The following is a 576,716-nucleotide window of genomic DNA, read 5'->3' on the forward strand; positions in this document are numbered from 1 at the left end:
CCTCACCTGTGCACACACCAGTAAGAAAAACTGGCTGTGGCTCATATGACAGTCATCAGCATGCTCCAGAAGCTTGCCATTATATAAATCACAAAGCAACCCAGAAGTAAATCACAGAGCAATTGGGACAAATATCATTAAGATGAATGTTAAATATGCTTAGAACTAGATTGTTATGAAAATATTACATAGTAAAGGCAGGAATGTAGGTAAACCTCCACAGAGAAGGGAAAGTATGATTTAAAATGCTAGCATTCAAAAAGGCAGTGAACTCAAAATAAATGAAGCATTAATCTTAAGTCAGCAAAAAAAAATATAAAATAAACCCAAAGGAAACAATACTTCTATGACATAATAAATTGCTGAAATAAAAGTCAAATTACAACAACAGAATTGATGAATGTATGAGGTAGTTCTTTGTAAGGCTAATCAGGAAAGGAGCTAACGAGAGCAATCAAAAATCAATAGAAATGAAAAGGCCTGGAATAGATGAAACAAGATGAAGTTATACATTTCATGACAGTAATCTAATGACTAATGTGTGTTGGATACATTTATAGAAAGTATGACTTAGTAATGACAAGAAAATCGTCCTATCTTTATAACCATTAAAGAAACTGTAGTTTAAAATCTTCACGCAGAGAAAATTACAAGCCCCACTGCCTTTACAAACGATTTACATCAAACTTCCAAGACCAAAGGATCCCAATATCACACAGCTCTCCCAGGGAATAAGCAAGCAGAATTGCACCCTAGCTTGTTTCACGAAGCTGGCAAATTCTCAAAACTAAAATCTGACAAAGATGCTATGAAGAAGGCAAGTAAGAGGCCAATGTTGGTCACAATACAGGAAGCAACGCTAAAGAAAGGACTGCAGACACGTTCAACCCATGGATAGAGTGGAAACTGTGACACTTCTGGATGGGTTGATCCCAGCAACACTAGGTTGATTTGATATTAGAATTCAAAACAATAATGTTCAAGACTGAATATTTTGAGGGAATAAACAGAATTATCATGGTATACTTAAAAAAGTACTTGAAAAATTATGCTTGCACTTAAACTAAATACTCTTAACAAATTAGAAAAAGGAGAGGATCTCTAGTCAGGAAGATTCACACACACACACACACACACACACACACACACACACACACACACACAAATCATACTCCACACATCACACTGCATGCTCTTACATACCCATATGCAACCACACTTACACACACTCATTCATACACACATACCACACTCCACACATTCTCATACACACCATGCCACACACTCTATACTCACATACAGACATTTATACACAGAGAGAGACATTTATACACACACACACACACAAGCATACACTCCATATATGCACCCCATACTCACACGCAATCATTCCACACGCACACTCATACACAAGCATACACACCACACATTCTCACATACACCATGCCACACACTCTACACACACACACACACACACACACACACACACACACACACACCTCATATTCTCATAACAAATATAACTAACTCAGTAGTCAAATTCTTTGTAAGGTCAGGCTTAAGACATGGGTGTCTGTCAATACTCCTGTGTCAAACAGTAAACAGGAAGTTCTATCCAGTGTCATAAGATAAGAAATCGAGATAAGCAATAACTGAAGAGAAAGAAATGAAAATCATAAAATCTGTAGGTATGGCTATGTACATAGCAATCCCTAAAGAGTCAACAAACCATTTATTAGGATTAATAAGGTAATTTAGCAGGGTGCCTTGAAAAAAAAAACAATATATTAAAAACATTTCTATTTTCACAGAGAATATTATTTTAAAATATTTTGAACTAGAAACCAAAATATACAGAAGAATATTCTTGACAAAACCACCTGTGAATTAACTTAAAGGTAACAATTATAAAATTTTCTTGCAAATAAGAGTGACATGAAAGGGAAAAAAAATCACAGGCTTACACAGGGATGTTTAATGCTGTCTAGATAAAAATTCCCAAACTTACTTATGGTCAGTACAAGTTCAGTCAGAAACCTCAAAGGCCCTTTTCTTTTACAAAATGAAGGACAATATAAAGAATGGCCAAGAACTGTCAAGACATTTTCAGTGAAGGTTGAATGGGTGTAGAGCCACCCCACCAGATATCAAGATCTCTTACAAAGCTACAGTGATTAAGGTTTTGCCATATTCTTGAAGCAATGAACTACTTAATGTGGGAGAGAATTTCTAAAACTTTAGGAATAGAATATAAGAGAGAGTTCTTGGGATCTCCAGGCAGAAAGAGAATTTACTCAATAAGACAAGAGAAAAAGAACCCAATGGAGAAGACAGATGTATTTGGCTATGATGAATCTAGGAACTGTACAATAAACAAAGCCATCCTTCTGTGTAAATGGTGCGGTGCTGGTTCCAGAACCATCTGTGGATATCAAATTCCATAGACATCCAAATCCCTTCTTTAGAAAAGTATGTTATTTACATTGTCGCTATGCAAAACTTCCCATGTACTTCAAATCACCCCTCTCTAGGTTATTCATGATTACCTCATACAATGTGCATGCTGTGTACATGGTTGTTATGCTGTATTGTTTAGGAACAATGGCAATGTCTGTACATGTGCAGCTCAAAGGCAGTTTTTAAAATAAAGTTTTGATGTGTGGTGGTTTGCATCTATACATGTAGACCATGTGAATACAGATGGCTGCCCATAAATGGAGTGGAAAGATAGGTTACAAGACTGGAGACTATATTGGGCAGTTGTATACCAGTGATCTATATAAAACTAGAAAAATATCACACGTAGAATATACTAATAACTTCTAAAAAGATTTTATCTTTAATTTATGTGTATGAATGTTTTGTTTATGTTAGGAGTTATGAGCATTATGAATATACACACACATATGCACCACACGTGTAGTTCCAACAGAGGCCAGAAGAAGAATCCCGGAACTGGAGTTACAGGTGATTGTGAACCACCACGATGTGTGAGCTGGAAACCAAACACTGGTCCTCTACAAGAGCACCCAGCGCTCTTCACCACTGAGCTGTCCCTCCAGCTTAAATATGAGAGTCAGGCTTAAATAGTAACCAATACAGAATGAAGTCCAACAAGAAAGGGAAGGTAAGGTAAGAACAGCACAGAAAGAAAACATTTGCCCAAGACATAAAAGATGAGCCACCTTATTCCTGATCAAAGTAATGTGATGTGCTCAGCTCCGTGAAACACTATGAAACTCCCCCTGAGGAGGCCAGGATAAAACAGTCTCCTGGGACCAAGAGGCACCAAGGATGCTGGGACACAGCAACTCTTACACAAGGCTAGTCTCTACCTTGGAGCAGGCTTACCACAGATGACCTACACTTGACCCAGCTACTCTGCCCATATGTAGATATCCTGAAGGAATGCCTGTCCGTGCATATAATGATATGCATGGAACACTACTTACAGCATCACTGCTGATACTGGCAAACCAGAGTTTGTGGAGAACAAAGGCAAGGGAGTCTGGGAGAGATGGAAGCACCAGAGAACATACGAAGGCACTTGGAGGGCATGTCTACGAGCAGGAACTTGATGTATCTGAATATGGGGCTGATCGGAAGAACCGTTTGTTTTGGCTTCAGCCAAGATCAACTGCTCAGGTGCAGATGTGGAGATTTAAATAGAGTCAAGACTTCTCAGGGTAGGAGTGAGAAGCGATGGTGAACTGACAGATACTGAGAAGGTGGTGGAATCAATGGGCTGGAAATTCTGATTGGTCTGAAGAATTCTGCCCTGTGGTGCTGCCAAGTCAGTGAGGTGGAAAGGTACCACCAGGTGTGGTCAGAAAACGGAATGCTTACACCTGAGCTTTTGCATAGAGAACAATTACTTCCCATCTTCCCCTCCCCTACTGAGAGCAAAGCATACAATCAGGTGTAGTCATATGGCAGAGAAATGGGGCATGCCAGAGTCAACAAAACATATCAGGTGTTCTGGAGACTCGGTGGGTGTGTGAGGTCACTAGGGTGATAGGAAAGGACACGAGCCGGATGGTGAGGAGGGTGATGATGAGTAAGAGTCTAGTAGGTGGCTTCAGCAAGGAGGAGCGGCAGCTGGTACTGTCTGACAGAAGTCACTTCAGTGGAGATCGTGATGCTGGGGAGAAATGGCGGGGAAGTGGCTGGCTAGCAGTAGGTAACAGCAGGGAACACTAACAAAAAAATAAACTGTACATTCTAAATGGTGCCCAGTGTCTATGGGTTACCAGGCCTGCCAGTGGAGGACCACAAAGCCTTCCCCTCATGTTGCTTCTTCCAGGAGCAACCCACCAGCCACCCACCAGCCGTTCTCCCTCTGGCCTCCACCTCCTTGGTGAGCAAAAGCTTTCCCAAATGTACTGACACTAGCTGCTGCTTCCAAAGGAACCCTGGTGACCTGTGCAAACCACCCCCCCTGTCCTTTGCAAGGCTTTTGTACAGTGCTGAAGCACCACCCTGGCAATCTCTTGGACTTCTGTTAGGTGGGTCTCAGTCTTGCTTTCTCATTTTTGCTCACTGTTCTAGGCCACGGATTGGGGCAGCTTCAGCACTGAGCAGAATCAAGTCAGCCCAGAATGCAGGAACGGGGCCAGGCTGGCTCCCTTGCAAGGTCATCTGACACACCAAGGGTGATTACTGGACAGAGTGGTTGTAACCTCTCAGCACATACACACTCCTCAAGGCTGGGAGTGGCGATGGCTGTGAGATTCTCGGGATAATGACTAAGATGGAGTGACCAGGGGACTGTCAATCAATTCAATCACCCATGCAGAGAATAGTGATCCAGATTGGAGGATACAGTGCTAGGTAGTCTGGGTCTTTGGACAGACAGACCTTTAGGGTCTATGTCTGACGTGGATCAGATGGCGCAGAGAGTCACACAGGAGCCTGAGCCTTTAATGACTCCCATGTTGCACAGCCGGAGCATTTAGAACAAGTTGGAAGTGGTGAGAAATAAAATCTAAAATAAAATTAGACCCCCTCTGCCTCCAAGGCTTAGATGTCACAGTCAGAATTGTGAGGGGTGTGGATCTGTGACTATGGTCTCTAACGTTATTTACCACTTACTAGCTGCCTCTCACCCCTGAGCACCAAGTGAAAAATAACACAGACCTAGTGGAAAATGCATGAACTGTGGACCAATAGCTGAGGAGCCCCCATGGTACTGGGCTAGGCCCTCTGGATAGGCAAGACAATTGTTCTTGAACTATTTAGGGGGCTGCCAGGCAGGCAGTGGAACTGGGACCCATCCCTGGTACATAAGCTGGCTTTTTGAAACCCAGTGCCTATGGTGGAACACTTTGTGCAGCTTTGGTGCAGGGAGGAGGGGCTTGGGCCTGCCTTAACTGAATGTACCAGGCTCTGCTGACTCCCCACTGGAGACCTTGCCTTGGAGGAGGTGGGAATGGGGGTTAGGGGAGAAGGATGGGGGGCAGGAGGAGGGAGAAGAGGGGAACCTATGGTTGGTATGTAAAATGAATAGAAAATCTCATAATAATATAATATAATAATAATAATAATAATAATAATAATAATAATAAAAGAAAAATAATACAGACCATTATCTGGCGAATGAAGGGAGGGACAGGGCTGAAATTATCATGATGTCAGAGAGACTAAAAATGTCAAAAGCTGTTTAATTTAATCAATCAATCAGTGGGGAAAGATACAAAGAGGATTCCAAGCATGACATCCCTGCAGCCTTGGATGCTAGTAGGTAGCTAGGACGATGGTGTTACCTGTTAGTGACATAGTCAACAAGATGCTGCTTGAACATGAGGCTCCACTTCTTTATTATGTTCAACAGAGATGCCTTGAAGGGCCGCACATCAACCTGCATCCAGCCGTCAAACACTTTGGTGGGCTCCAGGCTGACCACCTCTTCATAGAGCTTTTCATAGGAGTCTATCTGAACTTTAAAGTGATGGAGGAGGGGTGGATTCTCTGGGATGCCATCTTCTGCATGGGCTTCTATCTCCTCAGGTGTGAGGACATGCCCATAGAGCAGAAACTGACCAAGAATCTCCTTCCTGTCCTCCACGTACAGGTAAGCATACTGGCTGAAGGTATTCCGATAGCCACAGCAGAGGGTCATCATACTCTGCACCCTCTCCATGACCATGCTCCGTAGGCTGGCTAAGTCAGCCATGTCCTCCAGGTCACCCTGGGGGAGTGAGACAACAGCAGGGAGATTATACCTGTGCTTAGTGAGATCTTCCAGATGTGGAGGAAGGCAGATGTTTGCAAGTCCAGTACCTGATAGTGAGTAGAGCCACTGTGTGGGGATAGCCGAGGTACCAGAGATGGTATTGCAAAAATGCTGCTGAGGAGACGCTCAACAATGTCACACAAGCCCCCCTTCACTCCAGAGTCCAGAGATGGATGGAAAATTAGTTCTGGAGGGACAAGGCTGAGCTGTGCTTCAAATATTGGGGTGATTCCAGCCTTACACTCTGGAAAATAAAGCGACAGAATGACGGTGAGTGGGGAAAGTGGGTAAGGCACCATCTCCTAAATCCTGGACTCAAGCATTTCTTTAGAATGCAGGCAACTGACAATGTAAATTTTGCCTGAAAGCGGGAGGGGGCAGTCCTGTAGTAGTGTGTCTCCACAGGGAACTGCTGACATTCTGAATAAACCCTGGTTTTTGTGTGGGGCTCTCTTGGGTATCACAGGATATTTACTTTGTTGTCCTTGAAGAGCACACTCCAGTGACCGACCAACCCAAGCCAGTTTCCTTCTACATTCTCCACTGCCTCTTAGGGTGATGCTGCTTCTAAAGAAGAGCCCGAGTAGTCAACCATACAATCCCACCTTTATCTATTTCATGAGTGGGGTATGCCTGCCCACAGTCACACAGTAAAGAAAAAGTCACAACCCTAAATTTTCTGTTCCTTTTCTATAAACATGGGGATCACTTTAATTCTGCAGTCTTGCAGTGATAAAAATTTTAAAAACAACATAAATAATTTACAGATTCCTGATTACTTGCTAGATGAAGTTGCCTTGTTAGATTTAAGTCAAAATATAACATGAAGCACTGTGTTCAATGTATAAGATAAATACTTAAAGTTTTACCGGTAATCACTGACAATTGTGCATCTTTTGAGAGTAGAAAATAAGTGGGAGAGTGTTGTGTGATGGATAGTGTGGGCCAAAGAGTCTCCTGACTGAACCACCACCCTTCTATTCCTAGCAAAAGAGCTCAAGCTGGGTGTGTGACCAACTTCCTCAGCTCTACACGGAGTTATGTGTAATATTGTGACTAGGGGAAGATGGAAAGGGACACCAGGGTTCAGGCGATCCTTTCCTACACATTCCTTCTTCCTTCTCACAGACTATAGCTTGGCTGTGACATGACTCAACCATAGAATGAGTCCAAGCCCTAGAGAATGGCAGAGCTATAGAATAAGAGCAACCTGCCACAAAACAGCCCTTCTCATGGACTATTACTTGGGGTGGGGTGGGCTTCTTTATCCCTTACATCCCATTTTGGATGGAGCTTTAGTTACCATAGCTTGGCCATTCACTTTAACTAAAAACTACAGGGTCCTCAAAGATCCCACGTAAGATTAAGATTTTACTTGAAAACCACAGAGATCTAATAATGAGTATGGACTGTGGGATGCAGGAGGGTCTCAACAAGTGCATTTTAACCTAAGGGAGAGAAGTTTGCCAAGAGTCTCACAGGCTTGATGTCTGGGGAGAGCCAGGAAAACAACAGCAGCAACAACAACACAAACAGCAACACAATCCTGTGGAATTCATCTTTAAGTAGGGTGGGCATCACCTGCCTGAAATGCTCAGCACTAGAAGGACTTCAGGTGAGTTAGACTAACAGCATAGTCTGCTCACGGGACACTCTTATTCCAAGTCTCAAATGGCACGAAAGCCAAAACTTTTAGAGCTTGGTTAGTAGCTCAGAAGCATTTGGATTTCAGATTTTTTTTTTCAGTCAGGGTATTCAAAGTGCTGTCACTGCACATTGCACATTACTGTAAAACATCATATGTCTTACAGTAGAAAAAGCTGCATGTGGTTTATTTACAGCACTTACAAGATTTTAAAGAAGAATATTTGAAAGCTACTGGACTTTTCGCCACACAGGCTAACATAAAAACAAAATCCCTACATTGGGATTATAATATATATTATATTATTATATGGATTATAATTATATAAAAATAAAATGCAGACATCATTATGACAGGAGGAAAAGTGCCCCACTTCCTCAATGGAGGTACAAACCAGTCCTTTAGCAGGTAAGCTCTACCAGGTGATTCTTGGTGGTGTAGGTAGCATGTAATTTCTTATTTATGAAAATTTGAGCAGATATGATTAAAAAAAATCCATAGAGATATATAGGCTTGACCCAACCCAGGGAGGCAAAAATGGACCCAACAGGACAAATCTAGTGTCTTTATCTGTGAAAACATGTTTTTTGTTTTGTTTTGTTTTGAGACAGGGTCCTTCTATGTAGCCCAGTTGGCCTGGAATTTACTCTGTAGCCCCTGCTGGCCTCAAACTTGTGTTTCTCCTGCTTCAGCTTCCCAGATGCTAGGATTACAAGTGTGCACCAGCATACCTGGGCTTACATTTTACCTATAATGCCTCAGTGGTAAAGCCCATGTGCTGTTATAAAATATTCACCACTCAAAGAATTTGGAAGGACCATATTTTGAATAAAAGGTATTCCTCTGTTTTCTGGTCTTCGTGAAGGGATTATTAAGTTGGTAATCTTGGAGAAACACTGGCAGCTACTCTCCATCCTTTAGTTTCTTCCATCAGAGGGCAAGCAGCACATCAGGTCATTCCATATCAACAGTCAGATAGCAACTAGGCAAGGGTAGAGTCACCAACCTGAGATGTCATCTGTGGGCACTGTCCCTAAAGTGGCAGTGGCATCATCCTAGGTCTAGGCAAGGGTTTAGTGGGAGGCTGCCCAAACTTCCAGCATCAGAAGTCTGTCCCATCCAATAAGGAGAGAACACTCATGTTGGTAGCTAAGGGGTAGATCTTAGGTTTCAGCATCCATGTTCTATGCCCCAGGCTCTAGAAACTAACCTCCCAGAGTGCATTGCCGTACTTCTTTCATTTGGGGCAGCCCTGCTCCCTACAGGCAGAGGCAACACTCTACATCCCAGCCTGTCCAGCTAACAATGACATGGAGTTGACTTTTGCAGCTGTGCTGAGCTGAGCACAGCTCTGGTCTGCATCCTCAACATGGGTCTCTGCTCTCACAGGCTGGGTATCAGGATTCTTGTTGGCTAGCTGATATGATCTCTGTACTTGTTAGAGCTGACATTAAACACCCATCTCATTTTGATCCTCTGCCTTCAAAATATTCCTTTGCTGGTGTACTTTGACTCACTCTTCAATACAACCTTTGCTAGGCAACCCAGAATCTACCAGAATGTGAAAGTCTAATTTTTAATCTTGAACTCTTCTGCCCTTTCTAACTCACCATTTACTAGCCAAGGTGAGCTGTTATAAGGTTTTTTTACTCTGTTCACCTTACCCCAGTTTGTCCACCCTAATTCAAAGTCTTTACCTATTTCTAATAGCTTCAGAGATGGCTTGTTACCTTCTTAACATTTCTCTTCCTTCTGAGAGCTTTTTTCTCCCTTGCTTCTTGTCTCTTTTACAGACATCATTCTGTTTTTTCCCCCACTTTGCCTGGTAACTTCAAACCCTCTGTGTTCCCCAAAAATCACAGAGCTAGAACATGTGAAGCTTGAAGGCACAGGACATCCCCCCATCTGCCCACAAGTCAACTGTAGAGGAAGCTGTCCTTAGGAGCCATTTCCCATGGCTCCAGCTTCAGCCACTTCTCTCCTGAACCTTGAGTTTGATGGAGTAGTCATTTTGATTTTGCTATGGTCCTTATGATCTTACAGCCTGGTGTGTCCTGTGACATTTGAGTCACAGTTGTTTTTCTTTTGCACCACCCTTTGCTAGTTTACTCTGTATCACTTATAAAATACCCCAGCACTTTGGCAAACCTCAACTACACTTCACTTTAATACAGCACTGGATGCTGCTGCTATCTGCCCAGTCATGGCCCATTGCAATCCGTTGATAGTCACCAGTGTTTTCCAGTAGATATTTGAGAGAGCACTCGATGGCCAGAAAGAATCCATCCAACAACATGGAATCAATGTAGTTAACATAAGTCTTCCAGATGCCAGATGCTGGGTCTGCTGCAAACAGAACCAGGTTTTCCTACAAGAGAAATAAGAAAGGGTGTAAGCCATATTTAACAACACAGGAGAACCGGCAAAATCATTGCCAATAGGAACACACACAAACAAAGCTCTCTGCAAAGAGTTTGCAGTTGCATGTCCTCACAGTCTGTTCTGTCAAATGGGGAAGCCACTGATTAAGAGGAACATAAAATCAGTTCAGTGAAGGAGATTGGGGTCTTGTCTGTCCCCTGAGGATGGAGGATAGGATCTGGCTCGATTCTCAGGAGGAATGCAGCACATGTGTACTTTGCCAACTCTCACTGCTCATACTGCTGAGGGAGAGCATCAGAGGAGGAGGTGGGGTAGGCAGAAGGATGACTAGAATTCAGGGCTGCAAAGCATTTCCTGGATAATCCTTAGAAATGGGCTGTGCCCTATGGTTGGCATTTGATATTGATTAAAGGCCTTACATCATCACACTGAGTAATTTAGAAAACAAACTATACAAGAAATCTTCTCTCTCTCTCTCTCTCTCTCTCTCTCTCTCTCTCTCTCTCTCTCCTTTCTCTCTCCCCTTTCTCTTTTCTCGACCTAGGGTACCCTGAGTATCACCATGGTAACAAGGTTTGGACATCAAGGAAAGGAAACCTAAGTGTTCAATGATGCTCAGCACAGACATCCATCTGCTTTTCATCATTTTCATTAAGACTTTACAGCCTCTTTCCAGGGAGCTGATGTTTTCAGAGAAGGCAGTAGGTAGCCCGGGGAGGTGACTCTCTTAAATGGCTCACACTTATTCCTTTAGGAAACACTGCCACATTACAGATCCTGCTGGAGCTTAATGATTTCACGATCCTGCTTTTAAGTGACACGACTCTAAAATTTTTAAGATGCATTACCAACGCCTTTACATCCTAAGTAGATTTAAGGTTTTCTTAATGACTCTAAGCCTATCATTATGCAAATTGTAATACGTGATGATGTGCAGTGGCTTGCAGGTGTTAAGATGTATGTTTCTACACTAAGTAACGGTTAGGCTTATTTTATGTGACAAACTTCTGTTTCACACAAAAAAAAGTCAGGCTTAGAAAATGGAGTAGATTTTGGGTTAGACAAGACCATTGTAGTTGTAAAACAAACAATGAACAAGTAATCCAAGTATGTTTTGCATACACCTGCAATCCTAATTCTCAGTAGGCTGAGAGAGGAGGATTATGACTTCAAGGCCAGTCTGGATTAAATAGGGAGACCCTCAAAACAAAACAACTAAGGAAATAATAACAAAATTAAATCGAAACAACTAAGGAAAGCAAAATATCTTCTCAAATCTGGTAAAAAGAAGATCCAAAGATCTTGTAAACTCCAAGTGGGGTGAGAGCAATGAAGAGCCACTCAGGCACATCATAGCCAAATTGAAAACTGAGAAAGGATTAAGCAGCCATCTATTAAAAGCAACTTGAAAAGAGGCAATATATCCCAGAGAAAACAAAGATACAATTAAGGCTTGCTTCTTTTGGAACACAGTGTGGGCATGAAAGCCAAGCCACAACATATGAAATAAAACAAGACTGCACAGGATTCTGTATGCAGTGAAAGTGCTCAACTTGCTCTCACAGGCTCATATGGTCCAGGATCCAGCCTGTCAAACTTGAACCACTCATGTTCAGGGTGGGCTCAAACAACCACTTGAACAAAATTGCTCACATGCTTGCTCAGAGGCCAACCTGAGATAATTTCTCCTTGAAACTTTCTACCTAGGTGAATGTACATTGTGTCAAGTGGACCAGCCAAGCTAACCATCATAAGGGGGAAGGGCTGAGTAGGCCTGCCCTTTCCAAAGTCTCTACTTCTCAGGATAAAACTGAGTTGAAACCTCAATCAGCTCCTAGAAATGGAAGGCCATCATGTAAAAGCTGGAACAGCAACTGAGCTATCAATTGGATGCCGAAAATTACATGTGAATCCATAAGGTCATGGACACAGAAAAGCAGAGGGGTAGAAAGAAATAAAAGAAATAGGAACACAGCAGAAATAGAGACCATTATATCCTATCTTGCACTAAACAATCCAAGGATTCCAATTAAAAAGTAGAATTGTTACTGATAGGAACACATTTCTTGGACTGAGAAAGACAGCTCAACAGTTAAGGGCACACACAATTCTCATAGAAGACCCAAATTAGCTTCTCAGCATCCATGTCAGATGGCTCACAACCACTTGTAACTTCAGCATTTGGGACCCGGTGCTACTTCTAGACGCCATGGGCACCTGCACTAACTGGTAAATATAACAACAGACATACACATACACACATAATTTTTAAAAATCTAAGAAATTATAACTGCTTCTACTGTATACTGGTTACAAAGGGGACATTTTTGAATATAGAGAAATCAATAGGTTGAAGGTAGAAGTGTGGGAAGATGGATAATGCTAAAATAATAGAAATAATGAATTGGGAAGGAAAAGTTACATTATTATCAGAAGAAGGCAGACTTCAAGATGAAGGAGTATTATTGGACATCAAGAGGGACTTTCACCATGATGGTTCAGTCAGTCCATCAGGGAGTTATGATAATTGTAAATTATAAGTGAGCTTGTGCCAACAGAGCTCCTACCCGTGATGAAAAATTTGACAGGACTAAAGGATTAAATGGACACATCTAAAATCACAGAGATTTTGTTTGTTTGTTTGTTTTTCAAGACAGGGTTTCTCTATGTAACTTTGTGCCTTTCCTGGAACTCACTTGGTAGCCCAGGCTGGCCTCGAACTCACAGAGATCTGCCTGGCTCTGCTTCCCGAGTGCTGGGATTAAAGGCGTGTGCCACCACCACCACCACCACCACCACCACCACCACCACCACCACCACCACCACCACCACCACCACCACCACCACCCAGGCAATCACAGAGATTTTAATAGTCCACCTCCAGTTGATTGAACAGATAGATCAACAAGGCCAGAAGGCATTCTGGAGCTCCTGACAGTACCATTACATCTCTAATTCAAAGAATGCCATACCCAACAACAGAAGCACAGACAGACTGTAGGTTGGAATGTAGAACAAGTCTCAGTTAATTCTGAGCATCTCTCTGACCACAGAGTGAAAATTCCATTAAGATATGCAGAGAAGCCCCAGATGTAAGGAGGTTAGAAAACATACTCTGAAATGACCAATGGGTTAACAAAGTGGCCCAGGGGAAACACTGAAGTGAATGGTGAGGTGAGGCGGGTTAGGACTGTGGCTTGGAACCAACACACTGCCAAAGGGCTATCATCAAAGGAAGAAAGAGAGTTCTAACATCAAGACCCTAAATTTCTATTCCAGCAGTCTATTTAAAAAAGATAAATGAATACATCCTAAAATTACTAAATCTGGGACCAAAAGATATAAAAAAAAATAAAGTAAGAATGTTTATCCTTAAATGGCATAATTTAGGCAATTATCTCCTTCATTTAACTGGTCATCATTAGCATTCATGTCTGGACATCTTAATTGTGTCTCAACCAGAACCTTTGTAAAATGGTGATGTATTCCTGACATGAGTCAACCTGTCAATGTCCATGACTTTTTCAGTAGGGTTGGGGTGGGTGGCCATTTATATTCCAATATTCACAGAGAAGCTTTAGTTGTTGATGGGGGAACATGAGGCTGTCCTGGCCACACCACAGGACAAAAAGCCTTGCTGTATGAGCTGTGGCACTGTGAATTCTTTCTTTTTCTGATCAAAGACAGGGATGCCATGGCACTCTCTTATCTCTCAGAGCTCTTTAAAGATAGGTCATAAGGATAATGCGGTAAAGCCACACCAGGCTGCATGGGCCTGGTTAGCACAGTGGATGATTTAGGATTCTGCTTTGCCATCTCCTTCTAGTTTGAGGGTTTAGGGGTAAGACGTGAGTTAATTTTGACAGTGTTGATACTGACACATTGATTTGGGGCTCCTGTTATCTGTTAGCTCTAGTTATTTTACTGTTTAAGTTTTATTCTTGCCTGCAGAAGACACAGCATCTATTGATTATTCTAATGCACAGATTCCTTTTTAGCATTCAAATGCCCTTCTTGGTACTGTGTATAAGAAGCTGGTTGTTACCTGAACAAGAGTGTGAATCTTAAGGCCAGATTCCCTGATGAGGCTGTAATATTTTTCCATGCGATCCTGCTGATCATCCAGAGAAAGGGGACATTCTTTTTTCCCATCTTTTCTCTTAAATATTGGTGACACCCATGTTTTCATGATGTTCTGAATCTCTTCTACGTTGTCTTTTGTCTTCTGAATTCTTTGTTCCAGGTCACGAATGCTATTGGTTATTTGCATGACATAATCCCAAGTGCCTGCTCCCCAAAAGAAAGAGAATTAACTGAAATGGCATATGGTGGTGGCCAAGCTGAAGGGCTGTGTGCTATGAATGATGGGAGTTTATGCCTGTAGGCTTTAGGAGACTTTTCTGGTTTTTCTGAAGTAACCTTTTCTTTTTCAGGTTACTTCACTACCAGCAGAGTTCATTCCTTCCTGGTTGTATCAAAAAGCCAACCCTTCCCATAATTCTGATTTATACAGTAAGACAAACAAGAAGGTACTTAGCTATCATGCACATAGGGATTATCATAGTTGCTAGGGAATACCAGAGAAATTTGATTATTGTATTTGAACTAATCACATTTTGATTATAATAATTTGCAAAGTGCTGTGTGTTGAAAATGCTATTCCTTTTCATATATTGGGTAAAGTCCTAACATGTTTAATGGAATATTCTAAGGATTTCACCAGTTAACTATGATCTTCTTTTTGAACTCTAAGTTTTCTGGGGACCTTGATTTTAATTGTCTTCCCTGTTCTATAATTTTTTTGCACTTCAGATTAAACTTTATAATGGATTTAAAAATCATGGCCAGTCTTACATGATTTGGGTTGTATATATTGCTCCCCCAACAAATGTATCTGAAAAGAGGCCGGGTTTGTGTTTCCAACTCAAATCAGGTTATGAGTGGGTAGTAAAGGATTTTTTAACTTCATTGGGTCCTCTCACATTCTCTTCTGACTGAAGATTGTTCTCTGTTACCTTCTGTTTTCCAGCTCAGTGTCTCCTCTGCAGCTCTCAGACGGAGATCAATATTTTGCAGTTCTTCCTCTACGAGTGGAAATTCCACCTCAAGCAGAGTTTTCATAACCTTGTTGTACCAATTTGCCATCATCTCCAAGTTGGCCACGAGCTGCCGATAGAATTCCCTGGAGGAGAACATGGTTGCCGCTGTCTCGGGAACACGTTTCACTTCAGTGGGCTGAAGATAGCTCATTTCTTTCAACACTGATATCAGCTGAGGGAAGAGGCAAACACAAGTGGCATTTGCTCAGGGTCAGCAAGAAGAAAGCAGCCGCGTCCAGGAAGGACCCAAGAATTTCCAGGGCCTACAGGCCTTGGGCCTCTTGTTAACGTCTGTTCCCATCAGTTCCTGGCATACAGCTTCAGGGAAGGAAGAGTAAGTGTTCAGAAGGAAGATAACTTGGAGGATGGCAAGATGACCAGAAGTGTAAAATGGAAGAGCAAGAAGAGGAGACACTGAGAAAGGAGTCACTGGCCACAGGGAGAGGCCTCTGCTTCCTGAGCTCGGAGTATGTGGCTACTGAGAAGAGGCCCTGCTACCAGCCAGCCACCTGGGGATGGATCGCCTGCTTGAATACCCCACAGGCATGCAGAGATTAAACATCTAAACTTCGGTATTTTCGTCATGCATACACCCACAGAGAAGCTACTCAGGTTGAGAGAAGCCCATGCCAAGGCTGTCACATGGACTCAGATAGAATAGCCCAGAACTTCTGTTACCCTGATCTGATATTTCTTGTATTCTAATACACTAGGAGTCGAGGAAAGCAGTCACCCAGGTCCCCTGAACTTCTGTGAGCCCCTAGGTTTATTGGAAATGCAAAAATGAAAAGCCCAGAAGACGAGACCTTAGGAAACACAGAGAGGTCCTGACAGGATATGAGCACAGGGGACAAAACAGGTACAGAGCTCGAAGTCCTCCCCACCTCCTCAGATAAAAGCACCAGCCACTAGCTTGGCTCTTCACTGCTGACCTCCAGCCAGCCCTACTGAGAAGAGTACTAGCCAGGCCTACTGAGAGTACCAGCCAGCCCTACTGAGAGCACTAGCCAGCTCTACTGAGAGTAACAGCCAGTCCTACTGAGAGTAACAGCTGTTCTACCAAGAGTATCAGCCAACCCTATTGAGAGTATCAGCCAGCCCAACTGCAAGTACCAGCCAGCCCTACGGAGAGCACCAGTCAGCCCTACTGAGAGCACCAGCCAGCCCAAACTGAGAGTACCAGCCAGCCCTACTGAGAACACCAGCCAGTCCTACTGAGAACACCAGCCAGTCCTACTGAGAACACCAGCCAGCCCTACTGAGAGCACCAGCCAGCCCTACTGAGAGCACCAGCCAGCCCTACTGAGAGCACCAGCCAGCCCTATTGAGAGCAGGGCAAACTAGCTATTCATTGGGAAAATGAACTCTGTTTCCTATTTACTTTGAAGCATGATCAAGATGAATATTAAAATCTTCAATGTAAAAATCAAAAGCAAAATATATGAGGTAGGGCAGACTGTTCTAAACAAAACCACAACATAAGACATAAAACTATATGCATAAAATATGAGACAGGCAATAAAATGACAAGCTAGAGCAATATCTGAAGATTAGATAGGTAGGTAGATAGATAGATAGATAGATAGATAGATAGATAGATAGATAGATAGATAGATAGATAGATAGATAGATAGATAAACAGACAGAGATAGGTAGTCTCACGGAGTCTAGGCTGACCACCAACCCTCTACATAGCTGAGGATAGCTTTGAACTATTAATCCCCTTTCTTCTACCTCCTGAGTGCTAGGATTACAGGTACCACCACCCTCAACTTTCTTTATTTCTCATTATCTGGGAACTATTCCCCAAATACCCTAACAAATTACCAGGAAAGGAGAATACTTCTACTAAAGAATGGTTCATAGATGTATACAAAAAAAGAACAAGCCATTCACAAGAAATACAAAGTCACAATGAGAACATGCTAGATGCCTACCTTTACCAGTAATCAAATGTATGCACATTGATGAGGAGCTGCTTTTGAATCAATAGTCTGGAAACTACATTAAGAAACAGAATGTGTCTTATTGACAGGAGAAGGACCAAGTTCTGTCTTTCTGGAGGACAAGACGATAATCTTCATTAAGTGTCAAAATGTGAATGTGCTTTAGGTAGCATGAGTGACATCTCCAACATGGACCCATTAGTTGGTACTCATTGCCCCTCCAAGTTTTATAAAACATAATGTTGTCAAGGGGATGAAATCACCCTTAGTTGAGAACCTTTGATCAGGTCTTTCCCTGCAGGACCTTTCTTTGGGATTTTTCGTATGCTGTCTAGTAAGACAGATTTTTACATATTGAGACTCTGATTCTCAGCTAGATTGTGGGTTCCTTGAAGACAGAACAAAGCCATATCACGGTCTTAGTGACAACTCTAACATGTACTTCAGACCCTGCCCAAGGAGTAAACATTTGGCTGGGCGGTGGTGGCGCATGCCTTTAATCCCAGTACTCAGGAGGCAGAGGCAGGCGGATCTCTGTGAGTTCGAGGCCAGCCTGGGCTACAGAGTGAGTTCCAGGAAAGGTGCAAAGCTGCACAGAGAAACCCTGTCTCGAAAAACCAAACCAACCAACCAAACAAACAATAAGAAGCAAGTGTTTGAGGTAGGTTATAAAGGTTTAGTACTAAATGAGCAAAGATACTTCACAATGCACTCAAGAGCATATAATGATGACTTGGTCATTGACAGAGCATATACAACCACAGCCCCATAAGTTCACATTATATAGTAACATCATAGCTTTCTTCACTTGTATACACACTTTATGATGCTTTCACAATGGCAAAGTCATTTAGCAATGTATTTCTGAGGAAGTATCTCTGTCATTATGCAACTCACATCTGATTCCCTGTTGTGCAAAATCAAATACATTGGTCAACCATAGAGAAAGATCATGAACATGGATAACTTATGAAAATACTACAACTGAGGATTCATTCCACATATACACAAGAAAGTGCAGGGCATGAGTTCTTTTAAGTAGTTTTTGAAATTCTTTTAAAAAGCCTCTTGACCCTTGAAATCAGCAGTTAAGTGAGTGCTTCTTGAACCCCAATGGAAGTTGCTGTCACCCAGCTGACCTGTGGGCTAAAGTTGACAGAGAGTTGTTTTGTGTTGGGGTCACGATGCAGAAGTGGAAGGGAGAGATTGTACTGTGACTTCTCAGATACCGTCTGACACCAGTCCTCATAAAGTCTTCTCTCATACCTGCAGCAATCAGAGACAACAGCCACCTCATAAACACCCTGCAAACCTCCAGATCCTGGTTCTCCTCTGTAATACAAATTGGAGAAGCAACCAGTGTCTGATCCAGCCAGGATGAGTCAACACCTTCAGGCACCCACTGGTCTGACTGCAGGTACCACTGCAATCAGAGGAGAATAAGAAGATTCCATATGATCTTTGGAGGTGAGATGGAAAGTCATGATTAGCTCCAGAGACATAGAGAGAAGATATTGGTAACAACGGCTCTCCCACTAACCTTCAAGGAGCGCATGGAATTCATTTTTCAATCATCACACATTGACCTGACACATGCCATGTACTGAGCTTGGAGAATAAATCAATGAATTAATAACTCAAGATAAATAGAACTAATGGTGGGGACCACAGGAAGATTACCATAATACAGTGCAGCAAAATCAATCTTAGAGAGTTATAGTGGGTGTCAGGCATCTGATGGTAGAAATGAGGAGCTGGAGGAGGATATGGAAGCCTCATGGGGGAGATGATGGGATGGAGCAATTCTCTATTCAATCTCATGGCTGAGCAGAGGCAGAGTGGTGATCCCCATCAAAAGGCAGTGGTGAGGTGTGGAGGTGAGAAAGCCTGACTGAACTGGAAACCAAACATGGAGGGTTCAGGTGGAAGGAAGGCTTGGGGGACAATGGGAACCTCTGAGAGGTTTTTAGTTGTTGGGGATATGGTGACATTATTGGATTTGACCACCAAGAGACACAAATATGGAGGCAGGGAGCACTGTCAGGAAGCCACTGCGGTAGCTCAGGCTGGAGTGGATCTAGTCTTTTGAGAAGAGTCCAGTGGTGGAGACAAGGAAGAGAAGACACACTTAAGATACGTACAGAGTAAAAGGGTAGATGTGTGGGCTCCTGGCGGACGGGGGTGCCGCCAGTTCATTTGTCTGACCCAGACGGCACGCAGTATCAGAACCTGAGCTTTTGTGCCCATGCCCTACTCTCCAGAATCAGGAGAAAGAACAGTGGCCGAGGCAGAAGGCAGGACCTTGCTGGAGGAGGTGCTTGTAGACCCTGAACTTCTAAAAGATCCACTGGGCTTCAGAGTAGGAACAATTATAGGCCCGTGTGCAATCTTACACTTTCTCCCTAAAAGGACTGAAGACATATTTCCAGACCTACTTTCACTCCTTGCAGTATAAACTACTGCTTTCTGTTCACAGAGCAGTGACTGCCATTCCAGGCCTCTCAGAGCACCATGTGTGCCCTCCCACACCTCTCCACAAGGTCCACAGACCCAGGAAAGTGACACTGGGAACGTATTTGTGTCCAGACTAGAGCCACATCTCCCCACCCCCAGACTTGTTTTCAAGGCCCAGGAATGCTGTACTCACAAATAGCTCAGCTATAACATAAACCATGCAACAATTTCAGAGCTGATAAGGGAACATGCCCTATGAACAGCAAAGGCACGGAGTGTGAGGTGGGGCAATCTGTGGGATGACGCAATTGCAGGAGTGGCTTACTTTTCTAACAGTGAGAGCAAATCTTCGTATTTTTGTATCATTCGCTTTCCTTCAGCCGATTGCAAGCACCTATCAGTTCATAAGAAAGGGGGAGAAAAACAAAAGATACATAATGAGAAGAAGCCCACACTACGATCAATGAATAAACTGCAGTCTACAGAGAAGGTATCGATAATTGGGAGACTGAGGCAGGAGAATCATGCGTCTCAGCCCAGCTTGGGCTACAGACAGGGATCCTTTGTATCTCAAGAAGTAAAATGACAACAAAAACCAAACAAATAAGATTTGGGACAGTTTCCTAGGCTGGTTTTCAAAGGGCCTTGAAAGAGATTGCATTCTCTCCCTGAACATCCTCCACAGGCCACTAGGGGGCATCTGCACTTCCTAAAGTTCCAGGCAGTTCCCCCAGAGGACAGGGACAGTGTGCTCTCTATTGCCTGTGGGCTCCACCAACTGCTCTCCTGGCTAAGCTGGTCCGTATATACACCAGATAATGGAGGTTTCACAAAATATGAATAAAAAGAAAGCTGAGGGAGTAAAACATTCTAGGTGGTATTGTTTTCTGTGTATAAAGAAAAAAATACCCATATAACATTAATAACATTACATGTATGCATATGTGTGCATTCTATATAGGCAATAGATAAAGGATGATAGACATACAGAGGGGGACAGAGAGAGACAGATACAGGGACAGGAACACAGTGACTCCCTTTTCCTAGACAAGACCAATAGGGGAGTTTCTGAAATCCATCTAGGACACTTGATCAGAAACACTGCTACTGTTTGACATGTTTAAATGAGTCCCTAGCCACCTCTAACCTCCTAAAGTATATATACACATGCAATGCAACACACACACACACACACACACACACACACACACACACACACACACACACACATGCACCTGCTCACAGAAACACTTCACAAACCCTGTATTCTCACATATGCATGCAGAGGCTTTTGCCAGGATGCTGAGGATGGCAGGAGAGTAAAGGAAGTTCTGCCCTGCAACACTGCTACCCACAATGTTCCCCTCTGCTTTTGACACTGTGTAACAGTCAATAAATGTCCAGCTCCAGGGAAAATGGGTGAGGTATCTTTAGTTCTCAAATACCTTCACACTAATTGTATGGAGTCTGTTTTTGTTTGTCCTCTTACTAGCAAAATGAGGCAGCTTATTGCTAAATCTTTAACATCTACTTTCTTCTTATGCCAGCATAGGGTTCTTCACATGATCCCTAGAGCCTTCCACAAACCCCTCACCCCTGCAGAGAAAGCACTGGATTGCTTTGTCCCCCTTCGTGCTGAATGGGCAGCTGTATCAAAGAGTGTTCCAGACTAGGCAGGTGGCTTGCCCCTCAGATTCCCTAATTCCCTCACACACTGCAGGATTTCTACAGGCCTCACAATGTCCTCATCTCAGATTCAGATCTGGAGAGACTAAGGCAGGGGTGTATATAGTTTATTTCACAGGGCATGTGTCAGGCCATGTTGCCCAGTGGGTTTGTGGGAGGTCACCAAAAGCAATGCAATGATGTTTCCACTTCACTTTGTGGTAAAAGCCTACAACATTCTCTCTCTCTCTCTCTCTCTCTCTCTCTCTCTCTCTCTCTCTCTCTCTCTCTCTCTCTCTCTCTCTCTTTGTTTGTTTTTTGGTTTTTCAAGACAGGGTTTCTCTGTGTAGTTTTGTGCCTTTCCTGGAACTCACTTGGTAGACCAGGCTGGCCTCCAACTCACAGAGATCCACCTGCCTCTGCCTCCCGAGTGCTGGGATTAAAGGCGTGCACCACCACTGCCCAGCTTATTTTATTTATATGAGTGTTCTGCATGCATATATGCCCGTGCACTGATGTCCATGGAGCCAGAAGAGACATTGGATTCCCTGACCTGAGAGCCACCTAGCACATAGTCATGTGATTTGTGGTGGAAGCCCAGAGCTAAGAACAAGCTGAGTCTGAGGACTACCGAGCCTGGGTACCTCTTAGGAGCTATGTTCCTTGCAGGATCCACTGAAGCCTCTGATACAGCCAACCAGCAGCTCATCCCCACCACCAGCCACCCAGCCCCAGAATGCTCTGTCCTTTAGCTGCTGTTCATGAGAGCATCCTTTGTACTCTCTGCACACATGTCTCAGAGTGTGCTTCCTGGGAACCAGACCTATGGCAGCTGTGCAGTTCCTATGGCAGCAAGTAGCCTTGACTCCTTCCTGCTTGACTTTTTCATTTTGTTTTAAGGGGTATGTCTGAGAGGCCTGGGGCGGGGGTGGGGGGGCTCAACGCTACTTCTGGCCAAATTCTTGATGGCTGGAGACCATTGGAAGGAACTGTGGGCTGGAAGCTGGAGACCCAGATGCCTCTCAATTATTTCTTGGCTGTCTCTAGGACCGGAGGGGAGCCATCTCCCTTCTTTTTGCCTGGTTTCTCTATCTGCAATGTTAAAAGCTTACTCAGAGCAGAGCAGATATCAGTTTCTCTCCAAGGGGAGATTGCTCATGTCAGGGCTGCTTGTCTAGCTGGTGAACCTGGAGTGGGGCAGTGACTGATCTCTACAGATGCCATGCTTCTGTCTCATATCTTGAAAGACATTTAATCTTGCTACCTGAGCCCAGGGTCTCTGTGGACGTCCCTGACTCATGCCAATGGCCAGCTTCCAAATCCTTTGCCTTTGTTGCACTTAGCAATGCCAAGTGCTTTGAACAAAAATCAAGTCCTCTACAAAGAAGGATCAGAGGAAGACTGGCTGTCCCTGGACAGGAGGCTTCCTGAACACAATGTCTCCTCTCACTCATCACTAGCAGCCAAGAGCCCTCTAAGTGGCTCAGCTTCTAGACCTAGCCGTGAAGCAGGCTCGTGCTTCCCTAAGCTGGCTACCATTAGTCACCAAGGGAGGTTGCCAAAGAAACAGGGTCCCAGCTCAGATTCAGACTTGGCTGTTGCATGAATCCTAACTGGTCTTAAAAACCCAGAGGCAGATATTGGGGTAAATGCTGAAAGATCAGAGAGACAAAGGTGCAAGCCAGAGCCACCTCTCACCTTGCCAACTCCTCAGAAAGAAACTGAGCTCCTTTCTCCTCCTGCCTGATATTCTCTCTGCCCAGCCATATCACTTCCTGTCTCAACCTTCTTAGTGTTGGGATTAAAGGCATGTGTACCTCCCAAATGCTGGGAGAAAAGGCATGAGATCCCAAGTGCTGGGATTAAAGGTGTATACCACCACTGCCTGGCCTCTATAGCTAACTAGTGGCTGGCTTTGTCCTTTGATCTTCAGGCAAGCTTTTATTTGTTAGAGCATACACAAAGTATCACCACTCTTGACAGGTGAGGCCGGCAAGCTGCATCTCTAACCCAATCTTCACATCACATTTGGGAAGCACCTGTCAATTCCCAGATGCCCAGTGGCACAGAGAGCTCTTTTCTAAGGACGTAATGTTGAGGGCTTTCTCAGAGTGTGGAGACCCTGGTTGGCTTTCCTCCAGAAATGACCGGTGGGGCAGGAGGCAGCCTATGGCAGGCTGAGCTTCAGTTAACCCCAAAGGACCCACATCTCAGCCCACATGTATTAAAATCATCACTGTTTGAGAGACAGAACCTAGTCCGGGGCTGAACATGGAATGAAGGGCAGATGGTTGTTTGTTAGGGGGCGGGGCGACAGAGGCTCAGTCAGGTGCCTCTCAAGAATCAGATACTCACGGATGTGTGATGTGTGTGAAGTTGCTGAAGGGAGCCTTGATGCGTTGCCTCAGCTCCTGCGCCCAGCGGATACCCCCAGCCATGGTGGGCATGTTCTTGTGCACGGGAGAGAACCCTGGAGACAGGAACAATTATACTGAAGAGAGGGTATGGCCCCCAGCTCCCTCCACCTCAGGAGAGCCTTCTCTGGTTACCCCTACACTGCTGCATCTATTTTCAGACTGAAGTCATCCTGGGCCCACACTGAGTCAAATGCCCTGCTGAAGAGACCCTTGTGAGAACACAATAGCTCAGAGAACATGAGCCCAGCCTAATCATCCTGATTGAACTGGTCTGGCAGCTGGTCATAATTATTTTTTAGGACATCTCAAGAAAGTTTTACATCAACACCAAGGGTTGGGATAACTGTCTTAAGCAGACATTTTCATCTCTCTGGGACTCAGTTTTCTCATTTGTAAAATGGGGGTGGCGTCTCTCTGGCTTAACGATAGTCAAGAGATTCTGTGAGAATTCAGTCAGATTGTGAATGGACAAGCCATGTGGATTATGAAATATGGCAACAGCCTATGTATTATTATCTTAGCCCATATATTCAGTTTATTTCTTCCAGTTACCACAATTTAGCAAAGGTGAGATTTCCCCTAAAGGTAAAACCACTCCACATTCAGCTTCCCTGGAAAATTAAGACTACCCACCGTCTGCTGTCCTTTCTAACTCTTGATAGGAGCTGCAAGGGGACAGTCCCTTTACCTCCCCATGAGCTCCATTGCAGAGGTATGACATCTCTGGGTTTTATGAGCTGCATACTCTATCTTACAAGTTTGAAAGTCAAGCATGAGTTTAATTTCCGTTTCACACATGTTCCTTGAGTCCTTGCTATATACAAGGCATGTATGTGGGGTCTGGGTGAGAGGCAAAATAATTAACACTGAAAGGTGGTTCCTCACAGTGTGTGAGCCACACTCCACCCAAGATGCAAAGAATGGCCACTAAAGAAGGACTGTGGCCCACAGGTCCGATGGTGGGAGAAGATGGTGTGGAGTCACACACCTGCAAAGTAACTGCCCCTTGTCACACACCTGCAAAGTGACTGCCCCTCCTGCTAGTCCCTCCCTCCAGAAGCTCAGTGGTTACAGCAGTGCAAGGTCCAGGACACTTCTTTTCAGGCATGCAAAATGTGCATTGAGTTATGATGATGCTTAACTAGTGTGGCAACAGGGATCCATCCACTCACTCATGATGCCAAGGCCACAGCTGACCAGTGGTGGTCAGGGTTTCATTGGTCTAGGTCACACTGGCAATCTCACCCTCCCACACCAAGAAATGTACAGTTCAGTGAACTCTACAATCACCCAAGGATGATCTGGAATTTCCAGCAAAAAAGGACTATGCTTGGTGCTCTCAGAGGACGCCATGGATCCATAAGTTAACTAAAAGAACATAAGTGCGTTCTGCCCATCCCAGTAACAGAACACATCCCTCACAGTCCCCTGGCAACCACCTTACCATGCTCTGCCTCCTCTTGGATGTGATGACTGTAGATGAGCCTCACAGCATCCAGGTCTCTGCTGAACATTTGGATGAGGGCCAGGTATTTGTGTGACACATCCCGTGCTACCAGGGGTCTTTCAAGGAGGGTTCCTGCGATGTCTAACAGCTGTGGAGAGGATAAGGACAGGCACTTAACCTTCCCAGGGCTGCAAAACTTCTGTTTCCTGTTCTTTTTTTACCCCTTCTTATGACTCAGTACAGGAGGAATCACATATGTTATGGTAGAACTCTAGCAGTGCCCGCAGCATGTGGATATCTGGAACATTCCCCCTTTCCCTTCTTGGTTTCTTAGTTATTCGGGGGAAGGGTGGGATTATTGGTTTTATGAGTGAAGTTTTTACTGTGTGGCACAGGCTTGGCCTTCCCTTCTCAGCATCCCCAGTGCTGGGATTACTCATCTGTTCCACCACATGTAGTTTGTCCTTTGTCCTGCTGGGAATCTACCAAGTTTTCCAAGGATTGAAATAAAGGGAGAATGAAAGACAGCAGCAAGGTAAACTGAACTACACATGGAAGATAGGAGGAGGGAGGTGGCGATGGAAAAAGATAGAAGAAGGGAGTTTTGGGATTTGGCTGCCCTGTCAGTCACAGGAACAATGAGGAGGTGTTTTCCCGTACATTAACCCCAGCCCTAGGTGTCTACTAAACCAGCAGAAAATGGACATGGTTTAATGATGCCCCTGTTCCTGGATTGTAAATTTCTTAGTGCGATGCTGTCTGAGCCTAAGCTACATAGGGACTCAGCCATATTAGGATTTACATTACTGTTTCTAAACCTGAATTCTGTTGTAACAGTGGTTCTCAACCCCCTTAACCCTTTAATACAGTTCCTTAGGTTGTGATGATCTCCAACTATAGCGTTATTTTCATTGCTACTTCATAACTGTAGTTTTATTACTGTTATGAATTAGAATGTAAATATTTTGGGAGATAGAGGTTTGGCAAGGGGGTCACGGCCCACAGTTTGAGAACTGCTGCATTACAAAGCTCTGTCATCTCTACTTCACGCTTCAGGTCAGAGGTTGAAAAAGAATAGCCAGTGAATGCATAGCCAAATTTGATCCATGACCTTGTTTCATGGTACATTTTTCAAATGATCTGTTCCAGAGAGAGAGAGAGAGAGAGAGAGAGAGAGAGAGAATATGACAAAGGACAAATATGCTCACAGTTTAAAATATTTATTCTCTGAGTCTTTGCAGAAAAATAAAGCTGCCATGTCTTGCTTTAAGCCATGAAAATGAGAAATATATACATATATATATATATATATATATATATATATATATATATATATATTTTGAGTTTTCAGACCATGCCACGGGCAGCAACTAAACTGTAGATGAATTTCTAAACAGTCTTATTAAATAAGAAACACAGAGCCAAATACAGGGATAATAGCCAAAGAGGTCAGAGAAATAGCGAAGAGTCACTGGCTAACCTTATCTTACCACCACCTTGTAGCTTTCCAAGAGAGAGCTTCTTCCTGTCTAAACTGTGCCTTTATCACCTTCCTGTTCTGCCTTCTCATTGGCTCTAAGCCCAGCCACATCACTTGTTTGTCATTGTCTGTCTATATAGAACTCCAGGTCTTTGTGGTTGGTACTGGGATTAAAGGTGCGTGTCACCATGCTTAGTTGTGTCCTTGACCACACAGAAACTCTGCCTGCCATGTGATCAGATTAAGGGCTTGTGCCACCACTGCCTGACTTCTGTTTATGGCTCGCTATGACCTCTGATCTCCAGGTAAACTTTATTTATTAACATACAAATAAAATCACATGTCAGCACAAATAAAATATCACCACACTAAACACATTTTTATCCTAGGATAGATAGCTTGAAGTGTCTCCTGAATGACTCCAGGTACACTCTGAGCCTAAGTAAGGATGCTGAATGTTTTCCAATGAAGTCTGTCTGTAGGGATGGTTTTTTTCCTCCATAAACATCACTCAGATACAGAACGGAAAGCAGTACCTCGTGTGTGTGTGTGTGTGTGTGTGTGTGTGTGTGTGTGTGTGTGTGTACATGTAAGTGGATATAGAGATCAGAAGATTGACTCAAGTATCATTCCCCAAGTGCCATCTACCATTATTTTTGGAAACGAGGTCTTTCAATGGCTTAGAACTCACCAAGTAGGCTACATTGGCCAGCCAGCAAACCCCAAGGGTGTACTTGTCTCTGCATCTTCAGCACTTTGACAATAAGCCTGATTTTTTTAAAATGTGATCTCTAGGGATTGATCTCAGGTCCTTGTGCTTTTAAGAGAAGCACTTTGGTAACTGAGGTATCTTCAGGCTGAGAAAGCACATCCCTTTGATAGAGGCATAAGAGAGCCGCTGTGCTTGCTTGGTGTATTCTCTGCTGTGTTATGGACTCTTCCTGTTGAGAATATGCAGACCGGGGGGTGGGGGGTGGGGGTCATAGTCCACTGTGGCCAACCAACTTCTGCTACTGACTTGAGGTTCTTGACCTGCATTGTTCCATGGCCATGATTTCTGAGCTGGATATGTTAGATGATTGTGTAGCAGTAATAGGGGTGGGTATCTGGGGATAGATGATCTCTCCAGCCAGCTCCCCAAATCCTAAAAACTACTTTTCTCTGTGAATTTATATCTACAGGAACATTTGCACTGGGTGAAGGAGGAAGGAAAAGTTTTAATTTCCTAATTGTGAGATGACCAAAAAGAGAGAAATGGGTCAGGCAGGAGGGACTGGCTGGCTGTGGTTTCCCCAGCAGTTTCCAAGAGCTGTTAAAAAGAGTTAGAGTTAGATAAGGGATCTGCTTTTATGGGAACACTTTGGGAATCTGGCTGCAAACAGATGTTTCAGGACCAGGGTCAAGACTATAAAGGGTTCCTTCTTCTTTTATCTAGAACTCTTACCCCATATATTTTCAAGAACTGAAAATTTAAAAGCCTATAGATAGACATATGCTCATGGGATAAATACAGATGTTTTCATGAAGAGAGCATCCATAGAGCAATAGGAAGACTCCAAATACCTTCCTGAGAAAATGAATTCCCAAAGGAGACTCGAGACACAGAGCAGTGACATGCAATGTTGTTATAGGCATTGATAGGAATGAGAACAGTGCATCACATGAACACCCTCAGAATGGCAGGTGCAGAGGGATTCCTAGGGTGGGAGAGGGTAGTCTCAACACATGAACAGAGTTACAGCTTATGTGTGACATACAGCAGAGTTACAATGTATCCAGGTTCTGACTCCCAATTACTCATGACAGTTAATGGTCTATAAGAACATTCTATGGCCACATATGAACCCTTTCCAATGTGTGAAGAGGGATTTCTGAAGTCTTGGCAGATGAGTTATTAAATAATGGGTTTTTGATAAGTCTTTCTCTCTCTCTCTCTCTCTCTCTCTCTCTCTCTCTCTCTCTCTCTCTCTGTGTGTGTGTGTGTGTGTGTGTGTGTGTGTCTCACACACACACACACACACACATACATTCAACAGCAAATAGAGCATGGCACATTTGGGTTATTTAATATTCTAGAATAGCATAGATTTGTCCATCCAAGGCTCATGTGTCTTTGACAATTGTCCGACAAATCACTTAGTCTCTGAGCATTTTCAATGACCAGAAACTTAACCACTTCTCAAGAACATTCATTTCATTTTGAACAACATTGACAGAAAGCTCATTTCTCTTCTGAACCAAGAATGCCTCTCCCTGTGACTTTTTCCTGACTCAAGTCCTTGAAGCACCAGGCCTCTACATAGTTTATGGGAGACCTCTCACACTCAACAGAATCCCACATCTCACATCAGCATTCCTGACTGTGCAGCTATTGATGCCCTCACCATCCTAAACCTCCTCTATTCTTTTTACAACTTGATAGGGGAGAAATAGCACCAGGGCAAGAATTATTCCAGCTACCAATGCCTGGATCCTATAAACCACTTCTTGATACATGCTTTGCTCCAGGCTAAGTCAATCTTGCCCTAATGGTTAAGCAGCCTTGGTATTGCTGGCCATGCTTTCAGGATAGTAATCACACTAGACCTTTTTACTCCTGATGGTAACCCTACCAATAGATGCATGGTGTCTAAAAAGATCACTGTCATTTTCAAAGCATTTTTACATGCTCAAAAATGCATAAGTGATCTGCCTGAGATGCTCAATTATACAAGCTCATCCCCAGGGGTGGGGGGATATTTGCAGAAAGAGATTAGAAGAGTAGCCTTATTGTCCTCTAATGCACACTGAAGAGGGACTCGGGGAGATTTCTGATCCACTTGCACCAACCTTAAAGGCATGCTCCACATCAGGTGTATCGTCAAAAGCTTGAATGAAGACAGTCCCCAATCTCCGGTCAAGATCTTCCACTCTCTGGTTAAATTTGCTGACATCATTTTCAAATTCCTGAGGAGACATCACATGGATGGGAAAAAGTCACGGTTGTCTGCAGCCCAGTCTTACTACACAGTCTTGGTTGCTAAACTTTCTGCTGAACTCAGTCATGCCAGAGATTTATTTTAATTCTTTAAACCTCACCACATGTCCTAGCTTGCTCCTTTGTTGCTGTGATAAAACACTGACCAAAAACACTTTGGGAGGAAAAGGTTTACTTGGCTTACACTTCCACATCACAGTTCATCATTAAAGGAAGTCGGAGCAGGAACTTCAAACCGAAACCTGGAGGCAGAACTGAAGTGGAAGCCAGGAAAGAAAGCTGCTTACTGGCTTGGTTTTTCTGCCTTGATTAGCTTTATTACCCAAACAAGACCTACTTGCTTGGGGATGGTACCTCCCACAGTAGGCTGAGACCTCCCATACCAATCCACAATGACAAAAATGTTTCACAGACATGTCCAGAGGCCAAGGCAGAGGCAATTCTCCAACTGAGTATCTCTTGCTTCTTTGTAGGAATGTCTAGGTGTGTGTCAAGTTGACAAAACCTAACCATGACACTATGGTAGCATGGCACTCTGGGCCAAATGGCACAGATGAGTGAAATGTAAGGTTGCCATCCACTTGGCTTCTTTACTGTGTCCCCATTTCTTCCACTTTCTGAGCCTCCTTCTCTTCTGCCCACAGTGCAAGCTCATACTGCTCTAGATTATCTCGCAGCAACAGCGCCAGGGTCACCACCTTCTTGTCTTCCTCCCCCAAGTCAAAATGCATTTCTTTTTTAGAGTAACCAAATTAATCTAATCTTTAGAAGGAAAACAAACTAATTAAATGAATATGCACTATTCCTTCCAAATACACCTTAATTGGCTAAGAAGGCAATTAGCCATTGCTCTTAAGTTTCCTAATTTAGCAAATAGAAACGAAGGGTACACAGTTAAATCTGAGTTGCAGATAAACAATTATTTTTTAAAAATATATGTCTGTCTTAATTGTTGTCCTTTATTTGGCAACCCTAAATGTGTTTTACTTCTTAGGGTACAGCAATCTTCAAGAAAACTTTCATGATTCAACTCTCTAATTTGTTTAATTGCTATTTGTTATTTCTGTTTTATAATAGTGATGTTCTTATTTTATATTTTAAAGATTTATTTATTTTCATTTATGTGTATAAGTCTGTCTGTGTGGTATGTGAGTGTCTGTATGTAAGTGCAGTTGCTTGCAGAGGCCGAAAGAGGGTGTCAGATTGGAGCTGAAGTTACAAGTGGTTGTGAGTTGCCCAATGTGGGTGCTGGGAACTGCACTAAGGTCCTGTGTAAGAGCAGCTAGCATTCTTAACTACTGAGCCACCTCTTCAAGCTCCACATGTTTGTATTTTAAAAGAAAAATAAACAAAGGAAAGTAGGAAAATATAGTACATTTCTGCTTTTTAACTACATTGGCACTATGATATTATGGTATGCTTTCATATATATATGGACATATATAATCTATACTTATATGTACAAAATAAATTGGACATATGAGATTTTGTTATATAGCTGCAAACACATCATATATGTAACATATATAATTTATACTAAATACGTGTATACTATCCCTTTTGTAATCTATCTTTATTTTTCTTTCTTCTTCCAACTAATTAAATTTTTATGAAGTCCCATCACCCTGGATCTGGCCAATGAGGATCCCTGGAAGCTGAATGTGCTCAGAACAGATTTCTGCTCTAATTTCTGCTTTTCCCTTCTGGATTATGGTTTCTTATCCTGTAATCCTGCCTCTCTCTGGGGAGAATCCTATTCCCTCTCCCCATGGCAGCAAGTTCTTTATTCTCCTCTGTGCTTTTGAATTCATAGGTCTTGACTTGAGGAGACTGTGGGTGAGCCCTAGGCTCTGTGTCCCAACCTTAGAAAACGTATCCTTGCTCTTGCCTATCTTGAGTGAGCTTCCTTTACCCAACCCTGAACCACTAATAAACTTCTAATGATTTGCCTGGACTTTGCTTGGCAGTCGGTGACTGAAGCTTGGAATTTAGTTGCAGCTTTATTGAGTATAATTGGTAAAATGGTGTGTTTAAGGTGTACTATAATGTTTTGATGCACATACACACTGTGACATGATCAGAGCAATGGAGGAAGTGGACCTATCATGACTCGTGAGTTCAGCTTAGATTTTTACTCAAAATCCATGAGAATTCATCACCTCATATAACTACCATTTTCGTGAGTGTGTGTGCACGCGTGCACACGCACCCTGAGAACTACCTCTTCAGCAGATTTCAAATACACAATACACTGTTATCACTATCATCACCACATTGTACATTACACCCCCTAGTATTCACTCACCCCTCCTCCACCCCATCAAGGACACTTTGTAAGCATTGACCAACTCCTCCCATTTCTCTCTCTCTCAGCCCAGTGGCAAGGTCCATTCTAGTCAGCTCTGTATACCTGACAATTTGGCTATCTAGGATACCAGGTTTAAGAGAAGCCATGAAGTATTTGTCCTTTTACAACTGGCCGATTTTGCTCAGCTTAAACCTTTGAAAGAGCAAAGTCGCCACAGCGTCCCATCTTCTTGTCCTCATGACCTTAGGTAGCATTAGTCTAGAGCTGTTGATGGTGCGAGGGGCTTTCTGATTTATCTCCTGCACACAGAATAGTTAGGATCTTTCTAATGACATGGAGATAATTTCTCCCGGCCCTAACAATAAATAACAAAACCACTAGGACCACGGAGCCAAAGAAGATTCTTGAGGTAAAAAAAGCACATAAATACTTAGGCATTGCAGCTAGGGACAGCTGGGGAAAAAAGGGCCAAGGCTTGTGATTTAAGCACTTCAAATCCTACCATGTTCTGGGGGTCCAGGCAGTCATAGGAGCACTCCAAGAAGACCTTGTACATCTCCTCAAACTCCTCATGCATTTGCTGAACTTGCTGACTCAGGGCATTTCCTCTGATGCCACTGAACTCAAGCTTTTCTAGCTTGTCGAAATCCAAGGCTGTCTTCAGAAGACCCTATGAGGACAATTCACAAACAGTTAAGGGGACCATCACCACCTTCATCCTCACTACCAAATGGAGGATACAGAAATGACAGGGGTTGTAGTTGCTTAGGAAATGCAAGGTCTGGTCAGTTTATTTTAACCTTATTACTAGATTGGATTCCTTAAACTCCATAACAAACTGAAGAAAAAGTACAAATGAAGTAAATTCATAGAAGCCAGAATAAACAAGTAAATAATGAAATGTATGCTTCAGCATCTGTGTCCTATCTCAAAGTATAGAAGATAATAATAATTGGTGGGTTTAGCTTGGATTTTTTTTAAAAAAGTCAGTGTCAAGCCAGGCATGGTGATACACACCTATACTTCCAGCACTGAGGGAATGGAGGCAGAAGAATCAAGGCCAGCCTTGTTTAACAGTGAATTTGAGGCCCCCGTGTTTGAGAGGATATTGATAGGAAGTAATCCTGCAAACAGCCTGGAGTACAAATTCAGAGGATGGCACTGGTCTTCTTGCAACTCCTTCTACCAAATGACACTCATACCCCTCCAGCCACAATGTCCTGGGGCATGTCAAACCACATTTCCATCTCAGTGACTTACCATCTCTTTGCTGGGTTTCTCTATCTGGCACAGGATAATGGTAACACTCCATGACACTGTGGTGGGAACTAACTTGAGTTGAAGTTCATGCCAGGACACAGTGTGTATTACTGTCACCATTGACACACCACATCCCAGCTGTGCTCAGAATTAAATGGTAGATGGATGACGTAGCTCAAAAGCTTTGGGGAGGAGTCCCTCTCAAGTCTATGGAAGCCATGTCACATCTAATAATGTGAATGCCTTCTGAGCATGTTGAATAGGGAAGATTGAATCTATCCCTTGAGAGTACCTGTCTAAAATCACCAAACCTCCAAAACAAAACGTGCTTGCTGTCAGAACCCTCAGTCTACATACCCGTTCCTCTCATGGAGAGATGAAGGTAAAGGTTATAAGTCACTCTGCAAACAGTTTGTGAGGACCCCTGGGAAGGGCCCTCCAACATGAAGAGGTTGGAAGGGTAAGAGCGGGTGATAGTACCACACCTGCACTGTGAGACATCAGGTCCTGCCTTTACTCCAAATCTTCCCATAGCCAGTGGTCACTGCTGCTACTGACACCAAGTCCAGAAGTAATAACAGAGGCACAGCAGTGAGGAGGAGCCACCCACTTCCCACTCAGCCAGGAGGTCACCCAGGAAGCCTCTGGCAGCCATTCAGAAGTCTATTCATTCATCCCTGCTGTGGCATTATTAACAGAAATCAGCAGAAGAGGCAGGATGGGGACAGCAGCAAAGAAGAGACAGGGCCACAAGAATCAGAGCTTCTGCCTCCTGTGTGTGTAGGGGGGCAGCGGTAAGGGAATCACTACTTTAAAACACTAGGATTTATGTCATAGAGAAAGTACCTGTCTAGCATGGCAAAGTCTCCAGTTCTATCCTCAAAATTAGAAAAGAGAAAAAGGGGGTGGGAGAGAAGGAAGGAAGGAAGGAAGGAAGGAAGGAAGGAAGGAAGGAAGGAAGGAAGGAAGGAACTAGAAGAAAGCATATAGGAATACTTCAAGACATCAGTGTAGTCAATGGCTTTTTGGCTAAGTCCTCCAAAGCAGAGGACACAGAAGCAAGAGCAGATCTATAGGGGTGGATGAGATTGCCAGCTTCTGCAGAGCAAAGGAAACAACAGAGTAAAGAGACAACTATGAATGCAACAAAGGATTACAAATAATTCACCCAATAGGGAACGAATATCCAGATATATAAGGAACTTTAAAAAAAAGTTGGTAATCAAAAGCTAAATAATCCAATTGTAAATTGGATAAAGGACATGAATTAGACACTTCCTATAAAAAGAATTATGAAAAACATGGCAAGGATTAGGTGGACCAGTGATGTCTCAGCATCAGCTACAAAGGCTATGCATGATGCAGTAGAATTAAAATTGATATCTTTAGTGCTAAAAGAATCCACCGGTCATCAGCCCAGAACACATTAGGAAGATGGTAACATTACGTGCAACTTTTGATAAGCGAATGTTCATGTTGTGATTTCTTGCATAATCATTAAAAGGGTAGAGATAACACATATAATCCAAATACCACAAAGCCAGTCTAATGCTTTTACCTGGAGGGGAGGAGAGAGTTTGAACCATGGAAGAACACAAAAAGGTGTCTGTGTGCTAACAATATTTTATTCTTGGCCTGCGGTGATTGTGGGGTATGGTAGTTTGTGTGATCATTATTCATTAAAAGTTTATATTTACATTTTGTTGAAAAAAAGAAAGAAAATCAGGAGGCTCTCAAGTTTGTAAAAAAAAATGTTCGACTGCACTAGATTTTAAAGAAATGCAAGTCAAAATGGTAATGAGATATCAGCACAGTTAGGGTGGCTGGAGCCCAAAAGACACAAGCTAACAAATGCTGGTGAAGAAATTAATAAGCCCACAAGATAGAGCAGTATGGAGGGTCACCAAGCAGCTGAAGACGGATCTACCGTACAACCCCCATTCCCTTCCACATAAGTATCCAAAGGAAATTATTTCAGAATGTGAAAGAGACACCTGCACACCCACATTTGTTCTTTCACGACTCACAGTTAATGAGATAAGGAATGACCCTTATGTTCATCTGCTGGCGAATGGGTGAAATTTGTTACAGATAATGATACTTTATCATTTGTATCCAAATCTGTGGAACTGGAGGCATATGTAAGGTGAAATTGTCAGGTGCAGGAAGACAATAAGCCATGTTCTCTCACCTGTGGATGCTAAAAACAGCTCAATCAAAAAGTGCAGTGGTGACTCCTAGGGACAGAGAAAGTCAGAGCGTGGGCAGGGGTGGAGATTCGATAATGGGTACAAATACACACAATCAGATAGGAGTAAGGTCTAGTACTCCAACAGAATAGTGGGGAATGGTGGTTCATCATAACCTACTACACATTTGATAAGAGAATAGAAAGGAGGAACCCACGGGTCCCATAGAGTAATGGGAACATGGAAATTATTGATCACCCTGACTTGGTAATCTGTATTGCACAAAGTGTTGAAATATCACAGTGTGCTCCACAATACTTACAGTGATTGTGCGCTAATCAGTAGAAGACTTGTAGGTGATTAAGACCATGTTAACCACTCTGGTTTGATCATCACACTATATACACGTGACATATTATCATAACCAAGTCTCATAAATTTGCACAATTCAAATAATCGTAAGATATGGACTAGGAATGCTAACACACATATAATCCCACTCCTTGGGAGGCTGAGTGAGGATCATGATTCTAGGCCAGCCTGGGCTACATAGCAAGACCTTGACTCAAAAAAAAAAAAAAAAAACCAATTGTTCAACCTTATATGCTTAGAAGAAAACAAATGAATTCTACTTGGATGCAATTGCCTTTGATGGTAATTCCTATCTCTAACAAGCTGCTTAGTTTTACAGGAGGAAAGTATCCGTGCCTTGGACTATTTCCCCGGTCTTCACAGTTGTGTGGATATCAATTTCAATTTGTTAGGAAATCCTCTCTAACCACATTTAAAAGACAGATGCATCTTGATACAATTGGTTATAGCAGAAAATGAGATGATAATTTCATTATAATATTTGATTTCTCAGGAAGACTTGAAGCATGTTCCTAGGTGGTTGGTGGGAGGTGTTTTCTTGATAATATAAGCAGGAGACCACAAGTATCCAAACTGTACTTAGTCATTGTGTTTTTGGAGAAAGTCTAGTTAGTGACTTTCTCCAAAATTTTTTCTCCACCCTAACAAACGGACCACACTTTCACTGCAGGAACTACAGATGTTACAACAGGCTGTCGGTCTCTGCAGACATCAAAGAGGACACTGGATCCCTAAAGCCAGCTGTAACCTCCCACTGGGGTATGTTATTAGGAAATGATAGATATTTATAATGTTCTATCTAACTTTATAATGCTTTATCTAACTTAACAAATGTAGAGTGGATGACACATTTATTTGGGGCTCATTTGAAGGTTTGGGGGGCTTTCTCTCAACTCCTATCAACAGGGCTTCCCCTTTTCCTTCCCCCAGGACCATTCTTTCTGCTCTTCCTCCATTCTTTCTGTCTTAGCTTTCTTCTCGACTCTGACTCTGGCATGGTGATATTTAACATTACGTTGCGTTATGCCATTTTCTACCCATCTCTCCCAGGAGGTTACAAATATTTCAGTCAGTACTTGTTGGGTGGACGCACGTTCTCTCTGCTTTGACTTAGCTACTGCCCATCCAGCAGGAAGTGACAAAGTGACAGAATACCTAGCAATCACGACTGCTGAGGCGTTAGTGAGAATGAGAAAAGTTGGGTGGACAAAGGAAAGGCAGGACACCTTCGTGCTGAATGGGTCTTTGACACACACAAGGTAGACACTTCTGTGGTCCTAATTTGAGGGGAGAAACAAGTGCCTCAGCGAGCAGACCTGGTCTCACCATGTGGGTTGAAGTTAGGCAACTGCTGATTCATAGTCATTTTAATCTACAAAAAAAAAAAAAAAGTGAGCAGTCCCTGGGACACTATCAAATAAAGCAAATCATCTACTTTTCAGGTAGTCTAAACAGAGTGGGTGTCCTGAGTTCTTTATCACTGGGAAGATTCTGGTACAATGTGCAGTGGACAATGGAGAAATAATTTCTAGAGCGGTGGACATAGAGTTTGCACACTGACCACAACCCATCATCAATTCTTAATTTAGATGTAGGCTCTCTTCACAGCCCATTTAAAAGTCTTCAGTGACAGATAAATGGCAAGTTTAAGCCAATAGGGTTAAATATTTTTAAATGTCAATGTTTATTAATTCCAGTATTAAAACCATGAAATGCATTATGCTGTGTACAGGATGTGCCTATGAGCCTTGGAGCTAGGATGCATATCATTGAAGAGCTGTGACACTTATGTTCATACAGCCCTGGTCCTGCTCTTTGCTGGCTTTATAGCTTGGAGCAAGGCATCGAGATTGTAAGGCTCATTTGCCTAGCCTGTAGATGGGAACAGTGATATTTAATATACCCCAGGATTGAGGACAGTAGTATTTAACATACCATAGGGTTCTTCGGAAAGGACTCATGTAGAACATCAGTAAAGTGTCACCATTATAATTAATAATAAGCATCCCAATGTCATTAGATCCTGGATAAGTAATGGCTTATCCAGGAGACACTCTGCTGCTCCTTTGTAGCAGGTATCACAAAGCGCCCTGGGGTCCCAGAAGACTTACTGGGTTGATTTGAACCTATTGTTATGAAAAATGATGCAACATTTAATGGTGGTGGCAGGTGGAGGGATGGGGTTCAATGTGTGCTCTGGCCCATGAGATGAAGAATCAAACTCAGATGTAATGGCAAGCTTCACCAACAGTTACTCTATTCCCGAAGGAGAGGTCAAGCCGGCTGCCCGTCTTAAAAGAAATGTCTTCGGAATTCATTAAGGGATAGCACAAAGCAGATACTCACAGATGAAAATCTCAAAAGGTCATTTGAAAAAAGACTGTTTTCTTTACCTTTCGACTGCCACCGACCTTATGCAGCTAATGGTCTCACACGTGACCATGTGTTCAAGCTGGGCTGAAAGGGAGGCCAGCCCAATTAGGCTAGGAATGAAAAGAGGCTGGGCAAAGTGGCTGGAGATGGCAGAGGGACCACAAGGAAATGTGGTGTATCAGGTCAGCTTATTACCTCTCTCCCCGCTAATCACTCTGCATAAAGCCCCAGCAGGAAATCATTTCGTCTCCAAGTGAATCACAGCAATTTTATAATGAAAGAAATGAGGGCTCTCTCCAAGCTGCTTCCCGCATCGTTTGCAGGGAAGAGGCTGCAAGCAGAAATATAAACAAGAATGTGCAGATTCTACAATATTGTGGCATAAAAGCAAACTGTGTGTGTGCATGTTTGTGTGCATGCATGTTATGCTCCAGTATGGCTCTGGGAAGTAGGGTGAGTCAAAGAATTCCGAGGCACAAGGAGACTGCTTTTCTTCAGTTCCTTGACTGTTCATTAGAACTGCAAAAGATTTTTTATGTATTGGGGGTTCCCTTAGGTGAAGCCATAAAGTCTAATAAAGGCCTTCCATGGAATGGGACCTAGAACTTTACCTAAGTGACTTATTTAGTTACAAAGACCTAGAAACTATATGCCTCAAAACAGAATATACAAAGATAGAAAAGAATATGGAGGAGTTGAAATAAAACCGTAAAGCCAGGTTGGGATCCTCAACAGACAGGCAGGGAGGGAAAGAGAGAGAGGAAAAGAAAGAAAGAGGAGGGAGAGAAGGGAAGAAAGAGAGAGTGAAGGGGAGGAGAGAGAGAGAGAGAGAGAGAGAGAGAGAGAGAGAGAGAGAGAGAGAGAGAGAGAGAGAGAGAGAGCCAGCAGGGGAAGGAGATGTTTACAACTCTCTGGAGGATATCAAAGTTGGATGAAAAGAATACATGCTTCTGGGAACAAATCCCAGATCAACATTCTGCGCTGGATGACTATGGATAAATTAATTGACATGTCAGATTGAACTGTTTATTAATGGGTATTGATGATTAGCTTTTCTAATGACTACAACGACACATGCTTTAACAAGAGAAAAGTTCTTGCATGTGTCATTTCTCTATGTCTGTAGTCCTCAGTTTCCACAGCAAGGAGTAGGTCACATGGTGCTGACCATGAGGACGAAGGTTGGTACCCTGCTGCTTTCTTGGGAAGCACTTGTTCCACATACCACTCACTACTCACCAGCACACACCCTCCTTACTGCACACCACCTTGGCCTCCTATCTTCTTTTAGCAAGCACGCAGAGGGGAAGCATGGACCTATACAACAAAATTCTTTTGCAAAAAAAGGGGGGAGGGGCAAAAGCAAAACAGTGAAGAGCATTACAGAAGAGAGGAGAGAAGGCTGGGAAAACTGTGATAGTTAGAAAGCAGCCCCTTGTAATCTGGTCCTCAGCATGAGCAGAGGAGAGCTGAATGCACCAATGTCATTCACGTCACTTCTATTTATTAATTGAGGGTGCCAGCATTGTGGTGATCACACATCAAATAAGAATAGAAGATGAAGAAGGTTAAGTTCATGCTAATTCCTGCTGGAGAGAAGCAGATGAATCCCATACCAAACAGGCATTGATCACTGTGCTACTCAGAATGTTAACTAAAGGGCTACAAGAAATATGCCAGAAGATAATCGATAGTTCCCTGTCCTGCTGCACTGAGCTGAGGAGGGAAGAGATGAGGGAGGAAGGAGACAGCAAAGGGCAAGGGGGATGAATCGGAGCTAATATTGGAGAGATGAAAAATAAGAAATGGAGGAGCTGTGCCCAGGAGCAAAGGAGTAAGGGAAGAGACACAACTTGGGAGGGTCAGAAGCAAAGAGACAGAGAGCAGTGGGTATCCAAGTTCCCTCCAGTCAAGCCAGAGTAGCTGCTCTTTATGCAACTGGACCTTTGGTTCAGAAAAAACAAAGCTGAGAAGGGACAACAGTGAGGTAATGGTTCTGGGGAGGTGGTGGCCAGCTAGGCTAATATTTACTGATACTCCCTGCAGATTAGGTGCCCTTATGTTAGAATAGCTGTCTATATGCAAAGCCATACCATTAGTATGTGCTGAAGACCCCTCCCCCACAGTCCCTGGAAGCTTATTTCAAGGCTGGAGAGCCTGCAAAGAGGACTGTTGCAATGCTACAGAGGTAATTATTCCTCCATGGTCAGCCCAGAGGCCAGGGTGTCCATCACCTTGGCTAAACACTGAGGGGTTGATGTGGGAGATGAGAGGAATGATGAGTGGAGGGGGAAGGGAGCAGGGGCTGAGCAGCAAGAGTTGAGCTGGAAACAGCTAAGAGAAAATGAAGCATTTAGGATGATGCTAGATCTCAATTATTAATACTCCCCTGATTCTGATGAAGGGTTTAAGGCATGCCTTTCATAAAATCTAGCTTCTGGCTTTCTCTCATAGATCTTTCTGCCTTTATGTCTTTCCCCAGTGAATTCCTTTTCCAGTTCAAAATTGATTTCCTCTTGTGCTCTTTGCTGTTTTTCAAAGCTCTCCTGGGTTAGGGTCTCCTCCTCTCTTTTGCTCCCAATAACCCAAATGTACTTTTATTATGACATTCAACTCACCTTAGGAAAGTTCACTGATTCTCGATCTTTCTACCCTGAATGATCTGTGCTAATTTGTCTTCTTCTCCCATGCCATGACTATATGCTCAGAAAGTTATCTAGGCAAAACTACGTTCTATTCATCTTTGGATCCCTGAACTTAACTCAGTGCCTGGGGAATTTTTTAAATATGCATTTTTTTTAAAAAAAAAATGACATGAACAGATTTAGTCCATTATTGCTTTATCTTTGTCATCTAATGGTTTGTTAGGTTTATTACAGCACTTCCACAACACATCTTTATCCACCCCAAATCTCTGCTATTAATAGCTAGAACAGAAGTTAATTCCTTCTCTGTTCCTTGGCTATTGGTCTAATATTGAACTAGACCCTGAAGTCCTCAAGTTACTCCTAATATGTACTTCTTATTGTGACCCTTATCCTTTCCACAAAAATTCCATCAGATTCCATGAGCCACCTTTCCTGGATAAGTGTGGCTACCAGCTCTCAGCAAAGAAGCTTCTCTGTACAGCAAACGGAGAACATCACAGAAAACCACAAATGGACACAATACAGAGATCAATTAATTGTTAGAGAGCCCAGCTCTAAATGGATACATCTATGTCATCACAGCCCCTGCTCAGAGAAGTTGTAAGGACAGAGGCTAGAAAGATTGTTAAGAACCAGAATACCAAGAAGTCTGCCATGAAATGTCTCTCCTAGAAATGACTGCATGAAAGAGACCAGAACAATGTAACATCAATGAGTAGGTTAGCACGGAAGCAGGGAAAATTCATTGGGTCCCACACCTAGACAAAGACTTATAGGCAACTAATGTCTTTTGGGAAGAGAACTCGCATCTCCCAAGGATAAGCCTCCTTATTGGTTGTCCAATGCAAAGTGGCCAGTCCTAAAACCATATATACACAAACAACAAGAAACAGATTCAGCAGGTTGTGTATATATTTGTACACATGCATGTAACAATAATAATAAAAAATAGGCTATCAACTTGAGAGTTGGGGATTACATGGGAGAGGTTCAAGAAAAGGTGGCTGGGAATGGCTGTAGGTAGAAAGGAGAGAAGGAAAGTGATAAAAGTATTTACAGGACACACAGAGAAGGTAACTGAGAGACTCTAGGCCTATAGGCTGAAGAATGGATGCCCCAGCATTGCAGAAGAACTTTGGGTAACTGTCCAGGCAGCCAGCTGTCTCTGTCATTCTAGATTTTTGGAAGTTGCTTACAATTCTCTTCCTGTTTATTTAAATAATATTGCATCCTTCTGAGGTCTTTGATGTACTTGAAGACTAGATAGTTATAATTATAATATTCCTTGGTTATGATCAGAGATAAGGTAGATATGAAACCTTAGACTCACAAATATAGGATAGATAGGATATATTCTTTAATTTTTGCCAAATACAAATAGACTAGATATTATAACTGTTGGTTATAATTCTTGGTTGATAACTGTTTTGTTATATATAATTTTACTATGTTGAATTTAAAACCTTCTTTTTAAATAGAAAGAAAAGGGGAAAAATATCAAAACTCAGTTAGTATGCCCATAGCTATAAGACTAAATTCTGAGATTTAAAAGCAAAAGGAAAAGTCTCATGTCTTTTCTTCCTAGTTCTTAAGCTAAAATTCATGTTAATTTTAAATATTTGACAGGAAAGACAACTATGAGTAAGCTGTGTTTTCTTTGCCCAGGGAGTCACCAGTGTTAGGGATTTAGAGCCACTGAGCAGTCTAGGGGTGGAGGGGAAGTTCAAAGCCACTGGCCTGTGAGCATGGGCCACTGTATGTAGACCCATTCTCTTCCAGTTTTGCACACCGGACTTTCCAGCCCAGGTTTATTTGCAAACAAACTGAGATAGCAGAATGGTTTCTTGGACTTTCTCCCTAAGTGCCTATGATCAAAGTTCCCAAATGCTGATAGAACCACCACTGGTTGGTGGCCAATCCAAATGACAGCTATTTACTGAAACTTTTCGGTAGTCCTGACAGCCAACCACGAGTTAGTGATTGTCTAAAGTGTAACCCCACAGGTTCCCATGTTCAGATGCTTTGACCCCCAAATGGTTGTGCTGTTATGAGAGGCTGTGAAACCTTTAGGAGGTGGAGCCTAGCCAGTAGACATAAGATCACTAGGGGCAGTTCATCAAAGCATATAACTTAGCGCCTGACCCTTGCCTTGCTCTCTGCTTTCTGTTTCATCCTTCGACCATTTGCTGCCACGTGTTCCTGTCACCACAGATGGAGCCCGTTCTCAACCTGACTTCACCTCCATGATTAACTAAAACTCTCTGTTATCATGAGCCAAAAAAATATTTCTGGTCACCCGGTAGCATTTGAGGCCTTGTACTTCCTCCTGTGTTGGTCTGGAGCCTGTGGTGAAAGAACATACTCACCTCTACCACACACAGTCGACCCAGAAAGCCATCCAGTCGCACAAAGACCAAAGACGCTTGGAAATCCCATCCCCTGACTTCTGAGTCCTCTTTGAAATAAGTGTGGAGATGTTCCCTTCTGTCCTGAAATGCCCATTTGAAGAAGTTTAAGGTGTCTGAGACCACTTGCAGTTTTCTCTGACTTTCTTCTGTCTCACTTCTGAGGAGGTCTTCTGGGCTGAGGTAATTAGAGGCCTGGAATGTAGATAAATCTGTAACCGTGAGCACAGTGGCAGGAACAGGACATCCCATGACTGTGTCAACACTGTCTCAGAACTAAATAATTGTCCGAGTAATGCTTTTCACAAGTACAACACGTTTTCAGTCCCACAGGTGATCTTGGAACAGTGTTTAAGCCCAACAGTCTATGGTCCTTGAGTCACAATGTGTTGAATCATGTTGTGATTGGACATGTGACCAGTCAAAGACTAGAAGGCATTATGGGACGTGGCTGGACCAGCTGGGTCTTGTCAGTTGTTAATCCCCAAATATTCCTCTGTGATTTACTGACTTGAGAACAAGATATTTTGATTGAAAGAATGCTTGGGCCATATCTAGTTTTCGAGAGACTTAAACCTTGCAAGTGGGAAGCTAAGCTACTGGATAGACCCTATCACCAACACAGGGAGCAGCAGAGAGTACTGGGTTCGGGAGGCATCATCTGAAACCACAATGTAAGTCAGCCTGGAGCCAGCCTTGCCTCAGATTTTCAAAGCACAGGAGATAATATGTGTTCTCTATTTATGCTCCATTTTCTTAGGTCTCCTTATATTTCTAATATTCCCATTGATAGTGATAGTGACATGCAGATCTGTGAGACAAACACCACAGATGTGGATACTGCTGTGTGTGTGCTTGGGTAAGCAGTCGATATCCTGAACCTCAAACAACATCTTTAAATAAGTAATCAATTCTAAGGCCCCCTTTGTCCCTTCATCTGATGTCTGACTGGGATTATAAATATAATACCGTTTTTGTAGCCTTAACATGCTCAGCGGGTGCCAGTTACTATGAGCCATTCAGTGAGTTTGCTCATTGTTTTCTTAGGGTTGATGGTCATAGGTGCCAAAAAGAAGTCAATATGGGGGGAAGGCCACCCAAACCAAGGCTTGTAGTCCCACTTCACAGAAACACTCTTTAAGATCCACACTGCCCTAGTGCTACATGAGCCCCTAACAGGTGTTGGGAAAGCCAGTACAATGGCACACAGCTGGATTCCCATCTGCTTGGGAAGGCAAAGCAGGAGGATTGCGAGTTTAAGTTTAAGGCTAGGCTGAGAAATTTCACGAGGTCTTATCCCCAAATTTAAAAATAGGTTAACTTGCTGTTAGAGTGCCCATATCAAATATGTGAAGGGCCTTGGATTCAACCACCAAACGAAAACAAAGAAAAACAAACAAACAAAAACCCACAAGCAGAAAAAAAAAAAAAAAAAAAAAAGTGGAGGACTGATCTCCGCAACCCAAACAGCAGCATCTCAAAATGTCACAGCTAAGGAGCTCTGAGTGTGTGCGGGGCACAGACATCCTTGGTATTCTGACACTGAAACCTCTCCATCACCCCTGTGAGGTGGTTCCCGTTTTGCCGCAGCATTGTAAAATGACAAGGAGGCACAGAGCAGGCAAGTGGCTCGTCCTGGAACACACAGCTCACACCACATGTGCTAAGGCAGGAGGAGCAGAATCCCTTGGCTTCAGAGACTCCCTTCTGAATTACCAGGCTCTGTTGGTGACTTAGTACAAATCACTCACACCCATCATGAACAAGTTTGCCATTCACCAGTCCTGCCTTAGCCTTACTCGGGGCTCAGGCAGAAAGCAAGGAAAGACTGGGCCACCCCGGTGTGTTAGCAGTACCAAAAAAAAAAAAAAAAAACAAAAAAAAAAAAAAAAAAAAAAAACAAAAAAAAAAACCAAAAAAACAAACAAAAAAAAACTGCTTTGTGAATGGCTGGCTTGTGAAAATATATAATTCAAATGTGAGAATTCTTTGGGCTGCAATGACTTCCATGCCTAAGGAAAAAGCACACTTTACTCCCCCCTGTGCCTTTCTTTATGCCAACCAGCCCCTAGGGAGAGGTTGCTGGGCTGCACAGATCAGCTCACCTGCTGGATGAGGAGGTTGCAGATTTCCTGGAGCAGGACTGTGAGCCTCCCTGGGGAGCGGTACCACCTGCAGGTGGCCCAAATCAGACAGACCACATGGAGCAGAGGCTTCAGCCTGCCCTTCACCTCAGGAAACTCCACACTTTCTAGGATGTCCAGGTGTCGCTGGAGTGGTAACAGGTGCACATGGATGTCCTGGGCCTCTGTCAGGGCTGGAAGGAATTAAGAGATGGTCAACTATCCTTGCTGGGGCACCACCTAACTCATAGAGCCCCAGTGTATGGGAAGCAAAGGGTTGGCAAAGCCAAGATTGCAATTTCTTCCTGACCTGAGAAGATGGAGAAGATCATTTCAGAAAACTTCCAGGTTATTCTGAAGAAAGACTGAAATTCAGAGCACTCTTAGAATGATGGACTAGGAAAATCTCGCTAACAACAGTCCTGTATCAGGATTTCTTCCTGGCTTTCCCAGATTGTCTTAGTCAGGGTTACCATTGCTGTGATGAAACACCATGACCAAAGCAACTTGAAGAGGAAAGTGCTTATTCAGCTTACCCTTCCACATCACTATTCATCATCAAAGTAAGTCAGGACAGGAACTCAAACGAGCAGGAACCTGGAGGCAAGAGCTGATGCAGAGGTCATGGGTGGGTGCTGCTTACTGGCTTGCTCTTCATGGCCTGCTCAGCTTGCTTTCCTATAGAAGCCAGGACCACCATCCCAGGAGTGGCCCCACCCACAATGGGCTGGGCCCTCCCACATCAATCACTAGTTTTAAAAAAAATGCCTTACAGTTTTGCCTACAGCCTGATCTTATGGAAGCATTTTGTCAACTGAGGCTCTTTCCTCTCTAGCTTGTGTCAACTTGACACAGGACTAGACAGCACACGCCCCAGTCTGCTGCTCTATTTTGGCAGATCCCCTCCCCTGATAAATGTTTGCTGATGACTTTGATGCTGGTACCACAAAGATGACATGAAGACAGATGACGGGACAAGCCCAAAAGACTGTGCCTTCAGATGCTGATCCAGACACCTCCCAACTCTATGACTTTGGACCCATCTAACATCTATAAGCTTCAAAACTAGGCTGATCTGAATGGTAATTTCAGGAGTCGTGATAACAGAAGGCAGTATAAACGGCATCTTCCTAGGGAGCAGGGCAGCGCCAGGACTGTAGCGTACAGTTGATGAACATCAGCATCTCTGGTGAGTGTTTAGTAGAAAGTTTCGTGAGTGCTTATGAGAGAAACCACAGGGAATGAGGAGTAGTGTGGACTGGAGATGGCAAGATTCTGCTGGCTTTCAAAGCCAAAGAACTGTCCTACCATTCCCTTGAACACAGCTCCTAGAGAGAAGCCTTCAGTGATCATCTTGTGGTAACTGATGGTGAAATGTGGTAAAGCTGGTAGCACTGACGTGTGCATAGCAACCCAGAAGAAATGGAAGCTGGCTTGAAGGGAAAACCTGCAGATGTTTCCCTCCTAGGCAGGTAACTGGTGGTGTCTATGAGAGCAGGTGCTCTTAGGTCATATTATATGGATCAGGCTCCATCCATGTCTACTCTAAAGGAAACTAAAAATATCCCCGATTTAGCTGCAACCTCCAATATACCAGGATTTTTTTTTCTACCACTAGACATTACAGCCTCCCATCAGGCCTAAGTAATTCCCTCACTGTGTGGGAATCAACCAGCCCTCTTTGCCTGAACAAAAGGAGTGGTATCCCTGTTTATTCTGAACCTCTACATCAATTGCCCTGAGGCCCAAGGGATGCATGATAAATGGATATGGATGCTTGTACTTTATATCCCAAGTAGTGTATTGGAAGCCACTGCATCAGCCAGTCAAATGACCTGGCACTCCAATAAAAGTGATCATATTCTATGTGGGAGGTTGACAGTGAGTATTAGAACCACTGAGTTGAGGCAGAGGACGATAACATCCAACAGCCATTTGAAAGGGCACAAGACCTGGCTTCACGTGTGCTGTTGATAGACAAAGTTGAGACACGTGCATATCAGAGGTGAAGCTGAGGCATATACACAGGAGTCTTCTCTTCATGTCACCTTCCTTGAGGGCCCTTTCAAAACTCAAATCTTTCTTCATACACCTGGACACGTGGACATAAACTTGATTGTTGTAAGATCATAATATTTGGGAAAGCATAAACCGCTCCCTAGATCAATCAGGAAGCAATTACCTTGATTAGAAAACAAAAAACACCAGCAACAAAACAAAAACAAATTAAGACAGATAGAGCTAGGATTGTGCTTGGTGTTTTTTGTTTGCTTTGTTGTTAAGATTATCTATTCCTCAATTTCTGAAGGATACTGGTTGATAGCCCCATTTGGGTACCCAAAGAGAAGGATTCTGAAGACTCTTACATGAAATGGCATGGTGTTGGCATATAAGCTGCTTACTTCCTCTTGTGTATGTTGAATCCCCTCCCTGTCACTTATATCTAACACAGGGACAATCCTGAGTAGTTGCTAAACTGCATTTTCTGTGTATATTGTGCTGGGGATGGAACCTAAGGCCGCATGTATGTTCAGCATTCACTCTATCAATGAGCTTCACACTTAGCCATTATGTTAGAATTTTTATTTAAAATTTTTGAGAAATTCATACATAAGTACTATATATTTATATTACTTCTACCCATCCCTCCTCCCCTTCAAACTCCTGCCATGCTCCCTCACTCCTTCTCAGATTTGTGATCTTTCCTCCTTTATTATAGGTACATGTGTGCGTGCGTGTGTGCGTGCGTGCACGCACACTCTCTCTCTCTCTCTCTCTCTCTCTCTCTCTCTCTATATATATATATATATATATAATATATGTGTGTATGTGTATACACACACACACACACACACACATATATTATATATATATATATATATATATATATACATATATATATAACCTACTGAGTCAATCTGGTGTTCCTCCTATGCAGATGTGGTTAGCATTTACCATTTGGGATTAGATAATCTATCACAGACCTTGTCCCTGGAGACTTATTTGCCCTCTCTCAGCAGCCATGGATTGCCTGTAGCTCTTCATCAAGGGGTAGGACCTTGTAAAATTTTGTAAAAATTTCCCTGTCCATGTTGGCATGCCACCTGGTGTCACCATGCAGGCTTGCTTCAGGTACTCATATTGTTGAGATGGCATGGATAGAAAGCTCCCTGTCGTGTCTAGAAGGCACTAGGTAGCAGCAGACATCTGGGTCCTGTGGCTCTTACAAACTTTCAAGTCCCCCCCCCCCAGCTTTCCAGTTTTAGGGGTCGTATCATTATATGTACCAGTTGGAGCTGAATGTCCCATGGTCACTTTTTCTCTGAATTTTGACCAGTTACGAATCTCTGTAATAGTCCCTATTTGCTGCAAGAGGAGAATTCTTTGATGATGGGAGAGAGCTACACTTACCTGTGTGTAGAAGGATAAGCATTTAGAATACTGTTAGAAATTATATTAGGGACATGGCAGTAGTAGGCTCTCCTCTGGAGTCTCTGACCTCCTCAGCCATGGGTAGTTGGCTGGATTTGCAGGTATGAATCCTTGCCCACTGGACAGGCTTTACGTTCATTTACACAGCTACCAGTTACCCCAAGATGAAAGTGCCATTGTTGCACCACTGGGGCATAACACGAGTCTTGAAAGGTCTAATAATAAAAAATCCCAGAGCCAGATAATTGAGGTGAAAGCTTAAAGATCAGAGAAGCAAAACAGCCACTACCTTACTTCTACGAAGTCCTCAACCTCAAGAGAGAGACTTCCTGTTTACTCATGCCTTATATACCTTTCTGTGCCCTGCCATTTTCCTCCTTTCTAGTGCTGGGATTAAAGGCATGTGCCACCACACCTAGCTCTGTTCTCAGTATGGCCTTCTCTGCCTCCCAAATGCTAGGATTAAAGGTGCATGCTACCACAGCCTGACCTCTATGTTTAATAGAGTGGCTGGCTTTGTCCTCTGATCCCCAGGCAAGCATTATTGGGTACACAATATATCACCACACTGGGGATATCTTGTTGGGCTAGTCATTGTTGTGGCTGGTAGGCTTTGCAGGTGGATAGAACTATTGTTGATTGCTTTTCTCCCTCAGTGGCTTGCACAGAACCTTAACATATGGCTAGTCCTCAGGGAAGAGGCTTCCTTCAGTTCCTCTATCCAAACTGTGCGGTGTCTTCAGCAATAAGGTCTTACCTTCAAGTTTTGGGAGGCAACCAAAGGTAATGACAATGCCCTATATTGTTTGGGGGAGTCTCTTGAACCCAACCAACAACTCAAAGAGAGGTTTCTTATGCCTGTAAGATAGTTATGGCTTTTGTGGGGGAGAATTAGCAAACTGTGTGGTATAATTCTCACATATATATCATAAAATAATGTTTCTCTGGGGCTTCTTCAAACATCTTTAATATTGTTTATCTCTCCTTCCCTTGGTTCTGCAGTTACATCAGGTCATACGCTCACATCTAAAGACTCAGAACTAGTAACCACAATAAGAGAGAAGATGCTGAGTTTGTCTTTCTGGGTCCAGGTCACCTCAGTATATTTTTCAGTTCCAACCATTACCTGAAAATTTTACAGTCTAATTTTCTTTACTGATGAATAGGACCCCACAGTGTATATAGACCACATTTTCAGCAGTTGGATGCTATGTAGATTGCTTTTATTTCCTAACTCCTGTGAATAGAGCAGCGAGGCACAGGGTACCTATCTGTGCAGTAGGATGTCAAATCCTTTGGGCATCTGCCAAGGATGGGACAGCTGGGCCATATGATCTATTTACTTGTAGCTTTTGAAAAGTTCTCCACACTCATTTCTGGAGTGGCTGTAACAGTTTGCAGTAGGGTATCCCTTTCCCCACACCCTCTTCAGTATTTATTGTTGATTCTTTTGTTGACCTTTGCTACTCTGGGGTGAAACGGAATTTCAAAGTAGTTTTATTTTGTATTTCCCTAATTGTTAAAGATGTTGAACACCTTTAAAGGTATTTCTCAGCTATTTTCTTTTGAGAAGTTTCTGTTCATATCTGGAGCTCAGTTTTAATGGGATTGTTTGCATTCTAGAGGTTTTTTTGAGTTCTTTATATATCTGGAAATTAATCCTCTATTAGATGTATAGTTGACAAGATTCTCTCCCTCTGTGGGGCTTTCTTTTCATGTGATTGTTTCCTTTGCTGTACAGAAGCCTTTTAGTTTGAAGAGGCCCTATTTGTTAACATGTCACTTTAATTCTTGTATGAATGGAGTCCCGTTCAGAAAGTCTCCTGCACCTACATCTGATAGGGTACCTCCTATGTCTTCTAGCAGCTTCAATGTTTCAGGTTTCACATCGAGGTCTTTGATCCATTTGCGGTTGATATTTGTGCAGAGTAATAGGTATGAGTCTACATTCATATGGACATCCAGTTTTTCCAGCACCATTTGTTAATGATGCTTTCTTTCCTCCAATGTATATTTTGGGCACCTTTGTCAATATGTAATGGCTGTAAGTATGTGTGTTTATGTTTATATTTTTCTGTTCTGTTCTCTTCTACATGTCTGTTTTTATGCCAGGCTCGTGTTATGGTTATTACTATAGCTTGAAATCTGATATTCCATATTGTTTTTAGTGCATGTGTATGTGTGTGCATGTGTGCACACATATGTGTGTGTGTGTGTGTGTGTGTGTGTGTGTGTGTGTGTGTGTTGTACGGGCACAATGCATGTGAATGAAACCAGAGAGGGATTTCAGATGTATTCCTGTATGAATGAGACAAGGTATTTCACTGGACGGCAAGTTTTCTTTTCAACTAGGATGGCTGACCATAAAGCTCTTGGGCTCTGCAATTCTATACCCCACAATGTTGAGCTTATTGGCCAGTATTGACATGGGTGCTAGGATTTGACTCAGGTCCTCATGCTTGCAGATAAAGTGACTTGACCACTGACCCATCCTTCCACCTGCCTGTTTTAGAATGTGTATAGTTTCATGTTGTTATACTGTATTTATTTATTTCAACTTTAATCTGCATTAATTGAATAGTCAGATATGGAAGACTGACAGACATGTGCAGTCATTTGCTGGTAAACCTTTATCAACAAACTCTAAGGGAAACTGCCTTCATGTGTCCATTTGCTAATCTCTGGCATAAATATTCACAATATATCCACTATGTCCAGTTTCAAGCTGCTGGCTTACCTTGTCTGAATGCTTCTTGGGGAGGGGGGGTAAGAGGATTAAAAAAGTTACAGATAGGAGACAGCCAGTCCTCAGTGGCTCCAGTGTAGCACAGGGCTGTGCTTTCTTTCCCAACAGTCTACCTTCAAACATCTCTAGTCAGGACTGTGGCTTCACTGTGTTCATCCCTCCCAAAAAATCAGGTGTTGAAAATGGTCGATGGGAGGAATTAATTCCAGGGATTGGTAAGGGTTATTAGGCAATGGGGCTCCTCTCTTGCCACTAGGATTAAAGGTTTCTGGTAGTATTCTGCTAGCTTGCCTTCCACTTCCATATGTGAAAACACAGCCCCTTTCCCCCTACAGGATGCAGCAACCAAGTGCCATCCTGCAGGAGGGGAGTAACCCTCACCAGACAACTGAACTTCCTTGGTCATGATCTTGATCATCTTAGCCTCCAAAATACTGAGGACTAAATGACCCATTCTGTGGTGGCTGGTAGGGCAGTACAGGTACACCAAGACAATTGGAAACCAGGTTGTCTTGTGTCTTCCTGCTAATGGCCAGGAAGAGAAGTCCTTAGCTAGACATTCTTGCCCCCAAGGGGACAGTCAATTTCACCTCCCATTTCCCAAGTATCTTCACATTCCAATCAATTCAGTGTCCAATCATCTTTGTTCCCCACATTTCATCCATTCTCTCTCTCTTCCGTAGTTTTCTCATCTGCATTAGCACCCCAGCATTCCATTTCCTCTATCTCTCTCTAGTCCATAAAAAGCCAATGAACTGCCTGACTATGACTATTAAGAATAATACATTCACTGTATCTACTCAGGATCAAGACAGCCAGATGTTCTAAAATTAGAGTATAAAGGATAAAAACCAGTCAGTAACCTTTAAAAATCTTTTTATTCTTGTAGTCTCTGCCAAATTCCTGACCAGGGCTCTCCCTATCACCTCTAATCAAAATTTCTTTTTCTGTCATCATGGGAACTGACTCACATATTTCAAGGGTTTCTGCTCTTGCCTCACTGTATGTTCGATACCATCATAGTGCTGTTTTTCCAAATAGCTCTCCCAGCATACACTTGACTGGAAAGGAAACATTTTGAACACTGGCCTAGAGAAACAAATCCTTTATAACCATCAGCGCATGTGAACGATGAGTTTCCTAATCTACTAGTGTGAAAGACACAGATGGGCACTGAACGACCAACGCACGGCGGCACACTCTTCCATCATGCTGTCGGCTGAGTTCTAAACTTCAGGCATTTACACATATCGTGTGTGTCTGCAGCACTGCTTCCCCGGAGTTCTCTAAATATCTCCCACCTTAACCTAGGTAAAATCATAAGAGTCCCTTGGTGTCCTGGGGGGGGGGTCTGTTTCAGGACCCCTTGCCAATACCCAGAGCTATAAATGTTCAATCTCCATGTAGAAAGCAGTAGAAAGTGTTTGTGTATAACCTAGTCACACAATGCTATGTAATTTTTATTGTTTTTTATTTTTTTGAGCAAGAGTCTCATATATAGTCCAAATGGCCTCAAACTTGAGCTCTTCCTGCCTCAGTCTCCTAGGCACTGGGATTTACAGGTACGAAACCTGCCTAGCCTTCCTGCATTCTTGAAATCACCTATAGTCCACCCATACTAACTAGTAGAATATAACCCCTATGTAGGAAGTTGTGTAGTGTGCTGTTTAGGACAAAATGACAAGGAAGAAATCTGTATGTGTTGAGTATGGAAAAAATTAAAAACACAGTCAGTTGAGTCTATGACTGCCAATCCACAGACATGGAGGGCTGACTGCGTGTAAAATAAAACCTTATTTCAACCCCAAGTAGAAAGCTGGTGCCATCTGCCCAAACAGAGCACCTTTCAAGTCATTTTATAAAATCTTGTCTACTCACCCGTCAAATCCACAATGGAACACCATAAAAGATGTCAATGATACCTATGTATTTCAACTGAAGCTCAGACTAGGAGCACACATAACACCCCTGAGACACAGCACCTCTGGAGAAAGGTTGAACTGACACTTCAACAGACATCTTGTTCCAAGGCAGCTTTAGCCACTGCAAAGGCTTTAGGGGCCAGGCAAGCCCCAAGACTCCTTAAGACAGCTCTTCTTTGTCATATGGCTTCCCTCAGAGACCCCAGCACTGAAGCTGGGTGGCGTAGCTCATGCCTGTAATTCCAACACTTAGGAGTCTGCATCAGGAGAATCTTGAGTTCAAGGCTAGCCTGAGCTACACAGCAAGATGCTATCTTATAAACAACAAAAAAGATACACACAAAGAAAGGAAGAGAGGAAAATATACCCTGTCACTAACTCATATATTCCCCAGAGCAGAGGAGAAAGTAAGATGACAGACAGGTCAGCTAGTGGGCTCTGGATATAGGACACTTCCCTTGTTAACAGAACAAACAGACCTTGATTATGTTCATATTTTGAACATATATGGAGCAGCGTATTTAAAGAAAGTTCTGGGAGAAGAAAGTATTTGAAAATCACTATTTAGATTAAGTTTAACTGATATAGCATTGAAAATATCTTTAAAAGCACATTTTTATCTACAGTACTAAGAACAAGGAGAGGTTTAGTAGGAAAATGGGAGGGGGGAGTGGCAAATTGCACCAATGAGGGAAGAGGGAGTCCTGGGGAAAAAGCACCTACATCATTATCCTAGTGCTCGGCAGTTATGCAATTTTGAGGAAGGCTGATCTTGTCTGGTTCTCAGAGGGACAGGAAATTGGAGCCCTGTCTGAACAGAAACGGCAGAATGGGGCTAGAAACAGAACAGAGATTCCTCCAGATGTCAAGGATGCAGGGACCTAAACTCCAGAGGTGAGATGCCATCTCTGTCACAGCATGTATTTGTAGCGTGTTGCAGCTAATAACATTCTTCCATCTAGGTGACCTCACAAGGGCCGAGGGAGGCAAGGATGCTGGCACACCAGAGCCAGAGCTCCAACTACAGAGAGGTCGCATGGTTTCTCTAAGGTCACACGGCAGCTGACCCACAAACACAGTTGCTTCCAGAAGTGGCATTCCTACCACCGTGTTGTCCTGTGCCAGATAAGATGGTAATAAAGATGTGACGGTCCTGACATCCCAAGAGAGTAGAAGCAGCACTAAAGAAAATGCCAAGTCAAATAGATTTCTGGAAACCCTTGCTGGTCCTCACCTGCTTCAACGTCTCTGAACATGGCTCTGAAAGCTGGCAAGTAGCTGCTCTGAAGTTTGTCCAGGAGTCCAGCCATGCCCCTCACCTTAAGTGTCATCAGTTGATTATAAATGTGTTCCAGGTCCTCACACCTGCAATACCATGGAGTAAGTAGGGTGAGTATTGGGAAATGCTTTCTCACTCTGATGCCCACCCTCCTGCAAACAGAGGCAGGGTAGCCCTGCCTCAGGGGCCTCCACAGATTGAGCTCCAGCCCCAAGAGCCAGGCATCTGTTTCAAAAGAGTATAGGTAAAAGCCTGAGACAGGAACAAAGGCTCGAAGGAAAAACTCCAGGAAACACTGTCGGGGGACCAGCTGGTAGCTTAAAAACTTGGCAGCTGGAGGTCATTAGTTCTTGCAGCAAGGTTGGGGCAGGGAAACTGAAGTGTTGTTGAGATGGGACTTCTTGAGAAGGGCCTCATCATAGGTCAGTAAATGGTTAGAAGTCAGAGGAAATGATGGTTTTTTCAGCCTGGTGGTGCAAAGAGGTCTGGAGCCCTACAGGACAGCTCTTCCTATGACACAGACACTCTGTTCTATGTAGGGTCAGGGACATCTGCCTCCAACATCTGCTTGTCTCCTCCAGAAGAGATTCACTGGCACCACCACAAATGGGAGCAAAGTGTAGAGGGTAGGAAGGGAAGTAGTCAGGAGAAAATCAGGCATTTCTGGTCACCCCAATGAGACTGAAACACGGTGGCTGTTAACGACAAGCTAAGACCTAGGACAGGCAGTTCTGCAGCCAGTATCCAAAATCGCTTCTGTTTTCCAGATCCTTACAGAGGTATGTACACCTAACCTTGGTTATCCAAGAAAGGCGAACAGAATTTAGAATAAAAGTATTAAGAGTCAAAGCTGGAGAGATGGCTCCACCGTTTAGAGTACTGGCTGCTCTTGCAGAGGATCCAAGTTTGAGTTCCAACACCCACATAGTGACTCACAACCATCTGTAACTCCAGCTCCAGGGGACTGGACAAGTGCAGTTCACATACATCCATGCAGACAAAACATTCATACACACAAAATAAAAAGCGTTCTTTTAAAAAAGAATAAAATGTATTTTAAGTCCTGATTTGATTATATACATGTGGTTGAAAGATTCCCCCAGTGAACTGACAGTCCCCCAGGATAGAAGGGTGGCTACTGAACCTCAGGGAAAGAATTTGTCTTCCAGTCCACAGAAAGAAACTGTATCAACCTAAGACACCCAGTCAGCTACCCTAGAGAGGATGAGAAATATCTGGAGGTGGGACCAGATTCAATAGTGGCTCTGCCAGGCCAGCTCTGGCTTTCTCTTCGGTCAGCTCTTCTCTCCAAGGATTCCAACATGTGCCTCCCTGCCTACCTGCTCTTCCAGAACTCCAGTTCCACCTTGGGTGTGGGATTTTCCCCTTGTAAGAGTGGCTGAGAAGATGCTTTCTTGAGGACCACCTGAATTTGGTGGCTCCATTTGATCACTGCAGACTCAATGGCATAGACAATTGACTTGTCTACGGAATCCAAGCTGTAACAGACAAAAGAAATCTCTCAGTGTGAGCCTGGCTGTATTCACTCATCCTCTGTTGCTATAACAAAATCCAAGAGGCTGGAAAACTTACAAAGATGTTCATTTAGCTCATGATTTGTAAGGTCAGAAGTCCACAATCCAGCATCAGGACACACTGTGGCAGTAATATATGCATAGAGATTCACAAGGCAACACAAGAAGCCAAAAAACAGGAAGGGGCTAACTTTACCCTTTTATAACAGGCTAATCTGGAGGGAGATGAGGTCCCCCAGGGTTTACATTAGTCTTCTCCAAGGGCAGCCCTCCCAATGACTTAACTGCCCTACACTAAGCTCCAAGTCTTAAGTGTCCCACCACCTTCCACCAGAACAATACTGAAGAATAAACCATCAAGATGTACCTGAGTGTTCTCTAAAAGAGGACCTAAAGTCTTTTAAAATAGGTGGAAAATTCCACCTAACCTGTGAATCCTTTAGTTTTTAAATTTTGTGTGTGTGTGTGTGTGTGTGTGTGTGTGTGTGTGTGTGTGTGTGTGTAGTATAGTGTAATGCTGGTGCTTTGCCTGTGTAAATGAATGTGGAGGTCAGAGTTCAATGTCCAATGTCTGTGGAATCCTTCCACCTTATGTTCTGATACAGGGACTCTCACTGAACTTGGAGTTCACTGATTGGGCTAGGCTGACTGGCCAATGAGCTCTAGGGACCACTTGTCTCCAACTCACTTATACCACACTGCTGGGGATACAGATACAAGATATCATATACACTGTTTTGTGGGTGCTAGGGATCTGAACTCGGGTCCCCGTGCTTGCATGCCAGGCATTTTACCAACAGAGTCCTCTCCCTCATCTCTCACCTATAAATTCTTAACTCCCCCTCCCCCCACACACGCAAGTAATAGACTCCTTTAAGCAAGTCAGTTGTACAAATCCTTTTCTGGGGAGACATGTTTATTCTTGTGTCCATTCAACATTATTTGTACAGTCATGGGTCCATCAAAATTCTGAAGACTAGTTTAAGAACTTCAAACGACATAAAATCTTGTCAATGCAGGAAGCACTGACATGTCACCCAACCCCCCTGCCTGACTCTCACCATAGGACAAGCTCCCTGCATAGCACAGCAGCTTATTCCCCAGCTGACTGGCTCTTCCAGCCAAGGGTTTGCCACATCTACCTCCCCAGGCCTCGCTTGCTCTGTTCTTAGTCTTGACACTATAGCAAGGACAAACAGGTTTCATTCTCCTCCAAGAGATAAACTACAGCTCTGGATACCAGGACAATTCCATTTTGTCTTCAGATTTCCAACAAAGAACGGTATCCCAAACACCCCCTTCAAACATGTTGTTTTGTTTTAAATAACTTAACTATGATGTCAAGAGATGAAAATTAAAATAGGACAGAGGAGATGGCTTTGTTTGAAAAATACCTGCCATGCAAACCTGATGTCTTGTGTTCTATTACTAGAACCCAGGTGGCGGAGGAGAGAACTTACTCCTAAAAGTGTCCTCTGAGCTCCACAGGTGTGCACAGGACGACACACACACACACACACACACACACACACACACACACACACTCCATACACATACCCAGACACCACAATAATAGTAAATACATTTTCATTTTAAATAAATTATTAAGATAAAAATTGGCTGCTGTTCAGAGTCTCAACTGAAAATGATATGCCAGGTAACAAGTGGCACAGTGATGGGGAAAGGAAATGTATGGGTGGCATTTTCACATCGGGAACTCATCTTCACTTAATGTGAAATTCATATTCGCTTAGAAGTGATACAGCACAAGTGATTATGAACGACAATAAAAGAAAATGCTCTCCTCTCCCAAAATGATGCGGCCTTCAGGGAAATTATCAAAGTTGAACAAAAGGAGACCAAATCAGCAGGGAATCATATACATGATCTGGGTGTTATGGAGATATGGTATAATGGAGCTGAGAAAAAGGGGGAGATTAATTGTATTTATTTTGAAAATTGGATATTTTTATTAAACCACAATAACTTTTCCAGTTAACTGTGATGCTCCTTCAAATTATATATAAATATACAATCATTTCCCACATAAAACTACTAAGAAGTATGCTGCAGTTGCATGCACTACTTATTCTTCGGGTACATCATGGTTCCTGAATAAACATGATGACAGTCATATATTGAAAGAAACCTGACAATATGGCAGATCACACTCATGCAGGAAGGTGGACCTATTGCCACAAATGCATAGAAATGTTGGATAAAATATAAGAATATACATTTTTTTCACATATTACATGTATTTATATAGTTACATATATTATATGTATTTACACACACACATACACACACACACACACACACATATATATATGTATGTATATATATATATATATATATATGTTTACATATGTTACATAGACTGGATTGGAAGAGGAAAAATTACCCCTGGATACAAAGACAAAAAAACTCAAAGCTGGAACAGTTGAGAAGAAGTAGATGGGAGACATAACATTACAAAGCAGAGGACCTGGTATGGAGCACAGGCCAGTTATCTCAGCCCCAGGCTAGTGGTTGAGGCAGGAAAACCTTGAGTCTGAGCAGCCTGTGTTACAAAGAAAGTTCTAGGAAGGCTTAGGCCATAGAATGAGAGCCTGTCTCCAGCAAATAGACAAAACCAACATAATCAAAGGAGGCTGGAGTTCTAATGCCCACTCAGGGGCAAGAGGCATGGACTCCCCAGTGGAGCCAGATCTGACTGCTCTTAGAGGGGAACTATCTCTGGGGTCTCAAAAGTCTGCAGGTGCTGGAGAATGGAGGCTGGAACTGTAACAAGAGCCTGATAGCTAGTTCTATGGCAGGGTGCACAGGGGCATGCAGGTAGGAGATGGCAGCTACTGGATTCAGTATCGTTCAGCCATGAGCCACATCCTGAGAACACTGAAACTGCCCTGGGTGCTCTCAGCCCCGAAATGATTTGGGGTAGTAAAAAAAAGACCACATTGCTGAGCTAATCTTAGGAGACCTCAAGCACTAGGACTGGGCAAGGGTCACAATCAGCGTGAAGACAACAGTCCAAGGACTGTTGGCAGCCAGAGTCAGCAGTGGGCTTGTGTGTGGACTGAGATGTGTAAAGCCAGGCAGAGGAGAGGCCCTGGGAGAAACGCTCAGATAAAACAGCTTCTGTCCCATCACCAAGGCCTACAGGCTGATGGTACTTACGCTGGCTCGCTGTGGCCATCCATGAACTCTACTTTTTCTGAGCCACTGGAAGAGGCAGCAAGGTTCTCCCCTTCATGTGCTCAAGGATTACCAGGAGGTCACACTGCAGGGAGTGGGCATGATGCCTGATGTCTTGACACACCAAGTGGGGCCAGTCTAGATGGTTCTTTTCATTGGCTAGGACAGGGATAATGACCTGAAACAAAGACACACCAAGAAAGCCAGAGGATTGCAAGTTCAAGCCAGCCTGTGCTACATAGTGAGGCCTTGTCTCTATAGAAAGAAAAAAAAAAGAGCTTGAATGAAACTACCCTGCATGGGTGGATAATGCTGCTTCCAGAAGTCATGGGCTATTAAACCAAAAATCCTAGTACCAAGCATGGGATAACTCCCTATGAGTTACTGGCCAAAGAGCCCCCAAAGGTTCTCAAAATAATACAGGCTATTGCCACTGGTTTGAGCTGCTCACCAGAATTAAACAGTAAGATCTATTGCTGAAGACAATACACACTTTGGATATAGGACATAGAGAAATCAAACCGGAACTGAGCTAGACGGTGCTGGAAGGTGCTATGCAAGCTGTTGGGGAAGAAAAATTATCAATAATTTAACCCAGATTCAGCACTGTACCACAATACTGACCAGACAAAGTAGAACCACTGGTGGAATAGTAACATGACTGTTGTTGTTATGCCCAATTGCTTCTTCACTGGAGTTGAGGCTCACCCGGTAGGTGGGAATACATGTGTAGAACTATAAACCTGGTGAAAAGCCCATGGGTGAGGAGGTTGTTGGCCCTATGGAAGAATCTACTACTAGGATTGCTGATAAATATACGTGCTGTTAAGTTGTCTTGTCTAGTGGGTCTGAAGGAGAATAGCTCCATAGGCTTGTGCTTGAATACTTGGTTCCCTACTGCTGGAACTGTTTGGGGAGGATTAGAGGGCGTGGCCCTATTGGAGGAGATGTGTCACTGAAGTGGGCTCTTAGGTTTCAAAAGACTTGTGCCACTCTCAGTGTGCTCTCTCTGCCATCTACTTCCAGAAAAGGATGTTAGCTCTCAGCTACTGCTCCAGGGCCACGCCTGCTGTGCTCCACACCAGGTCATGCCTCCCCCTCTTTCCAGCTTCTGAACATCAGAACCCTTCATTCTCACTCCTCAGATATCTTCATTTGTCTATAAGCCCTCCTTACTGTGGAACTCTCATTCAGTTTTAAAATGTATCAAACCACCTGTTCCTGACACCTCCTAGGTTTGTTGTTTGTAGCCTTAACTGGGAACCCCAAGCCCCTGGCAGACTTATCCAGCTTCCCACCTAGAAATACAATAAATTTCAAGAAATCTCCTTCTTGAAATACAGTAGATGCATAAAAACTCCTGATAACATGTACAAGCTGCTCATCCTTCCTCAAGAGCTTTGCCCTTGTCCTTTCCCACATCCCATGATGGAATGACATTCTTTCTTCTGCTCAAGACCCACAGTATCATATCAACTCCTTTCTTTATGTCTCCCATAATCCCCAAACTAGCTCATTAGTATGTCACCTTGGAAGTACCTTCAGGATGTACATAGATGGCAGTTAGTCACAATTTGATCACTATCCTGGTCCCAAACCACTCTGTTCTAGAGTTTATAGTAATTGTGGCATACCTATCAAAGGATATCAAACTGTGCCACTCACAACCATCAATGAAATTCATTTTCCTGGTAACAAAAACAGAAATCCTATAAGCAAAGCTGGATATAATTTGGCTTCCTACTCTTTGGTCTCATCCTGGTTCCGTGATGTTGGTCTCCAGACCACTCCATCACATACGTAGGTTTCTTTCTTTCCACCTTTATATAAGCTCTGCCTTGTGTCTGTAACATGCTTCCCCTAGGCTTCACAGGCTCTCTCCTTTCCCTCCCAACTCTTTGGCTAGATTTTGTTTCTCAGGAGGGCTTGCGCTGACTTCACTAACACTGGTTGGTTTTATCAATCCTGCTCACCCTGACTCTTTGTGGAAATCCTCCTCACACATGGATACACACTAAATATTAAGTTTTATACTAGTTAAGATATACACCATAGAGGAACTAAGTATTTTAATACAGTAACCAGTTATGCTTATTATATAACTGAATGAATAGATTTTCATTTCTTTAAAATTCTAGCCATTTGTTTTTCTATACCTCAGATCCCTACAGAATTCAATCCAAACCTCCCACCACTTTTTCCTCTGTTAGTACATACACATTTGTCAACCTCTAAGGAATGCACCGAGATGCCAGAACCCAGGGAAGAATGTAAGTACTTAAGGATCAATTGAGATTTAGTCTCTGTCTTTGAGATCCTAGGTAAATTCTTTTGTTGTTGTTCAGCCTTCTGTCCTGAGTCCAACAGAAATGTGACTGAACTTAACTTGTGATCTTTTTTGTAGTTTCTGAACTCTCTGCTCAAATGATTATCAATGCTCAAAACATGTTTCCAGAAAGACCATGCAAGAACTATTTATTTTGCAGCCACCAAGACTTATTCATCAATTCTGAATCAATTTCAGAGGTTTTGTCTGCATGCAGGCAGACATGGTGCTGGAGCAGGAGCTAAGAGTTCTACTTCTTGATCCAAAGGCAGCAGAAGCAACTGCATCAACACTGGGTATAGCTTGAGCATAGGAGACTTCAAAGCCCATCCCCACAGTGACATATTTCCTCCAACAAGGCCACAACCTACTCCAGCAAAGCCATACCTCCTGACATTGTCACTCCCTATGGGAGACATTTTTTTTCAAACCACCATATTCTACTCCCTGACTCCAATATTCCTATAACCATAACAATACAAAATACATTTAGTCCAACTTCAAAAGTCCCATAGTCTATAATACTCTCAAACTTGTTTAAAAGTCTAGAGTTCAAAGTCTCTTCTGAGATTCATGCAATCTCTTAACTGTAATATCTTATAAAATCAAAATCAAAAAGCAGATAACATACTTCTAACATACAATGGCACAGGATATATATTACCATCCCAAAATGGAGAAAAGGAAGAATAGTGAGGAAATACTGGACCAAAGCAGTACTGAAAACCAGCTGGGTAAACTCCATACTCTGTATCTCCATGTCTCATATCAAAGCACCCTTCACATTTCCAACTCCTTTCAGCTTTACTGACTGAAACATATTTCTTTCTCTTGGGCTGGTTCTACTCCCTGTTAGTAGCTCTCCTTGGTAGGTATCCCATAGCTGTGCCATCTCCAACATCTTGGGGTCCCCAAGGGAATCCAGGCTTCACTTTGGCAACTTCACACAATGGTTTCTCTAGGCCTCCATGCAGAGACACTCCTGACACATGCCTGGGCTCAGTGTCTTCCCTTAGTCACTGAGGAAGATTCCATAACCTCTTTCTTCTATTCTTGAGTCTAAAACCAGAACTGAGTAGCTGAAGCTGCCAAGTTCTGATGCTTACTAGGGCTGGAACATGAACCCGTCATTCAATTACATCTTCACCAGCTTTCTGTTTAAGATGGTTTCCTTTACTGCCCAAGCTTGGCTGTCCTGAAACGATCTGTAGACTAGCCTGGTCTCAAACTCAGAGATCTGCCAGCCATTGCTTTTCAAGTACTGGGATAAAAGGCATGTAGCACCACACCTGTCTCTAAGCTTTCCACAAGTTGAAAATGTAGCTGGGTGGGATTTTGCCCTGAGGTCACCACTCCCTTTATTTAATTTCTTAATCTGTTTATCTCCTTGAACACAGACTTAGCTCCATTCCACTTCCTGGTGCTCCTTTTCTCCTCAAATTGTACTTCTTTTTGTTGCTCAGCTTTTTTCCTTTTTGTTATAAATCTTCATTAGGGTAACACTAGTAACCACAAGACAGAGTCCATATTAGGCTGTTTTGTGATTTCCTCTGCCAACAGAATTAATCAAAAACTCTTTAATTTAGCCTCAGTCAGATTTTTTTAGGGAAAGGGAAATAGTGGCCTCATTCTTAGCCAAAATAGTATAAGAATGATCTCTAGGCAATATTCTAAAATTCTTCTCCTCTGAAACATTTTGAGCCAGCCCCCAACAGTTCAAAACACATTCAGCACCACTGTCTTCCATGCTTCTACGAGGATGGCCCATTAAGCTGCACTTAAAGCATTCAACTGCCTTTCTAATTCACAGTTTCAAGGTCCATATTCTTTCAAACAAAAACATGGTCAAACCTATCACAACAATACCCCAATCCCTGATCCAAACTTCTGTCTCACTTAAGGTTTTTATTGCCGTAAAGAGACACCATGACCACAACAACTCTAAAAAAGCTTACAATTTCAAAAGTTTAGTTCATTATCCTCATGGCAAATTATGGGAAGACATGGTGCTGGAGAAGGAGCTGAGAGTTCTTGATCCCCATGTAATAGAAGCAACTGTGTCCACAATGGGTGTAGCTTGAGCATAGGAGACCTCAGAGCCCACCCCTACAGTGACATGCTTCCTCCAATGAGGCCACTCCTTCTCCAACAAAACCACACCTCCTTATAGTGCCACTCCCTATGGGAGACATTTTCTTTCAAACCACCACATACATATATACATGCACATGCACATACTTATATGTACACACACAATTGCTGGAGTACCATCATTGAGAAGGGGTGACAGGGCATTAGGAGTTTATTGTACAAGACATTTCTAGTGGGGGAGGAAAGTAAGAATGGAGGAGAGAGGTGGAAGACTGAGAGGGTGAGAACCAGATCAAAGTCGGTATGCTCTTTGAGAGTTGACATCTGACAAGACAGTCTAACAGTATAGCAAGGAGTGGATGGCAGAGAATAGAGCCGGGCTATTGATAAGCAGAGTAGATGCAAGAGTTTGTGAGAATTTCGCTCTTCTGTCTCAGTTTGCTTTCTTCCTCCTCCTCCTCCTCCTCCTCCTCCTCCTCTTCTTCTTCCACTACCTCCTCCTTGTTATTATTTTTTAAGAAAGCAACAAGGACATTCAACATCAGGAATTAAGAGTGGAATCACTCAACTTTTCCATAGCCCTGTTGACTTCCTGGAGCAGACATGGACCTTGCAGAGAGTTGTATTCCACATGGATTGTGGTTTTGCTTAATGACTATGAGTAAGACAGAAGCCAGATGGGAGATGGCTCGAGGATATGATGACAATGGAACAGCTACTCAAATTGGGCAAGGTACAAGAACCTGAATGAGTGAGGGACACTGGGAAGCAATGGAGTAGAGGTCCCAGCAAAGTGTACGGACTAGGGTACTCAATTGTTTGGAAGGGAGTAAGCTAGAAAATAGGAGAAATAGGAGTGCTAGTGACTGAGAGGGGTGCATACAGGTGGATCAGGGTGTAGTAGGGACTAGAGGAGACAGGCTTCTCATGTGATTGGAGGGCCTTTTAATTGTCTGTTGAAATCATCGTGTGTTAACCAAAGCAGAAGCAGTATTGGGAGAGTCACAATGAACCAGATGCCAAATGACATCAGCAAAGGGTAGAACCATAAAGGGTGATGTCATGTGATAAGAAAACATTGAAACTGCAGGTTCATTGCCATGAACGGAGTAGACACAAGGAGGAATGAGGAAGTCATCTGTCCCCACTGCAGGCTCATAGGTAGGAGGTCTGTGGGGGAACATACAGGTAAATCATGGAGGGAACCAGCATTGGCTACAGAAAGGTAAGAAGGACCAGTTAGAGAACTAAAGATGGGTTGTCAGGAACCAGGACTGCCACTGTATAAGGAATACCACAAAGGGACACTCTATTCTAGGTGTCTTAGTATGTTATTTAGGATGACATTTTATAAGCCAGGCATTGAGGCACTTATAATCCTAGCACTTACAAAACAGAGGCAGTACGGTTGCAGAAGGTTTGAGATCAGCCTGGGTAGCAACTGTGTAACCCTGTTCCTAAAACAAAAACAAAAATGGATTGGATTTCCTAGCAATACCATGGGAGCATATGAGCCTGACAGAGTGGGTTTAAGATACTCACCTCACCCAGCTGAGTGTGACAGAAGCCGGGATTGAACACAAAGTAAGTGTCACTCCAAATCCCTCTTACCCTCCAGAGCACAAATAAGCAGTCAACTACTGAAATGTTAGGAAGAATAAGATGGCAGCAGTGAGGGGAAGGGAGGAGGGAAGGGAAAACCCAGGTACTAAATCCTGGTAATGCTCCCTTCAAATATTTCTCCCTTACATTTATTTCACCTTGAACTGGTATACTGGGACAGAGAAGATGCTGAAATTATAGCTTTCCACCTCACCAATGCCCTCTTCCCCCTACATGCACAGCTAAGAGGGCAGAGGGTGAAATACAGGTGAGTGGAGGACAGACACCAGTGTGGGCTAGAGTAAGGTAAGAGGAGTCACATGTATGCACCTACGGGGCAGAAGACACCTTGCTGGCTTAAGTGGCATGCAGTGAGGTGGGGGAGGACAGGACCGGGGGGCCGGGGTCAGAAGCTAAGACCTACAGGTGCTGAAAGGGTAACCAGTAGGGAGAGCAGAGGCAGGCAGAGGCAGGCAGAGGCAGGCAGACCAGGTTTTACAGGGATGTGGGATCAGCTCTAGGGTTCATAACAGAAGTAAATGGGAAGTCCTAAAGATTCCTGGTACAGGCTTTGAGAAAAACCTTCGTGAGTAAGGGACTGGAGGTGTTTTAGAATTATTGAATTTAAAACTTAAGTATATAATACATTTGCACAGTATAAGTATGACAAATCGTCCACCCACTCCTGTACCTCAACAATTCAGTTCCCTAACTATGGATTAGTTTTTCTCCCCATTCCTCCTACTCTCTTCCTTCTCTATTTTTCCCTTTACCCCCTTTCTTTAGATAGACTCTTTTATGTAGCTCAGGATGGCCTGGAGCTCACGCTACAGCTCTGGTTTTTCTTAAACTCACAATAATCCTTCTGCCTCAGTCTTTGAAGTACTTGGATTACAGGCCTGAGGAGCCATTTCCAGTTTTCCTTTCTCTTTTAATTTTTTGTTGTTGTTGATTTTATTTTATGTGTATGATTATTTTGCCTGCATGTGTGTCTGTGTAGCATGTGCATGTAGTACCCACAAAGGCCAGAAGAGGGTGTTGGATCCCCTGGAACTGGAGTTACAGATGGTTGTGAGCAGTCATGTAGATGCTGAGAATCAAACCCAGGTCCGCTGGAAGAGCTGTCAGTGCTTCTAACTGCTGAGCCATCTCTCCAGTCCCCTTTTCTTCTTTTTAATGCAAATAGTTGCATACTATATATAAATTCTGTACTTAAAAACCCACACTACTGTATTATTAACAATGCTAGTCAAGAACTGGAGTCAACCTTTGTCTTAGTTTGCTTTCCATTTCTGTGATGAATGCCATGATCCAAAGCAACTCAGGGAAGGAAAAGGTTCATTTCATCTTACACTTCCTGGTCACAATCCTTTATTGAGGGAGGTCAGGGCAGGAATACAAGGAATAACCTGGAGGCAGGAATTGAAGCAGAGGCCATGGAGGGCGTGCTGCTTATTGGCTTGTTTTCCATGGCTTGCTCAGCCTGCTTTCTTAATATAACCCAGCACCACCTGTACAGAGTGGGCCCTCTGTGCACCACCCACAATGAGCTCTGGACCCTCCCACAACAACCAACAATCAAGAAAATGCCTCATAGACATGCCCACAAGCCAATATGATGGAGATAATAATTGAAAGCATTGCTATAAAAATACAGTGTAATAGTATTTGGCTTTAACAAGAGGAAGAAAAGAGATGGGTTGTGTGTGACAACAGGAAGAACCATGAGGACATTGGCCGAGAGAAATGATCCAGTGGAATGATGATGATAATTGAAGGTGTTGCCTCTCAAGCTGGGCAAGGAACAAGTGCACTGTTGTGGCCAGGAGACACTGGAAAGGAAATAGATTGAAGTCCGAGCCGAGTCCAGAGACTCTGGATAAGGTATAGGAGGAAGCAAGCTGGAAGAGCAGAAGCACTGGTCATGGGAGGGGGCAGCATGGGTGGGGTGGGTGGGGTGGGGTGCACTGGATCACAAAGTGGGGGGGGCAGGGCTGGAGGAGAAAGACTCAGGGAACCCAGAGCCATGTGGTTGGGGGAACTTTTAACAGTTGAAATTAAGTGTCAAGTCAGGAGAAACACTGAGAGTCACAAAGAGATGGACGAAACTTGACTCTGTTTACATAGTGTCTTAATTGGGGTTTCTATTGATGTGAAGAGACACCATGACCACAGAAACTCTTATAAAGAAAAAACATTTAATCGGGGCTAGCTTGCAGTTTCCGAGGTTTAGTCCATTACCTTCATGGTGGCATGCAGGCAGACGTGGTGCTGGAAAAGGAGCTAAAAGCTCTAAGTCTTGATCCACAAGCAGCAGAAAGAGGCTGTTTCCTACACTGAGCATAGCTTGAGCATATGAGACCTCAAAGCCAGAGTGACACACTTCCTCCAACAAGGCCACCCCTCCTAATAGTGCCACTCCCTAAGGGCCAAGCTTTCAAACGCATGAATCCATGAGGGCCACACCTATTAAAAACACCACACCTAGAGCAGTCAAATTTGTAAAGACAAATTGTGTAATGTTGTTTGATGGGTCTGGGGATAGGGACATGGGTGCTGTTGGGTGAATGTGGTTTCAATCATGTTGAGTAGGGGGGACCTGGAGGTGTTTGCGTCTGACAACACTGTACTGTACAGCTAGAAACTCCTGGGGTGGGGAGTGGATGAATTTTATGTGTTTTTTTTCAAAATAACACTTTAAAGAGTATTGTGTATTTCACTGTATAAATGTTCCATAATTCATTCATTTATTTCTTGACTGAATAATTTTGTCTCCAATCTAAATTTAAAAAAGATCAGGTAGGCTTGGTTCTGTATACCTGTACTCTTAGCATGGTGGAGGCAGGAGGATCAGGAGTTAAAGGTCATCCTTAAGCTACATAACAAGTTAGAACCCAGCCTGGGCTACATGGGACTCTGCCTGAAAAAAAATAAAAATGAAATCTTTTAAAAGTAAATTGTCTATTTATTTATTTTACTTGCATATATGTGGGTCTGTGTGCATGTATGCCACATGTGTGTAGGTGCTTATGAAACACAGAAGGTGTCAGATCCCCTGGAGCTGGAGTCACAGGCTGTTGCGAGCTGCCTGACTTGGGTGTTGTGAACCAAACTCTGGTCCTCTGGAAGCATGCTTTTGTAAGCATTAAGCCATCTCTGCAGGCCCCAAAATTAACGTTGCTTGCTGGATTGTACTTCCTTAGTGATGCACTCACTTCCTTAGTGATTACTACAATCCTGAGTTATGCTCAAGTCCCCTACATAGACTAGTTTGTGTCTCATCTCTGAACCTTTAAAAATTATTTTTTTGAGATTACGTATATGTGTGTGTTTATGTGTGTGTATGTGCACATGTGACTTCAGATACCTACAAAAGGTAGAAGAGGGCATCAGAAAAGGGCATCAAATCCCCCAGAGCTGGGACTACAGGTGGTTGTGAGCTGCCTGACATGGAACTTTTTCAAGGGCCAAATGCACTCTTAACTGCCTCTCCCTGCTCAGGAGGCAATGAACCACTAAGATCAAGGCAGCATCTAAGACTACATGACTCTTTCTTTCCTCTGAAACCAAGGGCATTTCCCATCATCCTTCACCAGGGGATGTGACCCACAGGTGGACTTCTGTGCAGAAGGTGTTCAAACATAATACAGTGATAAGACCATTCAATTTAAAAGTATTTGAGAAGTTATTGCTAGCCTTGCTTCCCTGGTCCCTGAGAGCTTGCCCATCCATCATGTTCCTCCTTGGAATTCTCACTTCACTAGCAACAAGGGAGGTAACATTAAATGTAGCAAGGAACATCCAGGTCCTGGCTGTACCAATAGGTTTGAAAGTGCTTACCCTCACTGTCTTAAGTTTCAAATATTATGAATGCATGATCAGATACATGTGTTTGTGCTTTTTTAGGGGAAGCATATCATGGGTGAGAACTTATTTTCTATTTCTGTATAGTTTCCAGGACACCAATCACACAGCTAGTACCTGAATTACACCAATTTCGCTACTGGCTGGACCTGGAGAGGACCAGTCTAGAGGGAAGCACATATGCCCAACTAGCACGAAAGTTTTCTTCCACTTGGAAAGGTCTAAAGGGGAACAAGAATCTCTCCTAAATACGCTTGTGAAAATCCTCTGAGAGTCAGAGGCTCCTTCCATGTCCGTTTTCCCAGGGCGGTGACAGACCCTTCCCAATGCCCACTGGCCATTTCCAATATGATACTCAACTTCTGCGGGCACAGGGCTGACCTTTGGTAAATGGTTGCATGGTAAATGAATGACAGACTCAAAACCAAAGCGCCTCACTCTGAACTCCTCTGCTAAGGAAATAAAGCACCGACCGCAGCTTCTTCCACCCAGCAGACCCACTCGAAATTTCCCCCTCCCCCCATTCACCACTGTCCTATCCTCAGCTCTTGCCTTTGACTTACAAAGCTGCCAGGATTTCGGGCACTCTTCACACTCTGGCTTCCCCTTGAACCAAGACCCTGACCCAAGTCTGGTTCTCACTGTGGCCTGGCCTCTACCTAGACTTGCCCCCCAGCGGGTACCATACAGTTTACCAGGGTTTGGTTTCCTTGAAGCGCCTCCCAGGCTAGGCTCAGTCACTTTCTTCCAGACTCCACCCCTTGCCTCCGCCCTCTGGCTGTGACCCCGCCCACTCACCCTCCCCTGCATTCGTCGCCCCACCTTTTTGGCTCTGACTCCGCCCCTCATGCACACGACACCCCCATCATTTCCCCGCCCCCCCAGGCTTCAACCTCTGCTAGTTAGGGGCCACCCACCCACCCTCACCTCGGAGAGCAGCGGGGCTAGGTGCTCCAGAGGCAAGGCGGGCAGGTCTCCGCAGAGCACCGCGCCGCGGAGGCTGTGACTTCCTGGAGGCTCTGGCCTGGTGCGCAAGAAAAAAAGCCCCTTGGTGCGAGCCGGGCCGGTCTCCGGTCCTGCGTCCAGGCAGGGTCGTACCACCAGGCCCCCAGGCCCAGGCTGCACCACCAGCAGCGGCCGCGGCTCCGCGGCTGCACTGTGATCCAAGAAGGCTTGCAGCAGCCGCTCCACCTCGGCTGTGCCCGAGCAGCGCTCCCAGGCACCCGCCACTGGACGCAGACTCCGAGTCACGAAAGCCCCCAGGAGCCTCAGCCTCGGGTCGCCGGGCTCCTCATCCCCAGTCTCCACCAGCGCAGCTGGCTCTTCGGCGCCGGGCATCGCTCCTTGACTGCTGCTGCCGCGTCCGTTTCCCTAGCGACCGGGATGCCAAGCCCTCCCGCCTCTGCTCTCCTTATATTGGGTACTGAACTCTAGCTCCGCCCCACTAAGTTAATAAGGTAGGCAGGGGCTGGGAAGGGGCGGGGTCGCGTCGCTGTTGCTGGGAAACGGGTGGAGGCTCTCCCACTTCCAGGATGGTCTGGTAGACTGGAGGTGCGCAGAAGAAAGCAAAGCAAAGGCTTGCGTGGGAATCCTTTGTCTAAGGTCATATTAAAGTCTTCAGCCGCCTCCATACACAAACAACATAATTCTCTTACCCTATCCTAAATATATAATTTAAAAAGTTAATCCCAGTGCCAAATCATAATACCACGAATGTAAGGAAGTTGAATGCAATATAAATTTCTTTTTCCAAGGTGATAACTTAAAAGACTACAGGAGAGTACTGTCTGAGAGATTTTTTTTTTTTCAAAGTATAGGCTTACAGAGACGTGCAATCTGTTGGTGAGACTCAGGACTTGTTTCATTTAAATTTACAATTAAATAGGTACACATGGCTAGTAACCACTTTGGATGTCTCCACTTCACACAGTTATAATAAATTATTGTAAAAATATTCTCCAGTACCTTGCTCTGCCTATGCTTTCATCTACCAAAAGGGCGACTGTGCTGGGTGATGTGATTCTGTGGGAGTGGCCCCAGGTCAATTCTTATTTGTACTAAAGCGCTTGTAAATATGGGGCATGCTAAGCATCCTTTGCTGGCCAGGGAAATTATCACTTTTCCCAGGCTCTATCCTGCATGATCAGAATGAACAGCTTGGGCCTTTGCATGTGTGTGTGAGTGATGGTGAGGGTGTGTGGATACCAAGGAAATGGACTCTCAGCATGAGGCCAGCAGGTTTGCAAGAATCTCCTCTTTGCACCTCCACCCTGATTGTATTACCTCCCAGGGACCGCAGGGTTTCTTAGTAAAGTGGAGGCTTACAATAGGCTTCAAAGGAATATTAACAGCGTGGCACTTATCAAAGGCAGCTTGGCTTAACAAGACCCCCTCAGGACAACACCAGTGCCTAGAAGCTAAAATGATTGATTTCTCAATAACTGGGACCCAGGGGTTCTGTGATGAAAATGTTTGCATTAGAAAATGGATCTTTATTATGTCTATGCAGAGTGTTTTATCATTGATGCATTAAACAACAAACGGAGCAATTTGGAAGAAAGGAGCAAAATGAGGTTGATAACTGATATTTCCAAAAAGATATTGCAGAAAATGGAAATGTCAGAAGCTTCTTACATATGCCATAATGCCTTCCTTCCTTTCTTCTACCCTTCCTCTCTTCTTCGCTCCTCCCCATAAGAAGTCCTCATGGCCGTTTGGGATGGCAAATGTCTCCGTGTGTCAATCTGCTTGTGTTCTGTATATGGAGTGAACTCAGGACCATTCACTTTCTATAAGCCTGTCAAATAAAGTTTGGGTCACCCCCACTCTGCCTCCCCCTACCCCTTTACCTCATGCCTCACCTATATAAAAACTGGATGAATGATGGGGTGGGAGGATGTTAGTGGGTAGCAGAACTTGCTTTGCAAGCTTGAGGACTTGAGTTTAACCTTCACCCCTCAAGACCTATGCTAAAAGTTATGCATAGCCGTAACCCAACACTGGGGGGTCAGGGACAGGTGGATCCTTAGGGCTCACTGGCTACTGAGCCTAGCAGTAAACTTCTGGTCTAATGAGAGAGCCTCTATCAAGGAAACAGGGCAGGGGCCATGGAGAAAGATGCTCCACATCCTGCTCTGACTGGTATGGGGCAAGCACGTATATATGAGCATGTATAGGCATCACTGTACATAGACATACAGAGAATGAATAAGTCCTTAAAGGTGTCTGCCTGAGGTGAAGTCTCTCAGACGCTGCCATCTGTTTTTCTGTTTCTCTATAACACACCTTCTGTTCATTTTGAAGTTATTTTTTTTTGGAAAATTTTTTTATAGGTTTTATTAAAAAACGATTGATATTTTCTATATATTGAATAGGTACAACAAGAAATTACCCCCAAACCTAGCATTTAAAATAGCAATAAATACTTAATCCCAGGCATTTTGCAGAGGGTGGGGATTTTGAAAACAGCTTGTCTAGATGATTGTGGATGTTTTTGTGATGGTGAATGTAAAACCTCGTCAGGGCTCCATCGATCATCTGAAAGCTTGAGCAGGCTTGGAGTGTCACCGGCAAGATGGAACACTCTCCAAACAGGCAGGTCAGGGTTGACTGCTGGCAGGAGACTCTTTTTCAAATTCATGGCCTTTTTTTTTTTTTCTTTAATTGCTGGTGTGTGTGTGTGTGTGTGTGTGTGTGTGTGTGTGTGTGTGTGTTTATTCCTAAATACATACAACCTGCTTAGTCTGCACATTACTTGCCTGTATATATTTTCAGAGATGACCACTTGGTATTGGATAACCAGTTGGTGTGCTTTTCTCTGAGGAAGTCAGTCTCTCCTGCTCTCAGCATTTCTCATTTGCCTTTAGTTCTTTATCTAGGGTTGAGGCCATGTGAGCTTTCCCTCACCCATGTTAGCTTGTCTATTGGTGTTGTCCTTGTCCAAGTATGTATTTTCATCTTTGCCATTCTTTTTCAACTTTACACATTTACTTCCATATATATATATATATATATATATTATATATATTATATATATATATATATAGTTACATATATATAGTTATATATATAGTTATATACTGTACAATAAAATAAATAATAAAAGTGTAAGCGTTGCTCATGTCTATAATCCCAGCACCTTGGAGACTAAGATAATCACAGGCAAGGGCAAGACTAACTTGGGCTATGTAGAAAGGTCCTATCTCAAATAAATACAAATAAATAAGAAATCAAGTGTGGGGTTCATGCTTGTAACCTCAACACTTAGAGATAGAGGCCAGAGGATCAATAACTCAAGATTATCTTTGGCTGCATAGAGAATTTCAAGCACATTGTGCTACACGAGACTCTATCTCCAAAGACAGGAAGTTCATGCTACTTAATGGAAAGGCTCATCATTTGCATTTGTAAACTTATAATCAAATGTCTTAGAAATGAAACCTCATAATCAAGTGTGTTCCTGGTGGTGTCTTTGTTACCCAACCCAGTAAGGACTGCTTGCTGTGTCTCTTTACAGAGCTTCTTGACTGTGTTCAGCCCCATTGGCTCTTGACTCATGGATGGGGAAGCATTTTATCCTGCTGGCTTTACAACAAGCATTTTTCTTTTTTCTCCTTCCACTGTAACCACTTCCCCTTCGTCTCCTTCACTTTCTCCCCTGTTCCTGTTCCTTCAACATTAGTGTTGTAGTAACCTGCCTCATCCTCCTCTTCTCAACTTTCACCCTCTTCTTGCATGAACTTGTTTATCCAAAGCAACACTTCTTCTCTTTATGCAAATGGATCACACACATATCCTTCTGTCCAGCCCAGATTTGGGTGAGATATTATCTTTGGGGGTAATACATCTTATCCCCTCAAACTGCAACAGAGTAGAGAGGGAAAAATTGACTGGATATAGGGAAAAAAAAAAGGAGCCCTATTTATATTAGAGATCTGGTTTAAGTCTCTCATAAAAATTTTCCGAACCATTAGCAAAGGGCTATAATCCTTTTTCTGAGAAAATAACATAAATAAGACATGTTTACAGTCAAAATATATGTCTTAAATCCTTTGATTTTTTGACCTATTTTTATCTTATCATCCTATATAATTATGGTATGAGTTTCATAAACCATATCATATATTAAAGTTGCTTAGATGAAAGTAAGTATGGTGGTTTGAATGAGAATGGCTCCCTGTTGGCTCATGTGATTAAACGTTTGGTCCCCAGTTAATGGAACTGTTTGGAAAGATTAGGAGGTGTGGCCTTATTGGAGGAAGTGTGTCACTGGGGGTGGGCTTTGAGGTTTCAAAATGCTATACCAGGCCCAGTCTTTCTCTCTGCCAGCTGCCTGATGCCTGCAGATCAGGATGTGAGCTCTGACTTCTAAGCCTGCCTTCCTGCTCTCATGTGTCCTGCCATGATGATAATGGACTAATCTCTAAAGCCCCCCCAATTACATGCTTTCTTATGTAAGAGTTACCTTGGCCATGGTGTCTCTGCACAGCAATAAAACAGTAACTAAGACAGAAGTCGATACCAGGGTCTGGTATTGGTGTGACAAGCCTGACTGTGGTGTTGTTTGGAGGAATATAGAAGATCTGGGGACTGCAGATTGGGGAGCAGTTGAATGTTATAAGCAAGGCTTCATAGGCCATCCTAGTAGGAGCATAGAAGACAGTAGTGTTAAAAGAGCAATGTGGACTGTGGAGGCCTGACTCATTATGTTTTAGAGGGGAAGAATATCAGCAACTGACCTAGAGACCATTCTTCTGATATTTTGGCAAAGAATGTGGATGCTTTCTGCCTTTGTCCCAAAAATCTACCTGAGGCTAAATTGAAGAGTTTGAGATTAATGTCACTGGCAGAGGAGACTTCAAGACAACCTAGTATTACTGTGTCACATAGTCATTAGTGGTCACTCTTATGCAGACCCACAATGAAAAGGAGCAAGCAGAGCAAAGAGACATACAAAGTACAGTTTGAGGAGAAAAAGAGAACCAGGAAGTGTAATGTTGAAGCCAAGTCCTGTGCTCAAGGAGATAAAATACTTGAAGAAATGCCTGATTCAAAATGGAATAAAGGAAGTAGTGTCCTCAGGGAAAGATCCCACCAGGCTAAGCTTCCTTTATGAAAAATAATTAAAGGAAAGCATCAACAACATAAAGCTTGTACAAATGTAATTCAAGGATGGGGCAAGATTCCAGCCCCAGCAAGCAGAACTTGATAGCTTCTGCTATGTGGTTTTGGCTTTAGAGTCAAGAAAAATACAGGAAATGCAGTGCAGAATCATCCTCCATGGTTGAAGAAAGCTACTGAGGCCAGTGGTGTGATAGGAGAGTCCTTGCATGGAAGCCCAGAGAGGCTTTTGTGTGAAGCTATGAAAGCTGAAGTCTGGATTATGTTGGAGACCCTGAGATGTGGGAGATGCCAGAGCCATGGGATACCTGCCAAGGAGAGCTGTATACTTGGTATGGAATCAGCCTAAGATAGAAGTGTGTTACAGTCAGAAAAACTGTAAGGGAAGAGCCACCTAAGTCCTTTGCCATCAGACGCAGATGATGAATTTGAACTTTATCATGTTAGGTTTTGGTCTTGCTTTGGTCCAACATTTCCTTTCTACAGACCATTTCCTTCCTTTTGAAATGGTAATGTATATTGTGTGCCATTGTATATTGGAAGTAGGTGATTTGCATTTTTGCTTTTGCCTCTCTGTGGGGTTATAGTTAAGGGATTGCCTTAAGCCTCAGAAGAGACTTTGGACGTTTGAGCAGTCTTGAGGCTGTGAAAGACTCTGGGGACTTTTAAAGTTGGACTAAGTAAATTTTGAATTATGCTCTGACTACAAGCTTATGAGGGTCAGGAAGTGGAGTGCGGTGGTTTGAATGGGAATGTCCCACATAGGCTCATATGTTTGAACATTTAGTCCCCAGTTAGTGGAACTGTTTGAGAAGGATTAGGAGGTATGGCCCTGGTTGGAGTTAAGTGTGACCTTACTGGAGAGAGTGTATCACTGGAGGTGGGCTTTGAGGTGTCAAAAGCCTGCATCAGGCCCGCTCTCTCTTTCTGCCTGCGGCCTGTGGATCAGGATGTGAGCAATACTCTGAGTCCCAAGTCTGTCTTCCTGCTACCATGCTTCCTGCCATGATGATAATGGACTAACCTTCTAAAACTATAAGCGAGCCTCCAATTAAATGCTTTCTTTTATAAGAGTCGCCTTGGTCATGGTGTCTCTTTACAGCAATAGAATGGTAACAAAGTCAAGAAGCAGATCAAACATCTCTACTTAACCTTTTTAAGCCTCTGAACAATGTAACTTCAAAGTTGTACATATAGTTATTACTAAGACTATGAAAGATGATTCTCTCCAGAAGCCTATGCACATATTTGGATGTGCACCAGCTCTGATGGCAAGGAGACAGCCCAGCACTGCCACCAGCAGCCTGAGGAATTCTCTGTCTCCTTTGAGAACTCCACTGAAGTAAAGTTGGATCTTTGACTAGGTCACAGAAAACTATTTCAGAGTGAAGGGAAGTTAGTTTAGTAAATATTTAAACCAACAGTTACATAGAAAAAGAACAGAATATAACACTAAGATGTGAGTGCAGGCTTCATGAGAGATTCATGCGTAGGTAGCATTACAATGGTTATATGTACAGTCTTGGTGATTTTAAAATTACATTTTCAAAGGATATGGTTTATAGCACTGTTTAAAGATCAAGTATTTAAATGCAGATCATGAGTTGATTTACTTATTGTTTTTCTTTGTTTTTTTTTCTAATTTCATCTGTGTATTTAATGAATTTTGGTTATTTCACTGACCATAACTGTAAAGGTTAGCTTTATTGTCAACTTAATGGAACTTAAAATGGAAACAGAACCTCAATGGAGGATTATCTACATTGGGTGGGCCTATGGGTATGCTTGTGGAGGATTTTTTCAGTAAAGTTCATTAAGCTCCAGACTGTAGCAAGTTTTTCTCTATTCCACCAGCCAGCTAGCAAATAATGACATAGAGACTTACTATTATGAAATCTCAGCCTTAACTTAGGCTTCCCCCACTATCTCTTATAACTTAGATTAACCCATTTGTATCAATGTACATTCTATCACATGGCATTATCTCTCTTTTATCTTGTACCTCCTATTTCCTCTCTGTGTCTCCTGGCCTCTCCCCTGCACATTTAGATTCAGCCTCCTCTTCCTCTCTTTCCCTGGAAATCCTGCTTTATCCTCTCCTGCCTAGCTATTGGCCATTCAGCTTTTTATTAATCCAATCAGAAGGTGCTTTAGGCAGAGACAAATCTTTACATTGTAAACAAATATTCTGCAACACCAGACTACTGTAGGTAGCACCATTCCCTAGGCAGTGGTTCTGAACCTTCTAAGATGGAGATATCAAGCAGAGCACAAACAATCAAGTGAGCACATGTACATTCATGTCCCTTTGCTCTTAACTACAGACATCATATGCCTAGCTGTGTGACATTCCTGCCTTGATTTCCTCATAATGATGGAAGATAACCTGAAACTGTAAGCTGCAATAATCCCCTCTGTGGTGGTTGGAAAGAAAATGGCCCCCAAAGAGAGTGCCACTATTAGGAGGTGGCCTTGGAGGAAGTGTGTCACTGTGTGGATGGACTTTGAGTTCTCTTGCTCAAGCTTCGCTCAGTGTAAAACCCAGTTTACTTCCTATTGCTTGCCAGTCAAGATGTATTAGCTCTCAGCTACTGCTCCAGGACCATGTCTGCCTGCACATTGCCATGTACCACCATGATAATAACAGACTGAATGTCTGAACTGTAAGTAAGCCACCCCAGTTAAATGTTTTCCTTTGAAAGAGTTGCTGTGGTCATGCTGACTTTTCATAAGAATAGAAACCCTAAGACACAAGTTGGTACCAGAGACTGGGGTTCAACTGTGATAGTCCTAACTATGTTTTTGTTTGAAGGAATATGGACCTTGGGACTGTGGATAAGAGAAGCAGTTGAACACTTTAAGTACTGCTTAATGGCCATAGTAGTAGGAGCATGGAAGACAGTGTTGCTCAGAGCTATTTGAACTGTCCGGGGCTGGCTGAAGAGGTTTCAGAGGAGAAGAATTTTTGGAATGTTGCCTAGAGATCATTCTTGGGATATTTTGGTGAAGAATGTGATTGCTATTTGCCCTTGTCTGAAAAGTCTGTCTGAGGCTAAAGTGAAGAGTTTTAGATTAATTCCGTTGGCAGAGGAAATCTCAAAAGAGCCTAGTATAGACTCTGTTGTGTGGTTACTAGTGTTAATTCTACTGAAGATTTATAATGAAAAGGAGCAAGCTGAGCAAATAAAAATACAAAATACACAGGTTGAGAAAGGGGGCATCAGGAAGTGGAATAGAGCTAAGTCCTGTTTTCCAGGAGATGAACAGATTAAGAAATGAAATAAAGGGAGTGGTAACCCTAGAGCAAGATTCCACCCAGCTAACTTTCCAACTTGTAAAAAGGAATTAAAGAAAAGCTTAGAGCCAAGTGGTGTGGTGCACGCCTTTAACCCCAGCACTCTAGAGGCAGAGGCTGGCAGATCTCTGAGTTTGAGGCCATCCCAGTCTGCAGATCCAGTTTCAGGACAGCCAAGTTTAGGTGAAAAGGAATTAAAGAAAAGTTTAGAGGCCAGGCAGTGCACGTGCCTTTAATCCCAGCACTTGGGAGGCAGAACCAGGCAGATCTCTGTGAGTTCGAGGCTAGTCTGGTCTACAGAGCGAGATCCAGGACAGGGACCAAAACTACACAGAGAAACCCTGCCTCGAAAAACAAAAAACAAAAACAAAAAACAAAACAACAAAAAAAAAAAAAAAAAAAAAAGCTTAGATCCAGGTGGGGTGGTGCATGCCTTTTATTCCAGCACTCTAGAGGCAGAGGCTGGCACATCTCTGAGTTTGAGGCCATCCCAGTCTACAGATCAAGTTTTAGGACAGCCAAACTTAGGCAGTGAAGGAAACCATCTCAAACAGAAAGCTGCCAAAGTTGTAATTGAATGAGGGGGCCATGTTCCAACCCTAGCAAGCAGCAGAACTTGGCAGCTTTGGCCATGTGGTTCTGGAGTTAAGAATAGAAGGAAAGGGCTATGGAATTTGTTTCTGAGACCAAGGAAAGGTGATTAGGCCAGGCATGTGTCAGGGGTGTCCCTGAATGGAGGCCAGAGAGGCCATTGTGTGAAGCTATGAAGTTGAAGCCTGGTTTGCCTTGGAGAACCCAAGATGTTGGAGATGCCAGAGTTGTGGGATACCTGCTTGATGAGAGCTGCTAACAATGAGTGAGTGGAACCAGCCCAGGAGAAATAAGTGTGTTGCAGTCAACAAAGCTGAAAGGAATTGGAGATAGGAGGAGAGCCTTGACTTCAGACATGGAGATACAGAGTTTGGAGTTTGCCCAGATGGTTTTCAGTCTTGCTTTGATATAGTATTTCACTCCCCTATGTTTTGGAATGGTAAAATTCCAACATATAATCCTGTGCCATTATGTGTTAGAAATATGTGATCTGATTTTTGATTTTGATTTTCATAGAAGATTACAATTAAGAGATTGCATGAATCTCAGAAGAGACTTTGAACTTTGGAATTCTAAACATTGTTGAGACTGTGATAGACTATGGGGACTTTTGAAGTCCCCATAATGCATTTTTGCATTATGATATGGCTACAAGCCTTAGGGAGCCAGGGAGTATAATGTGGTGGTTTGAAAGAAAATGGCCCCCAAAAGAGGTGGCACTATTAGAAGGTGTAGCCTTGTTGAAGTAGGTGTGTGCTGGGGACCAGCCTCAGCAGCTTCGGGGGTCTGAAGGATGGGATACCTGGAAGGCGCAATAATTACTCAGAGACAATGTTTGTGCAAACTGACAGGTCACTTCAGGCTTCTTCAGTCACTAAGTTTCTTTTGCTTCCCTAGCTTATCTTAGCTTCTGCTTTTGCCCTGGTGATCTCAGTCTTTTATTATCATAAGTAAAGGGGGAACAGAAAGAAAAGGGGAAATCAGCCAATACAAAATGTTCTCATGATTCCAAAACTTATTCTTAGAAAATCACTAATATATTCTTTATCATCTTTTACTAAACACAGGAACTATCCCAGACTTAACAGCAAAGTAAGCATAATCTGTTTTTCTTATTAATGATTATACAATCTTTTGAGCATTTGACCCAAAGGCTAGCAACATGCAATTTCACAAAAAAAGGTAAAAATAAGAACAGTGGTCAATGTACCAGACAGTCATTTCCTTTTCACACAGCCTGCTCTGACCTCAAGACCCCTGCAGCCACCTAAGTTTCTCCTCAGCCCTCTGCAAACTCTACGCCCCATGACTGGTGAGCTACAATGACCTTACACAAGAAATGTGTCCCTGAAAGTCAGCAACTTCTGTCCTTCTATATCCAACAATTCCAAGGAAGACCTAATCTAATTTATAGAGCTTTTATGAAAGAAAGCTAACCTTTTATGAAAGAAAGCTAACCTTTCTTGGCAGCTCTTTTCAATCTAGGAACCCAATAAAGCTTGTAGCAATCACTCTATCAATTGTCACATTGTCTTCACACTCCTTTAGGAGGAATAAAAAGCATCTGAATTAAAGTTGCCATCTCCCTTTCTTGGTGGAGGCCACTATTTTCCTCCTATTCTAGGTTCCCACACTTTTAGTTTGTCATCCCATCTATATGTTACTCCATTCACAGTCTTCAGCCAATACCCCTTAGGGTCTCAAGTGTTACACAATGTCCTTGGAATATTCTCAGAAACTGAATTATTCATCATGGCCAATTTAAGTCCAGTGTGTTGATACACATCATACCATGTGCTATAGTTGACCACACATTTGATACAGTTTATCCAAGCCTAAAAAGCTTACCCAGACTGCAGGTTCTTTTCTATGAACTATATAACTGCCTTAAACCCAGCCTGGGTGATCATCTCTGTATAATTTCCTGTGAAATTTACTTCACTCCTTTCCTGCGTCACAGAAATCACCATTGATCTAGGAACACAGACATGAAGATCAGATAGAAGAAAAAGACTAGTATTACAAGAAATATTTATATGGAGGAGGGCATGACATGTGCACGCCATAAAGCATGACCTTGGGACATGTAGGCATTTCTGCCTTGGCCTCTAGAGGCATGCTAAGCAGAAGATCCAGAGGGGAACACATGGAGGGTTGATGGTCCACAATCTCGGGTCCCCTTTTCTCCAATCTCTGCTGGCAGCACGTCAGCCTTCTTATATGCCATCCCTGGCAGGTGTGGCCTTGTTGGAGGAAGTATGTCACTGTGTGGGTGGGCTTTGAGGTCCCTTTTGCTCAAGCTTTACTCAGTGTGACACTCAATTCACTTCCTGTTGCCTGCAAGTCAAGATGTCTTAACTCTCAGCTCCTTCTCCACCACCATGTCTGCCTGCACGTCTCCATGTACCACCTTATATGATAATGGACTGAACAACTGAGCCACCCCAATTAAATGTTTTCCTTTATAAGAGTTGCTGTGGCCATCCTGTCTCTTCACAGCAATAGAAACCCTAAGACACCCACTAAAGTTATAATAAACATAACATTTTAGTAAGGCTGAAAGTTAAAAATGTATGAGCCTTAGGTTGTTTTCTGTCATAGCAGCAGAAATTAAATGTTTGCATCCTCTCCTACCCTCCAACTACTACCAAGTATTCTTCTTCACAAGGACTCCCCTCCTACCTTCATGTCTTCTGTTTTGCATTTTTGTTTGGTTGAGCATAGGTGTGGGATTATTTGCTGGCACATAGGTCACTTACCAGTAGCTACACCACTAAAGAAAATGACTCCTCTTACCTTACAGCCATTGATGTCCATGATGGTGTGTTGACAGACACCATCTTGTGTATGTGTCATTCAGGTAACCACAGCTGCAATGAATTCATGAGTTCAGTGGTCATATTGTGTTCCAGTGTCAGAACTCTTGTCTAACCTCTGGTTCTTACATTCTTTTTCCTTCCTTCCTTCCTTCCTTCCTTCCTTCCTTCCTTCCTTCCTTCCTTCCTTCCTTCCTTCCTCCTCCTTTTCTTTTTCTTTTTCTTTTTCTTCTTCCTTCTTTTCTTCCTCCTCCTCCTCCTCTTTTTCTTCTTTTTCATCCCCTGTGTCTTTGGAGAGGGGATGATATAAATATACTGTTCAGGGCTGAACAACCAACAGTTACATATTCTCAGCATTTTGACCAATATGGAGTCTGTGATTTAACCATCACCTACTGCAGATAGAAGCTTCTCTGACCAATGCTGAGATCAGCATTAAGCTAAGTATAAACAGATACTTAGAAAGTAATTTGACATTAAGTCCTTTTAGTAAAACACAAGAATAGTAGAGCTATGAACTCACAGCTATGGACTGTTAACTAAAATTTTAGTACCAGGAATGAATTCCCTCTTGTAGACAGGCCTCAAGTCCAATCAAATTGTGGTTGGTTACTCCCATAACAGTCATTGTACTATTGCACAAGTGGATATAACATTCCTGGTAGGATGATATTGTAGTTCACAGGGTTCGCTGATGAGTAAGACCGTTAATGACTTTTCTCCCAAGTACCCTGGACCATTATGAGAGATAGCTGGCAGGGATGAAGCTCAGTCCAAACTTCATTTCTCTATTCCATAAAACCACATCCAGTTCTATGGGCAGCTAAGAGCAATGACAATAACCTGTCTTGTTTTAGGGGCCTCTGGAACCCTAACCAGCAACTTAGGGAAGTATTACACACCAGCACTGGAATTTTATTTACCAACATATGACTTCTGTGAGCAGTATTATACACCCATGCAGTATACCCCCATTCAAACTTTTAAATATACTTGCATTGATTTAAAAAGACTAGATTTTTTATATATCTTTTTCACATATCTTTAGTGTCAGTTAACCCTCTCTCTGGACCCACTTCTGCCCCCATTCCCCACCTCTACCTCTGTATCATTGTTGTTCTACTGTGCTCTCTCTTAAGACCTATTTATTTTTAGCTCTTCCTCTAATGATCCCTTTCTAGCTTCATATCTTCCACCTGCACAGCAAAGTAACATACAAATCTACATATGTGAAGCTAGGATACACATATGAGCAAACATACAGTATTTGTCTTTCTTGGCCTGGGCAAATTCACTTAGGATATTATTTTCCAGTTCCATTTATTTTCCTGCAAATTTCATTTCACTTTCATTATTGCTAAATAAAATTCCACTGGGCGTATGTACCTAGTAGTCCTGATTTCCTTTCTTTGCTAAGGAGCAGCAAGGACAGAGATAGGCAAGTTTCTCTGTTGTGGAATACAGAAACAGAAGCAGGAACAGAGGTAGGCAAGTTTCTCTGTGGTGGGATACAGAAAATGTTGGCTGTATGCTCAATAGTGATGTAGCTGGGTCACATGGTTTTCGATGCCTTTTGAGAAACCTACACAACACAGGGGCAGCACTATTTTACAGTTCAACATCAAACACATTTTCCCCTTTCTCCACATCCTCACCAGCATTTGTTGTCATTTGCATTTCTGATAATGGCTGTTATGCTTGGGGTGAGATGAAATCAAAAAATCATTTTAATTTGCATCTCTCTGATTGCTAATGATGTTTAATACCTTAAAAATGTTTGTTAGGCATTTGTATTTATTCTTTTGCGAAGTCTATTCATTTCTACAGCCTACTTGTGGGTTAGGTTATTTTATTAATGTTTATTATTGTTGGATTTCTTTGTATATTCTAGATATTAATCCTCTGTCAGATGTATAACTAGTGAGGATTTTCTCCCATTCTGTAGGCTGCCTCTTCAGTTGGTTGGTGGTTTCCTTTGCTATATAGACACTCCGTAATTTCCCGAGGTTCTATTCTGTCAGTTGTTGGCTTGATTTCCCGAACATCCAGAGTTATATCTAGAACAGCCTCACCCATGCCTATATCTTAAAGTGTTTTCCCCTCTAGCATTTTTTTAGAGGACTTACACTGCCATCTTCCATCTACTTGGAATTGAGTTTTGGATGGAGTGAGAAATAAATATCTCCTTTCACTGTTCCACGTCCAGATACCCGATTTCCTCAGCACCATCTGTTAAAGAGGCTGTCTGCTCTCTGATGTGTGTTTTTGGCTTTTTGTAAACAAGAGTCTGACTGTAGCTTTGTGAATTTACATCTGAGTCCTCTGTTCTACTCCACTGACCCACATGCCTGTTTCTGTGTCGTTACCTTGTTGTTTTTACAATGGTGGCTCTGTAGTATTACCTGAGAGCAACACGGTGATACCTGTAGCTTTATTACCGCTCAGCAGTGCTTTGCCTAGCTAGGATCTTTTGTGCTTACATATGAATTTTAAGCCATTTTTTTTTTCTTTTTCTGTAAAGAGTGGTGTTGCAATTTGGAGGGGAATTTCACTGAATCTGTAGATTGCTTTTGGTAGGAGAGCTATTTTCACAAAATTACATCTAATCCATGAACAGTGGAGTCCTCGACATCTCTTATGTCCTCTTCTGTTTTTTTTTCTCCAGCAGTGGAGACTTTTCTCTCTAGAGATCTTTCACCCTCTAGGTGAAGCTCATTCCAAGGTGTCTGATTTATTTATTTTTAGCTATTGGGAGTGGCATACTTCCCTCTGATGCTTCAGCTGTGCTCACTGTGGAGAACTGTTACATCCTCTCGAGGAGTTGTATTTTTAATCAGCTCAGGGTGACCTTCCTTGTTCCTCCTGACCAGTTTTGTTTTGAAGCCTATAGTGTTAAAAAGCAGAACAGCGACACCTGCCCGCATCTTAGTTTTCTGTGCCTGGAGCAACTTTTCCGTCCCTTTTCTGCAAGATAAGTAATAGCTGTCTTTGATGGTGAGCTGTGTTTCTTGGAAGCAGCAAACCAGTGAATCCAACTTCTTACTCATTTTAAGTTCATTTTTATTTTTGTTTAAGTCTCTTTCTCTTTCCCCCTTCCTCCCCTCCCTCCTTGTGTGTGTGTGTTGCGGGAGGGTGTTGGGTTCCGAAGATGCCAATGCAGTAGGAATCTTCATGATCTGTTGGTTTCCAGTGCCAAGGGGAGGAACCTTACCGTGCTTGTCTCATCATTGGTTTTCAGTTTTCTCCAGATTTTTTCCCTAGAGACTCTCAAGTGTTGTCCAACATTTTGATTCCTCCTATTTACTGTTTTTCTTAAAGAATTTTCTTTGAGGTCTTTGTGTTAATCAATCACTATTTACTGCAAAAAAAAAAAAGTTCCTCTGGTGCTGGTTAATCAATGTACTATGGGCATAATGATAAGTTATTAGGAGTCAGTTTAATACTATGCCCATTTAGTTAACACAGAGACCCACAACTGATCAGGGTGCAGAGCATAGGATACTGCAGAATGCTCAGCACTAAATGTGGCATCTATATCATACCCTCTTCCCCACTAGTTCATGATGGAAGAGGGCCAGAAAGAATGTAAGAAGTATAGACAGTGGATAGCTACAAGGAAACAGTGTTTTCTGGACACAGCAAGGTAGCTGTACATGTGAACTCACAGTGGTTGTGACAGAATGCACAAGACTTATGCAGGCTCAGGTGAGACAAATTGCTGCATAGCAAGGGGGAGGTGGGAGGAAAGCCACACCCTACATCCCCAGCTAAGGAGCTATTGGCATTTGATAGCTTTGGAAAGAGAATGTTTCCTTTTCTTGGTTTCTTTCCTTCCTTCCTTCCTTCCTTCCTTCCTTCCTTCCTTCCTTCCTTCCTTCCTTCCTTCTCTCCCTCCCTCCCTCCTTCCCTCCCTCCTTCCCTCCTTCCTTCCTTCCTTCCTTCCTTCATTTCTACCTTTCTTTGTTTTTTTGTTGTTTTATTTTTCAGTCAGGGTTTGTCTGTGTAGCCTTCACTGTACTGGAATTTGCTCTCTAGCCCAGGCTGGCCTTGAACTCAGAGATCTGCCTGCCTCTGCCTCACGAGTGCTGGGATTAAAGGCATGCACCACCATGGTCCAGTGACAGTGACACATCCAAAACTAATATGGGCAACACAAATTATATCTGATGAGTGAGAGAGCAGAGGTAAGGCTGGGTAGCTAGGGAAGAGAGGATAGATCTGGAAGGAGTTAGTGAAGGGAGCAGATGCATTGTGTAAAACTCTCAAATAACTGATAAAATGATGGAAAATAATTTTCTTTTAGAAATGAAATCAAGGCAATCTCATAAAATCAGTGTTTAGACTTAGGGATTCGAGAAGGATGCTGAGATAGTGTGACTCAAGGTTAGCAGTGTTCTGGTCCTAAGGAAGCAGTGCGAGTTGTTTCAGCAGCCTTGTCTAGGTGGCTTTAGGAAAACACACATCATCTCTGTAGGCAGGTTGGCTCTATCCATTGTGTAGAAGTGTATTTGATCTCAGCCAGCAGTAAAGACAGGCTAGACTCCATGGTGAGGGCTTCTGTCCTTCTCAGGTCTCATGTCCCTTGAGTTTTCTCTCCTGCTTCCTGTTTGTAAGTGTCTCTCTGTTCCTGGGGTCAGGGTTTAGGCAGGACAATTCCCAGTTCTTGCTTCTTAGTCAAGGAACTGAAATAGAAGCTGACAGATTTGCAAAAGCAGCAAAGAAAGAATGCTTATTTTAAGAAAAACAGCGAGGGGAAAGGGCAGCATACACTGAGAGGGAACAAATGAGTGAAGATACTCAAAGGCTCCAGGAAACAGCCTTATGGGGTCTAAAGAAAGGAAGAGGTGGTTCCTAGGCTGTGTAGTTTGGGTGGGTCTCTGTTTTGATTGATAGGTTAGGTCCCTTCCCACAATACATCTGACTTTAATCCTATGCATGCCCAGGATCTTACACATAGGCATCAGATGGTAAACAGAGTCTCTAAAAGTTGAATCGAAGACAGAGTTTGCCTTACTGCACATGCACCCAAAACCAGTTTAGGCTGGTTTCACACCCAAAGACCCAGATTGGGGATTAGATTCAAATAGAACCCATCTAAAGTTGACTATTGCTAGGGGCAGAGAAACACATGCTATTGTTCACAGAAGGGTGTATGTGAAGCCAGATGCAGACTTGGGTATGAGAGGATTTGAGATAGCTAGGTGTGTTGTTTTGGAGTAGTAGTACATGTGTGTAGTACTTGCAGATAAAGGTGCTGGGCTTCCAAGAGCATTGTTTCTGTACATAACTGAAATGAAACAGAGTCCCAAGATAATAAGTTGTCTCCTCAACTTGCCTGCCTCAACTCTACCAGCTACTCAGGAGGCTCAGGCAAGAGGATCATGAGTTCAAGCTTAGCCTAGCCTAAGTGGGTTAAAAGTCAGCTTGCAACTTAGTAAGACTCTCTCTTTAAATAAAAATAAAAAGCAGGTTAGGGGTACAGGTCAGTGGCAGTGTACTTAGCATGTGTCAGATCCTGAGTTCAATCCCCAGTGCTTCCCACACAGAGGTATGTATGGGGGTGGGGGGATGGAGTCCTATGTCATGTCTCCACACTGAAACCTTTAATAAGCCCTTTTAATTCCTAATTATTTAATTCAATTCCTAATAAACCACAAATATGCTTCATACCAACTGGCCCTGTTCTGTGACATAAATCAAGATCTCACTTGTACCTGATCAGAATTCCCAAGGCTGCTCCTGCACCCCCCAGCTTGTGTCTCTAACTACTACTGAGGAAAGCCCTATGAAATCTCTATGGAGCGGCTTCCATGGCTTCTGCAACTTAGTTTGAAAGAGAAGTTGAAAGCCGGCTTGATATCTGTTTCTTTGTGGGTAAAGAAGTGTTGACATATTACTTGAATATTTAATCATTTTTCCCTCTCCCTTTTTATTTTATGATTTAAAATATTTCGGGTCAGAACTAAAACCTGTTCAATGAGTTTTGACCCCAAATTTAAGAGCCTACTCGGTTCTCATCTGGATGTGTTTCTTCACAGCTGGAAGGATTATTATAAGGGTTGTTTCATATATTACATTAGCACTCCCTGTTCTGGTCTTCTGGCAATATAAACTGATAGAATATGCTGGCAGTTATGAGTAAGGAATAGATTCAGAGGAAGTAATTGGCAGTGTTCATACGTCTTCATGCTGGTTCTCCACTCAGTGCAATACTTTAGGCCTCAGAGGAGGATAGAATCATCTTAAAACAGCCCTTTGACTCTGAATATTTTTAACACAAAGCAGAGGCAATAGCTGTGATGGCCACACTATTTATTTTCTTATACTGTAATAGCCATAGAAGGAGAGAAGCTTTGCATTGCTGTGCATGTGTGTTTTAATTCTGAAACTTGGCTTTGAATATATGGGGCACAGTAGGCAGACTAAGAGATTATCCATCTAAACCATAGAGGGATAAGGTGACCTGGGCTACAATAAGCAGATTTCCTCACAAGAAAGACATAAGAGTCTTTTCTGAGACACAGAAGGAGATTGGGGAAGCAAAGGAAGAGGTCTGTAATCCCGGTGGAAGGGAGGCTGGGGCAAGAAGGTGGCAAGTTCAAGACGTGTGTGGGCTATAGAGAGAGTTTAATGTCAACCCAAGCAACTCAGTGAGAACCAGTGGCAAAAGAAAACATGATTAAAAGGGGCTTGGAATATTGCTCAGCGGTGGAACACTTGTCTGGAATGTCTGAATCTCTAGGTTTGACCCCCAGCACCAAAAACCATAGCAACAAGCGCCTTGGGAAAAGTTGTGGCATTTCTCCAAAGAGGTGCAGGGGAATGGACGGGGTGACAGTGATGGCATAAATACCCAGATGTCCTGAAAAAAATGTGACATGTGGCCCACATCTCCCAGGAAAGTAAGGGAAAGCTCCAGGCCCTCATGCAACCCAAGCCTTGGGGAAGGACCAAGGAGAAGGACCAGAAAGCATCTTGATGAGGCCATGTCCAATCATGGAACAGAAACAGGAGTTGACAGCTTCTATGATCCGTGTAGTTAGGAGAAGGAGAGCTGAAATTACCTAGCGGATCAGTTTGGGATTACACCAAGAAGGAAGTAGCATAAATAGCTGTGTTGCTTATAGGCATGCATAGTTTAGGGCATATGGTTATAAAGTCTACCTAAGGCCAGATACAATTGCACATGTCTGTAATCTGAGGGCATGAGAGTATGAGGCAGGTGAATTATAAGTCTAGGCTATCCTGGGCTACATGGCAAGATCCTGTCTCAAATGAATAAATAAATAAATAGTTAAATCTGTATAAACTGCCCTTTCCTCAAGGAAAAAAGGACAGCTATATACCAAGTGCCCCTTCACCTGAGAGCTTGATCACATATAAGCTCCCCAGGAACAATAAGCCCTACACCCAAAGAAAAATAGAAGAACTCTGAGTAAAAACAGACATCTGAAATGACTGGCTAGCTGGGCCTGACAAACTGTTCCCTGCAGCCTACTGGATACAGGTGGGGTGGATCAGAGTCACTCTGCATGTGACAGAGAGTTTAGCACACAACTTAGAACTTACAGGAGTACAGAAAGCTGCAAGGTAAAGGCTGAAAAGGCACCTGATCAGAACAGTGGCACACTGCCCTGGAATGGGTGGGATAGCCTAAATCTGTGGAGGACTATGAGAGCCAGAACACCAGTTCCCAATCAAATAACTATTCAAAAGCATGTCTACCAGAAACATAAAGGGAAGTTCATCATGGTCACCATGGTCCCAGGGAACATGACCAGGAAAGGCATAAACTGAATTTCAAATAAGCAATGAGTAAAAATTTTAGTAATGCCCCAACTATTGCATAAAATGCAGAGCAAAATGAGGCATACTTAACACAAGCATATTATTGTTGGTTTTTGTTTTGTTTTGTTTTGCTTGATTTGTTGGCTTTTGGAGACAAGGCCTCACTGTGAAACCCTGCCTGGCCTGTAACTCATGGCAATCTTCCTGTCTTAGTCTCTCAAGTTCTGAGATTGCAGGAATGAGTCTCTATGCCTGGCTTGCCTGTTTGTTTGGAGATATTTCATTAAGTGTCCTGGATGGGCCTTGATACATTTGCCTCAACCTTTCTAGTAACTGGAATTACAGAAGTGTGTCATCCCGTCTATTAACTATTGGTCAGTTTTTGATTAAGAAACTCTTATCTCCTATGCCTTTTCATACACTAGCCCTAGTCCGTATATTTCCAGAAAACTCATGCTCCAGTTCTGACTGAAGCAGGTGTCTTAGCTCACTTTGTATGACTTGTTCCCAATCAATAATCCTTGATGCTCACTCAATTCTATTAGGACAGTAGAGCCATATAAAGGTTCATTTTCACTATTGAGGTAAATAAAGGATTTCTATTTTCTACTGGTCTTGAAATTAGGAGGATAGAGGGCAAAGCTTGGCAGTTGCCTGGACTGCTTGAGGGGAAGAGCCGTTTGAAATGGAAGGGAGCTGAGAGATGGAGCAGAGGAAGTGGGTCCTCATGACATCATTTACATCCTAGATCTATCACCCCCCCCACACACACACACACTGGACTCCTTTGTGTGAGCATGTCCCCTCCCAGTAGACCAGTTTCAGTTCTGCCCACCCCTTGATAAACAAGAGTAGCAACTTGTGCATAAAGAGAAAAAAATTACAGATGTTTATTGGTAAGGCTGAAAGAGTCCTTCAAGGAAACAGTTGAGCGAGAATGCAAAGGGGCTATGTCCTGGGCTATTTCTATAGCAGGAGTGAAGGGGAGGTCTTTAATCCATTTGGTCAACACTTAAAAGCTGCAGATCGTAGACAGGTCCCTCACTTTTCACCCTGCTTTTGAATGAAAGCAGTAAACCAGAAATTAATATAGGCAGATTTTCCTGCTCTATGTTTAATTCCCAAAAGGGTGAAAGAAATACTTACTTAATTAAACCTGCTAAACAATAATGGTCCTACTTACTTTCACATATACTTGTCTTGCAGAAATATGCTATGAAGAGTTGATGAAGCTATTTTTAAAACTGAGTTCCACACACTACTTAATTATAATCATCTATAGAGTGTAACTTGCATTTTACGCCACAGGATACAGGTGGGCAGAATAAGGAAGGCCACAGTGCAAGCACACTTTCTTGGATCTTTCTTTCAGCAATTGTGGGAATTCTTCATCTGGGGGTGAACTTTAGTTTAGACATAGCCCCCATGGTTTTAGAGGAAATTACATTTCTTGCAGATCTATGGAGCCAGTCTTCCTGGTGGCACTGAGCTTATAAATTTGTGTAGCACATTCACTTGTGAATACAATTTGAAAAATTATGTTTAACTTTGAGCTAGTCATAGTGGATCAAATTATTTCCAGGGCACAGTGGGCCAGTGTCCACAGAGAGGAGGTATTGTATGATATTTTGTTTGTGTTCTGACAAATAAAGCTTGCCTGGATATCAGAGGGCAGAGCTAGCCACTAGTTAACCATAGAGGCTAGACAGTGGTGCACACCTTTAATTCCAGCACTTGGGAGGAGGAAGCAGGAAGATCAGGAGTTCAAGGCCACCATGGGCTACACGAGATTGAACCAGTCTAAAATAGAAACAGAGCCAGGTGGTGGTGGCTCACACCTTTGATCTCAGTTCTTGGGATCTGATGCCTTTGATTCCAGCACTTGAGATCTCATGTCTTTGACCCCAGCACTTGGGAGGCTCACACCTTTAACCCAGCACAACTGGGAGGTAGAGACAGGAATATAAGGCTGGTGGAGACAAGATCTCACCCCTATTCAGTCTGAGGATTCATAGAGACAGGATCTGCCCCATTCGGTCTGAGGATTTGTAGAGGTATGAACTCTCTAGTGACTGCTGCTCTGCTTCTCTGAGCTTTCAGCTTTCACCCTCAATATCTGACTCCAAGTTTTTATTGTTAAGACTAATTAGGACTGAACTTCAATGAGGTTTCCACACAGTTACAGGTAAGTTTTATTAGAGTATGTAGCTCTCTCTGCCCGGCTTCTCAATGCAGCTACAGCTTAAATCACCTGGGGATATTTTCATATATGATTAGGGGCTGGTGCTGGTGCTAGGTGACGTAGCACATGCTTATGCACAAAGCTCTGGGCCCATTTTCAACATATAAAAAAAACATATATTATCAGGCCCTGTTCCAGTGCACCTGAACAGCAATGAGGGGTCCAAGCCTAGGCATCAGTTGGAAGATCTCTAGGTGACTTCAGTGCATGCTAGTGCAGAGAATCACCAGTGGACTGAAAAGATCTTTCTTCTCTAGGGGGAAGTGGATTCACTTAGATCCCTTTTCTGTTTTTTCCCTTTTAAAACTACACACATAGGGCCTGGAGAGATGGCTCCATTGTTAAAAGCGTTATATCCTCTCCCAAAGGACACAGTTCTGATTCCCAGCACCTACATGGCAGATCAGGACCATCTGCATCTCTTGTATCGTAGGATACAGTGCCCTCTTCTGGACTCTTCAGGCATGGCATGCACATGGTGTACAGACATATGCAAGCAAAACACCTGTTAAACACACGCACGTAATTTTTCTTTTTTGGATACACTAGGGAAAACTCAAAGAAAAGATGAAAGCAAGAGGCAAGTGATAACACACACACACACACACACACACACACACACACACACACACACACACACACACACACACTCCAGTACAGGGAATTGGAAAAGGGCCTCATGCATGGTAGGCAAGCACTGTACCACTGAGCTGCTACTCAAGCCCCTTCTGTTTCTTCAAATATTCTTATTTACATGAGCCTAGAAAGGTGACATGAACTACAAGAGAAAGCTAGTTCACTAACCATCATTTTTAACCCCTTTAAGGTCCCTTCAGATCCTAGGATCTGGAGTCATGGATCAGGGGTAGGAAGTAATAAGCAAGTGCAATCCCTGAACCACAAAATATCTTTGCTGGGCTTGTTGGCACAGGTTTGTAACCTCAGATTCCCTGCAGTCTGAGACAATGCTGAGTTTAAGGTCTGCACAGGTAACTAAGCTAGACCTTGTCTCAAAAATAAATAAATAAATAAATAAATAAATAAATAAATAAATAAATACATAAATACATAAATAAATATAAATAAAAAGGCTGGGGATATATGGCTCAGTGGTAGAGTGCTGGCCTACAATGCTGAAAGCCTTGGGTTCAATCACCAGAGGGAAGGAGCTCCTTTAGGTCCAGAGGCCAGATCTGAAGTAAAACCTCAAAATGGCCAAAGCTTTGCGCTGGGGAGTTAAGCAGAACTCCAAAGAGTCTTGGGACAAAATGATTATCTCTGCTCTGCTTGAGGACTGGGGTCCCTATTCCTAGGGCACTTTTTTTTTCTTTCTTTCTTTTTTTTTGGTTTTTCGAGACAGGGTTTCTCTGTGTAGTTTTGGTGCCTATCCTGGATCTCACTCTGTAGACCAGGCTGGCCTCAAACTCACAGAGATCTGCCTGTCTCTGCTTCCCAAGTGCTGGGATTAAAGGTGTGTACCACCACAGCCCAGCATCCTGGGGTACTCTTAAGCAGACATGAGGCAGCAGTACCCCAAAACTTAATAGAAATGCCAATTCTTGTTCCCCAACTCAGCTCCCCTAGGAAGGAAGCTTTGAGAATGGTTCTCAGCTCATATGCTTTCCAGGTAATTCCGACGTATGATAACATTTGTTAGCTAGGCTCCAGGGAGAAGGGCTCCCTGGTTTCCTTCTCATGGAATCCCACCTTAGTTAAGCAAGTTCTTTGAGCTTGTGAACTTACAACTGGCATGAGACCTATAGTGACCCATGTAAATAATCTCACCTGCTGCAAAACAACCTCCCACACCACCACCAAGTATCAGTGACTCGTATTTAACTAAACAAACACAACACACATTAAAAACAGCAGAGGCTATGCAGTCAGAGCTTACCCTCCCTAGGGAGCCACCTCTGTGGCTTGTATTTGGGAGGCACTCCAAGGCAGACATAAGAGAGGACCATTCACAGGGATGTATCCTGATCACAGGGTGTAGGCTTGAAGGAGCTGGAGTTGGGCTGCCTAGCATCCCTGTGCCTGGGTGGAGTGCAGAATTGGCTTCCTCTGCATCGTTTTAAAATCAGAAATCAGAGAAAAATTAGGGGAACTCAGTTGTTGATTGTGGTGGTTCATTTTGTACAGGTCAACTTGACTGGGTTATAGGATAGTCACATAAATAGCTAGTAAGACATTATTTCTGGGAATTTCCAGAAGAAATTAGCATTTAAATTGGTGGGTATATTTTATGAAGCAGATGGCCCTCCCCATGTGTGTGTGCATCATCCAATCTGTCAGGGCCTGTAGAGAACAAAGGGTGGATGGAGGTTGAGTTAATGCTGCCTAACTGCATGAGCTGGGACATTGATCATGCATCCTCAGTACACCCACTGGTCAGGCCTGAGCTCCTGCCTGAATCCGACCCCAGTGGCTGTGTGCCTCTCAGGCCTTCTGACTATGACACTGACTTTCTTCAGTCTTCAGATGACAGATGGTGGGTCTGTTTCTCTGGAGAACTCTGACTGGTATAAGAAGATAAGGTACAGGGAGGAATTTTGTCTTGTTCATTCCCTTCCTGGGCCCATAGCGATGAAGCAGGCAGAGGCAGAAATCTGTAGGGAATTAAGAAAAGAGCTGGGAGTACCAGTAGAAAAAATTCCAGGTACTCTTTATTATTGAGCTGTAGGGTTCGAGAAGTTTCAAGTGGGAGTCCCAGAGAGTCAGTCCTGAGAGTTTGGAAAGTTGCCAAAGACATCTCTGGAGTATGGAGTGGAGCGAGTACAGAATTTGAAAATTTCCTCTGTGGAATTCTTCTCTTCAACAAGTTGGTAGGATTGAGGTCTTTGCTGAATAGCCAAGTGCTTTTGTGGACAACCATTAAAGCAACATTTGATGACTTTTCTAGCAAAGTGAGTTGATAAAGAAGAAAAATGTTGGGCTGGAGAGATGGCTCAGTGGTTAAGAGTACTAGCTACCCTTGTAGATGACCCGGGTTTGGTTCCTGATGCCACATCAGGTGACTTTGGCTCCAGAGTGTCTGATGCCCTTTTCTGGTCTCTATGGCCACTCACACACGTGGTATATCCTTACACACACACATAATGCATAAGTAAAAATAAAAACACATTTTATAAAAATAATAATAATACTCTATTTTATAAAAAAATGAGTAGACAAAATTTATATAGAATTTCTTGGTAGGGTTTATGGAGTGATTGCATGGGTTTGGTGTGGTTCTCAACACTAGGGAAAATTTTTCATTGTGAACAACTTGGTAAGAGGAACACATACATACACACACACACACACACACACACACACATACACACACACACACACACACACACTCTATAGATGACAGACAGCCCAGAGGTTAAGCTACTCCCAATACAGCTGAGCTGTCCGTCAGTGCTGTAGACAAGCTGATGCTCATGTCTGGGTGTCTAAAGGGTCAAGTATGTCTGCATTTGGGAAAAATATGGGTTCAAAGAAGCTTTCTCAGACAGAAGGCAGGATTCATTGATCTCTATAGGAAGCATTGTGTTGGTTGTGTTAAATACAGTTCAGGACTAAAGAGCTCATGGAGGCCTGGAACTGTAGGAGATAAAAGAGAATTAGAAAACCAACATATTGGGGGTTTTATTTAATGCAACATATCACCCACATCTAAAGTATACAATTGGATAGATTCTAGAATGTTTCTATGTCCATAAAACCATCTTCATGGTGCACATTTCAACACCTCAAAGTTCTTTGTGCTAATATCTCACTTTTGCTCTTTCTGACTGCCTTCTGCCCTTAGACGCATGTGTCTGTTATTGTCTTTCTGGACCATTGCCATCATCTATAATTTAGTGCAAAGTGAGATCAAGCATGATCCTGAGTGCTGACCTCTCTCATTTAGGGGAATAACCTTGAGGTTTGTCCATGTTATTTGTATCTCAAAGTCAGTCTCTGTATCTGGGCAGTACACCATCATTTGGCTTTGCCATACTTTTAGCATTTCATCTGTTCATTATGAGCATTTGGGATATTTCTATATTTTAGTGAATGCATTTTTATATACAAGTTTTTAAAATTACATTTGTCTGTTTACTTATTTGTGTGTATGTATGTGTGCACACCTATGGAAGTTAGATGATGATTTGTGGGTATTGGTTCTTTCTTTCTATCATGTGGGTCATAAGGATTGAACTTGGGTCTTTCAGACTTCATTGCAAGTACTTTTATGCACTGAACAATCTCTGTAGCCCTGTATATAAGTTTTTATAGCACACATTTTTTATCTCCTCTGGATAGATGCAGAGGAGTAGAATATCCGGATTATAATACACACACACACACATATATACATACATATATATATATATACATACATACATATATATACATAAACATATATGTGTGTGTGTTTATTAACAAAAAATTCTGCCCAACTATATCCCAAATGGCATTTTATGTTCCAACCAGCAGCAAACAAGAGTTCTAATCAACTCTGCATCCCTGTCCACTGTTGCTATGGTTATTCTCATTTGAGCCATTTTAATACTGTGTAATAGCATCTCACTGTGATGCTGATTTATATTTGCTGAAGATTAAGTAATTTTGAACTTTTTTATTATTTAAAGTATACAATGTTTTGTTTGGTCATTTTCATCCCAAATGAAAATTTTAACCCTCTCTCAATCCCTTCTCATTCCCACTGAATCCTTTCTTCTTCCTAACAAGCCCTCCTCCTACTTCCATGTCTTTATTTTTAGGATTTGAGCTTTTTGCATGAACATGGTATTCTGAACTGGAACATGAACTACTTCACTGAAGAAAATGACTCCTCTTCCTCCAGCAACCAATGACTCTTCAAGGATGGGTGGGACTTCACAGACCCTTTCTCATCCATAATGAGATGTTGACAGCCCCACAGCAGCTGTGAGTTCTGGGTGCAACAGCTGTATCATGTGAGAAAGAACTTATCCTCTAGTTCTTACATTCTTTCCACCCCACCTTCCACAGTGTTCAGTTTTGAGCAGAATTTTGTCTCTTACTTGATGTACATACATCTTCTTTTATAAAGTATTTATTCATATGTTAGCCCCCCCCCATTTTGGCAAGGCTGTTTTTGGTTATTTATTTTTTAGAATTGTTTATGTATTCTGAGAAAAGTCCTCTGTCAGATAATGATTATATGATTGACAGTTATCTTTTCCCTCGGGCTAAAAGTATCTTTTCATTCTGGAATCTCTTTCCAGGCAGTGAGCTGGGGCAGACACAAGGCTCACCTTGTGTGTTTCACACTTTGTAGTGACATCTGTCTTTTGTTGCATAATATTCAATGTTTTCAAAGCCATTGCTTCCTGCACATACTTATTTTCAGGTATGCATATACATGTATAGTTTTCTTTTTTTTTGAGATGGGAAGGTAAATACAGTGCCACTTATTCCATCTTGGAATAGAGGCCTCTGAAAGCAATACTTGCAACATTTTAATTATGTGAGGGAGACTTTGGAAACATATTTTGATTGACAGGAGCTATAACCATCATACATATATGGATATTACAGTGTTGTAAATTTGTTTAACATGGGCACTCACTGAGACAGGAACACATTTATAGATTTTATGTGTTTAGTCTGACAACTCCCCATTCACAGCCATTGCATGATTTCATTAATCCTTACTCTGCACCAAGTGCAGTTTTTATTGTTGTTATTTTGCTTGTTTTGAGACAGCAACTTACCATGTAGCCCTTGTACTCACTAAGTATCTAAGCTAGCCTTGAAATCCCTGCAATCTTGAAAACCCTGCTGAGACTGTGGGTGTGTACCAACATGCCCTAAGTATGATTTTAAGTGCTTTAAAAGTATAGAATTACTTTACACTTACAACAACATGATTATGTGTAGTTGTAACTCCATTTTATAGATAGGTTGACTGAAGCAAGAAGAGTGCAAATGTAAGTTTTAAAGGTAGGAAGTGATCTATCTTCAGAGTCAGAGTCCTTTCCATCCTCCTTGCTACCCTTGGTTCTATGTATGGAGATATTTCCCTAAGTGAGCTTTATGCTCAGAAGTGACTAATGAAGTGGAAAGATTCCCTGTGTTGACTAGTCCCTGGACAAATGTGAAAACAGGAAGGCTTTGTCTTGCTAGAAGGATGAACCAGTTCTGTGCTCTGATGCTTCGTGGAATGGCATTTCAAATCCAAGGTGGCACTTGGGTTGGATCGGATCACCTTCCTGTATATATTATATAACCCCATCTGGTAATCTGATTTGGAGTATAACTGACCTTAATTTCTGAGGAGAAACAGAAGAGAATGATTCTGGCCTGCTGTGGCCAGGAGGTGATCTTATGTTCACTGTCTTTGATGCACATGTTTCATCCTATTTTGAGATGAAATCAAAGAGACAATCACAATGGTAGTGAGGGGTTACAGTATTTTCTGGGGATGAGCTGTACCTGTTTCCTCAGTTGGAACTTATGCCCTCCCTTTGACACTGATTTTGCCACCTCTTAATAGACCCAGCAGACATAATATCAGGGTAGATTAAAAATAGGCCAGGAAGTGTGTTTCACTAAAGGCAACTGTAATTCGTTTATGAAGGAGTAGGGAGTTTAGGGAGCTGAGTGGTCTAAGAAGAGCAGGCTCTTTCTAAAGGGAGGGCAATGCCCACCAGTCTCTTCTAGCTTCTAATTTACCAATTCCCCACCCACACAAATAAAGACTACTACAGGAAAAGAAGTCTATTGGACAGTCATACCAGCACTGTTCTAGAAAACAACTGCGGTCAAAGGTAAAGAGATAATGGTAGACTTTGCTGCCCTCCTCCTCCTCCTCCTCCTCTCTCCTTCCTCCTCTTCTTTCTCTTCCTCCTCCTCTCCCCCCCTCCTCCTCCTTCTCCTTCTTCTCCTCCTCCTCCTTCCCTTTCTCCTCCTCCTCCTCCTTTTCTCCTCTCATATTTTACATTCTGACTGCAGTGTACCCTGCCACACCAGATCTACGTCTCCTGTTTCCCTTCAGAAAAGGGCAAGCCTCCCAGGTATATCAACCAAACATGGCATATCAAGTTGCAAATAAGACTAGGCACCTCCCCTCATATTAAGGCTGGATGAGGCATCTCAGTAGGAGGAACTTTGCTTCTTAACAGCAGGTACCCAAGACAACCCCCTTTTTGTAGAAATGTCCTCAGTCAAGAGTATCTGGGAACATTTGCTACTCTTTTTCCAGGAGTATGTGGCATTGTTGCTAAAAAAGAGCCCTCTAGTTCCACTCCATTTAAAAATTAAAAGAATAAGTATCTTTGTTTCCATTAAAATGTAATATATGCTCCTTATAAAACATGGGGAAACACATAAAAGTAAAACTATTTAAAAAACTACTTACACTCACTACCATGGGTAGTAATTTGGGAAATTTTCTTCCCATTTTGTGATGCACACATTTATGTACATTCATATACAACATTTTTGTGATATTTTCAACATTACATGTGCTAGTTACTATATGAACAAAAGAGTAATATATGATTGTAGAAAATTAGAAACTACAGAAAATATTGCTTTTAAATGAAGCCATACAAATTGGATGTATTCTCATTACATAGTGGATAAGATAATTGATTTGCTACTCTGTTTTTTTTTTACATTTTGCACATACTCTCAGTCTAGATTTTCAAGCATAGTACATATAATAATAATCATAATCAAATATGAAAAGTATATTTGTGATATATTTATTAGCTACTGCTATATATTTTACTATTCTACATTTGAAACAAAAACAATGTTACAGAATATGATGCCTATTCTTCATTGTCAACTTGACTACATCTGGAATTGATTAAAACCCAAGCAGCTGCGAAGTACACCAGTGAAGGATTTCTTTTCTCAGTTAAATCATTTGAAGTGGGAAGACACACCTTTAACCCAGATGTTTTGAGGTAGGAAAATTCACCTTTAATCTGGGTCATTCCTTCTGCTGGCAGCCTATAGAAAGGACATGGAAGAAGGAAGCTTGCTCTCTCTTTGCTTGAATATATATATATTCATCCTATCAGTTCTGTCCCTCTAGAAAATGCTGACTAATACAGAGTATCTAATACATTTCTGTATGTGTATGATAAAGGGTGCTACTCTGTAGTCTAGACATAGCTGGATCTTGAAGCAATCCCCTTGTCACAGTCTCCTTTATTCTGGGATTACATTGAAAATTTAAAGAGAAAGAAAAACCTTGTGTAGTGGCTAATCTTGGTTGTCAACTTGACATCCCTGGGAGGAAGGACCTCAACTAAAGAACTTACCCCATAAGATTGGCCTATTCTACATCATGATGACTGGTATAGAGGGCTCAGTCCACTGTGGGCAGTGTTATCCCTAGGCAGGTGATCCTTAGTTGTGTAAGAAAGCTGGATGAGCACAAGTAGAAGAACAAGCCAGTAAACAATGTTCTTCCATGGTCTCTGCTTCATTTCCTGCCTACCTTGAATTCCTAATTTAGCTTATCTCACTGATGGACTTACTGTGGTCTGTAAGCTAAAATCAAACATTTCTTCCCCAAGTTGCTTTTGCTCATGGTTTTATCCCAGCAATAGAGTCCTAACTAGGGCAGCTAGGAGTTGGTGAGTATCTCCATATACCACCATCATGCTCTTCTCCAGTATGCCTGGCTTTCAGCATTGGTTTCCCAGTTTTCACACACTGCTTAGAACTCTAGTCACCCTTCTGAAGCAGAACATTGTTCTTGCCTCTGTGCTCTCCATGGTCCTTCAATGACTTTTCCTTGTCCTTAGGATGAAGTGATGGCCCTTCATCATAGGACATGTGATAATCCCTACCCATATGAAATGGAGTAGGGCTTCCTGAGTTCATACATGGAAAGGCTTTGTCATAGTGCCAATGCACAGCAAGCATCAAATGCACACGAGCCATCATTGCACCCTCTGTTGCCTACATTCCTTCTTCATGATTTGTTTTTATTTAATTAACATTTTTTCATTTATTTTACATACCAGCCACCTTTTCCCCTCCCTCCTCTCTTCCTATTCCCTTCCCCGACTCCCATCTACCTCCTCTCCATCTACTCTTCCCCCCCATTGGCTTGAACAAAGCATGCCATATCAAGGTGAGGTAGGACCAAGCTCCTCCCCCTGCATCAAGGCTGGGTGAGGTAATCCAGCATGGGGAACAGATACCCAAAAGCCAGCTAAGTGCCAAGGACAGGTCCTGATTTCACTACTAGGAGCCTTACAAACAGACCAAGCTACACAGCTGTCACACACATGCAGAGGGCCTAAGTTGATCACATGCAGGCTCCCTAATTGTTGGTCCAGAGTCCATGTGCTCCCACAAGCTCAGGTCAGCTGTCTCTGTGGGTTCTTTGAATATGACTTTGATGCCCCTTGCTCCTATAATCCCTCCTCTCTTTCTTCAGGAGGACTCCCAGAGTTTGGCCCAGTGCTTGGCTGTGGATGTCTGCATCTGCTTCCACCAGTTACTGGATAAAGGCTCTCTGATGACAATTAGGGTAGTCACCAATCTGATTACAGTAGATGACCAGTTCAAGCACCCTCTCCACTATTGCTAATAGTATTAGCTGGGGTCATCCTTGTGGACTCCTAAGAGTTTCCCTGGCTCTAGGTTTCTCTCTAACCCTGAAAAGCCCCCTCCTATCAAGACATCTCTTTCATTATTCTCCCCCTCTGTCCTGCCACAACCTGCCTCCCATACCCAGCCTGCCCAACCCTCTCCCTCAAGTTCCCATCCCCCATTCCGCCACCCCTGCCCTCCAGTCTACCCAGAAGATCTCTTCTATTTACCCTTCCTAGGGAAATCCATGCATCCCTCTTTGGGCCTTCTTTGTTACCTATCCTCTCTGGGGCTGTGAGTTGTAGGTTGGCTATCCTGTACTTTACTCCTAATATCCACTTATGAGGGAGTACATGCTATGTTTGTCTTTTTGGATCTGGGTTACCTCACTCAGAATGATTTTTCTTTCTAGTTCCATCCATTTGCCTGCAAATTTCATGTTGTTACTTTTTTTCAACCACTGAGTAATACTCTTTTGTGTAAATGTCCTAAAATTTCTTTATCCATTCTTTTATTGAGGGGCATTTAGGTTGTTTCCATGTCCTGGATATTACAAATAATGCTGCTATGAACATAGTTGAGCAACTGTCCTTGTGGTATGATTGGGTATCCTTTGGGCATATGCCCAAGATTGGTGTAACTGGGTCTTGAGGTAGATTGATTCCCCTTTTTTTCCTCTGAGAAACCATCATATTGATTTTCAAAGTGGGTATACAAGTTTACACTCCTACCAGCAGTGGAGGAATGTTCCCCTTACTCCACAGCCTCTCCAAAATAAGCTGTCATCGGTTTTTTTTTTTTTTATCTTAGCCATTCTCACAGGTGTAAGATGATATCTCAGAGTTGTTTTGATTTCCAAGCTCTTTCTCTATATTTTGTGGGATGTAGCTTTGGTTACCCCTGGGTTTATGTATTGGATACCCCTGGGTTTATGTATTGGATACCCCTGGGTTTATGTAACTAAGCTCCAGTCCCTGAAAAAGAAGCAATTTTCTTTTTGTTTCCATTTGGTCTGGTCTGAGTCATGTGTCTATCATGACATGCTAAGATCAGCGTTTGTGACAAGGAGAAGCTAGGGACACAGGGCAGTGCCAGGACAATATACAACAAAGAACCAGATGTCTGTGAGTCATGCCTTTCTTTCTCATCTTCTCTTGTTCTCTTTGAAGAATTTTGCCTTTAATTTAGGAAAGTCCTACCTTCTATCAACCTTATCAAATGATTTCTTATCCCAAGAGCAGTGTCATCTTCCAGGAAGTCTTCAGAACAAAATTCCCTTTCCCACCCAACTCCCAGATGGTTTTGATATACATAATCACATAGCAAGCAAGGAAAATGTAGTATACCATCAATACACAACTTTATTTCTTTTGCCCACCCTCTCCTTTTCAGGCTCTCCCTAGCACAAGAAGCCGTATGGTGATTCTCTACCTTAATGATTAAATGCAGCCCAGGGTTGTTAGCTTCCAAATTACTATAAAACTCCAATTTCTTCCAGCCTCTAACTCAGGCTTATCTTAGGCTAGACATCCATACTGGAAAAGGGGGCACACTCCCTCTACTCTCTCTTCTGTCAGAATACTCTCCCCTGCCTCTATATTCCAGCAGGCTGCCCCTGGGAGATGAACTGTCTGTGATGTCACAGCTGATTAACCCCAGAAGCAAACATCAGAATCTGGTAGTTTTCTAGGAAGCCAGACTTCCAGCAATTTGCAAAACTGTAAAACAATTTCAAACTTCTGGCTAATTTGCTTTTTGAAATTGTAGTCATTTCCACATGAATATGTTGTTATTCTTGTTAACACATCATTATTGCATTGTTATTGTAAAATGAACTAATAAATACATTTTTTCTTTTCACTTGTCTTTATTGACAGATCAAAATCATACATCTTTATGTGGTACAGTGTAATGTGTAATGTCCCAGTACATTTACATTTATATATTACATATTGACAGAAGGATGCTTCAGTTCTCCATCATCAACAAGCATTATCTGTTTCTTTATGATGAGGACATTTAAAACCTTCTCTTGAAGCTATTTTGAATTATGCATTACAATATTGCTAACTATAATCACACTTCTGTGTAATAGAACACCAGACTTGTTCCTCCCATCTGGCTGTGACTTTTATAAATAAAATTTAAATGTTCCACATTTTAATCTTGAATATTAATAATTGTATACAGTCTGTGCTAAAGAAGCAAACGCTCATTATGGTATTAACTTTTTAGGAGTGTAACAAGGTCCTGAAACAAAACAATGACATTATGACAAAACATAATGACAAAAACAAAAAATACGACAACCAGTGTTGAAAGACTCTGGGCCTCAATATATGCATGGAAAAGCTTTGGACTAACTGAAGCAACTCCAATTTCACAGGTACGAATGTCTTCTTTTCCTGTGTGGCACTACTCTGCTGTTGTAAGCTCTGAGATGCCTCTGGAGACAAGTTTCAAAGTCCCAGACTGAGAAGCAAGTGGCAGAGTCAGGATTGTCCCTAGCTTACAACAATTTACATGCTACATCTCTGCCCTATGTGTGAACATTGGACATTCATCAGGAATTTGCTACCCAGAATTCCATTCTGTCTGCAGATCTTCTAATCTGTCTGGAAAGTTCTGGTATCCATTTCCCCTGACTCCCATCATTTTGAGTTCAGCCTATGATAGATCATCATGGTGAGATGTCTCTAAAAGATTCATTTCTAGCTTTTCAACGATCTCCCCAGGTTCCCCACCCCCCAGGTGTAAAAGGTTTGGTCTTGTATAGCTGAACATGTTCCTTTCACATCTTATGTGTTCTTTAGTCCATGGCTTATTGTAAAACCTAAAGCTTTTGTAGTTTGACTTATTGGTATTCAATGGTCAGCTTTTAAATGTTAATAACACGCTGTTCTCTATCCTTTCTGCTGTAAGGCTCTTGAAAGTGCATGGCAGTCTCTGCACTTTGGGATTGAAATGGTCTATGTTGAAAGTCAAGTTCTCCAAGACTTCTTCCTGTGTTCTCAGTCTGCCTTTTCTCCATGGGCAGAGTAAAGGATGGCTACTGATGTTGTTGGCCTAGTTTGGAGGGAGATGGACAAAGGAAGAAATGGACACTACTGTAGTTAAAAATCATCACCCTGTGGTAGGGAATATTTGAACTTGATTCCACAGAATCTACTGTTTGTCATATTCACAGTCTTCTCCCAACTCCTGGGATAGAACTGACGAGCAGGGATGCTCCTCTACCCAGTATCTGCTCAATGGGGTTCTCACCACCACGACATTTCATTTTCTGAAACCTCTTTGGTGATATATGTTTGCAGTTATTTTTGAGTAAGTGATGCAGATTTCCCATCCTAGAGCTATCCAAGCATAGATACCTGACACCAAAATGTAGTAGATTTTATTTCCCAAAGAAAGGCACATCAAGTGTGTTCCATCAATATCACTTTCCTTTCAGAGTAACCCTGATATGGTTCCTTCACACCATAGCCTGTTTTCTGTGACCTCAAACCTAGGCACAAACTCACCAGTGTGTGTCTCATGAGCATATTATATGACTTCTGAGAGTGCATCATATAAATGAGCAGACATGCTGCCAGGTTCATTCTCTTGATGTGTTCATCTCACCTGCCTGCTTCCTAATTTTCTCTGCACTTGCTATCAGAACTCAGCTACCATGCCATGAGGAAGCCTTTGTGGAGAGGACCCTTGTCAGCATACTGGATAGCAAGCCTCTGTTGAGGTTGAACTGACAGCTAGCCTTAACAGCTGGGCATGTGAGAGGAAGGCTTTACAATTCTTCCAGTCGGTCACCACCTGACTATAGTCATAAGGGACCCAGGTCAGAATCATGATAACAATAATGGGCAGCTGCCACTAATTTTAGGATATTTAAAGGCTGGGGATGTAGTTCAGAGGTGACATACTTTACTACAACAAGGCCTTGATTTCAATCCTCAGTATAAAAAAAGTTGAGATTATTTTGATATGAAATAATGGGAAATGAGCATACTAAGTGAGTCATAGAGGCTTTTGTGTTTTCTTCCAGCAATTTTAGAATTTAGAGACAGAACTTGAGTCAATTAGCCATAAGGACTGGCCAGGAAAAGTTGCCGAGACTTAATTGCTGAAGATATCATTTCAGTTCAGTGTAACCATTTGAGAAAAGAGCCATATGCAAGAAAAATTGGAAATGTGCAGAGTTGGGAAGACAAGAGTGCTCAGCATGGAAGTGGGAGGAAGGATGCTTTCATGGATGGAATAGAGGAAAGTTCTAGCATTCATGAGGCCTTATGTCTTATGAGCATTTATAGCCCATGTTAATAATAGTGATGACTTCTCATTATTTGCCTCAACTAATCTGAGTATTTTTTTTTAAAATTTCTTACCATCAAGTGAATCCTGAATAAGGCATGCAGTAACCAACTTGGAATAAATTGAACTAATTCTATACGTAGTAAATCAGTAAAGCTTTGCCTGCCTTTGAAATACTCAGAGGGTTTTGTTTTGATAACAGAAGGTGCCATTGCTCTGTAAATTCCCAGCCCCTATTTGGAAACAGAGCATACTAACCATGATGGTCATCAGTGCATCTAGTTCTGTGTTTCCCTTCTCTGTCTTTCTGGACACGGTATAATGATGCTTCTTGATGGCTCTGTTATGGTGGGGTGGGACTCTAGAGCCAGTTCCAGACAAGCAGACAATGTTGTCACTCTAGATTGCTACTTAATAGTCTTTGCTAGACCTTCTAGTTTTCCTTTTACCCCGTGAAAAGGAAGGGTGTTGATAGTGGCTGTCCCATCTATTTCTAGCTCTGGCTAAGGATGAGAAAAAGTACTATAGAAGCCCAGTAGAACAGTGCGGTGAAACATAATCCTATGGTGTTCGAGGGAAGTTTAGCCAATACCGCCTCAGCATAGCCCGCCCACATGGGAAACTACTCCTCATGCGCCGTGACTGGGATTCTCCAGGAATCCCTCCTGGACTGTCCTTTATCCCTTCACAGTGGATGCCCCTTTACTTCCCAAGAATCAGAAGAGGAGCAGGTCTGACTATTCCCAGTGCTCCTTCTGTGTCTGCATCTACGTCTGTACCCCTGGCCTCCTTTCTGCATTTCACACATCGTCATATGTGAGTGATCCTGAAGGTTCCTGTGTAGCCTGACAAGGCTGTCTTGAAAAGTCAATATAGTTTCTCATATATTAAACTTTCGATGCATAATTTGTATATCAAGCCTCAGTTTTCTCTTCATTTCTTAAACACGTGTCCCTTATAAGCTCATGTTTGTTTAATCTGTTCACTAAGGCTAGTTACCTAAAAATCATGATGCTACATAAACCAAGGCCACTCTGACCTTGAGAAATAAAAGCCATTCTTGTCATGCAGCCATACACTTTCAAAACTGATACAGGAAAAGTCAAAATGGCATGCTTCTCAATATTTAACATATACAGAGTTGCACAGGGATTTTGTTTTATGCAAATCCTAGGGCCCCACCACCAGGAATTTTGACTGAAACAGTCTGGTATGTGCTCTAGGTATACACATTCTACCGAGGGCCTGGGGATTCTGATGGACCCCACTTGGAGGAACAAAGGGCTTTTGTTTTCTAAAAGTCTAAAACAGAGTTCAATATTTGGGCCAATGTCCTTTATGGAAAACAGGACATCTTCCCTGTGCCTGCTATGACAGACTCGTGGAAATAGCTCACTCTATGAGCCAAAGGAGAAACTTTAGAAGACAGCCACAGAGAATGAAAGCTGAAGACTCTTGGTACGTCACAGCTGCTTTCTGTCATTGTGACTTAGATTTGGAACTGGGATTAAGGCTGGAGGGTAATGACAACAACAACTTCTCTTTGTGTTTCTAAAACACAGTTAAACTCACTTTCTAAGGTCAGAGAAGTGAACTCATGAACAGTCTAGAATGTTCTGTGAAACTGCAGTCTTTGGGATTTCTTTGACAGTCAAGTTGCAGGTTTTGAGAAATCATAACAAGTTAAGTCAGATGGACATAGTAGCATACACCTGTAATTCTGGCTGCTTCTGGAGGATGAGGCAGGAGAATCATAAGTTAGAGTCCAGGTTGGGTGACAGAGTGAATTCAAGGATAGGCTGGGCAACTTAGTGAGACCCTTTCTCGAAATAAAAATGAAAAAGGTGTGGGGGATGTGACATGGTGATACACTTTGTTTAGCATTAGAATGAACCTTAGTTCAACTTCCATTACCACCAATGACAATGACAAAAAATTAAGTCAAACAAAAGAGATTTTCCTCAAAATCTTATTCAAGATCACCTTCCTTGGCTGTCATCATTTTGATACAGGGTAAATATGCTGACAAGATGAAGATACGGTCTTGTAAGTGGCACCATTGTGATCCCCCCTCCCTCTTTCTGTCTCCCCTCTCCCCCCACTCTCTCCCTCCCCTGTCCACCCTTCCACTCTTGCCTTGACTAATTACTGTTTTCTGAAAAGTTTTAACAAAACTATAGAAATAGAGACTAATAATGTGGTAAAGAGGCATTTCAGAGTGATCGCTTGGCTTATAGATTCTCTGGTTTTGTTTTAAATAATAAAATTGAGCTTTGAAGAGGCTCAGGGATGTGATCCCAGCACCCAGGAAGTTCAGGCAGAAGATTCCAAGTTCAATCAGTGGGCTACTGGCGAGTTCCATGCTAGTCTGCCCTGGGCCACAGCATGGCACTGTAATGGAAGGAAGGAAGGAAGGAAGGAAGGAAGGAAGGAAGGAAGGAAGGAAGGAAGGCAGGAAGGAAGGCAGGAAGGAAGGAAAATCAGTCTTTGAATGTGTTTTTAATTGTAATCCATATTGTTTTTGTATGTTCAAGAAGAGAAGTCTCCTGAGAGTTTCCTTTGAGAACTATCTTTAGTATAACTTAGTCATTATATATATTTGTAAGCATTAAGATTAAATTTTACTTTTTTAAAAAAATCCTCCAATCAAGATATTTGTTTTCATCCTTTCCTCTCAATGATGAACATAGACTACAAGTATTTCTATATGTGTAACGTGTTGGTACATGTGTGCAGTTGCTATGAGTTGTCCTGTGTTAGAGAGACTGGCTTAGAAAAGAAGAAATGGCACTTCAGTGGTGAGTGTAATGATGTGTGAACGTATTCTGGAATATGTGCTGCTCTGTGTAAGAAAAGCAACCAAGGCTGTGCTGATTTCAGGAGAACAAAAACCCTTGGAAATAGAGAACAAAAGGACTTCTTTGCAGAACTGAGGATTGAACCTCACCATGCATGATAACTAAATGCCCTATCACTGTGGTATGCCCATTAATCAATTTATTATTTAATTATTATTCACTATTGAGACACCTTAGGCTGAGATGCCTCAGGCAGTTCAGGCTGACCTTGAACTCGTTTCTGATCCTTTTGCTCCAGCCTCCTGAGTAGTTGAGATTTGTTGACCTGTACCACCAGGTCTGACTTAGGATTTAAAAAATATCAGTCCAATGCCTCCAATAAAAAGGATTTCATTACAGGAGCTTTGGAGGAATGGGAAGAGAGTATGTTGAACCCTGGATTCCAGAAACTACAGAAATGCTGCCTTGTGGGATAGGATAAATTCTCTCCCTGGCAGTGGTTTGTTTGTTCAGCCTGTTTCTAGGCTCTGGTGATCAACAAATAACCCTTGCAGCAAAGGGAGCGTAGGCCAAAGAAAATAATATCAAAGCCACATCCAGACAAAGAGAGTCTTGAACAAAGCTGCAAATCTGAATCAGTTTTCATGGTGCAACTTTTTGATGCTCAGAGTTAAGTGTTATGGATCTTTAGCCACCTCTAATCTGCTCACAGCCATGGTAACGGTAACTAACACTAAAATAAAACTGAGACCTGATATCTAAGAATAATAGTGCTGGAGTAGATGAGTGTAGACAGCACTGGAAAATTCAGCTCTGCTCTCAGATGGCACAGTGTCGGGTGTTTACCTCTCTGCATTCCTCTGTCCTTGCATTTTAAAGCTTGATTTGTATACCATAACATAGGGCAGTGGTAAATGTACACTTTGGTGATTTCCATGAACCTATGTAGTTCCACAGATATCACCACAATACAGATTTTAATTGTTTTTTTTTTTTTTTTTTTGAGGCAACATTTTGGTATGGAGCCCAGGTTGGCCTCAAACTCATAATCCTCCTACATCATTCTCCCGAATTCTGGGATTACAGATATGTACCACTGAGCTTGGCCACGTCTGGTTTTAGAACATCTCATCACACCTAAAGTTTCCTAGGAACTGTCTGTAGTCAATCCCTGCTCCCTTTCCTGATTACAATGATCTCTTGTATCCTTCCTTGCTTTTTTTGCATGACCTTGGTTTTGACTCTGTAAGCATGCAGCTACTTTAAGACACACAGGTTATGTTGAAACAGCTTTATTTTTTGATCCATAAATATCTGTTACTGACAAAAGTGGAAAAATCCTCAAGACTAAATCTCACTAAAGCAATCTCTGTTTACAGTACATATAGGGTGTGCTTTGACAGCGAAGAAGAATGATGAGATTTGTACAGAAGCAGTAATGGGGGGCACTGCTCATTGGGGAGATTCCATGTGAGTGACAGAGAAACTGCAGAGATACGGATAGAAAGGTACTTTTCATAATACTACCATATAATAAACATAGAATCCATAAACCCAGCTAACGAGTAAAAATGTTCCTTAACACCCCCCTTAGGAAATTGTGTCCCCAACTAAAAATGTTACAGTAAGAATTGCCTTTTATTAGAGAATTTCAATAATTCTTTACTACAAAATGTCTAGTTGAGTTTACAGGACTAGAGATTTCTTTGCCACTATGAAGCAAATGAATGGGTCCTCTTTAATGGAGTGGCATTTGAGGGTCATTGGAGGGTTGGCAGCAAAGTTGAGCAGGGTCTTCTCCTCCCACATGAGGGAGGTTGTTAAGCAAACACACAGCATTATTTTTATGAATGATGGAAGGTTAATGTGTTTGCAATTTACAAGATGGTTTTGATGACAGCGATTTGGAATTTCCATTGGTGCTTCACAAGCCTTCATGGGGAGGATGATAGTATTACAAAGAGGGGCCACAAAGATACTGGGATGGGGTGAGGACCCTCCTCCCAGCAGCCCAGGTGGGTGATGTCTCGTCCTCTCCAGATGGGATGGAGCTTCCGCATCCTGACGTGGTCTTCAGGATGCATGCTGTGGCGTGGGATATGATGGCATTCCTTGTCACACAGAGCCTCTGCCAAGCATGCTCCTTTGGGACATGGAACAAATTTCCTATCTGACCTTAAATACAAACTTTGTGTCCAAAAGTCATGGTCAGACATCTAGACCCTTTTCTTTCAGCCAGTCCCCTCTCTGAAAGTAGAGTTACCTCCCTCCAGCTATAAGGACATCGAAAATGAAAACTCCAAACTCAGAATTTCACAGCAACTGACACCCAGGTGGTTTAGGTATGCTTATATGAGAGGCTTCAGGGATACATGATTGGTGACCTGTTGTGTGGTCAGGCCTTAACTTTCAGATACAAGAGTATCCATGTGTGGCCGAGCCCATTGGTTCCACCCAAAACCTGGCAAGGAATCTGGTGTTTGTCTAGGGCCTCTGAGGATGCTGCCATAGGGCAGGCAGAGTGTGATGGGTGCAGCTCAGTTGAAGTGGGGATGAATGTAGAAAAGGAAAGGAGCGGAGAATGAAAACCCCAGAGTGTAAAAGCTGAATGAAACTTTGGGGGCTCATCTAGTCAAAGCCCCTCATTTTATATGTGGGGAAACTGAGGCACTGAACTGGCATGTGACTTGCCCATAGTCACATGGCAAGATGGAGACAAAAGCCAGACCTAGAAGCCATGTTTCTGGAGCCTCAGTCCTGTTTCTGCTTCTCTCCCCTTGTCCCCTCTCTGATATGCCACTTTCCAAAATCAAAGAGAGGGGCCAGAAAGACTTGTCTTTCATGTTAAACCCTACCATCAAAATTTGTCACTTATAAAAATAACTCTACACCAGGAAAATACTTCGTTAAAGCGCAGCAAGCCTCCTAAAAACATTTCACAATTCCTCAGATTCAGAGAGGATGGCAGAGAGATGTGTGTGGGACCTAACGTGCCTCCTCCTCTCACAGCAAGTGCCTTCTAGGGTCCAAGTGATGGGCAGCCCTTTCAAACTATGATGTTGGGTCCAGTCCACAGCCATTTGTGGAAGGAATGAGGGATGAAGCAAGTGACAGCTAAGAACTCTCCAAAGGCAATGGGTTGAGTTTGGTGGCAGAGATGTTGGGATGGCTACTCCTCCATACTTGGAGACTTACAAGTCTTCATGTCTTTGGATGAGGGGAGAGCTGTGATTTCCACTAGAAGAAAGGTGTTGGAATAGAAGCGAGAGCTACAGGCATCAAAGGGGATGAATCTTTGGCCAGAGCAGGAGACTCTGGGCTAGTAGCAGTCTGAGTCAAGAGCTTCTTGAGTCTGGTAGCTGCAGGAGCCAAAGCTGATCTTTTGGCCATGACACCTCTGACCAGGCAGCTCTCTCCCTTCCCTTTTAGAGATCAGAGGGATGGGGGAGACCCGTGACTTTACCCCTTGGGGCATCATTTCCTGTGTGAGGAAGTGTAACAAACCAATGAGGCAAACAAAGGACTCACAGAACGTGAGAGTCTTCCACAGTTTCCATCAAGAACTCTGATTCTTCAAACCAGAGACTTCAGCAGATCCAGGTAAAAGAAACTAGGGCTGGAGGAAGGCTGATAATTGAAGAGGGAAGTGAGGGAAACTTCAGACCTGGGGAAATTCTGAAGATCAAAGTCCAGTTACGAGGCTAAGGAGTTACTGGCAAGCTTTTGTGGCTCATGAATATATGGAGCCAAGAGTTCACCGGAGGAAGTGAGAAAGGAAGGATGGAAGGACGGGAGTGGTAAGAGGTCTTCAGGAAGAACACCTGGGTCAAGTAAGACCTGTACACACCCCAGTCCAGGGCAGTGGAGACATGCATGAAGGAACAAAAGAAGCAGAGGGAAACCTTGAGTTTCCTTTGCTTGGGGTAGGAGTGTTTATCATGAAGAGCATAGCTCTCCTGTGTGTGACAGAGAACACCAACCTGCTTGGGCTAGAAGCAGTGACATCTGGGTTCCAGCCCCAGACACTCTCAAGTGAGTTCATACAATACAACATAGCTAGCTGGTTCTGGAGTGATGGGTGAGTTCATGGGACTTAGTGGTTTTCCCTTATCACCGAGGGAAAACAACTCCAGTGGGTGCCTGAAACCACACATAGTACGAGACTCTCTATATGTATTATGTTTTCTTCATGTACATACACATACAATAAAGTTTAATTTGTAAATTAGGCACAGGAAGAGATTGACAATAATAAAATAGGACAAGGTATAAGAATATACTGTAATAAAAGCCATGTGATTGTGGACCTCTCAAAAGAATTAAGACAAATGTTAATATTTCTGGATCATGGTTGACTACAGGTAATTTAAATGAGCCATGCAAAACTGAAGGAGGGGTAGTGTATTTCCATGTCCCAGTTAAGACACAGTTTTCCGGAGTTTGAAGTAGAGGACTGGATTATAGTAGTCTGTAGACTTTCATCTCTGTTACTATTCCTCTCCTTCCAAGGATGAAGCAGAAGAAAAGCCTTCAGGAGAGGCAAGCATTCCATTAGAATTTTCTGACGTAACCAATGCCAGGTATTTTATACCAGAAGGTGGTAAGGCAGGGATGAGAAAGAGTTTGGAATCAACTTATCAAACAACCCCTGAGACAGACAGACAGACAGACAGACAGACAGAAAGATGGAGAGGAAAATAGACAGACAGACACCTTTGTCAGAGCCAAGGCTGAGGGAAGAGCCTGGGGTAAGATTGTCTCCCAAGGGGTGGAGAAGTTGCTGTCTGGAAGATTCTCCATGGGATGTCCAGACACCAGGGAAGGAATTTTTGGCCACCACAGTCTCGACTTTCCCCCTTCCCACTTCCCACCAGCACAAGGCCTTCAAAGGGACCAGCTAAGGGTTAGAGAGTTATAGGGTGCTGGGCTGTGGGACAGCTGTGAGACATGCCCTTGCTTCTGGAAGTGAGCCACTCTCTATTTGGATTGAGTTCTTCTCTTCCTGTGAGCCTTACCTTCTGCAACAAAAGCTCATAGACCCATAGGAACCAGCCCTTAAGAAGGTTTATGTGTTTGCAGGGAGGAAAGCAGAATGTCCAGGGACACCCCTTTGGTCGGGAGGCTAAGGCCTGCCTTTGGAAGCCCCAGCTTCCATCCTTCTGGGTTATACAGAACATTCCCGCTCTCACAGAGGGGGGCATTCTAGGGAGGGGTGTAGGAGAGCTTGTAGCTCTTGAAAGCAGTGAGGGGAAGCAGTCCACTGACGTCTTCATGGCTCGTAGTCTTGGCTAGATTAAAAACGACCAGGACAGATACAAGCTTCTCACCACCTCTCTTTTTAAGGGCTATCCATGCAGAACTGAGGGGGTATAAAATCTGACTTAAGGGCATTGCTGCCGGAGTCTGGTAAGCTATGGCTCCATTTCTTAGGCTACTCCACCAGCAGTCTGGGGCTGATTCTCCCCAGTCCCAGACCTGGCTCTCAGAAGGGAGGCTCATTGTCTTCCTCCTCCTGATCTTGGGGGAGCAGGATTGTTCTCACTGATAGTTTCCCAGTAGCTGGTCACACACCTTCTCCACCTTCAGATTGCAGGCAAAGAGGGGGCTCAGATGGGCTGGCAGGGGAGCTTCCAGGTGCCCCTACCATATGCCCAAGTGTCCCTGCAAGGAGGAGTGGTTGATATGGCCCCCACAACGACATCCTGGGACACCATTGTTTATCTGCATCTACCAATGGGTCTCGGTTCCTTGGATCCACTGGTTTGAAGAAAGTCATGGAACTACAGGGGATGAGGTGGGGAGGTAGGTGTGGGAGGGAACACGGGAAGAGAGAATGAGTTCTAAACAGAAAAAGGCTGCGGAGAGGGCAAAAATGGTGGAAAGGAGTGCTCAGGGTCCGGCATGACCGCGTCAGAGAGCTCCTGCCTGTTCACAGGCTAAGCTTCTTCTGTCTGGAAACTTCTGCCTCTGTCCAGCCTGAGGCTCATGAGTGGGGGACAGGCAGAGCCCTAGAAAATGGGAATGGTGAGCCCCTGAGATCCTGGGCATCACAGTGGCCCTCCCCACCCTAGCTCTCTGCCCACTGCAGGTGCCTCCTGGGAGCAGAGCTCGGGTGAAGAAGGCAGGCCTGAGAGGAGGTCCTAGTTCAGACCCAGTGGCCTGGAGGAAGTGGGGAGAGACATCAGGTGGCTGCCAAGGCACTTCTAAAGTCCTGGCAACCTATCGCTACTCCTCTCTGGAGGGCAAGAGCTAATGCTCCCTCTTGGGAGCAAGAGCTGAAGCCCCAGAGAGGTTTGAGGAGAAACAGTGAAGGCTGGGAGGGCAGAGCCCCCACAGCACAGGGGCAGAGGCAACCAAGCAGCTAAAAGGAAGAGAACCCCTTCCTGTTGTGGGGCTGCAAGGCTCAGCGAGGGAAGGGCCACTCGGTAGAGACCAGAGTTCCAGCAGGCAGAAGAGAATCGTATTGTGCTTATGGACACAGCAGCTCTCTGGCTGAGAGCGAGCAGGCAGTTTTTAGGCACTAAGAGATTTCTGTGATGCGGTTCTAGATACAGGAAAGAGACCGAGTAGCCTATTCGGTCAGCCCACTGACTGCACCCGCTGGCCGGCTGGCTGTTCAAACTCAGGCAGCTTCGGATTACCTTCAGGGGAGGGTCCACTGGCTGGCAGAACCTGTGGCTGAGTCTCCAGGAAGGGGTGGGGGTTGGGGGGCGGGGACTGAGGGAGTGGCGCGGGTGGTAGGTAAGACTGGGGGCCTCACCACTCTTCTCATTTGCAGGGGGAGGGTTCTACTGGGAGAGAAAGAGCTCTAGAGCCTGGGTCTGTGCTTGTTGGACCAGGCATTTGGCGCCATGTCCCTGGGGGATATGGCTTTCTGGACAAAGGCAGCCCGCCTCCAGCTCCAATGGGGGGAACCGGGGAGGTGAGGAGAGCAAGGCTGGACGCTGTGCTCCTCATCCCTGGCCTGCTCTGCTCTGTCCTGCCCTCACTCTGCCAAGCAGCCCGGCCACGCTGCCGGTCACACGGTCACTTCGGTCTTGCTGGCTGTGTAGCAAGTGTGGTGGCCCGGGATATAGTGCAGCTGCTCCACCGTGTTGTGTCTGCGGGAGGCAAAGGCGTGGCGCTTGGCTGCCGTCTGGCTCTGGCCCAGGGTGGCATAGGAGTTATTGGAGGCACTGGGATGGGAGTGCATCTTGGTCATACGGTAGCGGTCCAGCACTGGCGTGGACACAAAGACGTCCGTGTGCGAGATGGCCCGCGACAGTGATTGCTCCGGGAAGGCCGTCCGCTCTGGGGATAGCAACGGGTCCTGGGAGTGCAGGCGCTCTGTGGAGAGCAGCTGTTCATCAGACAAGATTCGGTCATAGGGCATGCCAAATTCATCAGGCAAGCCCCTCTGTGGGGACAGGACCCTGTCCTGGGACATGGCCCTGATGGGCCTGCGTGGCCGTTCTCGAGGCAGCGGCTTCTGCTGAGACATCTGGATGACATTGAGGGGGAGGGTGCCACGGGCTGCGAGGTCTGGCAGGTGCCTCCGCCTCATGTAATACTCATCAGCTTCCTTGTCAGCTGCAAGGAGACAGAGAGAAAGCAGTGGGGTGATGGGACAGCCACGACTCAGGGAGTAAGGGTGTGTGTGTGTGTGTGTGTGTGTGTGTGTGTGTGTGTGTGTGTGCCCTCTTGTTCAATCACAGACCTGGAAATCTCCAAGGGTAACATAACCAAAGGCCCTTAGTTAGTAAAGTATGTGGGGATGGGACTCAAGCAGGTGACATTAACCCCCTCCTCCAATGCATCCACAAACCAATACTTGAGGGCTTGTAAAAGGTGGGTTCTGATTAAGGGACACTCACTGCCTATACCCCAGAGTCTATATCTCCAGTAGGCCCCCAAATTCTGTTTCTTCTTCAGGGGCCACCATGGGGGACAGTTAAATGACTTCCTCATCCACCTTATGGTGGAGCTGATTTCAAGCCCAAGGTATTCCTGTGGCTTGCCTGCTGTATCTACTGCATGTGGTTCTGAAGTAGAATGGCTCCAGGTCTTACTAAAATACCCAGGTAGAGCTAACAGCTTTCAGATGATGTCTACAGCACTACTTTATGGAAACTGGGCACAGAATCAGGTTTTGTTAGAATCAAGTAGGATGTTCCTCTAGGAGGCATTTGTGGAAAGCTTCACTGGTAACCTAGGAACCTAGTAACACCTTCTCTGGAGTAACAACCAATCTACAGGAACCAACACATGGGCATCCAGCCCCCACAGCCATATCATCAGCCTACACTTACTCCCTGTGCCCACCAGGCAGCAGGCTCTAGCAATACTGTATGTGCATCTTGCTTAAATGCTTTGGGCTCATGTCCTTCTAGTAGGTTCTCCCAGAATTGCACTATGGATCCTTGACCTTCTCCAGGGCACACATAAGGCTGCATTGTGCCAAATTTCAACAAGGAGGCCTCCTACAGACAGCTTTTGGGACTCTTTGCCTAGTATAGTAATGCTGCTTACTCCTCAGTGGGCTCAGGGTTAGGGTGGATCTATCCTGCCTATTGAACCCCATTTTCTCGTTTCAGGGCATCTGTCAGACCTCTCAGCTGGTCAGAGATGCTCACTTATTGCCATAGAAACTCAACATTTCTCTGTAGATGGCTGAGACGAACTTGGGCTGGACTTCTATCAGAGTAAGTCACCCTGAAACTTCAAGCACGTGTTCAGCTGTAGAACACTAACTGAAGTTGAGCAGCCTTCAAAAATGATTGACAGGGCTGGAGATGTAGCTCGGGAGTCAAATGCTTGCCTAGCATACATAGGGCTCTGTGTAGCATCCCCAAGACCACACACACACACACACACACACACACACACACACACACACACACACCAGTGCATGCACACATACATGGGTGAGAGGGTGTTGACTCATTCATAGAGAAATGAGAGGAAGTTATAAGGATCAGGTCAGGAAAGAAAGCTGTCCCTAAATGTACTTTCTTGTACATTTTAATGCATTAAACCTATCAATGCCAAAAGCTGTTCTGACTCCAATAGCTGAGGTGATTCCCTGGATAAACCAAATCTAAGTTATAAGATGAAAGCATGAGCATAAGAAGTGTGGAGGCTCAGGTCTTTGAGATGGTCCTGGCTGGGCTAGAATGGTTCTTTGGGCCCTTGGTGCCTCTTTTACAAACAATAATACACAGGAAGGCCCACAGTTTGACGAAGGCCAGTGGCAAGCTGGTACATGAGTGATAAGTACAGCTTACAGAGGATGGGGGCCCCAGGGTCCTACATCATTCTTAACTATAAAAAGAGTGGACTAGGGACCAGGAGATCAAAAGAAAGGGTTCTAACTATTCTCTTTATCCTACATACAACTCACTCCTAATTCTTGGGATTCTATACCTGGTCCCTTAGGTTATGGGACAAGAGGATGATTTGGGAACCCTTGAGACAGACCTCAATTCCAGCCAGCCTTGACTTACTTAGCCTCTTCAGAGATGAGTACTTGCTTGGATTGGTCTTCACTGCAGATTCATATGATGGAGGCAGGTGGGCTAAGTTCTGGAAAGAGCGTGAGAAGGAGAGGTCATAGGGTTCGGTGGCCGATGTCAGGATGTTATTCATCCGTGGCTTCTCTGCAAAGGAAAGGCATGGCATTTAGTGAACATACAGGCAGAGGGAGCTGAGGCCATAGTGGCCAAGTTTTCTCTCTACTTTCTGCTCCCTCCTTGACTAGAGACCCTATCCTGCTTTTTTAAAGCTAGGACCCAGCAGGGAATGCTGAGACTCAGTTTCCCTTTGCTCAACTTTCCTTTTGTCAAGAGTCCTCATGGGAAGGCATTGTCTTAGCTTCTTCTGGCTCCCATGGCTAGTGATCAGTCCCGAGGACTCAACTCAGCAATAGTTTCTTCCCCCAGGTACATTCCTGGTGTCTCTGATGAAACCTGAGCCCGGTACAATGAAAGAGCATTGTCCTGGTCAGCCTATTGTCAACTTGACACAAGCTGGAGTCACATGGGAAGAGGAACTGCAGTTCAGAAGGTGCTTCTACCAAACTGCCTGTGCACAAGTCTGTGAGGCATTTTCTTGTTTGATGATTGATGTGGGAGAGTCTATCTCACTGGGAGCAGTGCCCTTCTTGGGCCTATCATCCTAGATGGTATAGGAAAGCAGGACCGAGCAAGCCATGAAAGAGTAAGTCAGTTAACCCAGTAAGCAGCACTCCTCAATGTCTTCTGCTTCAGTTCTTGCTCCAGGTTCCCCCTCTACTTCCTGTCCTGACTTCCTTCAGTGAGGGACTGTGATGTGAAAGTGTAAGCTAAATAAAACCTTTCTTCCCCCCATTTTTTTTTGGTTGTGGTGTTTTATCACAGCAATAGAAACCCTAATAAGATATGGATCATAAACTCATCCATGTCTACATGAATGCACTGTCTTATCCCAATAGATAGGCTAACTAATTCTATCAGGCCAGTCTGACTTTAGAGCAAATCTGGTGACCATGGAGGAGATGGATACAGGGCCCAACTCCATTGCAACTCCAATCCACATTCAATCCATGGTGCCATGCACCTTTAGGGCAGCTCCCTTGGGTCTCTCTATGCTCCATACTTGACAAGCCTCTGTGACCCACATAGCCACTGTTGCTTACCTTAAGCCCTTTCTCAGAGGCTGCCTTAGTAATTTCTAAGCTCCCAGAAGGAAAAACATGAGCAAAACCTGCTTGTCATATCCTTCCTCTTCTCCCGCTATCTCTGAGATAGACCCTGAGACTCCAAAGTCAGCAGAGACACAATGGAGTGTGGTTTGTTGTTAGGCCCAGGGAAGAGTCGTGGAGGGAATGGAGATGGTGAACAGTCAAGAGGGTGAATAACTGATGACAGCATCCTCAGGCTAAGAGAGCTTTGGAGGAGACATTACGAGAAACACCAGAGAGGAGAAAAGGATCGGGGAGGAAGCAGTGGGCTTAGGGGTCTGAAGGAAATGGAGGTCCAGGGGAAGGAGAAAAAAAATCCCTTAATGCTTGATTGACATGAGAGGAGGAGCCCTAAAAGGAAGTCAACAGTTGGTTTCCAGGGAGATCGTGATACCATTTCCAGAAACAAGGGAGCAAGGAAAGAGCAGTCTGGCTGTGCCATCCATCCATCCATCTTTGTCTGGGACTCCTCAAAGCCAAAGACGCTCTGAGAAAGGGCAGGCTCTAAGTTGGAAAAATGTATAGGATTATGGTTTTCTACACCTCTTGGCAGAGAGTATTACATTATAGACTACAAAAATCCTCTTGTCCTTGCGAGAGAGTGTCGCCTTCCTAGGCCCATCCAAGGATTGCCCCAGGCATGGGAACTCCTGGCTTCTCTCTTTCCCTGCCTGCATTGTCACCCCCAGAACTGGGGATTGAGCCAGGGGATTTCAGCCAATAAGCTGGTGTTTGTGCCAGCTTCGTACATATGTGAGGGGGTGAGGGATGCTCTGTATCCCAAGAGATCAGAACATGCTGTACAGAGAGAGCCTCCCTGGCATGGACCAGGACAGATGCCAGGAAGTAGAGTGGGCATGAAGCTGAGAGTGTTGCTCCCTAGATGTGGTTAATTACCACTAATCCACTGCTTGTTTCTTCGCTTTCTCACCATGCTGGAGAAGAACAGGGTTCCCTCTGAGTCTTGGCATTTTACTCCCACTGAGGTCATTGCTTAGTGCTCCCTCCTCCAAATGCAGTAGGTCCACATACTGTCATCTGCCACTTCTCCTGAAATCACCACTGAGCCAAGACCATCATGCCTTTTGTGCTGACTGTGGCTGCCTGAGCACCCCCCTTGAGTAAGCTTGTCTTCTACCGAGATGCCTTACGTTATTTTTCCTCTATCGAATTTTCCCTTAACTCCAGGCTCGTGACTATGGCCTTGTTATGCTTTATCAGTCCTCAATGATATCTACTCTACCATCTATCGTTTCCCTCCAGTCAGTTACACTCCATATCTCACTGATCTTTAGTGATTTGACATGACTTGGTCTTGTTCATCTCAAATGACTTCAGAGATCTCCTTTGCATCAGTAGGCCTGCTTTCTAATTTTCCTGTTTCTCTCAGGCTGTGTGGCCCAGGCTGAGGATCTAGTTAATGCTTTTTGGTTGATCAAGTCGATGCAGGCCCTTCCTGCCTTCCTAATTGCTCTACTCATTCCTTGGGGTGCAAGGGTACCATCCAAGAAAGGAATGCAGGCAAGCTCTATTTCAATAGTGCTGCAAGCTGCTCAAGAACAGGAACTGGGACCTCTCTATTTCCATCTCCTTGTACCAGTTGGAAGAGAGAAGACAGGAAGAGGTGGGGTAGTGAACACTCCTTCTGTTTGTACTCAAGAGTCTGTGCTTGTATTGGCTTTTCCTGAGGAGGCTCAGCTCAGTGGTTGTTCATTCCAGAATGTTACTGAACAAGTGGGGGCTTTCCTTGCTTGACTTTCCCAGCTCCTCTGCCCACTCCATAATCCCCACAGCATCCTTCAGGCTCCCTGCCTCTGCCTTCTATTTTCCTTTCTCAGAATTCTTGCATGGATAGTCCTCACTTTCAAGCCTTCTGTTACTTCCTTCAAAGATTAATGAGAACATCCCCATCTCCAACCTCAAACTACCTACAGCATGCTTTTCTTGTGTCTTCCACCATCATAGCAAATTCTGTAAGTTCAGATTCAAATTCACTATCACAAATTCCATTCCTGCCTGCTATTTTTCTTATTTCTTGGATAGCATCCACAGTCAATCCTCCATTCTTCCAAATACTCTTGGCTCTCCATTTTAGTCTTCATTGGTTTTCATGAAGATATAAATTTTGAGTGACTGAACCATCTCAATTCTTACCTCAAAATTCTTAGCTCTCAGTCTTCCTTATTGTCCCCACCATCAATGTAACAACTGGCATTGCCTCCTTTTAACTGATCCTATATTTTCTCATTTTTTTCCTTAGATCTTACAACCAGGAGCATCCAATTATGTTCCTGCTCTCATGACAGGTGTCCCCACAGCACTGAAAGAGCATGTCCAAACACCCATTCCCTTTAACTCAACCAGATGTGTCCCACCTCAGTGCTGAGGTGCTGAGCAATATGGCTTGAGGATGGTAATCCCTCTGCCAGCTGAGCTGCTCAGTTTATCTTATTTTTCTCATGAAATATGGGGTGTTAACAAACTATAGAAATGATCCTTGAAAGTATACTGAATCAGGCCCTCTGAATAGGTGAGACAGTTAATTGGCTTGATCTGTTTGGGAGGCATCCAGGCAGTGGTACTGGGTCCTGTGCTCATTGCATGAGTTGGTTGTTTGAAACCTGGGGCTTATGCAGTGTCACTTGGCTCAGTCTGGGAGGAGGGGACTGGACCTGCCTGGACTGAGTCTACCAGGTTGATCTCAGTCCTTGGGGGAGGCTTTACCCTGGAGGAGGTGGGAATGGGAGGTGAGCTGGGGGGAAGGGAGGGGGGCAGGAGGGAGAACAAGGGAATCCGTGGCTGATATGTAGAACTGAATGGTATTGTAAAATAAAATAAAAGGAAAAAAAAAAAAGAAATATGGAGGGTTAACACTGGGCCTTTTGCACACGAGGCAAATGTTGATACCATTAATCTATACCCTTAGCTTTTATTTTTATTTTGAGACAGTAGCTCACCAAGCTTCCCAGTTGGCCATGAACTGACTCTCTAGCTCAAACAGGTCTTGATTTTGCAATTCTTCTGCCTTATTTTCCATAGTATATGAGATTGTAAGCCTGTACCATCAGACCTGGCTTCACATTTATCTGTGTTTTGAGTGTGTCTCTTGGGAAACATCTATTTATTATTATTATTATTATTATTATTATTATTATTATTATTATTATTTAATTATTTAAGTTTTCATAGTGAAGAGACAAGAATGACTGACAGGTCCAGTTTACAGGGCTGTCCTGGCTCTATTGAGTTTTGAGAGAGACTCCAGATAGTTTTTATTTGGAGTTCCAGATGTTAAGTTGTGGTCTTCTAGGAGGATGTTAGAACCTGACAGGGAAAGATGTTCCTGCTACCTACTGTTCTTTGCTAACACTCCTCGGCTGGGCAACTGTCAACTTTTTCTCTGACAAGAGGGTAAAGCTTGACTAAGTCTTGTTTCATTTGTAAATGACACATAATGGCTTTGGGTAAAGGAGAACATTAATCTCCTTGCTATAGACATATGGAATCTGTGACCACAAGAAGTGATGGAGATTGCAAATATAAATGAATTGAGAAAGGGTCTCCTGCCTCTTTATGGAAGACATATCACTCTGATGTCAAAGACAAAAACATCCAGGGGACAATGGTCTCAAAGGAAGAGTGAAGTTGTGTGGCCTGGAGAAGGTCAGGCACATGACTCCATCTCCTTCTCTTATCCTCAGAATGGAGTCACTTGATATGCAGATGGGATGCAGGGTGCTCTCCATCAGCTCTCACCGTGTGTAGGGGTCTGGGTAGCACTGCTTAAGATCGGATGGTTGTACTGACGATCACCTGAAAGTCACAGAAAAGACATTTTAAAAGAAGTCAGGCATTCTGTTGGCTCTCCAACACAGCAGCAGTTCTCTTTACCATCTCTACTGTTTTTCTCTGACTCAAACGAAGCCTTTCTAAGAAAGGCTTTCAACAATATACTAGGCTCCAAAAACTCTTCTGGCTGTTTCTGCTGTTTCTGTCTTCTGCCTCCCTCTAACTACATTAGGCTTCTTTGGTCACTGTGGTGACACCCCCTTCCCCAACACACACACAGACACACATAGACACACACACACATAGACACACACACACATAGACACACACACACATAGACACACACACACCTGGAACTGGCTGACTAGCCATAGTGGCTATGGTAAATTACACATAGGTCAGAAAAGAAGGAAGATGGGGGAGTATTTGACAAGGACACATAAATGGCACAGCCCACTACAAAGGAGAAGTAGATTCTTCTTTTTATATATACAGGTTTGACAACATCCTAGATGTAGAAATCTGTTAGTGTCTAAGATCAGGAGTCCTGGGTTCTTGGCTAACTGACGCAGCCCAGTAGTTCAAAAGCACACTCTCTATTCATAACACAGAAACTTAGATTGAACAAACGATAAAATCAACAGAACCCGGCTGCCAATGCTCAGAGTTCAGGGCATTCCAAGGGTTTCTAAAATGGTTTGAATGAAGATTTGGCTTGCCTCTAAAGTATACTCCAACACTGTGATATTGCTTTAGCACAACATTATATTCTTGCTTTTCACTGCTACGTGTATCTAATTGTAGCCAAAACAACAAGAAGAAAAGACACAAGATCTTGGCTCTATGTTCCCTGACTCCTGAGTCAGAGCACTCTCATCTTTGCAGGGCGGGGATATTAGTCTCCACCTCTGAACATCTTCATTGAAAATGTCTTTTCTACTCCTGGCTTCATGTTCTAGCTTCTTAATGCTTTTCCTCTTCCTCTACTCTAAGTATTGGGGGCTCTGTTGGGCTCAGGTGTCTTCATGAGGACTCAGGCTCTGATTTATAGCTTCCCACCTTCTTGCCTAAAAGGTTCACTTCCAAATAAGCATGTGTAGCCTGAGTGTTAGATCTTAAACTGCAAATGGACCCCTTCTAGCCCTTTGAAATCTCTTCCCTTCTCAAAGTGGCTTTGCCATTTTGTTCTCCAAAGCTCAAGCTCTGGCCCACGACACTGATATCCTATGAGCTTAGAATTCCAAATGTCAGTCATCTTAGCAATTCTCTGCTTTCATCCTCCATAGCCAATAAAACACAAAGTAGTCTATAATAATCTCCTGAATCTAGGCCCACAAATTATCATTTTTTAAAGCAAGATTTCTCTTTTGCCATTTCTAAGACAAATTATCCTCTTTCCTCCTAACATACAACAATTCTAGAATGATTGAGTGATTGCTTGGTTTCTTTGTTGAAACTGGATCCTTCAAATAGGCCACCAGAGTATCCAGTTAGGGTGTGGGCTTGAGCAGCAGGCTAGAATTCCTCATAGGATGATACTGACCCTTCTTGAGAAAGACTAAGTTATAGTCGTAGAAGAAACTATCTGCCCAAAATTGAATCCATTCTGCATTGGACCTGGATTTAGCAATGAGAGAAAATTCTTCTTCATATGGTAGAGAAAGAGAGGGGAGGCTAGAGAGAGGTGAGAGGAGAGAGAGAGAGGAGGTCAGGAGGAGAGGTGGGGGGAGAGAAGACTGTGGGAATTCAGGAGGATGAGGTAGGAGGGGAGAGTTTGAGGCCAGCCTGGGCTACATAATGAAAAGCCTTGTCAGAATGTGGAGAGGGCAGAGAAGGGGATCAACTTTTGTTCTTTGTTTGTTTGTGTGGTTTGTTTTCTCATTTTATTTATTTATTTATTTATTTATTTATTTATTTATTTATTTATTTTGGTTTTCGAGACTTTCTCTGTGTACTTGCGCCTTTTCTGGAACTCACTTGGTAGCCAGCTGCTTGAACTCACAGAGATCCGCTGCTCTTGAGTGCTGGATTAGCGTGCCACAGGCTTGTTTTCTCATTTTAAAACAATATATCAATATCAAGAAATGGGAGAGTCCAGGTTGAATGGATGGAGTGGCAGTTAGTCAAAACAATATTTTGAATCTTTTAGAGTCCCTGTGACAGGGGGAAAGGGTGCCAGACACCTGAGATTCAGGGAATCGTTTCTGATAGTCAGTTGCACTCCTTGACCTGTGTTAAATTCAGGTAATTCTTTTTTGTAACTTTAATTAATTATTATACTTAGTTGGGTGCACAGTATACTGTTTAAAGACACATATCCAATGTGAACTGATCAAACCAAATTAACCAGCATGCCTGTGTGTATTGCTTTATGTTTGAAAGCTTTGAGCTCATCTCTTCTAGTTAGTCATAGACTAGGGAACTGGCCTTGCAAACTGCATCCACCGCCACCCCAACCTGTGATGTGGATCCCTAGAACTTAACCAGCTTCCCCGTTGTCTTGCTCCCCAAAACACTTCACAGCTTCTAGAAATCACTATTCAATATTCAGATCAACTGTTTCGACATCCACACACAGGGAGAGAACATGCTGTGATATGTCTTTCTCAGCTGACATATTTCACTTAACATAATGTCCTCTAGGTTCATTTATTCTCACATGCATCTTTTTTTCTTGACTAATCCTTAGAATGATCTTGACTACAGAGTGGAGTCCAATGAATATATACGATTGGCCTGTCATAGCGAGACACTATATGCAACTCCCCAGGTCCCTTAACTGTAATCTTTACTGCATCATTAAAAGATGAAGTCAAAACCAGCTAAGTGACTTGACTTGCGATATGTGAAAGTAATTTTTCACTGAAAGTAATTTTTCTAACATTTGCTCGAGTGTGTGTGTTGGCATTAAGGAATAGTATTTCAAATGAAGTACAGAAATGAAAATTAAAACTGCCCTATAATAACCACTGTGACATTTTGTTCCATCTCCTCTTATTTCCCTTGTTTCATAAAGGGCTGTGCATGCTCACTCTCTCACACACATACACTTAAACAATATTGCAATGAATAATGGTGTGTGTGTCATTTTTAATGCAGATTAATATGCTTAAAAAGAATCAAAACATGATGGTGTTTTCATCTTCACATTTGTGCAAAATGACAAATGTAGAAGATTACTCATTGCAACATTTTTGCATCAGCAAAAGCCCAATATTTATATTTGCATATTTGTGTATTTATATAATTCTTGAGTATATAGTACACACACATATACATAAATGCATATATTAAAATGTGCAGTTTCTGTACACTGTACATATTATTTTAATCTTTTTATGCTTAATGAACAACATCATGAATATATTTTATTTTGAAATAATAATTGAAGCATATTTTTATGATTTCACCAAAGTTCTTCCTATAGAATAGTCTATCTTTTATTTCTATATGTTATTTAAGCAAAATCTATTTGTTTAAGCACAGTATAACCTAAGTATATTTGAGAATTCCTCCAGTTTGGGTATTTGGATTGCTTAAGAATTTAATAACGTTACCTCAAATAACCTTGAGGACAGTCTTTGGCTGAGTCTTATTTCCTTAGGCTAATAACTACATTTCTGGGTCAACACATCATCAATTGCCTCCCAATGTGCCAAAGTAGATGGTAGATTTTCTAACGCTAAAACACTCGTCTCTTCCTGGGACATGCCCTATTTGATTCTGGTGTTTCATTTTATTATAACTCTAGATTTCATTTGCTCATATTTAACTTATATATGTATACACATATACTCATAAAGAATTTGGATTTTCTCTGCTAACACTGTTAAGGTTTTGTATTAAAATTATGATCTTGTGAAGCAAAGTGACTAGGACTGCATCTTTATCTATGCTTTGAAATTACTCATCTAGCATTTGAAATACTGGCAACATAGAGAGCCTGGAGGGATGCAATAGTAAAAATGCCTGATGGTGTGTGTGTGTGTGTGTGTGTGTGTGTGTGTGTGTGTGTGTGTGTGTGTGTATGTCTCTCTGTGTGTCTATCTTGTGGATTTCTGTGTGTGTATCACTACATATGTCTTATGTGTCTCTATGGGTATGGAGTCCTTCTGTTAGCAAAATGCTAGAGGTTTGGCTTTTGTTATTTCATTGACAACTTCAGAAGGCTGATACTGCTGTCATCATCAATTTAGAGATAAGGAAACAGAGGTTGGAAGAGGTTGTTCAGTGTTTTGCAGCCAGCAACTGAATCTGGCGGCTGGTGCTAGACCCTAAATCCTAACCAGTGTGTGTACTGGCTTCTCATACTTGAGAATATGATCCTCATTCATTCATTCGTTCATTCATTCATTCATTCTAGTTTTCTTACTCTAAATTCAAATTTTCAGTTTGAATTTTTCTTTAAAAAAATCAATGCTGAGATGATATTAAGATGATATTAAGCCATTAAGAACACACGATACCCTTGCAGAGGTTCTAAGCTCTATTCCCAGCACCTGCATGGCAGTTCAAAACTGCCTAATTACTCCAGTTCTAGGAGATTCAGTGTCCTCTTCTGACCTTGGGGGGCTCTGCACATACATGGTTTACATATATTACATGCAGGCAAAACACTCATACACATAAAATAATAAATAAAAGTAAAATAAAATATCCATTGGACATTTTAAACTCTACTAGCTTACAACTATCGACAACCCCCCCCCCCAAAAAAAAAAACCTCTCTGTATATAAAGGCACACCCTTTTTCTCATTCTTCAGGGGTTGGCACAATGTTTTTGGATTAGCAATTTATTCACATAATCATTCATTTAGAAAGAGCCTTCTCACTGACAGTAAGTATTTTCAACCTTAAAACAGTCATTGTTTTATGCTTTGGAATATTTATATTTTGGTTCTTCCTGTTCCTTCACTGTCTTTGGCTTGTTTTGTTATGGTTTTCTAATTTCTGGGCTTGACTCTTCAGTCCATTTATCTTCTGTCTTTTCTGTTAATATTGTCGGATCTTCAGCAGTGAACTTATCTCTGGCATTATCCCATAAGTGTCAGCACACAGTGTCCTTTCTGTGCTTGGGACCTAAATGATCTATAATTGCAGCCTAGGTTTCTCATTGACCCAGCAGTTAGGTAGAAGAGTGCTGTTACATTTCAAAGTGTCTGGGGTCGCTGGTTTGAACTTTTACCATTAATTTCCAGTTTCACCATGCCATGGATAGAGAACGTGGCCTATCCAAATTTCACTTTTTGGAACTTACTGGGATTTCCTTTGTGGGCTAATGCCAAATGAGTTCTCACGAATGCCTTACTGGCAGTTAAAGACAAGGTGTATTTTCGTTTCACAGAGTACAAACTTGACATCTATCCATTAAGTCAGACACGTGAAACACATTATTCGGTCCCTCTACACCCTAACTCATCCTTCACCTACTTAATCTGTCAAAGACTGAGGGAGGTGTGCTGAGGTCTCCCACTATGCTTACATTCCTGTCATTTCCTTTCTGGGTTCTTAACGGAATTGGTTTCCTACACTCTAGAACTATACCTTGCAGTACAAAAGGCTCCAGATGCTTATGTCCTTTTTGTGAAGCTTCCCTTGACCCCCCACTCAACAGCACTCTCTGTCCTGCTCAGTGCCTCCCTTGCCCCAGAGGTTCACTTGGTTTGATATTTATATTGCCAGCCCTGCTTCCTTTTTGTTTGCATTAGCCCGACAAACTTTGTCTAGCCTGTTATATCTAACCTTTCTGTATCATGTTATTTTAAGCTTGTCTCTTGAGCACACAGGAGTGCACACACACACACACACACACACATGCACACGCACATGTACACGCACACACACACATCTACACACACATCCACATCCACACACACACATATATACACACATCCACACACATATACATACACACACATGCACATGCACACGTACACTCACACACACACATCTACACACACATCCACACATCCACATCCACACACACATACATATACACACACACATATATACATACACACACACATACACACACGCACACGCACACGTAAACGCACACACACACACATCTACGCACACATCCACATCCCCACATCCCCACATCCTCACACACACATACATACACATACACATACACACACACACACACACACACACACACACACACACACACACACCTACCTTACTGCCTTCTAGTTTTCCCTGATAACTGGTAGTAGTCTCTCTTTGAGCAAAAGTCCTACCTTCTACTGCTATAATTTTGTAACATGATTCTGTACTTATTTTGCCACCCAAACTCTAGGGACCTTAGCTGCTTTGGCCAGGCATGTATTTCTGACTTTTTTTTTTTTTTTTTTTTTTTAGCACTTGTTTTGTTCAATGCCAAGAATTGAACCTTGGGTCTTGTATGTACTAAGCTAGTGCTCTACCACTGAATTACATCCCCAGTTCTTTTGGCACAAGCAATAGGTTCTCCCAGTAGACTCTGGCCACCATTACTTGGGAAGAGAAGACAGCCAGCCATGGTACAGCTGCTCTTCTCCAGGTGATGAGAGGAAAGAGCGGCAGCCCGGGAGTCCCTCCTTTAGACTACAGTAGCACAATTCCAGTGCTCACATTCTACCCAACTCTGGTAGCACTTTGGTGTTGACTGAAGAGAGGAGAATGAGTCCAAGACAAAACTGATCTCAGATACTAAGCACTCATGGCTCCTACATGAGCCTCGTCTGTTTTCAAGAGATATAAGTTACTCAAATTATTGGGTTTTTTTTTTTGGGGGGGGACAGTGCATTTTATATAAAGAGCCCCAGGGGGAACAGATCTTCAGATTTTTATGCATAAGTCAGAGAGGATTGACACACGACTATAGTTATCTGAGAGGTTCCAAGAGGAGCTGTCTGCAGACTGGAGGCCATGGGATGCTGGAAGCATGACTCGATTTCCAAGATGACTGACTCAGAACCATGACAGCCATAGGTATAGTTCAAGGTTGAAAATCTGAGGACCTAGGGTGGTGAAGGTCATGAGGGAGGTGCTGGTGTTATTTCTGGAGGCCAGAGAGCCAGCAATTTTAATGTTCAAGGTAGCATAAAAACAAGACCTCCTTCCTGGAGAAAAGAGAGGTTTCTCTTCTACATCTGTTCTTTCCAGCTGTTTGGACAAGGACCACCAACATGGAGGGAAGATCTGTTTCACTTAGTTTGCTCACTCCCACTTGCTGTTTCCCTCTGAAAACATCATCCTACACCCCTAAATCAGCACTTTGTTCTCCAGGCATGTCTTAATCTAGTCACGTTCACAATTAGGCTTATCCATCACAGTCGATTTCTGGAGCAATAAAATGGCTGTATCAATTTTGCTCGCTTGTTTCTTTAATTGCTTTATGGAAAAAAGATTTGCCAATCTTCTCGCTGAAGCAATGGCAGCCGTACCTATGTTCCAGAAAGTTTCAGTCTCACCCTTCAGTTCCCTGGTAGCCCAGAGGCCTTGGTGTTCAGGCCAAAGAGGTACTGTATAGAGGTGGAGAAGTTATGATTGTGCACTTCTCCTCTGAGGAAGTGAAAGAGGTCTTCAGAACTTTTGATATCAGTAAAATCACTGAGCATGTGTGCAGGTAGAACATGACCTGTGTTTACATTTCAGACTCTTCACCCATTTGAATGGTTGGAATATTGAAGAATCTACTGTATGGAAGATATGTTGGAGGAGAGAACAATGGGTTTCAGTGCCTATAACCTGACAAGGGCATTGCTCGTTGACTAAATCTGATACATTTTCCATGGCTTTTGCCTGCTTTGCTCTAAGTGCTAGGCAGGTGACTCTTGGGACTTGTTCCAAGGGGAGTCACTGATGACCCCTTGAGGAAGACCCATTCTGTGCTCATACCAAAACAGTCTCTGAGTGGACCTTGAAGACCTTGTATTCCAACACGACTCTAGTAAGTTATGTAAGCTTCTTAGATGGGTCCCATGGGCCACTGCTCAAAGGGTAAAGTCTCCAGGATTGTGTGTCCCCATTGTCCCTCCCACTATTGTCGCCCCAACTTCCACCTTCCCTGCCCAGTGCTGTTTTGTTTCCATCCATCTTTGGAACTGAGACTTTATCTGAGTTCTTTAGAAGAAACATTTCCACCACCAAGAAGTCAGTTTAAAGGCTATTGCTTTCTCAGGTAAGAAAAGAGGTCCAGAGACATGCAGTGTCTGCAGGTGAGACATGCAGTGTCTGCAGGTGAGACATGCAGTGTCTGCAGGTGAGACATGCAGTGTCTGCAGGTGAGACATGCAATGTCTGCAGGTGAGACATGCAGGAACTGCAGGTGAGACATGCAGGAACTGCAGGTGAGACATGCAGGGACTGCAGGTGAGACATGCAAAAAGTCAGTGGCTGAGATAGGATTAGGTCTTAGAGTGCATTTCCTAGGGTCATGATGTTTCATTATTGTTACAGCCTGGAAGCTCGAGTGGTATTTACAAATCTCTTGTGTTCTCCAACAGAGTTTCTAAAAGCCATGTTTTCTGTAGCTGTGACCCCTTTGTTACCTGCCTTTTATGTCTGGGTTTCAGGAAGCACCCTGCACCCTGGGAGAATTGAGGTGGTTCTTGGCCAAATAAGCTTTGGATGTGTATCCTTCTCTTGGATAAATATTCTGCATTTTGAAAACTTAAGGAGCTCAGCCACAAAAACTCTGTCTTTGATATTTGACCACTAAGCAGGGTGTATGTAGGAAATACATATACACCCATTTGGGTACACTGGAGTGACTTTAGTGTATGGGCTACAATCAAGGATGTGAACAGGAAATCTACAAGGATGCTTCATACTCTGGACCCAGTGGAGAGCTTTATCCATACTGGAGGGCACAGGGTGGGAGGAATTTGGTTAGTGCCCTCTGATCTTTGAGGGGCACAGCCCATAAATGTGCAGGTAAGTACCATGGGGTTTATTTGTTCCAGCTTCACTCTCCTTCACTGTTCTGTGCTTTTCAGAGAGTGGCTGTTCATTAAGCTCACCCAAAAGCCATGGTACAAGGCAGACCCTCCAAAGATCTGGAAAACTCGGCATCTGGAGCCAGTGGGTAGGCAGAGTGTCATCCACTTGGAGAGTCAGGTGGGAAAACTGTCCTCCCTAGGCCTTTTAACACTGACAAATGCTACTCTAGTGTACCCCGAGAATCACGGTGTTGTCTAGGGTGATGGTCTGAGGATATGTAGGAAGTAGTGCCTGTGCAGTTGATAGAAAAGTACAATTCATGGTGTACACAGCACAGGAGAGCCAACAGATCCCAGATCTTGCTTGGAGCTTTTCTTATGAGAATGTGTAGACAGTCCGTTAACTTTGGCATTTTGTCTGTCTCCATACTTATCAACTGATCTCATCTCCACTCCTTCATCCACCAGTTTCCCCTCCTCCCCTTGCTTTAGGCTGTTCCCGAGTCTTGGCACAGTGCCCAGTTGGGGCCACCAGTCTTCCTGATGGATGGAACAGGATAGCATAACAATTAATTAGTGGCCAGTCCTCATTGACTGATACATTGACGAGACCTGACAATGGAAAAACAATTTCTACTTGAGCTCAGAGGCTCTCTGAAAGGAAGCAGGGATCAGGAGGAGGAACCTTCTGCCCATTGACAGGCGGTGGACCTCTGGTAGAGGGAATAGGCTACCGAGAACCAAACCTTCCATCCTCACCTCTGCAGCCAAAGCTAAGGGAGCTAACCATGAACTTCTCAGCATTGGCACTGGTTTAATATACTAAGGGAAGGGGCCACTTTTCTCTATGGAATATAATATATGTATGCAAGCATTTATTTGCTTGTATGTATGGTGTGTAAAGGTGTAGAAGAGGAAGGCACTTGAAGCTGAGCATGGTAGATCATGCCTGTAATTCCAGCACTTGAAAGAAGAAAGGTGACTTGGTATTTGGAGGACCAGATACTTCAAATGGTAATTTAGTCATAGGGATAACACATGGCATTCTTCCTCAATGAGTCACAGGAAAGTTGGGAGAAGGGTACAGATTCTATGCAAAATATCAATAGTGGCTTGATCAATGGGATCCTGAGAAACAAAACAAATATAGCATGCATTGAGGCTAGGTCCTGATACCACACTCTGGAATTGCCATAGTAACCTCCTGATCTCCTTCTTGTTCTGGGCCCTGCCCCTTCAGGGTCTGCTTGCATGGCTGCTAGAACAGTGTTTCTCAGATATGACATCATTTCTCAGATGTGACTGTCAATCTGGCCTTGAGCCTGCAAATGCAACACGCTCCTAGGAGGTTAAACTTCAGTTGCTTAAGACCAAAGAAGTGTAAACTCTGGAGTAACAAAGAATTGTTAGAAAAAAGCTTCTGGCCCTATTCTGATCACTAAGGCAACTAGCTAGCATCCATGGCCCTTGCTCATGTCACCTCACCCAACATTCCAGGGACTTGCAGGAACTGTCTTCTCTCTGCTCTACCTCTACCTGTTAACCACCTCGGTGCTTATCTCAGATAATGCCTTCCACCAGCGTGGGCCTTTTTCTTTTTCTCAGCTCTTGCCATCTTTGGCAGTTTCTCCTCATACAGTCATGCTCAGGTCCTCAGAGGCAATGGTGACTTTCAGTTTTCGGGGAGAGGAGAATGAATCACCACTGCATTGTATTTGATGCTTGGTTATATATTACGTTGTGAATTCACCGTCTTATTCACTCTTTCGAAGGCAATTAAATACTTCTGCATCCAAGGTTCTTCTCGTCAACTATTAATACATTGAACACTTACGGGGATGGGATGAATTACACATTTTTCTTTGTAGCTTAGCCCTCCTGGGCTCTTTGGGGTCCTTGTGCGGATTTTTGAATGATATAATGAGTAAACAAATCAACTCTTTGAGGCAGCAAAACACGGCGATTTCCCCTGCTTGTTATCTACTCTCTCCTTAAAGGCCAAAGTGGGAACTTGTCTGGACCGGTTTTTATAGGTTATAATGCTTTATGCATATGAGGATATGAGTGTGTACAGAAGAGTCAGGCAATGCTCTTTTTCCACCTTAAGTCCAACACTCACTTGGCAATTATTGAGGATTGGTTGCTATTTTAATACAGCCCAGCACAACTATTTTTCATCTTAATATTATGAGATATCATGAGAGGCAAGCTGTAAGTGTTGGCATCAAAATGTGGGATTCCTCCAAGGACAGGTGGGCCACCAAGGACACCATGAGCTCATTGATTCTGATGCCCTTGTCCAACCTCCATTCCTCCTTACTAGATAGGTTTTCATACAGGGTTTCTCAAATCCCACCCCTGAGGATCTAGCTTGTGAGCCCCTCCCTAGGAGGCTTGTTTAGTTCCCTATTCTGGCAAGGATTTTCATTTTCATTCTGACTGAAAAAGATGATCTTGCATGAGTTGCCAATCCCACATGGGGAAACACTGTATTTTCTACCAGATTTATATAAAAAGGCAAACTTTAGGTCTCCTTGGGAGCATTGCCTGCCACCTGCTGTGAGCCACTTGTCTAGGATAGCTGGGCTCCTCTGTATCCAGAGATGCTGAGGCTGTTTCTTCTGCTCATGGTCATTGTTATCACCACAAAAGGAGCATTTAGCATCCTCTGCTCAGCTCCAGGGAGCTAATCCTCCTCCTGGCATTGTGGCAGGCCCAAGTGTGTCCACTTGAGCCGCTTAAATCTTACTTGTGAAAGACAATCTTGGAATGCCTGGGAATTTCCTGGAAGTGGGACCAGGTGTGGGCATCAGGTGTGTGATGAGGTGGACCTGTGAGAGGGCACATTGGAATTGGCCTCTGTCACTGTGCCAAGCTGGCAATTCAATGGGCTCCCTATGGAGGCTTAAAATTTATGCCAGTCTCTCAGAAGTGAGATTGCTGTGGAATTCATTTGCAGATTTCAGATTCTTTTCACCCTCACCTGGGTGCTCCACCCTCCAACCTCCAGATCTCTAGTCAAGGCCCCTAACTCATTTACTGGATAACACAAAGTCACTCAGTATTTCAAGGTATAACTCCAAGAAAAATAACTGGAACAGACAATGTCATTTGACATTTCAAGGATGTGCTACACTCTGGGAGCCTCAGAAATATCCTGGCACAAAGCACATCACCCCAGGACCTGCATCTACCCTGCAATATTAGGAGTGTATCTGACATACTATGATATTTTCCTTTAGGAAGCGAAATATCTGGTCTTTATAGCCATGCTTGATTTCTAAGCTTATTATACACATTATAATATCAATAGGAGGAGATTCTAAGTCTAGTGGCTGGCATAAAAGAACACAAGCATCACTATTTCAGTGTAAGTAGAGTTTTGTTGTGATTTAACAAGGATTATCTATCTGCTTATCATTTATCTATCTATCTATCTATCTATATATCTATCTATCTATCTATCTATCTATCTATCTATCTATCTATTTATCTACCTGTCTATCATCTACCTTCATCATCATCATCATCATCATCATCTATCATATTCTCTTTTTAAATCTTTTAATGAACCTTGTGAATGGGTGCTTTGCCTGCATGGATGTCTGTGCTCCACATGTGTGCAGTGCCTGCAGAGGCCAGAAGGAAGATGTTGGATCCACTGAAACTGGAGTTAAGACCATTGTGAGCTTCCATCTGTGTGCTGGGAATTAAACCTGAGTTCTCTGGAAGAGCAGACAGTACTCTTAGTCATGGACCCTCTCTCTAATCCCTTTCAGTTACTATTTGTTATGCCAGACACTTTGTAATCTATAAAAGTTATGTTTTTAAAACTTCACCACAAACTGTGAGGTCATTCCCCTTTTAGAGGTGGCACTAAATTGCTCAAGGACAGAAAGGAAGAGGTTGAAGCAGGACCCAAGATTACCTCTCAAGTCTCTGTTGTAGTGATCTTAAACTCTGTATTAAACCAATAATTTTCTAGAATGTCTACATATGGACTCTCCTGGCAAGCTGGATTGAATTTTTTGGGCATCTAGATTTGTCACCTGTTTAAAATGATTAATACTTGAGGAAAAATTGTATTATTACCATGTATACCCCAAACACCTGTATGCAGGTTGTCCAACTCAGCCAAGAGCAGCATAGCAATCCCTCATCCTAGCATCTCCCCTTTCTTGGGGACTTGTAGCTCTCTGGCAGCCATTCTGTTCCTTCATTTGGACCATACAGCCTGACAGAATCTGGCTATGCTTCTGCGGAATGCAACTAGGTATATAAGGCTAGGAGTTAAGCACTGAGTTCTCTTTTCCTGGGGACCAACTACAAAGCACTGCTTCCAAACAGGGAGTCATGACCTATGGGAGATAGGTGACCGTATTGGGGGGGGGGCTCTGCCTCCACCCTTGTCTTCCTTCCTCCTTACAATAGTTCTAGCACCCAGCCTCCTACTGGTCTTTTCAGAGGTCCTTCAAAGCTCAGCCATGACTGTTTCTTTCTCCTGGAACGTCTTTCCCCCATTTATTATTCACTCAATTTTTGTTTCATTTTTCAAGGCTAGCCAAAATATCACCTCTTCCATTACAGCCTTCTCCAGTCCCTTCACCTGCAGGAGATTATTCCTTAATATGAATTCACATATACTCTGTGGACTCTTGGGCGCTTATCACTTTCCACACTGTGTTATAATTGTGTGTGTGCATGACTTGTCTCTTAATCCTGACAAGTGATTGAGGATTCAGATCTGTGTTTCCTAATTCTGACAGTGTTTTCACCTCCTAAATATCTGTTGGATGAATAAATCAGGTCATTATACCGGGCAGATATGAAATTGCTTCAGAAACAATCCAAATTGTAAATAATAGGCATTTGATAAATATTTTAAATAGGCTAATAACTGTATGCATATGTAATTACAGAGCATATGAAAAATAGTTTAAAAAATTTAGGTGTGGTATGAATGATTAGGAGAGGCTTACTGGACTTCACTGAGGCAATGTAGAAGTGTTGTTTCTGGACTTCGAGAAGAAAGGTTGGAGCCTTCTCTCTGTGTGACAAAAGGCCAAGACAAAGAAGTGAGGATGGAACTTGGTGAGTGAGATCTGTGCTGGGGGAAGGGTGCCAGTGAAGGAAGGAAGAATGAGGTCTTAGTCCAGCATATTAAAATGGCAGGTTGGAGCCAGGCCCTGTCTTGAGAGGCATTGTTGGGGACACAGAGAAGAGGAGCTGAAGGGAGAGTGGAAACATGTTAGGTTACTGCTCTAGAGATGTGGGTGAGAGACAGAAGGAGGAGAACTGACTTCGATGTTTCTAGACCAAGGTCTCTATCATTTATGGTCTTGATATTTGATAAGCACCAGAGCAGGTAGATGCTAAGGAGGTTGGAAAAGAACATTTGTCTATGTTTCTTAGCCAGAGGATCCATTTCTACTGGCTCTTGTGTGCAGCAACCATCTCAGGTATTTGAACAGGCTACATGGAAACAATCAGAACCCAGCATTCAGAGTGGCTCTCCATACTTTACAACCTGTCATATAACTGAGAAGGCCACCTCCCCTGATCTTTGTGAACCAGAGGTTTGTTATAGTGGCCCAGTCTGGCTTCAAACTCTTGATTCTCTTGCCTAAGCCTTTGTGAGTGCAGGGGTTATAGGCATGTACCACCATGCCTGGCTTGGAATAAAGGTCTCTCTGGGCTCTAAATGCAATGTGGGTAAGGAGAGAAGAGCAGAGAGATCCATGCCCTGTCCTCCACCTTCTCCAGGGAACACGGTCACTTTGCTAATGCATCCTTCTTAGGTAACTATGTTTGGCAAGGAGGGGTATAGCACACTCTTTGGCCATACTCAGTTGAGCTTCTGGTGACCATGGTGCTGAGAGGTGAAATTCATGAGAGAAGCCTGCAGGACCTAGAATAAAGTGGGATTTAAAATATGTCCTGATAGAATGGGAGAAGAATATTGTTCTCAGTCTTAGGATTTGCATTCAGTTCTGAATCCTGACAATTCAGAAAGACTTATAAAATCCTTATCTGTGGCTGACTCGTTTTGATAAGTATGTTTAAAACGAAATGCCCATTGGAGGGGACAATGTGATTTATTAGGGAATCCTCCAAAATTATTTTTTTTGAGGGAAAAGGCATTACACACAGAGACACCCAGCCTCTCTGCCCCACATTGTATTTTACTTTCTGTTATTATTGGAAATTCTGGGATGATAAGGATGGGCAAGAAAGAAGTGTCCATGTTCACTGGGCACCAAACAGCTTGACTTGGAGCTCATGAGCACTCTGTCATATTTTTATCTTATCTCCATTGTTTTACCAAACACTAATCACTCAACTCTCAGTTAATACCTAAGGAGCGCGTGTGTGTGTGTGTGTGTGTGTGTGTGTGTGTGTGTGTGTGGTGTGGTGTGTGGTGTGTGTGTGTGTGTGTGGTGTGTGTGTGTGGTGTGTGTGGTGTGTGTGTGTGTGTGTGTGTGTGGTGTGGTGTGTGTGTGTGTGTGTGTGTGTGTGTGTGTGTGTGTGTGTGTGTGTGTGTGTGTGTGTGTGGTGTGGTGTGTGTGTGTGTGTGTGTGGTGTGGTGTGTGTGTGTGGTGTGTGTGTGTGGTGTGTGTGTGTGTGTGGTGTGGTGTGTGTGTGGTGTGGTGTGTGTGTGTGTGGTGTGTGTGTGTGTGTGGTGTGTGTGTGTGTGTGGTGTGGTGTGTGTGTGTGTGTGTGTGTGTGTGGTGTGGTGTGTGTGTGTGTGTGGTGTGGTGTGTGTGTGTGGTGTGTGTGTGTGTGTGTGTGGTGTGGTGTGTGTGTGGTGTGGTGTGTGTGTGTGTGTGTGGTGTGTGTGAGTGTGTGTGTGGTGTGTGTGTGTGGTGTGTGTGTGTGTGTGTGTGTGTGTGTGTGACTGGCTCTGCTGCTGGGGAAGCTTCAACTTCCAGGCTCCCTGTAAGCGTGCCCCACTTTTCTCCCAGTTCCCATCTAACAGCTGATGCTGGCCAAGTCCTAACACACATCACTCCAAACTCTTCTCACTCCTATGTTCTCTGTAGCCAATCAAGTTTCCACTTTCCATCACTGCCTTGTCACCCATCCTCTTATGGGTTCTCTTATTATTTCTCATACTTCCTAACTGCTTTGTATTTCTTCTGCTTGGATTTCACCAAGCATTGTTTACTTTAAGTTGTACTTTAGTTATTACAAATAATGACTCTCTCTCTCTCTCTCTCTCTCTCTCTCTTCTCTCTCTCTCTGTGTGTGTGTGTGTGTGTGTGTGTGTAGCATGAATCTTAGAAGGTTTTATTAATAAAAACAAATGCTGTGCCAGTTATTGGGGTGAATGCTGGAAGATCAGAGAAGCAGAATAAGCCACAGCCACCTCACTTTGCCAATTCCTCAGCTGGTCCTATTTCCTCAGACTGGAAGCCTCTGAATCCTCATCCAAATGGATCTCAGCTGAACTGCAACTCAAAAGCCTAAAAGCTTAACCAGCTCTAGTTTCTGGTCCTCACGACTTATATGCCTTTCTGCTTCTTGCCATCACTTCTTGATATTAAAGGCATGTGTCACCATGCCTGGCTGTTTCCAGTGTGGCTTTGAACTCACAGAGATCCAGACAGATCTCTGCCTTTGGAATGCTAGGATTAAAGATGTATCTGCCACCATTTTCTGGCCTCTATGTCTCTCTAGTGGCTGTTCTCTTCTCTGACCCCAGATAAGTTTATTAGGATGCACAATATATTGGGGAACACAATATCACCACATATATATGTGTGTGTATATATATATATATATATATACATATATAATAATGCATATATATCCATTATTTCAGTCTAATGTGATATTTTGGTATGTGTTTATATTGTGAGGTGATTAAATCAGGTTAATTTATAGGGCATTCTTTTTATATTCTTACCAATTTCCTCTAGTTAGAACATTTAGAATCTCATCATGAATTTTGAAACATGCAATATATTATTATCATTATTACTTATAGTCTCAATTCTGAGTAACAGATCCTCAAATGTTACTCAAGTTATCTAAGGCATTGATTTTGTACACAAAATCACTTAAGAGTGTTAATGTTATAAATATAAAAAGATCCAATAACACAGTAAACTATGGGGTCTAAATTTTTTTATGTACATCATTTGAACCATTACAGCGACTCCAAATAGTAGAAATTAATATCGTCCCCATTGCACAAAGAGAAAACCTGGGTTCAATGTGGCCATTTGCTCAGATAATATGGCTACTTGTGGCTACTACCCTGGCTGGTGAACCCAGACAGTCCCACTCCAGACATACTCACTTGATCCACACTGACCGTGTAGGTATTGTTTCTGTTTGCCCGTGCCGTACTTGATCCTATCATGGTCACATTCTATTCAAATCAGTTTTGAAGACAACTGGAAAGACTTTATTGGTCTCCTGGGAACCTTGCCCATATGAATACCATAACAAAATACCAAACATCAGTTGATATTGTCAGTGAGAAGAAAGAGCAATTACTCAGTTCCCTGCTTGCTGTCCAATTCCACTTTCGCTTGTCAGACTGAGAGCTGTCTACCAGCATCACAGAGCTCTGCTCTGTCACCGTGAAATATCATTGAGTTGGTGAAAAATTCACACCCTGCTTCCTGTTTTTCTCGTGAATTTAGAAGGCCATGTACAAAGAAGGACATCTTAGATAAATGACCATCCTCAATAACAGACATGTCAATGACACTGGTAGAACTTTCTAGTGTGGGGACCCTGAGGCATTCCTTCCAATGTGACAGAGCAGGGAAAGTAGCGGAAAACTTCCATGTCTGTGTTTCTCTGTCTGACTTCCATGAAGATCTGAGGGTCTCTGGTCTCTGAAAACAATTCCAGTTGCTACTGGTTTTAATCTTAAAACCTATATAATTAACAATGCATTTGTTGGAAAACTAGAAGATAAAGCTAAGCAAGCAAGCAAACAAATGGACAAATGGTGATTGTGCATTTTGTCCATAAAAAATGGAGTAATGCTGAGCCAATTATTTCTCCATAACAAAGTAGCGTGAATATTTTGAAGGTAGCTCAAACACCCTTCTGTGATTGTAAATGGCAGCTTAGCCTTCAGCTACATGAACACAGCATAATCCTTGTAGTAGCAGTTTTCTTTAAGCCAGTTCCTTGTGCTAGATATTTATGTTGTTTCCACTGCAATGTGTTATAGACACTACTTTGCAGGAGGACCATTGTTATTTTCCCTGGAGAAAAATCTTTAGATTCTGCATCTCTAAGTTATAAAGGTTTCAGGTAAGTGTCTTGACAGAATTGCTGTGCAGAGGGATAGCTCTGTCTATTCTAAATGGAGATTTCATGATGGTGACCTTTCACCCTGAACAGCATCGGATCTTTCTTTGAGGGGTTGTCTTCACCAACTTGAAGGAGATGTATGAGTATCCAGTTCTTTCTGTGCACATCAACCACTAACATGAACATTCATCTTTCTATCTCACCTGTGTTTGGTGAGGGAAAGGTTTATCTATGTTTGAATATGTTTATTATACCCAGTGTTTTCTTTAACACCCCCTCATTGGGACAATTATCTTATTTTTTATCTTTTCAAAGATTTTTAAAGAGTTTGACATAAAAAGGACACTGACTCTCCAATGGTCACATATCACAGCATTTCCCCTGCTTTTTAGCTTTTGCTCTTTAATTTTTTTCTCTCAAATACTGTACATTCATTCAAGCATAGTCAATGTTTTGTCTCTTTGGCCATTTATTAGTTTACAATATGCAAAGTTTGTGTGTGTGTGTGTGTGTGTGTGTGTGTGTGTGTGTAGTGTGTGTGTGTGTGTGTGTGTAGTGCTGGGATGAAACGTGCAGCCTCCCACAGGCGGGATAAACACTGGAGCAGTGGACCACCCCTCTGCACATCAAGTAGATTCTGAACACTGTCTCTGGCCCTAGGCTAAGGTCTGTTCAGAGAGACCATGCTATTCTCAGGGACATACATGTTGCTTTTTTATGCTTTTATTATGGAATCCATTTGTTCTATGTCATGAGATAGGGATTTATTATGGATTGGCTCAGTACTGATTGGAATTCAGCCCTTTCTTCATTTTATGTGAATATGTCTTAATTCCACACCAAATCATGAGCCTTGTGGAAGATGCCATAGTTTGGCAGCTCAGTGCCCAGGAGAGCAGGAAGGAAAGGCTGTCCAGGCAGAGGGTTACAGAGGGAGAACACTCAGTGAACTGTATCTAAAGACACTCACCAATTTTGAGATCATTATCATTCCACACAGAGTGTCAGTCACTGTGTAGCCCAGGCTGACTTTGACCTTGAGATCCTCCTGTCTCAGCCTCTGGGGGTTGGGGGGAGAAAGACTGGGATTATAGTTCTGCTCACCAGGACCAGAGAGAGACCATGTGGGTAGCAGAAGCAGCTGGAGGAAGGGAGCACTGTGACTAGGACCAGCTCATGAAGTAAGCTACAGTTGAATACAAAAGAGCACTGAGTGAGTTCTGCTGAAGCCTGTCTCGTGCAGCTGCTGTCTGTCATCAGGGCTTGCTGCCCAAAAGCATCTCTGTGGGTTTTGAACACCAGCTGAGATGCTTCTGAATGCCTTCCCTGCTGTCTGCTGGGTGCCCATGGTGCACACAAAAAGACAAGCCAGTTCTTTATTATTAAGTGAACATTTATTTCCACCCAATGTCTATGCTGTGGTGCTTTCCCCATGGGTTAAAATTCTTCCTTCATTTCCATGCTGCCTGGTCTATCTGTGTTTGGTACCACTTTACCATTCTACTCACAAAATTGTACACAGCCTTTAAATATCTAAATTAGTAGAAGCACAAACATCTACCTGTAGTTTTAGATGTGTGCTTTGTTCATTCATTCCTGTGGATGTGTTTGATTTCAGATGTCATTTTGCCATATTAACAAATTCAGAATTTTTTGTTTGGAATTGTATTTGTCAATTAATCTAGAGATAACTGAAAACTACCCACTCAAGCACATACATGATACCTTCCTCCATTTAGTTAAATCTTTAAGTCAAAATTCCCCCCATTCAAGCACATACCTGATATCTTCTTCCATTTGGTTAAATCTTTTAGTTTTCTATTAATCTTTATTTTTGTGGTGCTAGAATAGAGTACAAAGTCTCAAGCATTCTACACAATTGCTGTATCATGGGGTCACACCCCACCTGGCCCCATGCATATATTTTAATAATAAAGTTTATTTGTCATCATTTTATACCCTTGTTACAATTGCTGTAAGTGCCTAGTTTGATAAATGTTACCAAGTATCTAAAAATGATTTAGGGAAGTCACAAATTACCAATCTATCCTAAATTTGGAAGCAGTTCTCTGAGCTCATACAATATTTAAAGTTTATTATGCTGCTCTTTGTTTTAAGAAGAAAGCTACAATGAAACAACAAATATGTAGTTACAAATAATGGAGGCTGATTGGTAGATTTGGCAATGGTATCTGACAAAGTGGTCCAGTCCAGGGTATAAGGTACTCACGGATGCTCACATCCTGATTATAGTGGTTCCAGGTAGATGCCTGGCATGGATGGAAACAGGAAAATTGCACTGCGTGATTATTCTAGGAGCTGTGAATATGTCTGCCTGGGTTGGTTGGCTTGAGTGATACCAAGAGGAACATTTGTCTTTAAGTATAGGTGGCTACCATGGGTTGAAGGTATAGCTTAGTGCTGAGAGTATATTTATCACACTCTGGAAACTGGATTCAATCCCCAGCATACACAAACAAGAAGAAATCCTACATAATTCCTCTGATGTTGTTTTTCCTTGGGGTCCTTAGAGTTCAGCAATAGTTCCTCTTATGCAGCTGAGTCCCAGAAAACCAGAGGGGAACACTGTAGGGTGAAGCCTTTAAGGAGGTGGCTTGATTTCACACAGCTGTGGAGGGGCCATTCTGCCTGCTGTCTCTGCTCTTCTCTGACTACTTGACTTTACCAAGCACTTCAAGTCAACCTTTGCCTGCCTAAACCCTGTGGAAAATGGGCCTTGCTTTCCAAAAAGGCAACACATTAACCATTTCCAATTACAGAGCTATTCCTTTCCTAGACACTTTCCCCACTTCTTGCTTATCCACAAGAGGTTAGGTTCTTGGGTGAATGTTATTCATCATCCATATGCAGACTGGCAGAAGTCAGTGCCTGTTACTTTATAAGGACCCCTGAAATACCTTCTGTCTTATAAAGTGCTCTCAAGAAAGTGGTAGATTTGATGAGAGTTTCCTTGATAGTTTCATCAAGCTTGTGTAAAATCCCATACAACTTCCTTATTCATTCTGCAAACCGTTAATCTTTAAGGATGCTATGATATGATATGTCAACACAAACTAGAAAGTTGGTGAGGTGTAAGCACATGACCAAACATGCTCTAAAACCTTGAGGGCTAAGATGGCTTTGCCCCTCCTCTGTGTGATATGTCAGCTCTTCCCTGTCTTAGTATTTATACTGGTGTAAAGAGACACCATGAACACAGCAACTCTTACAAAGGAAAACATTTAATTGGGTGGCTTACAGTTTCAGAAGTTTAGTCCATTATCATCATAGTAGGACATGGCGGCATGCAGGCAGACATGGTGCTGGAGAAGGAGCTGAAAATTCTACATCTTTATCTGAAAGCAGCAGGAAGTGAACTGAGATGCTGGGCTTGGCTTGAGCATATATGAGACCTTAAAGCCTGCCTCCACTGCAACACACTTCCTCCAAGGCCATACCCACTCCAACAAAGTCACACCTCCTAGTAGTGTCACTCCCTATGAGCTTATGGAGGCAATTATATTCAAACTACCACACCTCAGTGCATGTGGGAAACAGGTGGAAAACAATGGTGTCTGTGCACAGTTTGTAGTTGCATGTTGGATCCAGGTCTACCATCAAGTTAGGGCAGCATTGTTGCCAGGTGTTTTAGTTTCTCAAACAGATGTGAACTACATCCAGAAGCATTACCTGTTACTCACAGGCTATTTGTACTGCCAGGAATATGATCTCCAGATCCCTCTCCTGTGTATTATGTGTCAGTAGTCTGATTGAAGAAATGGTACCCAGGGACAAGTTGAGGAAGTAAATACAGACCATTTGTTCATTTTGATGTTTAGAGTCAGTCACATTGTATACATCTAGCTAGCAGAGGACAAGGAGCTCCTGTGCTCATGTCATACTACCATACCACCACCATTTACATTTACTGACATTGACTTTGGGCCAATATCTTCTTCTGTTGAAGACTATGATGTGAAACAGGCCTTTGGTACCAATTACTTCTAATAGCCTTGTTTGTGATAACACAGCATACTCTGTAAGAGAGTCCTGGGAAAAAGAAGCCTGACCCTCATTGCAGTAGGTAGACACCATCACATGAGTGGCTGCTTTCCTCCTAGGGCATTATGCATCATTTCACCAGCCATTCTGTGGCTGGCGATTGGAATGACCTGCTCAAACCTACAGGAGAGTGGATGACAGGGCTATGCACTCCAGCATAATTCTTGCCTTTTCTTTGTCTCCTCCATCTTTGTTTTCTTTCTTTCTCTTTTAAATTAGTCACTCTTTTACAAGGCTTGTTTCATTCTTTTCTGAAACAAGGTGAAAGATAGATGAACAATATCCAAATCAAATTCAAAATTGCAACCACCAAGCCCTGCTGGTCTAGCCCTAGCTAGACTTGAGAATATCTTGGACCCATTGTCCTAGAGTTTCAGCAGGCAGGGGAGTCAGATTCTAAAAATAGTCTCTAATTTCTTTTCTTTGAATAATGGTTATTTTATGTTTCGTTATTTAATGGTGCTGGGAATTGAACCAGGGCTTTGTACATGCAGGGTAAGTGCTCTATCACTGAGCCACACTCCTAGCCCTTTATAATATTAACTTGAAATCACAGATTATAGATATAATTGATGTTGCAAGGCATTCAGAAATTATAGAAAATGCCAAAATTAAAAGTGAAAGTCATGAAATAAGAAGTGAAAATCATGTCTGGGTCAACTATCCAGAAAAATATCTTACATGTTAAAATGTGTCAGGTCATTTGTTATTCATGAGTTTAACCTGCCTCCTCTGGAACACTGTTTAGAAGAATTCTGGACCATATCGATCTACAGGAGAGAAGACTTGCCTTGTGTTCCCACCATACCTATTTTCTGCCCAACTTGGCTCCATCATGCTTTTTTGGAATGTTCAACCTTGTTTCATCATCGATGAGGCAAACCCAGTCCCTTTCTCAGCAGTTTTGGGGTGTATTTCCCTTCAGATGGCATTAGTGTGACATCATTTTAGGACTCAATCTGGAAGGCACACATACTTTGTTCAATACCTTCAAGATTATAGCTCCTTGCCTCTCTACTCAGTAAAGAACTGAATTTAAAGGAAGTAAACCCAAGCATGTTGGAAATGAGTACAAAACAAGCTATTTTCCAACCAGGCACATATGTACCCACAGAGGCACACACAACAAACAGGCTACCATAATTAGCCAAACTCACCTCAATTTGATGCTGAATTGCCCTGATAACACAAGCTACAAGCTTGACCTCTCTCACAACGTTTGGGCCAACATACAGTTCTCCTCTATCAAGCATTCTTGTCTCTCTGGCTCTTGAGAGAGGCACCTGCCTGCTTCTGCAGGGTTACTTCAGCACTTTTCATTCAGTCATGCTTTCCAGTGTTTTCTCAGAGTTCCTCTGCAGAGTCTACTCCACCCACAGACACCAGGGAGAAGAAAATTGCCCAGAATACAAACAAAGGAAGCTGCAGCAGCAGAGAATCCAGTAGGAAGGGTGGGCTTTTCTCTCTTTTGTTTCTTTTGAGTAGGAGACTTGAGCAACTTCCTTGCTCAGCCCAAGACTATGCCTGTCACATGCTCCTCATTTGATCGCTAACAGGCTTCTCTGGTGGTTCCTAGAAAACACAGCAACGGATCTTTTTAGGGCTCACTAAGTGTTCAGCTAAGTCTGCAGATGAGACGCCTGCCAGGAAATTGGGTTTGAGTGATGATTTTTTTTTTTTAATTTTTAAAAAATTATGTTCAAGCAAATCACACAAGTTGCTTTGGGCGAAAAGCTCTGAAGACAGCAACTCTGAGGCTGCCTGTGATCTCAAGGCATGGCTGGAAACTCAACAGGGTAGAGGAGATTTTGGAAGCCTTCACACAAAGTATTAAGGTACACAATCCAGTGTAAATAAATCCTGGTGGAAATATGCATTTCTGGAGCAGGAAAAGGGGCACATAATATGAATATAATCTGAAATATATGTCATAATGAGAGAGTTTCTAGTTAGAAGTTTGAGTTTTCTTTTCAAACTCCCAATGCAAAACTTCTGTATACTTGTAGCCTCACTAAGGTAAACTGAGAAGGCAGAGCTGAGGCCCAGTTTGTCATTCATAGCTGCTAATTGAAAGGCAGTGTGCTGGGTAGTTTTATGTCAACTTGACAAAAGTTATCTGAGAGGAGAGAACCTCAATTAAGAAATGCTTCCATAAGATGGGGTTGTAGGCAAGCCTGTAGGGTATTTTCTCAACAACAGCCCATTGTTGGTGGGGCCATCTCTGGACTGGTCGTCCTGGATTCTATAAGAAAGCAGGCTGAACAGGCCATGAGGAGCAAGCCAGTAAACAGCACCCCTCCACGGCCTCTGCATCATTTCCTGGCTCCAGGTTCCAGCCCTGCTTGAGTTCCTATCCTGACTTCCTTCTATGATGGACTATGATGTGGAATAAAATCCAAATAAACCTTTTCCTCACAACTTGCCTTGGTCATGGTGTCTCATCACAGCAATAGAAACCCTAAGTAAGATCGGCACTGCAAGAAAGAGTCTCTATAAACATTTAACCAGAAACTGGAGGTTATTCTAGAAGTATTTTTGAAGTCAAGTTGATTGAAAATTCCAAGTCCCAAAGATGCTCAAGATGAGGATAAAATGATAATAGGGATTATTTTGAATGATGCCAAATCCTTACTCATTCTCACAAAAACATTTTGCTCTAACTACAAAACAAACATTTAAATATTAGGCTCAAAACCTTGCAGCATTATGGGTTAATGCATCTTAATATTATTTTCTTGAATTATTTTTTATTGGTTAATAACATGTGGAAGATTCAGGACTGTAAGTTGCTAGAACATGGACAAAATTTTAAAACCTCACTATCAGTACAAACTTTAAGGCCACAGCATTCTGTTTCATGGTGACATTACCTCAATCTGTCAAACCAGGATTTATTGAGGGTACCATGTCCCAAGAAGACACTCTTGGAAGTTTTCTAGAAATACATTACCAAGCCAAGCAGATGTGACTCTGTACTGCATTCAGAGTTTATAAGAAGACAGAAATAATAGTAAGCTAACAAACAAGTGAAGAATTGTTTTAGTGGTAAAGGCTAAGTCAATGACAACTATGTCATATGAGAAATGGACAACAGAACATAGTGTCTACTACAGTCATCATGGAAGAATTCTTGGAGAAGCAGCATTATGAAGATGTCTTGAGAATGATGACACAGTTGTGCAAAATGGACTTATGTTGATGGGGAAAGAGGTAGGAGTGTTTGTGTGTATCCTGAGTGTGTAACATCTGGGGGTAGAGTAAAGCTGAAGCTGAGTTGAGCTCAGTAGTAGCCCTGAGCATGTAGGCAGAGGGCATTGTGACTGATGGCAAGGAAGAGATGAAACACTTAGGATGCTGGGCCAGTAAGGAGGCCATGGCGACAGCTGAGATGTTAAAGGACCAGTGAGGTAGAAAGATCATAGGGAGGTAGATTCAAGGCACTGTGGAAGGTTAACCTGAATGAATAATGTATATATGAAAAGTGAGGACATGAGACTGTGAATATGAGGAAATGAGAGAAAGAAGGCAGGTTATCTGAATGGTTTAACAGTTTTACTTTTGCTGAGATAAGGGAGAATGCTGGGTGTATGGTTTGGGGCTGGAATGTAAAGTCAAGGGTTGCATTTGGAACACATTAAGTGTGAGATGCTTTTGAAACACCTGAATGGTGAGGTCAGGCAGGCAGAAGAGTTTCAGAGAAAATGACCAAGGCTGAATCTGCAGCTTTATGAGTCATAAATGTGTGAATTACATTAAAATTGTGAGAGCTGATGAGTTGCTCTGGGTGAGGACATTGAGAAGCAAGGTGAGAGAAGCAGAGAGAGGTCTGAGAGAATTGAAAGGAGCCAGATGCTCAAAGAACCAATATCTAACCCTTGGACCAGAGGAAATGGGGCAGAAAGAGTTAGCAATAGGAGTGTGGGGAGTTATGGAAACCAGAGAATGGGGCAAGAATACTGGAAGAGTCAGTCAGCAACAGGCTTCAGTAAGGGGATTATGGGAGGAAGGGAAATGGATGGTTTGCTGGGTTTTAAGCAGGTGTGTCAAGGTGACTTGGTTGGAAGTTTCATGGAAAGCAGAAGCCAGACAGGTTGTGGGCTGAGAAATGAAGGTGAGGTTCAGATAGAGAAGCTAGTGTTTACAATGGTTACTATTATTTTTAATTTCTAATTGTGGTAAAATACAGGGTATAAAATGGGCATCATCACTGTTTCTGAGTGGACACTTCCATAGCAGCATATGATTTCTGATGCTGCCCAGACACCCCCACCATCCAGTTCCAGAGTGGTCTCACTCTGGAAGTCTGTCCTGGTAGAGGCTCACTCCACACAGCCTCCCTGTTCCTGAGCCTCTGATTCTTCTCTCCTATAGTTTTTACTGTTATTGATTTTTTTATTGTAGATCATATAAATAGAATCACATATTTGTTTTGTGATTGGTCTATCTTAATAGAAGCCCTAAAGATTCATTTCTGTAAATGTGTGTGCCACATTCTCATTTATCTTGAAGACTAAATATTATAAATGTCCTTATGTACCTGTAGTGCCTATACCCACAATTTAACCAACCACAGTCCATGTTATTTGGAAAAATCATTGCATCTATACTGAACGTACACATCTTGTTAATGTTCTCTGAACAACATGATGTTACTGACATAGTGTGTATGTTGTGGGCATCATTTGTAACCTAGAGGTGTTGAATGACTAGGAGAGGATCACATAGGTGCTATGAAAACAGAGCCATTTTATAAAAGAGGCTTGAGCACCCACAGATTTTGGTGTGTTCAGTCCTATATCCCTTTGCAAGACTGTATCACACTTGCTTTTTCTATTGATGCATCCATGGACAGCATCTGCTTTCAAGCCCTGGCCGCTGTGCAAAGTGCTGCAGTGGTTCTGAGTGCACAGACAGGCCAGCAGCTCCTTGTGGGGAGAGTGGGAGCGGGACACAGTCTTGGCCTTGTTGTTGTTCCCTAAGCTGAGAGAAAGCAAAACCCGTTTGCCTGCTGTTAGCCATGACTGCAAGGGAAAAGGAGAAACACTGAGCACAGAGAGGGGCAACTGGGGAAAGAGACAATGGCATGAGAGAGGCGGCGCTTGGGCAGAGGACAAACTCCTGCTCTGTAGAAGAGACAAGGATGACATGGCTGTAGACACGGGTCCTTTGCTGGCGTTGGCAGTGGGGAAAAGGAAGAGTCCTTCAAATCACTTCAGTTTTCTCTGAAGTGTGATGCAAGTTCATCAGTTAAGGGCTGAAGGAGGAAGAACAGAGGAGGTATGGAAAGAAGGGATGGGATGCTCTGCTACAGGGTGGTTTCTGATTGGGCTGCTCCTTATACATCAAAGCAGAACTTCCATAGTATTGTGACAGCTTCTGCCTCCACCTCATTTTGACTGTGATTTAATTGGTGTTAGGTGAGTCCAGAGTATTGTCATTTTAAAACTTCTCAGTTTGACAGCCCTGTGTTACAGGGGTTGAGAATGACTGAAAGATGACCCACTGTGTTCACTCCATCCGACATCTGAAAACATTGAACACACAGTGTAGAGAATAGAATGGGGGTAGCCCAGACCTGGAAGGGGAGTTAATAGTCAAAGCATGTGAATTCTTAGATAGGAACAATAATGCTGCTTCTGTTTAGATTGATTATGTAGCACAGTGAATATAGCTGACAACCGAGCACTGTGCATTCCAAAATCACCAAGGGAGGAAATCTCAAGTAGTCTCACCACAAAAAACAATCAAGGATTTGGGGTGATGGATATGTTAATTAGCTTGATTTAATCATTTCACATCATATTAAAAAAAATCTCAGCATCACTTTGTACTGCACAAACACCCACAACTATCATTTGCCAATGTAAAACAAACAGAGAGCAAAGCACCCCAGGTGAGCCTGATGTGCTGTGTGGTTGAGACTGTTTCAGAGTCGGAAAGTCAACTGGTTAGGGAAAAGTGGCAGGATTCCTGAGAGTGTCAAAGCCCCAGTGTGAGATTTGTAGTCATAAATTTCAAGTGAAATGAGCCAGTGCAAATTACAGGGTGTGTGTGTGTGTGTGTGTGTGTGTGTGTGTGTGTGTGTGTGTGTCCTGCCCCACGTGTAAAAAGTCCAAGACTCTTCCTTAGATTATTTTTTCTCTTTCAACCCACTCAATTAAGAGCCCGTCTATTTCTCACCAGTGTCACTAACGGTAACAGCTAATGTCACTATGTGCCCAGCATGCTTCTAGACATCGCGCCTAACAGTCCTCACATCAGTCAACCCGTCCATTCTGCAAAGAAGAAAGTCAGGTTTAAAAGGAAACCCAGGCACACATAATTAATGAACCATACATGGCACCTGAGACTAGGAAGTCTCGACCTTAAGTCTGTGCTCATACCACACCTCCCAAAAGGCGTGACCTAAGCATGGACCTCCAGCCCTGTCCTTCATGATACATACACAGGACAGGAGGACTAACCAGAATTCAACTGGGAAGGGCCCTTTTAGGCCTGGAAGAAATGCTCTGGTTGTTATCTGCTGCACCAAGCATGATGGTGAATGCCTGCAATCCCAGCACTGGGGAGGATCAGGAGTTCCAGGCTAGCCCAGATGACAGACTGAGGTTAGCCTGGGTGGCAACGTGAGATCCTCTATTAAATAGATGAATAAATAAATACAGAAAATAAGCAAACAGAAACATGTGGACAAGGCCTTCCAGGATGCACAGGTGTAGTGATGGGCAAAGGGTGGGCCTCCTTAAAGCTGGCAGGGCAGTGGCTGAGCAGCAGCCTACAGGAAAGGCGAGCCTGGGGTAGAGCAAAACTCCACATACTACAGCAGCAGGCTGCAAAGGCCAGCCTGGAGAGGTGAAGCCCAGGGAAGACTTGGCAAAAAGGAATGTCTGAGGCAGATTTGGAACTCTGCATCTTCTCCATAGAATCCTGGGCATCCACACAGCCCCATGCCTGTGCCACTGAGGTAATGGATTGTCTGGAGGGAAGGTGGCCAGGATGGGGTCTAGGCTAGTGCTACAGAGTGGAAAGTGCAGAAGGAAGCTGTTGTACCTGGCTGTGGCATGAGGGGCAGCCTTCTGTCTACACAGTCCCCTGGACACGAGCAATTTTATAATCCACAGCCTCATGAAACCCAGAATTGTCTCCCCTAGCTCCCAACCAGTCCTCTTTGTGGCTTCTAGACCCCTACCCTGGTACAAGCTTTCCCAGTCTCAAAGACTTCAAGTCTCTTCACCAACTCTGACAAGATTCCTATTCCAGCGAGTACTGAAGCTGGGTAGCCCCTGGCTGTAACAAGTGTCAACACATGAAGTTGCCAGCGTGTCTGAAGGTTTGGAGGAACATTACGGCAAGATCCTGTCAGACATTATTGCCCAGACCATCCGTGGCTGGGGACAGGAGTCTTCTCCACCCCTTTTCTAACTCATTAGTCTCTCTTTGAAGGTCCAGGGAGCCACCATCCTGCCAGACTGAGCACCATTGCTGATTCCATACCTTGTTGCAATCAGGGGCTGCTATGTTCATTTGAAATCTAATCTCTGTTCTGTCCCTGACAATGATCTTAGCAAGGCTGAAGGAGGGCGGGTGAAGGAGGTGAGTTGTCAAGGGCCCCTTGATGGGTGATCAGCAGAACTGGAATTGAAATCTAGTGCTTTCGACTGAAGGTCTGCACTTTGGAATTCGCCTCTGATGTATTGCTATAAGGAATCATTTTGGCACCTGCCACCGACGCTTCAGCAGGACAGACATCCCATGATCCTGGGCTTCTGTCAGCTCCTTCCAGGAGCACCGCTGAGGCAGCTCAGTGTTGGAGGAAACACCAGCCTTCGGTTTAGACAAAGACTCCTGTGATCAGTGTGCAACCCTGAAGAAGCAATGGGGTTCATGAGCAGTTTCATACTAATGACTCAGATGATGCCATAACACTTACAAGAAAATTAAATTCTTCCTCCAGTCTGTGTCTGGGGAGAATCCATGGCACGCGACTGCCCTCATTCAGTTGAATCTTGGCTTTGGATGAAGTTAAAACAGAAGCTCCTAAAGATTAAACAAGGCCCTGAGGAAGGCGGGTTTCATACTCCAGCTAGAGCAGAAACTTCTGCAGCAGGAGGAAGTTGCTGGGGAAGGGGCTTCCCTCTCAGGACCTCTTTACTGAGGAAAACGGAGAAGACACTGCTGGCGGCTTCCTCGTGTCCTTCTTCCTCAAGCCCTTTGCCGCGTGCTTGGGTCCCCTTGCCTCCTGCTCACATCCTCTTTGTCGGGCTCTCTTTCTCTGTATCCCTTGGCCTCCCTGTGTCTCTCTCCATCCTCACTAAACTCACAATTACCTCCGGTATCCCCCCCAAACCTAGCCAAGAGCTCATAGTGTGCTCACCTTGTGCAAGCTAAGCAAGGACTCGCCCACTGATCTACACCACAAAGCCCCTCTTTTCCAGTTCTCAGGAAAGCATCCTGGTTAAAATCTGAGGCACCTGACTGGGGAAGCATTGGGGGTGGGGAGAAGGCGATGTCTGTGTGGCATGGAGCATAGATGGCACCTGTCACTTGTGCTCCAGGGTTCTCAGTAGGCTCCAGCAGAAGCAAGCCCCCAGCCAAGACCATGCCTACTTGCTTTCCACTCCCACCCTGTCTTTTTTTTTTTCTCTGCTTCTCTTCCTCTGAGAACTGGGTCACTCACTTGCCAGAGTGTACCCTCTCAGGCTCACCTTCTATGAAGCCTATTTTAAGATAGGACATTCTTCTAGCTTGGAATTCAAGGGTTAAATGGAGTCTTAGTGATCATTTGGGACATCTGTTAAGGGTTCTTCTGGTAGCATCGTATCTGTCCCTGGTGATGTAGTAGTAAAAAGGATTTAGAGAATCTGGTGTCCTGTGGCAAGATATCACACTGCCTGAGGTAACACCATGACCTAGTGTAGTCTCTGAAGGTGGCTCATGGGGCTCTGTGTGCTAACATCTCAGCTTCCTGTGCGGCAGTAAGACCCTCTTGGCCTCTACAGCACTTGAAGCAGTTAGGGTGTGTGGGCCCCACCTCCCCCATCGGATGTTAGGTATGGCAGGCGTGAAAATCCTGTATGTGTAGGTAATGTTCTGCTGAGTGAAACAGGGCATGTGGTCTGTGCAGGGGCCGCCTACGAAGAGCACAGGTGTCTCATGGCGTTGCCATTGTAAGGAAGGAGGGCTGGAGTGCTTAGGAGCTGGCCCCCATCCCACACAGGCTGAAAGTCTCTGGGCTTCATTCATTCCTAGGAGTTTCTAAGTTTCTGCTACATTGAGCTCCAAGTACCAACATGAGCTTAACATGGGGTGCCATGCATGTGAAGGAGACTGAGGTTACACAAAGCCGTCTCCTGAAGCTAAGCTTGATCAGAGATATGCCAAGAGCTTGGGATATCAGGTGGTGGAGAGATCTGCTGCAGCAGCTCCCTGGTAATCTCAAAGCAGACAAAGGGCAATTTCTCAAAGGGGGACTTGATTAGAACTGGCTACCCAGATGGCCTTAACCAGCATTAAGACTGACCGTCATGTCTTTCCACTGTTTGATCTCAGCCAGCACGGGAAGCCATAGCCTTATGTCCCACAGTATGTGACTACCTGAAAGTTCTCAATGTGCATACATTAGACACAGGAAATCTGAACACAGTGACACATGAAACTAAGTCAGTACTACATTCGTGTGGGAAGAAGCATCTTGAAAAGAAAGAACGATGGACAGCAAATTGAAGCCAGAAGATATTCTGCACAGGGCTGTGATCTCAGCTAAGCCCAAACAGTGCTGACTAGGTAAAGGTGAGGATGTTGGTCTGTCAGCTCCAAAGCTCAGAGCCCTATTGGCTGTACCTAGGCACTGTTCAGGGAGAGGATACACACGGTGCTGTCAGAGCATGATGCTAGATGCTAGCCAACTTTCAAATCCTTAACCTGTCCCCGGCTCGGCTCAGCTCTCTCACTCAAGAGCTCTCTTCAGAGAGTGTCTGGCTGCTTTTGCAACTTGCCTGCGGGGTAAATTGTACTGGAGAGCTTGGCCCGAGTCTGCCCTGCCTGGCAGTTTTTTTTTTTTTCCCTCATCACAAAGGAGTTGTTGCCTCTGTGCAGCGCACACTGAAGCCTCCAGTGAGTTTAGTCACTGTGAGACAGCCTGTGTGAAAGCCAATCTGGGGCACTAACAAGGTCAAGTTTCTGGACATGTCAGACCTAGACTTGACTTTGAGGTGTGCTGATCCACTCAGATCTCACCCTGGAGGGCCCCTGTGGTCGGCTCTCTGGCCTTCTCCCAGGGGGGTGGTCTCCAAACTTCCTTCCTCTGAGAACTGGGTTACTCACTCACCAGAGTTTCCTCTCTCAGGCTCAGTGAAGAGGCAGGAGAAGAAAAGGCTCAGATAGATCAGTGAGGAGTCCCCAGGTGTGACAGTCTCCATGGAGTCAGGGAGAGAATTTATGTCAGCATCTGTGAACTAGAGATGAGGCACTGGCTAATGACAATCGGGCTGAAGTCTCAGTGTTCACATAAATGCCACATCCTCGTCTAGTTAGTGCAAACTCAGAAAGGAAGACATACCAGAGGAGTGGTTGGCACATGATAGGTAATTAATAAATGTTGGTTGATGAATGGCACAGTCTTGGTCAATAAACATACGAATGAGAGATGCATCTCAGTGCACAAAAGAAATGCCCCAAACAGCAAGATGACATCTTCTCCTTAGACTGGAAAACTTGTGTAGAGATTTGAGACAGGCGTCCAGTGTGTGGTAATGGTACATGCTGCGGAGAAACAAACTGTGTGCTCACACACTCATTTCAAATTTGATGGAATTAAACACAGGAATACGCATCCCCAAATCTTGAAAATAGACAGACCATTTCACCTGACAGTTTGAGTAACTACTGAAGGATTGGAGGGAAGGAAGGAAGTCAGTCATTGTTGGAATTTAGAAGCAATCTGTGTCCAGTCACAACTGATGAGCTGAATGAAATACGAAACTCCGAGCGATGGTCCATCGCTTGGCCTTCACTTGTAGATGAATGAGTAAGTCACACATTTATGCAAAGCAGGTGTAGAAGGCAACAGGGAAACAGACTAGAATGTGATTCTTAATTATATAAGTTATTTGCATTAAGTGATGTAGGAAAACGGAAGAAATGGTTATTGCTGAATGGTGCCCTTATTGGCACTTTTCTATGGTTTTTGGCTGACTCATGTGTTCTGATTTTTCTACCACTTACATAGCTGCAATCATAAAATAGTTATGATTAAAAAAATTAAAGTTGTTAAATTTGGACATTTTCCAAATAGCTTTTATTTGGCTAAACAGAGAGCTATATAAATGATACATATTAGACAAACAATAAGATTTGCTCTCTGAAGTGAAAGGAGGAACTGGCCCTAGCTGGCCCTGAAGGGAACAGCTAATAGATTCTCTACAAGGGTGGATCCCTCTAGACACAAAGATGGAGAGAGATGCCTCTGTTAATGGATTAAGGCTCATGCAGTTGTTCTTTATTATGGAGATAATCAGAGGCTCATCCAAAGTACTGATTTTTGGATAGAAATTTCTTCAAAAGTTCTTAGAAATCAAGCCAGTGTGGAAAACACCAGCAAAGGGAATGAAACCATTGGGGATCACTAATTGTTGAAAACTGCAGGGAAGGAACTTGGGATCAAACTCATTCATAAAAAACTGAAGGTCAGAAGGGTGAGGTCACTGACTCAGTAAATTAGAAGAGTCGTGTTAAAATCTGAGTGCCTTGATGTTTGCTCTTCCTGCCACACCCTGCCATCTCCATCCTCCTGGCCTATGACCTGTCTGTTCATGGCCGGTGTCACCGTGTGTGACTGTGTCCACGGACTACAGTTTCCACTAAGACAGGCATGCCATTTATCTCCCACACCAGCTCTGTATGCTCTGCAAACAGGAGTGTTGTGGTGTGGGTCAGCTGACTGCAGTTCAGGAAGGGACTGTGCACAGGCCTGAGTATTAGGATAGCTTTGCTTTCATGTACACAGCTTTGAAACTTAAAGTCATGTTAAGGGTTAATAGTATTGACGAAACACTCACTGGATGCTTATCAAGCACCAGATAAGAGTTGAAGTCTTGTTCGTTCGTATGCTATGTGGTTTCATAATCATAACTCTTATCAGGAGAATAACGAGGTACAGTGCAGGATAAAGCCTCGTCCTAAGTGTCACATGCAGGGGATGGCAGGTCCTAGTTTCAGAACACACCATCTATTTGGAATCTAGACCTTCAGGTTATAACAGCTCAGGGCCCCCTGCAGTGATGAGTGGCTGTGCCTGCCATTGACTGGGATGTGTTGAGCCCAGCCCTGAGTTCAGTCTACACTGACCTCCCATGACTCACATGTAATTTAAAAGCTGGTGTTATTTATTCCAGTCTAAGCCAGCATCTTAGGTATGAAGCTCGGGTGGAGACCTCCATTTCATCAATATCTGTGTTCTTTCTAGCAGGTCAAATACAGAGGAAAAGATACCCATCACAGGACACCAGGTGAAAGTCTGCACAGGACCTGGCCAGAACCAGGACTTTACTCACCTCTCAGTGGACTCCAGGATTTTTGGTGTGCCCTACCTCGGCAGCTGTGGGTACAGGAGGGTTTTCCTCACTGACCACCCCCATCTCTGGATGAGACTACTGTATCACGCAGCCACCTAAATCCCTGTCCAGCTCAGGAGCACCCCCGCCCCCACTGCAGCAAGGGCAGAGGCTCCAGCTCTTTGCCCACCTCTGGGTTCCCCAGCATCTCAGCATCTCAGGTTCATTTAGATACATGAGAGCATGATTGCCTTGAGGTATCTTTGAGGAACTATAGGCCCTTTGCAGGGTTTGGGCATGGGAAAAGGCACCTGGAAACAGTGGTATCCCATCTGTGATATTGAGAAACAGATGACAATGAGATTTTTGGGAGGGGGCAGAGGAAGATGACTGAGGGACCATCCAGAGTCCCTGTGTTGTCAACCTGGGTGCAATTCAGTGGGGTGTGTATGTCCTTCCCACTCATCTCCGTTGGTCTCTGTGTTCCTCTCTTGTCATCCACCTCAGATCTGTTCTTCCTGTTACTCATTTACAAATCCCACCTTCAAGCTGCTCTTCTCCATGGCATAAGTGATCAGTGAGCCCACAAACATCTCTCTACCCTGGGCAAGGGCCTGTAGTACCACAGACTATCAGGAAGCCAAGTATCTCTCTTCACCTTTGTCGTGGTCTCGTTAACTGGTTAACTGTTCTCTTCTTCCTCAATGGGACACTGCCCAGCTCCCTGTGCTCCCTCTGGGCCAAGCCTGGCCTCCCTCCTGTTCTCTTTCCTTAAGATCCCTTTTAGGGAGGCAGCCGAGAGAAGTCAGGGAGCTGAGCATCCAGTGAAAGAGGTTGCTATGAGTTACAACAGCAGGTGTGGGTGCTGCCACCAGCTCTCCTGGGTTAGCGCGGACATGCTCACTCTGGCTTAACACTACTCAGAAGTGGGGCACCTAAAGGATTTCTCCCAATCCTAGAAACTTGATCCCTCACAGTTGCAAAAGCCTCCAAGGAGGTTGGAAAGAGATACCTAGGTGGGGAAACCCACTGTAAGTGAGAAGAATGAGAGCATGAAGCTGTGTGCTGTGAGCGAATTTCCTTGGTCAAGATTGCTAGTAACGTGGAGGAGAAGTCCTGATTATTGCCTCCTACCAGAGGCAGAGCCATGGCTGCTGCCCACACCTGGCTCTGTGTAAAACTTCAGCTAATGAACTAGGCATTCAAGCTCTCCTTTGACCTGGATTTCCTAAGAGATTCAGGCTGTGTGGGCATGTGGGCTGTGTGGGGGCTTGAGGTCCCTCTGCTTTCCAACCTCTGAGAGACATCTGGTGCTCCTCACATGGCAGGATTTAAGACATTGTTATTATTATCCTACTCAGGTGAAAAAAAATCTTGCCCCAAGTGTTAATTATTTCTATAAATGACAAAGGTTGATTGGGATCTTTGAATGCAATCCTTGGACAAATGAATACTGTATAGACATGTACTATGATTCCTTAGAAAAGCAGCAGCCTGGGAGATGAGAAGCCAGACATTTGACTAGAGGACAGCCTGCTGAAAGACAGTCAAGGAAGTCTCCCGGAGGTTAGGGGTGGGGGTGAGGTCCAGCCTCCTAACATTTTGATATGACATCGTCATCTACAAATGAATTGTGCCATACTTATAACTAGTCTGGAAGTATGCAGCCATGGGCTATTAGGTTGGATGTGCCTGCTAGTCCCTGCTGTCTGTCTGTCTATCTGCCCTTTATCTTCCAGGTGTTAAATGAGGGGGAAAGGCAGTGGGATGAACATGAAGTGGGGAGGGGTGTGTGGCATGTATTGGATATGCTCAGAGTTAGATATGAGGACATCAGCCTCTAGCTGTCCTGGGCTAAAACCTTACTCACCCATCTTGATTCTTCCCTTTCCTTCAAACTCTATGTCCCATTTTCCAGACAAGTGTTAGCTGTACCATGATCTATTTGGGAGAAGGTCAGACTCATATAGCTTTTTGTACTCAGAAAACAATGGCTACCTTCTTGGGCTTTTTGTTCTGTTTTGTTTGGGTTTGTGAGATGGGATCTCACAAAATAGCTCAGACTGTTCTCAAACCTGCAATCCCTCTGCCTCACCCACTGGATTTGCAAGCCATGTGCCACTTTGCTCCAAACCCATTTTCTTTGCCGTGGCTCACAGCATTCACTCTGTTCCAGCCTCTGCTGTCATCTTTGAATCTGCCTCTCTCTTCCCTCTCTCACACACAGCTCCCCACAGACCAGCCAGTTTGCCCCACCCAGGCCCATCTATGGTGTGTGTTCTCTCTCCCTGGAAGGCTGAGTCTCCCTGTCATGGAGACCTGAGTACACGGTTTCCTTCCCAGGTGTGCTGGTCCCACTAGATGGTCAAATGTTGTGTCTGGTGTATTAAGGGCTCCTTTGTACCCCATGGCCTCCAGTGACCTAGAAAATTGTACATATCTTCTTTATTCACCTGTGTCTGGACATTGGCTGTCTCCCCTCAAAGCAAAAATGAAGGAGCCGTATTTATCCCATTCATCATGTATCCTATCCCCTAGTACCTGGTATACAGCAGGTAACTTAAGAGATACTCAAGGGATGAAAAAAGAGGAAGGTCACATACACATATATCCAGAGAAGGTTTTGTTCTCTGATGTTTTGTATGTGGACCCCACCATGAGGAGAGGGAGGCAAGAGAAACATAAAGAAGTCCCAAGTGCTAGTTCAGTCCCGGGAGAGCCTGCGGACTTGGTCATCATCTTTTGGTCTAGGTCTCTTTCTTAAAACACATGGAAAGTGAACTTTAGGGAACTTAGGGTATCCAGTGAAAAGTACTGCTGCAGATTTGAGCAAGTCTCCTCTGTGATGAACATGTTGCCAGTGTGAGGGTGCTAAGGGCCAGGACCTCTGGGAGGTAACAGGACCTGAAGCTTTTTCACCAAGCATGGTTCAGGAGTCATAATAAAGGGCTTAGTAGAAGGCGTTCTATTGTTTCTCTCCATCTGCCTTCTACCCCACAGGATGCAGCCCTCACCAGGTGCTGGGTGCTGTGCTTGGTGCTTGGATTTTCACTATCCAGAGAAGAGAATGAGATGTCTGTGGTTTTGGTTTGTCTGTTTTATAAATCACCCACACCATGGTTTGTTATAGCAGTAGATAAAAACTGGGAGAGTCACCCAGCAAGTATATTTCAAAGTAGGGATCAGAATCAGACCTCAACTTCTAGGCAGGGCTTCTTGCTGTTCTTAAAGCCTTGGGATGGATAAGAATAAATCAGCTTTAATATAAGGCTTAAATTAGAGACAGTCCCCAATATATCCCAAAGTGGTTATTCTCATGGTAGAAAAGTAGGTGACGGCTAGTGGGTAGGGTTGGCCTACTTGGCTACCTCTTTCCCTTGGGTGTTGTGTCTTCTATATGGGGGTAGAGGTGGGAGGGTGGCTTGCGTATCAGCGTTTGCAACTCACAGACCAAGTGCAATCTGAACAGCTGTTTTAAGAGGAAATACCCAGAGGACAAGGACATTATGAAATTGGAGGGGTGCTGAAGATCAGAAATGAAAGACTCTTATTGTTTTCAAGGAGAGATGTACTTTGAAGCTGGTGGCAAGAGACACATTAAGATCATAATGTTGAAGTTGGGGTGGAGAGAGCAGACGGCAGATTTGTGCCACAGTCATTTTCTCCAAATGCTGTTTTCTAGTAATAAAGTTGGAGAAGTAGGAGAATGTCATCACTCATGTACTGTGGGAGGGTTTCATCTCAGGGGCTCAAAAAGAGAGGCAAGAAAGGCAAAAGCTGTTCAAGGGAAAGTGGGAAGGTCTGAAAATGGGCCATATTCCCCAGTAGATAGGAAATCAGAGGCAGCTCTCAGTGTAAGCGGATGGTAGACTCAGAGGTACCCAAGTGGTTCAAGCAGGGAGAAAGATGCTAGGAGGCTACATGGAGATGACACAGCAGTGCGGAAGGTTCGGGTTGTAGGGAGTGTTCCTGCCTCACACTATCACCGAGGCCAAGAAAACCCAAGTGCAGTGTGGGTGGCAAGACTCATGTGCTACTTGTTATGAACAGACAAGACATTCTGTGATCTGGCTTGCCTGTTCAACCTGCTTACCTAACTGTTAATAATAAGAGTAGAAAAAGCAACATTAATTGAGCAATATGGTAGGGTGATTTATCCATGTTCATTTCTTACATCTTTGTGAGATACTGTTGGGACAAATATAACTTCCCTATTTCATAGATGAGTAAACTGGGCAGAGAGACACAAATGTGATAAGCAATGATGAAGACTAGAGCTCCGCACTCTGGACCATCAAGTTAGATGGCCTGGCCATGCTTGGATGCTATGAGCATCAGTGGCTTCTTTGCTCTCCTCAGGCTCAGCCATGAGTCAGCATGTATGCATCCTCTCTATCTAGTAGACAAGCCAGCAGACAAGAGCTGTCACTGTCCTAGGTGCTGAACTGTGGTTTGTAAGCCGTGAAGTGCTAGTGGACATTAAAAAAAAAAAAGGATGCTCTCTGCCTGACTGGTTTTAGTTAAAAGTTTGTTTACAAAAAGATCCTATCGTCTCATAGTTCCATGACCTGTGTGGTGTGAGGTCACTGTTTGTCTAACCATTCCAGATTCTCCCAAGTCAGTGTTCCTCTTAGTGTTGACAGTGATTGCAGAGAGCAATTAAATTCAGTACCCATCTCATCCTGACAGCATTGGCTAATGCTTGGTTTGACACTGTGGGGCCCAATCCTATCTAAGTACTCATATGATTGTAACTAAGGACCCTTAAGATATTAGAACAAACAAAAATGACGACTTTTTTCCCAAAGAAGAAAAGGTATTCCATGCAAAGGATTTGTTTAACCTTAACTTACTCCTGTGTGGTGCTTAGAGTCTCTGGACCAGTATTAGAGACTATTCTGTTCATTTATGTCATCTTTCTAAAGTGATTACAGACGGGAGTCAAGGAAAGGGAAGGAGGAGAGAGGAGGAAATGAAGAGAGCTAGATGATGATGATGCAGAAAGGTCAGACAAGAACAGGAAACAAGGTGTCAGTGTGCCAGAGTAAGGAACAGGGAGCTGTGGCTTCCTCTGTGTATCACTCATAAAATAAACTTATAAAATAAACTTCTGTCAGCTTCACAAATATCAGCCCTACAAAGACAGACAGACAGACACAGAGAGAGAGAGAGAGGGAGGGAGGAAGGAGGGAGGGAGAGAACTTATATCCTGTTTCTGTGGAAATCCATGTTAGGATTTACAAATTGTCATGTTACAACCACAGGCTAGGAATAAAAATCACTTCCAGCTCTACCATATCCCAAGCCCATGAATGCCCCCCCACTTGTCATCACACTACAGTCTTTGCTCACACCATCCTATGAGCAGTGCTTGGTCAGGAAAGCCCAGAGAGCATCCTCTTACTTTTGAAGTTCCTCTCCAACTCCCTCCAGGAAGCTTCCCTATATCATGGTGTCTGGAAGAAACATCCCCCTCCCCCAGTTCTCTAAGAATCTTAGAGCACACTGCTGTTCAAATGCTTGTCATGGGTTATTTTGTGACATGAAAGGACACGTTTGAGGTTTCCTTCTTCATTTGATCTTCACATGATTTTTGGAAGGCAGAGGTCTATCCTCTGCTTTGGGGTCGTGTCTCTCAAACAACAGTCCCATTGGCTCAAAAATCAGGCACATCATAATGTGTAAGTGCATAGAAAATTTTTAGAACGTATGTAGAGCTCAATTTATACAGGTGGCTTTGTTGTGTAAGAGCCTTGCAACCATGTCTGATTCATTGTCCGTTTTACAGAGTGTTGTAGGCTATGTATAAGGTGGTCAGACTAGGAGGACTTACAGTAGGAAGGTTCTAGACAGTCATTATAGTATCTTCCTACAACTAACTGGAAGAGCTAAAGTCCATGGCACTTCCTCTTGCCCTCTGCTTCCTCAAGGCTTGCAGACAGGAAGGTGTTGGCTTCAGAAAACTAGTCGTGAACCCAAGATCACCCAGGAAAGACTTTCCTGGCAGGAACTTTTCTAAATGAATCTCTGTATAAATTTGGAAGGGTGGGAAATAAGCCACACTTCCTCTTCCCCTTTGGAGGAAAAATAATTGCACAGTAGAGGAGAAAGGGGTGGATCAGTTGCCTGGAATTTCTGAAATTTTCTTTGAACAACTCAAATGGATAAGATTCTGGCTAGGTCTTTCTGGGTGCTGAGATGCAGGCTTTGCTTTGAGAACACCCTCATGCTGGAAAGAAAGCTACTGGAAATCTAGTTCTAGGAATCCCAGAGGAGGTACCTACCAGCTCCATGGCAGTGTTAGCCATATATTTACAGAATATCACTATGAGATTCTGAGTACTTGTAGGGAAACAAGTGCTGTGGTTAACCTCCCTTATATACAGTGTCTGGCCCCTGGGAAGGGCCAGCAACATAACGTGTCTAGATTCAATAGCAAGTTTTTAAGTCCCAGGGTCTCTAAGACCTTGTTCTGTCTCTTTTCTATGAAGAATGTGAGGGTGGGTGGGTTCCTTCCCTTCTCCATCATCATGTTATTCATGGTATGTCTGAGACTTTTACCCGGGTGTCCAGATCACTAGAAGATAGAAGACCCCTAGGTTATGCTCTAAGCACAGATTTTCCTGTTTGCAACCTCTTCTCCTCTACCTCGACTTACCCATGTGATCTGAGAAGTACCCTCCTTCCTCTGACCATCACATCCTCTGGCCATGGGCAGGAATGCTGAGTTTGGCTTTTAAGGATATGACTGTCTCAAAATCTTAAGCATCCTCTAAGTGAGTCAGTGACCTGGGCTTCTGTGATGAAGCAGAGAAAGTGTTTTTCAGGGTAAAAGTTTGCCTTGTGGTTTAACTCTTTTTTTTTTTTTTTAACTGAAGAGTGGGTTCCATGGGACTTCCACACATACCAGGAAGCACAGCCTGCTAATGAGCTGCCTCATTTCTGCTTTGCACTCGAGGATTTCATGCAGAACGCTAGAATGCAGTGAGTCACCTGACAAGCTTGTGGACACAGCCTTCCCTCTTCTTTCACATATATGAGCGCTTTCTCATCTGCCTACATTCAGGAGAGGGGAAGGCATTTGCAGACCCTTTCCAGGTCATTGAGGAGTCATTTATCCAACCCACTGTCTTTTAGTAATAACACATGCAGCCATCCCAGATAAGGGAGGATCTCTGAAGGTTTTAAAAATCGCCAGAAGGCGCTGTGTTATATTGGTTCTTTTATTACATTGTGAACATTGGTACAAGGTTAAATACACACAGAGACAGACATCCGAAGGCTGCAAAGAGCATACACATCAACATGTTTGTACATACAAAAAGGTACAGAGACACTGACAGAGAGTACAGATACACATACAATACAGACAACAGGCACAGGATGTGGCTACATCCTACTGCATTCTACATGAAACAGGATAGGGTACAGAGAGCAGATGAAAGTTGGCAAACATTACAGTTTAACATAACCAACATCCATTTTCAGTATACCTTCAACAACAGCACACAAAGCATTATTGCATCTCTAGGGGCTAAGAAGGTCTAGGGAACCTCAGTAGATTGTTGGGGACCATCTCAGGCTAGGCTTGGAGAGTAAGAAAAAAAAAAAAAAAACAGGTCACAACATAAGAAAAGCAAGGGGAGGAAACCCATCAAGCTAGGTGGGAACAGTGGGGAGTTGGATCCTCAAAGGCACCAAATCCTCCAGAGTCTAAGTGATAGAAAGATGATTAAAACTTTGTCTCTGTGGCTCAACTGACCGCTGTCCAGACCCCTAGTCCACACTCCATGTCGGTCCTCCAGCCTCCTTTGACAAATTCAGGGCTTGGAAATGACCAAAAAGGACTCTGCTCTTATTTTGTTGTGTGGTTAGGTTCCCAACACTGGATAATAAGCAAAGGCTATCTGTCTGTGTGTTGAGAACTTTCAATCAAAGCCTCCATGCTCTCAGTCACAGTATTCCAGCTCCAGCTCAGTGACCAAGCAGCTGAACTATCATAGGCAAATCACTTTACCTCTCCAAACCTATGCTTCTTTATCTGTAATATGACAGTCCTAGCTGGGAAATGACCTTTAAGACTTTTCAACGAAATGATTACCAAAGGCAATCTAGCTTCTCAACCCATCTTCTCCCAGTTCCCACACATATCTTCAGTGAGGTCTGTGAGACATGACAACCCTGTTCCCCATACCCATGTGTATCCACGATGAGGTTCTTGAGTTATAGCAACTCTCCTCCCCATATCCACGTGTATCCCAAGTGAGGTCTTGAGGCATGGCTCTGTGCCCAAACCAACCCCAAAAGGCTACACCTTGTCCTACTGAGAGATGGCTTCAGGAAGTTGGGGGTCAATTAGGGTATCTAACTAGGTTAGATGTGGCCCCAGGGCCCAAACCTGATGGAAGCTGCTTTTACTTTGGACCATCTTCACCATCGCACATCAGAGTAGATGGACTGAATCTAGAGATGCTCTCCAAGCATTGCAGCCTCTTCCTGTGTTCCTGGGGCTCAAGGTGAAGGCCCTCTGAAGAACCAACATGGAAAAACAAGGTGATTTGGTACCAAGGAATTATCCATTTCCTAATAAAGCCTTGGTGAATGGACAACAGTCCTTTACCATGTCTATCCATCATTACTTCCTTCGTCTCCTCTAATGCCACCATCAAGGGAAGAAACAAAATCCCCCTTCCTATGCCCCTGACACTACTGGAGACTTAAGAGTGTGTGAAGAGAGACTTCTTTTCTCTGATTATCTCAAGGGGTGGTGGTCCACCTCATTTTCATTTCTCCACACTTCAGAAGCATGACCTTGTGAACATCAGAGCAGTCTTTGTTTCACGCCCTGTCTCTCGCTTAGCCTGTAGCACCTACGGAGGGTGCTGCCAGCCCAGCAGCCTCTCATTCCTAGAGATGGCATTACATCACCCCTGGGCTTTTCTCTTCAAGTATGCGGCAAGCCTCGTTAATTCCTGTAATTAGCTCTGAGCCCTTTAATTGTCTTTTCCATCTTGAGGATGGCATCTGTTTGCTTGGCTCAAGAGCAGTGTTTTAGTCTATGTTCTTTCATCCTTTAGTCCTGGTCTCTGGAGTCAAACAGACTTGAATCCAAGTCCACTTACCAGTTGTGGGATCACAGTCAGTTGGTTAACTCCACAGCTTCCTCCCTAAGGCAGGATTCTCAGAAACACCCGCAGGCCAGCACTAGTGAAGACTGAAGGCACTCATACATGTAAGGACCCATAATTCCTGGCACATAGCTCACCTGAAAGTATCTCCCACTTTGCCTCCTGGTTTCTCTGTGTGTCTAAACATACTCCATATTGATCTAGCTATTCCAACAGAACTTTCTGAGGTGATGGAACCTCCAGTACAACAGCCGCTAGGCACGTGATCAAACATGGCTGGTGTACTCGGAAAATGAATTTTTAATTTAATTTCATTTGAATTAACTTAAATTTTAAGTTGTCTATGACCAGCAACTCCTATACTAGAATATGCAGAACACTTTCCCTATGAATATATCTCTTCTACATATAAGAGGAGGGCTGGCCTCATGAACACATAAAAATGTGTCCTGGGCTGGGGATGGACAATTGACACCATCATGGAACATTAGATAGGTTAGTTCACTTCTGTGCCTTGGATTTCTCGTCCCCATTATTGTTTTCCAGTGTTCCAAGATCCTTTCCTTTGGGTGCTTCTGCATATAAACACACAGGCTGGACATAACATTACTACAGGGGGGCTGGTTCTGTTGACATGGACTACAGTGTGAAGCTACCTGGAGTTTTATAGCTGCTGGCCATTCTTGGGCTCTACAAGGCTGCCTTTCCAAATTGCCTCAGTCAATACCTGCTATATGTTGAGAAGGGTTCCCAAGTGACTTTGGAACACACACAGCTAATGTTTGTCTCCATGTGTTTGTGTAATGCACAGAGTAGTCCTCTAGATGAGCTGGACCAGTCTGGAAGAGGGCGTTCCATCACCCTTCTAGGGATGCCCCCTGCCTACTGCTTAATGTGTGCTTGGGCAGCAGTGATGGCCAAATGAGCCTCTCCAAGCCCCCGGCTTTACCTTTCTCAACTCAATGATGCCTTAGATTCTAGATATTTACTGCTCCATGGTGGGCCCTGGCCTCACAGCATCCCCTCTCCTCTTTTAAGAGAGACTGCTTAGCTAGGTGTTAATCCCATCATTGTGTTGCTGCTGAAGGAGAGGTGTGGCCTCGGCTGCTGCTAGCTCCATGTCTGGAGGCTCATGGGCTGCTCTGTGGACAGAAGAGCAATGTGGCAGCATCTTCCACCTCTCTCTACCTCACCCTCTCCACATGACTGATAACAATGACAAGAAAGTAGCAGCCACACTCATCAAGAACAATATACCTTGGATTAAACTAAACATTGAAGGTCCATCACCCACCAAATCATCAAGGAAATCTGTGATGGTTAGAATTCAGGTTCAAAAGGAGCAAGTAGTTCTTGAAGTGTCGTAAGATTTTACTACATCCTTATGTGAAAAGATTAACCCAGCCCTTTCTTTCTTGTCCTCGCTCCTCGATTCCCTCTCTTCCTACAGTGCTTTCCACCTCCTTTGACTCTTGAAGGAGGCTCAGGGAAGAAGACAGGAGTTTTGGACTCCTTCATGCTGGAAACGGTTTCAGTGTCCATAACTATGGGGGGGTGAGAAGCAAACAGAATCTGGCCTGCATGGATGTTCTTTGCTCTTCATTCTTTTAAAGCTTAGGAAATTATAGAAATAAATGCAAATTTCTGACTCCTCTTGAAAAAAAAAGAAGCAGCAGTTACATGGAATTTTGAGGAAAAATGGAAGTTAGGTGGCTCCTTGAGGTGCGGCCATGCTTTTCAGCTTGCCACAGACCTCTGCACTCCTGTGGCTTCCCATCTTCCCCTGTTGCCCCAGTCTGCACCTGTCTGTGGTAGATATTCGAATTTGTACCCTCGACTTGGCAACTTTCAAAATCTCTTTCAGACCCCTTTGTTATTTTTACATAGTGATAAATCAAAGTCAAGATAGCCGTTGCTGGAGAACTTAGTTTGAAATTTTTTCAGTGGTGGTATGAAGGGTGCTAAAGGGATCTTCACTGGCAGAAGAGTGGTTGGGAAGAAAATGATGGCACAAGCATGGGCTCCCTGTTATGGACATGGGAATCTTGTCAAATTGAATAGTAGCTTGGCCAATGAGGAAGTCCGTGTTTCTTAGATCCGAGCAGGTCAGTCCTAAGTGTTGTTGCAAAGTGGGTAGTAGGCACCAGGATAGCAGATACCAGATCCTTCTCTACACATGCTAGGCCATCAATAAACAATGTGATAGATGATAGATAGATAGATAGATAGATAGATAGATAGATAGATAGATAGACGAACAGATGCATAGGCAAATCAGTGGATGAGCTTATGGATGAGTGTGAGTATGGGCCAGATATAAAAGAGGAACTCTGAGAATTTGCTTTGGGAATCCTTCATACACAGATGGCCTTAATAATTGACTCTTCTCTCCCTTAGCTTCTAACTGTGTGATTTAAAAGTCTGGCCTGAAGCCAAAGCAACACAACTGTTATACATTCTATAGATAAATCAATCCCTTGATGGTTTAGAATGAAGGGGATGGAGAGAATGTGGGCCCCAAATCTGAGCTAACATGCCCACTTACTTCTCAGGGATGACATGGAGGCTGAGCCATGTCACAAACATGTTCAGCATCTGTCTTCACATCACACATGTCAGACCACGGCATGCCTAGGACATGGGATGCAGCTATCACAAGAGGGGCTCTGAGAGAGTATCATGGGCATAGGGTTCCTCCTTGCAACATTCAGGCAATTGGCATAGGAACGGGGCAGAGGAGACTATGGTACATATGATAGTCATCCAGGATCTGAGGCATGGGCCAGCTTCTCTTCCTCTCTTTCTCCCCTGCTCTGCAACATGGGGGAGAGTCTGCAGTTCCTGACCTCTTTAGAACACATTTCCATTTGGCCTCCATGTCAGAAAATATAACCTGGGACAAGGCTTGGTCTACAGGCTCCATAGACAGTGGAAAGGAAGGGGGGGAAGAGAAATGCTGGGTGGAAAGGCAGCTGGACCAAAAGGTACACAGCTGGAGCCACCATGACTCCAAGGATCTTGACTCAATGCACCTTAAAGGCAACTGTGGGCAGAATGGTTTTGCTCTGAGGTTCTGGCTTCTCAGAACCAGAGCTGGGAAAAATCTGCTGGAGGCAAGTCAGCACCTTTCCACTCCTTGCCTGTTTGTTTTTGTTTTGTCCTAGAAGCCCAATCTCTCAGTGAAACACAGGCTATGGGGCTCAGAATGACTGGTCACCTTCACCAGAAGGTCAAGGTCCTCAGCCAGTAATAGTCAGTTCCTTTCAGAATGAAGATTTTGATGATGACAATGCCATTTTCTGACTCTAGGGTCTTTGACTCAGTGGATTCCAATTTGAGCCTGGGGAATCACGTGATTCTGACACACAGACAGGCTAGGCGATTCGTTGAGGAGACCGATACTGTCTCCAATTTATGCAGTATCTGCTCCTGCTGTTCCTGCCCTTCTCAAGACCCCTAATGAACTCTCTGTTCACTCAAAGTTCTGTATGTGTGCAGAGTTGAGGCACTGGGGAGCAAGGAGTTCACTGCTGGCTAAAATAGTAGCTCATTTAATATACCAATGCCCTAGCTAGTGGATTACCAGTAAACCAGGAAACAGAAGAGAAGAGCTATGTTTTGTAGAACAAGAGAGTTTTGCTTTGCTTTGTTTGGGTATGGGGAGTTTAGACAGAGTCTCGCTCTAGGCCCAGGTAGCCTGGAACTCATTATATAGTCCAAGATGACCTCTAAAATCCAGCCACCCTTCTGTCCTGTCTCCCAAGTTCTGAATCACAGGGTTAACTATGCCATGCCAGTTTTGTTTTGTTGTGTTTTATACAGGTTGTTGTCACCTAGCCATGGCTGACCTCAAACTCGGGAGATGATTCTGCCTCCACCTCCCTCATGGTGGGGTTACAAGGATGTGTTACCATACCTTCAGGAGACCAGGGACTTAAGGGTTAGGTTGTAGGAGCCAGCCACATGAGGTAAAGGGTCTGGACAAAGGACATTACACTAAAGAAGGAACACAGGGGCTGTTGCCAGTGGGAAGAGGACCCTCTGGCTCAGCACCAAGTGTGTGAACAGCAGGGAAGAGGCGGGCACCCCGGCTCAGCCCCCACCTCATATACCATGTGACTGAGGCCTGCCTTCTGCATGGAGAGCCCGACTTAATTGGTATTTCTTCTAATTATCAGATTTAATCACCACCTCTCCAGTGAGATAATTTTTAACTCAAATGAGAAATTAGTATTATAAAAGAGCAAGTATGAAAAAAGAACAGAATCCAGCGAGGGATGCGTGTTAAAGTGACTCTGGGTACTGGCACTTTACTTCCTTTGCTGTTCAAGCCATCTTAAAGGTGCCTGGAGGTCTGGGGTCTCTGGGCAGACTCCTATCAGCTCTCTCCAACTGGGGGAGGAGTCCTTAGCTTGCTGCCATGGTAGTGAGGCTGGGGTCCATGCCTCTAACTGGCGCTGGTTCCTCTTCATTGTTGCCTTCCATTTGGTGCCCTTGGGGGTCCCACTGCAGGATCCATAGAAGAAAATCCAAAGAATTCCTTTGGACCTTAAAGTTTGGTAGGTGGTGTGTGTGTGTGTGTGTGTGTGTGTGTGTGTGTGTGTGTACCTAAAACTGTCAGTAGGATTTGATGTTTGGCTGGCTAGGGTGGTCTCCAGTGTGCACAGTAGTCACTGGCCAAAGCTTCTGGAACCATTTTTACAAGGATGGGCAAGTTCAACAAGTTCCAGTGTTGGGGAAGTCAGGGAAAAGGGTCCCGAGCTGCTGTCAGAAGGCAGCCAATGTCACGTGAGCCAGCTTCCATATTTCCTCCCAGCTGCTGTGTGTGTGTGTGGGGGGGGGGTTCTGAGGGAGGTTAAATGACTGAGAGGCTGCAGGGTGAAGGGCAGATAGGCTCATGAAGGTAGTGGAGTGGGGACCAACAAAAAAGCATGAGGAAGAGAAGGTAGGGGAGACTGCTGCAGACTGGAATTGAAGGGAGCCTTTACAGGAGTCTGGCATCAGGGGGATGCTTGCTGGATACCCAGACCCAGAGGAGGCTTCCCTTGCTTCAACCTGCCCTTGTCAGTCTTCACCTGACACCTGGACAAGGGGTCAGGGATTAGCAACTCTTGGTGCAGAGTAGTTGAGATGGGGTAGAGAGAAGGCAGAGCTTCCTGAGGCTCCCCATGCAGAGGTCTGTACTGGGTGCTGCATGCATTCACTCTCCACAACAAAATTAGGACATATCCATCACACCCTCACTTTATGAACAAAACTCAGAACATTTGGGTTGTCTGAGGGGTCATGTGGTTTGCCCACAGTTAACTAACTTACTGTTAGTTAAGGGAGATAGATCTGAGACTGTTGGAATCTTAAGGCAGACCAGTGGCCATCAATCCATCAACACAGCATAAGTAGTTCTCTGGTCAAGAAACCATTGCTGGGTCCATGAAATGGCTCACTAGTTATAGGTACTTTCATTTAGGCCTGGCTTTGATCCCAAGATCCCACAAAGTGGCAGGAGAGAATAGGCTCCAGAGAGCTGTCCTGAAACCTCCATGCATGTGCCATGGTATATGCAAGTTCCTCCAACACCTAATACATAAATGAATGAATGAAGGGAGGGGGTGAATCATGACTTCTCTGAGTATACACAATGCTGTCATAGATAAGGGTGCTGTGGGCCCTAGATTGAGCAGCAGGAGGCTGAGTGCTTTGGAGACTGTGTCTTTAGCATCAGTGGGCATTTGTCGTTTCATACATCTCATCCTCCTTTGACTGGGCATACTTGCCTAACCCCCAAAAAGGGGGAAGATCCAGGCAGAACCACCACTCCCCTCACCCCAGACTCCAATGACATCATATTTCATGCCCAGCATCTTCCACACAGCTTCCCTGCAGTTCATGCACCTCGACACTAATTTTCAAGTGGGTATAGAGTCCCTGCACATAAGATACCCAGGGCCCTTTGAACCCTTCCTTTCAACCCCATTCCTGGCCCTAATCAAAAGAACGCCTGCTGGGCTGTTTCCTTTGTGGCTCTTTACCTCAAATCTTTTCCTTTCCAGTTACACCCTCTGCTGCCAAAATCCACCCTCCATTCTTTCTATGGCCCCTCCCTGGTCCACTGTATAAACAGCAGATATTTTTCCTGGGGCATTGAGAGTGCTGCAGAGATGGCCTTGCTCCCCAGCTCCCATTTCCCCATCTTGAGTATTGTCTCTTAGAGAATATATTTTCAGAGAGGAGACTGACTGAGGAGGGATCCCAAAAGAGCCTAGGCTAGTGGTTCATTCCCTCACCATATAGTCCCAGGCTTATGGAAAGCCCCTTTCTCTGCCTTGCGCCCTCAGTGCATGGAGGAAGCCTGTAGACTGGACATTCTCCTTGGGTGCATGCTTTGGCTTGGGCTTCCTCGGGAATTGGAAGCTTCCTTGGGAATTCATCCCCATTGCCTATCCACTCACACTCCATCAGGGTTAATCAGGGTTGCTTCTCTGCTCTCATTGAGAGGATGGGAGACAGTGCTGAACCTCAGATGAAGCTGAGCATGCGGGCTCCTAGCGACTGCAGAAATCTGTAAGTCATGCTTCTGATTTAATTAGATGCACACTGACATTGCAATCCCTGAAGCTCACAGAGGTAGCGGGGAGACTACATGTAGCTGCCCAGTTGACCTAGGATGCCCTCATCCATCCAGGCCCATTGCAGGGGAATCCTGCTCCCCTTTATTCCCACCATCCCTCACTTCCCCTTCCTCTTGTCCCTCCTTTTGTCTGACCCCTACTCACTGTCTGTACTTGGACTTGATTGGGCTCACACTGCTGATGATATTCATCTTTTCTTCCCCTCTCATCCTGTGGCCTCAAAACCTTGAGTACCAACAGGCCAGTGGGAGAATTTGGATTTACCTCTCTTCTCAGGAACTTGGGACACAGGCCAAAGACATCCTTGGAATGTATGAACTAGAAAGGACAGCAGAGGCAATGTCTGCCCCAGTAAGCTGTGACTCTGGCCTCCTCTGACCATGAAGAAATCATAGTACTGTCCTGTCTGTTTTGCTGGTGGAGGAAGGTTATGAGGAATGCATGGGAACCTGTGTCCTCCAAAGACAGTTGGCATTTGGGGCTGGCTAGTTTCTTATGGGTCTGTGGTGGGGCATCACAGACAGTGTTCTGCCCATTGTAGGCTATTCAGCAGTATCTCTGACTTTAACCCATTGCATGCCAGGAAATTGACACCAGTCTAAGCTGAATCAGTCAAAAATGCCTTCAAACATTACTATATGTTCCCAGCCAGCCATATTGCTACCAGCTGAGAACTCCTGTGGAAGCTCGGCTTCTCTGTTGGGCATCTACGAGGCTGTGTGCTTGGGAGTTCAGGTCCTGTATGCCAGAATGCTTGCTATGCCTGCCCTTGGGCTCTGTCTGCTGCACTTAACTCTCTGAGTGTTTTTTTCCCCTTCCCATTTTGCAAATGGGGTCATTGCCAACTTCCCAGGATTAATGAGAAGGACAAATGAGATACAAACTATAAAGTACCATATAGTATTACATGAAATATGTTTAATCACTACTCTGTTATTATATGCAAATAAGACTGCAGCTAGATACTCAAGGGAGAGTTAATTTTAAGTGATGATGAAAGAAGGCAAGACAGGAATCCAGTAGATTGGATTGGGAGGTTTGTGCGAAAGTATGTAAAGGGGAGAGGAGCTGGACGGTTGGGACGGCTGAAAATGACAAGCAAGCTGCAGGAGATTACTGTAGGAACTGGAGCCCTGGGACTGCATGGAGGCCAGGAGACTGGGGGCTGGTCTGGGGCTGTTTCCCTAAGTAGAAGGAATGCTTTGAGCCATGGCGGAAGGGCTCTGTCTCTGGGGTTGAAAGGCAGGTGTGGTGAGATGGGGTGTTGGGGAAGATCAGAATATTGGAGATGTCTTGGCCAGCTCAAGAGAGAATGCCAGGAAGGGGAACCCATCCAGGTGTGGAAGCCTCCCAGATGAAAATGGGGACAGCTTTAGAGAGAGGCTTGCAGACAGACACCTGCTCTCTTGGTGGCTCAGGGTTTCCTGCCTTGTCCTCTGGGACAGGTGCTCTGGCTTTTCTTTGGGGACCATCTGTTTCTTCACTTTCTCCAGGTTGTGACAATGGGTTGAGGATGAGCACCTCACTCAAGCAAAGCCAAGCACAGCTGCTGCGCTCTGGCCTTGGTGCTCCTCCTAAATACGAAATTAAGATGCACATGTTTTCTACTGAGGCTGCTAACCCAGAGCATGTCCAGGACCCTCCCTGAGAATGGGGCCAGCAGAGAATAGAGATGGATTAGTGATGCTCACATCTGTCCACCAGGATCCTGCCATGCCTGAAGCCTGATTACTTCCAGCCGCAGGTATTTTTTTGGTTAAAATGAAATCACATGTTCTGTTATAGGTTTTTGCTTAGTCCCACTTGAGTTGGTCTTCTCTAGTGATGTGTGGACTCTGTGGGAAAGCTGGTGAAAAATTAAGAGCCCACCTTGGGAATAGAGTCTACCCTCATCTTTTACTCTCCATGATAAGAAAATACTGAACAAGATGATGAGAAGGATCTTTCCCAGCAGTAAACAAGACAATTTTCTCACTAGTTATCCAGGTTTATAAGTATTAGGCACCAAGATTTCCCCAGATCCAGAAGGGATAGTGCTCTCCTACTCTATGTGGGCTGGCTCTGGGCAATGCAGCATAGCCTGAGAAGGTTCTCTCCATTGGGGAGCATCACCTTCTCTCTCCACTGTTACAGTATTCCAGGTTCTTCATCCCAAAGGCATCCTGACCTCCCACACTACCCAAACTAATATCAGTTTTTTTTTGTCCTTCAGTTTGAATAATATTGAAACTCAGGTAAACACTGGTTCAGATTCCTTGATGAAAGGTTCTTTGTTGCCTTCAGGGAAGCTGGTCTGAAGAAGTATCCAGAAAATTCCCACCCCTAAGGCCAAACTCCAGGTTTTCTGGAGGGGTAGATGCAAGCTAGTTTTATTCCAGGCTGGAACTGAAAAGTGAATGGCAGACCAGAGAGGGCATTTACAAGAGGGTCCTGGTGTCAGCAAATTGTTACACTGAATTGTTTCCAGTGTCAGGCAGAGCACGGGGCATCAGTGTGCTCTGCCTGAGGCTAATCCTACTGTTCAGTGCTTTGTCAGTGTGTTCTGGATGGAGCCTGATGATGAGCTCATGATTATGACAGAGGGCCTCTTTCCATTCCTGCTCCCAGTACTTTAGCAAGATTTTCTAGGTACCCAAGTTAAGACTGTGCCCGTCATCCTCCCCTATCCTCCTTGCAACCACATCCCACACAATCCCTGGGAAGGGGTCTTATGTCTAATTGTGATAAGCTAATGAAAATGAGAAAGTGCTGGTGTTTGGGTACGTGTCCAAGAGATTCATGTGGGAAAGATTACTGGAAAGTGATGGAAGCTTTAAGACGGGTGGGGCCTTCTGGGAGGTCCTTAGGTCATTGTGGGTGAGTCCTCAATATGGATTAAAGGATTCTAATCTCCCCTTTCTTTTCCTGGCTGATGACACAAATGGCTTTGCTCCCCCAATAGCACCCACCTTGATGTGCTGTTTCACCACAAGCCCCATACGATGAGGACACTCAATCACAGACTGAACCTCCAAAGCTGAACCAGAGCAAGCCCTTTCTCTTTACGATGTAATTACCTCGAGTATGTTGTTATAGTGACAACAAGCTGATGAACACAGAAAGGGTCTTTTGTGAGTGGTGGGAATCAGCAATGAAAACCAACCTTTCACCCTATCCTCCTAGCTTTGATTGGTACATTTCATGAGAGTCTCCCCATCCTACTAGGCTATTAGAGCAGGAAAAGAGATTGCCAGATCCTGTGGCTCCATTCAGTCTCTTGGGAACTGCTGATGGGGTGGAGATAGTCCACCTGGGCAAAAGCAAAGACCACACTTGTGTTCAGACAGCACAGCCAAGTTTCCTTTAGGTCAGAGGTCAGCAAACTTGTACTGTCAAGGGCCAGAGACTCCATATTTCAGTCTGGGTAGGTTCTACATCATTGCTATTCAGCTTTGCCATTGTGGCTCCACAGCAGCCACAGACAATGCGTAAACACATGGTGTGATTGTGTCTCATGAAGAGTGTGTGCAGAGCAGATGGATCTACAGGGTGGTCACACTGTTGTCTGACCTCCAGGCTTGAGTGATGTGGTGGACCAGTGGAAACATACTATGGCAGTCTATTTTCTGTGTCCCCTTCTTGGGTCAGTGTTGGATTTCTCCACTCCTGGAGGTGTGACAGCTGCTGGTGATGAAGAAAATGACATGGCCCCTTAAGGTTCCCTCTGGAGCCCTGACATCAGGTTTTGGAGTGAAAGAAGAGGGAAGGAAACTATCTCAGCATGCCCATCTGTGATCAAACGTTGGGTAGAGTTTCTACTGTTTATTCTATAATTCTATAAACAACAGAGTTCAACAGCTATTAACATGGAATTTGCATCATCATCTAGGGTGATTTAACGAACTGGAGTAAATCAGGACATCAAAGAAGCATCCATATGAGAAGAAATCTATTGGAGCACAATAATCACAGGCAAGGTAGGGGATGGACAGAAGGTCTACCGATGGATCATGAAAGACAATATGTACATATATGTCTATCTGTATCTATTTTGCCATAAAAACTTAGAATGTTATTTTCAGGAACATGGGTAGACATGGTGAACATTACATAAGGTGAAGTCAGCCCCAGCAAAGCAAATACCACACATATCACATGATCACACATGTAAGAGCCGAAGTTGGTCACATGGAAGTAAAGAGTGGAGTAGTGGTTGTCAGAGCCTGGGTAGGACATGGGAAAAGGAGATTGGAGACAGGATGCTTCCCCAGGACAATGGTGCACTGCATAGGGGAGATAAGGCCTCCAGATTCTACAGCACAGTCGGCTGACTATGGTTGACAGTGATGATGTCTAACAGATCATCAAAATGGCTAGTAGAGAGAATTTTTTTTTTTGAGACAGGGTTTTCTGTGTTCCCCAAGCTGTCTTTAAACTCATGATCCTCCTGACTCAGCTTCCCAGGTAGCTGGGATTAAAGATGTGTATGACCACAGCCAGCAGTAGAGAGAATTTTGAATGTTCCCAATACACAAAAATGCTAAACGGCAATAAACTCTCCAGGAAAGTGTGCATAGGTTCCTGTGCCATTTTATACATGGCACTCGAACATCTGTACAACTTGCTATCTGCTGAGAGTCCTGGAATCCTCCATGCATGGGGAGCAATGATGATTTATTCATTCAACTCCCCGCTCCTCTCTTGTGCAGTATTTAGTATGCTTCTAGTGGAGGAGTTTCATGATTGCCACTTGAATATCTGCCCATTCTGTGCTAGGCCTTGGGTAGGCACTGTAGATTAGAAGAAGAAAAAAAAAACCTATTCTTGCTCTGGGGAGTTCATAGTATAGTTAACAGAAAGAAAAACAATTACAGTACAGTGAGGCAATTGTGGTGACATTCCCAAGCAAACAGTTCTATAGATTGACAAATGGATCCAACATGTCTTCGAAGGCAGAGAAGGACATGCACAATGCAGTGCCTGAAGGAAGGAATTCACTCACTCCAAGGCAGAGTACCTTTGGCTACCTTTCACCTGCTTAGAATCCCAGTGAGCCCTGGCCCTGGGCCTCTCAGGCACGTTTGTATAAATGAAGAAGGGCCCATTCAAAGAAACAGCCTCCCCCTCTTTGCTTCTTACAGCAGTTTTTGTTTATCTCATTATCTCCCAACCTGAAGAACAGGACCATCTGGCATGCGGGCATGTTAACAAGATCATAAATTAGGAGGAGAAATGGAGCCAGATTTCCATAATGGTCGCAAGACAGAAATCAACAGTGCTGCACAGCAATGGAGTCTGCTAGGAAGGTAGGGTGGGAGACAGCGAAATGAAAATGCCTCAGCACATCCAGCCTGAATGAAAAACACAAATCCAGACTCATTTACAAGGAGTGTGTCAAAAATAAGAAAAGCACTGGCCAAGCATCTCTCCTCCTTGTCTTCTCCCCCATCCCCCTACTTCTGGCCTTCTCCGTCTGCCCCTGGAAACCGGACCAACTCGAACACTCCCTGTACTCAGAGGTCATTATTGTAATAATCATGTGGAAATTCATTTTGAAGTGGGAAAGATTCACCCATGCATTAGACTGCCTGCCTGGGCCAGAACTGGGGACAGCCTTGAACAATTGTTCCATGGTATCCCTGGGACTCCGAGTGTCTGCAGGAACTCTGCGCCTTGGCTGTGGTCAGGACAACTGTGGTTAGTGTGAGAGACCTGGTCCAACAGACAACTGCATGTCAGTGTGTCCCGTGCAGCTGCACACACACACACACACACACACACACACACACACACACACGAGAGAGAGAGAGAGAGAGAGAGAGAGAGAGAGAGAGAGAGAGAGAGAGAGAGAGAGAGCGCTCACCCTGCATCCACAACCAGTAAGTCATCTTGGTCTCTTGGCCCAGCTATTGCCTCCTTCCCAATGGTATGCCAAGGGCATATTAAATACCCCACGAGTCGGTGGTGGGGCTGGCCTCCCTGTCTGATGTCTTCTTCTCGCTTCTTGTGCCTCCTTGGGAACTCAGAGTATTCCTTTATCTCCCGGTAACAAAAACACTACTTCCCTTAAAAATATTTTTAATCACAGGTATGTGTCTGGGTGTGTGCTTGTGAGTGTAGTCAGGGGCTGCAGATTCCCTTGGTGCTAGAACTCAGACTCTGGTCCTCTGTAGGACAGTAGACGCTGTTAGCCGCTGATCCCTCTCTCCAGCTGCAGCTCTCTCTCACTCGACAATGGGGATAATGACAGGTGACTTGAGTATACTGGTTGTGCTTACAGAAGGCTCCGAGAGAGAAGGGCCTGTCCTTTTCAAAACTCAGGAGTGCATGTGATTGAGTAAAACCAGATGCCTGCTGCTTGGTAGGCAGATTCCACAAGCCTAAAGGTAACTACAGTTTTCTTTCTTTTTGCTGTTGTTGTTTTGTTTGTTTGTTTTTTGAGACAGGGTTTCTCTGTGTAGTTTTGGTGCCTGTCCTGGATCTCGCTCTGTAGACCAAGCTGGACTAGCCTCAAACTCACAGACATCTTCCTGGCTCTGCCTCCCAAGTGCGTACACCACCACCGCCCAGATGTAACCACTGTTTTCCATTCGACCCCGCCCACACACACACACATCCTTCTGGGAAGACTGACTTTGGGGAGGTTTGCATCATTCCCAGGGAGCTTGCAAGCTGATCTCTGCTCAGTGTGCTTATTCTGGGGATAATACATTGACAATTTTTCCAATCTCTCCCCTGAGTTTTCCCTATTCAAACTTTTTTAAAAGTCAGTTTGATAAGGTACGATTTTGATGGTTCCACAGACAATTGTTCTTGCTTTGGACATGAAAAGTCCTGTATTCCTGTCCGCGTTTCCCATCCCATTTTGTACGTTTGTCCCCTTTTCTTGTTCTTTCTCATTAATGCAGATGCACACTTTGTCTATTTTATTTGTACTGTGTTTAATCCACAATTCTGGGACCAACTAATCAATTCTCCTCTGTAATTTATTAATTTCTGCTTTTATCTTTATCAATTATGCACTCCCAGCTTCCTTGAATTTATTTTGTGGTGCTTCCGCATCCTTCCACGATGGGGTCGTTTATTCTTTTTCATTTGCTTCTTTGATTTTTTTCCCTCAACTCATGACATCTTCTTTATGGTATAACTCAAGGTCAGACTGTCAATGTCTCCTGCCCCCCTAGCAGAGAAAATGATTTTACTTCTCTGTAGGTTAGTGGTGTCAATATTTAATCACTGAATACTCAGGTAAGTCTAATCATATTCTTTGGATTCTGGATTGCTCAAGAAACATTTCTCCCTTTAGTATTTTTTTTTTGTGAACATTTTCTTCAACTCTATTTTTGCTTTAAGCATTTGTGTGTGACCTCATCATGTGGTGAAGGAGTTGGTCTGCTAGGTCTTTCTTAGGAGTGTCACAGTGGCTGGCTCCTTTCTAAGTGACCCATCATCAGGCTCCCATGTCAACACTGCCTCCATTTAACTTGCATATCCTTGGTGCTAACCGTTAACAACCAGCTTTTATATTTTGGTGTAAACATGCTACAGTTCTAAATCCCACTGATAATGTAAGCCAAACCTATTTCCTGATCCTTGAAGATTCTTTAATGATTATTTAATGAAGGAGATAGATCACCTTTGTCTAGTTTTGCTTTTTTTCTTCTTATTTTCACGTTTTTATTTTCTTGCTGTTTGCATTATTTTAGAGCATTGCTTTTATGAGATCTTTTTTTGGTTGATAAATGTTTATTTGTTTGATATGGTTATCCTTCTATTATATGATACTTAGCACTACAAGTAGTTACTTAAATTGTACACATTATCAGTGTACCTTCCTTTTATAACTATCGAAGTCTATATGAAGCAGTCACTAATGATGCATGGGGAAGGGCGCAGATTCCGTACCTTCACGTCTTTTCCTTCTCTCGCACAGAATGACCCATTTCATCCTGTGCAATACTGTAGTTATCTCTGCATTGTGGTGATTGATTCATTTGTTTGTAGGTTCTGTGAATCACAATATCTACATGCCTTTCATGGAGATCAAATCCAGAGCCTCCCCACACTCCATTTCTTCGTTGCAGTGATGGCAATTCGACCTCTTTAAGTAGCTTTTAGTTTCACCCTCAAGGTCAGAGTCTATTCTTGGGCTTCCGACTCACTGTGTAGTTATCACAGAATTTTGTTGGTTGCAGAGCTGGGAGGGGACGCTAAAGCGCTTTCTATTAGGCACGTGCTCTACCTCTGATCTATACCCCAGTCCTGCATGAAATATCTTAGTGTACTGGGGGCTTGCCGTTTACCATCTTGGAATTCAGGCACATCTAAGAAAGTCTTTGTTTTGTCTTGAAAAGTAAATGGCTTCTTGCTTGGGGAATGTGTTCTCAGATCAAAGCTATTCCCGCTGGGTATTGCCACCTTCTGGAATTTACATAGCTTTATGCTGTGGGAATCACCGTGGCAAATTCCACTTGTGTTCCTTTGTTGTTTGTGAATTCTTTACCTAGACATTTGTTGAATTATTTCATTATTCTTAATTTAAAAAAACTATAAAACCTATATTGAATATAAATAATATAATACAATGAGTTGGTTAATAGCTTGTACCTGGGGAGCCCATTCCACCTACCTCTTCAAGTTTTCCTAATTTGAGATAAATTTTCTTTCACTCTGTCTTGTATTGCTCTTTATACCAGTCAATTCATTTGTATTCGAAGTCTTTGCCTAGATGTTGCTTTCACTCTGGAAAGCTCCAGATCTTTCCTCTGGCCTTCTTCAAGCATCTGGAACATCTGCAAACTGCACTTTTCTCCCTGTTGGTTTTGGTTCTGGAGTGGTTGAGCTGTTTGCTGTTGGCTGTCATTTCTGGTGGTGTCCTCTGCCTCCTTTCCTCTCTTCCTCATCTTTCCGTGGGCTTAAGCAATCTTCAGCCTGTCCTCATTCACTCTGTTTCATCTAACACATTATTCAAAATATGGTCTTCCCCATTTTAATCCAGCAAATGCTATCTAATATGTTTAATACACAGTTCTAAGTATTTCCAATCATTTTATTCTAATTCTTGTCGACACAAGAACTACAGCTCTCATCTTACAGGGACTAAGAGATAGTTTATTCTGGAGCATGGCCCCGGATCTCTGATCTAGGTTACCCTCAATTCCATGTTCTAGCATGGAAGCATTTTTATGAAGTTTTATAAAACAAATAAATTCATAAGTCAAAGCAGGTTTAAAATATGTTGGTGGGTACATCTGAGAGGCAGGTACTGAGAGATGGAGGGAGTATTGCTATAGGCCCAAGATGCTATCAGAGCTTTTGAGTTGGTGAAAATTGGGGTCTGCTAAGTTAATAGTTTCTAAGAGCTTTCTATTTATTAGTTACAGGATGTTAGTTCTGATACCAAGGGAAGCAAAGAATGGCTGTTCTGAAGGGGGTGAGTGGCCTCTGGACCTGCAGCACCCAATCTCCTCACAGTGCTTCAGTTCTGATCCATCTGTCTCTGCAGACACAGCATCCTTCCCAGAGTTCTTGTTCACATTCATTAACATCTACTATAATTTTATATAATTCATGTTTATAATATAATGCACCTTCTTCATCTTTAACTGGTTTGTCTTTAAATAAAACAGTTCTCTCCGTCTGAACCAGCCCCAGAAATAGTACTGACAACTTCTCCCAAGGATCCTCCTCATCCATCCTAGGTGTGGTGTGTGGGTCTCCACTTGGATAATAAGTTGATGCAAATTTAAATACATCTATATCAGTGCTCATTGAGCCAGAAAATCATGTGCATAGATCATGGGTGGGAGCATGATCGCTGTGATATGTCTTTTTTGCCAAGGCTGAGCCTTTCCTGGCTACAAGGACAATGTGGAGTGCTGTCCTACATTGGCTACAAGAAGTGCTCCACGTTTAGGGTTGAGAACCAGGTGAAAGGAGAGGCCTGCTTCTGAGGATCAATTTCTTGAATAGGGATGTCACCTAGCCAACTCCTATTCATTGTTTCGATTTGTTTCATTCATTCATTATTCATTCATTCATTCATACTCTCATTTACTCATGTTTTTGATTCATTCAACAAGTTCCTCAAATCATTGCAGACATCAAACTACACATCCAAGGAAGTTCAAAGGCCACCGAATAGGATAAATTACAAAACCAAACTCCAGACGTTTTCAGCCTGCAGAACGTTAAAAATTTAAAAAAATCCCCAGAGAAGTGAGAGTATTAGAGCTTTACCTCCAGTGAAACAAAGATAAAAATATATCTAATTCTCAGAAATGGCTAACAGAAAGAGACTAGAGTGAAATATTTAAGCTATTAAAATAATAAAGCCACATGAACATTCTGTATCCTTACAAAACTGAGGCTCAAAAGTAATGGAGAAATGAAGACTTCCTTAGCCAATCAAAAATTGAGCTCTGTTGACAGCAGACCTGCCTTCCATGGAATATTAAAGGTAGTTCTTCAGAGAGAAGGAATTCTGGCATAAATAGTTACTCACATTTACATAAAGAGAGGAAGGGTCTGGGCTATCAAGGTGGCATATGAAGAAGATATGACAGTCCATAATTTTACGTGCCCAATAACACTGCACTAAACTATAAGATAGCAAAAAAGAACTGTGAGGAGAAATAGATCAATCACTTCTTATAGAAGGAAGCCTGTAAGAAATGGACAAATAGAAAAGCAAAAGAAATCATCCAGGGCACAGTTGAATTAAACAACAATAAAAGTTATCTGGTTGCAATGGGCATCCATAGACCATTTCATCCAGCAATAGCAGAATACACATGTTCATAAAACTCTGGGCCATGGGCACTTCTGGGCCATGAAATGCACCTGAATACTATTTTTTTTTAACATGGGAAAGTAACAGTGTCTTCACTCAGACAACCGAGAATTAAATCCAAAACCAACAGCAAAAAGACAACTATATTATCCATAAACACACCACCACTAGACAACTCATTTCTAAATAATACAAAGCCAAACAATGAGTTTCAAAAGAAACCAGAAGATGTTTTGAAGTAATTGAAAGTGAAAACACAGCTTATTAAAATTTGTGTTATTCAACAAAAGCAGTTCTTAGAGAGAACTTTATACCATTGAATGTTTATGTCATGAATGAAAATAGACCCCAAATTGGTCACCATCCATTTTTCCCTTTAAGAACCAGGCAAAGGAAAGGCAGAAGAAAAGATTTGAAAATTAGGATGGAGGTCACTACAAATGAAGACAAGAAATCAACAAAAATCAAAATCTCATTCTTTGAGAAGTAAAAGGAGTTGATCTCTAGCCAGGCTGCACGAGAAGGGGACAGACAGAGAACATGAGTTACTAATATCAAATGTCAGTAGCATTGAAAAACAGTGCTATATACAGTTCTATGCCCTCACGCTTGCTATCCTAAATGAAATGGATCAACTTCTTGGAAAACAATCTGCCAAAATTGACACAAGAAGAAAGAGGCAGTTTGAATAATTTGGTATATGATAATTTGATAAACTGAAAATAGCCAATAGTATTATGCATCTATGAACCCTGAGCTACAGGAACAACTGACCTGGTAAGATATGCCCAATGATGTAATAGCGGCATTAATATTATGAAAGTAACCAATCACTTTTCGATTGGATTGAAGACCCATACCACAAGGCAGAACTCATGCCTAGCACCATTAGCAGGGCCAAAAATCTGAGGACAGGTAAATCACAGGTAAGCCCTAGGGGAGAATACACTGCTATTATTCTGCTAGATTGACATGGTGTTAAGCCAGTCCTAAAGCCTTATCAGTATACTTATAGGTAAATGCAAATCTCAACCCTCAGCAGAAAATCTTTTTGCAGTGTATGGTGAGTAACACAGGCACTCACAAATGGTCAATGTGCATGGATTTTGGATTGCTCACACATTACATAGGACACCTATATCATGTCCACTCTTCTCAAGACTCAGCAGACAGTGTAGAAAAGGGGCTGAAAGATAGGGGAAGTGGAGGAGTGCAGGGAAATGGTGTTTCCAGACACAAATGAGCAGTTATACATATGAACTAACAGTGATTATGACAGCACACACAGATCTGCACAAGACCTAGCTGGGCAAAATCTCACCATGGAGCAGGGAAGTGGTTAGGAAACCCCACTCCTACCTTAGGTGCTATTGGCATCCAATGGCTGCTGGGAAAATCAGTCAATTTTCTTTAGGGATGCTGCTGAGGGGGCTACCTAGGCTACAGCAGATGGCCCTACACCCTTGCACATACTGGCAGCCCTAATAAATCCCAATGGGGAGGGAGAGAAACAGCAGAGGGAGAGGGAGAGGGCGGGGGAGAGATATAACATGAAATTAGAAGGGATTAGTGATAGTGACGTTAGGAAAAGGAATTGAAAAGAAGGGGATGTGGATGGTGGCATGGATTTGATCCAAACATATTATACCCATGTATGAAATTTTCAATCAATAAAAAAATAACGAATAAGCTTCCAAATCAGACCACCAGCCCCAGATGCATCTATGGGTGAATTACAGCAGGCATTTAAAGAAGAAATTACAATAATTCTACCAACTCGCTTTCAGAGATTAGAAGCAGAAGGAAGATTTCCTAGTTCAGTATTAAACTAAGACCAGAAGAAAATGTTATAAGAAAACTACCAATATCTCCCAATAGCATAGGACACAGTCCCAAGGATCAGCAAACAGAACTACATGAAATAGAATAACTTCTGTATACCAAGGGAAATTATTACAAGAATGAGCAGCCAGCCTACAGGTTGAGAGACAAGGGATTGCTATCTAGAAAATATAAAGAACTGCAGAGATGAAACACACACACACACACACACACACACGCACACACACACACACACTCACACACATGCATTTTCACAGGCCAACAAACCCCACAAACTTCCAGGAAGTAAATGAGCTAAGGAAATGAACAGAAAATTCTCAAAAGAAGAAACAAAGGGCTGGTAAGATGTCTTAACAGTTAAAGGCACTTGCCCCTAAGCCTGATGACCTGAGCTTTGTCCCTAGGACCCACCTGGTAGAAAGAGAGAACCAACACCTGTGATATCTTTTGCATAAATGCATACACACACAAATGAACAAACAAACAAAGAAATAAATAATGAGATTTTAAAAGAAACACAAATAGCCAATAATATTTTTTCATGTTCATGATTTTTAGCCATCAAGAAAATTAAACCTACTTTGTGATTCTATCTCACCCTAGTCAAAATGGCTCTAATGAAGGAAAACAAAAAAATCAAACAGGACAGCAAATGCTGTTCAGCATGTGTGTAAAGAAGAACCCTTATTTACTTCACTGTTGGTGGGAGTGTTAATTAGTCAAGCCATTATAGAAATTAATATGGATATTCCTCAGATATTTAAACTAGAACTACTATATGACCCAATTCCACCACTCCTGGACACATGCCCAAAGGACTTTATCCTACCGCAGAGATACATGCACATTCATGTTTACTGCTTCTCTATTTACAGTAGCCAGGAATTGGAACCAGTCTAGATGTCTATCGACAGGAGAATGGATAATGAAAACGTGGCATAAATATACAATGAAACTTGGCTCAGCTGCATTATATGAAGTTTGCAGGAAAATGGATGAATCTAGAAAGTATTAAATTGGGGTGATCCAGAATTCAGAAATACAAAAGTTTCATATTTTCTCTTGTGTCTAGATTCTGACTTTTAATGTTTGCATATATGCAAATTATGGGTGTGAGCATGGGCATACCTTTTGAAAGGAGGGGAATAATTGGTGTTGGGAAATGGGTGGGTGGGCAAAAGGGTGGCAAGAGAATATGGAGAGACCAGAACCAAGACTACCATGTGAAAGAAGTCATTGGTTAGCACCTCTTCCCCACTTGTTTACATGTAACAGAGTGTATGTAAGAAAAATTCTTGATGTACAAACACATGAGAAGGCAGATGCTAGACATATGACCTATAAAGAAACTTGTGGCCCAGTGCGTTAGAACAGGTGCCTTTCCCCAGCTCACTAGCCCACTCCAATTCTAGCTTTTATCTTTCTTAATCCACTATCTCCTTTATGCAATTGTCTGTGAGTCTCTGTCCTATTCATTGTTTGGAGACACTTCAGCGAGTGCTCTCCAAACTCAGATCTGCACCTGTAATTTAAAAAAAGGCACGTGTTATATATGAAAGCAAAATGGAAGCTACATGGATGGGGGGGCACCAAATTTTGCTTGAAATTGCCATTCTGAAGCCTAATTCCTTGTATGCTAATAAAAATAGTTTTAAGGAAAAGGAAAGTACATGTATCTTGCCTATTTATATTTACATATAAATAGGTATAATAGGTATAAATAGTAATTTATACACAAACCCCTCAAACTATTGAATCAAATGCAATAACACATAAGGCCTTATTATATTCCATGACCAGATGGAGCTTATTCCAGGTATTCAATCTCTTCAGCATTCAAGAATCAATTCATGTACCCATCGTTTCACTGAACAGACCCAGTAAAGTTACACTTTCAAACCAATAGATACAGAAACAGTATTGGAAAAATCCAATGCCCATTTATGATTTTAAAATATCCCCTCAGGAAACTAAAGGAGAACTTCTTCAACTTAATAAATAATATTTGCAAAAACTGAAACCTCAAAAATATTTACTAACAAAACATGAAGCTTTCCCACTAAGATCAGGAGCAAGACAAACATATTGCCCACTCACTGCTTCTTTTCAGTACTGTGCTGAAGTATTGGTTGATACAGTATGATGAGGAAATGAGGCAGAGGCCATACTTGATTGTAAAGGAAAAAATAAAAATGTCTTTGCAAATGGCATGATCATCTTTGACAAAAACACTCGTGGAATTAATAAGTAATTAAAACAAGGTCATAGGATACAGGATTGATACATGAAAGTCTCTTGTGAGCTGGGAAGATGGTCTAGTGGCTAAAGTCCTTGCCATGCAAACATAAGGACCTGAGTTCAGATCCTCAACATCCATGTAAATGCAGGGTAGGCATAACACCCTGCCTTGGGGTAAATCCCAGCACTTGGGGAGCAGAGATGGGAACTCCCCGGGTAAACTGGCTCCCTGGGCTGGTTGAAATTGCTGAGCTCTGTATTCAGTGAGAGACCTTGCTTCAATAAATGAAGTAGAAAGCAACTGAGGAAGACACAGGGTGCTGACTTTGGACAACACACCTGCACACTGTGTGGTCCCTCACATGAAAATACATGCATATGCATGTGCAAAAAGAGATAACAATGACTTTTCAGTGGCAGTAAACACGTGGGGTTCACAAATTAAAAAAAGAAAACATAAGATGGCTTGCATCAGGACTCAAAATCTGAAAGAGCATAATTCAAACAGAACATCTATATGAGAAATTCTGTCAGTCTCTGGTGGATGAAATCCAAGAACCAAGCAAAGGAATATTCTGTATTCATTGGTAGGAAAACTCAATATTGTGAAAAAATGTCAGCTCTTCCCAACTTGATCTACAGGTGTGGTACAATCCTACATTATACTACAGATATTGATAAATTGACTCTGAAGTTTATAAGTGAGAAACTAAAAACCCAGAATAGTGAAAGCATTACTGAAGCAGAAAAAAAAGGACAGATACTAGTTAGTTAGAGGACAGATATGTAGTTAGACAAGACTAACCACAAAGCCACAGAAATCAGAGCACTGTGGTATTGGAGGAGAACAGACTTACAGTCCAATGGAACAAAACAGAGCTCATGGAAGTGAACCTACACAGCCAAAGTTAACTGAACTGTTACAAAGTAGGAGAATAGCACAATGGAGTCATGACCATCTTCAGTAGGTGCTGCTGGAACTTTGGAACATCCACAGAGATGACAACATCAGTAGAGACAGATCTTCCACCCTTCACAAAGTTAACACAGAATAAATTTCATGGACCTAAATGAAAAACTCAAAACCATCAAACTCCTAGGAGGTAACATAAGATAAAACCTAGAAGACCATGGATGATAATGACTCCACAGGTGTGATCTATGAAAACAAAACCAATTGGTAGGCTAGTCCTCGTTAACGGTAAAAAAAAAATCTGTGCAAAAGACACTTTTGAGTATCTAAAAAGACAAGGTATAGACTGGGAGCAAGCATTCAGAGAGCATTTTATAAGGACCGTCAAGCAGCACATATACAGAGCTCTTAACATTCCACAGTTAGGGAACAAAACTGCACAAAGGAATTAATTTTAAAAGGAGGGTGGAGAGGTGGCTCAATGGTTAAGAGCACTTGCTGCTCTTGCAGAGGTCTTGGGTTCCATTCTCAGAACCTACAAGGTGGCTCAAAAACGTTCTTAACTCCAGTTCCAAGGAATCCTGAAAACTCATGGCTCTGTGGACACCAAACATACATCTAGTACACATGCACACATGCAGACAAATGTATGTTCATATAAAATTAATAGAATTAAAAGATTAAAAATAAAAATTTAAAATGGGAAAAAGATATTAACACTTCATCAAAGAATATATACAGATGGAAATTAGAGAAATGCAAATTCAAGCAGTGAGATGCCATGATACAGGTAGGAGAATGCTCACAATCTGAAAACACTGACTGCTCTGATACTGATGAAGATGTGGAACAATGGACCTCTCACATGACTGGTGTAAACATGACATGGCATACCCACTTTGGAGGACAGCCTGGTGTCTTCTTCCTGAACTGAAGATACACCTATTATACCAACAATTACAAGCCTTCATTCATATTACCCAAAGGGGTTGAAAGCTCAATTCCATGATTACTCATAATTATCCAGACTTCGAAGCAACCAAGCCACCCTTCATTTGGTGAATGCATAAGCGAACTATGGTGTATCCAGACAACAAAACATTACCTGGGACTAAAAAGAGGTGAACTATTAGCCAGGAAAAGATGTGAAGAAACATAAATGTATAGTGTCAAGTGAACGGGCCAATCTGAAGAAGCTGCTGCTACATAATTTCAAGTATAGCTATCCAGAAAGTACAAGACCACTGAGCCAGCAGAAAATGTCAGTAATTGCTGAGGTTGGAAGTGGAAAGATGAACAGGTGAAGCACAGGTTTGTAGTACAAGAGAAATATTCTATTGGTTTTTATGATATGTCCAAATCACAGAACGAATGTAGACTGCCAAGAGTGAACTCTAATGCAAACTACATCCCCGGTGGTAATGGCATATCAATGTCATTGTAGCATCTGTAATAAATGTGGGATATGCTGATAAAGGAAGTCATGAATGTGAGGCTGGAAGACATACATGGGCAATTTCTCTACCTTCCTATTGTACATACAGAGTGCAGGCCAGGCACAGTGCTAGTTACACCACATCTCCTTATTCTGCTTTCCTTCCAGTAGTTCAAACAGGCTTGGAAGTACCATCTTGGAGTTATAGATGACACGTTGTTCTATAACCTTCAGAGGATAACCAAAAGGGCAAGTACCGTTACTTTAGAGAGAAACAGCAAAGGCTTCCTCTCAGCGGGTGGCATTTGAATTCAGACAAATAGGAAGGAGCCTGGTGCATCAGAGACTGGAAAGGAGGCCAGCATGTTTACCTTCCACTGGCTCTCTAGGCTCTAACCTACCATCTCTACTCTACCAAGCTCCTTGACACTTTGTCACCAAGAGAGCTGGCTCACTGGAGAGAACCAGTAGAAGTCTGAAGGGTGGACAGAGGTCATTTAGGCTGTGTACCACCAGCTGCTATCTGCTGTGGGATGGTCTGTATGTCAAATTGCTCTGATTGGTCAATAAATAAAACACTGACTGGCCAGTGGCCAGGCAGGAAGTATAGGTGGGACTAACAGGAGAACTGCGAGAACAGGAAGGCAGAGGGAGTCACTGCCAGCCACCACCATGACAAGAAGCATGTGAAGACGCCGGTAAGCCACAAGCCACGTGACAAGGTATAGATTTGTGGAAATGGATTAATTTAAGCTGTAAGAACAGTTAGCAAGAAGCCTGCCACGGCCATACAATTTGTAAGCAATATAAGTCTCTGTGTTTACTTGGTTGGGTCTGAGAGGCTGTGGGACTGGTGGGTGACAAAGATTTGTCCTGACTGTGGGAAAGGCAGGAAAACTCTAGCTACAGCTATCCACAAGGAACACTCTTGTATGTGGTGCCTTCTTGCCTTTCCTGGGTTCCAGTACCTAGCCCACCCTTTATCTCTTAAGTTACAGGGCCTACAACAACTCACCACCATTGTTAGCTCTTAGGAACTGCACCATCCTTTGTGGATTCCCTGAAATTATGCTCATATTTCCCTCAAATGCCATTGCTTCCTTCCAGAAGGGAACAATGGGATGTGACCTCACACATTTGTTTAGAGGCGAGATGATCGCTCTGCCCCGAGTTAGCATGACCCCAGTGCTTAATGCACTGAATTAGTGTCTCCCGCACATCTTCCTGGCCTTGTTCTTTTATTCTTGTTGCAATAGCTACTAGTGGAGCTTGGAAGATGTGATGCCCACTGTCTGGAAGACTGGCTCCTGGCCGTTACTCAGGAATGTGTCATCCTCCTTATGGGGAGAGAATCAAGACTGATGGGCTCCATGTGACCTTGGGGTCCCCTTCATAGGAATGCTCATCCTCAGCCAGAACAAGCTGAAGAGCATCAGCAGTCTTCTGAATGTGTCTCCAGGGACTGGTACTATAAGGAATGTTCCCTAGAGAAGCTCCTGACCTCCTTCTCACTGTGTGTGCATAATTGGTCATTTGAAATAGGGAGGCTCAGAGTGGAAAAAATGGCAGCAGTGCTCTAAATTGGCCAGACTATGTGAACAGAGCCAAGGGTAGTGGAGGCTTCACTCTGAGACAAAACCTTGATGGTCTCAGGATGAGTGAGTGCATTTGCCTGCTTGGACTGTCCAGGGCAAACAAACTGTCACAGACTGGGTATTCTAAACTATGGTGAGGAACACAACACCTTCCCATTCTGGAGGCTTGAGGTCCAGGATCCAGATGCCATCAGGGTTGGTTTCCCTGATATCTTTCTCCTTGGGCTGCAGGTGGTGGCTGTTTTGTCTCTTTGGCCTCTGTGCATATGGAGAGCCCTGTGGTTCTGTCTGTTCTTGTAAGTTCAACAGCTCTCTAGGCTGAGAGTCCTATCCTCACGGTCATATTTAACCCCAGTTACCTCTTTTAAGAGCTTTACTTCTGAATACAGACATGCAGAAGGGAAAAGCTTCAGCATATGTGTTGGGGGCAGGGGAGGAGATGGCAAATTCCATTCCTAACAGTGAAGAGATGCAGAGGTGAAAGCCCATGGCTGAGGCCAGGTGGGAGACAGAATAGAGAAATTTGCTTCTGTGCATCACTGTAGTCTAAGACTGAAGCATAGCAGGAGGGGAGAAGGGGGAAGGAAGAGGAGGGGTCTGTGCTTGGGAGAGGGGAACAAGAAGGAAACATGGAGATTGCCTCCTGTGTGGTCCATGCAGGCCAGGTGATGGCAGCATCCTCAACTCCTCTGCCTTCTTCCTTTCCCTTGGTGAAGGGGTCAGTAAACTGTTTTCTACCACTGCTATGGCAAACCAGAATAAATCTTAACACAATGCAGATTTGTTTCCTGGCAATGCTGGAAGGCAGAAGCTCACAGGAGACTCACTGAGCTCAAATCGAGGTGTCACCAGGCTGGGTTCTCCCTGGAGGCTAATTCCTCCCTCGCCCTAGAGCCTTTCTGCATCCTTGGCTCTTGGCTTCTTCCTCCATTTTCATAGCCAGCAGTATAGCATCACCCATACTCTCTCCCTAACTCATGTTCTCCCTCAGTCGGTGACTATTGGTAATCTGTGATCACCTTCCTATTCTATATCTGCTTTGACATCTGAGGTACCATATTAGTAAATCTGGGAAATAGGATGTGGGCATCTTCTGAAGCCATTACTTTGCTGCTACCATGAGCTAATTCTGCTTATACCATAAGCTGCCTTCTGTGCTTAGGAAGGCACTGGGTGCCAAAGAAATGGTGGAAACCACAGCTCCCAGATCATGGTGAAGTAGTGGTTGCGGATTCTTTTGGAACACTCTACCCTGCTCAAATGTGATTGATGAGCTAGATGAATGGGAACCAGTGGGGACAGATGAGCAGTTCCAGTCTCAGCACCAGATTTGGAAAGTGTCTGATTTCCCATATCAAATGCACTCTCGACTTGAAAACCCAAGATGGCTCAGAGCTCGACATCAGAGCTGCCTAACCATGTGGGTTGTGGGTTCAGAGTTCAGGGAGATTATGCAGGGAAGTTGGGTCTTTCACGGTTGGCACAGGGTATCCCACATGCAGACGTCGACATGTTTCTGGATAGCAGCTTCAGGGGTGAGAATTGTTGCTTAGCTTGCAGAATCACATTATCCTTTCTCCAAAACCTAACAATGGGCTTCTAGCTTCTCTCTCATGAGAAGCAGGCTTAGACCAGCCTGTGGATCCAGGCCCCGTCTTGTGAGAGCCCAGATATAACCTTAGAGAAGCAAGGCCTCCTTTCTCCTCAGATCAGTATTAAGATGGACAGCAGCCTCCAGGCCTCCTTCATTCTCCCTGTCCAACAGGATCAGGCACAGTAACCCACTTTTACACGAGTCCTAGCACATGGGCTGTGCTTGGAGGTTGCCCTCGGCAGATTCTGTCCTCACTTAAAAATCTGGGCCTTGTCATGCACAGCCTGTCTCCTGTGACCCAGCTAAGATACCTCAAGCAGACAGAAGCTCTGGCTGTACCCTAGCTTAAGGTCAGGCCAGTGAATCTCTAGGAGCCATGCAGCAAAGGCTCAGGACAGCTAGGGAAATCCAGTGGGGAGCTGGCCTGGGGGGTAGGGGGCAGGAAGAAGAGGGGATAGGAAGAAGGCGAGGCAAATGGGCAATGATGGAACCAATCAGGGAGTAGAGGGAAGCAGAGTGAATAAACTCATCTCCCTGAAGTTGTTGAATTAGGAAAATTAAGAATATAAATTAAATACTGCATCTGTTCTCGGAGGTCCCTTCCAGCATTAACATTTTTATGCTTTTATAAGCTTCCGGGGGAAAAAATAAACCAACCACTAATATCAAGGAGATTTTGAGGGCTTTAAAGGGTTTTAGGAGCTGTATCTAACAGGAACAAGGATGTTTGCTGCATATCCCAGAAAGCCTACAGGGAAAAGCGAACACTTGATGCTCCACAATCTGAGTGGAGGCTTAGCCTAAGCAAACCAGCATCCAGACACTTATACTGGATCCGCTCGACTGCACTAAGCCCTGGAGCAGGGAGATTGCTTTCCTCTTATATCACATGAAGAGACTCCTTAATCCATCACATATCCTCACTCGGAGAGGGGTGAAGCAGTTTTGAGGGAGTGGGAAGCCTCCTTTTGAACTCTTGATGCAATCTGGTCCTATAGGTCCTGAAAGGAACCAAATTTGGATATCACAGTGGGTGGGGGTGTGGTCCTCATTCATCTCACCATCTTCCAGTCCTCATTCATCTCACCATCTTCCAGTCATCCTTCTTCTGTGCAGGAACTAAGTTACCCTACATGTCATTCTTTAGCAAGAAAGAAATAACAGAAGGAACGGGTAAGTCAGCAGCATATAATATGTTATACTGATGTGATGTCCAGATCTATTGCCTTCCCATGGACAAGGTAACAGAAATTACAGGTAGTTTTAGAATGTATAAACTGAAGGTGATTTATCCTTTGTATTAAATATGAACTGTCTTCCAGGTGAGGACTGGTGTGAGTGTGCTCATCCTTTAGTTAATCTCAGGTGTCTCATAAAGGCCCTTGCACTGAAGGTTGGGTCCAACTTGGTGTCATTGAAAGAAGGCAGAATCTTCAAGAGGTCTGTCTTAGTGGGAGGTATTTGCATCACCAGAAATATTCCCTTGAAGAGGAATGTGAGGCCCTGGTCTTTCATCTTGTCGTTGCTTCCTGGTCATGAAGTAAGTGGCTTTGTTCTGTACAAGCTCCTGCCAAGATCTTCCACCACAAGCCCAAAGCCATGGGAACAAGGGATCATGAATTCAAACCCCTAATACTGTGGACTCAAACAAACCATTCTCTTTGTATGTTGGTTATATGATGTGTTTGCTGTGGGAACTGGAAAACTAAATAACTAGCCTTTATAAAACCCTGAGGCTAAGAGCAGTACTTGGACATAGGAGATGCTAATTATATATTAATTGAATTAATGATATGTGGGACATAAATAAATCCTCAAACCCTTAAGAGCCAACTTTGTACAGAGTATGAATCAATAAATGTTTCTAATATTCCCCTTAAGTCATTGACTGTAAACAGTGAATGCAAAGTTCTATTTTCATGGTTTCTTGTATTCCTTTATGGATGCTGAGTTGGAGCCCAGACAGATGGCATTAGTGAATGAAATTCAGGACATGGAAAGAGTAAGGTTAGATGGGAGAGGTAGCTCTGGGTATAGGATCTGGTCTGCGTAAAACTCAGTAAGCAGAAAGAAGGAAGCTCCAGCCCTTGCTGGAGGCACAGAGAGGAAAAGTCCCTATGGAGGCAATGACCAATTTATTTCTGTATTGCACAGTGTCTGAAATAAAGTCTGAAAATTTTTTCTTGCCACCCGCTATCATTCATTTTTTTAACCCCAAATTTTCAGAGTAAATGCTTATGAAATCACATATAAGTGCATCTTTGGAGGTTAGGCAGAAGGGAGGGTAGAAAGCATCTGGGCTGGAAGAGAGAGGGGGGAGGGAGAGAGGTGTCTCCTGACTAAAGTACAAAGACCACAGTCACCTGGGATTGGGTGAGGACACATACAATGGCAGAAGACTGATATTACCCTCCCTTAAGGATGTCCATGAAGTGTGTGAATTTGTCAACTTAGTCATTGGGACTGTGAGGGTGTGGTTAAGAATTTTTAGATGGAAAAATTCACCCTGTGCCATCTGGGTAGGCTGACATAATTATAAGGTCTTTATTAGAGAGATAGAAGCAGACATTTGAGGTGGTTCTCAGTCTTCCTAAAGCTGCGATTAGTACAGTTCTTCATGTGATTGTGACCCACAACCACAAAATTATTCTGTTGCTACTTCATAACTGTAATTTTGCTACTGTTATGAATTGCAATGTAAATATCTGACATGTGAACCCAAAGGGGGTTGCGACCGACAGGTTGAGAATCACTACATTAGAGTGATGTGGTCATGAGCCAAACAGTGCAGTAAGCCTCCCTCCAGAAAGTAAGGAACAAATTTGCCCCAAGAGCACATAGCCCTTCTGACACCCTGATTTGAGCCCAGTGAGACCTGTCTGAGAAGCTTCTCACCTCTCACGCTAAAGGATAGCTAATTTGTGTTCTGAGCCTCTAAGTGTATATTTTTGTCAGCATCTGAGTAGGGAATTAATGTCTTTTGCAGAGAACCTGGAAATGGAAACTCTCAGCTGGCTAACAAAGCAAGACCAGTGCCAAAGCTCAAAGGTGTGTCAGTAGAGGTGGTGGTTCTCACTACCAGAGCAATGAGCAATGGGGTTACCATTCAGATCTCAAGTCTTCCGGGAAGCTCAGCTCTCACCAGCTGCCCCTGCGCATGCTGTCAAGGGCTGCCTGGATCACCCTGGCTCCCACCTTACTGAAGAATGGATTGAAAGCATGATGGTTCTGGGGGAGAGAGGCTTAGCTGCAAAAGTGGGTGCTCTCTCTCTCTCTCTCTCTTGCTCACTCACTCTCTCTCTCCTTTTACACCCTCCCTTTCTCTCTCCTCTCTTTTTCAGTAGTGATATAAGCGGCCTCCTCTACTACACGTTCTCTCTTGCCACAGCACTTTCCCCTTGCTTCATGCCCACAGCCACGGAGCCAGCTGACTAGATTGAAAGCTCCAAGCACTGAATCAAAATAAACCTTAACCTTCCTGTCAGATTGTTTCCCTCAGGTGTTCTGTTGTGGTTAAAGACACTTGACTAATACGCATGGGGAGTTCAACATGACTTCTTTTTCTTTACCTTAGTCTACATAATGGAGACCCATAAAATGGCCGAGGCATTGTGACGTCAAAGTAGTGCATTGTGGTGTCATCACAGTTCTTCGATGTACAGCCACACTGCTCCATTTTACATAACCATGCTCAATCTGCCAACACACGCAGGCTGCGACATCATAACTCCACTGTGACATGAAACGCTCTGATGTGAAATCACAATGCTCAATTTTGCAATCACAATGCTTCATTTCAGCACCACAATGCTCCATTTTACGCAACAATGCCCAATTATGCCACCATATGTGCCATTAGAGCTACATCATGACTTCAAAATGCTGTAGTATAACATCACACCACTTCACTGTGACATCACAATGTCCAATTTTCCCTTTATAACGCTGAATTGTGATGTTACAGTTTCACTGTGACATGAAAATACTCTGTTGTGACATTCTATTGCCCTGTAACATCATAATGCTCCACTATGACATTACAGTGCTCAGTTTCATCCTCACAATGCTCTACTGTCCCTTCACAGTATTATAGTCATCCTTTTTGGGTGTTCAGCAGGAACTCTGAGCCAACACTATTGTGAGCACCACATCAGGAACTATGTGTGTTGGCAGCTAGATGCCAGCTGAGGACCTTATGAAGAAAGGCTGTGTGAAAGCAGAAGAATGGGATCTTACTCCCCTGTAATCCCTTGCTTATGACTGTGCTATATGAAGATTCATTCTTCCAGCTCACGTTCTTAAGAACTGGTTTTGGAATGGTGGTGAAAGGAATCTTTCTGCCATCAGCAGAGTTATATTTAGAGCAATACAATGACGATGACCATTTTCAAATACCATTCTCCAAGAGCTCCTCTAGAACTTTCCAGACAGGCGGGAGACCACATTGGTAGCATAACTGAGGTCAGATTTGATTGCACAGAATATTGTGCTCTTCTGACTGCTGTTATCAAGAGAAATATCAGTGTGAAACTCAGCTTGAGAGAGGGACTTCTGTCGTTACCTAGCACAGAATCTCTGCAGAGAAGGCTGTAGTTATCAGACAGTGAAAACTGAAGCAGGAAAAGCCAGTGGAAGAGAACAGGAAAAGTGAAATTGTGTAACAGCGGGCCAGGACATGAGTGAGGCATGACTCTAAAACCAAGAAGACTTCATATCTTCTGGATCATTCTTCTAGGCCATCTCTACAAGGATGACCAAGTGAAGAGCCTTCCAGGGCTAAAAGATGCATCTCTCTCCAATATACCAACTCCTTGGCTCTCCCAAAAGCTCCTTCTGTCCCTTTAATGGAGAACCATAGCCACTACTTCCCTTAACTTAGGCCCATGTCAGCCTTACTGGAGGCTCTAAGGACTGAGTGGTGTGTTTCACGAGGCTCACCTACTCACTGCTCTTTTACACACTGAAGAGCAACTATCAACCAGACTCTTATTGAATAAACCAGAAAATGAACAGTGTGGCTACAAGTCATGCTCCTAAGTTAGTGCAGTGTTTTAAAGCATGTTTTAATTAAGAGCTTATTATGTGCAGGGTACACTAGATCGTTAAAAATGCCTTCTGTGGTCTGGTCCTTGTCCTCTAGGACTTGATAATCTAATGAAGGACAGAAGCTATATGTATGATAATGGTAGCACTGCATGAATATGAGAGGCATAATGAATGTTGAAAGAATTTAAGAGAGCAGCACTATTGTTATAGCTTCCCAGAGTGGTGGCCTTTATGCTAGGCTCTGAACACATTGTGTAACTGGGGACAGGAAGGCAGAGAGGACAGACAGAGCCAACTGGGAAGCCACAAGGAACATGACACATTGAGAAGAGGAATGGGGTTTCTGGACAGACTGGAGGGAGGACACAAAGCTGAGACAATCAGTGGTGCTTGAAGATGTTAGGGCACTGGTCTAATCTCATGGTGGTTAATATAGAACAACTGAAAACACATAAGATTAGAAAAATAATCAAGGCTGTAAGTTTTCAATCATTTCAATAAACAGTGCGGACTTGGGTTTACAAAGGGGGTTCCTTGTGATTTGATGAGCTTTATAAATTGTATTTGCCTGGAGGTAGTGGGTTCCACCTCAACTGTGGACTCTAAGCCTTCTTTCTGTCTTCTTTCTCCAAGAAGCAGAGCCCTGGAAGCGAGCACCAGAAGGGCCCTGCAGGGAAAGGAAAGCTTGTAGCAGGTGGAGGTGGAGGTGGCTTTTCCTATGATGACAAGACTCTAGAATCACAGGCAAGATGAAAAAAAATGAGTCCTTCCTCTTCTAACACCAAGAGATTGAGAAACATGCTATCCTTCGGGTGATGACTGGACATTAAGACAATTTTATGAGATTCATAATTACAGTGAGTTTGAAATGTTAACTGAATGAAAAGGCTGTCTATAGAAGAAAAGAAAATTGTTACTAACTATATATCTAACCAAGGACAAACACACATGCTCACGTGTGTGTGTGTGTGTGTGTGTGTGTGTGTGTGTGTGTGTGTGTGTGTAAAGAGAGAACTAAAAAGAAAAAATAACAAACAATCTAATCAATGCATGGGCCAATGAAATGAACTAATATTTCTCTAAAGATGAAATACAAATGAAAAAATGCTTACCCTGACTAGCCATCAGAGAAATACAAATCAAAACTGAAATGATATTTCGTCTTACTCTAGGCAGCATAGGAATCATCAAGGAAAGAACAGCAAACACAGGCAAGGATGAGGACAAGGAGAACACTCATATACTGCTGGTAGGGATAAACCAGTGTGGCCACTGTGGAAGACAGTGTGGTGACTTCTCAATAAACTGAACACAAATCTACAATTTTATGACACAACCATACTGCTCCTGGGTATTTATCTAAAGTGCTCCAAATGGACACATCACAGAGGTATTTGTTCATCAATATTTATTATGGCTCTGTTCACACGAGCCACATTATAGAAGCAGCCTAAGTGTCCAGCAACAGAGAAATGGATAAGGAAAATGTAATGTATACACAATGGAAAGATGTTGGAAAATAATCTATTGAGAGCATTTTCGCGAGGTTGGTACAGAGGCTCAAGCTTATAAATCCAGCATTCAGGAAGGTGAGGCAGGGAGATCACCAGTTTCAAGGTCATCTGTGGCTATATAATACTTTCCAGACTCACTTGGGCTATAGTGTGAGATCCTCAAAACAAACATAGGCCACGGTGTGGAGGCACACACCTTTAATCCTAACTCTTAGGATGCAGAGGCAGGAAGATCTCTGTGAATCCAAGGCCAGCCTGATATATGGAGCAAGCTCTAGGCCAGCTAGGGCTACATAGTAAGGCCTTGTTTAGCTGGAAGGTTTCTCTGGTCCAGCCTGGCCCTGAGGTCCCACCTGACCCCGAGATAGAGGCTTAATATTATTTACAAACTGTATGGTCTATGGCACGCTTCTTGCTAGCTAGCTCTTTCATCTTAAATTAACCCATTTTTATTAATCTATGTTTTGCCATGTGACCGTAGCATTACCTGTCTGCTGACGTCTTGCTTCTCCTTTGATGGTAGCTGGCATCTTCTTCTCCTCTCCTTTCACCTCTCTGTATATCTTCTTGGTTTTCCCACCTGCCTCTAAGCTGCCTTGCCATAGGCCAATGCAGATTTATCAATCAATCAGAGCAACACATATTCACAACATACAGAAAGACATCTCACAGCAGCCCTGTCTCAAACAAAACAAACCAACAAACCATGCATATACTGGCACATGCACACCCACATGCAGGTATGATGTTTAAGTAACTGAAGGATGAGACTGGAGAAGAGAGTATAATGCCTACTTCTTCCTATAATCATCATAAGTGGTGGGATCTGAAGCAGCTTTTATTTTCTTCTTGTTCTCCCATACATTATTTTAAAAAATAAAAAAAAAATGTTTTAGAGGAGTCACCAAGGGCCTTTATTATTGTGGTGAATCATTTAGTCAAGTGAAGACTAATGGCAGCTATTCTTCTTGAGTGCTTACTCCATACCAAACCTTACATGGAGAGCTTTAAAAAAGTTATCTCATTGACTCAACCACTTCTTGAAGCAGATACTATTATGAAATCATTTTGGAGAGAAGGAAGCTGGCTTAATGATTTGAGCATCTCCAGATATTGTCTTCCCATCTGAGTACATCATACTGAGATTCTTTTTAGAGACAGGATCTCACTGTAGCTGATGGCAGCCTTGTGATCCACCTACCACAGTCTATCAAGTGCTGAGGTACAGATGTGTACCCACAATATCCATCTAAAAATATTTTTAATCCTTATTTACTCTCCTATTGGTGTTTCCTAAAAGCCAAACTTTTCATTGGATTAAATATTTTTAATCCTTATTTACTCTCCTATTGGTGTTTCCTAAAAGCCAAACTTTTCATTGGATGAATTACAAATTAGAAAAGTTAGCTCAGGTGGGGTACAAGATTTGTTAGTTTTCCTTTATTCCTTCCACTCATCTTTCCATCTGTCTATTCAATCCACATGTCCATGGGTACAACCATTTAACTTCCTGCCATGTTTCCATATATCTACAAATTTAGTAAAGGGAATTTGTCAGGTTCTTTGAACCATATTAATGATCAGACAATCCTCAAGGAACTTTCAGATGAGTGTTTTGCTGCTATGATGTTGATCTTCAGCTGGGTAGATTGAGAGCTCACTGTGAGGAAGCAAGGCAAACCAGTGCCTACCATATCCACTGTGGACACTGAGCCCAAGAGACTCATCACAGAACCCATAGGATTTGAACCCTAAATTACTCTATGAGGTGTCATTTCTTGACCCTATTGAGGAGGGAATATGCCCAGAATCTTGTGCCAAAGAAAAAACATCTCTGGAATGGAATTGTGTTAGCTTTCCTTCTCTGTGGAAAAATACCTGAGATGTATAAACTAAAAAAAAAAGGAAAGTGCTTTTTTTTTTAAAGATCAGTTTCAGGCTTCCAGTTTGTAGTTGAAGGGAGAGAGACAGTGACAGACAGACAAAAACAGAGAGACACAGAGAGAGAGAGAGAGAGAGAGACAGAGAGAGAGAGAGAGAGAGAGAGAGACAGAGAGAGAGAGACAGAGACAGAGACAGAGACAGAGACAGAGACAGAGGGCAGAAAGAGGAAGGATGAAAGAAAGGATAAAAGGGAAGGAAGGAAGGAAGCAACCAGTGTCTCAATAATCCCATCAAGGGCATATCCACAATGACTTAGCTTCTGTCCATTAGCCTCAACTTCTAAATCACTTCCCAGCAGTGCCATCAACCAGGATCTAGATCTTTAACATACGAGCCTTTGAGGACATTGACAATCTGAACATTAATGGGGATTATGTCTGCTTTGGCTTTTGTTAGGCTGAGACCCAAGCTCAATAAGTTCAGATAGAAAACTGGCTTTGTTCAGCTAGCAAGTTTCCATCTATTAACTGCAGTGAGCACCAGCAAAGGGGACCAGACAGACTGCTGAGCAGTCAGATCTCCAAAGGATGGTGTGCATCCCCCAGCTGAGTCCCCACAGGCCTGTCTCTGGGGGTGGAGCTAGAAGAGCAGGAGTGCCATCAGCCACTTGAAAAGGGATGTTTTCTCTCTAAAGCTGCTTCACTCTATACAGGGTTGTTCTCCTGAGTCGTACCATAAATCTTACAATCACGAGGAAAAGGTAAAATCTCCTAAGGACCTGAATTTAAACCCATTTCTCCCATGTGAGGACCCCATTGTCATGGACATGCATGCAACCCTCCCTCCCTAAAGCTCTGATTTTCTGTGTACAGAATGAGTGATTTAAGATAAATCACAAGCTGGTGTAGGGCATGGGTGTTTTCTACTTATCTTGGCCCTCCTGTGCTATTAAGCGAGGCCTGCTCCTAGCCCCCATATGACACTCTCAGGCTGTCCTTAACCCAGCTTTGTGTAGTAGTTACCTTTGAAATTAAAACCTTCCATCTTGGAAGGATGGTCCTGAAGACATATATATCCAAAGAGAGGTGAGATGACAGGACATTTTAGGACAGGATGTTTATAAGAAAGTGAAACAGAACAGTGTCCTAAGGGGAGATGAAACATTCCATCTGGCAGGGCTGCTTCTTAAGCTCAGGAACTAAATAACTCAAAAGCTTCTGGAAGTCCCTGAAACAGATCAAATTTACTAGGTCCTTACCTCCCCAGCATATATAAGCAATAAGGCCTACAAAAAAAACCCCCAAAAAAACAACAAACAAAAAACAAAACCAAAAAACACTCTCAGACAAGCTGAACTGTATAGAAGAGACTCGGACCAGCCAAATCACCTGGAAGAAGCAGAGATAAGCCAAACTGCCTGGAAGCTGCTTAGCCATGCCTTCCTTGCCTTAATGGGCTGTGCCCTCAAACCATGAGCCAAATATTTCCTCCCTTCTGTCTGTCAGCTATTTCACTTACAAGCACAAGAAAAACAACTGATAACATAATAATTATCATGATTATAGGGACAATAGCAAAATATTAAATTACTCTCATGCTTGTTTTTTTTCTTCATTTCAAAAAAATTGCACCAATTATCCAGAATCCAAAGCCAAAAGCCTGGAGGTTAGTTTCCTCCTTCCCCTCCCTGCCTTCCTCAATGCCTTCTTCCATGATCTTCCTAAACCCACAGCTTCCTCACTCCCACCTTGAATGGATGTGCTGCACAAGGCACCCCAGTCTCTCTGGATTATTCCACTGCATCAGCCTCCTAGCTGACTGTTCTCTTCTTCTTTCCTCCCTGAAATTTAGTCTCTATAGAGCTGCCAAAATGATTTCTTAAAAACATTAATTGAATCACATCATGCCCCTATATTAAAGCCTCCCACTGCCCTTGGATTAAATCCAAGTTCCTTGACGTTTCTATGAGTTCAATTCCTAGAAGTCATGTTCTTCCCTCCTTGGGGCCTCCGTATTTGCTCTTCTGTGTGTGCCTTGTCACAAGCTTGCTTCCACTCAGCTTCTAGATGTTTTCTTCCCTTTCGAAAAGCTAGACCTGATCTTCCTAAACAGGCCCCCTTATTATTCTCTTCCATGCATCCTTGTTTATTGCTGTCACTGCACTTAGCACAATGTGTAATCAACTAAACTAATTATTTTATTTACTTATTTTCCATCTCCCATTACTAAACAAGGGCACAACCCATGTTTCTCATGCTCATTGTTATATCCCTAGCATCTAGCACGATGCCTAGCAGGTGTTTCACAAACATGAATGAGCCGCCTCTTAAAATTAGACACAGTGTTGCAGTTGACAGACACTGTCAGCCAGAGAAGTAAAGAGAAATTATCATTAAGGACTGCCTAACCATTGCCACTGATAGAAGCAATTGCCATAAGGTAGAGTCTACAAATAGCATCACCATGGGCAAGACACACAAAATTGTATCTTGGAGTTGGTGGAGAGAGGACTTAGAAGGTGTCTGTCCTAGAAACTACACACACTTGGATGACAGGGAGGTTGAAATGAGAATCTGTGGATGTAGAATGCAGATAAAGCTTCCTGGCTCATCCTGAGGAGAAGCAGTGACAGAACAGTCACATGCATTCAGCCTACAAGCATATTCCATGGATCAGGAATGTACACAAACTTGGCTCTAGACTTCTTCTCAGACCCAAAGGGCAAAAAAGATAAAGTGAGGTGAGGCAGAGATGGCATTCGATCTTTAATATCAGTCTCTTCATCCATGTCTCTAAGTTGCTTTTTCTCATTCTTAACCTACTGCTCTTTCAGTGACCATTTGTATGGCTTTGTCTGGTTATTTTTGCATTTCTCTTGGGTTTGCTAATATCTACTTTCCACCAACATCAATCCAACATTCTATACCAATATTTTTACCCAGACTTAGAGTTGTATTAACTGTCATGTCTTATTGTCTGGTTTTTGTTTGTTTTGCTTGCACTGATGAATGAATTCAGGGTCTCACAAATGCTAGACAAGTGCACCTTAACACTGGGCTATCTATATCCCTAGCCTCTTTTGTATTCTTGTATGCTGGATGCTTAGGCATCTGATGTCTTGCTTTGGAGAACAGCTGCCCCTCCCACAGATGAGGAGTTCCTAGGTATAGTGAACTTCCTTGGGAGTATGTTTTCCATATGCATGCTGAATAATTCAGAGCCTACCACCTCTTTTCCTCATTTCTCACCCTTCCTCTTCTATTGGTCTCTAAGCGTCCAAACCACATTTTACCTGCCTTGATCACTCCATGGCCAGGTACCCAATACCCAAGACAATCCCTCTATCCCAGAGCCCCTTGAAATGATCTGTTCTGGCCCACTCTAAACCTATATGCTTCAATTGCCTTTTTCTTGGGAACAATCACAAGGCTCTGGCCATGGTTCCTCCTTGTATCTTTTGCCACTTGCCTGACCCTGGTGTTTTTCTATGTGGCTGTACATGGATGGCATCTGGGCATCCTTCTGTAGAATTATAAGCATACAAACTTCTTCCTTTATTCCTGCTGCAGAATATTTGTTTACACTGTTAGGATATGTCTTTGCCAAGGCATCTTCTGATTGGCTTAATAAAGTGCTGAATGGCCAACAGCTAGGCAGAATGAGGTTAGATGAGACTTCTGGGGATGGAGAAGACTCTAAGAAGAAGAAAGGCAGAGATCCCTGGAGCAAGCAGGATGTGCAGAGGAGAGATAACAGCCAAGAGCCATGTGGAAGAAAGTAGATTAATATAAATGGACTAATTAAGTTGTAAGAACTAGTTAGGAACAAGCTTAAGCTATAGGCCAAGCTTTCATAATTAATAAGAAGTCTCTGTGTCATTATTTGGGACATGGCAGGGCAGAGGAAAACTCATTACATATGGCACCCAACATGGGGCATGTATTTCAACATAGGACCTGAGAAGGCTTTAAAAAAAGTTTTAAACACACAAGCATGTAGCCAAACATGGCTTCCTAGTCCTGCAATCTCTTGGGTTGTGGAGTACAGAGATGTGACATGTGATTGGTGCCTGTGGACTTGAGCCAGCCAATGTTATGTGCAGAGCCACATGGTGGGTTTAAGACTTGGTTCATGTCAGAAAAGGCTGCAAGTGTGCAGTAAAGTGATCCAGACACCGCCCCCCCCAAAAAAAAACTTTAAACAGATACAGTAAAAAATGGGTATATAAATAACAGTCATATAAATCAATAGTTTAAAAATAATAAAGTCTTCAAAGATAGAATAAAGCATTATAAAAAAGAATAAGCCACATAAGGATGGGAAATACACAGGGATTCTGGATTCTGTATGGTGCTTTGCTGACTTTGAATTTTTGAATGTTGATGAATTAATGGCAGCTGCTAAGAGATATTGGATTATGGAAGGGACTGATAAATTAAACCAGCCTATAATTTAGGGATGTCTTGACTTTAGAATGGAAGTCAGGTAATGTGTTGCATTGGGAGAGAGGTTGTTTTGTTTCCTGTAGAAACAAAAGCTATGGATTCCTTTGAAGTTAATCAAGATCAGATTTGACTGGGGGAGACCTCCTAAGGATCTGACTACAGACATGAAGGAAAAACCAAGAGAGACTACAGGTAATGTGTATGTTGATCTCTTAATATGGAAATAGATGAGACTGGACAAGGCATGATCTTGTGGGTACAAACATCTTTTCATATGGCATGGATAGAGGTTTGGTTATACGGTCCAAACAAACTTATAAAGTTAACAGATGCCTTTTATCTGCTCAAACATAAAACAACAAAAATCATCTTTAGCTGACTTATACACAGAGCACATTCCATACTTGTGTTAATAAAGATATGTATTTTACCTTTAAAAGTCTGTGTGTTTTCAGAACAATAATAACAAGAGACCAGTAAAAACAAGTAGTCCAGGTGATCCAACCTCTCAAAATGCCTCTGTTCTAGCTTCCTCAAAATTGTACAACCAAAACAACTTCAAAATTGCTAACTGAGATGGTTCAGCTGCACAGCCTACTCCAGCCAGGACTTCAGATAAGCTCTGCATTTTTCCATCATATAGAGACTAAACAACAACAATACTAGCTCTTCAAGGACTTGACCATTATCCCAATTTTCTCAGGTTCTTGTAAAGATGATGTTACCCCCAGACAACAGGAAGTAGTCTACAGAATAGGACACCCACATTCCCAAGAGGTTGGCAAGGGTAGTTTCTGGTCATTCAGTGGATATTTGTCATTGTTTAGTGGGGTTGGTTGCAAATTGTTACTGGTCATGGTCAGGAAAAAAAAACTAAACAAAATAGATTAAATTCAGGGATCTCATTCTGAAAAGAAACAGAGGGATATAGAAGTGATAAGATAAAGGGGTAGATTATTGAATCTACTTTCAAACTAAAAAAGCAACTACTAGTTCCACATGTTTTACATTGGTACAGATTTTTTGTATATTGATACAAAATTAAGGTTATTTTTGTTTTATATACTGTATATATGTTTCTATTCTTGTTTAAGATACTGTACCTATGAAACTCATTTAAACAATGTAATGTAAATTTCTAGTCCTTGAAAGCTATTATTTTAAACTATTTAAAATAATTAAAAATTCAGGTTAGTAGTCATCTATAATAATCAAACTTGTAATCATATCCGGTATGTTTTCATAGGTCAAACAGAGATATATTTTAGATAGAGAGATGGTCTTCAAACACTTCAGAGACCTACAGAATATGACATTTAAGGTGTTTTAATAAGACTTTTCATGACAATGTCTGCTCCTGGGAGCACCAATTTACTTCAAAAAAGGATGATGGGCATCAAAGAACCTCCATATGGAGTTTGCTTTTATTGTGGCAAAAGTAGCCACTGGACAAAAATTGCCCTTGCCTTAACTGCTGATAGTATGCTGTCCAAATTGGATAAGCAGGACACAAAAGAAGGTAACTGTAAAACTTTGCCAAGACAAGGTAGGATAGTCTTTCAAAATTCCTGCTTCACAGAAAAGTTTGTCAGCAGTTCAGCTATCACCTAGGCCCACAGCCAGGTCTTGGGTTTGCCCACCCTAGCATCTACCCCATCTAGGACTTCTGGAGCTTGTGAAGGGACTGGTCTTGACGAACAATACCATACCTGCAGGATCTCCAAGATTCAAGGTGAGAACAGGATATCCCAAAGGAATTCTGGTGAAGATCCAGTGATGATGGTGTAAGAGAAACCATTGGCCTTGAACCAAACCAGTGACTCATTGCAATGAATAGTTGCTAGTAAAGCTGATGGAACAAAGGGGTATACTGCGTGACACACCAAGGCCTCCAATACCATCAGGATTAATAAAGAGGTATTGGAGAAGCAGGAAAGAAGAAGCAAAGAGGTTTTGCTGTTGTTGATGATCTGTTTTGTTTGGGGTTTTTGTTTTGATTTGCTTTTGTTTGCTTGCTTTGTTTTCTTTTGGGTGGGGCATGGCAGAGGTGAGGGGAGGATATGGGGGGACTGGGAAGTGAACAGAATTGGGGGTGTATGATGTAAAACTCCCCAAGAATCAATAAAGAAGTCAAATTTAAAAAAAAAAGAAAGAAAATTCTGTCAGATATTCTAGGCCTGTAGGATGAAGATGGATGTCCCAACATTGCAGACAAACCTTGGGTGACTGTCCAGGTAGCCAGTTGTCTTTGTCATTTCTATAGTTTTGGAAGTTGTTTGCTCTGCACTTCCCATTTACTCAGGTAACATAATATCTTTCTTGGGTCTCTGATGGGGATTGAAGACTAGATAGTTTTACAGTTTTCCTTGTTACCAAATTTAGAAAAAAAAAACTTACATAAAAAATTTGAAGTTTATAACATTGAAAAACATAAAAGCTTAAATTGTTTATCTAAAAAAATGTGTTAAGGTCTAAAAGGGTACTTTTAGGATGGGAATACCAGTTATGATAGAAAGTGGTTTAGGTATAAAACTTTACTCATTAAGATAGGATACATATGGACAGGAAGTTGTGAAGGTAATTATTACCTGATAATTGTCCTTATTGTATATAGTTTTATTTTGTTAGAGTTAAAACTTTCCCTTTTTATTTAGACAATACCTGATAATTGTTCTTATTATATATAGTTTCACTGTGTTAGAGTTAAACCCTTCCCTTTTTATTTAGAAAAAAAAGGAGGAAATATTGTAGAATATTTGTTTATCCTGTAAAGATGGATCTTTTTCAAGACACCTTCTGATTGGCTTAATAAAAAACTAAATTGCCAATAGCTAGGCAGGAAGAGGTTAGGCAGGACTTGCAGGGACAGAAAGGACTCTGGGAAGAAAAGTGGAGATGCCAGGAGACACAGACCAAGCAGGATGTGCAGGAGGAGAGATAATAGCCATTAGCCATGTGTCAGAATGTAGATTAATATAAAAGGGTAAATTTAAGTTGTAAGAACTAGTTAGGAACAAGCCTAAGGTATAGGCTGAGTTTTCATAATTAATAAAAAGTCTCTATGTCATTATTTGGGAGCTGGTGAAACAGAGAAAAATTAGCTTTACACTCCAGTTGTTTGTGTATCTGTCTTAACATACCTGATTACAATAAATCTCGAGGGATGTTTTAAAACAACTACTTGAATGACATTTATATTTATAACATATATATGTTATATTTATATTTATAACATATATGTTATATTTATAACATATATATGTTATATTTATATTTATAACATATATGTTATATTTATAACATATATATAACTATATATATAACTGGTTATATAACTATATATATTTTTTTTTTTATTAAACTTTTTTTTTTAAAGATTTATTTATTTATTATGTATACAGAAGAGGGCGCCAGATCTCATTACAGATGGTTGTGAGCCACCATGTGGTTGCTGGGAATTGAACTCAGGACCTCTGGAAGAGCAGTCGGTGCTCTTAACCTCTGAGCCATCTCTCCAGCCCCCTATATTGGTTTTTTGAAACAGGGTTTCTCCTGTGTAGTTTTGTTTCCTGTCCTGGATCTTGCTCTGTAGACCAGGCTGGCCTCAAACTCACAGAGATCCACCTGGCTCTGCCTCCCTAGTGCTGGGATTAAAGGCATGCACTACCACCGCCTAGCTTATATATTATTATATTATTATAGATAGGGTAATTTTAACAGAGTTGATTATTTTGAGCAGAATCGTATATTCTTGGTTGGATGAAACCAGAAACTGTTAGGCAGCCACTCATAACTTAAACTACTAGTTAATACTTATAAATTCATCAAAAAAATTATACCCTAAAAATCCCTCTATAGTATAAGCACACTTGTTATCATTGTTAAAGCTAGTTATTTCTGTTAATCTTGAGTTAATTTAGAGGCATTCATGGGTTTATCACTCTCTGTAGACATAGACAGGTTCTGAATTCAGCAGAACCCACTATGAGGGACAAATCCAACCTCAGAGGGTCTCATGTGCCTGTCCTTTTTCTCACCATCTAGTCAGGAGCTCTGGGTCTACTCTGAAATGGAAAGGAGTACAAGCTCCTGATTCTTTCTTTTTCTCAGCTTCCAGGTACAAAGATTGTTGAGTTTCTCTAGCCTCAAGTCTGTCATTTTCATAAAGCCTGTTCTGGGAGAGTGAGCTGGTGCTTGGCTGAGCAGCTGCCAGACAGTACAAAGTCCTTCCTTCCTACATCTGGCCAAAGTCCCTGGTGTGGCAGTTCATGCCCTTCCCCTCCCATCCTGGCCTCATTGAGCTAGGCACTGCTATCTTTCTTGTAGAAAATTTCCACAGACTTCCACATTGCTATTTGTTCGCCTCCACAATAAATCAAACAGATGGCTTCATCTTTTCCTCACAGGTCCAATTTTCTGGCCTTTAATCATGTTTGTTGCTTAACGTTGGCCAATCCACTCCACAGCCATTTGTCTGAGACCTCTGTGGCTGAGGCTGTCGATGGTCCCTCTTGAATGAATTCCGGTTCTGGAGTTTGATGAGCAATTGCTCCTATCAGTGGGCAGGTTATTAAACAGCTGGGACTCTACTGCCAATTCAGGGACTTGCCCAGAAGACAGAGAAGCAATTTTAGAGACAAGAAGCAATTGTTTCTAGGACTCCATCCCAATGTCAGGATATGCTCTGTGCCTGAACATTGGGGATGATGGAGGGAAGGAGGTAGGCTTGGTTTCACATACAAATTCTCAATATGCTCATTGTTTCTTGCTACTGTCACCAGCCTGTGGGACTGAACACTGTCCTCTAGGAGTGTGGAACTTAACATCTCTAGTCTATCTGTAGATATTGATCAGCATGTAAAATAAATCTGTGGGCTGAAGCTTGGCGGAAAGAAGGAGGGATTGTTTGTTTCATTTATTAAGCACTTACTGGGCACCTGCAGGGTGCCAAGCACAGCGCTGCACAGAATGGTGAGTGGGAAGATGAGTAAAAGTCATGGCCTGTCTACCTGCCCCAGACATGGAGTGGGCCAACAGGTCAACAATGCATGGGAATAACTCTTTACTATCCACTGAAGACTTCCATAAATGCTTTTTCTAACAGGGGTATATGATACTACTCAGGAGGCAGTCTAGAGCAGTGGTTCTCAACTTTCCTGATGCTGCAACCCTTTAATTCAGTTCCTCCTATTGTGATGACCCCAACCATGAAGTTTCATTGCTACTTCATAACTATAATTTTGCTGCTGTTATGAGTCCTAATGTCAATATCTGATATGCAACCCCTGTGAAATGGCCATTTGACTTCCAAGGGGTTGCAATCCACAGATTGAGAACCACTGGTCTAGAGGGATGAGAGATTAATTTGGAGTAGGCAAATGAGAAGAAACTTCATGGGAGGATGAAACAATTGAAATGAATGTCGTATTCACGGCACTTTTTTTTTTTTTTACAATGATTCCTTATAATTTTCACAACTACATAATGACAGGGACACACAGAGTTATGTTTCTTTGCCCAGTGGGATACCAGACTCAATGAGGATCAGTGACAGAGCCACACAGAGCCTGTCTATACCAGCATCAGTGTGGTACTCTTTTGCTCCTGGGAGAGACCTACCTGGTGTCTGTAGTCTGTGGGGGTGTAGGTGGAATTCTGAAGTGGCAAAGACTGTGGACTGGAGGGCTGGGATCAACATCAAAGGAGGAAAAAAAGGAAGAGCAGAGAATGAATGGCAGAGACTTGTGGGGGCGGGGCAGCAAGAGCAGGAACAGCAAGAGCTGGAGCCACTGCCCTGCCAAGGGAGCAAAGGCTGTATGTGTTAGAAAGACTGCATGGAGAGAGGAAAAGCAGACGGCCCTATGGAGGCTTTTTGGACATCATGAATATTCAGCTGGTCAACATGAATATTCAATCAGGCAGAGATTTGCAGATAGCTTTTGAGAGAGCTGGAGCTGACAAAAGGGTCTGACTTCTTTTCAGAATCTCCCAGTATCAAGGGAACATATGCCACTGTGGAGACGTGGATGGGATCGTAGGTGGAGGCAAAGACCTAGAAGTTTCAATGAAGAAAAGAGTGAGTGACAATCTCCAGGGCCCCACTGCAAAGATTTGAGAAGCATCCAAGCACACAGTAGGGCAGTGAGTCTTCTGATTAGTATTTATGTACAACTTCACAGTCTCTAGGGGATATGTCCCTGTGTGGCCAGTTCTTATGAAATCATAGGTATAAAACCGGAAGGGTAGCTAAAGATAGTCAAGGATTTGTGCCGCTCATCACTGTGTGTAAAGGTATGAGTTCAAGGTCCCCCCACAGTACAGCACAGCCTCAAGGTCATTTGCTGTACTCACTAGCTTCAGAAAACAGTCTCGGTGGAGGACAAAGCTCTGCGACCAGAAAACAAAATGCGACGAAAACAACCGTTTTGTCCAAACACATTGTTTTATAGATGTGCATGCACAGAGCTGGAGAAGGAACAGGCCTGTGTAAGTCTGTGGCAGAATCCAGGTTGGAATTTAGTAACTCTGCTCAGTTTAGCAGCCCAGCAGCACAGCTCTTAATGATTTGTCTGTGAAAGAGACTAACCATTGAGTCAGTACTAGGGCTCACTTGGCACCTTTGGAGGAATCAGGAAAAGGGAGGCTTTTGGGTGACCACAGCCCCAGTGAGCAAAAAGAGACCCTTCACACTGTCCCCTGAGTCAGCTTCTAGGTCTGGTCAACGGGAATATAAATAAGAAATGGATCATGGATCAGCAGGGGCCTATAATACCATTTGTGTCTCTTCTTCTCTTCCTCCAGTCTCTCTCTTTCTCTCTCTCTCTCTCTCTCTCTCTCTCTCTCTCTCTCTCTCTCCCTCTTTCCTCTCCCTCCCTCCCTCCCTCCCTCCCTCCCTCCCTCCCTCCCCCCAATTACTTTTTTAACACTTGCATTCAAGAAATACTTTCTGCATGCACAGTGGCACTCTTAGGACATATTTGGTAAGGAATAACATTATAAAAGGAGAGACATAGGTTTTAATTTACAAAGGACTTTTATGATATGTCAGTTTAAATCTCTAAGGGTAAAAGATAGAGGGAGGCGGAGGCAGTTGGAGGGAGATGAGTGAGGAGTAGTCACTTTTAGACAATATGGACTTCCTGTGTGTTTGACCCTGTTGTCAAACCTCAATCCTTTATGCTCACTAGACTGAGTTTTATCAGAGATGTGATGTGGAGAGAATGAGAGAATAAAGTGATGTTTACTACCTTGAGGTGTTTGGTGCCTAGAAGGATCTGTGAGTAGAACATTCCTCACAGGTTCACAGTGTGCCGTGGTGTGGGGTACCCTTCTAAAGCAGAACACAAACTGCAGGGATGCCATGAAGAGAGAAGCTTTGGTGCAGTGAGAGATATCACTCTTTAGCTGTCTGGGAGAAACCGTGAAGAGCCTGTTCTCACGAGCACCATACTGTTTGGGTGTGGTGCTTGCATTTGTGTTGGTGTCTTAGTCCATACAGAGGCAGGAAATATTCTTAAAGGACCAAAGAGGTGCATTTGCCTAAGAAGGTTGAAACTCTTTTCTCATGAACCTGATATCATCATCGTCATCATCATCATCATCAACTTCACCATCATTTTTGACACAGGGGCTTGCTATATTTCCTAGACTGTTCTTCAATCCCTGGGATCGGTTGATTCTCCTGCCTCTGTCTCCCAAATAAAGGAGACAAGTAGTAGTCACAATACCTGGGTTACATTATTTGTTTAAACCCCACCTTATATTATCTACTGTGTACCAGGCCTTGGGGTAGATGTTTGACATGTCCTGACTTATTCAACCTTCACCTTTGATGGTGGGAGTTCCATGAACTCCCATTAGCTTTTAACAGCTAGTAAATATCCTCATTTCTGTACCTACCTATTTATCCACTCAATATTTTAAAATTAAGACTTCCATGCCTGAGGCATTATTTCAGGTACTTGGGATTGGCAGGATGAACCCCCTATTCCAAATGGTCTCCTCTTTTAGGTGGGAATAAATAAATGAAAGAGAGTGGACAAATGCCTATAGCAATAACCAATTTTGATAATTGCAATGTTGGATAAAAAGACCTGTGAGAAGGTACCATTTAAACTAGAATATGAAGGAACCCCATGCGCAGAGCCAGAGCAGAAACTGTCACAGATGTCCACAGGCCCTGAGGACTTGAAAACATTTTTGAGAACTTCTTGCAGAAAAAGGACACAGGGATGTGGATAAAATGGAGATACAGCAAGAGCCAGATTGCCAAGTGTTCTGAAGGTCAAGTGCAATGGGAAGCTATCTCATCAGATGAGTGTCTAGAAGGAGCCAGTGTAGCTGTCTTGGAGAGAATGGTTGGAGGGGGAAGCAGCAGAGGAAATGTGGGAGATGAAGTTTTGGTGGGAGCCCAAGCAAGAGATAATGATGAGTTGCTTCAAGAGGAGTGCAGTTGTGACATTGGAAGGGACTGGTTGTTTGAACTATTGTTTGGAACTTGTATCATGAAGAATTTTAGATATATTGAAGGTGGGAGATATGGGAATCATGATATCTAAATTTGACCTTAAATACAGAATAGCAACCATTCTGGAAAATAGTTTGGCTACTAAGTTTATAGCAGCCCACGTAAATTATTGATTTACCTTATAAAATTAAACACAAACATATGCTATGATCCAGAAATCCCACTCTGTGTATTTATACAGGAGAGATGAAAACTTATATCCAAAGAAAAACTTGTACCACAAATGTCCCCTAGTGGGTAAATCAATATGCTCATTATAGTACTCTCTAATCTTTAATCACTAGTAACCATTGATCTGCTCTGGTTCCTACAGTCTGACCTTTTTTAAAAAAATGTTGTGAGCATCATAAGAACGCCTTTGTGGTTTTCATGCTCGGCCATGCTTTGAGTGCCCATTCCCTCTCATTTGTTGGGTAATTTTCCGGTGACATTTCCAACAAAAGCCAATTTCAGTATATGCAAATCTGAAAGTAAAAATGTAAAACATTTTAAAATAGGAATCAGCTTGGCAAAATGACCTTTGTCATCTAGCTGTGATATCTGGTCACCTGTCTCTGGCCATTGCTGATGTCTCTATGAAAGTATCACTCTGTTTGGGGACTACATTTTGCATTCCTGAGCTTTGTCCAAAATTGTGAGAATGGATGGATAAGTCATTCCAAGAGGAGAAGAAGGACTTGCAGAAAGTGAATGCAAGTGCATCAGTGTGCTCTATGTCCAGGGGAAAGCTGGATGGTCTTGCTAGGGGCCTGGATCCAGATGGAAGTGTCGAAGAAAATGGATGAGGAACAGAAAGAAGAGCAGAAGATGGAGAACAGTGGAGGAAGGGAAGGGGAAGAAAAGTGGGAAGGGGGTAATGGTAGATAGGAGGAAGATGAGAGGAGGGGAGGGAGGAGAAGAAGGGGGATGCTGGTTCCACGGCTTTGTTTGAATAGCCTCTTTCTGGGGAAGATCTTGGGTCTCTCTTGCGCTTTCTGTAACTACCTGAAGGGTAGTGCCAAAGGCAAACCCCAGGCACAAACTGTGCCCTCCTCTAACTCCACAGCAGAGAAAAGGCCATGTATTCATGTTCTATGTATTTATGGGGCAACAGGCTGGAAAGGAAGATACTAAATTGTAAGGAGTGATTTCTGTTTAAATTGGTTAATCCTGGATGACTCCAGGGATGGGATAAAGCCCATTAATGAAAAGAAAACCACTGAGGACCATGGTCCCACGTATTCCTCAGAAAGGAGCAGACAGTCACTGAGTATTGGAGGCTCTTGTCTCTGGTTCCCCTCTCATAATTTCTCATGCATCATGGCATCTTGTCTCCTCCCCCAGCTATTCTGTAGTTTGTAGGATGATGTTATCTGTGAGATTATAGGAAGGATCTCTTACAAATTATAGGAGATGAGGCATGCCCACAGCAGACTAGAGTTATTCAATAAGCAATTGCTCTGTAAATAGGGAAAAAAATCAAGTGTCTCACTGGCCCAAACAGAAAAACAGCACATGTCACACTGCAATGTTAAACACTCTCATAGGAACTCATCAACCAGGTAAAGTTTGATTTAATCATATTAATAGTGCTTAATTGTATATAGCTAAAGTATTAAGATCTCAGTCTGAGGTTAATACAGAGATGTGTCATTGATATTACCCCCAAATGTTTTAAATGTTTACACTAAATTCTTCAAAATCTTGTGTATATTCTATTCTTCCAGAATAAGTCAGTGTGAAGTAGCTATATCTGAGTGTTCAGAAGCCACATGTGAGAGCTGGATGTGGTCACAGAAACACTATAATCCCAGCACTTAGGACCCTGAGGCTTGAAGACTACAGGCTCAAGGCCACTTAGACCTTGTCAGGCCAGGTAACATTGTGAACCCCTCCCTTCCATTAAAAACAGAAAGAAAGCAATGTGTGACTTCATTATTGGCCAGCATCTGTCTAGCTCAAGTCATGACATAAGGCTAGTTCCTAATATGTTCTGAATGAAATGCCACAACACTATAGTTCCATGCCAGGGTTCTCAGGTTGCTGAGCAGGGATCTGACTTGCTGGTGGGATTTTCAACCCCACCTCTGTCTGTGGCAGAGAACATAAAGGTCTACTGAGTCAGTCTTGCTCCTTCTACTTGGTGACAAGGTAGCTTGGCTTTGAGTCAGTAGCTGGATTCTGTGTACAAACCATCACCACCAACAGGACTGGGGAGGGAGATGAGCTAGCACACATGTATACAGAGCATGCCTTTATGTGTGCATGTGGGGGAAGAATTTTTTAAGATACCAGGAACACAATTATGAGGATGTGCATGTGGAGGTACAAATAAAACACACATGACTCTTACAAAGAAAACTGTGTGCCCAGAAGATGCAGAAGCTGCTGGTTCCAGGCTCCTTCTTCTTGTGGAGCTATCTGGGCTAGCCACCTTCCCTCCTGCAAACTGTCCTGAAGTAGTCCCACCATGCATACGTGGTTCTGCCTGAGGAGCCACTGGCCATCCCTGCAGGTGGGGGGATTCCCCACTCCTGTCCTCCTGCCTTCCTAATCAAAAGTGTTGACACTCTGTTTGCAGGACTCCCTGATGAGAAACTAGAGACTCTCAGGACTTGGGGGCTTGTCCACTGAGGATCTAGAAATTTCTTTGACAGTCTTCTGCACTGATGGTCCTTCTTGAATCTTGATAATCTCTGCAGACAGAGTAATGACACCAGAAGCAGCATATTCCATGGTGGCAGTTCTGATGGCCTAAAGAACCCAGGGCCTTCCACATACCACTGATTTTAATCTCCAGTCTCTTATTACTTTTATTTTGAGGCAGAGTCTCTCCCTAAATTGCCTAGTTTGACCTTGAACTCACTTGGTAGCCCAGGGCTACCAGAAGCCTTGGGATTTTGATCCTCTTCAGCTTCCCAGTAGCTGGACTTCTCAATTTTCATGTTCTTCAATTAACTTAAGACCACGTGACCTGGGTTATAACAATCACCCATTAACTCATCCTTGCCATCTTCTTTCATCTGTAACTGATAAGTTCTAGGATTTTACAATGTTCATTCCACCTTAAAAGCATGTGGTCCCTCTGGGAGTAAGCAGTTCCCACGGGCTAGCCTCACACTGTCCTACTACACTCCACAGTCGTCCATCTTCTCACTGCTTCTCATCTGCCCATGGACATAAACATCTTACATGATGAGGCCTCATCATTAGGATACGGATGCAGAGAACATTTCAACACTTAAGGCTACTGAAGTAGCTAGAAGACACTAGCTCTTTATGAGATCCCCCTTCCCCCAGCAGATCTTTCTGGACTGGAATTCTTCACACATATGCACATATTAAAGACACAGAGATCACACACACTATGTGTCAGCTTGCACCATGGAGTGCCAAGAGTCTACGATTTCTCATTAAGGGTGTCTTGTTAATGGATTGTTGATTCTTTTGTCTAGAGAGGCAGGGCCACAGGGATGGGGGATACTCTACCTGCAGAAATGGTTAATGGCTCCTCATGCCGAACCATGTATGAGGGAGGACTTAAGGCCAGTTTTTCAGGAGAGATGTGGCTAATCCAGGTGGTCCCAGAAGAAGAATGAACCATGGAGACAGAAGCTCACCATCTCCTGGGTGCACAGATACCTTCAGTGCATATCCTTCTCTTGTTCTTGCCTTGCGGTATCCTCATTCCATAACATATCCTCTAAGTGACTCTTAGTGTCTTTGTGTGTCTTTTTGGTAATGTAACACTGAAGGTGGTTAGTGTGGTTACTCATTCTACTTTAAGATATGCAAAGTCCAGTCTGCCGTCTCTCTCTTGCCACCTCACACCTAATCTCAAAAGAGGTTTCAAGCTGACTCCTCCAAGAAGTGTCAGCCACCAACTTTCTACTTATAGATCCTCACAGACCTTGACCTGGGAGGGCTTTGGGAACTCTGTTGAGTGTATTCTCTTGTGTCCTTGTTTTATTTCCTGTGGCTGTCATTAAAATATTCCAACAAAAGCAACTTACAGGAGAAAGGGTTTATTTGAAGTCATAGTTCCTGTTTAGAGTCACCAGGTCTGGGACATGCAGGAAATTGAAGCAGCTAGACACATGTGGAGTCAAGGCGAGAGAGAGAGAGAGAGAGAGAGAGAGAGAGAGAGAGAGAGAGAGAGAGAGAGAGAGAGAGAGAGGAGAGAAAGAAATGCACATATGTTTCTGATGTTTAGTACACCTCCTCCATTCTTACAGAGCCTAGAACTCAAAGGCAGGATTGATGCTCTCCATGGTGAGCTGGATCTTCCCACTTTAATTGATGTCATTGAGACAGTCCCCAGCAGACATATCTGGTCTAGACAACCTCTCCTTGTGACCCTTTTCAGGTAACCTAGTCTAGACTGTGTGATATTGACAACTCAAACTGAACATCACATCCTGTTTGTAGATGCTGCTATCTAAGGAGAATTCCAGTTCAGTCTGACCACTCATTAGCTAAATAAAGTTTGGAAATTTTATTTACCCTTCTCTAGTGTTTCCCTCTCAGTACTTAGGGATGCTATCACCTATCAAATGGTGCTGTGTTAACTGGACAAAATTCTAAAAATGCCACAGTTAAGAAGCAGGTAGTAAACCTTGAGCTCTATTGCTCTGGTAAGAGAGAGAGAGAGAGAGAGAGAGAGAGAGAGAGAGAGAGAGAGAGAGAGAGAGAGAGAGAGAGAGAATTTAAAGAAAAATTTACATACCACTCTCCCAAATCAACAAGCCACATGGGACATAGACATTCCAGCCAGAGAAGAGAATCTCATCAGAAAGTCAAAGGTGCAATTACTACTGAGTAAACCTCAAGGGACCCTGCATGCTCTGCACTGGCTTGAAATAATACTAAGTCTTAGGTATCCTTTCTTTATCTTGTCCACAGGACCATTAGGCAGACCTCGGAGCATTGTGAGAAATGAATAAAGTAAATCAGGCAGAGGGCTCCCTGATGCGCGCTCTCAGAGGTTGTTTCTCCTTCTCTGCCCCTGTTCCCATCATAGACAAGGCAATGATAGTTCCATTTCATGTTCTAATATCATGCCCCACCTGAAGGTTCAAGGCCTCATTAGAAAGCCAATTAAATTAGTGGGAAGGAACTCCACAGTGGGGCTGTTCCTTCATCCTGCCTCTCTGCCCTGTGTACTGCCAAGTTCAGGTTAGTTGGCCTTCCCCTGAGTTACCAGCCCTTCATCTTCACATCATGCCACTTCCCATGCACGTGGGGGTGATTCCATTGGCAGCAGAACACGTCTGTCACTAAACTCTGGGTTTAGAATGAAAACACTCACTGAGGAGATGAGGAAGTCTGGGAAAGCTTGTTGTGTGGCTTTAACTAGGCAGCCCTCCCCGAATAGCCCCATCATTAAGGGCAGAGTGGGAACCTGTCAAATCAGCAGGAAGATTATATACAGAGAAATATGAAATGCCTACCTCTTCCATGAAAAGGTATAGCTGGAGAAAAAAGGAAAACCTGCAGAGGCTGGAGTGGGGTGAGCTGTTAATGAATCTGGCATTAAGAGATTTGTGTGAACCCGAGGGAGGTGGCTGCATTCCCAGATTTGATTCAGCCCATTCCGGGAAGCTGTGGGGTATCTTCTCAGAGGTCAGTGGCAGTTAAGTTAAAATATTCAACTGCTCATTAGCCCCACAGATCGTACCACTTTACCCAGCGTATTTTGGGAAGCAGACAATAGGCCCACATTGGGCACATTAGTCCGTCCCTTGATGTCTTTGGATGTCATCTGTAATTCAGACTCCACCTATTCTTCCTCTCAGCCTCAGAATGCATATGGACACAGGTAACTCTGGTTCTGAATGCCACTTCAGTGGCATTCCCTGTGCCCAAATGTGTATTTAGTTGTGTCACACATGCCTATGGCTTTATTTACATCCACAGATAGTTCATTGTAACTGGAGAGGAAAAGCCTATTTCCTTTGAAAGAAATAAGATAGCTTTTGATTGGCATGAAGATAGGTCCAGAAGGGACTGGTAAAACTTACAAAGGAGCCAGGCCACAGAATAAGGAGGTCAAAGCTGAGGAATGTGACTGTACAGTCTTTGGAGTAGATGGACTAAAAGAAACAAGATTCTCAAAGTTACATTGTACTGGCTTCCCCCACATTAATGGAAGATGAACACAAGCACAGCACTTTCCTTTACAGAACAGAAAATTTGTAGCTCATCACTTGTACAAGATCACAAAACCAAAGGCAAGATGAAATACTGCCTGAGATCAATGCCAGGAAGTGGTAAAGGGATGAGGGGAAGCTGAAGGCTGACTAGAGACATGGGAAAGGAGAACAATAATACCTGGGTGGGCACAACAGCAAACCACCCAGGCTCCACACTTCATCAGACACGCAGGTTTCATCCTAACCTGTCCACAGCAATTTCTTTCCAAGGGTGCTTTTGCAGACATCAACCTTTCTGGGCAAGAGACTTGGGGAAGTGGGTTAGGGATGCTATGCTCTAAAGGTCAAAGACACAGTGTAGTCAAAAGTTTTCCTGTGTCCTGGCTAGCTGGCAGTCAGGACAAATCTCTTCCACTTGAGTCCCCCAAAAAGTTAGAATAGAAAGTGAATTAGATGCATTTTGAACTCACCAAAATAGGATAGATAATGTAATATTTTCTCTGAATTTGTCAAATGCAAATGGACTAGACATTGTTGATGTATTTATTGCTTGTATATATTGTATATAGTTATTGTACTTATTGTATATAGTTTTTCTTATATTAGTTATAACTTTTTTATTTTTATTAGACAAAAAGGGGATATGTGGTGATATTTTATTTGTGCTTTAATAAATAAAGATTGCCTGGAGATCAGAGGGAAAAGGCCAGGTATTTTACGTAAACAGAGAAGTCAGGCAGTGGTAGCACATGCCCTTAATCCTATCACTTAGCAGGCAGGATCTCTGTGTGTTCAAGGCCACACTGGAAACAGAGCCAGGTGTGGTAGCACATGCCTTAATTCAAACACTAGTTTGCCATGGAGGCCTGGAGGTCTATACAGACAGACAGAAATTGAAAGAGCTGTGTAGGAAGAGGAAATGATGTAGCTGAATGGAGAGAGCAAACCAGATGGCAGAACAGCAAGGCATATAGACATGGGTAGACAGGAAGTAACTCACATTTGGAAGCTGCAGAGTTGGTAAGGTGAGGCTGGCTGGTGGCTTTCCCTATTTCCCTGATCTCTCTAAGGCTTTCACCCCTATGTTTGGCTCCATGTTTTTTTTTTTTTTAATTTTATTTTACAATACAATTCAGTTCTACATATCAGCCACGGATTCCCTTGTTCTCCCCCCTCCTGCCCTCCTCCCCTTCCCCCCAGCTCACCTCCCATTCCCACCTCCTCCAGGGTAAAGCCTCCCCCCAGGACTGAGATCAACCTGATAGACTCAGTCCAGGTAGGTCCAGTCCCCTCCTCCCAGGCCAAGCCTAGCGACCCTGAATAAGCCCCAGGTTTCAAACAACCAACTCATGCAATGAGCACAGGACCTGGTCCCACTGCCTGGATGTCTCCCAAACAGATCAAGCCAATCAACTGTCTCACCCATTCAGAGGGCCTGATCCAGTTGGGGGCCCCTCAGCCATTGGTTCATAGTTCACGTGTTTCCATTCATTTGGCTATTTGTCCCTGTGCTTTATCCAACCTTGGTTTCAACAATTCTCGCTCATATTGTAGAAATCTCACACTAGTGACTTAACAGCACACCTGAAAGCACTAGAAGAAGCAGCAAAAGTCTCACAGGAAGAATAGATGCCAGGAAATTATCAAAGTGAGAGGTGAAATTAATAAAATAGAAACAAAGAGAAAATACAAAAAATTAATGAAACAAAGAGTTGGTTCTTTGAGAAAATCAACAAGATAGACAAGCCCTTATCCAAACTAACCAAAAGACAGAAAGAAAGAATCAAAATCAACAAAATCAGAAATGAAAAGGGGGACAAAACAACAGACATTGAAGAAATCCAGAGAATCATCAGGTCATACTTCAAAACCTCTACTCCACAAAACTGGAAAATCTAAAAGAAATGGATAATTTTCTGGATAAGTACCACATACCTAAGTTAAATCAAGACCAGATAAACTATTTAAATAGTCCAATAACCCCTAAGGAAATAGAAACAGTCATTAAAAGTCTCCCAAGCAAAAAAAAAAAAAAAAAAAAAAAAAAAAAAAGCCCAGGACCAGATGGTTTCAGCGCAGAATTCTACCGGCTCCATGTTTTTTATTTAATAAGACCATTTAGAAATTCTTCTACAATGCAGTAATTCACACAAACACATTGACAATGGATGGCCAGGTAGCAAGAACAGACAGCCACCACTGCATTGTCTATATGGTCATTGCCACTTGAGTTCTGAGAAATGTCTAACTATGAGTGCACTGTGGAGTGTATTGGCATATACCTAGATGGTGTAGGTCAGTCACTCAAAATGGCCTCGATGCAGTCAAGAGACCCAGTAAACACAAAATTTTACTTGGTTGTGTGGTGCTGAATACTCTCTCATAGTAAGCATTTTTTTTTTTATAGGTTGGGGTAGCTAGTATGGTAAACACATAAACCAGTAATATGTCAGTGTTTTATCATCATCAAGTATTACATACTGCACAGAGTTGTTTGTGCTGTCCTTTCACAAAGCATGTTTGTTTAACTAGCCTTGCCACAAATATGCTAGCAACGTGTGGTGTTGCATCAAGGAAGCTACAATGTCAGTAGATCACAGGAATTCTTCATGTTCCTTGTGGTATGATAGGGCTATTCTTCTGTATGTGGTCCATTGTTAAAATGAATCACCAATTGTGTGACCTGTGACTATAGTTCCTGAAGTCCCTTTTTTGTCCAGTGTGTGTGTGTGCATATATGTGTAATGTGTGTATTCTTTCTCACTTGCTCTTCCTAGCTTTGAACAACTATTTGCCTTTCAAGATTCATTCCATGAACAACCTTTTCTAAAACAAATGCTCTAGATTGCTTATCTTTAGCCCCTTAGGAGCAGTGTTCACTGCTGGAGACCTCTTTGTTTATTTATTGTCTTTACTTTCCCTAGCCTGTAAAGTTTCTTATAGCCAAGGACAGCATCTCTTACATCTTTGTATTACCAGTACTTAGCATAGTGCCTAGAACAAAGTAGGGGGTCAGTCATTGTTTGCTGAATATGATCAGATTTTTATAAAGGATAAATGTCTCATTGCCTAAGGAAAAACGATACACAAAAGCTATTGTTATAATCAGCATTTGATGTATTTGGTGATAGGGCTACTCTTCTGCATGTGGTCCATCATTAAGTGAATAATCAATTGTGTGACATGTGACTATAGTTCCTGAGGCCACTTTTTTCAGTGTGTGTGTGTGTGTGTGTGTGTGTGTAAATGTATAATGTGTGTGTTGAGTTTACTTGGTTTTGCTCACACATAGCTTCATGTGATGATCAGTGTGGTGATCATGTGATAATCACCACCACTTAGTTCAAGCAAAGTTGCAATGTAAATATACATTAATATTTAATTATGAGAGTAATTTGCAAGGATATATGTATGAGTATGCACACTGTGGTTACATCTTCTCTTTTAGGAGTCCCGGTGCTATGTGGGTATGAACAGGACACTTATTTCTCCCTCACCAGGGTTCATATGTTGAAATCCTCATCCTAAGGTTATGATGTTGGAAAATGGAGCTTTTCATCGTACTTAGTCATGAGCATTGGACCCCATAGATGGGACTGAAACTCAGGTCTTGTTCTGTCATATGAAGAAACAAGAAAAAGTTGGCAATCTACAAAATGGAATAGAGTTTTCTCCAGAATACCACCATTCTGGCACCATCATTATGGGCTTGTAGCCTTAAGAACCATGGGGAATATATCCTTGGTGTTTGTAAGTATCTGTTTTTATAGGAATGAATATATTCTCCATAAGCTCTTAGGGAGTGGCACTATTAGGAGGTGTGACCTTGTTGGAGTAGGTGTGACCTTGTTGGAGGAAGTGTGTCACTGGGGGTGAGCTTTGAGGTTTCTGATGCTCAAGTCAGGCCTAATGTCACTCTCCCATCCTGATGTCTTTGGATCCAGGTATAGAACTCTCAACAACTTCTCTAGCACCATGTCTGCCTGCCTGCCTGCCATCATGCTTCCCACCATGATGACAGTGGACTAAACCTCTGAACTGTCCTCAATTAAATGTTTTCCTTTATAAGAGTTGCTGTGGCCATGGTGTCTCTTCACAGCAATAGAAATGCTAACTAATAACCCAATGTGGACTAAGGTACATGTATAAACTTTCCTAAATGTCACTGAGTTGTGCTTCAGTGTCACATCTGGCTTTGTTGACAAGGACATCTTTTAAATGTCACATTAAAGCCACTTCTCTATACCTACATTTTCTATAAAGTTGTTACTACCTTCTACATAACTGATCTAAACTATCAAATAGGCTTTTTTTAGATTTTTTTTTTCCCGGAGCTGCGGACTGAACCCAGGGCCTTGTGCTTGCTAGGCAAGCGCTCTACCATTGAGTTAAATCCCCAACCCCTTTTTTTAGAATTTAACACCAAGTGAAAACATGGCCTCCTTGTGGAACTGGTGAGCTTTTCTCTTTCTAGTAAACAGATACCTGTAACTCATTATCATGGCATGGTTTCTAGGAAGGACAAAATTATGTCTCAATTCTCTCTACTGATTCTTGGGTATTCTACTGGTTCTTGGGTTTTATTTTCTGATCTCCTAGTATTTCAGGGGATAATACATCCATCGTTTAAATTTTGCATATAAGTTAAGTGTGACGGTGCATACTAATTCCAATACACAGAGGCTAAGACAGGAGGATTACAGCAAGTTTAAGGTTAGCTTGGTCTACATAGCAAATTCTGGATCATCCAGGGCTACATAGCAAGCATGTGTGTGTGTGTGTGTGTGTGTGTGTGTGTGTGTGTGTGTGTGTGTGTGTTTCTGCAACTAGGAAGCAAGAAAATCAATAAAAAGAATAGAGGAAATTAAGTATATATTAATACATCATTTTAAAAAATCAGTCCTTCTCTCTGTGGTGTAAGCTGTATGGCATGGCTGTTTAAGATACAAGTCCACCTAGATCTGTGCCTTCAGGCAGAAGCTTCTCTTTTGGTGATGTAAGAGTGAAGCTTGGATTTTCAAAAATTATTATTCTTGTGTTGTGTGGATCAGAGCATCTGAATCCATAGAGCACATTCTCCTGCACCCCAGTGAATGAGCTATTGTGAACCTTACTCTGGATTGCTCTGAGAGACCTCTCATCTCATGAAGGGTGTTTCCACAATTCAGGCAAAGGGACTTTACTGCCATCTTCATAAAACATGTGACACACAGACAAAAACTTTAATTTTCTTCTTCCTTTCTTAATCTTGATTTTTGTATTCCTTTGACTTATTTCATGCTTGTCATTGAAGATGGGATGTGTCAAATCCTTTATATAAAGGGAAATGACTCTATGCCCAGCTCTGAATGGGAAGTGACTAGCATATGTGTGCATGTTCAGGCACTTAGCTTTTATTCTACAAATATTTAGAACCTGAAGTTATTCAGTAGATACCACTAACTTCTAGGAATATTGGAAATCATGGCATCACTGCTGTGCTTGGGAGGGGCATCAATCTGCCTGTTTTGGGGGTGGGACCAAGGGCACAAGCATAGGAAATAGTTGTGGTGAAGACAGAGTCTGGGTGTGTGAATTCTGAGCCATGTGCTCTACACCAGGATGGGCAGCCTTTGTCTGAAGGCTCCAGCAGCTGCAAGAGAAAAGAAACTCCTCCAATCCCAAGGATGTCCGTCAAGACAAGACTTCTTAGGCTAGGTCAAATGCATGTGTCAAACTGTCAGATGCAGCTTCTATTCAAATACTCCAGACCATGTGGGAGAGAGAGAGAGGCTGACATCTGTACCACTGGCCCTTCCACTTAAACTCAGCTGATATGGAGATCTTTGCTTAGCTTTTGTGCTCAAAGTACCAAGATGGACAGGAATTAGCGTTATGCCTCTCCTTGGTTCTAACAAAATCTTAATGAGGGGTAGCTCTACTGAAGATGTGAAAGACAGGTGAGATACCATTAGACTGAAGGCTCACTGACAGTCCAGAATCGCCCAGCTACACTGCCCATACTGCAACCTCATGTCCCCAGTTCCTCTCCCATCCTTCTGACAGGTAGTGAAAGCCTTGCTTGTAGAAGGATGCTGTTCCCCAAGGCAAATGGTGATCTCTGGATTTATTTGCATAAATTGGGCAAGGCAACCATACTGAGCCCTTGTAATTGCACTAAGTGTTTCATAATGCTACTTTATTTCAGCCTTGTAACAGCCTCTGAGTTAGGGACCACCATTAACATCATTTTCAGGTGAGGAAGCCTGAAAGGAGACTCTGTTGATTCCAAGTTTTCTACAGCCATGGGGGAAATTTCTATCTAGATTACAGGGCTGATGTCAAGTGGCTTTTGTGTAGTTGTGGAAGAATACTTAATGTCACAAAGCTAGTGAAGGCCAAGCTGGGACAGGAACCAAAGGACTAATTTTCAGAACACAATGTTTCCTCTAGAGCTAGTTCTCAAAATCAGGGCTCTACTGGAGTGACAAGAAGGACAGGTGTGGTGGTTTTATTTATTCTTCCATCCATCCAGTCATTATTTATTTATTTATTTACTTACTTACTTACTTACTTACTTATTTAGAAGAGGACATACAAGAAAGAAAAGGGTCGATCATTGGGGAGGCCCTATTAGTAAGCAGAGCCAAATGGATCACATTCATGCTGGTCCCCAAATGATGTGCTGGCAGCCTCGTTTTCACTTAGCATTCATGTGACCTTGAGTCTGAGGCTGTTTGGGTAGTTATAGTACAGGTATTATAATTATAATACTAAGACACAATTGTATTAAATGCCAAAAGGTTTCACAGCCACTGTTGTGAGATAATCATTTTGTCCACTGTGAAGATGTGTCTCTGTCTAAGGCAACTTCTGATTGGTTTAATAAACAGATGTAAAGAACTACAACCAAACATTAGATGGAGTTCTGGAATCCTGCAGAGGAGGAGTATAAAAGAGTGTAGGAGCCAGATGGGTCAAGGACCTGGGCTCATAGGGGCTCTCAGAGACTGAACTAACAACCAGGGAGCCTGCATAAAACTGACCTAGGCACTCTGCATATATGTTACAGTTGTGTAGCTTGGCCCTCTTATGGAACTCCTAACAGCAGGATCAGGGGCTGTCTTTGACTCATTTACTGGCTTTGGGGACCTTACTTCTCATAATGGGTCACCTTGCCCAGCCTTAATTCACGGGGAGGTGTTTAATCTTACTGCAACTTGATATGCCATGTTTTGTTGATACTCATAGGCGACCTGCCCTTGCCTGGATGGAGACAGAAGAGGAGGGGGTTGATAGTGTGGGGGGGATGAGGGAAAGGGATTGGAAGTGGGGAATGGGGGGAGGCTATGGCTGGGATATAAAATAAGTAGAAATAAATAGGTGAACAAAAAAAAGAGCTGAATGGTCAATAGCTAGGCAGCACAGGATAGGCAGGCTTTCCAGGGAGAGAGAGAAACTCAGGAAGAATCTGAGGCACTTGAGATTCACCAGCCAGACACAGAAGGAATCAGATGTACAGAATGGAGGAGAGGTAACAAGCCACTTGGCAGAATGTAGATGAATAGAAACAGGTTAATTTAAGTTATAAGAGCTAGTGAGGAACAAGCCTAAGCTAAGGCCAAGCTTTCATAATTAAAATAAGCCTCTGTGTCATTTTTCGGGGGCTGGTGGTACAAAGAAAGTCTGACAAGAAATCCCTGCTATAAGGCATCTCAAAGCATGGTGCCAGGTCTGTGTGGGCAATGGCGGTGACAAAGAAGGTCCCATAGAGCTAGAAAGTGGGAGAGACGAGAGAGAAGAGGCTGCATTCAGTTCCCCTACTTCCTGCTTCTGCCCATGGCCTGCCCTTAAGGAGTTGCTCAGGGCACTGCACTAGTTAGGCATATAAGGCCTCCAGCATTCTCTCACTGTCAAAGGGCATGGGTCCACAGAGCTGCTCACTGCTCACAGAAGATTCTTTTCGAAGTTCTCACTAAGTGGTTCCTTAGTGGCCAGTCAGGGCTGTTCATCACAGCACCAGACACAGCACGTGGAGTGAGATTTATATCAAGTGAATGTAGCCGAAAGTGTCCAACAAACACTACCAGATGCATGGCGAGTCTGAGCACACTTTGGATTTGAATCTCAGATCTATGACTAGCCTTTCTTCTCCGTTACCCACTGTGTGCACACAGAAGACTGAAAACACATGGAGGTTCTCGGTAGACCAGAAAAAGGAGGGGTAATTTGAGTCTGTCTTTTATTGACTATGGATGCTCAAACTGAAAATGACTGAAAACTTTAAGCAACATTTCTGACACTCCAGCTAGGGAGTCTCCCTGAATCTCTTCCAGGATGCGGGATAATGACCGTTTCAGCACTTCACTGCTGGCTGCAGCCACTGGCTTCACCTCTGGCAATACAGGTGGCTTCATCCATTCTGATGCCAAAGAGTCCAACTATGCCATATACCTACCGATTCCCCAGGATCTCCATGCTTAGAACTTCGGGTCTGTTTTCACTCTTATTCTGCCTCCACAGCTTTTGTAAACCCTCTCTTTTGGAGTAGTTTGAAATCTTGTTAGCTCTCCTGCCCTTGTTTATGTATGCGAAGTTGGCTGTTCCAGCGAAGGCAGCTTTGTTCACATTAGTGCTTGTTGCCTGGCTTCTCCTAGCCCAGGGACTGAGATGGACTTAGAGGTGGGTTTATGGAGGGGAAAGACTCCTTTGCTGCTCAAGGATGTTGCTTTATGGACCAATGGTAGCCAGGGACTCAGCCTTTGTTTTCCTTCTTTAACCCCCTTTTTTCCTATTCCACGGCTGTCCCCCGCACTTCAACAGGCTTTCTCTCCTTCCCTTCCTCCTACTTGACATCCCGTTTCTCCATCTCACTCCCTGCTCACGTGTCTCCCTCAAAAACCTGTAGGAAGAGTATGATTGGAAGTGTTTGAAGCAGCAGGGGCCAAGCCAAACATGACTGTGAAGAGTTATCTTAGCTACTGGAAGCAGGCCAGTGATGGCACTGGTGGCGGCAGTAGCAGATACAGAAGTGACAGAACAATTAAGCACCCTCCATCCTTTAGGTGGCTGATACTAGGTAACAAGAGCTTGCCCGACCATATCCCTAGTTCTACACTCCATGTAAATGAGCAACACGATGCTTAGAGAAACTGCAGCTTATCCAAATCCACAGAGAAGTGGCATAACAAGACTTACTGCTACAGCTGTTGAGACCTCAACAAAGAATCTGCCACCCAAGCTGCCTTCTTCATTGGGGAGTAAGTCCAGGTCCCATGGAACTCACAGACAAAGGAGGTGAAGAGTGAAAGCAGGGGTCAATGGAGAATTGGCTTGTTGTCTTCTTGCAGATTGGAGTTTCTCCTTTTTTCGTGTGTTCTTTTCTCTCCAATACATCCACAAAAGTCAATGGGTCAATAGATGGTGAGTAGAGTTTACTGCAAACTATGAAGTCACAAACATTTGTGTCTGGTTCTCACCAGCTTTCCACTTATGCATTGCTATGCCCTTTCTTGTAGCCACTGAAGGAGTAAAATCCTCTATGAGGGAGGTTCTCATCTTGGTCAGGTTTTATTCCTAAGAACCTAGAGCACCAGTGATCAGCACTTAGCAGGTTCTAGGTAAATGTGGTATGAATTCATCACAGCATCACACCATCACAACAGCAGCTGCCTTAGCTGTTTAATTGAGATGCTCTTGACTCAAATATCTCTCCCTTTCCTTGACCCAAGTCCAACTGTGGTCCATCATCACTCCAATATGTGGCAGATCAAAACAGATAATGACTCCTCTTTCTTTTCAATAGAGGGACTAGAAGAAAATGCTGTCATCAAGAGCATTAAAGCTCATCCCCTTCAAAATAGAACAATTTTACACCAAAAAGAGACAGAAAGAGATAGATTTGCAGTTAGATGTCTCCAGGGATTGTGTGAGATTATTGAGAAGGAACAGAAGTTGGAGATGGAAAGAGAAACCAATATTTCTTAAGCTATACTAAGTACATGGTAATTTCCTACCTATGTAATAAAATATGATTACATAGTAAAATAAAAATTTAAGTATAGTATAAATTAACCCTGTAGGAAGCAATGAGCTAGAGTCCAACTCATATTTAGGGACACAAGGCATAGCTAATGAGTCAGGAGATGACATTTAGGATTAACTAGACTACTTAACTTAAGTAACATTGTCACACAATTTAGTAGGTAGTAGATCAAGAAATCAGCTTGTATATTCTAGGTGACAGTCTACTCAATTTTTTAAAGGAATCATTTGTTTTTAAGTTTCCACTAGTGACAGGTATGACTCTCCATCACTAAATACTAGCTAGTACCTTCCATCATCTCTTTGGGAAGACATGACTAGCAAACATCATCTTGTTTTCAGCATGGAAGGCATGGCTGGGACAGGGTGTGGCTCAGTTTTTTACAGATACTTGCCCTCCACTCTCAAGTGTAAGTTCCTCTGATGTTCTATGTCAGGCAATGTTGGTGATTCACCCAGATTTCCCAGGTCCCTGAGTGCTTTTGGCATCTGTCAAGAGTGTACTTTCATATCCAGTGGACAAACTTGATTCTCTTCTTTGAGAGATTTTCTGGGGTAGAAAGGCAGAGAACTCAGTGTCCCTCAGCCAGATGAGACCAGCTCTCAGGACTTTGCATGCTTGTCCTCTTTATCTTTTCCTGCTCTCCTCCGGGATCTACTGTCTAAAGATGTGAAGCAGATGAGTTGCACACACACCCTCATGTCAGCTAAGCTCAACCTTTCCATGCTCCTGCTACATGACCTATGTCCTATGTCTCTAAGTGTGAGTTATACTCTAGCTGTGCATGCAGAAGTCTTCCACTCTGATTGCTGAAGATCTCACTCAACATTCCATCCATCCACATGGAGGGTTTTCCACAGAATAGATAAACATAATTTTACTATCTGTACTAAGGTGAAAAAAAATATAACATATTCCTGCAAAAAATAATGCTGACAATACAGTAAAAATGCCCAGTGTTGTTCACCCATGGCGGCATCCCATCTGCTTGAGTGCAGTCAGAATGGTTCTCTGCCCCGTGACTCCTTCCAATAACAAGTAGTGTTTATTTCTTCTTTTAGACTGGAAGGAACTCCAAAAAGTCTTCAGCCACCAGGAGCTAGGACTGGTAGACAGTGCCCAACTTTCCACCCTTTGAGCACATAGTGTTGTGTATTTCACAGAGGTTGAAGCTTAATGGGGCCTCAAGCAATGACCTTGACAGTGTACATCTCTCCAGTCATTTTTCTCTTTCTCTCCCTCATCTTCCCATCCTCCACCATTCTTCCTTAATATACTGTCACTGCATCAGGACCCAAGTCCCTCTCTCATATTTTACTCTTAGAGAAATAATAAAAGATGCTATCTAGAAACCCAGACATTGTACACAAGAGGGAAATGATCCCTGAGCCCTGGCCTTTTGGCTTTAATTAGGAGTTGACCATAATGTGAACAGTCATTCAATTTTGCTCTTTAGAAGCGTGAAATAGAAGATTTGCTAAACAATCAACCAAAGAGGTCAGTCATCACTAATTTCTAGCATTGGGATTCCTTCACATACCAATACACTCAACAACTATTTCTTGGCATCTGCTGTGATAAACTCCCAAGATGCAGAGGAACTCAGGATGGACATCATCCTGTCATCATGGAGCTGAGAGTCTGGCAGTATAATCAGACATTAAGTAGCTAAATAGAGCAGCGTAAGTGCAACCAAGAAGAAATCTAGGTGAAAGTGAATGATGCCTGGTGACTGGGATTGCTGTGCAGTGATTATAAAAAATTGTCAATGGACATTACAAGAGAATGGGATAGTCAGGCAGTTTATTATAGAAAACCATGTGGAAAAAGTTTCAGTTTAGTGACTATATTCTTCTGTTTGGGTTATCATAACAAAATACTATAGAGTGGGTTGTTTAAATACCAGCCCATTTATTTTGAACCATTATTGAGGCCATGAGATTCAAGATGAAGGTATTACAAGGTAGCCTTCATTCTGAGGCTTCTCCTGGACTGCACTGCCCTTACAATCTTGTTGTGGACTCATAAAACCTCTTCTCTATGTGTGTGAAGGGAGGGGAAGGAGAAGGAAGAGGAGGGGGGGGGAAGGAAGGAGAGGAGATGGGGAACATTGGACATCTGTTCTTATTGGGCACTAGTGCCATCATGAAGATCTTGTCCTTATGGCACTTTTCCAAGTATTATCACTCTGGGAGTGTGGGTTTCACCATATGAATTTGGGGACATACTGTCCATAACAGTTGCCTCTTTCAACAAACTTAAATTGCGTTTCTATCTCTAAAATTGGTGGAAAATGTCATGAACTATGAACCAAAGGCTGAGGGGCCCCCAACTGGATCAGGCCCTCTGAATAGGTGAGACGGTTGATTGGCTTGATCAGTTTGGGAAAGATCTAGGCAGTGGTAATGGGTCCTGTGCTCATTGCATGAGTTGGCTGTTTGAAACCTGGGGCTTAGGCAGGGTCACTTGGCTCAGTCTGGAAGGAGGGGACTGGACCTGCCTGGACTGAGTCTACCAGGTTGATCTCAGTCCTCAGGGGAGGCTTTGCTCTGGAGGAGGTGGGAATGGAGGGTGGGCTGGGGGAAGGGGAGGGGGGCAGGAGGGGGGAGAACAAGGGAATCCATGGCTGATATGTAGAACTGAATGGTACTGTAAAATAAAATAAAAGGAAAAAAAATTGGTGGAAAATGTCAGGGTAGAAAGTGTGCCCTTTCTTCTTCTTTGCCTTGAATAATGTCTTTGCATTTCAGATTCAAAGGTCATTTAAATATACTGGGTAAGTAGGGACCGGGCTGTTGATTGGATTTGAAAAATTTTAAGACATGAGAGCAAAAGGTATTGAGGGAGCAATGCAAAGTAAGTAAGTAAGTAAGTAAGTAAGTAAGTAAGTAAGTAAGTAAATAAATAAATAAATAAATAAATAAATAAATAAAATAAATCATCAATTTTTATTTTAGTTTTTGTCGTTCATTGAGAAAAACTAGTTGTGACATAAGAAAGACAGGAAGAAAACTGAAAATGAGTTCAAACCTAGCTGTATGTCTTGCTTATGCTCAGAGGCAAGGAGGTACCTCAGAAGGGACTTGTAAAAAGAATTGTTTGAGGCAGGACCAAAGGGCTGGTGAGCTCAGGCTAGCCCACTTGCCTTGGGGTTAGACGTCACTGCTACATAAAAGAGTCCAAACTGTGAGGGGACTGGAAGGAAATTCTGAGTCTGTGTGTCTAGACCCAGCTGATTGGACAAAAGAATTCCCCGAAAAGGAATTGTTTGTATGAAGAATTCTTGGATGCTGGGAGCAAAGCACTCACTCTGGCCTCTAACACCCATATTCTCCTTTTTGGTAATAATATCTTGATTTCCTATTAGACAACAATTTCTTTCCTATTTGATATTTGGTATTCAAACTCATTTTCTGTTCTCTTCAGTTGTTCCTTATGTCACAACTAGTTTTTCTCCTATACCACAGACACTAAAATAAAATGATTGTTTTTTCCCACTGCTACCTCGGTAGCATTTTCTCTCATGTTTTAAAAATTTTCAGATCCAATGGGCAGCATGACCAAGAAAGGTCCACAGGATGACCTCCCGGGACTTGGCAACTTGGAGTCAGCAAATACAGACAAAAGAAGCTGAAGGTCATTGAATCCATGAAGGAAACCCTTTGAGATGGGATCTTTAGAATGGCTAGAGTTCTCCATGGGCTGTTTCAGGGCTTTATTTTCCTTTTCAAAGTCTTTCTGAAAGTGTGTGTGTGTGTGTGTGTGTGTGTGTGTGTGTGTGTGTCCTTCTCTCTCTGTCCCCATGTAACGGAGCTTTGTTGAGATGCAAATTCGCATGCCACACCATTTCCCCACTTGAAGTATAAATAGTTTTCACAGATTCATAGAGCATGCACTTGTCACTATAATCAATTTCCGAATATCTCCAAGCCCCTCACAAAGAACCTGCAGCAAGCACCATCATTCTCCACTTCCTGCAGCTCTCCATCCCACAACATCTAGTCTTCTTCGGGCTCTCCCACTGCACCTCTCTGGACACTGCACAGGAATGGTCTATGTTATGGGGCCCTTTGATTTTAGGCCATGTGTCAGTCTCAGCTCCACTCATGCCAATCTGAGGGCCAGGCTTCCTTCCTCTTTTGACTGTGTGGTGTTCTATTCTATGGAGTAAATGTGTTTTATTATCCATTCATGGGGAGACAAGCCTTTGAGCTGCCTCTCTTGTTTCTGTAAGTTAGTGGATGCCTTCCCAGTAAATTCCTCTTTGCTCAGGTTAGGCAGACTCAGTTTCCATTGCTTAAAGGAAAAAAATATAAACAGATCAAATTTTCTCCACAGCTGTCCATATGTAACGTGTGTGTCAGGTTCAGTGACTCTAGGATTCAGAGCCCAGACCAGAGCCTTATTCAACTTTAACATTTCTTTTTATGAATTTCAGGGATTCGGGCTTAGCATAAACACTGGTGCAACAGACCAAAATTTAGGACTAGCAGAATGTCTTGAGTGTCTACTGCTCTGTTCTTATTAGCTCAGAGGACTCCTACCTACCCCAAAGGTGATATTCCTGGCCACCAGCAAAATCCATCCAAAGTAGAAATGCTGAGCCAGAATGTTAATTTTATTTTTTATTTTTTATTCTTCTCAATAAGCATTTGCCCATCACTACCTCCAGACTTTTATACCCTATCTTCAACAACCTCGGAACTTCCAGTATCATGGTTCTATAAGCCCCCAGTATAAGTTTGGATCTTTTTATTCCCTCTTATAAGCCCATTATCTGTACAAGCTTCTAAATTGTACTTTAAAGTCATTCTATTAGTGGCAAGGCATGTGACCTCAGTTTGTTACATCTGCAAAATGGGAGCGTGGGAGTGTTTGGACAAGTCAGTGAGCTATCCACTTTATTTAGTAACAGAACCAACCAGCTCTTCAAGTTTCTTGTAGGTGGAAGCTCAAAACATAGGTGAGGCTGATTGAGTAAAAGCTGCCTTCTTCATTTAAAACTTGGGAATATCTGGTTTACCTTAAGAGGTGGTGCCACAGCTTCTATTCCATGCTCTAGATCAGTGGTTCTCAACCTGTGGGTCATGACCCTTTGAGTTTTGAATGACCCTTTCACAGAGGTCACCTAAAACAATTAGAAAACATTGATATTCACATTACGACTTATAACAGTAGCAAAATTGGTTATAAAATAGCAATGAAAATAATTTTATGGTTGAGGTCACCACAACGTGAGGAATTGTACTAAAGGGTCATAGAATTAGGAAGGTTGAGAACCATTGCTCTAGAACGTCTGAACACTAAGCAACTTATGGTTCAGCAAGCTTTCTGCCACATGGAGAGGAATAGGGACCAGATAGTTCTGGAGTGAGATCAACCCCTCTGGTAGGATTTTCTTAAAGGTGGGTACAAATGTATATGGTGGTAGTTTGAAGAAGCAATGAATAATTATCTTCTTGGACCAAAGAATAACAATAGAGTTGGGATATCCATGAGGTTACCTCCCCCAGAAGGGTGTACCACAAGGAATATGGGAAGACCAGAGTATGCAGGGGGCAATGTAACTTCTTGTTTGAAGGATTCTGATCTTTAAGGGAATTCTGATGCAACCGTACAGCTCTGTATGATGGGGGGTTAGGCTAAAGGGAAAGAGTCATGAAGAAGAGTGCAAGCTTCCTCACAGCTCCCCTTGCTACTGCCTGTGTGGAAGGTGTTGTTACCTATTAAGGGAATTGTGTCCACCAGGAGTGACAACAGATGTCTTTAGTGGTGTGGAGGACAGAAGAGCAGACACCATGAGAAGCAACAGTTGAGCTGATGAGGAAAGTCAGGAGAATGCAGCTTGTCAATGGGAGAAGGTATGGGAAGCTGTCTCTGACTTATGCAACAATCCACATTCTAGTCCCTCTCTACATTGCCCTCTCTTGACAACCCACCCTTGTGTAAGCCAGTCCCCAGACCCACGAGGGAGATCTGCTTAGAAAATGATCCACTAGCCATGCAGGCTCCTTAGTGACAGTTGAGCAGATCCCACAGAGGATGCTTCTCCCACTAAGTCCAGTTCAGAAGCCAATGCTGTACTGTGTGTGTTTGAGAAGTCCAGGAAGAGTTATCACTCCTGCTGTTCGTGTCCTTTGTTGTTCTAAGTCAAGGGACATTCAGAGTGAAGAAGGTGACCTCTGAGTAATGCTGTCAGTCTTTATTTTTCTTATTGTTCTGCCAAGGTGTGTCTAGAAATAAGAGTCTGTCAGTCTGCACATTATGATACTCTTCCCCCAGCCTGCCATAATAAATATGATATTGATTGATATGATCACAACGTTCTCTTATTCCATGCTCCTTCATCTACTCTTTCATGGTACACCAAGAAGGAAGTGTTGGACTATGCTGGAGTAACAAACATCTGCCAGCTCCCAAATCTTAGTGATTCCCAATAACAAAGTTTCCTGTCCTCTCTGAATGCCCACTGCATGTTGATGGTAAGTGGGATGAAAGGGCCAACTCTCCATCGTTACTCAGAGGTTTAGGTTCTGTTGATGCCATGCCAAGAGCTTTAGAAAGGCCTTGCAATGTAATGCTCAGGCCTGGGAGTGAGAGTCTGCATTTCTGTTCATAGTACAAGGGCCACAGTTATTTGGAAGGTCCCATCTATCACAAGAGGGCCAGGAGAAGCAATCTTCCCTTGGGCCAGCAGAAAGGACTGGGAAAATGTGACAAACAGCACTAATGACCAACATAGGTGGGGGAGATTGTGGTTTTATGGGCAGAAAACCCTAACTTGCAGTTTGAGGACTCCATCCTTCCCAGCTATGTATGTTATAGTGAGCGACACGTTGGAGTCTGTGACCTTCAGTTTTGTCATTTGGGAAATGAGGACATCCCAGATTCCCTGGGACATCTAATAGTGCATAAAACAGGGCCCCAGCAAATATTAGTTCTCCTTTCTTTTCCTTCTAAATACCTTATTGCAGGTAAATATTTTGATTTATAATTTGAGTCAAGTTCTCTCTTTAGCTGAGGTTGGCCTAGAACTCATTGTATATCCTGGGATAGCCTCCACCTCACAGAAAACCTCCTGTCTCTGGCTCCCAAGAACTGAGAGTAGAGGAATGTGAGCACTTGGTTAGCAGGTAATTATCATAATAGTCCCTTTCAACCTGAAGGTTAAATGCAGATAGTGAGTTTACTGGGTTTTACTTTCCAAGTCCCATAAGGGATATTTGTAGCTTGATGGGCAAAGTTCAACTGAACAGACAGGCTTTGGATACTGTGGAGTGAAGCCCTACAAATAATTACCAGGATTTTTACTCCCTAATATTAACACTGTTGTGGGATTTCCTCATCTTGACTGTTGGCTATACCTAGAGATGAGGTATCACTTCCAACTCAGTTTTGAAACACCAGGCTTTCCTTCTCTCTGCTACTGTCCCTTCCTCATCCTACCTCTAGACCACTTTGCAGACAAGCTGCCATGTTGGAGAGGCCCATGTTCTAAGGAGCTGAGGTCAACATCTAGACAGTAGTCACAGAGGAACTGAGAGCCACTTTCCTAAAGCCTGCATTGATATGTATCCCATCATAGTGACCATGGCAATGGACTCTTCCCCATAGCCTTCAGATGATGCTAGCACCAGTCACAGTATGATCAGAGACTTGTGGGAAACTCTGAGCCAGAGGCACACATCTACTCTATGTCTGATTTCCAACTCACAGAAACCAAAATAATAGTTTGTGTCACCATGTTTGGGGTTAATTCGTTATGGAGCAATAAACATTGATGTAAATGCCAAACATTGTTCCAACTATAGAAACCAAGATAGATGGAATGTGTCCATTTTCTTCAGGAGCCAATCTTGCTGTCATCACACAGTACCCACACTTAGTTCCTCTTTTATAGTGGACAACTCTTGCTCGGAACATGCTTGAGTGAGCCAGGTGAGAACACACATGTGCCTTTCTTGACCTCTGATCTCTTCTGCCTCAGCAGTTTTAAGATATTAAGATATTATACCATGTTTCCCACCCTTACTGAAGTTCTTTTATTGAAGGGCAGTTTATTATGGTGGTAAAAAGTCATAGATGCTGGAGTTTGATGTGGTACCATTCATAAAGGTATACTCTCTGAGGGAGAAATTAACCTACCTTGTTGTGGAAAATTAGTTTAAGATGTGGCACATTTTGCTTAATGATGCAAAGATGTGTTGCATTCTTTTATGTTGCAATTTGTTTAATTTTGTAAGGCTGTGTTGCTTTGCCTGCCTAAAACACCTGACTGGTCTAATAAAGAGCTAAATGGCCAATAGCTAGGAAGGAGAGAGAAATATGTGGGGCTGGCAGGCAGAGAGAATAAATAGAAGGAGAAATCTAAGGAAGATAGTGAGGAGCAAGAAAAGAACAAGGAGAGGAGGCTGCCAAGGTTCAGCCACTCAGCCACACAGCCAGGGAGTAAGAAGTAAAGAAAGGTATAGAGCAGAGAAAGATAAAAGCCCAGATGCAAAACATAGTTAAAGAGAAATGGGATAATTTAAGTCAGAAAAGCTGGCTAGATACAAGCCAAGCTAAGGCTGGCATTTATAAATAAGAATAAGTTCTATGTATTTATTTGGGAGCTGGGTGGCCAGCCCTCAAAGAGTAAGAAGACCTAACTACACTACCTCTCTGGACTGATACCTTCTTTTGTGTTGTTGGGGAATATCTAGCACTTGGGGATATGTGGAGGTCAAGTGAGCAGACCTAGTGCACAGCCTAGGATAGATACATCATTCATCTCAGACATAGGCCTCACATGATAGGCAGTGTATGCGGTGTATCAACACATCTCAATGTTGTTCTGGTCTCATCATATGAGCTCAATCTGAATTAGTAAAACTAGGGACATCCAAATTCAACTCTTGCCTCCATCCATAAACCCTCGATGTAGTTATTAAGGGTTGGGAGGCCTTGTTTTCTTCCTTCATGAGTAGATTTGGGTTTTCTGTGCTTTTCATCTCACACTAGCCCTTACAGGCCACTCCATTTTGGTGGAAAGGAAGTTCTTTAGCACGATTCATAAAACTTATGTAATTAACACAAAAAACCTTTTGTCATGAACACAACCCACAAGAGGCAAAGCCACACAGCAAATATCTTTTAAGTGAATTGATGAGTTTATTAACTTGGGGATTTTTTTTTTCCCTGAACAGCGAGCAAAGATCTGTGGTGGAACAGGACTTGTTAAAGCAGCATTGAGGTTGGGAGGGGACTCGGGACAAGAGCCAGGGCAATAATGCTGTGGGCTGCAGGGAATGGAAACTGAAAGGGAGAGGCATGAAAAAGAGGGTCTGTTGGGTGTCTCTAATTAAAAGGCAGCTAGATAATAACTTGAAGAAACTTTTGCATTATCCTCAGGGCTCCTGTGTGCAACCACAATTTACACTAATGAGTAACGCCAAGTTGTTTGGGCTATGTCTCTTCAGCCCGTGCAATAGTTGATGGGAAGTTGCCTGTAACTTGTTCTTTTGGGGAGAAAAGAGGTGAGGAAGGGGAGTTGGAGCAAATAAGGTGAGGTAGAAGATCTAGAGCAGCTGGATCAGTGGAAGTGGATCGAAGGGCAGAGAAATGGTCCCTTCATGCTTCCTTGTCCCCCTTACGTTACTGCTCCCCACTTCCAAAATTATCTAACTCTATGGGAATCATATCTGGCAAATATTTACTGCTCACTATTATGTAAACATCTATGTTATTTTAAATGTATTACAACATTTATTTAGATTTATTGTGTTTTGAGAGTGGTGCAGAAATAAATGTAATTTTCTCTCGCAGTTCTGTGAAGATAAATGGCTTACAGAATCTGGTGTTCTATTTCTGGCAGAGGAGGTGCCGTGGGCACAGTCGATGCTCGCCTCATGCAGCACCATCTCTGCAGGTCTCATCTGGGACAGCAAGATTTTTGCTCCACCATCCACAAATCTCTATAACCCCATCTTAAACCTGATACCCTTCATCTCCGCTATTTGGAAAGAGCAATATGGTCCACACTTCCCATGATTATATCTTTCATTCCCATTAGAACTGAACTTGACTGACGTTTCAACATCTCTCAAGATTAACAGGCCCTCTGCCTGATGTGTTATGCTGGAATGGAGGCTAACATATGTCTGCCATTACTTGGGTCCTTTCCATGCTTACAACACCCCTCACTTCTAAGACCTTTCAATCACCTCCAGTACTTCTTTCATTCTGTACAAAATGAAAATAAAATTCTTAGGCTGTCCTTACTGGGGCTTCATCCTGTGGTTCTGTGGTGTGGTGGACCTTTGTCACTCAGCATCCTCTCATCCTCTCATGGGCATCCACATCCTGGGGGAAAAATGTGCTTTTCCACACTCCTTGTTTATTTACCTGAGAGGAAGTTGTGCTCTGCTTTAGTACCCAAAGGCCCGTGTATTGAAAGCATGGGCCCCAGGATGGTGCTGCTGGAAAGTGGGAGGCAATTGGTCATTACGGGTCTGATCCCTAAAGAGGACTGTGGTCCCAGCAGTCATTTTCCTTGCTCAGTAGCCTGTGATGTCAACAGTTTATCTCTGGCATTTACCATGCCATGATGCCTAAAGATTGAGACTAACCAACCTTAGACTGGAACTTCCAAAATTGTGAGCCCAAACAACCTTTTTCTCTTTATAATTGTGATGGAATGCTGCCTTACACATGCCCATGTCCCCACTGGGAGCTTAGGCAAAGCTCACACTGATCAGTGCCTAACTGGCCCTGTCTACGGTGAGTGGCACCATGGTGGCCTGAGGACTTTGTCACAGCTAGTGAGACACAGTGAGTGTTTCATTGAGATTTTTATTGAAAGAAACTTTGCTCTTCTTCTTGTACAGAAAACTCCAGAGGCTGTAGGGGCTGGAGAGGCACCACCATCTGGCCTATCACATGATTGAGAAGCAAGCCGGTACACCTGAGTGCACAGCACAGCGGTGAAGAATGGAGGTACCTGGAGCTGAGAGCAGTGTTTCAGAATCCTAAAGCTCATGGTGCTTAAAACTGCACCAAGCCCTGAGGTTTGTATCTTGCAAAAATCAGCACTACGCCACCTTAATTAAGACAATCTGAAAGAATTGTCTGTCACTGGAAGCAAAGGGGATCTTTCCTAACAAGCCTGTGAGCAGATTCTTTTACGGCTGGATATGTAGTCATCTGAAAACTCAAGGGAACAGAAGAATGGTGCAAAGGAAGGAGTCTTTGCCATTAGCCTGGTCCCACTAATTACAAGACAAGGAAGCTGAGAGTCTGGGTGTGCCATCAGGACATGTGTTCACATAGTTGCTGCAGGCAGAGATAGTGACATGACCTACACTGGACATTCAGTCTTTTGTCACCTCATCCCATTCAGACTGGAATGGACTGTCCTTTTCCACAAGGATGAGAGCTTTCAGGCCTTTTTCAAATTGCTCACAACTATCCACCACATTGAGTGACTTTCCTCCACATCCTTTCTTTCATTCTTTCTATTGGGTTTAGATTCATTTCTTTAATTATTTTGTTTTAAAGTATTTCAAGGACACATAAAAACACAAGTAAAATCATGGGCACTCTATGCCTTCATTTAAGTTTAACAAATACTAATACTTTTTTAGATATCCCCCAAATCGTTCTTTTATATTAAAAGAAATAGACAGTAATAGAAGTTACACCTGAAATCCAACTACTGCCTTTCCCATGCTTTCCACATGATTCCTATTTTCCCCAGTAGTAACTACGGCCTTAAATGTGGTTGCCTTTTTCTTACCACTGTTTTGTACATCAGTACTGTCAGAGTGAGTGCTTGGGTGTTGAGCTTTCTGATTTTCCATCATGATCACAGTGCACATCCTGTTTGGAGCTTGCTTTTCTCACTCAGTGCTATGTCTTGGGATTTGCTAGGCCTGGGTGATAGTTGAGCTAGCTACAGACTGCTGGTGTGGTGGCTCTTCTCACTACCTCACCGAAGCCTCATCTGGCAATACTGTGCATGTTGAAAAGCCAGCTGCCACTTCAAATTCATTCCCAGGCAAGGACCTTGTTATTCATTTCTATCTGCTTTAAAATACAAATGTTATTGGGGGTGGGGGAGAGGTGGGGGTTGTTTGAAGTATTTGGATATTCTAGGTTATTATTTCAGCCCTAGGGGACTCATCATGTGTCTTGAATCTGTAGATTTATCAGTGTTGGGGATACCATTATCTATGCAGCATTGCTTCCCCTTGTTCTTACACCATTTCATTCTGGGAGTGCTACTGGGTACCCATAGTCTACAAATTCCATGCTTTTTAGCTTAACCCAGTCTTTATGAGACATCACCTCTTTGCAGTCTTGTTTCCTCCAGTTTGTTTTCCGACTCACTGGTTCTTTCTTAGGAGACGTTTAAACTATTAATTCATCTGTTCATCATGGCTTTGTTTGCTACATTTTTCCATATCAAAAGGCTGCATTCTGTGCTTTCCCACAGTTGCCTTTTCTATGTTCAGTAAGGTCTTAATCTCTCTTTATTGGCTTAAATACCTTCATATTTTCAGTCCACTGTCCCCATTATTCTTCACACACTTCTTTTTCAAGTTCCAGACGTCTAATGGCCATGAAATGGGCTTGGCCCACCTTTGACAGGTGTGCTCACTTACTTCGGATATCCCATGTTTTCCCTTTTTAGTGCAATTCTGATTTTGCCACTACTGCTCATCCTAGGAATGTAACTGTGGGGGAATCAATTTTTATGATGGATTTTATGATATAGTTTCACTTCATGGTTCCCTATACCTCTCTAGAAATATAAAATTAGACTTCAAACCTTTAGGGTATGTTTTCTCCTTAAACTGTGTGTCCTATAATAACAGGTGCTGCACCAGGCTCTGTTTGGGTATCACAGGAGAAAACTATGTTGTAATACTGTGCCTTACAATTCATTTCACTACCAAGAAATCTTTCATTTTATTCTTTGTAACTCCAGGTGCTAGAGTGTGGTTTAGCCATTAGTAACATCTTTGGGAAAGGTGATATCTATATCTATATCTATATCTATATCTATATCTATATCTCTATGTGGTGGTAATCTAATTGTACTGAAATATTATTTTGATTGTATGTTAATAAATAAAGTTGTCCGGGGTCAGAGCTATTAGAGCCATAGCAAGAGTGTGGCGGTGGTGGCACACGCCTTTAATCCCATAGATATCTGTGTGTTCAGGGTCAGAGCTATTAGAGCCATAGCAAGAGTGTGGCGGTGGTGGCACACGCCTTTAATCCCATAAGATCTCTGTGTGTTCAGGGATACAGTCAGCATTGGAGACATATGCCTTTAAGATCTAGGGGGCTGTACATTCAGACAGTGACGAGGCAGTCATGTGTTTGGGTTTACAACCAATGAGAAGGCAGAACGACATACTATAAAAAAATGAACCGACAGGAAGTAGGTCTCTTTTCGCGAAGCTGGGACAGCAGGAGGAAGGGTGAGATTTTAGCTCTGAGCTCTGACCTCTCGGCTTTCTCTTTTACATTGTTTCTGTGTTTCTTATTTAATAAGACGGTTGGTTACATCAATATCTCTATATCTCTATATCTCTATCTCTATATCTCTATCTCTATATCTATATATATATTGCACAGGTACTCCAAGGAGAGAGACACATTTTGATCCTCAGGTACTTTTTGCTTGAGAGGCCCATGTTCTCTCACTTCGATAGCTGAGAAAACGTGAAAATATTCTGGAGACATCTTCCTCACACACCCTCTGAGCAGGCGGGAGCTGTAGGCAGAGCTGGGCTGGGCTGGTGCAGTGGGCACAGAGAGGCAGATTAGAGTCTGACAGACAAGGTGTTCTGCACTAATATGGTACTTTTATCCAAGTTAAGATGATTTAAGATAGTGAACTTGAGTTGGAAGAGACAAGTCTGGTCTCAAAATGGAGGGCCAAGCTCCAAAGGAACAAGAATGGTTGAGGAAGCTGTTTATTGGTGGTCTGAGCTTTGCAACCACAGATGATAGCTTAAGAGAACATTTTGAAAAATGGGACACATTTACAGACTGTGTGTATGGTAATGAGAGATCCCCAAACAAAATGTTGCAGGGGCCTTGGTTTTTGTGACCTACTCTTGTGTTGAAGAGGTGGATGCTGCAATGTGTGCTCGGCCACACAAGGTTGATGGGCGTGTGGTGGAACCAAAGAGAGCTGTTTCTAGAGAGGATTCTGTAAAGCCTGGTGCCCATTTAACCATGAAGAAAATTTTTGTTGGTGGTATTAAAGAAGATACAGAAGAACATAATCTGAGAGACCACTTTGAAAAGTATGGCAAGATTGAAAGCATAGAAGTTATGGAAGACAGGCAGAGTGGAAAAAAAGAGAGGATTTGCTTTTGTAACTTTTGATAATCAGGACCCAGGTGATAAAATTGTTGTTCAGAAATACCACACTATTAATGGGCATAACTGTGAAGTGAGAAAGGCCCTTTCTAAACAAGAGATGCAGTCTGCTGGATCACAGAGAGGTCGTGGACGTGGATCTGGCAACTTTATGGGTCATGGAGGCAACTTTGGAGGTGGTGGAGATGATGTTGGTCGTGGTGAAAACTTTGGTGGAAGAGGAGGCTGGCAGCAGAGGTAGTTACAGAGGTGGTGATGGTGGATATAATGGATTTGGAGGTGATGATGGTAACTATGCTGGTGATCCTAGTTACAGTAGTTGAGGAGGCTATGGTGGTAGTCGACCAGGATATGGAAACCTAGGTGGAGGATATGGTGGTGGTGAAGGAGGATATGATAGTTACAATGAAGGAAGAAATTTTGGTGGAGGTAACTATGGTGGTGGTGGGAACTATAATGACTTTGGAATTTATCGTGCACAACAGCAATCAAATTATGGGCCCATGAAAGGGGGCAGTTTTGGTGGAAGAAGCTCAGGCTGTCCCTATGGTGGTGGTGATGGATCTGGTGGTAGAAGTGGTGGGTATGGTAGCAGAAGGTTTAAAAAAAACCCAGCAGAAAAGGGCTACAGTTCTTAGCAGGAGAGCGAGTGAGGAGTTGTCAGGAGAGCTGCAGGTTACTTTGAGACAATCATCCTAAATGCATTAGAGGAATTGTAAAAATTCTTCATCATTAAAAAAGATGCCACAGAAGGAGCGATGATCCATAGTCAGAAAAGTTACTGCAGCTTAAACAGGCAGCCCTTCTTGTTCAGGACTATCATAGCCAGTTTGCAAAAAGTGCAGCTATTGATTGATGCACTGTAGTGTCAATTAGATGTACATCCCTGAGGTCTTTTATCTGTTGTAGCTTTTCCTTTTCTTTTTCTTTTCATCACATCAGATATATTGCCCTGTAACTTGTGGGAGTGGCACCAGAAATAAAAAAAATTAAGGAATTTTTAACTTTTCAAAAAAAAAGATTTAAAATGTTTACAAGTGAAAAAAATTTAATGTATAGTGCTAACTTTTTTAATGATGAAGAGGAGGCTGGGGAAGGGGAGGGAAGGAGGAGAGGAGGAGGAGGGAAGGAAGGAGGAGGAGATGAGAGAAAATTACTCTTCTTTAAGTTAATGTCAGCAGATCCCCGCCCCCCTCTTTAGTTCTAAAATGCATTGTTCAGGATCTGGGCTAGACTGTGGCCAGGAGTCTCCGGGCTCTGCCTGTCTTTGCCTCAGGTCATTGGTTCTGGGGATCTGAACTCATGTCCTCAAGCTTTCAACACAAATGTACCTTCCCCGTCCTTCTTTCTTCATGTCTAATCATGCGACAGTAGGAGAAGGACAGGCTCCTCGGTGTGCCTTCTATTTGTCAGTCAGTGCTGATAGCCCGGCAAAGTCCTTCAGCCCCCTATGCTTCTACCTCACAGTCACACCGTATCTTGGTGCCAAGGTGAAGTGAAGAGGCATCGGCAAACGGAAATGACATACAACGTAAGAGTTGACGATGGGAGCCAGAGCCTAGATTCATATTATAGCCTCCAAGTCCTCAGAACCATCTGACCCACTGTTGGGTCTGCATAATAAACTTTAACCATGACTATTGCTGGGGCCCAAGGCCCCCTCCCCACCTCTGTGCTGCTATTTCCTTTTTCCATTTTGCTGAACAAATTACCTTTCCCAGCGACGCCTCTGCTGAATCTGCAGGATGTGTCTGATAGTAATCTTCATTTTAAATTTAAAGCTCTCTAAAATTTCATTGTGAAAACAATGTTCTCCACATGGTGCTTTATCACCAGGAAAATGCTACATGGATACACATCCTTGTAAAGTCTCAAACCAGGAGAGCCAGAAGAATGTGCCCACGCTGATGCATGGGGGAGAGAAAGCATTTAAAAGATTGAGCACACTCACATGAGGATATGTGAAAAGATGACAAGGTCCTGGAGACTTGGGATGAGTAGACATGGGACTCAGCCTTAGCAGTAATAAAATGGAGCCCCCCCCCACCCCAAGAAACTCATTTAACTCACATGATCCTGAAGGGGATCCCTACATGCCCTTCCTATGTGGGGAAGAATCCTAAGAAAAGTTGATGATAAGATTTTGCCTCCTAGCATGAAAACAAAGGTGGGTCAGATACAACACAACCTGGTTGTCCTGGCAACCGGAATGTAGGTGGATAATCTAATCTTGGTCAACTAACTGATCTCACCCAGGACTTCAAACACAAGGATACAGGGTAGATGATGCTGCAGGGCATGACTGCTTAGCAGTTGTTTGATCATCCCCTTTGGAGGGTCAGTGCTGTGGCTAGAAGTGGCGGCAACAGCAATGCCCAGCTACCTATTTCCAGTGGTGTGGGATATGTTGGTTCCTGCATAACTTTTATTACAATGTATTCATTGGACTCAGTGTGATATGGCAGCATGCACTGATGAAATACAGTTTCCCTTTTCCTACCTTCCTCATACCCTTCACCACCTGAAGTGGTGAATTTTTTCATCCTTCTTTATGGCTGGATAATATTTCATTGTGTATACAAATCACATTGCTTATATTCATCTGTTGCAGGCACCTATGATTTCATATCATAATCACCGTGACTACTGAAGCAATAAATATGGGTGTGCAGCTATCTCTTTGATATACTGGCTTCATTTCTTTGAATATATACCCAGAAATGGGATAGGTGGATTTGATGGTAGCCATATTTTGAATATTCAGACTCTTTGTGAGGGTCTCTGATGTTGGTATTTTTCTGTTTCACCAGAGTTGGTTTCTGTAGTTTTAACAGCAAACCTCATTAGCTGAAGGTCTACAATTTCCCCATTAAAACACTATGTATTGCTTCGTGTGAAGACCTTTTACACACATAGTTTCGTTGTCTTCTGAATAGACACCCCTGAGCTGGGGATACTTCCTTATCATGACATGGATCAGAACAAAGGAGTACACAGAAAGGCACAGCTGTCTCAGACTGGATAGGGGCCAGAGCTTGTGTTTTCTCTGTCACCAATGTCATGGTGTCCCGTTTCAAACTGAGATCCTGACCTTGAACACACATTCAGGACTGAAGGCAACTAAGTGCTGGGAGTCCTGTTCCAGGTCACTCAGGGAGAAGGTAGAAACAATCTTAACTCTAGACCAGTATCATTCCATTATTTATAACCTCTCCTTCCAAAGGATTTGTTTAATTAAACTTATATGTTGCTTGGTTTGGTGTTTATTTCTTCACGTGCTGTAAGTATAGAAATAAATCATTTATGAGCCATATTAAAAGAATTCAAGAAATCTTTGCTCAGGGTTTTCAAGACACACACACACACACACACACACACACACACACGTCTCCAGTCCTGCTTTTAATCTCTAATGATCTGTTCGAGTTATAACACCTACTGCAACAGCAACGATGATTTAAACATCTCATATGTGACTTAATGATGGCATTGGAGAATATCTAATTATCTCAACAACCTCCACCCTGTCTCAATGTTCTCTTCTTAGTTCCCATCTCACCTGCCCTCTGCCCTGTTGAGCCCTGTGATGTAATCACATTCTTTAACATTCTTGGCAGCCTCTCAACTCCTGGTCCAGGCAAGCAGGGGAATGGGGAAATAGGCAGAGAGGAATTAGTAGTAACCATTGAGCAGATAAAATTCAATAAGAAGGACCTGATCTCCAAGAGTGAGAAGAACAAATTCATTATGCATTCCAGAGTGTGACAGCAGGAGTAGATGGATGGGGTCGTGGGGAGGTGTTTCATTTCCCATAATCCCTTTCATTAAGCAAAATGATTAATAGCTTCAATCAGGGGCTTGCTCATGTCAACACAGAGGTGGAGATCTAGTTTTAGAGCGGCACAAACTTATATTTAGATAGCACTTCACAGTTTGCAAAGTGAGGTGGCTAGAGCAGCCAATCACTCCCTTTTACGTATGGGCTCTCTTCTCTCCCATTAATGCAGGTTGGATTTATTAGGGTGGGATTCTACATCCTGAATCATATGCTAATTACTTTGCTTCCCTAAGGCCCAGGCTCTCTCTAAGCCCAGAAGATTCCTTGACCATAATGTCCACAGTGACTTTACTCAGAAGACTGACTTGCAATGCCATCAGAAGGCTGTGTCTCCAAAGTGTCATCCAGTCTACCTTTGAACCAGCAACTCAGCTGTCACTTGTCAACATCTCTTGGTTGTTCTGCAATTCCCATTAAACTAAATAGAATGTTCAGCTGATCACAGCTCACCACCAGGGCATGTATTTATTGAGAACAAGCAGGTTTGTCTTATATGACCTTGAGAGAACAGATTGGGGTGCACTCCATAGTTGTAGAGAAGTTGCGTACCATGCACATGGACCTGGGCTGGCTAGGCCAACTCTGGCACAAACATTGAGGCTGCTTTGCTCGGGAGCACTGTTCCCTCACTTGGGCCCAGATAGTAACTGAAGCTGGATGAAAGGCTGACATCTTTGCCTGCATTTCATGTCTGTCTCCCTTCTGGGCTGAAGGCTCAGAGGTTAGACATTGACCTTAGCCTTTCCCTCTTGAGTCACACTGGATTCTTATAGCTTGGGGAGAACACATAACATTCTTCAGACTATCCATAGGGTGAGACTCCACCTCCTCAGAGGTCCCGTGCCCCCTCAAGTACTAGGGCCTTCTTTCCCAGTCCCCTTCTTCAGAGAGCCTCCTGTAGCCTAGGCTGGCCTGAAACTTCCCACATAGCTGAAGATGACCTTGAATTTATGATCCTCTACTCTCCACCTTCTGAGCACTAGGATTGAAGGCATGTGCCATCTGTCTGTTTTTATGCAGTGCTGGGGAATTGAACTCAAGGCTTTTGTGAATGCCAGGCAAGCACTCAGCTAACTGGGCTACAACCCTGTGCCCTGATTGGTTTCTTTTTCATTTTGTTTTTGTTTGTTTGTTTGTCCTTCGAGACAGGGTTTCTCTGTGTAACAGCCCTTGCTATCTTGTAACTAACTTTATAGACCATGGTGGCCTCGAACTCACAGAGATCTGCCTGACTCTGCCTCCCAAGTGCTGGATTAAAAGAATGAACCACCACTGCCCAGCGCCTGATTGGTTTCTTAATCATCATCTGTGGTTTAGCAGAAATGGATTCTACCTCACATTAGAAATTTCTGTCACAAGAAAGCAATAAAATTGTTATTATAATTAGAAATAGTATTGTTGTTCAATTATCTGAGAATGGAAGCCAGGGCCTTGTGCATGCTTGGCAAGTGCTCTGCCTCCAAGTTGCAGTCCTAGACCCCATACTGCTATTATCATTGATTTATCAATCAGATTTGTTTTCAAATGGCAAGCTTCCCACTGGCTCATTCTCAGCATCCTTTGGTTTATTTATTCACAGTAAGTAGAGCATGAATTCTAGAGTTACATCATTTGGGGTTCAAATCCTATTTCCTGTTTTATTACTTGTGTAGACTTAAGTAGTTTACTTTCCCTGGGATATAAGTTTTAAAGCCTTGGTATGAGGGTTTATGCTTAGTCTTATTGTAACTTGTTATGGCAATGTTTGGGTGATATCCCTGGGAGGCTTGCTCTTTTCTGAAGGGATACAGAAGAGGAGAGGATCTGGGGGAGGGAGGAAGTGGGAGAGGGAATGGGGAGGGAAAACTGAGGTTGGGATGTAACATATGAGAGAAGAATAAATTTTAAAAAAGAAAAGAAAATTGGAGGCATAAACACTTACTTTAAAGGGCTGTAAAAGACTTAACTCAGGCATAGACATGACTTACACATGGAAAATGCTCCAAAATGTGATTCCTTCCAGCTCAGTGTTATTACATGTTGAATCTAGTACCAGAAATAGAGTAATATTCAAGTATACCTGGGTACACATCATGCTCTCATAATTTGTATGGAGAATATAGTGAATGATCTCTGATGTTGGAAAGCCAACACATAAACCATGCTTTTATTTTTAGCTAAGTCAACACAGGAAGTCATAAATCACTAAAATCTAAGCAATTTTCATTCAAAATGGAACACAGTTTAGAAGGACAAGGAGAAGCCGATTTTGATATACACTAAACATGATTATATTCATGAAGGTGATCAGAAGCCTGTACAGTTTTGTGGACATTTATGAAGCCTGAGCAATGACAGGGGCACCACAGTGACCAGCAAGGGAACCATGAGGTACATCTTCCCATCAGGTGAGGACAGCCAAGAATGCAAACTACTGCATGGAGGAAAGACAGCACAGACTGTATGCTTCCAAGGCTCTGACAAGTCTTGCCCTGAACAAACACCCAGGGGCCTAGATTTTATGACCATCATGACTGTGAGAACTCTTGTGTTTGTGTGAAACTGAGAATGAAGTTTGTAGACTGGATGTTCATGCCCTCGCCTCTCAAATTCATAAGTTAAAGACTAAGTCCCCAGCATGATGGTAATTGGAGGTGGGCTTTGGAGGGGTTAATTAACTCACAAGGGTGGAGTTCACATGATGTGACCGGTGCTTTTATAAGAAATCTGAGAGGGATACTCCCCTCTATCTGCTTGCCTCTTCCCTCCCTCCTCTCTTCCCTCTCCCTCTTCTTCACCCTCCTTTCTTCTCTCGCCTCTCCCCTGCTCTGCTCTTTTCTCTTTTCCTTTGTTCTTTTCTCCTTTCTCCTTCAACTTCCCCTTCCTTTCTTTTCTCATTTACTGATGAAGGAAACAAGTTATGCGAGAGTATCTGTAAACCAGGAAGCCAAGCTCACCAGATATCCAATCTATTGGCACCCTGTCTTTGGACTTCTAGCTTCTACTACTCTGAGAAATAATGTCTGCCATCTAAGCCTCATAGCTGATGGTGTTTTGTTACAGATGCCCAAGGTGACTGAGATCTGCATATAACAGAGGATACCAGGCCCCTGTATTTTTTCCACGTACTGACCAAATACCTGACAGAAACAACTTAGGTAGGGAAGAAGCGATTTACTTACCCTTGGTTTCAGATCAGTGTGACAGGTAAGGCATGGAGGAGCAGCTTACATCACAGTCAATAGGAAGCACAGTGGGGCATTCACAGTGTACAGGGGCAGGACAAGACAGAGCCCTCCAAGGCATGCCCCAACCAGGTCCCACTCTCTACAATTTCAAGACAACAACATCCCAGGTCATCCATTTCAAATTTCGACCCATCCATAGATTAAATCATCCATCAGGTCCAAGTCTTCAAGATCAAATTCTCCCTGAAAACAACCTTAAGACACACCAAGAAGCTGCCTTATCCAATCACCACAGCACCCCAGACCCAATCCAGCTGACCATGAAAACTAATCACTGGCTCTCCTAACGGACAATTTGAGAAATTCTGATCTGCCAGATGACAACAAAATCCTGCGGCCAAATTTAAAAAAAAAAGTGAAACAATGATCAGAAATGGCCAAGTTCCATTCACAGCCAACTTCAGGCTAGTTAAAGACATTTAACATTGTAATACATAAATGACAGAGCTAATGAACAACTTCATTAATAAAGATCATGTTTACAACTTTTTAAAGCTATCAATAATCACCTGGCTTGGGTAATACATTCATTAAGTAATACTTCATTAAGGAAAGACATGGCCGTTAGAGCTTGCGCGTAACTGCAGATTCATCTGGGTTTCAATTGTCTTGGCTCTCACACGGGGACAGCGGCCCAGTCAAGACTGTCTGCTGGTGCCTATGACACATTAATTATTTTTTGTTTACTCATAATTAATTTTGCAGATGGATTACAACTTAACAGGACGTGGTGAATGCTGATGGTCAGGAGTGAGGGTTTGAAAACACAGAGGCGAATTTGAATCCTGACTCTCCAAGCATCACTACCTTCCCTGTCTGTGACTCAGTTTCCTCATGTGTAAAAGGGGGATATTTCTAACGTTATTAGATTGTGTGAAAATGAAGTCATATGAAAATACTTATGAAACTGCCAGGCACGAAAGTGTTTAATAAATGCTGATATTTTATGAACTTCAGAGCAGGGGTTTATTGTTTTTGTTCTTTTGTGAATAAGTACCCTCTTTACCCTCAGAATATATACAACCACTGGAATGCCAAGATGGCCAGCACATTGTTGCACACAGACTGGTATTTACCTATGCACCATTTACAAATCATTTGACTTTCAAGTGAAAATGCTCGGGGAGGGTTATTGTTGCATGCGTGTTGGAAGGTCTCCTTTCATACCTTGTCATAGATGTGCTTCTGAGGAGAGCTGAGCAAACTCCAGGGAAGCCAAGCAGCCATTTTGTGCTCACACATGCTTTGTAAGAGTTCCCACTGATAGGCATTTCAATGAAAGGGCGGGGCAAAGGAAGAAAAGAAGCATATTTTCTGTATCACTTAAGTGCCTCCAATGCCTCAACAGGAACCCAGTGCAATTCTGAGGGCTGCCACAGTCACAAAGAGTACTTGTAGTGATTGGCCAATGGGAAGAAGTGAGCACGGCAGTTCTAATTTGTAGTTAACAAGCAGCAGGCTCACAGAATAGGGAGGCTGGTCTAAAACCTTTCTTAGCCAAGTTAGCAGTGAGGGATAAAGATTATGGTAGATATTGCAAGGTGTTTCACCCCAATGTTCACCCTGGTGCTTTCTCCACGTTAGCTTTATTTTAGGGTCTTTTAGGGCTTACAGGGAAGAGGATAAGTTGGGAAGGAGAAGCTGAAGAAAAAAGTGAAGGAGAGGTAGAAGGCAGATGAGAGAAAAGGAAAAGAAAGAATGGAAGGAAGGAAGGAAGGAAGGAAGAAGGAAGAAGGAAGGAAGGAAGGAAGGAGGAAGAATGGAAGGAAGGAGGGAGGACAGGTAGGTGGGCAGACAGATGGATATGCAAGGAAAAGTCCCTCCATCCAGTTTCAGATTGGCTGATGAGCAGCTGGTAGATTGATGGTCTAACTCCAGCCCTCCACATGTGCACATCTTTGTGGGTCATGACTCTCAGCACCTCCTGTCTTGAGAAGAGTCCGTGTTTCAGTTAGGGTTTTTATTGCTGTGAAGGGACACCATGACCACAGCAACTCTTATAAAGGAAGACATTTAATTTAGGCTGGCTTACAGTTCCAGAGGTTTAGTCCATTATCGTCATGGCAGGAAGCAAGGCAGCATGCAGGCAGACATGTTGCTGGAGAGGTATCTGAGAGTTCTACAACATTTTGATCCACAGGCAATCAAGGAGTGAATTCTGTGCCACACTGGGCATAGATTGAGCATAGGAGACCTCAAAGCCTACCCCTATAGTGACACACTTCCTCCAATGAGGCTATACATACTCCAACAAGGCCACACCTCCTACTAGTGCCACTTCCTTCGCGGCGGGGGGTGGGGTGGGGTGTCATTTTCTTTCAAGCCACTATAGTCTATTTTCCAACCATTTGGAAGCCAAACTGACTTTTTGACTTGCTCAGGTCAACAAAATGAGGCTAAGTGATATCACAGATTCTGAGGCCAGAGCCCAAAAAGTTTTGCATGATTCTGCCATTTCCTGCAAATGCTGTTGAGCTTGATTCCAGGTAAGCCTGTAGATGATGAGAGACATGTGGCATGGCCCAAGTTGACATTCACTGGGCCTGTCCCACCCTGCTGACTTCAGTCACCCAGTACAGATTCGTGGTCAAGACATGTTGCCTCCCCACCTCCATGTCAGGTAAGTCAATAACAGTCACATCATGCCAATTTGGGGTGGTCTGTTGAGCACAAGCAGAGTGGAGATGTACAGACTGACACAGGTATCTACTGGTGTTGTCTTCCCTCTGTTCTTGCCCTTCCTGTCTGGGAACCTACATCTTGGCATTGGAGGCTGGACAATGCCACAGCCAGAGCTTCCCAGCCATCAGGCAACTCTGAAAGGGCATCACTGACTTTTTGTTTTGTGGAAAACCAGGTAAATTCTGGGTAGCTGTGTCAAGACATTTTGTGACTTACAGCTCAATGGAGTTCTGACTGGAACAAGTCACTGGATTGGAGTGGCCAAGAATAGTTGTTCTAGAACAGCATGTTTGAAGGAGTTGGTGGTCTGAGGGTGTGATCAGAATGATTGTGTTCATTCACTCCATTTTTTTTAAAAAAAAAGTTCTTTTATTTTTTTGAGATTATAATTATATTAATTCCCCCTTCCTCCCTCTACTTCCTCCCATGTACCCTCCCTTCCTCTCATTCAAATTCATGGCCTTGTTTTCTTTAAGTGTTACATAGATTATGTGTGTGTAAATATGTATCTATATAAATGTTTACATTCTTAAATATATAACTATATTATGCTCAGTTCATATAATGTTAACTAATATGTATATGTTTTCAGGGCTACTTGGTACTGGATAACCAATTGGTGTGCTTTTCCCTGAGGAAGAATATTTTTCCTGCTTTCAACATTCCTTAGTCACCTATGGCTTTGTCTAGGGTTGAGATCTCATGGGTTTCCCCACTTCCATGTTAGCATGTTAATGGCACTGTCTTTGTTCTGGTCTTGTTTGGGAAGTCATATTAATAAGACTTCATAAGTATAGTTTCTCTGACATTCCAGAGAAGACAAATTCTGACAACAAAATTACTGTTTCTTTGAGTCTTATAATGTGTCTGTCATCACTTCCTCAATGGTCCCCCTGTCTTAGGGGCAGGAGTTGTGTTATAGATATATCAGTTAGGACTCTATATTTTGTTCAGTTGTGGTTTTCTGTATTGGTCTCCATCTATTGCAAAGAGATGTTTCCTTGCCAAAGACTGAGGACTATACTTATCTGTGGGTATAACGATAAATGTGTATAGACTGTTGTGCTGTTTTGGCAAATTGATGGTATTGGGTTTCCCTCTAAGCTCCATGACTTCACTAGCCCTGGGTAGTTGATTTAGGTTTTCAGTACCAGGAGTAATTCCCTTTTTATAGAGTGGATGCTACGTCCAATTGCAAAGCTGTTGGTTACTCCCAAGGTATGCGTGCCACTAGTGTACCCTTTGGTTATGGTACCACACTGGATACTGTTGTAAGTCATAAGCATCATAGCTAGGTAGGACCCTTGGCTGCTTTCTTCCTCTGGAATCTTGCATAGAGCCTTCTGATACCAGAAAATCTAGTCCTTAGGGAGGAGGTATTCAGGTCAGTTCTAGCTCAGGAACCTCTGGACCTCATGTCTGAAGTTCATGCTGTATTCAGCAATAGCGATCTTCCACTTCTTGGGGGCAACCAAAGGCAATAGCAATAGCCTATAATATTTTGGGAGTATCTTGCACAACCCTGAGCAAGAACACAAAAGAGAACTTCTCATGCCTGGTATTCAGGGTTTTTGTTAGATAGTCTATAGCTCTTAGGGGAACACTGCCAGCCCAAATGGGAAATTTTAATTTAAACTCTGTATATGTATGTATATATACAGGCTTACATGTATTATAGGTATTTTAGGGAGGTAGTTAATAATATCATTCATTATAACTTTTTCAGACGTCCTTATTGCTATTTTACCCTCTTCTTACCTTCTTTTGTATTTATCTACCCCTTCTTAATTAGATGCTCCCATTTTTCTCATTTCTCCTCTAATTTTTCTTTTACTTGGTTGTTTAAATATGCAGCAAATGCCTATCTTCAGGCCTTTGCTTGTGGGAAGCCAGGTGGATATGAGCCATCTCCACCGTTTCTCCCATCACTGGAAGGAGTGTAAGGTCTAACCAACCTCTACTTGCTCCCCAATAGTCCCTTTTATGACACTTTTAGTAGGTGGTTCCTCCCTACAATATAGTCTTTCCTCTACTTTCTGGAGAGTGACTTCCCCCAAGCCATAATCTACCTACTTACTGTATTGATACACTGGCCACAGCCCCACGATCTAGCGTTTCCCAATTCTTCCCGAAGTGTGCCTAACAGAGCACAAAAATATCCAGGTCACAGCATGATAATTATAGAGGAAATATACAGAGATCAAGACCAAGTGCAAGTTTGTAGAAGTTTCAACTTTCTTTAAAATCATGCTTTAACTTAAGCATTAAATAATGCCAGAGAGATTGAACTAAAGCTTGGTTTATTTTAATAAGGAAATCATATTTGTATCTCATACCGTGAAATAACTGTGGTATTTGGAGAACAGATTCCACCTTGATCTTGTGGCTTCTCTACTTCTATTCCCCAGGAGCCCAGACCAGCCTCTACAGTAAGAAGTTAGCTGTTACCTACCACCTACAACATGCTAATCATTGTACTAGACACATCTCTCTCATAGGTCATATAAATTTCATTACAGTCCAAATATTATTATTTATTCCTTATTAAAGATGGAAAAATTAAGGTTTGGAGATTTAAAATCATTTTTCCCAAAGCCTCAAAACTGATGAAGTGGAAATGATACTTAAGCTCAGCTCTGAAGATCTTCAAAGCTCATTTCTTACAAGACAACTTGCTGTTAATAAGCAGCAGCCTCAGATACATACTCTTTTTCTCATATTCTTCAAATATCCTTGAGGGGAAAAAAAGCTGTAGCAAAATAACATTCCCTTGCCAAAAGGGAAATGTAGCTTGGTAGGCATTCATTAACTAGAGAAAAATGGAATGGCCAGGCGGTGTCTTGGAGTTCGCTTTTTGTCAAGTCACCATATCCCAGGAATTTTAGAGACTGTTTGCACCCACCTGTGGAGTATACATGCAGTGAACAGAACTCCAAGGAGATCTCCAACACTTGGCAAGGTCATATGAATATGCAGGGGATTTCTTTACAAGACGAAGGGGCTCTTCTGCCAGGCTTAGGGAGCCCATGTTATCCTCAGTAAATTAAAAGTGATTTTGAAAACTCAAGAAACAAAAGCAACCAAGTCAATCTAGTTGTGTTTTAAAAGATAAAGAAGGCAGGGAATTATAGAGAGAGTAAGTAGGAGAAACTTTGTGGGGGTGGATTTGGTACCTGGCAGTGTTTTAGAATCCTCCAAGGCATGCCTTGGACTGGTGCTTCTTAGATCAGGCTCGTATATCAAAACCAACCCAGGTTACCCATAAAATCACAGATCAGGGAATCCAATTTCTGTATTTTTTTCATTTAGTTTATCAAGAATGTCTAACCTGTTCATGGTTGATACTTCATGGTGAGGTCCAGGGGCCATCCTTTGACCACTATGAACTCCTAACTATTCACAGATCCAACCTGGAAGAAGGGATGGATGGAGAATCTTGGAACTAATGAATAGACCGGTGAGTGTCCCCCGACCATAATTTCATATTATCACTTGTCATGGTTATTAGAGGAGAGTTTGTCACTGTACCCTACTTTTATGAGAAGGGCCAAGAGAAGCAGTGAGGCTGGTCTTTCACTGTTTTGTTTCCTGATAACTTCATAGAAACCTTTTGTCTCATTACCCTTCAACAAGGAGAGAAGAATGGCTGAAGATGTGTATATCCATATGCTAAGTCGTACTGATTGTCAGGGAAGAGTTTAACCGTGGCACACAAGCCAGAGGGTGTTTCTGGAATTCAGAGCCTCTGTAATGTCACCTGTGTGTGGTTGGAAAGGTGCCCCTGGAATATTTCCTTCCTCGACCAGACCCACGCCATCATCTCACAGAAACAACCACACGGAAGCCCCCAATTACGCTGGAACTGAGGGTCTTCCAATGTTCAGTGACCTTCTATTTTATTTCAAGTCTTTCAAGTAAACCCACATCTAATTTCTCTTTTGAGAGGATAATTACAAGGGCCATTCTCTCCAGAACAATATTAGAAGGGCAAGTGAGTTACCATCTGACCTAGTTAGGTATGTAACTTCTAAAATGTACACGGGTTCCTTCAAAGAGAAGAGCTGAGTTATTTCAGACACTGAAGCTGTAATGAGACAACGACGCATGGGTCTAATGAGCAATTTTATCAAATTAATTATTTCTGAAAGGATACATTTTTTCTGCACTCCAGCTTTCCTGCATTTTGATCTTTGTAGCTAGTTTCAAAGATCACACTGTGTGGGTTCCATAGGCTCTGTGGGTCTCTTCACCCAGTCAGAAGTAATAACGTTCACATTTGACCAGAACCCCAGTCTTCACAGCCTCCCAGTGTGTTCTCTCATCCTGAGTGATTAAAGTCAGTTGGTTGTATTAGCGTTCAGAATTCTCAGTTTTAATATCAGCACTTCAGTAAGGCAGCTGTAAGCAAGGAGTACAGCTGAGCTCTTACAAGTAGGAAACGCCTCCAGCCACAACCCTCACCTCCACCTTGATCAATGGGCTAATGACAGTTTGTACACCACAGAATTATTTGGGGGATGGGGGTGGCAATGAGCCAACAGCTTAAATTTTCCAGCAGTTTCCACCTAGCTCCTTGCCATTTAGCTGAAACGTCATGCTTGGTACAGGATTACATTTTTAAGTAGCAAAGCTGACGTACCATTTGAAGACACCATACTGTAATGACAAGTCCCTTAAAGCCCTATACTTGCTTTGTCAGCTACTAACTTGTGACTCCAGCTATATGGTAAACAGAGTTACCATGCTTTGATCAAATATCTTAATTCTTCACTTCTGTGGATCTCAAACTTCAGCGTGCATCAGACCTTAGTGGGTAAATTAGAAATTTGTGTGGCTGACCTCCACCCCCAGAATTTATGAGTCAATAAATCCACACCCAAGAATCTGCACTTCCCACACGTTCCAGAGATATCCTGTGTTGCGAGTGTGGGACACACTTAGAGAGATAGCGCCTTAGAAATGCTGGCTAAAACAACAAATTTAATGGAGAGAAACTCAAAGCAATTTCACTAAAATCAGGAACAAGACAAGGTTGTCCACTCCTTATCTATTCAATATAGTACTGGAAGACTTAGCTAGAGCAATAAGACAACTGAAGGAGATCAAGGGGATACAAATTAGAAAGGATGAAATTGAAATATTATTATTTGCAAATAATATGATAGTATACATAAGTGACCATAAAATTCCACCATGGAACTCCTACAGCTAATAAACACCTTCAGCAAAGTAATTGGATATAAAATCAACTCACAAGAAAATCAGTAACCCTTTCACAATAGCCTGAAGTAATATAAAATATCTTGGAGTAACTATAGCAAAGCGAGTGAAAAACCTGAATGACCATAGCTTCAAGTCTTTGAAGAAATAAATTGAAGAAGATATCAGAAGATAGAAAGATCTCCCATGTTCATGGATCGGTAGGATTGGCATAGTAAAGATGGCCAGCCTACCAAAAGCAACCTACAGAGTAAATACTATCCCATTCAAAATTCCAGCACAATTCTTCACAGATCTTGAAAGGACAATTCTTAACTTCATATGGAAAAACAAAAAACCCAGGAGAGCTAAGCAATCTTGAACAATAAAAAAAAAAAAAAAAAAAAAAAAAAAAAAAAAAAAAAAAAAAAAAAAAAAAAAAAAACTGCTGGAGGCCTTACAATCCTTGATTTCAAGTTGTGCTATAAAGCTATAAAATAATAAAAACAGCATGGTATTGGCATGAAAACAGACATGTTGATCAATAGAATTGAATTGAAGACCCAGACATAAATCACACACTTACGGACACCTGATTTTTGATAAGGAAACCAGAAATACACACTGGAAAAAAGACGGCATCTTAAACAAATGGTGCTGGTAAATTTGAATATCTGCATGTAGAAGAATGCAAATAGATGTATACTTATCATCCTGCACAAAATTCAAGTCTGAGCGGATCAAAAACCTCAACATAAAACTATATCCACTGAACCTGATAGAAGAGACAGTGAGGAATAGCCTTGAATTCATTGGCATGGGAGAAAAGTTTCTGAAAAGAACATTGATAGCTTAGGAACTACGATCAACAATTAATAAAATGGGCCTAATAAAACTGAAAAGCTTCTGTAAGACAAAGGATACCATCATTCAGACAAAGTGGCAGCCTAGAGAATAGGAAAAGATTTTTACCATCTCCATATCTGGTAGAAAATTAATATCTAAAATATATAAAGAACTCAAGAAACTAGATATCACATATCAAATTTAAAACGGAGTACAGATCTAAACAGAATTCTCAATAGAGGAATCTCAAATGGCCAAGAAAAAACTTAAAGAAAGGTTCAATATCCTTAGCCATCAGGGAAATGCAAATAAAAACTATCTTGAAATTCCATCTTACACTTGTCAAAATGGCTAAGATCAAAAAACACAACTCATGCTGGAGAGGATGTAGAGGAAGGGAACGCTCCTCCATTGCTGGTAGGAGTGCAAATTTGTACAGTTACTTTGGAAATCAGAATGGCAGTTCCTCAGGAAGTTGGGAATCAATCTACCTCAAGAGACAGCTATACCACTCTTGGGCATATACCCAAAGGATGCTCCATCCTACAACAAGGACACTTGCTCAACCATGTTCACTGTGGCTTTATTCATAATAGCCAGAAACTGCAAACAACCTAGATGTCCTTCAACAGAAGGATACAGAAAATGTGGTACATTTATACAATGGAGTATTACTCAGCTATAAAAAAAATGACATCATAAAATTTGCAGGCAAGTGAATAGAACTAGAAAAAAAAATCATCCCGAGTGAAGTAACCCACACACAGAAAGAGAAATATAGTATGCATTCACTTATAAGTGGATATTAGCTGTTAAATAAATGATAACCAATCCATAAACCCAGAGATGTTATGTATAGAAGAAGGGTCTGTGGGCGTGGGAGGGGAAATGAATCTCCCTAGGAAGGGGAAATAGACTAGAGGTGGGTGGGGACATGAGTGGGAGGATCAGGTGGGAAGGGGGATGAGAGATAGAGTAGAGAGAGAAACGGTTGGAATTCGGGGCCATTTGAGGGATGATATGGAAACCTAGTTCAGTGGAAACTTTCTAAAATATACTAAGGTGATCTTAACGAAATTTCCTAATAATGGAGGATACAGAGTATCAACTTGCCATCTCTTGTCACCAAATGAGTCTTCCAGTAGTGGAACTGGGTTGCAATTGCATTGTTGGCCAAGGAGGTCCTATGGAAATCCCCAAACAACCCAGGCTTTTGATAAGACAATTGGTTGCTCTCTGCAAACTGATAGTGGGGTCCCATTCCTGAAGGCAACACCCACACAACTTTTGAACATGGAGAATTCAGGCAGGTGTCTGTATGAACCCTTTCCCCCATGTTTTAGTGTCTTTGGTGTGGGAAGGTACTCTGTAGGCTACTGAAAGAGAAACGTAAGCACAAACCCAGCCGCAAAACCATTGACCTACAATCTTACCTGCCATTGTGAGGGCAATAGTGAGACAGAACTAGAGGGAGTAGCCAGCTAATGTCTGATTTGACTTAAGGCCCACTCAATGAGACAGAACCCATAACCAACATTGCTAGGGTAACCAAGAACCAGAAACTAATTAGTCCAAAGACCTAGGGCAAAACTAAACAGTACCAGTCTAAAAATAAAAAAGTATCAATAAAATGACTCTTATTGCTACTCTTCTATACTCGTAGATCATAGAGCAGTTCCTTATCCAGTCATAGGAGAAGCTTCCTCTGGCAGCAGATGAGAACAGATGTAGAGGCCCACAGCCAGACATTACATGGAGAGAGAGTCTAAATGGGATGTCTCCATCAAATCCTTCCCCTCAGAGCTTAGGGAACCCCACAGAAAGGGAAGTCAGAAAGAAAGAGGCAGAGGGAATGAAGGACATCCAGAGAACAAGGCCACCTGACTCGAATAAGGCAGGCACATACGAACTCACAGAGAGTGAAGTAGCAAGAACAGGGCCCACATAGGTCTGGACCAGATCCTCTACCTATATATTATAGCTTTCAGCTCAGTATCTTTATGGAACTCCTGAGTGTGAGAATGAGTGGGTCTCTGCTTCTAGTGCCTGCTCTTGGGACTCTTTTCCTCATGTTGGGCTGCCTGATTCAGCCTCAATGTAATGGTTATTTTATCTTATTATGGTTTATTTTGTTGTGTTTGTTTATTATCCCTTAGAATCCTGTTCTTTTCAAATGAGAGACAGAAAGGGAGTGGTTCCAGAAGGGATACAGGGAGGGAGGGAGGGAGGGAGGGAGGGAGGGAGGGAGGGAGGGAGGGAGGGAGGGAGGATCTGTGAGGAGTAGATGGAGGAGAAACTACAACTGGGATATAATGGATGAGAAAAGAATCTATTTTCAATAAAAGGAAAAAACAAGAACTTTGAAAAAAGAAGTACTGGTTTTATTTATTTTTAAATTTTATTATTGTATATGTGTGTGTGTATGTACAATAGCATTGTGTCAGGGGTATAGTATGTGTGCACGTGGTGGATGTATAGCTGTCTGTGTGGGGAGCCACACCTTTGTGCCTGGAGGTCAGAGGAGGGCACTGGGTGTTTTGCTTTATCATTCTTTTCTTTGAACCCGAAGCTGACAGTCTTTTAAAACTAGGCTAGAAGCTCACAAGCTCCAGCAATCCTTCTTTCCCTGCTCTCCACGGTGCTGGGTTAAAGGAACGTGTGGAGCAATACCCTGTTTGTTACATGGGTGCTGGGACCCAAACTCCCTTCTTCATGACTGGGAGCAAGCATTCTTAATAAATGAGCCATTTCTCCAGATACTACATCATTTCTGCTCTTTCCTTTTTGGTGTGTGTGTGTGTGTGTGTGTGTGTGTGTGTGTGTGTGTGTGTGTGTGTGTGTGTGTGTACATGTGCACGTCTGTGCACACATATGTGGATGTACATATTTGCCCACCTGGCACACACATGTAGCGTCCAGAAGAAGTCAGAAGGGTGTTGCTCTTTGCCTCATTGCTTGAAGATCAGGGTCCCTCAGTGAACTGGAAGCTAAGCTAGCTGTGGGAGATAGAAGCTTTTGGAATCTGTCAGTCTCCATACCCTCAATGATGGGGTTACAGGCTTGTGCAGCCATGACAGTGTTTGATGTGGCTGCTGGGGATTCAAGTCCATGTCCAAATGCTCACAGAGTGGGTTTCCTTACCTACTTGAGCCATTTCCCCAAACCCAATACTCTTTAAAGTTAGGTTTTAGTGATTTCCCATGTAACCTAAGGACTGAAGAGGTAAGAAGTGATGTCCTTCCCTCACTAATTTTCCTTTCAAAGGAGAGTCTAGAGGTGTTGGTGGGTGAGCAGATAAATATCAAAATACATTGAATAATACATTTGCAGCCAGCAAAAAAATAAGTTTAAAACTGTCCATAGTTTAGATCCCATATGTGATAATTACCAAGAAGTTTCTATATTAGAATTGATTGGGGCGTGAGACTGTCCTTCCTACCTCAAATCCATTATATGATGACTTAGTATATGCAGTAACTCAAGATGGATAAAAATCATTTGAAGAGCAAAAAATAATACACTGTAAAAATTTATGGAAATTTCAATAAATAAATAAAAATATTATTAAAAAAGAAAAGTCTGCTGTAGAGAAGCTTGATGCTCACAGTGGTTTCCAGCTGTTCCCATAGAGATAGAAAAGGACAGCATATCTTCCTGGTCCAGGCAGAGCATATACCATTTGTTAGTGGTCTGCATCTTGGAAGAAGTAGACACATCATAGTACCTATTCCAAGTCTTAATGTTTCAAACGTGAGGTCCCCAATGGAGTCACTGTATATATAAGGCAAACACTTGATTGAGGATAGACTTATTTCTTAGGAGTATTTCCAAATGTGGGACAGAGGCTCCTTTCCTCTAATTGTATTGTAGCAAAGATTGGAACCTCACTCCCAGAGGGTACAGGGTATCCTCAGGTTCCTGATAGACTTGGACCAGAATCATCAAGTAGCAGCAGAGTGAAGTCCATAATGGAAGTGTTTTGGATTAAGAAACTATCAACCAAGCCCCCAATTTCAGTACTTTAGTCTTGTTTCCAAAGGCAAATGAAATGCCAGAAGGGAGACAAAAGTATTCTCACTCCAAATTATTTTATTGCAGTTTTGTAGGCAGGTTGTCCCTTGAAAGTCCCTATGTCTATGTCCTGGGGAAGTAGTGTGTGCGTGTTTCAGAATGATTGAAAAGGAAATGCAGGTGGATATCTTAGTATTTGATGTCTGCCATTATAGCAAGATGGAAAATGCTGAAATGCCATCCTATATCCAAGGATAAAGTTGGGTCTGTTATTTGTTAATGTCTGAACTATTTTATTAATACATTAACTACAGAGAATATCAAGAGTCCTACTGAGAACCATGGTTAGTTTATCTTTGGAGAAACTTCATTCCCAGTATAGTATAGCAGTGAGGTACAGGCCCGGGCTGGTCTCCCTGGTCCCAGTAGTGACACTACTCCTGACTATCTGTCATCTTAAGTAAGTTACTACTCTGAGCCTTGGCTTCCTCATCTGTTCAAATCAGATTCTAACAGTTCTCACCACTGTAGGCTGTGGTATGGTGTTGAGTAGATAGGTCAATATATATATAGTACTTAAAGAGTGAACATGGAACATGCTAGGTAAGTGCTAGCCATTACTATTTATGACCAAACACTGTGATATACTTTTTCTCTAGTTCTATGCAAATTTCTCATACTAATGGTATTTAAATTGGCTAACATCCAACATTGAGACTTCTACCATAATTATCTACATATGGCAGCAGAATCGCTCCAGAACCACCCTAATGACTTTGATTAGAACCAATCACCAGTGACTGTTTACACACAGCATGATTGACAGGCTTTGGGAAGGACTGGGAATTTCAATCATCTTTTCGTAGGACTGGTTTAAGCAAGTATGCCAGTCAGGATTGTGCTAAAACAAATCATTTTCTGTATGCATTTATACTACCTAACAGAAGACATGGGGAAGGGGATTAAAAGGAGAGGGGCCATTGATGACTTTGGTAAGTGCTGTTTGAGCTTCTGAGGCATTCAGTGGCTGAGCTTAGACTGAAGCATCATGATGAGGGTTGAGAAATGGATGAGGCATTTCTACCCGAAAGGAACTCACAGTCAAGTGGGAAAGGCAAAATAGAAAATCAATCAGCACTGCACAGTGCATTAAGAACCATCAAAGGCATTCCCTTAGAAGACATAGGAGTGGCCTGGTGTTGTATTTCCTCTCTTGGCTTGCAAAGAGAGGTGTAAAGGTGAGAGAGGACAAGCTGAAAGGCAAGTGGGAGCCAGCCTGGCTACAACGTGGATGAGGGCACTCTGAGTTCCACTGTGTATAAAAAGTTCAGAGACAAGGGATCGCCCTGAAGAAACTGAAAGAGGCGGTGAAGCAAAGCATTCCCTCCTCGGAACTCTTGAAGGACTGAGGAATGAAAAATGGTAGGGAAGATGGAGGGATCATGTGAGTAGGAGGTTCACCTCATGCGTGCATTGTGTCTATGCATTCTAGACTACGCAGTGGTATGAATGTACTGTGTAGATTGCCCCAGGAGAGGAGAGAAACCAAGAAGCCATAACCAACAACTGAGAATTAATTTTCTGTGCAAAGGGAATAGAGTGGATGTACAGACTGCTGACGCCACTATGGGTTATCTATGGAAACAGGTTTCATTGAGCTCTTCTGTGACAATAATATGTACTGCCTAGCTGTCTGGAAAACTTATGCGGTGCCCAGCTGCCTAGAAAATAGGCTCTGGAGAGTAGGTGGCAGGGCTATGGTTGGGCTGGGAGCTGAGCAATGAATGGGTCCCTGATCCAGTCTGGTGGAAAACAGCTCCCATATTAGTGGTTCTTTTCAGGGTTTGCACAGTGTTATCATCTGGGGAGCTTTCTGTCTTAGTTGGTTGCAGTTGCAGCTTGGGAACAGGGCATTTTCAGAGCCCTAGATGGCCTAACCTTCAGATGGGGTTGAGAACTCTAACTCTACACCTTTGTTACCTAACATTTGTTTGTGGTCCAGCAGAAAATCCAGAAGCAAAGTGAAAATGCCATATCTATTTGGTTCAGAATCTGACTGGTGTATGTGTGTGTGTGTGTGTGTGATGTGCAAGAGTCCTTATCCAAACTGTCATGTACAGATGTTAGAGGTCAACATTGGGATATCTACCTCAATTGTTTCTCTCCTGTTCTTCTTTTGAAACTGGAGTCTCTCACTGAATTTAGAGATCGCCACTTCAGCTAGACTGGCTGGCCAGCAAGCTTCCAGGACCTAACTGTTGCCACACTCCAGTGTTGGGCTTACAGGTGCACACGGCATGGGCCTGACTTTTATGTGAGTACCAGAGATCCAAACTTGGGTCCTCACATCACACTTGCTCAGCAAGTACTTTCCCCAGTGAACCATCATGTCCCCAGACCCCAGAATCTGTATTTAAACATCTTCAGCTGATCCAGATGTACATGGGCACTTGAGAGGTACTGACCACGGTTGTGCATCAGAATCACCTAGGAAGCTTATTAAAGATGGCTTCCCACTTTGTACTACCAGAGCATGATCCAGGCAGTATTGGGTAGGGCCTGTAAATAGCAAAAGTGATGATGAGTCTGATGCGTAGTTATAATTACATTCCATTATCCTAGCTGGTGCGGTGGTGCACACTTGGTGTACTCTCAGCACGTGAGAATCCCATGGTCCCCTGGGCTACCTAGCTGTTGCTGTTGTTTTGCTCTTGCACAGTTAGTGTGGCTGGGGGAAGGCAGATGGTCCTCATATGAAGGAAGTTCTACTTAGAGAAGGGCTTTTATTGGAAAGGTGCATGCCCACAGGTAGCCGAGGAGAGAGGCTGAGGTGCAAGTCAGGGGTCTGAACGTGTTCTCCCACATGCATGTGTTGGAATCGTAACTTCATAGTCACAGGTTGACGTTTAAAAGGTGGGACTTCTGGGAGATGACTGTGTCGTGTGGGTTCTGCCATCACAGAACATCACAGGATGATTGAGTTATGACAGAAGATGGTTCTGTTTTTAAAGTAACCTCTCTCTCCTTCTCCCCATTCCCTCTTTCTGGCTTGCTTTCTCTATTTCACCTTGTGATAACCACTATGACATCAGTTCTAGCAAGTTTTGGCAAGGTTCTTACTAAATGCCAACAGACGCTAGCACTACATCTACTTCTTAATCTCCAGAACTGTGAGCTAGAATAAATCTCTTTGCTTAGTAAGTTAACTGGTCTGAAGTATTTTGTTACATCAATAGAAGGCACACTAACACACGAGTCATCCTTTCACTATAAAATAACTCCAATGTGGTCTTTTGGAAAAGAAAACCAACAGTCAAAGAGTTTAAATATCTTTGTGTTTCATGTGTAGGGAGGAAGGAGGTAGAGGGCATGTGCTTGGGCATCCCTCCATACTTATAAAAATGTCTAGCCAGCTCAGGAGTTTCCATGATTCATCCATCTCACTAACCTTCCCCATCTGTCCCACAATCAGTAGATGGTTCCAGGTCCTGAAAAGTGAGAGAGCAAAGAAAAAGACAGCCAAACCCAAATAGCCATGACAACCACAGCCAGAAAGCATCTTTTTTTAAGTTCCTTTAAGAGGTTGCTGGGGCAGTTTAGTGCTGAGATACACAGATGGGAATCCCAGCACTGTCTCCCTTCTGATTCCACCCTTATCCACATTTTCATTCTCTGCCCAGTAGATTCTTACTAATAAACCAATAGATTCTTACTAATAGACCTTCTGCAGGGTCAAATGTATATAATAAATGAACGGATGAATGGAAACATGTTATTCCCCTTGCACTGAATCCTTTCATTCAGAAGGTCAATGGTGACAGCCTCAAGCTCACCTGGTTCTCAAGTTCTGAGTCTGCCTTTCATCTCCCTAGAAGTTACATGATATTTTTTTTTCTCTTGGTAGAAAAACCACCTCTTTAACTAAGTATATAATTTCCTATGTGGTTCTTGGTAGTACCTCAGTCCCTGTGTTCAGAAGGGGAAAAGCAGTTGAAGAAGCTCTCTGTGCCTAGGGTATAGCCTGGGAGGTGCAGGGTATGCCTTCCTCTGCTCTCCATCCCCTGTGGCTTCTAGCCTCTGTATTCCTGAGTGGCTCCAGGGGGACCTGCCTGGGACTCGGGCTGATTGACAGGAGACCTCTGGGAATACCATCCAACTCTTCTTTTTGTCTCCTTCCAATTACTGAGGGAGGGAGTGGATTGAGAACATATTTAGAAAACGTTTTCGTTGTTGCTTTTAAAAATCTCCTCTGTAATTAGGTACTCCGGGGGTAGTCAACCACGAAAAGCCACAACCACCGCTGTCAAGTTCCATAAAACAAAGGAGAAACCAATTAATCAAAATGAAGAAGAGGCTGGCCGAGCATGAACACCTGTCTCAATCACCCCATTCCCACTCCCACCCATGCCCACCCCCACCCATACCCACTCCTACCCATGCCCACCCCCACCCATGCCCACTCCTACCCATGCCCACCCCCACCCATACCCACTCCTACCCATGCCCACCCCCACCATACCCACTCCTACCCATGCCCACCCCCACCCATACCCACTCCCACCCATGCCCACCCCCACCCATATCCACTCCCATCCATACAGCAGCCTTGACAATCAGGCCAGCCCCCCTCACCTGGAGTGTTTCCAGGCCCTGTGTGGATAGGCCACTAAGTCTTTTACTCTTGTCCCACAAACCCATCTTACCAACAATAAGGACAATAATCTTGTTGTGCTCTGAATATGACAACTTGAAAACCCAGAAAGAAAGGAATCAACAAAATAGTGAAATTCCAAACACATTTTGAGGTGTACTGACTCTTATTGCTTGCAACACTATGCAAAGTCCTGGTCAGACTACAGCATCCAGCATGTTCCCTGATGGCCTTTGCACTTCCAACCAACAAGCCTTAGGAAGTCTTGGAAGCAATTGTTGCCCAGCATATTAAACTATTCTAGTGAGCTGGGCTCACTAGAGTGGGTCTCACTAATGGAGTGGGACAATCAACACAGCTTCTCCTGTGGTCTTGGAGACTCCTCTCACTGTGTTGACACAGCCATTACAAGGCATGTTCTTACATGGATTATCCTGTGTGAAATCCCAAACTTCATGGGAGTGAGTTCTCACTGATACTGCTTCTCAGGGAGTTGTTTCAGAGTAACAAGGTCAATGGAGAGGAAGAGGACCATCATCTTTCTAGGGTGTGCAATGACTGGTTCTTTGTCTGACCTTGACCTTGGCCTGAAGGGAAAAGCCACGCCTGTAACCTTCTGGTCAACATCAGTGCTTGCTGCTCTGATTGCAATTGTTGGAATGTCCCTCACAGTTGGAAGCACCAGTGTTCTCTTAGAATTGAACCATCCTATAGTATTCAGTGACCATGCTGTTTCTACCTCTTCTTTCTGTTCCAATGCACAGGTATATACATTTCTTTCCTTGCTTAAAGTGTGTGGAAGATCCATATGGCTTGCTTTAGTCAATGACATTGAGATGGACATCACATACATCATCAAAAATGGGAACACTGAAGAAGCATTTTCTATGTTGCTCTTCCCCAGGTATACCAGCTGAGAAGGCTGATATTTTAAGTGAATTAAGTGACCTAATGCAAAGGGCCAAAGACTGATAGGCTTAGACCACCTGCCATTAAGTGGGGGAAAGAGGTGTAACCTTAGAGAGCAAAGAATGCAGGAGTTCTGATAGTTAGATCTGTGCATATTTATCAGCACGTGGAAGAGACCAGAATCAAAAAGGAGAGAAACATCATAACTGAACAGCTGATGTAACAAAAGAATAGGAGCTCACAGACTCTTAAAGATATCAAACAAGCCAGGACCTCTAATTCTCTAGGGGAAGCTGGTGAGATGAGGAAGCCATGGTGTTTAAGTCATTTCACATATAGCTGAGGAAAGCAAGGGAAAATGGAAAGCCTTTTCAAAAAACACTTGTAGAGCCAGGCACAATGGCAGCCAAGAGGCAAGAAAGCCCCTCTTCTGAGAAAGATTGAATCAAGGGAACTTCTCTACCTAGACTGTCAGACATTCACAATGTCTAATCACAGAGATTTCAAAATTGCTGAGGACCACTGTTCAATAAGGACCTGTTTCTATAGTGCGTGAGTGTGTGTACATGCGTGCGTGCGTGCGTGCGTGCGTGCGTGCGTGCGTGTGTGTGTGTGTGTGTGTGTGTGTGTGTGTATCAGGGGGAGCATGTCTTTTGTTTTTTGTATTTATAGACTTGTAGGGGTATGAAGAGAAGACCCTGTAGATCAGATGCAGAGGCTGTCATGCATTGCTCAGTGATCAGAGAATCTACACTTTATACCATAACATTGGGCATTTAGTGTTTGGAAAAAGAGGGAGTATATTATGTGTACAGGAAAGAACAATCTGAACATTTAAATTCCAAATCATAATAAGCATCATTTGAGTTCACAATTAGAGACCATGGTCCTCTCCTCCCAGAAGAGTAAAACCATCACAGTTCTTTGGAAGGCTGAATTTTACTTTCTGCATGGTATATGACCTGCAGCCATTGATGTGAGCAGATATGACATGGCATTTCAGGGTGGATGTGTTCATGAAGCAGTGTTTAGGTTTCTTCTTCCTCTACTGTATCAGCATAGAGGCTGCTTGCTCCAGGCAGTTACATGGTGCTGCAGCCCCTATTAGTCTCAATTTCTGAGGCAACACATGAACAAAATTGCTTCAAAGGATTATCCAAATGTAGAGTAAAATTTCTGTGAAAAAAAAAGACCTTTGCTAGTGTTTGCCCTCCAATTCTCTCTATTGCTAGATCTCACCATAGGCTGTTGGATGACTATAGAACTCTACCACACAAACTCCAGTCCAAGATGATTTATTCTGAACTCTCCACTAAATATGCTGAAAGCTACTGCAGAGTTAAAACAGTTGCCCAACTGAGATGAGACAAGTGTCAGGCCTTGGAAACAAGTATTAGATATAGAGATCCATGGTAGAGCCTGGATTTTTTTTTGTTCTATACTATTGCCCTAAGTCTGCTTTAATCAAAGGTATCAGAGTCCCACTAAAACATATGGCATATAGATACACACAAACCATTAAGTAAATTACAAGACAACAAACACTCTAAACACTGGCATGCCAGTAGAACAACTGCTCCAGGCCCCAGATGTGGGAAACCCTTTAGAGGTTGAAATGCATGGAGAAAAAATGAAAGCCAAGACTTGTCTAGAGCAATAAAATAAGCAGAGGATTAAAAGTAATTGAAAATGTAGGAAAACAAACATTTCTGGTTTTATGGATGTGGAAAGAATACATATACTCAGTAAATGGCATGGCACCCAAGAAAGGCTTGAACCAACACTAAAGACAAGCAGAGTGACTGGAAGTTGGAGAGGCTGACAAGCCTGGGTCATGGACTGGGAGCTGTGCTAGGATTCCAAGCAGAAGTAAGACTTACAGCAAATGGTATTGAAGGAAGATTCGTTTACAATGGACTATGGGGAAGGAGAGAGCAGAGTGTGGGTAGGTAGGAATTCCAGGCAGGCAGATTAAATTAAATTAGAAATGAGTTGCTGCATGCTTTTACTGAGGGAATAGACAAATATAAAAGAAAAAAAAAAGCCCAAGGATATTTTGAAGGGGAAGACATGCGGCAAGAATGAGGTAAGAAATGTGAATCAACAGAATCGTGCAAAGTGATGTCATGATTTCAGCCTGGGGAGCTAGAGGGGACTGTCAATGAACTTTCATTTAAGACAGCTGGTCTCTGAGGGAAGGAGTAGAACCAGTGCGTGAGCCCCTGCTTGAGGTGAGGCAGAAAATGCAGGTAGAGTTCTCTCTTTTCTGTGTCCAAAGGCACTTCACTGCTAAAAGGCTTTATTAATAATGACTATCCTGAAAAATGGTCAGGGCTCAGAGAGAGAGAGAGAGATTTTGGATGTCAAATGTCTTCGTAAAAGCAACAGGCTATAGACAAAATAACAACCCAAACCAAAAAAAAACCTGCCCCCCCAAAAAATAGATAAATTCAAGTCATAAAGAAAAAAGACCAAATAACATATAAGAGCAGAAGACTTAAGCTGTTACCAGACTTTACACACACACACACACACACACACACACACACACACACACACAAAGCAATACACCAGCAAGGAGAACGTTCACAAAAATCAGAAGTATGAACCTAGAATTTTATTACTGGACCAACTTTCCTCCACATGCCAAGGCTACAGAGTAAGAGTTTAAGATCCAAGCATGTAGAGAATTCTGTACCCATAAGCCCTTCTTAAGCAATTTGTTGGAAGATGAATTTTATCTAACCAACAGACAAGTGGGCAAAGTGAAGATGAACAATAATGGCATCAAATATATATTATATAGGTGTGCATGTATATAAAGTCATATTTAGTCATATATATGACTATGTATGGAAGAAAACAAAAGATAAAACAATGAAGAGCTACTGAATATATATGCGCCAAAGTAGAAATAATATGACTAAAACTTGGAAGGAGATGCTTGGGAGGCAGGGGACCTCAAGTTCTATGCAATCCTAAATACCTAAAGCTAACAATGAATTATACATAAAACGCACATATTATATGAAAATTATCAAGAAACTATTACTATTAAAACAATTATTATTAGAATTATTAACAAAATATTGTTCCCTAATGGGTTCACAGGATAATGATTTCCAACCTTCGAAAAGGTAGTCTCAATGTGTACATATGGTCACAGAGCACTAAAAATGAAAGTAAGTCTTAATTCCTTTAGTAAAGTAAGTAGAACACTAAACGTAGTAAAAAAAAATTATAAGGCAAACTATACATTGTGCGATTGATAAGGATACAAAAACAATGAGTGAAATATCAACAGACACAACAGTAAGGAAACAGTGCAGTATGATCAAGTTGCATTCCTCCAGAAACCCAAGATAGAGTCAGGGTTAGGAACCCCACTGCTGTATGTACCATGTTGATAGGACTAAGGAAGAAAGTATGTTTATCTCCATAGATATTGACAAAGCTTTCAGAAGAACTTAGTGCTCATTTTAGAATAATAGTTTTGCAAGTCCTCATAGAATATGAGTGAAGGAACACTTTCTTGAGCCTCTCTACAACTGCATATCCAACACTGTGTTAGTGCCATTAAGCTTATGCCAACAGACCAGCAAGATTAATTAGATATAAAGAAGTTGCCTTTGTATGCGTATGATATGATACACTACCTAGAATGTCAATAATAAAAACAGATCCAACAATAAAAGAAATCGCTGAGGAGGAAGGCTGGACAATGAACAGAATCAATAATTTTCATCCACACCAACATAATCAGTCATAGAATGTAATAGTGTGGGAACCCAATTTACAAGCACGATCAGATATTTAGAAATAAATCTAATAACTTGTGAGCTTCATTCAGGAAAAACAGTTGCAATTTCCATTACTGATGTATTGGAATAAAAACTGTAGTTAGGTACAGGTTTTCTACCAGGGTCAAATTTCTGATTCTGATCATTACACTGTGGTTATTAAAGGAAGAGTTAATTTTATAGGATATTCACTTGAGTATTTGGGGCTAAGTGGCCATCATATCTGCAATTTATTTTTGATAATGCAGGGAAATTTTACATACACTTAGAAAAACATGTAATGTGTCTGTATATGTTTGCATATGTGTACTTATACATAAGGAGATAGAGATGGAATAAAGAAAGAATGATAAAGCAAATGTGATCAAATGTTAAAATTTGGAAATTTGGAAGAGAATATGGAAATCACTTGTACTATTTTTATGTTTCATCTAAGTTGGAAATTAGTTTTAAAATAACAACATAAAAACACCTACTACTGGCTATATAAAACAATGACAGGATGGGTTGTTTTGTTTGTTTTTAATTATGCAGGAGTGTTTGTCTGCATGCATGTATGGTATGTGCACAGTGCATGTGCCTGGTGCTCATAGAGACCAGAAGAGGATATTAGATCCCCTGGAACTGGAGTTAAGGATGGTTGTGAGTCACCATATGGGTTCTGGGACTCAAACCCAGGTCCTCTACAAGAACAGCAAATGCTCTTAACACTGAGCAACCCCTCTGACTCCAAACAGAATGGGTTATTAAGCAGCCATTGGGATGAAAAGATACTGCATTAAATTTATATGTGCAGACATAGAGGTTCTACACTCTATAGGGAATTAATGTTGTCATTGTGACAGTAGTGTCTTTAGTACAAGAATGTACTTGCCAATGGCCTCTTTCAATTTTGAACTTCCTATCCTCGAGAATGTGAATGAAATAAGTAATTCATTCATAAATTACTCACCCTATTATATCTAGCAATGCAGAATGAATTAAGACAAGGGACAAAAAGATTAAGAAAAGGAAATTCAAACAGAGTTCTGAGCAGTGACCTATAGGACCAGTAAGATCATTACAGACATGAGGAACAGCCTTCATAAAGGCCACAGGAAGGATGTCCATAAAGGAAGTCAATGTTGGCCAGAGTGTGGTTACCAAGAAGGAACATTGAGCAGCAAGCTAAACAGTGCAGGGCTTTGAGTTTTTGCTCTTGAGTCATGCCAACAAATGAATATGGAAAGAGAGGGAGAGAAGGTACATATTGACATTTAAGAGATTTTAACTCAGTCAGCATTTTTATGATGAATGAATGCTGTTCCAAGTTTCCAATAGACAGCCTTTGAGGGTCTATAAAATAAATAGTCACAACAGATGTGTGTTTCACACTAAGTAGGTGAGATGGGTTCAGTCACATTAAATTAGGATAGAGTAAGATCAATCTGGTTGCATGGAACAGCATAGAATATGTGGAGGGTGCATTTTTTTTTTTTATTTAAGAGGTCTTTGCAAGATATCTGGTCAGGAAGCAAGAGAAGTGTAGATTGTAATGCTGCTTAAGAGGGGGCAAATGGGCCTAAAGTGCTAGAGAAGGGAACAGAATGGGGACAACTTAGAGCTGGCCTTGAAAGAGACAACAGTGACAAGGATCATGAGCACTGTTCAGGCTTTGCTTGAATGGTCAAGTTGCTACTGGGATGGAGACACTAGGGAGCCAAAGAATCATTGCATAGTTCTAGACTTCAGCTTTCCCAATCCCTTGACAAAAAGGGACTCTTAAATGGCATCTCTTGAAGATGAGGATGAGGCAATCCTGTCTAGAGAAAATTCTCAAACAACAGAATCTGGGCTGAGGAGTAAAGACTAAAGCCTCCCCAGAGCTAGTCAACCCACAAAGTGGACAGGAGAGGCTGCTCCTTTGACTGGCTGCCATCATCTGATTCTATTCAAGACTGCTGAAAACTCTATGTCCCTTAGCTCTAGGCATTTGGGCCTTTCTCCTTGGAGCCTGAATGTCTGAAGATCCAGCAATTCCTGGCCCAGAGGCTCACATATTCGGCTCCCTATTCCTTCCTCACTCTGGGACCCTCATCTTCATCAATAGATATGATCCTCTGTAGAATCCTCCCTCCACCCACAGTCTGTGTGTAGCTGGCTTCTGCGCCATGGCCCTGCACGTTCACATTGAATGGATTCCAGGCATCTGTGTTCAATTGCTCTTAGTGAAAAACCAGAAAACCATTATGCTCCCCAGAATTACTCCCCCGGGGCAAGAGAACAAATGATTTACTGGGAAGCAATGGAGAGCACAAGCACCGACATTTATCCGATCCAGGACTGAATAGTTCATAAGCTCAGGGCCCTGTGAGGCCAGACTGCACATTTAAGAACAGTTGGCAGAAGGACCTTGAGGGCTGAGGTATGAACTTCCGCTGTTAACCCCTGGAGGATCACCTTTCCCGATCACTGTGCTTACAGGGATAAGGGCTTCTCCTCACTGCTCTGCAGAGCCAGTAAACAGGCCACTCTGAGAGTACATGGGGTGTTCTAACTCTCAGGTCACCCCTGAGCTAAAACTCGCTGTTTCATTCAATGCAGCATCTTTATGTTCAGTAGATGCCTGATCAAAATGACCCCAGAATATCAAAGAAGAAGGGGTCTCATGAATCTCTGATTAGTTGGAGGAAATTGAAGCTTGGCATGATGAAACATTTTTAACAGAGGCCATAGCTGAGTCTCCACAGACCACCAGTCTAGGAACTCATCCAGCTCCTTCTAGCTCTGCTGTCCAGGCTGCTGCAGAATGGATCTATGCAAGAATGTACACTTTCCAGGAAGGAGCAGAGGCCGAAGTGGTAGCATGTCACTGCTATGCCCATCTCTACCCAGGGAGGAGTCAATAAATGCTGACATTAGAGGCCTATTGAATGAGTGCTTGCTTTGCTCCAGAATTTTGTTCAAAAGTAGAAAGGAAGAGGGGAGTGTGGGCAGTGCTATCCAGAATATTTTAAATTAAATACAGTTCTTAACTGATACATAAAAACACAAAACTAGATGTAATAATGGGGTACTATAAGATGTGCTGACACATGTTTATGAGGTGTAATGGTCACATTGTAGTAATCTTATCGATACCATTAATTGTTTATCTTTATGATTAAAAACAGTTGAATTCCCTTCCTTGAGTTCATTAAAGAGGGCAGTGCAATAATCTTTTTTTTTTTTTTAAGATTTATTTATTCATTATGTATACAATGTTCTGCCTGCATGTACACCTGCACGCCAGAAGAGGGCACCAGATCTCATTACAGATGGCTGTGAGCCACCATATGGGTGCTGGGAACTGAACTCAGGACCTCTGGAAGAACAGCCAGTGTTCCTAACCTCTGAGCCATCTCTCCAGCCCGCAGTGCAATAATCTTGCCTAGAGTCACTTTGCCATACTAACTACATGAGAACTTCCTAGTTCCATCCAACTATGCCTTGGCACTGACCCATCACCCTTTCCCATCCCTCCTCCATTTCTTTTCTTCCTAGCTTTCAGTAGAATTTTTAGCTCAACCTATACTTTGTGCCTGGGATGACTTGGGACATTGCTTCCAAGTTAGCTTTCTAGCTCCAATTCCTGTATCCTCCCTGCAGGTGTCCCGTGCTCTGGCGGCTTTTCTGCTGTGCCCCTACTGTATGCTGCCTTCTTACCACAGTCATTTCCACATGCATTCCTCTGTGGATGGTCCTGTACCAGGAATGCGTTCTCCATCCAACTCTTAGCTAGTCCCTCTTTCCTGCCCTACAGAGACTGTCTCAGCTCCACCGTCCTACAGGTGACCACTTGGGACATCTCAGGCAACAGCTATGTTCCCTCCCTTTGACCCTCCCTCCCCCTGTTCTTCTTTTTTTGGCTCTATGCACAGAATGTTCTACTGACTTTCTAGGGATTATATTGGCCTACTTCTCGAATGCTGATAGTGTTTTGCTCATCTTCTTCACCTTACATATGAATTTGAGTAAAATAGACAATGCCTCAGTTGCCATTTTTCAATGGGTAAGGCATTCCAATCCTCAGAAATATCTTTGCATCACCCCTCCAATCTCAAGCATTTCTCATCTTTCAATTGTCTTCCTTCCTAGCTTGGGAAGCTGGCTTCTGATGTGCTTGGTACGACAGACAAATCTCAGAAATGGAAGTGACCTTCAGATCCCTCAGGAGAACTTATCCAAGGTGTTAAAGGGGAAGTTGCTTTGTGTCAGTGTTCCTCAAATCCTCGTGTGTATGTAAATGATATGCAATCTTCTTCAAACGATGTTTCTATGTCAGTTTGTGCTGGGGCAGGAGGACCTGCATTTCTCACTCACTCCAGCAATGCCCTGTTGCGTGCACTTATGTTGCTCTACAGCACCCTGTGTAGGGGGGAATACTAGGAAGTGCTGGACTTGCTCGAGTCCTTCGTGTTCTAGTGCATGTGCTTCTCCTTCAGTCTTCATATCAACCCTGAGAGATGGGCGGCATTGTGATATTATCTTACCAATAGATGCCATTGAGGTCCAGGCCACACAGGAGGTAGTGGAGACAGGGCTGAGCCTGTGTTCTTCTAGTGTCATTCTTCTTCCTGTCATTTTTTAATTTGTAATCATCTAATGAGGGATGTTTGTGTCAGCATTTAGAGAAAAGTATGGCTGAGACTGAGGCCATAGCTCCAGGTAGAAAGACCTAGAATTGACCTATTCCTCCATGCTAGTAACTTGCATAGAAGCCAAGCTTCAGTATAACATGGCTCTGGTTAATACAGTGTAGAAAGGCCAACCTCTCCTGGCCACAGACCCCAATGACTTGATATAGTCGCACAGCTTGGCTGTTGTGACATGGCAGAGGCCCATGCCAAGAGCGGCTCATGGGCGGGGGAGATTTCCAACTTAGATGAGTAGTCAGCACCAAGCAGTCAGTGCTAGGCAGCTAGGACACTGGCCACTGGTCCTAGGTAGTATCAGCTTCATACAGGCCATTTTCAGGCAAGCTGGTTGAGCCTTCTCTCTTTCTTGCTGTTCATCCTGCCTCACTGTTGCCATGGAGACTGGGACGCCTTCTGAGCTCTGTGCTTTATCTGGAGTCCAGCCTTCAAATACCTTAGCACAATTCAACCCACTCACTCTCCTGGCTTCTGAGACTGTGAAAGTATCTAAGCTGGATTCTTTCAGTCCAATGGTTCAGGATTCTTCTTGCCACAATCTATTGGTGATCTGAGGGTTCATGCTCAAATTCTAATGGGTGAATGGCAGCCTATGTTTCCATGGAGGCCCATGCATGTATATCTCTTATTTTTAGAGAGGAATGTCTGATTTCAATCATTACTGAAACCAGAACCACCACAGAATTAGACTAATGCACAGGTGGGACAGGTCAGCATGGCCTGGGTCAAACCAGGAGGTGGGCCTGGCAAAGGGCTGCAAGGTGAGCTCAGACACAGAAAGAAGTGCTGAGTGGAGTGTGCTCAGTTGATGTGGTGACTGTGTATGGAAAGGGGTCTCTGAAAAAGCCTTAACTTCTCTCCTTCCTCCAGCCACCCAGTAGCACAATAGTACCTGGACCCTGGTCATCACTCAAAGCTATAGATAGATGGGGATAGAAAACCTCATGCCTCTGTTTTCTTACTCCTTAAAACAGATACAGCAAATTCTGGGTTCATAGGCAGTGTTTCCCATCAGGCTACCTTTGGTCCCTTCCCAAATGTCCCTCCTGTACTATAATATCCCCTTCCCATCTCACTGACCATCTAGTCTCCTTCACTCTTATTCTTGTTATGTCATTTGCCCAGAACCATCATTGGCTAAAATCTCTCCATTTTGTTAATTTTAAATATGAATCCTGGCTTTATTCCATTCTCAGGGAGTCAGAGATAAATCAGGTATTATTTGTGCAATCTTTAGAATTTCTATAGCCCTGCCATGGCTCTTGCTCCGATCTGGGGGCTTAAACTGCCAGAGAGACACATTGCCACTTCCTTTGTTGCTGAGATTACCAACTTAGCATCAGGCTATGGGTGTCCCAGCTGAAGACCCCATCACTTTTCTTAGCACTTTCTCCCTCCTTTTGTTTCCTGCCTCAGACCCCATGATGCATCTTGCTGGACATCAAGACTGATCATAACCAGCCTCTTCTCCAGCAAGTATCACTTAGAGAAAATGATCTACTCACGAACTCCCTGTGAAATCTCGAAAGATCTTTCCTGGGCAAAAGCTCTGACATTCTCACTAAGTTTCCGTCTCTCAGAGAACCTTAGAGCAGTCCAAATACTTCTACACCCTTGTAGCTCTTTGGCCCTGCTTTATAGGAGCACACACACTTCCTTCTTTTTTCTAAGGCATAAGCAAGCTTCTGCTTCAAACCTTCCCCTGACTAAGGGGGTGGAGGCAGGTTTATGTTCGCCTTACCTCAGCATCCATCCCTGGCATAAGTAACTACCTCCCACAGCACTCTCTGGACTCATCTCTGCTGCGCTTTTTCTACTTACTGTCCAGACTTGACTTTGCTTCCCCAGTGCAAAGAGAACAGCATAAGAATGCATTGCATTTTGCCTCCTGTTCAATATAGAGTTCAATACTTGACATTATGGCTTGAACCACCTTCAAAGGGTTGGGGTAAGGGTGAGAAACCACACAGTTGAAAAGTCTTGGTAAGTTGTTGGATTCTGTCTGAAAAACAGATTTGTAACTCGACTCCTTGAGGTATCTGTAATGGAAAGCCAACCTCCCAAGTGTCTCCAAATGTCCTGACCCTCCTGGTAATTCTTGTCACTAGATAATCATCTCCCATCCTGAAGAGAACTGGCATGTATACTCTATAAGATATTATGAAAATGATGGTGTGCATAACCAGTATGTTTGGTCATAAAAGACATTGTGGCTTGTGTCTTTTTCTTCTGTGAATCAACCACTCTGGGGATACTCAGCCAATACATCATGAAATCACTCACGTAGACCACAGGGAGAGTGTTATGGGAAGGGATGGAGGCCTCCAGCCAATATAGCATCATATAAGTATGACGACTTGGAATTATATCTGCCAACACGGGTCAATACTTTAGATGATCCAGCCCTGCCTAATGTGGTAACTGAAAACTCACAAGATTCACCTAATTCAGGAGCTCCCAAATCCCCAACCCACAGAAACCATGCTCCATAGTAAATGTTTATTTTACTTTAAAGTGTTGAGTTTAAAGCCTTCTGTTTCATGGCAATAGGTAATTACCACCAAGTTGATATGTAGGGGTTGGTAACTCCAGGTTTGAGTTGATGCAAGTGTGTCTCTACAATTGTTCTTTTCTGTGTTTAACGGTGTAGCCCATTCCCCCGTCTGTAACAGCTGGTTTCATTTTGACTCTGCAACTCTTAATAGCCACAAATGCCACCTGTATCCTCAATAAACTTTATTTAGACACAAATAGACAACAGAAAATACATACACAGATACAGTTATCTTTTCCTCTATAGGATAAACACACATCACAGGGGATTTAAAAAGTAGGAGCATTGAACGTAAGAAAATAATGCAAAGTCCTTGTTCACTCACACTTGAAACAGACACATATTTCAGAGAAAGACAGAAATGGAACATCCCGACAACAGGGTTCACATTTAGTCTGTAACAGCACACAGGTGTTGGGGAGGTAATCAAAGGAGTCAGGGATCCAGTGACAGAATGCTCACAACACTAGTAGGACTATTTAAACAAAAAGACAGAATCGGGAGGATTCCATACCCCTGCGCAGATGCTCTGCAAGCTGTCAGCTAGGTCGTAAAGCAGCTTGGCGGAAACGCTAGCTTAGCTTTCATCTTGCAGCTTGAAGGTCTGAATAACCTCTACCTTTGTGCCCACATCACAGAGTTTTACAGAGACACACCAAGGATGCCAGAACTGCCCACATACACGCTGGCTTAGAGACTTGGGGTACAGAACATTGACATTGGGTCTAAGATAGGGCTTCTGAAAGGGAAGGGAACAACAGCCCAGAGACAAACACACACTTTACAAGTACTGCATCCATTGGTAGCATTTCCCACCATGCTGCCTGTGGTCCCTTCTCATAGGGGAGCCACCAGCATTTGTGTTCCCATCATGTACAGAGTGGGATGGATGTCTCTCGGAGGTCTGTTAGCCTCCGAAGTCATAAATGTGACACCTGGTCATCTCTGTGCCATGACAGGGCATGCTGTCATGGGACCACCCCACTTATTCCTGATCCTGAATAAGCCTCGGGACTCCACACCATCTTCACACTTAAAATTGGGGTTCCCTAGGCAACCCCTGTATTTTAGTAAAAAATCGTTTCCACTGTACCCTTCGTGTGTCCTCTTCCTAATGTGACAAATCCAGATGAGATGAAGTTATGGAGATCTGGTCCTCCACTTCGGTAAGCATCCTTCCCATAATGCCCTGCAAGAAGATGGGCAGAATTACCTGACGTATCCATGACAGCAACACAGAAGAAATCACAGCTCCATCTTGCCCAACAATGGTGGTGTGGTTATGGTCAAACCAGCAATGAGCCACAAGATCAAATATATATATATTATAATAAATATAATATATATACACATATATATTACTGAGAATATATTGCTATATAGAGAGATATATGTGCACATCCATTATACATATACACCTTGTATGTGTATATATATATTGCTATATGACAAAGATTAGTGCTACATTGAAAGTAGAGGAAGAAAGGGAGACACATGATTTGACTGTGGCATTTCTGAGTGACCACAAAGTACACTAGAATGTTACTTTATAGATGTTCCTCAACTTACAGTGGTGTTGCACCCTGGTCAACCCATGGCAAGTTGAAACATCTGAAGTTGGAAATGTTTGTTGAACACTGCAGCCTGGCTATACAGCACAACAGAGTGTCAGCTGTTTCTGCTGTGACGACAGCTGCCAGGCTGCTATTGCCCATGGACACTACCCAGCATCACCAGAGAAGACCACACCGAATCTTGGAAGCCCAAAAAGAGGTTTCAAAAATCCAAATGTAAAAGTATAGCTACTGACTTTACTGAATTTGTACCATCATGAAGTCCAACAAGCCAAACGGTGAGTGAACGTCAGGACCTCTGTACTTGTCCCACCATCCTTTCTTAAAGTTAAGAGATATCAAGGAAAGAATACATTAAATACGATAATATGGCTGTAAAATTTCAAGCCAATGCATTACAAAGAGATATTAAAAGGTTGAAAGAAAACACAAAGATAGATGCTGGAAGGATGATGGCTCAGTGGTTAAGAGCACTTGTCTGCAGGCACACAGCTCATAATCATCTGGACCTCCAGAGGATCCAACACCCTCTCCTGGTCTCTGTGGCCATTGCATCCATGTAGTGTGTAGACATACATACAAGCAAAACACCCATATACAAAAAAATAATAAACAAATAAAATCTTCAAAAAAAAAAAAACACTTTAAAAATAGAAGACACAGATACTGGTAGCTACCTTGGAGAAAACTGGAGCATGGGTGTTCCTTCTGCCTCCTTTCAACTTTTCTGTATTTCCCAAGTTCTTTTCTATAATTGCTAGATTATTTTTTCTTGGTGCCTTGTATCTCTGTTTTTTTCCCTTCCAGAGCATGGAGGAATGGGCCCAATGGCAGCTTCTCTCTCTCTCTCTCTCTCTCTGTGTGTGTGTGTGTGTGTGTGTGTGTGTGTGTGTGTGTGTGTGTGTGTATGTGTATCTATGAATCTTGTACAACCTGTGGGACCACAACTAGCAACAGCTGAGCTGACAGGTGAAATGGTGGCCATAAAACACTGGCAACATCTTTATGATTTCCTTTCTTGACTCACTGCAATAAAACTATATCCCCTAACTGCAAAATACAGACATCTTCATGTGCATTGAGGTAAGGAAAAGACAAGGGCAGGTTGAGGACTATGGAAGAAGAAATTCAGAGTGGAAGAAGTAAATATTCTACTTCTGACATTCAAGTAGGAATCTATGATGTGTTTGAAACACGAGCATTGTAAATACTATGAAGCAAGAACCCTTCCCAGTACCATCCTCAATGCATACACACAAGTATGGAGGCAAGTCACTATTATTCAGACTGCCACAGTGTGGATAATACATCAAACTTGTAATATATAAAGTTAAAAGGTTTCTGAAAATGAGATGTTAAATATGGTGACAGTATTATAAAATTTCAGGTAAGTGCATTTAAAAAAAGCAGAAAATGATTGAGAGAAAATGCACAAATACCTCATCAGCTGACAGCTAATTATCTCTCTTTTCAACTATTCATTATTTTGTGAGCTGTTTGTTCTATAGTGAACACACAATTCAATAATACAAACACAAAGATAAATATCAAGAAAAATACGTCCCATGTCAACAAGACAAAATTAATATTTCTTAGCAAGCCATGTTCTAGAGCCCTCAACAACAGGGTAACTTGGGAATCATGTGGAACTCTGAAACGTTCAGATGGTCAGACAGACTTCGGACATTCTGACTTGGTGGATGGAGCAGAAGTATTTAAACAAGTTCTTTCATTTCCACTGAAGGCCCAGTGCTGAGAACTGCCATCACAAGTAGAAACAAACCAAGAAGGGGAATTCATGTGAGCAGGGAAGGCCACTGACCTCTTGCTGGGGTCCCTGTAAGTGCTATTTATATTTAGGGCTCCATCACTCTTTCCTCTGGAAGGTGAAGTCTGTCCCCAGTTCCTTCCTCATCTCAGTTCCCAAATCTGAGTGTGCACTAGAATACTAGAAACACTTTAAATACGTGGATTCAGCAGACACGAGATAGGACTCAAGAGTTTGCAATTCTATCAAGGTCCCTGGGTCAGGGATGACAAAGTCATGAGAATCCTGCCACCGATTCCCTTGACTCTGAAACAGATTACATCATTCATTCTTCTGCTTTTCACAAGGGAGGTTCTTGTTGGAAAATTGTGCAAACAATTCATAGCTTCATGGCAATGTCAGCTCTAAACTAAAGGCTTTTGCCCAAATCCCAAGCTTTGTGACAGCTGCTATCAGCTGGAGAAACCATCTTTCTCAAGAGGAGAAGGGATACATGGAAGGTAGGGGCTACCAACCAAAGGAGTACTAGGACCCTTCTTTTGTAACAAGAACAATTGTTGTTCTCCCACCCCATCATAGAGGATAAAAAGGAAGCAACAATCCAAAGCCCTCATAAATGTGGACCTCATTAATTCAGAACCTGTGATGCATCCTGCAGAATTTGGGCTGGTTTATTTTTGTGCTCCTTATAAATAAAAATTTTGATAAACAAATCAATACTAAGGAAGATGGAACATAAAACAGAGCCTGTGCTGTTTACAAATCATTCTTATCTGTCAGATGAACAAGGTCCCTCAGGACTAAGCATTACTCTAGTGCTCTGGAGCTTTGCTTGTCTGAAAAGGAACTGAAGTTTCTGGATCACTTACTGCAGGCCAGGCAGAGGAATGGAGACCCTGAAAGCATGGCTTTTGAGACAACGGTAGATAACATTTTATAGTATTTTATAGTTTACACACATTTCTTTTTGCATATACTACTTTTTAACATTTTAGTAAATACCACCTGCATGTCATTCCTTATGTTTATTATTTTAATATTATCTCCTCAATTTATTGGTGGAAAAACTGAGGCCAGCAGGCAGAAGCTGGGAGATGCGTACAGTCCTCTGACTGTAAATACTACATCCATTCCATTATGGATATCTGGCTTTGCCAACACCTCTTAAGAATCCAAGTTCCTAGAACTGGTCAGGAGTGGATCTTCAATCCCATCCAGGTCTGCTGCTTTCCAAGTCCAAAATCTTTCTGCACCCCTCACCCCAGTGGCCTCAGAGGTACAGCTGTGACTATTCTCCAAGACTGTACCCAAGAAATATAGTGGGAATGTAAGGAGGAAAATTCTAGGTGGTAACATCCAAATTCATAGGAGTTGATTCTGAGTGGGAGAAAAAAGTAAACAGTGTTGATAGTTAATGAGCATTGTACAGGATAAAAGAAGTCTGGGGTCAATCAAGTTTGCAGAATTTTGAGTTAAACAAATTGAAAAGCTATGTGAAAACCAATTCTACAGATTCCTTTTTTTTTTTTTTTTTTTTTTTTTTTGGTGTGTCTTAAGACAGGGTCTCATGGTGGAGCCCAGTTTGGCCTCAAAGTTCCTAGACTCCCACATCATCCTACCTAGAAATAAAGGTGTGCATCACCATCCCAACTTCTCTGTGATCTTCAAAGGCATCTTTAAGGACAGTTTTCTGGAAATCAGCCTATGAAGTTGAGACAGAAAGCACAGTGACTGCTTCAACCTTGGTTTGTTCATTGGTCCTCAAACTTGAGCAAGCACCCAACTCCCCAGGATGGCACAAAGATCACTGGGCTCCTAGGTAGGAAGTGAGCCCTGATAACTGTATTTCTGACAAGTTCTTGAGTGTGATGGCTAATCCTCACTGTCAACTAGACTGTATTTAGAATCATCCTGAAGACTGGTGAGACATGCCTCTGGGTGTTCCAATGAGGATGTGTCCAGAGAGCATTAACTTACAGGAAAGACTCACCCTGAGTATGGATGGTTCCATGCTGTAGGCTGAGCATCTGTAAAGACTGAAAGGAGAAAGCGAGTGGAGCTGCACTGCCCTCCCCTTCCTGGCCCACCATGATGTGCACAGAGCTCCTCTGTCATGCCTCACCCACCGTGGAAGGAATCTTCTAGACAATGAGCTGAATTAAACACTTCCTCTTTGAAGTTATTTCTGTCAGGTGTCTGGTTATAGCACAAAAAGAGCAGCCAAACACCAGGCAAAGCAGATGATACACTATGCCTCAATGACCATATCTTGTGATTATTCTGTTGGGACTAGTGACAGGTCAGTCTTCAGCTGGACCCAGAGACAAGTTCTGAATGACGTAAAAGCCTCTGCACCAATAAGAGAAGAAGGACTGGTAAAAAGAGAAGCCCCATGCAGGTGGACAATCAGAAAAGAGGAGTCAATGTCTCTTCGGTGTCAAGATGATGCACCGAGCTGATGGAGGGGTGATAACAAAGATATGAGCAGGTATCACCAATTTCATGGGATGTCACTCAAACAACCAATCCTCTCCTCCATCCTGTAGAAACAGCTGTCAATCTCTGCCTATGTGTCAACTACCAGAGCCAAGGGACAAGGGAGCTTAGGCTGTCTCTGGGCCAACTGGAATTACATAGAAGCAATTGTGAAAGTATCAGGGCTGTAAGTGGAAGTAAGCAAGAGCTTGGTGGTATATGCTGGCAAAGAAGCTCAAGAGTCCCCATGTCACAGGACAGAAAATCATACAGTCCAAGCCAAGAGCAAGGTGACTCCAGGCTTCAGTGTATGCATTCCACCACCTGCTGAATGCAACAGGGTGGAAGAGCATTGAGATGACATTTCGATCCCAGGGGCTACCACCCGAGCCCTCATCTGACAGCTCTCTACAAAGCACTGGAGTTTGGTTCCACCTCAGTCTCACTCCAGGTTGTCTTGACTTCTGTTAGAATTCCATGGCCTTCCCAAATCTCTTCAGGAGGCACAAGTCAGAGGCAGTACAAAGGAGAAACTAGCACCAGGCAGAGGGGGCATTAAAGCAGAGAGGTCCTAGACTGGGCTTCTGGACCTGCGCCGTGCTGTTGGCTCTGAAAAGAAAAGACTAGAAGGCTGTGTTCCTACAAAGGAGAGTTGTGGCAAGAAACAGGAGGTGAAAAAGGGATAGTATCCAAATGGTGATTTCTATGAGACTCAACAAAATTTTGCATCTGTGAAACTGCATCAGCAGCCATGAGACAGAAACAAACCAATGCAGACTGGTGGCCTGCTGCATCCCTGGACCGCAGACTGGATGGGGAGGGAAATTGGTGATGGAGCATCCTAGGAGAGATTCGTGTTGCACACTAAGTGAGAAGGACAAAGAGATAAACTCTGATAGGACACCGCAGACACTCTAGGATTCAAAATCTATTTCAAATAAGACTCCCTGAGGAGGGACAAAAGGGACAGTTCAGAAGCAATAATTAAAAGTTAATTGTTTGCTGTTTTCCTGAGCAGATGGAAGACTTCAGTCTTTAAACCCAGAGAAAGAATCAAGTCTTCAACTATCTATTAGAAGGGATCAATATCTAAATATAGCCTGATGGAATGCCATTTAAATTTTAAGAAAAAAGTTCAAAACAACCTCCTAAAACATGAAATCTATGGGAAGTGAATTCATCTTCTTAATAATGGCGGGGAGACTGACAAGATGGCTCAGTAGTTTAAGGGCATTTACAGGGGAGCAGGATTTGGCTCCCAGCACTCACAAGCACCTGCACCTTCAGGTATATGGCATCCTACACCCTCCTCTGGCCTCCACAGGCACTTGTACTCACATACACATATAAACACATGCATATAATTCTTTTTTAAAAAAAAAATATTCAGGACTCACTCCTTTGTTCTTGGGACAACATACTGGCAGAAGCACATGTTCACCTAGAACTCAACTGACACTTCATTTCAAACCCATCTAAGCCAAAGGGACATAATAATGGTCCCCATTTCCTTTGAGGAAGTTAAATGTGTTAATATACATAGTCCATATTACACAGCCTTTAGTGTTAGGCCTTTTAAAGAATTTGGTAATATTTTAGAATAAAGACATTTTGGCTTCCCTTACCCACTTCAAAATTCACTGGAAATAATGAAAAAAAGAGGAAGTAATAAAATTAGTCAAAAACATGCAGGTTTTTTTTTTATTAAATATAGATGGAGCAGTTGGAAAAATATCTCACAGATAAAAGCACATATAAAGATACGCAGAAAAATCAATTCAAAGATGACTAAGAACATAAATATACAACATCAATCCTAAAAATTGTTAGAAGAGAATATAGGATAATGTATATAGGATTATAAACTAGAAAAGAAACTATAGAAAAAAAAACTTTAATCATGATACACCAAAAGCAATCATAAAACTATATATTTTAGGCTGGCAAACACACAGGTATTAACATCAAGATAATATCAAGATAACATCAAGATAATATCAAGATATCTTCAAAGCAATAAAAGAGAAAACAATCCAAATAGAAAAAAAAATGAAGAATGAATAGGCAACTTACAGAGGTGAAAACCCAATGAGCCAATACACATAAAGTAGTTTTCAGTCCTGCAAGTAATCAGGGAAATTCAAATTAAAAAGCTAATGAAGGAGCATTTCACACCCAGTAGACTGGCAAACAGATAAGTGCCCAATACTTCTGACTTGAGTCCTAATGGAAGGATAATCAGTAAAACTGTCTTGAGAAGACCTGGCGCAGCGGCTGATGGAGTTGAGTAGGGCTACTACAGAATCGGTGACTTTTTGTCGCTGTCCACCCTAGACCAACATTCATGAGCTTATGAGAAGCCAAACAGAAGTAAGTTCAGTGCAATAGTTTGTAATTGAGACAAACAGGGGTTCTACAATCTTACCCAGAAAAAAAAGTGATAAATCATGGTGTAGTTTTCAAATGTAATTCTGCAACAGTGCAAAGTGAAATGTAATGAGGGGAAGTGAACTGACACTTTAAATGTCAACATGGATGATCTCAGCTATAATGCTGAGCACACAAAGCAAACTGAAGAAAAACAGGGCGGCAGGATTGAAAAGGAGTTTTGAAATATGCAATATAATGTTTGATATTGTTCGAGGACATAGGCATGCATAATGTTATACAAACATAAAGACATTCAACACAATTTTCAATATATATTTCATGGTAACAGTTACTTCTGCAGTAAGAATGTGAAAATAGCTGAGAAAATTGGGGGGGAACTGATCCTGTGCTCTGTTTTTTACACCAGGAAGCTGGAGATGTGTTTGACCATTAAATGATTCTGTTTTATTTATTTATTTGTTCGTTTGGTTGAGATAGGGTCTTGTGAGGCATCCCAGGATGACCAAAATTCAGGATCTTCCTGCTTCAGCCTCCCTGGTGTAGAACTGAAGGTTATGCTACTATGTCCAGCTAGATGGTTCTTTTCTCCAGGTATCTTCTTCATTGTGTATGTTTATGCTTAGTTGTTTGAGGATATTACTGCTCCAAGGTATGGTTGAGGTTTTTATTGTAGGTATGAGAGAAGAGTACAGCCAGGGACATCTGGAAGAGTCCAGAGCAGAGAGAGAAAGTAGTACACTGAGCCTGGCCTGGACTGGGCCATGAGAGCAAAGAGGAGGGAGGAGAGTGGAAGAGGAAGAGACAGTCAGGAGAGAAGGGATCAAGAGAGGAATATAAAAAGAGTGGATAGCCAAAATAGCAGAGTTATATGGAATGGAGAAGGTGGGGGAGGGAAGCCCATTAGCTAGAGAAATTTAGGGTACAGGGTGGGATGAGAAGCACTGAGAAGAACCAGGATGCCAGCATGAACTCTGTAACAGGTCCTTGTGATGCTGAGTAAGCCTGGAAGCCAGCATCAACTTCTGTGGACTAATAGATACCACAGATAGCAATTTGTCCAGGGTTTCTTTTGAACCTGACACCCTGTAAATAATATCTTATTTTATTTGCTGATAGATATAATAAGATTATAGGAACTGTGTAGATGAATGGATAGATACATAATAGATAAAAGGGACAGAGACAGGTGTTGGCTGAATAGACAGTTTGATGATAGATAGAATTATTAGTTTGCTTGGTTAAACTATTCTTAGTTGAGAATTTCATATGTTGTCAATTTTTTTTCAAGAACAAAGATAACAGAGAGTCTCCAGTTTTAAGACTACCCATAAGCACCTGCTGGGAAATAATCTGCCAACAAAAGGCAAGCCATAGGATTTCTGAAATTGTGGCTGTGTGTGTTTCTAATCTTCAACCAGCCTTGGAATCCTAAAAGTCTCTAAGGAAATACTGGTAAAGCAGACTGCACAGTTTTAAACATTTGCAGAATTATCCTTATGGACAGCAGTAGGACTAAAGGGCCCTGAGCCACCCTGGTGAAGCTGGTGAACAAATAGCAAAGAAAAAAAAAAGTGAGATGGAATAAACCAGAGAGCAGCCACAGACACAGAGTGAGAGCTCTCCAGCTTTGGAGGCTGCTTGCAATGCAGAGCATGTGCTTAGAGCTCCCATGGAACGGAGCTCTGAGGCACTGAGAGGCAGCTGGAAGGACCCCGAAGGCCAGAATCACAGACACACACACACAAACCTGAAACTCCTCTATGAAAAATATGCCCAAGACAACAGAGGGAGCACATATAAAATCCCAGTAGGAGACTGTATTGCCCAGGACAAAGGGCCAGCCCTGGCTTATACACAACTGAATCATATCACTGACACACCAACTGCAAAAGTGTACATGATCTAGAAACTTGCTGCTGACCCCACAGGAGAAAGCAAGCTAAATCATTTTAAAGGCCAATGGACATATAAAACTAGCTAACCTTAACTCTTAATTAAGCAAATGTAAATAAAAATGTGACACCTTTTTTGTTTGTTTGATTTTGGTTTCTGTTTTGCTTTGACTTGTTTTGGAGACAAGGTCTCTCTACATAGCCCTGGCTGTCCTGGAACTCGATATGTAGACCAGACTGGCCTTGAACTCACAAAGATCTGCCTGCCTCTGTCTCCCAAATGCTGGGATTAAAGATGTGCACCACCAGGTTCAGCCTTATAATGCACCTTAAAAAAAAAAAAAACTAAACAATTTCACAAAACCTAAGAATTCCATGATACAAGATGACAAAGGAGTTACTTCATGGAACAATACCTACTCAGCTTGTCACCCAGCTGCTGGGAATTTTTCCTACTTACTGGCTTTCCAATTCTTCCACAAGCTAGGAACCAGCGTAAACAGCACAGGGTTGACTGCAGAATTTTTGCCAGTGAGTAACGACTATGAAAAGACTGAGGCAGAGCAGTATGTACCAATGGCAAAGATTTCCAAAACACAGGCAAAAGAGGACAAGGAGGAGAAGGAAGAGGAAGAAGGGGAGGAGGAAGAAGAGGTGGAAGAGGCTGCCACAGTGAGTGTCATGTCTCAATATGGTCCTTTTTATATAGAGAATAATTAGAAGTTATACAGTGAGAATATCAGCAGGCCCATTGCAAGGAAGATGTTTTATGCAAGCAACATATTTTTCTGGTAATAAACTTGCTTACAACATTCATTCCTTTGGGAGAGGGCCTGGGATGAAAGGAAGGAGATGCTTAACTTTGATTTTTTTACTAACTTACTGTTTGAAATTTTAAACCCGTGCGTGTTCTCTGCTTACTTTTCACAAAATTTATAGAGCATATGAGAACCGGGAAGAGGGGTTAGGCTCTGTATTTTTCCCTCTTCTTTAACAATAAAAAATAAAAATCCCCAATCCAAGGCGTTCTATAAACAGAAGGTAGCCCAGGAAGCCAGCCACTTTTTCTTGGGTAAATGATAGACACTAACGCCCACCTCAGAGGAAGCTGGTGGGGATTGAATGCAGTGATGTGTATCAATGACTTTCACAGATGCCCCACATTAATAATCCCTCCAGAAATGGCCTCGGCTCCTGTATTAAGCCCACTCCTCTCCCTTTTCCATGCAAGGAGCTCCACACTGACCTTAAATCAGAAGGAGGCCCAGTCACAAAGAGATAGAGAGCCCCTGCTTTGGCATCCAGCCTGAGGGCTACCCCCCCCCACCATGGACCTCTGGAGTTCCTCCATTTCCCATGAGCCTCAGCCTAGCTCTATAAGGGAGAGGCTAGAAACCAAGAGACTGAGCTTCCTCAGGTAGTCACTTTCTGATGAGCAAACCAGGGGAATCCAGTTCTAACAAGGTAAACTGAAGGAAGACTGTTCTTTTCGCCTGTGGATTATTTCTAGCTTAAAACTCTCTAACAGGGAGCTATGTGAAATGCCCTATTTATCTCATGTGACAATTCTGGTAATTGCTCACACTAACCTATGGTGACCTTGTATTCCAGCACCCACAAAGAAGCATCTCTACTGTGAAAACCCCCAATCTGCAGTCTTCCTTCTGCCTAGGCTGTACGTAACCTTGGGAGATGACAAGGAACATGACCAGACACCTGTCCCTATACCTCCATGAAAGTGAGGTATCCACAGCTGTGAGGACTCTGAATAAACAACCCTGGACTACAGGACACACTCATGGACAGAGAAGGAAATATACAAGGCCAGAGCAGTAAGCAGGGAGCAGTCTCAAGGTCACAAAGTCTTGGGTTCAATCTTATCAGGATGGAAACCTTCATCCTACAGTGCAGTCCTGGGAAGATCTCATCAGATGGGGTGGGGGAGGGGCCAAGATTCTAATAATCAGCTTGATAACCAGCCAACAAGGGATCATCCTCCAGAAAGAAACTAATACATATCAGTTCAAATAAATGCTTCCTAGTTATCAGTTTTATCAGTAAAGATACAAAACCTAAATAAACAAAAACATAAATATGCTTTTAATAAGCATCTCAAGCTGTATCAAAAGACAAAGAGAGAGCAGAGCATGGTCAAGGGCAAATTCTAGGTCAATTTTATCCACTAACAGGAGATTTTACCAGTGTCTCTTGAATGTTATATATTCTTAGGGATAAATTTTGTGGTTTGGGAGGGGTGGGAGTTGTTAATGTATTACCGTCTAGCTAAATATGTTAGCACAATCTCAATTATTCAACAGATTGGGGCAGGAGACCTACAAGTTCAAGGCCAGCTTGGGCAATAGAACAAGTTCCAGGTAACACAGGCAACTTGGTAAAGACTGCATCATTGGAAATGTAGATTACCCTAACAGATACAAGGCCTTTGCTCAACCTTTACCACTGCAGAGTGGAAATAAGAGAAAAGAAAAATAATTTTTAAAAAATGTGCAATAAAATAAAACTTTAGAAGTCATTCCTTTTGTGTATCCTAAGCATTTACCAAGGCAAAGAGTGGGAGGACTGTTTGGAGGTGGTAATATCAATTTTTAGAAATTTGAGGAGGTATAAAACCTTTATCTAGTTCCTGCCTTTAAGGCAGAATCAGAGGACTCAGAAGCTCAACTAAAACTAAGGTGTTTCTGAGGTCACCTTTTCTAGGCTCTGTATTGATGGATGAGAAAATTGGTGTTGGGAGGGTTGTCAGCCCTAAGTCATGGAGATTAGACTGCTGGCCTCTGCCTTCTGAGACCAGCACTCTTCCCAATGCCCCTACACAGCCTACAGCCTGCCCTGTGGGGGAGGAAATGACACTAAAGCTTATTTCTACTCCAGGGGACCCCAGTGCACCATTTATTTTTCTCTTCAGTTATATGTTGGCTGCGATCCCCTTGGAAACTAGCCCAGCACAACCAAATCCCCGCCTTTGACTGCAATCAGAATCTCAGAGCTGTCTCATTGTCTTAAGCAGGACTCTGGCCAAGAGCAGTCCTGAAGAAGACCAGCAGAGGAGGTGGAGGATGCAGGAGCTCTCTGCAGGGAGAACAGCTCTTTCTTTAACTGCTCCAAGTATCTTGCAAGGTCAAGGAGTTTAGGGTAAACCTCAGAGCTCAACTAAGAATTGAGTGAATTGAAGAGGCCTCTCTTGTTATCATGTGCTGATAGGCAGTTTCCTAGTCCCAGGGAGACTAAGTCCTGTTTTCATCTCTTTTTACAAACTACAGTGCTTCCTACAAGTATATCCAAATTAATGGGCTTAGTGAACGCATCCTGAGAAACTGCCACCACTTTGTGCAATTCGGACCCTGTGCCATGGTGCTAAAGCATTGGAAGAAAGCACCTCTGATTGTCTACAGGAAAATCATACTGTTTTCCTCTATTTCACAGATGAGGAAATAGTCTTGGAGAGGTAAAATAGTTATCAAAGTCAGAATGACTACTCAGTAATTTAGGACAGAGACATGGCTCCCTCCAATGAGGGCTCTGGTCATTTACCATGGTTCCAGGGAAGCTAAGCCTGGGGTGCCAACTAACTCCAGACAGAGGAAAAGAACGCAGGCTTCCAATCAATCAGTCTGGCTTTGACACCAGCTCACTCAGTGGCTCTAGGCAAAGCGCTCAGGCTTCCTGAGCCTCACTTACTCTCGCTGGTGAATGGGAATGTACCTGCCTCCTAAAGCTGTGGTGAAGATTGAAGCAAACGCATTTGTGCATATAATGTACAGAGAACACTTACTTGCTAAAGATGATTATTGTCCCTACTATCACGGGAAGAATGTTCTTCAAGAATACTGAACATTTCTAAATGCTCCAGGGAGAAACACAGGAAGATCCTTTAGATTCAAGCATCTGCAGTGTTCCAGAGAACTCTTGCTTCTACCTTACATCTATGAGAATGTCAAGGTTCTGTCCCTCTCTGGTTTAAGGAACTCATTAAAATGCACATAGAAAAGAGAGACTGGGAAAAAGCTGAATCCTGATTCATTGCTCATCTAAAAGGCAATGCTGTGTCTCATATCTGCCTGCCCTGGTGCCATGTGGTCTTGAGTCTTTCATCTTGGTCATGACATATGTGGACTGGACCACTGTCCTGGGGATACAGCATTGCTTAGAAGCAGCTAGAGATGGACACTGTATGATCTACATGGCGTCCTTTTGTGGGGCATCTATCTTGACATCTCCTGGTTACAGTTCCTTGGACAAGTGGGTCATATGAGAGTCTTGGGGTTCAACTCAAGAGGCCTTATATGGTTCACTTATGTTTGAGGCATGCCACCTACTCTAAAATATGAAGGGGAGACCATCCTGATGTGGACAGAACAGAGCAGACACTAGAGGGAACAATTTAGGAACCATGGCTTTTCTAAACTTAAACTCAAAGAGAGACTAAGTTGCGTTATGGACGATTAAGCTCCCAGCACCTTTCTTTCCTTGATCAGTTGAGTGGCAGTGGTCTTTGGTGACAACCACCTGGACCTAGATATCATTACATCACACTCACCCAGCAGAGACACCAGTGACAAAGCCCTACCAGCTGCACTGAGGAGCCATAGGACTTCAGGCTAGTCATTGTCCTCATCTGTCATACAACTTAATCACAGTTTGTGGTAACTAAATTAATCAACTTATATAAAGTGTTTAAGACCCTAACTAGACATGTTAACTCAATAAGTGATTGTCATTGCCATTCAAAGCTAAGCAAGGGGGTCTGGCAGAAAAAAAAATAATATCCAGTGCTAAGGAATGTCACAAAACATTTGGGATGGACCCATGAGTGGGTGGGGGCCGGGTGGGAGTCACCCTGACCATCTAGATTAAAAACTCAGCTCCATTTCTTATTAGCTGTGTCATTTAAGACAAGTTAGTGAAATTTCTAGTTCATTCATCAGTCATACAATTGAAAGGATGAGGAAAATAGTAGACCCTTGCTCATCAGATGATTGAAAGGATTTAATAAGTAAATACACATAAAGCATGCATACATGAAGGATGTGCCTAGATCTGGGAAGTCCTATAATTTTCTTTTCTTTTTTTTTTTTCCAGAGCTGAGGACCGAACCCAGGGCCTTGCACTTGCTAGGCAAGTGCTCTACCACTGAGCTAAATCCCCAACCCAGGCTATAATTTTCATCAACTCTGTGTCTTCTGGGATCTCTTAGAGGTAAGAACCACATGCCAAGCCCCACCCCCACCCCTACATACACACACTGTTCCCATACTTTTTTGCAGTATTACCTGGTGTGCTGACTAGTTTTATGTCAACTTGACACATGCTAGAGTCACTGGAGAGGACGGAGCCTCTGCTTTGATTTGAGAAAGCTGAGAAAAATACCTCCATAAGATTGGGCTGTAGGCAAGCTTGTAGGGTATTTTCTTAACTAGTGATTGACGAGAAAGGGCCCAGCCCATTGTGGGTGGGATCATTCTTGAGTGAGAGGGCCTAGGTTCCATGTGAAAGCAGGCTGAGCAAGGCATGTGGAATAAGCCAGTAAGCAGCACTCCTCCATGGCCTCTGCATCAGCTCCTGCTTCCTGGTTCTGCCCTGTTTAAGGTCCTGTCCTGACTTCAGTCAGTGATGAAAGTGATGTGGAAGTATAAGCCAAACAAGCCCTTTCCTCCCCAAGTTGCTTTTGGTCATGGTGCTTCATCACAGCACTGGTGACCTTTTCTTTGCTTTTTTTCTTTCTTTCTTTCTTTCTTTTTTTGGTTTTTTGAGACAGGGTTTCTCTGTATAGCTTTGGAGCCTTTCCTGGAACTCACTCTGTAGCCTAGGCTGGCCTCAAACTCATAGATACCCACCTGCCTCTGCCTCCCCAGTGCTGGGATTAAAGGCGTGCACCACCACCGTCCAGCTTTGGTGACCTTTTCTAGGACACCTGGCTCCTGAGACCTCCAGCACTTCCAGCTTTCTGTGCCCCTCAGCCTGTGACTTTGCCTTTTACCCCCTGAAGAAATCTGAGTGGGAAAGAAGGAGTTGTTATTTATAGGATATTTGCATTCATCCTCTTCTCTTTGTCTTTTTTGCATTTTAGGGGGAAGTGAACTGGCCTTGTTCTTGTCACAGCCTAACAAGTATCTCCTTTCATCTTCTCAGATGAGCTCAGAGTTATCACCCTCCTCCTCAGTCATTGATTTCTCCCCTCATGAACTTATCCACTGGCTCACAACCTTAAATGCAACTTCCCTTTTGCCACATGCTCCCTCCCCTCCCCTGCCAGGCACTGCTTCATTTCTCTGCCACCCTTCACAGTGAAATTTGTCAAACAGTGGTAAACCCATCTGTCCACCTCTCCACTTGTTAGCCTAAGCCTTTTCTGTAATGGATTAAGAACCACTGTAATCACATCAGCAAAAGTCTTGTTTACAAGTAAGATCAGAATCAAGGGCATGAGGCCTGGGATCTCAACATACTCCTCTGAGTATGTTATGCTTAATACATCTCCAAAGGCTTAAGTATTGGAAGTCTAATCCATAAATTCATATATTGATGTATAGAACGGGGAACTTTGGAAGGTAAGGAGGGTGAGATGATGTCCCTACTCTCCCCATGAGGTGTCCTCAGCCATGATGACACAGTAAGAAGGCTCTCACTAGATACAGCCCTGTGTGTGATCTTGATTCCCAAACTCTAGAACTACAAAGAGGAAACTCTTTTTAAAGTATCCGATTGCAGGTGTTTTGGTAGAGGAATACAAAATGGACCATGACAATTCACAGCAGTCAAAGGAAAGCGTCATCATTTCAACTGTTCCTCCCTCAGCCTTCCTCAAACGCATTACTCCAACCAGGATCCTAGCTCTTCTCTCTCTCATATCCTCCCTGGAATTAGCAAATACTTTTAGGACTATCTGAAAATGCATTTCAGAGGCATTCTCTTCTAGTCGTCCATAAACCTTTTGGGAAGCTTTGTGTGATGTAGATAAAATATTCCTGCTCTATAGCCCAACTTTTCCACACCAAAGTATTTACTCAAGAAATGTGAGTGTATGTTCATTTATGTTCAAGAATATATTTATTATAGCTTTATTTATAACAGTGAAAGAACAGAAATATTAGAGTTCTCATACTGATTGATTTGTTCTCAACAAATACATTCCAGCATGTGTACAAAATACATTTCTTCACAAAGTGTAAACTATTAGCAGATGTAATAACACGAATGACTCACAAAGAAGCTGAAAATGCAAACACAAAAGAGCACATACTATATAATTCCATTCATACAATGGCTATGCTAAGCTCTTTTGAAAGAGACCCCCAAACAACAGCAAGGCTATTTGATGACAGAAGTCAGAATGGTGGTTATCTTAAATTTAGAATATAAATGGAGGAATTTTATTGAGTGATAGAAATGTCATGTTTTTTTTTCTAGGTGATTGGATAAGAAGGGGATATATGGACAGACAGATAGATGGCAGATATATAGGTAAATATTCTATTAAATACTTAGGATTAATACTTTACATAGAAAACATGTTTCTATATTTCTGTATTTTTCTTAGACTCAATTCAAACAAAAATAACTATAATATTCTTAGTTTTCTAGTTCCCCAAATGTCTATATTTAGTTAGCTTTATAAACCACAGGCCACCAAAGCTACAAGGGCTCTTAGAACCGGCCAATATTCACCTCCTCATTAGCAGGAGAAAAAGAAGTCAAGACAAAGGACGTGAATTATAAAACTTGGTGTCCAAAGGAAACCAGGTTAGTGTAAAGCAGCCTACTGCCTCCACCTGTGAGGGGCTCTGCCTTCCCCATGCTCCTGCTCAGAGATTTAGGGTGTGACCATTGAGAGTTGACCCCCCACACACACAACGGACAGCTCAGCAAACTTCCCTCATAAGAAAGAGAGCCCACAGTGAAGCCAGCCAGAGAGAGATACAGAAGGGAGTTATCCAGGACAAGTGGAACGTAGACGGGGCTCTGAACAGAGGCACCAGCTCTGCCTCTAATAAAGCCATAGAAGCTGAGATGCTACGTGGGTGAGAAATGAGGGAAGGACTCCAAAAGAGTATGGACAGTACAAGCCAGGAAGCAGAGAGAATTCATCTCAGCAGCTAGCTTGAAGACATTTATTCTCCCAAGAAACTCGGTGCAATGGGTGACAAGGGATTTAAGGCTCAGAACTCCTTCAAATACTTAAGTAAAAAGTGTTCTCAGTGAAGGATAAAGTCAGGCTGAATCCAGATGACATGTAATAAGTCTCTGGGTTTAGGAGATCTCTGATCCACAGGGAAGGGCCTCATACTAAGAAGTGGTAATCACTCTGGCTATGGCACTTGACTACAAGCATCATACAAAATCTCATTTAATTGAAATTCTGAAACCACCTTGCATTGCATGTATTAATTTTCCCCACACGACACATAAGAAAGTAAAGTCCTTCTCATTTTAGATCATTTGTCTAAAACCACACAGTGAGCAAGGTAAGTCTTGGGGATTTGAGCAAAGCTTGTTTTACTCCAAAGCCTGTGGCTTTTCAGGCTGTCCTGAGAAATAAAGATGTACTCTACTGCAGGAAAGTGGGATTAGCGAAGCCACGAGGCAGGAGGCCAACAGAGGTCAGGTCCCAAAAAAGTGGGCCAGGAAGAAGGATGTGGGACCTAGACTTAAGCTCAATAGTGCAAAGTGGAAAGATTACAGCATGTGGAAGAACATGAAGCCCGGGCTGGAGCAACTGCTCACAACCCCCAGGGAGCTCCTGCATATGGCTGCCAGTCTGTTCTAGTCAGAGGGGAGGGAGAGAAAAGCCCCCGAATCCAGAGGCTGTAAATAATCTCCTCTGTGAAGATCTGTGGTGCATGTAGTCTTCTCTCTGGCCCTGGTGGGACCCTGCTTCCTGGCCCCTTAGGTTTGATGTCTTTGGTGTACAAGAAGGAGCAAAGGGAACCCATTCAGCCACCCCACATCTAACCCAACACCCTGCACATGATGATCACGAGCTGCGTGTCGAGTTAATTAATTAACAATTTTGGTTTGTTTGTTCACAGTCTATCTGAGGCTGAGTCACGGCACTGCCACTTTATCTGCAGTAGCCAGATGCCTCCCCCTTAAGTCACCCACATAATCGTCTCAGTTCTCTAAGCCCCTTTGAATTCCACAGCCATTTGGCTAGGGGTGGAGCTCAGTGGTAGAGGCTGTGCTTATTCTGCATGAGGCTGTGGGTTAAAAGGCCCCAGCATTGCAGAGACAGAAAAGAAAAACTGTATTTAGGGGTACAAAGGAAACCAAATATTCCTTTATTCACTTGCTCGGCAGAATGAGGAGTGAAGATTCCTTCTGTACTTCCTTTGTTTAATGACAGAGAGAATCACATTTTTAGGGCCCATTCCATCTTTGAAAAGAAGACATCAGGAAGTGGAGAGACAGTTCAGCAGTTTCCCTCACTTGTTGCTCCTGCAGAGGACTTGGGTGTGATTGCTGGCACCATCCTTCCTCACAACCATCCCCAACTCCAGTCCTGGTGAACCAGATGCCCTCCTCTCACCTCCTTGTGTGTCAGACACGCATGCAGTGCATATACATTTATACGTCCATACATACGTGCAGGCAAAACATTCAAACACATAAAATAATCTTAAAATAGAATACTTTAAAGTAAATGGACTTTATATTGAAAAATAACTAGAAAGAAATCTTATACTATGTAATTTCCCTTCAAACTAATGATTTATTAATTTCAAAACAATTCCTATGAAAACATTGTAGATGGGAACTAAAAAGATAAGAAACTTGAAAAGTTATGTGGAATGAGCTACAGAGACACAGCAGTTAAGAGCACTAGCTATTCTTCCAGAGGACCAGGGCTCAATTCCCAGGACCCAAGTGGAGGCTCAAAACCACCTCTAATTCTAGTCCCAAGGGACTTGACATTCTCTTCTGAACGTTGCAGGCACTGTATTCACATCACATGGCAAACAGACATACAAACCTCTCTCTCTCTCTCTCTCTCTCTCTCTCTCTCTCTCTCTCTCTCTCTCTCTCTCTCTCTCTCTCTCACACACACACACACACACACACACACACACAAACTCTAATGAATTTTTAAAAGTTGATGTGGAAATAAAATGAACGTACAAAAGAACTACATCATTCGGAGGAGAATGTAGTGAGGCTTTGCACCAGGAAACATGTATTATAAAAAGCAGAGCAGAAGAGGTACATGAATAGAGAAATGAACAGAAAGGAAAAGCCAGAAAAGAGATGCTGATGAGCTCAAGGAATGAAGACAGGATAAAGACGTCACTGAGACCAATGGAGGGAAGAAAGGGAAAAATAATAGATTAGCACTGGTTGACCAGGGCACAAAAATCAAACAGACATAATGGAAAATAACCCTTGAATTATGTTAAATGTCATCGTGTTTTTCCTTCAAGATTCGAAACTAGGAGTTTGTAAGAGTATTTGTGCATGCAAAATGATATCTAACCCCAGGATCCCTGTTAAGACACTTCAAAGTCATATGGAATCCACACATCTGTGAAATTATAGATCATGTGAATACCAAAAGCCCTGGGCCAGAGAGAGAGGACCAATGGCTAGTCACCATTCCAGCTGCTTCCTCGGGGCCATGATGCCTCTATATCACTGAATAAGCTTCCTTTATCTGAGGAAATTTTAGGTTGTTGCTGGAGAGCTTCTCTCCAGGTCCCACCAAGCCCAGCAGTCCCACAACCATGTATAAAATAATCACTCAGATGCTTATATTACTTATAAACTGTATGGCCGTGGCAGGCTTCTTATTAACTGTTCTTATATCTTAAATTAACCCATTTCTATAAATCTATACCTTGTTACGTGGCTTGTGGCTTACCAGCATTTTCACATGCTGCTTGTCCTGGCGGAGGCTGGCAGTGTCTCCCCCTCCTTCTTCCTGTTTCCCCAATTCTCCTCTCTCCTTGTCCTGCCTATACTTCCTGCCTGGTCACTGGCCATCAGTGTTTTATTTATATAGAGAGATATCCACAGCATTAGGTGATATATCTTTTTCACCAACATACAAAAGTATAATGTATGATATCAGTTAAACCATGTTCTGTACAGTCTCGAGACTTTAATATGAAAAAAAGAGGCAGAAAAGAAACAGTAGAAAATATTTATGAATATCTCCCTACTCTTTGGTAAGAAAGGTCCATTTGGAGATCAAAGGAGGATGAAATAAAAGAAAGAATAGGTCACATTTTACAAAAATAGTTTTAGAAGATTATAGAAAAAGTCACCACAAACATGGGCCCGTGTTCATAGCGTTATTCACACGACCACGGTCAAAGGGTGGAGCAACCAAAGTATTCACTCATGGATGAGCGCATAAGTAAATGTGATATGGATGTACAATAGACTATTCTTCTGTCTTATAAAGGACAAAGGTCTTGTCACAGGGTACAACACAGATGAAAGTTGAGGACATTTGCAGCAAATGCAATAATCTAAAACAAACAACAACGAAAAGACATACTATATGGATCCTATTTAGCTATCCAGGAAGTCTAGTGTACAGAGACATAAAGTAGAGTGATGAGGACAAGGAGCTGGGGAAAACAGAAGAGGAATTATTGTTTAATGTTCAACATGAAACCTTTCTGGAGATCTGCCCTACAACAATTAGAATAGACAACATTATTGAATAATGTGTACCTAATGGTGGCTGAGATGGTAAATTTTGTGTTTACATATACTTCACCGAAACTGTACATTTAAAAGCTCATCTTTTTCATATACATATATAAAAGTTCCTGCAGATAAGAGATAAGCTTCCTCGGGGAACATGTGATACACAGACAGGAAGGAAGATAAGTCACACAGTATCTCTTTAGGGCAATTGACTGATGAGTAATTAGAGTGTTAAAACATGCACACCCTTTGACTCAGTAATTCCACTCCTAGCAAGGGAATTCCCCTCTATCCAAGGGAAATAATTACAGACCTAGCAGAGATTTCTGTGCAGTGATTGTCATCACAGCATTATTTATAATAATGTAAAACTAGACCAAGCTCAATTTGATCAACAAGAGAATGGCTGAATAAATTAAGTTATATTCGAGGGGTGGATGCCATGCAGTCATTTGCTGGGAGTTTTTTTCTAGACTATTTTAATGCCAGAAGAAAGACTCACAAAGTCCTATTAAGTAAATGAAATGTTTACAATAGTATATAATGTGATTACATTTTTGAAAACACAAGGAGAGATACACATAGGCCAGGAGAAGAGTATAACAGCAGTTCTCAAGAGGCTGGCTATATGGGATATGAGTAATATTCTACCATCTTCTGTGTTTTCCAGGTATTTCTCAACAGACAAGTATTTCTTCTACAGTGAGAAGTATTTCATATTGGGAATAAGGTGCATTTTGATGAGTTGGGGCAATTCATCACTGAGCAAAGTAGTGGCTTGTACAAGAGTCACCCAGGGCAAGGCCTGCTCTGACCATCACAGGTTCAGTAATCAGTGCAGCCTCCCTGCTGGCTTTTTGCAGTCATCTCTTGGCATAGAAAGCATAATGATGAGGGGGTGAAGCTTGAAGAGTTGCTCTTTGTTCCAACTTCCTTCACCTAGGAAAGCCATTCTCTGGCTACCATGCAGGTCCTCAGACAGCCTTTAGGTAACAGGAAAACCACTAGCATCAGACTCCAGTTCACCTAGCAGGGACTTTACTAAGTAATGTGAAAGGGACACCATGTGACCTGGGTTCTGGGAGTAAGGGCTGGAGTCCTGAATCAACAAGGAATGTTGCGCTGTTCTTCCCTAAGAACTGTCCTCCTAGATCAGTGGATAGAGGCAGTGTCAGGACCTGCAGAGGCCAGACAGACACAAAGGCTGCAGCAGACAGCAATCAAGAAGAGGCCCCCCAGTTTTCTTGTTCATTTAGGAGAGACTTTTAGCCATTAACACTCTCATCTACTTGGTGTGAACTTTAAATAAGATGTTCCAGTGAAGTGGATAGAGGAAGCTACTTTGCTGCAACTAGGGAGAGTAATTGTGCAGGATGTTTGCATCTGCTGAATGGCAGCTTTGGGAGCTGGCTTCATGCGCGTGAGACAGACCATCCGGGAGAGCCCCAAGGAGACAGCTGAAGGCAGCTGCCTTCACATGGGCTGAGGGAGTTTGTTTGGGCAGACTGCATACTATCTCTAATTCAAATTGTCTAGACTGGTGCTTGAAGCTCTAAGCACCCAACTGAGGCCAGGGTATTATACATCTCAACAGGGAAGACAGGAGTTTGCTGTTAGTCTGCTCATTAATCCAGTCCTATAGCACATGGGAACAGCATATCCTGGAGCTCATCTATGTCTTATGTCCCTACAGAAATTTCTCCACATACAAAAAAAGATTTGTGCCAGTTAATATACACACATCATCTATGTGTATATCCTGTCTGTCTGCTAACAACTGTTGGTGTGGTGTTCACTACTCTGGTCTCTGCTGCCATGTTGCTCCTTGGGAAACAGGGTATACTCAATATATGTGTTTTGATGCTGAGTGCAAAAGTCATGGAGCATTCACCAATTGTGGTAGTTTGAATGTAAATGGCCCCCATAATCTCATAGGGAGTTGCACTATTAGGAAGTGTAGCCTTGTTGAAGTAGGTGTGGCCTTGTTGGAAGAAGTGTGTCACTATGGAGGTAGACTTTGGGGTCTCCTATGCTCAGGAAACTGCCCAGTGACTCAGACCACTACCCGTTGCCTGCAAATCAAGATGTAAGAACTCTCAGTTCCTTCTCTAGCACCGTGTCTGCCTGCATGCTGCCTTGCTTCCCACCATGACAATAATGGACTAAGCCTCTGAAATTGTAAGTGAGCCACCACATTCAATGTTTTCCTTTATAAGAGCTGCTGTGGTCATGGTGTCTCTTCACAGCAATAGAAACCATAAGTAAGGAAAGGTGCAAAGCTACACAGAGAAATTCTATCTCGATAAACAAAACAAAACAAAGCAGAAAGGAAGGAAGGAAGGAAGGAAGGAAGGAAGGAAGAAAGAAGAAGGAAGGAAGGAAGGAAGGAAGAAGAAAGAGAGAGAGAGAAAGAGAGAGAGAGAGAGGGAGGGAGGGAGGGAGGGAGGGAGGGAGGGAGGGAGGAGGAAGGAAGGAAGGAAGGAAGGAAGGAAGGAAGGAAGGAAGGAAGGAAGGAAGGAAGGAATCATAACTAAGACACTAGTCATCAGGCAGATTATGTTGGAGATGAAAAGGGATATATGCTGATTCTTGTCCCTATGTCGTATGTCCCTTTGTGTCTAGACTTAAAGACCTGCTATCTGCCTCTTGTCTCTGCTCTGGGCCCTAGGAAGCTGTCTCTATGGATTGTAGGTCCTGGCCTCCCTTTTCAACCAGATGTCAATCCTACCAGGAGATGGTAGGATGATGGGAGAAAAAAATGATATTTTTTTCTTTTTGTTTTATTTAGTTTGGGATGGCTATTATATTCCTCCATTGGGCTAGCACTAACTGTACTCTAGTAATGCAACACCCTGCTTCATAAGGCATTGGTGAGTAATAACAGATTTTAACAATCAGTAGCATCTAGTACCACAAGACATTAGAATAATATCTACCATGTGCGTGTGTGTGTGTGTGTGTGTGTGTGTGTGTGTGTGTGTGTGTGTGTGTTGCATGTGAATGCATGCATGCAGAACTGGAAATTGAACCCCAGGCTTCCTGGATTCTCTTACTTTTGCCCTTCCTACCCTTAATCCCGAAGTGATTCTTCTGGATAAAGAGCAAAGTCGATGTGGTGGACTAGCGAACTGCACACACTCTCGGGAAGACCCTTAAGGAAGTCATAACGCAGGCTGCAAGGAAAAGGGCTGGACATGTGCTCCCACCAACAGCAGTCACCAACACAGGCAGGCATAGTCTTCAGGTGTGGCTAGAACAGTTACCCATTGCCCTCGTTAATTCTAATGTCTCAGGGACCTACAGAGCTGAAAGGCTGAGCGGATGAAAGAGCTGCCATGAAGCCTTCATCATTAGCCCCAGAAGACAGACAGGGTCCAGTGGTGTACAAGCTAGAGTTCCTCACTGCCTCCAAGTTTGAAAGTCTGCTGTATGGGGTGCTTCATTTTCAACATGCCCAACTAAAAGTAGTGAAAAGGGAGCAGGCCCTGGCTTCACAGCTTAGGACTCCCATCTGGTGAAGGCACTTCTCAGAATGATGAGTGAGAGCATTTCTCTGTTACCCAGGGGCTGAGGGTAGGCAAAGCTGGCCCAGACCATAGACTCTGCCTTCTCTCAGGTTCTGTGTACAGGTCTGAAGTATGTTACTCGGTTGGTTTTTCTGGGGAAGTTTCAATGACAAGTTTCACCTACTGTGTGCACAGCTAAATGTGAAGTCATGGAATCATCAGAAAGAATTTGTACTTACAGGGTAATAATAGCCTGCCTAGCCATCCCACTTTAGAAAGTGGGACCAGAGAGACATCTTCTCTTTCCCATTCTGCTCCAAATCATGACCTTCCTTGCGTCTCAGAAAGCTGGCTGCTAGGACTTTTGAAGCCAGTTTGATGATTGGACATATTCACATCTGAAAGCCCAACGGCAGGCGAACAGAGAAGAAGCAAGCTTCCAGTCCTGTTTCATTTAAAAATGGCCATTCTGTTTCCGGAGAGAGAACAAATGGGGAAATCACTGTGTGAGTGCGGTGGGGGGTGTAGACCCATGCTCACAAACAAGGCTCAGACCATCTGGTCCCATTAGTGGCTGTACCCTCTGAACTACACCCAGTGGACAGAGACACAGCTGCCTGAGCTGATGTGTGAGCTCCTCCAGGCCTCTCCAGTCTCTAGATGCCCAAGGCTTTCCATGTGACCTCGAAGGCATTGCCAGCACAGCTGAAATGTGCCTCATTAATGTACTCCCATCTGCCCTATGCAGCCCCCAACTGACTGGATGGGTGGGTCCCAGCTTAGTGGGCATCCTTGTTAACAAGAGAAGAGACCCAAGTGACCTCTCCTGGCATTCCCACACTACACTGGGATGTGTAGGCATGAGTGCTCCTTAAAGTGGGCTCCTTGGAGCAGCAGTCTGAGGATCACATGTCTTTGTGGGAAATGCACCTTAGTCCCAGACCTACTGGATCAAAATCTGCATTTGAATAAGGGTCCCTGGTGATTTTCATGTGCATTAGGATTCAAGAAACATTAGTGTAGGGCAGTGATTCTATACCAGGAGTGATTTTTGCATTCACAGGGGACATCTGCCAACATCTGGAGACATGTTTGGTTGTTCCAGCTGGGGATGGAGGAGGTCCTAGATGATGTCCTAGAGTAAAAGTCAGAGTGACTGATGCAACATCTGACAAATAAACAGCCCCCTACAAAACAAGAGTATTCAGTTAAAAAATACCCAGAGTGCTGAGGCAGAGACACCCTGCAGTAGAAATAAAAGGAAGAGTTCACTGGGATCCATCCCTATGATTCTCTTCTTCATAGTTCAACTGCAATTATTTAAACATGAGTTTCTACAGCACGCTCAGGACAACTCTATAAACAGATGTCTTCTTCCAGTATGTAATCCCTGAAGGCAGGAGTGATGGCTTCCATTGCAGAGCCACATTAAAATCTAAATTACGAACAGAAAAATTGCGTTTCTTCTATTCCTCAAAGCATCCCTCATTTTGTCCTGTTTCCTGAGGTGCCCTCTGTGTCCACCATGGTGTGGCAACATTCCCTTGGACCTGTCAGTCTTCCCAGAGCTGGAAGGAGATTGCTTTCTTCTCATCTAGTTGTTTGGAAATGCACAGTTTAATACTATAGTCACACTCCTGTGCAACAAAATGCCAGAAAGTGTTCCTCTTGGCTACAATTTTGTATCTGCTGACTAACCTTTCCACCATCCACCCTTCCCTGCCTTTGAGAATCATGAATCTACTCTATGCTTCTTAGAGATCAGCTTGCTAGATTCCACAAACTAGATAGATCATATGGCATTGTCAGTGCATGACTGGCTTATGTCACCGCAAACACTGCTCTTTGCTTCATCCATGTGGCCAGAAATGAAAGGAATGCATCATTTTTAGAGATAAATAGTATTCCAATGTATATACACACCACATCGGTATCCTTTATCCATTCGTCCATCGATAAACTCTAGCTTTATTTCACTAAGTCTTGCTGATTCTTCCATCTTACATCTCAGCCCCGTCCCCTTCCTTAAGTCCAGTGTCAATCATCTCTCACAAGATGATTCAAATCCTCTGCTTGCTATTTTTCAGCTTTTGTTCTATTATTCTCTTCACTCAATCACTGTAGAATGATCAAAGCAATCTTTCTGGTACATAAATGAGGTCATGTCATTCTCTGACTCAAAATCCCTTAATGATTTCCTGCTGACTGAAGGATAGATGCTGAACTCCTTAACATAACATTAAATATCCTGCCTTTTTCTCCTGACACACCTGACTTTGGATTTCTTAAATATCAAATTATGTGATGTTCTCCAAAATCATTTTCTGCATGATATCAAACACATTTCCTGGTCGATTCAGTCCCCCAAGTGCATATTCGATAAAACCCTCCTCGTCATTCAAGCCTCGAGTCAAGCCCTTACCTCTTCTGTGCCGTCTTACCCAGAGTCTTCCCACAAACAGAATTCTGCTGCTTCTGTCATTTTTTTTTAAGCATCTGCACTACAACTTTAATCAAAGTTCATTACAATTGTCTGCACATCTCTATTTCCTGTAGATGCTGAGATTCACAAGGATAAGAAATGTGACTTTTCTTCCCTGTGCCTCTGCACCCTGGCACAGATCCAAACACATAGCAGTAGCCCAATGAACAACCATTGAATGGAAATGGTAATACCAAGTGGAAGAAGGGGACCAAAGAGTCTTGTCCTATAGTCACACAACAGAGTCCTAATGACAAACTTTGTAGTACAAGGGAACCATGATGGTCCACGGAGGAATTTTGAACCTAGAAATGGGGTATTAAGGGGGCAAAGACTGAGGAGATAAGTCAGAAAATCATGTTTAAGGTGGCAGATACATTCAAGTCTTTGGTAGACTATTGGTCTAGAAATATTCTGTCCATCAGAAAGTCAGATAGGAGGAAACAAGCCAGAGCAGAAAATCAGAAACGAGGCAGTAGATTTTTTAAAAGGATCATTTATTTTATTTTCATTTAATGTGTATGGGTGGTTTGCCTATGTGTATGTCTATGAACCAGTGCAGTGCCTATGAAAGCCAGAAGAGGGTATCAGATCTCCCTGGAACTCCATCTACAAATGGTTGTCATGTGGTTACTGGGAATTGAACCCCCCCCCCGCAATTCCCACCCCCACATCCTCCAACTCAGTTCTCTGGAAGAATAGCCAGTGTTACTAACCACTGAGCCACCTCTCCAATACCTGAAGTAGCTTTATGAAAGATCTCCTTAGAGGTCAAAAGTGAGAGGCCTAAAGACGGGAGAGAAAGAAATAGATGGGGAGAGAGATGGATGGGGAGAAAGAAGGAGAGGGTAAATGTTGAAGAAAAGAAACTTTGTGAAAATATCATTTCAGAAGTTGGACAAAGAAAGGGGACTCTAGGAAGTAGGGATCTGCTGGAAGGTCAGGATAAAATGGACAGGACGTTAAGGTATTCCTCCTAAGAGATCAAGGAGAAGAAAGTCAACAATAGGAACGTGGTCAACAACCTCAAATACAAGAAGACAAATAGGTTAAAGATTAGAAGAAAATCAGTAAGTGCGGTTACTATATGGTCACTGGTGCTCAAAAGCCGAGGAATGGGGAATGGACATTTTGGACCCTTGTCAATTTTGATAATTTGTGCCTTTAGCAGTGGAGGGAGCCTTGCTGCTGTGAATGTTCAAGCGTGTACCTTCGGGGTGAGGGTCCCTGCAGCTAGGGAGAATGAGTGAGCAAGAAAACTGACCACCAATGATAAAAGAAGTCTGTCCACCAGGACTGAACTTCTGGAAAGAGCTGGCATTCCTAGAACAAGTAGGGTCAGCACATCAGGGAGGGCTGGGGTAGGTCAGAACTGTGGTACCTGCTGACACTTTCCCCTTCCACGTGGTTCTTTTCCTTTCCCTGGTTCTAGGAATTGAATTAGGCATCATGCACATGCTACGAACACACTGTACCACTGAGCCATACCCCCGCCCATCCCTGGGGAGATTCCTATCATCTCTCCTCTCCAAACTACCAACTATCTGAAGGATGATGAATACTATTTCTGTGTTTTCCATATATATTAGCATTTTGAGAAATAGATAGTCTTATTTACATGAACCACACTGCTCAACTCCTGACTGTGCCCACCTCCACGTCTGTCAAAAAAAGGCACAAGCCCCATGTTTCCGTGGCCATTCTGCAGCCCCACCCATTGTTTTCCTGTTCCTTTATGAGCGACATCAAAATTATATCATTTTATTCTCTGTGTGTGAGAGAGGGAGAGAGATGGAAGGACAGAGATTGGGAGAGAGGGACAGAGAGGCTGGGGTTGAACCTGGTGCTATGCAAACACTCTGCTGTTGAGATGCATTCACGCTAGTACTTCTTTCTGGATATGTGGTAACCAGAGATAAACAGAGATTTCCATCTGGCAATGAACAACAGAAAGAAAGGAAAACACCAGTTTGCGTGGTTCTTGGTAAGCCAGCCATCACCATATTGGAAAACAGAAAATATGATAAAGGTAATAGTTAGTTAGATATGGGTGAGGTACAACTCTCCCTTAATATCTACTGCCTGGTGCAGGGAGCTTTAATGCAGGATCAGACATATTGACTCTCTCTATACTGCATTTCTACCTGACATTTGGGTTGAAATTTTCATTTGAAATTTGACATATCAATTTGAAATTTTTAATCTGAACCTAGGGCCTCTTACTTTCCTGGGTGATGACTCTACCATTTAACTTTGTTTAAATTTAACTTCATTTAACTTTATTCCATTCCTTTGTTTCCATAAGTTATCAGACTAAAGAGACAGTTGAAGCTGACAGACAGGTAGGATACTACAGACATTTCGAAAGCACTAGGTCTTTGTAAACAAGGGCCTGCCCTTAGCACAAGCATCTTCCTAGTCTGCCTGGCTGGAGGCTGAGTCACTGGCCTTTACAGTTTCCTTCCAAAAGTTGAGCCATAAAATCTTACAAGAAATAACTGCTACTGTTACCACTACTGTGGGGGCTGAAGGAAAATATGTTATTCAAAGGACTTTGTGGAAACCAAGCATTCAGGACACACACACACACACACACACACACACACACACACACACACACACAAGAACCCTACATTGGTATATTACTTCAAAACAAACAGAAATCACAACATCCAGAGGTGTTAACCTAAAAAGCTATGGGCATGAGTCACCTCCTGATAGACAGTTTCCTTTTGACCCAGAGGGAAAGCTGCAATATGAACACAATAATATGATGCCAACAGGTGATCAGGTCAGGCACTCTTCCATTGATGATATATGATGGAGAGATGGAGTGGCAAACTGATGCGCCAATAGCTCTACTTAAATGTTACCACTAGCCAAGGTTGTATGCTGCTTTGCAAGACAGAGATGGATGTCTCTAGCTGACTGTGTGACATAAAACAAAATCCAAGGCTTTTGTGCCACACAGGGCCATTAGCACGTCTTATACCCTGGCTGGAGGTCTCTTCTTATGCATTCTCCAAGCTGTAAGAGTTACAACTATGCTCTCTTGCTTCAGCAAAATCGGAGCTATATGAGTCGGAAAAGACAAACAAAGGTCAAGTTCCCCGATTCCAGTTCTGATATTTGTTTCTGTTTTCCCAACTCCTTGCATCAGTGTAAGAAATAAGTTGTTCATCAGATAACTGTGTGGTTTGGAAAGGAACAATCGTGACACAAAAGTGAAATATATATTCTATTTTACTACTTAGGATCTTGCATGTTGAAATACACAGATCAAGTAGACTGCTAAATATGGACTCAAAAGAAACTTGCTTTTCTTTGGAAAAAGAAAGAAAAAGAGGAAAGAAAGAATACAACTGAGGACTCATTAAATAAAAAGAAGAGAATTTAACTCACCAACTCAGATCTAGAATGAGGAGACTCATCAGAGATCATGTGATGTTTAAAGAAGTCATGATTATATACCATTTAAATTTCTGTGTTAAATAAGTACTTAAAATATAGAATGTAACAAGTACCAGTAACTTACCAACAACAGTTCACCAGATCACTGAAGCCTTTTAGTAGGAGTCAAAACATGAGCCAGGCATAGCAGCACATGCCCATATTCTCAGCCACAGCAGCAGAAGGACTGATCGAGAGTTCAAGGCCAGCTGAGGCTACATGAGATCCCATTTCAAATAAAGAATTACAATATTATTTCTAGTCAGGATGCTCATGTCCATAGGTGTATGGCCATCATTTTGTTCTCACAAACTGTTCCATTCTTGAGGAGACAGAACCACTTATCTTTGTTTACATAAGCAAAAAAAATGCACAAATTCCTTTTCAGTCCCACAAATAAGAGCAATAATCAGCCTCCACCTAGCTCCTGACCAGACCTCACAAATTTCAAAGCAACAGGGCCCAATTAAACGCTGTGTCTCCATATGTGCTATCAACATGTGGAGGAGAGGGGGCTCATTAATTCAGTGAGGACACATTTCTGATGGTGCCATTATGCCTCACGGAGCCACTATATTCTGTAAACAAAGTAGACTCTCACATCCTGTTATGGATCACCAATTAGTTCTGCCAGTCTGGGAAAAAAAAATTCCTGCTTACTGTCAACCCAGCTATGAGTTTGGCTTCTGTGTCCCTACAGATCTTTATTTATAGGTCAAGCTGGTTCATGGAAGTGAAGTACAGGAGACAGTGGGGGGGAAATCCCAAGAGCTTTAGGGTAAAGGCAGAACTGGCTATTCTCCAGTGGCACCCAGTCAGAGTTCCTGGAGAAAGGGTACCTAGTCTTATGCTTGGGCATAGCTCCCTCCTTTGACACCAACTTCTATGGTATGGAATGTTCTGGGCTCCTCCTATGCCTGCCCCAGGCTCACCCCCTTCTTTCTCTTTAGGGTCAGACGGGGTTTGCCTCCCAGCTTTGCAGGTGACATTTGGTTCGATCTTGGGCAAGTTAATTGCCATTGCTGTGTTAGTGATTCCTCACCTGTGAGACGGAAACAGAGACATCATCCACCTCCTCAGGTAAGACAACCATGAGTGCATATGTAGCCTGGGTTCTAGTACACATTTGGTTCTCTGAGAAATATATGCAAAGCATAATGCAATATATTCTCTAAAATTGTTAAACGGCTTTACTACATGAAAATCTAAAGTAAGGAGTGCTCTCAGCCAGGGGGATGCCTAGGTCGCTCTACCTCTGTTTCCCTAGTCCTTCTCATTGCCCTCTTCCTGCTCCTGCTTTATTACAAATGCTGGGTTTTTTATCCTTCCTTCCTGCCAATGCTGAGACCTCTTCTCTGTGGGTCCCCCTCTTTTCCCTTCATAAGATAACACTAACTCTTATCCTAGCTCCACCTCTGTCCTCAGATGAGTTTCCACTTTCCACCTTCCCTGGGATGACTGGTATGTGGAAGACAAGCCACGTCCCTCTCACTCAGTGTGGCCATGAGCATGCTGTCTGCATTATTTATGAGGCTTTAAGAAGAAAAACAACCCAAATGTCTCCAAGTGACCAGTGAATCTTACAAGAAGATTTTACCACCTAGCAAACATCCTGTCAAATTCTGAGAGAACCCTTCCCTACGAACTAGTATTGTTTCAGATCCCACACATGTCTGTCTGCCAGCCATACAGACATCTGGGGACTCTAACCATTGCTGTAGAACAGGATGCAGGATGGAATCCGCCATTTTAGCTATAAAGGGTGGACTATGACTCATTTGTGTAGTCCCAATTCATTACTATTCTATAGTAACACGTTCTAGCAACACCCTCACTCACCTTAATTACTTTTCTATTGCCTTGATAAGACACCATGATCAAAGTAACTTATAGAAGAAAGAGTTGATTCTGGACCAGTGGTTTCAGGGTGTTAGAGTCTAGGACTATCATGGTGGGGAGAATGGCAGCAGGGAGGCAGGCGTTAAGCAGGCATGGTACTAGAGCAGTAGCTGAAAGCTTAGATCTGATCTACAAGCATAGGGTAAAAAGGGGGGGATGCTAACTGGAAATGGCACAAGATTTTTTTTAAAAAACCTCAAAGCCCACCACCAGTGACACACTTCCTCCAAGGAAGGCCATGCTTCTTAATCCTTCCCAAACAGCTCCAACAATTAGGGAACAATCACCCAAATATATGACATTATGGGGGTCACTCTCATTCAAATGATCACATTCTACTCCCTAGCTCCCACAGGCTTGAGGCCATATCATAATGCCCCATATCTGGGGCATGGATGACCTCAGGTCCCAATTGCCCCCAGCTCAATCCCCCACAGAAGTGAGCTCTGCCATGCCGGAAGAAATCCAGCCACCCCCAGGGCTGCTAGAAATCATATAGTCTTCTTTAATTCACTGACTTTTAGGACAGTCCTCTCAGGTCTACAGACAATACCCACATAGTGCCCAGGTTCACAGTGTCGTGCTGATACTGCTGGGAGCTGTAGCATCAAGGCTGATTTTTTCCACAAGCAGTTGCTGCTTGGCCAATCACTTGAGAGCTAGAGGCTTAAACTGCCCTGTTGCTGAGGTGGACAGAGAAGTGATGCTAGCCTCATGAGATCTTCAGTATCACGTGACTTTCAAGAGCCTATCTGGGTGGTGTACTGCTGAACATAGAAAATTCACGAGCTTTCCACTTTTAAAACAATTGAGGGAACGCTCATTGGAGGGCGAAGCTCAGGCACCCAAGGTCATTGTCGCACCTTAATTAGGTTGCTGCAGCAATTAGAACGGCAATTAGCTTTGAACTGTTTGTCCCTCTGTTTTTCTCCTGGGTCATCCAGGGCCCTTCTTTATATCAGCCTTTGAGTGCCTCTGACTTTCCCAGCTTGCCTTGCTTCTGTCTCAGCCTCAGGTTAGGTGCCTTTCTCCACTTTCTGGACTCTCCAAAGCCTTTGAGTCTAGATCCCATATCCACATTGTCCCCTCCCCCACACCTCTTCTCTTTGGTTACTAAACATCCAGAGTGGAAACATTTCCTCATGTTTCCTCCTGTCCTAGGGGCTCAACTCCTTGCTCTCACCTCTTCTACCTGAGTCCTCATCTCTGGCAATGGTACTCTGCTGTGAGAGGAGACAGGTGAAAAAGAAGGAACAGACTAAGCCTTTCCATGGACTCCACAAAACTTATCACTGCCATGCACACAAAGAAAACACAGCCCTTGCATAAGTACAAACTGGAAAAGGTGGTACCGATGGGTAAAACACACTCAGTCTTCCCTCTTAAACATTTGGAGATTTGTTGCTCTGAACTCTTCACTCACATTAAAATAATTCCAGTAAAAATCTTAACCACAGAATAACACTGATTTTTAATTTGTTTACTTCACTTAGCATATTATAAACATTTCTTCATGCCAACAGATACATATTAATAACATCATATTTAATAGGCTAGGGACAAGCTAATGGCCTCAGAATTTAATAATCCTCTATCACTGTACATTTAGGTTATTACTAGTTTTTTTTTTCAGTAATTTAAGCAACATACCATGCTATTCACATACATCCATGGGTTCCATAGTGATTTGTGTGTGTGTCTATATATGTGTGTGTATGTGTTCATGTGTGTACACCTGTGTGAGGGTATGTATGCACCTTTGTGTACATTCATGTGGTGGCCAGATGTCTATGTCAGGTATCTTCATTTATTATTACTCTACACCTTGTTTTTGAGACAGAGTCTCTTACTATGGTGGTCTGAATCAGAATGGTCCCCATAGGTTCATACAGATACGGCCTTGTTGGAATGGGTGTGGCCTTGTTGGAGGAAGTTTGAGGCTCAGTCTCTCTCTCTCTCTCTCTCTCTCTCTCTCTCTCTCTCTCTCTCTCTCTCTCTCTCTCTTTTTACTGATCAGGGTATAGTTTTCAAGCTACTTCTCCAGCACCACACCTGCCTGCTACCATGCCCTCTACCATGATGATAATGGACTAAGTCTCTGAAAGTGTAAATAAGATCCCCAATTAAATGTTTTTCTTAATAAGAGTTGCCTTGGTCATGGTATCTCTTCACAGGAATAGAACAGTGACTGAGACATTTACTGAACTTGGACTTTGCAGATTTTGTTAGACTACCTGGTCAGCAAGCCCTGCCCTTCAGTGCTGGAATTCAGTTACATCCTACTGCATCTCGCTTTTACATTGGCACTGGGGAATCTGAAGTCAGGTCCTCATGTTCACACAGTAGGCACTCTACCAACTATGCCATCTCACGGCCCTCCATAGTGATTTTAAGAGAATAGTACCATGATCAGCTAAAGTAAAAAAAAAAAGTCATCTTGACATATGAATCACAGGCTAGTCAATTAAAGATTAAGATAGATTTTTTTTTTTATAAAAGTCTTCTGGTATGAAATGTTATAGGCAAGGCATGACTCGGTATAGACATGGGTAGTTGTTTCTACTAGTAGCTGCTCCCTAACCAATCACATAGAGGCTTAAATTGCTGTGTAGGTAGGTGAAGGGCAAAATGATGAAGAGTCCCACATCCTTAGTGGCACATGTCTGGATATAGGTGCTGAATATGGCATTTCTGTGTGGCTCACTCACTGCCAGTGACCTCCCCGAAATCAATTGTCGAATTCAATAGACCCTCCCTCAGTAGTTAATCGTTATGCATAGTTCCTACTTCTATCATGGGACCAAATTCCCATCCCTTCTTGGACCATTTCAGTGGTGGTCCTCTGCTTCCAATCATTCATCTTTTGAGACATCCTAAAACTCAAGGGTTGGTACCACTCTACTCAACTGACAACATGAATAAGTTAACGTTCAGCCAACAATTTATACACACTAAGTAGCTCAAAGTTAAAGCTCTTTGTCCTTCATAGACTCTCATCAAGCAAGGAAGACACCCAATAAGCAGTGTTATGAGATGTGATTTTTTTTTTTTTTAGAGCCAAGAAGGAAGGCCATGAGAAGGACTCCAGAAGAACCTAATCACACCTGTCCATGCAGAGGTCTGCAAGGACAGATAATCTATGAACTGATTCTCAAAGGAAAGAGACAAGCCTGTTTCAGGGCAAAGTAAATCCACACCCCTGCCTCTTTGTGCCTAGATGGAACCTTGGCTGGTGTTAACAGATGCAAATGATCCACCATATCACATCTGCCCTGAGCCTGACCTCAGCACAGCTGCAATGCACAGTTCTGTGCAAGCTCCAAGTCTCCCATATCCAATGGGTCAGGTGTCACTGTCCAACCAAGTACAGATGCAAGTCAGAAGCTAGCAACTAATGCTCCAAGATAGTGGGGACAGATGGCTAACAGCAGCTCCAGTGGCACAATCCTGAAGCTGACGCTACAGTCCCAAAAGGGCTGGATTCCTGATGCAATAAATAGTTCATCCACATATCCTTTCATGGGCTTTTCCTGTTATCCTGTCAAACATTTCCCACCTTCACGTCTGCTCCTCAGTTTATTCCGAAATAAACTACCTATGAACCAAACTCTCGTCCCAGACCCTGTATTTGAGAAAACCTAAGCTAAGACATGCTCTACACTCTTTGTAGTTGTGGAATCCTAAGGAGGATGTGGGGATCAATCTTAGATTAAAAGAGTCAAAAAGGGAAGAGCACAAGTCCATTTGGGACTTAAGTTTTGTTCTCTTCATGCTTCTATGACTTTATGATCTCTCATCTTGCTTAGTACGGCCTTGAACTTGAGGAATCCTGGTGTGTGTTCTCACCACCTCTGTGCTGCCTGCCCTGGAGGGGTTCACAGACACTGAAGCAGCTCCCACACAGGTCTGCTTAATGACTTTCTGGAAAAAAATCAGAGGTGACAGGAGCACTGTAGAGTATCACAATGTGCCAGCTCTGAATCCTTGTGCCCTGGGCGACTGGGGAAGGACAGGACAGATGGCAACTGTCAGCCCTTTAATTGCATGATGTTCCTTGGAGATGGTCAGGGGACGGCTGTGTTTGTGGCTGGAGGGGAGGAGGGGGGATGTGGCTTCTCCCTCCATTCACCCCAACCCTTCTTTGTAGGCCTTTGCAAGCCCCAGGCAGGCAGGTGACGTTGAGGAGCTGCATCATGGGTTCAGAGTGAATGTGGACTACCCTGGGAGTCAAATGCGGAAGTTTGACAAGACATGTTCTATGAGCCCAATAAAGTGCCTTCTGGGGAAGGGTCCATCCCAGGCTGTGCTGGGGACATCAGCACTGAATTCCTCAGCATCTGCCCTCTCTTCACCCTCTCCTCCTAGAAAGGCTTTCTGCTCCTCATTTTCTTCCCAGCCTTCCCTTTTCATCCCATACCCACAAGAAGATTATTTAGGTTAAACATATGTCTGTAACGTTAGAGCTATACACTAAAGATATGTGTGGAATTACCTGACACTTCACAGCACATTTCAGTTGTACAAGGTGTCATTTAGTTATGTCATTTGAACTTCCAAGCTAACCTACTGCAACCCTTCCCCCACTCTACAAATTAGGAAGAGGGAATTTAGAGATAGCATGGCATATGCAAGCTCCCCCAGCTAATGCATGGTGTCATCAGAGAAAGAACCCAATCTGTCTCATTCTGCCTCCTGCTTGTTGAAATCATGAGCACCTCATAACTTGTGAGAAAGATTCCATGCTCCTTACAGGGAAGTTCATCAAGAATCTCGCCACAAGATCCTTTGACAGGGGAATCAAAAGATCTATGAACTTGGCACTTTGCCCCTCTCTTTCTGCCTCAAATGTCCTGTACCTCCAGAAATCACTACAGCACAAGGTTCCCCTGCTCTGAGTGCCAAGTGATGTGTGCAAACACGGGGAGGAGTATGCTCACTTGTTCACCAGCATCCACTGGTCAGAGACACCATGCTGCTGGTGCTCAGGGAGAGGAATGAGGATCTGAACAGAGATGTACAACACAGCATGTGTCTTCTAGCCTAGAGCTGGACAAAGCTCTTGGATCTTAGGACCAAGACCAACTTCCAAGGTCAAAGGTAGAAAGGTTCTTGTGATAGTGAAGAAAGCTCTCAACTTATACTTACGGCTCTGAATTATAAAAATGTCATTGTTCCTGAGTTGGGGAGGGCCTTCTTTTCCCAGAAGCCTAAGAGGAGATATCAAAGTACCACCTGTCAACAGACACAAAGTGTTTAAGGATCCAGTAGCCAGCTACAGAGAGGCCAGCATTTCATCAGCACCTGTTCAGAGCACTGGGGACTGAAAGGATGCTGTAAGATCTGAGCGCTGGACTTCTAGGAAGGTGTCCTTGTGCCCCTATGGCAGCAGCATATATGCTTCTCTCCTAGATCTACAGAGACAGCTGTCCTGGCCAGAAGAGCAGCTTGGCTCTGGCATGGGATCTAAGCCTAAACCATTGCTCTCCTGGGAAGTCAGACAGAGCCGAATGAGCTGGGCTGCAGCCACCTGTATTGCTAGAGGACCTCACAGGGCCAAGATCAGGGGCAGCGAGTGCAATACAGACAATGAGTTTCAGGTCCAGGAGCTGCTATTTTTCCTCACACTTAAAAATATATTTTTAACATCTTTCTTTCTATCTGTTTATCATCTATCTATCTATCTATCTATCTATCTATCTATCTTTCTATCTTCTCTCATATACATATACATATATGTGTATATATGTATATATATGTGTGTATATATGTGTATGTGTATACATATATAATTGTATATAAATATATATATAATTATATATATATAAATATATATATATAATTGTGTGTGTCTGTGTGTCGATGTGTCACATTAACCACTTTTCAACTCTTCAGGCACCAACTAGATTTTTAAGAAAGCAATTCAATTCTTATATTAATGGCCTGGAGTTAGGGCAAGCCTCACAACTTAAAACCTCAATCCCATAGGATAACTCCCTTCTTGGGACACCAATTTCAAGTTTCAAGCACCTCTAATTTTGACTTCACTATAAATGGGGCGTCCCCACGGGCCCCTCTGCGGGTTCAGTGTTTTCTCTAGAATGGCTTACAGAACTCAAGAATGTTTTTTAACTAACTGTGCCAGTTGATTATAAAGGACAGACCTCAGGAACGGCCAGATGGAGGAATGCACTGGACAAGGTGAGGGTGGGAATGTGGGTTCCCCCTCCTCCAGCACTTCCCTGTGTTCCCAACAGGAAGCTCTCCAAGCCCTGCAGGGGGCTAAAGAGATATCCTCACATGGGAAGACAGTCTGTCAGCTCAATTCCCTTCCCATCCCTGGAGAAGAGTGGTGAGTAGCTGAACACTGCAGGCTTCTAATCAGGCTTGGTCTTCGTGAGGACTACCCTCATGCGGGAATCCTCCAGGAGCTCATCAAGTTACTTCATCCGAACAAGAAATTTCCTTACCACCCAGGAAATTCTGAGGGAGTTGATTCTGAGTCACAAGCAGGGACAGGGACTAAATAGTAGGACACTCATCATTTCTGTCAGTCATGAGATGACACACTTTAGGATCTCTGTGTCATGAGCCAAGGACAAAGACCAAATACGCATTTCGTACTGTGCCTTATTAAGTCTCCGATCCTTTGGCTTTCACAGGTCTGCTCTCTATAGGGTCTAGAAGAACCCATTTATCCTCACGTTCTGGTCATCAAAGACTGAGGCATAAGCACTCCTTATAATGCAAAACCAGTTCCTGTCCTTGGAGACCCTACAAAGGAGGCTCTTTAGCTCTGTATTCATCACAGAGTAAAAATGGGGTACACCAGGAAGCAAGCCATCCCAAAGATGTCCACGTGCTGGTCCTACTGACCAGTGAGGAGGTCTCTGCCACCACCAGTTCACCTAGGCAAGGGCAGTTCCACTGGTGCGAGGCTTCTCCCATCTAAGGAGAGCAGCACTGAGACTTCCTATGAGTTTGGAGCCAGAGATTGAAAAGGCTTCGCATGAATTAGCAGGGGATGGGCAGCTCCCTCAGATCTCTCCACTAACTTACTCATGAGTTTTCCAAAGCATTGGGAATGTCCTGGTAACTGAACTGGTAATGTGGAGGTGCTTTTCAGCCCTTTTTGTGTCTAGCCTACCCACTTCAGCTTAGCCCTGTAAGCTGGGAGGAGCTCATGGCCAGTTCCTTTCCGGGGAGCCACATCTGTCCCCGCAAACAAAGAAAGCAAACTCACCCACGAGTGAGGGTGGCAGGCTGGCTGTCCCGGCCCTTCTATCAAATATGGCCCACATCCACTCTGCATCATGGGAGGTGGGAGGTGCCAGGGATGTGTTTATTTTACAGCTGACAATTAACAAAGGAGCTTTTTAAAAAGTTTTGGAAGTCCATGGATTGCAGCCAAGTCCTCATTTCAGTCCGTGCTTATTCCGAAGTGTCCAGACAAAGAATTTATCATTTTACCCGGAGGGATAGACAAAAAGCAAATTGTCCCCAGTCGATGCTATACCCAGAGTGGCAAGAGAGCTGGTGTGAAAGCAGAGAGAACCCAAGGATGACTCATCCAGCTAAGGGAAGGTAGATGGGCGCTTGCCTTTCCCTTGGTTTCCCAGCCCCATGCCTCTGCCTGTTTGCTCCAATGAGATGGGTAACGTTTTAATTAGGAGGCTCACTTGTCCTCACTTTTCAAGCGACATGGGGGGAGGGTGGGGAGGGCGGTGGGGTTTAGATAATTGAATCCATAACTCCTGTGGTTGTAAGTGTGCACAACTCATCAGTGGGGGTGTGTGCTTTGCAGGAGAAAAGCAGGAGGAGGCAGAAGGGGAGGGAGGGAGGGAGGGAAGCCAGGAAGATGGATGAGAATCAAGGGACTGGGAAAAGAAAGGCAGCTACTCGACTGACTGCAGTCAGACAGGCAGTGAGTGTGTCTGTGAATGAAAGACACACAGAGTCAGGGAAGTAGCCGCGGAGGCTTTTGTTTATGCATGGAGCTGGGTCAGAGGAAGAGGCTCAGGGATGACAGCAAGACTGTATGTTTGTATGAGAGAAGCAGCTGACTGGGGGAGAGATGTGAACAAGGAAGTCAGCTGAGAGACAGAGACAGAGAGACAGCAAGAGAAACCCTGAGCAAATCAAGTGTGTGCCTGTGAATTGGGTAACACAGAGCAGAGAAGAAGGGCCAAGAGCAGAGCGAGCGCTGTTATCCATGCACAGCTTAAATGCATGCCATCTTTTCTATTTTAACTGTGTATTGTTTCTTTTCATTTAAAAAGTAATAAAGTGCATAGTCATTAAAAGTAGGAACAGATAGAGAGCTGCAAAGAGGAAATCACCCACAGACCCACTTTTCAAGAACAAAGAAGCAGGCTCTGCCTTTCTTACTTTAAATGTCATTGTAAATCCTACTTAATTGATCTTGCAAATTCAGTGGTGAAATTCACCTGAGATAACTTACATGGAACATTTTTTTTTTTTTTTTTTTGGCAAGGCCCAGCCGACAGCAAGTCAGCTCAAAGAGAGGGCTGCGGCTGGTTCTGTCGTCTTTTGACCTGCAGTTTTCCAGGGAGGAAGGTTTGCAAAGGAATAGGTTATGTTCAATTAGAGAGTCAGCCAGATAATGACAGATAATGAGAAACTAGCCAGTCTCAGTGTGGTAAGCTTCCTGCATGTGCCATGGGGAGGAAAGCCATCCCACAGCCCATGGAGTGGCCAGTTCATCCCAGATGAGAGGCAGTGATAATATGGGGCTTGACAGTGGGACTTCTGACCATCCACCTCATAATATGGGGGCTGCCAGTTAGGTCTATGAGCAAGATGTCTCCTCCCTTGCCAACTTCACACATCTCTGAACTGCACAGAAATTCCGATCTGTTGTCTTCCATGGCTGTACAGGCCTAGGGATGACTTCCTGTTGTTTGCACATAGGGTATGTGCTCAGGCCTGAAAGTATTCGAAACAGCAGACCACATCCCTGCCCTGTCATGCAGTCTAACATTATCAGTATGTAACAACTGTCTGTTATCTTCATTGATGGGATGCTTTCCAGGTTCTTATCCTTGTTCATTTATGCTGATAATTCATGCTAGCTATACCAGACCTAGGAATTTTTTTTCCAGTTCCTTTGAGACCGGGTCTTATTCTTCTGTAGTCCAGGCTGGCCTTGAACTCACAGCAATCCTCCAGCCTTTACTCTTCTTCCCACACTTCTAGGATGACAGGCTTATACCATCATGCCCACTTTAGGACAGGGGTCTTTACTCTTCTGTTTCTGCTGAACACGAAGAGTTTCCTTTACTCAGGGAATTGAGAAAGGTAACGGGTGGTTTGTGCCTTTGACAGTGACTTCTCTAAAACTGTTGTGGGCTTTCTTTAAGAACACCTTTAATTTTATCTCTTTCCCTATCTTTCCTATCTCTGTTTCCCCCCTCACCTCCAAAGCATCACTCTCAGAACTGAGAGACATTCACTATCTGGATATTGTTAGATGTCAGCCCCACCCATCCTGACTGGCATCTAGTGTAACCCAGGTGAAGGGACGAAGTTGTTCGCCTGCCCAGGTTCCTACTTTTGTGGGATCATTTCAGACACTGTTCATACCAATACTGCTTACTGCACTTGGTTCAGAAGGGGTGTTTCCTCCTTCCCAGAGCTCCTGAGTGACAAATAGAGGACTGTGGTCTGACCAATAAGAGTAGTCCATCTCCTGAAGTTGGTGTAGTTCTTGACCAATCCAAGACAGATCAACCAAGTATCCCAGAACATTTGCTGGAACTACAATGAAAATTTTACTTTTCCTCTGGCCTACTGAACAGAAGGGAAATTATACAATAGGAGGTACTGGATGGAGACCACCTCCTTCCAACGGCTTGAGTGAGATAACGGCCAACAGAGAGATGTAGTTGAAGGTAGAGGACCAGAGAGGCAGAGGTAGAGACAGAGAAATGCTCTGGAAGCCTCTAATAGCACACAGTCTGTGCTCAGTGTAGATGGCTGCACAGCTTTGTGCCTTGATCACTTGAGTACCCTGGTCCAGCTAAGCCTGAACACATTATATACAATGAGTGAAGACATTATCTTCCAAATAAGATGGGTTGGTTTCCTCTGTCCTACAATAGCTAACACTACATACCATAGACTTTTTGGCTCTGCTGGAGCATAGTAGGATTTTCTCCAGACTCCACTGAACGAGTCACATCAACTTTTTAATGAAAGCACGTAAGAGCAGTAGCCGGCATATTTGGTCCCAGGCCCTTCCTAGCATTATTCTGCACTAAAATCTGTTTGTGTGCGCATGCCCTGTGCTGCCACTCATTTATCGGCATTCACCCTTTCCTGCTGTCTGCACTTAGCAGGCAAGAACCAGAAAGGGCCAAAAAGATGTCACTTAAAGAGACCAAAAACTGAGTTGTCTATTGACGGGTCATCACTTAGCTAGCAGAGAAGGATGCCCCTACACACACTAACTCCACAGATTTGATGCCAATTTGTGATTTTTAAAATCTAATTGAGTCGGTGTTAGAGTGGAATACCCCAAAGCTTTGGATAGCTGACTGGCTGACAGGTGTGCTCTGTGCTCCATGGATAGCTCTACTCCTCTGAGGCTTCTCAGGTCTGTTGATAGACATCTGAAGGAGGCTACAGCAGAACTATTTACTAAAGTGGAGAGTCCCGTCTGCTTTTCTATATTCCATCTTTCAATAGAAACCTCTCTGACTTAAAACACTTGCTGAGTCCAGTAACTTAAGGGAGGAGAGAAAGCAAGCCTGTGTTATGCCCTCAAAAAACCTCTCCAGCACTCTTTATTAAGCATTGTTTTAAATTTTCATTATTACCATTGTAATCACTATTATTAGCAGGAGCAAAACTGAGCAAGAGGCAGAAAGCCTGTACATTCACTGTGATCTCTTCCAGGAACATGGCCAGGGTGGTCGAGGACACTCCCACTCTCCTCAGAGAGGGCTCCGAGAAGGGCTGCCCTCTCCACCACTGCTGTTGCCCCATTCCTCGGCATTTTCTCCCTGTCCACCACATGCTTCTCTCCCTTTTCTTTCCACGCTAATTTTTCATTTGTATGTTGTCTCTCCTGCAAATCAAATGCCATGAGGCAAAGTCAGTTGTTGTATTATTTGTGATTTTTGTTGAAGTTCTTGTTAGAGAATTCTGTTTCATAATTTTACACATACACACACACACACACACACACACACACACACACACACACGGGGGGGGTGGAGAGAAAGAGGGGGAGAGAGAGAGAGGGAGAGAGAGAATTAATTTACTGAGTGCGTAATATATTCCAGGCACTTTCTAAGCACTTCAGACATGCTACCTTTCTAAATTCTCAAGAAATACATATGAGTGCTGTTTCCATTCCAATTTGAGATGAAAATGCAAGACATGTGTATCTTGGTCAAGCCTGGGACTATGCTGGTATCTGGGTTCTGGATCCTTCCAAATTTAACCTGAGAGTTATGCCATTCCCACCTCCTCACATGAGACATAATGCCTAGACATGGTTCTTCAAGCTCACAGATGTGGGAGAGCCTGCACAAAGGTGGCCCAGGTCCAGGACACCATTCTCCACCAACATGCCTCACTCCATCCTTTGCTGCTCACATCAGCTCCTTCACACAGGAAGAGTTCATTATCTTCAGCTAGAAACTGAAGAAACCAACACCTAGAAGGGATTAGAAGACTAGACTGGGGTTGTGTAATTAGTAATTGACAGAGGAATAAGCTGTCTCATCAACAAAAAAGTGAATTTATACTTAGCAGGATCTACATGTTTTCAAACCTATTAAATTTGCATGTGTATGTGAAGCATATGGTTTCAATTTCTTTTATATCTGCACATGTTAATCATACAAAACAATGGGTTTCATTGAGACAATTTCATATATTTATATCATATTCTTTAATCATACTCACCCCCCCTACCTTCTCTCTCATCTTCTCCCGCTCTTGAATCCTTCCTCCTTTTAAATGGAATTTGTCCCAGCTTACACCTCCTTCTTCCCTGTCAACTAAACCAATACTTAATTCATCAGGTCCCCAACTGATGAAAATTTCACCAAAACAAGTAGACTGAAATGTTCTCTCTTCTTTGAAGAGCCCTATCCTGACATATTTCTGTATGTATGTAAGCAGGTGGCTGAGGCAGAAGAACTGTGAGTTTCATGCCAACTTGGGCTACAGAGTGATACCTCTCTCCAAAAGATAGAAGAGAATCAAAAGAATCTAGTCAGAGCACTAAATTTTAGTCCCACACCCATTTCTCTGACAGAAAAACAGATTGTCTGTGAAGGCGAACTGACTGGCCAGTGTTGAGCAGAAACCCATCCCTAAGAGAAATGCTCTTTTTAAATTGCACTAACTCATGACAAAATCTGGCTGTTCCAGGCCAATGTGTGTTCCTGGCACACACAATGGGAATAATTCCACTTATCTTGAATAGACATAAAAGGGAGAGAATTCTTACTCTGGTCTTTGCCTTATAGCCCATGTTTCAAACATTTGGTTTTTAACAGTCATCAGTTCTATAGTTTAATGTGAACTGTGCCCACCATCTCATGTGTTGAATGTTTGGTACTCACCATGTGGTAATGTGATTTGGGAAAGTAGAAGAAAGTTTGGGAGGTGGGACCTAGCTGGAAGTAGGTCATTGGTGGGGGTGGGGAGTGCCTTTGAAGGTGATCCCAGGTCCTCCTTTTGTCTTTCTCTGTTTCCTGGCCACAATGAAATGCATAGCTTTTGTCACACATACCTGTCATGATGTTCTGCTTCCCCATGGCTTTGAGTCAATAGGCTGAAACCTTTGAAACTGTGAGTTGAAACACATTCAGCCACCTTTTCAACTGTGTCAGAGCTAAGAGTTAAGTGGCTGTTTGTCTTACTTATGCTTTCTACTGCTGTGAAGAGATACCATAACTGGCAATTTTTATAAAGGAAAACATTTAATTGGGGCTAGCTTACAGTTTCAGAGGCTTAGTTCATTGTCATCATGGTGGGCCATGGCTGTGTGCAGGCAGACATGCTGCTGGAGAAGAAGTCAAGAACTTTACATCTTGATCAGAAGACAACAGGAAGTGAACTGAGACACTGGGAGTGGCTTGTGCATTGTACAAGACCTCAAAGCCCACGCCCACAGTGACGCACTTCCTCCAACAGAGCCACACCTGCTAACAGTGCCAGTTCCTAGGAGCTTATGGGAGCCAATTACATTCAAAATAGGACACTGCTCTTGCAGGGGACCCTGGTTCAATTCCCAGCGCCCACATGACTGCTTATAACTGTTTATAACTCCAGTTCCTAGAGATCTGATATCCTCTCCTGACCTCTATAGCCCCCAGACATGCACATGGAGTACAAATATACATATAGGCAAAATACACACATAAACTAAAAATAAATGCATTTAAATAATTTAATTATTAATATCAGGTATTCTGTTACAACAATGACAAAGCCAACACATCTGTCTTAAAAACTATATATGTGGACATAGTTCCCTATTGTATGGTCTCCCTCGAGTTTTAGGTGCATTCCAACCCCAGAACTCTTCTTACTCTCATCTAGTAAGCTAAAATGTCCACGGAGTTCTGAGGGCTGAGACAAATAAAGTGAACATTTGGGAAGTAAGAAATAAGGTTGAAGCTTTTATATCAAGATGTCTCTCATACGATCAGGTTTGCTATTTTAGAATCTCATTGTCAGCCAAGCATGATGGTACATATTTTGTAATCCCAGCATCCAGGAGGTAGAGACTGGAGGATCAAAAATCTCAGGCCAGCCTGAGCTACATAGCAAGACCTTGTGTTGAAACAAGACCAACAAAAGGAGGAGGAGGAAGCGAAGGAGGAGAAGAAGAGGAAAGAAAGAAAGAAAGAAAGAAAGAAAGAAAGAAAGAAAGAAAGAAAGAAAGAAAGAAAGAAAGAAAGAAAGAAAGGAGGGAGGGAAGGAGGGAGGGAAAGAAAGAGCAAGCAAACAAGCAAGCAACGATACTCATTGCCCTATATTATTCACTTTGAGTCTTGCCTTGTAGTGGGTGTAAGACATAGGCTGTTTGCCACCTAAGAAGAGCTCCTTCAGGAATGCTGGGAGCTGAGACAGTGTCCTGAAGGAAAGACTTCCTGCTACATTCTAGCAAAAGGACTGGATAGCCAGAGTAAGCCTCCAAAGCAGGTGTGGTGTGGTGTGATGATTTCACACAGAGATTTGAGTGCCTGGAGTTCCTCGTACCCAATAGGCAATGGCTGAAATGTCTTCTAGGCACCATTCCCTCTGGAGGCAAACCGCAGCCACAGACATATGTTGCCAGAATCAAAAGGTAGTATCAGGTAAATATCCCACTACCAAAAACAACCCCAAAACTGTTCTTCCAGTGATTAACCATAAGATTCTCTGACTGTAGGCTCTGCTTTCTCATCTAGATCATTAGGAGGTTAGAAACTCAAGCACTACTCTTCATACAAACCACACATATGAGGACTCCAGTGTCTGGAAGTGAGAGTGAACTCGTGAGAGCACACAGGCTATGAGGAGAAAGGGAAAGGCAGAGCTGCTTTTCCTGTCCTTGTCTGGACTTTCAATACTACTTAGTGGGACTGTGAAAACACTAGATTGCCGAGCACGTGGAGATGGGACAGGGACGGGGCATCTTAGACAGTGGCTGTCCTTCTTACTGTTTTTTGCCTTGCTAACTAGACATCACATATAAACCTAGGCTTTCAGAGCACAAGAGACTGAAACCAACTAAGCCAGTCCCTTCACTGTCCCACTGAGAAAGTCAGGCCCAGAGAGGAAGTAATTTCTCCAAGTTTAGTGACCCAAATTGATGTCTCTTGATTTCAAGGCTTTTTTTTTTTTTCCTCCAACATGGCATACTTTTGTACAATCGCTATGCTTCTCTGGACTATAAAACATAAAATAGATGGGGGAAAGATTTATTGACTGTTTGCTTCCTAATTCTGCTTTTTTTTTTTTTTTAAGACAGCCCATTGCTCTCCTGCTTTACTGTTTAGGATAAGCATCCTGCAGTAAGAATGGACTTGATTCCATTTGATGCTGTCAAGCTCCCTTCTACCTAGGGCTGTCAGTACAAGGGAATTGGGGGCTGGAATTCCAGATGGAGCTGGACAAGGAGATGACCATTTCTGGGTCACCCAGCTGCCCAATGCCCTCGGGTAGCTGCAGCAGCGGGGAGGGGTAACCTAGTTTGCTGAGGAAATATTGTGGATGTCCCAGTTTATCGGATACAGTCCTAGAAAAGTATTGGCACTGTCCTGTTTCTGCAGCTTGCCCTGCAGTTCCACCTGCCAGTCCCCGGCTGCCCCTTCGGCCCGAGAAGCCAAAGCCCAGAGTCCAGCTTTGCTGTTCCACATTCGGGCCTTGGTTTGCCCCCAAGTCTCTCATTTCACTTTGGGGGGTTCCTAGCCTGGATCAAGGGTATTCTGGCATGACAAGTGGTATGTGAGAATGAGGGCATGTTTCTATTTCCAGGGACATTTGGCCTTTGCAAAAGGAGGTGGAGATACAAATTATACAGGAATTCAGGGTTTGGCCAGTTTGCTTGATTGTGGAACAAGCTGGCAAAATGGTGATTCTGGGCCGAGTTACCAAGGCTGAGAAGGCAGAGGCACGTGACTGGAGACCCTGCCCTGACTGTGCTACCAACTGATCGCATCCCTTAGGGCAGCTTCCTTCTCCCCTTGAGTTTTCTTTATCCTCACTTCAGAACTGAGGAGGTTCAACTATAATGGAGGTAATGATTTGAGCTTTCAAAATCAGCCTAGAGTTCATATAGTGTCAACCTCTAGAATTTAGTTCCAGGTTCTCCAGCTTGAACTCTCAGATGTTCACAGAAAAATCCCAGGTGAGATGTGATAATGTGGCATGGACGGGCCATGTAAAAGCTGGCACAATCATGTCCTCCAGTGCATACTCCTCACCACTCACCCAATGACATGACAGATTTCCAGGACAGGAAAAATCTTCTCATCATCATAAAGCTGGACATTTCATTCACTGTGAGCTCTACCAGGGCAGAGCCACTGCCCAACAACTTACCATGCTTGGCATGGGCCACCACTACAAGGAGGAGTTCAAGAATGATTTGCTGGGTGGACAAATAAATGTGAGTTTCTTCTCTTTCTTTCCATGCCAGATGCACAGATAATTCTCCCTGTAGGTGTTATGTTGCAGGGGGAAAGAACAGTGCCGCAGACAGGAAACAAGTCTTCCCTTGTGTACAGGCATCAGCTCTGACAGCCTACAGGTGCCAGTCTGACACACTTACATGAATCTCAGAAAGGACGAAAACCCACACCAAAGCTGAGAAGAGATGCAGATGGGTGGGAAAGATTCCCAAGAGAGTTGGGGCCAGAAACTTAGAGCTGTGGGTGTTCTTGCGTTGTTACTGCCTAGAAATAGAGGTGCCTAAACCACTGGGAAGATGGGTGTCAGGACTCCCTCTGCCGTCTTACATGGAATACCCCTCCTCCTAAACTTCACGGTTTGTGAACTGGGATACAGATGGAAAGGTGCAGTGAAAGTCTAGGAAAGTTCAGCTTTGGTGGTACTGGCTTATGTAAGCCCTATATTCAGAAAACTTCAGCAAAGGATTCCTGAGAGTTGTAGCTACTCTAGGCTACAGAGTAAGGTTCTGTCTCCAAAAAAAAAAAAAAAAAAAAAAAAAAAAAAAAAAAAAAAAAAAAAAAAGGAAAATATAAAGTTAAAAAAAAAATGGATTCTTTGTCAGATATATAAACTATATGACAGCCAACTTGTTGTTGTTTTTTAATGAGGTTAGGTGAAAGTTGGGATAGTGGATCAGTTTCTCACTGGGGTAGCAAATGGGTAAAGAAAAGAAGGACATACAGGAAGGGAAGGTTGATAAGCTCAGCTTCAGGAGACCTGGAATAGAGGCACAAAGCATCCAAGTTCAAGGCACCACCTCAGCTGTGCGCAGCACTGTGTTCTTGACTAATACTGTCTCTCCGTCTCAGGCTCCTTTTTGTAACACAAAGGTGGCTGGGTCTGACGAGAGCCCTCTCTCTATTACTCCTTGATTGAGGAATTATTTTAAGATAAGCTAATCAAGTTCATATAAAATTAGAATGGTGTGAGTTTTAAAGAATTCACCCTGTTCTTGGTGACAGATCAAGGAACAGAACGGAATCCCATGTTCCTCTGTGGCTTTGAATAAGGACTAATGAAATGTTTGCTCCCATGGGCATCAGCTGAGGAAGGCTGGTTCACCTGCTTGGAAACTACTTTTCACAGAGCAGTAACATACATGAATCACTGCTATCCACTTCTGGCCTAACTCTCTCTCTCTCTTTCTCACTTGAACCTTAAGAATTCTCTCGCACAGGGACATATCACAGCATAATAAAGGCAATTTACAGAAACCCACAGACAAAACCATCTAACAAAGAGAAACTCAAAATATTTCCACTAAAATCAGCAACAAGACAAGTTGTCCACTCTCTCCATATTTCTTCAAAATAGTACTTCAAGTCTTAGCTTGAGCAGTAAGACAAGAAAGACATCAAGGTGATACATGTAGGAAAGAAATGAGCAAAAGTATATTTATTTGAAAATATGATTTTTTACATTAAAGACTCCACTAGTAAACTTCTACGTCTGATACACTTTCAGCGAAGTAGCAGGATACAAAATTAACACACAAAAATCAGTAGCTTTCCTATATACAAATGATAAAAGGACTGAGGGGAAAAAAATCAGGAAAACAATCAAATAATACCTAATAAAATAAAATAAAATAACATTATTTTGAGATAACTAATTAAGCCAGTGCAAAACTTGTATAATAAAAACTTCAAGACACTGAAGAAAATTGAAGAAGATACCAGAAGATCGAAAGTGAAAGTGGCCGCCCTACAAAAAGAAATGCACAGATTAAAAACAATCCTGGTTAAAATCTCAACAATTCTTCACAGAAATTGGGGGAAAAAATGAATTTCATCTGGAAACACAAAAGTTCCAGGTTAGCTAAAAACAAATGAACAATAAAAGAATGGCTGAAGGGATCACCATTCCAGATTTCAAATTATATTAGAGCTATAGCAAAAAGAACAGCATGGCATTGGCATAATCAAAGGAATAGATTGAAGACCCAGACATAAGGACACACACCTATAGACACCTGATTTTTTTTTTTTTAACAAAGAAGCCAAAAATGCACACTAAAGTAAAGACAGAAACTTCAACAGATGGTGCTGGTCACACTGGATGGCTACATATATGAGTGAAAATAGATCCATATGTATCACCCTGTACAAAACTCAACTTCAAATAGATCAAGGACCTGAACATGAAACCAGATACCCTGGTTCTGATAGAAGAGAAAGTAGGGGATAGGTTTGTACTCACTGGCATACGAAAGAACTTCCTGACACAGGAATGAAGACTTAATAAGACCTCAAGAACCTGATAAGCTTCTCTGTGCTCCAAAGAACAGAATCATTTGAGTCAAGTAGCAACTACAGAATGGGGGGAAAATCTCTACCAATAATCTGAAAGATGGTTATCTAGAATACATAAAGAACTAAAATAAATAAATAAATAGATAGATAAATAAATAAATAAATCAAACAAAAACCAAACCAAAACAACAACAACAACAAAATCCCTGAACATCAAGGAAACAAATAACCCAATTTAAAAACGGGGTATAGAACTAAACAGAGAGTTCTCAAAAAATGAAACACAATTGCTGAGAAACACTTTTTTTAAAATGTGCAACATCCTTAGTCATCAGGGAAATGCAAATTAAAACTACTTTGAGATTTCGTCTTACCCTAGTCAGAATGATAAAACAAATGAGAACACATGTTGGTAAGAATGTAGGGGAAGGGGAACACTTATTCATTGCTGGTGGGAGTGCAAACTGGTACATCCCCTATGGAAATCAGTGTGGAGGTTCCTAAAAAAGTTTAAAATTGATCTAATAGAAGATCCAGCTATGCCATTCTCATGCATACATTCAAAAAACTTTACATCCTCCTACAGAGATGTTTGCTCACCCATGTTTATTGCTGCTTTATTGATAATGATCAGAAATAAAATACAGCCTAGATACCCACCAACTGATGATTAGATAATGAAAATGTTGTACATTTACACAATAGAATATTATTCTACTGTCAAGAAAAATGAAATTTGCAGGTACATGGATGGAGCTAAATCAATCATCCTGAGTTAGGTCACCCAGACCCTAAAAGAAAAATATTTCATTTTTCTCTTACATGTAGATATTAACTTTTAAATTTTGGGCATATGTGTTTTAATACAAGTAATCACAAAGGTTAGGTACCTAGTAAGGGATCAGTGGGAAGGAGAGGATCGTTTAAGGAGGGGAAATGGTGTCTAGTATTACAAAGAAATAAAGAAGGAAACTAGGCTGGGAGGATTAGATGGCTAAGGAAATGGGAAGGCAAGGTAAAGGAGAGAATATGGAGAGGGACAACTAACACTAAGGACTTTTGAGAAACCATATGGAAACTTAACTGTGGTAGTTTGAATACAATTGGCCTCATAATCCCATAGGAAGTGGCACTATTAGGAGGTGTGGCTTTGTTGGAGTGGATATGACCTTGTTGGAGGAAGTATGTCACTGTTTTCAGGATACCACCCAATGTCTCACTTGACTTCCTGATGCTGACAAGATGTATCATACTCAGCCTTAGCACAACAGCTGCCTGCATGCCACCATGCTCCCCATTATGATGACAATGGACTGAACCTCTGAAACTGCAAGTGAGCCCCCTGAATTAAATGTTTTTGTTTTGTCTTGTTTTATAAAAGTTGCCATGGTCATGGTGTCTCTTCACAGCAATAAAAACCCCAACTAAGACACCTACTACAGTAGAAGCTTCCTAGAATGTATACATATTTGAAAGAAATTTAAATGGAGTCACCACACAACAGGGAAGACAAGGCCCCATCTAGACCTTACACCACCAAGTAAAACCTCCAATCCCAGGAATAGGTTACACCTTCCTGAGTCATTAGCCAAAGAGGTCACATAGACTACCTGCCCGAAACACTACAAGCTTTTGCTATGACTATTGGTTACTCTTGATAACCTGAAGGTAAGGCCCTATTGCTGAAGAGACAACTTATTTATGTCATCAAATCTGGAGAAATCAAGCTGGTGCCTAACTAGAAGCTTCACACACACACACACACACACACACACACACACACACACACACACACACACCAATTAGTTTACATGGTTCTAGAAGGCCCTTGCACACCATCAGAGGAGAAAGGTAGTCATTAATATCACCAAGCTACAAACCCTGTGGGCTACAACAGAGGTCTACCTGTGAGGTATGCCAGTGAAATAGTGGCACCGGTGTGATGGGAGTAACCAACCACTTTTACATTGGATTTAAGGTCTACTCCATGAGATGGAGTCCATACCTGTCATTGCTAAAGTGGCTGAGAACCCATTACTAGATAGGTTATGGACCCTACAGGAAAACTTACTGCTATCATTCTGCTAAAGGGACAGCAATGAAATAACTCCCAATGGCATATTACTATATCCACAGATCAGAGCATCATTAACCCTTATCAGAGAAGCTTCTTGCAGTACACAGTTATTAAAACAGAGATCCACAACTGGACAGTGTGTAGAGAGTGAGAGACTTTGAAGCATTCAGTCCTAAATGGGGTGCCTTTATCAACAACCCCCCGCCAAAGATTCAGGAATCTGTGAAGAAAGAGATATGAAAAGATTGTACATAACCTGGACAGGTTCAAACCAGACAAAATTCTCAGCTTGAAGAAGGAGAAGTCCACAAAGTCCAACCCCTAACGCCCTGACAAAGAAGCTACTTGTAATTGATACTTGCTGAAAATGGAAAATCATTTTTCTCCAATGGGTATATTAACTATACATCAGGGTAAGCCCCATGCCCAGGAGTAGTTAGCCAGCACAAAATGAACTCTAGGTTTTTTTTGTGTGTGTGCATGATTTTTGTTTTGGTACTTATTGTCTTATTGGTTTTCTTTTTGAGATAGTCTATTTTCATTTTTGTTCTTTATTGTTTTTCTTCATTTTTTTGAGAGCAAGAAAGAGCACAAAGTAGGGAGGTGGGAGGCTTTGGGAAGAGTTGAGGAGGGAAGATAATATGATCAAAATATATTACATGAATTGTTTCAAATAAATGATAAAAAAAAGTCTCTCCCTCAAAATCTAGGGGGAAAAATCTCAAAATTCTAAAACAAACATCCCATAGATAGCTATGCCAGATTTACTCTGTAAGAATAGACATAACTCAACATTTTTGCTAGGATCCTGTCTTAGTATACTATGTGCAGAAGACTTGAGAATATGAAATTCATATGGAAAAGAAACTTATTCGGCCTCAGTTACAGAGACTGGAAAATTCAAGACCACAGACCCAGTGTCTGGTGTACACTCCATATTTTGCATATCATGGAATGCAGAGGGCAAGAAAGAAACAGTTCTTAGTGGAGAAAAACAAGCCTGTTCCTACAGGCCCCAGTGACAGCAGTTGAGCTAAAGTCACCTTCAAAGACAGAGCCCCACCACTCTAACATGTCATAGTTCTCAATACATTGGGAATTAATTTTCCAACACATGCATTTTGAGAGCTGCATCAGACTCTGACAGTGACTTCAGCAGACTCCGAGCATCCTTAGGTAAGGTACTCAATGAACAAACAAACAGAAACTTGCCATTTTGTACTTGAAGCCAGTTCATTTCATAAATAAAGTGAATTCATTTATAGTGAACCAAATATAATGAGCTGTATCCTTCAGAAGAGAAGAACTTATTGAACTTTAACTAATAAAACTAAGTTTTCAATTCTAGTATTACTATAGAGGAATGACATGTCAGTATCTTTAGTCCTAATAATGGTTTTTATTGGGCTAACATCCTGGAGATAATTATAACTTTAGGACAAATATAGTAAAATATAAGCTCAAGTACTTCAAAGGAGAAATTTGGAAATTTCAAAAGGAGGCAGAAACACAGGAGGGGGTCAACCCGTGAATAAAGAGAACCATGTCTGGTTAGATGTGTATTTATATGATATGCCTCAAAGAACAAGTCATACAACCAGTTTCTATGGGTTGTACAGTTCACATGGCTGGGAGCGCTTAGAATTCAAGCGAGGAGCCAAAGTATCATTCACTTGAATCAGATGACAGAGCCTGCTGCTTTTAAAAGGGTTGAAAAATGAAAGGAAATTTCTAGAAATGAGGGGAGCACATAAAGTGAAACCCTCAAAATCTGCACTTAAACTCTTTCCAATACTCCACTGATGCCAGCAATTAGGAGGGAAAGGCAAGAGCTGCTGAGCTAAAGAGACGAGAAGTCATGTCAGCTGCTGCAACCTTGAGTCCCAGGTTAGATAAACTCAACACACAGCTTAAACTTTTCAATCCAACTCCAGAAGACCACACCTTAGAAACAGAACACATCTCAGAACCATGGAATTTATCCTCATGTCTAAGGCCAAAGCTTAAAGGAGGCCTGTCCATCAGAGAGCAAAATCAAGCACTTAAAGGGGCATAATTTATCCATAATCTAAGCAATTTCTAAGAAAAGGTACAACATTCTTCCAGACATAAAGTGCAGCCCATAATCTCTACACAACATTAAGTACACGATAAATTATGATCACAAATGTAAAAAAAAAAGGAACATGTGGCACATATTGAAGAGAGGCAAATACAGAAATGACTTAGATTTTGGAACCACATAAAAAGGACTTTAAAATATGTTTAAGAAATTTCAGGATAGGTTGCATGGAATGGGTGAAGAAATGAGACATTTCAGAAGAGATATGGAAACTTCCAGAAAAAAAAAACAGAAATCTAATCTAGAACTAGAGAAGTATCATGTAAAAGTATGGAAATTTTTAGAAAAATACAGGTAATTGAAATTTTAAAACTGGACTGGAGAAATAGCCCAGTGGTTAAGAGTGCATGCTGCCTTTCCAGAGGTCCTGGGTTCAAGTACTAGCATCCACATAACCTTTCAGAACCATCTATAACTCCAGTTCCAGGGGATCTGATGGCCTCTTCTGGTCTCCCTGGGTACCAGGACAACACACTGTACACATACATATATGTAGGCAAAACAGCCATCCATATTAAAACATGAAATAAAGAAAATTCAAAATGGAATAAGGCCTCAGAATGCAAAGGTAAGAGCCATAACGGGAGAGCTACTTTTTGAGTGTCATTCCTGCTACGAACACACGTGAGACCAGACAGAACATAGAGGTTTCGAGTTTGAATTATTGAGAAAAAGCACAAGACAAGGCTCAGAACCACCCAAATGGAAGCACCATGATTACTAAAGGAGCCTGATTTTGCAAAGTAGAGAAAGCGGTACAGAGAGCTCTCTGACAGAGGGTGGCTCCACGACATGGCAAAAAAAAAAAAAAAAAAAAAAAAGAAAAGAAAAGAAAAATACTAAGATGGATGTGAGCAGAATACGACTGTGGAGAGGGGAGAGTTGTTTAGAGGTGGGGTGCTTCGCAGAAACTCCAGAGTTCTCTCAGTAACTGATGGTTACAGCCTTGGTTGGACAAAAGCTGGCATACAGTGACTTCCTCTCACAGAATACAGCCTGCAACAGAGAGCACGGATGAACTCGACAACAGAAAGACCTTAGAAGCATTTTCTAAGCCAGGGAATCGAGGGTAACTTGAGCAGCAGTTGGTTGGGCTTGGTAGCCAGTACCCTGGATTTGATATGATGAAGTGGCACTTTCGCTCTGGCCTTCCTCTATTTCTACAAGGAGAAATAGCACTAAGGGGAGATGTGGGTCATTAGGAAAAACAAGTCCTAGACACAGTCAATGCATAGCCAAATGTAAAAATCTACCTTTCTTTTAAAATATTCTTTAACACGTTGTAGTAAAAAACAAATAAGAGTAGTGCTTAGAATATGCATGAATATAAAATTCATATTAACAATAAGCAAAAATTAGAGTGATATAGATAGAGTAAAACCTCACATTGTACATGAAACATGTAATATGAATGTGTGACAATGGGAGCGACTAGTAAGTTAAAGACATGGTAATTCCTAGAGCAGTCACAAACTTACTGAAAGGATATATTTAAAAGCCACTACAGGAAATAGAATCCAGGGAAAGAACAGAATAAAAGCAAAAACATCATTGGCTCAAGTGGATGAACAAAAGGACAAAACAGAAAAGAAGCAGACACAGTGTGTGTGTGTGTGTGTGTGTGTGTGTGTGTGTGTGTGTGTGTGTGTGCCGTGTGGCGCTGCGCGCGCGCGCGCGCGCGCGCCGCGCTCATCTTGCATTATCCAATAGGAGCTGGTTTGGATGACTCACTAACCGTAAAGCCTACAGATACTCAAGTCTCTTTTATAAAATAGCGTGATGTTTGCATATAATCTATGCATATTCTCTCACCATACACATCTTATTATTACTTAATAATTACTTATAACATCAAATACAGCTAAATTACTTCCAAAAAAGTCTTGGCTCTGTATTACTAGGGCCAAGAAAAACATAAGTATACTTTCAGGAGAGTTGTAATTTAAAAATAATATTTCTGATTGGTGATTTCCTGGGCCTACAGATGTGAAATCCAGAGATATGGAGGGCCAGACATAATTACATTAAATATATTGTGTTAAGATTGCAATTACAAGCCAGAGCTTGTCATGCTATCTATGAAGACAAGATGTACCGTGATTTGTGCAATGGATGTCCTTTACATGCAAAGTCAAAGGCTGAAGAAGAAAGAAGGCAAATAGGGCCACCATATCAAACCTCAAATCCTTGACTGAAACTGGCTACAAATAATAATAAAAAAAAAATTCATTGTCTTTCTTGTTCCTCCGAGTTCCCTAAGGAAGCTTGAAATGTCAACTGTTCTCTTCCCTCACCTCCTTCATATGGGTAGCCATATTATCTAACCCCAGGATATAAGACATGAATAGAAATTGCCTTAGACTGCCTTAGCTTTCTTGATAAATAAAGACATATACAGAAATGCAAAGTCATCCTTTATCTTCACTGTCCTGCTTTGAATATAAATGAGACGTATGGTGCTATAGCACCTTGTGACACGGGAGAAAAGATGACAAAAAATGACAGAAGTGTCAGCTAATATATCACTCCAGGTCTCCCATTTTGTGGGGAAAATATATCTCAATGTGTTCATGCAGTATCAACTAGGAATCTGTTTCCTCTCTCCCCACCCTCACACAGGAACACTAGAAAATCAAGGGCTAGAGGATTGAGGCCCATTACTCTTCCCAAATTCCTGAGAGCAGCATGCTTGTCATTTAATTGTTAAGGCATCCTAAAGAGAGTTAAGACACAGCTAATAGTTGGGATTGCTTTCTTCACCATGTCTAGATCAGTCACAAAGCTCTAGCCCATGTTGATTCTCTCATTGTCTGAATGCTAATTCTTGACTGTAGAAAGAATTGAGTACTAACTCCCCCCCTCCCAGAACACTAGACAGAGGAACAAGGGAAAACAACTATTTCTTTTCTCTCTTCAAATACTTGTGAGTTTTAATTTTTTGGTGCCAGAGATCAAATCCATCATCTTGTGGATGGCAAGTGAGCACACTACTACTGGAGCACACCTCGAGGGCCTCAAATGTTTGTTCTCTACTTCTCTTTTATTTAATTTTCATGATTGCTGTAGCCCTGCAGCTTGTAACCTACCTGGTTACTTCTATCCCCACAACTTAACGGAATTGACAAAGGAAAACCCAGATCACTCAAATTTTAGTCTCTAGTGCCTAACAATGGTAGTATAATCTCAGTTATTGTCAGCTAAACACTTTGATGAACCAGTGAATATATTTTGAATAATCCTTACATCTCATGCATAGAGAAACAGAATAATTTGAATAATCATAAAGCTATTATGCCATTCATTTTCCTTCAGTGTGTAAAGTGGAGTAAGTCCATTATGCCTTATTTGGATGATGAGAGCATTCATTCCAGAAGGAGGTAATCCCTAATTTTCAACTCTTCGAGGAAATACAGCAGCATAGAAAAGAAGTACCAGACAGAATAAACTGAAGGACCCCTAAAGACAATTAACTCAAGAAGCAGAAAACAGCTTTAAAATAAAATTAGTTCCCTCAGAGATATTTGAGAATGTTATACCTACAAAATAAGGATGTATTCCCACTAGGAAGAATTACAGTTCTTAGGAAATAACATATCATAAAAAAAAAAAAACCTCTGTGAAGTGCTGAAGACCAGGAGACAAGGCTGAGCATAGATTAGCAATCTCTAGGCAGAACTACAGTTTAGAATCATGACAGTGAAGAGCCACCGCAAACAGCTTAAGAGAAAAACATCTACTAAATAGGGACTATTGCCCTCTCCCTTGGTTGCCCCCAGCAATGGGTAGACCCCCTGTTGCTGAAGATACCACATACATGAACATAACACACACACAAAAAAAAAAAAACTGACCTGGAAGCCTCCTCCCTGAGAACTAGCTCTCTACTACCAGAAGGTGATGTGTAAGCTGCTAAAAGAGGAGAGCAATCAGCAGTCCTACCTGGATGCAAAGCCCATGAGCCACAAGAACAAGCATGCAACGTAAGCCCTTGGATCTCAGTACTAATCAACAGTCATCTAGTTGAATATAAGGCCCTCTCAACAGGAAGAAATTCCTGCCTGGCACTGCACGTCTAGCCAACTACCTGCGGCTAGTAAGTAAGGCATGGTCGTTAGGGGTTAACCTACTACAGCCCTACAGCCACTTTCCTAAACCAGCGTAAGTTCCAGCTTCATTTTAAATATTCACCCCTATACCTAAAGATAAGTGTAGCCCTCACTTTCCTCACTTTCCATCTAAGAAGAGTCTCCTTTTACAGCAGACTGAGACCATTATGATAATCCATAACTGGTCCATATGCAGAGGATAACTCACCATGGGATATTCAAACCTAACTGATACATCTAAAACACAACTCCTACACCTAGGGCTCAGAGAACATCATGAAAGAAGGAGTGGAAAGACTGTAAGAGGACCAAGATGTCTGCTGCAAGACAGTGTCTTCTGCTTAGGACAGGAAAGCTGCACTGTGAGATCTTAACAACATGGTCATCTAAGCAAGACCTGCACAGTGTCAACAAACCCCACCCCTAGATGAGCAGGTCATCAATGGCTGCTCAGAGAGGAAGATCCAGGCTTTTCTGGGAATGGACACCGGGATAAGTTATCCAACCCCAAGTAGTCAGCCCTAAATACATTAGCAAAACTAAATGGATTCAGCAGGTTATAGTTATACATGCATAAGTAAGTGTGTGTGTGTGTGTGTGTGTGTGTGTGTGTGTAACAATAATAATAAAGAAAAGATCATAAATTTGGGAAGGAGTAAAGGCACTTGGAAGGAATTAGAGGCAGAAATGATATAAGTACAGTAATCATGTACGAGATTTTCAAAACCAAATTTAAAGTAAACAAACAAACAAAAAACCAATTCAACAAGAAAAAAAAAAAGAATTTCAACAGGATAGGCCAGTTGTGGCAGCGCAAGCCTAGAATACCAGCTAACTGGGGAGGCTGGGTAAGGGAAGTGGCAGTTCAGAGCCAGCCTGGGCTACAGAGAAAACACAGAAAGATTCCGCCTTTAAAAAAAAAGAAAAGAAAAAGAAACAAAGAAAGAAGGAAGGAAGGGAAAAAATCAAATCAAATATTTTTAGTTTTTGCATATCAAAACAATAAGTTCCCTTACAAAAAGAAGTTGATTTTATACTTTACAGCTACATAAATAGGTGTCAGAAAACAACAGCTATATTAAAGTTTAGTGTTGATAATGTAATTCGAATCTAATTTCAATATGATAAAGAAAAACTATTTTAGTTCAATAATGATGTTGTGATTATATTCTTGAAAGATGGCTTAATTTTTTTCTTACACAAAAAAAGAGAAGAGAAGAGGTAGGAAGGAAGGAGAGAAAAGGGAATGAAACAATGGTAAAGAAATCGGTGGGAAATAAAATATAAAAGCATACCATAGCTGTGAAACACATTTGATTCTTTCTTCAAATGTTCATTTTTAGATTTGCTTTTGTTATTTTTTCCAAGTATATGTGTATGTGTCTATATGTCCATGTGTGTATACATGCAGGTGAGTGCAGGTACCCACAGAGGCAGATGTCAGAGTTCCAGGAGCTAAAATTATAGGTTTTTATAAGCAGCCCAAAGTGGGTGTTGGGAAGTAAAGTCGGGACCTCCATTTCTTCAGTCCCCATCAAGTATTCTTGAGAAGGAAAAATAAATAATAACAGGCAAGCACATGTATACACGCCCCACCACCACTTAATGATGGGCATATATCCTGAAAAATGTTTCTCCAGGTGATTGTATTATTGTGCAAACACCAGGTGTATGCTGATACAAAGTAAGACAGCTATTATGTCAGTAAGTGAGATAATTTCATGAGACCACCATCACATGTATAATTGGCCATAAATGTCAATATAGAGTATTTGACTGTGTGTGATCTTTAATGTATACATATACATATACATAAATATTGTACATTATATACACTGTAAGCAGAATGATATGAATGGCAGAAAATAAATTAAACTATTTTTATTATCAATAAGAAACCAGTACTGAAAATATTAAGTAATCATGCACAGCAACAAAACTACCAAAAAGGAATACAAAGAGAATATTATGTTTAGTAGAACCACTAGAGAAAATAGCAGCATCCTTTATTTTTTTGAACAATTAAAAAATACAATGGTGAAATAGAACTATTGAATATATAGAAGAGAGCTAGACAATATCACAATTATGACATAACACATACTGATTCCCTAGGAACTTTAAAACATGAAGCACAAGCTTACATTGGATATATGCATTTTATACAACAAACTGTACAAATACCAACAGGAAGCTGAACAAACATAAAATGCATTTTTAAACATGCATGAAATATTTAGAAGAATTATTCACTTAGCCACACACAGAGCTCAGTAAATCTCTCAAGGTAAAAATCTTTCAAAGACATAGACCTTGAATCAAAATTAAATATTTGTACATGAACAATGCCTAAAATAATAGCCACCTAGAAGACTTTCAACTGTAAGCATGAGAACTCTTAAATAATTATTGTGTAAAACAGAAATCCATGCTAACATTATACATCATTTGGAAAAAGATGTTATATTTCAAAATTGAGATGTGATCAAAATCTTGCTCAAAGGAGACAATATACACTTAAAAAGCCGGGCGGTGGTGGCACACGCCTTTAATCCCAGCACTCGGGAGGCAGAGCCAGGCGGATCGCTGTGAGTTCGAGGCCAGCCTGGGCTACCAAGTGAGCTCCAGGAAAGGCGCAAAACTACGCAGAGAAACCCTGTCTCAAAACACCAAAAAAAAAAAAAAAATGTATTTGGAAGAAAATAAAAATGAATAAAACCAAAGAATTCTAAATAAGGAAATGGACGGAATTAACTAATGCACATAGAAGAAACCGACAGTATGTCACAAGACTGCAGCATATTTTATTGAAAAGTCCAATAGACACAAGGCCAGGAAGGATGACCTTACCTAAGTGAGGAAACTCGGGAAGCACCAAGCACAGCAACGGAGGAGTGACAGGAGAGACAATAAAAACTCCACAGGTAGCATTTCTAAAATACCATGTTCATCATAATGCCATCAAGTTTGAAACATCAATTTTTTAAGGTTGGCACAAGATATAATAAAAATTCCCATATCAGTAACAACAAAGTTTAAGAACAGACACAGAACTATTTTCCTTAAAATCAACCAAGCTCAGATCATCTCATGACTGAATGTGGTCAGATTTTAAGAGAATATGGGACTTCTTTGATATTTAAACCTCTTCACAGTGTTAAAGGAGGTATTGGGGGCAGATGGAGTTCTGACATTCTTTGAGTCTAAATGATCAAATACCTTTTTAACAAATAAAAGAGGTGTCTGAATTCTCTGTTTAGTTTCTCATGGCCAAATCAAGAGAAAGAGAAGGTCCAAAGCTGTCTTATTTATAAATCTTGAAGTAATAATTTAAATAAAATTCAAGCCAACAAATTTCCAGTGCAATCTTACAAAAGGTGTCAGGGCAAAGGTGAATTTGTTCTAGGGTGCAAGCAAGGTTCAACAAGCAAGTGGAAAATTAAAACAGGTTACATAACACCCATTATTAAAAAAGAAGATAACACAATCATAACAGTAGGCATTAAAAATTTCATTTTAAAAACATCTAAAAGATAATAATTTTAGTAACCCACAAAACCATTTTTTTCCCATAAAAATCTCATCTTTGGACAACCTGAAAATGTTAACTTAGGGATGAATCCCAAAAGAGATTTCTAGAAGAAGAACCTGTTACCCACCATCTTTAAAGAGCTCGCAATAAATATGTTAACGGGGAAAAAAGATTCAGCAATATTAAAATAGACGTCATAAAGCTGTCATTATCACAGAAGAGAGGACAGTGACTTATAAAATGCAAGGTGATCAACATGTTTAAAACGGTGAGGAAAATTCAATAAAGTGAGCAGATATAAGTAAAACATACAGAAATCAATACTGTTCTCACACACTGGCAAAATCCAATGAAAAGTAACTCCACTTCTTTAATAAGAAAAATGACGATGAACTCATGAGAAATATTAGATTAAAACTACAGGAACGTTGCTAAAGGGGATAAAAGCAATGAGTAACTGCAAAAATAAGCAATGCACAGGAGAGCCCAAGACATTTGACATGTCAGCTCTCCCCCAAGCAAAGAGGGAGATTCCCTTCAACCACTTTTAAAGTAGAAGGGAGCCTTTTTGGACAGCTGACTCTGTAAGTCATATAGGGAAATGAATGCACATGAATATTCACAAGAATGCATATTTGTATAAAAGAGGAGGATGAGAGATTTACATTTCCAGACCCAAAATGTATTTAGAGCTCCAGTTTAAAAATACCATGTAAAGATATAAAGGTACATAGTAAATTACATATATAAATTTAATCTTCCTTATTTATAGAGCAAAGTAATTTCAAGATTCATCTTAAAATCTAATTATCTACTCATCTAAATATTGGAAGAAAATAATAAAATCACATTGGTAGAAATTTACAAAAAAAGGGGGATCTTCCTGATTACAACATGGAAAATCAGTAGCATTAAAGAAAAAAGACGAACAAATCTAACTTTGCTTAATTTTTTACATTTATTTATTTAGTGTGGGTGGGGTGGGGTGTAGTGAGTGTGTGGGTGTACACTCACCACAGTGCCTCACCACGGTGCACAAGTGGTCAGAGGACAGCTTGAGGATGTTGGTTCTCTCCTTCCAGGATGTGGATTCCAGTATTGAACTCAAGTTGTCAAGGTGGCCAGCAAGTGCCTTTACTAGAGGAGCTATCTCACTGGGCCAAGGGAATCACGAAATATGTTATAACCAATGGTGGCACAATATGCATAGTGCATATGAACTCAGCAGTGTATATTCCTCCTACAGTCAGTTACACTCCAAAAAGAAAATACCTGTATTTTGGCCCTCAGAGCTGTCGATTACATCTGATCCCAGAATCCAGTTCTAACAAGTGTTTACTGGGATTAGGGCAACACAGACCACACCGCCCCCAGATCCCTCTCTCATCTCTCCATCACCTATCAGCCCCACCACAGGAGGAGAGATACTTAACGTTTTTATTTCTACAAAGATTCAATTCTCCACTTAACGTGAGCAGCCGACTAGACACTTAGGTTAAGAGTTTAACTCCCAGGTCCTATTGGACCTAATTCTTTTCCCACTTCATCTCCTCTGAGAGCACCATGGTCTGCCTTACTAATTTTTCTAGATCTCTTTGGAACTCTCAGGATCTGAGAAAGGCTAGCAGGATCACATCAGCGCTCTAGCCTTTGTGCTTGCTGCCTCTCCCATCCACACCCTGCAAGTGACAGGTGAAATGCCACCTCCCAGACATGAAATGCAAAGGAGTCCCTTTTATGTTCTAGGTGAGTTCTTGGAGAGTTTGATTCCAATTTTCAATGGCTGTATCTGTCTGATTACTTGCTTCTGGTCATTTTATTCCTCAGAATATAAGCTTTACTGGGGCTGGGCCAGGATTCACCTGGTTCATGTTGGCAGCCTTCTCAGTTAAAGGAATGTCTGGTGTGTAGAGAGTGCTAAATTAAAATGTTTAGAGAATTAAGGATGGGAGGTAATATTAAGAGGTTATCCACAGAAGTATCAGTGGCAGTAAACACATGAAAAGAAATACAACTAAATGAGAGTGAAATCCAACTTTAATACTGCATGTGGGAAAACAGAATCTTAATATTCAGGATTACTGGAGTAATAAAAAGATGTGCCCTGCCTTACACCAAGGGCGTGTATCAATTCAATCATTTGGAAGAAATCTGGCTTTTCCCAGGGGTGTCCTGGAATCAGTTTAAATTGATTGATCCAGTTTACAAGGGTCTGTAGTTAATTATTGAAGACTTTTATTAGAGCAGTTGATGGCCTGGAATACCCTGATGGAGGCAATATTTGCACCATGGAAACAAGTGAATGTTAGATAGATGGATAATTGTATTGGTTTGATACCCAGTTTAAATCATATCTATAACTACAAAAGCAAAATGTGTATAATTTTGGTCTGATAGTCTGCAAAATGTATTGCTCAAGAAAAATATAAATTAAAAAACTGCAGGCAATCTAGATGCTCATTACTAGGGAAATAATTTAGTAAATGTAGTCCATATAAGGAAAGAACCATTTAAGAAGGAGGTAAATCTGGTGATTCTGCCATAGCTCACTGATGAATAAGTAACAGAATCAGGAAAATGTCTACAATATTATGTTAGCAGAAACTACTGTGTTTATATCATTTCCTATGTGTTTGCATGAGGTCTATTTGGACCCATTATCCCTAGGACTGACACAGAGATGTGAGGGAGGTGGGTAGGCTTTGCTTTTTAATTGATCTATAAATAAATGGTGTGCATTTTCAAAACAACAGCAGATGTTCTTTCCAAAAAAGTGTAATCTGAAATAACTTTAGGATTAAAGAGATAATCAAATTGTAATTACAGACTATTTAAAAATCACAACGATGAGAATAATATAAAGCAAAAGCGATAGCAAGAGGCAAAAGCTGTAATAAAGAGGAAATTCATAGCTTTACATAATTTCATCATTAAACAAAAACCATGGTAATACATTAACAAAGCTTGCAACTCTGAATTTTAGAAAATAAAACTCACGGAAATGAAGGGACAAGGACTAACGGATGAAAGAGCAATTAATGAAAACACCATTTGCATAAGTGCAAATGTTCTTAAGGAAAATCCTTCGAGGTTTCCTCTCCACACAGCAGCCAGGCAAGATCCTTCCCAATCACAAACATGCTTCTTATACTTTCCACTTCACTACATGAAGCACAGAGCTGACCTGTGCTCAATATCCTTCTCCATGCCAAGGTCCCAGCACTTCCTTCCTTTCTTCTCTTGACCCATGCTCCTTCTATCCTAGCCATTTAGGACTCCCCAATGTTCCCCCAACAGCCCAACTTCCACCCAGTCTCAGGGCCCTGTCTTCTCTGTTTTTGATGTTCTAAACCCCTGCATTCAAGGGACAAGTGTGGTCATGCTCTAATCCTTTGCCTACACCAGAGTTGGCACTCAGTTATTTGCTGTCCATCTCCTTGAGACGACAGCAGTACCACAAGGAGGACACAGGCTCTTGGGGACTCAGATCTAAAACAATAGCCGGCACAGTGTCGTGATGGGAAGTCATATTGTGAATCTGACTATTTGCCTTGTTTAGTGAAGGTGAACTTTGCACAAACGTGGTACCTGGGGCACATGTAATGCGCACTGCCTCTTGCACTCTCCCATCTTCCACTGCACAACTATGACCTGATTCTTGGGCCACACACTCTCCACACCCTGGCCTCCCTTGCTCTTACATTTAACCATTTGCTTATAACATCACCCACAGAAAATAAGAGATCTGTGTGCCACTCCCAGGTTAAGACTGGAAGTTGGTGACCCTGTGCCCCCACCTCATCTCTTTCTTCCTATGCACTGGAAAGGTGACTCTGGGGCATGCAGATGAGCACAGTGGCTCAGAATGCCTGCAAGAATGAATAAAGGAAGGAAGGAAGGAAGGAAGGAAGGAGGAGGAAGGAAGGAAGGAAGGAAGGAAGGAAGGAAGGAAGGAAGGAAGGAAGGAAAGAAGGAAGGAAGGAATCTCCTTCCTCAATACTTTCCAGATTTGTAAATGGGGAAAAAGAAAACAAAAAGATGGCTCTGAGATGGATGCTCTGCACAGGAAGAGCTCTTTGAAAGCAGCAGTATTTGTTCAATGCATTGAGGAAGTCATCACAGGAAGCCAGGATAGAACAAATGCCTGTGTGGGGAATATCTTCCACCCTGATTTAATGAAGAGCCAAAGCTATTGACAAACCACTCTGTAAATTATTGATGATGCTTTAGAGTGTGGCCACTTAACACAATTCAGTTATCACTCACAAGAGGAAAGTTTAAGACAAAATCAAAATACCAGGGACTCAGAACCAAACAAAAACAAAAGAGGAGAGAGAGAGAAACCAAGGATGGTTCCCTCAGTCCCACTGCCGTTCAGGTGTCTTCTTGTGTCCCAAAAGAAAAACACAGCAGGCAAGCCACTTATGAGAAGGAGGGATACAGACAGTCCCAACACTTGGGAAAGTCTAGTCAATGAAGTGATGGCCCAAAACAGTTGTGGTTAGACCTGGGAAGTATCTGATTCTTCCCACAGGATGAAAGCAAGTTCTGCCAAACCTCCACCATCACACACACACACACACACACACACACACACACACACACACACACACACACAAACACACACACACTTCCAGAATGTCTAGGAGAGGTACCCGAGTTCTAGCAGCCATGCTAGCTCTTAGAAAATTAAGCACTGGGTGATGTATGAAACTAATACCCTACATGTTTGCAGATGCTCTTGCCGCTGTGCCGGCAGGTCCGCTCTGAAAGGCTGTCTTGCCTCTAGTTCACATAACAAAGTATTATCTTTACAGCTGTTGCCTGCTTCATCGCCACCAGGCCAGCAGAAAGTCCCTCGTGGATACTTACGAAAGAGAACTCCAGTACTGGCTGCAGTCTGAGCCCTGGGCAAAGATCAGCTATGAGATCACGGGGTTTCTTTATTAAAGAACAAATCACACTGGAGAAACTTGATTGCCTTCGGATCAGGTGGTGCAATGAGGGGCTTAGGGAGTGTGGTAGAGTACAGTATCCAGGCTGTTTGTGGGCTGGTTCCACTCTCTGTTAGCAGCTTTCTTTGGCAGGTATCCCACGACTCTGGTATCTCTGAAATCTTGGGGTCTCCCAGGTAATCCAGGCTTCAACTTCACAGCTTCAAATAATGATCTCTCTGGGCCTCCATTCAGGGACACCCCTGACACATGCCTGGCGTCATCGGCTTTCCTTAGTCTCTTCTTCACTCTAAAGCCAGAACCCCATGGCCGAAGCTGCCAAGTTCTGCTGCTTGCTGGGGCTGGAACATGGCCCCCCTGTGCAGTTACCTCTTCATTCACCAGCTTTCTGTTTTCGATGGTTTCCTTCACTGTGCATTCTTGAACAAAGGGCTCTAGACATCACACAGGGAGGCTTCTGATGGCTGGCTTTCAGGAGAGGAGACTAAGAAAGCACTCCTGGTCCTTTTGGATGCAGAAAGCTGAAGACAGCACTCACATCAGGTCCAGGCCAATCTACTGCACTCATGCACACTCCCAAGGGTGGAAGGGAGGGATAGCCATAGGCAGACATTGTATGTTCAGGGATCTGCAGTCACACTGAGAGAGTTTTATAGAGATCTCTCACTGTAGCCCCACCCCCCACCCCCAGGCATCTGCTTCTTATGCATAGCCACTGTCCCAATGGAAAGTCTGAAGATGTGAAGAGGCAAGATGCCTGGTGGAAATTCAGGACAGAAGGCTCTACTCTCTGGGCCTCAGATTTCTCATGTGTAAAGTTGGAGGTTGGACGAGGAGTTCTAAGGGCCCTTCTATCCCTGACTGTTCACAATTAACTTTAGTGATGCAGACCTCTAGTCCTTGGTCCCCATTTTCTTACCCTACTCCAAGTCATGCTGTCAGAATGACAGCTGAGGCGTCAAGCTCCACTGTATTATTTGAAGGCACCAGAAGAAATCAACCCTTTCTCAATTCCTTCATTTGTTTATTGATACTAAACACTTCCTAATTATTTTATCTTAAACATTGTCATCTGTGAAATAAATGGTTTTCTAAGAATTCTCTAAACCTATTTAAGCAATAGTTTTGGTTATTCAAAAGCTCCTTACACTATTTTTCTTTCTTTTTTTAATTTTTGAGACAGAGTTTCTCTGCATAGCCTGGGCTGTCGTGGAATTTACTCTATAGACCAGGCTGGCTTCAAACTCAGAGATCTACCTGCCTCTGCCTTCTGAGTGCTGGGATTAAAGACATGAGCCACCACCACCCGGCATACTTACACTATTTTTTTCTACACAGCATGTGCCTTTACGTGCGTGAAGCTACATTGTGATTCTGAGTGTTTTTATGTCCTTGAGTCAGCACAGACTTCATGACCACACAAACATCCTGCCCATGGCATGGATGATAGAGATGGCTCACCAATGTTCAAGGCAGTAGAACCACAGCCTGATGCCCAAGGGCCAAATGTCCTCCACACACACCTCCTCCCCTCTTAGCTGTGACCATGTTCCCATTACCTCACCTAAAGAATATGAGTCAGGGCCCCCTGTGCCACTTCTAGGCTGAACCTGAAAGATGGTTGACTGGTTTCTCTCTCTTACCTTCCTTTTTCTACTCAGTGGAAAGCTGATGCCAGATAAGATCTGGGTCATGCAGATAAAGGCAATTACTTAATAGAGGCAGAGAAACAGTAGGGAAAGAACCCGGGTCTCCAACATAGAGCACTGCATAAGGCCTGAAACTAAGCTCTCTTAGATGCAATTATCTTATTGGAATCAGTGTGTTTGTGCGGCTTTGTCCCTATGTGATACGAAAGGGGGAGGGATGGTTGTCATATGGCACTTTACAAACAGACACAAAAGGAGAATAAACTTTCTACACCTTCAGGGAAGGACAGAGTTGGAAAGGCTATCAGCTGCTATATCTTAAATAGTAAAGGGTAGACATGTTTTCTTCAAATCATTCCTGTAAAGCTTGCCAGTCTTTCCAGTTAAATAAAATCATACATCTCTTCACCCAAGATCAACCGAAGGCTTTGTGAACTGTGTTTTTAATGGCCTTCAAGAGAGCCACCACTAAAACAAAAGGGACATATACAGAACCATAGAAGGAAGAGATAACACCAAGTTTGAGAATTACGTCAAGAAAGGAATTCTAAGTGTGGCTACTATAACATTGTACTAGCAGGAAATGAAACAGAAGCATAAACTGCACATTAGAATTAGGTGCCTAAGGAAGACTGGGCCAGGTATGGAAATACCTGTGACTATATAATGCTTTGAACAGCCATGTTGAACAATGGCTTGATTGTGTACAAGGAAGCGAGAAGTCTGTCCTCCATGATGGGGTGCCCACCAATGCCACTCAAGCATGGTCAAAGGGGATAACAAAGAAGGCCTAGAGATAGACATGGTCATGTAGCATAGTGGTTATGGACAAGGATCCTCCCTAGGAAGCAGAAGCATGGTCTCTTCTGCCGTCAAGTCAGACTCCAATCCCGCAGAATTCATATCTGCAGTGTGTGAGTGCTAGGTCATTCTTTCACTTTCCTGTAACACTTCTTATGGATTTTCTCTCTCTGCTTCACCATTGAATGTTATAGGATGAGGCAGAGAAAGGGACATTGGAGGGAAGGGGTAAAGAACACTTGTTTCTGGACTTTCTGGACCATGAGGAGATTCATCCAGACCTTATGAAAGAAGAACTGCATGAGATCCAGGAGTCCTGCCCTCTGCCCTTGATGTACTAATAGAGGAAGTTTGGGGCCATTTTTCTTGGGGTTTCCTATCAGAGAGAGATATGCAGTCATTTGGTGTCCACAGGAGCAGAGTATGAGGTGGACACTGGCAGCTGCCAACCGGCAATGCCTTCATTCCTTTCTCATGGCTAGACAAGCGCTCATCATTTCCTAGATTTCCTTGAAGTTGACCCTCCCTAAATGGGAGAAACAGGAGCAACAGTGCATGCTCAGGCCAAAGGCTGTGGGATTGGAAGCCTCCTCTAAGTGCTGTCACTCCATGGGAGCTAGAGTGCAGATGGTTGTGGCTTAGCTCTGACTACCCTAAAAATGCTACAAGTTTGGAGAATAGCAGAGATGGATGGATGGAAGAAAGGAAGGAAAGAAGGAAGGAAGGGAGGGAGGGAGGGAGGAAAGAAGGGAGGGGGAAAAGGGAGGGAGGAAAGGAGGGAGGGAAGAAGGGAGGGAGGGAGGGAGGGAGGGAGGGAGGAAGGAAGGAAGGAAGGAAGGAAGGAAGGAAGGAAGGAAGGAAGGAAGGAAGGAAGGAAGGAAGGAAGGAAGGAAGGAAGTAAGTTTGCTTGATTCCATTACTGGATTGCATGTTGACTCTCTCCCTTAGAGGAGCAGTTCATTGAGTACCCAAGGGCCCTTGAGGACCCAGACAACTGTATTTCTGTTGGGTGGAAAAGGACCTAGACTCTGAAGCACAGGCTTGGCCCTTTCTCCTCATCTCTGGACTCTCAAGCAGAAGTCGTGTTTAGTGTCTATTAACATTGTTCATCCTCCTCCTGTGTCATAGTTAGAGTTTCTATGGCTGCAACAAAACACCATGGCCATAAAACAAGTTGAGGAGGAAAGAGTTTATTTGGCTTGCACTTCAGTGTTGCTGCTGTTGCTGTGGATATCACTGTATAAATAAAATGCTGATTGGCCAGTGTCCAGGCAGGAAGTACAGGCAGGAAAAGCAGAGAAGAGAATTCTGGGAAGTGGAAGGCTGAGGCAGAGAGTCACTGTCAGCCGCAGCCATGACAAGCAGCATGTGAAGATGCCGGGAAGCCACGAGCCACATGGCAAGGTATAGATTTATGGAAATGGATTAATTTAACTATAAGAACAGTTAGCAAGAAGCCTGCCACAGCCATACAGTTTGTAAAAAATATAAGTCTCTGTGTTTACTTGGTTGGGTCTGAGAGGCTGTGGGACTGGCAGGTGACGGAGATTTTTTCTGACCGTGGGCAAGGCAGGAAAACTCTAGTTACAGCTGTTCATCACTGAAGGAAGTCAAACAAAGAATTCAACAAGGGAGGATCCTGGAGGCAGGAACTGATGCAGAGGACACAGGGGTGCTGTTTACTGGCTTGCTCCTCTGGCTTGCTCAGCCTGCTTTCTTATAGGACCCAGGACCACCAGTCCAGGGATAGCACCACCCACCATGGACTGGGCCTTCTCCCATTGATCGCTAATTGAGAAAATGCCTTACAGCTGGATCTCAAGGAGGTATTTCCTCAACTGAGGCTCCTTCCTCTCTGATGACTCTAGCTTCTGTCAAGTTGACACACAAAACTAACCAGTACATCCTATATGTTGCTTATGGATCTTGGAAATGTATGTAGGCTCGTTGAATCATGGCTTCTGCTAAACATGATTATGAATTCATAACGTGTAGAATTATACAAAGATTCAGAAATAGCTAATTTTACCAAACACAAGCAATATACTAAGTGTTTTATAAAGGTTCTTGCTTATTCAATATAAACAATATACTCACAATGAGCTTGATCTTGGAAGCCCTGCTTTCCAAATGAGGATACTGAGGCACAAAAGATGTTAAATAACTCAGGAGAGGATACTCTGTGGGCAATGCTTTGCTCAGCCAAGGATGAGATGTCCTATATGTGGATAGGCCTCCAAAGCCCCAACACCAGAGGTCAAAGTGACCCTGATGTCCATCATTGCCAAATGATTCTTTGAAACACAGAAAATCTGAACAAAGCTATCTGCAGAGGCAGAGGTCAGAGGAAGCCCTCTGGCAGACAGTCCTTCCTGGCTCCCTTTGGTCTTCTTTCACCAACTAGTCACTCAGCAGTTGGGGAGAGAGAAGTCTCACCTGTGGCCAAGGGCTACAGGACTTGCTTGTACTATGTCCTCAGATCCACCCCGATATGGGCAGTTTTATCAGGACCTAGGGCTGGGTCCCTGAAAGGTTCCTAGAATTATTTGGGGTTTTCTCTCCTCATCCTTTCCTCAGTAGCAAGTCCTGCGGGTGCTGCATCTCAGCTTTGAGCTTTTATTATCTTCTCTCTCAATACTAGCTCACCACCAACCACTTCCTCTCCAATAGGCTCAAACTGCTGGGGAAAATTCCTCTTCCCACTTCCTCAGCCCCTTGTGCCCTCTCTTTCTTTCTGCTGATCCTCTGTGAGATCTTAGCAATTGGATTATTCCTTTCTGCCTCACAGGATCTGCAAGCTCAAGCTAAGGACAACAGCCCTTCTCTTGATCTTAATACTGGAATCCAGGCTCACAGGAGGAGGTGGGTCTTCAACCAGGACATTAGCTGTCATGTGCGATTTTTGTCACCTGCTCAGGCTCTTTCTCTTCATCAAGCTTCTGTCTTCTTGTTCCATCACCTCACGATGCCACTCATCTTCCAGGAGTTCTTGGCCAGTTCCTGCCACTGGTACCCTGGAATCCTATCACTCAGTTGGCTTTTGTTTTTCTGTCAGGACCCAGGAAGGGTGCAAACTGCCCAGGGACCCCAAGGAAAGCACTTCTATCTTCAGGGGGCTTCTGATAGCACCTTCTAATCTCCATTCTCCACTCCACAACTAGAGAGTCTAAGGGAGTAATTTATTTGCTTCCCTACATTGAACATCTCCCAGCCCTTCTGTGATGCAGTCAAAAAGATGGCTTTCCTTGGGCCTTCTGCCCAGCACTCCCTGTCTTAGTTGCTTTCCTATTGCTGTGATAAAACACCATGACAAAGACAATTCAAAAACAAAATGTTTCACTGGGCTTATGGTTTCAGAGAGTTAGAGTCCATGACGGCAGAGTAAAGGCATGGTGGCAAACTGAGAACTCACATCTTGGTCTACAAGAAGGCTGAGAGAGCACCAGGAATCATTCGAGTCTTTTGAAACTTCAAAGTTTGTCCCAGTGACAGCAGGCCACACCTTCTAATCCTTTTCAAACTGTTGTACCAACTGGAAACCAAATTTCTATGTCTTCAGAACATACACGAATCTATGGGGAGCCATACTCATTCAAACCACCATACTCCCCAAGACACATAATCCCCCTAGAGTAGAGCTAGATGGAACAGGCCCAGGACAGCATGTTCCTGGGTCCCTGGCCCCACTCCACTCTTACACTAGTATTAAGTGTCCAACCCTACACATTCCTACTCCAGTATATGATACTGGGAGATGCTCCCCATAGCTTTGTTTCCACTCTCAATGGATGTGCTATGGGTGTTTGAAGAGAAGGAGACATAGAGCCAGCTGGGCCTGGGGCTTGGGCTGGGGGCTCTTGAACAGAGCTACACACACACACACACACACACACACACACACACACACACACACAGATTATATGAATATAATATGAATATATATTGACATTATAATATAATTACATCATTTCCCTCCTTCCCTTTCTCCCCTTCGGCCCCTCCCAGAGCAGAGATTTTTAAACTTTTGTCATGACATCATCTATGTAATCTCAAAACTGAATGTGGAGAATTATGAAAAATTTGGCAATAGTAAAGGGTTTCTGAATGTGCAGTGATCAAAATTAATTGAAAATCAAGTACACAACAAATCCCTAGGAGGTGTTTAGAGCCATGTCTACCCCAACATATCCCATGACATAGTAGCAGCTCTGGTTCTGAAGACACAGAATGCACACTTTGCACTGAACATACTCTCACACTACACAATTCTCACACTACTCAGTGTTAACGAGCACAACCTGAAACGGCTCAGATTCAAGACTTTTATCTGTTAGGAGTGGCAGTGTTTTAACTGTACATACAAAGCTTTTGCTCTTAGAGAAACATAATGGTTTAATTATAGAAAACAAAGACTTTTAATATTCTCCTCCCTCATTCCTCAGCACGTATCAAATTAGTGTATCTTCCGATTATGTCGTGCTAGACCAAACAAGCACATACATCTCATTAGCATGCAAATTTCCTTTCGACTTGCATAAATAAAATTATACATATTTCAAAGGATTGTTTTAAAATAGGTTGATTTACTTCCAGTAAATGTTTGGTTTGTACAGCTAGTTTGTACAGCTCTCTATATAAGAGTTGCATTAAAACTTCCTCAGGTGAAAGGGCTCATAAAAGAAAGTCTACTGTAGAAAACTAGGTCTGTCAGCCCTCTGCGTCTTGAACAGTTCCCAGGCTAAGGGTCAGGGTGGCTCTCTCCTGGGTCCTCTTAGACAGGGGATGTTTCTAACTACCTCTTGATGGGGTTATGTGAGTTCACACATACAACCACACCAATCACACCCTCACAGGCATCCATACACAACCAAACACATGATCACAGTCATGTACTCAGATTGACATATAGTCACACATCCAACAATATAGTCACACACACACACACACACACACACACACACACACACACAGAGCAATGCAATCACAAAGAATCTGGCATCTACACCACACAATCTCACAACTACACTCTGAATCACACACACACAGCCACAGTCATGTACTCAGCCTCTACTAGGATACACCCCACACACAACCCCACAGGCATGGAGATCCCAGCACTGCACAGAAGTGGGGAATGATCACCCTACCCAGTCACATTCATCGTCTTCCTCAGGAGGCCCTCAGATGCACAAGGAGCCACTGGAACCACACCTGCTCTTGAGAGGTGACAGCCACTATCCTACAAGGAAACCCAGAAAGACCTAGCAGAACTTTATGTCTGTTAAGAAGCTTCCAACTTCAGACCCCCCTCCCTACTCTACCTGGATTAATCTCTGCTTCATTTCCCACTCCTGTATTGTTTCTATAGCAACCCACAATCTCTGGGTATTGCTGCTGCTGCTGCTGCTGCTGCTGCTGCTGCTGCTGCTGCTGCTGCTGCAAGCTATGACCCCAGATGTAAAACTGCTGGGTTAGAAGCTGTCCTCTGTCCAGAAGTAGAGCTATTCATGCTAGAATCAATGACATGCTTGGACCAATCCAGATGTTCTAGGGGCTGTTCTCTAGCTACTTCCCCCAATACATTCACAGCCCCCTCCTCTCTCTATCTCTCTCTCTCTCCCCTTCTCTCCCCCCCCCATTCTTTCCCCATCTCCCTTCTTCCCTCCTCCCAAAATCATATTCCTAGCCAGGAATTAATTGTTTGCCTGTTTCAGACATTTTAATACAGAGAACCAGGTACACCCTCGTGGCTGGTGCTCCACCCTCCCAGGAAATCTTTCCTTGAAGCCGCCATGCCTATCTTCCCATTCTTTTGTTCTACCTGTGTGACATTCACTCCTGTGTCCTCAAGGACTCCTCCTGCTTGAAGGAACTTCCATGGAAATGCACCAAGTGTGGGATGGTGTCCCGACACTGCCTCTGGCTACGGGAGGCAGGGAAGGCAGCAGTAATGAGAACAAGTGAAGGACAGAAGCAGGGCATGCAAGGTGTGATGAACCCTGGGTTTCCAGCCCTCACACTGCTCTCTGCCCAGCACCCTCTGCAAAGAGTTCCTTGAGGGAGATATTGACCCAAAGTGCTGGAGCCATTTTGATCAGCTCATTAGGCCTTGGCTGAGCCTGGGGGAGGTGGGCAAAGAAGTACAAAACCAAACACAAAGAAAGGCTTATATTTTGTGCCCTCTGTCTATGGTGGGATTTTTACCCACTTGGAGACCTGATGCCCCAGGGAACATGTGGTTAATGACCCTAGAGGGTGAAGTACACCCGATGGGGATCAACATTTTAGCTCTAGGCTAAAAATCCACATTTCCATACCTAGCATCAGCATTTCACTGCAGGAAAGGGCATTAATGAGGGTCTTGGATGAGTGGAAGGGTCTGGTGAAGGCTTACAGTGAGACTCGGAGACTCAGAAATGGAAAGGCCAAAATGAAACTGAAGGTGAATGCCAGGTGGCCCTGTTGAGGACTTCCTTTGCCTTTGGGTCTTACACAAACCCGCCAGAAGTGTTTCCCTTGACTGATAGTGAAGGCAAGGCTGCTTGCTTTTATTCTATATGAACATGCTATGGTTTTCTCTCCCCCACTACACACAGGACTCAGCAATCATGGTATGTTCTTGAAGCCAGAGCAGAAGGGGAGGGAGGAAGAGCTATGTCCCCCAATCCTTGAGTGTCCTGCATCCTTTTCCTATAGTATAAACTCTGAAATGACCCACAAACATCACAGGGATCAGAATAAGATTCTTGATGGACTCCTAGCTACCACACTACACAGAACATCCTCAACCTCCCCCAAATGGAACTCAGTAAGGCCACTAAAAGGTCACTGGAACCACACAAGTCTTGAGTTTTGTATCCAGATGGAAAATTAGGAGTCAAAACAGAACAGAACCAACAGGGGATTGTGTGTGCCCATTCAGCTCAATTGATGGGACCATGAGAGATATGAACATAAAGGACTCGGCAGTTTCATTTGGACTCCAAGAGGCTCAAGGGCTCTTGGTCAGGTGCTTATACTCTGCTGACAGCAGAAGAAGGGCGGTAGTTTTCATGCCACACATGTCTCCTTCCTGAATCAACACAGCATGGGAATGCCCAAGGCTTAGGTTTGTACTAGCTAAAAGCTCATGTGTCAGGTACGTGTGACAGACAGAATAGCATATCCCAAACACATCTGTATTCTAATTTCTAAGCCTGAGACTGTTTCACCTTTTATAGCAAGAGGAATTTTGCAGATAGAACCAAGTGAAAGATTTTGAGACAAAGAATCATCCCAGGTAATGTAGGTGGGGGTGACAGAATCTTGGAGTCCTTGCCAATGAAGACTGGTAAGCCAGTCATAAGTCACTGAGAAGGTGGTAAGTGGATGGTAGCAATGAAGACTGGCTTGAGGCTCTCTGAAGGTGGAGAAAGAGGCTGTAAGCCAAGGAGGACAGACAACTTCCAGACACTATTTGAAAAGGATAGGAATTCCCGCCTACAGATTCAAGAAAAGACTATCTCTAACAAGCTCTTGATGCTAGCCCAGTGAAACTTATTTTGGACTTCAGAGCTATAAGAGAATAAATTTGTGTTGTTTTAATAACTGAGAATAAATTTGTTCTGTTTAAGTCTGTAGCAATTTGTCACAGAAGCGATAGGAAATGAATATGGCATGTTGCTTATTCTCTGTGTCTATGTTCCTTCATTGAGAAAAACAGAAATAATGATATCTACCTCAGATGGAGCTGTCAGGACAATTAAATGTAATATAATATATGTAAATCACCTAGAATACCATCTGGCACAGAGTGATTCTCAATAAATATTAGCTATGATTATACCAATCCAATCACTTTATTTTATAGGGGAGAACATTAAAGTCCAGACAGAGAGATGATGTGTTAGAGGTCACAGTGACACCAGGAGGAAATCTGGTCATTCCTCATTTGCTACCACTGATGTAGTCATCTTATTTATGGAAGGGCCATGGGAGCTACAGAAGATTCAGCTGCCCCACGTCACAGAAAGAAGGGGGAGTCAGAACTGAAACACACTCATTGGTTGACTTCCATGTTCTGCTTCCCCTGGACGTCAACACATTCAGGAGCACAGGTGCTGAATCTCCTCAACCCAGCAATAAGATCTGGCTAGTGTTTCAGCTGCTGGAAATGAAGCTGGCACACGGTATGCCTATGGGGAGTCACTTGTCAGTGCTCTTGCGTTTCCCTGGGCCTCTCCCAATATCCAACTCCAGGTTCCAATCTTGGGTCTTAATCAGAATCTGTAAAACTTCCAAAGTATCCCTTCAAATGTCCCCACTGCATAACTGCCTAGCAGGTTCACATCCTAGGTTTGCCTATTGGATATTCCTAGGCTCTTTCTTGCCTTCCAACCCAACATCACATCCCTCTTGGGTTCTAGAGTCCATCATGCTAATGTCAGCATTTCCCAGCATCTCCAGCCCCTGCTGCATATGTTTTCACCATATGTATGCAGAGCACACTGGCTAAACCTGTCTGCCTCTTTCTCTGTTCTTGCACTCAGCAGCTGAACTTGAACTTTGTTGGGGACAACTGTGCAACTGAACTCATTGGTATCACCTTAAACTGGTGACTACAGTCTCCAGACTTGTCAAGTGGCAAACAGCCTACTTGGTCAGCCTTACCTCTCTGGCTTCAGGATAGTAGTGGCTGATACAAGGGTTAAGGACAAGAGTCACGGGATGGAGCCAGTCATGAACAAGTTCCAGTTGGTTCCTTCATCATCCATGGGGTCTCAATCAAATACTCAGATCTCTCTGAGTTTCAACACTCTCTTTTCATCTTCAAATGATTGTGTAAATAAATGGGCACAGAGATTTTAAAGTTGAGACGGGTACAGAATAAAAACTCCCAAGCTCAGGCAATTACTCTGCTCAGTTCAGAACTCTCCAGCATCCTGGCTCCCATCTGACATACTCACCTTCAATACAACAGAAAACAGAATCTGTAGGCTGGGGGTTTTCTTGTCTTCTCACTGCCAGACCCATAAACCCTTCAGCATCAACATCTATTTTCTTTCTTCCTGGCAGCACAAAGGATTAAATTGTTCCCTTTTTTGCTGAAGGCCAATCTCTCCCCTCCCTACCTGGGGATTCCATTCTCTCTGGCTGCCAGAAGCTGCTTGACTTTGATAAGGGCTGAGGACTAATGACTGCCCAGCTTCACTGAGAGAAACCTAATATTCAGCTGACCACAGGAACAGTGGAGGTGAAGTACTACAGATGCTACTCTATTCTACAGCTAGGCATGACCATGTGAACAAGTTCAGATTCACCAGACATGAAGGGAAAGTGACACCTGTGACCTCCAGGTCACAGCTGGAGTGCACAGCTGGCTCCTTTAGTGTCCTGCTTTAACCATGAAGCTTGGAATGTAGATTCAGTGACAGCTTGATTTGGCCTCAGAACAAGGACTCGAGAGCTGGTGGAACAAGCTTCATGAAAGAGTACGGTCTGTGAACATCATCATCCCAGCCCTAGAAATCATTTACCCATTATTGGAAAGGAAATAACTAACTCTCTGTGTTATCTGAGCTACCGCCAATCATGGTCTCCCTTATGCAACAGCAAACTCATGGACGAGCTAATTGGCTCAACTTTCTTAGATGTCACTCCTCTGTGTGTTCTTTCTCTTGTAGTTAGTGTCATACTATCTTCTGGATAACGCTCAATGGCAGACACACATCTGCGATCTCACTGCAAAAGGATGCATCCTTAACTCCTTGTCCCCTTCAGCATCCTTCTTCATTTCCTTTCCAAGCAAGAGTTCCCAAAATGTCACCTGTATGTTCTGTGACATTTCTGCTTCCCAGCTCCACCTCTTTATCCCACCCAAATTGGCAAAGCACCACGGAGACTTTTTTTCCCAAGGTTTCTGAAGACTCTCATGTTACAGTCTTTAAGGGTGCCCTGGCTTAGCCTCTCCACAGCCTTAGAAAGGACAAGTTATATTCCCCTCCTCCAAATACAGTTGCTTCTTGGCTTCTGGAGCACTGCAACCTCCTGAGTTTACTGCTTCCTCCTTCTGGGTGAGCTTCTTCCTGGGGTTTTCCCCAGCTGCTCCCTCTTTTAACTAACCTCAATCTGTAGGGTGTGAGTAGGCAGCTGTGAGTTCACTTCTGTATTGATTCAATATTCCCTTCCTGAGAGACTTCACTCCATGACGTCCATCATTAGATGCAGATAATCCACATGTTTGTGCATCAACCCAGGCTGTTCCTCAGCACTTTGGACATTAATCCCAGGTGCTTACAGATACTTGCAATATAGCATGGGGAAAATGGAATTATTAATTTCTAGCCTGGAGTTCCTGGTAGCTGGCTACTCTTTGGGTTTATTAAGTGGCACTGATAGTCTCATACTGGGATCTACCACTGGCTACTTTTTCTCTCTCTGCCCACATACAACCCATAAACAAACTAAGCCCCATGGTAGGTAGGGTAGTCATTCCTTTATTTTACCTCAAAATCCATTGGATACACCTCCCATTTTCCATACATCTCCATCTATAGCCTGGACTAAGCCACTATTCTTTCTCTTGTCTGAACTATTTAACCTCCCTTTGAAGTGGTTTTCCAGGATCACCTCAATCATGTATACAGAATCTATTTGTTGTATCACCCTTTTTCTTTTCCTTTCTTTTCTTTTCCTTTCTTTTCTTTTCTTTTCTTTTCTTTTCTTTTTTTTTTCTTTTCTTTTCTTTCTTCTTTCTTTCTTTCTCTCTTTCTATTTATGTATCTATCTATCTATCTATCTGTCTATCTATCTACCTTTTTCTTTAAGAAGCTTACAGTGAGCTGGGTGGGCATAGTGGTCAATGCCTTTAATCCCAGCACTTGGGGGACAGAGGCAGGCTATGGATCTCTGTGAGGTATGATGCCAGTTTGGTCTACTTAGAGAAAAATGTGTGATTTTCTTTTATGGGCTGTCAATGGTAGGAAAATGCAACTGTGAACAAGATATATCATCCCACTTAGGAATGATGCATAAGGGACTATCAGTGATCTTTCAGACTTCCAATTATTCATTTGTTTAAGGCAGTGGTTCTCAACCATCCTAATGCTGCAACCCTTTAATAAAGTTCCTCCTGTTGTGGTGATCCCCAACCATAGAATTACTTTGTTGCTACTTCACAACTGTAATTTGGCTACAGTTAAGAATCACAATGTACGTATCTGATATGCAGGATCTCTGAAGTGGAAACCCCAAAGGGGTCACAAACCAGAGGTCCTCAAGGTGTTAGGTTGGCAACAAGGAGCACACAGAGAGGAAGAGCCTTTGTGTAGCCCCTGACCCAGGTCTACAACCTTACCCTAAGGCCCAGATGGAGTAGTCCTTCCTTTCTGGACACAACCTTGTCATTAATCACAGATTCAAAGGCATGCCTAGAGCTCCTGACTGAAAACCAAACCAAACCTAACAACTTCCATCTCACTCCCTGTGCCTTTCAACCCTGAGTGGATGAGCTACAGCTCCTCAGGTTCACCCTGTTCCCTCTCATGTCTAACCCCTCCCCGAAACCTTTTTACTGTTTCCTCGTTGCTATGTGGCCCATACCTCAGTGTAAAGTTGCATCTCAAAGCTGCTGTGGGCTGCTGTGCATCTCCCCAAGATTTGTATGTGGAATCTCCAACCCTTAAGGCCTCAGAATGTGACAATAACTGCATATAACATCTTAAAGAGGTGACTAAGTTCAAATGAGGTCACTAGAGTGATGGAGGGTTGGGGGACATTAGTTCCAGGATACTGACTTTTAATTTGACAGGAAGAATAAAGTCAAGAGATCTATTGGGCAACTTGGTCACTAAAGCTATTAATCATGTACTGTGTACTTGAATATTGCCAAGAGTAGACTGTAAGTGTCCTAGCCACAAAAATAAGTATGGAAAATAAGGTATATATCAAGTAGCTTGCTTTAGCCATTCCACAATGCTACATATCCCGAAACGTTATGTTGTTAGCTATTGCGATTTACAACTATTGTTTTATTAAAATAATGTATTTAGAATGGTCCCTACACCAATCTGATGATGTCCTATAAAAAGAAATGGTTAGAACACAAGTATATAGCCATAGAGAGAAGACTATGGGGGGGACACATGGAGAAGATGGATCACACAGACAGTGATGGAAAGGACCAGGTGGGGACACATAAAGAAGGTAGCTTACTCAAGCAGTGATGGAGATGACCATGTGGAGACACATAGACAAAGTAGCTCACCCAAGTAGTGATAGAGAGGATCATGTGGAGATTCTAATGGATAAAACAGTTGTACCTAAAATTTTGGTAAATAAGAAGACTTCAGCCATTCTTCACAGGGAGCAACTGTGTGAGAGGACAGATATGCCCATTTGCTTCAGCACAGTAACCATTTACCATCCACATACATCCATAACATTCATGCTGTAAACTTCAAATAGAAACAAGAGTTTGAACATTTAAATTCAAAAGTTCCATTGACTATCTTTTAATGAAATCTCTGCTTTCAGGAAGACCAGCTTTACCACATATTGCTGAAACAATCCAAGTAGAATGTGTGTGTGGTGGCGGGATGGAGCTGGTGGCGGGATGGGGGGAGAAGAAACCCTTAGCAAGCTGAGGGCTGAGGAGAAGAGGCCTCAGAAGAAGGCAACCTGCTCACACCTTCCTCACATATGAGCAAATAAATTTTTTAAGCCTCTAGGCTCTGCATTTTAGTATAGCACCTTGAACAGACTCAACAGAGGGATATCCATCCGGGGCAGTAGGATTTTCTGGCATATTCTCCCCTTGAATTCTGTATGTTGGTTGCCCATCACACTACACCTGCAGCACAGGACGGGTAGGGGCCCCTTGGCAAACGTCTTCTAGATAAAGCAGCGCCCCTCCCCCACGCTATTCCAAAGAAAGCTGGAAAAGACAAGACAGGGAGAAAGGAGAGGGGGAGTCATCGGCAGAATAAAAATAAGCTGGCTATCTTCCAAACCACTGGAGAATAAAAGAGGCAAAAATAGCAAAAGAGAAACAGTAGGGAGGGATTTTTTTAATGAAAAATAAAAAAAAGTAAAATACATGAACTAAGTACAACAGTTATCATATAAATATACATGAGTATATATGTCATGGCCTTAAGTATGTTTCCCTTAGGGACACAAAGGGGAGTGTTCTCATCTACTGCAGCCGAGAGATGCACCTGAAACAGGAAAATGTGGGAAGGTGAGCCAAGAGGAGTAAGCAAAAGCACATGAGGAAAATACTGACAAGCAAGAAGTCAGGACTGATGATGCTCATGTGTGTCCATACATGTTCATAATACCCGCATACACACATATGCACACACATGTGCATGTGCACACACACACAGAAAGAGAATGAGAGGGAAAGATTTGTACACCTATTGTGATATGAACTCCCATAAACTCATAGTATATTTTTAAATATTAACAATTGAGCCAGGTTTATATAATTCCAGTACTCTGGAAACTGAAACAGAAGAATCACAAGTTAGAGGACAGCCTGGGCTACATAGAGAATTTGAGGCTAGCCTGAGCTGCATGGGCAACTTTATCTCAACACACTTACACATGTTAACATGTAAAAAAAAATTCACAATATTTAATTGTGCTTACAATAATAGTTACAGATTATGTGCATACCAAAATAGAAAAACATAGTAATAGTGAAAAACGTTGGCTCCTCTTTCAACTTTGATCAAATGAACAAAAAAAGGACAAAATATCTGATAACATGATTAACTACTTTTTTATTTAGTTTACATTAATCACATGTAATGTTGTTTTAAATTTCCATATAATAACTATCAAAAATGAACCATATCCTATTCTGTACATACACACAAAACTTGAAATTATCCATAATTAGGCATCACATACTTCACATGCTGTATCTAAAGTGAAATAAAATTATACATTAATATCAAAATATGGACAAAACCTTTAACATTTAAGGAAAGTTTTTCAAATATTTTAATTATTGTCCATGCATGCATGTGTGCATGTTTGTGTGTGTGTGTGTGTGTGTGTGTGTGTGTGTGTGTGTGTGTGTGGTGCAAGTATGCATATGCTATACATGCATGGGTAAGTCAGAGGACAATTTGTGGAAGTCTATTTTCCTCTACCTCGTGGGTCCAGAGCATTGAGCTCAGGTCCTCAGGTTGATGGCAAGCACTCATCCTCACTGAGCCATCTCTCCAGCCCTTAAGAAAACTTTCAGAGTATTCTTTGGGTAAAAGTATAACTCAAAACAGCAACCACAGATACTTAGGACATTCTAGTAACAAAAAATATTACATATAAAAACCTTTATATTCATTTATAGCTGCTTTTCTAGTCTAATTCACAGTGTTAACCTCTCTTATAATTAGTTGGCAACAATAAAATTAAAAGAATTAGAATCCAATTCTAATACCTTCAGTGAAACAACCAATTAAGTCTCTGGCAACTGCAGTCAGAAGGGTGCCGGAGCAGAGTGTTTAGTGATACATAAGAGGAACTGGTGCCCAGTGATCCAGAGGGCTGCTTGAAAAGGTAGGATGCCACGTGCATCTCCAGGCCAAGAAGCTCAGCAGGCCAGGGTGATCTTCTTTGAAAGCATAAACTACCAGAACTCATTCAAAAACAAGAAAAAAATCTAAAAGTTGCCATGATCATGGAAGAAACTGAAATGTTAAGAAATGTGTGAGAATATACACTTATCTGTGCGTGCAAATTTAATAAGATTCTTGCTTAATGAGATATCACAGGTGTAAGCCTTTACATTTTCCTGGAACATGGCTGGAGAGATGGCTCAGCAGGAAAAAGCAATTCTTGCTCTTTCAAAGGATTCAGGTTCCAGTTCCCAGCCCCCATATGGTGGCTCACAATCAACGGTAACTCCAGTTCCAGGGGGTGAGATGCCCTCTTCTGATCTCTGCAGGCACCAGGCATACATGTGATGCCCAGACATACATGCAGGCAAAACAAGCACACAAAATAAAATAAATAAATCTTTTAAAAGTTAACCTTTTCCAGAACAAAAGTATTGGGTTGAGAGAAGAGAAAGGAGGGGGTGAGGCAGGGTAAGGAACTGATTGATGGGGTTGGGGAGGAGGAAGATAGGTAAGAAGAGAACTAATGGGGGAGGTTTTAATTCACTCTGCAAAATTTGCACAACCTGATCTCCAATCTAAGGAGTGATGTCACTGAAAACAACAACAGATGCCAGTTTAATTCATGAAGACAGATGCACAGACTCTGGGTAAATACTAGAAAATAGCAGCCAGCACTATTTAAAAAAAAGGACAAACTTTGGGCAAACTTGCTTCCCATTCCAAGACTAGAGGGCCAGTGAGCTGGCTCAGTAGTTAAGAGTGTTTCTTGCGCTCCCAGAGGACCTAAGTCTGCTTCCTAGAATCCATGCTGGGTGACTTAAAACTGTGAGGTCCTCCAGCTCCAGGGAATCCAATACCTTCTTCTGGCTTCAGAGGATACCCGCACACATGTGTCACACAGACATACACATACATACACATAAATAAAAAATATATTCCAAAAATAAAGCATCTGTCAGGAGTCATTTATATTAAAAGGTCACTAAATGGACCCCCTATGAAAGGCAGTAGCCAAATTTAACATTCATTTTTAATTTATAAATATGTCAATGGTGAGTTTTTATCGTGATGGAAGTATAATAAAAATGTAGTCTGCGTATTTGCTATGTGGAAGATTCTGGGCTGGCTATTTGATGATATTTGCTAACTGCTCCCTAAGATGGAACAAAAACCGATAGCCACTTTGAGGTAAAAATAAACCATAAACAGCCATTCCCACTCAACTGATGGCAAAGTCTCTCACCATCCCTTAGCCTGCTCTGGGAAAGCTAACTGGTACCACTGAAACAAAAACATCAACGGCAGGTAAGGACACTCAACAGCATTGTTTCAACTGACAGGAATATAGATTATAGACTTCAAAAATCCAGGAAAATCAATAGGAGAAGACACCACATTCCGTGACTCTCAGAAAGTTTGAAAATGACAGAATCCTACAGCCAAAATGAAGATTTTGGATGCTGCTGCTGCTGAGATCTGGGGCCTTGCACCAAGCACATTACCACTGTGCTACACCCCAGCCCTGAAAACTAGTCTTTAGGAAAGTTTGCTCATTTATTTATTTGTTTATCTATTTAATTATTTGTTTTTTTGTGGGGGGGTATGTTTGCATACACATGTTGTGTTGGTTAGTTTTATGTCAAATTGACACAAGTTAGGGTCATCACAGACATAAGATGCCTCCATAAGATTAGGCTTCAGGCATGCTTGTGGGAGCATTTTCTTAATTAGTGATTGATGGAGGAGGGTCCAGTCCATTGTGGGTGGGTCATTCCTGGGCTGGTGGTCCTGGGTTCTGTAAGAAAGCAGGCTGAGCAGGCCATGGAGAGCCAGTCAGTAAGCAGCACTCCTCCATGGCCTCGGCATCAGCTCCTGCCTCGAGGATCCTGCTATGTGTGTATTCCTGTCCTGACTGGATTTGATGATGAACAGTGGTATGAAAAATGTAAGCCAAATAAACCTTTTCCTCCCCAACTTACTTTTTGGTCATGGTGTTTCATTACAGCAGTAGAAACCCTAAAACCCACATGTTGTGGTGCCCGTGTGGAGGTCAGAGGACAACTTGCATGACCACTGCATTGATCCCGAGGAGGAACTCAGATTGTCAAGCTTAGAGACAGGTGCCTTTACCCACTGAGCCATCTTACCAAACTAAAACCAATCTTTTAATATTGGCAATTAATAGCTGTTTACGGCAGAGACTAAAGAAAGAGAGGGAGGTAATGTCTTTTACCATCATGGAAAATTATACAAAAGGTCCAATGTTTTACAAAAAAAGCAGGAAACTTTGACTAAAACATCATCATACTTACTGGCACACATTAAAACACCTGTACCTATATAAGGACTCTTGGTATGATAACACAAAATGCTCTAAAAATGAAAATTATTATTAGGAAAATAATCATATAAAAACACACTAACAAATAAAAATCTAGCCCTATTGTAACTCTATTTTGACAAACTAATTCTAAAGTTTACACATAAGAATAAAAATAAAACGGCAAGAATAATTGGGCACTGGCGTTTACAAGCTGCAGAAGTGAGTGTAACCAGAAGAAGGCCTCAGGGGTTTATATTAAGAGTCTTTCAACACTGCCACAGCTCTGAGTCGGCCTTGACACTCTTCGAAGCTTATTCTGAGAACATAATTAGATAGGTAAGTGCAAATTTTTGTGAAAGTTATTTACTGTAGAACCATTTGTAATAGTGGGAAACAGAGTAGAATTTTCTGTCATCAATATCAAGGCACTAGATGAATAAATCATGCTCCAGTGGGGAGTGAAAGACCCAGGGTAACAAAGGGGATCTCCGCTAAGCATGGAAGCTCCCAACGGCAATCCCAGTACTCAAGAGGCTAAGTTGGGAGGATTGCCATGAGTTCAAGGCCAGCCTTGGCTATATAGTGAGTTGCAGGCCAGTCTTATGACTGGCTGGCCGGCTGGGCTGGGCATTTGGTCAGATTAGGGACATGCTGACAGCTTCACGATGAGATCACAGCATTGTGAACGGGCTTTTTCAGTCTCTTTCAGAGACTTGCCCCTGAGCAGTCAGTGATGGGCCTTCCTGTACTTGCTTGCACACTCTTTAAGGCCCAGTGTTGTGTGTGTGGCTACAGGTTGTGACGGAAGACTAATGGGTGCCAGGATGAGCTCTGGGTTGATAATCCAGGAACAGAGTGATGGACCCCAAGAGTCTGTTCATGGGGCACACTTACTCCATCAGTTTTTACAGATGTTTGAAATTTTCTATAAGAGAGCTGTCAGTCACAGTGCTTTCTGGGTGTTTCCTGAGGTAAAGAGGCACCTCTATCAAGCAAAAGGCACCAAGTTTGGAACTTCTGTGGAAAGTTGAATTCCATTCTAAAAATTCAGATATGTGTGCAAATAAAGACAAAATCTCAGCTGGCAATTTTGAGTGAGATTATCAGTAGAGCTTTAAAAAAAAAAAGAAAGAAAAGGAAAAAAAATCTCACTGTATTTTTACTTTTTTTTCTGAAGGGGAGATGTCTTACTTGAATAATAAGCATTATTAAAGTAACAAACAAAACATAATGGAGGTGGATCCACAGAGTCATTTCCAACAGGAGCACAAAACAGTCATTTTCCTAGTGACACACCCCTCCCTCCTCACACCAGCGACTTAAGCCTGAATACCTATGACGGGCATTCAGGACACCCACTCCCCTCTTCCATCACTCCCACAGCACTGAGAGTCCTTCTCTGGTGCTCTCCTTCCTAGGCCACACACACAGACCTCCATCTGTAAGCTTTCTAAACGCCATAGTCAGCTAGGGAAGTCTATAGATGTTGAGTTTCTCATTAACTCTCTGGTCCAATGGGTAGGTGTCAGAACACAAGGTTTATCCCATGTAAGAAACTGCCTTGTGACCAGGTTGGAGTTCCCTTGCAGGGAAGCCGAACAGAATCCTAATCCAAAGGAGAAGTTCTTCCCCTTCCTCCTAGAGCTGCTCCCTGCCAGAGACAAGCCAGGGTGTTCCTTGGCTGTGTTTCAACAGCTTCCAGATGCTCAACTTCACTAAAGGGCAGGAGGAATGGAAGCCAGCCTAGAGGTACCAGGCAAAGCTGTGGAAGGCAAGGGCGGTGATGTGTGCTGAGGAAGGGGTGCTTTCAGAAGACTTGGGGTATGACCAGGACTCCACAGGTGGCCATGGGATGAGAGAATTCCTAGAGCAGAGAATGTCAAAAACCAAAGGCACAGAGCAAAGCTAGGGGAACTTGGAGAAGGACCATGTGCCCTCACCCCAGTAGACTTCTCTGGAAGCTTCTATGGATTCCCAAAGCCCTACCCCCAATACGTTCTGGTCTGGGCAGTACAGGATGGATGGGGACTGAGGCATCTATGGGTATGGTTGACCACGGGAACCCCAGGCCTTTCCTTACAGGCTACCCTTATTCCTGCTTCGGTGGTGAGTGTCCCAGTTCATGCATCTCCCAGTTGGTGCTTCACTTCCTCCATCTTCATGTGAAATACGCACTTAACCTTAAGGACCACTCTTCCTCCCATGCCGTTCATTCATTGCACAGCCACCAGCATCTACAGAGTGTCATGGGGCCACTTCCTAGCTCTGTAATGCAGTGCTTGGATAGGTTGGTTTTTTTTTTTTTTTTTTTTTTTTTTTTTTTTTTTTTTTTTTTTTTTCTTGCAGACAACATGAACCGCTTGGGACCCTTGTATTCTGCATAGGTGCTGCACATACTCAGCAGGGAAGAAGGAGAGAGCGGCCCATCCTCCTACCAGCACCTGTACAAATGAAGCTCTCATTAGCATCTATTGTATCAAGCGGGATCATTTTACCTCTGAGAATCAGTAGGATGTATTCTTTAGAAGGCTGTCAGCATCACTGTTCCAACCCAATAAATGACACCCTTCACCTCCCTCTTTAAGGAACATGCTTCCCTAACGGCACAGAAGGGATCGCTCCTCGCAGAGGATGGAGGGGGTGGGATCAGTCCCCCACATGTGTCGTTTGTGACAGGCTGTGGGAAGGAAGAGGATGCAACACAGCAACACCTTCAAGTCTCGAGATGAGGAACCAGGCAGCCGCTGTCAGACACACCAAATGGGACGACACGAGAGTCTAATCCTAGCTCAGACTTCTAACAATGCATCTGAAGTTCCTCAGGTCAAACCAAAGCCAGCAGACAGACCGCCTTGCTTGAGAGGCTTTGCAGGAAGATCTAGCTGGGAGTTGCATGTGTACATTTGAGTGGGTAGGTCAATTAAAGTTGAGATTCTGTGAGTGGTTCCATGCTGACTTCCCATCAGTGAAAGGCATCCTGTGTTAACAAAGTGGTACCAAGATCAACAGTTCAAGATGGAGAGCTGAGCTGAGCAGCAGCCAGACTGCAGGAGAGGCTCAGTGAAGAGACCAAGACATTGGTACCTAAGGTACCAATCAGCTGCGCAAAAAAGAGGTGGAGAATGTGGCAGACTTTTAATGAGGAGGGCCTGGGCTGAAGCCATCACCAAACTTCTCCCTTGCAGAATGGAAGTCTTGCCACCTGATCCATGACTGTGTTGAATTTAAATAGGATGATGTCAGCACAAATTCAAGATGCTTAGGAAGCCTAACTCACTACGAACAGAGTCACAGAAAACAGTGAATTGTCCGAGGGGGCATCCTGATTATTTTACTGTAGGGCATTCGGTTAATGTGATTGCATAACCGGAAGCCCCTTTTCAAAGAGGGAGTCTGATGCAAACCCAGGTCAGGGAAGAAATTACATGCCAACGTTGGGGCCAAACACTGTGTCTTGTCTACATAATAGTCAATTTGTCTTGCTCCTTTCGGACTAATGAAAATTATTTGGGGCAGCAATGTGTCCTGCTAAATAAGGGTCAAAGGCACCGCCTTTTACTCCTTCTAGTCACCTAGAATGTAGCTATATAGCCTGGAGGTAGGGCAGCCATCTTGAGATCATGAAACAGCAAGCATAAGGCAGAAGGCCAATTCAGTAAGGATGATAGGAGAGGAGAAAAGTCTAGTTCCCAGAAGCCACTGCTGAGCTGCTGAACCATTCCAGAAATGGCCTGGCCTTTACAACTAGTTAGCAAGGAAACCAACCTTTATTTGTTAATCATTAATTGGTCAGCTTTCTGTTACTTGAAGTTGAGCATGACCACAAATAATATGAATTATTTCACTCAATGTTGATGTGGCAAACATGTACATGGGGGAGAAGGAATGCAAGTGTGTGTTGTTGTGGCTTCAATGCAGAGGGTTTTTTTGTTTTTTGTTTTGTTTTGTTTTTTTGCAAAACACAAAAATGTATTGGTGACTGAGTAAGCACAATGTAGACGAATTTAAAAGGGACTGGAGAGAAACAACCCCCCAAAATTCCACATACGCATCCAGGTACCTTGGCTCTGTGTGAGCTACACTCAGGGTGCTTTGGGTCAGCGGGTTCAGGAACACATTCAAGTGCTTTTTAGTCAAGCATTCCGGTTTAAAATGCTTTATGGTTCAGATAGCTGTATGATTATCAAAGAAATGAATGTGTCATTAAGAGCATACACAGAACTCTAGCTTTGCTATAGACTGTTTTCTAGTATGCCTTCATCATAGCAATAGAAATCAGAGGAGTGAGTTTCCCCAGAGCACAGATGGAATTAGGGTTGTCGGCCCCTGAGGTTCTGTGTTATTGAAATGTAGCAAGTTTCTTATTTTGATTATGCCCACCTTTACTGGTCTTTCAGGACTCAGCAGCTGTATTTTTCCAGCATCTATGCATCCTGAACCCATATCTGGGTTCACAGAGCCCAATGCTAGGCCTGCACACTTTGTGCAGCACAAGCTGACACCACTTCAGTGTGACTAGCTCTGTTTCCCTAATTCAAAACAGAAAGATTAATATTGACACTCATAGATTCAGCACAAGGCTTCAGACTCACTGGTAAGTTCTGCAGCAGATGACTCTGTAGCTGTGGTGTAAACTGGAGACGAGATGGCTCCTGAGTCTGAAGATTCAAGTCTTGGATTTATTATCTACTGGCTATGGGATGATGGGAAAAATTACTTAAGAGTTTCCGAGATCAGGATCAGAATTAAACATAAACAATGTCTTCTTTCTCCATAGATGGATGCATTAGGGAACTTACACTTGCATTCCCACTTGTACTGAGTGCTAAATACAAGTGTGTAAACTACATATGTACTGAATTCTATAGCATATATTGTCTAAAGGAATAGCAGACACCAGTCAACCTTTTGTGCGGTCCCTTGACAGTTCATAACCCTAAGAAATAGCAGATCTATCTTCAGTTACTAAATCAAAATTCTGAAGATTCATTTGATTGTTTGACTGTACCAGTGTACCAATTCAGCCCACAGAAGCCACCCAGTTCTGTGTGAGCTATACTCTGAGGATGCTGAGGCCAGAGGGTTCAAGTGATTTTTAAGTCATGTTTTCTTGTTTAAATTTGTTTTGATGACCTAAATAGCAGTATGCCTATCAAAGAAATTAATGTGTAGGTAAAAATCTTCCTATTTAAGTATCTTCAGGCTTAGGTAGATTCACTGGCCAATTCTACAAGGAGTCTGCGATACAGAGAAGAGAAAGGAGCACTCCACGTACAGCATGAGGTCAGCATTAATCTGACAACTTATAAAATGACAAGAAGATGGAATGGCACAATACTTAAGGACACAGTTGCTAACAGCACTTAATGTTTTAACAAATTCAACCTAATAATAAATCCAATAAAACATTATGATCAAGTAACGTTTACCCCAGGAATCTAAGAACAGTTTAATATTCAAAACCAGTCAATGTAATTCACTCTGTTAGATGACTGTAAGGAAAAGCCTTGTGCCATCTTCATGAACACAGGAAAAAAAAAAAACTTGACTTAACATCTGTTACTGTCCAAAACCCTGCACAAACTAGCAATAAAGGAAACTTTGTCCTCCTGATAAAAACATCTCTGAAAAAACGTAGAACTGGGTAACCATCACAAAATGAAAGGTGCTTCCCTGCTAGGATCAGAAACACAGCTGTCACCACTATGGTCCAGCATTTTACAGGCAGCTATTGCCAGTGCTATAAGGCAAGAAAAAGCAATGGGAGGCTCCTGGGTACAAAGGGCAAAATCAATTAGTTTTAGTTACAGGCGACATCATTTCTGTGAACAAAATCCCAAAAACTCTATGAAACAGCTAATAGAATGAATAAGAGGAGTTCACAGGTTTGCAGGTTATAAGGTTACTAGTCATGTTTTATGTACCAGCAACAAACAGCTAGAAATGAGAATGGCCAGTGGTTTGTAGATGGCAAGTATAAATGTGAATGTAAAAACCATTCTCATCCTGACAGTCTCTGAACAGTCCTGGCATCCAAAGGCCTTGACAGCCTGTTTCCAATTCTTTTCTCCATCTTTCTCTCTCCCCACCTCAAGTAATGCTCCTAAAGGGCAGATCTACACACCCCATAGGAAACCTAATTATCCTGAGGGGTTTCCTTAATTCACTCCATTCCTATTTGGTCTCCAAAGGCCCTCCAAAGCGCTGTGACATCTAAGTCTTATCTACCTTTCAAGGTCACTGTCAATATCCAACACCTCTCAGGCTGCCAATTTGGACCATTCCAGACTCTGGCCCAGTGCCTGCTATGCAGAAGGCCCTCCACAAAGCTTTGGAGAGTAAATGAACTCACAGCGTGCTTGCTGTTCACATGGATTCCCATGTTAGAACTCTGATCTGTGGGATGTGGGACTTTCATGTCTGCCCCCCCCCCAGTCATGCATACTGGCTCCGGCATGGTCTGTAGCCTCGGCTTCTGAACACCTGAGTGTTTGATGCTTGGGATCAGGGAACATGTCTACAGGCAGTCACCTACAGCATCATTCGAGTACAAATCTGTCTTGACTGGGACTGTAAATTCTTCCCGACAGAGAAGCCTCTCACCTGCTCCATTCAGCTACACTGTATTTTCCAGAACCCCCAGAACAACCAACAAATATAATAGCTGATCTTAGATCCACGAGTCTTAATCTACCTGGAGTAAATTTTACCCTTAGCAAATCCCAATACCTAGAGGCAACTGAGAATAAATTAAAAAGTGCTTCAGAAAATCTTTGTGATAACAGCAGAAGCAGAAAATGCCACAAAGGTTTATGTATTCTAAGGGTCCTTGGGTAAGGGTATACATACAAAAATAAAATAAAATAAAACCCTCCTCATGCTTAGAGATCACCCACCTACCCTCTCTGGCTCACTCAGGCCCACAGCTAAGAGGAGGCTGGCCAGTTCCACCCTCCCAAACTCACTGAGAGCTTGTCTCACAGAAAAAGCAAGGGAGCCAGTTGTTTGCCCAGAGAGCCCGAGTCTGACTGATAAAGAGAGCGAATGAGGACGCAGGTCATCTCCCTTGCCACGGTCCCCTCCTCCTCTTTGCAGTTCCTGGTCACTGTGACCTTAGATCTGTGAATGAAAAGATAACACGGAGTTTGGAAGCAGGGTCCAGGTAGCGGGAGTGAAGGGAACCTGTCTGACAAGCTAAAGACACTGGCAAGACAAATGGTTTGACCTTGACCTTGAAAAGAAGCCAATCTTATTACATTGTTGCCCATGGATGAAAACAGGGTAATACCATTACTGACTTCTGAGGAGTCTCACCCCAGGAAGCTCTCCAGTTCACTAGCCCACACTCATGGAGGGAGAGCCTTCCTCCATGTACTGTGTACTACTTATCCAGACTCCAGAATGATGAGGCGAAATGCACAGGCAGTCCTTGGTGTTTATCTGGTTACTGGGCAACATCGCCACCAGTTTCCAGCAAGTCAATGTAAGAGTTCCCACATAGAGAGAAAACCAGTGAGGCTGGATTGTCAGGAACCTCTCTGCCCACTGTTAAAGGCCTCTCCTCTGCAGCCCTGGTGTTCTCACTGGGGACCTAACCCACGTGATTGTAGGCAAGGGCTCATGGCACAGGGATCATGTTCACACCAAGAATTCAAATAGCTCTCTTAGGGAAGGGGTCACCACAAAGTAATAAGATCTACTGTTTGGGCTTCTTTCCATCCGAACCATGAGGCTGCCTCACTGCCAAGGAGAGACCTGCCACCAAGGGTCCCCTCCCCAAGCCATTGGCAGATGGCATCTTCTGCCTGCCTCAGCCATGAACTCGGCCTTACAACCCGCCAGCCTCCTCTAAGGCCCCATTTCCTTTCATAGAATTCTTGGGGGAAAGAAATGGCAGGTTTATTAAAGTGCAGGCTTATCTAGTTCATCCCAGATCTAAGCTGCTGTGATAAGTCCCTGAGCTACACACACACAAGTGAAACACAAAGTTTGAATCCTGATCAGGAGGAAGAGGTAAGGGCTGGAATGGGGTCTCACCCTGCAGGTTGTGGGTTCCACCCCAGAGGAGGCTCCTCCCCTCCCCCTCTGTAGGACTGGGCTAGGGCTGAGGCAACGCCCACACCCATATACCTTCTAGATCAGTGTTTCTCAACCTTTCTAATGCTGCAGTCCTTTAATACAATTCCTCAGATTGTGGTGATCTCCCCCAACAATAAAATTATTTTCATAACTGTAATTTTGCTACTGTTGTGAATCATAATGTAAATATCTGTCTTAGACAACCCCTGTGAAAGGGTAGTTCAATACCCCCCAAAGGGACCAGTCACAACCCACGGGTTGAGAACCACTGTTCTACATAGTTCTGTTCAAACCTCCACACATGTTCTATTCAGGAAATCTGGCTTTCTATATCTTGCACATTTCTGAGCTTAGGCCTGCTGCCTCCTCTCCATTCAGCACCCAAGGACCGGGATACCTGGAACCAGGACTGGAGATCCCCAACCTCCTAACAGAGAATGGGGAAGGGCCTCAATGTTGAAAATGGCAGCCTCTGATTGGAGGAACTCAGAGGGAGGGAAGGTTTCCTCGGGTATGATGGCATCTCTGCAGGGCACTGCCCTGTGAAATCCACATCACCATCTACAGTTAGAGAGCAAGATACCTTGGAGCTATCATGTTTACTTAGCAGTGGCCAGCAGCCTGCCTGAGCCTAACATCGAAGTCCTTTCAAGGACACAGCCATCTGAGAAGACCGTGGGAAACCATGCTACCAAAGCTCATCGTTCTAGTGGCTCTCTACACTACACGTTCTGGTATGAAAGCCCACACAGTCTCCTTCCCAGACACCTGTAACACACACCACTAATTGTCTCCCAGGAGCTACTTTTTTCCTACTCAAGATACTTCCATTTAAACTCTCAGGCATCATCTAAAGACCACCGACTAAAGTGACAAAGGGTACTGGGGCTGCTTTAAGCAGGAATCTGATCTGTAAAGAAATGGAGCATGACAGGAAGTGGACAGGGGACCCGGGAGTGGCTAGAGGCAGGAAAGGGAATGAGGAAAGCGATCTAATAATATTTTCATTCAAGTTATTATTTTCTAAAAAAAATTAGAAAGAAAAAGAAATGGGGTATTCGCCAGGCCTAGTGATGTAAACCCTATGAGCCCAGCTATTTGGGAGGCTGAGGCAAGATGATTGCAAATCCTGACCTACCTGGGTTACACAATGAGTTTAAGATTAACTTGATCAACTTTGTGAGAGCTTGTTTCAAAATTTAAAAGAAGAAGAAGAAGAAGAAGAAGAAGAAGAAGAAGAAGAAGAAGAAGAAGAAGAAGAAGAAGAAGAAAGATGGGAATACAGCGTAAGGGTAGAGTGCTCAACTAGTACTGCCAAGGTAAGGGAGAAAGAAGAGGGGCATTGCATTGTTTTTCTTTTCTTCTTGATGCCTGGAATATACACATAATCACATGAGTTTGGGCAGCCAATTAGGACCATGACACAAAGCTGTATGTTTAGGACACCACAGTGACCAGATAACAGGAATCTGGTCCCCTGCATTGTGAAGGAATGCTATTCCTGGACTGATTCCTTCTAAAGCAGAGAGAGGCAGCCTTCTTCATTATATAACTATTATTTTAGGTGTTCCATCATTGCCAAGCACACATAATCGCCACTCCAGCAAACAACATATTAAATATGAGCGCTTTATTCTGTCCTTTATTTAATCAATAAATAGTTATCTAAAGTCTACCAAGTGCCAAGACCTGAGCAAAGTGTATTGGACCCTGGGAATAGAGTGGGCAACTTAGGCCTGGTCCTGTGCTCAAGGCACTTAGAACTGAAGGAATGGTTCTGGGTGTGCATGTAGGATGAATAGAAGAGATGCATATGAATACAGACAGGCCCAGACCCCTGAAGGAAGAAATTCTGTATTTACACACAGTAGTAGGGGGAGGGGAGACTCTCTGATTGTTCTCGCAATAGCTGCCGGAGAATTAGAGGCTCGACTTTGCTCATCTGTTCCCATATAGGTCTTTAGGGTAAGACCTCTCAGCTCTTCACTTCAAGTCCTTCTATATATCTACCCAATCTCATCAACTACTTGATTTCATCCAAATACTCCAGCCATCTTTAGCTCCTTCCTCTCATAGTGTCCCTCACATAGCATTTGGAAAATGCTGTCATTTCTAGCATAACATAAATCTCAAACTCTTATCAATATTAGCCATTGAGAGAAGGCCAGTATTGTAAATCTGGTTATTGCATTATATTTTCATTAGGGAGCCATCTTGAACTGAGGAGCCACATAGTAAGGCAGTTTAGGAAGGAAGAGCCATGACACAGGTCACTGATGCTCACATGATTCAGTGATGGTGATGATGATGATGGTGATGATCAGTGATCCTGGTGATAATAGTGGTGCTGGCAATAATGATGATGCTAGGGACTGTGATGAGACTCTAGAAGCCTGTCATCCTGTGTCATCACAAGTGTCTCTTCTCTAAGTGTCCTTGGGGGGTGGGAGTACAACCTCACTTGTCCCATTGCTATGAGCCATATGCTCATGTGTTTTCCCTGCATATGAGACAAGCCACATGTTTAATGAAGGAAAAAAAAAATACTCCCTTGTTCAAGGTAGCTCTCTCCAAAAGTACAAAAAGTTCCAGTTCTTTTCTGGCCTCTGTCCTAATTCTTCAATCACTGTAGTCTGTTGACAGAAAATGACAACCAGTCTCTCCAGAGGAACCAGTCACTGTTCCCTTTTCTGGGCCTTTGTGTCCATAACTGTCCCTCCCCTCTAGGATCATGTCCTCAGTTCAGCATCCTCCAGGGATTCCTCCTGCCTCCTTCTGCCCATTCAGTCCTTGTACTGCTCTTGCTCCTAATGGAGCTGATGGTGATATTGAAGACAGTGATGATGCCCACTGTGACCACAGCAGCCTCCCTTGGAATGCTTTGAGCTAATGACTTATGATTCTAATGGGAGACCAGTATGGCTTTTGACACATTTGGTCTTAAATTTAAGCTTCTGAAGTGAAGCTATAGGTATACATCTTCTCATGCCTGTGAGAGCTAAGACTTGTTAAACACACTAAGGGTGCTTCATGCCTGGACTGAGATGGCTCAGTGCTGCTGTCTCCAACATCTCTGGATCCCAAGTATCCTTTACTCTGCATGTTATAGGCCTAGCATGGAACGACCTCTAAGGGCCACTGGGCTAGAGGCTGGGATCTCCCTGCTCTCAAGAACACTGACCACTGTGCTGTGAGCATGCTCCCAAGTTCAAGTCTTAGAACTCTGACTCCTCAGGGTGGCTACTTGGAAGGTGATGCCCAGTGGAAGGTGTCTGGGTCTGAGTGTCTGAAAAACTTCCTTATAAGACCAGGCTAGCTTTCACAGGAGCTCTGTCTTCTCTTCCACACATATCCATGCATTCTTGGTTTTCTGTCATGGGTTGAGGTAGCAACAGGAACCCCCACCACCATGAAAATGCTTGCACTGCTCTCTTCAACTTCCCAACCTCCAGAAGCATGAGCTAAAGAAACTCCTTTTTTTTTTCAATAAGCTATTTAGTCTCAGGTATTCTGTTACAGCAACATAAACAGACCAAGAGCCCAGAGTCCCAGCAGTTGCCCTCACTTGTGTCCTCTGTGCCTCGCTTCCTTGCCTGGGTTCCTAACTCTCCATCCCTGCACCACACTCTTTGGTCCCTTGGTTCAGTCAACCTCATGGAAGTCCTTAGAATTCTAGGCCCACCCTTGGTGCCTACATGCCCTTTCACCCACGCTTTACTTGGGGAAGAGCTGGAGCATATGTTAAATTCACTTGGCTTCCAGAGTCATGGCTGGACATCTCCAGGAACAGCATCTCTCCCAGGGCCACACACACCGTGACAAGCTCTGCCTGCCTCTGCTCAGTTTACTCTTTGGTGATGAGATCAGGTGACTAGAGTACAGTTGCTCATGGCCAAGTGGCCAAGTCCATGCTGCAGCCAGGCATGGTAACATCCCAGGACAGGCAGACACATGGACATGGCTGGCTTGGCCAGCTGCTGGAGGGCACAGCTTCAGGACACCAATATTCCATAGCCCCTTTGTGCTGGGTAAGGCTATTTGTGGTAGCTAATCTTGGTTGTCCACTTAACATGCTTGGGAAGAAGGAACCTAAATAGAAGAATTGCCTCCATCAGATTGGCTCGTGGATCTGTCTATAAGACATTATTTTGGTTTGTAATTGATGTGGGAAGGCCCAGCTTACTGTGGTTGGTACCACCTCTGGCCAGGTTGGCTTGCACTGTATAAAGAAGGTAGCCAAGCAAGCAAAGGGAAGCAAGCCAGCACCTAGCACTCCTCTATGACCTCTGCTTCAGTCCCTGCCTCCAGGTTCCGGCTCTGACTTCCCTCGATGATGGACTATAATCTCTAAGCCAAAGAGAACTTTTTCCTCCCAAGTTGTTTTGGGTCATGGAGTTTACCACAACAGAAATTTAAACTGGAACACTGTTCCCTCCCTGCTGTTGACAGAAAGAGGGACCTGGGACTTAGCTTCTGGGCAACATGAAATTATGAAATAGGAATCCACTTGTCCACTCACCACAGTAAGGCTGGCGATGGGGACTTGGGTTCTGCCTGAGCCCCCAGGATCATAAGGAAGTGTGGCTGGGGAGAGTGAGTTCCAGACATTACTGCCCAGGTTGAACTTAGATCCTGATGGAAGGCCCTGTGTCTTTATGCTCTTGCAGCCCATCTCCTAGGAAGATGGCAATGACAAGAAACACATCAGCCGAGTACCTGCACACAGGTAGTGCTTGGGGTCACCAAGAGCTGCACAGGCCATTCCTCTACTGACTTAAGGCTCCATGGAGCTGCTTTGGGGCTCACTGAGAACACCACCCTATGATGAGCAAACAGTAGTCCTCATCTGATGTCCTCTCAGTAGCCCTGGGCCCATGCACAGGGCACCAGGATCAGTACAGATCATCAGCCACAAGGCAAGCTTCCCATCACTGGAATGGGCCCGGTGCCTTATCAGTAACTCTTTAGGGCTTGTGTTCTAGGGTTTGTCTGTCTGTCTGTTTGTCTGTCTGTGTTTATATAGGACAGCATAGCTTCCTCCTAGCTATGTGGTCACAGACAAGTAAAAGCTTCTACTATCCCCAAACCTCCACTTTTTCCCTGTGAAGTGGGCACAACAGCGGTTGGCTCATAGGGTCCTTTCAAGATTGAAATACGTCAGCCCATGGGGATGCTTTAAAAAGTCCTCAAGCTTTCCAAGCCAGGCAGGAGTATGAATGTCTGCAATTAGTACGTGGTAACTCAATGGCCAGGAGAAGAAGAGCATATCACCCCTGAGTCTGAGACTTCGTGACCGCAGTCTAAGGACATAACCGTTTCCATGGACACTGATGAGTCTGTTGATCATACAGTCAGCACCATCCTGGGTTCCTCAGCTTACTTGTTGATGCTCCTGGGAATTGAATGGACTTTCAGACACAAAAGGTTTGAGTCTCCTATTTCCTTCCTGAAAGGTCAGTACATGGCTCATGTATGCTGGGTCCTGAGCCAGAACAGGGGATTGAGATATGTCTAGAAGTCACTAATATGCTCAAGTCTCAGGACTCGTGTAAGGAGTGTTTTCTATTATATTAGTTTACAGACTGGGAAACTGAGGCATAGAGTGGTCTGTAAAAGAAAGACAAGAGTTTGGATCTGAACTGAACCGACACACTTCACTGGAGTGTCTACAATGTCTCTTCAGGATCCTGGGACCCAGATGCCACTGGGAAGAAGAGGGACTTAGAGTCCTAAGATGATGCCTGGAAGCAGAGGCAAGGCTGGGGGAAATGGATAAGAAGAGAATACTCCAGAAAGAGCATAGGGTGGGGGTGCTGCTGTGCTGAGCACACCCCCACAGGAACCAATTTGTCCAGAAGTCCGGAGATGTTTGTTGGTCACTGAGAGAAACAGCCTGGGACAATGGCCCATCCAAGAGGAACCAGCTCCAGGGACACTCCCTACACCCAAAGCTATGCAAAGGAGGCTTGCCCTGTCCCAAGGCCTAGGCTGATGCTGTCTGGGCTGTCCAGACTGGGTGGGACTTGAAACTCCACTGTAGACACTGCTATACCCCTCTGCCATCTCTGCAGGGGAGTACCTTCCTCAAGGAACATAAGCTGAGAAGACTCTTTGCCTGAGCCATGTTTTTCTTAAAAGATGGGTTAGCTACCTTGCATGCCTGATGGAGCCAAGTCCTTTTCCAGCACCTATCAGTCAGAGATCAATCATCACATGAAATAGAAGCCACATTCTTTGCTGACCTCGAAGGCCCTGCATGATGGCAAGTTCACCTCTCTGCTCCCACACACTGCCCTCCCGTTTATTCACTCCTCACTCATGCCGGCTCTTTGCTCTTACCCATTTTGTCTCTGTCTCAGGTCCTTTGTACTGGCTACTCCCTCTGCCTGGAAAGTTCTTGGTCTGCACAATTCTTGTCAGTCAACTCAAAATGTCACCTCAGGGCCACTTTATCGAAGGCCACTCCCTCTCCCCAGCACTGCTCTGGGACCACTCCTGGCTGTGTTGTGAGCATGCCTCACTCTCTGAAAAGACTGACCTGTTGGCATTACCTCTCCTCCCAGGCAGTGAGAGAAGCTTTGCTCTCTTCACCACCAACACTTGAACTCAGGTGGAGGCTAGGTACCACTGACCTTTGTATCAGCTCTGTTTGATGGAATAAAATGTGAATTACTAAGCTACATTTGCTTTTGAACACTTTGATAGTTGCAAAATAAAAAAAGGTAAAAAGTCAACTTGAACATTTGGTGCTCACCAGCCTCGTCTGTTGGTACCAACACACCAGCCAGAGCACACTTAGAATAGCATCCCTTTCATGCCCAAAACTATCCTCATATGCTGGATGTTGGGATTCATATTCACACTGATGTTGCCTCTCACCCAGGTGACCCCTGGGGACCACAGATCAGGAACAGCTGGTTGGGTCAACCAATCTCAACCACCCCAATATCTCTGAGGCTACCAAATCAAAAACAAAACATCCCTGCTCCTCCAGACAACTGATAAAAGGAAGATCCCACCTCTCATCTGGATAAGTGGTAGAGGATGCTCAGATGTTCCCCAGAGTTCTAGAGCATAGCATATTTTTCTAGCTTCATGGTCAGCCCTAAGCCTGTACCAGATATGGGACTCTGGGACACCTGGACCCAAACCTCCACAGGGAGGCTTTCTTGGTAGAGAGTGAGCAGCATGGACAGAGTGTCCTGCCTAACAGCCTCTCTGAGCCCTACCACATACACAAAGCTCCCAGCCTGAGTCAGCCCAAAAGGAGAAGGGGATTGTGAAATAAGCTTGGGTCCTAGAAATCAAGACCTCCACTCAGCTAGCACCCTGTGACTAGACTCAGGTCAGCCACAGCAGCCAAGGCGTTCACGGCACTAGTCACAGAGAGAGCAGAGCGCCCCAAGAAGCGTGCAGACTTAAGGAACCAATGCTACTCCTTGCACCCCTCCAACTAAAGACCCCGTTATTTTGCACGTAGTTTCTACCAAACAGGCACCAAGCAGGCAGGGGCTTCGTGGAGGTATTCCTAGTCTGAGGAGCACATAGCAGTGATGAGGAGAAAAAGCCTTTGCCAATACAGAGTGTGGCTTACATTCTGATAGAGACAGGGGCTGGAAACAATAAACGATCTTAACAGGGCAGGTTCTCTGCAGAGAGTAGAGCAGGCAGTGTAAAGCGATGAGGAGTCCACACACAGGCCTGTCTGAGCCCTGATGTCACCTCCCAAATGTCTGCTGATGCTGGGAAATTCAGGGCCACGCAAGAGAGAGGGACCATACCTTGAGGTCAGAATATCTAGAACAAGGGCCAGGGAGAAAGTGAAGTCGGTGAAGTGTTTGTCTTTGCAAGCATGGGGAGCTGAGTTCCATCTCAGCACCCACAGAAAACAAACAAACAAAAAGATGGATATGGAGGTAGACAGGCAGATCTGTGAGGCTTGCTAAGCCACACAACCAGCCTAAGCTACCCACTCGGTGAGTTCCAATCCAGTAAAATGTGATCTCAATAAAACAAAACAAACAACAACAACAAAAAATAACATGGGCAGCAGCTGAAAAATGATGATAACCAAAATTGTTCTCTGGCATTCACATGCATGTGCACATCCCCCAAAACATGAACACACTCATCTCTCTCTCTCTCTCTCTCTCTCTCTCTCTCTCTCTCTCTCTCTCTCTCTCTCTCTCTCACACACACACACACACACACACACACACACACACACACACACACGACAAGAAGAGTGCAATGGAAGTGGGCATGAGTAGAGAGAAGCAAAAAGGCAGTTGGAGTTCATGTCAGGCTCCCAAGGATGGTGAGACAAGCCACAAAGAGCTATGGCTAAGCATTCCCCTGTCAGCTGGTCAGTCTTTAATCTCAATTGCTGTGACACCAACCAGCGATTGATACCCTGTGGCTTCCTTAGTTGACCATTCAAGGCTGTGGCCATGAAGGTAAGTAGCTGGAGACAGCATGAGCATTTACTGCCTCTGGCTGATGCCACACTTGATCTCAGATGTTGGAAAGCAAAGTTCTAGAATGTAACAGGTTGTCTATTGCCAGGAAGGACACCCTACTATCCACAGATAACCCGAGACAAGCTCTCTAGGAGAAGCTCAGGCTAAGTAAACACACTCAGCCTCCACGGCTTCCCTCTATAAAGATCAAGTCTCTAGGGCCCTGACCTCTGAGGATCTGCGACACTGCCGAGTGTGATCTTGGAATGATTCTGTGTGGTTTTCCTGTTAATTCTGGTTGCCACTTTCTCACCACGATCCTCCTTCCACATGCACACTGACCTGTCCTCTCTCTCCCGTGTGTTTGAATCCTCCACACCCCGTGGCCATACCCCACATGAGAGAACTTCTCTATAGGCCCCAAACTCTGACCAGCCAGCCCCTACCCCAGGGCTTTGTCTGGATCTTGAACTCCACATCCTTCAAAGGATTTCCTCTCTATTTGGTGGTCTCCTGCTAGAACTTGGTTCTCAATTTTGATCACATGAATGGTGTAGGACATTTTTAAAACTAGTATATCAATGCTTTGGTTCTGCTTCAGAGCAAACAAATCAGAATCTTCACAGTGGGGGCCAGTCATTGTATTCTCATAAACCTTTTATGATCCCAAGGTGTAGCCACAGCTAGGAATTCAAACCAGCTCTCATCACAGAGTTGCTGCTGGTCCATGGACCACTGATTGAATAGTGGGGCTTCATAGGCAGTTAGATTTGAGTGGTGGGACAAACAGGCATCCCTAGTTTTCTAATTCAGTAAATGCCTATTGTGGAGTCCCCTGTGACCTTGGGAAGATTTTTCTTGGAAAAATATCAGTAAAAGACTCAAAGATTAGAAGCTTCCTTGACATAAAAATATTACAGAATCCATTCTGCTTTACATAAAAGTACTGAGCAGAGTAGAGTACCCAGTGCATAACAAGTACTCAATGGTATTTATGCTACATGGATTATCATATTTCAGTATCACTGAAGGACCTCCACTCCAGTCCTCAAACCAAATGAGCATGAGCTTTCAACGTCCCAAACCCTGATCATGCCAGACACAGACTCACAGACTCCACCTGGCCTAGGAATGCCGTGTTGCCCTTGGTTCCCTCACACATTCGATCTGTTTCCCCGGAGCTATGCCCACACTTCCTCAGTTTGTTCGTGGCTGATGATGAGTGTTTGCTACAGACGGTGTGAGTGCTCAACCTTGTACCCCAAGGACAACCTGGACTGCAGGAGCTAGTTAGTAGCCACAGTGGCTGACAAGGAAATTCAGAAGGGCAAGATCAGAAACACAATACTGGGAGGTGCCCCATGCAAACCCATGCTTTCCCTTGCTTCTCAAATGGAAATTGCTGAGCTTTTTCATCAACATATGGGGGGGGGCTTGTTTTGCAGGTGAGAGCCTGGGGTCCTGAAGGTCCTGCAGGGCTCAGGAATTCCCAGCCAACCCCAGGCAGCTGATCCCAGGACAGCATGTTGAATGGCAGAGCCACTACATGCTCTGATGCCTGCCTCCTTAATACCCATCTAGGACCTCAGCCACTTTACTACAATTGGTGGGTGGTTGATCTAATGAGTGGGAATATCACAGTACATTTCCACTTTGAATGTTTGCCCAAAGTTCTGTTTAAAAGGCGGCTCAAATGGCAACATTTGTGGCCAAGGAGAACAGCGATTAAGCCCCGGTTTGGTAGAAGCTACAGAAGGTGTAGCTTGTTGTGAAACTGCATGTTGTACATTTCAGCTTTGCCACTGAGAATGCTTCCCAGGCATTCCCGTCTCAAAAATCGAAGTGGAGAGTTGTAATTTGAGAAATGCAAGGAGGGATTTCTTGAAATATAGAATTGAGTCATGTAAGCAGTGTCTTTCCTTCTCAGCTCACTAGCCAGATAACCAGAAGAAATGAGAAAGCTCCCTGACCAGTAAAGGGTATTTAAGGGCAAATCAAGACTGTCCATTGAATCAGTCGGTAAATAAGACAGAACAAAAGGGTGAGAATCAACAGTCAGGGGCACTTTGATGCCTGGGTGGCCAGAAATTCCAGAGTCACAGGCACAATTTTGGGAGAGACTGACTTCAAATGATAAATCTTTAAATAAATAAAAATAATCATTGATGGCAAGAATATTAAAGTTAGGAATGGTGTTCAATGGGCAATTCTCAGAGCCAACTGATTTGCATTAAGAATAACTTTAAACAACCCCCTATTCTCAAACCACGCCCTCCACATTGATTAAGTCATGATATTCAAGAGTGGGTATTAGGTGTCCTTAATGTTTAAGGCTTCCAACTGGATTCCAACACATAGCCAAGCTGGGGAATTTGGGCACTCAGTACCTTCTCTCACAACAGATTAGGATCCAACCAGACCAGTGACTCTGCACGTTAGCTGCATGTTAAGAGTTACCCTGTAGAGAATCTGAATACACTAATGTCAGCCTTGTCTCTAGAAATCTACCTACTTTATGTGCTTGGATCCCAGCATTTTTAATATATCCCTAGGTTTTTCTAATGTGTACATAGCCTGGTAGGTGGCCACTGTTCCAGATGCTTCTGCCAAGATTCCCTCTACTGCTTCCAGGTTAAGAATCTAGGGTGTTTAAGGTGAGAATGCATCTGAGGAGGGTTTTGCCCAGCAAATGCACTCATCTTTACATGTGAAACAGGGACTCCTAACTTTGGAGGGGGCCTATGGATCCCTTTAATCCCTCACAAACTGCTGGCTGAGTATATACCTGTTTGTATTCATATACATACACATTCAGAGAATATCTTTAGCTTTTATCAGATGTTCAAATGATTTAAGACTAAGGCTGGAGAGATGGCTCAGCAGTTAAGAGCACTGGCTGCTCTTGTAGAGGTCCTGAGTTTATTCCCAGCAACCACATGGTGGCTCACAACCGTTTATAATAGGATCTGATGCCCTCTTCTGGCATTCAGGTATCCAGGCAGAGCATTCATACATAAAATATAAACAAACAAATTTTTTTAAAAAAGATTTAAGACTATTATTTTAAAGGCAAGAACAACTTGATAGATTCAAGAGAATTAAAGCATAAATGGACTAAATTTGATCTCAGCTACAATTAGGATTTGAGCACACCTGCTGCCTGCTGCCTAGTGGCTAAATCTCCTTTTTGCAGGCTTAGTTCAGACCTCTGGATAAAGTGAGAGATGTGAAGATTCCAGATCCAAGTACCAAAGCAGAAACTGTGTGCCTGTGAGTGGGATCAATACTAAAGTAGCTGGTAATTCTCACAGGTAGATGATCTTTCCAACATACTGGTAAGGGGACTGTCCATTCAGCTAGTTTACATCCCTGTCCCTAACTGGGGAAGGACAGGATGGCTGGCTTATTTCAATAATGACTTCTACAAACAATCCTGGGGTTCTCTTACTAACTATGTGACCTTGGGAAGTGTTGCTTTGCCTTTATATTCCTCATGTAAAGTAAGAGATAAATATTTCCAAGATTGCTACAAACAGTAAATAATAATCACACCTATAAAGGCCTCTGAATAATATTTAGATCAATAGCCCGATATATTACTGGCATTTACAGGTTTGCTTTCTTATTCTTACACCCTACTGATCTTGTTCAAGTTACTGAGTTTCCTTGAATTTCACTCACTAACCCTATAGACAAGGGCAGCAAGGTCCTGCCCTGTTTCCTTCATAGTGTTATCATGATGATGAAACAAAAAAGTAAAAGGTGCACTCAGCCCTCCACATCTACAGGTTATGCATGTAACTGCAGAACCAACCAGCCACACAATTCAACCCAACAGGATTCAACCAACCATGAATCAAAGCTATTACCCCAAATTGGGCCTTACTGAACAGGTATACACTTTTTCTCATCATTGTTCCCTAAAGCCCATAGCATCGCAAGTCTCATGATGTTGATATTGTATTAGATATTCTCAGTAATCTGGAGATTATTTAAAGTATACAGGAGTATCCGTGGGGCACTATGCCAACATCAGGCCATTCATATATAAGGGGCTTGAGTATCTGTAGAATTTGGTATGCTCACTCAGTTGTCTAAGACCCAGTTCCCCACTTATATAGAAGGGCACTTCATCCTATATCCAGAGAACCTATATATCATAGAAAAGGGTCACCCTAAAATGCGGATATCATTCCTGTCCTCAGAAAGTACTCTTTGGGGTTCCAATAGGTGGGCAGTTTCTGCATTAGAATACAGCCTTTATTCTTACACATCCAGCATCCTGGACAGCACCAAACCTTCTTGCCACATGGGTAAATGGGCAGCCATACTCCACCATGGCTGTGGCAGGCTCTGTCTTACATTAGAGAATTACACCAGCAGCTAGAGAAATCACAGATGGGCTACCAGTCCTCTTCTGTCCCAGACCTGGTCTCTCTCATATCCAACCCTCCCAGGAAGACAGTCCCCAAACTCTTAAAAAGCCTGTCCTGTCTATCAGGACATCCATTACTGCACAGCGCTCCACAACCTGCCCAGCCAGAGCAGAAACATCACTAGAACCTCACAGCAGAATCAGTAAAGCTTCAAGGTGACCACATCTCACTTACCTGGAGTCTGCTTAGCTGTGCGCACAGGAGTGTAGTGGTTTTTGGAGGTTGATCGGACCGGCGTGTTCTCTTTGGGAGAGGTATCGATGGCCGAGATGGTCTCTCTTTCACAGTGTGCTATGGGGATTGGTCCCTGTTGTCTTAGGATGTCAGCCAGAGCCCTAAACAAGGAGAGTACACAGTGAGCCTCACTGATGGGGTACAAAGAGGCCAGCTTACTGTCATAGGCACTCTGTTTTGAAAACCTGTGGAAGGAGCCCGAGATATGGCTATGAGTACTCATAAGACAGTTTCATCTGGTGCTGATCTACAGGGGTATAGGAGAGAGGTTGGCGTGACCTTAAAAGGCTATAAGGATAGTATCTTTTCTGTAATTGATTCCATATCTGTAAACAATAAGCCCTTCCAAAATACTAGTCTTTGTAATACCCATACATGCCACAACAGCATCTCCAGTGTCTCAAAATGACTCTGGCTGCTGGTCCTCCCATGTATAGAAGATTCTAATTAGTGGGCCTAACCTCCCTGTCCCAAAACACATGCCATGTAGCATGTATTAGAAATTGGTGACTCACAGAAGTGCAGCCTGCACTGCACCTCCTGTCTGAGGTGCTAAGACAGAAAGCAAGCATTGGGATGCATGGATGGTGTAGACATGCGGTTTAGAGCAGGAGGCATGTACAAATGGGCAGAGACACAGCGGGACTGCCGGAGCAGAGACTCTGTAACCAGACCTCTGTCTTTATTGAGTCACACCAAGCTTCAGCTCTACCCTCCTGAAAAGTGACAACCACAGCACGTGATGGACGTGTCTAAGTGAGCTGTTCCCTTCTGTGGTGCTGGCTGTGACACGGTGAGCCTGCCTTGAAGAGCATCAGTCTGGCAATCTTATCATTTAGGGGCACCTATACAGCAATTTCACATTTTCCAAGTGCTTTCACCTGGCTGACTTTCCATTTTCTCAGCCTGTCAAGAGAGAGCAGACACTTGCCACCCACACCGTTCACTCTGCTGAACTGGCAGTGAGGACCAAGACAGACAGAAGCCATGTGCTCTATGAAGGAAACCCAGCTAGTTTAGGGTCCATGGCTGGACTGGAGAGCCATCATTTGGGCCTGGGAAGAAGGAAGGTATTGCCTAGAGTGTCACAGAAAAGGTCCAACTCCTAGGTCTGCCACTGATCAGCCACAGACCTTCAGCAAAACTGTCTTTGACACAGAAATTTAATATTTTTTCCCTATCAGCAAAACACAGGGTTTTACAAAACAAACTTTATACCAAAATACCGGGTTATACAAAAAAAACTTTAAGATCCTTCCTGATTCTAAAACTAAATTCTTTCATGCATTTTTTTTTCAATCTCACACTCATGTTTGGTATGTTCATTCCTTCACCCTTTTAATTCTTAAAGACACCTTCTGATCACCTCTCTGTGATTAAAAAGACTGAATTATGATAAAAAAAATTGAAGCACAAACTCCTACATTTATCGTCAATTATTTTTCAACAAGAAAGGCATATGTTAGGGCTGGAGAGAAGACTCAGTCTTCCAAAGAACCCAGGCTCAGTTCCCAGCACCCAGGTTGAGTGGCTTACGGCTATCTGTAACTCCAGTTCCAAGGGATCCAATGCATTCTTCTAGCCTCCTTGGGCACACATATGGTGCACATAAATTCATGCAGGTACACCCTAATCAAAAAACAGATTTTTAAAAATTAATTAAATGAATTTAAAAAAAATACCAAATGTCATTGAATAGAGAAAGAACATTTTTTTAAAAAAAGAAAAGTTGTCCTAGAGCAACCTAGCTTTCCATGCTGGATCTTAATCTCACATTACATACAAATACATACAAATCGATTCAAAACCTAAATGTTAGTCCAAGCACTATAAACTCTTAAAATATAAATGCAAATCACTGTGGTTCCTTAACTTAGTGATGATTTCTGACACGGGACACTGAAAATACAAGCAACACAGCAACATGAGAACAAGTGGAGATATTAAAAACTCCAGTGTCTCGGAGGAAACCTTCACAGAAGCTAACATAACCCACAGAATGGGAGAAATACTTGTAAAACATGTCTGACAAGAGGCTGCAGAGATGGCTCAACAGTTAGGAGCACTTGTTGCTTTTGTAGAGGACTCAGGTTCAGTCCCCAGCACCCACATGGTGGCTCATGATCATTCATAACTCCCTTGCAAGAGATCCAACTGATACCTTTCCCATCTCTGCAGACACTGGGCATGCACAAGATTCACACACATACACTTGGGGAAAACACTCATACACATACACAAATAAATCTTAAAAAATAAATAAATAAATAAATAAAAACTACCAAAAGGATCTTAAAACTTAATAACAAAACATTCCTTGGTTTTTAAATGGATGCAAGATTCAAACAGGCATTTCTCCAAAGTGTCAGCATCAGTAATCCTTAGGGAAACTGCCTGTCCAAGTCACATTGTGGTGTCCATGCAAGCATATGCAGACAGCCATAACCAAACAGGCAGTTAATGCCAAGTGCCAACAAGGATACAACTGTGACTTCTTCACACTCTGATGTTGGAAATAAAAAAGCTCAGCTCCTTTGGTAAGCAGTTTAACAGTTCCTTAAAATGCTAACAACACAGCAAATATGGGGCCCAGTCTACTCCTGGAAGAAATGAAAACAGATCTTCATATAACTTGTGTATGAAGAAAGTAAATGGCATTATGAATAACTGCCAATGAGTAGAAGCAAGCCCAAGGCTCATTGGTTGATGAACAGATGAGCAAACTGTACTGTACTCACACAACAGAATATTAATTGGTCATAAAAAGGAAAGGAGTGGTGATAAGACACCATAGCATGGAAGAACCTCGAAACATACCGCCCTAAACGAAAGGAGGCATCCCCAAAGCCTAGCTTTAAATAGAGCATCAAGCTGGGTAAGCCCATAGAGAAAAGGAACTGCTATAGGCATGGGCTTTCCTTTGGGGGGGGGGGTAATAATACACAAAGTTTAAATAACGGTGATAGTTGCAGAAGACAGAATGTATACAAAACACAAACTCGTACTTTTGGAAATTTAAGGATGAATGTCCCATTAGATTAAATTACATCTCATTAAAGCAAGTTCTGAGGAAACAGCTCACTGATTTGCTTCCCATGGGCTTACAAAGACTCCTTCCTACTTTTCTGATGTCCATGAGGAAGAATGGAGTCATGGGATCAGCATGAGTGACTCTACATCAGTGACTCTAAGTGAAGTGACTTTGCTCCTGCCTTTCTGTCTTGGGACATCTGGCCATATCTGGAGACATTTTGGTTATCGTGACAAGCAAGGAAGGAGGTGCTATTGGTGTCTGGTGTGTGCAAACCAGGGATAGGGCTCAGTATCTTACCGTGGACAGGACAGGAGGACAGGCAGCCCATCATGATAAGTATCAAGTGTCAACAGTGGTGAGTTGGGGGACTGGGTGAACTAGGTGTTTAGTTACACAAACATCCAGTGGAGACTGAACTCTAGCAGGTTCTGGGGACACAGAGGGTCTACAGACTCTAAAGCGAGTGTCCTTTCTGTTGGAGTCTCCATGGTCCCTCAAGTCTTGGCACTTGTCCGGATGTGATACACAGAAAGGAGTAAGATGGCCTGTCTGGCGCCATACTTTTGTCTACAGAGACAATTTAAGTGGGATTTCCATATAGTTTCGACCTCATTTTTTATTTCTCAGGACTGTGGGGCTCTTGAAGTCCATCCCTCAAGAACACCTGCTTAATGGTCACCTTCCTAAAAAGCAGCACACATGGTGGATCTGAGAAGGTGAAGTCTGGCTAGTTGTTTGGCAGTGAGTTATAACTCTGGATTACAGCTGAGCTGTAGCCTCTGGTACCTAGGCCATGTGATTACTGGAAACTGCTCCAGAATGATGATTTGTGGCCCAGTGGGCTGGGCTGAGCTGGAATCTCAGCCAAGTGGGAAAGGTGGTGTCTTAGTTAGGGTTTCTAGTGCTGTGAAGAGATACCATGACTACAGCAACTCTTATAAAGAAAACATTTAATTGGCGTGGCTCGCTTACAGTTTAAGAGGTTCAATCTATTATCATCATGATGGAGAGCATGGTGGTGTGTAGGCAGATGTGGCAGCTGAAAGTCCTACATCTTGCAGGCAACAGGAAGTTAACTGAGACAGTGGGCGGTATCCTGAGCATAAGAAACCTCAAAGCCCACCCCCACAGTGACACACTTCCTCCAACAAGGCCATACTCATTCCAACAAAGCCTAATAGTGCCACTCCCTATGAGATTATGGGGGCCAATTACATTCAAACTACCACAGGTGAACTGGCTGGATTATATGTTTCTCAAAGCCCCCGTGTAGACCTCCTGACCACATACAATATCCACGAGGGAATGATGGTCAGCGATAAGCTCCTGTTCCATACCTCCCTACTGTGTCCTTAACATTCTCCAGAATCCAGCCTTTCCCACTGCCCATTTCCCCCACTGAGGAGATCTGAGCAGTGTGCCCCTGTAAGCTCCCCATCCTGCCCATCCCCTCAGCTAGTGACCTCCCTCTTTGCTCTGGTTCCTCGATACCTTACTTTCATCCCTCACTCTCCAGGGTGTTTGATAAATATTATTCTAATTCTGAAATGTGTGATCCCAGTCTCTCCTAATTAATTTGGCTATGCCAGAGGAAATGGGTTAAGGCCTGAGCTACTTTCTAACCAGAGGAAAGAAACCTGGTCACTGAGGCACAACTTAGGAGGCTTTGTAAGAGTGGGCAGCAATTTTCAGGGGCTGGGGGACCAAGCAAATGTGGAAGCAAAATAAGAGAGAAGAAACAGGTCAGTAAAGATAGAAAACAGGAGTTAGAGCCAGAGGAACATGGAATAAGGAAGGCGAGGAGAAATGGAGTTGGGGGGGGGGGGAGAAGAAGAAGAGACTCAGACCAGAAGCCAGAAAGGGAGAGAGGAGACAGAGAGAGAATCCAGTAGAAATGGCAGGAGAGGAAATGAGAACCAGAGAGAGGAAGGGAAATTGAGAGAAAGGCATTCGGAGCGGCTTCCTGCTCTCTCCAGCTGGGCCTACTAATTTAGCAAATGCCAGGTGATATCTGGGCATGCAGAAACAATTAGCAAATGAGTGATTTGGGTCAAGACCAGTTTATTTATTTGCTTAAAACCTCGGGTAATGTTGTCAATGGTCTCAAGGAAATGTGGATCAAAAACTTTTCTAAAAGAGGCAGGAGAGGCAACTAGGGGAGACATGCAGAGAAAAAGAAACTCGGGAGAGACACAGAGAGCTGGCTGTGGGAAGGAGCAAGGGCAAGGCTCCACCCCACCAGGAAGCTGGTGCCCCACTATAGGTGAGGACAACAAATGCACCTAATTTAGGAAGTTGGGGAACACCTTCACCCCAGCCCTCTTCCCTGTCCATCAGACTTGGCTGCACGATCTAACATATCAAGCCAAGGAACTCTTTTGCCTGAAAAATCCACTTGCTTGAGGATTTCACTGTTCCCTCTTCTTAGACAGTTTCCTGTAGTACATGCTTCATGGGAGAGGGTCAATTAATTGGGAAACAAACCCAGTTCTGCTCACTCAGGCCAGGAAACGTGGGCCCTCCTCAGTCCCGGGCATTGCACTTAGTCATGAGGGTGGAAGTGCCATCTTACCTTTCAATAGCACTTAATCCCTGAGTGTGCATCCCTGCCTAGCTACCCCGCCCCGCCGTCTTTGCTTCTAGCACTGTGACCTTTACAGCTAACATACCATGATTTTTACTGAGGATTTAAGACTCAGACTTAGATCAGTACTCAAACAAGATGGAACAGAAATTTGAAGTCCGGCTTCTAAGTTGAACCTGGGTGTCTTTTGGTGTGCAGAGACCACCTCTCATATGCATCTCACTTTCCTCTTCAATGATTCTGCTCTCCCCAGATAGGCCTGTGTCCTACTTCACTTTTGATTTTTGTTGTTGTTGTTGTTGTTGTTTTCTTTTGTTTTTATTTCTGTGATAAACACTATGACCCAAAAGCAACTTCAGGAAGAAAGGGTTTATTTGGCTTACATTCCAATCACAGTCCATCATTGAGGAAAGTCAGGGCAAGAACCTGGAGGCAGGAACTGAAGCAGAGGCCATGGAAGAATGCTGCTAACTGGCTTGCTCCCCATAGTTTGCTCAGCTTGTTTTCTTATTTAACCCAGGACCACCTGCCCAAATGTGACGCCATCCAAAGTGGGCTGGGCCCTCCCACATCAATCATTAGTCAAGAGAATGCTCTCACAGGTTTGCCTACAAGCCAATCAGATGAAGGCATCTTTTTTCAAAAGAGGTTCCCTCATCCCAGATGACTCTAGGTCTTGTTAAGTTGATAAAAGCTAACCACTACGGCCTGTTGATTTAGCAAATGCCAGGTGATATGTGGGCATGCAGAAGCAATTAGTAAATGACTTGGTCAAGACCAGGTATTACTAGCTTAAATATCTACTATACACACTTATCCATCCATTCATTACACCCACCCATCTATCCATCAGTCCATCCATCCACCCTCCCATCCATGCACCCAACCATTCACCCATGGACCCATCTATCCTTGGTCTTACTCACCTACCTATCCATCTACGACATTCACTCACCCACTCATCTATCTACCCACCTATCTCTTCATCCATTCACTAACATCCACATTCATTAATCCCATTCCCCCATCGATCCACCCTTGCTTCCTTCTAGCCTCTTAATCACAGTTTTCCCCTCTTATGTCCCTATCATGGTCTCTGAACAATAGAGCTTTAGAGAGTGTTCAATCTTTAGTTGAAAAATCTAGCTAGACCTCTGATCTCAGGTGCAGCTCAGCCACTCAGGTCTATTTGTCACTGTGACTCATTAACACCAGCAACTTTGAACACCACAGATTTGGGGAGCTAATCTTTTGGTCAAAAGAAAATCCTAAATGGGCACCACTATACTCCATTAGATCCTTGCTCTGTAGGAGGCCAAAGTGGGAACTGAACACTGCTCTGCCCGGCTCTGGTCTCCTGGCCTTCATCGATGCCCAAGTTTGAAAGCAAATGTGGCAAAGGAACACAAAATAAAACTTAAGATTTTTCTGCCTCCGTTTTCATTCATCACACAGACAGACGGTCAAACTCAGGTCTCATCGAAGCAAGTGGGAACCCATGACCCCTTAGCTCACCTTGTAAGGCTCTGTCTTTGGTCTAGTAATAACCTGTTCATGGGGACCTCAGAAATAACCCACGTGGACTTTCGTAGCAGCCTGAGCCACATAAATGCTTCGTAAGGAAGAAAATGTACTCAGTCCAGTAAGTTGTTCCACACCAAGAACAAGACCAGTTGGATAGTCAGACTGTAGCCATGCCCTTTCTCCTTTGGGGGGGGGGGATGGGAAGGAACTGATAATAGGTCAAAGGGACAGACTTGTTCACAAAGAAACTATTGCAGCTGCTGTTCTTAGTCCTGGGGACTAATGAGAACATTCCCCTTTCTGAAAAAATTTCCAAGACATCCTTGCCTCATTGTGTATCCTAAATATAATTAATTCTTTTCTCTTGCCACTAAGAATTTGGGTTCTTGATGAGAAGGGCCATCAGCCTCCCTTTTGCTCCTCTTTGCAGAGAAAGCAAAGTAAAATGTACCAGTTTAGGAAAGGGAACTGTTTCTTAAAACTACAAGGCAGACCATGGAAGTTGGTTTTGGGTTTTTCCCTACAAATCTCTGAGAGCTGCTTCCTTTGTATTTCCCTAGAAGTGATGTATAGATGCTCTATTCCAGCTAGGTAAAGGATTCCAGTTATCTGAATTCCAGATAACTGAGTTCTTACTGGCACTGAGCTTGAGGACAAGCTGGCATCCTCTTTGACCTCTCCTTTGCCACTCTCCTCTGGACAGTCAGAGTGCTTTTATCCTCCAAAATCTGCAGTCAGGACAACTGAAATGAACATATTTTTAATAACCCCGGACCAAGGAGAATGGCTTAATTTATTTCTCCCTATTCCAAGTTCTCCCACAGTCCACTTGAAAAACACAGCTGCTGGCTTTGTGTGTGCCCAAGACCGCTCTCCTCACACAGAGGCACAGAATGGATGTGGGGATCTCATTTGTTGGTTAACAATGTCTGTGCATCTGCATTGAGCTCTTCTGCAGGTCTGCAGCAGTCCCCAGCACAATTGGAATTCATCACGGCCAGTAAACATCTCTGCAAGGAATGGGCAGCCTGCTTGTTCCGTTTTTTCAAGGAAGCAGGGCCAGTTGCTGCTGCCCGATGTATGTCTGTCCTGAGGCTGTGGATAGGCGACTGGCCAAGAGTCTACAGCATCTCTAAGCCCCATTCATTCCCTAACAACATCATCTCCATGCACTTCCTCCAGACCCCAGGAAACATAATGCAAATTTACTCATGTCTAAGAAATGCAGAAGAATCAAGCCCAAACAGACTTTCCAGCAATCTTTGGGTGATTTGAGAATGAATCAGATTTGAGTGTGTCAAGTGTTGCTACAGGCTATTTGAAAGTGTGTTGGGGGGGGGGCTGTTACCAAGATGTGTTAGCAGAGCCACACAGCCAACCACACTAAGGGTGAGTTTATGAAAGCTCCTTCATGGAAGGTGTAGATTTATGATAGAGTTGGTCAGTTTTGGTGGATTTTCATGTTCTCTTTGTTTTGTTTTGCTTTTGTTTTTGCTGTTGGTACAGACCTCAGTCTTTAGGTGAGCAAACACAGACAGCAAAGCCTGGTGACCAAATACTGGGATTCTGCACTAGGGGGCCTAAATTGGGATGCTGGCCATTTTGATATACTAGTGGTCATTAGCCAGCTACTTACACTCCCATGGCTCTGTTTTCTCATTTAAAAATTAAACCAAAGTAATAAGGCAAAAAAAAAAAAAAGGTAATTGTCTACCTCTCAGAGTTATCATGAAGATTAAATTCATTAATATTTGTGAAACATTTATAATAAAGTCTGGTGCCTAGGAAGCACTAAATAAATATTTGACTAAATAAATATAAAATGGGCTCAGCCCACAGAAACACAACCATAGCCCAGGTGGAAGAGGGAAATGGTGGGCACTGACTCAACAAAGCTGTCATAACAAAACTCTCAAATCACATAGTCTAGCCGTGGCCATGGTCGTCTTGGAAGGAACTACCCACAGGCCCCATTTCCCACCACATCCTAAAGATAAGAAGTCCTTGGTACCAAGCTATTGCAGATCATGTTTTGCCTGTCAACACAAGGAAGTAACAAGATAAGGGCCCATAGAGAGGCACAGGATCCACAATAGGAGCAAATCCATGGGTTTCTTTGAGGGCTTGGATGGACAATCACATCAACCTAAGGAAACATTCTCTATAAAGTAGTCAGTCTCTTATGCTTCTCTCCTTTTTTCCTTCCCTTTTGCTTCTCTCTAGCCATCTTTTCCTTCTTTAAGGAATAATAAGTATAAGTACTATCATCATCTCCATGCTAAAGTAAATCATATTCATGTAAATGTTATTCAGTCAGTCACTCAGTAGTTTTCTTTATGCTGGGTACTGTCCCAGTTTGACCAAATGAGGCTGACACTTCCTGCTCAGCCCTATTGATGGGACGTGCAACCAAGAAAAGTTGCTTCCTTACAACCTGGTTTCCTAAGAGCCCTTTGGATCTTTAAGCTGTTGGAGTGACTGGGCTCCATGTGTGGTTGGTAGCCCCTAGGTAGACAGCCTCTGCATAGCCAGAGAGGCTAGAAGTCAAGTCACATGGGAAGACAAATATGGTTATCAATTCAAATGATAGATCCCGAGGAGAGGCTGAAGAGGCCTTGACTTCTGGAGGAGATGTTTTGGAGTCTTGTGAACATGAGGAATCAATTTGAGTTCCCCAACATCAACTCAAAATGCATCCTAACAGTAGACCAGACTGTCTGCAGAGTAGATGAATGAATGGACACTTACACCCCAAGAAGAGAGGAGATGATGTCCAGAGGGAAGGGACAAAAAGGCATTATAAGTCCTTTTTTACCAAGAGGATCTATAAAAGGAACATGCTAAAAGCAAAGCATCTTTATGAGGCCATTTTCAGAGGACATCCTTGTCCTTAGACAAGGACTATAAGATAAGAATACAGGAACGTATAAGGAAAAGTGCATTTTATTCCACCCCTAGGGATGCTGCTCTTTAAGTGAACAAGTCCCCTGTTGTCCTGACTTTCCAGGCATATTGAGGTCACGATGGGCCAGAGAAGCCCATATCACAACAGTATAGTCACCCATACCCCACACCTCGGCTAATAGACCAGAGGGGCCAAGGGACTCACAGAAGATCATGGAGAAAAAAAGTGACAGGAAAGGCTTGCTATCTCGACATTCAGAAAATGCTCCAAGGCAAGAAAAGATGGATGACAACTTCCAAAAGTAAGAGGAAAGAGCTTTGTTATCTGTCCCTTGAGAGCCCATAAGCAGATGAAAGGGGGGGGGGTGTCAAAATCCTTTTTCTAGGGTGCCTGCTGACTGCTTCTGGTCATTCCTACAGGAGGTGTGATGCTGCCTCCCCCTAACAGTGCTGTAGGAACAGCGGTTTATGCACAGGTTCCTTAGACCACTGAGCAAGACCCTCAATGGGAACAAAAGCAAATCTCAACGTCTTCTGTCCCCCAGAAGTAGGGCAAGCTGTCTGAAGTTAGTCTCTGGACCCCTTTCTTCTCAGGGTCCGCTGGCTATCCTGCAGCTATGACATCATAACACTACTTCTCAAAGCAGAAAGAGTCGTGAATTCTAAAAACATAGGAAAATGAAATCAGAAAATAAAGAAGGATAAGGGAGATTGGATCTAGTTTCCAGAGAGAAATGTCCAGAAAGACATTTTGGAGGGAGTTTATCAACACTCATTCTATAGAAGTCAGGGTAGGTTAATCCCAATTGTTGAAACAGGAATTACAGAACACAGTCAGGAAAGAACTGCCTGTGTATACACACATACACACCTGGGCACAATACTGAGGATTCAACCAAAGCTTCATTCATGGCAGGCAAGTATTCTATTCCTAGTCATCTTTTGCCTTTTTATTTAGAAATAGGATCTCACTAAACTGCCCAAAATTACTCTATAGTCCAAGAAGGCCTTGAACTAGTGGCCTTCTTGCTCCAGCTTCCAGAACAGCCGAAAACAGGCCTAAGCTACCAGACTTAGCCAGAAAATAACACTTTACTGTTCCTTGAGCCATTGCAGGGTTTTAAACAAACTTTTAAAATAATATAATAAAACAAAATTTATCTTTGGGAGCTATTTTATTGAATAGATCATGAAAGATTGGTCATTAGCATGCTGACTGCCTACCTGGCCCACTCAGAGACAATCTGTCCTTCTCCGTGGTGGTGGTGGTGGTGGTGGTGGTGGTGTATGTGCCCTGCACAATCCTTGCAGTCTTGTCTGAGCTATTAATCTGTTCATCATAGCTTTTTATCAGACAGAGGAAAGAAAAAAATCAACTTTGCCCAGGTCCAATTTGGGTAAATTTTGAATTAGCGGCATCAGAATCGATGCAATTTAATGAAGTCACAGCTGGATGAATTCAAGAAGAAAGGCGGAAGAGGAGAGAGGGGCTGGAAAGACAAGACAGAAGTGACCGGGAATCAAGAGCAGGGCAGATGGGGAAGCAGTGGTGGTAGAGGAGACAAGTCACAAGAAGATACATTTTAATGATGTGACTTGAAAGAGAGAAGAGAAGAAACACAACAGCTTCTTTGCAAACGCTCCAGGGGGCAGAGAAGAGGCACTGGCTGCACCAGGGACAGGGGTCCAGAGTCTGAGGCTCACTGTGCATCATCTAAACACAAATGACCTGTGCTGGTCCCCCAAGCCTGTGGGCTGTCACTCCCAGGAAACTTCAGGCAGACTTCTTTACAGGCAGTACTAGTAAGTCAGAGATAGCTGACTAGGAGCATAGCAGGAGGGCAGCGCTCCGGAGTCTTCCCCATGTTTTGAAGCAGCATCAGCATCTGGACTACTCTCCTGCCAATCATTCCATGGAGGTGGCTTGATGTGAGCCTTGCTCATCCTCCAAAAGAGCTGCCTAAATACCAGTGTGAGGTCCCAACTCCCCCCTGCTGGAATCTGACCCTGATTCCAGAACTGAGGAGGAAAAAAAAAAACACTTCTGAACAACTACCTGTTCCCCACCCTTCCACCCCCCACCTCCATCTGCTAAACCCCAGCAAAAGTCTTAAGCCCCCAGCCCTACAAAAGGAGAGGTTGGAAGGGATCTAAAAGGCACTCACAGATTTCACTTAATTAATAGCCCATCCCAGGGCCCAAGTTCCTCCCCAGGGAGCAGCTAGAGTGCAGGAAGAGGGAAAAGGGTGGAAACCACACTTCCCAGAAGAGGACATTTGGCTAAGAGAACAACCAATATGTCCAGAGGACAGGTGTCCTGAGTAATGAGACTTTAATGCAGAAGCTAATGGGAACAGGACATGAAACCAAATGCCAGAAAAGCAAGGAATAATGAGCGGGTTTGAGAAGGCTACAGGAAGCAAAGACTCTTCTACCAACATCAGGGCACAGGGCCAAGGTTCTAGCCACCCAGAGCCTTGCTGGAGCTTTAGCTCCCAGGGCCCTGGAAATGGAAACAGTGGCTTTAGGCAAAGAGGATCCCGGGAGGGAAAAAAGCTGGAAGGAGGTAAGAGGGCTAAGAGTCCTCTGCAGAGCTGGGTTCCTGGAGGCTACAGAAACAGCTTTTAGAGCCAGTGACTCTGCTCAGGTACCCTTGCTGCGGTACTGCAGACCAGGCATCTGGGCCCCACACTGGCTGACACCTAGAGATAACAGCTGGAGGCCACATCCAGCTGTGGCTGTTAGGATGTCTCAGGATTCCTCCCTCCTCCTGTGCCTTTCAGGGCAAAGGATGAGAGAAGGAAGGAGGTAGAGACCCAGGAAGAAGCGAAGCCTTGAGTTAGCACAGCCAGGAGGACAGAAGGGAGAAAGGACAGCGGAATGGGCATGAAAAAATTAGCTGCAGCTCTTTCATGCATGAGCAGCACTGGGTGTTATAAATGGGGAAGGGGGCATGGAGGGACAGTGATGAATGGACCTGTTAGTGAGCTGTGGGTCTCAGTAATTAAAACTGGGGATGCCCTGAGGTCCATCCTCTCCCTAGACCTCATCTTTCCTCCATTCCCCAGCTCCTCTCACCTCTCTCAGAGGCTGTGACTCATGCACCACTGCCCAGGGCTTCTTTCTAAACCATTCAGGGGTTTGCATTCTTTTTGTTTTCCCCTTAGTGAACTTCAATATTTCGTCTTGCTTCTTACACTTCTTCGTATGCCTTCATCTCAGCCAACCGCACCCACGCTTGAAACAAAACCCTCTCACTGTCCTGGGCACATCTGTACCCCAGGTGCAGTCTAAGTGGGAGTGTTACCATGTTACCAGCTCTGGATGAGAGGTCATTGACCCTCCTGTGCTTTATGGTAACAAGTTATCCCAGGCACAAGCAAGGGGGTGGGAGAGTGGCAGGCACGATGACTGCTTTCTTAAGCATTTCCAGTATTACTGACTCTGTCAGGAAGGTGAAAGACAGCTACTTTTCTAGACCCTAAGGGAAGACAGAGATGGGCAACACAGTGATAGCATGGCCTTGGGCAACTCATTCTGCCTCTGAGTAGGTTTCCTCATCTGTAAAATATGCCTCTATACCCTGTGGGCTGACAGGGGGCAGAGGAGGCAGGGCATGCAGTTAGACTTGGCTTGGTAAATGCAGAACAGGGCTCCCGGTGCCAAATAAGTTCTCAAGACCAGATACTATTGCTTAGGACCTCATCCAGCTGAAACCTCAGGGCTTCATAGCTTTACTGAGTTTCACAGATGATGGAAGAATGGAAGTTCCTGACAGGAAGAACTCCTATCTTTTGATACCCACTGTGCAAGTTCATAGTGGAACAGACTCCTTCAAGAGTGTTTAAAAGTGGCCTCTACATGTGTTGGAGGGACCATGGCAGTGATACAGATGCTCAGCCCCTCCCCTTCCCCTAACTCTTGACTGAGATTGGTCAAAAATACCCTTCTGCAACAGCATAGCCATGGCTGTTCTCAGCTCTCCAGACTACACTGGGTGGTACCCTACTCTTTGCTCTTTACTCAGCCAGTCCACTCTTGCCCCAACCAATCCCATCCCATAAATATGAATTGGGGGCATGGGAAGAAGGCAGGTATGATAAATGGCTGTTATGAATCTCCCAGAAATGCTATGGTAGCCTCATCTCCATGGGTCTGCAGATATCCATGGCAGTCTGACCCAAGAGATAACTCCATCTGAATACAGAATTGCAGAGGCGGTGGCCCTGTGAGAGAGGGCAGAGGGCGGTGAACAGGGGGCTCTGATCCCAGGCTTCCTCTCTGCATGCATCCTAAAGAAACTGGGTCCCTTTACCCTCAGTATCAAAGCAGGAAGCTAAATTGAGCGATCTGTCTACTATTTTATGCAGAAATGTGGGACATTCTTTTTTCCACCCTCTTTGGGCAGTTATCTGAAATGTTTGATGCATATTCAACTCCTTTTTCTTGTCTTCTTTCCCAACTATCCCACAGCTTGCCCAGCACACTGCTGTCACGTGACACTGGTCTTGCCTAAGAGGTACTTGTCTTCCCACGTGAGGAGCAGCCCTGTCCACATGGTCCTAGTGGGTGAGGGGCTCTCCCTTCCTCTGGTCCTGCCTCTCAAGACCATAAAGATGCCCCCTCTTAGGAGCTCTCTTTAGGGAAGGCACTGTGGTTTCCCACCACCTTGTCCATTCATCAGCCTTACTCATAACTTACTACCGCTTAAAGGAACCAGCTCTCCCTGGGAGGGTGAAATATGCTATGGTTACTGAAAGCCAAAGGGACTGGCTACATTTCCGAGAATGGTGCTATGGAGCCATTTGCAGAAGAAGAATCAGCCTGTGGCCTCTCAAGGAGACTGCTTGGGGAGAGAATTCAACATACACAGACCCCCAGGTTCCTTCAGAGGATCAGGCATAGCAAATGCAAAGCTGCTGGGTGACATTTCATACAGAGTCATCTCACAGAATGATGGAGGCCATCCTTGCAAACCTCCAGCCCCATTAGCTGCTGGCTTCTTGACCCAGAGCTGAGAAAGGAAACAACAGCCAACAGGAACTGTGCTTTCAAAGAGGGGTCTTCCGTATGCTGGAGCAATCCTGGAAGGTGATTCTGGACACGCACGCACGTGCGCGCACACACCACTGCAGAACCTCACTGATGTGATAAGTCTCAACACTCCCTCCACCTCCAGGTGAGAGCAGAAGCATGCAGAGTCACATTTTTAGTTTCATACCTCTACCCACACCGTTATTCAGTGGTTCTTTGCCCTGGTCCACCCTCCTTCGGCATATGCTGTATTTTCCTTTTTCAACAGTCTGCATTACTCACATCTTAGTAGAGGATTTTGCTTAGATCAGGTTATTGCCCTTTAGAAAAGAACGCAGAGAAACTGAAAAAAAAAAAAAAAAAAAAAAAAAAAAAAGACCAGGGACTATCGTGAGAAATCCTGTTGGTGGATGGAAACACGGAGGCCAGCAAGACTCAAGAGCTAGACACAGGGAAGGGACTGACAGGAGAAGGCTGTCACTCACATCTCCAAGTGTCTGAAAGTTATTTGTTGATGACTAAGAATCATGCATAAAGCAAAGCAGACTGGTTTCAATGAAGAAAATGGCACTGAGCTTGGGCCTAGGGCATGGACTCCAAGGCTTTCAGTGAAAGCTCACTCAACTAGCGGCTGGGACATGTGGCTTTGTGACCTATGCTCTATTGATTTCAAGTGTCCCACTTATAAAATTACATGTTAAACTGACTGTGAGAATAAGGCCATGATTCTGAAATGGATGGCAAAATAATGGAATATGTTAGGCTGCCTTTTCCTAGGAGTTTGGTTTTACTTATAGAAAAAGATGAAAGAATAGAGTTAACAATCGGCTCTGATTATTTTTAAAATAAGCCTACTAGAGACGGAAGGCCAAGGGTGTCGGACCCTGTTAGAGTTCGCTGGTCAACTCTCTAGGCCCTGCCTTCTTCCCCTCTGTAATATCTGCCAACAAAAGAAGTACAAACATGAGGTCATAAATGTGACTCGGGGAAAAATAAAATGAGTTTGAGCTTCTCAAAGTAAAGAGGGACAAACCCATCACAGAAAGTGTGTTTGCGATGAAGGTAGCGTAGGCCCTCATCTACCTCATCACAGCCCCCTTGCCACCAACCTGAGACAGGTTACACATCCACAAAGTCGAATCGTAATTTCGTAGTTTCACAAAATATATGTTGTCAAGGAACATGACCCCCCCCAAAAAAAAACGATAAGGCAAAATGCACTTGAGTCTGTAACAATTTCAAGCATAGGCTGTTTAGAACTTTACGTGGACAAGATGGATTCAGGGAAGAAGGAAGCTGGCAACTGTCATAGCCAGGAGCAGAGAGCTAACTCCAACACGCACTAGGTAGGGGCTCTCCCTGACTATGGGATGGAGGTAGAAAAGTAAGACCTAAATAATATCCTGCCAGGCCCTGGAGAAATCAGCCAGCAGAACTAGATGGAGAAAGTTCTTTTGGGTATCGCTGCCTTTTTATTCCAGATCTATAGGCATGTCTGTCTGGGATAATTGACCTCTTTCAGTCAGCACACTTTTCAGATGTCTTAACCATGGCTTTCTGCACAATTGATATGAACCAACACCCCAGCAATGCAGTCTCTCATGCAAATCAGTTGAAAACAATGAATTATACTTTGTCTTCTACAAGCTCCTTACCAGACTAGGACTACAGATAAAGTCTTGGTTTCTGGGCAGCAGATTCCTTGAAATGAATGTATTCTGAGACAGGGCGGGGTGAGGCAGATGTGCAAGTCTTCTGTGCGGGGGGGGGGGGGGGGCAGTGCAGAAAAGAAACATGAAGAGAGTGAGCAACATGACCCCAGAAGGTTGTCAAGGTCTCAAGACTGTTGAAAAACCATTTGCCTAGTTATATCGCTAAAGCAAGAATGAACCCAGTTAGGCTGTGTGTCAAGGAAGCGTGCTTTGGAGTTTGAACCATGTTCTGCCTTCTCTAGGCGAGTGGGGCTCCCATGCAATGTATCCACATACATTAAAGAACCAGAACAAAGTCACACCTGTGGGAGGCTCGGCAGCATTGTGTTTTGTTCCATTAGTGGTAACCATCAACTTTTCTCCCAATCACTGTCTTATTTGTTGTTATCTTCTTTCTGCCTTCCTGGGCTCCTGCGCCTAACCCTCTTTCATAATGCTTCTGTAATTTCCCGACCTTCCCCATGTGCACTTCTTTTTAAGCTCAAAGAAAAGGGGAAACATGAAAAGGGGGATGCACTTCAGCCCAGGGTAAGATTCTTTTCTCCCCTTTCCTTCCAAACATCTGTATTTGGAGTTTAAAACAAGCCGATTTAGTTCAGATCAATTCATAATGGGGAGCCCACAGTACTTGAAAAAACTGGGTGTGTGAGGATTTGACAGCTGGTCTCTCCCAATACTTAGAAACAGTTCTTCACTTGCCTCAGCTCTGTAGTGGTCCTATTACAACAGTGTTGGCCTAGAAGGAAAGCAGAGCTCTCCTGGTTTGTAATTAACTTCTAGAAGGAGAAAGGGCAAAGCAAAGTTTTCCCTGGCCTATGTTAGAAATAAGAAAGTTAGTTCAGAGACAGACTTTGCAGATGAATTACCTCCCAATACCTTCCCCTTCTCCTGATGACATACACTCTGGCTCTGCTTCTCGGAGCATCCTCCCCTGCCCATCATCTTCCCTACCCACCTTCCTTCATACTCCCAGTCCCGGACAGGCACCTCTGACTTCACCAACTGTGTCTACAGCATCTTAATAGCTTCCTGACCCATCTGTTAATTAGCCATTTAAAAAAGAAGCCACACAGTTCCTCCTTAGAGTGATTCTCATCTCCAAGACATTAATGAATCAACTCATGGTGAGGAGGAGGAATAGGTTTGGATGTGAGACAGCTAAGGGCAAAGTAGAATGCCAAAAGGGGCCAGCCTCCGAGGCTGGATGCTGGGCAGAGCTCATATTCCTGGAAGACGTGGGCCATCATTCTCTGGGCAAACAGCCTCAGGTAACGACTAGAGAGACACTCAGGAAACATGACAATCAGTGGGTGCCTGCAGTTCCAACCTCAACCTGAGAAGTCCTAAAGCAGGGGCAAGAAGGGGATGTGGCTTCTAATAGAAATGGGGTTCCAGCCAGGAAAGGCAGGACACCCTCACTCAGACACTCAGCATTAACATTGCTTCCTCCTCCCCAGGGCCCAACTAGCTGCGTGCAGGTATGTTTGCATCATCCCCCCCCCCCCCCCGGCCTTGTCTGTTAGAATCGCCAGAGAGCTGGCTAGTTCCCCTCCAGACACTGACTTCTCACTCAGAATCCTGCTAGCAAGAGCTAATCACTTCTAGAAAAAGCAAAATCTGCTGCAAGGGAGGGAGAGATGTAAGAGTCCAGCCATAAGGAATATGCATGTGTATGGCAGACAGAGGGCTGCCCAGCCTGCGAACACCAAGGCAGAGCAGATGGCCAATCCCTTCTTCCATCTCTTCTCAAACTCCCACAGTATCCCTTTGCAATGAGGCTTTTCTCACCGAAACTCCCTCAGACTCAGGAACGCTTGCCCCAGGGAAGGAAGGGGCTCAGGTCTGCCTGTCTTCAGGGAGGCTCACACACTGCAACAGCTCTGTTCTCCCTTTCAGGATGGACACATCTCGGCTCCACAGAACTGAAACACATCCCCTCTCCCGACTTGGCCTCTGACCAGGAGCATTCCTGCCCCCCCCCCCAGGAAAAACTCACTACTATGTGAATACATACCTTCTCTATCACCGCCCCCTTTCCCTACCTTGCCTCTCTCACAACACACACTACACAACTGCCCCCAGCCGGGGTGGCCAGCAGTGACATCTGAGGAATAAGCAAAGAAAGAGGAGCTTCCTCCCCCGGGGCCCATCCAGAGGTGCATTGCACGTGAGAGTAATGTGCACACTCACACTGACACACTTGGAAGGAAGAGGTCCAGGAGATATCTTGTCAGTTACCCAGAACTGAAAAAGACTTTCCCTGAGCTGCTCAAGGTTACTCCTGAGTGTCCTTAAGTGTCACTCATCGCTCCGAGTCTCATTCATCACTGATCTCCAACCCCACCACCACCCGCTACACATACACTGATAGGCATTGTCCCCTATCCACCCAGCACCAACCAGTATAATGGTTTCCAAAGCACTGATCAGGCGAGGCTGCAGCTGCTAGAGAGGTGCTGTGAACTGAATGAAATCAGGAGGTAAATTTGAGGGAGAAACATCACATATTTACATAATGGTCTGGGGCCTGAAATTCAGTCTTTTCCTCATGGTTCACTCTCTCTCCTCCTTCCACCCCAGAAAAAATGGTCCCAAGAGACCACGGTTACCCTAGTGTGGGACAGAGGGAGTCTATGGGGAAGATGAGACTACTATCAAGAACAGTGGCTTCTCCAGAGCAACATGGCAATGTTGGTTTTCACAGGGACTTAATCTCAGACTCTGAGGCCACAACCTTATCAAACACAGGTGATGTTGAACAAAGTGTACGAGGCACCAGGGGCAGGACAGGGAGAAACCCCAAGAAAGGTTTGTGAGAATCAACTAGAAAGAGGTAAGAGCCAGGGTTGGTTTAACAAGACAAGAGGAGGCAAGAGGCGATGAGCCCCTGAGTCCTGGGTCAGAGGTGACAGATGAGGAACACAGGTACATCTGCTTCAGAAAGGCACCTGCCCCTGAGCAATTCCTTCTTTGCTTTCCAAGCTGAGCCCAAGAGAGAATTCACAGCCAGACCAAACAAACTCCTGGGAAGTGTGGTGTCTTGCTCTTATTCTGCTCACAGTACCCATCCTCTGCTTGGCGAGGCATAGAGACCATAGACCATTGCTCACAATCCTAGTTCAAGTCCAAAAGGATGTTGAGTAAGTCTAGGCTGAGAGCAGCTAATGGAAGAGTGGCTAGGCCAGGTAACGAGGGGGTTAAAAGGGGATGCTCCCTTTACAGTCAACCCAAGTCTAGTACTTGAGTGTGAAATGTCTGCATTTAGTGGATTTGAGTCAATGAAACCTGACAGGGACTATCATCTTCTCACACTCACACTGTTGAGGGGGAGGGGCAGAATCAGCTCCTTCAGGATGCCTAGAAATTTCTACCTGCCTTCCTCTTTGCAGCAAGGTAGGGGTGATTAATGTTCAGAGCTCCTAAGGGAGGAGGTTGTCAAGCTATGAGGATAATAAGCAAGGTGCATGGACCAGCTAGGCTTGGTAGGTCAACTCATAAGCAGTGGACTGGGGGCTGGGCCTGGGAACTAGGGCAGTGCCCACTCTGTGTGCCAGAAATGGAAGTGTTTCCTGGGGCAGGGCTTTCATTGAAGCCACATCCAACCATTCATCTTCATGGGGACACTGGAAGCATAGCTGACTTCGCATCCTCTGCCTGTGCAATTCCTAAAGGAGAGACAGGGCTCCTGTTGTGGCTTTGACTTCCCAACGATCTCCCTGGGAGCCAGAGACAGGGTGGGAAGCAATCGGAGTGCAACTATAGACTGTCACGTTTTAAGCTCCTGTTATACATTTTGGAAGGGGGCAGTCCCCACTGTCTTTACCATGTGTGCAGTGAAAGATGCCCAGCCGGGCTGAACACCATCCAGTGTTAACTCAAAGAGGCCTGACTTGGAGGAACAAGTTCTCCAGCCTCTGCAGGGAAGATAAGCACCCTACTGGAAGGCGTACCATCTGTGCTTCTTCCCAGCAGAAGTGGGAAGAACCTTCTTCCCAGCAGAGGTGGCCACCCTTTCCATATCATCCCGTTCTTAACCCCTGGGAACATCCCAGCTTACACTAACCCACTTGCTATTCTTTTCATTGAGGTACTCACACTGTTCAGGTCTTTATATTAAGGTGGCACTCCAATTTAAAAAACAAAAACAAAAACCTAAGCACAGTACAACCCATAGTAAAGTGGCCACACACCATGAAAAAGAGAGCCTAGAGATTGGGGAATAGGTGAAATTCTTACCCTTGAACACCATCAACTCCATTGATTGGTACTTTGTCTTGCAAATCCCTCTAACACTAAAGGATGCCTAGCTGCTTCCTAAGGAACACTGGAGAGCCACAAGATTTATTGCTCTTAAAGGAAGCGACTGTGGAAGTGACTTAGAAGGAGAGAGGAGGTGTGTGCATGAAGAAGACTGGAGGTGGGGGAAGTATGTTAAGAGGGGGCGAGGCCTGGGGACCCAAGGCAGGCACCCAGCAACGCCTCTCACCTGTGGATGTTCATCTCTCGCGGGGGGCGGTGGGCCTTGTCATAGGAGACCTTGGCGAAGACGCCCGCCACGATGACGAAGGCGATCACCCCGCAGGTGATGTAGACGGTGAAGTTGGTTTTGTCCTTCTCCGGGTCGTACTTGTTCTCCGGCCCCGGCGACACCACCTTGGTGCTGGGCGTCTGCACCCATACCGGGCTTTGGTAGTTGGTGCACTGGCGCTGGTCCAGCTTCTCGTGGCGCTTCTTGCAGCAGAAGCGATAGTAGCAGGTACCGCAACAGTACAGGTAGCCGCTCTCGCTGTTGTTACACTCGAACTCCTTGTCGTACTGGCCGCTCACGTCGTAGTAGCCCCAGCACGTCTCGTAAGTGACGGTCGCGCTGGCCGCCGCCGCCGCTGCCGCCGCCGCGGACTGTCCCCGCCGGCTGCCCGCCTCCGGGACGCCGGACGCCCGGGCGGTGCTGTTCAGCTCGCGGCCGCCGCGGCTAGGGCACCTCCGGAACGCCGACCCCGACGGCTCCCGCGCCAAGGGTCCGGTTAGCCGCGCGGCCGCGGGCGGCGTCTGCGCCGGGCGGCAGGTGCAGGGACGAGAGCGACAGCAGCAGCGACAGCAGCAGAGGCGGTAGCAGGAGGCGGCGCAGCGCCATGGCGGGGCCGGGCGGGAGGGCGCGGGCGGACGCGGGCTGCAGGCCGCTGCCCCAGCGGCTGGCCGGACTCCGAGGGCGGCCGCGCGGCTGGGCGAGCGACGCGGGCCGGTCAGTGGCGGGGCGATGGCGCCATCGAGGCGCGGGCGGTGGCGGGAGCGCACGGAGCGGCGGGGCGCAGGCTGCGCGGGGCTCTCAGGCTGCGCGCCGGCTCCGCGCTCCCCCTGCGGGTTCCGCGCTCCTGGCGGGCAGCCCATCCCCCGCCCGCGCAGCGGCGGCCCCGCGCGGCTCGGCTCAGGCCGGCCCCGAAGCGCTGCTCCCGGAGGCGGCAGCGGCGGCGTGGTCCCGTCCGGGCAGGTCCTGCGGGACGAGACGGTGCAGCGGTCACGGGGTGCGGGGATCGGCGGGCTGCCGGGCGGGGAAGGAGTGCGCAGCCCTCGAGGAGTGCGTCCCGGCTGGGACGGTGGCCCGAGGGCGCACCGAGAGCCCCTGCGGGAGTCACCCGGCCGACCGGCCCCGGTGAGGTGCAGCCTGCTGAGGCTGGGGTCCGGCGGGCAGTCCGGGAGCGCGGCGGCTGCACCTCAGTCACTCACCGTACCCGGCTGCGACTGCAGCGGCGGCGGCTAGGCGGGAGCGCAGCGGTCGGAGCTAGAGAGCAGAGCTGGGAGCCGCCTGCACTAGTGGCGGAGCGTGTGCGATAGGCGAGAGGGAGACACACGCACTCACACAGCAGCACACGCGGGAGCGCCGCGCGGGGAGGGCGGGGAGGGCGGGGAGGGAGGCCAGTCGCTCGCCGCCGCCCACGTTTCCACGCCTGGGCGCCCGGGTGGGGGACGGCAGGACTCCTCTTTGCCTCTTCCCCTCTCCGAAGCTCCGCGTCACCGAAGCCCGGACACCAGTTAAGCAACACCTCGCATTAAGCTGGCAAAGAGGGAGCTCCCCCTGCTCCCCACTTCTCATACCCCGGAGCAAGATCAGAGTGAGCTCTCTGGAGCCGGCCGGCGGCAGAGTCAGACGTCCTCTGACATTATTGCCCTTCCAGCCCTCTTGGTCAAGTACCACCCCCGCCCCCCTTACCTTAGCCTGGTCTTTGCGCTGCCAGTAAGCGAGTTGGGGTTTCTGCAAGCCTCTGCCTCTCCCTAGTGGTGATGCTCGCAGTCAAGATAAGAGGTCAAACCCATTGCTACAGGTTCCTACACTGAGGCCAGGGGTCAAGTGGGTCTTGGGTCACCAAGTGCCCTGAACTTAGGCTCTTTTCTCCTTCATCTCTCATGCAGGAATGAGATAACTACAGCTCTTAGTGACACCTCGAATTCCCTCTTTCTCCAACTTTTTTTCAGCGTTGAGACTGAGTTTAAAAGTAAACAAAAAGAAAACTACCTGGGTTTTAAAGATTCCTTTTGGAAACTCCTGTATTCCTGTGCTGAAATTCCTGTTGTTGCTGCTAGGGGAGACAGGTGCGAATCAGAGGCAGGCATTCCAGAGTGAGGTAGGCATTCCTGTAACCAGGCTGGCTGGAAGGAGACCTGAAGTCTGACATTCCAAGCTGTGTGGCCACCCCAAGAGGGAGTCAGAGTCTTAGTTTGTTGTGTGTCCTTGGAGGAGGTGGGGGAACGGAGAAGATGAGAAGCAGCCGGCCAAGCTTCTGGCCATGTGTCCTGAGTACTTTGGGGGAAGGCAGGGGACAGACTGTCGGAAGTTTGGCAACAGAAATGTCCCTGAAATAGTCCACTCAATCCTACTCAGGGGGTAATTCAAACAAAAGATCAGCATTCAGGAAGAACTGGCAGTAAATGGACGGATTGAATTGGAGCTGGAACTCAAGATTCCAAGACACATAGGGACATTTTTTCACCCTGGGATGGGTAGAGAGAGATTCACTCATTCTGGCCGGCTCTTCTAGAAACACTCCATGTGTTTCTCAATACCACCACCACCTCCTCCTCCACCTCCTCCTCCTCCTCCTCTTCTTCTTCTATGGCACTTCCTGTTTCGTCAGCTTCATCTCTTAATGGTTCTGCTAACCAACACTTTTACTGTCAATCCTGCCATGCACGCTGGTGAGCGCTAGGATAAGGAACAAATAACGTAGCCCCTTCTTTAAGGAGTTCATTTACAGAGACAGTAAAATGATTTCTGCATGGCATGTTTGTGTCCACGACAGAGATGGGCACAGCCTAGTCTCAGAGCAGGGTATAGGCATCTAGCATAGCCCAGGAGAGGAGCAGTGATGGTTCAATACAGTTCTCAGGGTACTCACGAAATGCATGGTGAAGAATGATTAAGAATTAGAAAACAAGCAAGAAGGTTAAGGATGCTTCCAGCAGAGGAAACAGTAAAACTGGAAGAAGTGAATTAGTGTGGGTGGGTGAACTGGGCATGCAGAGTGGTGAAACTCTTAGAAGGGCTTCTAAATAGAGCAGCTGGGGGGCACTGTAGGTCCTGTCAAGGAATTTGTATGTATTTCACTTGCCGGGGAAATATTGGTGAGTTTTAATAGGAGAAGGTGCTATCAAATGTATAGGTTTGTTACACCCTCAAGTCCACTGGAGAAGATTGGACACAGGGAAAGCAATTTAGAAGCTGTGCTGGTAATCCAGATGCAAAATTGATGGAGCTATGAAGTGGACATACGGGAGGGATGTCTACAATGGAGGTGATGGTCTCATTCAGAAGAGCAGGCTCAAGGCAGTTAGCAGTGGTCATGTGGAAGTGTCTTTTAGAGGGCCACCTGAGGCAGCCCCCCAGGGCAACAACACAAAGCTGAGAGGAAGCAAATAGGCACACATACTTGGTATTCAGGATAGTGTATTTGAAGAAAACAGCACTGTGCCATTGAATCTGAATACTATATGTGATTTCTAAGCCAATCTCTTCCTGTCTTCTAGTGTTCCCATCTCTTTCATTTGTCCAGAATTTCCGTATGTGTATCTGGACACTCCCTCAGAAATAGGCAGAAGACTAAGTTGTTCTCATGAGAGACTCTAACAAGATTTTGTCAATCTTACCAATAAAGGGAAATTGACTAGGTTTCTCAAGTCAACTTTCCCCCCAATAGGGGCAAATGTGTTGTCAATTCCTGTACTTACAAATCATGACATCAACAGATTCACAGAAACAGTATTTTGGTAGGCTAGAATGTGCAAAATTATTTATTTCAGTCCTTATTGTAGTACATGCTATTATTACTGATAACTCTCCTGTTCACTCTTTGGGGTTGATCGGGTGACTTACCCTCCATCATGCTCCCCCCGACCCTACCCTATTTTCCCCTTTTTGTTTTTTTGAATGTTAGATTCTTGGCAGTATTAAAACATCCTTTATTTGTGGATTTGACCCATTTAAAAGTTCCAGAGAAAAATAATTTTCCCCAAACATACACTGACTTACTGAAGCCCTGAGGCTATGGGGAAAGTGCCCCAATCCTTATTTCTGAAAGGTATGTTCCAATTGGTCTGACCCAGCTGTAACAACCACCTTCTCTTTAAAAAGGATTGGTTAAGAATGCTTATGGGGGGCTGGAGAGATGGCTCATCATTTAGAGCTCTGACTGCTCTTCCAGAGTACCTGGGTTCAATTCCCAGCACCCACATGGCAGCTTACAACTGTCTATAACTTGAGAATTCAACCCTCACACAGACATACATACAGGCAAAACACCAATAAAGTAAAAGTCAATAATTTTTTAAAATGCTTGCGTGAACTAGTTCTAAATAAAGGCAATCTGATGGGGAGTGTTTGGGTGGATTTCCTTGCTGTTAAAGCAGTAATAATTTTACACTTCTGAGCATAGTTGCTCTGGATGGCAGGGGGTGGGGAGTGGTGATATTCAGCTTGATAGTCATCAGTACTGCTTACTGGGTGTCTCTGCTCTGCCCTTCAGGCATATAGTGGAATTACAACCCATGGGCTTCCTGTAAAAAGCAGTTGTCCTGCTTGGTTTTTTTGGTAATGACACAAGCTAGCATCATCTAGAGGGAACTACACTGAGCAAAGCCTATGGAGCATTTTATTAATTAGTGATTGACCTGGAAGGCCCAGCCCATGGTGGTGGTGCCACCCTGGGCAGACAGTCCTGGGGTGTATGAGAAAGCAGACTATGCAACAAGTGGGGAACAAGCCTGTGAGCAGCAGCCTCCTGCCCATGACCTCTGCTTCAGTTTCTGCCCTGACTTCCTTTGATGATGCACTGTGATGTGGAAGTGTAAGATAAAATAAACCCTTTCCTCCCCGAGTTGCTTTTAGACATGGTATGTTTTTCATAGCAATAGAAGCCCTAACTTAAGACAGGAGATAAGTGGACAAGTGGTGTTCATTCAGTGAGTTGTGAGCAGAAATTGTGTGTGGTGTTTCAGAAGCATCCAATTGCAGTGGCATCCCCATCCCACACTTCTTGTTTCCTTCTGAGGCTGGGATAAGGAAGCTTCACTGTGAGAATGGTTTTGGTACGCAGGGTTGGCGCCCAACGTCCGGCCACATATATCAACATAAGGCCCGAGAAAGCCAAAAAAAAAAAAAGGTCTGACCAAGCAGTTTCCTGGTGCTGCATCCTGGCTATCGAAGTCTCAGGTAGACTGGGGGTACAGACATGGCTCTTTTAAGAGGACCTGCTGTGCAACTGAGCACTTGAGCCGCTGGCACTGGGCACAACTCCCTGCCCAGGCAGACACAACATTCCCAGAGCTGGAGCAGGTAAATGTGGCTCTGGGGTCAGTACCTACCTGCATGAGGTTAGGCTCTGACAGAAACAAGCGGGGTGGAGCCAGTCGCTAGCATGCCATGTGATAAGCGGATCCCTGTAGCAATAGTCCAGCAGTTTAAGTTTGACTCATGTGGTCAGAGGAGGCTGCAGACATGCAGGAAGTCAGATCCCGACCAAGAAAACCTCTGAACAGCTATAATACGTTTTAAAATGTGCTTTGATACTGCAGAAAGAAAATGGGTATAGACAGTCCTAGGAAAAAATAAATAGTTTAAAAATAATAAAGTAAAATCTTTAAGGACGGAATAAAGTAAGAAATAAATAATAAAGTAAGAAATAAAAAGAAAAAAGCCATGTAAAGGTGGGAAATACACAGGACATGTGGATCTTGTATGGTGTTTTGCTGACTTTGAATTTCTTGGATGCTGATGAGCAAATGGTAGCTGCTAAGAGACATTGGATTATGGGATGAACTGAATTAAATCAGCCTATATAAGCCGGAGGCAGAGGCAGGCGGATCTCTGTGAGTTGGAGGTCAGCCTGGGAAGGCACAAAGCTACACGGAGAAACCCTGTCTCAAAAAACCAAAATAAATAAATAAATAAATCAGCCTATATACTTTAGAAATTTCTTGGCTTTGAAATGGAAGCTGGGAAATGTGTTGTATTGGGAGGGATGTTATGTTTTTCTTATGGTTCTCTTCAAAATTAATAAAGATCAGATTTGAGCAGGGGAGACCTCCTGAAAATCTTGGCTAAAGACATGAAAAATGAAACCCCAAAAGACTATAGGACGGGTGACATATATGCTGATCCCTCTACTATGGGAACAGATCTGAGCCTGGATGGGACGTGATAAATCCTGTTGGCTACAGAGTCCTTATGACTTATTCTTTCATATGGTATAGATAGAGGTTTGGTTATACAGTCCAAACAAACTTATAAAGTTAACAGATGCCTTTTCCCTGCTCAAACATAAAACAAAAAAAAAAAAATCATCTTTAACTGACTTGTGCACACTGCACATTCCATACTTGTGTTAATGCAGATATATATGTTACTTTTAAAAGTTTGTGTGTTTTCAGAAAAAAAAGGACCAGACATCAATAAAGACAAGTAGCCCTGGTGGTCCAGACCCTCAGATTGCCTCTGTTGGAGTTATCTCAAAATTCCATATCCAGAACAACTTCAAAGCTGCTAGCTGAGGTGGTCCAGCCTCACAGACTATCCAGTCAAGACTTCAGGTAAGCTCTGTATTTTCTCATCGTACAGAGACTAAACAAAAAATAATACAGTTAGCTCTCTAAGGACTTGACGGTTATCCCAATTTTCTCAGGGTCCTCTAAAGAAGCCATCACCCCCAGACAACAGGAAGCAGTCTAGATAACATGATGCCCACATTCCCAAGAGGTAGGGTAGGTGGTTTTTGCTCATTTGGTGTGTTATGGAAGTTTGTTGTCATTTAGGGGGATTGGTTACAAATTGTTATTAGTAATGATGAGGTAAAAAGCTGAAAAAGGAGATTAGATTCAAGGATCTCTTTCTGACAGGAAAAAGGAGGGATATAATATAGAAATGATGTGATAAAAGGGTAAATTATTGAATCTACTTTTAAACTAAAAAAACTATCATTCTTAAATATTATAATTGATATATGATTTTTATATATTGATACAAATTTAAGGTTATTTTTGTTATACTGTACATATGTCTAAGTTATTATACCTATGCAGCTCATTTAAAAATGTAATGTAAAGTTCTAGTCCTTGAAAGCTATTTATGATAATAAAGAAATACAGGTTAGAAGTTAGTCATTGATAACAATCAAACTTATACTCATGCTAGATATGTTTCCAAGGTCAAACAGAAATCTATTTTAAATATATAGATAGTCTTCAAATACTTCAAAGGCTTAAAGAATGTGGCATTTAAAATGTTTTACTAACATAAGGCTTTTCATGACAGTAAGACATATCTGCTCCTGGGAGCACCAATTTACTTCAAAAAAGGATGATGAGCATCAAAGAGCCTCCATATGGAATTTGCTGTCAATGTAGCAAAGCTAGCCATCTGGGCAAGAAACTGCATTGCCTCAACTGCTGACAGTATGCTGTCCAAACTGGACAAGCAGGACACAAAAGAAAGCGACTGCTGAACATTGCAAAGACAAGGTAGGACAGTCCTTCAAATTTCCTGCTTCACAGAAAAGTCTGCCAGATTTCTAGGCCTGTAGGCCAAAGATGGATGCTCCAACATTATAGTGGAACCTTGGGTGACTGGCCAGGCAGCCAGATGTCTCTGTCATTTCTATAGTTTCGGAAGTTGTTTGCTCTACACTCTCTGTTTACTCGGGTAATATTATATCCTTCTCAAGTCTCTGATGAGATTAAAGACTAGATAGTTAGAGTTTTATAGCTTTCCTTGTTACCAAATTCAAAAAAGAAACTTACATAAGAGATGTAAAGTTTATAAGGCTGAGAAAAATGAAAGCTTATGTTGTTTATCTAAGAAGATGTTTTAAGGTCTAAAAGGATATTTTTAGAATGGTAATAAAAGTTATAATAAAAAGTGGTTTATGTCTAAAACTTTGGACTCATCAAAATAAAATAGATAATAGAATAATTTCTCTAAATTTGACAAATTCAAATGGACAGACCATTGTGAGTGTATTTCTTACTTGATAATTGTTTTTAGTGTATATAACTTTACTGTATTAGCATTAAAACCTTTCCTTTTTATTTAGACAAAAAAGTGGAAATGTTGTGAGATATTTGTTCACTGTGTGAAACTGTATTGCTGTAATAATAAGCTGAACAGCCAATAGCTAGGCAGGAGGTATAGCAGGATTTCCTGGGAGAGAAAGGAAGAGGAATCTAGGCATGCAGGAGAAGACAGAAGACACAGAGAGAAAACAGAAGGTGCAAGATGGAAGAAAGATAATGCCATGTGATAGAATGTAGATTAATAGAAACAGTTTAATTAAGTTATAAGAGTTAAGCTTTGCTGGGTAGTGGTGACGGCGGTGCATGCTTTTAATCCCAGCACTCGGGAGGCAGAGGCAGATGGATCTTTGTGAGTTCGAGGCCAGCCTGGGCTACAGAGTGAGTTCCAGGAAAGGCTCCAAAGCTGCATAGAGAAACCCTGTCACACGCCTTTAATCCCAGCACTCGGGAGGCAGAGCCAGGTGGATATCTGTGAGATCGAGGCCAGTCTGAGCTACCAAGTGAGTCCCAGGAAAGGTGCAAAGCTACACAGAGAAACCCTGTCTCGAAAAACCAAAAAAAAAAAAAAAAAAAAAAAAAAGAGCTAAGCCTTATCCTATACATTCTATACATTGACACAGCCTAAGCTAAAGGCCAAACTTTTATAATTAGTAAGAAGTCTCCATGTTGTTACTTGGGGGAGATGGTAGAAAAGAAAGTCAATCTACACAGGGTCCTTTACTGACCTCAGCAGAGAAAGCATGAAAGATAAAATACATCGGTTTGTTTTTTAAAAGCCTCTAGAATTAAAATCTGTTAACGTAGGACATCCTAATTCACCCTGGGAAGGTGATGATGGAGGGATGGAGCTACCAACAGACTTATGCCCAGAGCCCTCTCAACTCTGGTCTACTAGCAATGTGAGGTGAATTCTGCCCCCCCCCCAAGCCTATTTGAATATGGACATCCTTTTAAATGTAGCCAATAGTATTTCTAATACATGAATTTCATCTTGTCATTTTTTTTTTTACCTTTTTTTTTTTTTTTTTTGAGACAATGTTTCTCTGTGTAAGAGCTCCAGCTGTCCAGGAACTTGCTTTGTAGACCAGGCTGACCTTGAACACATAGAAATCCACCTGCCTCTGCCTCCTGAGTACTGGGATTAAAGGCATGTGTCACCATGCCCAGCTACATTTTGCCATTCTTTATTTTGATTTTTCTCTAGGGTTTTGAATTAGCTATGCAACTTTGTACTGATGTATCAGTCTTATAAATTTCAGTTTTCACCTGTATGAAAGGAGGGGGACTATGTCCAAGAAGACATACCATCTTTCCTCACTATAAACTTTACCATGGCCTCTAAGCATGAACTTGGCCCCTGAGCCCAGTGTGATCTGGTCCTCAGCTGATCTAAGCCTGTTTCCTTTCAGTCTGTCTTGACTTCTCCTTCTAGCCACACTGGTACACTTCTTCTCCCTGAGAGCCTTTGTAGTAGCCTCGTTCTCTGCCCACATCCCCTTCTTGCAGGCATGTGCAGGATTCTTTCTCCCACCCTGTGGGCTCTGCTTAAGTATGATAACTGGAAATGGTGCAGTACCCATACACAGCACAGTTCTCCCAATGTGTGGGATTTGCACCTCCTCCTGATATGTTTTTCCATCACAGCATTTATCACCATCTGATAGACTTTAGACAATCCTGTTCTCTCCTTCCAGTTACAACACTGGCTCTTGATTCAGCTTTGTTGATTCCTGTATTCTAGATGCCTACATCCATGATAGAGGTCCAGTAGTCTAAAATGGACACAGAGGGAGTCTTCCCCTTCAGCTGTCAGCCCCTCTGGGGTCAGCCCCTCTGAGAACATGCCAGCTTCCCCAAGAAGCCCATATCTAGTGGCAGATTACAGTGGGGGTACCAATGTGTAGCCATTGCAGCACCAAACAAACCCTCTGGGTGAGCTTGTCTTGTCTGAAGTCCCAGAGTACCCTGGAACCAAGGTTTTACTGAGTCTATATCACATCTGCCCAATCCTGTTTTCTCCCCCATTTTCATCAGTGTTGTTCTTCTAGAAAAGTCCGCATGCCAAATTTTGTCTCCATGTCTACTTCAGAAGCTCTGATCCTGTGCCATGGGCACTCAGAAATTCACATGGAATGGATGTTTCTGAATCCCCCATTTCTCTCAGTGCCATTCTTGTTAGCAATTGCATAGCTTTTATTCTATCTTCTACAGTAACAAGTTTGAAACTATCTCCTAAGGCCACCAGTTCCGATGTTAAATAGTCTAACAGTCAGAAAATTAGAGTATATTAGCTTTTGTTAATGCTGCTGATAGGTAAATCAATTTATTCATTCACACCAAGCTTATAGTTTAGAGTGGCCTTCATGTTAGGATGACATTTTTGCATTCATGCAAAACACTGCATACACACTTTAGCTCATTTGGAAAAAATTTAAGCCTATTACTCCAGAACTGTGTGCATTTAGGGAACTTCTTGTGCAGTATGATGTTTCAGGATATCATTGTCCCTTGCTTTTACTGGGGGTGGGGGGCTTGCTTTCCTCCACTTTCATTCCAAGGGATCTGAATGGGCCACACAGGACCTACACTGCAACAAAACACATGTTAGTCAGCTTGTATACTCAGGGTGATTCAGTGACAGAAACCCACCCAGTGAGACGAGTGACAGGACTCATATGAGCAGGGCAGGAAAGAACCTCACTCTTCCCTCTGGATTGTCCTGTGGCTACTGGTGTCCTCACAGGAAGCCCAAGAAAAGAGCTGGTCTTGGGACAGGCTGAGATGCAGAGAAACATGATCCTGTTAACACCATTTGAGTCTTGGGTATAGCATCATCTTAAGTCTGCCTACAACTCTAAGAGAATATGGTAGAAGACACATTGTGTCAGTTTTCCCTCTCTCCCTGGAGAGGCCTATGACAGCTACTTCTGCATTTTTTGGAATCTAGTATCCTGTAAGTATCTAATACCTAGGTATCATGGGTTACCTAGACTATTGAATGACAAGAGATCACAAGAAAGAAATCCTAGAATTCCAGAAAATGACTTGAATATTTCATTTCCAGCCAAACTCCCAAAGGAATGTAGCCCTGGACTGAGACAAAGTAAAGCCAGAACAACCAACCAGCCCAGCCCCACCCAAAAAGTAAGAGATCACAGGAATTCCAGGTGTTTTAAGCCATTTGGTGTTGTGGTGGCTTATCACAACATAATAACCAGCTAAATCAAACTCAAGAGTTCAGACTCAAGGTAGAAGTGGGTTAGGAGTAACTTCTGGCCACAAAGATATCTGACATCATTTTTGCCAGCCACTATTTATTTCCCTAGGCTAAATACCTACAAATTGAGTACCACAAATTGAGAGAGGTTTAAATAACTGAATAGTGGCCGAGTAGTGGTGTCACACAACTTTAATTCCAGCACCTGGGAGAGAGAGGCAGGCAAATCTCTGAGTTGGAGGCCAGCCTGGCCTACAGAGTGAGTTCCAGGAGAGGCACCAAAATTACACAGAGAAACCCTGTCTTGGAAAAACAAAACAAAGCAAGCAAACAAACAAAAACTGAAATGTGTTTGTTCATGGTTCAAGGGGTTGGCAGCTTCTGAGGGCAGTGAACACAGGATCTACCCAGGTCTTTGTCCTTGGCCAAGCCTGTTGATGGCTGGCTTCTTGTTCATATGGTCCTCTTTCTACTTAAGTGTCTGTCTCCAAATTCCCCTTTTATTATTTTTTTAAGGAACCTAGATACCAATTTAGGCCAGTCCAGAAATGGTTATCCTTTCCATGCCCTGTCCAGGTCTACACACCTGTCCTGGTAAGATGCAGGAGATTCTGAAACAGAATCCTAGCACCAGGTTGGCCCTGGTTTTGTTCAACTAGCAAATGGAGCAACAGGTTTATGGTACATGCTTATGACTCAAACTATGGCATTGCAAAGTCAGATGAGCACTCAGGAATTCACAACCAGACATGTGAAAACAAGGATGATCTCAAATTATCCTTATGGCTTGTCTGGCAAGGAATTAACTCATCTCTGTGTTCATTATGTATGTTTTTCATTTATTCAGTCATTTGGTAAATATTTAACCACTCACTGCTATGTACTAGTCACTAGATAAACCCTGAAAAACACACAGAAATAGATTATACTCTCTGACCTACAATCTGGTACCCACCTTCATGAAGCTACCCTCCTTCATTTCAGAGGCTGGGAGAAAGAAGAGCCTCTGTGAGAGCAGATTAGAAATGTCTTTCCTCCTGGATGAATGCCCAATAACTCCATAGAACATGGACTTTCTCCATTAGATCACCATCTACACGATGAGAAAAATGCCTTTGAAGATTCAAACCACCTTGTGGGATGTCCTAGAAACATAACTGAATGGTCTAATACATGGGTTGCCAATTTGCTCAATGCCTTATCAGCTTGTGGAGGGATGCCCCCATCAAGGGTGCTGCTTTGCTGTTGGTACAATCCGGAATCATCCAATGTCGTTTTCTTCATGTTGAAAGCAATGATACTAAAATGCTTAAAGTCCTGCTAGTTAGAATTGATACACATCTTAAGAGTAAGATGTGATTATAGCATCCAAAAAATACAAGTTTTGTGTTTTCTTCTAACACACACACACACACACACACACACACACACACACACACACAAAATAGAGGAGTATTGTATCTGCACATATATTTTGGGTCATAAGACAGCTCATTTTAACTTGTAGTTCCTGGGTGAGTTTTTACTGAGTTATTTTCAACACACATTTACCTGGGTCTGTGGAACATGATTTTTCTACATAATATTTCTGTTCACCCCTGTTCCATACTAGAACTCCCGCTTCCTGTGCCCACAGCAGACATCACTAATCAATTATGGAATCCCTTCCTGCTGAGACCAGTTATAGCCTCAGAAAAACCTTCCAACATACAGAGCTCCAAATAACCAGCAGGCATTAACTACAGTTGGGACTAGCACACCAAATTAATCCTATTTGCCTAACAGCTCAGTGAGAGATAGCAGTCAGAATAGTTCAAGCATGACTCTATTATTTTATGGAGACACGGATTTCAGAATGTGTTTCTAACTATGCAGCATTATTGCCCCAAACCGAAGCATTTATAAGATGAATGGGATAAGCCTCCAAGGGCCACACACCAACATGGACTAAAAGATGCCGCTGCTCTTCAGCTCAAGGAGATGCACACTCGCATTGGCACTTCCTGAGAAGGGTGGTTAAAAAAAGAGTGTGCCAAATGAATGCTGGGAAAAAACTCCATGCCACCACCCCCTTATACGCCTGTGTAGATTCTGTGCCTCGCTGTCACACTTGCCCTCTGGTTGGGATTCATTGATACTTTATTCAAAACCACCATGAATTAATCTACCAAAATATATTTCTTCATAAAAATAAGAGTCCTGTTCTAAGTGCATTATACATAAATGAGATATTTTCTTGGTCCAGGATTCACATCAATCATGTCCCACCTCTAGAATGGGCAATTTATGTCTCTGGTCATTCAGCTCACCTTGAGCTCCATTTCTGATAATGTGAAAGATATCATACAAAGTAGTATTTTTAGTGGAAAAAGTGCACATGATTTTTTTTTTTTAAAAATTTGCTTTAATGTCCTTTGAAGAGAAAAAAAATGAGCTTGTAATTAGATCTCACCCACTGATCTCAGCCTATTGACTAGGCACAAACTTGCCATTAATATAGTCAAATGAATCAACAGCAATTCCCAATTCTCTGTCAGGAAGTAGGCACTAGTTCACTGGACCATCTGTTGGTTCAGTGCCAGGAAAGGGTGAATCACTCAATAGGCGAGTACCATCATTAAAAGAACGGAGGTCATTGGGCTGAAAAGGACCAATTTTTGTTATTGTTACCTGGCATCAGATTTCAAAATTGCTAATTGGATCCTGGAATTATTTCAGTGGACAGATGTCTAGTCTGACATTCGAGGCCCTGATCAAAACACTGAATAATAGCATCATGGTGTTGAGGCAGGTTTTGTAAGAACCAGGTGCCAATTAAAAGAGGGATGTCTCATGCAAGGATGCTTGGCTGGGGAACGGAAAGATGACCTAAGGATCTTTAAAAAAAATTTTTTTGAAGGTCTGTCTTACTTATTTTTACAAGTCCAAGCCCATTTTACAGTCCTGTTCATTTTCCAGCCCCTGCTACAACTCTATTGCCTGCAGACATGTCTTCGGGACTGCAGATGAACTTCCTACAAATCCTCTACCAGGAAGATTCACCTACTAGCAAGAATACCAAGGGCTGGAAGAGAAGGCTGGGGCCATATTGGTGTGGCAACAGAGATAGCAACAGGCTTGTAGAAAGTCATGGATCACAGTGTGAGACTGAGCCTGGGATAATCCTGGGACATGGAATACTGGAACCGTGCTCAGGCCACTTAGCATGGGCAAAAGTCAGGGAAAGCACTTGTGGAAAATGAAGCTGAAGACTCATTTGGAAGCAGGCAGTCAGCCCAGACAATTTACACTGAAGAAAGAGGTCAAAGCGGGGCAGTGAATTAAACCCAGCAGACAAGAAGACCTCAGAACAGGAAAGATGATTCAATGTCCATCCATCTAGCAGCTGGGCATAGGGACGGCCACAAGATCTGACAGATAGGGCAAGGCACTGTCGTTGGGTCGAGTTACAGCAACAATGACCCTGGCTATGAAATAAATGCCTTGCAGACTCTCAGCACAGAAGATACAAGTTTGCAAGCCATGGATTCTCTGCTTCTTGCAGGTAGAAATAACTGGAGGTGCAGCTGCGGTGCTGAACAAATCCAGGTGTTGAGGAAATCTGGCCCAAATGGCCTCTGCTGGCTGGTTGGGCTAGCCATACATACATACATTTCTATACATCATTTCCACCCCAAACCTACCTGAAGGTCTCCCACCCACCCAAGAGGATGCCACAAATACCCATGACATGCTGCTTGTGTAGTGCCATGATTGGAAACCCCTAGTTGACTATCACTGATTTTTGTCATTAACCTCTTCATCCCCCCCCCCTTTTTTTTGACAGCTTCTCAATTTTTTTTTTCCTCTCCACATTTTTCCAATTTTTATATATTCCCTCTGGATGTTTTAAAGACAATTTCAGGGTATACAAACTCTTCTAAGGAAAAGAAAGTTGGTAAAGGAATAACAGACGTGGTCTTAACCTAGGGCCGGTGGTAAAACAGCGAGACTGCATTGTGCAAGTGTCCATGTTTAGGAGCTGTTTCCCCAGCCCAGCCGATGAACTCAAACCCTCATCCAAGAGTAGCTATGTATTTACACACTGATGATTAGTGTTGTCAGCTTGACAATCTAGAATCACCTGGGAGAGGGGCCTTTAAATATATCTGTGAGGTTATCTTGATTGCCTTAGTTCATGTGGAAAGGCCACTCACTACGGGTGGGACTGTTCCACGGTTGGGATAAGCAGCACGTATTCAGCACTCTGCTTCCTGACTGTGGATGCAATGTGGCTACCTAATTCTGCTGCCATACCTTTCTCTCCATGGTGGACTGCAAACCAAAATAAATCCTTCCTTCTTTGAGTTGCTTAATGCAGGGTACACACACCCACAGAGATAAAAACAGAGACAGAGAGACAGAGATGACAGAGACAGAGAGTGAACACAAAACTCTTCAAAAAGAGAATCAGATCTGCATTCCTCAAAGCTACTGTTTAGTAGCTTGGTGACTACTCTGGAACACTCTGTGGCTCGGTTTCCTTTGCTATGAATGGAGAGCTTGCTACGGTTTGAATATAAATTGTCATTCACAGGCTCATGTGTTTGAAGACTTGGTTCCCAGGTGGTGGCAGTGTTTTGGAAGGTTGTAGAACCTACCAGGTGTGACCTAGCTAACAGAAGTATGTTGTTGGGGGTGGACTTTGAAGGTGATATTCACTTCTTCCAGTGTAAAGGCTTTGCTTTCTTATCTGCCATGGGCCCCCACAGCTATCAACCCATTGTGCTTTCCTCACTATGATGGGCTAAAACTGTGTGCTAAAACAAATCTTAACTCATACAGAGAAGTACTGAGCTGTACAGAAGCTCTGGCTTGCACAGATCAAATAGTATCCTGAATGTGAAATCAAGCTGGAAATTCAAAAGTCCAATAAAAGTGCTAGCTTTTTCTTACACTATCAAATCTCTCAATTCCATCAAAGCAGAAGGGCAGGGCCAAAAGTCAAACCAAACCAGTTCTGTCAGTGAGGGACATGCAGTTTTAGAAACACAGTACACATCCTCCATGACATTAAAATCTCACCCAGTTCCTCATTAGCTTTGTGTACAAGTAGAGAGGGGACAGAAGCAATGTGGCAGTTATCCACATTATTAAATTAATTATCCCGATATTTGGACAAATGCAATTATAAAGCCTTGCTTCTCCGTTCCTATCTGGACATACCCCTCTCTTCTGGTGTGTAAACATCACCAAGAGTACAGGCCCTGTGCAAACAAGCTGCCCTGTGGAGAACAACTGTTCTAAGAGGTTCCTGCAATTATCCTTGCGTGGCGTTGATTTTGTTACCAACCCTCCTGAGAGCCAGCTCCGAGGAAGGAAGGAATAGTTCAAGATTTTCACTTCAACTGATAACAGTTGTGACCCCAGTAGAGCCCCACCAAATGATGCTGGAACCTAAGACCCAAGTGATCTGAGCTAGCAAATTAAACAATAAGCCCAAGGAACCAGGCCCCACTTTATTACCAAGAGAGTAACACCTTTTAATTGGTTAACACAACAAATAGAGAGGTGGCAGCTTTGCGAAGCCAGCTTCAGGTCTGCTCACCCATTAGGCTGGTTTGAGAAAACAGAACCCTTTCCTCCCTTAATTTGGAAGCTGTGATTTTGATTAGGAAACAAGGGGTCACAGAGGACCACACGAGAGACAGCAAGTGAAACAGAAGGTGGCTGCCAGCTGCTGAGAACTGAATTTGTTAGGACATCCTCTTAAAGCTATGTGTAACTGAGTGAAAATAACTTCATCAGTTTAAGGTTAGAAGGAATTCATTCTTATGGAAAGTCAAAGAAAGACAGAACCCCATTTCCTAGGATTCATGTGAAAGACCTGGGTTTTTTGGAGACTTTAAGTTTGAATAATGCATATGTCAACTTCATGGATCCATCCCCAAATTTGCTTCCTTGGCTCAATTACTTCACTCTGTCAATAAGGCTATACAAATGAATTAGACAGCTGAGGACACTGCTCTTACTTCTAAACGAGACCACGTGAAACGACAAGTGTTAGGCAGCATCGAATTTTAAAAGAGTGGCTGTGACCATTCTAATATTTTACAGAGAAAGGGGTAGCTGTGAATTCTTGGCCTCTGATAAGCCTTGCCAAGGGTCATTTTTGCAACCCCAATCCAATTTCACATGGTAGTTGTTGTTCATAGGGGCAAGAACCAAAAGTAACACATCAACTGCGGTCCACACTTCATTCTGACATATTAGATTCTCCCCAGTGCCCCCTTTCTGCTTCAAATTCCCACCCAGACCCCCATGTTTTGTTTAGCTGTTGTAGCACAGGTCCCCCTGGAGCGGTGGTTCTCAACCTTCCTAATGCTGCAACCCCTTAATACAGTTCTTTGCTGTGGGATGTTCTGTGTGTCCTGTGGGAGCCCGTTCTCAGGTTCCTCGTGGCTTTACCCAGCAGGTACACATAGAGGATGATTAGGACCACGAGCCTGAGTGCAGGTGTCTGAGATGGTCTGCACTTGGCTGTACTGGGGAATGGTCTGTATGTCAAGTTGCTCTGATTGGTCAATAAATAAAACCTGATTGGCCGTGGCTAGGCAGGAAGTATAGGCGGGACTAACAGAGAGGAGAAATAAAAGAAAAGGAAGGCAAAAGAAGACACAGCCAGCTGTCACCCTGACAAGCAGCATGAAAAGATGCCGGTAAGCCACGAGCCGCATGGCAGGGTATAGATTTGTGGAAATGGATTAATTTAAGCTATAAGAACAGTTAGCAAGAAGCCTGCCACGGCCATACAGTTTGTAAACAATATAAGCCCCTGTGTTTACTTGGTTGAGTCTGAGCGGCTGTGGGACTGGCGGGTGACAAAGATTTGTCCTGACTGTAGGCAAGGCAGGAAAACTCTAGCTACAGTTCCGCATGTTGTGGTGACCCCACAATCATAAAATTATTTCATTGTTACTTCACAATGTTATGAACAGTAATGTAAATATCTGATATGTGATCCCTGTAGAAGGGGCATTGGACTTCCAAAGGTGTCAAGACCCACAGGTTGAGAACCAAATCACTGCTCTAGAGTCTAGATTGACAAGAAATCTTAATAGGTTTGAAGAGCAGTGCTGTTCTGGTGTTTTCTAAAAGATTCTACAATTTGGGTTTGTTTGGTAGTTTTTCTCATAGACTCGGATTCCAGAGTTGGGGAGGATGACCACCACTGATACCACTTGTACAAAGGATACAGGCTGTTAAATGTGGTGCTGATCCTGACCCATCCCGGCTAGATAGTATTGTTAACAGTTTTCTCCACTGTGCTTAGCCATTTTCTCTCCTTCATGCTGTACTCTTTGGAAGTCACTGTGTGTGTCCCACACAAAATGAGTGGGGATGTGTCTCCATAAATTATCTGAAGGATTTCACACTTTGTTTCTTCTTGTCTACTTATTTACATGTTTGATCATTCATCTACAGCAGAATAGACTCATGGATATTTATACTTAGGGTTGTTTAATCTTGCATTATTCATTTTCTTCTTCAAATTCTTGCAGCTTTGTCCATTGAGTGCTCCATTAGCTGACTTGTGTGTCAATTAGACATATCCATCTAGGTTCTTAAATTCCTATCTTGATTGCTTTTGGAGCATTTTGTTCTTCTCCTAAACCAAAAGACCTTTCGGGTTCTCTTGTGTGTTTCACAAAGCAGTCCTGGACTTGGTCTTTTTCTCAGAGTCCTCCTGATTCTCTTGGTTGGAGAATGGCCATATTTGTCTTAATGGTCTTTACTACAGTCTCCCAATCCCTCCATGTCATATTAGGATCACAGTTATTTCTCCATGATTCTTTAGTAATCCCTGGAGTACCTTCAAAGACAGATGCCCAGAAGATGGATGCACTGGAGCCCCCTTCTTTCACATCTCTCACTTCTCTGCCCCTACTAATGTTGACACTTCCTTCTCCCTGCACCAACAACAAGAGCCAATGGTAAATTAAAAAGAAAAGCATACCGTGGCTATTAAGAGAAGTGAGCTCAAACTATCTCCAGTGACATATTATTTTTTAATTAATGCTGCTCCCATTTTCTCACTTTCCCAGACACATTAATGCAACAAGAATTGTGTTGGCATCTGCGAAGCCAAATGGAGAGAACATCAGTCTAAAGGGAGGGGATGAGCGCCCCTACTCCCGGTCTGAGTACACTCTGGGGCAGTTCACAATACCACAATACCACAATACGCATGCAGAATGCCGGTGAGCAGTGTGGAAGTCTAGTTGGAGTTCCAACTGCTGTGGGAACGCATTTCCTCCATGACTGGCTGTGTTTCTTGTTTCCCACTATTCTAGGAGCCTTTGAGGAAGACTCTGCAAGTATGCGCAGGGCCAGATTACAGGAAGCATAGGGGTCACAGTGAGCAGATGAGTGCTCCCCATCCCAAACCCTGCTGCTCATTTCCAGACAGGCTCGAGAGGACATGAAAGGTCATAGCCCTTCCTTCTGTTGATATTTCAACTCTGTACTTCCTTCTTCACTCCCTCTCTTTGTTTGGAGTATTGTTCCTCTGCTATCTCTGAGAAAGTCATTTGCTCTAAATTAGACTCAGCCAACAATTTGTCAGCACCAATGGTTAACATGGGCAATGCATCAAGGGACAGAACATTCCAGAAGCAGAAAGCCATGCATTATTGAGAGACTACAGAATGGCAGCTGTGTGTAATGTTATATACATAGGTTCTGGCTTTATGGACTTTTTTTTTTTTTCTTTTTGTCTTTTAGAACTAGGCCTGGTGGTGCATACCTCAGCAACTGGGAGTCGGAAACAGGAAGACTACCAGTTCAAGGCCAACAAGCTGGAGGCCAACTGGAGCTGTCTAGTGATTTCAAGGTCTGCCTAGGCTGCACAGGGGATTCACAATCAGCCAAGACTATATAGCAAGACCTTGTGGCAATCAGACAAAAACAACACCAACAAAACTGACCTTTTATTTCTAGACATGTGTACTCATTTGCCACCTCCTAATTTCATAAGCAATGTATAAAGGCATTCTTGTTCTTCTAAAAAAAAATGAAGTCATCATAGATGAAGTCAAAGTCCCCTTTCACATGCACACTGTACCCCTATTCTCTCCCACAAACCATCTAGGCACTTTCCTTGCCAAATCCCAAGACAAAATCTGTTTTGAGTTTTGTGCATAGCTTCCCAGATAAAAAGGTAAATTTAAAAAATGGATGCTTGACTTCAGGGCTGTCTAATTCCAAACGGCACAGCTGACAATCACTGCCTCGCTTCATCCTTCTCCCTTTCTCATTCCCCTGTCACTTAGCCGGAGTTGGTTATCACATTCCAGACAGTGCTCAGAATGGGGATGAGCCAAGATGGCTTGTGTTAAAATGCAATCAGCAGCTGCGCTCACAAGAAAGCCTGGGGCTGGCCAAGGTGTGCAAAAGCCCTCACTAATTAATCCAGACTGGACCAGGTCAAGGGAGCCAGACCTGGAAGTGAGCAAGGAAGCAAATATCACCAAAGGATGCTGTTGGAAGATGATGCAAAACTGAGAGAAAAGACCCAGGCAGAGGGGCGGGACCTGGGCAAGGAAGAGTCTGGTTCTCAGCCCAGGAGAGACTCCCCAAAGCAAAACAAACACATAGACTAGCAGCTGAGCAGACCATGATCAAGGGCCAAAGATACCGTTCTCCCAGAGGAGCTACTTGTTCTGACCAGGGCTTGCTTCCACAGAAGCCTGCTGTACCATTTGTGACACTGGAACCCAGAAACTCTTGTCCCCTTAAAAGACTCAAAGCTTTTTCTGGGTTTCTGTGTTGGTCCCAATGATTACCGAGGACTCAGCAGGTTGGGGTAAGGGCATGTTTATGTGTGTTTGCCAGAGGGAGTTCTTCCTTTTCTGAAAAACAGAAGCAAGTTTTTTGTTGTTGTTTTTTAAGCTCCCATGTGCTTTTCCTGTTTGCCTATATACATGCCCTTCTCCCCAGCAGACACAGACCATTAATCCTTGGGGAAGAGAGGCAGCTGCTTTGATAGGGAGAGGATGCATCAAGTCTGTTTTGGAAAGGAAGTGAAGAGGAACTTCTGACCTTCAAAACTGAGCACTGTGTATACAACACAGCAGAGAGCCAGGCATTAGAGGGAAGGAGCCGTTGTCCAACTCTCCAGTTCCCTGTTCACACATTCCAGGCAGCAGACAAGCCCTGAGAGCTCCAAGTACAGCAATCTGGGCAGAATGGCAGAAGTTAAGGCAGGTCTCCATCTTTCCCACCTGAATGTACAATAGTTCAAGGCAGTGAAAAGAGAAATGGATGAGGAGAGAGGAGAGATGGTTAGACATGTGGCCGGCCCTAATCGTCCTTCTCGAACATGTCTATTTGTTCTTTAAAAGGTTAACAGAGGTGCAATAAAACTTCAGAATGTCTGAGCAAGAGACGATTGTGAATTAGAACCCATTAACGACAAAGCTTTCAACAGTGTTTTCTGGGGATGAAAACAAAGGAAAGGCATTCTGTGGCTGGCCACAATGATACCACTGCAGTATTTGGTCTGCACTGGGGGACTTCCCTAGCTGTGAAGCAGCTTGTTAGCTGCTTTTGATCGGATGCACTTGAGCTGTGTTCTTCTGTTAACATTTATGAAGAAAAGCTAAGTTTTACTTGCTTTCAAATCAAACAAATTCAAGTCAATTCTGAGGCCTCACTGGGTTTGTTCATTGGGAGATTCTTTGGGCCTGGTGTTCATTTTAAATTACGTTTGTAGTATCTAAGTACATGTGTATACATACAATGGTGATAGATAGATAGATAGATAGATAGATAGATAGATAGATAGATAATTTGGAATATACAAGTTACAACAATGTGCAACAGGAGGCATCCAATGCAGTTAAGCAGTGGAGGCTTTGGCTGGATCCTTCCCAAGTCTGGCTTGCTCCTCTGAGCTCTCCCACTCTTCGTTGCATTGAAACCATTAAGTCTCCTGAGACCCACTGCGAGGAAGATTCAGTGACCACACAGCAGATGCTGAGAGGTGGAGAGCTGGAGCGTGACAGGGGTGGAGGGAGGACATACTAAAACACTGGAGACCACAGCACCAACCAGGACAGAGAGGAAGCCAAGCTGGTAGAGGAAGACTCTAGGACCTGAATCAGGCAGGGAGGAGAAAGCCAAAGAGTTGTTACAAGCACGGGCAAAAGCATCAAGCACTAGTAACTAGTCTGGGGACAGTACCATCCTGCAAGCCACATACATCACCAGACACCTGTCACATACACCCGAGAAGCAGCCTAGGGCAGAGGCTCCCCTCCCCCACCCCAGGTCTCATAAGCCTCCATCTAACAAGAGACCAGGGAAGGGATTTGCAAGACCAAGAAGCCATCTCTTAGAAACTAAAGGTTATAGCAACTATGAAAAGATGGACTGGGTTTTTAAATTATTTGGACAGGTTCATACGTCTGCCTTTTCCTCAGCTACTCCTAATTTGCTCTGGAGAAAAGGTGGGGTAGTTCTGGACAATGAAGACTCTGGCAAAACATCAGTTGCTATATGATGTTAGTCATGATAATGGGAATGTCTTATTTTTTGGCTTTAGAATAAGAATGTGTCTTATTTCCTTGGGGAGAGTAGGGAAAGGAAGGAGAGAGAGAGAGAGAGAGAGAGAGAGAGAGAGAGAGAGAGAGAGAGAGTATTAGTATCACTTGGGGCAAACACATGCCTCTAATGCTTGGACTTTTCCCCTTATCATAAAAGCAGGGATGATGAACAGGATTTCTGTCTGGTGCCACCTTGCAGATGCACAGGGAGTCATAGCTCTTCATACTCACCCCTCCTAGAAGGTCCCTGTCTCTAAGAGCACCACCACACTCCCTGGGCCTTCTCCTGGCAGGCATTTGACAACTGCCTTTCCGTGTACTGGGTGTTCCAACTCTGCAGGGTAGCTCCGCCAGAAGCCAGGCCTTCCAGTCCAATCTCCCATTGGCATTCTGGGTACAGGAAAGAATAAGCATCCTGTGTCTCCTGACAAGACTCCTACACAGCTGCTACTGGTGGAGAGAAAAGGAGCTTGAGATGGCTCACAGGAGCCACCGTCTGCCTGCCTGCCTTCCAGGATTTGCTAAGTAGGCAGGCAGCTTCTGCAAGAGCTAACCTGATAATCACAGGAAGCAAGAGGGGAGAGCTGCCTCCTGAATAGCCTTCCCAGGCCCCAGAGTCTCAGCTTCTCCCCTGAGGCAACAGGCTTTTTCTATGTTGCCCTGGTTGTCCTGGAACTCGCACTGTAGAACAGGCTGGCCTTGAACTTAGAGATCCACCTGCATCTGCTTCCAGAGTGCTGGGATTACACCACCCTGCCTGGCTATATGATGGTTTTTTTTTTTTTTTTTTTTTGGTTTTTTTGTTTTGTTTGTTCTTGTTTTTTGAGATAACAAAAATATAGGGATGGAAAACAGACTCATGGTTGCCAGGGTTTGGGGACTGAGGTGAAAGTAGAAAGGAAGTGGCTGTGGTTATTAGAGGACAGTACAAGAGACCCCGGTGGTGACCAGACGACTGTCCTGCATCTGCAGCAGGAGATACACAGACCCGCACCTGACAACACACAGAACTTGTTGCACACAGGAGTGCTTGCTCAAAGCTAATGAAATCTGATGGGAAATCATATTTCATCGATGCCAATTTTCTGCTAGTAATGCCGTTGTTACCGTTTGAGGGAAACAGAGTGAAGAGTGTTCAGAAGTACGTTTCCATAAGCACAAGGGCCAGATTTCCTAAAAGAAAATGTTGAGCATTTAGCTGAGGAATTTCAACAATAGAAGCTCTAAATGGGGGATCACCTCCAAAGTAAGGACAAGGGTAAATGGCATCCTGACAAAATAACTACAGCTCACTCACAGATGGCGTGTTAGTTTTCTAAACCACAGGGAGCAGCTGCCTCCCATTCAGGAGAGACGCGGACGATAGACCACTCATTGGAAAGGATAAGATGACTTAAACATCTTATGTTAAGATACATATTTCAGTTGTAAGTGGAAACTAAAACCGTTCCATCATAAATTTTTTTCTCTACCCTCTCCTTCCTCCAGCTCCCCGCCACCCTCCCCCCGTCAATTTTTTCTCTTTATCCAGTGCTGGGGATAGAACTTAGGACCATTTGCACGCTGGGCAAGTTTTCTGTCACTAAGATATATCCTCAAAGATCATAACTTTTTTCCTTAAGCACTCAAACTGGCAATAATCAGAAAGGCTTTGGCATCACCATCCTAGTGGATATTCAGGGGAAGAGGCAGTCTCCTAGACTGACGGACAAAATTCAAGTGGCGTAACTTCATATGGAGAACAGCTAGACATCTCTCAGAATCACAAACGCGCAGTTCCCATCGACTCAGCAATTCCATTTCTGCGAATGTAGTCTTCATGTAAAGTCATCCATATGCAAAGTGACACACAGATGAGATTATTTATGGAGGCACTTGATGGAGAAGGAAAATAATCAAACGACATGTGCGCAAATCCCTTGGAGAATCATTGGAGAAATAATACCATAAAAAACATAAGAAAGCTTTTTAGAAGTGGATATGAACTTATCTCCATGAACGAACGGGGAGGGAAAAAAAGCCAGCGTTAGTACAATATACATCATCTGCTGCCACTTGGATGATGATGGAGGCATGCATATCCTCATCCCTGCCTGCACGTGTTTAAAATACAGGAGAAGTGGGCTGCTGAGATGGCTCAGTGGGTAAGGGTGCTTGCCTCACAAGCCTAGAGACCTGAGTTTATTCCCTGGAACCCATCTCAAGGTGGAAAAAGCGCGCACACGCGCATGCATACACACACACACACACACACACACACACACACACACACACAAATACTAATTACCTTTTAAAGGAATGTAGAAAAGATGGATACATTTGTTGTGATTTTTGGAGAGAACTTTTGTGATGAAATTCTGGGGCTGTAGGGAGATTATTTTTCTCTATGTACACAGTATCCTGATATCTGGATGTTAAGCTCTGAACCTTAATGGTACACTGAAAAAAAAAAAAACCAAATAACTAGCCTGAAGGTATAATTCAGTGTCAGGGTGTGCAAGGCTCTAGTTTTGATCCCCAACACTACAAAATTTTAATTAAATTAAAAAGCAAGTTTTCATTTTTTTTTTCTTGTTTTTAAGAGAGACACTGAAATTTAAGAGAAAACCACAATGTCTCCTCAGGAATGAAAGGAACTTGAGCCTTTCCATGTGACAGGGTATAAAGACCAGTTGATGGTTAGGGACATTGAGTGGGGACAAGTGATGCAGTCACCTAGTGTCTGGTGATGACATGCTGATTATACACCTGCCCAAAGAACTATGTCAGTAAGAAAAGCCCAAAGGACATGTTTAAGTGGCCCTGACTTATATTTCATTTTACATGCTGAAGTTACTCCTACAATGACCTGATTTCAGTTAATGCATTTATGAGACATCTCCTGTTATTTTACTTACCAACAGAATGTCCAAGCAGCCTGGGGCAATTTCAAGAAAAATGCTTCCAAACCCTGAGGGCTGCATCGTCCTCCCCGCAAGGCAAGCCCGGGTCCTGATGTAGTTCCTCTGGCTGCATCAGATGATGCTCCAAAGCCACAGCCAAGCCCCTGCTCTGCATCTGAGGCTTGACCATGATGTCTAAGTCGTGACATCACTAAGGTGAGCAAGGGGGATTGCTTACTGCTGCCTACTCCATCCATCCTCTCTTAGATGTCTTTATTGGATCTAAGTCTCTGAAGCCACTTGCCCTCTGAGGGGACTCCTTCCTGAACTGTCATTGGAGAGCCTGCTCTGTTTTCTGCTCTGACTGCAAGCGGAATTCCTAAGGGTACACTACATGGAAGGTTACTGCTTCCATTTTCAATGTCAGAAATAAAAGCAAGCTGGGTAGACTCCTCTCTGCACCCCCTTCACACGGGTGAAAATCAGTGGTGCCATTTCGTCATCCTGTTTTATTCTTTGAGCAGCTATGCAGTTGCTGTGGTATAAGTGGGCAGCTGCGATACTAACAGATGTATTCAAAGAAGAGAGACTAAACTGTGATCTTGGAGGTCCACGGAAAGTAGCCTGTGCATGGGCAGCAGGATCAAATACACAAATCATACTAGAGTTTCAGTTTATTTGCCTAATGTGTTTGAAAATGACTCAATTTATTGCAAACCAAGATTTAGGAACCTCAGCTTCCAGGATGGCAAACCAGTGCTAGTCTCCACATATTTCATCATTTTGCATAATTAATTCCTCCCCGTGGTACACAAACATCTCCATCTACAACCAAAGCAGTTCTCTCTCTCTCTCTCTCTCTCTCTCTCTCTCTCTCTCTCTCTCTCTCTCTCTCTCTCTCTCTCTCTCTCTCTCTCTCTCTCTCTCTCTCTCACACACACACACACACACACACACACACTCCCTTCCCATTGGCATCGTGTAAATGGTATTGATTCAGAAGGTACAGATGATTCTCCCAAGTGTCTCTGGGCACAAGCTGAGGATTCCTATCAGTCATTATCAGGTGTCCAGTCCCATGCTTCCTAAAGTCTCCCTCAAAAGAAAATTGAGAAAGGAGAAGTCCAGTCATGGGAAACAAATACAGTGTTGATGAGATGGGTTTACTCGGTTCAAATTAAACTAGGTGCATCAGCTTGTGCTGCAAAGGACAGAGGAGGAAGAAACTAATGAAGACTGCATTTAGCAATAGAAGAAAATTACTGACTCATTTGTCTGAAAAATCCACAGGTGGTTTTGGCTGTAGGTTTGTGTAATATCTCTCTCTCTCTTTTTTAAGCATTTCACCAAACACAGTTGTTTTCCCAAAGTCCAACTCTTCATTCCAAAATGCCTTACAAAAATTTCAAGGGCTAGATGGTTCCAGCAAGAAATAGACACTATCCATATTTGTTCCCAACAAAAGTGCAATGTGTTGTTTTAACTGGATTGGCTAATGTTGAATGACCCTGTCACTATAGCCAGACAGAGGAAATGCACAACTTGTTAAAATGGGTAGAGTCATCATTTCCAGCACATCCTGAAGAAATGGGAAATGTTAGGGAAAGAAAAATAGTTGGTAGAAGGGTGGCAAGCAAGCAACCAACATGTTATACTGGGTAGTTTTATGTCAGCTTGACACAAGCTAGGGTCATCAGAGCGGGAGAGCCTCAGTTGAGAAAATGCCTCCATAAGATCAGACTCCAGGCAAGCATGTAAGACATTTTCTTAATTAGTGATTGATGGGGAAGGGCCTGACATATCTTAGATGGGACACCTTTGGCAGGTGGTCCTGGATGCTATAAGAAAGCAGGCTGAGCAAGCAATACCTCTCCATGGCCTCTGCATCAGCTCCTGTCTCCAGGTTCCTGCCCTGCTTGAGTTCCTGTCCTGACTTCCTTTGATGATGAACTGTGATTGGAAAGCATACAATGAATAAGCCCTTTCCTGCCCAAGTTGCTTGGTCCTGGTTTTTCACCACAGGAATAGTAACCCTAACTAAAACACATATTTACTGCAGTTGAAGAAGGTAAAACTGAACTGAAAGGGAGGGGAATCTAATTATTGAAGACATTCAACCTATATTTCTTTAAAAACATCTTATGCTGTAGTTATATTTCTTCACACATATGCATTAACTCGAATTAGGCCTATGGAGTGCTGACAGGTACTCCCTTGAACGAAGAGATTTGATTGATCGGCAATTAGCCTCTCAATTATATGTACTTTATTTTTTTTTTCAAGTAGGTACCTTAAAGGAGGCTGCTCTTTGAAAGTAAGCATACTCAACCACCCACTCAGGAAATGCAGCTCATTTTTGTGATTTGAAATCAGGAGATCACTGAGATAAGAGGGGGCAATGCCTACTAATTACAGAAATGAAGGGCCACTCAAAGTGACCAGCTTACATGTCTTTCTTCATAGAGCTCAAAGAATGAAGGAGGATTTAAGACCTGACTGAGAGAATCTGGTGATGAGTAGTGGACGAGGGCAAAGGGCCTACATTTCTACCAGACAAGCACTTGTAAGTTTCTTAGCAAGGCTGCCATGTTTAGCAATGTAAACATAATCTCAATGTATTTATAATTGTTCATGTGACAAATCTTCCCTCATCTAGGAATTGCAGAGAGAGAGAGAGAGAGAGAGAGAGAGAGAGAGAGAGAGAGAGAGAGAGAGAGAGAGATTGATTCTTCATGCTATAGTGAAACTCCAATAATATTATAAACAGAGATTGCAGGGAAGGATGCACCTGATTGTTTTGCTTGCCCAGGGCAGACATAACTAATCAATCAATGTTTACTCTTCTGCTAAGCTTCTTAGAAATGACTTTACAGTCTTTCTTAACAAAATGCCCCTGGGAGCACTAGCCATTGATCAGACTTGGAAGTTAAGATAAAACCATCTTGACATAACACATCTCAGCTGATTCTTTCCCATTTTCCTTTCCTGGGATGTTTCTCCTAAGGACACAATACATTTGATGGCTAAACTCAGTGTCCTCTGTGAAGCTTCTTTCTTTGGAGGTTATTGTCTCTCTTCCTGGCTCTTATGGGATCATTTTCCTCAAGGACTAAACGTTGTTTCTTTTACACTTTAATTGGATGTATTTATTGTGGGTTCCGGTGTGTGTGTGTGTGTGTGTGTGTGTGTGTGTGTGTGTGCTCAAGAGTGCACAGGTGCACATGCATGCATGTGTCAAGTGCCATGGTATGTGGGTGAAGGTCAGAGGATAATTTGCAGTGGTCAGTTCTCTCCTTCCATGAACATCCCTGGGGTTGAACACTCAGTCATTAGGCTTGGCAACAGGTACCTTTACCCATCAGTCCCCCAAGGACTATTTTAAGCATACCCATTTATTCTCTAGCCTCTCCTTATGTGGCTGTCTGGGATAAGCAGCAATGAGTTAATCTGAACTTTTTCTCAGTATCCATCATCCATCCCCTTTTGGCAGAAAGGTCCTTGCCCCTGTTCTCCATAACAGAATAAGTGTGCATTTCCTTCTGAAGACCTTCCTCATTGTAAGTAAGTACATCTAGCTTTCCATGCTGTTCAGGGCTTTCTATATTTAATGTGTGCCTATCATTTCTCAGCATGGAGTCAGTGTTCCACCTGCATCAACATTTGCTAGTGTGGTGTGGAGGGGGGAGAGTGTCCTTATTAAAAATGCCATTTCCAGCCCTTTCTCTGGAACCATGAATCAGAATTTCTCATCTGATTTTTTAATTGATTTCCCGAGGTGATTTCACAAATCTATTCAAGTTTGAAAATACCTGCTCTAAGAGAAAGGTTGGAGGAAAATCATGGTGAGTCTATCCAGACAGGAGCCTTAAAAGGTTTTAACAATGGTATTCTCCCAAGCTCTATTGATTTTTTTGGGGGGGTGGGTCTGTGTCTGATCCTTCCTAAGCCATCACTGACTCATATCTTGCAGTTCTTTTCTTCAAAAAGTCAGGAGAGAACATGGCCAGATTAAGAGGTAGGTCAAAGGAATATTTGTGTTGTCAGCTCAACATGGTCACTCAGACATCACTGAAAATAATACAAGGTCTGAGAACATTGTACTTACTGGAAACTCCGGAAGTAACGTGTCAGTAGGAAGGAATAACTTGATGATCTGCTGGAGGAGGAAACATCTAATAAGCTCATCTGAATATTAACAAAAACAACAGGAAAGACCTAGAGCCATCTAAAAGGACTACATGTGTGAATTATGAGGCTTTGGTTTTCCTGCATGGAATGTTTCAAGTTTGGGTCAGTTCAATGATCCAAAAGTAAGGACTGGGTCCCCAATGTCTGTGGCCTTCCTTGATTGCTTAACTACCCATATGGTCAAGTGTTCTTCTCAGTTAATGGATCAACAAATACACAAAATACATCATTTTTAAGAGAGACCAGCATTTTCTCCCTCTCAGGAACTTCAGTACTTCTGGTTGGTCCTGTCAAAACCGGCTGATCCCTTGCTGATACATCGTCCATCTTGATAGTTTTTTTTTCTACTTGGTCTCGATGCCCTTCCCTCAAATGTTAGCCCAGACTTTAGAGACCGGAGGATTAGTGCATTAAAAATAGAAAGAGAACCAATTAAGCCCCTACTCTCTAAATAAGGGTTATTTGCATCTGTGAGGGAACTCTGACAAGCGTGACAAGCAACCGAATTAATGAAAGTCTCATGGCTTCTAGAAAAGTGGAATCAGGCCATTTGCTGGCACCTCTCTCTCCTGGCTGGGACCTTTGAACTCAGTCTAGAGCCTGGCAGGGGCCATTGCCCAATTCCTGTCACATCCCAAAAGTGTATCTCTTATCTTCAACATAATCAAGCAAAAAGATAGCTAGTATTCTGGCACTTTCTTATTTCACTCAAAGGGCCTGCAATCTATAACATAAACTCCTCAGGTTCACAGAACATCAAGGACTTAGCTATAGAACTTTCATCCTGGGGGTACAATCATATGTCCTCTCACTATCTGCACTGTCTGTTCCACTACCCAAGTCTGTATGTGAGAAACAGGACCAGATTCAACTCTATTAGACAATGCAGCACTTTCTCCTGGAGATTTTCATTGCAGTACATTTTTTGGATGAATTTCCCCTAGATAATTATTTTTATAAAATATTAGTAGGCAAGGGACACTCTTCGCTTGTTCAGTGCTCCTAACACTATCCAAAATGAAGATGGAGGTAAATAAAATACATAATGAGCTTTCTTACCATTGTGTTCTGTTTTAGAATTCGTTGGGCTTCTGATTCAAGATGGCAGTCTGAGCTGAGCATACACTACTACAATTTCTTCCCAGGATTGCCTGGAAATCACACACACACACACACACACACACACACACACACACACACACACACACACACCACAGAGCACACATGGGGACATGGGATGGATTACTAACTCTTAAATTTTGAGGGCTTCATGGAGGGTGTCTGATTTTATCCAATAGACAGAAATAAAGCGAACATATAACAACAGTCAGAGCACAAGAGCCAAGCTCAGGACCTTTCAAAGACAAAAGGAAGGCCAAGTTAATGCTTTCAAATGGAAGAACAGACTTAGCATTCATCTTCAAGTCTTTTATAGAAAAACTATGTTTTAACTCTCCCAAGGGGTTCTTACTTCCAAAAGAGAGTTGATGACAGCTACTATTGTATTCTGGAAAAAGTAGCTTGAAAAGACTTCATGATGAAAGTTGTCACATTGTTGCAATGAAAAAATATGTAACAATAAATTATTGCTTTGAAAAATATCACTTTAAAAGATAATGCCTAGGACAATGGCTTATTAACAACTCTTACCTTTTTGTGGGTTGACTGGGCTCAGCTTAGTGGTTTTCTCCATCAGGTCCAGGCTGGTGGAGTCAGTTTCCTCATTCATGTGCCTGGGAGCAAACCATTCAAGTATCTAGAAAATCTGTAGTCTGGTCATCTTTCATCTCTGTGGCTGCTTGGGCTTCCTCACACTATGGTGGTCTTTGGATAGTTGGCCAGATGGATTCTCCATAGTAAGTGTTCTAAGACACAAGGAGGGAGAGTTGACTGAGACCCAGAACTGATAGCATCACTTTGGTTGTATTCTGAATCAAAATGCTTACAGAGCCTCCCAGACTCAAAGAGGCATCAAATGCCAGCCCTTGGTGACAAAAGCAGACAAATGGTTATCATAGCCTTATCTATACTTGGAGATTTCTAGAAAGGGAATTAAGGAAATAGCAAGACAAATAGCAAAGGAGTGCCCCTTCCAAAAGCACTTGGCATGGGCAATTATGGGCATCCTTAACTGTAGCTGGAGGGCTTCTCTCCAGGTTCCCAAAGCCCCGCAGTCCCACAATCCACTTATAAAATAATCACTCAGACACTTATATCACTTATAAACTGTATGGCCGTGGCAGGCTTCTTGCTAACTGTTCTTTTATCTTAAATTAACCCATTTCTATAAATCTATACCTTGCCACGTGGCTGGTGGCTTACCAGAGTCTCTACATGTTGCTTGTCCTGGCGGTGGCTGCAGTCTCTCTCCTCCTTCTTCCTGTTTCCCCAATTCTCCTCTCTCTTTGTCCCGCCTATACTTCCTGCCTGGTCACTGGCCATCAGTGTTTTATTTACATAGAGTGATATCCACAGCACTTCCCCTTTCTTCTTTTTTTAAAAAGGAAGGTTTTAACTTTAACATGGTAAAATTACATATAACAAAACAATTACCGAGCAAGAATTATAGTTACAATATTAAAGAAGATGTCCTATCTATCTTATATTTGTGAGTTTAAGGTTTTATAGCTAACTTATCTTTTATCATAACTGAGGAAATTACGACTATCTAGTCTTCAACCACATCAAAGACCTGAGAAGGAACATAATGGTACCTGAGAAATGGTAGATGGATGCAAGCAACTTTCGGGAATCTTGCAAGAGTAGACCAAGACAGCTGGCAGCCTGGACAGTCACCTAATGTTTCTCAGCATTGTTGGTGCATTCAAATTGGCTACAGGCCTAGAGTATCTGACAGACCATTTTTAGAAGCAGGAATTTTAAGAGACCATCTTACCCTGTCTTGGCAGAGTACAGTGGTCGCTTTCCTTGTGTCCCGCTTGTCCAGAAAGGACAGCATTGCATTTGTACTGTCAGCCATCAAGGCAAGGGCAGTTCTTTGCCCAGTAGGCCATTTTGTGCCAAAAAGACAAACTTCCAAATGGAAATGTCTTAGAAGCCCAACATTCTCTCGGGATCAAATTGGTGCAGCCAGGAGCAATTGTGTCTCACGTCAACAGAATTCTAAGTTATTTAAATGCCATATTCTCCAGGTCTATGAAGTGTTTGAAGATTACCTATCTATCTGAAATATATCTATGTATACCTAGAAGACTTAACTAACATGGCTACAGATATGATTATCATAGATGACTAATTATTAATCTATTTTTTAATTATCCATTACAATTTTAAATGAGTTACACAAACATAATACCTCAAACAAGAATAGAAATATATATATACACAGTACAACAACATCAACCTCAAGCCTGTATCAACAAACCAAAATTTATACCAATGCAAAACATTTTAAACATAAACTAAAATCTATACCAATGTAAAACATTTTAAACAAGTTGTTCTTTAAAAGTAGGTTCATTAATCTACCCTTTTATCTTATCATCTCCATATCCTCCTATATATCATATCCCCTTTTGTTTTTTAGAAAGAGATCACATTTATAATCAACCTGTTTTAAATAAAAATATTGGTTTTTCTCTGTCCCACACCAGAGGGCTCTTCTGATTTGGGACACAAGAATCACTTAACCATTTTTTTTTTTTAAAGCAATATGTCTGGGTTTAGAGGGGGGGTGAGCCAATTCCACCTCTAAAGCCAGCTTGGTATATTTGGGAATTTGGGCGTAGCATCTCTTACTACTTCCTGCTGGAGGGGGGCGCTGTATCTTATGGGGACGCAAAGAAAATTTTAGACCTATGGGGTAGTCCGTGAGGCTGTATTGTGTGAACCAGTTGCCTTGAAACCGATCTGGAAGTTGGATCATCTGGGCCATGGTGTCATCGGAGTCCTTTCAGGGGGTCTTGGCTGGTGAAACCTGATGTATCTTAATCTGGAACAAGTCCACAGCCTCTGGCTTTCTGTGGAAACAAAAGCAGAACCTCTTTTCCAAAGTAACATATCCTTATATCCAAATTTTGAAGTCAAGGTACCTTTAAAATATACATTTTGGCATAACTCAACAGGTTTTGTAATCAAATGTTTTTCTTTAGTTATGAATATCAAAGAGAACATAATCCAGATTCTCTGTGTGGTAGCCATCTTTATGTGGCTTATGGTTTATATTACCTTGAGCCTTGAGCCTATTGCTTTAAACTGTACCATTGTAAGCCTGAAACGGCGCTGTGGCTGCTGGCTCCGCCCACTTCAGCTTCCCAACATGGCAGTGGTACGTTTTCCGCCAGCTCTGGGAGTCATCAAGTCTCAGAAATAGTGGATCTAAGCTTTTATCAAAGCAGCGTGTAGCCCAGAAACCTCTTTTTTTTTTTTTTAAATACTAGTAAAGACTAAATCTACCACACAGCTTAATTTGCCGCTGGCAGATGCCTCATTTCCGCCATACTGCCGGTCAAACGCACCCGCCAGGAACCCGCCAGTGTCCAAACTTGCATTTTTGCCACATCTAGCTGCCCTATGAGACAAGAAGCAGGAACCTGGTTTTGGCTCTGTTTAGAATTGGTTATTAAATATTCTCAGGTTTAAGGTGGAAACTCGAGCCGTTGGGCGCCATTTGTAGCTGGAGGGCTTCTCTCCAGGTTCCCAAAGCCCCGCAGTCCCACAATCCACTTATAAAATAATCACTCAGACACTTATATCACTTATAAACTGTATGGCCGTGGCAGGCTTCTTGCTAACTGTTCTTTTATCTTAAATTAACCCATTTCTATAAATCTATACCTTGCCACGTGGCTGGTGGCTTACCAGAGTCTCTACATGTTGTTTGTCCTGGCGGTGGCTGCAGTCTCTCTCCTCCTTCTTCCTGTTTCCCCAATTCTCCTCTCTCTTTGTCCCGCCTATACTTCCTGCCTGGTCACTGGCCATCAGTGTTTTATTTACATAGAGTGATATTCACAGCACTTAACCTTTCCCCGTTTTTGGTCCCCACACAGTTCAAGGCAGGCTGTCATATTTGCAGGTTGTAGTCTCATAATTTAGTCTTTCTCTTTAAGGAAGAGGCCTTTTGTGAAAGAAACATGGACAACTGTTGAGAAAAATGTACATCACCTACCTATACATGCCATTTACGTTACAGCACTTGCTGAGAAAGATTGCAAAGCACAAGAGAAAAATAATAAAGTACCAGGAAAAAGAAATGGAAGAATCAGTGGAAACTCAATCATCTCAGAAGAGAAGAAAAAGATATAATCTGTAGGAAGAAGGCTAGAATTATTTTTAAATATTCAGATCTCTGCTGATTGGCTTGAAAATATTTGCAACTACAGATTAAGACTAATGCCTTTTGAAAAGACATTAACCCCAAAATATTTTAAACCTGGTGGAACATTTAACAAGAAGGAATTTTGAAATTAAATCACTATGGAATTTAGATTTCACCAGATGGAGGCGAAAACTGGACAAAGATGATGACCAAGTTGTTGAATAGAAAGTAAGGTCAAGAATCTTAGAACTTGGAGCAAAAAGGAAAGTGAAATTTACACATGGAAACTGCGGAGGCACATGCAGCAAACCTTAGAGACTAAGACCAATCTAAAAGACTTTCTAGGAAGAAAAGGAGGAATCAAAAAATTTAAAATGATTGGAGAAATTAAACACAACAATAAATCCCTGGAGCTGACAGACAATAGACTCTTAAGACAGAATGTATACTGAGAATAAAGTAGAACATATAAGAAAATGCCACACCTAGAGGCCCACTGAGCAAAGACTTCCTAACTTACACGACAAAATGAATTTCCTCAAAGCTTCAAGAGATACAAAGAGGAAATAACTCAGGGAAAGATAAGTAGACCAACAGCCATTTCTGATCAGGAGCATTAGGTTCTAGGCAGAAAATCAATAATATAACTCAAATTTCCAAGGAGACATTGTTTTGGATTCTATACCCAGCCAAGCTATCAACAACATTTAAGGACAAGAACAACAAAGACCTTCATGGAAAAACCAGGACCCAATTGGTATGTGTTTTTATTTCTTATATGTGAAGAACCTATTTCCTCATAGAGAAGAAGTCCTCCCATAAAACAATGGGCAAATACAGGAGAAAAGCTGGCATGGGCAACACACAGTCAGGAAAGCTGAGGACTAGAAGGAGAGGTAACATACAAGGCTTTTAAAAATAGTGTGCTTAGGAAGAAAAGATTGACAAGTGAGAGCTTCCAAACTTTTAGAAGTTTATAGTAATAAAAATAAGGCCCGAGGAGTAGCAAACCAAAAAAAAAAAAAATTTTTACTTGTATCATGTATGACAAGGAATTATAATGTATGAAGTGTTTTTATAAGACAATTTTCAAACTAGAAATGGAAAGAGGGGTATCACAGATGAGAAAGTTGCAAAAGGAAAAAGTAAATGGGGCCAGAGAACCAATGTCATTCCCTCTGTTTCCTCCTAGAAGTTCAGTCTGAGATCTTAATTCCACCCTGGTGTGTGAAGTACCAGGTGAGTGTGGTGGGAGGGAACTGGGAATTCTGGGAAGCCCTGCCTTTCCCTAGGAGACACTGTGATCATAAGGGTTGACATTAAGTAGTCAGGAGATACTTTTTTAACAGGTGCTTTGTACTGGCAGCTGGGGAAAGAAAAGTTAGGCGACGGAGAATTGTGAATAAACTTGACTATGCCTCTTGTGTGTGTTTACTAATGGTCACATGTGTTCCTTACACCCTGATGCCATCATGACTTCTTGAAAGAAGCACTGAGAACTCTTGCCACTTGATGTTTTTCATCCATGCCTTCAGCCATACTCTGTTGAATCTTCCTCCCATTCCTACAGTCAGAATCCAGACAAATGATTGAACTTTCTCTCCACTCTTAGTTCAGAAATTAAGGTAGCAACAAGGTTTTAAACAGATGTCCCATTTTAAAATCTCTGTCTCTCCTAATTAGCTTTGGAGCTGCATGGCTTTGTACTGGAGGTGGTCTGCTTTTGTTCTCACTCCTCCCTTATAGGGTTGGATGGGGTCATGACCTTATTATACTTTGTTCTCATTTGTTCCCCTCCTCCACTGCCCTTCCTTATACTCTCTGACCCCCTCAAGCAATAAGGGTGTCTTCAAACCACCTTGCCGAATCAGAACTGGGGTTATGACCAATCAAAGCACACCTTGAGCAAGATGCTTGATCATGCCTACCTCTACCCCTGGCTAATTCATTAAGCCTAAGGTCCCATTGAAGATGGACTTGGAGTTCCCTGAATCCTTTTATGAGTATTTCCCAAGGTGGCCACATTGATTAAATCTCCTTTCCCGGCTTTTTACCATTAAACACCTCCTAAGTGAGTTACCTGGAATGAGTAGTGTTGTGGATATGTTCTGTATACTCTGAATGTGTTGCTCTGATAGGTTAATAAATAAATTGCTGATTGACTGGTAGCCAGGCAGGAAGTTTAGGCAAAACAAAGAGAGAGGAGAATTCTGGGAACAGAAAGGCTGAGTGAGGAGATGCTGCCAGCTACCACCATGAGAAGCAGATATTAAGATACCAGTAAGCCACGAGCCACATGGCAACTTATAGATTTAATAGAAATAGGATAACTTAAGATAAATTAAGAAATAGGATAACTAGATAGCAAAAAAGCCTGCCATGGCCATACAGTTTATAAGTAATACAAGCTTCTGAGTGATTATTTTGTAAGTGGGCTGTGGGACTGCAGGGGGCTTGTCAGGACCCAGTGAGAAACTCTCCAGCTACCAAGTGGCCTAGCCTAGTCGGTGTAGGGTTCCTCCCTAAAGTGCTTGTAACAGCTTCACTGTAGCCCCCCATTACTAATTTCCTCATTGTCTGTCTTGGGCCCTACAGTCTCTGTGTCTCCAAACGGCTCCTGGCTATTAGTGTTACTATGGGCACATCTCTACTCTGTTACTTTTCTGACTCCCATAATCCTCTACATGATACTGAGATACAAAGATTCCTCTTGCTCTTGGGTGCTCCTAGGATGAGACTCTTCTAGTCTCTGTCTGGCATCTTTCTCCACATGCTAAGGACTATGCTTTAAGCAGTCTCAGAGGAGGGACTGTCTGTCAAACACATAGCCCACTCCAACAACTTGGTCAGCTCCTCCTGAGAATTATCCCATAGTGCCCTGCTCTAAGGGTACCATTAGAGTAGCTTTTGGTCTCCCTAGTAACATTTACTCATTCCTGCAGGAACTCAAAATCTCTCTTTCAAAGGCTCTTGGACAGCATTCCTGCCCCTCACTTGGGTTTTGTTAATGTTTGGTTTGGTGTTTTGAAGACCAGGCTTCCGCACCCTCGTAGCCATGCCTCACACACACTGCATGGAAAGTCCTCAACTTTGGGTGGCTCCACTTTTGTGACAGGACAAACATAATAGGCATTCAGTAGGAAACTGACTGCAGATTTTGAACTTGCTCTGCTCCAAGGCTAGCAAGGTATAAGAATAAACCGCTTACAGTGTTGAGCAGCAGCAGCCGCCACAGCTCCCAAGCAGTCATGTGATCATGCTGTCAGGCTGAGATGTTTGGAAGGTGAAATCTATGTACTGCATTTTCTACTTAAGATATCCTCAGTTTAGGACGGGATTATCTGGACACACCCCGTGGCACACTGAGCAACACCTGTGCTTTAAGTTTTTTATGATTTTCCTACCCACCCCTTCTTGGTAACACTCTAAACCCATTCCTTCCACTAAAGCAGACAGCTTCCCAGCTTCCACCTGTTCCCCTAATGCCCATAGACTGGGTCATACTTGTATTTGGCCCTTGGCGTCATGGGAGATTTCTAAGGTGTTCAGTAGCTCTGTGGAAAAAGAAAAGCCCAAGCCTGCATCTAAAATGTGAGGCTACTTCTCCTAGATGGCCATTCATATGTCAAAATTCTGATTTGTTTTTTCATCTCTTTACATTTGAAAAGACAAGAGCATTAATTAACATATGACTCAATGTGAAAACACAAATAGAAATCATAACAAAAGTCTAACCTTTAAAGGGTTTGCATTTAAAATCTCGGAGAGAAAAAGCAAGTGATTATTTTATTGATGCATCTTCTCTACCAACTCTCAAAACCTGCAGGTGTTAAATTAGCTGCAAGAATTTCTCTAGCTTTCCAAGTCTGCAGGAGAAACATGCTAATGAGGACTGGAGGAAATTAATGGAAGAGAGTCCAGGAGGCTGGGAGGAAAGTTCAGCACCGTTTCCTACATCGGGATTTTTAGAGAAGCACCTTCAATTTACCACAAGCTAATAGCTCAGGAGTAAAATACAGAAGTGTTTGAATCTACACCCTTAAGCATTTCCTTCTGACACACAGGATTGAAGTCTGCTGTAGGTAACATTGGCATCTGAGGATCTCATACAGGAAGCAGGGAACATAGAGGAGGATCTCGACAGCACCCCTACACCTGCACCCCTTAAGACTATAGAACAAGAAGAGAGGCACAAGCTATTATAAGAATTTTGGCTTAAGTGTAAAAGATGAGTCTAACGACAAGTTTTCAACAAATGAAAGAACCACAGTTTAGCCTGATCAAAAGTCTATTTTGCACATGAAAAACTAAGACACAGAAAGACTAAAGATGGTCTGAGCACAAGCATTATGGTTTGTGACAACGTTGATACTTGAATTTGTGTCTAGGTACCAAATGTACTAAGCCATCTTGATGGTAACAAAGACACCCATAAGGGTGTTATGTGAACGCTCATGCTATTCCTGTGGAATCAGTGACCAGAGGGTAGTGATTGTTATGGGAGTGACCCAAGGGCCATGATTCATGCCTTTATTCGTATTCCAGTAAATTGGACTGATAGTCATCTATTGAATGCCTGCTATACTAGAGTCTTAGAGAATTCATCGTTGACCAAGGGAGACAAATGCCTGATACACAAACAAATGTTATCCAGAGTGATAAATATTAATCAAAATACTAAGCGAACAGTGGCAGGGGAACAGTTCATTCTGCCCAGGCACAGGAGAGTAAGGAGACATCCAGCAGACAGTGAGGAAGGATGACAATACTGTTTGTTTAATGAGATGTGTTTATGAAGAAAAAAATGACAAAAGTGTGAAATTATGAGCAAAAGCAGATCCCAGAAAGAGCCGGTGAGTCTGGGGAATGGTAGGTAAAAGTTTAGAGGAACTGGCTGTATTAGTATCAGCTGGGTTGATAAACATCTAGGATATGGAGGATTCTGTTCTACATATTACAGCAAGATAATGGAGGGCATTTAGGATGGGTGGGACTGGATCAGATTTGGGGTTTGGAAAATGATTCCATGGGTGGTTTCCAGGATGGATGTAAAAGGAAGACTATATTCTAAAAGTCTAAAAGTCAATAAAAACCATTGTAATAATGTACAGGAAAATAAACGCCTGCAAGAGTTGTGCCAGTGTGGACACAGAGGAGAATGAGCTGGGAATGAGCTGAAAGAGGACCTGATTGCATACAACAGCTGAGCTCCTCCAGCTCCTGAGTACAGCTGATGTATTGTTCAGGGTGGTAATGGGGCTGATACTCCAACCTGCCAATCATGGACCACTGGTCTCTTCTTGACTGCCTAATTGATTTAATTTCTATTTCTGCTATGCCCACAGTCTGCTATTACTATATCACTGGATGTCTATCTTCCAAAGCTAATTAAAATTAAATTGTGTCCTTCCTCCTCAAAATTTACATGCTGAAGTCCTAGCCCCATAACCCAGAAGGTATGTTTGCTCCAATATAGGATCATGATTGAGGTAGTCAAGCTAGATGAGTTCCTATATAAAAAGGAGAATTTGGGATCTAGATGTCCATACAGGAAGAGTGCCCAGTGAGGAAGGCAGAGATCAAGGAGATGCCTCCTCCAACCTAGACAAACTAGTAACGTGGTGACACAAAACCATCTGTAACTCTAGTTCCGGGGATCCAATGTACTATTCTAATTTCCATGAGTGGCAGCCAGCAAGTCTCCAGGAGTACCAGATAACACATTTCTGTCCAGAAAAGCAGCTGCACTGCTTTTTAGAGAAGCCCCAGCAAAGTAAACACTGGACTTCACTCAAGCAATTCCCATAAGAGCCTTTGTTGACTGCTTAACCTACAGCACTGCCTCCCTGTCACAACACCTTGTTTTCTTGTCTTCACAGTGTTTAATGTTACCTTATGTTATGCTATTAATGTAATGTAATGTAATGTAATATAATATAATAATATAATATAATATAATATAAAACATTAGATATACCCTGCCACCACTCACCCCAGACATACCTTGCCCTGCCACCCTTAGAACATACAATCTATGACACTGAGAGAGTTCTTGGTATTTTCTATATCTTTAAATCTTTAGAGGAATATGGCAATAGTAGATCATTAATAAAATAGAGATATTTTATTAAATTAATGGAGAAAATAAATGATTACAGTTAACACTAATGTCATTACAACACAAGAGTCAGTATTTTTCTTAATCTTTAGAGTGTTTGGGAGGGCTTGTCCTTTAGGGTAGAATCACTCAAATATTTGCAATGACTTGAAGATGGGATGTATCCACTAGAATGCTAGAGGGATCTCTCTGGCTCCCTTCCTACATACTGCCTATGTGGCCTAGATGAATCCCTGCCATGCCTTGTTCAACTTAGAGGACAGGCTGCCCGAGGCCAGAAGTCCCTCTAAATGTATATTGGAGCTGTTTGGATCTAAGATATCTGCCAGAGTGATCTCCAGGCAATCTTTAACTTCATTATAGTTTTATCTTCATTCTAAATAACATACCTCCCATCACTATGACTGTTGATGGCTGAATGGCTAGAAAGAACTGAGAAAAGAGTATTTGTGGGAGAGGGAACAGAATTCTCTGCCTATTTTCAGTGAAACGGCAGATATTCCTCCCATTTTTTAACCCATTCCTTCTTCTCGTTTATTTTGTTCTATAGCTATGATCTCCCTAGCTCCTCATGGTTGAGAAGCTTGGGAGATCTCCTGTTTCTCTTATTCTTGGTCAAGACTAAAAACCTCAAACAGTGCTCAGTTGCTCTTGTCATTGGTGGACTCATGGAGGCTCAGGACTCTAAGCAGGAGGGATGGAGAGAAGAAAGAGGAAAAGTCATTGCTCTTATGAGCATCAGAAACCTCAGAATCTCACTTCCATAATACTCTGTTATTGGAAACATCTATATCTGTATCCAGACTGAAGGAGTGGGGTCATAGAGCCTAGTTCCTAATGGGATGGCCACAAAGATCACTAATAGAAGAGGATTTGGGGTGGGAAAATTTTCACCTAGCCTTAGAAAATAGTTACCAGTGATTCATACTCAAATGCTGATTCTTAATTCTGATTTCTGGGCCTCAGTCCAAGATGAGAAGACCTTTCTGGGTCCCTGGGAATCAATACTTTCAGCAAAGATTCCTGGTGTTTTTAATGCAGAGGCACATGACCCCCTGTGTGAGAAGTACTCCAAACCTGCTTAATGCTTCCTGGCTGCCAGTGATCCCTTTTGAACACACAGTGGGTTTGTTATGCATTCTCCCCAAGAAAGGAAGGTTGGGCATGGTGTGGGTGGGTGGAGAAATGGCTCAGCAGTTAAAGAGTACTGGCTGCTCTTGCAGAAGACGCAGGTTCAGTTCCCAGCACCCACATGGTGGCCCAGAACCATTCATAACTCTAGTTCTGGGATCCAATGTACTCTTCTGACTCTCATGGGCATCCAGAACACACATGATGCACATAAATGCATGCAAGCAAAACCTGACTCCATGAAAACAATTTGTATGGTAGCAAAAATTACTGTATTTGTATGTTAAAAAATGCAATGGAGCAATTTTACAGAATGAAAACAAAACAAAAACCTAGACACCAAAATCTAGGTCCTCTACAAATACAACAAATATCTACCTAAGGAAATTGCTACCCTTCTCCTGTGAGGGCAATACAGACCCCCATCTTAGGGTAGGGCCACCATCTTAGACCACCTGCTGTACTCAGTTCCAGGAAGGACCTCAGGAATGTGCCATGACAACTGGAACAGATACAGAGCAGTATGTTCCTGCAGACATTCTGCCTGCCATTTAGGTTCCTTGAAGATATCTAGATAATCCCACTGACCAATCCAGACAATCCTGTTCAGCGGGTTGTGATTCCCAACCAAAAGTCTAACCTAATGGTTTCAAATGTGGCTTCTCACCAAAAGTCTAGCCAATAGTTAAAAAAAAAAAAAAAATCACCTTGCCCCATATCTCTTCTACCCAATCCCAAGCGCGTAATTCCTGGCTTGTGGTTTTTCCCTATAAAAACTGTATACACCTGGGCTCATGGCCACTGCCACATTTCCTTCCATCTGCTGTGTGGTAGCCCAGGTTGAACCTGACAGTAAAAGGACCCTTATGTGCTTGCATCAGAAACCAGCTCCTTGGTGGTCTCTGGGGTTTTCAAGGATACAACACTCCTAGTACTGATTGGTGAATACACTGTCAGTCCCTTCTCAGGGGGTGGTTTATAGACCTTCTTGGGGGCATTCTCACACTATCTGTATCCAGAGAACTGCTTTAAAAATCTCCCCAGTTGGCAGTTCTTAAAAGATGCAGCCACCTGGTTTCTTATCTGGGCTTCTGAGATGGTTCCTTTCTCATTGTTCTCAGGTTCACATCCACCTTGCTCTTCAGTCGGCATCCTGATGCCACATGCTGATGTGATCCTATTCATCTAAATCACTAGGATTAGCTTAGTCTAAATTTGGATCTTCTCACAATATTTTTATTTATTTATTTACTTTAACTGGTAATTCCAAATGACTTGGTTTGGATCATTTTCTGTTTGTTTGTTTGTTTGTTTCATCTTTTTCTTTTTTAAGCTTGTCAATCCCTTGCAAAAGTTGGAATCTGACTTCTTTGCAGCAATTGTCCTTCAGTGGGTCACACAGCCCCTGTACCACATTTTAGACTCTGTAGCATATTCTAAATAAAACAGAAGGGTTCTCACAAGAGGATCGCCAGACATTTCCTGTGTTGGGTGAGCGCAGGGGATTCTGGGCCTCCTATGAACATTACAGGAAACTGTTAGAGGTCTGAAATTCAGACTCAACAAGCTCTGCTGCAGCTCAGAACTGGAGAGGAAAAGAGGCCAGGTTGATGCCCAGAGAAACAAAAGCATCAACAGTCAGCAGATCCTTGAGGGTCAGGTGAGCTAATGGAGCGAGTTCAGCTGAGCCGGTGGAGATTTAATAGAGCAGAGAAGTCAAAAAGTTTTCTGTGAAAATGTAAACTTTAAGTCCATACGTAGCCCTCCAGTCTCAAGCAGCCAGCAGGTACCAGGTACGGCCCCTCAGAATGAACAGAGTGCTAAGGCCTCAGAGCGGAGGATGTGATGCTCAGAACCTTCTCTGCAGGGTGGCCTCAGATCTTCTGGATTGTTCCACACTAAGCCTCCCAACACCATCTGTCTAGATTCATAGCCTGGGTAAGGTACTTAAGGGCTTCCCCTTTCTTCCCTAAGATCCCCCAAAGCAAGGGTCTCTGTGAAGAGAAGGAGCTGTGCACTCGCAGGGGAGGGATCCTCTTGGGTTCTGGAGCAGAAAGTGGGTGGGAGGAAGGGCATTTCTGAGTCATCCGCCGGATGCTGCCCTTTACAAAGTTAATCAGGACTTCAGTTGTTTATGATAATGATGGTAATCATGATTACTTTAGGGAACTTAGCGCTCGGCGAGGAATACCTTCCGCGGATCTGTGTGGATGTTTTCTTTTATGGTGGCAGCCTTCCTTAGCCAGCCTTCTTGCCTCTCCTTTTGAGCGAATGCGCACTCGCTCGCTGTCCATCTTCTCCTTTTCCCATTTCCTCTCTCCATGTTTTCCGAGTTTAGAGTAACTAAGCATAGAAAGTTAAGAGAAACATAAGGGAAGTCTACCAAGACTTCCTTGTCTGCCCTCAGCCACCTGCACCATCTGCACCCAGAGAGCACTGACAGCTGTGATCGCTGTCTGGCTTGTGGCAGATCTGAGACAGATACCAGCACTCCTGGGGCCACCTGAGGCTCTATTTGTTGCTTTATACAGCGGTCTCTTCCACTTGCTATTTTTCATTGCCTGCCATCCTCCCTCCTCTTTCCGCCTCCAGGAAAGATGGGTAGGCTCCTGAGAGCTCCTCAAACCACAAAAGCGATGTGTTTGTGGTGTGAAGAGCTTGCAAGTGGCAAGAACCGCGCGGGCCAGAAACAGCCATCAGAAGCCCCACGGACACCCTGCCCAAACCTGCCCCAACAGACACCCACACTTCCCTTCCTCTCCAGCACCTAGCCCCCAGGGTCATTCTGCCTTGCAAAGTGAAAATTGCTTGTTTGGTGGGGTCTCACTCCAGGAGCCACTGGTTCCCAACTGTCAGTGGCTGACATTATTACACGTAGCAACTTTTCTACTGCAAATGAAGCCGCAAATGAAATGCTGGTTTCCAGCAGAGCGCCCCCAAGCTGTGTGTGAATTGTTGGCAGGCGTGCGCACTTGCGGTGCCAGCCCTTTTCTCATCATTTATTTTTTTTTCTTCTTATTTTTGCATAGGTCAGGGTTGATGCTGGGGAGCCTCCTGGAATTCACCCCTACTGACCAAAGTCCCAGCTTCCCCTGTTTCCTCTCACAGTGGTGCGTCTATTATGAGGATGGACTCCTGAGAGGCTTGAGCTAAAAATCAACCTCAGTCATCACCTCCCGCCCCACTCCTTGGCTTGCCCATGATGCAACTCAGACCCAGGCGACTTAGGATGCAATATTGAGCTAGTGAGAAAAAAAGACCACTTATAAAGCAGAAGACAGGGAGGGAGGGAGGGGGAGGGAGGGAGGGAGGGGGAGGGAGGGAGGGAGGGAGGGAGGGAGGCACTTCTTCTTGTGCTCTTACAAATGTGTCAGACTTAAAGCTTGTGCTCCTCTTTAATTTTCAAGTGGGGGATTTTAAAAGAAAGAGGACTAAGACTCCATGTGGTGGGGGCTTTGTGGTCTCTTTCCAGAACCACACACCAGCTTCCAGGGAAGTAGTTGTCAGTCTCCTCAGACCACACAGGGTGAAGAATATCAATTCTAATGGTGCACACAGCCCATGGTAGAGAGAGCAGGGTGGGTGATGATGCCAGAACCATGTGCTTGATTCCCTGTTTCACGGTTGGTGGAATCCAGGAAGTACAAGCTAGCATTTCTGTAAGCACCCAGAAATGGTAAGGGAGGTAAGGCTTTTACTCAGCTCGGCATTGATGAACCAGCCCACCTCCATCCTAGGCTTAAAAGCCGTCTGACAGTAAAGGAAAACGATTTATGATGAAACTGCTGTTTCTCAAGGACTGGACTATGCCCTGCCTGTAACCTTAACTACAAACTGTTCTGTACTACCTCTTCCAGGAATCAGCAACTGTGTCTCTATTTCAAAAGTTAGAACCATTCTGCAACCCTACCTTTGTTTCAAAAGGTTGTTATGATGACCTGTTGTGATGATTACCTTATGACCACCTTGCGGTCATTATGACTAGCTTGTTCTGTTCATGTTCTCCTGTAACCCTGCCCATGTTGCCTGCCACCACCCCCTATTTAGAAACCCCCAATCACTGAGCTGTAAACAAAACAAAACAAACCCCAAAAACCCTTGTCTTCCTCACATGCCTTAGGGGGAGGCAGGCCATGTACATGAGTTTAAAAAGCATGTTTTCATTAATCACTTGATTTAAATAATTCGGCCCTGATGATCTGGGTTGGTGGTCTTTCTCCTTGAATCTTTGGAAATGAACATTAGGGGCTTTACTCCTTCACACTTGCTCTGAGTTACCTTTCATGATCTACTAAGAAGTCTCCTATAAACATTACACAAACTATGGGGGCAAAGAGGTCCCTCAAATCCCTGCCTACTATCTCGGAGGTGAAATTCAGCTGAGGTCTCCCTATATGCCCATTTGTTTTTACAATAATAGCTGCATGACTAGAGCTGGTAAGGGATTCACTTTGGTTTTCCAAATAGGAAATTAGTTGAAAAACCGTTCTTGCGGGTTACACATACCCCCGAGTCCTTTTCAAGGCATGGCATGACAAGTGTTGATATTATCATCTCTACTACCACTTCTTTGACAAGTGGCATTCCCAGGTGACTGTCATAGCTTTTGTCAATTTGACACAAACCTTGACATACCTGGGAAGAGGGAAGTCTCAACTGAGGAATCTGCCTCTGTCGGATTGGCCTATGGGCATGTCTGGGGGGGGGGGCATTTTCTTAGTTTTTAATTGATAATGGGAGAGGTCAGTCCATTTTAGGCTGTGCCATTCCATGGCTGGTGGTCCTGGGTTGTATAAGAGAGCAGGCTGAGCAAGCAATAGGGAGCAAGCCAGTCAGCAGCACCCCTCCATGGCCTCTGCATCAGCTCCTGCTTTGACATCCCTTGATGATGGACTGCCACTGTAGGCCAAATAAACCCTTTCCTCCTCGAGTGGTTTTTGGTCAGTGTTTTACCACAGCAATAGAAAACAAACAAGGAGGGTCACAAAAATAGTCTTGTTTTTAAGATCTTTTAAGTTTTTGGATTATGATTCACTCTTAGTTCTGTTTAGTTGTTATATGTCAGCTTTCTTTGTCTCTATATGTATCTGGTACTTATATACTCTGTTAGAATCCACCCAGTAATATTTGCTTATCTGATCATTTTGATAGCATCAGTCTTCTCCATCAGGATGATGAGGTGATACCAAAATTGTCCACTAAACTCCAAGCCCCCAATAAAGTGCCTGTTATACAGCAGATGCTCTGTAAATACTCCCTGAATACATTTATACTTTATTTTTTTTTATCTGACCAAATGGGGAGGATAAAAAGCTTTCAATTTTGCAATTATTTTAGAATGACAAAACATTATAATAAAGTGCTCCCGCTTCAGTATTTGATCTTTGCTGTTATTTAGACATGCTTTGTTCTCTACAAAAAGAGCATTTTGACCATTTTTCTGGAGATTTATAGGGTTGGCCTTTAAGTGGTGATTAGGACCCAGCCCTCAAAAATGAATAATTCTTCTTTAAGAAGTTAGGTCAATGGGTTCATGGATCTTCTCAAGAGTATGTCTCTTATGGCTGCTGTCTCTGCTTTTTGCTCTGCAATACCCTGCACTGCCCTAGGATTGTGTCACAGGAAGGCTTGAACTCACGAAAGAACTTGTGCCAGAGCCCACCTTCCTTTTTTACATCTCACCTAGTCTATGCTGTCGTGTTGTGAGAAACAGAAAATGGACTGAGATGGTCTTTCTTAAAAGATTTGTTTATTTTTCTTTTATGTTTTGCCTGCCTGTATGTCCCTACATCATGTGTGTGTATTGCTGGGGGAGCCAGAAGAAGGCACTGGAGCCCCTCGAACTGTTAGAGATGGTTGTGAGCTGCCACGTGGGTGTTGGGAACTGAAGCCAGGTCTCCTGGATAAGCAGCCAGTGATCGTAACTGCTGAGCCATCTCTCTAACCCTGAACTGAGACATTCTTTAATCTACATTTTTTTTTGAGTCGTATATTAGTATCAGCACCTGGCATGGGGATCATAGAGGATCTGGGTTCCAGACTTGGTGCAGCCCCTCTGGCAAGCCATCTGCAGCTGCTTTACCACTCAGGCTTACCTTGCCCTGCTTATCAGTGTGTTGAAGTCAATGAGCCCCTCAGCCCTTCCTTCTCTGTTCTCTGCTTGTTACAGGACACTAGGAACCATATCAGGCCAAGGTAACCTTGACATGATAGAACTTGCTCAGATAATTGTAACTGTTTCTTCTGGATTGCTCTGCTGTGTGCACATGGAGTGAAGAAGGACTTGGAGCCTCCCTTATGTCTGAACATCTTCTTGCTGTTATGGAATGTATTTTTTCCCTTTGAGGCCCATTCTTTGGGATGGATAATAGGCAGCACTGATGATGTGTTGGTGTCTAGCACACACATCCGGTCCTGGCTTATGCTCATCCCTGTAACACGCCAAGGCTTTTCTGCACAGTCCTATGGGGTTGGTGTAGTGTAACTAGTTTGCCGTGTTAAGCCTCTCATTTTATTCGTGTGGGCTGAGAAAAGCTTGGAGGAGTGAGAATGAGGGTTGTACAAAGATTAGAATACCGTTTCTCAAAGTGTCTTCCAGGAAATATTTTGCCCAGTAAAATGTTTGTCTCTGACAGTGAAGTCTGGGAATTACTACCTGATAGGTCCAGCCAGTCCATACACACCCAGGGTGAACTCAAAGTATCTGAACATCTGAATATCGACACAATAAACACACCTTTTGAATGTCATGCGACCCGGTTTCTGGAATAGGTTTGGCCACAAGCTGTCCATTTACCCCCTCATTATTCTTATTCACTTCACAAAATTCTCCTCTGTCACATATTTATAGGAAATATCTTGATCCTGTAGGATGGTAAGTGGCCAGGGATTATTTGCAAAGAAGGTAACCTGTGCTTAAAATGTGCTCTGATTGAACTTTCTATATCCAGCTCCCTCCCCCACCAAAGACAAAAACTTATATCGGGATGCTGCACTTCAGTATCAAGGACAAGTCATTAGGAGATGATTTGGGGCTTCTCAATAGAGTGTGCAAGTCATTACTTTCTGGTACTTAATGAAATATAGGCTTATAATGAGAAAGTTTTAAATGAAAAGACAGGTGTGGTAAAAGTGGAGATGGAAGGATGTGGTGATGGAACTAACATTTCCGTGACCGTTGAAGATGAGAACTGATCCTGTGAGGAAAGGGAAAACAGGTAGGCGACATATGGACAAATTGGAGTCATTTCTCAAAAAGACAGAAGAAGAAGGGAGATAACTGAAGTTAGAGAAACAGCAGATGATGTGAACAGAGAATGTGAAATCAGCATACAATTATCATTCTTGAAGTAGAAGACGGAACATCTTAACTAAGAAGCAACACTTGAACATCCATTAGAAGAAAATGCTCCTCAGATGAAGGAGGCTTCTACATAATACAATGAAACATCAACGACATGGCCAAAACCTGTATCTCTTCTTTTGAAGGACCTAGGAAAAAACGTTAACAGAAAACAGGCAAAACAGCCTTTTAGAGTTAAGCACACTCCAGCTCTTGCTGTGCCTTTTCAGACTTTAATCATGTTTATATGACCAAGCTATGGCTTAGAATGGAGAATTTTAAAAATCTGTTCTGTGAGGAGATATAAAAATAAATGATTTTAATTTATGCTTGGACCACTTACAAAAGTTGGTAGTGGGCACCAGCATGGTGGCAGCAGCGGCGGTCTCTAGGTTTGAGAGATTCTGAAAGACAAAGCACCTCATGGGTTCGGGATTTCAACCTGCTCTTCTCACTCTTGATCCACTTCCTTCCAAATATAAACTTTAGGGTTTTGTTTTAGAAAGTACTGGCTCACAATATCTGCCCATTTTTGTTTATAAAAGAAAAGAGAAATGTGATGCAGAAGGCTACTTGATGAATTGTGGGGTGACTTATTTGTAGGGAGCTGTTTCCTGGGTCGTCTTCAGCAAAGGCAGCAATACTTCCATGTAGCTCAGGAATCTACTTGTCTTAAGGCAGGAGGCAGGACACAATGGACTCAAGACTTTTCCATTCTGTAGTGCTGTCTCCATGGTACCATTGGCTCTGCTTCTAGCCATTCTCTCCAGTACTTTATCACCATAATTAACATTGTTGCATAGAAATAGCAAGTCTGAAAGAAACCAGGGGAGAGAGCTTAGGTACTAATGAGCACATCAATTATAATAATGACGAATCTACTGTCATTCCAACCATTGATCTTCAAATCACTGGGCTGTTGATTGCAAATGAGGAAAGGAAGGAAAACTCTCCTCTAATCCTTCCACCTACTTAATTACCATTCGCTTTTAGGTGTAAGTCTTTTGAAGCTTTATGCTGTGCACGTTTTTTTTTTTAACATGATTTTGACCATATGCTACATTTTAAATTGCATATAATTATTTAAAAATTTACCTACTTTTTGACTTGAAAAGGAGAAGATATTCATGGTAGATAATTTTTTAAAGTACAAAAGGCACAAAAAGAAATATTTAAAATCATTTAAATTCCCAGCAATCAGGCATAACATTGTTAGCATTTGGAGCATATTCTAAATTATTAAAAAAAAAAAAACCTTTATTGTCTTTCTCTGTTCCAACAGCTTTCAAAACATATTGTAAAAATTCAGACTGAACAAAAATATGTAAAGCAGAAAGTGGCATTCTCTGTCACCACACTGTCCCTAAATAAGGGTTTTCTGCATGGCTGTTCCACTGTTTCAGCCCAGACAAATGTGTATTTGTCTTACAGAATTAGATTACACTGTGCATGTTCTTTTCCTACCTTGTTTCCACACTGAACAGGTTGATATGGCAATACTATTATTTATTCTTAAATTTCCACTTGACTCATGTTTACATTCTGTCCCATTTTTCTGTGTGAGCAAACCTGCAAGGAATATCCTTTTATCTGTGTCTTTTCATACTTTTCACACTCTACAGGAGACACAGCATCAAAAGCTTATAAATGAATGTGTGGAGGAAAACGGACATTTTAAAGATGAAAAATTTGTCATTTACTAAATGGGATGTTCTGGTCCTATTCTCACCAACAATGTATGAAATTGCCTGTTTGGGTAATATTCCATGTCTTTAATATTTTAGAGATTAAAAATATTCATTTGAACTAACTCCCATCATTCTTAGGAACATTTTCTCTTGCTTTTTAGAAATCATTCTCTCTGGAGGTTTTTCTTCCATCTCTTCACCGCTTAAGATTTTTGTAGCTTTATTTAGATGTGTATAATCTATATGCAAATGATTACACATATGTAAGGCTGGAATTTGATGAGCTTGGATACATGTATACAACTGTGATACCATCACCACAATAAACATAGCATTTATCACTTGGAAAAGTTTCCTGTGTCTCTTTGATTTTCCTTTGGGGGGACCAAGAATATTAATAAGTGATCTATCATCAACAAAACTTTATGTGCACAATATTTGCAATTTAACAACAGAGACTATAATGTACAGGAGATCTCTGGAACTTTTCACATTGTATAATATTAATTCATATTAAATCACCACACCCACATCTATCCACTGGCACCCCCTTTTCTATGATCAACTACTATGTGATGACTTTATTATCTATCTATGTATCTATGTATCTATCTATCTATCTATCTACCTATCTAATCTCTGCCTCTATCTCTCTATTTCTGTCTATCTCTGTCAACTAACTCTGTCTGCTTGTCTATATCTATCATCTATCTGTCTGTCTGTCTATCTCTATCTATCATCTACCTACCTATCTACCTACCTACACACACACACACACACACACTCACACACATGTAAACATCACAGTGCTAGGAACTGAATACAGAGTTTTGCACATGCTAGGCCAGTGATATTCCCCGGAGCTACACCCCAGCCCAGTTAGGCTGCTTTAGATACCACACAACAGAATATCATGTCAATATCTTTCTTTGTGTGACTCATTTTACTCAGCTTAATGTCTTCAAGGGCCATTTAGATTGTCACAAATTCAATTATTTCCTTCTTCCTTTAAAATGTTGAACACTCTATCCATTTACTTGCATTTCTCATGTTTTCTTTGCCATGCATCTTTTGGTAGACATTTGATTGTTTCCACATCTTGGACATTGTAAAAAACGCAGTGAAGACAAAGGGGTGCAGCTATGTCTTTGGGATCCTAATTTTGATTCTTTTGGGTAAATAAACTAGAAGACTGCTGGATCAAAAAATTGTGGGAAGTAACCGTGATCAAAATATGATATATATGAAACTCTCAAAGAATTAATAATACATCATATTAAAATATGACATCCAATGACTCTTATTATTTTAATTTGCTCTTTTTTCATGAATGATAAATCCATCAATTCTTTTTACATTTATCATCATTTTCAGTTACCCTATATATTCTTGTTACAACCCTCTCTTTTTTTTGTAGGAAGACTGCTCCTTGCTTTTTTGCCTTTTTAAAAAAATGTCTTTCTTATAGGGCACTTTATACCTTTACACTGTGTATACACACACACACACACACACACACACACACACACACACACATACTTTAGTATAAATAAACAGAATATTTCCACTCAAGTCGTTTGTCAATGAAAGTATTAGCATATTACTTTTGAGAATATATATTCATATATATGTTCATATATATATATACATATATATGATCAAAATCATAGACATATGATTTAGTAGTTCTCCTAGGGTGGCATGCCAAACATGTAAATAATTTAATTGCTCCTAACAAATGGCATAGAAAACAATACCAGATAGCATTTGAAGTGATCAACAAACTTGACGAGGATTGTGAGACAGACAACATGGCGGGCATGAGAAAACACACACTGCCAGAAACACATTTCTAAGAATGAAAAAAACATCATGAAGAAAGCTCTATAGAGCTAGACTGTCTCCATGGCTAAAATATCCTCCTGAACTTGGAAAGAATTAGATTCTTAATTTAGCAGCCGTACCAACTGTGATGTTTTCAATGTTGGAGTGAGATCAAGGGTGGGAGAAGGGGAGAGGTCCCTGCCTGCCTGGGCCTGTGCAACCACAGGGGATCAGTTTCCACTTAGGGGTAGACTTTGATATATATATAATATATATTATTAATTCTTGGAGAATTTTGTACTATGTATCTTAGTCATATGCACCTCCACCCTTCCCAGACCCACCCTTCTCTTCCTCTATGTTATTTTTAGAAGACATTGTGTCACAGCAGACATCCTGGTCCTCTGGCTCTTACAATCTTTTTTACCTTTTCTTTTTTTGAAGTTCCCTGAGTCTGAAGGGGTTATGCTGTAAATGTTTTAATTGGGGATGGGCACCCCATGGTCAGCTGATCTCTGCATTTTGACAGGTTGTGGATTTCCATATTGATCTGTCTGCTGCAAAAAGAAGCTTCTTGGATGGGGGATTTGAGTGAGCTACACTTACCTATGAATACCAAGATAATATTTAGAATTCAGTTACAGACTATACTGGTTTAAGGGTTGACTGTAGTAGCTTCTTCTCCAGGGTCCATGACCTCAGCAGCCAAGAGGTACTTGGCTAAATTTACAGAGCCAAGCATGAATTCCCTTCTATAGATTGGGCTATTAGTCCTATTAGGTGACTTATATTAGTCACTTACATTAGGATATAAGTGCCACCATTGTGGCTTTAGGAATATCTTGCCATGCTGGTCATTGTTGTGGTTCATTGGCATTGCAGATGGATAGGACTATTGACTGCTTTTTTGCACTGGCAGTTTGCATGTCTCCTTCTGAAACTATGAAGGCTGGTCCTCAGGGAAGAGGCTTTCGGGTTAGATCCAGATAGATTCCTACAGGCCCTGTGTGCCAGGTATGTGATGTCATAAGCAATAGGGTCTTACCTTCTTTTTCTGGAAGGCACCAAGACCAATACCAATATTGATTACTGTTTGGGGAGTCTCTTAGACTCCCTTTACCAATAACTTGGGAGGAGGCTTTCCATGCCTGATATTGGGTTTTCATTAGATAGTCTATGGAAAGCATTGCCATCCCAGTTGGCATAACTTTAATTTTAAAAATGTGAAAAGGGCATGTGTGTGTGTGGCTCAGTGATCAATCATGAGCTCAGCCTATGCGAAGACTTGAGTTTGATCTCTAGTTCTGTCCCATTGTTCTGGGGAAAGAGGAACTTTTCACATATTTTAAAAGGCAAACTTGCCTGTAGCATCATGCAGGCAGTCTACTAAGATTGTTTTCAATCCTAGATCAGCAGTCTTGAGAGGCACAGAGAGCTCCCTCAAGTGCTAGACACAGATTTGCCTGCTGAACTTAGAGTGCTGTAAGTTTGCATCTTTTTAAAATCTTGAAATTTTAATAGGCAATCCTGTGGGGAACTTAGATTTCTCAGGAGCTGCTAAAGGGAGCCTAATTATTTCTTTGAGAGACAGAGGCTGTAGCGTGTTTATGTGTCTGTGTGTGCATGCAAGTATATAGACATAAGTACTGCAGAAAACATTCAGAAACGAGTACAACTATACCTAACAGTTTTGTCAAACTACATGTAATCATGCCATTGGCCCTCAACTTAAGAATCAGAATATTACCTGGACCCCAGAAGTCTGCATCTTATCAACTTTCCTGATTTCTAACATCAGAGAATAATTGTCCTAGTTAGGGTTTCTATTGCTATGATAAAACACTATGACCAAAAGTAAGAAAAAGGTTTATCTGATTTACACTTCCACAGCATAGTCCATCACTAAAGAAAGTCAGGTCAGGGATTCAAGCAGGGCAGGAACCTGGAGGCAGGAGCTGATGAAGAGTCCATAGAAGGGTACTCCTGACTGGTTTGCCCCTTGTGGCTTGCCCAGGTTTGCCCCTTGTGGCTTGCTCAGCCTGCTTTCTTATGGGACCGCCATCCCAGGGGTGGCCTCACCTACAATGTTCTGGGCCCTCCTACATCAATCACCAATTAAGAAAATGCTCTATAGGCTTGCTTACAGCTAAATCTTAAGAAGTGATTTTCTCCATTGAGGCTCCCTCCTCTCTGATTACTATAGCTTATGTCAAATTGACATAAAACTAGCCAGCACAACTGAGCCCTTGTCAGTTTGACACACAAACACCTCACTGTTAAGCCACAACCTTCCTTACTTGTTCATCCCTCCAGAACCTGATCACTCATGTTCCCATCCCCACCCACCCTCAGTCCACTCACAAAAAATCTCTTCTATTTTTCTTTCCCAGAAAGATCAGGGTGTCACCCCATGAACCTTCCTTGTTACCTGGTGTCTCTGGGTCTGTGGATTATAGCATAGTTATCCTTTATTTTACAGCTAATATCTACTTATGAGTGAGTACATACAATGTTTGTCTTTCTCAGTCTGGGTTACCTCACTTGGAATGAGTTTTTTTTCTAGTTCCATCTATTTGCCTTCAAATTTCCTGGTGTCCTTGTTTTTTAACAGCTGAGTAATACTCCATTGTATAAATGTATCATATTATTATTTTTTTTTATCCATTCCTCAGTCGAGTTTATCCATTCCTCAGTTGAGGTTGTTTTTAAGTTCTGTCTATTGCAAATAAAGCTACTATGAACATAGTTGAGCAAGTGTCCTTGTGGTATAATTGAGCATCCTTTGGGTATATACCTAAGAGCAGCATAGCTGGGTCTTGTGATAGGTTGATTCTCAGTTTCCCGAGAAACAGCCACACTGACTTCCAAAGTGGTTGTACAAGTTTGCATTCCCACCAGTAGTAGAGGAATGTTCCCCTTGCTCTACATCCTCTCCAGCGTGAGCTGACTCTTGTGTTTGTTATCTTATCCATTCTAACAGGTGTGAGATTTTCAGAGTCCTTTTGATTTTCATTTCCCTGATGGCTAAGGATGTTGAACATCTCCTAAAGTGTTTCTCAGCCATTTGAGATTCTTCTGTTGAGAATTCTCTGTTTATATTTTACCCCATTTTTAAATTGGTTTATTTGGTTTTTAGATATCTAGTTTCTTGAGTTCTTTATATATTTTGGAAATCAGCTCTCTGTTGGATATGGGATTGGGGAAGACTTTTTTCCCATTCTGTAGGCTGCTGTTTTGTCCTGTTTATGGTGTCCTTTGCCTTACAGAAACTTTTCAATTTCATGAGATCCCATTTTCAATTGTTCATCTTAATGTGTGCTATTAGTGTTCTGTTCAGGGAATTGTCTCCTGTGCCAATGTGTTCAAGATTATCTCCCACTTTTACTTCTATTAGGTTCAGTGTATCTGGATTTATATTGAGACCTTTGATCCACTTGGACTTGAGTTTTGTTCAGGATGAGAGATACAGATCTATTTGCATTCTTCTACATGCTGAAATCCACCTGGACTAGCACCATTTTTTTGAGGATGTTTTCTTTTTTCCATTGTATAATTTTGTCTTCTTTGTCAAAAAATCAAGTGTCAATAGGTGTGTGGGTTTATGTCTGGGTCTTTGATTTGGTCCCATTGATCCATCTGCCTGTTTTTATGACAATGCCATGCAGTTTCTAATTATTATAGCTCTGTAATCGAGCTTGAAATCAGGGATTGTGATACCTCCGGAGGTTCTCTTATTGTAGGGCATTATTTTAGCTATCCTGGGCTTTTTTTTTTTTCCATGTGAAGTTAAGTATTGTTCTTTCAAGATCTGTAAAGAATTGTGTTGGTATTTTGATGGGTATTACATTGAATCTGTAGATTGCTTTTGGTATGACTACCATTTTTTACTGTTAATCCTACTCATCATTGAGCATGGGAGATCTTTCCATTTGTTGATAACTTCTTCCTTTTCATTCTTCAAAGATTTGAAATTCTTGTCATACAGACCTTTCACTTGCTTGGTTAGAGTTACACCAAGATATTTTATGTTATTTGAGGCTATTGTAAAAGATGTTGATTCTCTGATTTCTTTTTCAGCCCATTTATCATTTATATAGGAGGGATACTGAATTTTTTTTTAGTTAATCTTGTATCCAGTCACTTGACTAAAAGTGTTTATCAGCTGTAGGAGTTCCCTGGTAGAGTTTTTGGGATCATTTGTATATACTATCATATCATCTGTGGATCAAAGTATTTTGCTTCTTCCTTTCTAATTTGTATCCCCTTGATTTTCTGTAGCTGTTTTATTGCTCTAGCTAGAACTCCAAGTATTGTACTGAATAGGTATGGAGAAAGGGGACAATCTTCTCTTGTTTTAGTGGAATTGCTTTGAGTTTCTTTCCATTTAATTTGATGTTGGCAATTGGCTTGCTGTATATTGCTTTTATTATATTTAGGTATGTCCCTTGCATCCCTGATCTCTCTAAGATTTTTATCATGAAGGGGTGTTGGATTTTGTCAAAGGCCTTTTCAGCATCTAATGAGATGATCAAAATTTTTTTTCTTTCAGTTTGTTTATATGGTGGATTACATTGACAGATTTTCCTGTGTTGAACCATTCCTGCATCTGAGGGATGAAACCTACTTGGTTATATTGAATGATCTTTTTGATGTGTTCCTCGTTTTGTCTTGCCAGTATTTTATTGAGTATTTTTGCATCAATGTTCAGGAGTGAAATTGGTCTGTAATTCTCTTTCTTTGTTGGGTCTTCATGTGATTTGGGTATCAGGGTGACTGTGACCTCATAAAAAGAATTTGGCAATGTTTCTTCTGCTTCAATTTTGTGGACTAATTTGAAGAATATTGGTATTAGCACTTCTTTGAAAGTTTGGTAGAATTCTGCATTAAAACTGTCTAGCCCTGGGCTTTTTTTTTGTTTGTTTGTTTGTTTGTGAGACTTTTAATAACTGCTTCTACTTCCTTAGGGGTTATTGGTCTATTTAAATTGTTTATTTGATAATGATTTAACTTTAGTAAGTAGTATCTATCAAAAAAATTTGTCCATTTGTTTTAGATTTTCCAATTTTGTGGAGTATAGGTTTTTGAAATATGACCTAATTATTTTCAGGATTTCCTCAGAGTCTGTTATATCCCCCTTTTCATTTCTAATTTTGTGGATTTGGATATTTTCTCTCTGCCTTGTAGTAAGTTTGAATAAATGGTTTATCTATTTTGTTGATTTTCTTGAAGTACCAACTCTTTGTTTCATTGAATCTTTGTATTCTCTTTGTTTTTATTTTATTAATTTCAGCCCTCAGTTTGATTATTCCCTGCCCTCTACTCCTCTTAGCTGTGTCTGCTTCTTTTATGTTCTAGAGCTTTTAGGTGTGTGGTTAAGTAGCTGGTATGAGATCTCTACAAATTCTTCATGAAGGCACTTAGTGCTATGAACTTTCCCTTTAGCACTGCTTTCCTTGTGTCCCGGAAGTTTGGGTATGTTATACATTTGTTTTCATTGAATTTAGGAAGTCTTTAACTTCTTTATTTCTCCCTTGACCCAGTAGTAACTCAGTAAAGAATTGTTCAGTTTCCTTGAGTTTGTAGGCTTTCAGTTGTTTCTGTTGTTGAAATCCAGCTTTAATCCATGGTGGTCTGAGATGATACAGGAAGTTATTTAAATTTTTTTATATCTGTTGATACTTGCTTTGTGGCCAAGAATATGGTTATTTTTGGAGAAGATTTCATACAGTGCGAGAAGAAGGTATATTATTTTGTGTTTGGATGAAATGTTCTGTAGATAGTTGTTAGGTCCATTTGAGTCAAGGTCTGTTAATTCTATTATTTCTCTGTTTAGTTTCTGTCTGGATGACCTGTCCATTGGTAAGAGTCAGATGTTAAAGTCTTCCACCATTATTGTGTGGAGTTCTATGTGTGATTTAAGCTTTAATAATATTTCTTTTATAAACATAGGTGCTCTTACATTTGGGGCATAGATGTTCAGAATTAAGACATCATCTTGGTGGATTTTTCCTTTGCCCTTCTCCATCTCTTTTGATTAATTTTGGTTTGAGATCTGTTTTGTTACATATTTGGATAGCTATACTAGCTTGCTTCTTAGGTTCATTTGATTGGAAAATCTTTCTCCAGTCCTTTACTGTGAGGTAATGTCTGTCTTTGATGTTGAGACATGTTTCTTGTACAACAGAATGATGGATCCTGTTCTCGTATATATTCCATTAGCCTGTGTCTTTTATTTGGCAAATTGAGTCCATTGATACTGAGGGATAGTAATGACTAATGATTGTTAATTCTTGTTATTTTGTTGTTGTTGGTAGTGGTAGTGTGTGTGTGTGTGTGTGTGTGTGTGTGTGTGTGTGTGTGCATTTGTGTGTTTCCCTCCCTTGGGTTTTGCTGGTGTGAGATTATCTATTGCCTGTGTTTTTGTGGGTGTAGTTAACTTCCCTGGGTTGGAGTTTTCCTTCTAGTACCTTCTGTAGGACTGGATTTGTGGATAGATATTGTTTAAATTTTACTTTGTCATGAAATATCTTGTTTCTCCACTTATGGTGATTGACAGTTTTGTTGGGTATAGTAGTCTGGGCTGGCATCTGTGGTCTCTTAGAGTCTGTAAGATATCAGTCCAAGCCCTTCTGGATTTTAGAATCTCCACTCAGAAGTCAGGTCTGATTCTAATAGGTCTCCCTTTATATGCTACTTGACCATTTTTCCCTTGCAGATTTTAATATTCTTTTTTTGTTCTGCATGTTTAGTGTTTTGATTATTATGTGGGGGAGGAATTTTCTTTTCTGGTTCAATCTATTTGGTATTCTGTAAGCTTCTTGTACCTTTATAGGCATGTCCTTCTTTAGGTTAGGAAATTTTTCTTCTATGATTTTGTTAAATATATTCTCTGGGTTTTTTAGCTGGGTTTCTTTTCCTTTTTCTAATCCTATTATTCTTTTATTTTATCTTTTCATATTGTCCCAGATTTCCTGGATGTTTTATGTTAGGAATTTTTTAGATATAACTTTTTTTTTGACTGATGAATGTATTTCCACTATGGTGTCTTCAACACCTGAGAGTCTCTCTCCCATCTTTTGTATTCTGTTGGTGATGCTTGCATCTGTAGTTCCTGTTCACTTAATGTGGGAGCCCACAAAAGCTTCCTAGTGAGATCTGAGCTTGCTTTACACAGCAGGACTGCATTAGGGGATGGCTTGACCTCATGCATGATTACCAGGTGCTTGGGATGGTCTGCACTAGGCTGTGCTGTGGGGGAGGTCTTTTGCTCTACCCTTTGGAATTACTTTAAAAACCCTTTGGAAGAGACAGAAGGGGCTGGTGGGTTTTGACTCAGGCCCTCCCGAGCTATCCTGTGTTTCTCTCTCTTTCCTCTATATTTCTATCTACATACTCCTCATTTCTTCCTGCTGAAGGGTACCCTGGGGGAAAAAGTGGGGGCAGGTCCCCCACAACTCACTCAGATTTTCCATGTCCAGAATGCCCTCTGCTTGTGTTTTCTATATTGCTTCTATTTCCATTTTCAGGTCTTGAACAGTTTCCTTCATCTTTTTTTATTTTTCTTGGCTTTCTTTCAGAGATTTATTGATTTCTTCCAATTTTTTTGTTTGACTTTTCCTTAATCTTTAAGGGACTTTTTTTCATATCCTCTTTAAGGACTCAATCTTCTTCAGTCATTTTTAAGGTCATTTCATTGTGCTTCAACTATATTGGATTGTACAGGTATAGCTGTTGTAGGATAGCTGGGTTCTGGTGATGCCATATTGCTCTTTCTGTTATTGATTGTGTTTTTACACTGGCATTTAGGGATCTGGATTTGGGATGACTATCGGTCGTGTAGGTGTTGATTCCTGCCTGCATTTGTCTTTGTTTAGGGTGTTTTGTTCCTTGGTTTCTCTTTCCTTTTTGGCCTTCTGGACTAAATAACCAAAGGTTCTGGTGACTAGAAAATCATCAGGTCCACTGTGGTATCCACTCTAGGGGTTTGGGGATTAGGGGTCCCTAGATTTGGCCTGGCCTCTGGTAAAGCTGAAGTCTTCTTCTGAAGTTGTAGAGCATGATATGGAGCCTGGGGGCTGGGGGATGGGGGTGGAATCCCTCGATCTGGTCTTGTCTCTGGGGTCCTTAGGACCAGCTTGGCCTCTAGCACAACTGCATCATCCCCATACTCTCAACATTCTTATCTTCCAAGCTCCTACAGAACAGACCACTGAGCTGTCATCACTCAATGGCTTCTCTAACTCAAAGTTTCCAAGTCCTTCTATAATGCCCCCTTTGTGATGGGTCTAGAGCATTTGATGACAGTTAAGACAGGAAGGATAGTGCAAATGTTGCTTGTCATTTTCATATATTGACTAAATTCATGATTTCAGCTTGTATTTAGGTGGATGCAGCACCCATGCACCAATCTCATCTCTGGAGAACAACATCTCTGAAGAATTAGGACATGGTTTAAGACCAAACTATTGGGAGTTGAATCATTTCTGGCCTTGCTGATTGGGTTCAAATTCTAGCTTTGCCACACAGTACCGGTGAACTTAGGCTACTTGTCTAAACTAGCTTTCATTTTCTGTTCAGTCCCTCCCCTCCCCTTTCTTTTTCCTTCCCTCCTTCCTTCCTTTCTTATTTTCCTTTTTCTATTTCTCTTTTCTTTATTTTTTTAAATGGGATAACCATAGTTTCTAATTCATTTAATTGCCAGGGTGGTTCATTAAATCGATACACACACTAAATGCTCAGCAGATCATTTGGCACATGGTGAACACTCTATTTTATGTGCATCAATAAATTAATAACTAGAAATATTTGATCCTTATAGTCTGGTCTCTAACAGCAGAGACTCCGTGAATCTTCTATGAAATCCTTGGAGTGTCATGATCACCCATGAATCTTTCCTCTACCTTCTTATTCTCTTCTTTCTGTTTCTTTTCCTCATCTCTACATATTTTCTTTCTAAGTCAAATTTGTGTTCTGCCTATGGCCCTCTGATAGATTAAGAGAACATCTCCAAGGATGTTACTGTCTGCCTCTGCAGTTTGCCAAGCTGGTATTACCATTAGCTAATGGGGATGATTTAAAGTGAATATCTGTAAAAAACAAAACAAAACAACAACAACAACAGAAACCACAATAACATGGATGGTTTTTAATCCATCCACAATCCCCTGGAGATTCTGGGAACACCTCAGTGTGGAATTGGCCAGTTTTAATGCATCTCTGGTGTTTCCTCTCTTCTGCATCAGGATAGCCCTGACTACTAGCAACACATGTGCTCAGGGCCTCCACACTTCACCCTATGAGACAGTCTCCATTCCTGTGCTTTGTCAAGATCCTGTGGCTGCCGGATCTAAATAAGAGGGGAAACCTTAGGAAGATCTTTGCAGCCTAGGCAATTATACATGGACGCCCTATAGCTTAGGGTGCTTTTAAGGAAGAAATTAAACAACAAGGCCATATTTCTTTAAATTTAGGGACTTCTAAATCCAGGGCTAATGATCAGTAATCTTAGAAGAATATAAAAAAAAAAGTTTTACTCATTCACAGACCAAGTACAAGAATCCACACCAAGAGGCTACTCTAGTATGAGAGCTCTGTGTCCCAGTGGATCCCAGTTGTGTGACGTAAAAACCTTCTCCTTATAACCAAGAAAGCAGACACAGTTCTGACTCTTTGCTATCCCATAAGAAACCCGCAGGCAGCTGCCAGGATCCTGCCTGTTGACCCAGAGCCACATCCACTTGTATTTTTCCCTCTACACATCAGCCAGCCCCCTTCCCCATCTTACCACAGGGGACTCTTCCTAGGATGCCCCGGGCTCTAGGAAGTTCTTTAATATGGAGATGATTGATACTCTATACAAATAGATGAATAGTTGTGGTACAGAAGCAACACTCTGTATCATAGTTTAAATGAGACTTAACTGGACCAGCCTGTTTCACCCACAGTTAGAGGAAAAATTAAGCAATACTTGCCAATGTAGTCACGGGCTGGACCTCAGTATGGATCATGTTCCTGACACTGAGTTCCTAAGTTAATTCTAAGCAGAGATAAAGTAACAGATATGTCCCTATCTTTGGTTTTGGTCATTAAGCTGCCACTTTAGAAAACATAACCAGTTCTCTAAGGGATAAACCCAAACTTGAGGAATTCTCAATAGTCTAGTCACTGCAGCAATAGTGACAGGAAGTGAGAGCTTCCTTTTATCTCCTAGACTAGGGTGTAATGATAAATTGAAAGTCATGGACACGTTACTACAATCAAATAATTCAGTCACTAAAAACTCTAACTTTCACATTTGACAAATGTAGGTGATACAATTTGATGCTTGAAGGACCTTCTGTGTCTCTGCTTCTCATTTGTGCAATACTCTTGAAGTTTCTGTTAGTCCGAGTTGTTCTAAAATTCAATGAGATGACTTCTACTGTTTTGGTTAGGTTTTTATTCAACTTGACACAAGATAGCCTCAAATGGGAAGAGGAATTTCCTTTGACAAAATGCCTCCTCCATCAGTTTGCATGTAGACAAGTCTGTGGAGCTTTTTTGTTGTTGGTGGTGATGGTGGTAATGATGGATATAGGGGTCCCAGCACACTGTGGGCAGTGCTATCCCTAGGCAGATGGTCCTTGGTTGTATAAAATGCAAGCAGAACAAGCCATTAAGAGTACTCCAATTAAGCAAAGTTCCTTCATGTTCTCTGCTTCAGTTCCTGCCTCCAGGTTTCTGCCCTGTTTGAGTTCTTGCCTTGGCACCCTTCAATGATAAACTGTGATGGGGATGTAAGCTAAATAAACCCTTTCTTCCTCAAGTTGCCTTTGGTCATGGCGTCTTTACCAAAGTAATAGAAAGCAAAGTAGAACATCAACAAAGGCCTAGAAAAGTCTCTAACACAGAAAAAGTAATTAACATTTGTTAGTTACTATTTGAGGAATTAAATCACATTATAACTTTCTACATCCAAAGTGTCATCACTGATTCATTCAAAGCTCTGAGGGTCTATTTGGATGGAAAGCTACAACTATCAAGCACTATGTCACAGGCTCTCCTTCTAGAGGCTGAGAAACTAGACGATCCAGTGGGCAGAGGGAAGATTGCCCCATGAATCAGAATCTCATTGCATGAATCCAAGCTCCCCCTTTGAGGAGCACCACAGGCCTGGACCATGCTTAGCAAATCCCAGCCAGCCAGCAGTGCGGATTGTTGCCTTCAAAGCACCACCATGGCCGGCACACCTTTAATCCCAGCACTCAGGAGGCAGAGGCAGGCATATCTCTGTGAGATCGAGGCCAGCCTGGTCTTCAAAGCAAGTTCCAGGAAAGGTGCAAAGCTACACAGAGAAACCCTGTCTCAAAAAAAAAAAAAGAAAAGAAAACAAAACAAATCAAAGCACCACCATCTTGGAAAGCCAAGCAGATGTGGTGGCATAGGCCACCACACACCCCTGCACTTGATTTGTAAGAGATCAGGGACCTATGACTGACAGGGAGCATCTGGCAAGCAGCAGGCTGAAGAAAGAGCTGGAGTCATTTCAGACTCACTAACTGTAGGGAGCCGCTATTCAAAGATGGCGCTGGCTTCCTGGTAGCCTAGCTGTAAACAACTCCATATTTGGCTATGATGCACGAATATGGTAATTGGCCTTATGTCCTCAGCCTATCCCGTGGCTCCCCGTGCTAGCATTCTGGCGGGACCCAATCACAGTACGGCACGTTTGCCTGATTCCCTATATAAGCAGCGGCAGTTTAGTCCTCAGGGCCCCTCACCTCCCACTCTCCCTTAATCAAGAGGCGCTCCAATAAAGTGTGATCTGAGAAGAATCCTCGCATGGTGGTCGTTCTTCCTCGCTGGCCGAGGAGTGCGCCGCAACTGGTGCCGAAACCCAAGGAAGGAAACTTCGGACACCAGGTGAGGGGTCGAAGAGGATTCAGAACTCAACACACGGAGCGGTGACGTCGGTAAGTTCTCCAGGAACGGTGACGTCGGTAAGTTCTTCAGGAATGGTGACATCGGTAAGTTCGCCAGGAACGGCGACTACGTCAGTAAGTTCTCCAGGTATGCTGATTACTGGGATTAATCCGCAGCCCTTCGCTCAGACATGGTAAACGGATATCGGTAATGCGGGCGTTACCGCTACAACTAACACCATCTGCTGTGCCTTGGTCAGCTGGAGAGGACTTCAAGGTTATTGGCGCCATGGGGACCTTTCAGGGAGCTAGTTTCCCACTGTGACACCATGGGTACTCTTTGGGAAGGACCTCTAGGCAGTGATGCCCATTACACATAAGGGTAGGAACAGCATTCATTTCTGCATTGTGATTTAAAGCCTGTCATGGCTCTCCTTCCCCCAAAGCCTTGTTTTCTCTAATACCTCATCACTAGCCACTGCATCTGCTCCCACCTGTCCGGTAGTTCTAATAAGTCTGTCACCACTTCTGCAGAAGAATATAGGTAGCCTTGCTCTCTGCAGTGCCCCAAAGTAAGCTGTGATACAACTTCTTGACCTGGGAGTAACTACCTCTAACCTTTCTTTACACATACTCTCTCTCTTCCAAGCCTACAGAGGCTGTTCATTCATTCATTCATTCATTCATTCATTCATTCAGAAGTAGTTTTCAGGTGCCCACTGTATGCCAGGATCTGCTAAGTATTGAAGATATAGTTGTGAGCAGGACAGGCATGCATGGAAAAAGCATACACTCTGATATAAAGTTTGAAACACGGAAATCAATGAGGTCAGTTCTGATGGTGAGAAAGGCAGTGTAGCATGGGGATACAAGCCAAGTCCGTTGGCACAGACTGCCTCAGCTCGACTCTTAGAAGTGTCTCTTGCTGGCTGTACAGCCTTGTATAAGTCATTGAAGGGTCATAGAATGTGTCCTGGTTTTCAAAGTGAGGATTCCAATATCGTTCTTCCTCCACAGAGCATGAGATGAGTCTTGGACTAGGAGAGTCAGATGAAGAACTAGAAAGGGAATGTTTTAATGCGAGAAAAAAGTTAAGGACTAACGTCTTATAATGGAAATAATCTTAAAGGATTCTGTTTAGTAGTCATCTCTTCACTTGCATGCTGGAAGTATCCTGATTTGCTTTCTCTTGTGATGAACCACTCTGACAAAAAGCAAGTTGGTGAGGAAAGGGTTTATTTCATCATAGAGGTGGTCCATCATCCAAGGAAGCTGAAGTAGGAGCTTAAGGTAGGGGCTTGAAACAGAAAGTGCAGAGGAACCCGCTTACTGCCTGTTGAGCTACATTTCTTGTACAGCCCAGGCCCACCTGTCTAGTGATGGTGTCATCTGCAGTAGGCTGGGCCCTCCTATATCAATTAGCAATTAAGAAAATGCCCCACAAATATGCCCATGGGACAGTCTGATCCTGACAGTCCCTTAGTTGAGACTGCTTCAGGTAAGTCTGGGCTGTGTCAGGTTCACAGTTGAAGCTAATCAGGGGAAAGAGTAATGATGGTAAGAAGAGGGTGGTGTGAGCAGAGAGAATCCCAAAACATGGTGGCCTTAGAACAGTGGTTCTCACCTTCCTAATGCTGTGGCCCTTTAATACAGGTCCTCATATTGTGGTGACCCCTAATCATAAAATTATTTTGTTGCTATTTCATAACCATAATTTTGCTACTCTTATGAATCATAATATAAATATCTGTGTTTTCTGATGGTCTTAGGCTACCCCTGTGGAAGGTCAAAAGGGTCACAGCCCACAGGTTGAGAACCATTGCCTTATACGCCATGTTGAAAATCTTGAATTCATTCTAACTGATTAAGCTTTAACCACCTAAATATAAAGCCTGACCTCTGATTTGTTACCTATGGAAATCTTGGTAATATTTCCAACATTTTTTCTTATTAATTGTGAGTGTGAAGCCAGAGAGTGAGCCCCACTCACCGCAGAATCACACAGCACAGTGTGTTGCAAAAAGATGTAGTTATCCTTTGAATGATAGATGGATAGATAGATAGATAGATAGGTAGATAGATGAGTGGATGGATGAGTGATTATCAGTGTCAGACCTGTAGTCTGATCTGCAAGTCAACAACAACAACAATCGAGAATAATAGATAGCCAAAGTAGATTTTACTGGAAGCAAAATGTAATCCAGAAAGCACTGGAGAAAACAGGAGTGCACCAAGAGTAGACAGGTCGAGCTTGTTTTGATAGACTTAAGATTTCATTTTCTTTGTTTTGTTTTAGCTGTAGCTATTATTGTGTGAACTTGGGAAAATTACTCCAAAGAAAAAGTTCACAGTGTTTTACTTATCCAGATGTTTGACATTTAGCAACCTCAGTCTCTAACTTCTATAAAACAAAACAACCCAGAAAAACAGACCTCTTGGAGATCAAAAAGATGAATCCCAAACTCCAAAACAAACAAACTATACCTTGAAGGGAAAACACCTTAACTTTAACCTGGGGTTGTGACTACAAAGTACATAGAGCCCATAATGAGATTGTCTTCAGCTAACTTATTTCTGTTCCTCTCTCTGCCTCAATTTCCTCTCCTTCACATATTTACTACACATACACTGGGCATCAGAGATAGAGCTGGTGCTGTTGATAAAGCAGTGAAGAACATGGGTGTGCCCCACTTCCCTGAAGGACTTAGATTCCCCTTGCTTCTGCTTTCCAGTCTTCTGGCTCTGTCTCCCAGAATTCTTGTCGTACGTCATTAGATTCTGAAACCAAAGTTTCAGGGGTCAAATTATGCCTGTCCCATGTCATCTCTCTCTTTCTCAAACATCAGAAGCCATTGTGAAGACCTGGGGATGTGGCTGAAGCCTTGGCCAGAATCTGATCCACATGCCCTTGGGTAGGTCCCATGTTTTCTCTGGCCCTCAGTTTCTTTAAGGTCAAGGGGGCAGGTACTTTCCTATGCCATATTCTGTGGCTCTGGGCAGTACCTCTACACATGATAACTTAGCTAATCCCTCCTAGTCACGTGCTGTGGCATTTGATAAAATCATCACAAGCCACATCTGCCAGCCCGTTACAACACCTGCCAGAAAAGAGCTTTAACGATCTTAACACAAAAGCAGGTCCTTTTCATTTCTCTGATGAAGACACTGACTTTAAAGCTGAGAAGAGACAACGATGTGCCATTTGATAGGATTCAGAACATTAAAGGCGGGTGAGCTGGTGTTTGGAACAATCTCTCAGGTCAAATCTAATTTTATCTGAGCTGATGTTTCCAAACTCCAGTAATTGCTCCTAGCATAACCACAGATTCCTTGTTATAAGTTTGTAAAGGCAACTACTGCAGGGGCCTCCAGAGGAGGGTCCAGCAGATGGCTTTTGTCTTTATTGCTGTTAGGCCTGGGACACTGGGGTTTGATCATATGGGCATAGCTGACCTGCAGAAAAGCCACTGAATCTGGACTTGGGTCTCTTCCTTAAAAAGTGTGGCAGCACCATAGACTTGCAATGTCCTCTTCCTTAGGTTCTTCCAACTGAACTTCATGGTTTTGTGTCCTGGCTTCCAGAAGACTATTGCTGAAGACAGATGGGGAAAAGGTTGGGTGTGCCCAGTGGGGGGCTGTTGTACTAGTGAACATAAAAGGAAAATTCCAAGCAAAGGGCATTGAGACGTTAAAAGAATCAGGAGGCCATCAAGTGAGAAAGACTTTCTGCATGATTCTAGCTGCTGCCTAGAGTAAGGTCACCTCCACCCTTGGACAGCCAGTATCTGGAATGGCAGGCGTGGGGATCCTGACAAGTCCACTATGGCCCAGGCTCACAGTGCACAATGGAATGGAATGGCTTGCAGATTCTTGCTTTATGGAACTTCCATTTTATGTATCCATGCTTGCCACCTCCTGTCACACTCCTCAGTCCTTTCCAAACTCCAAAGTCTCCGAGAAGGTCCTACTTTCTTCTTTTGAATCTGTGTCTCAAAAATTGTAATTCCGAACACCCAAATAAAGGACGATTTTGCGTTTTTTCCAGTGTTTGAGTGTGAACTGGTTAGTAGGCCATGGAAAAGGCAAAGTCAAGAGACAAAAATCACAAGATGGCACAAGGACCCTGTGCATGGATGCTTCAGTGACTTGGGGAAAAGGTGTCAGCCTAGTTAGTGTTAAGAATTGCAGAAAGATAATAATGCAATAAATAATAAAATAAAGGCAATAAGGCCCCATGTCTTCAACAAACTCTTGCGTTTAACAGGAAAGTTGAAGAACTAGAGGGATGGTTCAGTGGTTTAAGAGTACTTGGTGCTCTTCCAAAGGACCCTATTTCAGTTCCCAGAACCCAGGTCAGACTCCAATCTCTGGCCTCCTTGGGTACCTGTACCCACTCATGTGCACATACCCACATACAAATACACCTACATATAATTAAAAATAGTAAAAACGAATCTTAAAAAATAAACCAAAAAGAGTTGGGTGGAAAAATATATTTGTAAGAACACAGCTAGAGTCTTGAGCAACCCCTCTGGCTGAGTCAATCTCCACTGTCATATGAATTGTCTTCAGAATAAGACGGCACAAAGTGGACAAGAGAGTCAAGTTTAGGACCTTTGGAAGTTTATATTTAACCACTTTGTGGTAAGTCTATAGCAAAGACCATGAACTCGATTCTTACTCACAGAAACAGGCAAGTGAAAAGACAAAAGTAAAAAAAAATATTTTGAACCTCAAGAAGCTTGTTTGGAATATCAAGAGGCGATGCCTGAGGAAAGAGGGCAAATTTTATTTATAGACAAGAGATTACAGAGGGGAATTTTGAAGACGAGCTCTAACTCCTGCTCTGTAGAAAGTGAAAACTGGTAAGTTTAAGAGAGAAGTCATTAAAACTTCCAAACTATGGAGATGTTTGTATGCTGTAGAAGTCTTGGAAGAGAGGTGGGGTGATGACAAGCCATGGAGAAGTCTTGCAGAACCAGGAGCAGATAAATGTCCCAGGCTTGAGGGTACCAGTCACACCTTGCATCAGCTACCCTAACACCTGTCTCATGGCCGGTAGATAGATACACACCCAGTCTAGTTTGTCTTCTGTTGCTGTGATAAGCACCCTGACCAAAAGCAACTTGAAGAGGAAAGGGTGTATTTCTGCTCACAATTTACAATCCACTATGAAGAGAATTTAGAGCAGAAACTCAAGGCAGGAACCGATGCAGATGCCATGGAAGGGTGCTGCTAACTGGCTTGCTCCACATGGCTTGCTCAGCCTGCTTTCTTATACAACCTAGAACGATATTCCCAAGGGTGGCCCTGCCCACAATGAGTTGACCCTCTCATATTAATCACTAATCAAGAAAATGCTCCCACAGACTTGCCTACAGGCTGATCTGAGGCATTTTCTCAATTGCGGTTTTCTCCTCCCAGATGGTCCTAGCCTGTGTCCAGTTGACCAAAAACTAACCAGCACCATGCCTCAACCCCTATCCAATCTCATAACTAAAGTCATTCTCCTCTCTGGATGGATGACAAGAGATAAGGAAGAGATCTAAAATGTATAGGGAATTCACATAAATGAAATTAAGTTTTAAACATCAGCAGATGAGTTGCCTTGAATTGGTGAGATTATATTCTTTTAAATATCAATGAACATGCGGGGCTTTGACACTGACCCCGAGTATTCCATAGATGGAGTTTTGTCTTTCTAACCCTGATTTTTTTTTTTGTCTATGATATTATTCCTATCTTTAAAAGTACTTATTTTTTTATTTAAGTGTGTGTGTGTGTGTGTGTGTGTGTGTGTGTGTGTGTGTGTGTGTGTAGGTATACATGCATGCTGATGTCTGAAGGGTCCAGAAGAGGCACTGGAGTTTGAGGCCATTGTAAGCTTCTCCACATGGGCACTTGGAGCTAAGCTTGAGTCTTCTGAAAGAATGGCAAGTGCTCTTAACTGCTGAGCCATCCCTGCAGCCCCCATGTATTCCATCTTGATGCCACTATAGAAATAGGCAGGCTACGCTGGTGTGCATGGATGTGGGATCACAGCTCTGGGGTGCCATGGCCATTCTTGGCAGGGAAGCTGGTTGAACAGACTGGGCAGAGTTGAGGCTGTTCTTTGGCACCAGATCGTGGCACTTGTTACTTTTCTTTCTGTTCTTCATGTAAGCATTAGCTTGCTGTCAGTTACTCATTACTGACCACCTACTGTTTCTGGTCATTGTGTCACGTGCTCCAGGGATTTTGTTTAGGTTGCCTGGGATCTGGTTGAAGTTGATGGTATCTAAGGGTTTATGAGTGAGTGAACTGAGATTGGGAAGAGTGGGTGACAAGTGTGGAACTTAAAATCTTTCCCACTTAAGTCTCTTTTCAAATAGGAATCACTTTAATCAAATGAAACTGCAGAACGCGCACACAAAACAGGATTGTCTGAAGGACCCTCCCTGGATCCTTTTCATTGTCAGGAATTTAATAAGTGCTGCCATTTGCTTTGGCTGCCCACTGTTTTATTTTTTCCTGTGCTTGAGAGGTTGTGGTTTGCATGGGAAAACCATTTGTACCGGCTTTAGGTGAACACCAGCAAACATCCCTTGTGAGGACGAAAATTCAGCACGGTTTTTCAGATCACCTGTTCTCCCATCACCTCACAGAACCACACTGTGACCCATACAAGACCTGAGGGCTCACCATGGGGTTGTGCACCAGGAAAGGGTCCTTGTCTCTTGTTTATTCCTGTGTCTTACAGAACAAACATGAAGTGATTTTTGCAAGAAGCAGATAAACATTATGGATCTGGAAATGTAATCTAGCCTCAGCAGGGCCAAACATGCTAGGAGGTACTGGGAAAAGCCAGCTTGCTGGCACCTGGAGACTCTGGTGCAAGCTGAGATCATTTGCAAACTCTCCCCTTACAAAGGGTAAGATCCCTGTCTTGGCTAGCTCATTGCAAGGCAACTGAGTTTTCACGGATCATTGGTCAGGTAATATTGCTGTCTCTCCAAGTCTATGGGCTCTGCAGTTTCTAAGTCTTTCTGTTAGGAGAAATGATGGGTTCATATATAAAACATGAAGAAAGAAAGCATTATTCAACCTCCATTTCTATCCATTTCCTGCTACAAGAAAAGATGATGTGTAGCCTTAGGCAACATCTCTAACTCAGTTCTTGCTCATTCAGGTGATTTCAATTCAAGCAATGAGATCCATTCATTTCCAGATCCTGAACCTACTCTAAAGAAACCCATTTGCCAACATGCTTCTAGCTGCCAGGCTCAGTACGGGCAAGCAGCAGCATTTACTGACTGATGGCATGGTCCTGATGGAGATTAATACAGTCTAGAAAGAGGCCATGTCCCCTCCTTTTTGTTCCCTCACAACCCAGGTAATGTGGTTTGAATGTATGTTATGCCCCATAGGTTAGTATCTTTGAACTCTGGGTCCCCAGCTGTTTGGGAAGGTTGTTATGCCCTTAGGAAGCAGAGTCTCTGCAGGAAGTGGCTGGCTCTTTAGGGGTGGGCCTTGAGGGTTTATAGCTAGGCTCCACTTCCTGTCTATTCTCTGCTTCCTGATGGCGGGCCTCGTGTTCTGGTGACCATGCCTCTCACCTAATAGAGTGCATCCCTTCTTCAACTGTGAGCCAATTTAAACTGTTCTTTCTTGAGTCATCTTTATCAGATTGGTTACGGAGGTGAAGAAAACAGTTTATACTTCGGGTATCTCCTGGTACCTTCTCAGCCCCTCAGTTCACACTTTACTCTGCTAAGTCCCAGCAAAGGGTTAAAAAGACAGACTCTAATGGGGATCACAAAGCTCCAAGGAAACTGCCACATTGAGGTCTGCCTTGTGCTATTTGCACACCACACTGTAGCTACCTGAGTGTTGAGGATAAGGGGCAGGATAGAGACACACAGTTGTGATTGTTCCTTCAGTGGGGTCTTCCTGCTGAGATACAGATTGTTCATTGGTATGTTGAGGCCTTTCCCAGAGGCTTAATTTTAATAAATTCCTTGTCTGATAAACATACCTGAAGTGGTATTGTCACAGCTTGTAGGTAAGGCAGAAGGAACCTACTCTTTCCATCTCACAGATGGTTTGACTGCTTGAGTCTCCAAAGTACCCAACAGTAGGCAGGTTAGTAAAAGAAAAAGTATGTTACTTTGAATATGCAAACACATGAGATTCACATACAATATGAGATTCAAGGAAGGTCAGACCATTGAAGGTCAAGTTTGCTCTTCACTGGAAGGAATGAAGTGGGAATGTAAGCTAAATTTGGAGAAAGAGTAATGATTCTTTCTGTCTTTTTGTTTTTTGAGACACGGTCTCACTTATGTAGCCCTGACTGGCCTTGCTACATAGACCAGGATAGCCTTGAACTCAGAGATCCACCTGCCTCTGCCTCCTGAGTGCTGGGATTAAGGATGTGTACCACCACTCCCTGCTCAAGAGTAACAATTTTTAAAGATGATGCATCTGAAGAAGAGACAATATCTGAGACTTTGGATATTCACCTGTTCTCTGGGTGTGGCATCGACTCTTGATCTTTCTTCCTGCAAGTCAGTCTTCCAGAGAATGTGAACTTCAGGTAGACAGGGGACTTCAAAGGAAGGCCCTTTTTCTGCCTTAGAAGAGAGGAAAAGAGGGGAGAGAGTCAAAGTGGAGGTGGGTGCAGGAGAATGTTCCTTTGTTCAAGGCACCCAACTTTGCAGAAGTATTGTACTTTAGGGTGCCATTTTTTTAAAGCCCTAACACTTGTAACGAAGGGCTCTGATGCTAATAGCATCATTTTCATGATTGTAAAATGTTACATTTTTTAATGAGCACCATAAACATCAGGTGTTCTGTGGAGTGTAGGAAGTACAGAGTTGACACTACTTAGTTTTGCTTTGGAAGTAATCAGTATTTAGAAAGAGGTATAAGACACCAGCATGTAGAAATGTTAGGAAACTCAAGGGGACCCATGCCTGTAGCATGAATTCTAATTTGGTCTTATTAATAAAATCCCTGAGTCAGATATCAGGGTAAAAGCTGAAAGATCAGAGAAGCAGAGCAGCCAGCCACTAGTTCTTCCCTCTACCAAATCCTCAGCCTAAAGGGATTGAGTTCCTGTCTCTAGGAATCCTCAGGCTGAATGCAATGGTCTCCTGTCTCCTCCTGCCTTATATTCCTCTCTCTGTCCAGCCATATCCCTTCCTGTCTCTGCCTTCTTAGTGGTGGGATTAAAGGCGTGTGACTCCCAAGTACTGGGATTAAAGGTGTGAGCCATCACTGCCTGACTCTGTTTCTCTTTTCAGACTGGATTAATCCTAGGGTGGCTTTGAACTCACCGAGATCCATCTGCCTCTGCTCCCCTAGTGCTGGAATTAAAGGTGTGTGCCACCACTGCCTGGTCTCTATGGCTAACTAGTGTCTTAGCTCCCCACTCCGATCTTCAGGAAAGCTTTATTTGTTAGATCACAAACAAAATATCACCACACGTGCCAAGGATCTGGTCAGTGGAAGTGGGAAGCTCCCACATTCAGAGAGGGGGCATGTTCTGAGCCTGAAGCACTCCTGTTAAGTTTGTTTAAGACACAGAACTAAAGATGCACCTTGAAGAACTCATTTTCATTAAGGTATGCTCAGCAGATACACAGACAATGAACTCCACAGGATATTGTGTGTTCACTAAAGTCATAATAGAAAAGACTGCATTATTGGGAAAATGACTTATATCACTGAGTGGCCCAGCAACAATTTTTTTAATGCAACAAGACTTGGGAGGTAGAAGAGTCCCTCCCACAGTGTGGAAGTGAGTGGTTCATTTGCGTGCTAGTTTCTGTGCTTAAGTCTGTTAAGTAACTGCTCAGCCAGCACAGACAGCACTGTTAACCCAGAAACCAGTGCTGTCTTGACTGAAGGTGCTAGATGGGCTAAAGCAACGCCCAGCCCTTGGCTTAAGCAAAATACCAGTAGCCTTTCCAGTCTTTTCTACCTGGGGAGGTGGCAGAAGATGGACTTTCAGATTCAGTGTGGGAGGGGGTTAGGGCACTAGAGGAATATCAAACCGCTTCAGGTTTTAGTGGCAGTAGCCATACCTTCTGTCTAATTTCACTGGGTGGTGACACTTTCCCCAAAGTCAATGAATGTATGGGAAGCCGCCCTCCCAGCTAACTAAACTGTTTTCATGTCTCCTTTAATTGGCTTAAACCTTGGCTAGCACAGGTGTGGAGCACCTCCCTCTTCTAATGTCCTTAGCTCCTGACTGGCCACAGTCAATGCTACCCAACAGGGTCCCCAGCGGGAGAGCGGTTCAAACAGGAGTGCCTAGCTGCCATACAGATCAAAGGGATGAGCCAGTGGATTCCAAATGAATTAATAGCACCAGCGGGTTGCAAGGCACTCTCATTTTTCTTATTGAGAACAACCTTGGAAAGGTGTCTGGAGGGTTTGGAGGGTATGGAAATTCAAGAGATCTCAGCATTTAGATTGTCTGAACGTCCCTGACTAATGCATTTGATCTGAGTTTGAATGGAATTATCACCTAGGCTTTCTCAATGGATTGTTCTGTCCCGAGGCCCAAGCTATGGTTAAAAACGAGGGAGGGTGCATTAGGGTGAACTGGATACCCCCATGTGGCTGGCCTCTGCTTTCCCCATGCTTTCTGTAAGCTTTTTCCAAAGTCCCCTCATGCCCAGCTCCATAGTGTTCATGGATAGCTCTCTGAAGTCCTTGTCATCTCTATGTTGCAATGCTGCAGCTTGGCTGGAGCCCTTGCCCATGACAACTGAGGATTCAGGGATGAATTTCCACACAGAACACTGCTGCTCTGCCCAGAAGGCTGTCCCCTGGTTCTGCCCCAGCTGCAGAACACCCAAAGCAGCAGTCTCACACTGTCACTGGTCCCAACTGCATTTATCCTCAGTCTGTCAGCAAGGATAGCCTCCGAGACTGCTGCTCAGACACAGGGAGCATGTCCTCACACCCTCAACTGTAGCAGGAATCTTAACAGGTCTTATTAATAAGAACAAACCTGAGGCCAGGTATCGGGGTGAATGCAGGAAGACCAGAGAAGCAGAACAAGCCACAGCTTCCTCACTTTGCCAGTTCCTCAGCTGATCCTGTTTCCTCATACTGGAAGTCTCTGAGTCCTCATCCAGAATGGATCTCAGCTGAACTGTTGCTCAAAAGCCTGAAAGCTTAACCAGCCAAATGCTTCTAGTTTTTGGTCTTCACACCCTATATATCTTTCTGCTTTCTGCCATCACTTCCTGGGATTAAAGGCTCACTTCTTGGGATTAAAGGTGTGTGTCACCATGTCTGGCTGTTTCCAGTGTGGCCTTGAACTCACAGAGATCCAGAGGGATTTCTGCCTCTAGAATGCTAGGATTAAAGGTGTGTGCTACCATTGCCTAACCTCTATGTTCAATATTGTGGCTGTTCTGTCTCTGACCCCAGATAAGTTTATTAGAGTGCACAATATTTCGGGGAACACAATACCACTACACTCAACTCTGTTTCTCTTTGTTTGTGCTTCAAAATCACCTTGATAGTATTCCAAATTACTTTTATTTGTACATTCAGCCTCTTTTTTTTCAGGTAGTACAGGATACAAGCACGTGGCCCACAGCCTGCCTTCTGTCATATGGCCTTTCAGAAAGGGCATTCTATCTCCTAGACCTGCTGTAGTCTGAATCTGGTTTGTCTTCTCTGAGACTGATGTTGGGATCTGATCCACACTGTGAAGCATTAGTTGAGTGGGATCTTTAATCCAACAGTGGTGTTTAGAGACAAGACTTTTCATAAGTGTATCAAGCTGGGATTACCATGGTTGAATGTGGTGGCTTAATTAGAAGGGTGACAGGAACCAGAGGGCACCCATGCAGACTCCCTGTTTCCCAATGTGCGGTGCACTGTGCCATCTCGTCACTCTTTGCCAGCAAGGCCACCACCAAAGGTAGCCTTTGACCTTAGCCAGAGCTCGAAGTCCAGATGAACCTCTTTGCTCTGTGGCTTACTCAGCCTAGAGTATTGTGATGTTAGCAGCAGAACGTGGACCGAGACAAGCTGTTTTCAAGAGGTGAATGCTAAGACACACCCAAGCACCGGTCTTAGATTGCTTTTGCTTCTCTGGGGCTGTGAAAAACCCTGATGAAACCAACTTGGGAGGTAAGGTTTGTTCTCATGCCCCACTCTCAGCTTACATTCCATCACTGAGGGAAGACAAGGCAGGAACGGAAGCGCACAGGGCAGAGGAACGCTGCTTACTGACTTTCTTGCCATGGCTTGCCCACCTTGCCTTTTAGTACAATCTAGAACCACCTGCTCTGAGGTGGTACCAACTACAGTAGGCTGAGCCCTCCCCTATTACTCGTTAATCAAGGAAATGCCCACAGGCTTGCCTACAGGCCAATCTGATGGGAGGACTTTTCTCAATTGAGGTTCTCTCTTCCCACTCTAGCTTATGTCAAGTAGACAAAAGAATTAGCCAGCACAGTATCATACCCAGGATGTTTGACTGTCTGTCTGCAAGACTCATGCATAATTCCTTTCTTTCTGGACTCAGGTATTGAATTTAGACCTTTTTCCCCAAGGGTAGATGCTGGGCAATACTATATCACAATCATCATCAAACAAACAACTTGACCACTTTCTTCTTGCTGTAGTATTTGCTGGGTGAGACAGAGCACAGCATCTCTAGTCTTATGCACAATCAACTCTCAGTTCATATTTGTCTGAGACCAATGGCATCCTAAGTTCATTCCTGAGCTTTAGAGAATTACAACTGAAACATCATCAATTAGAGATGGTCTCTGTGTATTTATGGTTTAACACATACCCAGAATTTGTTTCAGTCGAGTATAGAGAGCTATGTAGACACTGAAATAACTGCCTTGAAAGAAAAAAAAATAGGTTCTATTTGTACAGATCATAGAAATAGGAGGTAGGGTACATCACCCAGGGCCATGTCTTCAGAGGGTGGTAAGGAGACAGAAGGAAGGGTGCTTTCATTATGGCTTTATGGAAAGGAACGGGAAATGCTATGGAATATTCCTTTACACTGTGTAAGTATATGTCGCTATGATTTGTTTAATAAACAAGCTGACTGGCCAATAGCTGAACAGGTTAAAGTTAGGTGGAAAAGCCAAACTGAGAATGATGGAATGAGGAAGGGTGGAGTGAGAAGAGATGCCAGCCAGTTGCAGAAGGAGCAGGAGATGATTGTGCCATGTTGAAAGAAGGTACCACCATGTGGCAGAGCATAAATAAGGAATATGGGTTAACTTAAATTGTAAGAGCTAGTTAGTAATAAGCCTGAGCTATTGGCCAAGCATTTGTAATCAATATTAAACCTCTGAGTGATTATTTGAGAGTGGCTACAGGACAGGAAAATTCCACCTACAGGGAAAGGCAGTTAAACAAGTGCAGAATTAATTGATTTGAACAATTTTGATAGACTCTAGAACGTAGAACCTGTCCCTTTTGTGATACCCCTTACACTTGAATAGAGTGATTAGGACAGGTGAATAGTGACTTGTAGGCAAGTACTTGAAAGTGGCGGTCGCTGAGGGATAGGCTATGGACTGGTTGAGTTGTTTGTAGAAGTCACACTTGCAGATGCCCCATCTACTCTCTTTCTGGTTTGTCCAGTCCAATGAGGAAAATCATTCCAGGAACAGCAAGGCTTCAGATGCCAGAGCACCAGAATAGGGGAAAAATACACACTATGATCTGTCAAATAAATTTATTACAATTATGTACTGTTGAAAGCTTTAAGTCTCAGCTCTATAAATTCTCAGGTTCAAAGGGGATCAAAACTAAGAAGAAAAACTGAGTGTAGTGACTCATGTACACAATCACAGATTTCAGGAAGCAGGTGGATCACAGCCGGGTGCAGTCCAGCCTGGGCTTCACAATGATTTTGAGGTCAACTGAGGGTACAAAGTGAAACTCTGTCTCAAATAAAATAACAGAACTGGCTGGAAGGATGGCTTAGAGGTTAAGAGCATTGTTGTTCTTGCAAAGGACCTTAATTCCATTCCCGGCACCTACAGGGTAGCTCACAACCATCTGTATCTCTGGTTCCAGAAACCAGGACATCCTTTCTGGTATGTGAAGGCACCAGACATACATGTACATACACATACAGGAAAAACACACATAAAATAAATAACTCTTAAAATTTTAAAAAACAAAACAATGAAAAATCTAAGAAGTAGGCAGAGATTCAAAGAGCAGAGGCCATCTATGACCATCACAGAGCATCAGGGCAGCCCGACAGGCAGGAGACACCAGCAAAGGGCAGTCAGAGGGAGAATGTAGAGAGGAAAGATGCAGTTTGCATCACAGGATGTGCACTGAAGGCTGTGAAGCAGCATCCTGTCCTCTTTTGTCTAAACTGTGGGATACTAACCGGAAGTGAGCAGCACAGATGCAGGAGACTTCCATTAGCCACATGTTTCTCCAAATCACCCATCTCGCCATCCTTTAGTTCATGGTCAGTTTTGGAAGGGGAGAACTCTGGTGTAATTTAACTGCAATCCATTGGACAGATAATCTACAACTGCCTCTTAACTCAGTTTCAAGTCAGGGTCACAGATGGATTCATCTGGTTGGTGGGAATTCGATTTTAATTGCTTGTTATTATTGTGATTGATTTTATATCATTGTCCTTTTAAAACCAATGCATCTTCTGTCAGAGACTCTGGGAACAATGTAAAAAGTCACTATAATTCTTGCATTTGGCCTCTGGAATTACCCCGGGAACAAGAAGTGTCCCCAGGTTCATCCTATTGTTATTATATCTTTCTTTTTTTATGAATTCCATCATTTATGGTATCATACATTGAGTTTTCTTAGTATACCCAACCTGTTCTAATTGATAATCTTGTTTTAAATTGTCAATTAAAAGTTTGGGATGGAGTTGATAGTGCTTGAGCCAAATTCTATGCAGCAAAAATGAGTTAGCTTTTTGTCACCATGAAAAAAATGGTTGTGGTAAGTAACGTATAGAGAGAAAAGGTTTTATTTTGACTCTCAGTTTTGAAGCTTTCAGTCCATGGCTAATCTGCTCCTTCACTTTAGGACCAACAGCAAGGCAGTGACATCATGGTAGGAGTGTGAGGCTGAGCGAAGCTCTCAACTCATGTTCAGAGAAGTAAAAAAAGACAAGAGAGGCCAGGGCCCCCACAGCTCCCTTCCGGAACAACCCTGTAATGGCCCAAGGACCTCTCATTAATCCTGCATCTTGAAGGAGCCACCACCTCCCGACAGCACAACTTTGATGACCTTCACCTTTTGGAAACCATTAAGGCACAAGCTTTTAAAGGACACTGAACATGTAAAGTACAGGGGAAAAACTGTCAGTTTCCCCATCACTTGTGACCTGCTGTGACCTGCATAGCTTTAGGGATTGACCTGACTGGGACAATGAGGACATGAAGAAAGGACAGATATAGGGAAGCTTGAAAGGAAAGAGATGGCACCATAGTGATGGGTTAATAAGAGGCTAAGCTCCAGCCAGAGTACTGCCACATGCTGGGGATTGTGGCTTCTGGATTTTGTGCACCACAGCAATATCAACACAGGGGTCTCTGGTGGCAGCAAGAACAAGTTTAGATGAGCAAATGGCACAAAAGAGGGAGAAGAAATGACCAACAGAGACTTTCAAGGTTTTTAGGACCTTGACCACACTTCTCTTGGGGGACCACAAAATAAGAAATGCCTTGATGTATTCCTGTGTGTCTGTGAGGGATGCCTGGATCTGGACACTCATGTTCCCATCATGGTCTGTGAAAAGGCCTCCTGTCTTCTGATTACCTTTTACCCATGTGCTGTGTTTAGCACTTGCAGCTCACTTGTGCTTATAGTCATTTGAGGATCTGAGCACACAAAGCACTGTAAAGGTCTCAGAAATCCCACTTAATGTTACTTTCAGTTTTTGAATGAGCTTTTTAATTTGATAACAAAGATTTTATTCAAAAAAATAAGAAAAGATATCTTTGATCCCCTAGCCCTAAAATCCCTTTCAGACACATTTTTACATGCAAACGTGTTTTTATAAATACTAGACTGTGCAACTCTGAGTCTTCCATGTTGGTGGGTTGTTCTATGTGCCTTCAACCACGTTTGCCTGTGTGTAGCTGCGTATGTAGACCACAGACTGTTTTTTTATGAAATAGTGGTACTGTTTCAAGTGACATGATGGCCAAAATGACAAGAAAGGCAGATACTAGGACAGTGGGTCTCAGCCAGGCTTGGTTTGTACCCCAGGGGACATTTGGCGATGTTTGTAAATATTTTCAGTTGTCACACCAGACTCGAAGTGCTACTGGGTATCTAGGAAAAGGTGTCAGGTGTGCCATCAAGCAAGCTGCATGGATGGCCCCTGTACAAAGATCCCAAAGTGAAAATCTGTTCCAGTGGTAGAGAGATGGGCACACTGTTCCCTGAACAAACCTTGTTAAAGGCACCTGTAATACGCAAGCATCTAATTTAGTCGTGTGGTTCAGAGGCACGCCTCAACCAAGCCCCTGGGTTTCTAGATTCAGTTTATTTACAGTACAGTCAGGGAGTACCAAGCCAAGCCTCAACAGGAAACATGTGTTGTACACAGAGCATGAGAAGCCTAGGAACAAATGTCGGGGAAGCTCTAGGGTTAGAGTGGTTCCCTGGGCTGGCAGCAGCCCCTATAAAAGTAAGGCACAAAGTGAATGCTAGGATTTGGAAGGAGAAAAGATCTCAGTGTCAGGGACTCGAGTGCTGTGACCTTTTCTTACCTCTCAGAGAGGGAACTCATGGATTGAGTATCCCATTTCTCCCTCTGCCTCCATGAATGCCTTGTGGGTGAAGACCAGCAGAAACCAGGGCATCTGGGTTCTGCTGGTGCTTTGTTTGTAGCTCAGTATCCACTTGCAAGAAGGCAAGATGAGGAAGAGTGAAAGAATGGACAGGAGTGGGGTGGAGGGCCATAGAGGCAACAATGGTACCTGTACAAAATAACTCATTTTAAACAGAAGTTGCCAGCTTCCATAAGGAAGCCCCAAATTAAGGGCTCTGTACTTCTAGAGGCATGGGGGGGGGGGGTTTCTTCCTGGTGTGAACAAGCTTCTGGGAAGCTTAGTAAAGGATGTGACATTTAAGAAAATGGCCTCAGAGATTGAGCTGAGTAACCCACACACCAGCCTCTTTCCATTTCAAAAGGTCACTTATTCTCACATGTGCAGGATGAAGAAGGTGTAGTTCACACACCTCCCAGGACTCCCCACCATCACCACCACTATCCTTCCCACGGCTCCAGCTCTGGCCTCTGACCTTTTTTTTTTTTTTTTTTTTTTTTTTTTTTTTTTTTGGTGAGGCAGTTTCTATCCAGGATGCTTTTTCTTCTGCATGGACACCCACAAAAAGGTAAATTGGGCAGACTCAACTTTTCTTCATTACACATATTCTTCTTTTCTTCATTACACATATTCTTCTCTGTCTCTTTGGTTTTCCAAGCTATGTATCTATCCATCCGTCTGTCTATATGTCATCTGTCTGTCTGTCCATCTGTCTATCATCTCCATATCTAAACTATACATGTATCTTATAATCGCCTGTCTTCTGTTTGCCTACTGTATTAGCTACTTTTCTGTTACTGTGATAAAAAGCCATGACCAAAGCAACTTACAGAAAAGGAGCTTATGTCGCCTTATGATTGCAGAGAGACATGAGTCTGTCATAGTGGGGAAGCATGGCCGCCAGCAAGCATGGCAGCTGGAGCGGCAAACTGAGAGCTCACATCTTGAACAACAAGCAGGAGGCAGAGAGTGAACTGGGAATGGTGAAAGACTGGGTCTTTAAACCCTGAAATTCACCTTCAGTGACACACTTCCTCCAAAAAGACCGTTCTTCCCAAGCGTCTCCAAACAGTACCATTACCTGCAACCACACACTCAATTTCCCAAGACTGTGGGGAACATTTCTGTTTTAAACCACCAACCACACTTAACCTGTCATCCAGCCAGCCATCCTCTTATCTATCCAGTTATCCATTGTCCTGGGTTGCGGACTTAACTTCTGTAGGACTGTAGTAAACAAAGGCAGCTGTACTGCAGGCGCCCAGATATTTGAAACTCTGTAACTGACATGGCTTGGCTGTAGCCCCAGGAGAAAGCAGATACAATGTGGAGTTTAGGGAATGCCCTCGAGGCTCTAGGCTAGTCCCTTATCCTCTCCTAACTTCAAATTCATGTCTCATTGAGAAGCCTTCCCTTATACCTTCCTTCTGTGACCCTTCATTCATTCTAGAAGGCCTTGCTGTCCTCCTCCAGAGACTGATCTCAGTCCAGCCAGCACCTCCCCGCTTCCAGCCCCCATGATTTATGATACTATCCCAGGGAGGGCAGCGGGAATGTTAGAATCTCATGTCCCCACTAACGCTCTGGAGTTTAGGAGGATGCTCTTCAACACCTGCCTTGCAGGTCTCCACACCGCAAGGTGTTGTATACAATCCTCATAGTGTGTTGATTACTCACTGGAGAGCTATGAAATTTGTTATGATTTCTCTCTCTCTCTCTCTCTCTCTCTCTCTCTCTCTCTCTCTCACACACACACACACACACACACACACACACACACACACACCTCCCAAAGACCAATATTAATTATCAGAGATATTACAGTCTAAATCCATAAAGTAGAAGAGAAGTATTTCCTTAATGTGCCCATAGTTTTCAATACCTCCCATCTGTGTATAATTAACACTTCATATAATGTATCTTTGAACAATGCAAGAGCCCTCACCGCTCTGACGAGACCCCTAGGGTCTGTTGAAATAAGAAATAGGCCCATTTTCCAGCTTTATGCCTCTTAAGAACTGCTCTCATGACTACACAAAGACCTAACAGAGGCTTGGTAATTACTTCTTGAAAGCGCTAGATTAAATTCTTAGCCAAGGGCCTTTCTCTTCCCCGGAGTCAGAATGGAAAGGATAGTTGTGTTTTCCTGGTAGTGGAAGATTTGAAATTGAGAGACTGGAGACTGAGTGGGAGGATTGGCACTCCAGGTGGAGAGAACAATGTGAACATGAGCAGAGGGTGGAAATGATGGACGGAAGCTGAACAAACCTTGTCTAAAAATGGGAAAGTGAGTAATTGTATATTGCGGGGGGGGGGGGGGAGTATCAAATAAAAAGCAATGCTTAATCGGTTGCTTTGAAATGGTTTTGCACTTACAGAAAACTACACATAGGTGATTTAAAAGACATCAACTCCCTAGAACAGAAACATAAAGCCATCTTGTTTTTTTTTTTTTTTTCAGTTTCTGCTATTATGTTATTAGTCAGCCACCCACACTCACCCCATACTTTACAATGGAGTTTCTTCATGATTCCATAGGTGAACTCCATGACTCTGTGCTCATTTTCATCTATGAGATCCATATCACACTCTTTCCCTTAGATCCAATGTTATTTTATTTTTTAAAAGCTGTTTTATATTTAAGCGCAATTCAAAGGAGGTGTGTACAATGCATGCTATGGCATAAATAAGATTTAAATGACATTATCTCAATTTTAAAAGTCCTACACAGAAGACTCATATGAATCTATTCAAATGAAATGTTTATACAATTCACTATGTTAATAGTTGCGCCTATCTGTGAATATACAAACTCATCAAACTGCACACTTCTAATTCTATACGATGTATGGGTTATACTTCAATAAAACTTCTTGGAAAAACCAACTTGACTTGTATGACTAGCTTTCCATCTAGGTTCATTCTGATTTGAACTCCTAAGAAAAAGTGGTATTCCAGAAACTGTGGACCCGTAGTCCAGTCACAAAGAAGCAGAATTAATGAAAAGACTGACTTCATGTGTCTGGCAGGAAAAATCAGGAAGGTCTGAGCCAAGCCACAGTGGTTCCTTAGTTGCAGAATAGGAACAAACATGGGATTATAAAACACACTGGAATAAAGTTGACCTCTATTCTGGTCTCCCTTAATCGTTAACCCCCCACTCCCAAATGGCCTCTTCATCTCGGCCCAAAACACAGCAGCTACATCTAGCTAGCAGCTGTGTCTGAAATGGAAGACAAACTCGAGCAATAGAAGACCTTGTGGAGAAAAGCTGTCAGATGGCACCTGTGCTTCTCCTAGCTTGAGCACAAGGAGAACAGAAGGGCCATGTGTGTTGCCCTCCTTCGGAGCTCTTCTTCAGAGCTGAGGCCTGCAGAGGGTTTAGCTGAAAGAGACAGCAAAGGCTCACAAAACCACCCTCAGCAATCCATCAAAGTTGCCTCCGGAAAAGTGAATTCATCCACAGGATCTATTGTATTATCCAGATCTCTCCTTGGGAGCATCTTTCTTTTTTCTTGTTGATCACAGCCATGGGCAGCATTGGCAATGCTCTCCACAAACAGTTCAAGGATGTTCTAGAAGCTAATGTTACCCAGGACTTTTATGAGGGTCCTTCTGCTATCCCTTCTTCCAGTAGACTATACCTTGATCCACCCCACATGCTCACTAGACACTCCTGAAAGTTCTGTGGGAGCCACAGGAGATTCAAATCAAAGTCATTGTCTGGGCCTTCAGGAAGAGGGAGGTGGCTAGCAAACTCAAAGAGCCCCTACAGCTAGAGTCCCTTCTCCCTCAGGCTCCCTGTCTCCCTGAAATTCAGAATGGACACTAACACCTGTCTCTTCTTGGCCTCGGTTGTTTATATTTGAAAATCCCAACTTCATAGTCCTTTACCATTCTTCTCCCATAACCCTCAGCTATCTCTACCCCCATACAAAGGACAGACTTGGAGCTAGTGGCTTGGAATACAGAGCTGTTACATACCACGCTGATGTTGGGGCTCAGAGGAGGGAAAGGGACAGCATATGTCTCATTAATTTCTGTCAGGTTTTGTTTCCTTTATAATACTGAGTAGTCAGAAGACATGATTCTCTCTGTATGTCAAGTTTTCAGACACGTAGTTGTCAGTCTTCTAAGAATGCTGGTTATCCTCTCCCTCTCCCTCTCCCCCCCCCCTTTCTCTCGGTTCTCTCTATGTAGTCCTGGCTGTCCTGGAACACACTGTGTAGCCCAGACTGGCCTCAAATTCACAGACACACACTTGCCTCTGCCTCCTGAGTGCTGAGATTAAAGGCATGTACTTCTATGCCCAGCTTGAATGCTGGTTATTTCATGGTGGGTGTTTACTAGTGTTTTAAACAGGGGTGACCCCGCTGTCCATTACTCTGGACTCATTCCTTAGGACCCACGAGGGCTATCTTCCCATCACATCTTTGTCTCGGGGTCCTATTGGTCCTGATTCACAGGTGCTGCTCATTCCAGAGTTAAATCTCTTTGACACGTCCCTCCCTCCACGGTGGGGAGAAAAGAAAAGATCTGCTTTTTGTGAACATGACATTCCTCCAAAATGCCACCTCCTCTCCTTCTCGGGCTTCTTTTATGTTACAGCAGTGTGTGGGGAGTAGGTAGGTAGTGCTAGATTTTCTGAGTGTCATCATGCTCATAGCCTGAAGGAAGAGATGTGACAGGAGATCCAGGGACACCTTCAAATGACAAGGCAGGTGTTTACGATGTTTAGCCTTGGTCTTCAGCTCCTTCAGTACACCTCTGGTTGCCCTGGGAGAGAGGAGACGGTGAGGGCTTTGACCCAATGGATGGTTTAACCTTCTGATGGATAAACATCTAAATAGGTCCTTAAGAGGCACTGGGACTTCTTGCCTGTTTGGAGCTAGGAGGTCACTGGGTGCATCTCCCTAGGGGCCATGCCTTGCCCTGTTGTTGATGCAATCTCTTTCCTGGCTGTCAGCATATGAACTGTTCTGCTCCGCGGTGCTCCCTACCATGTGGACTGATTCCTTCCTCTCTTGTTTCATTTCAGGCATTCTGGCACGGTAAGGAGAGAGGACTTTTCCACAAAGAAGACACTGTGGACATAATTAGCAAGCACAGACAGAAGAGCTGTATCCCTGCAAGTTTATCTGTGGGGCCTAACTCTCAGAGCGATGCTATGAGGAAGTGACACCTTTTGGAGGGAATTAGGGTTAGATGAGCCCATGGGAGCCGGGCACCTGTGATGGGATTTATGTTCCTGTAAGAACAAGAGAGGCCATAGCATGGTCACTTCTCTTCTCCCCCCACCCACCTTATACTCCTCTCTCACCTTTCAGAGGTCACATGAGAACCCTATGAGGAAGAAGCCAAAGAAGGCTTTTTATTAAGAGCCGAGTTTGCTATGATTTCAGTATTCCTCCAGAAATGGGAGTGTCTGCTTGTGGAAGCATTTTGTTACAGCAACTGAGAGTGAGAAGGATCGTTACCAGTTCCAGTCTTTAACGACCAATAATAATTAATTACTCCTGTGGTCACCTTCCTGAGATAGCCAGACCGCTTCTGGGACTTTGCCTCTGATTCTGTGATGTCCTGCTCTCATTGAATACAGGAAGTGCATCACTTACAAGATTGAAGAGCTCAAGCCAGGTCCAAAATGGCATGGAAGATTGCAAACTGAGCCCAGCTTTCAGTGGTGGTGGAGGGGTAGCCCCAGGGCAGTTTATAGACAGAGGCTTTGTGGAACTTGAAGTTCCTAGTGGTTCTATGGAAGAAGCACCCAGAATTTTTCTGTTTTCCTAGGAATGAAGCAGAAGGAATTGAGCTAGGATTGAGGCCTGAAAATATCAACACTGAAAAGTAAAGAAACAGAGCCTGACTTTATTACAGGTACATGCATAGTGGAGCAAGCAAAACCAATGACATTCTTGAAAGTGCCCATGATGGAAAGCTGAACCGGATTCTGCAAAAAAGCAAAAACCAAAGCAGGACTAAATGCCTTTGGAGCTTTTTGGGGAAATACCTAGGAAAGAAAGAAAAAATAACAAGGCAAGCTGGGAGAACCATAGGCCCTGAGATAAGTTTGACCTTGAATAGAGGACAGAATGAGAGAAGGTTTGGTGGAAACATCCCAGACTTTATTGTAATATATAATTATTTTAGAAGTCTTGGGGTGTCTGGGGAGAGGCTGGTCACTGAAGGCAGCCCTGCTGGGAATGTTCAGGTTTTAGAGCTCAACAATGGAACCCCTATCAGTAGTCCTTATTGGAAGATTGTAAAGCCTAGTGGTTCTCAACCTCCCCAATGCTGGGACCCTTTAACACAGCTCCTCATGTTGTGGTGACCCCCCAACCATAAAATTATTTCATTGCTACTTCATAACTGTAATGTTATTTTTGATACTGTTATGAATCATAATGTGAATATCTGATATGCAGAATATCTAATAATTGACCCCAAGGGGGTCATGACCCACAGGTTGAGAACAAAGCCCTTTCTTATGATGGCCCATCACACATTAAATGCAAATGATTTTTTTCATTGATAGAAATCTTCTGGTGTTTCTTTTCAAGGAAACATCTTCACAGAATAGTATAGAGGCAACAAAGGGGGGGACATAAGAAAGTTTGATGGCTTTAAAAATGATTCTGAACCAAAAATAGCACATCCATTCTGAACACTTATGGCAAAACTTATCAGTAGCTACTCTGTGTGGGCTGATGGGGGGGGGGAGTCTGCACCTAACTGATAAAAAAAAATGCCACTATTAGTGGTATTTCAAGGAATATTCTGTAGGATCTGAAGTCAATTCCAAGAGTCAAGCCCACGTATTCTGAGCAGCAGTAGCATTACAGGAGTAAGTATGTGGCTTTCCAGGGTGACTTCATTCCCATTAGGTATAGAATTCCAGGAGTGATATTAAAAATTAAAATAATCACCAGCCTCTACCACCACCTCTTCTGTGTGTGTGCACAAACAGATGGGTATGTGGGAAAATTATTCACTTTGAAGCTGGTGAGGAGGGGCCTTCCAAGACTCTGTACCTCATTTTATATTTGTACTTATGTTATAGTGTTTATCGAAAGGAACCCCAAATTTTATGAATACATCCTTTGGGTTCCCAAAAACCTCCCTCCCTCAGAAGTGTGTGCAGTAGTGTGTGCACATCTCAGTGTGCTGTGGGCTTGCATGGTGCTCTCAAGCCTAGGTGCATATGTTTCTCCATATGGGCAAAGCTTTGCCACACTCGTTGTTTTAAATGTCTTTGGATTGCCGAATAAAAAGAAGTTAAAGGGTGTGTCTGCAGAAGAAAAAAAAAAAGGCCTGGGTAGACAAGCCTCTGAGCCTGGGGGCAAGGATGGAGGATGGACAATTTCCCATTCCCTTGTGGGGACTCAATCTTGGAAGTTTCTGGTAGAGATTGAAGGAGAAAAAAAAAAACTTTCTTCAAACCACTAGAGGGCATCAGTGTGCAGACAATGTTGGATCCGGACAGGGTGCTGAAGGAACTCCAGGGAGTGAGGAAGGCAACACACATTCCTAGCGCCTTCAATTCCCCCTTTCCTAGGGGGATATATCCTAGTGCAATCAAGATGCTTCATCCTGACTTCAAATTACCCTGGCATTTCCTCCCAGCATCACAACTTCCAACAAGGCCCTCTCCATTATTTGCTGTGGAGACCATTCAGTCTATGAATGAAGGTCAGAGGACCTCATGGTCCTGGGGAGCATAAACTAGGGACACACAAAGGTCTTTGGAGAAATACCGAACTGACTCAGGAGTCTTGGACTCAGGCTCTGGGTCTGTCGTTGGCTGTGTGATCTTGAGAAAGTCACTTTACCTTCCTGAATTTAGACATTTTTATTTGTAAAGCAGGAGGGAGGATCCTGTGATTTCTGTAGGTCTGTAAGAGCAGGATTGGCTCTCTTCAAACAATCTCCTGAACACAAGAGTCTAGGTCTTGCTTGCCATGATTGTAAGCAATAAAAAAGAATGATTAAAAGCTTTCATTCTAAAATTCTAAAACCCAAAGAAAGTTTATAAACTCCTGGGAGTGAAACTCTAAATAAAAAGCCTTATTTAGCTTTTTAGTGTGGCATGGAAGGAGCTTTGAAGTTGTCTCTCCCACCCACACCGCAAGAAAAAGTTGACCAAACTAGAAACCAACAACTCTTCTCAGATCATCAGAAAGTTGCTGTCTCCCAGGTGAAAGAGACAAAGAGGTAGATGGAGAGCACCCCTCCCTGGAGCCAAACCCATGAGCAGTGGGGATTAGCATCAAGCTCCTACCCAGTCCACCCTGTCTGGCTTACAACAAAACAAAACAAACAAACACAACAACTAAGGGGCCAGGAGCTTGGCTCAGGGTTAGGACACTTGCCTAGCATGTACAATGTCCTGAGTTTAATCCTTAGTACTTCAGTTGGGAAAATAAAATTCAAGGCTTACTGAAAATTTAAAAAAAAAAAAAAGAAAAAGAAAGAAAGACTATTTAAAGAGAGAGAGCAAGCCTCAGAATCAAATATGGCAGAGATACTGGAATGAGACTGGGGATTTAAAACAACTCTGATTGACATACTGAGGGCTCTAATGAAGAAGCAAACAGCATGTAAGAACAGATGGGTCATAAAAGAGGGAGACAGAAACTCCAGAAAATCAAAAGGAAAGCCAGGAACCAAAAAGCATCATAATAGTCATTAGGAACTCAAAAGAGGAGAAAAGAATGAATGAACTTGAGAAAATATCACTCGAAACTTCCAGAAGTTAAATTCAAAGGGAAAAAAGAATGAAAAGAAATAGTATAGTTGGACTTTTTCTGTCCCTCCTGCCAGCTTCCAAATAACAACACAGAGACTTCTTACTAATTATGAAAGCTCAGCCGATAGCTTAGGCTTGTTTCTAATTAGTCCTTACAACAAATTAACCCATTTCTATTAATTTACTTTCTGCCTCATGGCTTTATTACCTTTACTCTGTACTGCCCATGCTGCTTGCCTGCTTCCTCCATGTCTACCTGGTGACTCTCCATGTCTCTGCCCTTCTTCTTCCCAGCATTCTCTCTGCCCCCAAAATCCTGCCTAGCTATTGGCTGTTCAGCTTTTTATTAAACCAGTCTGAGTTACTCATCTTCACAGCATACAAAGGGATTATTCCACAACAAAAAAGAATATCCACCCCCATGGAATGATGATAAGGCTGTATCATGGGTACAGCAGGAAGACCAAGCCACACTAAGAAGTCTGCTTCTTCCTGGCTATTGACCACTCAGCCATGCCTCTCATGTTGAACGTATCACTCTGGTCTGCAAAGCTCAAGCAGGAGCTAAGGAACCATTGCTTACCTAGTATCCAACTATTACAAATGATTTCCACCTAAGAAAATGAAAACTTGCTGGGTGGTGGTGGTGGTGGTGGTGGTGGTGGTGGTGGTGGTGGTGGCACACACCTTTAATCCCAGCATTTGGGAGGCAGAGGCAGGCAGATCTCTGTGAGTTTGAGGCCAGCCTGGTCTACAGAGAGAGTTCCAGTATAGTAGGGCTACACAGAGAAACCCTGACTCAGAAAAAAAGAAAGAAAAGAAAAAGGAAAGGAAAGAAGAGAGGGAAGGAGGGAGGAGAGGAAGGAAGGAAGAAGGAAGGAAGGAAGGAAGGAAGGAAGGAAGGAAGGAAGGAAGGAAGGAAGGAAGGAAGGAAAAAAGAATGACTTTATGACTTTATAAGGGCCAGGTGAGAGTTTGAGGTGGAACTTACTGATAGGTCTCATTCACTTGGGCTTGAAAGCACCTCTACTTCCTCGTGTTCTTTGCCTGTCAACTGCTTCTCACAAGCCCATCCAAGCTGTGGCCAATGAGACCTCAGAGCTATTTCTTCATGGTGTCATCTCTAGTGGGACTTCACTTGGAGGGAGGAACAGAGTGGATGAGTTTGGGGTAGCTCATGAAGGGAGTCTCCTGTCTGTCTGAGGAAACAACCCTGAGGTCTCCACCCTCTGCTTGTTTTCCTCTTGCTCGTTCTTCACTTTAGTTACTTTTGTTATAAATGTCCTAAGTACTGTTCAGGGCTTGCCATATCTCCATCCTCATTCTTAATCCTCCCCCACCATCATTCACATTCTTCTCATAGCTTTTTCAGGTGAGCTTTCTTCAGAATGACTTTCCATGGACATTCCTAATCTTGTGGAATGGTCCACTTCGTCTCTTTGCCCTTTTGGTTCTCATACCAGGAGCCAAGTTCCTGCAACTGAGCTGTTTGTATGTCCTCTTGCTCTGTCTTCCCATATTCTTCTCTATGCCTAGAATGCCATCCCTGCTCTTTAGGCAGAGCAATCAACACAATGTTCAACCAACCCCACCACCAGGGCATCTTCTTCAGAAACCAGTACAGGTTGGTGTTTCTCTAACACTTTCCCCATTACACATTCTCTAGGCATGCCCCTGCCCATCTTCTTTTGGGAACACAGGGGCTTCTCCAATAGGCTTCAGATGCCTGGAAGACAAGGCAGTGGTTCTCTCTAGGATACATTGAGAAACACCATCCTACCATTTAGGAGAGATATGGAGTAGGCTCGGTTACATGGACAGTCACCAACCGGTGTTGAGTGTAAAGAGATCTTTTTAGATCTTTTCCCCCCATGATCTCTAAATACAACATAACTATTTTGCATAGAAACTGCACTTTATTATATACCATGAGTAATCTAGATAAAATTTTAAGTACAGGATCACATATGTAAATTATGTGAGACGATTACAATATTTTACATGACACTTGGACATCATAGATTTTGGTATTTGTGGGGAGATCCAGGTGCCAATCCTTGTTGGGAGAAAAAAGGACTAGATAAAGGAGTTGATAGAATGTAAAAACTCAAAGGTAAGTTGTGAGCTATAATGAACCCACAGAGGTTGCCGTTACACACACAAGACCCATGCAAACTCAAGCCAAACAAAAATCCCAGCATGGAGAGGGATGTGGGCATGAAGACCCACTCCTAGCTGCAGAGCTATTTGTTATAGATAGCCACCAGAAGAAGAGTTAGTTCTCTTCAAGGATGTAGGTTCTTGTAAGTCTAACAAGTTCCAATAATAGCAACATGCCTAAGCACTAACTGGACTCAATAGAGGCTTTTAAAAATCAGGTCATAAAGTTGGGTGGGTATAGAATAGGAGGTGTATCCGATAAGAGCAAGGGAAGAGGGGACTATTATTAAAACTACAATATATGGAATTTTCAAAGAATTAATAGAAATACATCAAATGTAAGTTGTGAAAGGAGAGTACATGTAGATCCTAATAGAAGAGAAGAGCTCAGAGAGAAAGGGAGGCAGACAGCACAAGCCATGCTTTGTTTCAAATGTGCAAATTGGATTTATGTTTCAATTCTGAGTCTGATAATTAAGGGAATACATTTCAAGAAATTTCTTCTAAATGGCATTTTAAAAGAAAATTAGTGATAAAAATCAGTAGGACTAAAAGATGGCATGCCTTCCAAAATGCATTTATCAAAAGCAAGGAAAAATTTTAAAAAAAGATATAAAAGCATAAAAAGATAACAGAAGAAAGATCAAACATAATGTTCCTATCAGTAAAGCAAACACATCATGGTTCCTCGGGAAAAGACAGAATTTCAGATTAGGTCAACCCCCAAACCTGTGTGTGTTCTATCTGCAATTTACAGACACAACACAAAAAGATCTAAGGAGATTAAGATAAAAGTAGAGGCAAGGATACGGCTGAAGTGTTCAGAGGAAAACTATAGAGCACGGAGTTTATATTAAGAAAGCACAATGTATAAATCCAAAGTTAAAGACTTCGTATAAGTCAAAAGTCTGTTTCTTAACCTATATGTGGATATTAACTATAAAGTCAAAGATAATCATGCCACAGTTCACAGAGCTAGAGAGGCTAAGTAACAAGGAGGGCTCAAGGGGAGACTCATGAATCTCCATGTGTGGGGGGAATAGAAGAGATATTGAGGGTGGAGTAGGGGCAGGTTGGGATGGGAATAGGAGGGATCAGGTTGGAGAAGCACGGAGGGAGAGACTACTGGGAGAGACAACTGGGATTGGGGGGGTGCAATTCAGGGGCAACATAGAAACATAGTGCAATGGAAACTTCCAGGAATCTATTAGGGTAACCCTAGCTAAGACTCCTAGTAGTAGGGGATATGGAACCTGAAGAGGCTATCTCCCATAACCAGGCAAGACTTCCAGTGCAAGGATTGGGACACCAATCCAGCCACAAAACCTTCGACTACAATTTGTTTTGCCTGTAAGATGTGCTGGGGTAAAGTTAGCACAGAAGTTGTGGAAGTGGTCAACCAATGACTGGTTCAGCACTGAACCATGCCACATAGAGGGAGCCCACCCCCATACTGCCTAGAGGACCAGGTACCAGAGGCCAGATGACCCAGAGACCTAGGATAGAACCAAACACAACTGGAAAAAAAAGTAGATGAAATGATTCCTAATGATATTCTGCTATATTCATAGAGAGGAGCCTGGCATAATCATCGTCAGAGAGGCTCTATCCAGCAAATGACAGAAACATTTGCAGGGACCCACAGCCAAACATTAGGCAGAAACTCGGTGAATCCTCCAGAAGAAGAGAAGGAAGGACTGTAGGAGCCAGAGGGTCAAGGATACCACAAGAAAACCCACAGAATCAACTAAACAGGGCTCATAGGGGCCTCACTGAGACTGAACCAGAAATCAGGGAGCCTGTGTGGGTCTAACCTAGGCTCTCTGCATATATGTTAAATAGCTTGGTCTTCTTATGGGGATCTTTAACAGAGGGAGTCAGGGAGGGTATCTCTGAAACTTTTTCCTTCTTTGGGGACCCTTTTCCTCCTACTGGTTGCCTTATCCAGCCTTAATATGAGGATATATGCCCAGTCTCATTGAACTTAATATGTCATGTTTGGTTGATTGATGATATCTCTGAGAGGCCTGCCCTTTTCTGAAGGGAAATGGAGGAGGAGTAAATGGAGAGTGGGGAGAGATTAGTAGAAGAGGAGGGAGGGGAAACTGAGGTCAGGATGTAATATATGAGAGAATAAATAAAATTTTTAAAAAGTCTATCTCTTTAAACCAGGCTATTTCTTAGGCTATTGGTTGCTCTCCATAACCTGATGGTAAGGCCCTATAGTTGAAGACAATATTTACTTATGTCATCAAACACAGAATAATTGAGCTGGTACCTGACTAGAAGTTTCATCCCCTATTGACTAGCTTTCATGGTTCTGGCAGGTATTCTGCACACTACTGGAGGAGAAAGACAATAAGTAATATCTGCTAGACACAAACCCTGTGATCTACAATAGTGACCTGCCTGCAAGATACACTGCAATAGTGCCACAAATGCTATGGGAGGAACCAACTACTTTCTGATTGGATTTTAGGCCCACTCCAGGAGATGGAACTCATATCTGACATTGTTAAAGTGACCAAAAACCTAAGACTAGATAGGCCATGGGTCTTTGGGAAAATCCAATATTTTTAATTCCGCTAAAGGAATACAGCAATAAAATGACTCCTAATGACATGTTACTATACCCATAAATCAGTGGATATAGTAACTCAACCCTCACCAGATTAGCTTCTTTTTACAGTAGATGAGAATTAGCACAGACAACCACAATCGGACAAAGGACAGAGAGCGCAAGACTTTGAGCACTCACTCCTAAATCTAAGTCTTTATGAAAACTCTCCCTTCAAGGATGAAGGATTTATGTGGAAGAGGAGATGGAAAGACTGTAAGAACTATAGGCAGTAGATGACTTCAGGGAAACAGTGTCTTTTTGATACAAGACTGATATAGACTCCCAAAGACCATGGCAGCAGGCACAGAGGTCCAACCCAGACAGAGTCCCAGCACTGAGAGGAGGGAGTGTACACAGGCTCCCACACCTGACCAAGAAGTGATCTACAGCTGACACTCATTGGCAGAGTAAATATCAGTTTTCTCCAATGATATTGGATACATCCATCACATTTACAGGAAGGCCCATGACCAGGAGTAGGTGATCAACACAGAAGAAATTCAAGGGCATTTTTGTTAACTTTTTGTCCCATTTTGCTTTCTTTGGGCATTTTTCTGTCCCATTGGTTTTTTTGCTTGTTTATTTTGATTTCTGGGTTTTGTTTTTTGTTTGTTCATTTAGTTTGGTTTGTTTGCTTTGTTTATTATTTTTGTTTTGTGTTAGTTTGTTTCAAAAATAGTAAAAGAATATAAAGTTAAGTGGATATAATGATAGGGAAGATCTGAGAGGAATTGAAGGAAAGGGGAAAACATGATCAAAATATATTTCATGAAACATATTTTTCATCAAAATATTAATGTAAAAGTCTGTTTCTTTTCAATGAATTCTAAATCTAGCAAACAAACGTGTAAATGTATAATCTAAAAAAAAAGTTTTATGAAGTCTTCTGCTAGTCCCTGTATGTTGTATCCCACCCTCCACATTCACACTGAAACCCTAACTTCCCAATGTGATAGTATTGGGAAATGCAGACTTTAAATGGTAATTTTTGTTTAGATGGAGCCTTAAGAACATCTCTCCATATTGGTGTTAACTCCTTTATAGAAAGAAGCCAGAGTGCCACCCTCCTCCCTCCTGTGCCGCATGAGGACGTAGAAAGTGGGCCTACGCAAAGAAGGACAAACACCCTCACCAGACACCAAATCATCTGGAACCCTCATCTGGGCCTTTCCGACCTTCATTCACAGCAAGAAGAAAATAAATGCATTTAATTTAAGTCTCTCTGTCAGACAAAAACCTAACAAAATGTATTTCCTTGACATTCACCACATCCAATATCCTGGAGGCAACATTTCTAATTCTTATCTGTTTATTTTTAATATAATTTAATTTCATGAATATGTATATGAGTATTTTGCCTGAATGTATGTCTGTGCATCACGTGCACACCTAGTGCCCGTGAAACAGGGTGTCAGACACCCTATGACTGGAGTAAAAGATGATTATGAGCCACTGTGTGGGTGCTGGAAAATTGAACCAGGGTCCTCTGGAAGAACAGTCTGTAGCTAGAGTTTTCCTGCCTGGCCCACAGTCAGGACAAATCTCTCTCACCCGCCAGTCCTGCAGCCAAGTAAACACACAGAGACTTATATTACTTATAAATTATATGGCCATGGCAGGCTTTTTGTTAACTAGTTCTTTTATCTTGAATTAACCCATTTCTATTAATCTATAAGTTGCCACCTGGCTCATGCCTTACCGGTGGGTTACATCTTGCTTTTTATGGCAGCGGCTGGCAACGTCTCTCTGCCTCCACCTTCCACTCCCCAAAATTCTCTTCTCTCCTTGTCCCACCTATACTTCCTGCCTGGCTACTGGCCAATCAGTGTTTTATTTATTAACCAACCAGAGCAACACATTTAACATACAGAACATCCCATAGCAACAGTCAGTGATCTTATCTACTGAGCCATGGAGCCCCTTAGGTGGTTCTGATATGTTTCAAGTTATGTACGTAAACTGACAGCTCTTGATCAGCAATGTTAGCTTTTCATAATGTTGGCCAAGGCTTATTGTCTGCTGTTTGTTTGTTTATTTGTTGTGGTTTTAAAATTACGTGTGTGTGTGTGTGTGTGTGTGTGTGTGTGTGTGTGTGCGCGCGCGCGCGCGCGTGTAAGCAACTTGGGGGAGTCAGTTATCTAGTTCCATCATGTTTGTCCCAGGGATGGAACTCAGGTCCTTAGGCTTGGCCCCAAGTGCCTTTACCCAATGAGCCATCTCACTGGTGCTGTTCATCTCATTTTCATACCCATTTCATACTTCTCTCATTATGCTATTAGTCATCTCCAAGTTTGGGTTATGTGTGCATCCCATATTATTATTGTAGGGATATCATTGACTGCAAATCACAGAGCAGTGGAAGGTCAAAGTAGGCTCATTTTGATTTTTCTGTGCCCCCTCTGTGTTGGCCTTCTTGTGAACATATGTTAGGGGCTACATACCCCTGATATTGTATTCTTGTGTCTTGGAGAGACAAAAGGGCAGAGGAGGTGTAATAGGGAGAGCACAAAACACAAAATTTCCCCTAATCCCTCAGTGTGAGTCTCATTGGTAGGCACTGTGTCATAGGCTCACTCCTAACTGCCAGGCAATATGGCAGCACACACATTTTCAAACAGGTGGGTGTTGGCTGAATGAAATTGGGATTTGGATAATAAAGAAGAAAGAAATGTAGCACTTGGGAAAACTAATCGGTAGTGCCTGACACTGATGTTTCGTTGACCGGATTGTGTGGGTGACGTCAACAGACATCAATCAGGAGCAGCCCCTTCTGTGTACACCTTGGCTGTGCTCAGTGCCCACCTCATTGCTCTGCACTCGCCTCCAGTTGTTTGATTTTTTCTTAAGCTGGTGGCTAACTTTCCACAAACAGCAATAGCTGCATGGGATCTTTCAACTTAAGACCATGCTTGAAAATATGTCAAATATTCTATTATGTCAAACCCTGTTCAGGAGGAAAATGAAACATGCTCCCTGGGGCTGCTGTAGGCAGGGGCTTAACTGTTACTATTCTGTCTCTCTTTTCCTCTCTTTGTCTGTCTCTGTCTCACTGTTTCTCTCTGTCTCTCTGTCTGTCTCTGTCTGTCTGTCTGTCTGTCTGTCTGTCTTTCTGTCTGTCTATCTGTCTCTCTCTCTCTCTCTCTCTCTCTCTCTCTCTCTCTCTCTCTGTGTGTGTGTGTGTGTGTGTGTGTGTGTGTGTGTGTGTGTGTGTGTGTGTGTGTGTAAAACTACTCAAATAGTTTGGAGCACATCCCTCAGTTCTTTTTTTCCTAGAAAAAAAAAAGATATTTGGAAGCTCTCTTTCCCTGTGTTGGCTCTTTGCTTTTTATTTCCTGTCCTTCCCAATTCCAGTCTTATTCTTGTTAACCATTCTTGGCGACCTGCCTCTTACCTTGCCTTGTGTGATTTTAGGATCTGCATTAGTAGGAGTTTTCCTGAAAACAAGATCCAATAGGACATATAAACAGATGCACACCAAAGGGAAGATTTACCCAAGAGCCTGCTGGCCAAGAAACCCCAGGACATACTGTCCTGGAGCTGTAGAGCCAGGAGCCATAGTGTCTGAGCACAGGAGAAGGTGGACATCTCAGTCCAAGGAAAGAAAGAGGAAAAGCCCTCCATTTCTCATTTCTCTATGATTCTTTTCTATTGGGCCTCAGCAAATTGGAGGGTGGCCCCCATTGGTGGAAGGGCTTTCTTCATTATTGATTAGTAATCAATATTGTGATTGACTCACAGTTTCAGAGAATTCAGCACATGGTTGGCTCTTTTGCTTTCAGGTCTGTGGCAAGGCAACACATCACTTCAGGGAACATGTCGGGGAAGCTGCTTTCCTCGGGGCCAGGATATAAGCAAAGCCCAGGAGAAGAACGTCAGTTTTATAATCATCCATTAAGCACATCCCCCAATGATTCAAAGACATGGACCCTTAGTCTACCTCTTAGAGGTTCTCTCTCTTTCCAGTAGCACTAAGCTGAGACTGAACTTCTAACATATAAGCTAGAAACAAGATTTCACTGGCTATGTGGACATCTTGTAGACCAGTCAAATGGATATGTAAAGTGACCCACTTTAAGATCCAATTTCCAGGACCACAACCTTACTAGTGTGTGTATTGATGTTCATGTCTTACTCATTTGCTGGGCACTGAGTTAATACCTCCAACTGGAGCCTTGTATCATTCAGCTAAGTTGAATTTATACCTCTGTGTGTTCTCCTACATTCCCTTAAATTTGAGTTTTCTATAGCAAAAATGAGCTTAACAGATGGAGTCTACCCTCATCCACTTATTCATTATTTTGTTATAATTTCTTAAAGATTTTCAACTGTGATTTCCAAACTCTTTGTTGCACTTTAAATTATGGTGATTTAGTTTTTAATTTTCAAATGTTTCCTGTTCCCTTTCAGTCCCCATCTTACAAACAAAACCTTATGTTGGTTTCTCAGATGAGCTGTGTTTTATTATCTCTGAGGATATTATATTTTCTTTAAAGTTTATCCTGCCCTCTGCATTTTGACTGGTTTTTCTTTTGCTTTTATTCTTCAGATAGGGAGCTATCTTAGTTAGAGAGCTATTGCTAGTAGAAACACCATGACCAACAGCAAGCTGGGGAGGAAAGGCTTCATTTAGCTTACTTCATATCCCAAGTCACTGCACACTGAAGGAGCCTGAGACAGGAACTCAAACAAGGCAGGAATCTGGAGGCAGGAGCTTATTCAGCGGCCATGGAGGGGTGCTGCTTATTGGCTTGATCCTCATGGCTTGCTCAGCCTGCTTTCTTATAGAACCCAGGACCACCACCAGCTCAGAGTGGTACCAGCCACAATGGGCTGGACCCTCCCCCCCATCAATCACCAACTAAGAAAATATTCTACAGGCTTGCCTAAAGCCCAGTCTTACGGAGTCATTTTCTCAGTTGAGGGTCCCTCCTCTCACATGACTATAGCTTCTATCAAATTGACATAAAGCTAGCCAGCACAGATTTCTTCAGAGACATAGTACTGGCTCTCAGTTCATGTGATTCCATGTACCTTTAAGAATCAGAAGCAGGGGTGAGGGATTTAGCTCAGTGGTGGAGTGCTTGCCTAGCAAGCACAAGGCCCTGCCGTTCGGTCCTCAGCTCTGAAGGAAAAAAAAAAAAAAAAGAATCAGAAGCAACAATCAGACTTGGTGGACTTGACGATATGACAAATATATAGCCAGTTAGCTTTTCCTCTGAACTCAAGTGTCAGTGCTGGTAGGGTTTTTTTTTTGGGGGGGTGGGTGGATGCTCATTTTCTCCAGCTTTCCACCAAGAACTATAAACTAGGTCACTGTTCCCATTACTTGACAGGTACTATTTTAGCCAATTCCTCTGATTTAAGTCCTGTATCTCATGCTGACCTTACTCAACCTTTAGCGTCAGTTTCAAGGCACTCTGGTACAATATTTTGAAGTGTTTTGTCTCTTTTTATATTGCCAGTCATTTCCTGGTTGTCTCCGATAGTGAGGGCAGCGCAGAGGGCACTGGATCTGGTTTTTGCACTTGGTGTTATCTTCATTGATTTCTAGACTTTCTGGAGTTCACTCAGCTGGACGCAGGGTCCGCTCTGGACACTTTCCTCCTCTGCTGTAATGAGTTTGAACTTCTCCCATCACTAAGCCATCTAATATTCATATGCTTGCCTCCCTCTCCACTGACTGCTGATGAGGGCTGTGGAAGCCTCCTGATCTGATCACAGATAAGATTCGGATTCCAGCTTCCCTCTGGAGTTATGAAATGACTCTGAGATGAGACAGAAACCAAGCTACCTCTTCTCTATGATTTTCAAAACTGAAAGCCTCGTTTTGTTTTGCTAAAACTTACAATTTGCAGTGAGTATTAACTGACACAAACTTTTATCTGGAGAATAATGTTGCATCAAAATCCGTAAAAGCAAAATATTTGATATTCATAGAGAAATTGACAGAATTAGAATGTGCTGAGAAACCCATTATACCTCCTTAAACCTTTGACAGATGAATAGTGGGAAAAAATAAGGAGGTTGAAGATCTGAATAGTGTAATTAATTAGTTTGATTTGAAAGATATGTTTCAAACTCTGTACTTCACCGAGAATTAAAAGGAACTGAGTACAAAGCCCAGTAATAGATCCAAGAACACATTAGGCCGTGTGCCATTGGGAAGCTGGCATTCTGAATCAGTAGTTAAAAGGTAGGTTATTCAACACATGGTGTTGGGGAAATGGGCAAATGATGTGGAAATAAAGAGAAAGAAACTAACACTTTCCATCTTTTACTTGTCACTGCCAATTCTTGGCAGAGTTTGGCGACTGGGACTTTTCCCAGAGAATCCCTGTTTCCAGGCCTTGATTACTACCAGAGGTCACTTTCTAGGAACTCTGAAGTAGTCAGCATCAAACCATTGGCTTCAGTAGAGCAGCCGCATGACTGCAATATTCAAAAGCCAAGAAGCCTGCATGCCACACGCCTGCAAGCTTCTGCCTGGTCTGCATTGGGCAGTGGTGCTGGCTCCAGGACTCGTTCACCTCTTATGGGTTGAGAACATCTCAAAGACCACTATGGAAAGGATGGCCACAGATGGCCACAGTGTCCCAGAGCCCTGTCATACTGCCTGAATGCTAGCCCAGCCTCCTCCAGTGTCTACATCACTTCCAAATGTCCCCAGCTCTGCAAAAACCTCCCAGGCACTCTGAATTCTTCCTGCATACATGTCCTCCTTATCTAAGAGGGTGCTCAAAGTATTCAACTCTTGTGTCCTTGCCTCATTGGCACCAATTGATCTGAATGAGGCTGTGTCAATAGTGGAGAAATAAAGGACCTGCACAGGACTGTGCCTACCAGGTGGGCTCCGGCAAAGGGAACAGCCTTCCTTCCAGACTTCATCTCATTAGAGGCCTTATATGTTATACTCCCTCTTCATTTTTACTTTCTCTCTGTCTTTTTGCAACATGTGCTATTCTTTATGACATCCTTGAATTCTTTGGCCAAAACTATGGGAGGATTTTAAAGACTATTCTCGATTTTTCCCCAGAGGACAAATAACACCTTTCCCTTTCATTCTCTGGTCTGTGGTACTTCAGATAAATAATTTCCATGCTTTATCATGGAAATGTCTGGAGCAAGTGCATTTCTCAAGTGAGACCTAAGTGGGGACAAATGTACCCACCACCACACTACAGAGGGACACATCTGAGGGCTATAATCTAATTGTTTGCATCCTTCTACAATTCATAAGCCGAAATCTAATCCCCATTGTGATAGTGTTAGGAGGCAGGGCCTTTGGGATGTGACTAGGTCATGTGGGTCGAGTGCCTCATGGAATTAGCGACTGTATAAAAGAGAACCAAGGAGCTTCCCTGCTCTCTCTACCATGTGAGAACACACTGAAGGCACCACCAACAAAAGACCAGGCCCCCACCAGACAAAGAATATGACAGTGCCTTGACATTGGGCTTTACAGTCTCCCAGATCGTGAGCATTGCGTTGCTTATGCTCTAAATAATCCAGCCTTAGGCATTCCATTACAGAAGCTCAATGGTCGGAGACAACATGAAGCATATCCCAGATGACTCACCCATACTGGAGCATCATCTTCTTGCTTTTCATGTGGTAGCAGTCTTGGCCCACAAGCCTTTCTCTCTTCTCAGCTACTCAAAAATCTCTCTCCATTTGAGCTTCCCGAGTGCAATTCACTAAGATGCAGCCAGATCTTCTGAGCTCTCTAGGTCTGGAAAGCAAAGGTGGTCAAAGGGAACCTTTTCCCATTGGCAGGGCTGAGATCAAACTCAAGGCCTAGCACATGCAAGGCAAGAACGCTAACACTGAGTAACATCTCCAGCCCTTGAGAAAAATTTGTATATATATACAATATGTGTGTGTAAATGTGTGTGTGTGTGTATTGCATGTGTATATATTTGTGTGTGTGTATTGCATGTGTATATATTTGTGTGTGTGTGTATTGCATGTGTATATATTTGTGTGTGTGTGTGTATTGCATGTGTATATATTTGTGTGTGTGTGTGTGTGTGTGTGTGTGTGTGTGTGTGTGTGTGTGTGTGTGTGTGTGTAATTTATTTGACTGGCTTAAAATCAGTAGGCTTGATAGTCCAACCATGACTGTCATCTGAGGGAAAGGCCAAGAATCTGGTAGTTGTTCAGTCTCTTACACTGAGTGTCTCAGCAGTACAAATCTGGTGCTGGAGTCTTGGAGGATTCTTAGGCAGATGATGGTTGTTAGTCTAATGTGTGACATTTTGTTTGTATCCTGACAAATAAAGCTTGCCTGGAGATAGAGGTCGGAGCTAGCTACTAGTTAACCATAGAGTCCAGGCTGTGATGGCTCATACCTTTAATCCCAGCACTTGGGAGGCTCACACCTTGGATCCCAGCTCTTGAGAAGTGGAGACAGGAATATAAGGTGGCTAGAGACAGGATCTTGGCCCCCCATTCGGTCTGAGGATTCATAGAAGTAAGAAGTCTGTAGTGGCTGCTGCCCTGTTCCTCTGATCTCTCAGCTTTACCCTGATATCTGACTCCTGGTTTTTATTGATAAGATTAGTTAGATTTATGCTTCAGTCTACTGTTGGAATCCTGAAGAAGTGGGTTCAGAAACAGCATAGATGAATTAACCAGTGAGAGTGAGGGCAAGCAGGAAAAAAAAAGCAAAAGCTTCATTTTTCCATGTCCAGCTACATGGGCTGCCACCAAAAGGTGTGGCCCAGATTTAGGGTGTTTCTTCCATCCTCAAATGATCCAATCAAGAAAACCTCACAGGTATGCCCCGCTGTTTGGGTTTTCGTCGATTCCAGGTATAGTCATATTGACAAGCATTTGTCTTATCTTGGGATCAGAGTCCATCATTTCAGGAAGGCATGGCAGCAAGCAGGAGGCATGGCACCGGGGAGTTGAGAGATCACATCTCCAACTGCAAACACAAAGCAGGGAGAGGGAACTGGAAGTGGGGGGAGGCTACAGACTTCCAAAGCCTACCCCCAGTGATATATTTCTCTCAGCAAGGCTGCAGCATCTCCTCAAACAATGCAACTAACTGGGACCCAGTCTTCAAATACCCAAGCCCATAGGAGATACTTACCATTCTTACCACCACAAAGAGCCACGGTGCATAGGTTGTCAAAGACAATTTAGGAGTCTACCTCAGAAACAGCCAACATATTTCCTACCCACATTTCACTGGCCATAACTCAGTAGCATGCCAAAAGTTAGGGAATGAAATTCAGCTTGTTTCCAGAAGGAGGAGGTGAGCTTGTGAGCCTTGAGCTAGACATCTTCTCATTTTATTAATGCTTTTCTAAATCCGTGGTCAATCAGCAATCAATTTTTATCTTTCAGATAAAAGAACATTTTCATCATAGCTGCTATGTTTTTCTCCACTTTGGGCAGTTGTTCTCAAGTCTTGAGATGTCCAGACATTGTCTTGAGGGCTTGTTCAGTTGCAGACTCCTGGCCCCCTTCTAGGAGTTTTGATTCAGCTGAGCCAAGTGCACAAGAGGGCACTTGGTTTTAACAAGTGACCGAATTGAATCTGACACAAGGGTTCTACAATTTATAAGTTGAAAAACACTGACTTAGAAGTTCCAGTTATTAAAACAAACCAGATGAAATTTCTGCAGAGAGAAACTTTTTTATAGATGTTACAGTAGGAACAAGAGGCCAAATCTGGCTTAGAGTCCAGAGAGTTGGAAGTCAAGTGGAGAAAAGACCTTGTTTTCCTCTGTGAGAGAAACAATACCAAGGGCATGTCTGCATATAGCTCAGTACAGAGCCCACTTGAACTATGGTGATGGTGTTAGAATTTACTTTCAAGTATATCTTCAATCTGAAGGTTACTGCTCTCACATTTCGACATTTTAGGTGCCTAGTCTATCTTCCGATCAGTAATAGTGATACTTCCCCCCAAGAAATGCAGTAAGCAATAGTGTACCCTAAAATCTTTGCACCCTAGGTTCATAAAGTGGGGTGCTCTGGCATGAGAGATGTTAGCTAAATATGTGCTTGATTTTTACCTTCCTCGTACTCGGTGCTTTCAACAAAAGAATTCACACTGCTCCAACTTCCAGCAGCGGCTGTTAGAAGTGCTTCGCTGGCTTATCTTTAGCTTTGCAAGATTTTTAATCAATACCAATCAGTGTCACAAATGCTAGAAATAGATTCTCATGGCTGAATAATGAGGGCTGAAGAAATGTAGCTGACTGAGGGTGTAGCTCAATGGGAGAGCCCTTGCTCAGCCTGCATGAAATTGTGAGTTCGGTTCCCAGCACCACAAAACCAAAACAAAATGAACGTTGCATGCATTGGTACAATAGAAGCAGCTGGTAAACATTTTAGTTAGTGTTTTTTCAATGCATAAATCAGAAATGGCTCAGGAAAAGCCATGGCTCTGGGGAACTTACATTGCCTGGTGTTAGTTGAAAGGTCAATTGAGTTCCACTGAGATATTCTGTTGGCTCTGAGGTGAGCCTGCTGTACAGAGTGGGCAGAGAGTAGGACCCCCCCCCCCAACTCACCTGACAGGTTACATGAATTGCCTTTGTTCTTTCCTGTTAAACGCTTTTGTCTAAAACCATCTAATAAGAGATCCTGGTTGGATATTTTTTTTTTTCTTTAGACCCTAGTTGTAGTAACTACTTCCAACAACTGGAGGCCACCAAGAGCGGCCTAGAAGAAATGAAAGCTTGTACACGATCACCTTGTTTCAGAAGGGCTCACAGCATACGAGCAGAGATCTGCTTCAGCAGGACTGGGAGGCATGGGAGACTCTTCTTTTAACCTTCAAAGGTGAATGGGCAAAAATGTTGGCCTGTGACTTTGCCTGTCATAACTGTGTGAGCAGGGCCCTTCAAGAACACAATGTGTGTGTGTAAGGGGGTAGTGAATGAAATAAGGGGAGGAAGAGGGAGTAGAGGCAGATTTTACTCTGTAGATTTAGCAGGGAGCTACGCCATGTTTTTGTATTAGCACCGGAGGTACCCTCTGCAACATGGCCCTAATTCAAGCGGCATGAAAGTCATGGCTGAGGAGTGTCCCCAGGTCCAGAGGCACTACACACAATGTCTTGTTCTAGCAAAGAGGCAAGAGTGATCATGGTTAGCTCTTTGGATATGAATAACACTTCTTTGGAGATTTCTTATTCCAGGAGCAGAGGGAACATTGCATGGAACATTAGCTGGATGGATGAGGAAAGGTGAGACTGTATTTTATCATCTTTTGAGTCAGAGGTTTATTGAGTTGTATTTTTGGGACACTTATGACTTTATCTGAGATAAATACTGGTAAAATAGGACTGTGTGTATGTGGACTGAAGTAATGCAAGCAAGGCAATTTAGTATCTGATGTGTGTGTGTGTGTGTGTGTGTGTGTGTGTGTGTGTGTGTGTGTGTGTGAATTTGGTAGCTGATAGTGGTGAAAGTTAGGAAGAATTATGTCTCCGACTGGTCCTTGAAGCTCACAAAGTGGTGACATAGTAGTAAGACCAGGCTTCAGATAAAATTCCACTGAATGCTCATGTAGTTAATAAGAAGACACAAATGGTCACAACCTTTCCATGGCTGTTTGCTTTTTCCATATCATGAAGTACCTCTATCAACACTTTGCCTGAGCTCTAAATAAGCCAGTTAGCTCTCCGGGCATCCTTGTTTTCTGTGATAGACATAAACTGCTGAACTTGACTGTTTGATTCACACAGAGGAGTGGGGCTGTAAATGGTTCCCATCTAGTCACAACCCTTCAGTACTACTAAGCAAGTCTACTTCAATCAAAACCCATTCGAACAGTCCTCACCCTGATCAGTTGCTTCCTGTCAAGACATTTCATATGCAAATTGGCCAAGCCTGATACATGGGCTTGTGTTCGTTTATTCTCATTTATATTAATCTGGGCATACCATAGGATTTTGAGATAAATCATCCCAAACAACGCATCAGGCAGAAGGAGCAGGAGGCACTGGTCATGCAGTTTCTTTGGTCAGAAAACAGAGAGAGAGATGAACATTAGTACTCTACCTGATCTCCCCTTTTTCTATTTTATTCAGTCAAGGAATGCCAGCCCATGGAATAATGCCACCCAGGTTCAAAGTGGGTCTTACCTATCAGTTAAACCTCCCTGTAAACATTCACCAACTCCTAGTGATATGTCTTCTTGGTTATTATAAATCCAATCAAATTAACAATGAATATTAAATATCACAAGTCCTCTCCCTAGCGACTTGATACTAAGTCATATCATTGTAATTATTAATATTCCACCCCTTACTCACAAAAGATCCTGGCCATCTCATGATGCAAAATGCATCTAATTAACCTCCAAGAATCTCCTGTCTTAACATCCCTAACACTGCTCAAAAGTCCAAAATCTCCTCCAACAGTTAAAGTAAGTTCTTCACTGTGAGCTCCATCTCCATAAAAAAAAAATAAATTAATTAAATTACATACTGCCAACACTCAATGACACAGAGTTAACATTTCCATTCCAAAGGGGAGGAATTGGAGGATAGCAAAGAGAGGGTAGACTAAAATAAGACTGATACTGGGCAAACCCAGCAACTCTGTAGCCAACATCTAGAGCTTGTGGTGGCAGCATTTGTGCTCCAATAAGCTTGGCCATCCATCCCTCTCAAGCTCTACTGCCTACAACACACACAGCCTCTCTCTTGATATGGCTCCTCTTTGCCCATGCAGCCTTCCTTGACAGACACCTCCCAGTCCTGGCATCTCCAGCATTCCAGGAGTTCAAATGCAATGTAGGCTTTACTTTCCCAGCTGAATGCAATGATGTCTTGGGACCTCCTTTGCAGGGAATTGGATCCTAACTTCAGTGGCTTTCTGGAAACTTGATTCAAGCTTTTATGAGTCTAACCCTCCAATTTTGCATTCATACAAAACCAGATGGATGGTAGTACCACGTTCTGCCAACAGCTTGAGATGTAGCCTGGCCCCTTCCACCACGGCCTCAGCAGCTTCTGTGTACCTTGACAGGTGTGCCAGAGAACACACTTTCAGAAGGCAGTTGGTTTTGAGCAGGGAACCCTTTCAAAAGCATTCCCCGGTCAATTTCTCTACTTTGAGTGAGTTTGCATTTCACAAGTTAGAGCCATTAGTGGGTAGCATCTTATCCTCAGAATCTTTCCTATTGTCTTAGTGAAGAGCAGAGATTTCCTTATGGCTCGAATCCATTTAATAATTGAAGTTGCTTTCTCTGTACTAACTTCATCTGCACCTTTAATCTCAACCACCCTCCTTCCCTTGCTACAATGCAAATTTTTCATATTTTTGTGGTCTCTCTCCCCATATAGCTAATGGAGAGCCATGAGTAGAAGCCATGCCACAGTATGAAGAATGTACTATCTGGAAACTTGTTCTACCAAACCAGTACTTTTGAATTTAGCTTTACTCAAACCTTCAAGACAAGGGAAGATTCTTCTCCTGAATGTGAATCCTCTAGTCAAGTTCCCCTAAATCCTAGTTGCCTTCTGAAACCTTGTGAGCCCCTCCACCACTGTCCACATTTCTCCAGGCATTCTGGTCTTCTAAGCTCCTACAAGAATGGACCATTTAACTCTGCTTTTAGAATTCTGGAGCTTTGCTAACCTGCAGTGCCAGTCTCTTGTGTATTCCTCCCACTTGATCTGTTTACCACAGAAATTTGGCATGCATTTTTTCTGTATTAGTTACTTTTCTCATCACTGTGACCAGATATCTAACAAAATCAACTTAAGAAAAGAAGGACTTATTTGGGCTCATATATTAAATGATACGGTCCATCAGGGTGGGCAAGATATATGATAGTAGGAATGTGAAGTATCTGGTAACATGGCTTCTGCAGTAGAAAAAGATATATGCTGGTCTTCTGCTCACTTCTCCTTTTAGCATTTATATACAGTAAATAAAGTTAGAATGGCACCAGCCATGTTTTTTTGGTTGTTTTTTTACTCTTTGGGGCTCTTTGCTCTTTGGTCTTTTGGGGGCCCACCACCCAACTCCCAAATAAATCACATATTGAGGCTTATTCTCAATTATAAATATTCGGTCTTAGCTTGGCTTGTTGCTAGCCAGCTTTTCTTATCTTTAAAGTATCCTATCTGTCTTTTGCCTCTGGGCTTTTTACCATTCTCTTTTTTTTGTATACCTTTCTTTTTTATTCCATTGCTGGTTGTGTAGCTGGGTGGCTGGCCCCTGATGTCTTCCTCCTTCTCTCTCTTCTAGATCTCTCCTTTCCCAAATTTCTCCTTCTATTAATTCTTTCTGCCTGCCAGCCCTACCTATCCTTTCTTCTGCCTGGCTATTGGCTGTTCAGCTCTTTATTAGACCACCAGGTGTTTTACACTGGCACAGTAACACAGCTTCACATAGTTACACAAGTGCAACATAAGCAAAAGTAACACACCTTAAAATAATACACCCCAGCACCATCTTTAGGATGAGTCTTCCCCATCAGTTAAATCTCTCTGCAAATACTTTCAATAGATAACACCTAGAATTATGTCTCTCAGTGGTTATAAATCCACTCAAGTTAGAGAATGAAAATTGATCATCACAACTGGGTTGATGTGTTCTTTATACCTAAGACCTCTCTAGCCCCATATCACTGGCAAAGAGTAGTAGCCAAAACAGCTGGTCTTGCCTTAAACAGTCTACTCTTAGGGTAACTAATGATGTCCTGTGAAAGCCAAAACCTAATCCCAGAGGGAAAATTATAATCTGTCTAAAAAGCATAAGTACTTCTCTTAACAGCTTCATTATCACACTGTGATATTATATGATAGTATTATCACACTGGGAACTTAAATTTCAATGTAAATTTTGGTAGAGGAAGTTAATTTGAATGATGTTTATCATAGTGGTTACCATGTTGCAACTACATCAGTAATTCATTCCTTTTTATTGTCAAGTAGTATTTTACTTTATGGCTATATCACATTTTGTTTCTCCAGCTTATTGACATCTGTCTTTGTCTTAGAGTTTCCATTTCCATGATAAAATAACACAACCGAAGCAAAAAAGAGAAAGGGGTTTCTTTCATTTAAATTCTCAAGTCACCACTCCATCACTGAGAGTAGTCAGTGGCAGGTTCCTGAGGCAGGAACTGAAGCAGAAGCCATGGAGGATTGCTGTTTACTGGCTTGCTCCTCCTGGCTTGATCAGTTTTGTTATACAACCCAGGATCATCTGCCTGGTAGTGGTACTACCCCCAGTCAGCTAGGTCCTTCCACATCTACCATTAAGCAAGAAAACACCTCCCAGGCCAGTGAAGGCGGACAGTTTTTTCAGTTGAAGTTCCTTCTTCCTAAATGACTTCTAGCTTGTGGTAACTTGGCAAAAACCCCAAAATTCACCAAGCCAGTCTTGATTGCTTTTTGGATAGCATAAATAATGCTGCTATGAACACAATCCTTTAAGTTTCTGTGTGTACATAGCCTTTTCTTCCCCTTAGGTGAATAGATAAGAGTGTAATTGATGTACTTTGGTTAGTTGCTTTTAACTTTTAAGAAAACACAAAATTATTTTCTAAGTGATAGACCTTTACAGTCCCATGAGTAGCTGCATTAAGCTTTCAATTTTTCCACAGGCTCTTCAGCACTTGTAATAATTAGCCTGTTGGGTTTCCACTGTTGTAATTGTATATATTTGTATTCCGTTGTACTTCCAATTGCATTGCCCTAACTGCTTATGTTCAATTTGTTTATGTATTTACTAGCTCTTCATATATCTTCACTGAGGCAGTGTCTATTGAATTTTCTCTCCCTTCTTTAATTGTACTTCTACCATCTTTTTATTGAGATTGAATATCTTTTAAGAAAAAATTTTATATTCTCATTATAAATCCTTTTTTCAGATTTATACTTAGAAAGTAGTTCCTCCTGTTTCCCATTTGCTTAGGGGACACACCTTGGATTATTTCCCCCTCATTACTTCTACTCACATTCTCATCTAATTTATAAGAGAAACTTATGAAAGAAAGCATTTAATTGTGGGCTTACTTACACTTCCAGAGGGTTAGTCCATGTTCATCACAGACAGGCATGGCACTGGAGCAGGAGCTGAGAGCTTTATACCCTGATCTGAAGACAGCAGGCAGAGGGAGAGAGGCTGGGCCTGGCATGGGCTTTTGAAACCTCAAAGCCCACCCCCAATGACACATCTCTTCTAACAAGGACACACTTCCTCCAAGGAGGCCACACCTCCTAATCCTTCCTAACAGTTCCATTCCCTGGTGACTGAGCATTCATATATAGGAGGCTATGGGGGTCATTCTCACTCAAACCATTATAATACTAAGGAAACTTATAGAAGTAGTTTACAGTTCCAGAAGGTTGAGTCTACCATGGCAGGAAAGCATGGCAAACAACAGGCCCTGGTGGCTGGAGCAGGAAGCTGAGGGTTTGCACCTTGACCCTGCAAGTACAAAGCAGAGATTAAACTTAAAAATGGCATGAATGTTTAAACTCTTAAAACTTGCCTCCAGTGACACGTGTCTTCTAATAACTTCATACCTCCTACATCTTCCCAAACAGTGCCACCAACTGGAGACCAAATACTGAAATGTCTGAGACTGTGGGGGACATTTCTTACCCCAACTACCCCAATGCCCATCCATTTGTTCTCACTTCTGCTTTCAATCCTGCACACACAGGAGTGTTCCTGTGAAAGCATGGTCCCTGCCCTCACCCCTCCAGTGACTTTCTTCCATGCAACAGCACCTGGAGTCCTTCCATTGTCCTCAAGACCTGTGACATCTCAGCTGTGGCTACATCTCTGATCTTATTTCCTACCAGTCCTGTTCATGACACTGTGACCACACTGGCCTCTTTCTCCTTCAAACACTGGGGTGTTGTTGTCCCTTGCTGTTCATTCCCTAGCATGCTTTTCCCCTAAATATCACATGGCCTCTCCTTCATTTCCACCGTTCTGCATTAATTCTGCATTTCAAAGAAGCTTTTCCTGATCACCCCTCTACATAGGCACCCACCACACCCTATTCTGATGCATTTTTTTTTGTCACAACAACTGTCATTAACTGGCCAAACAGTGTTTAATTGTGCATTATTTTTGTCTGTTTATTTTTTCCTGTTGCACGATAGTTCAGATATTGTCTCTCTATTTCCTCCTCTATTCCTGACATCTATACCACTGTTTAGACATATAAGGTTATCTTTTTTAATTTATAAAGTTTAATATTTATCTTTTTGAATTTTTTAAATTGAAGACCCCCAAAATTTTCTACTATAAACTAGTGGCTCTCACTACATACTTAAAAAATTATTTCCTTCTCCTTCTTTAATGGGTGATTTTACATTTACATTACATTTACAAATTCAGTAACATTAAAACAAAACATCAATATAGTCCAGTGTCCTGATGCTCTGACCTGTCTATATGTATATCAATATTTACAAACTCTCCTTCAAACACAACACTGTAGGCTTCTTCACCCAGCTAGAAGTCACCCACAGAACTGCCTAGGTTCCTGGGTCTCTCCCTTGTTATCTGATCTCAGTCACAGCCTCTGGGCCCCCCCACAGTGAGAGATGAAGAACTCCCAGGAGGGCTGCTAAATCAGGAGCTGGGCTTCATTATTATGCATGGCTTGTAAAATGTAGGTATGACTTATGAGACTTCTTTTTAGGATGATTAAAAGAAAGAAGCTAATGAGAAGATCACACACTTCATTTGTAGCAAAGATTTTAGGCAGTTTTCATCTAAGATGTTTTCAAGGGAGTCCTGGAGGAGATGAAATAGCTCTCTACAATCTGATGTCGGAGTTAGAAAATGCAAGGGGTCATGTATCTTAAAGAAGAGTGGGGCTGCCTATAAGCCAAAACCTACAAATAACTCATTTCGGGGCGGGGGGGGGGGGGGGGAGGAGGGAGGAAGAACATTGAGGCTGGAGGGTGATGAGACCAGTGGTAGGTAGTGGCCAGACTGGTGATGCATCTATAAGAATTTTGGCTATTTCCTGAGAACAATGAGACACAAGGGGAGTTGTAAGAAAGCATTTTATTTTATGGGACTTGTATTTTGGAAGGATCTTTATAGCTGTAGTGTAGAGGACACTACTGACATGCCAGAGATATCCAGATCAGTCATGAGGGCTACTGTAGAACGACCTCAAACCCACACTCTATAGATAAAATAGACTTTGCAGTCTCAGATTCTGATTCTGTGGTTAGAAACGATGTGAGACAAAAATCTGCTACGAGAGTGTTCCAATTTTCGAAGGTGAGCCAAACTTCATGAGTCTATTGAAAGTATTTCCCACTCTACAAGGCTTTCCTCAACCACAGATACAAGGACAGTGAGGCAGGGAGAGAAGCATGTCAAAGGGACCTATTTGGCTGCCAAGGAGGGCACTGGAACAACCTGGAAACAATGCAATGATATCAGAGCCTGGCTGTGACTCTACTCCAGCACCTCCTCCAGAAACACCATGGCAACTTACTCTCTTGTGCCAGGCCATAGACCTTGCTTAGACTCTCCTCTCAACCCTGTTTCCCTACAGGCCAGTCTTTCCTGGTATATGCCTGCTGGAATTCTTTGCCTCAAACCTAAGTATTGGTGAGTATTTAGCCCACCCCACGCCCTGTAAAAGCAGATACATACAAGACAGCAGCCATCTGGCAACTCCTTTCCCAAACCTCCAACAGCTTCATTCTCTACTTTTTGCTCTGCCCAGTGGGTGTCTTCTATCTCCCCAAGCTGTCTTTCCAGGTGGTTCCTGGTTGGAATCATCCAATGAGACTATGAGCAGGAGATTGGAAACAGGAGGGCATGGCCACTCTCCCACTCAGCTTTGGCTTTCCTCTGTGGCTGCTGCTCTTACTGTGTGACCCTTACCCTACTGTCCCATATCCCATGTGTCTCTAGGGACACTCTTTCCTTCCTGTATTCCTTCAGCGACAGAATGCAATACCTTTCCCCTTTGGCTGGTCTCCACATATCTCCCATTCCTTTTAGGTACCCCAAACCCGACCTAGCTTTTTGGCAGTCATCCCTTCACACATTTCTCTTTGTTTAAGGCAGTTGTAGCGAATTTTCTTTCCTGCTGGGACTTAGATGAAAGGAAACATAATTCCGGTAAATGGGGTGTGTCATTGTGCATAGATTGTGGTACCTCCCACCATGCTGAATATTAGTGATGCCATGGCAGTTACGGGATGGCACTCTCACTCCTGTTGAGACCCACAGGCTTTCTTGTTGCAGTCCCTTAAAAATATATTCACACGCATGTGAGTCCACAGTGGTTGGACACCTTCCCTGAGGCTAGTGGAGCTGGCTGTGGTGTGGTTTTTCATAACTTCTTTTCAAATATCAAGTGCAATCTTCAGCACCATCTCAAATCTCCCTTTTATTTTCATCTACCATATGACCAAAGGTTTAACAACCAGATAGAAACATGGGCAGTTTCATCACACTCCAAACTGTTTGGACAGTTTCCATATATGCATATGTGTGTGTGCATGAACGTGTGTGTGTGTGTGTGTGTGTGTGTGGTGTGTGTGTATCAAATGGCAAATGGATATCTCCCTGCCTAAACAAATGATCAGGCCACTGTTATTCACTTATGTAAACAAGAGGCAGGACATAGGTCCCTTACCCTTTCCACAAGAATATATGAGCTCCAACATTTCAGGAGTCTACAGACTTCAGGACGTCATCAGGAGTGACAACTCATGAGATGCTGCTTCTTGCCCTGGTAGAAAAAAAACAGACTCTTTGCATGCTAACTATGAGTTTCACACCATTCGATCCCTAACTATGAGGCATGAAGTTAAAAAGACACAAGCAGAATATATTCTCTACCTCCCTAAACCCACTCTTTCCAGGAGCCTGCTTTCTTGGATGGAATTAGCCATATACACAAGAAACTCACAGACAGGCTGGTGGTACCCAGGATAACAACAGGAGATGCTGTTCTTCCAGAAAGATCATGTGGGTCTGATGATTGACTGACCAGATTTATAACAACTATACCCCCTCCTTCACTTCCTTGTTCAGCAAGTGTCCAGTACCCTGTCTGAAACACTTTCTCCAAACCGCCTCAAAGTGATTGCTTGGAATTTAGTTTGCATAAGGAATCTACACTGGCCTGTTCTGCTCCTCAGTGATATTGTCATTGGCTTGGATTTCAGCAACCTCTTCTAACACTACTACCATACACTTTGACTTGGACAAAGTCTCAGTCTCTTTACCTGCAAATCAAGTTCAGCTGCTAACATCTATTGTGGGTTGAACATGAAATATCCTCCACAAGTCTCTCATATGTTTGATTCTCAAATGGTGAATACATTTTAGGTGGTTTTGGAAACTTTAGAAAGTAGGAGCTAGTCTGAGTAAGAAAGTTACTGGACCCTGCTTTGAAAGGCTCTACCTGGTCTCTTCCTCTGTTTCTCAGCTTTCTCTTTACTATGAGGCGAACAGTCTTCTCCTCTACATTTCCACTGCCTTGATACTCTTCCAGAGCGTGTGTGGCTAAGCAAACAGGAATGGACCCTCCGAAGTCAAGAGACAAAAGAGATCTTTCCTTTCCTTCAGTTGCTTTTTTAGACATTCTGCCAAAGCAATGTAGAATTAACTAATATGACTTCAATTTATAATATGTATTCAACTAATGAAATAAATTCAATTCTCAATAGATTCTCTCTGTCCTTCTAATAATTTTTTTCCCTCGGCATAAAGTAGTTCTGATATAAACTACAGACCTGTGATGTTATATAGTAATGCCAATGTCTCTCAAATATTATATAGATGGATATTCAAATGATTTGATGTATTTGTTAATAAATAAAATTAATAGGAGGAAAAACCCAATTATTAGAAAGGAATGAAATACAGTGTTTTCAATTATCTGAAGTCATATTTCCTCAGATGATAAGGCTTCATTTAGTATTAAGAAGTTAGTTGGGAAGCTTATTAAAATGATATCTTGAAAAAATGTATGCAATGACATATATTTATAACTAATCATTTACTTTAATTTATCATTGTAATTTATGTAATTCTACTGCATTTCAATTTAGCAATATAAAATGACAACTCATTTTTATATTTACCATAGGCCTTGGCAATAGGTTTGCACATAGTACTCCTGAGTTGAATTAATAAACGATGAATAAATAAATAAATCAATCACTGTACCCAGTATCTTGTGAATAATAGCTACTGTCTTTTAAAACTTCATTAATAAGCAGTTTCTTTCCCTCCATTTAACCTTCCTCACACCTTGAAAATTTCTCCAAACTAAATTTTCTTCTCATGGTCCTTCAAATATCTGTGATGATAATTGACCTAGCTCATACAGCCAATGACTTAATGTGATATTAGCTCCTGTATCCAAGAAACCATTGGATGTTTAAGGATAAATACAAAAGATTTCATTTCACCATCATATAAAGTTCAGTATAGATGATCCTAACAATCAGGTGACTTTTCCCTGTGCTGTGACAACCAGGAATCTACTATGCTGTGACTTCTATAGCTGTCAACATGCAATTTCCAAGGTTCCATGTCAATAGAAGGACTTTGAATTTAGGATTGAAGTATATTTAGGGATGCAGTGTAGATGCAGTACTCATCACGTTAGCTCACACACCATTGGCAGATGAGCTCACTATATGATGAAACAATCTGCAGACTATAGTATGGTCCTCTTTGTGCGTGTAGGTGGCAAAAAACTTATCCCATCTCTGTAAAAGAAGACTTTAAAAGCAAGAGAAAATAGTAGAAAACATATAAGAATAGGTACCTTTACAATTATGACTTTGGGGTCCGCATTGCCAGCTCAGATTTCTCTGCTGAACCTCACATATCACACACAACTGTGCATAAGGCTTTCAAACCACCATTGCTCTAACCGTCACCCTGTCTTGGGATTCTTCGCAACAACGATTAAATGTTCTAATGAGTATGAATTTATTTGTTGGAGATCCTTGTGCATTTTTGAGTACCATGCTATACATGCTATAGTTGATGATTTTCTCCAAAGGTTCACAGATTGGGACCCTAATTCAAAAAAAAAAAATAGATTGAAAAGTAGAGGGATCTTGAGCTGATTGGGTCACTAAGAGGTTGAGTGTCATTCTCTCAGGAGTAGCATTTGCTCTCACATGCTGGGGGTTGCTGAATGGTTATTGCTAGCATGAACTACTGGACAATGAGGCTGCCTCCTGTGCTTTGCGTTCTGTCCATGCAGATTGTCCTTTTGCTTTCTGCAAGGAGACAAGACAGCATGAGGCTATTACATGAAGTCATGCAGAAGCCTCCAGAACACTGAGCTCTTATATAACTTCACTTCAAAAATAATAGAAGTGTATAGTAATTGTACAAAATCCTGGATCTCACTATGACATTACCCATATGCCAAAGATGCTCTAAGGCACACAACTATTACCCCACACTTGTCTTCTTTCAGTTGTGTGATAGCTCCCTCCTTTTGTGGATCCCTATGTTTATCTAGGAGGAAGAACAAAATTATGTCCTCCTTTGCAAAAATATTTACCAAATTTTCACACTCATCATTTTAACTGAAATAAGTCAAACTCTGAAATACAAGACTCATGTATTTTCTATCATATGTGAAATATGATATAAATAAGTCACTAAGAAATGAAAAACTATCAAATTTCTCTTCTTTCTAAATTATCTCAGCCTTGGATATTCTCATACAGCAATGGAAAATGAACTAGATACATCATGGTGGTGTGAAGCATTCAAGTTTTAGAGCAGACTTGGAACACAGAGTTAAATTTATTTTAGTAGAGGGAGGGTGAAGTGTTTTCTTTGAGGAAGGTGTACGGCCTCCAACAGAATTAAGCATTGTAGGGAAAGAGGGGCAAACACTGAACACAAAGACTCCTTCCATGTGGGGGTTGATGTAAGATTTAATAGAACTGAAATATGTAACCATGGTTTTAAAGTTGTTTGCCATGGTGTGAACAATGTAAATCCTTGTCTACACAATCTTCCAAAATGTCTTGTTCAGAAAAGCCTTTGAGAGAAGAAATTATTTTATCGAGAAAAAGCTCTAATTCTGATATTACTCAATACAGTGAAAAGCAGAGGCAACATTCAAGGCTGAAGAAACTAGGGGATAGAAAATGGTGTGGTGTCCCCCAAGTGTTAACAGAAATCGTGGGCAGTGTGCTACGGTTTCTCTTAGTTGTCAACTTGACCCACCTGGGAACAAAGAACCTCAACTGAGGAACTGCATCCATCTCATTGGACTGTGGGCTTGTTTGTGTGGTATTTTCTCAATTAATGATTGAGTTTGGAGGGCCCAGTCCCCTTGGGCAGCAGGTGGACCTGGGCTATATAAGAAAGGGAGTTAAACAAACCAGAGGAAGCAAGCCAGCAAGCAGCATTTCTCCATAGTTCCTGCTTCAAGCTCCTGACTTAAAGTCCTGCCTTGGCTTCCCTCAATGATGTGCTACAAATAAATCCTTTCATGACCAACTTGCTTTTGATCATGGTGTTTATCATAGCAACAATAAACCAAAGTAGGACAGAGTCCTTCCAAGTCCCTCATGCAACACAGTTGGTAGAGGTGGAAATAAAGGAAAAAGATGACATCTGTCTGACAGCAGAGATAAGTCAGACTCAGTGAATGACAAGACATGCAAAGTTCTTAATGGACAATTGAGTGGCATTGATCACAGATACATCTGTAACAATTCCTGTGGCTAATGGTGCAGCTTGACCATTGAGCAGCACCTACCAAGTATACGCAAATCCCTGAGTTCAATCCTTAGCACAAAAATGGGACCATAACAGTCTTCACACATGTACATGTACTTGTATGTATAACCACGTGTCTAGGTTAGCATTAGCTCCATTAACTATGAGCTTAAGACAGCCTAGAATCACCTGGGGAAAAAGTCTAAATTGAGTAATTTTTTTTACTAATTTGGTCTATAGGTATGTCTGTGAGGAATTGCCTTGATTATTAATTGATGGAGGAGGGCCCAGACCAATATGGGTAGCACCATCTCTAGGAAGGTTGTCATGGGCTGTATAAGAAAGCTAGTTGAGCATTAGCCTGTGAGCCAGCCAGAAAGTGAGCTATCAAGCAGCATTCTTCCATGGCTCCTGCTTTGAGTTCCTGCTTATCTTCTTGCCCCAACTTCTCTTGATGATAGCATGTGATCTCGAACTGCTTCAGTTGGAATGTTTTATCACATCAGCAGAATGATGGGCATCAACAACTATCTTTTAAGTTATCAGATTCCTGATTCTTCTCTGCCAATCTGCCTCACCCAGACAGCACCTAAATTTTGTTGTTTCTCATTTATTGTGTCTCCCAAACTTGGCCTCTTTCTGCTCTTCTCACCTCTTATACCCTAACGTACATTATGAATATCCTTCACATGGACATATAGAACATTTCCCTATCTAGTCTCTTTGAATCCAGCTGTTGGTCTTCTAATCCACCTTCCACTCCTGCAAAGTGGGTGAAATCTCTTCCTTATGCTGAAATGCTTCCACATTGTCTTCAAACTTCCTGAAATGGCTTCTGGTGAGGCATTTCTAAGCCGGATCGTTTCACCTCCTCTAGCTTTATCATTTTTCACTGTAAACCTTATCCAGTGTGCTCCACTGATAGTCACACCACACACCCAGTGTGCTCCACTGATAGTCACACAACACAGCTTTAGTTCTCAACAACTCCATGGTTTTCTTATCTATTGGACTCAAATACTTTGTTCTTTCTTGCCTTGGGTCACGACTCTGAAAACCCATTCCTCTTCTCCTACTTCCCTCATGAACTGCCTATCTACTAGATGCTAACTCATCTATGAAGCAATATTCCTTGTCTTCCCTAAAGTATAGTTCACGTTTTGCTCTTCTTTGGTTCTATTAAAGCCTGGGTTTATTTTACCATTTTTTTTTATTTGTTGTTTGTTTAATCATTTTCATATATTCACTGGTTCACTTGTCCATGTCCTAGCTAGGATGACAAGTTCTGTGGGGCTTTGCTTCATTTTTGCATCTGTTATGCTTTACCAAGAAAACACAAACCAGTCATTTTTTATGGAAGAAAGTGAATACCAGGAATTGGGTGAACTGGCTGAAAAGGCAAAGATAGCAACTCTTGCCTAGGAACAGTAATCAGTTGCCATACCTAGGGTTGGGGAGGAAGGAAGGAGATAGAGATATATCTCAAAGTCTGCTGAAGGTATTCTGCCAACTGGGACTCAGCTCATCTGAGAGAGGGCCTGGCTGATGCTTATGACTCGGGGGTGCAGAAGAGGGCCCTAGGGAGCCTACAGAGGAGAACCCAGGTGACCGCAGCTATTACCTCCTAGTGGAAGAGAGAGGCAAGAGTGGAGATCATGATGAAGCTTGTAACAGAAATGTGGGGAAAATGGGAACTCTCTGCTGTTGGTATAGACCTTAGTATGGCCACATTACCACACACAGCAGCAAATAGGATTATGGGATGACACGGGCTTCATCTCCTTCCAAGGTCCCCAGAAATCCTGCTGACAGAGCCTTGGGTGAACCTAGTATCACGGTTGCAGTTTGCAGAGCCGTAGGTGTAGGGTCCCAAAGGGCATAAGATTGACACTCAGCAATGACCATCTGTGTCAGCACAGCCCAGTGCCTCATGACTGGGAACCATTAACCATCTGGTAAATATTTATCAGACAAATGACACCATTAAAATGAGTATCTATGCCCTGTCCCAGAAACTGACCAGAATAACTAGGAGCGTGTATGACAAAGGACAGAAAAAGAGAATGACACCAAGGATATATTTGCTATCGTCCAAACATTGCACAGTTACCTCTGGGTAAGAGCAGGTCTCAGTAAACTCACTGAAGATACATGGTGTCAGAGGGTAGTTCCCATGCCTGGGAAGGCTATTCAGCATTGTAAGAAACAGACAAAGAGAGTTAGCAATTCAAACTGATACCTCTGATTCAGGCAGGGTTTTCGAGAGTGGCACCATCCCACTGTAGAACCCGGAAAACATTCCGCCAAGCTAGAGAAAACTCCTGGTGTATAGCCAGCCTCCACCCTAGCCCAGGGTGCCTCTGGAGGGTGCAGATGAAGAGTGAGAGAGGAAACTGGGCGACCTGTCTTCCTGTGCTGGGTAAGGTCTGAAGAAAGCCAAAGCTGGGTGATCAGCAGGGGGATTGCTCTACTAGCTAGTTCTTAGACTGTAGACCTTTAGCTAAAGTAACTGGGTCATTTCGTGTTCAAATAGTGTTTTCAAACCACAGGGACAAGAGTAGCCCCAAGGGGCAGGGAGGGGACAAATCGGTGTGGCCTGGTGCATACAGAGCCTCTGGAAATTGCAAAGCTGATGAAGAAAGCATGCTCCTGTGGTGCAGTTTCAGTGATCGCCAAGAGAAGAGAAGAGAAGATGCAAATGAGCCTTCCTGCCAGGCCCCAGCTCCTTTTCGCACCCCCTCCCATAACCCTCACCACCCACTCCAGCCCTGCTCGGGATGTAGAAACCTGAGCCACTGAGCAAGACTGAGGGAGCCAAGTAGATATACGGTGGCTCACAAGGGCATCTGCCATTCAGGTATGATCCCTCTGCATTAATACAGGTGTGGAAAGTGAAGAGGCAGTCAGGAACAGAGCAAACACAAAGTAACACGAAACTCGGTTTAAAGCATAAACCATTTCCAAAGAAAACAGTTCATGCAAACAAGGAGTGAAGAATCAGGGACCCATTCATTATAAGCAACCAAAAATATTGACTATATAACAACATAGCATTTTTAAAGACATGTGCTCAATAGAGATAAGATGACAAGATAATGTATTGGAAAGAAAAGTGTGGTGGGTTCATTGAAGGAAAAGGTAGAAGAGAAATCATGTCACTTCAGCATTTATGGAAGGAGTTAGAAGCAAGGAGAAGAAAGGCGTGAGCTGCAAAATTGAATTATAAGATGTGGGTAGTTTTGATAAAAAAGGAATCACCCATAATCACCACAGAGAAAGAGAACTGGAGGATAGGCACAATCAGACATTAATTAGGAGATGAAAGGAAGACAGCAGAAACTTAATAGTAGAGATAACCAGCATTTCTGAAGAAAAGGAAAAGATAAAAGAAGCAAAAGTATTTCCAAAGATATGTGAAAAAAAGATGCCCAGAATCAAGAGGAGATCTGAATTTGTGCATCAAAAGAATTTACTGATTCTGAGGCAAAAATAACAAAAGGAAACAGGCTAATTATATTCCACTCAGATGCTACATTCACATGCTGACATTTCATCTGCTAATCATACTCCAGTGAAAAAATATTTAAGCAATAACCCTACCATCATCTAGGTAGACTGAACAAATCATCCCCAAAGATAAGAAAACCAGATCAACTGCTGGGATTCTTCAACATTGAATGCCAGAAAATGAAAACAAAAGCTAAGAAAATTCTGAAAGGAAAAGATGTAGGCATTTCTTACAACACTGCTGTTCTCAGGTTCAGGAACAGATATGCCCCCATTTGGGAAGTGTATGACCCTTGTCCCTAAGAATCTCTTCTAGAAAGAGGAAGTCCAAGCTGGGGAGAGAACAAGAATACAAAGTGGATAAGCACGGCAGTGATCGGGGTAAAGCACTGACCATTGGGAGCTTCTATAACAAAATACCATAGACCAGACATTTCTTTCTCACAATTTTAGAAGTTTAGAGTGCCAAGATCAAGATGACAGAGCATTTGGTGACTCTTGAGGGGCACTTCCTGGCTCACAAATGGCATCTTCTGGTTATGTCCTCATGTGGTGCAAGAAAAGAACTCTGGTGGTGTCCTTGGCCCCTTAGGACACTCACATCACTATGGAGACACTAGGTCTCCATCCTAAAGGTCCCAACCACCTAAAGTAATCACACTGGGAACAACGAAGTACCCATATTTGGATTTTGCAGGGACACATACATTCAGAACATAGCTAGACTGAATTCATATGCATATGGGACAGTGTCTAAATCCTTGTAGTAAATGTAGTTATAAGACAATAAAAATAATAAAAATCATTGAAAGAGAAAAATAGAGATCACGCCATGATGCTAGAACAAGTCTGGGGATGTCTCTGGCTAAGGTAGAGAGGGGGGAGGGAGGGGTGGGTGGAAAGAGAGGAAAGGGATTAAATTCTGGCAAGGAGCCAAGAGCAACTGCTACATTATTGAAGGGCAAACCTTGGGAAATCCAGATTTCTGACATATTTTTTTAAAGATTTAGAAGAAACTCCTAACAGACCCAAAATAGCATACTCTCACATGGCCAGAGAGCTGACCAATTAAGTGAAGAGCACCCAAATCAACTGAAGACTTCTTAAAAGGCAGCTCCAGAGGGGCCCCAGGACTCTCCATCTCTGAGTAGCTATGTTGCTGTCATAGTGTGACAGGGTGTGTCATAGTGTGGTCATAGCCACACTTCTAGAAGGACCCTGATGGCAGCAATGGAGCTGTACATCCTTAAGTTCTGGTAGTCACCTTCCATAGAAACTTGCTACATGACAGACATCTCACAGTGCTTAAATATACCGCAGCTTTTTGCATCTAGACCTTTAGTCACGTGGGGTCGCCTGTCAGAAATGCCTTGTCTCCTCCCCTACTGTCATCAGCACTCTACACAGAACCTGAGTCAAGCTCTACTGCCATTGCACTGGCTCCGTTAGACTCCCTGCATTCCTAGGCCAATTCATCGGCCCTTTTGCTTTACCTCTGGAACTGTCTACATCTGCCGTAGCATAAAGTGCCTGTGTCTAGGTCCTAGTTCCCTTATGGGAATGTAAAGAGTCCAGGCTGAAGAGCTTACTTTATTCAACAGGGTTTACTTGTGATACAAAACACCTGCTCTCATTTCCACTCAATATCCAATGTCTTCAGTTGAACTAAGTCGCTTGGATTGAGAAATGAATATTGACTGTTAGGGTTGTAGAACTCCATGGAAGTGCCTTCTTAGGAAGGCCTTTCTTGGCAGTTTGATCTGTTGTTATGTCTGACCAGTGGTGTGGAGTGTTGACTGACTGAGGTGGTAAATCTATAGTCCACTAATAAACCCAGGCAACTTTGTTCCCTGTACCAGCCAAAATCATTCAACCCCATCGATAGTGAGCGTGTAGAAGAGCGAACAGATTGTTTGTTAACTGAATTCTTCATCTTTAAACCATTTGTTTTGACTTGATACAGATCTACAATAAAGCTCAGGCCTCAAAGAATTAATTCTCTTAAAATTCATGAGTAATTCCTTCCATTCTCTTAATAACACATTTCACTTCTCTTCAGCCAATTTCTGTGACAGACCTAAGCCTGAATTTAGAAATAAAACATACAGTCAAAGATGTAAAAATCATTTGAATGATTTCAAGCTTTGTTTTAATTACATTTGATCAGACTACATAGGGAGTGATGTAATTACATTAACAAATGAAAAGGAAATACTGTTCAATTTCTATTTTGTCCTTCTGTGTTGGGAAAGTTATTTTTGTAAGGAAAGCTACATGTATCATGGCCATGAGGCATTTAATGCCCAGACTGGAGCATCTCAGTAGAGAATTCCTTATTGGGTTAAAACAAGAGATCTGGGTTTTACACACTGCAGCCTCCAAAATACCAGGGACATTTTTTACGAATTGAATATGAAATGTCTCCCTACCCTGGCTCATGCTTCAAATACTTGATCCCCAGCTGGAGGCACCTTTGGGGAGATGATGGAAACTTCAGATCCCCAGATGGGATCCTATTGGGAGAAAACAGGTGAGTGGAGGTGACTGCTTGGGAGTATACTGCCCTGACCACTTCCTTTCTTTAGCTTTACTTCCAGCTTGTTAAGAAGCATCTCTCCTTCACTACATTCTCCACATGGAGATGGGTTCAAGTACATGGTGCCAACAGACCATGAACTGGACCCATTGAAAACAGGAGCTAAATGAAGTTTCTCATTCCTTAACTCTTTCTATAGGGTGTTTTAGTGAAAGCAATGTAAAAATAACATGCACACAGACATGAAGGTGACTGAAAGCACCTTGGGGAAATTGTCACCAAAATACTCTTGAGAGAAGCCCAGAATGGACCAACATACCTGACTTTTTTAATCTGTTTGTCTATTTGCTTGTTTGTCTTTCTGTTTATTTAGACAGGGTCACTATGTAGCCCTAGATGGCCTGGAACTTGGTATATAGACAAGGTTGGTCTTGAACTCTGCCAATGCCTCCTGAGTGAGCGCTAAGGATTAAAGGCATTCACCAACACACTCAGTAAAATGTGGATTTTTTAAAATAAAGATGTGTTCCCTATCTATCACATTCATATTTTATTGACCAAAAACTGCTTTTGAAAATTTGTGAAGAATTGGAGATCTCTGGAAATCAGAATAGGAGTGTTTTAGAATTATACAGAAAACTCCCAGTTTCCTCTGAGTAGGCTCACTGGCCTGGGAAATCAATAAACCAATAGATCACATGCCTGTTAGCCCCACAGCAGCTACAGCAGAAACTTGGCTGTATTATTTTGGCACTGGTAAGCAGCAGCCTGATCCGCATCTTAGAAGAGTGACACCCAGATAGAAACTTCTGGAAATCTGCCACCAGGCTCTGGTTTTTAGACTCCTCTGCTGGTCACATATCAAAAGGTGAATTTGGGTGAATGCCGTGCAGTGTCTTAGTGTTCTTCATTTTGTCCGTGACTTTCATAGTTTCAAGTCAGTCGTGAACTTTAATTCTCCCCAAGCCTGTGGAAGCGCTTGTCCAGATAACTTCCATCATGTCAGGGAATGTATGAGAACCTAGAGCTGGTAACCCTTTCCCAGTTTTGAAGACCTTCTTTCTTTGCCAAATGATCTTTAAAACCCCTCCAACGTGTGAAGAGGGAAGAGCACATGTTCTGGTTTGCTCAGAACTGGCTGGGTTCCCAAGGATGTGAGGCATTCAGTAATAAAATGGACCATGTTCTGGATAAATTGGGGCAATTTTATCACCCTGGTATCAAGAATCCCTTCCTCCTTCTTTATCATTGCCCGGAAGTTTGTGTCTCCCCTTCCTCTTTGGACTGAGTAGGGCTCAAAACCAAGAATGTTGGATAGGGTGGGTAGATTCTAGTGTGATGTATACTGAAATAGGTACCCTATCTTTTTCTAAGTATAAGTATGTGGTGTCTGGCTGCATTTAAGTGAGCATTGTGGTTGATATATTGTGCACCCCAATAAACTTATCTGGGGTTCAGAGAACAGAACAGCCACTATATTAAACATGAGATAAGGCAGTGGTAGTACATGCCTTTAATCCTAGCATTCCAGAGGTAGACATCCATCTGATCTCTGTGAGTTCAAGGCCACACTGCAAACAGCCAGGCATGGTAACACACACTTTAATTCCAGGAAATGATGGCAGGAGGCAGAAAGGTATATAAGGCACGAGGACAAGGAACTAGAGGGTTTAAGCTTTTAGGCTTTTAAGATTTGAGGCTTTTAGCAGCAGTTCAAATGAGATCCATTTGGGTGAGTACTCAGAGGCTTCCAATTTGAGGAAACAGGATCGACTGAGAAGTTGGCGAGGTGAGGTTAACCATGGCTTGTTCTGCTTCTCTGATATTTCAGAATGCACCCCAATATCTGGCTCCTGAGTTTTCTTATTAATAAGACTATTTAACAATTTGTGTTACAGAGCATTATCTAGAAATTATTTAAAATGGCAATGGTGGTTGTCAGGGTAGGTCTCATTTCCTTCTGCTCTAAGGAAATGAGAATTTGTGAAATTCCAATTGCATTGGGAGATCCACACTGTATTCTCTCTCTCTCTCTCTCTGTCTCTGTCTCTGTCTCTCTCTCTCTCTCTCTCTGTCTCTCTCTCTCTCTGTCTCTCTCTGTCTCTGTCTCTCTGTCTCTGTCTCTCTCTCTGTCTCTGTCTCTCTCTCTGTCTCTCTCTCTCTCTCTCTCTCTCTGTCTCTCTCTCTCTCTCTCTCTCTTCCTCTCCCATAGTCTTGCTAGGATACCCAGGCTTTCCTTGAACCTTTCATGGGATCCTTTCCTTTCAGACTTCCTCCCAAGTATCAGGATTACAGATAAGTGCTATGAAATGCAGCTCTGAGCTCTGGGCTACCATGCCTGACTTTGCTCTCAGATTTGGGCTACCATGCCTGACTTTGCTCTCCTATGTATAAATCACCTGCCACAAATCAGAACTCATTCACATAGTATCTCACAAAGACAGTGGAAAAACACTCCTCTCCCACTGCTTGTACAAGATAAAGGTGAAGTCTCCAGCCCCGGATAAACTTAAAGAAGTGCAAGGTCTCCTTCTGGTAAAGGTGTATGCTAGGACTGTTGCCAGGGCAACAGTTGAGAACTGGGATAGGGAAGGAAAGAAACTCAATTTGAGATTTAAGCACCACAGTGAGAGGTGAATCTGATGCAGATACAAACCAGAAAGGAGGCAGAGGCCAGCTTGGACACTCCAACCAAAAGACCTGGGCCAAAGGAGGACGCAAGTGAACTCCTAGAAGTTAAGTGTTCGGGCTGGAGTTAGGGTGCCCATGCCTGTGTCTATGAAGTCATGTGATGGTACTAATATTGCCTCTTATGGGGGTCACCTTTTCTGAATAAAGCAACTCAAAGAAGGCACCCCACACTTGGAAATCAACCAGAGGTTGGGAGGAAGGCTGGTCCACCGTTAGTTAAGGTTAGCCCTTTGTGTTGTCTCCAGGACTGTTTGTAAAAATCCCACACATAACTGGAAACCTGTATAAGGAAGTTCATCAGAAGACAATATGGAGAGAGAAATGTGAGATCATACAAAATCAGAACTATTACACATTAGAAGCTCTGGGTTGGGGGGGTCTGGCAGGCCAAGAATTATTACTGTTCAACCTACCAACCAACCTGTTTTCTGAAGACAGACTTTTATGGACAGCTTTCTAAATACAGAAGTTTTCACTGCACAGGTGGGCTAATTTTCCAGACATGCTACAAGAGATGCAAAGTACCAGAATAAGGAGACAGGATGATGCAGGGCCTCGGAGTGTCGGCACGGTTTATTTGTAAAACATCCAAAGCCCCTGGCAAAATGTTAACATCTGTCAAATATCAGCAGCGAGTACATAGATGTGTGTTATATTAGATCTGCAATCTTTTGAAATATCTTATAAGGAACTATTTTTAAAAAATTGAAAACAAAAAGCACATGTCCCATGGAGTTATCTCTGTCTGTTGAAATCTGAGGGATCGGGTCCTGGCCACAGATGGTAACCACCTCCTCCTTCCTGTTCAGTGCCAACTGTCAGAGAAGGAACTGCAGAACTCTTGCAAAGATTGGGCTAAATTGTCAAGTCTTCTCTTGACACCATGAGCTTGCTTCATTCATATGGTAGATTCTTTTTGTCTTGTTTTGACTTAATTACTGGAAAACTTGATGAAACTTATCTGCACATGTACATTCCCTTGGCAGGCCTGGATTTTTTTTGTCTCATCTCGGGACCATGCAAACTTTATGGGGGATGAACAGGTGGCTTGGTAATTAGGAGTACTTGCTGCTCTTGCAGAGGACCTGGGTTCAGTTCCCAGCACCCACACTAAGAAGCTCACAGCCATATGAAACTCTAGTTCCAAGGATTCAGTGTTATCTTCTTGCCTCCATAGGCACTGGGCACACATGTGGGGATCAGCCAGAAGAGCACGCGCACACACGTGTGTGTAAAATAAACTTAAGACTTTAAACAACTTCACGTATTCTGATTTTTCCACCCACAAGAACCTATGGTCTGTTGGGAGCAGACTGTCACGTTGAGTCACAGATTTTGGAATCACTGAAGAATGGAGCGGTTCCTTCAGTACATGACAAATACAGTCCCCGTGTGACAAATACGTAGTATATCAAAAAGAGGACTCAACGTGATCTGATTATTGAGACAACGAAACACACTGAACAGTTCCTTGAAAGACCTGAATCCCACATTCTAAACTGGTGAGATCAGAATCTACAGTGTGCTTGCCCAATGCGTGAACCTGGAAGGTGAGCTTAAAGGGGCTCCTGGTTAGGAGTAGAATGCTGCCTTCTGAAGGCTTAAACCCAAACATTTACTTTTCTCACACAGCACCAAGTTTTCACGAGGGCAGCCCAGGATTGCTTCAGCTGTCCAGCCCTGTCCACCAGACCCACCCCCTTCCTTTCCTTCTGCTCCTCCGGGCCCATTATGACAGTTTGACATTTCCTGGTTGTTCTGTGGTTGATGCAGCAATAAATCCACGGTTGCTTTTTAAAGAACTTTCCAGACAAACTTAATTCACAAATTGGTGACCCATGCTTGGTGCATTGTAACTCCAAAGGAATTTGAAAGAAAAAAAAAAAAAAAAAAAAAAAAACTCCAAGGTGTAAAAGAAGATACTGCTTGGCAAGGACAAGAGTCTTTCACAGACATGCCTGGGATCTAACTTCTGCAATTATGAACTAAGCACAACTTAGCTATTAAACATTGCATGTCCCAGGATCATTTCTGACTGTAAAAAAAACATTGGCTCTTTGGAACTGATATGTAAAACCCACGGTGAACAAAATAAAGACATTTTGGGAATGAAACTATTCAAGAACCCCATGGCAGAACAAACTGTAATGTTTACTGGCTTTTCCAATATAGTACAATTTGTTCTGTTTGCAAAACAAACAAGTTCCCATTTTCCTTAAATCACAAATTTACTTTGCAATTGATTTACCATGCAATCCACCAGTACTGGGCTTTGGTGACTTACTCAACAAATGGTCAATATGAGTTTTAGGGTCAAAGGTTTACAAGAGCTACAGACAAGCTTACAAAACCTGATACTGAAGGAGCAGTTGCAATCTACCACCCCTGGATACCCGACCAGGAAAGCAGTATATTATTAATATGCTACACAGGGGTCGATCTTTCTTAACATGTAGCTCTAGGTAGGTGTGAGTTATCATCCTCCTAGGCTTAGCTACAATTCAGGCATTGCCTTTCCTGAGAAACCTGTTGAGGATGCCCAGGATGGGTGGCTGTCTTCCTGGTGAGTGGAGCTGAATCATGAATTCTTCTCCAAGTTATGTGATTGACAAGTGAAAAATTGTGTTTGTGTTTGTGGTGTATACTGCCATGTTTTGATGTATGAGCACACTGGGAGATGATTAAATCAAGCCAATTAACTTATCTTTCACCTCAATACTTCTCATTTTTTTGGAGAACATTTAAAATCTTCCTCAGCAATTTTCAAGAATATGACACATTTATTATAGACTGCAGTTGCCGAGTTATGTGATGAATCTGTGGAACTTGTTCCTTGTAACTGCTTATTTACAGGCTTTGGCAAATACTGCCCCACTCCTCAGCCTTTCCCCATGACCCTTGCTGGCTCCTGTTCTCATCACTGCCTGTGTGTATTTAATTCTTTCCCATTCTCTGTATAAGTAAAACCATACAGACAGGTATGGTGGCTCATGCTTGTAATTCTACCACCTGGGAAGATGAAGCAGGAAGGCTGCCATTAATTGAAGTCCTTCATGGTATAAAGAGTGGATTCTAGGCTAACCTTGGCTACAGAATGAGACTTCATCTTGAAAAGAGAAAAGGTAGATCATGCAGATCTGTATGTGGCTTGTCTCACTTCACAAACTGTCCTTTAGATTTCTTCAAAGGTTGCATGGTACTCCATTACAGATCTATACTGTGTCTACTACATCCTGTACTGCATAATATTCTTTGAAGAATACTCATGCAAGTGTCTGTCATATATCTAGAACTACGCTGGTTGGGGAACATGTTTTTGGAAATTTTCAGTGTAAGTCAGGTCTATACTTGGTCTTATTTCTTTTCAATTTGCTTCTGCTTGCTCTGCTATCACTCTTGGTATTTCCACCAGAAATTAATGACAGAGAACATTGACAGAGATAGGTAAGTTGGTGGACAGACAGGGAGATAGTCATATGTAATTTTGACATTTGACTTTGGGAAGGCTAAATCAACTCTACATGATTCTTAACCTTTGATTCCAGAGCTCTGGGCTCAAGGGTAGACACTTGAAAAGCAAAGACTGGTAGAGGAACCTAAGAAGTTCTGGAATCCACACACATGATCTGGGCTCATGGGGTACACTATCACTATAGCACCCTTCAACTCTCAGAGCACATGTGACCTTTGTCTCGGGATCCTGCAGAAGCTAGGATGCTCCATCACATTGCTGAGCACATGTGGCTAGCCCAGGAAAAGCTGGAGGAAGACCCAAAGGACGTAGAGGATTTGTAGGCCCTGCTGCCACCCACATGGTTAAAGTAGTTGGGACATAATTGAAAGCATGTGTGAGCTACAAAGGCATCTGATGCCAGCTCTTGGTGCTTATCACAGACTGTGTTCTCATGCTGACTATCAGGATCAGAAGGGATAAAACTGGCCCTGTGCCTGCTCTGCAAATGAGAAGTTGTGTGCGTGTGCGTGCGTGCGTGCGTGCGTGCGTGCGTGCGTGCATGCGTGCGTGCATGTGTGTGTGTGTGTGTGTGTGTGTGTGTGTGTGTGTGTGTGTGTGTGTGTTACTCTCCAGACCTTCCCCAGGAAGCTTTCTGAGATGTTCTCTAGTAGAAATTCCCAGGAAAAGGAACCTTGACATGTAGCAGCCCCAGGCAGTCTGAGACATTACACCTGAAGTAGGAAAAGCCAAATGGCAAGGTTTGGTTTTCCCTAATACAAAAACATCTTCAATTCTAAACACATCCTTCTCTTACAAGCTTCCCCTCCCCCTAGATAGAAGGACCACAGATTAGTAGTTCAAACTAATTAAGACTTGTTAAATGCTTATTGTTCACTAGACCCTGAGTATACTAAGCCTCTATAGTATAACTTCCTAACAAACCTCCTATCTCCTCCCCTACAATCTCCCTTCCACACATGCTTGCAAATATCTATCCCATCATGCAAGTCCATAGCCTGGAACCCCAATGGCTTCTGTTTATGTGTGGAATAGAGCCTAAATCTCTTAAGCGTGGTACCATAAGCCTGCATCCACCTGCTTCTTTGCATTCTTTTAAAATGGTCTCTCCAGAACACATTCCCTGATTAATACATTATCTTCTTTCTCATTGACAAATAATTGGGCATATTTGTGGAAAGTAGTGTGACATTTCATACATGTAAACAATGAGTAATGATCAAATTAACTTATCAACACCATCACTTCGAGAATTTATCTTTTCTTTATGCTGAGAACATTCAAATATCCTGCCTTCTGTTTTTTGTTTGTTTGTTTGTTCGTTTTGTTTGTTTTTTGTTTTTTCTCACTATGTAGTACTGGCTGGCCTGGAACTCACTATGTAAACCAGGCTGGACTCAAACTCACAAAGATCTGCTTGTCTCTATCTTGCCAATGCTGGAATTAAAGGAGCTCAGCACAGTGCTGGGCTCTGTCCTCAGTGTACTATCGTTGACTCTAGTCACCTGCTGAATGATACCCGAGCTTATTTGGACTATAGGAACCTATAGCTTGTGCTCTCTGTCCACTCCCTACTAGTCCCAGCTTCTAGTCATTGCCATTCTATTCTCCACTTCTTCTAGAGCAGCATTTCTTTGATTCCCAAATGAGTGGGATCATATGGTATTGTCTTTGTGCATCTGTCTTGTCTCACGAAACAGCGAGTCTTTAACAGTGCATGATTACACACACCATTTACTTCAGTCCCAGAACATACACTATTTTCTTTCTTAAAATGTTTAGATTTAAAATAAAATTGCATCGTTTTCCCCGTTCTCTTTCCTACCTCCAACCCCTCCGATGTATACCTTTCCCATGTCTCCCTCCCACTCATTCAAATTCATGGCCTCTTTTTCTTTAATTGTTGTTGTTGCTATGTATGCTCCTAAAGTTATAGATACAACCTGTTTAATCCACATAATTCTACATATATGTGTATATATGTGTGTACACATATAAATTATAAATATATATTATACATATATACGTATGTTTATGTCTACACACCCACCCACATATATACATATTAAAATTTTCAGGACTGAGTGTTCGGTATTTGATCACCAACTGTGGGGGCTCATCTCATGGTAAGACTATTTCTTGAAGACTAGCTTTAATGGTACCAGAAGATGTGATACAAGCTTCCAAAGAGGAGGGAAGCAATCAACAGCCCCACCCAGCTATGCTATGAACCACAACAAAATTAAAATGGCATGGTATCCTTAAGGGTGCAATATTGGCATGCATACTTTGGTAGCAAGCAATAGCTTTCTAATTGGACGTAAGGGCCAATCAACTAGAGGGAAATCATGTGTGCCACTGGAAACCTAGTCAACTCCCCAGGGTGGATGAAGTCATGGAGCTTGGAGGAGAACCTACAACCACAATGATCCCTAACTACGTTCTAAATATTTATCCTTATACTCACATGTAAGTGGAGTCCTCACCCCTTAGTAAGGAAACTTCTCTTTGAAACAGATGGAGACCATCACAGAAAACCACAACTGATCAAAATACAGAGAGCAATTGACAGGTGACACCCAGCCCCAATGGACATATCAACAAGGTTGGGGATAACAACAGAAGAGAGGGCAGAAAGGTTGTCAGAGCCAGAGGAAAAAGAAGTTTGCTGTAAGAATTCTAGAAATGTCAGAGAAGCTATACCCACAAAGTCTCAACAACATGGCTGCCCAAACACACTGTTTTCTTGATTGTCTCTATCTGAAATGATGCTTTTGGTTCCCTTCTCTCCCCTCCCACTACAATCAAGAATGACAGGGGCAGAAACTTAGTTACTAGACCTCCCTAAGCATTAAGTACTCTTAACAAATATCCTTTAACTGTGTCTGTCTACAGCCGATAGTTAGCCACAGAGTAAGGAACCTGTTTCCTGCCCTCCATTTTACAAAGGATGAGATGCAGAATCAGAAAGATGGGGTAATTTTCTCAAGACTTGTTGCAGGTGAGTGGAGCTATAGACAAACCCCCTTTTCTGTCACCTCTGTTCAAAGATGGAAAGCTCTGCAGTATTATCTCTAAAGTAAGCAACAACCCCAAAGTATCAGTTTTATAGGCATCTCATAAACTGACTGTCCTGTTGGAAAAATAACAACTTTTCTTCTAAGAGGCAACTTTATTTGGCCACCTAGTTGTCTACTCTCTGGCTGACACTTGACGTTACCCCACCCCAGCCAAAGCAACCACTAAATATCATCATCAAAGTTAAATATTCTGCCTGTGAATCTTACCAATCTTTTTTTTTCCTGCCTTAAAGATTCTTGATTCAACCCTGTCCTTAGCTTCACTTTTCTTTCTTTTATATTTAGCTTTAAATATGTTCTATCTAGTTGCATTTGATGTGTCTTTTCAGGCTGCCTTAAATTCTCCCCAGGACAAGGTGACCATAAATAATTAAATGGGAATACCTATGGGGTGCATTCCAGTTGTACCACTTCAAGCAGCACTAACATTTAATGTAGGTAAAATAATGAGATAAAACTTGAGTTTCAGTATTAAGAAGCCAGAGGGTAGTCATTAAAAGTGATGATCACAAAGACTATAAAACTGCAAAGTTGCTTACAGTATAATGTGATCAGAAGCTGCGTCCAAAATGCACATTAGCTCTGGCTTCAATGATCTGAAGCATGAGACTAAAAGGAAACATGATCATTCTCCATTTTGTTCAGATCTGAATTGTGTAAATGAAAATGGTGTAAGACAGAAATATAATACCCCATGTCATGAATCAAACTTTATGCATGTCGCCCTGTCTTCATTACAGAGAGTTCAAAACCTACACAACACAGAGTAGGGCAAAACAAGCCCCACATCCAGCATCCAACTTCAACAGTCACAGGAACCCTGCTACTCCTGGTCTTTCTCTACCTCCACCTACTCTCCATGTTTTTTGACTATTTGTTAAAATATGTATATTGCGGGGCTGGAGAGATGGCTCGGTGGCTAACAGCACTGCCTGCTCTTCCAGAGGTCCTGAGTTCAACTCCCAGCAACCACATGGTGGCTCACAAACATCTCTAGTGGGATCTGATGCCCTCTTCTGGCATAAAGTTGTACATGCAGATAAAGTACTCATATACATAAATAAAAATAAAATCTTTTTAAAAAGAATTTTAAAAAATATGTATATTGTAATTCCAAACACATGTACTGCCTTAGCACCCCTGCAAATCACTCCTTCTATTCCAAAAGACTTGTTGGTGTCTTTTCCCACTTTTTAAAAGTCTGCCATAATAAATTCATTTTTTGTTTGTGTTTTGTTTATTTGGGGACTTCATTTAAAAGGAATCATGTAGCTGGTTTTTTTTTTTAACTCTTTACTCTTTGGGGGCCCACCACCCAGCTCCCAAATAAATACACAGAGACTTATTCTTTCTTATGAAAACCTGGCCTTAGCTTGACTTGTTTCTAGCCAGCTTTTTTTTTTTTAACTTAAATTATCCCCTCTACCTTTTGACTCTGAGTTTTTAACTTTCTTTATTCTGTATGTCTTTTTTTATTTCTTTCTCTGTGGGTGGCTAGGTGGCTGGCTGGCTGGGTGGGTGGCTGGGTGGCTGGCCTCTGACATCCTTTTCTCCTTCTTTCTCCCTTGACTTGCTCCTCCCTCTTTTCTTCCCTGCCTATTTATTCTCTCTGCCTGGCAGCCCCACCTATCCCTCTCCTGCCTAGCTATTGGTTGTTCAGCTCTCCATTGGGTCAGTCAAGTGTTTTAGGCAGGCAAAGTAACACAGCTTCACAGAGCTAAACAAACACAAAATAAAATAATGCAGCATATTTTCCCATTTTTAAACAAATATTCCACAACATAAGCAAATGTAACACATCTTAAAATAATATTCCACAACAGAATCACAAAGTGTGTGCTTTATGTGTCTTTGGCTAAGTGGGAAGCCTCTGATACTAATCCATCATATTACCTCTGCCTCACATAGCCAGGTTCTCTATCCTCTCAAGTAGCTCATGTTGACTTACCATCTTTTATTTCTTAAAATTTGAGAGAGAGGGGGGAGAGAAAGAAAAGAGAATGAATTTATTTGGGGGGGGGTAGGTTCAAGACTTTTTTTATTTTATTAAGAAAAATTTTTCATTCATTTTACACACCAATCAAAGACTCCCCTCTTCCCTTCTGCTCACCCCAGCCTCCCTTCCCCAACCCACCTCCCACCTCACTCCCCACCCCCATCCCCACACAAGAAGGCAAGAGGCCTCCTATAGGGAGGCACATCTAGTAGAGGCAAGTCCAAGCCCTTCCCCCTGCCCCAAGGCTGTACGAGGTGTCCCATCATAGGTAGTGGGCTCCAAAAGGCTTGTTCACACACCAGGGACAAATTCTGATCCTACTGCCAGCCACCCCCCCCCCCCCCCTGCAAGTAGATCAAGCTACACAATTGTCTTGCCATGCAGAGGGCCTAGTCCAGTCCTGTGCAGGCTCCACAGCCATTGATTCAACTTTCATGAGTTCCCACTAGTTTGGTTTGGTCATCTCTGCAGGTTTCCCCATCATGATCCTGATGCACTTGCTCATAGAATCCCTCTTCTCTCTCTCTGACTGGACTCCTGGAGCTCTGCTTGGTGTTTGGCTATGAATCTCTGCATCTGCTTCCATCAGTTATTGGAGAGAAGCTCTGTGATGACAGTTAGGGTATTCACTGGTCTGATCACTGGGGTAAGCCAGTTCAGTTCAGGTACCCTCTCCATCAAGACTATTCTTGTGCCACATATGGCAAGTTGAGTTTTTCAAAGACTTTCAGTTTTATTTACATTACTAAATTTGCTGAGGTAAAGTCAATCTCTCAGTGATGCTTTTGGCTGTTAGCATAGCTCTGCACCCCATATTGAATGTTCCCTGTTCATCATTGCTGATACTAATAATTTGTAATTTCTCTTTTTTTTTTTCTGAATCAACCTTGTGACACATCAGACTCCCAATCTTTTCAAAAAACTAACTTTTCAGTCCTGTATGGTAGAACATACTCAAAACTACATCTCTTGGGAGACAGAGGCAGAAAGATTCATGCAAGTTTGAGGCCAGATAGACATACCTATCAAGACCTTATCTCAAAACAAACAAACAAAATCCAACAACAACAAAATTCTCCTAACTTTTGGTTTTGTTAATTGTTTATTTTGTTCCCTTTTCTTTTTGCTCAATTGTTTCTTTGCATTTGTTTTCTCCTGAGATCCACCCCAACCCCTCTGGTGATTCTAAGACTCAAACCAAGGGCCTCACACATGCTAAACACATGGTCCACCACCGAGCTGCTTCCTTTGCCCTTAGTCAGCATCTGAACTCTGAAAGCACAAATTTAGGTCTTTGTGTTTAGAGTTTTCTTTATGTGGTAATGTAAGCATTTGAAGATACAGGTTTCCATCAAGAAAGACCTGTAAGGGAGAGAAAAGGAGAAAGGCACAAAGTCCTTAGACAAGCAAAGGGGCATGACACTCCATGATGGGAAAAAGACCAAGCATGGGCTGGTGGTGGAATCCTCCCTCTGATACAAAATGAGGAAGTGGGACATGAATAAAATGAAGGAGACTATTTGCAGAGGGGAGTCTAGGAATCTTACTTTTTATGATTTACATTCCTCAACAAGCAGGAGAAGACATTATCAACTGAATACTTTGGAGAGGAGAGAGTGGGGAGGGTGTGAAGCAGAAGGAAAGCCTGGAACAGTTACACCAGAGTGTGAGGAAAGAGGTTTCACAGAGAAGGTGACAGGTGTGTCAGCTCATATGAGGATCTGGGTTGTGATTTTTTTTTCAAGCCAGCCTTTTAATCTGTGGTGTGATTTTTCTACCTAAAACCATGAAGTTCAGCTGTTTGAATGCAGACAGTGGAAAAAGCAGACAGGTGGCTTCAGCAAGGACTAGGTCACCAAGCACCATGAGATTGGAGAAGAGAAATATACATTGAAGGAAATTGTAAAATTCATTCTGATTCTTTGCACGCAGCCCTTAGGATACCTGCATTCTCCATACTGGTACGATTTGGGTGCTAGTATGTTGAATGATGGCTGGCTATTTTTAAGTAGCTTCAGGATGGGAGCAAGTCACCAGGAAGCCAAGTCAGACTTCGAGGCCTGAGACTTCTTAGTTCCAACCTTTATGAGAAAAAAAGAAGCTAAATTAATCACCAGTAGCTAATCATTTAAGCAATTATGGCTACATAATAAAGGTTCTATAAAACTCCAAAAGGACAGCTGTCTACAGAATTCTAGACAGCTGAGCACACAGAAGTTCCTAGAGGGTATCTATCCATAGAGGACACAGAATCTGTGCCCTTTGTCACCCATCTTATTCCTTACATCTTCCATCGTTATCCTTTGCAATAAACCAATACAGAAAGCTCTCTAGCCATTAACTCAGCCTGAGACAGAGACAATGGGAACCTCTGATCTACAGTTGACTACCTGGATTTAGGACTGGAATATGGAGTAAGGGTTAATCTCAAGAGGCGGTGTCCTTGACATCTGAGAATCTTACACCATTCTCTAAGCAGTGCCAACATTGCATTTAATGAGTTAATGCATTGTTAATGCTTGTTGGAGAACTGATCACTGCTTTTAAAAGGAAACACCCACCTTTTGGGGTCATAGAAATGTCCTAGGTTGTATAACAAAGGCACAAGAAAATTGTCTTTTGTTTTGTTTTGTTTTTCACTCCCACAGAGGTGATTGAAGTAATGAGCCATGGACTTGTAACTAGGCAGTTAAGAATGAGGGTGGAGTTTGGAAGTCCCACAAGATCAAGGATGGTATACCTGGGGATTCTGCCTAGGTGGGGCAAGGAGAGAATAGAGACTTCAAAACTAGATTCTTTCTGGGAGATTTGGAAACTGGAGATGAAAAGGAACAGCTGTGCCATAGGGAAGGAAGATGATGGATAGTTGGAAACTCTCATTGGAGGGGACAAGTTCATCATTAGTGGGCTCTTTGATTATCAGCAGGAAAGCAGTGGTAGACAGGACTGAAAGGACACTAAACTTTAGAAAGAGTGATAGGGAGTGCCTGGCAACAGGGAGAAATGGGGAGCATGACAGGCAAAGTCACATGAGCTTCTAGCAAGGAGGAATACTGAAGAGAGATAGAGTCTGCAGGAGGCAACAGAGAGAGAAAACTCAACCTCATAGGGTAGTATGAAGAGACCCGAGGCATCATGGGTATCTCAAGTCTGAAAAGTAATATTCCAAGAGAAAACGGAAGAGGGAATGCTGATTACAGAGTGGGAGTTTCAGAAGACAGGGTCTAGAGATTAGGGGGAAAGGGAGGAGACTTAGGAAAGATTCTGATTTGGAATCTTTACTTGTAGGGTAAGACACGGGTGAGATGCTCCAGTCATTTAAATGCTTCCCAGGCAAACATGGAGACCTGAGTTCAGAACCCTGGGGCTCACCTAAAAAGTTGGGAATGGTGATGTACAGCTGTAACCCCAACACTGGCATGGGGAAAATGGAGACAGGTGGATTCCTGGAGCCCACAGCCCATCCAGCCCAACCTAATTAGTGAGCTCCAGGTTCTGTGAGAAACCCTGTCTCAAAAAGAAGATGGAGAGGAAGACACTCAATGTCATGCACACAAATATGCACAAAACATATGTACAAAACAAAATACAAATAAAATTAAAAAGTAGGACAAATTTGGGAAGGAAGAGAAATAAGAAAGTAATTGAAAGCATGATGAGGTTTATATTTGTTGAATATTAAAACACCTTGGAATATGAAGTATGTATTAGTTACCCATTGCTACTATAACAGGTTATCACAAACTTGGTGACTGAAAACAATAAAAAATGAGTTAGCTTATGGTTTTGGATGTCAGAAATCCAAAGCAAGGCTAGAATCAAGGCATCAGCAGGGTAATGTTCCTCTGGAATGTAAGGAAAAGTCTGTTTTCTCATGTTCTCACACTTCTAGAGATAGCCTGCATGCTTTACCTATGTCCCTTTCCTTCATCTTCAAAGTTAGTTGTTTCTCTGGTTCTGATCCTTCTCCCTCCCTAGATCCCCAAATGGACTTAGTAAGTCAGAGGTGGAGGCTAGGATTTACATTTGTAACCAGCTCCCAAGAGATGTAATGGTGCTGCCAAGCCCAGGATTCACTCTCTGGGCACTCCTATCCTAATATGCTCTGGCTTTAAAAGTCCTGTGAATTGAAGTCATGTGTTTGTTGTGTGTCTCTTATTGTGATTTTTTTTTTGTCAATGTACAAGCCTTGGGGCCCATCTTAAATCCCAGCTACTTCATTGTTGGACTATGTGACCTTTCTGTAGCCAAATCTCTGTATCTATAAAGTAGATACTTTACACTTCATAGGAAAAGTTGTGGCTATCCAGTGAGTTAGCAACATAAAGACTCCTAATGATAGAAAATACCGGAAAGAAGAAGAAAAAGCTGTCTTCTAAACGGAGGAGATGGGCTGGAGAGGTGGCTCAGAGGTTCGGAGCCATTACTGCTGGCCAGAGAACCCAAATATGGATCCTAGCACCCTAGTTAGGCAGCTTACAATGTTATGACCCCAGATCCCTTGGAGCCTCCATGGGTACCTGCATGCACACAACACACACACACACACACACACACACACACACACACACAGAGAGAGAGAGAGAGAGAGAGAGAGAGAGAGAGAGAGAGAGGAGAGGATCTTCAAACCAGAGGTGGTTTTTCAATCTTGAACTTAGTTATACAAATGGTGAAGATGAAAACCATGGTAAGCAACAATTGGGAGTCACAGCCACCCGAGGGACAGGGGCCGCAAGAGATATGTCTAGTGGAACACAGTGGGGACCACCAAGTGGAAGTGGAGTAGGAGAATTGCCTCACAGGAAATACTAGTTGACTGGCCCCAAACTAACTCCTAAATATTAGGAATAAAAAGAGCAAAAGGATTCCTTCCAAATCCTTGATCTAGCCAATTGATTTGTCTCAGCTAAAGGGTGGTTCAGGCAATCCCCATTCATTTCCCTGTCTTGGAACACTGAACTCGGAAGCAACCTTTTGAGCAGACACAGAGAGAACATCTCCCACGGACAATCTGTGCTGGTGTGCAGTTCTGCACAAGGAGTTTTCCTTAGCGCCTGAATGCTCGCTAGGGTCCTCATGTGGCTGAGAGTGTCTAGTAGGACTTCCCAGGAGGAGTCCTTTCCACATTCAGAAGAGCCCAGAGAGCACCAAGAGAACAAACCCCAAGAACATGCAAAGACAAGGCCCCTGAATGTGCCTGAGGTTTGGGATTTTCAGTGCTTTCTTGATTTCCTTGACTATGCTTCAGTGTCTCCCCAAATGACTTTGCCATATTGCAAGAGACAGATGCCTCACCACGTCGTTGTGATGTACAGCAGCCAGAGGCTGTGCAGTGTCTTCCACACAGACTGTAAATTCCCTTATAGGAATAGCTAAGAATACAGCCACTCCTGTAAATTAAAAGATGATGTCACCACAGGGCTGTCCTCTCTCAGTGCTGGTTGTTGGCAGCTGCCAGATGGGCCTGAACAAGTTGGACTGGAAATGAGCCCGAGCACACTGAGTATAAGGGAACAGAAAAGGGAAATGGTGAGGCTCAAAGTACTCATATGCCTGGATGAACACACCTCTGAGCAAGCTGAGAACGTCTTTCCCCTGGGGCTTCCCAAGGTCAAATAGGAAGACTTCAAAAGCTGTTGTAGTGGGCCCAGCATCTGCTCCCCACCCACAGTACCCCCGTATTGGGAATGGGACACAGTACTTTTGTTCATGCAGCTGAGCAATTGCTCTGCTGGTTACAGCCTCATCCTGGGGGCCAATATCTTGAGATTAGCAGGTAGGTAACAGACTATCTTGTGTGGGCTGCTTCTCTGGGAATCTCTAAACTTCCTCTGTCCACGATCTGCTAAGAAAGTTATTCTCCACTCCATAAATTCCAGATCAACCCTGTCCCTAGAAGAGGGGACAGTTTTGTCTTTGATTTCTCTACAACCTGTCTGCTTTACTCTGTTCTTTCCACAACCCCTGTCTCTGCTGTGGCTTTTGAAGGGTCTAGATTTACTGTACCTGAGTCCCTGTCTCTCTCCATGGGGTCTTTGTCCATTGTAGACAGGGTATCCCAAGAGCACCCAAGATCTCAGGTGGACATCTACCTTCTCTGCTCCAAAGCTGAGCTCAGATGTTGAAAGGATGGAAGCAACATCTTATCCATATTCTCTGCTGGTCCCACTTTGCCACTGACTCCCCAGGTTGAGAGCTGCCTCTTCCCATGCCACTGTGATTCATGCTTTGACTTCCTCCTTGCTTGTTTGCTTCTATCCCTAAATAATGTTCCTGTCTTATGAGTGAGGCCTCATGTTTGATACTGATCCAATAAATGTATAATTATTGATGATGATTGCCTGAAGGCAGCGTGTGACTTCATACCCCAGTCTTGCAAGTCCTTTGGTAACAGAAAGGAGTGACAAGTCCACGCTGGAGGCAAGGCCACTCCTCAGTTACAGCAATGGATGGACACAAAGAGATGAAGGCCACCATCCACCTTGGAAGGAACTGTTCTCACCTAACCAGTTTCAGACTGTGACTTGTGTACTAACCTCATTCTACTGCAGTTGAGTAAGAATCTTGTGGGGCAGCCATGGCTTGGCAATCACTGAGTCAGGCTTTCCCTATCTTTGTCTCTGTGTCTGTGCCTGTCTGTCTGTCTCTGTCTCTGTCTCTGCCTCTCTGCCTCTCTGCCTCTCTGCCTCTCTGCCTCTCTCTCTGTCTCTCTCTCTTTCGTTTTTCAAGACAAAGTTTCTCTGTATGGCCCTGGCTGTCCTAGATCTCACTCTGTAGACCAGGCTGGCCTCAAACTCACAGAGACTCACCTGCCTCTGCCTCCTGAGTGCTGGAATTAAAGGTGTGTGGCATCACTTCCCAGCTTAGGCTTTCTCTTTCTTAAAGCTTCAAGTTCATTAGACAACAGTAAGATTAGGACCCAGCATTTTTAAAACCATACCTCAAAATGATTATAACTAATAAGACACAGACTCTTTAGCAGACACTGGCTATGAAGACTGCCCCAGTGCTTATTGTGAGCCATGAAATCTCAGAGCAGAGAGCTCTGAAGGGCTCAGATGTCTCACAGCTTCCTCCTGCCTTCTAAAGAGAGTTTAAACCAGTTAACACTGTAGCAGAAAAGCCCAAGATTGAATTAGCAAAGAAAAATTACTGCTACAGTGGGAACCAGGTCACCGTCTTTATTTCTCACAGCCTGAAGTTATGATGGAACTTCTCTGGCCCTTCCCAGGTCTGTGTGACTAAGAAAAAAGAATAGAAATATACAATGCCTCTTTTCTACTCATTCAAAACAAAAATCTCAGGCAACGAAAACCATATGTAAAGTGTCAGGCAGCTATATTTGATTGACTGAATAGCACAATGGTAAGTAGGAAAGAAAGGAAACAGAGACCCATACACCTATCCTTTCTATACCCTAGTCCTGCCTCAATACCCAGAATTACCTTCCCAGTCCTTCCTAAAACTAGCTCCTTTATGATTTACAGTGATTGGGAAAAGGGGCATTGTGGGTAGGCTCCTTCTAACTGTTTCTCCCAAGGTCAGGCCACTTCTCCTCTATCACCCCAAGGGTTGGGGCCTCTGGGGAGGCAGGAAGGCTGCAGTCTTTGTAAGCACTGTTGTTCTGTGTGATGCTGACTGAAGCCAGCAATTTGTGGAAAAAGACATGACAGGTAGATAGATAGAGCTGGAGTGTGGAAAATAACAGCTGTCCTGTCACCCTCTGAGTCCCTAGTGACTTCAGGACCCACACCAGACTCTATGCCTGCTCAAAAGTGGTGCTTTCCAGCCCATCGGGGCTCCTTTCATCATGGTGGCTGGGCTGATCCCACAATGACAGAAGGGCTCAGTAACCAGACAGGAAGCAGCTCTTGAACCAGGGTAGAAACTGGAGTCAGGAGTTGTATCTATGGTAAGTCCCTGTGCTGTACTGGGCCTTTTAGAACATTTAGGTGAGGAGGCAAACTGGCAGCAGAGAGAGAAAGAGCAAGAGAGAGAGGAAAAAGAAGGAGAAGAGGAAGAGGAAGAAGAGAGGAGAAGAGGGAGAGGAGGGGAGGGGAGGGGAGGGAGGGAGGGGAGGGGAGGGGAGGAGAGGAGAGGAGAGGAGAGGGAGGGGAGGGGAGGAGAGGAGAGGAGAGGAGAGGAGAGGAGAGGAAGGAAGAGGGAAGAGAAGAGAAGAGAAGAGAAGAGAAGAGAAGAGAAGAGAAGAGAAGAGAAGAGAAGAGAAGAGAAGAGAAGAGAAGAGAGTCCTCACATGTTTCATGTAGAACACTGAGGCCTGGCATTGCCCCTGGATGATTCTATAGAAGATGCTGGTGAGGTGACAAGACCTCTGCCTGGCACAGGGTAACCCTCAGAGAGTGGTAGTGACTGGCAACCAACATGAGGATTCTCACGAAGTCTCCAGGACACCATTTCCTGTCCTTACCGCTTTCCAGGAATGAACGGGGAAACTGCAACAGTGAATGTTATACAAGCTAAGCCTCTTACCTAAGATGCTTATAGCTAGAAGTAGCTGCTGAGTGCCTTTGCTATTGTTATGACTGTCTCTGCATATCAAAATCTAAAATGTTCTGCGTTATGTTGGCACTTGTTATGTTTCTCATTTTGGAACATTTCAGATTTTTTTTTATTAGAGATTCCCAATCTAAACTGTGTGGTGGTTTCAGTAAGAATGGCCCTCATAGGCTCATAAACAAATGCTTCTTTACCAGGGACTGGCACTATTTGGAAGGATTAGAAGGACTAGGAGGTGTGGCCTTGTTGGGGGAAGTGTGTCACTAGGGGTGACACACCACTGACTTTGAGTCTTCAAAAGCCCATGCAAAGCTCAGTGTCTCTCTCCCAGCCCACAGACCAAGATGTAGCTCTCATCTACTGCTCCAGCTCCATGCTTTCTGCCATGATAATAATCGACTAAACCTCTGAAACTGTAAGCAAGTCCCCAATTAAATGTTTTCTTTTGTAAGAGTGGTCTTGGTTCTTCATAGCAGTGACCAGGACATCCTGTGCTTCAAAAACATGTAAGTACTATTAGTAAAAATGAGTAAAATAAAGGGCTGGAGTGTGGTTCAGTTGACAGAGCATTTGCCTAGCATGCCCATAGCCTTGAGTTTGGTCCCCAGCATTGCAAAACTGATTAATTTTAAGTGTCTTGTGGTGGTATTGTGTTCCCCAAAATATTGTGCACCCTGATAAATTTATCTGGGGTCAGAGACAGAACAGCCACTAGATACAGGGGCTAGAAAATGGTGGCACTCATGCCTTTAATCCTAGCATTCCAGAGGCAGAAATCCCTCTGGATCTCTGTGAGTTCAAGGCCACATTGGAAACAGCCAGGCATGGTGACACATGCCTTTAATCCCAGAAAGCGAGCCTTTAATCCCAGGGAGTGGTGGTAGAAAGCAGAAAGGTATATAAGGCATGAGGACTAGAAACTAGAAGCATTTGGCTGGCTAAGCTTTCAGGCTTCTAGCAGCAGTTCAGCTGAGAGCCATTTGGATATGAGGACACAGAGGCGTCCAGTCTGAGGAAACAAGATCAGCTGAGAAGTTGGCCAGGTGAGGTTAGCTGTGGCTTGTTCGGGTTCTCTGATCTTCCAGTTCACCCAAATACCTGGCTCAGGTTTGATTTTATTAATATGAACTTTTAAGATTTCTGCAATAGTGCCTTATAAATACACATTTTTTTTTCTCTTCAGGTGGTACTGCTTTTTTTTTTTTTCTTTTTTAATGGGTTTGGGAAACAAATGCCAAATGTCAGCTGTAGCTCTTCTCAAGGCATAGTGCCCAGGGACTATGTTGTTGTGTAATCCCACTTGTTGAAGAGGATAGGAACTAAGAGGGTGTTGTAGGTTAGGGTTAAAACTCACTGATCAGAGGTTGGTCACAGGCCTTAGAATGGGAGAGGGGCTGGCCCTGAGAGAGCAGAGGGAGATCAAAGAATGGATGGCTGCAGAGGCAGTGCCATGCAATAAGCTGGACCAGCAGAGTTCAAAACCAGGTTGCCTGAAAGCTGAGTCCCTACAGCCTCGGTCAGTCCAGAGGCTCGTGGAGGAGGACTGTCATCCAGAGAGAGGATGGCTGGGGAGCCCCTAGGGGGTGTCACAGGTGAGGTTTAGCCTAGGCAATTCTGCTCAGGAGCAACACTCAGGAACAGAGCGAGAGAGTGCCAACAGGCAAAGATCTTCATGGTTGGATGCAAAAGAGACAGCCTCTCAGTGGCTATGGATCTGCTTGTTTGAGCCATATGTGAAAATGTGACTTAAACATCTTCCTAAAAAGAAGAAACCTGGGGGCCAAGGAAGAAGCACCATGTTTAGCTTTTATGTGGCAGGAAAACTTGACAATTTCCAGGCTCCATCCCTGTCATTCTTTAATGTCTTTGGGCGGTGGTTCTTCTGCCCAGGATTTATTCAAATTTAACCCTTTCATGGCTACTCTTCATGTGTTTGTTCCTTTAATATTTTCATTTCATTTGAGAAAATGAAATAGCAGGTGCTTTGTAGCTAGAAATGTTTTAAAATGAGGGGACCAACGCCTTTGTCACACCCCCGGTTTCCACCTACTAGGTTCCTTCAGGCATGGTCAGACGTGCTTTGGGTGTAGGGAAGTGGCCCAATAGATCCCCTGTTGATAACCTCTGCCTTATTGTAGCCTGAATCCTGTTGTTTACTTTCTTTTTTTGTTTTCTGAGATCAAATCATGTCAGGAGACAAGAAGACAAAGTCTCCTTGCAAGGCAAGCATCCTGTAAGATCCCTGACACACCTAAGCACTAGCCAAGGCAATGGCTCCATGATACCATCTCGAAAGCTCTTGCTGAAAGTCAGCCCTTATTCCTCTCATGGCCTTTTTCTCTGTTAAAATGGAAGTTCTTATAGCATAAGCATCAATATCTTCCATCCTTACATTCCTAGAGAGCCTCACACAACACCTGAAGCCCCATCACACTGGGGATGACTTGTTGTTTGATCCATATTGATTCTGACCCCACCACTATGTTCACATTGGTTATGCTAGAGGTTATTATTGGTTATGTAGACCTCTCCAAAGGAGCAGCTCAGGTGAGTGTCAACCACCGACACCAGTAAGTATCCCAGAGCTGCTGCCCAGACACTGTGTTCTGGAACTGTTTCCTGAATCAATGTGTCTCTCTGGTGTCATCATCTTCCAGTGGTGTCTCTTTCTTCCTCCATGACTTCTCCAGACCCTCATAAAGTCTCCACCCACTGAAGGAAAGCAGCTTTATCTCTGTGGAGCCAGGGTCCAGCTGTTTCTCAGAAGTCTGCTTTGCTTTGTGGGCCAGCCAGCACCAATTATTAAAACTCATTTTTCAGCAAAATCTGGAGCAATGAGGTTCCCAGCCCACTGGCAGGGCTTCCTCACAACAAAGCCTTCCTATTGGCAGGGGAGACGAAATGAGAAACATGGAAATTTAATATCTCCACATTATGCAGATCTGATTTAATCAGGGATGAGGGTGAGGCGCAATAAAAACTATAGTTTCATTAAGTTTATGACTTTCAGACTGGATGTCAATTATTCTGTTGCCATGGCCACAACTGGTTACAGCCTCTTCGGAACTGTTTCCCCATGGCAACCAGAAGAGGAAGGAAGGGATATGAGGATGGACTGTATTTCCCATCTTACATCCTCTTTTGGATTGAAGGGTTTGAGCAAGAGCAAATCAAGTTGCAAGAATCTTCTTGGAAAAACCTTAAGTACCAAATAGTACACAGAGTTTGTGCTCTGGTTTTAACGCATACCAAGACAACTCATGAATGCATTGCCACCACCACCACAACCACCACTGCCACCACCATGAGCGGTTCAACCTAGAAGTACAGTCACATGTCAGAGAGTCCAGTCTCCAGAGCTTGAGAGTTAGCCAATCCCATGTGTCTGTCTGCCAACACTATGACAGATTTTAGAAATGGTATTGTGTGGACCATGTCACTAGTCACCCAATATCCATTCCTGATCTTTCCCACAGACCATTCTCTGATGTTTTCCCAGTGTGGCTCTTACTGTTGGGGCTTAAAATGTCCCCCTGTGTGTGTGTTTGAATATCTGGTCCCCAGCTGCTGCTGGTGTTTTGGATAGTCCTAGAACCTTTGGAACATGGGATCTAGCTGACAAATGTAGGCCACTGGGACGGGTCTTAAGGGTTAGGGCCAGGTCTTGCTTTTGATCCTGCTGTGCCCTTCTCCACTGAGATATGAGAAATAGAGTGACAAGCTCCTGATGTGATGAGCAGTACCTCTCTGTTATACCCTCCCCATCTGGAGAGACTAAATCTTATATAAGTCATATTAAATAATTCCTCCTTTAAGTTGCTTCCGTCAGGTATTTGGTCACAGTGATGAGAGAAGGAGATAACACATGTGGGAACTAGTCTTACAAGCTCCCTCACTAAAACAGCTCAGTTTCTTACAGTCCATTTCAGCAGAGTGCCCTGTGAGACATTTCTGGACAAGAACAATTAAAGAAAGGGTACAAGAAAGCTTGTGTCTACTTCCTAGATTAGAAAGTATGACATGTGTGCCTTCGACCACATCTTTCGCCTCCCTCTGATTTCAACCATAGCATGGAGGGCAATCCTGGGCTCATACTGAGTGCTCCCATCTCGATAGAAAGCTGTGATCTTTTTTTTTTTTTTTTTTTTTCTGCCTTAGAATTTTCTCCCAAACCACAGAAGCCTGATACTGTCAGAAAGGACGGGACATTGATTCCTCTCAGGTTAACCTAATGGAGCCTGACAACCACTAGAATGACGTCAGCCCTGTTCTTTAGGAAGGAAAATCTAGGAAGTAGTCTGTATGATACTCCAAGATGCCCCAGGAACTGAGTGCTCTACAGCAGAGACTGTAGTGATGACTCCTTTGTTGACTCCACCTGCCCTGTCTCGCTATCGTATTCCTCATTCAATTGTGTCCTGGGCTTTTGCCTTCAACAAACTGCTGGCATAGACATCTTTGTCTTAGGCTTTGCCTTTTCAAAAATCTAAATAAATACAAAAAGAGAACAACCCAAACATGACCAACAGGAATAGATGCAAATCTGTTCCCTTCCACCAATTCATTCTTCTACAACTGTCTCTGCTTTCATATCTAATCTCCTAAGCTTACTGTCGGTGAACAATTTTGCCTTTTGGATTATCACATATCCTGCAGATGATGAGATTTTCTCTACAAATAAATCTCAATTTTTCTAGAGTGTGGACAATGAATATAACATGTTTCTAGGTGCTATCTTCTACTTGGCATGTTGTAAATAAATGCCCACTGACTCTCTGTGGTTAGTTAATGGCTTGGATTAGCATTTGTAAAGCTGTGTATTTCTTAAACCATGGGTTATAATGACAAAACAGAAACAGATGCTGTTTAGAATGCCTTTGGTTGTAAGGTATTTCCTGCTTACTCAAGCATACATGCCTTGCCAGAAAGATACTCATCGTATGCAAGGGGCCTTTGATAAAGGGACTGCTGATTTGACTGTCTGCGATACGTGAACGTTTTATTGTAGATATTTAAAAAAGCCAGAGGCATCTGGAGTGATCCAGAACAGAGAGAAGTAGAATGAACATGGCCAGCAGACTGGACATGGCCAGGTCTCCTGCGAGACTATCGGGGAACAGAGAACAGATAGAGCACACTAATAGTGAGAATAGCCAAGTTATAAGAAGCAGCTGTGGGGAGGGAAGCCCATGGCCTGGAGGGAGTTTCCAGTAGAGAAAGAGGTGAGAAGGGTTAGGATGCCAACATGAACTTTGAAATGCATAACACATACTTGTGAATGGGGACTGAGGAATCATGGAAGCTAATATGGACCTTGAAATGCTGATGGGCCCCACAGACACATGTTAATAGTGAGCCATATGCCCCTTTTGCCAGAGATAAAGGAAATGATCCTTTTTGGCAGATGGGAACCAGTTTTACAAGGTGCTCAGGAATGCTGGCTTTTATCCAATGGCTGGAAAACTCCCTATAGTCAAGGTTGAGATGGGCCTAGACTCAATTTTGGATGTCAGTGGGCCTGCCCTTTTGGTAAGGGTATCCTTTAGGCTTGACACTCACAAACCAAGTTTTCTCTATCGCTCTTTTTTCTTTTGTTTCCTTGCCTTTAAGAAAACAAAACAATGTCTCTGAAAAAGATAAATCCACCGAGCTGAACAGAAATGGATCCAATAGTTGACATGATTTTTTTATCAGATAAAATGTATAGTTCATACTCTGATCATTTTCCCCCTTTCTCTGCCTCTTTAAGTTTTATCCTGATGTTGAGCTCAGAGGCATTCCAGCTGGGTAGTGATGTCTTTTATCTGCCCCAACTTACTTTACAGTTCCAACTCCAGGGCCTCTTGCCTCTCTTTTTGAGATCTCTTGCTCCTCATTTTCAACCTCAGGCTAGTGCTCCCCTGACTTCATTCTCACTTCATGTAAGTAGCTACCACTCACTGTTAGTTACTCACTGTACACAGGAATCACATACGGAAAGATCATTTTGATTTCACTTCTGAGACTCTGGGCAAATAATTTAATTACTCTGAGCCTCATCATTAGATATGATGGGGAAATTATGGCAATAGCTTAATGGGAAGCACTGAGTATGTCGATTCCTTGCTTTGTTATTATTTGCTTTTCCACGACCATTCAAACAGTGAACTCTTTATGGATGGTTCTTAACTAGAGAGGCAATATCCCAGAATGGTTAAAGTCCAGCTTAACAAAGAGCAGACCAGTGAATAGTTAGTATTAATTGTCAGCTTGACAGGAACTAGAAGCACCAAAAAGAGGGGCCTCTGGCCATGCCTGTAGGAGATTATCTTGATTATGTGAATTGATGTGGAAAGACCCATCCACTGGGGGTGATGTCATTTCCTGATGAGGAGTCTGGGCCCTGTAAAAGGAAAAAGGAACCTGAGTTAGTAAGGATGTGTTCATTGCACTCTGCTTCTGGACCAAGGATGCAATGTGTCAGTTCTCTCAAACTCATGCTTCTGTGACTTCCCTGCTGTGATGGACTAGAACCTGGAACTGTAAGCTAATGTAGTATGGCAGTTTTGAAAGTTCTTTGAACATAGTAAATGCTCAGCAAGTAGTAACACGTTTACTGATCGGAAACATTGCCTGGCTTTACCATGCATATGACACTGGCCTGACATGTATTAAGAAACTGACTTCTGACTTTAATCAGATCATGTCTACAACAGGGGAGCATAATTCATAAAAGACATGACACTGCCTGATTGAAGAATCATCCGGGCTCTATTGATCAGAGACATCCCAGATGAAAGGACAGTAGACCGATGCAATTTAGAAGCCCAAATACTTGACTTTCCTTAGCCTTATGGCTTAGTTACTTTTTTAATGCTGTGATAAAACACTATGGCCAAGGCAGCTTACAAAAGAAAGTGTTTAAATTAGGGACTTAGAGTTTCATGGGTGGAGAGTCCATGACCATGTGATGGGGAGCATGGCAAAGGGCAGGCAGGCATGGCGCTGGAGCAGTGGTTGAGAGCTTACATTCTTATTCACAAGTAGGAGGAAGAGAGAGAGAGAGAGAGAGAGAGAGAGAGAGAGAGAGAGAGAGAGAGAGAGAGAGAGCGAGCAAGCACTCACTTTATTGGGAGTGGTGTGGGTTTATGAACTCTCAACCCCCATGCCCAGTGATATACTTTCTCCACAAGTCCACACCTTCTAGTCCCTCCCCCAAAGTCTGAGACCAAGTTTTCGAACCTGTGAGCCTGTAGGAACCGTTCTCACCTGAAGCCCCACCCCTCACCAATGCACCTGTAGAGTTAGTATCCTTTTCATCACTCTGTGCCAAAAGATGGGGTTCAATTTCAGCCGTGCCGATTTTCAAACAAAAGGTGACTGTTTTTTTATTAAAAACTGAGCAATGTGTGGAGTCCCTCTGCTTTCCACAGTTCTGTAAATCAGAACCCTGTGATGATGGAATAATCCCACAGAGACTCCACCAGATAAAGGCCTGGAGCAATCCAGGCAGGGATCTGTGTTTTCTTTAGGCTTAAAGAACTGCAAAGAACAGGAAGACCTCCCACAGGCTTCACTCCATTTTCAATAAAAAAAAAAAAAAAAAAAAAGGACAGGCTTCTTGCTTAACACTGAACATGGATAAAATGTAAGCCAAGCTTTTTACACCGAGCGCTAGGCAAGTGGAACCACGTGTAACTAGACTTACATGGCACTCCTCTCCACAGGGTAATCAATCTACAGTGAGCTGATGAGCAGGCAGTGTTTGGAGAGTCCCTTTTGTCAACTTGGCTTGTTCAGATCCCCACTGACTTCGAGGTACAGCTGGTCTGCTGTGGTCCTTCACAAAAGGTGTGTTGATTCATTGGTTCCCAGCACAGGATACCTTGAGATTTTCAGAAGGACTAGAAGTTCCCACCTCTCTCACATATGTTATCACATGGAAAATGGGTTTTTGCTCTCACATCTCCTTCTCAAGTGTATCTCCTCCATAAAGTTTTAATTCATGAAAATATACAGACGTTTTGTAACCGTGCTCATAGTGCTACATGAATGTGATGAGATGGTAACAAATATTCACAAGTAGCTTCTGCAGGTTCTCTGCTCCCCATGGACTGGTTCCTGCTGAGGCGAGAGCAGGAGGGATGGAAGGACAGACAAGGTCATTGTTTTTCTGGGTCATGGTACTGGACAGCTCATTGAAGACCTGAAGCCTGGCATTTCTTCAAGAAGCCAAGCCTCACCTATGTTTTAGAGCACACATCTACTGACCTGCCCTCCTTACCCCCACTTTCTGTCTCATCACAATGCAGAGGAAACTAGAAATGACTAAGCATCACACCCCTGTGGGTACCACGTACCTTAAAGAGCATCCACTAAGGTGGTGAACCTATTTCCTCTCAGTTCTGCCAGTCATATTGAGCAAGAAATTTACCTCCGGGGTTTCTGATTGTTGTTTTCCAAACTGGAAAGAAAATGGAAACACCTACTTGATGTTTCCAGGCTTCTGGTGTGAGTCAGAGGAAGGAGAAAAGCACTCAAATTTGAATGCCACTATGCGCCTGGCTTTTTATAGATACCATTTTACTGCATCTGTGTGCAACCTGTGAGGTGAATGTTTAGTCACTGCGATATAAATGAGAAAGCAAAGAGTCCAGCCACTTGATGTGTCCCCTCCTTCTCCAGAGCACACACTTCCATCTGTCATCTGATCCCCAACAGCTAGAACATATACATTTTTAGGTGACTATGGAATTTGTGTAGTCTTCTGCCCCAGAGCCTCAGCTCACACTGTGCTTACTTCCGTTCTCACATCATAATCTTTTGTGATGTTCTGTGTGAGTCTGTGCATCTCTCACCTGGTTGGAGCTCCTTTGGAGTGGAAGCTGTCTATAGACTGTCTCATGGCCAGGCTCAGCATTCTCCCTGGTACATGGTAGGGGTTCTGTAAATATTTTCAAGTTGTGTTTGTAGCATTGTATGTTTTTATTTTATTCACTTTTTAACCTGGAAAATATGAAAGAAATGTTAATGGCCTCCAACGCCACTACCCAGGTGACGGTGATGATGTTAAACAAATAAATGTATCATAGGAACAGTGTAAACAGCATCCAAATGGAAACCAAATGAATGAGGAATATTTTTCTTCCTCTACTCTGACTTTCTTCCCATAGACATTTCAAGATAAAAGTGCATGTAGTATGTGTGGCTTTCTTGTCATATGCGCATGTATGGTATTGGGTATCTGGTATGCCTTCAACAACCTCCTGTAAGCAATCTTCCAATGAACACTTAAACTCCACAACACTTCTTTACTTCTTTCTGTGGGCATGGGAGTTTCTAATGGCTTTTCTCAGGGTACTAGATCCTGGGATACATGCTTCTTTATATTCGCTAAGTTCTTTCAGTTTGCTTTGAAATTTTGCTGCTCTCCCAGAAAAGCCTGAAGATTCCTGCATACCCATAGCCTCATCATACTTGCTTTTTCTTCTGTCCTAGAACTAAGACTTCACTTCCTGTCACCAAATGGAGAGGGGGGGGGCACTTTTTTCTCCATGCTGAGCAGTCCTCTGGCACCAGATGGGTGGGCAGCCTATAGTTCATCTCAGTTCCGATAGTAACTGGAATCCACACCAACAACTCAGTGTTTGGAGGGCTGTTTCATCAGACTGCCCTTCCACAACTCAGGTGTCAACCAAATTCAATGCTCTTCCCCATGCTTCTCATTTAGTCTGTATGGATGACTCTAGGACACACCACTCAAGCCAGAGTGCTTGCTGAGGTGGCTCACAGGATTCAGGAAACACTGAACTAATTATATTGCCAAAGGTTATCAAGGAAGGTACTCAAAAACAGCCATGTTGATAGGAGCCAGGACCAGGTATGGGTAAAGGGTACAGAGCTCCCATGCCCTTTCTGTACATCACCTTCTCTGGATCTCCACATGTTCACCACCCAAAACCCCCAGAACCATATCCTTTTATGCTTGTTAGAAGACTTCATTACGAAGTCATGGTTGATTGAATCACTGGCCATTCGTCTTCAACTATCTCCAACCCTTCCCAGGGGTGGGGCTGAAGTTTTTCTGCCCTCAAATCACATTATTGGGTCTTCCAGCAACCAGCTCAAATCCTTATGGGGTATTCAGTGGCTCATAAACTTAGGAGAGGTTCAGGATGGCTTGCTATAGATGACAGAGGAGCACTGATTTCATCTTCATAGCTCTTATCACCTAGGCAATGATAAAATATTTAAGCATTTTTTTTATCATTTTATTTATTTTTTTTTATTTAAGAGTTCTTTTTTCACAACAGATACCAACCACAGTTCCCTCTCCCCTGCCCGCTGCTCCCACCCACCCTCCAATTTTCCTCCACCCAACCTCCTATCCAGTCCTCAGAGAGGGTAAGGCCTCCCAGGGGGAGTCAAGGAAGTCTGCCATATCAAGGCCAGGCAGGACCAAGCTGCTGTAACAAGGCTGAGCAATATTTAAGCATCTTTAAAATCAATGATTAAAAAACATTGGATGGGGGCTGGAGAGATGGCTCAGAGGTTAAGAGCACTGGCTGTTCTTCCAGAGGTCCTGAGTTCAATTCCCAGCAACCACATGGTGGCTCTCAACCATCTGTAATGAGATCTAGTGCCCTCTTCTGGCCTGAAGGCATACATGCAGGCAGAGCACTGTGTACACTAATGAATAAATCTTTAATTATATAAAAAAATTAGATGGGTGGATGTATAGATAGAAGAAAGTTACAGATGCTATATTTTATAATCATAATTACATAGCATTAAAAATTAGAATATCACACAGAAATTCTGTTTCATCACTGTGATGGGGTACAAAGCAGAATGTCCATAAACTAACCATCCATTCTCCTACGCTATAACTGTTGTCATTCCTCTTCCAAAAGTAAATCCATCTCAAAAATCCTTTCTTCACTGGGATTGTCAGCCTTTTCCCTACTGAGGTTTGTGATTTATCATGCCAATCACTCCAGCCCACATACTCGTCTCTTAATCCATCATACACTTTTGGTTCACCCATAGATCCAGTCAAAACATACCTCACCTGACTCCATGGGGCTGGACATGTTTGAAATGAGGTACTCACCAGTATTGCCTAATCTTGTTTGCAATTAATTGTCAATAGTCTTGTTCGAGTCTTGGTTGCTGATTAGCTGATGCCATCTTTTCATCATTCACTCCTTCATCTTCCCTCTTTCTCTAATTTTTTGTCTCTATTTGATGTTGACCTTATTTTCTGTTTCATGGAGGATTTCCATATAATATCACCTACATCTCTTTGGCCTTTTGTGCTCCTGGTTATTCTTTTTGCTCTGTGATAGTTGTGATGGGTGAGTGCTATTTGTCAGTGAAGGGAACTCTGTCATCTCAAACTTTACTACATACTAAAACCTTACTTTTCATCATCCCTATCTCCATCATCCTGGTCCACCCACCAGCATGATGCATCCCATCATTTCTCCTTTATGACCAGAGATTCAGCAGAGGAACAATGCTAAAACTAAGCTGCAGCCAAATGTAGTCAAGCATATCTTTAACTCCAGCTCTTGGGGTGTGGACACAGATCACAAGTTCAGGACCAGATTGAGTTACCCAGGTGCATTCCAGGCCAGCGTCTGCTACATAGTAAGACCACATCTCAAAAAACAAAAACAAGAACAAAATTAAGTTATCATAACTGTGTTTATGTACAGGATGTTGTGTGGTATGTTGTGTTGATCCAAGTGTACATTGTAGAGAGATTCAGTACTGTTAATTTGTGTGAGCGCGTGTGCACGTGCACACACACACACACCCAGGTACATGTATGTGCACTGAGAATGAATTTAAAGTAATTTCTTAACAATTGCTTTAGAACATAGCACATGTAGTATGGCTGCCTAAAAGTCCCCAAGGCCTTGCCATATTTGAGTAGGAAAGAGGGAAAGAAAGAGAGAGAGAGAGAGAGAGCGAGAGGTCAGCTTTCCCTGTGACTTGACTTTGTTTCACACCCACAAACACATCTCCCATGGCTTCATCTGCTCACCCAGCAGGCTGGCCGCTGGCTATTGCTAGAGCACACTTGGCAGCCCCCACCCACAGTGTCTCCTCCACACCTGCACAAACCCCTCCCTTCCCCACTTCACTAGTTCATCCAAATTTACTGTCACCTAGGTGGGTTCCTGGTAGAATTTAAGAGCCCTTGGATCATCGTTCCTTTTAGTCACTAAATTTAGCTTTCACTATATAAAAGCTTCAGTTGACCTCAATTATGTCTTATGTCATTACATGTCCCCTGTTTTCTGGGCTGGGTGGTGTGTCTGAGTGTACAGGGGTGCCTTCAGTTCACAAGGGCTCACAGCTGGCCGCTGGTCCTTCTGAGACTCAGGGGCTTCTCTTCCTTTTCACCCTCCAGTTTTCTTTAGAAGATCTTCCTTGTTACATTTCCTCTTTGTCCTCTGTTTTTCGGAATCCTTGTTTCTTCCTGGTGATAATTACCTCCCACTGATTACAATTATTCTGCTTTTCCTGCCTGTGTTTCCTGTCTCTAACAAGACGACGCTGCTGGAGAAGCTTCACCCTGGGTGTAGCTCCTATCTATGCTAGAGGCTACAGCACTCTTGGTGTGTCCCTCCCCAGCTCCAGGACAGTCCATGGGGTTTGGTAAGACTCTGTCCCTCCTACTTGCTTCTGGAAGTGATACCAAGGGCTCCAGTAGAATCGCGGACTCTGACATCTCTGTGCCTCTCTCTGCAACTGACACTTTTCAAAGGCTTTTGTCTTAAATGGTTCTGGTCCCTTTTATTATGAGTGGTGTTGCCATTTTAAACTTTAGGGTTTTTTTTTTTCATCCATTATATGTTTGGTGTGTGTGGTGGTTGGAATGAGAATGACTCCCATGGGTTCATGTATTTGAATGTGCAGTCACCAGTTGATGAACTGTTTGGGAAGGATTAAGAGGTGTGGCCTTTTGGGAGGAAATGTGTTGCTGGGGGTGGATCAGCAATGACTGCTTTGCACAGAGATTTTTCCCCCAGGGCGGGCTTCAAACACTGAGTGTGGCCTGGTTTACAGACATCAAGTGTGAGTCAGCTTCCAGGCACAGCTTTCAGAGCTGACCCACTGCTTCTTTATGGACCTTTAAAGAGCAGAAAAGTTACTGAGAGTAAAGTTTTAAATTCTCTTTAGTATGCATTGTTACTTTTTAAAATTCATTGGATTTTCCATTCAAAAATCTTTCCAACCTTGGGGAACCACTTTTTTCTGCAATCAGCCCTCCCAGCAGCGTTACCTCAGCAAGGGCCCCAGAAGCTGAAGGAAGACAGTTCCTTTGCTTAGAAGCTGGCCCATGTTTTACCACCTTCTCTCTTATCTGCACTGAGGTTTCCTAACTTAACAAAGGCTTACGTTTGACCTTCTAAAATATTATTTCTCTTGGCTACATGGACTGCACTGGATTTTGTATTATAGCTCCCCTAACTCATGTTAAAGCCTTAACCTGCAACATAATGATGTGTTTGGAATGGGGCCTTTGGGAGGTAATTAGCTTTATTTGAGGTCCTGTAGGTGGAATTCTTGTAACAGAATCCATGCTTCTGTAAGTAGAGAAAACTCCTTCTATACATCCCTTCTTAGAAAAAAAAAATAGCACCTAGCAAGAAGGTAGCCCTGCAAGTCTAGGCAGAACCCCCCTCCAAGAGCCCCCCACTCTGACACCCTACACCCCCAGACATGTAAAAAATACACTTCTCTATATTAGCCACTCAGCCTGGGGTGTTTTGTTACACTAGCCAGAGAAGACTAAGAGTCTCATATAGCATTTATTACCCAAACTTCCAAATAGCCAACCACATCACTTCCCTTGTTATGGGTACACTAATTTATTTTTTTAAGACTGTGTTTTATTTGTTATTTTCTCCCCTCTATTCTTTTTGATAGAAAGTGGTATTGGTTTATGAATTACTTTTTTTTTAACCTAGTCATAGCCTAATAAAATAAAACTAGATATTTCTGTAAAATCTTTATCTCCAGAAAATCAAGCCCTGAGATTTTGGTGTACTCAGTTCAAAGATCATTGTTCAGACAGTTCCATACCCTGTTATGTATTGTCGATAGAAAACAAGTAAATGCACAAGAATATGGTCAAAGTTTTAAAATCTTTGAAAGTGGTGTATCCTTTGACAGTTTCATCCATGGATACAATGAATGGATGTAACGAATGGAACAAATGGACTGGCCCCATTACCCTGCCTCATCCTCCTCCCTTCTAGTGTGACAACATTTCTTCTTCCCAAGACCTGTTGCTACTGTCACGTCTTCCTTGTGTGTGTGTGTGACCAACTGAGTTTAAACAGAGCTTCCTGTGTGAGCGTGAGTGGGGGCTAGTTACGGCAGCATGGGCAACTAACTGATCAGTGGTTACACCCCTAAAGACAGTGGAGCTCCTTCATCCAGCCACCAGCCACCATCAACAGCTCCTCAGAGAGGGCTTACATGAGTTGACTTAGGAAAAAAAAAAAAAGGAAAATTTAAGGTATTCATTCTCATTATGCTTCATCTGTTTATTTTTTTCTATTTATGTACGTCTTAAGTGCCAGTGTTGTAACACTTTTTCATCTTTCCCAAAGTCAGTCAGAGAAGTGAAGGAGAGGGCCAGGTTTCTAAGTAACCAGTGCCCACCATCTGAAATCATTGTAGCCCCAAATGGAACATGAGTGTTAATGCTCAATCACCTTCGGGAAACAGTCGTGTTTGATGCTAAGCCAACGTCACAGACTCCCGTGCCCTCTTCCAAGTCACAGGTTCTGCATCTACTTCATGCCCTGAAATTCCACCACAAGGCGCTCAAGTTACATATAGCCTGAAAACACGGCTTTGCAGACTCTGTGTTCCCTACTACAGTAGAGGAAACTATATCATTCAACCCAGGCTGCAGGGCAAGTGTGGACAAGGAGACTACCTAGTCTACCCAGATTTTGAGCCTACTTCAGTTGTGAGCTTGTATAAGTTAAAAGATATTTTGGAGCATTGATTATTTTGGTTTGTACAATTAAGACTTCTGTTCTAAAGTCCCTTCTGGCAGTCACATTCTAGATGTAAGGCACGAGTTAGAGGATGCTAGCCTGTCCCTTGGTGTCTTGCAGCTCTCTGCAAGGGGAGTCAGGCACAGGCATACAGAGGCGCCTCCTCTGCATGTGCAGTCCTTCCCAGCGTGAGCAAACTGTAAGAGGAAAGAACTAGTGATTGACAGAGAGCAGCCCCGCCTGCTCTCTCCCCTGAGCCACCTGAGTCAGTTCCTGTTGCTGCCAACACATCCCAGTGGGTCCCCTCGTATTTCTGGGGGATGTAAAAGAGACATGCATACATTCCAGCCCCTTTTTGCTGACTCTGGGATTGCACAGCAAGCTGCAGCCATTATTTTTATTGCTGATGCCACTTCCTATCGAAACAATTTGGTGCTAATAAGCCCCTATAATAGTAAGCAATGGTTTGGCTGAATAATTGTCACTAAATACCATTCAAGGCTTTGTTGCTTCTTGGGCATATTGCTAATTATTCTGCATCTGAAATAACACCCAGAGGCCCACTGAATGCTGGTAAATAGGGTTTCTTCGTTCTCCTGGAGCCTGGGGCTGGGTGCGACTAGGAATGCCGGAGCTCTAATCCAGGAAACAATGGCTGCTTCACAGTCTCAACTCCCACAAAATCACAGCCTTTTGCAAACTGTACCCGAGCTCAGACAAACCAAAGCATCCGTCTGGAGCTGGAATTGGTGGAGGAGATTGATGGGGGTGGAGGTCTCCTCGGAGCCTCCCAGGAGGGCTTCTGGGGTGAGCAGAGGACTGGTGCTAGATAGACAAAGCTCCATGGTCCAGATAGCTCGCTGCAAACTCAGTCTATGAAACGGTCACTACTGGGGAGTCAACACCTGGTAATAGGAAAGGAGGGAGGTGAGATGGGAGACTCAGAATACCTTCATCAAACGCAGCCCGATCTAACTATTCATTTCACTGTAAGCAATACAGATGATTCTGTCTTCCATCTCCTGGCATGGATCCTCAGCCTTCCTTAACAAGTGTGGCACTCTCCAGAGGCTTCTGTTACCCAACGGCCATGCCACATGCACAGGATCCTGCAAGATGGTTAGAGGGCTCTAGAATGATCACATGTTGGTATATGCATATAGCAGTTTGGAAAGGGCATGTTAGAAAGAAAGGAGTTAGTTCTGACTCTGCCATAGGAGAAGGTCAGGAGACCTGGGCATGGGGATAGAGGAGAGGCATCATGTTTCCTGCACACCCTTTAGTGACATTCCAAACTACACAGCATGGCTGGGGAGGCGGATCAGTGGTTGAGGCACTTGCCACATAGACATGAAGACCTGATTTCAAAACCACAGAGCCCACTTAAACCAGGGTGCTATGGCATGGTCTATGACTCCAGTATTGGTGCTCCTACATCAACGTGAGAAGCAGACATAGGAGGATCCCCAGAAGCTCATGGGCCAGCCGCCTTGTCATACACAATAGTGGGCAAAAGACTCAGTCATGACACAAACAAGGTGGAAAGCAAAGACTGTCATACAGGCTACACATGCATACACACGTGTACACACACAAACAAAAAAACATGTGTGTACACACACAAAAAAATACTATATCATATATGTATATATATGATAAAATGTTTCAAAATATTACAGCTCAGACATAACCCTGGGTTAGGTCCATTTACTAAAATAGCCGTCGGCGTGGACATGTGAAAGTACACACAAAAGAGTGGGTTTTCACTTCTCCACCTAGTTCCTCCTCTATCTATCCATTCATTTGTCTATACAGGCAAATTCAAGGATACACCTTATAAATTATTCTTATGATTAAAGTTTCTAATTCTCAGAAACTAAATGCTGAGGGGAGGGGCTGAAGAGCTGGCTCAGCAGTTAAAAGCACTTGCTGCACTTGCAGGGGACCCAGGTTCTGTTCCCAGCACATCAATGGCAGCTCACAAACTGTCTATGACTCCAGGTCCATAGGATCTGACACTGTCTTCTGGTTCCCACTGGCACCAATAATACATATGGTATAAAACATTCAGGCAAATACTCATGCACATAAAATAAATATAAATAAAACAAATCTTAAAAACCACTATTGAAGGGAAGATGAAAAAGTTTATGAATAACTGGAAGATAATTTGATTATACACTCATTTGGTTATGTACAAAGTACTCTGGGAGCCCAGTGGAAGGGAAGGACTAAGGAAGGCTTCTGGGAAGAGGGAAAGGGCTTTGAGGATTTATATAGACTATAGAGTGACTATGTAACTTATAATGTGTCTTTGGTCATGAAAATACCTTTTGTGATTAGGAGAGATGGGTAGTTGTTCCAGCTTTGACCTGGAAGTACCACCCCTAATGAGGCTTCGGGTAACTGTCATGCCTACCTATGACCTGCCCCTGAGGCGGGGCCAGGATGGGAGCCCTTAAGACCCAAGATCCGAATGTGCAGCTGTCTTGGTTCCTGGTGATCCTGGATGTTGAATGGTAGACCAAGCTGAGTTCTCCAGAGAACACCGCTGGACTGCACTTCACCTCTCTCAGATCCTGTAACCAATCCCTTTACTTGCTGAGATTACCCCAAAATAAACCTCCCTTTTAACTACATGAGTTGCCTTAATAAATCCCCCATTAGAGAGACACCACTCAATTCAAAGTCTAAGGGCACTGGCGAAAGTGGTGGAGATTTAAAGAATGGCATGCCCTATTCCTCCCTCCTACTTGCTGTTCAGAGGAAGGGGTGCTTCCTTGCAAGCTAATCAGGCTTGCAGTCTGACTGGTCATGTGAAAGTCAAAGATGACACGGGTAAGGTGAGAAACACTGGCAAATCAGGGGCCCATGTCAACAGCAATTGCAGCTGCCTGGAGGTAGCAGTCAGTTGCTTAAGACAACATGCAAGAATAGGAGAAGGAGAAGGGCACAGGAAGGAACACGTAAGAGGGAGGAACAAGAGAGGAATTGTTCTGTGTGAATCCAGAGAATGCTCTACAACAGCCATGTTTTAGGTTTGAAGCGAATCTATTTATTAAGCATGTAGCAAGCATAAGGAAAAGAACAAATAGCAAATCGCAGATAGATTGAATAAGCATACAGAGAACAGATCAACTGAAGTATCCCGATTGAGAGAGCAAAATCAAGGAAAACATCCTCAAATGGGGGTCTTACGTATACCCAGCAGAAAAAGCTGGGGCAGCCATGTTTAGGGATTCAACAGGAGTTCCTGATACAGGGAGTTTCAGGCACGGTATGGTGTCTTCTTTGTGAACCTTCAAGTGAAAGAACAAATAATGAAAGGTATAGATAACATCATCAAACCTTGTCCTTATAACCATCCAGCCATGACCAGGGAGTCCCCACTGAAATAGTCACACTGGAGTTGCTTATCGGGAGCTCTAGGCAGGGCAGAAAATCCTCTCCATGGTTGAGTTTCCCATGGTGGGCATGGTGGTCAAGGGTTGGCATCCCTTAGTAAGCATCATATGAATGTTGGGGTCTGGAATTTGGAATCTATCAATCAAAAATGAACAAGGACCAAAGAATTAGAATAGTAAGATCCCACGTAAGAGTATGGTATCTTAGGATCCAGACTAGGGGAGATTAGCAAATATCTTTTTATATGACAATTTGTTGAATTCTGGAAGAAACAAACCGGAGCAGTCATTTAAGAAGGCAAGGGTATTCA

At 43.0% G+C, this 576,716-nt stretch overlaps 2 protein-coding genes and 1 pseudogene across 2 annotated transcripts in view; 1 reads left to right on the forward strand and 2 right to left on the reverse strand.

Annotated features, from left to right (window-relative positions):
• The window catches only part of Dnah9 (dynein axonemal heavy chain 9), a 341,793-nt gene extending 270,981 nt beyond the window's left edge, over nucleotides 1-70,812 (reverse strand). The window contains 18 exon segments of the mRNA XM_028869363.2: nucleotides 5,763-6,187; nucleotides 6,280-6,476; nucleotides 10,110-10,245; nucleotides 14,305-14,546; nucleotides 15,275-15,530; nucleotides 18,444-18,570; nucleotides 20,084-20,152; nucleotides 23,779-23,893; nucleotides 25,285-25,435; nucleotides 29,597-29,713; nucleotides 32,555-32,722; nucleotides 43,261-43,494; nucleotides 45,405-45,616; nucleotides 54,757-54,887; nucleotides 56,142-56,300; nucleotides 59,517-59,562; nucleotides 59,565-59,712; nucleotides 70,345-70,812. Of these exon segments, the coding sequence (XP_028725196.1) occupies nucleotides 5,763-6,187; nucleotides 6,280-6,476; nucleotides 10,110-10,245; nucleotides 14,305-14,546; nucleotides 15,275-15,530; nucleotides 18,444-18,570; nucleotides 20,084-20,152; nucleotides 23,779-23,893; nucleotides 25,285-25,435; nucleotides 29,597-29,713; nucleotides 32,555-32,722; nucleotides 43,261-43,494; nucleotides 45,405-45,616; nucleotides 54,757-54,887; nucleotides 56,142-56,300; nucleotides 59,517-59,562; nucleotides 59,565-59,712; nucleotides 70,345-70,755 (3,344 nt within the window). The 5' untranslated portion in view covers nucleotides 70,756-70,812.
• Nucleotides 70,813-108,281: 37,469 nt separating this feature from the next.
• Shisa6 (shisa family member 6) lies at nucleotides 108,282-413,675 on the reverse strand. Its single transcript, XM_028869364.2, is given in 8 exon segments — nucleotides 108,282-116,523; nucleotides 118,437-118,589; nucleotides 123,407-123,463; nucleotides 283,832-283,927; nucleotides 391,617-391,777; nucleotides 412,955-413,441; nucleotides 413,444-413,467; nucleotides 413,470-413,675. Coding segments are annotated over 8 exon segments (1,662 nt in total). The 5' UTR covers nucleotides 413,603-413,675; the 3' UTR covers nucleotides 108,282-115,972.
• Nucleotides 245,556-248,024, forward strand: LOC114693122 (annotated as a pseudogene).
• Nucleotides 413,676-576,716: the final 163,041 nt, after the last annotated feature.

Source organism: Peromyscus leucopus, chromosome 8b (assembly GCF_004664715.2).
Source record: "Peromyscus leucopus breed LL Stock chromosome 8b, UCI_PerLeu_2.1, whole genome shotgun sequence".
NCBI lineage: Eukaryota > Metazoa > Chordata > Mammalia > Rodentia > Cricetidae > Peromyscus > Peromyscus leucopus.